This window comes from Odocoileus virginianus, unplaced genomic scaffold (genome assembly GCF_023699985.2).
Source record: "Odocoileus virginianus isolate 20LAN1187 ecotype Illinois unplaced genomic scaffold, Ovbor_1.2 Unplaced_Scaffold_8, whole genome shotgun sequence".
NCBI lineage: Eukaryota > Metazoa > Chordata > Mammalia > Artiodactyla > Cervidae > Odocoileus > Odocoileus virginianus.
This window is the reverse complement of record NW_027224270.1, coordinates 2,192,741-2,706,959: the sequence shown is the minus strand read 5'-3', so window position 1 is coordinate 2,706,959 and position 514,219 is coordinate 2,192,741. Positions and strand designations below refer to the sequence as shown.

General features: G+C 41.7%; 3 protein-coding genes, 4 long non-coding RNA genes, 1 other non-coding gene and 2 pseudogenes across 12 annotated transcripts; 6 read left to right on the top strand and 4 right to left on the bottom strand.

The window, feature by feature from the left end:
• Window positions 1-26,976: 26,976 nt before the first annotated feature.
• Window positions 26,977-27,978, top strand: LOC110134831 (histone-lysine N-methyltransferase SETMAR-like; annotated as a pseudogene).
• Window positions 27,979-31,544: 3,566 nt separating this feature from the next.
• Window positions 31,545-47,378, bottom strand: LOC139033475 (uncharacterized). Its single transcript, XR_011486033.1, has 4 exons — window positions 47,098-47,378; window positions 33,102-33,326; window positions 32,745-32,842; window positions 31,545-31,939 (listed from the first exon to the last, which is right to left on the bottom strand). It is a non-coding gene; the product is annotated as an uncharacterized lncRNA (long non-coding RNA).
• STARD4 (StAR related lipid transfer domain containing 4) lies at window positions 46,503-67,972 on the top strand. Of its 2 annotated transcripts, none has more exons than XM_020889515.2 (7): window positions 46,503-46,586; window positions 52,839-52,964; window positions 55,263-55,376; window positions 56,331-56,380; window positions 61,524-61,650; window positions 62,415-62,529; window positions 63,419-67,972. In XM_020889515.2, exons 3-7 carry the CDS (start codon window positions 55,272-55,274, stop codon window positions 63,646-63,648), a joined length of 627 nt encoding a protein of 208 aa, XP_020745174.2. In that variant the 5' UTR covers window positions 46,503-46,586; window positions 52,839-52,964; window positions 55,263-55,271; the 3' UTR covers window positions 63,649-67,972. The 2 variants fall into 2 exon arrangements, with proteins under 2 accessions (XP_020745174.2, XP_020745175.2); XM_020889516.2 differs by having other exon boundaries at window positions 46,504-46,581.
• Window positions 67,973-72,422: 4,450 nt separating this feature from the next.
• On the top strand, window positions 72,423-78,601 carry LOC110134829 (uncharacterized). Its single transcript, XR_002313178.2, has 2 exons — window positions 72,423-74,204; window positions 77,481-78,601. It is a non-coding gene; the product is annotated as an uncharacterized lncRNA (long non-coding RNA).
• A 2,637-nt stretch (window positions 78,602-81,238) lies between these two features.
• CAMK4 (calcium/calmodulin dependent protein kinase IV) lies at window positions 81,239-315,635 on the bottom strand. Of its 4 annotated transcripts, none has more exons than XM_020889513.2 (11): window positions 315,159-315,635; window positions 194,970-195,048; window positions 170,084-170,146; window positions 167,665-167,747; window positions 145,013-145,085; window positions 115,058-115,148; window positions 112,942-113,016; window positions 94,711-94,786; window positions 89,311-89,437; window positions 83,154-83,306; window positions 81,239-81,793 (listed from the first exon to the last, which is right to left on the bottom strand). In XM_020889513.2, exons 1-11 carry the CDS (start codon window positions 315,317-315,319, stop codon window positions 81,383-81,385), a joined length of 1,392 nt encoding a protein of 463 aa, XP_020745172.2. In that variant the 5' UTR covers window positions 315,320-315,635; the 3' UTR covers window positions 81,239-81,382. The 4 variants fall into 4 exon arrangements, with proteins under 4 accessions (XP_020745172.2, XP_070318794.1, XP_070318795.1 ...); XM_070462693.1 differs by lacking the exon at window positions 315,159-315,635 and adding an exon at window positions 249,016-249,036; XM_070462694.1 differs by lacking the exons at window positions 145,013-145,085; window positions 167,665-167,747; window positions 170,084-170,146 and having other exon boundaries at window positions 315,159-315,419.
• LOC110134828 (uncharacterized) lies at window positions 214,357-238,541 on the top strand. The gene is made up of 3 exons (XR_002313177.2): window positions 214,357-214,461; window positions 216,243-216,374; window positions 238,251-238,541. It is a non-coding gene; the product is annotated as an uncharacterized lncRNA (long non-coding RNA).
• Window positions 315,636-372,657: 57,022 nt separating the features above from the next.
• Window positions 372,658-372,730, top strand: TRNAG-GCC (transfer RNA glycine (anticodon GCC)). The gene has a single exon. It is a non-coding gene; the product is annotated as a tRNA-Gly (tRNA).
• A 40,005-nt stretch (window positions 372,731-412,735) lies between these two features.
• On the bottom strand, window positions 412,736-417,045 carry LOC110134832 (islet cell autoantigen 1 pseudogene; annotated as a pseudogene).
• Window positions 417,046-417,518: 473 nt separating this feature from the next.
• Window positions 417,519-459,714, bottom strand: WDR36 (WD repeat domain 36). The gene is made up of 23 exons (XM_020889511.2): window positions 459,438-459,714; window positions 457,018-457,045; window positions 454,371-454,471; window positions 452,787-452,904; window positions 450,881-451,013; window positions 449,327-449,381; window positions 447,658-447,790; window positions 447,210-447,385; window positions 446,674-446,794; window positions 446,118-446,183; window positions 443,869-443,955; window positions 442,636-442,781; window positions 436,410-436,524; window positions 435,755-435,920; window positions 435,199-435,307; window positions 433,221-433,300; window positions 428,007-428,114; window positions 423,743-423,840; window positions 423,215-423,360; window positions 420,475-420,594; window positions 420,207-420,288; window positions 418,827-419,014; window positions 417,519-417,857 (listed from the first exon to the last, which is right to left on the bottom strand). Exons 1-23 carry the CDS (start codon window positions 459,597-459,599, stop codon window positions 417,708-417,710), a joined length of 2,688 nt encoding a protein of 895 aa, XP_020745170.1. The 5' UTR covers window positions 459,600-459,714; the 3' UTR covers window positions 417,519-417,707.
• Window positions 459,715-462,938: 3,224 nt separating this feature from the next.
• Window positions 462,939-479,103, top strand: LOC139033474 (uncharacterized). Its single transcript, XR_011486032.1, has 3 exons — window positions 462,939-464,151; window positions 471,666-471,766; window positions 472,804-479,103. It is a non-coding gene; the product is annotated as an uncharacterized lncRNA (long non-coding RNA).
• The last annotated feature ends 35,116 nt before the right edge of the window (window positions 479,104-514,219 follow it).

Sequence of the window (514,219 nt, the reverse complement as noted above, 5' to 3'; positions counted from 1 at the left end):
AAGTATATAAGAATTGCTGATTCTATACTCCCATGACTAACAGCATGGCTTTTTCAAACTTTTATCCATTGGTGTTAGGAACCAAATAATTGGTGCAACTCCAAATAAAAGTAATAAATTAAATTTCCTCTTTCACTCTAGCCTCACTATGTATATCATCTATCATAATAACAAGCACTAACATTTATAAAACCACCACATACCCTCTATATGTAAGATTATCTCATATGCCTTCACCATTAACTTAGTTCCAACAATAATATTCATGTATACAGGCCAAGAGATAATTATCTCAAACTGGCACTGAATCACACTACAAACCCTTAAGCTATCATTCAGTTTTAAAATAGATTATTTCTCAATAATGTGTGCTGGTGGCCCTATTTGTCATGAGATCAATTATGGACTTCTCAATATGATCCATTCACTCAGACCCCAACATCAACTGATTCTTCAAGCACTCCTTTTCCTTGTTACAATACTAATTCTTGTTACCACGAATGATCTCTTCCAATTGCTTACTGGCTGAGAAGGAGCAGGGATTATGTCCTTCCTGCTCACTGGATGACGGTGTGGACGGCAGATGCAAGCACAGCAGCACTATGGGCAATTTTGTATAACACCTCAGTCGCTCAGCTGTGTCTGACTCTGCGACCCCATGGACTGTAGCCCGCCAGGCCCCTCTGTCCATGGGATTTTCCAGGCAAGAATACTGGAGTGGGTTGCCATTTCCTTCCCCAGGGCCAAAACACCTCAGCGAAGCCCAACGACTGACTGGAAAGAGGAGGCAGACTGCTGGCTTGCGCTGCGTGGATGTGGGGATGCAGGGCACGGGGGCGTGGAGGTGAGAGAGCGGGGCCAGGGGGGCATGGATGCGAGAAAGTGGGGCCGGGGGGGCGTGGGTATGAGAAAGCGGGGCCGGGGGGGCATGGATGCGAGAAAGTGGGGCCGGGGGGGCGTGGAGGCGAGAAAGCGGGCCCGGGGGGGCATGGATGCGAGAAAGCCGGGGCCAGGGGAGCGTGGATGTGAGAAAGCGGGGCCGGGGCGGGGGGGGGGGCGTGGATGTGAGAAAGCGGGGCCGGGGGGGCGCGGATGTGAGAAAGCGGGGCCAGGGGGGTGTGGAGGTGAGAAAGCGGGGCCGGGGGGCGTGGATGTGAGAAAGTGGGGCCGGGGGGGGCGTGGAGGTGAGAAAGCGGGGCCGGGGGGGGCGTGGAGGTGAGAAAGCGGGGCCAGGGGGCGTGGATGTGAGAAAGCGGGGCCGGGGGGGCATGGATGCGGGAAAGCCGGGGCCAGGGGAGCGTGGATGTGAGAAAGCGGGGCCGGGGGGGGGGGCGTGGATGTGAGAAAGCGGGGCCGGGGGGGGCGCGGATGTGAGAAAGCGGGGCCAGGGGGGCGTGGAGGTGAGAGCGCGGGGCCGGGGGGGCGTGGATGTGAGAAAGTAGGGCCGGGGGGGGGCGTGGAGGTGAGAAAGCGGGGCCGGGGGGGGCGTGGAGGGGAGAAAGCGGGGCCAGGGGGCGTGGATGTGAGAAAGCGGGGCCGGGGGGGCATGGAGGTGAGAAAGCCGGGGCCGGGGGGGCGTGGAGGTGAGAAAGCGGGGCCGGGGGGGGGGGGGGCGTGGATGTGAGAAAGCGGGGCCGGGGGGGCGTGGAGGTGAGAAAGCGGGGCCGGGGGGGCGTGGAGGTGAGAAAGCGGGGCCGGGGGGGCAGTGGAGGTGAGAAAGCGGGGCCAGGGGGGGGCGTGGAGGTGAGAAAGCCGGGCCAGGGGGGGCGTGGAGGTGAGAAAGCGGGGCCGGGGGGGCGTGGAGGTGAGAAAGCGGGGCCAGGGGGGGGCGTGGAGGTGAGAAAGCGGGGCCAGGGGGGGGCGTGGGTGGTGAGTAAGCGGGGCCGGTGGGGCGTGGAGGTGAGAAAGCGGGGCCGGGGGGGCATGGAGGTGAGAAAGCCGGGGCCAGGGGGGCGTGGATGTGAGAAAGCGGGGCCGGGGGGGGGCGTGGATGTGAGAAAGCGGGGCCAGGGGGGCCGTGGATGTGAGTAAGCGGGGCCGGGGGGGCGTGGAGGTGAGAAAGCGGGGCCGGGGGGGCATGGAGGTGAGAAAGCGGGGCCGGGGGGGGCGTGGAGGTGAGAAAGCGGGGCCGGGGGGGGCGTGGATGTGGGAAAGCGGGGCCGGGGGGGCATGGAGGTGAGAAAGCGGGGCCGGGGGGGCCTGGGTGTGAGTAAGCGGGGCCGGTGGGGCGTGAAGGTGAGAAAGCGGGGCCGGGGGGGCATGGAGGTGAGAAAGCGGGGCCGGGGGGGCATGGAGGTGAGAAAGCGGGGCCGGGGGGGGCATGGAGGTGAGAAAGCGGGGCCGGGGGGGGCGTGGAGGTGAGAAAGCGGGGCCGGGGGGGCCTGGGTGTGAGTAAGCGGGGCCGGTGGGGCGTGAAGGTGAGAAAGCGGGGCCGGGGGGGCATGGAGGTGAGAAAGCGGGGCCGGGGGGGCGTGGAGGTGAGAAAGCGGGGCCGGGGGGGCCTGGGTGTGAGTAAGCGGGGCCAGAGGGCGTGGATGTGAGAAAGCAGGGCCGGGGGGGCGTGGATGTGGGAAAGCGGGGCCGGGGGGGCATGGAGGTGAGAAAGCGGGGCCAGGGGGGCCTGGGTGTGAGTAAGCGGGGCCGGTGGGGCGTGAAGGTGAGAAAGCGGGGCCGGGGGGGGCATGGAGGTGAGAAAGCGGGGCCGGGGGGGGCGTGGAGGTGAGAAAGCGGGGCCGGGGGGGGCTGGGAGGGGATAAACCGGGGCCGGGGGGGGCGTGGAGGTGAGAAAGCGGGGCCGGGGGGGCCTGGGTGTGAGTAAGCGGGGCCGGGGGGGCGTGCAGGTGAGAACGCGGGGCTGGGGGGGCGTGGAGGTGAGAAAGCGGGGCCGGGGGGGCATGGAGGTGAGAAAGCGGGGCCGGGGGGGGCATGGAGGTGAGAAAGCGGGGCCGGGGGGGGCGTGGAGGTGAGAAAGCGGGGCCGGGGGGGCCTGGGTGTGAGTAAGCGGGGCCGGTGGGGCGTGAAGGTGAGAAAGCGGGGCCGGGGGGGCGTGGAGGTTAGAAAGCGGGGCCGGGGGGGCGTGGGTGTGAGTAAGCGGGGCCGGGGGGGGCCTGGGTGTGAGTAAGCGGGGCCAGGGGGCGTGGATGTGAGAAAGCAGGGCCGGGGGGGCGTGGATGTGGGAAAGCGGGGCCGGGGGGGCATGGAGGTGAGAAAGCGGGGCCGGGGGGGCCTGGGTGTGAGTAAGCGGGGCCGGTGGGGCGTGAAGGTGAGAAAGCGGGGCCGGAGGGGCCTGGGTGTGAGTAAGCGGGGCCAGAGGGCGTGGATGTGAGAAAGCGGGGCCGGGGGGGCATGGAGGTGAGAAAGCGGGGCCAGGGGGCGTGGATGTGAGAAAGCAGGGCCGGGGGGGCGTGGAGGTGAGAAAGCGGGGCCGGGGGGGGCGTGGAGGTGAGAAAGTGGGGCCGGGGGGGCCTGGGTGTGAGTAAGCGGGGCCGGTGGGGCGTGAAGGTGAGAAAGCGGGGCCGGTGGGGCGTGGGTGTGAGAAAGCGGGGCCGGGGGCCGTGGACCTGTTTTGTATAAGCCTGTGCTGCTGCTGCTGCTGCTGCTAAGTCGCTTCAGTCGTGTCCGACTCTGTGCGACCCCATAGACGGCAGCCCACCAGGCTCCTCCGTCCCTGGGATTCTCCAGGCAAGAACACTGGAGTGGGTTGCCGTTTCCTTCTCCAATGCATGAAAGTGAACAGTGAAAGTGAAGTCACTCTGTCCTGTCTGATTCTTTTCGACCACATGGACCACAGCCTACCAGGCTCCTCCATCCATGGGATTTTCCAGGCAAGAGTACCAGAGTGGGGTGCCATTGCCTTCTCCAAACCCTATGCTGATACAGGTTTTATCAAAACAACAGCATGATTCTTACTTAATTTCAATACATGACACTTACAACAAATTTTTTTCCTCAGTTCAGTTCAGTTGCTCAGTCGTGTCCAACTTTTTGTGACCCCATGAACCTCAGCACGCCAGGCCTCCTCCTCCATCACCAACTCCCGGAGTTTACCCAAACCCATGTCCATTGAGTTGGTGATGCCATCCAGCTGTCTCATCCTTTGCCGTCCCCTTCTCCTCCTGCCCCCAATACCTCCCAGCATCAGGGTCTTTTCCAATGAGTCAACTCATTGCATCAGGTGGCCAAAGTACTGGAGTTTCAGCATCAACATCAGTCCTTCCAATGAACATCCAGGACTGATCTCCTTTAAGATGGACTGGTTGGATCTCCTTGCAGTCCAAGGGACTCTTCAAGAGTCTTCTCTAACACCACAGTTCCCGGGATGGGGAATACATGTAAATCCATGGCTAATTCATTTCAATGTATGACAAAAACCACTGCAATGTTGTAAAGTAATTAGCCTCCAACTAATAAAAATAAATGGGAAAAAAAAAGAAAAAAAAAAAGCATCAATTCTTCGGCGCTCAGTTTTCTTTATAGTCCAACTCTCACATCCATACATGACTACTGGAAAAACCATAGCCTTGACTAGATGGACCTTTGTTGGCAATAAGTAATGTCTCTGCTTTTTAATATGCTGTCTTGGTTGGTCATAACTTTCCTTCCAAGGAGCAAGCATCTTTTAATTTCATGGCTGCACTCACCATCTGCAGTGATTTTGGAGCCCTTTTCCACTGTTTCCCCTATTATTTGCCATGAAGTGATAGGACCAGATGCTATGATCTTAGTCTCCTGAATGTTGAGTTTTAAGCCAACTTTTTCACTCTCCTCTTTCACATTCATCAAGAGGCTCTTTAGTTCTTCTTCACTTTCTGCCATAAGGGTGGTGTCATCTGCATATCTGAGGTTATTGATATTTCTCCCAGTAATCTTGATTCCAGTTTTTACTTCCTCCAGCCCAGCATTTCTCATGATCTACTCTGCATATAAGTTAAATAAGCAGGGTGACAACATACAGCCTTGACATACTTCTTTTCCCATTTGGAACCAGTCTGTTGTTCCATGTCCAGTTCTAACAGTTGCTTCCTGACCTGCATACAGGTTTCTCAAGAGGCAGGTCAGGTGGTCTGGTATTCCCATCTCTTTCAGAATTTTTCACAGTTTATTGTGATCCACACAGTCAAAGGCTTTGGTATAGTCAATAAAGCAAGAAATAGATGTTTTTCTGGAACTCTCTTGCTCAACTTAATTCAAATTTACCTATATTAGGTTTAGTATTAGCTGCAATGGGAAAATTTGCCAATTTGGGCTACACCAATAATTACCCTCAGCAATTGAGGGCCCACATCAGTCTCAGCCCTACTCCACTCAAGCACAATAGTAGTAGCAGATATGTTCCTACTCATCCACTTCTAGCCTCTGACAGAAAGCTATAAATTTACCCCATCAGTTACATTATGCCTAGGGGCTATCACAACATTTATAGAAATATGTGCCATTACCCAGAACGATATAAAAAAAAAAAAAAATCATTGCTTTCTCCACCTCCAGTCAATTAGGCCTCATGATAGTAACAATTGGCATCAACCAACTCTACCCAGCATTCCTCTTTCTCCAGAAAAATGCTCTTGCCTTTTTCAAAGCCATCTTATTTATGTAATCCAGATTATTCACAACCTAAATGATGAACAAGATATTCAAACAGTAGGAGGTCTGTTTAAAGCTACACCTTTTACTACAACCACCCTTATCATTGGCAGCTTAGCATTAACAGGAATGCCTTTCCTCACTGGATTCTACTCTAAAGACCTAAATATTGAAACTGGGAATATGCCTTATACCAATGCCTGATCCCCTGCACAAACTGCCACCTCACTCACAGCCGTCTCCAGCATCCTCACTGTCTTCTTCATGCTACTAGGAAGGCCTCAATTTTCTACTCTGATTATCATTAGCAAGAACAACCCCCTCCTAATCAATTAAATGCCTACTAGTTGGAAGTATCTTTGCTGGCTTTATTATCTCCAACAATATTCCCCAACAGCAGTTCCACAAATAACCATACCTTACTATCTCAGAATAACTGCCCTGGCCCTGAATATTCTAGGCTTCATCTTGGCACTCACAACTAGCAATAACACAAAACCTGAAGTTCAACTATTCAAATGTATTCAAGGATACTTTTCCACTATCATACACTGCCTGACCCCTTATCTAAACTTAACCAGCCAAAAGTCAGCATCCCCCTTCTAGACTGAATCTGATGAGAGGATATTTTGCCAAAAACCACCTCCGTCAATCAAATAAAAATGTCTATCTTAGTATCAGCTCAAAAGGGGCTAACACACTGTATTTCTTCTTTCCTTATCACCTTATTCATCAGCATAATTTAAATTTGCTCAAGTAATTTCTGTAATAATTAATTATGACCAACTAGTAACATGGTTGTTTCCCCTTCTCTACAAGCTCATATATTGCAGCACTTACTATAGTCCACTTACTATCTCTCCATGAAACAGGATCAAATAACTCAGTGGGAATTTCATCTGATATAGACAAGATCCCATTTTATCTATATTATACATTTAAAGACATCTTGGGTGCCTTGCTACTAGTTCTGGGGTTAAAAATACTAGTCCTATTTTCACCTGACCTACTAGGAGACCCAGATAGCTACACCCCAGCAAACCTCTCAACACACCTTCAGATATCAAGCCAGAATGATACTTCTTATTCACATATGCAGTCCTACAATCAAGCCCTAACAAACTAGGCAGAATTTTAGCCCAAATCTTTTCTATCCTAATCTCAATATTAATGCCATTACTTCATACATGCAAACAACAAAGTATGACATTCTGACCATTCAGCCAGTGCCTATTCTGAATTCTAGTAGTGAACCTCATAACACTCACATGAATTGGAGGACAACCAGTAGAACATCCCTTTATCATCACTGGACAACTAGCATCTATTATATGTTTTTCCTTATCCTACTATTAATGCCAGTAACTAGCATTATCTAAAATAATCTAAAATGAAGAGAAGTCTTCATAGTATATCCATGCTTCTGGTCTTGTAAACCTGAAAAGGAAAACAATAAAACTCCCTAAGACTCCTTGCACAAGTTTGTGTCAGAAACTAGTATTACTCTTTGATGGTGAACAGTAAATAAAAATAATCTAATATTAGATTATTAATTGCACTGTTAACCCAACAGAGGCATTCACTCAAGCAAAGATTAAAAGAAGAAAAAGAACTCGGCAAACATAAACCCTGCCTGTTTACCAAAAACATCATCTTTAGCATCACTAGTATTAGAGGCACTGCATGCCCAGTGACAATCGTTAAAAAGCTGTGGTATCCTGACTGTGCAAATGTAGGCAAATCATTGGTTCTCTAAGTAAGGACTTGTATAAATGGCCACACAAGGGTTTTACTCTTACTTCTCATCAGTGAAACTGACCTTCCCAAGAAGTCAGGGGAAAAAACCAATGAGACAAGAAGACCCTATGGAATTTTAATTAATTAGCCCCCCAAATAAAATTAAACCATTAAGGGATAACAGAACTTTTAATGAGCTAATGATTTTGATTGGGGTGACCTTGGAGAACAAAAGATCCTCCAAGTGACTTTTAACGCCAAGACCTCCCAGTCAAATCAAATTATCACTTACTGATCCAAGAAATTGATCAATGAAACAAGTAACCCTAGGGATAATAGCACAGTCCCATTTTAGAGTTCATATTAACAACAGTGTTTACAACCTTGATGTTGGATCAGGACATCTCAATTTTGGGACCAGTATCAGAGGTTTGTTTTGCTCAACAATTAAAGTTCTACATGATCTGAGTTCAGACCAGAGTCATTCAGGTCTGTTTCCATCTATTATACAATTTTCCCAGTAGGAAAGGACAAGACGAATAAGGCCAGCTTTAAATAAGTGCCTTAAGATAATGAATAATTTTATCTTAATGGATAAGTAAAAATTTCCACCCCAAAACAGGATTTATTTAAGGTGGCAGAACCTGATAACTGCATAAAACTTGAACCTGTATGATCGGAGATTTAAATCCTATCCTTAACAAACTGTTCATAATATTCTAATAGTTATTATGCCCATCCTCCTAGCTATAGCATTCTTAACACTAGTAGAATGAAAAGTTCTAGGCTATACACAATTCTGAAAAGGCCCAAATGTTGTAGGGCCATACAGCCTACTCCAAACTATTGGTGATGCAGTCAAACTATTTATTAAAGAAGCCCTATGACCAGCCACATCCTCAGTTTCTGTACTTATCCTTGAACCTATCTTTGCCTTGAGCCTAGCTTTAACCGTATGAACTCCTCTACCCAAACCATCAGTTAAGTCGTTCAGTAATATCTGACTCTTTGTGACCCCGTGGACTGTAGCATGCCAGGCCTCCCTGTCCACCACCAACTCCTGGAGTTTGCTCAATCTTATGTCCATGGAGTCCTTGATGCCATCTAAACTTCTCATCCTCTGTTGTCCCTTTCTCCTCCCGCCTTCAATCATTCCCAGCATCAGGGTCTTTTCCAATGAGTCACTTCCTCACATCAGGTGGCCCAAGTATTGGAGTTTCACCTTTAGCATCAGTCCTTCCAATGGATAGTCAGGACTGATTTCCTTTAGGATGGAGTGGTTGGATCTCAATGCTGTCCAAGGGACTCTCAAGAGTCTTCTCCAACACCACAGTTCAAAAGCATCAATTTTTCAGCTCTCAGCTTTCTTTTTAGTCCAATTCTTACATCCACACATGACTACTCTATAGTCGAACTTGCACACCCATACATACATGAAAAACCATAGTTTTGACTAGACGGACCTTTGTAAGCAAAGTAATGTCTCTGCTTTTTAATATGCTGTCTAGGTATTCTTCTCTTCTTTTCTTTTCTTTCTTTTCTTTCAAGGAGCAAGCGTCTTTGAATTTCATGGCTGCACTCACCATCTACAGTGATTTTGGAGCCCAAAAATATAAAGTCAGCCACTGTTTCCACTGTTTCCCCATCTACTTGCCATGAAGTGATGGGACCAGATGCCATGATCTTAGTTTTCCGAAGGTTGACTTTTAAGCCAACTTTTTCACTCTCCTCTTTCACTTTCATCAAGAGGTTCTTTAGTTCTTCTTCACTTTCTCCCATAAGGGTGGTGTCATCTGCATATCTGAGGTTATTGAAATTTCTCCCAGCAATCTTGATTCCAGCTTGTGCTTCATCCAGTCCAGGATTTCTCATGATGTTCTCTGCATATAAGTTAAATAAGCAGGGTGACAATATACAGCCTTGACAAACTCCTTTTCCTATTTGGAACCAGTCTGTTATTCCATGTCCAGTTATAACTGTTGCTTCTAACCTGCACACAGATTTCTCAGGAGGCAGGTCAGGTGGTCTGGTATTCCCATTTGTGAAGAATCTTTCACACTTTGTTGTAATACACATAGTCTAAAGTTTTGGCATAATCAATAAAGCAGAAGTAAATGTTTTTCTGAAATTCTCTTGCTTTTTCGATGATCCAATGGTTGTTGGCAATTTCATCTCTGGTTCCTCTGCCTTTTCTAAATCCAGCTTGAACATCCGGAAGTTCATGGTTCATGCTCTGTTGAAGCCTGGCTTGGAGAATTTTGAGCATTACTTTGCCAGCATGTGAGATGAGTGCAGTTGTACCATATTTTGAGCATTCTTTGGCATTGTCTTTCTTTGGGATTGGAATGAAAACTGGCCTTTTCCAGTCTTGTGGTCACTCCTAAGTTTTATAAATTGGCTGATACATTGAGTGCAGCACTTTCACAGCATCATCTTTTAAGATTTGAAATAGCTCAACTGGAATTTCATCACCTTCACTAGCTTTGTTCATAGTGATGCTTCCTAAGGCCCACTTGATTTCACATTCCAGGATGTCTGGCTCTAGGTGAGTGATCACACTATAGTGATTATCTGGGTCATGAAGATCTTTTTTGTACAGTTCTGTGTATTCTTGCTGTCTCTTCTTAATATCTTCCTTCTCCTTCTGTTGGGTCCCTACCATTCCTGTCCTTTATTGTGCCATCTCTTCATGAAATATTCCCTTGGTATCTCTAATTTTCTTGAAGAGATCTCTAATCTTTCCCATTCTATCGTTTTCCTCTATTTCTTTGCACTGATCACTGAGAAAGGCTTTCTTATCTCTCCTGCTCTTCTTTGGAACTCTGCATTCAAATGGGTATATCTTTCTTTTTCTCCTTTGCCTTTCACTTCTCTTCTTTTCAGAGCTATTTGTAAGGCCTCCTCAGACATTCATTTTGCCTTTTTGCATTTCTTTTTCTTGGGGATGGTCTTGATCACTGCCTCCTGTACAATGTCACAAATCTCCATCCATAGTTATTCAGGCACTCTGTCTAGCAGATATAATCCCTTGAATCTGTTTGTCACTTCCACTATATAGTCATGAGGGTTTTGATTTAGGTCATACCTGAATGGTCTAGTGGTTTTTCCTATTTTCTTCTATTTAAGTCTGAATTTGGCAATAAGGAGTTCATGGTCTGAGCCACAGTCAGCTCCCAGTCTTCTTTTTGCTGACTGTATAGAGCTTCTCCATCTTTGGCTGCAATAGAATATAATCAACCTGATTTCAGTATTGACCATCTGTTGATGTCCATGTGTAGAGTCTTCTCTTGTGTTGTTGGAAGAGGGTGTTTGCTATTATGAATGCATTCTTTTGGCAAAACTCTATTAGGGTTTGTCTTGCTTCATTCTGTACTCCACGGCCAAAACTGTCCGTTACTCCAGGTATTTCTTGATTTCCTACTTTTGCATTCCAGTCCTCTTTAATGAAAAGGACACCTTTTTGGGGTGTTAGTTCTAGAAGGTCTTGTAGGTCTTCATAGAACCATTCAATTTCAGCTTCTTCAGCCTTATTGGTCAGGGCATAGACTTGGATTACTGTGAATATTGAATGGTTCCCCTTGGAAATGAACAGAGATCATTCTGTCGTTTTTGAGATTGCATCCAAGTACTGCATCGGACTATTTTGTTGACTATCAGGGCTACTCCTTTTCTTCTAAGGAATTCTTGCCCAAAAGACATAATGGTCATCTGAATTATATTCACCCATTCTAGTCCATTTTATTTCACTGATTCCTGAAATATCAATGTTCACTCTTGCCATCTCCTGTTTGACCACTTCCAATTTGCCTTGATTCATGGACCTAACATTCCAGGTTCCTATGCAATATTGCTCTTTACAGCATCGGACTTTACTTCCATCACCAGTCACATCCACAACTGGGTATTGTTTTGCTTTGGCTCTGTCTCTTCATTCTTTCTGAAGTTAGTTTGCCACTGATCTCTAGAAGCATATTGGGCACCTACGACCTGGGGAGTTTATCTTTCAGTGCCCTATCTTTTTGCCTTTTCATATTGCTCATGGGGTTCTCAAAGCAAGAATACTGAAGTGGTTTGCCATTCCCTTCTCCAGTGGACCATGTTTTGTCAGAAATCTCCACCATGACCCGTTCGTCTTGGCTGGCTCTACACAGCATGGTTCATAGTTTCATTGAGTTAGACAAGGCTGTGGTCCATGTGATCAGATCGGTTAGTTTTCTGTGATTGTGGTTTTCAGTCTGTCTGCCCTCTGATGGAAATCCAATTTTCTGTTGAAGGGCGAGGTTGTGTTCCCTCTCTGTTTTTTGACCTGAGGCCAAACTATGGTGGAGGTAATGAAGATAATGGCGACCTCCTTCAAAAGATGCCATGCAGGCCCTGCTACACTCAGTGCCCCAACCCTGCAGCAGGCCACCACCAACCCACGCCTCCAGCCAGAGACTCCTGGACACCCACGGGCAAGTCTGGGTCAGTCTCCTGTGGGTCACTGCTCCTTTCTCCTGGGCCCTGGTGTGCACTAGGTTCTGTTGTGCCCTCCAAGAGTCAGTTTCTGCAGTCTTGTGGAAGTTCTGGCGGCTCTCTGGTGGGTTAATGGTGAACTTCTCCAAGAGGGTTTATGCTATACCCAGGTCTACTGCACCCAGAGTCCCTGTTCCTTTGACAGTACACTGCTGACCCGTATCTCCTCAGGACACACCCACACACAGTTCTGTCTCAGTCTCTGTGTGGCTCTAGGTCCTGGTGTGCACAAGGTACGTTTGAGCCCTCTGAGTGTCTCTGGCAGGTGTGGGGTTGATTCTAAATGTGATTTTGCCCCTTGTACCATCTTTCTGGGGCTTCTCCTTTGCCCCTGGACATGGGGTATCTCCTCAGAGTCACTCGAGTGTGACGCAATTGCTGTTCCAGCATATGATAGAAACATCAGTCAGTCAGTTCAGTCGCTCAGTAGTGTCTGACTCTTTGCAACTCCATGGACTGCAGCACACCAGGCCTCCCTATCCATCACCAACTCCCGGAGTTTACTCAAATTCATGTCCACTGAGTCGGTGATGCCATCCAACCATCTCATCTTCTGTCATCCCTTCTCCTCCTGCCTTCAATCTTTCCCAGCATCAGAGTCTTTTACAGTGAGTCAGTTCTTCACATCAGGTGGCCAAAGTATTGGAGTTTCAGCTTCAACATCAGTCCATCCAATGAACATTCAGGACTGATTATGTTTAGGATGGACTGGTTGGATCTCCTTGCAGTCCAAGGGACTCTCAAGAGTCTTCTCCATCACCACAGTTCAAAAGCATCAATTCTTCGGTACTCAGCTTTCTTTATAGTCCAACTCTCACATTCATGCAGGATTACTGGAAAAACAATACCCTTGACTAGACAGATCTTTGTTGGCAAAGTAATGTCTCTGCTTTTTAACATGCTGTCTAGGTTGGTCATAACTTTTCTTAAAAGCAGTAAGCATCATTTTATTTCATGGCTGCAATCACCATCTGCAGTGATTTTGGAGCACAAGAAAATAAAGTTAGCCACTGTTTCCACTGTGTCTCCATCTATTTGCCATGAAGTGATGGGACCAGATGCCATGATCTTAGTTTTCTGAATGTTGCTGCTGCTGCTGCTAAGTTGCTTCAGTCGTGTCTGACTCTGTGCAACCCCATAGACAGAAGCCCACCAGGCTCCCCCATCCCTGGGATTCTCCAGGCAAGAACACTGGAGTGGGTTTCACTTCCTTCTCCAATGAATGAAAGTGAAAAGTGAAACTGAAGTCGCTCAGCCATGTCCGACTCTTCCGGACCCCATGGACTGCAGCCTACCAGGCTCCTCCAACCATGTGATTTTCCAGGCAAGAGTACTGGAGTGGGGTGCCATTACCTTCTCCTATAAATGTTGAGCTTTAAGCAAACTTTTTCACTCTCCTCTTTCAGTTTCATCAAGAGGCTCTTTAGTTCTTCTTCACTTTCTGCCATAAGGGTGGTGTCATCCACACATCTGAGGTTATTGATATTGCTCCCAGCAATCTCGATTCCAGCTTCTGCTTCCTCCAGGCCAGCATTTCTCATGATGTACTCTGCATATAAAATAAGCCTTAAATAAGCAGACTGACAATATACAGCCTTGATATACTCCTTTCGAATTTGGAACCAGTCTGTTGTTCCATGTGCAGTTCTAACAGTTGCTTCCTGACCTGCATACAAGTTTCTCAAGAGGCAAGTCAGGTGGTCTGGCATTCCCAACTCTTTCAGAAATTTCCACAATTTATTGTGATCCACAGTCAAAGGCTTTGGCATAGTCAATACAGCAGAAATAGATATTTTTCTGGAACTCTCTTGCTTTTTCAATGATCCAGTGGATGTTGGAAATCTGATCTCTGGTTCCTCTGCCTTTTCTAAAACCAGCTTGAACATCTCGATGTTCACAGTTCACGTATTATTGAAACCAATATATCTACTACTGTGGGCAAGAATCCCTCAGAAGAAATGGAGCAGCCATCATAGTCCACAAGAGAGTCTGAAATGCAGTACTTGGATGCAGTCTCAAAACGACAGAAGGATTTCTGTTCATGTCCAAGGCAAACCATTCAATATCACAGTTATCCAAGGCTATGCCCTGACCAGTATTGCTGAAGAAGCTGAAGTTGAACAGTTCTATGAAGACCTGCAAGACTGAAATGCAAAAGAAGGAAGTCAAGAAACACCTGGAGTAACTGCAAATTGGGCCTTGGAGTACAAAATGAAGTAAGGCAAAGGCTAATAGGGTTCTGCCAAGTGAATGCACTGGTAAAAGCAAACACCCTCTTTGGAAAAAAGTGTACTTAAAACTCAACAATCAGAAAACTAAGGTCGTGGCATCTAGTCCCATCACTTCATGGCGAATAGATGGGAAAACAATGGAAACAGTGACAGAATTTATTTAGAGGGGGTGGGGCCTGACGGCTCCGCCAGGCTTCGGCAATACATGAACTGTGAACTTCCAGATGTTCAAGCTGGTTTTAGAAAAGGCAGACGGACCAGAGATCAAATTGTTCAACATCCACTGGATCATCGAAAAAGCAAGAGAGTTCCAGAAAAACATCTATTTCTGTTTCGTTGACTATGCCAAAGCCTTTGACTGTGTGGATCACAATAATCTATGGAAAATTCTGAAAGAGATGGGAATACCAGGCCACCTGACGTGCCTCCTGAGAAACCTGTATGCAGGTCAGGAAGCAACAGTTAGAACTGGACATAGAATAACAGACTGGTTCCAAACATGAAATGGAGTCTGTAAAGGCTGTATATTATCACCCTGCTTATTTAACTTATATGAAGAGTACCTGATGAGAAACCCTGGACTGGAGGAAGCACAAGCTGGAATCGAGATTGCCAGGAGCAATATCAATAACCTCAGATACGCAGATGACACCACCCTTATGGCAGAAAGTGAAGAAGAATTAAAGAGCCTCTTGATGAAAGTGAAAGAGGAGAGTGAAAAAGTTGGCTTAAAACTCAACATTCAGAAAATTAAGATCATGGCATCTGGTCCCATCACTTCATGGCAAATAGATGGGGAAACAATGGAAACAGTGACAGACTATTTTGGGGGGCTCCAAAATCACTGCAGATGGTGACTGCAGCCATGAAATTAAAAGATGCTTACTATTTGGAAAAAAAAAAAAAACTATGACACACCTAGACAGCGTATTAAAAAGCAGTGACATTCCTTTGTCAACAAAGGTCTGTCTAGTAAAAGCTATGGTTTTTCCAGTAGTCATGTATGGATGTGAGAGTTGGACTATAAGGAAAGCTGAGTGCCAAAGAATGGATGCTTTTGAAGTGTGGTGTTGGAGAAGACTCTTGAGAGTCCCTTGGACTGCAATGAGATCCAACCAGTCCATCCTAAATGAGATCAGCCCTGATTGTTCCTTGGAAGGACTGATGATGAAGCTGAAACTCCAATACTTTGGCCACCTGATGTGAAGAGCTGACTCATTTGAAAAGACCCTGATGTGGGGAAAAACTGAGGGCAGGAAGAGAAGGGGATGACAGATAATGAGATGGTTGGATGGCATCACCGACTCGATGGACATGGGTTTGGGTAAACTCTGGGAGTTGGTGATAGACAGGGAGGCCTGGTGTGCTGCGGTTCATGGGGTCACAAAGAGTCAGACACGACTAAGCAACTGAACTGAACTGAAATGAAAACCACTGCAGATGGGGACTCCAGTCATGAAATTAAAATAGGCTTGCTCCTTGGAAGAAAAGTTATGACTAACCTAGACAGCATATTAAAAAGCACAGACATTACTTTGTCAACAAAGATCTGTCTAGTGAAAGCTATGATTTTTCCAGTAGTCATGTATAGATGTGAAAGTTGGACTATAAAGAATGCTGAGTGCTGAAGAATTGATGCTTTTGAACTGTGGTGTTGGAGACGTCTTGAGAATCTCTCGGACTCCAAGGAGATCCAACCAGTCCATGCTAAAGGAAATCAGTCCTGAATATACATTGGAAGGACTGATGCTAAAGCTGAAACTCCAATACTTTGGCCACCTGATATGAAGAGCTGACTTATTTGAAAAGACCCTGATGCTGGGACAGATTGAAGGCGGGAGGAAAAGGGGACCACAGAGGATGAGATGGTGAGATGGCATCACCAACTCAATGGACATGAGTTTGGGTAGACTCCAGGAGTTGGTAATGGGCAGGGAGGCCTGGAAAGCTGTAGTCCACAGGGTCACAGAGAGTCAGACAGGACTGAGCAACTGAACTGAACCAAATCACTATTATTAACAGTCTCCTTCCTATCAATTGGAGCATTAGACCCCTGATTCCAATATGACCAATGAATACATTTACTCTCAAGTATTTTCTATCCCTAACACGAAGCCCTATGCATATGACACATATCCTCATCCATCCTATTATCAAGTACTCTTCCACAAGCATAAGAAATGTGTCTGACTAGAGTTACTTTGAGAGAGTAAATAATAGAGATTTCAATCCTCTTATATCTAGAATTATAGGAATTGAACATACTGCTAAGAATTCAAAGTTCTTTGTGCTACCAAATTATACCACATTCTATAAGTAATGGCAGCTAATTATACTATTAGGCCTGTACCCCCAAAATGTTCATTTATACCCTTTCTGTACTAATAAGTCCCATCATCTTTATCATTATCCTATCAACTATTTTCTCAGGATTTATTGTCATTATAATTATCTCCATTGATTACTTATCTGATTTGGCTTTGAAATAAATATATTAGGCATGATCCCCATCATAATAAATAATTCAACCCAGGAGCAACAGAAGCATCAACTAAATACTTGACACAATCCACCGCATCAATATTACTCATGGTAACTGTCATTATTTATTATTCTCAGGCCAATGGACTGTCACAAAACAATTCAATCCAACAGCATCCATATTAATAACAATAGCCTTATGAATAAAACTGGGAATATCTGCATTTCACATTGGAGTACCAGAAGGTATACAAGGCATTTTACTAACATCTGGCTTAACCCAATGAACATGACAAAAACTTGCACCCATGTCTGTGCTATACCAAACTTCACCATCAATTAATTAAATAGTGTACTGTGTGCTGTGCTTAGTCGCTCAGTCGTGTCTGACTCTTTTTGACCCCAGGGACTGTATCCCACCAGGCTCTTCTGCTATGGGCATTCTCCAGGCAAGAATACTGGAGTTGGTTGCCATGCTCTCCTCCAGGGGATCTTCCCAAGCCAGGGATCAAACCCAGGTCTTCCACATTGCAGGCAGATTCTCTATCATCTGAGCCACCAGGGAAGCCCAAGTTGATACAAGCTATATCCACATTATCCACTATAATTGGAGGCTGAGAATGGTGAAATCAGACGCAGTATGAAAAATCACAGCCTAGTTATCAACGGCCCACATAGGATGTATAACTGCCATCCTGTTATGTAAACCCACTGTGACAGTACTAAACCTGGTTGCTGCTGCTGCTGCTAAGTTGCTTCAGTCGTGTCTGACTCTACAATCCCATAGACGGCAGCCCACCAGGCTCTGCCATCTCTGGGATTCTCCAGGCAAGAACACTGGAGTGGCTTGCCATTTCCTTCTCCAATGCACGCAAGTGAAAAGTGAAAGTGAAGTCACTCCGTCGTGTCTGATTCTTCGAGACCTCATGGACCACAGCCTACCAGGCTCCTCCATTCACGGGAGTTTCCAGGCAAGAGTACTGGAGTGGGTTGCCATTGCCTTCTCCACTAAACCTGGTTATATTATCTTAACTTCCACCATTTTCAGAATGTTCATAACCAACTCCACCACCACCACATTATCACTATCACATACATGCAACAAAATACCAATCATAACAACCCTTATCCTCATCATTCTATTATCAATAGGAGGCCTTCCACCACAATTAGGATTCAGACCCAAATGAATAATTATTGAAAAAATAACAACAACCAAAAAGAGCATCATTTTACCAACAGTAATAGCAATCATGGCACTACTGTACTTCAACATATGACTCACACACTCCACAGCACTCACCTTATTCCTCTCCGCAAATAACAGAGAAAACATGACGATGCTACACTATGAAACAAATGACACTCCTATCCGCAATAACTGCAATAGCCACAACATTTCTACCCATAACACCTATGTCTCAGTGCTGGCATAGGAATTTAGGTTAAATAGACCAAGAGCCTTCAATGCCCTGTATGCTGTGTGCTTAGTCGCTCAGTCATGTCCGACTCTTTGCGATCCCACAGACAGTAGCCCACCAGGCTCCTCTGTCCATGGGATTCTCCAGGCAAGAATCCTGGAGTAGATTGCCATTCCCTTCTCCAGAGGGTCTTCCCGACGCACGGATGAACCCAGGTCTCCTGCACTGGAAGCAGATTCTTTATTGTATGAACTACCATAAAATTCCTGTACTACAGGGGTGTTCGTTATACTTCAAAGCCCTGAGCAAGTATAATTTACTGAATTCCTGTTCATAAGGTTTGCAAGATTAGATCTTACATCAATTGAATGAAAACCAGCCACTTCAAGCTAAACCCTCTCTAGATTGGTGGGGTATAACCCCATGAACTTTTAGTTAATGGCTAAATACTCTGGTCAACTGACTTCAACCTACTTCTATTGCTAAAGGAAAATAGAAAAAAAAAAAAAAAGCGGTATAAGTTCCAGCAAATTAAACCAGGTTCTTTGAATTTGCAATTCAATGTGAAATATCATCACAGGACTTAGTAAAAAGAAAAAGTGGATTAAACCTCTGTCTTTAGATTTACAGTCTAATGCTTTACTCAGCCATCTTACCTATGTTCATTAACCGCTGATTATTTTCAACTAACCATAAAGATATTGGCACCCTATATTTACTATTTGGTGCTTGAGCAGGGAAGGCACTGTTGTAGTGAAAGGGAGAAAGGAGGAATGAGTTTTTCTCTTTTCTTTTCTGAGAACAAAGAAGATAAAGAGAAGAGTGAGCAGGCCTGAACATTCCTAACTTTTCTTTTTACTGTAACTGCTCCTAACGCCGAATGTCTGTGACTAGGTTTGTTTCCTGTCCCTTAACTCTGCAGAAGCTACACTTGGCACCTATTTTCCTTTGACTCTGTGCTAAATATATCCCCTATCTGCAGTTTACCCTTAAAACACTCTTCCCCTTGTAGTTACATATCAGAAAGAAGGCCACAGAGTCACCGAATGCCAGACTCAATTACTGGGTTATTGACGTCAGTCTCCTACTGTCTTTGAAACAATGCAAAAGGAAGAAATCAAGATCCTATTCCCTTTGCTCCTCATCACTGATTCCTGACTGTGAGCTCTTGCCTTCTATAAGCCCCTAGATTTCTCATGGGGGGCAGGGTACAGCTCTCGAGGCAGAAGCTTACTGCGTTTCTCCTCTCTGCCAGCTAAGAATAAAAGCCACCTTTCTATTTCCTCCAAACCTGTCTCCATATTTTTCATTCAGCTTCAGTGGGCAAAGAAGGCCAAGATTTTGGCTGGCAACCATAGGCACAGCCCCAACGTTGTTAATCTGTCCTGGGTTGGGCCAACCTGGAACTCGACTTGGAGATGACCAAATTTATAATGTAATTGTAACAGCTCATGCATTTGTAATAATTTTCATTCTAGTACTCCCTATTATGATTGGAGGCTTTGGTAACTGATTAGTTTCCCTAATAACTGGAGCTAATGACATAGTTTTCCCTGAATAAATAAGCTTCTGACTTCTCCCTCCCTCTTTCCTCTTACTGCTTGCATCACCAATAGTTGAAGCAGGCACTGGCACAGGCTGAGCTGTCTACACCTTTAGCCAGAAATCTAGCTCATGCTGGAGCTTCAGTAGAGTTTACTATTTTTTCTCTACACCTAACAGGTGTTTCTTCTATCTTAGGTGTTATCAATTTTACTACTACAACTATTAATATAAACCCCTGCCATATCCCAATATCAAACACTGTTATTCATGTGACTAGTCCTAATCACAGCCATATTACTATCACTACCTGCATTGGCAGCTGGTATTTTTACTATGCTATTAACAGACTGAAATCTAAATACAGCTTTCTTTGATCCTGAAGGAGGAGAGGACCCAATACTGTATCAACATTGATCTGATTTTTCGAACACTCTGAATTATATATTTTGATTTTGCCAGGATTTAGGATGATTTCACATATTGTAACCTATTACTTAGGGGAAAAGAAACTTTCAGGTGCATGGGAATGGTCTGAGCTATAGTGTCAACTGGATTCTTAGGATTTATTGTATGAGAACATCGTATATTCACAGTAAGGATGTATGTTGACACACAAGCCTATTTCACATTAGCCACTATAATTATTACCAGACCAACAAGAGTAAAAATGTTCAGTTGATTAGCAATGCCTCATGACAGTAACATTAAATGATCCCCAGCTATAATGTGAGTCCTAGGTTTTATATTTCTTTTCACAGTCAGAGGGTTAACAGGAATTTTCCTGGCTAATTCATCTTCAGATATTTTCTTCATGATATATACTATGTAGTTACATAGTTGCATTATGTACTTTCAGTGGGAGATTTGCTATTATAGGGGGCTTTCTGCACTGAATCTCATTATTCTCAGGCTATACTCAACTTTACATGAGCAAAAATTCACTTCATAAATGTATTTGTAGATGTTAACATAACCTTTTTCAAAAACACTTTCTAGGCCTGTTTGGAATACCACAACAATATTCTGACTACCCAGATGCATACACAGTATGAAATACTATTTCATCTATAGGCCCATTCATTTCTTTAACCACAGTAATACCAATAATTCTTATTACCTGAGAAGCATTTGCATCAAGACAAGGTCTTAACAGTAGACCAACCATATCACACACTCAAAGAACCTATGCACATCATTTTAAAATAAATAAGGAAGGAATCGAACCCCCAACTACTGATTTCAAGCCAAAATCATAACCATGATTTCTTTCTCTATTTATTAGATATTAGTAAAATATTATATCACTTTGTTGAAGTTAAGTTATAGGTGAAAAATCTGTATATATCAATGGCATATCCTCTACAACTAGACTTTCAAGATGCAACACCAGCCATCATAGAAGAATTCTTACACTTCATGATAACACATTAGTAATTGTTTTCTTAATCAGCTCACTAGTAGTTTATATTATCTCACTTATTCTGACAACAAAACTCACACACACTAGCACTATAGACACACAAGAAGTAGACTATCCGAACAATCTTACCAGCTATTATTTTCATCTTAATTGCCCTTCTATCCCTATAAATTTTATACATAATAGACAAAATTAACACTCCATTCCTTATGGTATAAACTATCAGTCACCAAAGATATTGAAGCTATGAATATACAGATTATGAAGACTTGAATTTTGACTCCTATATAATTCCAACATCAGAGTTAAAGCCAGGGTATTTGGAAGTAGATGATTGGATTGTTTTACCTATAGCGATAGTTAAACAAATGTTGATTTCCACAGAAGATGTGCTACACTCATGAGCTGTGCCTTCTCTAGGACTAAAATCAGATGCGATCCCAGGGCACCTATATCAAACAATTTTTCTAACACTACCTCAGTTCAGTTCAGTTGCTCAGTCATGTCTGACTCTTTGCGACCCCGTGAACCACAGCACACCACGCCTCCCTGTCCATCACCAACTCCCTGAGTCCACCCAAACCCATGTCCATCAAGTTGGTGATGCCATCCAACCATCTCATCCTCTGTCATCCCCTTATGCTCCTGCCCTCAATCCCTCCCAGCATCAGGGTCTTTTCAAATAAGTCAGCTTTTTAATATGCTGTCTAGATTGCTCATAACTTTCCTTCCAAGGAGCAAGTGTCTTTTAATTTCATGGCTGCAATCACCATCTGCAGTGATTTTGGAGCCCAGAAAAATAAAGTCAACCACTGTTTCCCCATCTATTTGCCATGAAGTGATGGGACCAGATGCCATGATCTTAGTTTTCTGAGTGTTGAGTTTTAAGCCAGCCTTTTCACTCTCCTCTTTTGCCGGAGCCTGCCGGCAAACGAACTGGTCGAGAATGCAATTACCAGAGTACCTAGGAAATAAGACTCAGAAAGATGGGGTTGAGAGGGACGGAGTCAGCTTGCGTCTGATTCCGACAACTTTATTGAAGAATACCACACCTATATATATGCTAACAGGAGTTACTAAAAATAGATCAAAGGTTTGCATATGTGCAGAGCTACAGGCACAGATGTTTTAAATTCCTCCACTTAAGATCAGTAAAGCATTACCCTAGTGCCCAACATGATTAAGATCAATAGAACATTAACTAGATAGAAAACAGGCTTCAAGCATGACGAGTTTATCAGCACCAGGAAAACAGGTGAAAGGTCACCGGGGTGTTTTTTCCCTGAAGGGGACAAATGCCAGTCTATACTTTAACAAGGGGTGGCAGGATAAAGAGAGACCCTTTGCTCTCTCTTAGGGCCGTAAGGGGCCTGTGCGTTCAGGCCGGCTCCCTGCACTCTTTCATTTTCATCAGGAGGCTGTTTAGTTCTTCACTTTCTGCCATAAGAGTGGTGTCATCTGTGTATCTGAGGTTATTGATATTTCTCCCATCAATCTTGATTCCAGCTTGTGCTTCATCCAGCCAGGCATTTCACATGATGTACTCTGCATATAAGTTAAATAAGCAGGGTGACAATATACAGCCTTGACGTACTCCTTTCCCGATTTGGAACCAGTCTGTTGGTCCATGTCCAGTTCTAACTGTTGCTTCTTGACCTGCATACAAATTTCTCAGGAAGCAGGTCAGGTGGTCTGGTATTCCCATCTCTAAGAATTTTCCACAGTTTGTTGTGATCCACACAGTCAAAGGCTTTAGCATAGTCAGTGAAGCAGAAGTAGATGTTTTTCTGGAATTTTCTTGCTTTTCTATGATCCAGCGAATGTTGACAATTTGATCTCTGGTTCCTCTGCCTTTTCTAATCCAGCTTGTACATCTGGAAATTCTCAGTTCACATACTGTTGAATCCTAGTTTGAAGGATTTTAAGCATTACCTTGCTAGTATGTGAAATGAGTGCAGCTGTGCAGTAGTTTGAACATTCGTTGGCAGTATTCTTACCCATGGAACAGTTAGCCAGAGGGAGCTTGCAGGTAAACAATCTTCCCCTATTTTTAGGCAGCAATCGATGGAAATATAAAGATTCCTCATGTCTAGAGTACACAGCTAAGCACAGGCAAACACTGCTTCAGACAGAACCTGACCTTTGCCAGGCTTCTTGCAGCCAAGCTGGAAAAGTCCCCAAAATACTAACTCCTCTGACCAAGGCCACTGTTCTCAGAGAGGAGGAACTTGACTCCTGATTCCCTTTCTTTCCATATTTCCTATTTGAGGAGAGAGAAATTAGAAAATATGCAAGCAAATGTGGATTAGAGATCATTTCTTTAAATTATGAACGTTTTTTGTCCGTGCATGCTCAGTTCAGTCGCTTCAGTCCTATCCGACTCCTTGCAATTGCATGGACTGCAGCCCACCAGGCATCTCTGTCCACGGGATTCTCCAGGCAAGAATAATGAAGTGGAACCAGAATCTTCCCAACCCAGGGGTCGAACCCAGGTCTCCTGCAGATACTACACTGCAGATGGGTTCTTCACCGCTGAACCACTGAGGAAGCCCAGAGCCCTTAATTATGTTTACCCAAATAGATGATGAAGGTTCTCCAAAGTCTCTTCTGTTGTTGACTTTAAAACTCATAACTAGTGTTTTATCGCCACCTCGTGGCATAAGTTGGGCCTTGCAATGGACATTTAATTTTCAGGGCTTCCCTGGTGGCTCCGAAGGTGGAGTATCTGCCTGCAAAGCCGGAAAGCTGGGTTTGATCCCTGGGTTGGGACGGTCCCCTGAAGAAGGGAATGGCTACCCACTCCAGTATTCTTCCTGGAGAATTCCATTTTAAAAATCATAACTAGTGTTTTATTGCCACCTCGTGGCAAAAGTTGGGCTTTGCAATGGGTGTTTAATTTTCTAAATTAAAAGCTAAAAGCTTTTAATCTAAAAGCTCTAAATTCTAGCTTTATTTGCTGCTTAAATACTGCTTAGAGACAGACAGCGTATGAGAAATCTTAGACAAACTAAGAAGACTAAATAATAGAAATTCAAATTTAGGGGATATTTCAGAACGCGTCCTAAGCCCTTAAATTTTTCAGGTTTACCCAAAGGACACATATAACTGAGACTTGGTTTTGAGGTTGTGATGATAATAAAAACAATCATTGTAATTATATAGCTAACATCCATTGAGTGCTTACTATGTTCCAAAAATATTCTAATACTTTTCAGTACTACTCATTTACCCCACAACTCTCTGAGGTAAGTTCTCTTGTCTGTGTGTTAGTCACTCAGTCACATCCAACTCTTTGCAACCCCATGGACTGTAGCCCACCAGGCTCCTCTGTCCATGGAATTCTCCAGGCAAGAATACTGGAGTAGGTTGCCATTTCCTTCTCCAGGGGATCTTCCCAACCCAGTGATCAAACCTGGTCTCCTGCATTGCAGGCAGACTCTTTAATGTCTGACCCACCAGGGAAGCCCAAGTTCTTACATCTACAATTTTTAAGAGAGAAAACTGAGATAAAGTGAGGTTAATAATTTGCCCAAGGGACTTTCCTGGTAGCTCAGTGGCTAAGACTCTTGTAATCCTGATGCAGAGAGACCAGGTGTGATCCATAGTTGGGAACTAGATCCCACATGCTGCCAGGAAGAGTTGGTTTTGTTTATTATTACAGTATGTATCTATTATAAGTAAATAAAATAGAAGCATAAACACTGAAAGCTAAACTAAAATTATAAGCAATTTCAAGCTCCTTCTATTAACAATCACTTTTATTGTGCGTGAATGCATGCATTTATTTGTGTGTATCCTTTTGAAAAAATATAGATCCTATTCAACAATAGAATCTAAATTTGCCAAACTGTTTTAGACCTTGCAGTTTTTGCTTAATACATTATGAATATCTTACTATGCTGACATACGTATTTTTACAGCAAAACTTAATGGTTGCCTCCTATACAAAATAATTTACTGTTACCTTGTACTTTCAAATTGCCTTTGCATCTTTGTTGAAATCAATTCAGAATATGTGTGTGGATCTACTGCTAGATTCTCTATTCTGTTCTACTGATCTATTTGTCTTTCTTGATTCTAATATCACACCTTGATCAGTGTAACTTTATACTAAAATCTGAAGTCAGATGGTGTGTTAGCCCACTTTGTTCTTTTTCAAAGTTGTATTGGATGTTCTACATCCCTTGCATTTCAACATGAATCTTAGATTTAGCAGTCAACATCTACAAAGGGGCCTGCTGAGATTTTAACTGGGATTGCATTAAATCTACATACAAGTTGGAGAGAAGTGATATTTTATCCGTGTTTATCCATAAACATGGCCTCTATCTCCATTTAGGAGTTCCTTCTCTCATTATATTTTGTAGTTAGTAGTGCACAGGTATTCCACATTTTTTCCATATATTTATCTCTTAAGTAGTTCATGTTTTATGTGATTATAAATGGATTGTCATTTTAATTTCAATTTCAGCTGTTTGTTGCTAGTAAATTTATCTTATGTTTTCCAACCTTGCTAAACTACTTATTAGTTCTAGTAAATACACAGATAAATAGATTTCACATGATTTTCTATAGATGATCATGTTATCTATGATTAAAGACAATTTTACTTCTCCAACTCCAGTCAAGATATCCTTCATTTCTCTTTCTTGCCTGGCGGGCTGGTGAAAACCTTCAGTACAATGTTAAATAGAAGTGATGAGAGTAGACAGCTTTGCCTGTTTCCTCATCTTGGTGGGAAGAATTTCATCTTTGAACATTATGGTGTTAGCAGCACAGTTTTCATAGACACCTTTTACCAAGTTGAGGTTATTTCTTCTATTCCTAGTTTGTGGAGTGTTTTTATTAGGATCAATGGCTAAGTATTTTTCAAACTCCTTTTCTTCATCTCTTGAAATGATGATATTGTTTTCCTTTTTTAGTCTTTTAATAGGGTAGTTGTCATTAATTGGTTTTCAAATGCTAAACTAACTTTGCACCCCTTAGATAAACCCTTCTTGGTCATGATGTGTTTTATCATTTTAATATGGTGTTAGATTTGATTCAATGACTCAATGCTTTCAATAGATAACTAGTTCCTGACTAATTTTCCTAAATCACTGCTTTTATGAGGTCAATATTTTTCCACAAACCAATGATCCACAATGTGATTTACTAAAGCATTATGGAAATTTGTCTCATATCAGAAAGAGCCAAGATGTCCAAAAATAGAGAATTATTAAGTACAATTTGATGTATCAATAAAGTATTATACAGTCATAAAAATACAGTGTAGAAAAAATTGATCTGAAGAAAATATTTGCACATTATTAAATATAAAGAGAAGCATGAAACAAGACACCTGACAGTAAGTACAAATTCTATAAAAAGAAATAAATATTCTTAACTCAGAATTTTTGCTTCTTGGAATTCATCTAAGAAAACACTAAAGAATGAGTGCAAAGATTCCAAGTTCATTTCACATAAGAATTTTTTTAATTTTAATTTTTATATTTTCCAGTATATTCCTATATAGAAAAACACACATTAAAAATGAAGAAAGATCTGTAGTTAATAACATCAATGTCTACCTTAAGAAATAAGAAAAACATCAAATTCCTTAAAGGATATATACTACATACCAGGCTTATTGAAGAAGTAGATAACCCAAGGAAGTTAATATCTACTGAAGACATGACTTTGGAGTTTTAAAACTTCTTGTAAAGAAAAATCCATTCTCATATTTGGCTGCAAAGGACTGGAAGTAGGGCAATGTATTCCATACCATTAAGATTTTAGCATGAGACTCCATACGTGAGATTGTGGTGGTGACAGAGGAGTGAGGACATCAGGACGGGTGGAAGAAATATTAAAAGATACCGGTAGGCTGGTGCAAAAGCAATTGTTTTGCATTGTCGCACTTTGCCATTACATACTAGAATACATTCTTAAATAAATGCGGCTATGTTATACATCATTTTAATGCACATTTCTCAATTTATATTTTTTTTTGCTAAAGATTTATGACTTGCTGTTTACTGTAGATTTATTTTAGACTATAGAAATGATGTTAGACCAAAAGCAAATTCAAGAGATTTTTTAATTCATGTTCAAAATGGGTCATAAAACAGTGGAGACAACTCAAAACATCAACAACACATTTGGCCCTGGAACTGCTAACGAAAGTACAGTGCAGTGGTGGTTCAAAGTTTTGCAAGGAGACAAGAGCCTTGAAGATGAGGAGTGCAGTGGCTGGCCATTGGAAGTTGACAACGACCACTGGAGAGCCATCATCAAAGATGATCCTCTTACAACTACACGAGAAGCTGCTGAAGAACTCAACGTTGACCATCCTATGGTCATTCAGCACTTGAAGCAAATTGGAAATGTAAAAAAGCTAGATAAGTGGATGCCTCATGAGCTGACCAAAAATGAAAAAAAAAAAAAACCTCATTTTGAAGTGTTGTCTTCTCTTATTCTATGCAACAACAATGAACCATTTCTTGATTGGATTGTGATGTGTGATGAAAAGTGGATTTTATATGACAAACGGCAGTGACCAGCTCAGTGGCTGGATGGAGAAGAAGCTCCAAAGCACTTCCCAAAGTCAAACTTGCACCCAAAAAAGGTCTTGGTCACTGTTTGGTGTTCTGCTGCTCATTTGATCCACTATAGCTTCCTGAATCCAGGTGAAACCACTGCATGTGAGAAGTTATGCTCAGCAAACTGAAGGGCTGCACAGAAAACTGAAGCCAACATTGGCCCACAGAATGGCCCGATTCTCCTCAGCAATGCTCGACCACATGGCTCACAGCCAGCGCTTCCAAAGCTGAACAAACTGGGCCGTGAACTTCTGCCTCATCCGCCATATTCACCTGACCTCTCGCCAACCAACTGCCACTTCTTCAAGCATCTAGACAACTTTTTGCAGGGAAAACACTTCCACAACCAGCAGGAGGCAGAAAATGCTTTCCAAGAGTTCACTGAATCCTGAAGCACAGATTTTTATGCTACAGGAATAAACAAACTTATTTCTCATTGGCAAAAATGTATTGATTGTAATGGTTCCTATCTGACTAATAAAGATGTGTTTGAGCCTAGTTATAATGATTTAAAATTCATGGTCCAAAACTGCAATTACTTTTGCACCAACCTAATACTATAAACAAGAGGAAGTGACAAATTTCTCAGTGAAGACATCAGGATGAGTGGAAGAAATATTAAAACAAAAGATACTATCACACCTAGTGACTGATGTTGTAGGAATTAAAATTAGTCTCTATCTTTAAAGCAATGGCATTTTAGGTAAAATTTGTCTTCACATTTCTCTTTAACATATCTGTTTTCTTAGCATTGTTCTCACTTGTCAAGCAGTGATATTTTTTGACTACTTAATAAAGGTTTCTTCATAGAAGGAAACCAGGTCAAATGTTTCTACTGGATTCACATAACACCCCATTACTTTGAAAGAAATTCTCTTGATCTCAAAATAGTTTGCCCTTTTGAATTATATTCTCTCCATATAAAGAAATAGCACATTTGAGAACTCTCTTTAATCTCACTATACTTTTATTTATTATCCTGCGATGTGTAGAAGCCAAGTCTGTCTGGTCACTTGACCAGAGAAAGGAACTCCTCGCATCTCCCTGACTGCAGATCCAGAGAGGCCCCCACCGCCCAGCCCTACAGCGCCGGGAGCCCCAGGAACCCACGGGGGAGGCGCTTGTTTGGTGCGAGGAGAAAGAAGGCCGGTCTGAGCCTCCGCTCCTATCTTTCTTTACCCACCTCCTCTCCTTTGTACTTCTCTTTCCCCCCACTTTCACCTGATAATATTTTTAATTTATTTTTGTTGAAGTATATAGTTGAATTACAATGTTGTCTTAATTACTGCTGTATAGCAAAGTGAGAAATTTTGTTTTGTATTTATATATACATATAGAGGAGAGTGAAAAAGTTGGCTTAAAGCTCAACATTCAGAAAACTAAGATCATGGCATCTGGTCCCATCACTTCATGGCAAATAGATGGGGAAACAGTGGAAACAGTGTCAGACTTTATTTTTGGGGGCTCCAAAATCACTGCAGATGGTGATTGCAGTCATGAAATTAAAAGACGCTTACTCCTTGGAAGGAAAGTTATGACCAACCTAGACAGCATATTAAAAAGCAGAGACATTACTTTATCAACAAAGGTCCGTCTAGTCAAGGCTATGGTTTTTCCAGTGGTCATGTATGGATGTGAGAGTTGGACTATAAAGAAAGCTGAGCGCCGAAGAATTGATACTTTTGAACTGTGGTGTTGGAGAAGACTCTTGAGAGTCCCTTGGACTGCAAGGAGATCCAACCAGTCCATCCTAAAGGAGATCAGTCCTGGGTGTTCATTGGAAGAACTGATGTTGAAGCTGAAACTTCAATACTTTGGCCACCTCATGTGAAGAGTTGACTCATTGGAAAAGACCGTGATGCTGGGAGGGATTGGGGGCAAGAGGAGAAGGGGGCAACAGAGGATGAGATGGCTGGATGGCATCACCGACTCGATGGACATGAGTTTGAGTAAACTCTGGGAGTTGGTGATGGACAGGGAGGCCTGGTGTGCTGCGATTCATGGGGTCGCAAAGAGTCAGACACAACTGAGCAACTGAACTGAACTGAACTGAACCAATACACATCAGTTACACACACACACACACACACACACACACACACACACACACACATCCTTTTTTCATATTCTCTTCTACTACAGTTTATCACAGAATATTTAATATAGTTCCTTGTGCCATACAGTAGGGTCTTATAATTTTTGAATGCTAAGATCTAAGAAATGTTGCATAATTTACCTCTTATTTTAGCAGATTATTTAGCTCTTTGCTCAAAAATTTAAAAAGAAGGTCTGTCATCTCATTGTAAGGTTTATTCTGAGCACTTACCTAAATAGCCTTTGCCTCAGCTGGGCTGTCACAGTCACAACAAAAGGAAAAAATAGATGCCTAGGGTCATTGCTATCATCAGGCTCAATCAGTGACCAGGTCCAGTTCATTAAACAAAGCAACAAACTTCTTCATAATCCCCAACTCCAGAAAAACAGGAAGTACATGATAGCTTTCACTACTGCTCATTTAACATCAAAAAGTAATACTACGAAAATATACACATGCTTGAAGAAAACCCAGTTTCCATTCACTTTGTGGTCTTCAGGAATTCTCCAGTAGGTCTGTGGCATAACTACCCCAACCACAAACTCAGTTTCATAGCAGTCAAGAAGTAGCAACTTTAAATTTTTCAATTTATGAATTATTTCCCTCACTCCTTAAGTCCCACTTGCAACTTTGATGGTCTTAAGCTGTTTAAATCCCCTTTATGTCACATGCATGTAATACTATCAGTAAAGACTACTCACTCCAATCCTGCCTAAGCTACTGTCTCAACGTTCATTAAGGAAATCTCTGAACACACTGGAAGCATTTATACTATGTGATGTATGTTTCTGTTAGTGTTACACTGACAGCCCAGAACTCTCCTGATAAAGTGCAATGGTTTTTAAGACAGAATAAATATCACTCTATATTCAATCTTTTTATTAAATACTTACTGACTTGGTATGTTGGGGAAGTTACACAAATTCTGTAAGCATGGTGTGTTAGAACAGAAGCCAGCTTGCAAGAGCCAACTGTTTAACTTTTAGGAATTTTGCCTAAAGGTTTTTAAACCGTTGGAGACTTGAATCAGTTATGGCAGAAGTAGTTACCACAGATGGTGTCAAATGCTACCAATGTGGGCACTTGTTCCCCATCAGGTCAGTTCAGTTGCTCAGTCGTATCCAACATTTTGTGACCCCATGAACCGCAGTATGCCAGGCCTCCCTGTCCATCACCAACTCCCAGAGTTTACCCAAACCCATGTCCATTGTGTCGGTGATGCCATCCAACCATCTCATCTTCTGTCATCCCCTTCTCCTCCTGCCCCCAATCTTTCCCAGCATCAGGGTCTTTTCCAATGAGTCAGCTTTTTGCATCAGGTGGCCAAAGTATTGGAGTTTCAGCTTCAACATCAGTCCTTCCAATGAACACCCAGACTGATCTCCTTTAGGATGGACTGGTTGGATCTCCTTGCAGTCCAAGGGACTCTCAAGAGCCTTCTCCAACACCACAGTTCAAAAGCATCAATTCTTTGGTGCTCAACTTTCTTTATAGTCCAACTCTCACATCCATACATGACCACTGGAAAAACCATAGCCTTGACTAGATGGACCTTTGTGGACAAAGTAATGTCTCTGCTTTTTAATATGCTGTCTAGGTTGGTCATAACTTTCCTTCCAAGGAGTAAGTGTCTTTTAATTTCATGACTGCAATCACCATCTGCAGTGATTTTGGAGCCCCCAAAAATAAAGTCTGACACTGTTTCCACTTTTCCCCATCTATTTGCCATGAAGTGATAGGACCAGATGCCATGATCTTAGTTTTCTGAATGTTCAGCTTTAAGCCAACTTTTTCACTCTCCTCTTTCACTTTCATCAAGAGGCTCTTTAGTTCTTCTTCACTTTCTGCCATAAGGGTGGTGTCATCTGCATATCTGAGGTTATTGATATTTCTCCCAGAATCTTGATTCCAGCTTGTGCTTCCTCCAGCCCAAGCATTTCTCATGGTGTACTCTGCATATAAGTTAAATAAGCAGGGTGACAATATTCATGTACTCCTTTATGTACTTTATGTACTCCTTTTCCTATTTGGAACCAGTCTGTTGTTCCATGTCCAGTTCTAACTGTTGCTTCCTGACCTGCATACAGGTTTCTCAAGAGGCAGGTCAGGTGATCTGGTATTCCCATCTCTTTCAGAATTTTCCACAGTTTATTGTGATCCACACAGTCAAAGGCTTTGGCATAGTCAGTAAAGCAGAAATAGATGTTTTCTGGAACTCTCTTGCTTTTTCAATGATCCAGCGGATGTTGGAAATTTCATCTCTGGTTCCTCTGCTTTTTCGGAAACTGGCTTGAACATCTGGAAGTTCATGGTTCACATATTGCTGAAGCCTGGCTTGGAGAATTTTAAGCATTACTTTACTAGTGTGTGAGATGAGTGCAATTGTGCAGTAGTTTGTTCCCCATAGAGAGCTGGTTTACCAGCTCACTACTGTCTCTAAGCCTTAGTTTCTTTATCTCTAAAATGAACAAATAATTCCAACTGTATTGGACATATTCAATTGCAGTGAATAGACACTCTGCTAGCCCCCACCCCCCATGTTTTTCTTTCTTCAATTTAGCTGTGCCAGGTGACTTGTTGGATCTTAGTTACCTGATGAGAGATTGAACCCTGCATCTTTGGCAGTGAAAATGCAGAGTCACTGGGACACCAAGGGACCTGTTGCGTCTTCTGTGTTTGGGAAGCCACCTGTCCATTTGGGAAGCTGCTCCTATGGTTGCCAATTTTAAAATGACATTGTCTCTACAATGCCCAGGAAAGCCTCTCGGGTCAAGAAGCCACTGCAGGCAAACCAGAGTCCTCCTCATCACCTCTCCTGGCTCTTGCCTTCTGAATGTTTCCAGAGAGCAGCTGATTGACAGAAACGAATTTATAACCACAGTTGTAGCTGTATGGAAAGCTCAAAAATATAGCAGTCTTTATTTGGAGTGATCTTGTGTCCATATAAAATATTGGGGGTTCTATTGCCATAGATTAAAAGAAAGGGGAAGAATAGCTATTGGAGGACATCTAGCAGTCTGCCATAGACCACAATTTCCATCCTTGAGATTTGTGAGCACCCTTTTCCCCAGAGAGAAAACTCATACCTTACCTAAGAGAGATGACTTAAAAGTTCCATTCAGAGACTAAACCCACCTCTGGTTTAGGTCAGGATATCTGAGTGATGCAAAGTTCTCTTTGTGTCTCCATTAGGAGAACACACAGTTCTCTCCATTAGGTCCAGCTGCAGCTACCTATGGACAGGTGATCCAGGAAGTGACTGGTAAGTTATTCCTGCATGCCTAACACACACACACACACACACACACACAATTCTATGGTGGAATAGGGACAAGATAGCTGTAATAAAAAGTTCTCTTCAGAAAAAAATTATTGTAATGGGCAGGAATTTCAGAGGTGTCTGCCCTGGAATAGACTATTATAATTTCCTAGGTTAGCCCATCCCAAACCTCTGCTTCCTCTGTCATCTCCAAGACCACTGGTTTTGTTTACCTGGTGGTCCCTCTTGGTCCATTAGCCTCCTCCGGCACGCTTCATTGGGCATTGGAGTGTCTTCTGTTCTTGGGGCTGCAAAACTTTCATATCCTGCTTTTTGCTAGTGTAGGTTTGGTACTTAAGTTTGCATTGAGACTGACTCAAGACAGTTAGGCTTTGGCAGGCCAGGTTTATGGTTTTTCTGGTAAAGAATTTCCTCTTAATAGGCAAGCAGTCTTTCTTCTGTATAAAAGAAGAAACTTTTATATAAAACTTTATATATAAACTCATATAAAACTTTAAAAAGTTTTCTTTTTAAAAGAAAACTTATGTATAAAAGTTTCTGTATAAAAATTGAACCCAAAGAAATAATCTAGAAATTATACGTGCCTGTATGCGCGCCCCCCCAGCACACGCACATACATATATGTATGTTTACGTTTATCAACAGAGGTCCACAGCCTAGGTTTTCATTCCTACCTGCTACAGTCTGCACAGCCTTTTTTCAATCTAATGATTATGTCTGTGGGTTGAATTGTGCCCTCCATCTTAAAAAGATATGCTTGATCTTAACTCCCAGTACCACAGTATGTGACCTTATTTGAAGACAAGATCTTCACAGTGGCAATCAAGTTGAAATGAGATCATTGGAGTGAGCCCCAAGCCAATATGACCTGTGTCCTTACAAAGAGAGGGGAAATCTGGACACAGCCATACACAGAGTGTCAACGCCACATGAAGACAAAGGCAGAGATCAGGGTGATGCAGCCACAAGACAAGAAACGCCGGAGGTTGTCAGTGAACCGCCAGCAGCCAGGGGAAAGCCACGGGACAGGTTTTCCTGGTGGTTCTCAGAAGAAACTTCCCTGCCAACACCTTGACCTCAAACTCTAGCCTCTAGAACTGTAAGATAATAACTGTTTGTGGTTCAAGCCACCCAGTTTGTGGTACTTTTTTACGGGAGCCCTTGAAACTAACATGGGGGCTTCCATGATGTCCTAAAATAAGGATTTCAAAAGGTAGGGCTACACCCTTAACCTTATCTGTACTGCTGGACTGATTCTTCTTGCCGAGTACAGAAGGCTTTGGACATGTTCTTGTCCAGGAATTAGGGCCATTGTGCCACTTCAGAGCAAATTCTTACCATTGCTTCAGTGTGGAGGTACTGATGTAGTGGGTTTTTAACACTGTGAAGCACCAAATTATGTTCACAAGTATTTTAGATTCTCTGACACAGGTGGAGATTCTCTGCTACAGCTTGAGATTCTCTGACCTTTCCTGAGCAGAGATCCAGGTGTCCCTCAGCACTCTCTGGTTCTGCGATTGAATCGGTGGATGCAGAACCCATGGAGAAGGAGGGCCAGCTGCTGCTGTCCTTGCTAACTGCTTCTTGGACGGTCAGGTCAAGAAAGTGGCCATCAATGTCCTTAAGGGCATCACCTTACTTTTAAATTCCAAACTTTGGACTGGTCAGCATTCACTTGGAAAGAACAGAAGCCATTTCAACTAGTCTAATCAGAAAAAGATTTAGTACAGGCTTTGTTATGGCTTAGGGAATCAGTTGGAAGGTCAAAGACATCCTTTCAGAACAGGATGACGTGGGGGGAGGGGGGTGGGCACCAATGCAGATGTTCCTATAGCTACTGGGAAACCATCAGGATCACAACCTTCAACTGGGGCAGGGAAATGGGAGACAGAAACTTGCCCAAATGGCGGAAGCAGTGAAAGCATGACTTTGGCATCTCTTCAGATCTCTCACAAGTACATCTGATTAGCAGGACCCAAGTCCATTCAGAGCTCTAACCAACAGAGCACCTGGGAAATGTCTGTTATTCTGGACACTGCTGTGCCCAGCAAGAAATTAGGGGCTCTAATTTGACAACAGAAAAGGGGGAAGGAGATAAAGCAGTAGTCAGATTGTGAATGTAAATATTTTAGAATTATCTCTGACACAGAGCAGACCCTTACCAACTGACGCATTTATGGAAACACAACACAAGTTCTTAAGAGAGAAAATGTGAAACCAGAAAAAAGAGATGAGGTTTGTAAAAGGCAAACTATGTCACAATCACTTTGCACTTTAGCTTATCCAAGTGCAAGGCAGTGTTCTCTGAGCTGGAGTATTTAACATGTACCCTTTTAAGTGAACAAAGTTCATTCTCTGCAAGAGAAACTGACCTCATAAGTCAAAGGTCCTGGTCCAATTGAATTCTCTTAGACTTTGTTCCTTCTTAAGTGGCTTCACCTCCCCATGGGTTTGATACCCGTAATCCAAGGAAATATCACAAGCCTGAGTTTATCTCTTTATTTTGTTTTTGTTTTCATTTGTTTTTATTAGTTGGAGGCTAATTACTTTAATTGCTGTTGTTGCTGTTGAGTTGCTAAGTCATGTCCAACTCTTTGTGACCCCATGGACTGCAGCATGCCAGGCTTCCCTGTCCTTCACTATATCCTGGAGTTTGCTCAAACTCACGTCCACTGAGTTGGTGATGCTATCTAATCGCCTCATCTTCTGCCACCCCCTTCTACTTTTGCCTTCTTTCCCAGCATCAGAGTCTTTTCTAACGAGTCAGTTCTTCACATCAGGTGGCCAAAGTATTGAAGCTTCAGCTTCAGCATCAGTCCTTCCAATGACTCTTCAGGGTGTTGATTTCTTTAAGGATGGACTGTTTTGATCTCCTTGCAGTCCAAGGGATTCTCAAGTCTTCTCTAGCACCACAGTTTAAGAGCATCAATTCTTCAGCTCTCAGCCTGTTTTATGGTCCAACTCTCACATCCATACATGACCATAGCTTTGACTATACAGATCTTCATCAGCAAACTGATGTTTATGCTTTTATAATATGCTGCCTAAGTTTGCCATAGCTTTCTTTCCAAGGAGCAAGTGTCTCAATTTCTGGCTGCCGTCACTGTCTACAATGATTTTGGAGGCCAAGAAAAGAAAATCTGTCATTGTTTCTACTTTAGCCCCTTGTATTTGCCATGAAGTGATGGGACTGGATATCACAATCTTAGTTGTTGTTTTTAATGTTGAATTTTAATCCAGCTTTTTCACTCTCCTCTTTCACCCGTTTGTGAAATGTTTTAGAACAAAGATAGCATAGTTTTACTATAAAGATTCAGAGAGTAATGTTTTCAGATTCCCACATAGTGTCTTTTGCCATTTCTCAATCATGACATTGCAGTGTGGGGGTATCATGGTACACTGGTTAATGAGTATGCTTATGTTCCAACAAAATTTATTTATGAAAAGTATGGGGTACCTAATTTGGCACATAGTTGTCATTTACTGATCATTGTTTTACATACTTGCCTGAAATTAAAAAACAGTTCCATCAGTTACATTGCTCATCATGTGAACTGCAGGCTGTAGTTGGTCCTTTCTTTTTCAGTGTGTGTGTGAGGAGTTCTTTCTTCCACACGAACACTCAACCTAACTTCTGGTGACTGAGACTGGCACTTCCTTCTGCTTGCTTTCACCTTACGGTCAGATATCAGTAGTCTTCTGACCATTTGTGAACCTAAACACAACAGGAAATTTCTTTACCTTCAAAAGCTGTCTTCACAGTGGAGATAGCAAGTAGCTACCAACTGTGCTCAGCCACACATGAAGCACCCAATGTGGTTTCTGTTGGCATCAACTGTGGGCTGGCTTTGCCGACTGTCTCCTGATCTTCAGATACCAAGGGTAGACAAGAGCCAGCATGGCCGCCCACACCCAGATGTAAATTCTGTCGTTGCCCTTGATGGGGCATCCTGTTTTGTAGTGACATCTGACCTCTGTCACTCATTAGCTGTGTGATTTTAGGTTAATTATCTAAATTTCCTAGACATCAGTTTCCTAATAAGCAAGATGGAGATCATAATACCTACCTAGAGTTGTGCCTAGACTACACTAAACATCCCATGAATGTTCTTTACGATGGGAGATTGGCTTCCTAGTGGCTCAGACAGTAAAGAATCTGCCTGCAATACACCAGACCTGGGTTCAATTCCTGGGTGGGCAAGACCCCTGGAGAAGGGAATGGCAACCCACTCCAGTATTCTGGCCTGGAGAATCCTATGCACAGAGAATCCTGGTGGACTACAGTCCATGGGATTGCAGAGTGGGACATGATTGAGTGACTAATATTTCATTTTTTTCAGTTATATAATTTATGGTGATTATATTGTTAGTTGGTCTTCATTTTCACCTGAATATTTTGATATATGAACAACAAATATAATTTGAGCTTTATTTGCTTTTTTGATTAATTTTAATTATGGTCTCAGTTCAGTTCAGCCGCTCAGTTGTGTCTGACTCTTTGTCACCCCATTAACTGCAGCACACCAGGCCTCCTTGTCCATCACCAACTCCTAGAGTCCACCCAAACCCATGTCCATTGAATCGATGATGCCATCCAACCATCTCATCCTCTGTCATCCCCTTCTCCTCCTGCTCTCAATCCTACACAGCATCTAGGGTCTTTTCAAATGAGTCAATTCTTTGCATCAGGTGGCCAAAGTATTGGGGTTTCAGCTTCAGCATCAGTCCTTCCAATGAACACCCAGGACTGATCTCCTTTAGGATGGACTGGTTGGATCTAACATGAATATGTTCTATACATTGGTAGAACACGTTTTACTATTCAGTTGCCCTAAATTTTCTTAAAATCATACTTAGTTTTTTAAAAAAAAATAGCATAAACTTTAACCAATATAGCAGGCAGCACAAGAAGTAAGTAATGGAAATAAATACCTTGGACAATTCAGTATTTTACACACTGAATCTTAACACTTGGCTATGCCTCTGGCCCAGACTCTTCTTACACAAGCCTTGCTTCCTCTTCTATTCTGGTAGTGCTTAAGCACTTGTTAGACTGGTTTTAGATTAGCTACAGGACATCATATAGAAACCACATTTCTTCCTACCTCCAAAGATCCTGATTTAGGAGTTTCAAGATAGGGCTTGAAGTCTGTATTCTAAACTGCTTCCCTTCCACAAGGCAGATGGGTGGAGATTTGGGGACCTCTGCTCTACACTCTCACTTGTATTCTGCCTCAAGCGCTCTTCCCCAGCCCCCACTACCAGTTCCGTGTGCCCACTAGTGCCAACACCTGCCAGCTCTGGTCTCTGCAGCCCTGGTCTCAAACACTCCGCACAGAAGATGTTCTTATTCAGAAACAACTTGTTTTAAATTGACATATAGTGTTGTATTAGTTTCAAATGTACAGCAAAGTGATTCAGTAATATGAGATATATATGTGTGTGTGTGTATGCACATTCTTTTTCAGATTCCTTTCCTTATAGGTTATTAGAGGATATTGAGTATAATTCCCTGTGCTGCACAGTAGGGACCTTACTGTCTACCTGTTTTCTCTCTAGTAGTGTAGATACTACTGGTACAAACTCCTAATTTATCTCTTCTCCCTTCCTACCCTTCCTCCCAGCTGATATCCCCTTTGGTAACCATAAACTTGTTTTCTATGTCTATGAGTCTATTTCTGTTTTGTAAATAAGTTCATTTGTATTATTTTTTAAGATTCCACATATAAGTGATATCATATGATACTTGTCTTTCCCTAACTTATTCCACTTAAAATGGTAATCTCTAGGTCCACCCATGTTACTGCAAATGGCAATATTTTATTCTCTTTAATGGCTGAGTAATAGTCCACTGAATATATATATATATATATAATTCTACTGAATATGTATAATATTCCACTGAATATATTCACATCTTTATCTGTTGATGGACAGATCTGTATATTCATCTGTTGGTGGACATTTAGGTTGTTTACATGTCTTTGCTATTGTGAATAGGACCAGTATGAACATTGGAGTACATGTACCTTTTTGAATTAGTTTTCTCTGGATGTATGCCTAGAGGTGGAACTGCATGATCTTACAGCAACTCTGTTTCTACTTTTTCAAAGAAACTCCATACTGTTCTTCATAGTGGCTGCACCAATTCACATTCTCACTAATGATGTAGTAGGGTTCCTTTCTCTCCACACCTTATCTAGCATTTACTATTTTTAATTTTTTAATAATGTCCATTTTGACTGGTGTGAGGTGATACCTCACTGTAGTTTTGATTTGCATTTCTCTAATAATTAGCAATGTTGAGCATCTTTTCACATGCCTGTTGGCCATCTGTATGTCTTCTTTGAAGAAATGTTTGTCTCCTGCCTGTTTTTTGATTGAGCTGGTTTGTTTTTTTAATATTCAGTCTCATGAGCTGACATTTTCAAAATCAATTTTGAAAATTAATCACTTGTCAGTAGCATCATTTACAAATGTTTTCTCCCAGTCTGAAGGTTGTCTTTTCATTTTGTTTATGGTTTCCTCTGCTGTGCAAAAACTTTTAGATTGATAAGGTCCCATGTATTTGTTTTTACTTCCATTACTCTAGGAGGCAGATCCAAAAAAACATTGCTGCTGTAAGAGTGTTCCACCTATGTTTTCCTCTGAGCTTTACAGTATCTGGTCTTACACTTAAGAGCTTTAATTCATGTTGAGTTTATTTTTGTGTGTGATGTTGTGGAATGTTCTAATTCCATTCTTTATCATGTAGCTGTCCAGCTTGCCTCTTGTCATAGATTAGCTGACCATATATCCATGAGTTCATTTCTGGACTTTCTATCCTATTGCATTGATTTATATGTCTGCTTTCACACCAATACTATACTGATTTGATTACCATAACTTAATCTCAAATCACAGGTGAGGAAACTAAGGCTCAGTTATCTTTAATGCTTTGTGCAAAGTCCTCTGACTCCTTCCTTGACAAGAGGTATAGTTAATATCATCATTGATATTAGTTCCATTTGTTTAAGCACGGGAAAAAATTTCCTCAAGGGGATGAGGATGTACTTCTGTGAGAGCCAGGGATTGATTACAAGAAACAGAAACCCATTCAAAGGATGTGAAGAAGGCTTATTGAAAGGATACTGGAGAATTTCATGGAAGTTGAAAGTAGAAAACACAGCTTGACCTTAAGGATATTAATTTAAGCACAGTCCTGGGTGTTCATTGGAAGGACTGATGCTGAAGCTGAAACTCCAGTATTTTGGCCACCTCATGCGAAGAGCTGACTCATTGGAAAAGACCCTGATGCTGGGAGGGATTGGGGACAGGAGGAGAAGGGGATGACAGAGGATGAGATGGCTGGATGGCATCACTGACTTGATGGGCATGAGTTTGAGTAAACTCCAGGAGTTGGTGATGGACAGGGAGGCCTGGCGTGCTGTGATTCATGGGGTCGGACACGACTGAACAACTGAACTGAACTCAACTGGGTGTTTAAGATACTTGTGACAACAAAAGAAACAGTTGATTCTTATACATGTCTTCTCCCCACGTGTATATAAATGGACTACACCAAAAAGTTGCTTCAACCAGTTGCAGGACCTGCCCAGGAATGCTGAAACTATCCTTGTCTCCCATAGCCATAGATTAAAATGTTCAGGTCCTTTAGTTCTGCAGCTAAGATGTCCATCCCAACACTCACTTCTTTCCTGTTTTCACCTGATTTCAGACCATGGCTGGATAGAACAAAAGAATAAAGTGTCACAAGAGAAAGGGGTCCTTTATTCCATGAAAGCTCTTTCATTCTAAATGAAAGAAAGCTAACTCAAACTGACCTAAAATAATACTTGGATTATATAAATAAAAGGTTCAGGATCAAATCCAGTTCTGAAATTGGCTGGGGGTGGGGGGGGTGGGGTGGGGGGAGGTCACTTTATAAACTGCCCCAGTTTCAACATGTTGTCCCACAGCAGGGATTTAATAATTATTTGCTGACTTGAATTGAGGTTATGAATTTTCCTGAGTCAAGTTTTCTAAGTATATAATTTGTCATATTCCCTAGTTTTGATAGGTAGGGGTCAACTTTTTAAATTTATTAATGTTAATATTTATTAATATTAATGTTTGAAATTATTGTTGTTGTTTAGTCACTAAGTCATGTCTGACTCTTTGTGATCCCATGAACTGCAGCACGCCAGGCTTCCCTGTCCTTCACTATCTCCTGGAGTTTGCTCAAACTCATGTCCATTGAGTCAGTCTTCTTCAGTATGTAATATTTAATTCTCTTTGATACAAGAGAGTTTGGGGGACTGATTTTTTTTAAAAGTTTTCAAGTAGTTGAGGATATTTTTGCATGTTTTTGATTTTTATTTATAAAATTATTGCCTCTTGGCAGAAATACTGGATACATTATATCTTTATTTTGGATTTTTTTGTTTTCTTGAAAATTCCACTTTTAGATACGTTAATATATTCAGCCTGGTTACAGTAAGGGCTTGGTAGGGAAGCTAGTTTTCCTCTTCAGGGTGACTTTTTATATCTGGTCAAATAAATTCTGTTGTCTAGTTGCTAAGTCGTGTCTGACTCTTTCACAACCCCATGAACTGCAGCCCTCCAGGCTCCTCTGTCCATGGGCTTTCTCAGGTAAGAATACTGGAGTGGTTGCCAATTTCTTTCTCCAGGGGATCTTCCCAACCCAGGGATCAAATCCAAGTCTCCTGCATTGGCAGGCGAATTCTTTATCATTGAGGCACCTGGAAAGCCCTCGAATACACCATATGTCTCTTCTATACTTGAACTTTAGATGGAAAGCTAATTTCCATCTATGCCACCTATTCCAAACTATTTGGATAGGGGACCTGTCTGTTGCTTTATACACTACATGTAGTTTTCTTATAAGCACAGTAATAATAGTGCATATCTTATGAGGTTGTCATCAGGATTAAATGAGTCAATGCACATAAAATGCTTAGCCCTGTGCCTGGCCTATAGCCCTCAATAATAGCTTCAGGTAATATTATGTTATTTTTTTTTCTGAACCGGCAGTTTTGCTTTTATTAGCATTCTACTTTGATAGAAATAGAGTTGTTTTGAATTAGCCCAACTTATTTCTAACAAAGATAAATATGGCAACAGATGAAGAGCAAGGGGCAAAGAAACAACAACCACCCTGGAGGCACAAGTGTCTGGGTGCAGCAGACCGGGGTCACACAGCATGTGGCATAAAGCCCTCTTGAAGGGCTAACCCCAACATAGAGCCACTGAGCCCACAACCCACAAACTGTAGAACAATTACACCAAGTAAATTCTCACACTGTTTAGAAAGTTCTAGGACTGACAGCAGATTTCTGAACCTCTGGATCAGGCAAAGGGACTGAGAACACCCAGAGAATTTGACTTCAGAGGCCAGTAGGATTTGACCTCAGAACTTACACAGGACTGGGGAAACAGACTCTCGGAGGGCACAAACAACCTCGTGCCCACCAGGACCCAGGAGAAAGGAGCAGTGGCCCCACAAGAGACTGGGCCAGACTTGCCTGTGAGTGTGCGGGAGTCTCTGGCGGAGCTGTGGGTCGACAGTGACCTGCTGCAGTGTCAGGGCACTGGACACAAGAGTGTGTGCATGAGTCCTGGAAGGGAGCGGCCATTGTCCTCACTGCCCCCACGTAGGTTGGTCTAGGGTCAAACAACAGGGAGGGGACATAGCCGCGCCCGTCAACAGAGAACTGGATCAAAGATTCACTGAGCCCATCAGAGGAAGACCTAGTTTCCTCCATAGTCAGTCTCTCCCATCAGGAAGCCTACATGAGCCTCTTATCCTGATCCATCATAAGGCAGACCAAACAAAAACCACAATCACAGAAAACTAACCAATCTGATCACATGGACCACAGCCTTGTCTAATTCAATGAAACTATGAGCCATGCCATGTAGGGCCACCCAAGACAGACAGGTCATGGTGGAGAGTTCTGACAAAATGTGGTCCACTGGAGAAGGGAATGGCAAACCACTTCAGGATTCCTACCTTGAGAACCCCTGAACAGTATGAAAAGGCAAAAAGATAGGATAATGAAGGATGAACTCCCCAGGTAGGTAGGTGACCCCTATACTACTGGAGAAGAGTAGAGAAATAAATCCAGAAAGAATGAAGAGATGGAACCAGAGCAAAAACAATGCCCAGTGTGGATGTGACTGGTGATGGAAGTAAAGTCCAATGCCATAAAGAGCAGTATTATAGGAACCAGAATGTTAGGTCCATGAATCATGGTAAATTAGATGTGGTCAAACAGGAGATGGCAAGAGTGAATGCCAATATTTTAGGAATCAGCGAACTAAAATGGACTGGAATGGGTGAATTTAACTCAGATGACCATCACATCTACTACAGAGGGCAAGAATCCCTTAGAAGAAATGGAGTAGCCCTCATAGTCAACAAAAGAGTGCAAAATGCAGTACTTGGGTGCAATCTCAAAAACAACAGAATGACCTCTGTTCATTTCCAAGGCAAACATATCAGTATCACAGTAATCCAAGTCTATGCCCCAGCCAGTAATGCCGAAGAAGCTGAAGTTGAACGGTTCTATGAAGACCTACAAGTGCTAACATCAAAAAAAAAAAAAAAAAAAAAAGATATCCTTTTCATCATAGGATACTGGAATGCAAAATTAGGAAGTCAAGAGATACCTGGAGTAACAGGTAAATTTTGCCTTGGAGTACAAAATGAAGCAGGGCAAAGGCTAACAGAGTTTTGCCAAAAGAATGCACTGGTCATAGCAAACACCCTCTTCCAACAACACAAGAGATGACTCTACACATGGACATCACCAGATGGTCAATACCAAATCAGATTGATTATATTCTTTGCAGCCAAAGATGGAGAAGCTCTACACAGTCAGAAAAAAAAAAAAAAGACCAGGAGCTGACTGTGGCTCAGATCATGACCTCCTTATTGCAAAATTCAGACTTAAATTGAAAAAAGTAGGGAAAACCACTAGACCATTCAGGTATGACCTAAATCAAATCCCTTATGATTATACAGTGGAAGTGACAAATAGATTCAAGGGATTAGATCTGATAGAGTGCCTGAAGAACTATGGACAGAGGTTTGTGACACTGTACAGGAGGCAGTGATCAAGACCATTCCCAAGAAAAAGAAATGCAAAAAGGTTTATCTGAGGAGGCTTTACAAATAACTGAGAAAAGAAGAGAAGTGAAAGGCAAAGAAAAAAAGGAAAGATATACCCATCTGAATGCAGAGTTCCAAACAATAGCAAAGAGAGATAAGAAAGCCCTCCTCAGTGATCAATGCAAAGAAATAGAAGAAAACAATAGAATAGGAAAGACTAGAGATCTCTTCAAGAAAATCAGAGATACCAAGGGAACATTTCATGCAAAAATGGGCACAATAAAGGACAGAAATGGTATGGACCTAACAGAAGCAGAAGATATTAAGAAGAGGTGGCAAGAATACACAGAGAACTATACAAAAAAGATCTTCATGACTCAGATAACCATGATGGTGTGATCACTCACTAGACCAGACATCCTGGAATGCAAAGTCAAGTGGGCCTTAGTCAAGCATCACTGCAAGCAAAGCTAGTGGGGGTGATGGAATTCCAGCTGAGCTATTTCAAATCCTAAAAGATAATGCTGTGAAAGTGCTTCACTCAATATACCAGCAAATTTGGAAAACTCAGCAGTGCTCACAGGACCAGGAAAGGTCAGTTTTCATTCCAGTCCCAAAAAAAGGCAATGCTTCTCCATCTTTGGCTGCAAAGAATATAATCAATCTAATTTCAGTATTGATGATCTGCTGATGTCCATGTGTAGAGTCTTCTCTTGTGTTGTTGGAAGAGGGTGTTTGCTATGACCAGTGCATTCAAGAAGACTCGAGAGTCCCTTGGACTGCAAGAAAATCAATTCAGTCAGTCCTAAAGGAAATCAGTCCTGAACTGGAAGGACTGATGCTGAAGCTGAAACTCCAATACTTTGGCCACCTGATGGAAAGAACTGACTCATTGGAAAAGACCCTGATGTTGGGAAAGACTGAAGGTAGGAGAAGGGGGATGACAGAGGATGAGACCGTTGGATGGCATCACTGACTCCATGGACATGAGTTTGAGTAATCTCTGGGAGTTGGTGATGGACAGGGAAGTCTGGTATGCTGCAGTCCATTGGGTCACAGAGTTGGACATGACTAAGTGACTGAACTGAAGTGAGGCATAAGCGATATATGACTTTATGCAGCAACTGCTTGGAAAAAAAAAAAAGCCACGTTGATTTTGTAAGCAAATTCTACTGATTCTCTGAGAGAACAGGCAAAGTACTGAGCAATGTACCCACAGCTCAATTCTAATAGAGATAGTAATTTTCTACTTTTTGGAAATGGTTAATGTGGAGTTGTTCCTCCCCACACACCGTTTAACTATGTAAACTTTCAGGTCATGTATTGGGTCTTTGATTTCTGGACCCCCATTCTATGCACAGGTAGATGCCCCATAGCCTGTGAAACACATTTTGCATCTCCCACAAGTTAAGTGCCCCAGTTTTAGAGTTCAGCATGCCTGGACCAAATTCCAGTTTAGCTACTCTGAAATTAAGTAACCTGCCTTAAGGAGCTAGGCCTGGAGTTCACTCACTTGCTAATTATTATTGGTCAATTACTGTGGTTTTTGTATGTATATAGGATAATGCCTTGAGACAATCGCGTCAAAGATCTTTGGTTACAGTTTTACATACTTTATGTATCATTGAATCCACACAGCCCCCCAAGGTAGGTGTTATTTTACAGATTAATACATGTAAGATGCTAATGGACAAGTAATCACCAAGCCATTATTCCTTTTATATATGAACAATCAGGTAAAGTTTTTTAAAAATTGCCCATAGTAACTGTCAGGTGGTGTTAGGTGAACTTTTTCAGGACGCTAAATAAAAATTTTATGAAATATTATTTTCTCGTTTGAATCTAAAATGACTAATAGTGTAGCACTGCATTCCTTCCTTCTCTCGGTTCTCAAACCACATATCGCAGAGTAAATGTAATCTGCAAACGCCCCGTCAGATGGGTGACCCATCTTCTAACACAGGAAAACCGGCGAGCTTTGGGAGGCCGCCGCAGCCGCCCGCTAGCCCGCAGCCCCTACCTCCGGGCCGCCCCCGAAGTCCGCACTGAGAAGGACCCGCTCGTACGGCGGCGGTGACGAGTTCCGGGGGCCGAGAGCCCCCACGCTTCCCACCCGCGCATATTCCGTCTATCTCTGACTCGGCCCGAGCGGCCGCGCGGCCCTCAGAGCCCTCTCAGGCCTCTGCACTCTCCGGCCCCGCGGACTCGCGGCCACGCGCAACCCGCCCTCAGGCACTCAGAAGCAGGCCACCCGGTCTGGGGCCCTGCCCGCGGGGGCCGGGCTAGCGCTGGCTCACACCGCGCGCGGAGTCGGCCCACTCGCCGCCACCAATCCGCAGGCCGCGCGCTGCCGTCCGCCAATCCCAGCAGACGCGCGTCTGCAGGCCGGCTTCTGTCCCGGAAGCGGCAGGGGCGGGGCTCGGCCCACCACCCCGGAAGACTTACGGCCTTCCAATAGGTGGCTGCCGTCCGCGCCGGGCGCCCATTGGCCGCGGGGGCTTCGGCGGGCGGGGCCGCAGGGAGCTGTGCGCGTCGGTCCCGGGCGCCCGGTAGTGTCTTGGTCCGCGGAGCGCCCGGAGGTGCGGTGAGTGGCGGAGGCGAGGCGGGGGCTGAGGGGCGGCGGGGCGTCCTCCCGTTGCTGTCCCGGCCAGAGTCTCGGGAAGGCGGGCTGCGTCCGGGGGGACGCCCTGGAGGGACGGGGGTCCTGCACCCGCTCTGCCCGCTTCCTGGCGCTCGGACGCCGGCAGGCACCTCCTGTGTTAGAAGCGGGGCGGCGGCGAGCGCCCCAGGGCCGGGGGAGGCTCTCTGAGGGCGCCCCTGCGGCGGACCGCGCCCCCGCGCCCTCGGCGGTGCACGGACGACGAAAGGTGCGCGCACGACGAAAGGTGCGCGCCCTCACGCCAGGTGTCGGCGGAGACACTAAGAGGCAGTGTTTTCCGAGTGCTCACTGTGTTCCAAATTCGGTACTAAAAATATTAACTCGGAATTCTCAATAAATTAATGCTGCTGCTGTCCCCAAACTGCAATTAGGAAAGATTACCTGACATTGTTTTTTTACTAATAAAAAAATTGTATTTACTTAAAAACTTACTTACCTGACATTTGTTAGGTTCGAGAGCCTAGACAAAATACAGCAAATTCAACATGATGTCACATTTTTAATGTAGAGACTCTTCCAACCTGTGATCAGCTTCCAGTGTTGTACAAAATAGCCCTTCAATCTCTGAAGGCAGAGGTCGTGGGTTGGAATTCTGGCTGCATCACTTATTGGCTGTGTCATCTTGGACAAGAGACAATCTCCGTATTGATACTTTCACTTTCTGTGAAATATAGATAATAGTAGGATAGGCTCTTAAGGTTATTTATGAGGACTAAATGAAAGAATACAATTTAAAGTGGCCAGAAAGACTGATCATGTAGTAAATGATCAATAAATATTAGTCTTTTTTTTTTTTTTAATAAACGAAGCCCATGAGTGTCTGCGCCGGCCCAGTGACCACTGACCACTGGGACTTCGCACGTCACTGGCGGAGGACTCGGGGTAGCTCCGTATCCACTACACGCTGAAGTGCCCGCTGGCTCCGGGGACACGGGTGGTGGAACCAACAGCCCTGCCAAGAACTGGCACACAGGCCGCCCCGAGATGCTGCTCTGAGCCCCGGCCCTGCGAGTGCCGGGGCCATCACACTTCACACGAAGGGCCTCCTCCTGAGGGATCAGGGAAGGGCCTAAGCTGCTAACAGATCTGGAGCCCGGTCTTTGGTCTTTGAATAATGAGCCCGCCCCACCTCCACAGCCCCCACACCCCTGCCAGCCCTCCCTCACCCAGACTTTGACCCCGGGGCTGGAGCAGCTGTCAGGCCTGTAACCCTCACTCCCCTGCTCCCTCCTGCCTCCTGCAAGTTCCTGTGTGGCTGGAAGGACGGCAGCTCAGGCCCTCATCCAGAGCTCGGACGCAAGCTTTCCAAGAAAACGGTTCACGCATCACTTTTCAGCTTTGGTCCCTCCAGACCAGGGTGGGGTCAGTCCAGGCGGGACCTCTGCTGGGGACTCGCAGACCTGAACCTGAATCTGGGGGTGGGGGAACTGGAGAGGGGTGTTCTGGCACCCCACTAGTTGGTCCCCACCAGGTGCCTTCATCACAGAGGAACCTGGTTCCCCCTGAGCCTCTCCCCAGCCTGGCTTGTCTTAGCTCGGAATCGGCGAGTGCAAGCAAGAAGCAGCACCAGGCTGGAGCTCGGCCCCCACCCGCCCGCCCACGGTCACATGCTAGGGTGACCGTCTCAGTGGTCCCCAGGACTCAGTAGTCCAGGGGCATCTTTCCTGGCTGGATTTTACAAATGATACTGTAATGATCTTTCAAAATGAAAAGTAGAAATTAAAGTGATTTTATTGGTTCCTGTTAAAAAAAAAAAAAAAAAAGATTAGAGTATTAGGAGCTTGAATATTACTTGGACTCAAAGCTGTGACATTGTTAGAATTTAATATTAAGTTTTGTACAAGTCTCATTGATGTTGTAAACTGTGTCCTAAAATAAGCCAAGTGAAAGTCGCTCAGTCCTGTACGGGTCTTTGCGACCGCATAGACTATACAGTCCACGGAATTCTCCAGGGCAGAATACTGGAGTGAGAAGCCTTTCCTTTCTCCAGGGGATCTTCCCAACCCAGGATCAAACCAGGTCTCCTGCATTGCAGGCGGATTCTTTACCAGCTGAGCCACAAGGGAAACCCAAAAATATTGGAGTGGGTAGGCTGTCCCTTCTCCAGTGGATCTTCCTGACTTAGGAATCAAACCCGGGCCTCCTGCACTGCAGGTGGATTCTTTACCAAATGAGCTATGAAAGTGAAAAGTGAAAGTCCCTCAGTCATGTCCAGCTTTTTGCAACCATAGAATTATCCAGGCCAGAATACCGGAGTGGGTAGCCTTTCCTTTCTACAGGGGATCTTCCCAACCCAGGGATCGAACCCAGGTCTTCCACACTGCAGGCGGATTCTTTACCAGCTGAGCCACAAGGGAAGCCCCTAAAATAAGCCAAAAGGAACACTGAATCAGAGGTGTATCCATCACATTGCAGGAGGCTTCCTTCCCTGTTGCAGTTTTGCTATAACCAGTCTCAAAAACAAGAATCTGCTGTATTGACTAATTGGAAAAGCTAAATTACTAACTCAGAATTGATCAGAAATTAAGCATATGCTGAAATTTTTATGTTAGGTAGAAAAATATAATTTACAAGGCCTTGGTTTGTACAACTTGGGGGGAATCTATGGAATGTTAAATTTAAGCTGTTCACGTAAATGAAACCCACATCAATCAGGTAATGGAAGGTAAAGCAATTCTGATATGAACTTCTTTAATAAGTCAGTTCTGACTTAATCATACTACATAAGTACAAACAGATTTTTATGGCATTTACTTTTTATTAAAGGTTAAAATGTTTATTATATTCCATATATAATTGAAACCTATGGCCATTTCACTGACGTTTGACAAAAATTGAAATTGTATTGGTCAAAGACTGATGTTGATAGATGACCTCAAGAAAATGTTTAACTTGTGAAGGTTGCCCACTCTACGATGGGAGCACTGTCTACACTAGTGACCACTTTAAAAACGTAAATATGGAAAACGTGAACAAAAAGATTGGTAGCTCAAATGGTAAAGACTGACTGAAATGCAGGAGACCTGGGTTGGATCCCTGGGTCGGGAAGACCCCCTGGAGTAGGAAATGGCAACTCACTCCAGTATTCCTGCCTGGAGAATTCCATTGACAGAGGAGCCTGGTGGGCTACAGTCCATGGGGTCACAGGAGTCAGATACAACAGCAGCTAACAGAAGGAAAAAATAGAGACAGACACTACTTAGCACTTGGCTGAAGCTGAAACTCCAATACTTTGGCCACCTGATGTGAAGAACTGACTCATTTGAAAAGACCCTGATGCTGGGAAAGATTGAAGGCAGGAGGAGAAGGGGACGACAGAGGATGAGATGGTTGGATGGTATCACCGACTTGATGGACATGAGTTTGAGCAAGCTCTGGGAGTTTGGTGATGGACAGGGAGGCCTGGTGTGCTGCAGTCCATGAAGTAACAAAGAGTCAGACACGACTGAGCAACTGAGCTGAACTGGTTATAAAACTGTCAGGAGTATATAACCTTTTATATGGAGCTGTTAGATTCTGGTACAGTTGTGGTTTCTGTTTTCTCTGATGTATAACAGGTGGAGTTTGAGTTTATTATAAGGTCAAGTAAGGTTAGTAAGAGGGAATTCAGAATGGTATTCAAAACATTTCCTGACATTCTCCACAGGCAGAGATTGGAATAGGGCATATTGTGGGTTTTCTTTTCAATTAATGTGAATGTCCTCTTATGTTAGGAAAGCCTCAAGACCTTGATAAGCCCAGTGTTGTTACCCCACCCCCACCCCACCTTGGTCCATGAGAGATGCTCTGTTTTGCCTGTCCACACACAAATATCAGTTTAGAAAGTAGCTGTTACTCCCTTTTGGACTTAATCTTGATGAAGGAAATCCATGCAAGAGTTAACTGCCTGGGTAAATACTTCATGAGACTAAAAGAGAGATTTCCAAATTTATACTAAAACTTTCTTTTCTTCCTTTTCCACCTCCTACTCGGCCACACCTAAAGAGGCCCGTTAACAGGAGTTTTTCACATCAAGGGGGAGCTGATGTAGTCTTAAGGGGGTATCCAGGAGAGAAGAGTAAGAAATTAGACAGTGGGCTTGGAAACTGACCCATAAGCCACATTAAGAAATGTGAACTTTATATTATCCAGTAGGAGTGAACAGTAACTAACGTAAACACCGTAAAAGTTCAGATTCTCATCTTTATAGGTAGTTTTTTTATTGCTTACTTTTTGTGTACTAGATTTGCATAAATACAGTATGGCTTATGCTAACAGTAGCTTTCCACTTCACCTTTGATTTCTATCAAAGAGTTTTGAAAATACATTTATCTGCCAGACACAGAAATCTGGTAGGTGACCCTTGGATTTAAAGAATATTGTTTAATCAGCATGATCCCAGTAATAGATAAGTTAAATTTCCTTTGTAAGTCCTCTCAAGAACTTGTATTTGTTTATAACATATGCTTTAATAAGGTCATCGTACTGGCTGTCAAGTTGGCAGTCTCTTGAGTGGAAGGAGGATCTAATCCTGACTCACAGACTTTTTGAATGAGCTCATCCACTTTTAGTCTTTGGTTAGGATCTATAATTATTAAATATTTTGCACATTTTCATAGATCCTAAGTTTTATATTATTGGATTTTCTGTATATACTTTTCCATGTTTCTGAAGGGATGTGCTGTGCTTAGTCGCTCAGTCGTGTCCGACTCTGAGACCCCGTGAACTGTAGCCCGCCAGGCTCCTCTGTCCATGGGGCTTCTCCAGGCAAGAATACTGGAGTGGGTAGCCTTTCCCTTCTCCAGGGGATCTTCCCAACCCAGGGATCGAACCCAGGTCTCCCACATTGCAGGTGGATTCTTTACCCACTGAGCCACCAGGAAGCCCTCTGAAGGTATATGCCACCCCAAAATAGGCCACTTCAAAAAAAAGGTTACTTTGAGCTGAAGGCAATTAAGAAGCAGCAAAAGCAGAAAAAACTATTTTTCCTTTCACTATCTGCCTAAAAGTAGGACATAAATTTCCTTTTGTGAAGGTCTGACTTCTCTTCTGTACCAGGAGAATAACTGCTATCATTGGAGACAGAAATTTGGGACTGAGATGGTCTACACAGTCAAACTTTACTAAAATAGCCTTTATCTTTTATTATTCTTCCTCATATATTTATTTTTGCCATAATTTACCACCCCTAGAAGCTCAAACCTCCTTTCCCTTGTCTTGTCATTTTTCCACAGTTTATCACCCTTTTTTAAAATGGTGTATAAACTCCACATGTAATTGCTTCTCTTTGCACATAGAAATTAAATATTGACATCAAGTACATTTTGTTTGCATGTTTTTCTGTTTATCTTTTGTAAGTTTAATTTGCAGATCTCAGAATAGATCATCAGAGAATAGAGAAGCTTTTTTTCCTTTCCTGAACTTCTGCATCATTTTCATGTTTTATCATGTTTAATGGCTTTTGTGGTGTGTGCTGTTTAAATATTGCCTATAGCACTGATTTACTTTTGTCACTTTAGTTTTCAGATTAATGGTTGTCACTCCTGACTGCATAACAGAATAATCAGTGAAGCTTTTTAAAGGACTTAGTTTTCTGGGGCCTGTTCCAGAACAGACCCACTGAATCAGACTGTCTGGCTGTGGTCCATGAAATCTAATATCCAAAATCAGTGTCACAGAAAACCAGAGGCAGGCACACATTAAAGTGGTAAAGGCAAATCTTATTCAGTGACTATTGCAATAGTGGAAAAGAAACCTTGGGATGGAACTAGGCTTCATTCTGAATACAACAAGGGCAAATGGGGGTGGATAGCCAGGGAGCAAGGTGGGTGTCAGTGAATGAAAAATCACTAAGGGCTGTTGCCCTAAAGTAACTTGACAGGGTTCTTGCTAAAGGCAGGCTGGGGTGATAAGATTGAAGGTGGGATAAGGAGGTTTGAGGGTAGGGGATTTCATTAAACTGACTCAGCAGGACTCTTGCGGAAACTGGACTATGGGGTCCAAGGACAAGCCCAGGAGCTGGCTGTGTGCTGCCCAGTCATGTCTGACTCTTTGCAGCCCTGCGGACGGTAGTCGCCAGGCTTCTCAGTCCATGGGATTCTCCAGGCAAGAATACTGGAGGGGTTGCCATGCCCTCCTCCAGGGGCTCTTCCTGACCCAGGGATCAAACCTGCATCTCTTCCATCTCCTGCATTGCAGGTGGATTCTTTACTGCTGAGCCACCAGCTTCCCAAGGGCTAGGCCTCGTCACAAAGAGGACTCAGAGGAGCCTGACCAAGGAGAGAGTCTTTGTCAACATCAACAACTACTGCAAATTATAGCAAGGTAATTCTGATGTGTGCACCTATGGTGAGAACTGCATCCTTATTCCCACAGAGGTGTGAGCCTTGGTATTTCATTTAGGTCTTTTCTTGATCTCCTTTCTAGCAGTAACTTTGTGGTTTGTAAATGGACAGCTTTCTCCAAAGCCTTTTCTTCCTTAGCCTTTTACTGGAGAGTACCATGGCACCAAAAGGAGAGAAGTTAAGAACAAATAATTCATGTTCTGAAACAAATACACTTCAATAAATATTAAGGGCCTACTGTGTTTCAGACAGTGTTCTAGTTGGTGGGGATATAGTAGTTAAAAAGCAGACATGGGACCACCCCTCTTATTAGTAAGGGGCATGGTAGTCAAAGAGTAGAGTATAGTGTGTGGGTGTTCAGTCGTGTCTGATTCTTTGTGACCCCATGGTCACATGCCAGGCTCCTCTGTCCATGGGATTTCCCAGGCAAGAATACTGGAGTGGGTTGCCATTTCCTTCTCCAGGGGATCTTCCCGACACAGGGATCAAACTCAGGTCTCTTGTGTCTCCTGCATTGGCAGGTAGATTCTTTACCACTGAGCCACCTGGGAAACCCAGAATATAGTATATCAATAAATAAACAAGTTAGTTTCACATAGTGATACACTATGCAGAAAATAAAAGAAGGGTATTATAGTGATTTGGGGAATGTTGTGTCAAGGACAGGAGGTTTAAACTGAAATTGTTACTACAGGCTGTTACTAGTCATGCTCAGGTTTTGGATCTAGTAATCCAGGCAGAGAAGTAATGGAGAGTACAAAGGCCCAGAGTCAGCATCGAGCTGGACTTACCTAAGGGACAGGAAGAGGGGAGCATTGTAGGCAGTGGTGTGTGGTGAACCTCCTGATATCTATGGGGGTGATTCTAAGGCTTTTAATCTTGAGCAGCTGGCTCAATTGTCATTTTAATAGTAAAATTGTTAAGACAAGTAAGACTGAGGCAAGTTGAAGGAAGCCTAGAGAATCAAGAGATGCTGATTAGGCATGAAGCTGTAAATAGGCTTTTGGAGCTGGGACTTTGCATCTGTGTGTGTGTCTGTGTGTGTGTGTCTGTCTGTCTGTCTGTTTTTTCCCCTCCCTTCCTCTTCTTTCCACTTGGTCCTTTCCACACAGCAGCCTCAGGGTAACCGCATTCCTTGTGTGCTGTTTGTTGATCAGAGGCTCCTGGAGTGATCATCCTCAGAGACATCCAGATACTGCATGGCCTTCTCTAACCTAGCTGCAGAAGTTATGCAGTGTCACAGACTCATCAGAGAATCTGCAGCAATGTTCTAAAATGATTACATTATAGAATCCCCCATATTATTTTCTTTCAAGTTTAGTTATCATTTCCCTTTCAAAGTATTGCTGAACGATAGCTTATCTTTGCAACTATTAATCATAAAATACATTCCTCTTTATATAGTTAAATTATTGCCTTATAACTATAAACCACTTATTTATGCTGTACTGGTAGCTCAAAGATCTTCATATCACCTCTTTTGTTACACAGATAGCTCACTGAATTGTGACACTTCATCAAATAAAATATTGAAGTCAGTAAAATTCTTGAAACTTTTGAAATTCTTTAGAGGTCTCTAGGCCTATCTCCCCCCCGTCCCCCACCACCAGCCCTATACTTAAAGGATGTAAGAGATTTCCAATTGTGGTTGTCATTTATTTGCTAGAATGAGTGCTATGATAGTAAAATGAAAATTTTCAATTGCTAAAACTCTAAGGACTTTTAAAAGAATTTATGCCTTGTGTGTTATTTTTGTATTTTGGAAAGAACAGTTTTGTTTTTTTAAATTTTTAATTTATTCCTTTTAGTTCAATTCTGTTACCAAGGGAAATAGGATTGTATCTTCTTCTTTATATGAGGATTTTAATAACACAAGATCTGTGATTCTTGTCCCTTTGTGTTCCACATCCTGGAAGCTTTGAGGAAAGAGCCGTGTGCAAGGATTCTGATTACTGACTTGGGGTGGGGTCCAGGTGTAGGTATCTCTACAGCTCCCGGAGGGTTTGTTTTTGTTTTTTTTTTTAATTTATTTTTATTAGTTGGAGGCTAATTACTTTACAGTATTGTAGTGGTTTTTGTCATACATTGACATGAATCAGCCACAGATTTACATGTATTCCCCATCCCGATCCCCCCTCCCACCTCGCTCTCCACCCAATTCCTCTGGGTCTTCCCAGTGCACCAGGCCTGAGCATGACATCAGATTTGAGACCTCTCCCCCTCATCTGCTGGATCTAACTCTGGTATTTGCTGATGATAATCTTAGTCTCTGTAATAGGAAAAACAAATGGAAGCCCTGCCTGATGTAGCTGTTTTGGCGACTCGACTTAAAAATACTCTTATCCAGTACCACAACCTTGAAGATGAAAAGTGGCGAGTTGCTAAGAAGACGGTAAATTCATTATTTGTGTTTGGGATGTATCTTCTGATGAACTGCTGGGTGACTTTCAAAATGGTATGGAAAAGTATGGACCACACTTTAGATGAATGTGCAGGATAGATAAGTGTGTCAGCACAGCTGGTGGTTTAATAGCTCACAGAGGTGGAACAGCAGTCCCGAACTACTGTCATTAGTTCTTCAGATAATGGACACAAGAATAGACTCACGGCAACAAGACTGTAAAGAGCAGCCTCTCAGGTCAATAAATAAAACATGTCATCGTTAATTGAGGAAAGTATAGTAATTGATAGTTTGAAATCATTTCAGATATTTTAACAAGCCTGCGAGGATGGTCCATTACTGTTCTTTTCTTCACCAGTATGACTTACCCAAACCATCACATTGTTGGGTGTTGACAGAGCCAACCCTAGAAACCAGGACTCTTCCAGTTAAGTGCTTTAGTTATTCCGATATTCAGAATTTCTTAAGAGATGATCTGGAAAAAAATGTCGGGACTGATTCAGGGTAGTACTGTCATAATAGATGTGAACTGCTTGATTTTAAAAAGATACATGAGCAAATTCAGAATTAAGTATTTAAGATTCCTATTATCTTAGACTAAATTCTTCAGTAATGGTAAATAGATGAGATTGTAATTATGCAAATAATGGCCAATGAGAGTGCCATCACCAGATCTTAATGTTTGGGTGTCTTGTCTTTAAGCTACTGAAAAACCTTTTTCTAAAGGTCTGTAATTTAAGTAAGATGTGTAGTACTTTAGGATACAGAAAAAATACAGATATGGATTATTTGATGGTATGAGTGACTTGTATGTATTTCTTTGAATGTTTACTTTTGTTTTATTTTCAGGCAAAAGCTAATGCTGTAGACTTTATGAAATTGTCAGTTTCATATCCAGGTTGCCACCTATGTAATTATCACTATACACTGTTTTTATTTTTATAGAAAGAGGTAACAATTTGGAGGAAACCTTCAGAAGAATTTAATGGATATCTGTAAGTAATTCTTGTAGTTTTACATAGCTCTTAAGATACTGTTAAACTTCAAATGTATATACACATATACTCATGATTACTAAATGATCATTGCCAGTAAAGCTTGGTTTTTTCTTTTAAGATTTTAAACTTTCTGAAAAGAAAATCATGTTATGCATTCAAAGCTTTTAAAATGTCTGTGTCCCTGGTGAATAGAGTTGGTGGTTTTTGGAATCATTAATGATGGTATAGCTGATAAAATCTTAATTTCTTACTGTGGTATATAAGATACTTCTAATACTCCTTCTGCATTTATTCAGTACTGTAGCATATTTTGCTCTAAGAATTTTCTTGAAGAAATCATTGGAAATTAATAATTATTTAAGTACTTGTCTCTTCTGTCACATTACTTAAAAAATTAAAAATTATAAACAACCTGAATAATCAATAGTTGAGGAATGATTTAATTATAAAATGTGCTATTTTACAATCTTTAGAAACCATATTTTCAGATATTATTTAAAAACATAAAAAATGCTAAATGAAAAGTGAATAAAGCAGAGTACTAAACTGTACTCTGTACTCAGTACACAGTCATAGGTTGACTTTAACTATATTTTTATATTAAAATGTTTTTATTTAACACAAAAATATGTACCTATAGATGGCAGTTTTATGTGTGATTTTTGTTTATGTATTTTTTGCATATAGTAGAGTATGAATTATGTCTTTAACCAGTAAAAAAAAATGCTGTTTTTTAAAGCCAGTGCAAATAGGTGCCTTGTGTAATTGGAGTGGGATATTCATATTCTGGGGGCTTGGCACTTTTTAAAATGAAACTATTGACCACACTTTCTATATATAGAATGTTTTGAAGTATATTACCAAAGATAGCATTTCAAGGAAGGTAAGTTGTACAGTATTTCTGAGAAGGACAGGGACACTAGAGTTGGATTAAACATTGTTAAGCAAGTGTGGACATTAATTCTTTAGATCAGTAATTTGCAACGGGGGCTGAAAAAGTTTAAAAGTGCCTGGGGGCACTGTGCTCAGTGATTAAAAAACCTCACAGAAGAGCTAATACCTGTACTGAGTTAGAAAGAACAGACAGGTGTTCTATTATGGAATAAGGACAGATTCTTATTCCAGGCAGAGAGAACTGCACTTACCACATTAACACAGATGGCTTCCAGTAGATGGGAAACACTATGAGAGTGTGTTTACAGAATTTAGGCTCCCTTGGTGTCTCAGACAGTAAAGAGTCTGCCTGCAATGCAGGAGACTTGGGTTTGATCCCTGGGTCAGGAAGATTCCCTGGAGAAGAGAATGGCAACCCACTCCAGTATTCTTGCCTGGAGAACTCCATGGACAGAGGAGCCTGGTGGGCTACAGTCCACGGGTCACAAAGAGTCAGACACGACTGGGCGACTGACTTTTTTTTACAGAAGTTCAAGTTGTGTTTATATAGTTGGAACATAAAGAATGGGAGTGAGGAGAGCACGTCTGAACGACTTTTGGATTCAAAACCAAAGAGTTCAGTTTTGTATTTATCCTCTGCTCAGCCAAACCCTCCCAGGTTCTCAGAAGATTTTGCATTTATTATGGTAACAGTTGTGAGAGACAGAAATAAGCATGGGAAGTTTAGAGAAGAATTTGTATCCTGGGAGACCATGGCTGGCTTCTTAAACTGTCCCTATGATTGTATACAAAGTTTTGTGACAATGTGTGCATTCCTGGGAAGAGATCTGTGCCTTTTTTCAGATTCTTAAGAGTTATATGATCAGAAGAGCTAGAAACTGACGCAGTATTGAGTTGGACACAGAGTTCCCAAATGAAGGACACAGCAAAAGGAGCTGAAAAGGACAAATGAACTTGAAAGAGATTTGATGGTGATGGTGGTGTAATGATGACAGTGGTGATGATAACTAATAGCTGTTGAAACCCACATATTGTTCTGTGCACTTGATGTTTAGAAAGTCATCTTCATAAAACATGGTGACTTTCTAGTTCTGACTGTTGGAATGGGGTTAAGAGAAAAAGAAGTGTTGAAGTTGAATCTCAGATTTCTAATTTGGGTGCCTGAATTAAATTGTATTACCCACCCCTGCCCTCTACCCTCATCCCAAGTTAGAGACCCTTGGCAGAAGAGCAGATTTAGGATGGGGGATAATATAGGCTTGAGCTTGAGATATTTGCAAACTGATTTCATGCAAAGATGGGCTCCACATAGGACAGAAATGGTAGGGATCTCACAGAAGCAGAAGATATTAAGAAGAGGTGGCAAGAATACACAGAAGAACTGTACAAAAAAGATCTTCATGACCCAGATAATCACAATGGTGTGATCACTCACATAGAGCCAGACATCCTGGAATGTGAAGTCAAGTGGGCCTTAGGAAGCATCACTACGAACAAAGCTAGTGGAGGTGATGGAATTCCAGTTAAGCTATTTCAAATCCTGAAAGATGATGCTGTGAAAGTACTGCATTCAATATGCCAGCAAATTTGGAAAACTCAGCAGTGGTCACAGGACTGGAAAAGGTCAGTTTTCATTTCAGTCCCAAAGAAATGCAATCCCGAAGAATGCTCAAACTACTACACAATTGCACTCATCTCACACACTAGTAATGTAATGCTTAAAATTCTCCAAGCCAGGCTTCAGCAATATGTGAACCATGAACTTCTAGATGTTCAAGCTGGTTTTAGAAAAGGCAGAGGAACCAGAGATTAAATTGCCAACATCTGCTGAATCATCAAAAAAGCAAGAGAGTTCCAGAGAAACATCTATTTCTGCTTTATTGACTATGCCAGAGCCTTTGACATATTGTGTGGATCACATTAAGCTGTGGAAAATTCTGAAAGAGACGGGAATACCAGACCACCTGACTTGCCTCTTGAGAAATCTATATGCAGGTCAGGAAGCAACAGTTAGACCTGGACATGGAACAACAGACTGGTTCCAAATAGGAAAAGGAGTACGTCAAGGCTGTATATTGTCACCCTGCTTATTTAACTTATATGCAGAGTACATCATGAGAAATGCTGGGCTGGAAGAAGCACAAGCTGGAATCAAGATTGCTGGGAGAAATATCAATAACCTCAGATATGCAGATGACACCACCCTTATGGCAGAAAGTGAAGAAGAACTAAAGAGCCTCTTGATGAAAGTGAAAGAGGAGAGTGAAAAACAGTTGCTTAAAGCTCAACATTCAGAAAACTAAGATCATGGCATCTGGTCCCATCACTTCATGGCAAATAGATGGGGAAACAGTGAAAACAGTGGCTGACTTTATTTTGGGGGGCTCCAAAATCACTGCAGATGGTGATTGCAGCCATGAAATTAAAAGACGCTTACTCCTTGGAAGGAAAGTTATGACCAACCTAGACAGCATATTAAAAAGCAGAGACATTACTTTGTCCACAAAGGTCCATCTAGTCAAGGCTATGGTTTTTCCAGTGGTCATGTATGGATGTGAGAGTTGGACTATAAAGAAAGGTGAGTACCGAAGAATTGATGCTTTTGAACTGTGGCGTTGGGGAAGACGCTTGAGAGTCCCTTGGACTGTGAGGAGATCCAACCAGTCCATCCTAAAGGAGATCAGTCCTGGGTGTTCATTGGAAGGACTGATATTGAAGCTGAAACTCCAATACTTTGGCCACCTGATGCAAAGAGCTGACTCATTGGAAAAAAAGACCCTGATGCTGGGAAAGATTGAGGGCAGGAGGAGAAGGGGATGACAGAGGATGAGATGGTTGGATGGCATCACTGACTCGATGGACATGAGTTTGAGTAAACTCTGGGAGTTGGTGATGGACAGGGAGGCCTGGCGTGCTGCAGTCCATGGGGTCGCAAAGAGTCGGACATGACCAAGCGACTGAACTGAACTGAACCATATATCTTCTATAATAAGGATGTGCTGTGCTGTGCTAAGTCACTTCAGTCATGTCCAACTCTTTGCAACCTTATGGACTATAGCCCACCAGTATCCTCAGTCCATGGGATTCTCCTGGCAAGAACACTGGAATGGGTTGCTGTGCCCTGCTCTAGGGGATCTTCCTGACCCAGGGATCAAACCTTGCTCTCTAAAGTCTCCTGCATTGGGTGACAGGCTCTTCACCACTAGTACCACCTGTTCTGGGCTTCCCTGGTGGCTCAGATGGTAAAGAATCTGTCTGCAGTGCAGGAGACCCCCAGGTTCAATCCCTGGGTCGGGAAGGTCCCCTGGAGAAGGAAATGGCAATCCACTCCAGTATTCTTGTCTGGAGAATCCTGTGGACAGAGGAGCCTGGCAGGCTACAGTCCTTAGGGTCACAAAGAGTTGGACACAGCTGAGCAACTAAGAAGCAGCATCTAAATATATATGTGTTACATTTATATTCTTCCAGTCTGTGACTGGTTTTTAAAGAAATTACTTATTTTGTCATTTGTGGTATGCAAGTTTTAGTCATCTTGTTATTTCTGTTTTATGTATTCAAATAATCTTCCTGTATCCTGAGGTTACAAGGATCGTAACTTACATAATTTTCTCAAAGTTTAAAAATTTTACCTTTTATATAGTGGTATTTAGTCTATCTGGAATTGTCTTGACTGAAGTGAAGCAAGAATTCAGACTTATTTTCTCTGTTAGGATAACTATTGAACCCATACACCATTTATGAAATAGTACATCTCTTTCCTACTGATATGGAATGCCACCTTTGAAATATGTTAAGTTCTGCTATTATTCATGAGTCAATCCTGGGTGTTCTATTCCTGGATGACCTATTTTTCTATTCCTAATAAAAAGTTTTTGAAAGTCAGGCTAAAACATGCATATGCTAGTACCATGTTAGAACATATCTGAGAAAAGAACCACCTTGAAAGTAATGGAGCATTAAGGCGTTCTGCAGACTGTTCTTGGCTACTCCATAACATGCAGGTACTTACTGTGATCATGATCATGCAGAAGATAGCTGTCAGATCTCCTCTTAGATCTGAGGACCTTTTAGAATACATTCTGATGAAATAATTGATAGAACCTAATTTATCAGACAAGTTGTAAGGATTTACTCTTTTCAAAAAATCTTCACTAAATTTTGCTTTTTTTGATGTGAACTCTGAACTATGAGAGCATACTGAAATTTTTCATTCCAATAGCATTTGACTGTAATATTTTTTCTCCAGTTTCAAAGCCCAAGGTGTGATAGATGATGTTGCCAACAGTGTAATAGACCACATACGCCCAGGCCCCTGCCGCTTGGATTGGGACAGCTTAATGGCCTCTTTGGATATTTTGGAGCACTTCGAGGAGGTATTTGTTTTGAAACCTTACTTCGGATTGTGTGTGTGTGTGTCGTGTGTGAGACTGTGCGCGCGAGTGCTCAAGTGCATGTGAATGTCTGTACACACTTGTGTTCACTATTACATTCATTGCTTTGAAACTAAGTAGTCATGGCAAAGATCTCTAACTAGCGTTAGTCAGAACTGAGTTTGTTTTTTGAAATAGCTTTATCCTTTCTGCTTAAGAAAATTATGTCTTTAATTGTAGAGCTTTGAGGTTCTGAAATCTAAAATTCTGAAAATACCACCATCACATTCAGTTTTCTAGGTAATAGTATGCAGGTTTTCCATTAATATTCAGCCAGAATCAAAGATAAAAATGCCACCTTTGGTATTAAAGAATTATGTAACCAGAGTGGCTTTTTCTGTTTTATTAATTCATTTCTTGCCATGTTTATTTTAATCAAAGTATTTGTGGATTTTATCTTACACATCTACAGTCTACACTGCCTGCTTCCACTTATCATATAGGATATGAGGTGACTGTTTTGAAAGAGAGATTTGGATTCTGGGTAACTTACCTCTGTACTTTGGTTGTATATCCTGCACATGTTCATATAGAACAGTGAGATATAGAATAGATTTCTAAATCTGTCAGAATCACTGTAAGAAATGTTGTTAGTAATCATTATAACACATTTTAAGTGAGTGTTAATGTTTTACTGCAGGTGAACTTATGTGAGTCTGTGTCTGTGTTTCCTGTAATACTAACAGCTGTTTCCTGTTCTCTTTCAGAATTGCTGTGTGATGCGTTATACAACTGCGGGTCAGCTTTGGAATATAATCTCCCCAAGAGAGTTTGTTGACTTCTCCTATACTGTGGACTATAAAGAAGGGCTTTTATCCTGTGGTAAATGTCTCAAAACCTCTTACTTTCTCTCAGTTTGTTTTAAATTTTGAGTTTTCTAGGCTGGATATTTCTTTCCACACAAGATATATTTTCAACCGTCATGGTTGTTTTATAATCAGTAAGCTTGGTTTGCAAATGCTAAACCTTAGGGATGAAAGCAATGATACCAAGAAGGGTCTGCAGTCTTTCTGATGAGTTTTTGTTCCCCATTACATAGTATCCTTCATGTCACAGCTAACGAATATGGGTCACATGACTACCTCTAAGAAATGGGTCTCGTCAGTGGATTTCCTTCTAAGTCGCTCTCAAGAAATAGCTTCTTGGTCATATACTCTAAAAAAATATGCTCGGCATGTGCTAGAATATTTTTCCTTCCTTGATCTGTGTAGTAGTTTTCTTTTCAAAATTAAACATACTGTTAGAAGGCTCATGCTTTTGAAAATATATCTGTAAGTAAATTAATGTTTTTGTATGTACAGTGTATATTTGAGTTGGCAGTTTTAGGTACACATCTACCTGTTTGCTCTTAGTCATCAGAGCCAGGTTGCTCCCAGCTTGTGGAGCAAGGGCGGCACCACAGGTTTGTTTCTTGGTACCTGGGCCCCACCATGGCAGGAAGGTTCATGCTTTCCAGGGAGTTACCAAGATGACATGCCATTTATTCTGAAGGGGTTAGAACTTTCCCTATTACACATCTGCCAGGCTCTGTCAGAATTCTACTTGGTAATTATCTTTTTCATTCTTCCACAGTCACTCTTGGGGCTTAATTTTTATCTACATGGATAAGAATGTTTAAATAAGCAATCTGATAATACTTTTAATGAGAGTTTTAGATTAATGTCAGTCATTGCTATTAATAATGTTATTATTTTGTTTAATTGCCTTGTAGGGATAAGTCTTGACTGGAGTGAAAAGAGATCTGAATTTGTTCGTGGATATAACCATCCCTGTGGTTGGTTTTGTGTTCCTCTTAAAGAGAGTCCAGGCCGGAGTCTTTTGACAGGCTATATTCAGACGGAGCTGCGTGGAATGATTCCCCAGTCTGCAGTAGATACAGCTATGGCAAGCACTTTAATCAACTTCTATGGTGATTTACAAAGAGCCCTAAAAAAGGCGTAATATGTTTTAACTTACAGTAGTAGTATATTCCCTGAATGAACTCCATCTCTTAGTTGCATGGCTCTTAAAAAATCATCCTTCCCTCTCTTCTGCATAGCCTGCAGAAAATTTTGAGATGTTTTTGGTTTCTTTTATTCAGCAAGTAAATAGCTAGCTAGAGTGAGCATCTCAGTTTTCCTAAACAGTTATTTGCACATTGCTTGGAATGGTAGTGTGTCTAGGAATGGAGAGGATGACAGAAATTCACCAAGAAGTAGATATAGGTCTTTGACATAAACTCTCAAGAAATTGAATAGTGCCTCAGTAGGAATATTTTGGCTGCTTAGAAATTAGAGAAAGCCAAGCTTCTTGCTGGTAGGCTAAAATCACCTGTTTTAGAGCTTTATAAACATTCTATAAAAGTTTTAACTTTGGGGGAAGTTAAATATCAATGTTTACTCTATGTATGCTCTATGAGTTTAACAATATCTTGGACTAAAGAAAAATTACTTTTCTCTATACTTCCTAAAGATGAACTTCACTATTGAACTACTTTAAATATTGAAAATATCAGAAATAAGAATAGGTATCCTAATACAATGCAATTCAGTTTTGATACCTAGATAACAGTATTTTGTAGATATCTTTAAAAATATATTTGTATATTTAGGTGCTTTTATTTTGGGAGTCTTAAAAGCCTTTATGCAAGAATAAGACAGTGTAAAAAACTGCCAGATATGTGCTGGGATAGCACAGTGATTGTGCAGTATTCTGCGTTGTGTGAAATGGGTGGTGATATCCAGTACTAAACAATAGAGAATCATCTTTTTAGAAAGTTAGATTTGACGAATGTTTTGTACCTGTTTGAGTTTTAAATGTGTCACTCAACTCATAAATTACTCACTGTGTCATACACATTCACAATTGTGATGTAATTTCAGTCTGGAACTATAACAAATGCATTCATGGATTTATACGAATGCCTGGATAGTCATTTTATAGCTGGAATGGACTGTAATATGTCCCTTGATTCTGTGGCTACGTTAAATGAACATTCCTGAATGATTTTAATATTCCACATGCTCTTTGGCATTTGCACTGTCTACCTGGTTTACATATAAGTTGAGAACTTGAGGGAACTCATTGTATCTGTGCAAATTTTTATATTTATATTTCTGTATACGCACACATCTTGAAATCCATTTCAGTAGTCAGTGTGAGTTATTTTATGTGTTGTTATCATTGTTCCCACTGTTTCATTTTCTCTCCTTTCTTTTTGGGTTAATGTGGGATAAAGTGAGCTCTGAAAATAATATTCACTGGATAGACCTCAGAGTGGGCCTCCCTGGTGGCGCAGACTGTAAAGCGTCTGCCTGCAATGCAGGAGACCTGGGTTCAATCCCTGGGTCAGGAAGGTCCCCTGGAGAAGGAAATGGCAACCCACTCCAGTACTCTTGCCTGGAGAATCCCGTGGACAGAGAAGTCTGGTGGGCTATAGTCCATGGGGTTGCAAAGAGTGATATGACTGAACAACGCTTTCGCTTTAGACCATGAGAAGCACGAAAACATATTATGGTTCAACTGCATGAAGGCGTGATCTGTATTTTACTTTCCTGTGTTTTCCTGACTGTTAAATAAAGCATAACTCATAGTTCTTCAGACCCATTTGAAAATAGAAAAAGTAGAGCTGATTTATTTTTATTTTTTTTGCTATTGGAGATAATGTTCAAAACAAAAGGTGGCAGTACCATTATATCCATAGTGAATAATCTCACAGATTTTAGATTAAAAATAATTTGTTTCAAGTTCTGATAGAAGCAATGCAAAAAATGATCTTATATTCTTAACTTGAAATTTATTAATCACCAATGTTTTTCCAGATTGACTACCCAAATTTTTGAGTTGTTGAATTCCTCTGCTACTCCTTTTTCTTGCAATAAGGAAAGAGAACTGAGCAGTTTAACTTTCAGCTTCCCTTAGATATTGTTAGATGTTAATTTTGACTTAATCTATTGTCTTTTATTTGGTTTTAATAGTATAGAGTAGGGGGTTCCTTATACTCCAGTGTTCTGTCTAGCATGGCAGAATACCAGCAGGTGTCCAGTTATAGGGGGCCCAGATTGGGTAAGGTTGCAGCAAGATGTACATTGCTATGAGGGCTGTCATTGCATAAGCTGGGCACTGCTGAAGGCAAATAAGCTGTCCACTCGCAGCTACTCTGTGTTCTCTTGGTTTTTGTAACTTATACCTCCAACTAGTGATTCCATAATCCACTCTTGAATGAGGATCCTTGCAGGTAACGGAACCCTCATGGAAGAATTTATTCACAATGTTGAACCATCTGATGGACTGAAGGAGCGTATTTGAATTACCTGCAATTTACATACAGCTTCTGGATGGCACTTCTAGACGTGTAGCTATTACCACAGTCCAGTTTTAGAATATTTCTATCATTCAAAAGATCTCTTTTACCTGTTTGTTGAATCATATATAAACAGAGTTTAGCACAGTTGTTAGTATACAGACGATGATGAAAAAGAGCAGGTTTTGTACTCAAGAGTAGAGGTGTATTTGATTCCAAGCTCAAGAGCCTTGTGATAATAAGTTACATATGTCAAATACCATAATGATATGAAATTTAACAGTGTGGGTTGGGATTAATATTAACACGTGTAATAGAATCTTCTGTTTCTGTAGCAGTGCCATAGAATAGAAAAATAATGTGAGCCATAATTGTAGATATAATTTACATTTTTCTAGCAGCTACATGAAAAAATTAAAAGAATCAGTGGAAGTTAATTTTAATAGTATAGTTCATTTCACTCAGCATATCCAAAATATTGTAATTTCAACATGTAATCATTATAAAAATCTTTTAAGATAGCTTACATTCTTTTGTACTAATTTTTTGATTTATTTTACTAATTTGGGCTAGCCACGTGTCAAGTTAATTTTAATAACTTAATACACAGTTCTGTATTAATCTACATATTAATTTGTCTTTCTATAAGACATAATAGAGAATTTCCTAGAATCACTCTCTTAAGTACAAAATCTTTTCTGGTCTCTGAAGCGTTCAGTGCTTGCTAAAAGTGAACTTCTTAACATTAGAAGTAAATCAGTTAGAAATAAATATCAATTGTCAATAAAATGAAAATGATAGCCCAAAATATTTCCCTTTAAAGATAACAAACTTTTCATAGGGCTGTTGATGAAATGAAAGAATATAATCTGCCTTGTAGTAATGTGGTTGACTATTTTCTCTAGCTTATACCTAGTTTGTATTAGAAACACATGTATGTAGGAGATATTTGGCATAGTACTGTTTTCAGTACATGATACCTATTTTTTTAAGGAAGTTAGTTTCATACAAGAAGATAATTTATCATAAGTGATACTTTTGCATGAAATGTTAATTTGTATTGTTAATCTTTGGTTAATCATTGAAGTTTAACAGAATACTCAGCAATAATAATTATGAGAATTTAGTGTTCTGCAGTTATGTGTAATATAAACTGCTAGCTGCTAAAGACAGATTGTTCATGTTAAAATTCTCTTCATTTTGTTGTTCACTGAGGTTGGATGTATTTGAAACTGTAAATTTCTATATGTAAAAATATATCCCAATAAAAAAAGGCCTTTCTTTTCTCTCCTCTTTTCTTTTTCCTTCCTAACTGAAGGACATTTTATCAACACTCAGGTTGAATTAAATTAATATCTCAAGCTAAAAACTCTGTAATTGAGGTTGCCTCTGGAGAAGATAGGAAACATTGCACAATGCAAACTCCTAATGCCTGTTGAGCTTTTATGTATGAGTAATCCCCTTCGATGTAGGTAAAAGCTTTACCTGTTTACTTTTAAGAACACGCTGCATCATTTGAATCAGTTGTTAAAATCCATTTTCTTTTAATTAAGTGGATACTGTGGACATCACAACCCTATGCATAAATTAACAGAATCCAGGGAGGCTGGGAGACTTGACCTGGACCCTGTGTTATATAATTACTTATCCAGTCTGTCTCCCATACCTTTCTTCAACTTTCAGAAGGAGCGGATGGTAGGATCGGAGCTTAGAAGAGACATTAGATTAATCCCAGAGCACAGGAAATTGAAATAATATATTTATTGTTTTGTTGTTTCCAAAGATTTTACATGTATGGTTAAATAAAAATTCATTCCTTGGAATTCAATAAAAGCTGTATACCACATATAGATTTTATTTTTAAGAAGTTTGTATTTCTTTTATGAGCCAATATGTAAAACTGGAACCTTTGTTAAACTAATAAGAGCATATAATTTGTTAAATTTCTATGAAATATATCAATAAAATTTATACACACTCTTATATTGATTGTTGATACTTAGTTGCTTTAACCTTATTTGAATCTAAAGTATGTAATTTAGCTTCTTGAATTCTTACAAAAGAAAACTACCAGCTGGAAAATTAAGATTAATAATGCACATGCTAACCCTGCCAATGTCATATAATATTAGTCACAATGCTGCTGAATTTTGATTTGCTGTTATATAGCAAAGGTGATGATATATTCTGCTGTTACTACAGTAACATATAGGTAAGGCTTATTGTACACATTTTTAAATAATTGTATTAACTTGATTAGCAGTTGCAATGATTTCACTTGGAGTTGAAAAAAGCTGGAAGTGACTACAAAGGAACTATTGATCTATATTGTAAGAAAGTAGTTAGAAATGCTGTGAAAAATATGCAGTAGAAAATATGACTATTAAGTGGTTTAAACAAAGAGTCAGGAATTCCCTGGCAGTCTAGCAGTGGTTAGACTGTACTGTCCTTTCTGAGGGTGCAGGTTTAATCCCTGGTTGAGGAACTGAAAGCCACTCAGTTGTGTCGACTCTGCGACCCCCATGGACTGTACAGTCCATGGAATTCTCCAGGCCAGAATACTGGAGTGCATAGCCTTTCCCTTCTCCAGGGGATCTTCCCAACCCAGGAATGAACCCAGGTCTCCCACATTGCAGGCGGATTCTTCACCAGCTGAGCCACAAGGGAAGCCCAAGAATACTGGAGTGGGCAGCCTGTCCCTTCTCCAGGGCATCTTCCCGGCCCAGGAATCGAATTGTCTTCTGCGTTGCCGGCAGATTCTTTACCAGCTGAGCCATCAGGGAAGCCCAGGATCCAGTAAGACGCAAGGCATGGCCAAAAAAAAAAAAAAAAAAATACCGAACAGGGAGTTTTTTTCCTCATTTAATGAGGTCTGGATGTGGGTAATTATTAGTGTTTATCATCAGCTCAAGGGTGTCAGGGCCAGTGTTTCTGCAGTTTGCATCTTTCCCTCAGATATGATAAAGTGACCAACTAGCCCTGGACATTACATGTGGATCAGGTAAGGAAGGAACGGGGAAGGCACGGCACTAGTCATGTGGCTCTTATCAGGAAAGCAAATGCTTTTCCAGAGCCTCCAGTAGCTTTTCTATGTAGTGGTCTGGGTCACGTGACTACCCCTAGCTGGGAAGGCGAGGATTTCCAGTCTCTTGGAGGGAGTGTTGGTAATGACTCTGGCCAGTCATAGCATCTCCATGGGCCACCTCTGGAAATTGTATCAAGTTCCTTTGAACGTCAATGGGAAAGTGATAGACACAAAGTAGAAATGAAAATTCCCAAGTAGGCATTCACTCTGTCATGAAACATTCACTGGACACCTTCCATATGGCAGATGCTACACAGCATCCTTAACTCAGGTAATGAGGTGATGGGGCTTCTTCAGTAGGTTGCTGTTAATGGTTTATGTCACGTGGAATCCAATGTGAATGATCTTTGTTTCTATTACATCGTTTCCACTTCTTGGAGCAAAGGGTCCCTCATGGATGACGACTTCCATACCAGGAGACAGAAAATTGCTGGAAAACATGAACTGAAAACCTGTCCTTGGAGATGGAGGGTGGTCCATGTCACTAGTCTTAGCTGGACAGGTGATTAGTGGGGTGTAGTATTCTGCTGAAAGAAAATATGGAAGAAGCGTAGTGTACAAACACCACATGGGCTTTTTACTCATTGTTTAGATGGTATTTTCTTTACCAGGAGCTTTACCTTCCTACTTAGGTTTTGCTTTAGTCACATACCTTAAGTACAAGCAGCTGATTTTTATTAAAGGAAGTAGTCCAGAGATTGTGCAAAACAGGTTGAAATAAAAAAGATGTTTCTTATTGTCAAAAATGGGCTTGCAGACAGTTTTTTTCTCTAGCATTTCCCTAAATTAAGAAGTCATTGTTTAGGTGAGGATTTTGGACCTAGTAGTAGTAGGTAGCAAGCTGCAATTCTAAGAGGGAACCTCACTGAAATATTACGCCTTCCCCTCAAATATTTTACACAAATGTTTGCTAACTGATTGGATAGCCAAGCTCAAGAAAAACTTTCAGATCTTTTTACAACTCTTGTTGCTAACAATCAGTGTCTTAAGAGTGAAAATAAAGTCTTTTCCCTTTCATTCTCAGGTCCTGTAGGTTTGAAAGAATCATCATGAAGGGACCACTGTGTCTCATTTGGCCTGACAATTCGACATTAGGATTATTTCCTTAGGATAGATTTCCCCAAACTCAGAAAAACTTTCTGTAATGTTACTGAGAAAAAAATAATTGAGACTGGATTATTACACAACTGTCACAAATGTCTGTGAAGATTATGCAAAAAATGCTTTCTATAGTAGTGGTTGTTTTATCACTAAGTTGTGTCCAACCCTTTTGTGATCCCATAGCCTGCCAGGTTCCTCTGTCCATGGGATTTCCCAGCAAGAATATTGGAGTGGGTAGCCTTTCCCTTCCCCAGGGGATCTTCCCAAGCCAGGGATGGAACCCAGGTCTCCTGCTTGGCAGGTGGATTGTTTACCACTAAGCCACCTGGGAAGCCTGTGCTATAGTGATATAGGTTGATACAAAACAGTTGCAATATGATAAAGGCTGTAAGAACTAATGCTAGATAAAAAAGACAATGCTTGTCTTTGAAAGAATTCTTGTGGTAATTTTGTACTTTTCTGTATTTTCTGTTTTTTATAATTAAAATCAATTTTTACATGAATTTCTGCCTTGACTTTGGTGAACTGACTTTTCAGTTGTGAGAATGCTGGACTAGGAGGTGGGCGGCCCAGATCTCTGCCACTAACTGTGATCATCGACAAGTCATTTCTCTCTGGCTGTTACTTCTCTTTAATAAATTGAGCCGGTTGGGTTAAATGAGTACGAAGATCCTCTTTTAACTTTATGGTTTTATGACATCATTATATACTATTAAAAATGCTGTGAAACCCAGGGTATAATTTTATCTGAGAATGGAAAAACACTCAAGGAACTTCAGATACAAGGAAATGTCCACTGCGCCACTCTTGAATTGTGCTAACATTTCAAACCACAGAATACAAAGTATTGGTGGGCTCTTTGATGATTTATTATCATACTGTACATGCAAACTGCTTGACACGTTTCCCAGCAGTAGGTACACACTGCTTTTGGCATGCTCTGACACACCTGAGAGAGCTTACACAAAATAACGCAGGCCCCGCTAAGGTCATGCCGACAGTTAGTCTCCCGACATCCATTTGCTCGTGTCGCACGCTCCGTTACCCTCCCGGAAGCACCAGGCAACGAGCATTTGAACCGCTGCACTGCGTGCGTCGTCCAGCCTGAGTCCGCGAGGCGGCCGGCCGCGCCCCCCGCGTCCCCGGGCTGGGCGCCGAGTCTGGGCTCTCGGGTCTGCGGAGCCGGGCGCCCCGCCGTCTCGGCCGCTGAGAACGACACACACAGCTCGGTCAAAAGCAAACGTGTGGGACTCCGATGAATTCTCTACAGACATTCTCTATATTTACACTTATGGCCAGGGCACGCTTACAGGTTTACCTAAAAAACACCGTAATGGATCTTTGTATTAAGGATTGATAGCACCGTTTTGACAGGTTTTAAAAATGAAATGTTGTCAGCTCTCCTTCCGGCACTTTCAATCAGAAATTGGGAAGGCAGATAGTCTCGGCTGTGAAAACTGAAATCTTGACACTTGTTCTTTGTCCTTCAAAGGACCTGTTTTGGCTCATGGCTTGCGGTCTAAACTCCTACAGATGTAGGATTCCTGTCTACAGTGGTATCCCATCCTTCCACCTGACCCTCCACACTGCTGTGAGCTGCTTAGGTCTTTAGTCCAGAATACTTTAAACAGTAACGTGATACAGACTGCCCCCCCCCCCCAAAAAAAGAAAACAAACAACAGAGAAGGCATATAGACAATGCCCCCTAAGTCTGGAAACCCTCCTAGGATGTATTCCTTTCTCAAATGCCTGTGCACTGGGGTTGTGTCCCCACAGCGTCTGTCTTAGCTTCCCTTCCATCACTCTGATGACCGTCAGCCTTTGTCCCTTCCTTCATTTGCCCTGAGAAACATAAGGCATTTACTAACCACAGATGTCATCTGAAACAAGCAAAGTGGCAAGATGCCTAAATGTATATATACTGTTACCTATTTCCTTTTCAAGTTTCCTGAAGATGGACGTAAAACACTGCCTGCAATGAGTAAAAAGGAAATTACAGAAGGGTGTATTAAGGGGCAAAACAGAGGGAGGGAGAAGACAGGCCTTCACAGGACCAGCTTGGAGTTTGGGGAAAGCAGCTCTGAGGGGTTTAAATTCCGTTGTCTGAGGGTTAGCACAGGTTATCTTTTGAAGTCTAAACTCCCAGTTATAATTCTATCTCAGATCTCGCAGGACTTGCCCTTTCAGGTCAGATTTTTTTTTTTTTTAGATGAGATAATTTAAAAGGTTAAAATAACTACAAAAGCAGTAACTTTGACATAGGCCTCTGTTGACAAAGCTTTAGCAAGTGGTTAGGTTACGTTGTAGAGTCACAGGGAGTTATTCAGGTACTGGAGTTTTGCCAAATTTACTCAAGTAACCACTGTCATCCTTTATTCCGCTTTGTCAGCGGAGACCTCGCCAATGCAGTTTGTGCTTTAAGTGACTGAGGCTTTGTTTCAACTGGTGACTTGCAAAAATGTCTCTATGTGTTGGGTGATTTTTGTTCTGCTTGGGGTGCACCGAGTCAGCCAGGTATGTAGATCACAGAAGGCTAGATGCTGAGGGAACGCTGCACAGGTATCTACCCAGAGTAAGAAAGTGGAGAGGAAGCCTGTCTGATTCAGCTTTGCGCATGATTTAGGCTTACACACACTGAGCAGCGCTTCCCTGCAGATTCGGCCTTTCATACCTAGCACTGTTCACCACATTTCTCAACTCGGTACATTTCTCAGCCAAATATTCTTCCTCTTCCCTGCCTACAAAGCTTCCCCTCATTCCTCATGTTTAGATGATGTTCCCAGGAAGCTTTCTTTGATCATTCTAAGCAAAGGGAGCTTTCACTGCCTGCCTGGGTGGAGCACAGGTTATAGATACAGTTGCTTTTTCAACTACAAAGCTCACTCCTAGAGGGGAGTGTGGGTTTAATTCAACTCTGACTCTTTCATGGTACTTAATTGCTTTTCATGGAAAGTTTATTGAGGAAATGGGTTCCAGGCATGGTCTGCTCCTAGAAAGCTTCAGAACCACTAAATCATTTCATTAAAGTGTATTTGTGATGGAGGCCTGATTCTCCCTAAACACAGTGTTTAACATTATTCTGGGAGGAAAATTACCTATTGACTTTGATTTGTTCATTTCTAAGGGAAGCTGGTGACCCAGATATTGAGAGAGAGGTAAAAATGATAAGCTTAATTGACTAACTGCCTTCAAACCCTGGGCAGTGGAGGAGAACGGGTGGTGGGAGTGTGGAGCCGGTCTCAGGTTACCTCCCCTCTCCACTCCAGGAAAGGCTCCGTCCTGCTCACATCAGTTGCGAGGAGCCAGCAGACAGCTCGTCTCTTTTTCCCGAGTTCTACAGTGTATCCCAGTGGCTGCAGCATATTGATTGCTGCAAGTTTAAACAAAACAGTATGTTATTTACGGTCATGATATAATTTTAGGTATTCCTAATAAGAAGTTGATAATAGGTCTTCTACTCAACATCTCCTCTGTAACCTTTCGGCTAGAGATATTCAGAATCAAACACAAAGGTCACAGGTACCTACATCCTCAGTGTCTGGGCCCCTGCTTCCCTTAAGGCAGGTGAAATGAACAGTTTTTCTGTGACATAAATAGATTAAGGAAAGGGGCCCTCTTGGATTTCTAAATAAGTAAGAAAAAGAAGGGAAAGCATTTGCTCAAAGCCTTCTCTTTTTGAAGAAATGAAATATATGACGACATTCAGAAAAACAGGGATTGTAAAGTAAAAAGTTAGCTGTTTGCCGCTTCCTGAGCTACAGATAAGCAGGTCAATACTGAATCATAACCAAGTCAATTCATACTGTAAACTTTTTCAGGAATGATGCCTTTTTGAATTTTAGTTCTGTAGGGAAAGTTTACTAAGCCGTACTTCCAGCAAAATTACTGCTGTGAATAATTATTCACAGAATTATTGTTCTCCACAGAAAGAGACCTGTCCTAACTTCCTAAAAAGCAAATGGGATGAAGAACCGTATGCTAAGAAGAAGTCTGGAGTACGGGAAACTGTTCCTAGCTGCTACCAAAAAGGTAGGGTGCTGTGAAAAACCAGGGTCATCAGTGTTTTCTGCAAAGGGCCAGATGAGGCTTTCCACACAGTCTCTGTGGGAACCACTCCAGTGTGTCCTAGCAGTGTGAAAGCAGCTACAGCCAAACTATAACTAAGTGAGCATGGTTGTGTTCTAATAAAAGTTTATTTATAAATAAATAGGCCTCTGGTATATTTGGTCCATGACCCATAGTTTGCCTGACTCTTGGAAAGCTGATCTTTGGAGATTTTTATTTCCTTGTGTAATTATGTGGAAATTATTTTTTTTTAATGCACATCTAAGTTTTATGTGTGTATCACAAAGACCACAGATAACAAAATGATGGCATTCAAATTTTAAAAAAAAAAAGAAAAGAGTACTGGCCTCTAACTTTTCTCCTAAGAATCCTCTTTGCATGAGACCCACATTTCACTGAACATAAGGAGTTAACCCCCCGTCACCTGTCTGCTGACCCCACTCAGCAAACTCAGGTCAGGTGGTGTTCGTCCCTCAGCCGGATCCAACTCTGAGATTCTCTGGACTGCAGCCGCCAGGCTCCTCTGTCCGTGGGATTCTCCAGGCAGGAACACTGGAGTGGGCTGCCATGCCCTCCTCCAGGGGACCTTCCTGACCCAGGGACTGAACCCGGGTCTCCTGCATCGCAGGCGGATTCTTACTGTCTGAGCCCCAGGGGAGCCCCCAGGAAACATTCAGGACATGTTTACATGTTCGGATGGCGGAGTGACGTCAGTCAGACATGGAATGCAAGCCTACTACGTTGTTCGGACCTGACTAGTTAATAAAGGGGCGTGTTGGCGATTCTTGCTGGGTGGCCTTGAAAATATTACTGAAATTAGGGGTTGATGCTGTTCAGTTGCTCAGTCGTGTCCAACTCTTTGCCACCCTGTGGACTGGAGCATGCCAGGCTTCCCTGTCCTTCACCATCTCCTGGAGTTTGCTCAAAAGGGTGCATGAGTATAAACATTTTGGGAACTTTGAAAGTAATAACAATCTTGACAGAAAATGGAAACAAAATCTTAACTCATGAATATGCTATTTGCATTCTACTATGTATTAGCTGCATGATAGGCTATAAAATAAGTTAAAAAGAGGCAGTTATGAGGTGACAGTTGTCACATTAAAGTCCTTCTTACTTGTATCCATTACAAACCAGCTTAACTACCATGCCTGTATCAAGCGAAGTTCGAGGAAAGGACAAACCTAGGAAATTTTCATCATCCGCAACTGATGGTCAGAGTGCTTAGGGAAAACGACAGCTCTCAAAAATTCAAAGATGAACCCTACTGTATTTGCATAACCCAAAATAATTTTTAAATGGAAAATAAATATTATTATATAATCTGATGAAGATTTGCATGCCATTTTTAACAAAGTGAATCACAGTAAAGATAACACAGATATAAATATTCCATGTCCATGGGCATTCCAGGTCATTTTTCAAAATGTGCTGAAAACAATTATTTAAGAAGACAAACATGATTTTGCAGTCTTAGAATTGCTATTTGGAGTTTCAAACTAAATTCTGGCCACCAAGGGCTCCACATTCCTTCAGCCAGTCTGGGATACTTTCTAGGATTTTAGAAGATTTAGTTTTGAAAGGCAGCTTGATGGCCATAGGGATGGAACAAAACATTGATCTGGGACAAGTGGTAGCAAACCAAGTCTTGAGAAGAGCAGATGATTGGTGAGATTCCATTGTCCATTACAGACTATGGCACTGTACCAACATTCAAGCCATATCACTGGAAGAGGCTTTCTCCCATTTGGCTCATTTGAGCTCAATCAAGTCAGATGCCCGGAGTCTTTGCTAGAGCAATGCTTGTTCCTGCCAAGGACTCAGATGGTCTGTTCTCATGGCAACACTTCTGTCTTGTCCTAGGTGGACCTCTGGGTCAGGTGACAAGGAAAACACTGGATCTTGAAGTTAAAATCATGCAATCAAACCTTTTAGAGCACACCACAGAGTGTGTGAAAATTAGAATTTTCAACAAGCAAACAAAAATTAGTCAAGTTTGTTATTGCTCTCCAAGATAAGTATATAAATGGATGGGCTTTATGAGCTGAGACTATATTATCTGATCTCAGATGGTATTTGAAAGTAATAATGACAAAAACTGGCCTTTAAAAGATCTGGATACAGAAAGAAGAAATGCTGAACTAGGTTAACATGGGTGGATAGCTGATATCACTCCAGTGATATTTTAGGTTCGTTTTCTATTTGTCAAGAAGCCAGAAACTCACCCTGAGTTGTGCCAGGGGAAGAAGAGAAGAACTTTGAACAAAAAAAGTTGTAGAAAATTATTGGCTACATTTCTGCTTATCATGTGGTTATGAGTATTACAACACCAATATTGAGATTATATGTGCACAAATGTTTTAAAAAATGCTGAAGTTCTAACCAGTAAGCAATTTTTAACCAATAAACACTCAAAATGTTAGCAATGATCCTGATCAGAAACATGTCAGTGATCAACACTGAGGAAATTTGAATGTGACCAAACAGGAAGCAATTACAAGGATATTACAAATCCTATTATACAAGTAAACGTCTGGAAATTCTGCACCAGCTAAAGTAGACCTTGGTAACCAGACTGAATACTCTGCAACGACAAGTAAATTACATAACGGCATTGTAATCATGCAATTGACTCTGCTTAGTATACTTATGTCAATTCATGTGGAGTCAGCCTCATCAGGGAAAACCTAATGCTTATTCACTTTTTTGACTTTTTGTATTTGCTTTGCAAAGACAATCCTAAAACAGAATGCTTTACTGATTTTATCTTTTGTCTTTTTGACATTTACTTCTTTTATTTTGCAATTTGAAATGCAACCAGATGCTTCTGTGAAATAACTGAATTATGAAACAAAAACAAAATTACTTTTTTTAAATCTTTAGCCTATGGGCAATCCAAAAGCAGTTACCCTGTATGTGAAACCAGAAAAATAGGGATTGCTAAACATTCTAAATTACAAAATATGGTTAAAATACTATGTAATTGAGGTCACAGTAAAAGGCAAACTGTTCCTTTTAACATCTGCCACTAAAAGTGGCTATAGAACCTTGAGGATTATTGTAACATAGCAATATTTAAGAAAATTCCAAAAGTCTTTTGAATCCATGTGTAATGGCAGTGTTGATTAAATCCTTCTAAAGAAATCTAAAAAATGTCAGCCGATGGTCATAGTCTCATTTTAGGGATAGCGGGGATGATGTCATCTTCATCAGTCTTTATCATGTAAATCTGTGTTTCAGAAGCCTGCAAAATCCCACTGAGGTTCTATGTGCAGCCCTTCTTGAATGAGGAAACCTGTTCGCCCACCGTAGATTTTGGTTTGTGAGAACATGACTGGATTCGTGGCTGTCCGAGACTCTGGCCTGCGGTCCAGATTCCGGGGCCCAAAGAGGGATGAGAGGAGCTGTGGCCAGCGGACGCGCAGGAAAGCACTGCTCTCTGAAGTCACGCTGGGAGACACGCCTCCTCTGAAGCACCTGATGGAACAGACGTGGCCAACAGAGACTGTGCTCACTTAAGTCTGTGACATTTCTGAGACATTTTCTTTTCGGCCTCCTGCCAACTGCCCAGTGTGGGAAACGGAGGCAGCTCAGACCCACGCGCGGACACTCGCGAGTCCCTGCGCTCTCACAGTGCCCTGGCCCGGCGCTCTTCCCGACCAGCAGCCGCTGCTCGCAGGTGGCTGCTGGGCACGTGGTGCACCGAAACGCTAACACATCCCACTTTTCAAAACTCAATACAAAAATAAAACATGTAAAACATTGTGTTAGTTCTTCATACTGATTATATATTAGAATAATAGTTTGGATATATTAAAATATACAGTTAATTTTATCAGCTTTTTTTTTTTTTTTACTTTTAAAAATGTGTCTAAGAGAAAAGTTAAAATTACATATGTGGCTTGTATCATTCATATCAGGCGGGACTTTTTCTAGACAATAACGTCTCTAACAGTGTCTAATTTCTACCTTATGTATTTGTGGGACAAATGTGCTCTTCTGGTTTGAGAAAAAAAAAACCACTGGGATTCCAATTAGACTTTGTTAATGGGGAAAATAATTCAAGAACGTCCTTCTCTGTGGCAAAATAGTCTGGTTTATGCTATGTATCTGAACTTATTTGAGAACAAAAATCAATAATGCAATATAAAAACTGTCAGTTCTAAAATGCAAAATGTAGTTTATTGTTTGCTGAAATTCCCTTGATTATTTTGCTTTGTGACTATATCATCAAATAAAGGAAACATTACAAAATAATTCATCAAATTAAGGTTCTATCTGCATTAGCCTACTATTATTTAGCTAAGTACTCTTTGAGAGAGATAATATATCCCATTTTAACAGGGAATATAAATGTGTATTGTTCTTTCAAAAACGTTAACTATGGTAATTTAAATAGCATCTCTATGAAATCTCAGGTTGAATCATTTGGATGAAATGATAGATTTTTGTGAAAGCTTGTTTTCCACTGAAATGACTCTCAGTCATTTAGGCATTATCAGGTCTTAATTTTTAACATTCAGATCAAAATCTAAAACTCCCTCTGATTTTGAGAGAGTGCAATCTGCAGGTTAAAAAGAGGAAATTACACACACCCTCACTCATCAGGGAGCGGGTGTGTGCGCTGGTGTAACTGGGTAAATTCTTGAATGCACGCTGGCCTCCTGGATCTGCAGCGCTCTTCACACAACACGGTCCCCAGGTCCGACCCACGCAGGCAGCCCCGAGGGCTGGGGTGATACAGGGGCTGGGGGGACCCTGTGTCTTCATCTGACTGTAGGCTCTATTCCACTGAGATTCCTTTCCCTCTCTTCTTCCCTTTTCCAAATATGTGGGGCGCGTGCCATCTATCAGCTAACCATGTAGAGAGACTTCACGGGAAGTCTCCCCGGGAAAGGACACAAAGGCTAAGAAGGCCGTGGCACACACACAGTGGAATATTACTCAGCCATTAAAACGGAAATCTTCATGCTTAGGGAACAAGGCATTCTTAAAAGGTTAAAACTAGTCAGCCTCTTATAATACCTAAGACGGAAACTGAGAGAATAAAGAAGGAAAGAGACAGTAAAGAAGATAAATAGTCTCTACTAGTCAATAAACATAAAACAAACAAAAGCACTCTTTCTCAGATGCTCATATGTGTGTGCCTTGCGGGCCTTCTCCTCCATGTCAGTGACCCGTCAGGCCCTTATATTAGGGAAGACAAGAAGTCCTACTTTATTTTCCTCATGAGAACAGTAGTGAAGTTAAGACCTGCACTTGGAAAGTAGAACGTCTACAAGGTCTGACAGTCCCCAGAATCCAGAGGTTTAATTTAATTTTCCAACTTAATAGTTCTGAGGAAGCACCAAAAGAATTTAAGATCTCTCTTTTTGATGAGGATTTTTATCTGATAGTCATTTTTATTGTCCAAAATTTTGGCCTGAAAATAATTTTTTAAATTAAGGAAACCTACTAAAATATGCTATATAACTAAGTTGATTAAAATGTCCATTTAAGCTCAAACTAGAGATAAATCTGAGATGTTTGGAATTTAACTGTGAGTTTTTATAAGTAAAAAGTGTTTATATGAAAACCAAAGAAAAATATTTTGAAAAAAATCATGGTGAAGTATTAGGTCTAATGTTACAGCTTCTCAAGAGTCTGATTTTAAATCAAAGTTTATTTTTTCCCTTTGTTTTTGTTTATTAAACTAAATGAAAAGTTGCATTGCCCTAAATTTTTCAACATGGAAACTTTGAAAACTACATTGTGAATTATGAGTGCTTCCATTCCAAGCATGAGAAAAAAGTATACTAGCTTTTTAGAAATATCTTTAGCCCATAAGCAATATATCTAAAGAACCATCAATTGAAGGAAAAAAGAACTTTTATAAACAAAAATGTTTCCTTACTATGTGTGTGCATGCTCAATTGTATCCGATCCCTCTCGACCCCATGGACTGTAGCCCACCAGGCTCCTCTGTCCATGGGATTTTCCAGGCAAGAATACTGGAGTGGGTTGCCATTTCCTCCTCCAGGGAATCTTCCTGATCCAGGGATCGAACCCGCATCTCCTGCATCGAAGGCTGATTCTTTACCGCTGGGCCACTGGGGAAGCCCCTTCCTTACTATAGTGAATTAAATAATGAATGATCTTACAATGGGATATTACTCTCATTCTATTCAGACATTTTTGCACCAGCCATTCGTATAGATTTTTTATAAATTTAGAACCTTGGTTAGTATAGAATTTATCCATAAAAATGTTCCTATTTTTAAAACTGTACAAGCTCATGAATAAATTCAATTTTATTTGAAGTGGCAAAGTCAGTCTTCACAGTCTAATTCCAGTTTTTCTTTTTTCACTAAGTTTCTTTTTCCAACTTCTAAGTGCTGTCCATCATAAGGACTTCTTATTAGAGAGCAGGTGAAGGTGAGAATAAATTCCTCAGCATGAGTTTGTAAAAGACTTTTTTCCAGGACTATAAAATGGCAGAATTTTGTGATAGAACATTTTGGGTTATTAGTAATATGGTGTATATAAATAAAGACAAGATAAAAAAGCATTCTCCACACAAGGTTTACGGGCATATGGTTTCATAGCCCTTAAAATATGCTTCAGTTTCTTACCATTATAAGTGGTATATATGCAATTTTTTTGCACGCACGATACAACTATAACCTAACCATCTTCTTGTAAACAGTTTGAACACATTACTGAAGATACTGTAAATGTCATGGGAATACATCTTATAGCTCTACCTAGTATTAGCTGAGCAACAGTCCAAAGGAATTACCTTCTGAAGAAATCCAAAGGGTGGAGGATAGCCAGGTTTTCAAAGCAAAAACAATTTGTTAGTATTTACCTCAAATGTGCACTACTGGTCCCTGAAAATGTATGTTTTGATATGTTGTGTTTACTTGCAATTTCAAATTTAATTAATTCATCAGTATCTGATATCCATTACGTACCATAGGAGACACTATATTTTCATAAAGCAGTCACATGCATTGAAGTTAGGATTACCAACTGATACATATGTATTTTTTTCACCTCAGAAACAGAATCACACTATAGTGCACATCATGCTTCCACCTTCCTTGCTGAAGGACAAAACGCACAAAGTGCCCGGATTTGGCTCCCACATAGGAAGAAAGCCACTAGTCCTCTGGCAGGACCGCGTCACCCTGCTGAGCTCCGACCTCCAGGGCAGGGTCCTCCTCTGGTCCTCCAGGGGCTGCCGCAGCTCCAGCGGTCACCCGCGTCTCCCCGGCCGGGCGCCCCTCCGTCTCCAGGCCGGCCCCCTCCATCTCCTCCTCCCACGCCGCGGGCTCCATCCTGGGGGCCGCCGGGTCTCCATCATCACCGCTGACCTCCTCCCCCGCCTGCACCTCCGGTAGCTCCGCCCCGGCCCCCTCAGCTGCCGCCGGGGGCCCCTCGCCCCCCGGGACGCCCTCGTCGCCGGCCTGAGGTGGAGACGGCTCCCGGCTAGCCCGGCCCTCCTGGACACTGCTGTGGCTGCTGCTGGCGCTGCCGAGCCTGGAGGAGGCCACCACGGCCTTGACCGCCGCCTGGGGAGACAGAGAGGTCAGTGCTACTTCCACTGAAAATCCCAAATCAGAGCTTGATCTCAAGTTTGCGTTTAGGGAGTGTTATTCTGTTACTATTTAGTCTTGGAAAGTGTATGATTCCAAGATTGTCTAATGAAAACTTCTTTGAAGAATGAACAGCAAAATCTGTTTAATCTCAGATTAGTGTATTTAGTCATCTGGATGAAAGCCTAAATAAATGCACTTTCCCACGGATTGCCAATACTCAAAAATTTTAGTTGTGTTTCCCAAAGTGTGCGACATGAGTTCCATGGATGTTGATAGGTACTATTAAGATATGAGAGTTCCACAGTCAAATTTGTTTCAGAAATTCTGGGTTAAGTCAAGGGTATTTAATCTAGGGCATTTCAAATTAATTTGATCATGAACCCTTCAGGTTTATTTAGTTTGTATCAACCTGTAAGCGACTACTGAATAGAACACTATTTTTCATCCCCAGCTGTCCTCTGAGATTTCCTATATGTATCAATCTCAGTGAAAGTCACTCAGTCCTGTCTGAGTCTTTGGGACCCCATGGACTACACAGTCCAGGGAATTCTTCAGGCCAGAATACTGGAGTGGGTAGCCTTTCCCTTCTCCAGGGGATCTTCCCAACCCAGGGATCAAACCCAGGTCTCCCACATTGCAGGTGGATTCTTTACCAACTGAGCTATCAGGGAAGCCCTCCTATATGTATAGCTAGTCCTAAATACTACTATGTAGGAGAAAAACACTTCATCTCTATTCCATATATGTTCTATAAAAAGAGCTACAATTTGATGGATAATTTTCCTATCAATTGAATTATTTTAATTTTTATCAAGTATAATTTGCCTATATTATAAAATATAGTTGGAAAAAATTGTTTCCCAATTTTTGCATATCAGAAAGAAGACAACTCTCTTAATAAATATTAGTTTCCTGAACAACATTTTCAAGCAGTTCAGCCTTAATTAAATGGGAAGCAATGACAATGTATTATTTGGTGAGTGAATCTCAACATCCCACACATTTCCCTTTATTGACAATAAATCCTGGGAACTCCCTGATGGTCAGTGGTAGGACTCAGTGCTTCACTAAGAGTCTCAAAAGCTGCCTAGTGCCATTTCCTCCCCCAAAATTCCCCAAACAGAAAAATAAAACCCACACTGAATTCTTACAAGAGGATAACAGAACTGTGGTTGGCTTTATATCATCACTGTTGGGATTTCAAAGCAGCATTTTCCCAGGTACCACAGCAGACAAATAACAGTATTAGACAGACAATAGCAGAATTATCTTTGATTAGCAAGATATGAGAGAATATTTTTTAAAAAATAAAACAAAATAAATGCCATCTAACCTTGAGCTTGCGCCGGGCATTGAATTCTTGGAGCTTCTTTTGAGCCGTATCCATGTGTACAAAATTGGCTGCTTTACCTGTGACCCATGGGTGCTGGAGAGCTTGAAAGGTAGTCAGCCTTTTCTTAGGATCCAGTACAATTAATTTTCTGACCTGAAATGATAAAGAACCATTGACTTCTTAGGGAGATTTTCATGGTTACCTGGGCTTGCCCCTCAGCTGTGAACTTCTAGGTCTTATTTAATTTTCTTGGCAATACACTAAATATATGTTATTATCCTATCTCCTTGGCAGTGCACTAAATATACATTAAACAACCTTTTTAAGCCCCCAGGGGTCACTGTGGGGATGGCGTCAGGCAGCAGTAGCTGAGGAGTCTGAAAAGAGAGTGGTGTGTGTGAACCGAGAGCCCAGACTGGCAGACAGTTGCCCACAGATCAGAGAAACAAGGCTTGCCTTGCCTGTGAACTGCACGTACGTTGAGTGGGAACCAGCATCTGGATAATTCTAGGTTGCAACTTCATATTACTTAGAATTCAGAACTTAAACTACATCTCAGGGGAGATGGATCATTCATGTAGCCGTCATTCCTTCTGTGGGGATAGAAGGGCAAACAAGAGGGGGCAGGGTCACAGCCTTTATGATCACACCGCAATCCTATCATGGAGTTCATAGTATTCTCTAAGCCCTTGAGGATCAGTTCAGTTCAGTCGTTCAGTCTTGTCTGACTCTGCGACCCCGTGGACTGCAGCAGGCCAGGCCTCCCTGTCCATCACCAAGTTTACTCAAACTCATGTCCACTGAGTGGGTGATGCCATCCAACCATCTCATCTTCTGTCGTCCCCTTCTCCTCCCGCCTTCAATCTTTCCCAGCATCAGGGTCTTTTCCAATGAGTTGGCTCTTCGCATCAAGTGGCCAAAGTATTGGAGTTTCAGCTTCAGCATCAGTCCTTCCAATGAATATTCAGGACTGATCTTTAGGATGGACTGGATGGATCTCCTCACAGTCCAAGGGACTCTCAAGAGTCTTCTCCAACACCACAGTTCAAAAGCATCAATTCTTCAGTGCTCAGCTTTCTTTATAGTCCAACTCTCACATCCATACATGACCACTGGAAAAACCATAACCTTGACTAGACGGACATTTGTTGGCAAAGTAATGTCTCTGCTTTTTAATATGCTGTCTAGGTTGGTCATAACTTTTCTTCCAAGGAGTAAGCGTCTTTTAATTTCATGGTTGCAGTCACCATCTGCAGTGATTTTGGAGCCCCAAAAAATAAAGTCAGCCACTGTTTCCCCATCTATTTGCCATGAAGTGATGGGACCAGATGCCATGATCATTCTGGGAGGTTTACCCCTGATGGTGAGCATGAGCAGACAATGAATTGCCAGGGAGTTCAACAACCAAAATAATCCTCTGAGCCCTGGGCTCAGAGGGGTGACCTGGGATGAGGCAGAGACTACCTGAAGTCAGGAGGCATGCTTAAGTGCTAACTTGTTGTTCAGCTTTAAACAAATTTTTTCACTCTCCTCTTTCACTTTCATCAAGAGGCTCTTTAGTTCTTCACTTTCTGCCATAAGGGTGGTATCATCTATCATCTATCAAATATCTGAGGTTATTGATATTTCTCCCAGCAATCTTGATTCCAGCTTGTGCTTCATCCAGCCCAGTGTTTCTCATGATGTACTCTGCATATAAGTTAAATAAGCAGGGTGACAATATACAGCCTTGATGTACTCCTTTTCCTATTTGGAACCAGTCTGTTGTTCCACGTCCAGTTCTAACTGTTGCTTCCTGACCTGTATACAGATTTCTCAAGAGGCAGGTCAAGTGGTCTGGTATTCCCATCTCTTTCAGAATTTTCCACAGTTTATGTGATCCACACAGTCAAAGGCTTTGGTATAGTCAATAAAGCAGAAATAGATGTTTTTTTTGGAACTCTCTTGTTTTTTGATGATCCAGCAGATGTTGGCAATTTGATCTTCCCATCAGGAAGCTTTCATAAGCCTCTTATATATGTTGAGGATACTTGAAGGACTATGCCAAGAGCTGGGGTAAAAGCCTACTTAGAATCAAAGAAAAGGTGTCAGTGGTTTGGGGATATGGTTTGTTTAAAAAGGACTGAATTCAAATGAATTGTAGCCCATTCTAGGAGGTTTACCCCTGATGGTGAGCATGAGCAGACAATGAATTGCCAGGGAGTTCAACAACCAAAATAATCCTCTGAGCCCTGGGCTCAGAGGGGTGACCTGGGATGAGGCAGAGACTACCTGAAGTCAGGAGGCATGCTTAAGTGCTAACTTGTTCAAAGCCTCTACTTCTGTGACCTCAAAGACCCACATGTGTCTGACCTCAGACACCCTCCCACCCCTACTTAGTGACTATGGACCCTCCTGGGCCCTCTTCTTACACGACCTAATTTCCACCCTAATTTCCTTGTAAATACATTCTTACAGGCATGCAACATTTTTTAAAAAAAAAATGAAATCCTATCCATATCCTTATCAATTAGTAACTTTAGCTCCAATTCATGAGTGAGGGATGGAAGGAAGCTCAAAGATTTAGTGATTCGTGGAACGTAAAACCTCATGTAACTGGTGGGGGCTATACTCATACTAGGGTTTGTCTTGTCTTAGAATTTGTCCTGTGGCCATGACACCACAGTGCCTTCAAGATAGACAAGCTTTCTGAGTTTCAGTCTGCTGGTGAGTAAAATGAGGGACTTTGGATGACTTAAGGCATAAGATCTTTTCTAACTCAAAAATCCAAAAACTGAACACAGGCTAACAAAATTAGGAAGCTAGTCAAATGAAGAATGAATATCTGGTCTCCTTTCACTTTCTGTTTTGCAGCATTTGCAAAGAAATGTATGTGGGATAGATACACTGCATCTGAAAAGGGAACAATCTTGAGACTGTTTGGCTTAAAGTCAGCGAGGAGGTGGAGGGAGCTGAAGAATAATTAGGAAGAAGAATGCACAGCAGTAACAGATTTGATGGTGGTCAGAGCTGTCATCGTTGGATACATACACTAATAATTTCATATGAGTGTTACCTAATCCTTAAAACATCCTTGACAATTAGATACTTCACGCTCATTTTGTAATCATCTGTTTCCTCTTCCCTATCATCACCATTCTCTTCTATTTGAAAATACAAAGAATTTATGGAAAGCCAATCTACACCAAAAATTTATATGTCATCATTCATCTTTACATTTGGAGACACTGATGCACTGAGTTTTTAAGAAACTTGTTGAAGATCAGAGAGACTCAGTGACCTCATCAGGATTCAGACCCAAAGATGCGCCATTGTCCTACAGCTCTGCTTGCAGACCAGCTCCCTATGCACCACGACAGAACAGATGCAGGTTTTGCTAATAAGTATTTTATTTAGGGGCTCAAAGACTCCTTTAGTTCTGAAGTCATGTAAATGCTTTAACCAACAGGAGGTATAGCTGAATGAACACCACAGCTAACCCTCTTATCTATTTAACTTTTTATCAGAGATAAAAAGAAACAGAAGGGGGCTAACTAATGGGATTATCATTGAGTGAGTAACCATCACTCATGGCTACTTAGTATGTATCACATCCCTTAATTCTTCCAAAGACCTAAGGACAGGTACCAGTACCATCCAGAGAAGAAAACCAAAGCACAGAAGGGTTAGGTCAGCACCAAGTCAGAGCTGCAACTCTTAGGAGGGGTGGGGGGATTGAACCCAGGCATGTCGGACTTCTAAGAATCCTTGGTCCATTTCCTGACTGATGGTTTCATTCAAGGAACATTTACTGAGCCTGCACTTCATGTCCACATGGCACTAAGATCTGGGCCCACCTGCTTCATCCTCTGCCAGAGCCTGAACCTCGTTAAGGAACACCTCTGAGCACATCACATAGAAATGATGCCCATCGTGAGAAAGGAAGCCTGGGCCGGAGGATCAAGCGGCAGGAGGCATGAACCTACTGTGAGGAGAACGGCGCGCCCCCGAAGCCCAGGTCTCCTCAGAGGCCAAGCGGCAGCCAGGGCTCCAAGACCCAGGGGCGGGGGGCTCACGACGGAGGGACGCGCGCCCAGCGGATCCGTGGGCCGCACGGCAGAAAGCACCAGCACTGGGAAGCGTTATCCTTCAACTGAAACACACTAAGATGCGCTACCCGTGTAAAGAGGGCTCTGTGTGTGTGTGTGTGTGTGTGTCTGTGTGTGTGTCTGTGTGTGTGTGTGTGTGTGTCTGTATGTCTGTGGGTGTCTGTGGTGGAGAGGGAAGAGGAGGACGACGACGGAGGGGCATCACAGAGGATGGAGGAGCAGCGGCCCAGACCCGGAGTCATGCCGAGGACAGCGGTCTGTGTGTGTGTGTGTGTGTGTGTGTGCGTGCTGGAGAGGAAGTAGCAGGGGGACAAGGGATATCACGGGGCGGACGGAGGAGCAGCGGCCACGCGCAGAGTCAGCGCCGGGATGGGGGCGCCGCACGTGGAGGACAGCGGCTGGTGTGTGTGTCTGTGTGTGTCTGTGTGTGTGTCTCTGTGTGTGTGTGACTGTGTGTCTGTATGTCTGTGGGTGTCTGTGGTGGAGAGGGAAGAGGAGGACGACGACGGAGGGGCATCACAGAGGATGGAGGAGCAGTGGCCCAGACCCGGAGTCATGCCGAGGACAGCGGTCTCTGTGTGTGTGTGTGTGTGTGTGTGTGTGTGTGTGTGTGTGTGTGCGTGCGTGCTGGAGAGGAATGAGCAGGGAGGATGAAGGCACAGCACAGAGCACCCAGAGTCACGCCGCCAGGACGGGGGTCCGCGCGCCGAGGAACGCGGGCCGGGGCGCCATGAGCCGCGGAGCGGAGGGGACCCCAGTCCCAAGTGAGGCCGCCCCCTGGGCCCCGCGAGGAGCGCGCACTGCAGACGCGCAGCAAGAGGCAGGGAGGGCAGGTGAGAGGCCGCGGCCAGGATCTGGAAGTGGGGGGGGGGGGGGGGGGGCGCTTGGCCGGGGGCCTCTCGGTGGAGCGGACAGACAGGCGGACACGGAGACGCTCAGGAGAGGGGGCGCGAGGGGGGGAGCTGGCGACATCTCCGCATCACACAGGCTGCCTCTCTTCAGACCCTGCTGGAAATGTCATGACCTCTTCACAGCACACAGATGGTAAGGAGGGAAAAGAGCCCTGGAGAAGGGGTCCAGAAATCTGGATCCTTCCTTTGGAGCAGAGCAAGGCCTTTCTGCTGGGAAACTGTGCATCACTTCTCTGCGCTTGAGCAAACTCATCCTTAAAATTCAGGAAAGATTAAATGAGTCCTGAGATCCTTGGAGATCTAATCTTCTATGATTCAGAAGTCAGTTTTTCATCATTTCTGTGTGGTTTCTCTCTAGAACAGGGGTCTGTAATCTCCGCCCTGGGGACTGGTACTTCCTGTCTTATCAGCGGCAGTATTAGATTAGAAATAAAGTGCAAAGTAAATGTGATCTGCTTGAATCATTTTGAAACTAGCCTCTCTACCCCCGGTCCATGGAAAAATTGTCTTCCATAAAGTTGGTCCCTGGTGCCAAAAAGATTGAGGAGAACAGCTCTAAAGAATTGATGGTAAAAGCTTCAACGGCACCCCAGTATCTTCTTTATTTTAGAACCGGTGGGCCAGCGCCCCAGAGGATAGGCCAGTGCCCCACCCATCCTGAATAAAGATAAACTCCAATACTACCAGAAGTGAGAAGTCAGTGAAACAAACGAAAAACCGAACAAAACGCACAATGTGACTCATTTATGATAGTCATGCGAGATAGGACTTGTGTTACCATCAGGATATTTTAATAAGTTTGAACATTTCAAGAAATAATGTTGCTTTATTCAAAGTATAACTAATCTAGGTGACAGCAAGCCATTTTAAAAAATAATTCATCTGGGTATATTATATTTGGAGTCACCCAGCACAGCTGTCTGCATAGCTTCATAGCTTCCAGGTTCTATATTACACTGACTAGATGATAAAAACTCATTAATTAATAAGCAGTAATTTGTGATAATTCAGCTAGAGATGAATCAAGCTTTTTTCATTATAAGGAAAATAAGAAATAAGCTACTAAGAGAGATTAACTTTTAAAATGGCACTGCCCATAAATTAATTTTAAAAATCAATGTAAGGGATTTTATTTCATTTTGTTTCAGTCACACTTACCAAATCCTTGGCATTCAGAGATACTTCATCCCACCAGGGAGAGATGAAGTAATATTCACAATTCAGAATTCTCCTGAACATGAATTGATCACCTCTCTCATCATAGAATGGTTCAAATCCACAAAGTCTAGAAGGAAAAAGATACAAGATAAAATGCCTTTAAAAGCCTAAGTGTATGTCACCAATTTTTGGCAGAAATTCAATACTGTCCTTTTTCACAGCTTCCTGTGATGAATGTACCTCTGCTAAGCTTAAGTGTGCAACTGCCTTGTTACAATTCATTTATGATTATATAAATATACAATCAAATCTTCAGAGAAGTAAAAGTGAAAAAGTGAAAGTGAAAATGAAGTCAATCAGTCGTGTCCAACTCTTTGTGACCCCATGGACCGTAGCCTACAACACTCCTCTGTCCATGGGATTTTCCAGGCAAGAAAAATAGATACAAAATCAATTTAAGATTTCTACAAAAAGTTATAATCATATCAATAATTATGATACAAAACAACAACAATATTATAATGGCCAACACTATTACCAGCATTATGCTATAGTGCTCTTTCCACGTGTTTTTTTCCACCAGGAATTGAGAGGACACACTGGAGTTCCAATTTATCATAAGATGTTAAAGTTAAGATTTTGAGAATAAAAAGGTCAAAAGGTGCAAAGAAAAGTTGTTAGTCGTTTTTGTTCAGTCCTTTTCACTGAATTCTTCCATAGAGATGAAAAACGTGCTGGCTTTCCATCCCACTCCAGTTTGGGTCTCAGCATGAACACAGACAGGAGCCTCCCCGGCGGCGGGGAACGGCCTTCTGAACTGACTGCAGCAGGCGATGCAGCCCAGAGGATCGCGGCCAGGCACGCGAGCCTCGCTTCTGCACATCGCAGACATCTCACCACGACCACCGTCACCTTCCAGCACGGTCACGTAAAAATGTGGGAGAAAAGAAACAGAACCACCCTTGGCATAAAAAAGAGAGACAGGAAAAGTGAGCTGCTGGTGGGACCACTAAGCCTCTAGTGCTTACAGGTGAGGGGAGGTTCTAAATCACTGAAGACCAAAAGGGAACTGTAAAAAAAAGAAGAAGTCCTTGCCAGGGCGTATATTTCACGTGACAAAGAATGAAGGAAAAAGAATGAACACAGAAACATTTCCCCAAATCCTTGCATCAAACTGGCCGGGGGGCGGCAGAGCGTCAAACAGTCCAGCGGATCCGGCAGGTGTTGAAGAGGAAGCAGTTTCTCCTGCTCTTTGGCTCAGGGATCCCGCTCGATACTCCTGGTATCTTTCAAATACTGCAGAGCCAGCCGGGTAAAGGCGAGGCTCGGGAGTACCGAGGCCGGGCTGGGCGCCCCCAGCACTGCGGGGCCCCCAGAAAAGACGCGGCTCCAGCAGCCCGGCCTCCATCAGACGCGGCCGCTGCGGGGGCCCCCAGAAAAGACGCGGCCGCTGCGGGGGCCCCCGGGGAGACGCGGCTCCAGCAGAGGAGCGGGGCGCGCGGCGCCTGCAGCCCGGCCTCCATCAGACGCGGCCGCTGCCCGCGACTCGCGGGAAAGCCGCCAGCCGCCCAGGCTTAGTTGAGGAAAGTCGCAGGCTCCCTCTTCCGGCGTCTAGAGGGAAAAATGGCAGCTCTGCAGGTGCGGCACTCAGACGCCTTCCTGTCGTCCTGGACACGTCAGCAAACCTGTGCACCGCGACAGAGCGAACAGTTTAGGTCATTAGCCTGAAGGGTGGAGCCGGGAGGAGCAGACTCGGAGCAGCAGCCGAGCGCTCGGGCACAGTGAGGACCGGACGCGGCGGGCGCACAGGAGCTGAGGCCCGAGGCCGGTGCGTGAGCAGGGGCTCCGAGCCGCCCGGCAGGCACAGTGCTGAAAGCTGGAGGGGAGAGTGTGCATCTCTGATGTTATTGATTCTGACCTGAAAACCACAGCAGTTGCTTTGGTCTGTAGGGATAAAGGGCTTCGGTTTAGTAGGTAGAAGGAGCAGAATTCTTCTGAGAAACAGAATGGCCAAGCTACTGTCATCCTTAGAAATAGCACGGTCATAGCACAAAATAGCTGGGTAGAACTTTTAATAATAATAAAGGAGGTACATAAACCCAATGGCACAATCCACTGGAGAAAATGTTCCAAAGAGCCTTGCCTAGTGGACTTCATCAATCATTAATGGACTACAGATGAAATAAAAAGTCCCTAGGCTTAGGGGCTGAGAGAAGTCAGACACAGAACTAAAGGACATTAGCTGTGAGTGGCACTGTTAGCTGCTACCACTTACTCAGCCAGCAACTTTCAACTAATGGGCTTAAGTGAACGATGGGAAAGAAACCTGATAGATTTTTAAAATTATTTTCAGGGTTATAAGATGCTTCTCCAACGGTCACATTTTTTTTTTTTTTCTCTTCACTTTCCCGTGTTAGTAACATGGGAGTTTCACTCATTCCATATTTCAGGTTTCCAGGGCACATGTTATTAAACTTCCTACCTTGATCTCTCTGAGTTATTACATATGGTTAATTCTTCAACCCCTTTCATCACATTTCAGTAAGAAACTCTACTTGGGTGGGTACGTTTACATTTTAGCGGCAAATATGAAGCAATATTTGTAGTTCAGTTTTTCACTGAACATCACTAAGCATAATATGTCACCCACACAATTCAGGAGACAACCTTCTTCCATAGCACAGTAGTGATCTTAAATGGAAGCTGAAGGAATTCTATGACGTGACTTTATGAATTCATTACTAATGAATTAGGCACTAAATGTGGCAAACAAATTACCTAAAAGTTTGCACTTTCATAAGAAAAAACATGGTTCCCTAGCTCTCTAAGTTCTTTTCAAGCTTAAATATATCCTGGAAACACAGGGAAGTGATCACTGAAAATATCTTTTGACATTACATAACAGCAGATGACTATTTTAGGGTGTGCTTGTTAAACCTTTTTGTGGTTGCTACTGACCAATATATAAACCCCGGTGAAATCAGGAGTCTGCTAACTTGCTTGGAAGTCTACCCTAGTTACCCTCTTCCTAGCCCATATTACCTAGACACTGCACTTTCTAGGATCACAATTAAATTAACCAAATCGAACGCCTTCCTACTATGGACTGAGCTGTGCTCTCCCCAGTCAGGACGCTGAGGCCCTAAGCCCCGGCGTGACAGCGTCTGGGGATGAGGCCAGGGCGGTGGGACCCTGTGCTGTGGTCGGCGCTCTCACAGAGGAGGGCCCACAGGACGTGCTCCTGCCTCGGGAGGGCACGGGAGAAGGCAGCTGTCCGCAGCCAGGGAGACCACTCTCACCAGGGCCTGAGCTACTAGCACCTTTGACCTCCAGACTCCATTTTGGCAGTTCTGCAGCACCCAGTCTCTGTGTTTGTTATAAAGCCTGAGCTGCCTAATTCACTTTCTTTCACACCCTTCAAAATCTCTTTACAGATTTGAAGAATACAGGTTCCAACAATTAACTTGGGCTTCCCAGGTGGTGCAGTAGTAAAGAATCCACCTGTATTGTAAAGTAATTAGCCTCCAACTAGTAAAAATAAATGGAAAATAAATAAATGAATAAATAAAACCAGGGGGAAAAAAAAAAGAATCCACCTGTCAATGCAGGAGACGCAAGAGATGTGGGTTCGATCCCTGGGTTGGGAAGATCCCCCGGAGAAGGAAATGGCAACCCACTCCAGTGTTCTTGCCTGGAGAATCCCACAGACAGAGGAGCCTGGTGGGGCTGCAGGCCATGGGGTCACAGAGCCGGACACAACAGAGTGCGCACGGCAGACGCGCAGCAGTGAGCCCTGCAGTGGCTCCGACGCCAGATCCGCCTGCTGCGGCTCCAGCTCTGGAGCTCACTGAGGTGCTGCTCTCGCAGGGGTTCTGCAGGCAAGCTTCCTCACCGGACATCTCCCGTCACGCTAGGCTATTTCCTTCGTGTTTGTCTGCAATTCCGTCATCTCTTTGGCAGACTGAAGCCCCTGCTTTATTAGTAGATAGGAGCTTAGAGACGGAGCTGGAGATACCAGAGAGTGAAAGATTTAGCCCATTTTTTTTTTCTACCACAGAGAAGTTTTCCCTGAGTTCAGGGTATTATACTGAAGGTCCTTGAGAACTTAACACATATAGGAAATAAAACTGATAGTCAAAATGCCTTTAAAACATTCCTGATAAGACATACATCAGTTTGGGATTGCTTCAGAGGTTACAGAACCATTTGTCCCTTAAAAAGGAATAATACTCTTATTGTTTGGATGATGTACACGTAAGTAAAACAAGAGCAAGCTTAATAGACGGATTGGTTTCATGCTCATTCAGTTCAGTCAGTTCAGTCTCTCAGTCATGTCCGACTCTTTGCGACCCCAAGAAACCGCAGCACGCCAGGCCTGCCTTTCCATCACCAACTCCCAGAGTCTACCCAAACCCATGTCCATTGAGTTGGTGATGCCATCCAACCATCTCATCCCCTGTCATCCCCTTCTCCTCCTGCCCTCAATCTTTCTCAGCATCAGGGTCTTTTCCAATGAGTCAGCTCTCTGCATCAGGTGGCCAAATTATTGGAGTTTCAGCTTCAACATCAGTCCATCCAATGAACATTCAGATCTGATTTCCTTTAGGATGGACTGGTTGGATCTCCTTGCAGTCCAAGGGACTCTCAAGAGTCTTCTCCAACACCACAGTTCAAAAGCATCAATTCTTCGGCACTCAGCTTTCTTCACAGTCCAACTCTCACATCCATACATGACCACTGGAGAAACCATAACCTTGACCAGATGGACCTTTGTTGGCAAAGTAATGTCTCTGCTTTTTAATATGCTATCTAGGTTGGTCATAACTTTTCTTCCAAGGAGTAAGCGTCCTTTAATTTCATGGCTGCAATCACCATCTGCAGTGATGCTCATTACTACCATCAAATAGTGAATTGTTCCCCAAGTCTGCAATATACTGCATAGTACAATGAGACATAGTGAAGCAAGCCCTAGACAGAAGTTCTTGCCCCAAGAAAACTACAAAATAAAACATGATGCTCATTTTCTGAAAATTCTTTCATTAATTACTTTTAGTACATCATAGAGAACCACAAAAAGTTAAAAGGAATCTTGCTTTTTCTATGAGGACTGTAAGTAATTGGGCTTCCCAGGTGATGCTAGTGGTAAAGAACCTGCCTGCCAATGCAGGAGACATAAGAGATGTGGGTTCGATCCCTGGGTTGGGAAGATCCCCTGGAGGAGGGCATGGGCAACCCACTCCAGTATTCTTGCCTAGAGAATCCCATGGACAGAGGAGCCTGGCAGGCTACAGTCCGTGGGATCGCAAAGAGTTGGACACAACTGAAGCAACTTAGCATACATGCACACATAAGTAACTAGAAGATACGATAGCAAAAGGAAATAGTATGCTATTCACTTACAAGATGTAGGTGATTATTCCCACAGACCACATGTCCACCTCGGGTCCATAGGCACAGCCTCTAAGGATTTCAGGTGCTGCAGAAAGAGTGAGAACTGTATTAGAGTTTAAATTCAATACTCACATTTTAGTAACAAGCAGTGGAGAAGAAATGAGTTCATCAACAGAAACTTCAGAACAGGTTTAGAACCAATTGTCTCTCCTCAAACCGAAGTATGAGGCTACAAATTCTTATGACTATTTTAGTGGAAAAGATTATAGTCTCTCTGTGTTTGGGGTACATAAAAATAAACTTAGTAACTTTAATATTTACAACAGAACATCATGATACTTTTCAAATCAGATAGCTATAACTGTACTACAAAGGGAGCTTTGTACACAGAAAAGAAAGAAATGAAATTTCAGCATAGGAAGAGGTAAGAGGCACAGTCAGGCCGCCTGAGGTCTCCGTGAGCTTGTGCTTCTGACCGCATGCAGGGCAGGGGCAGGGGGCCGGCGTGAGGGCTGGACAGTCCAGCGCTGGAGGGCGGACAAGAGCCGGCCCAGGTCTCGGCGCTAAATCCCCGCGCCGCAGAGCGCGGCTGTCCGCGGTCCCTCGGGATTGCGGGCTGAGAGGGCTTCCCTGCGCGCAGCCAGGCCGCTGCTCTCGGCCTGAAATGCAGGTCTTCTCCGCGCCGCATCGGCCCCCAGCGTAGACCCAGCTGCGAAAGAGGGTGACTGGGGCCCAGGGCCGGTCCCTGAGGACCGGAGGTGGTGTTTGCTGGCCCCACTAATAAAGGAAGGAGCGGAGAAGGGAATGCTCTGCGCTCTGTGCAGCCGCAGGCCGCAGGTTTCCGGCCCAGAGCAGCCCTTTTCTATTCTGAACAGAGTGCTGCAGGGGGTCCGCGGGGCCCCCGGGGAGGAAGCGGAGTGCTGTGTGCTCCCCGAGGGCAGCCCTGGGGCAGGGCTCCACACGCCGCCTTCCCTGGGGGCAGCGGAGCAGGTGAGCCGGAGCCCCGTCCACGCCGCCTGGGGATGTCAGGACTGGTGGAGACGCCAGGGGAGCCCCCGAAAGGAAGCTGTCCTCAGGGGGCCCCGAGTTACAGAGAGGACACCGCGGCCTTCCCTCTGACTCTTCCCGCTCGGTTTTCTTCTCTCAGGATACCCTCCCTCCTGTAGAAACCCTCACATAAGACACAGGAGGTGGAATGGGCCTGCGTCCTAGCAGTTCAGCGAGACGCACCTTTTGAGGAGCGGGATCTGGGCACCTCCGGGGACTATTCCTAGAACAGTTTCCTTTTAAGACTTGATTAACATAATTAAGAAAAATGCACACTCAAAGCCAGTACCATCCTCTCTGTCAGGTTCGCTTTCGCTCTCATTCCCAGAGCCATCCGGACCCCACAGACGGTCTCTCTGGGCCCCAGGAGCCTGTGCACTGACCTCCCACCCGCAAACGCCTTTCTCAGCGTCGTTGGGGCGCAGGGAACTGAGGTGAGGCTGCGGCTTTCAGAAGGGCCGCCTCCGTCGGGGGCTGAAGGCACGCACATCTGGCACAGTCAGAGCCACATACCCTCCCCAGGCCAAGTCCCACACCAGGAAAGCATCAATCCCATCCTGACATTTAAACATACACGAGAGATGCTGAGAGTCTCATATTTTCTGGGTCTTGGTTTTTACCTCTAGTAAATGAATTGCACTAGCTAATTTCCAGGTTTAATCTGGGTTTCAGACGCTGTGAAGGGAGAGTTGTTGAGAGTCCAGGCAAGTAAAGAGGACAGTCGCCCACCCTGTGTACCTGCTGCAGGACCCCCCCGGAGAACCACTGCACCTGCCAGCCACAGGTACCCATCCCCGGCTCCGGGGGATCCACGCCCAGCCTGTGCCATAGGGAGGCCAGCAGGCTGTCTCAACGGCTTTCCCTGACTTTGATCCTTGTAGCTTCCAAGCCAAAGGACCCAAAAGAAGTGAACACTATGAAAGAAAGTCCTTTTTGAAACCATGTTACAGGGTTCTTGTTTGTTTGTTTCACCTGATGTGGCAATATCTGACCTCCCTTCCCAGCGCTGAGGGCACCCTTACTTTCCAGAGGCAATTTCCCTCCTTGTGAGGCATGATGCTGCAAGATGAGCAAACTGGTGGGATGAAAAGCAGACTTCGCACAGTGAGGTTGACTGAGACAAAAGGAATATAGAATGTGTTTGTCCTCCATAACAAATTTCTCTTAGAAACTTTAAAATGGATTTATTATATCCACTATCATAATATAAAATTTGGATGCAATCAACCTAAATACCTAGATACAATTAGATATTAATACACAGTAACCTTTAAATATTTTTGATCACTAGTTAATAGAACTGTGACTTCAGAGCCAGCAGAATACATTCTTGTAATCGATGTGAACCCTTTCCAAGTGCCAAAAGCTTTTCTAGAATAAGTTTCAGTCTCTGGCACACCAGTGTTTCAAGTCTCCTATGTATCAAATGTCCTTGAGGGTAATGCTAAATATTTATGATTTTCTTAAGAGTCAGAAATAGTTGACTACTTCCAATTCAGTTCAAGAAAAGGTATCAACCAGTCCACCTTTTAATGCTATTCATACAGACACTCCTGGATGTCCTTCCTATATTTTCTTATCTCATTGCCGAAACAAACAAACAAACAAGCAAAATGCAGGGACAGGGGAATAAAAACATCCAAGGTGTACTACAGGTTTTTACATGTATTTTAAATGATTTAGAATCTTTTCATAAATAGTTAATAATCATTTATTGATTTTCCTGGCTGTCTTCTAAGTAGATTCAAGTTTTCTGCTACTTCCTAAAGTTACTATCATTCATGATATTGCTTATTAAACACTAAATGCTACAGAACTCCCAGGACACCTGACAGTCCCATATCTAGAGATTGAAGGTACATATAAAGATTGGAATGAATTCATTTTAGTAAATAAAATCACTGTAACTAGAAATGGTTCTAAAGTAAGCAGGATTAGATATAGCCTGTAACATATTGACTGATGCTAAGTTTTTCTTCTCCTAAAGCCCTAAGAGAAAAATAGAGGGATAATTTGGGTGACTGACTGTACCTTTTTTCTTTGGGGCTCCAAAATCACTGCAGATGGTGACTGCAGCCATGAAATTAAAAGACACTTGCTCCTTGGAAGAAAATCTATGACAAACCTAGACAGTGTATTAAAAAGCAGAGGCATCACTTTGCCAACAAAGGTCTGTCTAGTCAAAGCTATGGTTTTTCCAGTGGTCATGTATGGATGTGAGAGTTAGACTATAAAGAAAGCTGAGCACCGAAGAATTGATGCTTTTGAACTGTGGTGTTGGAGAAGACTCTTGAGAGTCCCTTGGACAGCAAGGAGATCCAACCAGTCCATCCTAAAGGAGATCAGTCCTGGGTGTTCATTGTAAGGACTGATGCTAAAGCTGAAACTCCAATCCTTTGGCCACCTGATGAGAAGAGCTCATTTGAATCCTCATTTGAAAAGACCCTGATGCTGGGAATGATTGAAGGCGGGAGGAGAAGGGGACGACAGAGGATGAGATGGTTGGATGGCATCACTGACTCAATGGACATGAGTTTGAGTAAACTCCAGGAGTTGGTGATGGACAGGGAGGCCTAGCATGCTGCAGTCCATGGGGTCCCAAAGAGTCAGACATGACTGAGTGACTGAACTGAACTGCCTGACCTTCATTTTGTTGGTGCCCTAGATGAACATGATCCCTTCCTACCTATGGAGTTAAAACAACAGAGCAGCATTCTTTATCAGGAGGCTTTTTCAAACTGTTAACTGTTTTGAGAAAGCCAAATCGAAGGGAGACCAGGCGAATGAAATCAACAGGTTTATTCACTCACTCATTCAACAGATGATGAGCTGTATTTGTTAAGCACACAGCCCTGTGACAAGTGCTGTGGGTGGTGCTGGGGAACGAAGGAGAGTTACGGAGAACAAGTCTCCACCACCACAGCGCTTACCGTGTGCTGATCGAGAAAACCACATGAAGAAACATAGAGTGGTAACCGGAAGTGTTTGGAGAGAGAGTGTCTATAATAGAGGGTTGACCTGGTCAGAAAGATCAAGCAAGGTATACAAAGAAAGCGAAGTTTAAACAGATATGAAAGATCTAGAGAAGCTAACCAGGCAAAGGGGGAGAGGTAGTGGCTGAGGAAACAGAGAAGAGGGCTCCCTGAAGAAAGCAAAAGCGATGAGACCGAGCGGCAGGGAGGAGCCGGGACAAGGACGGAGGGGTCTGCGTGGGTGCGAGTCCCGGCGCACCGCGGGCCCCCGGCACGTGCAGGCAGGTCAAGGACGCCACTTCATCAGAACTTTATTGTTGTTCATTTGTTTTTAAATTCTCTCCTACATTTTCATTTTAACCATTCAAAACATATAGGAAACACAGCCAATATTTTCTAATAATTATAAATGGAGTATAACGTATAAAAATTTTGAATCACCATGTTGTACACCTGAAACTAATACAATATAGTCCACCAATTATACTTCAGTTAAAAAATAGAAAAGATTTATTTTCACCTTAAAGCCCGAATCTGACTTTATAGCAGTACTGCCGCTCCCACAGCGGACGGACAGACAGAGTGGGGCTCACTGCAGAGGCTGATCTTGAATTCAGAGACTCCTGGGGCCACAGAAATCCACGGCACCCTCAGCATCTAGAAACTCCTCTAAGCCCTGCCTCTGGGGACTGAGCAGGAGGAGGGAGAGGGTTTATCTGCTGGAAGCGGAAGAGCCTGTTCGGACCTTCTCTGCTCCTTCCCGCTTCCCAGCTTGGCCAGGAGGACCCCGAGGAGTTGCCTCCAGGGCGCCTCCTACAGGCCCGCAGAGCTTACGGGCTCCTACGGCGCCCAGGGCGGCGGGCCTTTCTGAGCGTCGGTACCGTGCGTGGTCCTCTGTTACGGGGTCACATACATTTGGCAAGAATCAGGAACAACTTTTTCAACTTTGTCAAGGGCAGTTTTTGCTTTGACGATAGAGAAGACAGGTAATGTCTGAGCTCAGTATGCTGAATGCTATAACAAAGATATGGACCATATCAGACTGTGATACAGCTGAAATGCTTCTGGGACTGGGGGGCGGGTTGCCTCTGGCTAGGAGCAGTCGTGTCAGCTTACTGCAGCGAACCTCACAACACTGTCACTTCAATACATGCCTTGCTTCCGAAGGCTGAGAACGAGCCAGGAGGCGTTTGAAGCCTCAGACACTTCAGTTATTTACCACTTGCTAGTGTAAAGCAAGAAAAAACGTCTGAAGGATGTTTTGAGACATACACGTTAAGCTCTTTATGTTCTAATGCATCCTTTCTATTTTCCTTGGCTCTTTTACACTTCAAACATCAGTCAATCCAACTCTCACTGTTCTTCATTTCAGCTGTTAAAGAAGTCTTCCTTGCCACATGAATTGTATGACATTTCTTTTTGTATAAATCTTATAAATGGGTGAAGAAACAGCCTGTTTATTTTCCTCACTTCACTTTGTTTTTTTAAATGATACCCTGAAGAGAAAATCAAATACCCTAGAACACCTAGTGCTTTCAGAAGCAGACAAAAGAAACATGGCTTATTTTTACCACCCTGTGAAAGTTTCATTTCTATGGAAGTCACTTTTCTATGATTCCCTTGAGTTCTCCCATCTTGGAGTAGTCACTATTTATTCCAAATCTTAACCATACAGAATCCCCTGGTCACTTTAAAGCTGTGACGGCTGCTGGCTGAGGGATAGCAAAGGAGTGTCAACTGTTGAAAAGCTATCTTTCCACTTTTGTGGGAAAAGGCAGAGTATAAACAAATGCACCATATAATTATCTCATCCTGATAGTAACATTATATACGAATATCTTTTTTATATGACGATGCAGATACAAAGTAATGGATTTAGCATTCAAACTGTCTCATGTGTTAAGTTGGCAAAAACTGTGTTTTTCTCTAAAGGAACTATACACCTCACTGATAATTATCAGCAATAATTCTTTCTGAAACTTTTACTGTTTATTTTACGCTTATCCTTTCTGTAGCAAACACTCTAAAATGGAACATCCTGTGCGTGTTGAGGGCCCAAACAGTGCATTTTCAGCGCGTCTCCTACCCACACGCCATCAATCCGCTCTCTGACCCTTCTCCTCCCTAGCTCCACCCTAACATAGGCAATAATAGAGCCGAATCCTCACAGCAGGCGATTCGAGGGCACGGTTGGTTCTGTTCTTGAAGTGGTCTCTTAAAATTATAAGGAAGAGGGCACAGAGAATGATCTGTAATACTGAGACCAAGAAGGTAAGGATTTCCAGTACATTAAATGACTGTCTCTAAGGCAGACAGAGACCAGACCCACGGGCGCAGAGAGGGAAGGGAGAAGTGGGATGAAAGGAGACAGGAGCACGGAAACATGCACAGCGCCGGTACCTAAAGGAGACAGCCGGAGGGGCCCTGCTGCGGCGCGGGGAGCGCTCGGCCAGAACCCGGGGGTGGGCGGGGACCCTGCACACCCACGGCCGATGCACGCTGATGCACAGCAGAAACCAACGCAATGCGGTAACGCAATTATCCTCCAGCTCCACATAAATGCGTTAAAAAGACTGCCTCTAAACTAAAGGGAGCAGGAGAAGCGAGGGTGCCGTTGGGGACTACCTCTTTCGACTCCATTTTATCAGCCATCTCAGGTCAAAATATACTTGGTTAAGAGCTTGCTTCGAAGCTTAGCTGACACATACAGAATGCACACAGGGATCTGTGGGAATACCATTTAATACCGTACGGGTGATGAGGAAGTGTGCCGGGCTCTCCCCTCTGTCCCTGACCCTGCGGGACGCGCAGGCAGGTCTGGGACCATCTCCCACGCGAGGGAGGCAGCTGCTAATGTGAGCCCCTGATGCCGCTGACAGCTCTAGGTGTTAGAACACAGTTTTGCGCAGAGCCCCAGACCGCTGTCTTACACGGCCATTCATTCCTAGCTCTGCCCTGTGGAGGGTCCGCTGTTGGGCCGTTGGAATGGTAATGCGGTCTCCTCTCTTCTCCCTGCCTCCTGAAGGTGATGCTGCCTGGGACGTCAGTGGGATCACTTCCTTTTCTGCTCCGGGGATGCTGGACAGTCTCATGCCTCTAAGTAGCACCCACACAGACACCAGCAGCCACGGCCTGGCTTCTGAACCTCAGACACGCCCGCCGGGGCGTCTCACGGCACCTCACGGCCACCAGCCCTGCGCCTGCTGCTCGGGAGGCGTCCCGCCCGTGAGGGCGGCTCTGTCCTCCCGCGCGCCTCGGCCTCGGGCCCCTGGCCCCCTGCAGTCCGCGCCCGCCAGCCGTGTCCTCGCGGGCTCGCCGCGGGCCGGTGCGCCCAGTCCCTGCCCCCGGAGTGTTCCTCCCGGCTGTCTGTACAGCGTGCTCTCTCCCCGACCTCCTCCACAGCCGTGATCTCCTCCTGTGAAGCCTTCGCCGCTCACCCTGTTTAAATAGTAACCCAGCTCCCAGCACTTCCTGTCCTCTTCCCCAACTCTACGTTCTTCCACAGAAATGCTCTTTGTTTACACTTTTATTCTGTTTATCGTCTTCTCCCACTAAAATTTACCTTCCTTAAAAGAATTTTTTCACTGCTGTATCTCGAGCACCTAGAAAAGTGCCCAGTGCATAATAAGAACTTAGTAAAAATTAAATGAAAAAAGACTGAAGTTCCACAGAACACCCTTCCTTTAGGTCTGTATCTGACCGATACAAAGGCTCCGGGAGACTCCTTTTCCTCCAAGTTTAAAACTTCCCAGACAGCCCTGGGTCCCTGTGCTCTGCAAGGCCAGCGCCAAGGCGAGCGAGCCGCAGCCCCGCTCACCGCTCCCGGCTCGTGGCCGGCCTCGCTCTCCCCTTCCCGGGCACCTCTTCGTCTGGGCCGGGCGCTGCGAGCCTGCCTGGTCCAGTCCGCGCTGGCCTGGGGGCACAGCCCATCTCAGGGAGAGGAGACGGGCTGTGCAGAAGGGGCGCAGGGCTCGGGGCCAGCCTGCCTGGCGTTCTGGCCTTCTCCCTCAGGCTTTCGGGTCCGCTTCTCACCGTCCACGAGCCCGGGGACCCCGGGCACACAGCAGCCAGTCGAGGAGACTTCCAGGCAGTGGAGGCGACATTGTACTACATACTTATTTCTTAAAATTCATTGAAAAAGAAAGTCATCATTGTGGGTATTTAATTAGTTCTCAGGCGAGATAACTCCCTACATGATTAGAGGACCAAGGTAATTGGATACTCTAATTATTTCACCTTAGCTATTTAGTCTTCTAGAAAGGAACAAAGACATGAAACTATTGTGAAAGCTTGTCGTTTAGACTATTAGATTTACATCTTTTATGTCATTTAAATTTTCCAATATTTTTCATGGTAATGTGTCTGCATGTAGACAGAAATCTCTTCTGACTGTAAACTGCTGAAAAAATTCTAATTCTGGTATAGTGAATGGAATAGGTTACTTCTTTAGAATATATCAATGTGGTAACAAAGTAGGATTATCCCTATAATAATGAGACCGGGCAAATGCCAAGAGGAAATACCTTCTTAATAGCTTCTGGGCCTTGAATATATTAGCATATGTGAAATAGATGACCAGTCCAAGTTTGATGCATGAGCAGGGCACTCAAAGCTGGTGCACTAGGACAACCCAGAGGGATGGGGTGGGGAGGGGGTGGGGGCTCAGGATGGGGGATACATGCACACCAGAGGCTGATTCATGTCAGTGTACGGCAAAAACCACTACAATACCGTAAAGTAATTAGCCTCCAATTAAAATAAATGATTTTTAAAAAGATTATGAAAAAATAAATGTTTAAAACTAAAACAAATGCTAATTATGCCTTCAAAAAGTAAAATAAAAATTAGCATAAAATTATTAAATCATGTTTATTTTGACTGTGCAGCAGAGAAGAAAATATAGCAACATTTACTGTTCTCTAAAGCACTCAGTTTTATTCCTGTTTGATTTTTGCTATTTTCTGAAAAACAAAACAAAACAAAAACATCAACAAAAAAGTTCAACTTAAAAAACCCTCAAATAAAATTCTTTATATAATCTCGAAAAAAAAAATGTGGATACATACACAAGTAGGAATATAAAATATGAAGATACATAATTTAGGTAACTAAGCCTATGAATAAATTAGATAATTGATATTAGAAACATTCTTTTATCTAACCACTTCCATACTGGTTTCTTTTCTACTCTAACAGCTTGTATTTCTTCTCTATGATGGGCATGGGTACATTTCAGTTCAGTTCAGTCGCTCAGTCATGTCCGACTCTTTGAGACCCCACGGACTGCAGCACGCCAGGCCTCCCTGTCCATCACCAACTTCCCGGAGTTTACTCAAACTCATGTCCATTGAGTCGGTGATGCCATCCAACCATCTCATCCTCTGTCGTCCCCTTCTCCTCCCGCCTTCAATCTTTCTCAGCATCAGGGTCTTTTCCAATGAGTCAGTTCTTCACATCAGGTGGCCAAATTATTGGAGTTTCAGCTTCAGCATCAGTCCTTCCAATGAACATTCAGGACTGATTTCCTTTAGGATGGACTGGTTGGATCTCCTTGCAGTCCAAGAGACTCTCAAGAGTCTTCTTCAACACCACAGTTCAAAAGCATCAATTCTTCAGCGCTCAGCTTTCTTTATAGTCCAACTCTCACATCCATACATGACTACTGGAAAAACCATAGCTTTGACTAGACAGACCTTTGTCAGCAAAGTAACGTCTCTGCTTTTTAATATGCTGTCTAGGTTAGTCATAGCTTTTCTTCCAAGAAGCAAGCATCTTTTAATTTCATGGCTGCAGTCACCATCTGCAGAACACCCACAAACTTCAAGCTTTAAATATCTGAACCAGTTAAGATATTCTGGAAGTAGTATTGCATAGTTACATTGCAGCACGTTTATCAGGAGCCATGCCCAGTGGATATTTTTTTTTTGAGACCTATTTCTATTTCCAACAAGATTTTGAGAATTTCTTCAATGTTGAATACTTCTTGGAGTATTTAAGGGTATTAGTCCTTGGTTCCATTTATCTGGATAACAAATTTTAGTTTCCTGGCCTGGCATTCTGTTTCAACAGGGCACATTTCCCAGGAAATAATGAGTAGTTGTTTAAACACACAGTATCTGTGATCTTTTTTCCTTTGAGATTCTTTTATAGGAGAACCCTCTGTTATTAATAGCCTGGGGCAAAGGTTCTGTGAGTGAGACTGATTGGATAGCTTTCCTTTTTTAATTTCCTAACAAATGACACATGGTGTAGCATAAATACCCACTCTCTCCAAAGATGTAATTGAAAAATCCTTCAAGAAATCAGATAGAGTATACATAAGAATAATTCACGTAGGACGCAACTGTCCTTACATCAAGCATGAAGCAAGCTCAGCCCTCCCTTCTCTGTCACCGTCCAAGTTAAATACAAAGTCTCTGTGTAAAGTCATGCTTTTCATAGCATGACCATGATTTCCTCCAGTCTTGTACTTAGATCTCATTTTCAGCTCTTTCTATAAATGGACAGTTCCCTCCTCACCCAAATATTCTCAGAAGGCCTACATGGAAAACTGATACTCAGAATGATGACTTTCTTTTTGCAATGAACTTAAAAAAAAAAGCCACCAGTACTTACATGTGGTGTGGGGAGAAAGGGCTAGAATTGAGGGTGATCCTGGGAGAGGGCTTCAAAGGTCTCATTTTTTTGTGAGACAGATGAATACAAATATTATTGCGTTAAGTTGAAACAATTCAAATCCCTGCACGTTTTCTCTGCTCTAGGCCGCCTGCTGCCTGTGCCCGGTGTCACTAGGTCCTTAGAATCCTGCCCCCTCCCCTGCCCCCTCTCGGGGTAAATATTATACTGTATTTCTTTTGCATCAAGAGACTGTATGAATATACATGTCTGTTTATATATATTATGAACCCTGCTTTTTAAGTTAAGCACATCAAACTCCTGTTTTTCATTTCTAAGCCTGCCTCGGCCTCTATAATCCCAGTGTAAACTAGCACTTCAGAGCCCAAGAGCACGTCTATTTTCTCTCTGACCCCGTCCTGCTGCAGCGTCCCTGCTGCGTGCTTCTCCTGCTGCGTGGTTCAGCGAATCGCACCTTCCTAGCGAGCCTCTACCTCTAGCACAGTGGATGGATTGCCTCGATCTCGTTCAACCACTCAGTTCCCTTTGACCCCATTACACAGCCTCAAGGGTGATATGGAAACCTGCAGGGAAAAAAACAAATGGAAAACAAGCCTCTCTTATGAGACAGCATCGCCTTAAGAGCATTGTCTTATAAGATGGCAAAGCAAGAGTTTGAAATAGTATTTTTATAATAATTTTATGTTAAAAAATAAATGACTGGATTGACAGGAAAGAGCACCTACAACAGCTTTCTAATTTGTCTTCTTTGATCGCTCTTCTCTCTCAGATCCATCTGTCATGATGTCACTATCAATATATGGATAAAATAGACTTGATTTTAAAATATAATTGCTCTGATGAGGAACCTTTCTTGGGTCAATATTATCCACCAAAGCGAGTCTCAATCCTTTAGCCTAGTGCACAGATTCTTTTAAAATTTGGTGCATCCTACTTTTCCAAGTCCATCTGCCTTCTGGGTACCAGAGACTCCATGCTGTAGTCACGCAAAGTGACCAAGAAGCAAACAGTCCCTGAAGCTGCCAGACGCTGCCAGGCCTAACCCTGCCATGCCCTGTGCTTGCTGACAAAGGCCTGTGGCCGCCTCTTCACTCGCCAAACTCCTACTAATTCTCCAGTGTCCCCCCTCCACAAAGGCCCACCTAAGAAGGATTAACTATTCCCTCCCCTCTGCATCCTTGAGCCTTAGGCTCAGATAAGTATGTAATTTATCACAACAAATTCTGATTTATCCTGTACAGGTCTTTCTTCTTTTATAGCCTGTGAGATCCTTAAAGGGCAAGATCATACTGTGTTCACTCATAATCTTGGTGACAACATGGGGAGTCTATTAACACATTCAGTGTTCATTTTATCAGTGAATGAATCACTCATTCATAGTGAATCAATATGAGTCAATCATTCATTCACAGAATAACCAGACTGAAAACCACAATCACAGAAAACTAACCAATCTAATCATATGAACCACAGCCTTGTCTAACTCAATGAAACTAGGAGCCACGCCATGGAGGGCCACCCAAGACAGGAGGGTCATGATGGAGAGTTCTGACAAGACGTCCACTGGAGAAGGGAATGGCAAACCACTTCAGTATTCTTGCCTTGAGAACCCCTTGATCAGTATGAAAAGGTAAAAAGATAGGACAATGAATGATGAACTCTCCAGGCAGGAAGGTGCCCAATATGATGAGATGGTTGGATGGCATCACCAACTCAACGGACATGAGTTTGAGTAAACGCTGGGAGCTGGAGATGGACAGGGAGGCCTGGCGTGCTGCAGTCCATGGAGTCGAAAGAGTTGGATACAACTGAGTGACTGAACTGACTGACTGAGAATGACCACTTTGTACTGTCACAAGAAAGACTTGCTCTTATCACTATTATTAATAAGCTGTTGAAAGGACTCTGCTATCTCAGTCATGGAAGGGACCCTGAGAGACCACTAGGGTAATTTCTCCCTGATCCTTCCATTTCAGGCTGCTCAATTCTCAGAGGATTTCTCCAACCTACCTATCTCCCTGTTATACTTAGTATTCAGTATTAGACAACGATTACTAAGTTGCCCACCAGCTTTACTATTGTGGGAAACCCTTAATTTGTTGTCTCATTCTTTCCTCAATCCTCTTTCAATGCTTCTGTCAACTGGTCAGCAATTAAGGGTCAAAAATGGGCCACCCCACTTGGTATGTAATACTGAATTCAGGGTTCTTCTTTTCCCCATGTTGTTGGAGGTCTGGCAGCAGGAAAGAAATTCAGGATGAGGTCAAATAAGGACATATGAATTAGAGAAAGGAAAAGTTCAATGGCACGATTAGAAGGGAAGGGTGATGGACAGGTTGTCAGGTAACAGTTCTAAGGAAAATAAAAATATAAAAACAGAAGAGGATGGCTAAAAGGAACATACTGTAATGGTTTCCACATTTTTTTCTGAGAATGAAAATCTCACTCATAAGCCTGTGGTGGAGATAGGTGTCTGGTGCAGCACTCACTCTGCTAACAGACCCTGAGTTCATGCGGGACCGCAGTACATCCAGTAAGGGACATAGTGGCAGCTTCTCTGGTCTTCAGCGCCTGGAGTGAAGTACTGGAGAATAACATACAAGTGGAAGTGACACGTGGGGCTTCCGGAAGTCCGTTTAACATAAAAATGTGCTTTCTTAGTGTTTATTTCTTCTGGTTGTGTAGAATGCAGATGTAATGACTGATTTCAAGCAGTCATTTTGGGCTGTGAGGAAACATACTCAGGAATGGTAGAGTAAGACAGAAAGAGTCTGAATCCCTGACACTGAGATGCACCACACCTGCAGAGCCATAGCTGTGGAACCCACCTGGATTGCCGACCTCCAGATCTCCAGTCTATCAGAGAAGTCAACATCTGTCTTATTTGGAGAAAGTGGACATAGTGACAGATTTTATTTTCCTGGGCTCCAAAATCACTGTGGATGGTGACTGCAGCCATGAAATTAAAAGATGCTTGCTCCTTGGAAGAAAAGCTATGACAAACCTAGATAGCATATTAAAAAGCAGAGACATCACTTTGCCACAAAGGTCCATATAGTCAAAGCTATGGTTTTTCCAGTAGTTACGCGTGGATATGAGTGTTGGACCATAAAGAAGGTTGAGCACTGAAGAATTGATGCTTTTGAACTGTGGTGTTGGAAAAGACTCTTCAGAGTCCCTTGGACTGCAAGGAGACCAAACCAGTCCATCCTAAAGGAAATCAACCCAGAATATTCACTGGAAGAACTGATGCTGAAGCTGAAACTCCAATACTTTGGCCACCTGATGTGAGGAACCGACTTATTGGAAAGACCCTGATGTGGGGAAAGATTGAGAGCAGGGGGAGAAGGGAGGGACAGAGGATGACATGATTGGATGGCATCACCGACTCGAGATGTATGAGTCTGAGCGAGCTCTGGGAGACGGTGCAGGACATTTCCTGTCTTTCTGTGCTGCCATCCATAGGGTGACAGACAGTCAGACATGACTGGGCGACCAAGTAACAATGCTTGGATTTTCACTTCTTACAATGACCAACACTTCTGAGGTTTCAAAAATTAAAACAGAGAACATTTTAAACATTTTAAACTGAAAGCTGTCAACGATATATACTGCTATGAAGGGAAACTATAGTGGTTTGTCTACACTGCTTTTTTGATTCATGTGAAGCATGTGTGTTCAGCTGTGTCTGACTTTTGGCGACCCCATGGACCACAGACTCCTCTGTCCATGGGATTACCCCAGCAAGAGCACTGGAGTGGGTTAGTTCCTCCTTCTGTAATTCTGTTTTTAGGACCTTGAATACCGGGATTCTTATCCCTGATCCTCTAGTAACTAAACTTGGAATCTTGAGGAAGTCATACTCTTGACCTTAGTAAAATGAGAATGTGATGAACACTAAAGTTCCTTCTAGCACTAAAATTCTGTGAATTTAATCATATGTTTCCTTCAGTGGCTTTCTTAGTGCACTGCTTGTCTCATCTCTGTGAATTCAAAAGTTGTTAAAATGAGTTAGTAATGTAGTTCTTATGTGTCTACTTATGAGATGAAGTGACTAAGAAACATAACTCCCATAGAAGAAGAAGACAGATAACTATAAAACCACCATTCTCCTATGTTTCCATAACGGCCTTTCCACGAGCACAACATGGCATTCCTCGAGGTGTATGTGTTTGGTTTCACATCCGTTCCCCTACAGATTCTGAGCCCTTGAGGGTGGGGGAGGGGTCAAGAAAATGCATCTTCCTGGTGCCAAGCACTGACTTGAATATAGCAGGTGATTTTGCTGAAGATATGAGTAAGTGAAGGAAGATTTGTATAAAAAGATGATGGTCCTAAAAGAAAATGATACCTAGTTTTACGACTGGTAACCTGAAATCTTGTCTCTCTTCTTTGTAACACAGATTTTATTTAATTTGTGATGTATTCATGAGTCAGAAAAACTTGAGAAATTCTTCATAATTCTTACAAGCTTTATTGGCTTTTAGGTTGCTGCCAGATTAAGAGAGTCATCAAGAAAAAAAGGGGGAGGGGTGGAGAGCATCATGCTGTCTTGGATCAAACGCTACTGTTCTGCCTCCGACTGTGGCCTGTAGCCCAGGGTGCCCTCAGACTGTTCTGGGAGGCTGGGAAGATGGGCAAGGATGCGAGGACTGTGTCATGTCTGGGGACTCTGGCTGGGAAACCCCACTTACAGCCTTCTCCTAGTGAGGCTAGACCAGGTCCATCAATGAGAACCAGGGGCCACCCGCGCTAACTGCAGTCCTGCACACCATTGGAATCAATGACACGTCTCCTCACACACCTGCCTAACAAAAAGCAAGTGAGTAAAGTGACAAAGAGTTCCTGGCTTTAATCCGAATCACAAAGCAATTTCCCTGTCCTTTTCCCTGGAGACTCTGTTTCTACTCCTGAGTGGGGATAAGAGCAGCTGCTTCCTAAAAGGCAGGCACAGAGCTCCTCTTCCTTCCGCCTGGCTCCCCCAGACACAGAGCTCTTGTCCCTCCTCCTGGTCCCCGGAGCAGAGCTCCTGTCCCTTCCTCGTCCCCAGGCGCACAGCTCCTGTCCCTCCTCCTGGTCCCCAGGCTCAGAGCTCCTGTCTCTTCCTGCTGGTCCCCAGGCGCACAGCTCCTGTCCCTTCCTGCTGGTCCCCAGGCACAGAGCTCCTGTCCCTTCCTGCTGGTCCCCAGGCGCACAGCTCCTGCCCCTTCCTCGTCCCCAGGCGCAGAGCTCCTGTCCCTTCCTGCTGGTCCCCAGGCACAGAGCTCCTGTCCCTTCCTGCTGGTCCCCAGGCACAGAGCTCCTGTCCCTCCTCCTGGTCCCCGGCGCAGAGCTCCTGTCCCTTCCTGCTGGTCCCCAGGCGCAGAGCTCCTGTCCCTTCCGCCTGGTCCCCAGGCACAGAGCTCCTGTCCCTCCTCCTGCTCCCCAGGCACAGAGCTCCTGTCCCTTCCTGCTGGTCCCGAGGCGCAGAGCTCCTGTCTCTTCCTGCTGGTCCCCAGGCACAGAGCTCCTGTCCCTTCCTGCTGGTCCCCAGGCGCACAGCTCCTGCCCCTTCCTCGTCCCCAGGCTCAGAGCTCCTGTCCCTTCCTGCTGGTCCCCAGGCGCAGAGCTCCTGTCCCTCCTCCTGGTCCCCAGGCGCAGAGCTCCTGTCTCTTCCTGCTGGTCCCCAGGCGCAGAGCTCCTGTCCCTTCCTGCTGGTCCCCAGGCACAGAGCTCCTGTCCCTTCCTGCTGGTCCCCAGGCGCACAGCTCCTGCCCCTTCCTCGTCCCCAGGCGCAGAGCTCCTGTCCCTTCCTGCTGGTCCCCAGGCACAGAGCTCCTGTCCCTCCTCCTGGTCCCCAGGCGCAGAGCTCCTGTCCCTTCCTGCTGGTCCCCAGGCACAGAGCTCCTGTCCCTTCCTGCTGGTCCCCGGGGCAGAGCTCCTGTCCATTCCTGCTGGTCCTCAGGCGCAGAGCTCCTGTCCCTTCCTCCTGGTCCCCAGGCGCAGGGCTCCTGTCCCTCCTCCTGGTCCCCAGACACAGAGCTCCTGTCCCTTCCTGCTGGTCCCCAGGCACAGAGATCCTGTCCCTTCCTGCGGGTCCCCAGGCGCAGAGCTCCTGTCCCTTCCTGCTCGTCCCCAGGCGCAGAGCTCCTGTCCCTTCCTGCTGGTCCCCAGGCGCAGAGCTCCTGTCCCTTCCTGCTGGTCCCTAGGCGCACAGCTCCTGTCCCTTCCTCCTGGTCCCCAGGCGCACAGCTCCTGTCCCTTCCTCCTGGTCCCCAGGAGTAGAGGTCCTGTCCCTCCTCCTCGTTCCCAGGCTCAGAGCTCCTGTCTCTTCCTGCTGGTCCCCAGGCGCAGAGCTCCTGTCCCTTCCTGCTGGTCCCCAGGCGCAGAGCTCCTGTCCCTTCCTGCTGGTCCCCGGGGCAGAGCTCCTGTCCCTTCCTGCTGGTCCCCAGGCGGAGAGCTCCTGTCCCTTCCTGCTGGTCCCCAGGCACAGAGCTCCTGTCCCTTCCTGCCGGTCCCCAGGCGCAGAGCTCCTGTCCCTTCCTGCTGCTCCCCAGACGCAAAGCTCCTGTCCCTTCCTGCTGGTCCCCAGGCACAGAGCTCCTGTCCCTCCTCCTGGTCCCCAGACACAGAGCTCCTGTCCCTTCCTGCTGCTCCCCAGGCGCAAAGCTCCTGTCCCTTCCTGCTGGTCCCCAGGCACAGAGCTCCTGTCCATCCTCCTGGTCCCCAGGCACAGAGCTCCTGTCCCTTCCTCGTCCCCAGGCACAGAGCTCCTGTCCCTTCCTGCTGGTCCCCAGGCACAGAGCTCCTGTCCCTTCCTGCTGGTCCCCGGGGTAGAGCTCCTGTCCCTTCCTCCTGGTCCCCAGGCGCAGAGCTCCTGTCCCTTCCTGCCGGTCCCCAGGCGCAGAGCTCCTGTCCCTTCCTGCTGGTCCCCAGGCGCAGAGCTCCTGTCTCTTCCTGCTGGTCCCCAGGCGCAGAGCTCCTGTCCCTTCCTGCTGGTCCCCAGACACAGAGCTCCTGTCCCTCCTCCTGGTCCCCAGGCGCAGAGCTCCTGTCCCTTCCGCCTGGTCCCCAGGCACAGAGCTCCTGTCCCTTCCTGCTGGTCCCCAGGCGCAGAGCTCCTGTCCCTTCCTCCTGGTCCCCAGGCGCAGAGCTCCTGTCCCTTCCTGCTGGTCCCCAGGCGCAGAGCTCCTGTCCCTTCCTGCTGGTCCCAGGCGCAGAGCTCCTGTCCCTTCCTGCTGGTCCCCAGGCGCAGAGCTCCTGTCCCTTCCTGCTGGTCCCCAGGCGCATAGCTCCTGTCCCTCCTCCTGGTCCCCAGGCGCAGAGCTCCTGTCCCTTCCTGCTGGTCCCCAGGCGCAGAGCTCCTGTCCCTTCCTGCTGGTCCCCAGGCACAGAGCTCCTGTCCCTTCTCCTGGGTCTCCCCTCCGTGCTGTCCTGCAGTGGTGCCCTAAAATCAACATAATTGAACCCCTCATGCAGAACAAGAGGTAGTCTGAGTGTCATTTATAAATGCCTTCCTCATGGAGACATATCAAATTATGCTTCACATAGAGATATTAGTACTTTTAATATAACACGAGTAAAATATCAGTATTAAAGAACATACCACAGTATCCCGGGGTTCCACATACTGTCTTCATGAGTACTTGATGTTCCACGATTTTGGAGAGTCCAAAATCAGCTAAGAAGACAAAAATAAGTTAGTGAAATGAGCATTTTCTCAGCTTTTATAAGATAACAGATGACTATTTTATTATTCAAAGCAAAACTTGTTTGTTTTGGTATTTGATATTGGGGTGGATATAGAGGACAGTCACTGGGGAGAGTAAACTAAACGAACTAAATAATAGTTAAAGTCTGTCCTTGAGTTGGAAAAAAATTTACCCCATGACTCCAATATTTATTTTATGTTTTCTCTGTAATTACTAGCTTTTAGTAAATAAGCTATTTCTTCTAGAAATAATAGATGCAATGGATATATTTTGTATAATGTTAATTCTAAGATTTGAAACTAACTCTAAAGGACAGCTAGAATTACTAGTAAAATCAGAACTTTCAATCCATTGGAAGAAATTAGAATAAAAAAATTAGACTTTCTTAAATGTCAAGAAAATGAGCAGAAATATCAAAGGTTTATTCTGCTTCAAAATAAGGAGTTTCATTCTTTAGTGTATTTGATGGACAAGAATTTACTCTCATTTGAGGAACATGTAACTCTGTGCAAAAATCCTTTTTATTTATTTCTCAGAATATTACCTAGATAAAACATGATCAAAAGTTGCTATCATTATACTCTATTTGCTGGGCTACATCTCTCTCACCAAGGAAACATGAGGAAACAGTTCAAGGGCATTCTTCAAGGGAGGCAGGTGCAGAACTGATGCCATTTTAGACTTCAAAGTTAAACCCGCATTTCCATGGAGTGCTGATCCTTATCAGAAAGAGCAGCAGGAAGTCCTTCAGAAAGGAAGGCTCTCCCAGCTAAATTAGTATCTATCCATCCATTTAAAGAAATCTCTTTAAGGATAAAATCTTTGAAAATGCTGTTAAAGGAAGCAACAAACGGAAGCCTCCTGCTGCTTGCTGCCTTTCAGGAGTGACCAAGAAAACAGGCTGGTGGCCAGCAGGACCTCAGCATTTTTCCTTTAGGTTCTGGTATTCATAAAGTATATTATGTTGTCTGAGCTTTCCCGTAATATGTACAAATTAATTTTCAAATATCTTAACATAAATGCAGTGAACTCATTAGATTAGCATTATAAAGGACAGCACCAAGAGAGCATTGCCCTTCAGAGGATTTAGAACAGATTCTCCAAAGGAGATTTCATCTAAACTAAACTTTATAATTATTTTTGTAAACAAAGATTTGCTTTGTATGGGACAAAGAAAGTAAATTTAATATATATTTTTTTCCTAAAATGCTGATTTACTGATCTCTCTGGGTAGATCAGAACTTTCCAAATCATCTCTGTAGTTCTTTAAGTTCTTTTTTGGGGAAAAAAAATACAAATCAAAGTTTCCAGAGTTAAATAAGGCTTGGGAAGAGCCTTACAGACACTAATTTAGATGTTAAGTCCACACATTAGCACTTATAACTTTCTGAAAGCCCTGCAGAAATAAAGCCTTGCCTAGCTGACTCAGCGTTCCCTGACTTCCTTGACCAAGCCCAGCACCTCCATACTCGTCCCCGCAAGGGCTTCACCCCCCCTTGTTCACTGAGGACTGGCGTTCTGTGGTGTGCGCGTTGAGAAGTACAGATCTCAGCTTACCTCTGTTCATATGAACAAATGACTGAGAGCCAGAGTACACGGATATGTCCTAAGCGTTTTGTGTCAGAGTTCTTCATTATCTAAATGAAGCTCCAACTAACTTGTGATAAAAGTCGATAACCAAAAAGAAATGTTACGTGATCTGTGATTTTCTTCTATAATAAACTTATCTTCAAAATACAAGTTCAGCTCCTGAAGTCCCTATCTTTTCCAAGGGCTGTGATTCCTTTGTGTGTTCAGCTATAAAGTACCAACTTGCACACATTAATTCAAGCTAATATTCTAGGAAAGAGTACAGACTTCCAAAGCAATGTATTATTCCTTTACAGACTTCCTTATTTGAGGAAACTGAATGGAGACAAAACCGGACAGAGCAATATTTATAAATTCCACGGAATAGATCTCTTCTGCTTTGGGAACAGGGATTAAAAAGACATCAAGAAATACCCTTACCAATTTTGAGTGGCGCATCTGGTGCTGGAGTTGCATAGAGAAGATTCTCTGGTTTGAGATCACGATGGACAATCCCATTTTCATGTAGGTACTAAATATGGACAATAATGAAGTAACAGTCATGTAATTATATTTATGGTGCCAACATTTATAGGTAATCTTTCCAGAATTATAATAATCTTTACTAAGTTATATAATTCAAACACACACATATTAAAATTTAAAAATAAACACCATAAAGGTGAATGCATTTTACATTAAATGTCATTTGAGAATAGCTTATACGTAGCTTCCGAAAAATGAAATGCAACTTAAATTGTATAGAAGCTATTGCCACAAATAAAATATTTACTTCTCAGAGAACATTGGTTACAGTTCTCATATGCATATTATCATATCAGCTCAAATAGGCTAATTATTATTATAAATAATAAAGTCAACATGCCCTGTGTTGAAATTTGTCTGATTTATTATCTGAAAGACATAATTCTATGTGTCATCTTAGAAGTTCACAACCATAGCAAAGACTTCATAATTATTGTTTGAACAGACATTTAGATGTGAGTAATTATTATAGAAAACTACTTTTAATATGATAAATATTGTTTAATGACAATAAATGCTTTCATAGGCTCTTTGAGGATTAGTATATCCAGCTATCATTGATATTATCTTAAAGATTACCTCTAACATTCATTTTATTATATTTTAAAATTCTTTTGTAAGTCATGTGTAATCACACATGAAGCACATTCTTGTTGCGAATGTTAAAGTTCTACCTGACCCTGCTTCTCCTCCAGGGGAAGTCTACGTCTTCTCCAAAAGTAATCATTCATCACTTTGAAATGGTCTGAACTTTTCTCTATGCATTTACAAATATGAGTACATGCATACAAAGAAATATACCTGATTTTTCCATTTTCTTACATAAACATAACACTAATAAAATTTTTTCACACTGCTTTTATTTTTTTAACAACATGTTTTAAACTTTTTCCCATATGTCACCATAACTTATTTTATTTAACCCATGTATTCATTTTTTGTTGGATATATCACTTTTTATTTTGCTATTTCCACTTTGATGGACATCCAAATTTTTAATGCAGTAATAAACCTTCAATACTTACAAATGTGAGCATCTTTGCTGATATTCTCTAGGATAGATACCTGAAAGCAGGTCTGGTGTGGTCAAAAGGTATACAGATTTTTAATTTTAATATGTACTGCAAAATCACTTTCCTAAAAGACTCCAACAACATTTACTCACATAAACAGTGTAAGCGTATGTGTTTTCCTAATATCTAAATACCAAGTTTATATTTTTAACTTCTGCTGAGATGGAAGATAAAAATTATATGTTAAGTTTGGTTTAATTTGTCTTTCTCTGCTTACTCATATAGTCCACGCACCATTATAAACACCATTTAGATCTCTTGGCTTACCTAAACTTCACAGCAGCTTTATGATGGAAGTCACATAATTCCTGTTCTGCAGATGAGAAAGCTGAAGGATAAAGAGGCTGAGAGATCCTTACAAGGTCACAACTGGATGTCGAGTTGGTGGGCTCAGATCTGGGCATCTGCCCATGCAGGATTCCCAAGCAGGAGCTCAAGAACCACTTACTGCTTGACTGTGTAGTGTGGGGATGAGATGAAAATACAAATAAAGGAGAAGAAGGGAGAACGATGGAGAAGAGACAAGGTATTTAGTAAGAGGGGGAGGAGAAATGAGAGTGGCAGAGGACCACACTCAGCCTCTAATCATACCCTGGAAGAAAACAGCATCCCTGAGGAGGAACATACTATATCTTGTATATCTGCAGTGTGAAAGGCAAAGATGTGAGTGTCTCATACAATAGCTTTGGAACGTATCTAAGAATTGCATAAATCAATAGAAAATATTGATTTTCTAACCCAGTTTAAGAAGCTCCATAGCTTGGGGAAGAAAATGATGCTGAAAATAGTGACACAGTAACAACAAATGAGATGAGGGGACAAGTGTTGGTTTAGCAAAGTACTAATTACATAAAGATTTTCATTAAATGTTGTTCTGGCTTTCTTGAACAAAAGAGGTGGTTATGTGTCTTAAGTGCAAATTTTAAAAAAGCAAGACAAAACAAACAAAACATCATTTGGCACTCCAAAAGGAGAGCTAAGAGAAGAAGAGTTTTATAGAAAATAATAGATCTAGGAGTCACGCAGTACCAGAGGAACAAACTGAAAAGCAAATAATGGAATGAATGCCAACAGTCCTGATCCCGACTTCTAAAAACAGAGGCAACGATCATTTGCTGTAAGTGACTTGGTGTAGAAAGATTATTAATACTCATGATATAATCATCCAGACATGTGGGAGACTTTATTGACAAAATGGCAATCTTATATTTGCTTAGACTCACTGATTGCCTTCGATCAATAGTTACTACTTTTAACCTTTACATTATTTCCAGCTGGGAAGCCAGGAAGAAGGCAAACATGGAGTATGGTCTTCTGCCTCCCCCAAAGGAGACACAGTCATCGGAAGTAGCTGTGCTTCTGGAGCGCCGGTTCTCAGACTTTCTGGCCTCAGAACTTCTTTACAGTTAAAATTTTTAAGAACCTCAAAGAGCTTTTGTTTATGTGAGCTCTACCTAACATTTAGTTACTGTGCAAATGGTTAAAACTGAGAAATCAAAAAATTACTTTTAATTTAAAAATAAAACAATAAACTCATGACAATATACATGTTTTAAAATATAAATAACTATTTTCTAAGATATGAAACTAGTGAGTACTATACCACTATTTTAAAGTTTTACAAATTTCTTTCATTTCTGGTTTAACAGAAAACTGCTGGACTCTCACATGCACTTCTTCTTTCTCTACCGTAAAATCACATACCATGTTGTTGTTGTTCAGTCCCCAAGTTGTGTCCAGCTTTTTGTGACCTCATGGACTGCAGCATGCCAGGCCTCCCTGTCCTTCACTATCTCCCAGAGCCTGCTCAAACTCATGTCCATTGAGTCAGTGATGCCATCCAACCATCTCATCCTCTGTTGTCCCCTTCTCCTCCTGCCCTCAATCTTTCCCAGCATCAGGGTCTTTTCCAATGAGTTGGCTCTTGGCCAAAGTATTGGAGCTTCAGTTTCAGCATCAGTCCTTCCAGTGAATATTCAGAGTTGATTTCCTTTAGGATGACTGGTTTGATCTCCTTGCAGTCCAAGGGACTCTCAAGAGTCTTCTCCAGCATCACAGTTTGAAAGCATCAATTCTTTGGTGCTCAGCTTTCTTTATGGTTCAACTCTCACATTCATACATGACTAACTGGAAAGTAAGGAAAAATGCTTTCATATTATGATGAAATGATTTTGACTTCACAGACCCTCTGAAAGGGGTTTCAATGACCCTCAAAAAAAATCCCTAGAATATCTTTGAAAAATTCTGTCTTATACTATCAGAAGTCATAAAAGCCAACCCTAAATATTTGTTGGAAGGACTGATGCTGAAATAGCTCCAATACTTTGGCCACCTGATGGGAAGAGCTGACTCATTGGAAAAGCCCCTGATGCTGGGAAAGATTGAAGGCAGGAGGAGAAGGGGATGATAGAGGATGAGATGGTTGGATGGCATCACCAACTCAACAGACATGAGTTTGAGCAAATTCCAGGAGACAGTGAAGGACAGGGAAGCCTGGCGTGCTGCAGTTCATGGGGTCACAGAGTCAGACACGACTGAGCGACTGAACAACCACGAGCTGAATAATAGGAACACTGCCCCTTATTTTCAAACTAGGTTTTAAATAAAATATACACTTCTAATCTCAACAAATCCTAATCTTATTTTGATACATTGAGATCACTGCACATGGAGAAGTGGGGAAGAAAAGGATATTAAGGGTGAAAAATGCTTCTCAAAATTGTGTACTCATAGGAAAATGCATCAAGACATTTTACCATATCATATGAATGACATAGAACTGATTAAGAAATACCTAATCACAAAGAAATAGACCTTATCAAGGTATTCTCAATCTTAGCTGCAGATTATTTAAATCATGGAGAGTCAACATAAATAGACAAGAGGATTAAAAAAACTAAAAAATAAGATTATCGGATATTCTAGAATAAGCCATCAGGGAAGCCCATTGTAGAATAAACCAAGTGTTAGAGGTAATAACAATTAAAGTAAATCATGGACAAGCAAGGAAACATATTGAAAATCTGAACAACAGTTTGGGAGAAGACCTACAATGTCTTCTATATAAATCCAACAATTTAATGGGAAGAAATAATGAATCTGACAAAAATTGTAGCACCTAATTATTGAAGTTTATCTTGAGTAATAGTAACTTTTAATAAAGAGACTGGAAGAGCAAATAACCAGATGTGTATGAATTTAATTAAAACTGGAATAAAAAGAAGGAGGAGGAGAAACAGACAGCCTCAGAGGCAGAGAAGCACACAACTAATTTACTGGCTCAATTTTTGGAAAGTGCATGCTCTTTTTAGAAAGAAAGCATTAAATGACAAGTATAATTTTATCTGTAGACTAATCAAAATAGGAAACAAATACTTTTTAAGGATCTTATAATAATAAATTTAATGTCTTGGTACCAAAGGCATATCTTAGCTGAGTTCTGTTTCAGTATCACACTGTTGGTTTTGATCAAGGGTAATACAAGAAATAAGGCGTATAAAGCTTTGAGATATTGCTTTTGAAATGGTTATCAAGGAGTAACATCATGAGAGGTGCTCTGGGGCCATTTACACCAAGTAGACTATTTATTATCTGTGTGACCTTAAGCAATTTGCCAACCCTCTAAATCTCAGCTTTCTCATCTGCAGTGTCCACTCTGCAGGCTGCAGTGAGAAACCCTTAGCATGGAGGAGATATTCTACTTCATAAACAGTAGTTATTGAGAATCTACCATTGTTCTTTTATGTCTCTTATAAAATGCATTTAGAAATCCTTTGAGATTTGGAATACTTGCTTTTTTCCGAAGTATCAAAGGATACTTTGATCAGAAAACACTTGCCTTTTGTTTCATTCCATCTCCTTCAGCTTTGGCTGCCAAGCAGCCCGGTGACAGAGACGCTCCACCCGCACTAACCAGCCTGATTCACACTGTTTACTTCTCCTTCTCGCTTTTTAAAAAATTCTTCACTTTAATAGCTTTATTTTTCATTTAATTTACCACAACTTCTCTTTCCAAGAAGATGAAATATAAATTACAGAGAGACTGAATATGTTATATATTAGCCTTCTTCACTGTTGAAACAAGTCTAAGTCAAACAAGGGCTGAAATTTCTATAGTGTGTAAGAATGTTTAGACATCAGAAAAGGCACAGTTTGCAGCAGTTAGGATCTGGAACCTTCTCACTGTGTTTCTCCCAGTCATCATCACACAACAAGCAGCTGTGATGACGCACACTGCCGTGGACACAGCCACGCCTCAAAGCCTGCTGTTTGCTCGTGCCCCCTCTCCGGGGCCCTGGGGGTCTTCCGGGGCCGACCCTGGGGCTGCTGCAGGCCCTCCCGCCCCCTGCCCGCAAGCGCCCCAGCATCCCCCTCTCCCGCTGGTCCCGCTTTCAGCACAGATGCTCTCCGCACTAGGCCAGCTCTCCTCATCCTCACCCTCAACTATAAGTCAGGTCCTCGAGGACGCTGTCCCAGATTAACATGCTCTCTTACGCACACACGCTCTTATATGCTCTCACAATGCTTTCTATTTTTCTTTACATCATGTCTGTTTCTCTGCAAGCTTTATGTTAAGGAACATCTCCCTCGCTAGACTGAAAACTCCATAAAGACGAGGACATTTTTACCTGGATCCCCAGATACCTGGTTTTTACTGTACAGTGCCTATGCTAAATGTGCAATCAATACTTTTGAACGAACATTAAATAAATCAAGTTTCCTATAGACAAGCATGTTATTTTACTCTTTAGTCAAGGACTTACAGTTACATATTCAAGAATGATGGTAATCTGCACCTTTTATTCATCTGCCATTATCAATGGCATAAGTTTAAATTCTTCTGCTTATATTATAGTGATGTATTTCCATAGCAACATCAGTTTGATACATTTAGCTGAAGTAAGACGTCTATGTGTTTATGAAACATACTATACTTACTGGATAATAGTTTTTAGTCACCTCAGTGGTTCTCAGTGAGTATCAATTAGATAAATGAGATTTACAGCATCACTTTGAGAAAAGCCAAAATCCAGAAAGAATATTTTAACTATAAGATCGGACAAAAGGGTTTCATCTTCAAAATGACATTTTGAATAATTACATATTTTTTTCTTCTGTAGCAGTATTAAGTTGATTGTTATGGCTGAATTAATTTCTTTGTATCCTTTGAAGTTTACCTGAGTATGCAATACAACATAAGCCTCAGGGGAGTTTAGGGAAAGACACTTGAAAACTCGTCTGTTAGTTTCCCTCACTCATAAAACACTCGTAAACTGTACTGACCACTGTAATCAAATGGAACTGAGCTGCCCAGAGACAATGACACAGCAGTGAGGAGTGAGCACACCCACTGACCTCTGTCTGCAAACGGAAGAGGCCCCGACCCCGGGGGCCTGAGGACCGGACCTGCCGCTGGCCCTGGAGGAGGTTCCGGCGTGAACACTGTTAGTAGATTACAGATGCGGCTTCAAGTGTTTGGATACAGCAAAGCTCTGCAGGAAAATGCCTGCTGGAGTGGCAATGCCATGGGGAAAGAAAGTAGAATACTTACCCTTTTCTAGAGAGGATAATTATGAATGGCATTGGGTAGACAAACCTGGGGTGTCGTGTTAGAGTAGGTGATAGGAGAAGTGGTCGTGAAGAACAGTCAGACTCCAAGCCTCATTTCTGACTTTGATATGAGCCTCCTGGTGTACACAATCAAACTGGGAAACATCGGTGCTTTTAACAGGTTGAAATTAATTTCCTGTCTATTTGTATATGTGTAAGTTATAGAAGTCCTATTAAGTACATATTTGAGGAACAGTCTACTTAGGCTATTTAGCCTAACAGTCTATTTAATCTATTTATGGTGGAAATATCATTTTACCTGTACTATTTTCCCTAGATTCAACCCCAAGTCTAAAATATTCACTGAAGACTTCAAAAAATCATTGCTATCAATAGCAATAATTAAGTCATTCACTTAATAATAAATTATGGAGCAAAAAATGATGGAAAAAGTCATGTGTTCTGATTTAGACAGAATCAGAATACAAAATACAGAACACAGAATTCTGTATTGTTAAATTCTGCTAACAGAATACAAAAATATAAAGAAAACTAAAATAATGTACATGTCATCTACAAATAAGTCAGTGTCTAAAATGTATTTGTATGCAAAGTCAGAGCAAGTGCATCTTGTGAGGCAACTTTTGAGGTTGTTTAGGAAGGATAAGCCTGTGATAATTCCATTCTCTTATTTCCGATGCATATGATCAGATTTCAGGAAAGATGAAGTTTTTAGGAATGGAGGCAATGGAAATGGTTTAACCAATTGAAAGAGGTGATACTCAGGAGACAGTGAATAGCTTGGGAAAAGGTCCAGAAATGATCTGCAGTTACGGGGAAGGAAGCTGCACACGTGCTTTTGTAATGAGAGAGAAGAGGTCAGGTTGGAGCCCAAAGGGAACAAAGCGCGCGCCCGGATCTGCAGGCTGGCCGAGCTCAGGTGCGCACGCAGACAGCTCCGCGTCCTGCGCAGAGACCGGACTGGGAGGGCGCGGGTACGTGTCAAGGGCACGCGTCCTCCGGCAAAGAGCAGAGCTTCTTCACGGGCGTGGAGAAGCGGGAAATATTCTGATGAGGTGTCTATGCTTCAGACCACAGTACATGATTTGTGCATTAATAAGGTAAGAGAGGAGATCTGGGACGTATTTGAAACTGAAAGCTTTCGGATACAATGAAACGTATATCAAATATGACCAAGGGAAATTCTGTGCGCTTTTCTTGGGAAACATTTACATCCACAGATGTAAAAATGGTTCTTAAATCAAATATGCATTGAAGTAGAATGTGGAACTAAAAGAAAAACTCCCAAACTTATCTTACCATTAGGTCTTTCAAAAAATGAAATCACCAAAAGCTCAAATTCTCTTTTAAATAGACAAAGATAACACTGCTGCCATGAATTCAGGGGGTGTCTAGACATGTAATTAAACTCTCTCTATGGTCCTAATAAAAACTGTGTCCCTGAGTAATGAAAGCTGCCGCACAGTAATTTAGTTTAATTACAGCTATGCTGTGTTCGATGGGCTGTGTGTGGTTAATTGATAATGTCTCAGGAGTTGGTAAGAGGAAGCGTGAATCTCTTTAAAAATCTAACAGGACAAAGAAAAACCTGACATTAAAAAAAGAAAATGGTATTCTGATTACAGTTCTCCTACTGGGAATGAAAAACTGCATGTATTTGCTCAGAAAGCTTAGTACCAATATACATAAATATAAGTAAGAACGTCAAAATAAACAATCTACTTATGTGTCACATTTGCTTTGGAGCTCTGACACTACCACTGCTTTTATCCTCAACCTCGACTCTGTGACGCCTGCAGAACTGTCAGCAGAATACACGAGAAATGAGGACTGTACCCACTACTACAGGTAACAGGCATGGCCAAGACTGGCGGTGAGATCCACGGCCCTGACGGAGAGCGGCCCGGGACCTCCGTCTGTAGAGCGCCTCGGGGCCGAGGGACGCTGCCGGACAAGGCGGCAGGTCCTGGGCGCTCTCGTTTACTTCATCGCTGATGTCTTCCTTTCTCTTCCTGGCCATGACCAATCAGTCATAATTCTATCTCCAGAATATATCGCATATCTCTTTATTTTCACTTTTATTCTCACCACTTAGTATAATCCTTCCTGTTCTCAACTGACACTACTAACATTTGCTGGGTGACGTGGAGAAGCCAAGCGCGGCTGTTCAAGTTGACGGCTGAGTCCAGTCGACAGATGCCAGGTGTCAGACAGGAGGGTGAAGACCCCCGGGAACAACCCTTGCCTCGAGCTCTCAAGCTCCCAAACTTTTGAGTCTTGAGATATTACGGAATGCAGATGACTATCATTCCTATTGTGCCCTATCTGAAGTCTTGACCCAGAGAATATATGAGCAGAATCAAATGGTTGTTTGAAACCACCAGGAATGGGGGTAATTTGTTACCAGAGCAACACCACCAGGAACACTTCATTCCAGATTACATACTGCCTCCTCTATGAAATTTCCCTCTCATCCCACAACTGAAACAAATATTTCCTTTGTCCCCCCACAGCACTATCTTCATATCCCTATAACCCTCTCATACTGTTATCACAGTTAATTATGTACTTGCTTATCAAAGTAAGAGAGAAATTCCTTTAGAGCGGGGACTGTTGCCAGGCAGACTTTTAACCACTGGACTCCCAGGGAAGCCCCTCATCTGTGTCACTTCCAAGTCTGTTTCTATTGACTGAATTTCCTCCTGCCTTCATGCAGTCTCACTCTAGGTGCGCCTTCTGCATGTATTTCTCATAATTTTTCCCTAGACATATTGTGATTTTGTCCTTCTGGCTGCTTGACAAATACAGATGCATTTGCGATCTTCTTTAGCTTTGTTCTGGGTGCAGCTAAGTCGCGCTACTTGAGAATAGTTTGATCCTTTTGCAGTCTGCATTTAAACTGTTAATTTTGTTTTCTCTTCCCATTCCTGTGTGAGCTACAAGTAGCGTTCCCTCTAACCCCGGGCTCTTGTCCTGGCCGTGGGCTGCTCCTTCTCACGCACAGTCTGCTCAGTTGAAGATCCGGGCAGGGACTACCTGCAGCTCCCCGGAGACCACCCTTCCCCCGGCGCCCGCTTGGTGGACTCTGGCCTCTGCCTCCCAGACTCCATTCTGTCCCCTCGCCTCGGGGAGACTGCCTGGCCCCCCTGGGTTTCTCCCTCCCTGCAGGGTTGCCCAAGAACCCTCCTCAGGGGTCACCCAGGCGGCCTGACATCCAGTCTGAAACCTTGTTACCAACACACAGACACAGACACTCATAGAGACACACACACATACATGTGCACACACACACAGAGACGCAGACACACAGAGACACACACATGCACACAGAGACACACACACATGGGCACAGACACACACGGAGACACAGACACACACACAGACACACATAGAGACACACACATATACATGTGCACACACACACACACAGACGCAGACACACAGAGACACAGACACAGAGACACACAGAGACACACACAGAGACACACACAGACACACAGACACACACAGAGACACACACACAGACACACACAGAGACACACACACACACACAGACACACACAGACACACACACAGAGACACACACAGACACACACACAGACACACACACAGACACACACACAGACACACACACAGACACACAGTCACAGACACACACACACACACACACACAACACAGACACAGAGACACACACATGTGCACACACAGACACACATAGAGACACACACAGAGACACAGAGACACAGACACACACACAGATACACACACATGTGCACACACACAGACACAGACACACACATGTACACACACAGATACACACACATGTGCACACACACAGACACAGACACAGAGACACACATGTACACACACATACACACACATGTGCACACACAGATACACACAGAGACACACACACAAACACAGACACACAGACACACACACATGGGCACAGACACACACATAGACACACACGTGGACACAGACACACACAGAGACACACATACATGTGTGCGCACACAGACACACACACATGGGCAAACACACATGCACACACACACAGAGACACACACACACAGAGACACAAATACATGTGCACACACACACACAGACACACACACAGAAACACACAGACACACACACACATGCACACACACACAGATACACACAGACACACACACAGACACACACACAGACACACACACACATACACACATAGAGACACACATGTGCACAGAGAGACACACAGACACACACACACAACACACACACACACACACACACACACAGACACACACACAGACACACACACAGACACACACACAGATACACACACACACACACACACACACAATTGGAGAAAACCTGCATCTAGTTCAACACTGATCAGATCCTACATTAAAAATTTCTACTGGGGAGTCCCCTGCTGGCCCAGGGTTAAGCGTCTACCTGCCAACGCAGGGGACACGGGTTCTGTCCCTGGTGTGGGAACTAAGGTCGCCGCCCACACCACATGGTGCCTGGTGCCTTTTCTTTTGGAGAGTTACTATTTGTTTCTCCATTTTCTTTAATAGAAATGGGCCTATTCAGATTGTCTACTTCTTCCTGCTTGAGTTTTGGCAAACTGTTTCTTTCAAGGAATTGGTCTATTTCATGTAGGTTATCAACTTTGCTGGCACAGAGTTGTTCATAGTACTTTTTCTTATTATTTTCACGTTGACAGGTTCTGTGACGATGTCCCCCTTTCATTTCTGGGATTAGTCATTTGTGTCCCCTGTCACTTATTATTATTTTTTTAGTTATCCTGGCTAGAGGCTATTGATTTTATTACTCTTTCAAATAAGTAGTTTTTGGTTTCATTGATTTTTTTCCTACTGATTTCCTGTTGTCAATTTCATTGATTTCTGTTCTAATTCTTATTTCTTTTCATCTCTTTACTCTAGATTGGAGTCCTTAAAAATAATTTGTTATGTATTTTCAATTCTTCACATATGAGTGTAAGACTTTTCTGGTAAGTTCAGTAATTCAGGTATTAAAAATACAAAAAGTTTTATCATTCCATTAAACACTATATTCTTTAAAATGCTGGTATTGTTGATTTATGTTCAGTTTAATTGCTTAGTTATCTCCAACTCTTTGTTATCCCATGGACTGCAGCATGTCAGGCCTCCTTATCCATCACCAACTCTAAAGTTTACCCAAACGCATGGTCACTGAGTCTCTGATGCCATCCTACCATCTCATCCTCTGTCATCCCCTTCTCCTCCCACCTTCAATCTTTAAATGACATCAAATACACTGCTTTTAATTGTTAAATGACATTTCTTTAGAAGTCACATAATGAGGTTCATGGTTAAAAGTCCTGAAGTGATATTAAAGCAGAAATCTAACATCAAACCCCGAATAAAATCAATGCAACACAATACAAACACAATACATTGCCCATTCCATGAAAATTCCATGTGATAATAAACGCAGTTTCTGCTATTTACAGAGAATATGATTTTAATCATATGCAAATCTAATAGATTATTTAATAAACTCTACAATGCAAAAAGAATGATATTTGTACTCCCTTGGTTATATTGTCATAACAGACCATGCTAGATCCTTTCCGCCTGCCCATCATTCCTGGTGTTTAAGAAGAGCTGGATGAACTGAAGGAGAAAGCTCTGAATTCTGCCAACATGAGCTCTCTCAGTCGAGCTATTGTCTGACCTAACTTTCAGGGAAAAAAGGATGCATTCCACAAAATGTCAAAGGAGGAGCAGTAGATGCTTCCATTTTGAAAGCGAGTTCAGTTCAGTTCAGTCGCTCAGTCGTGTCCAACCCTTTGTGACCCCATGAACTGCAGCACGCCAGGCCTCCCTGTCCATCACCAACTCCTGGAGTTTACTCAAACTCATGTCCATCGAGTTGGTGATGCCATCCAGCCATCTCACCCTCTGTCGTCCCCTTCTCCTCCTGCCCCCAATCTCTCCCAGCATCAGGGTCTTTTCCAATGAGTCAACTCTTCGCATGGGGGTGCCGATGTATTGGAGTTTCAGCTTCAGCATCAGTCCTTCCAATGAACACCCAGGACTGATCTCCTTTAGGATGGACTGGCTGGATCTCCTTGCAGTCCAAGGGACTCTCAAGAGTCTTCTCCAACACCACAGTTCAAAAGCATCAATTCTTCGGCACTCAGCTTTCTTCACAGTCCAACTCTCACATCCATACATGACCACTGGAAAAACCATAGCCTTGACTAGATGGACCTTTGTTGGCAAAGTAATGTCTCTGTTTTTTAATATGCTGTCTAGGTTGGTCATAACTTTCCTTCCAAGGAGTAAGCTTCTTTTAATTTCATGGCTTGCAATCACCATCTGCAGTGATTTTGGAGCCCCAAAAATAAAGTCTGACACTGTTTCCACTGTTTCCTCATCTATTTGCCATGAAGTGATGGGACCAGATGCCATGATCTTAGTTTTCTGAATGTTGAGTTTTAAGCCAACTTTTTCACTCTCCTCTTTCACTTTCATCAAGAGGCTTTTTAGTTTCTCTTCACTTTCTGCCATAAGGGTGGTGTCATCTGCATATCTGAGGTTATTGATATCTCTCCTGGCAATCTTGATTCCAGCTTGTGCTTCATCCAGCCCAGCGTTTCTCATGATGTACTCTGCATATAAGTTAAACAAGCAGGGTGACAATATACAGCCTTGACGTACTCCTTTTCCTATTTGGAACTAGTCTGTTGGTCCATGTCCAATTCTAACTGTTGCTTCCTGACCTGCATACAGGTTTCTCAAGAGGCAGGTCAGGTGGTCTGGTATTCCCATCTCTTTCAGAATTTTCCATAGTTTATTGTGATCCACACAGTCAAAGGCTTTGGCATAGTCAATAAAACAGAAATATATGTTTTTCTGGAACTCTCTTGCTTTCTGGATGATCCAGTGGATGTTGGTAATTTGATCTCTGGTTCCTCACATTCCAGGATGTCTGGCTCTAGGTGAGTGATCACACCATCGTGATTATCTGGGTCGTGAAGATCTTTTTTGTACAGTTCTTCTGTGTATTCTTGCCATCTCTTCTTAATATCTTCTGCTTCTGTTAGGTCCATACAATTTCTGTCCTTTATTGAACCCATCTTTGCATGGAATATTCCCTTGGTATCTCTAATTTTCTTGAAGAGATCTCTAGTCTTTCTCATTCTATTGTTTTCTTCTATTTCTTTGCTATGATCACTGAGGAAGGCTTTCTTATCTCTCCTTGCTATTCTTTGGAACTCGCATTCAAATGGGAATATCTTTCCTTTTCTCCTTTGCTTTTTATTCTCTTCTTTTCATAGCTATTTGTAAGACCTCCTCAGACAACCATTTTGCCTTTTTGCATTTCTTTTCCATGGGGATGGTCTTGATCCCTGTCTCCTGTAAAATGTCATGAACCTCCACCCATAGTTCATCAGGCTCTCTGCCTATCAGATCTAGTCCCTTAAATGTATTTCCTACTTCCACTGTATAGTCATCAGGGATTTGATTTAGGTCATACCTAAATGGTCTAGTGGTTTTCCCTACTTTCTTCAATTTAAGTCTGAATTTGGCAGTAAGGAGTTCATGATCTGAGCCACAGTCAGCTCCCAGTCTTGTTTTTGCTGACTGTATAGAGCTTCTCCATCTTTGGCTGCAAAGAATATAATCAATCTGATTTCGGTGTTGACCATCTGGTGATGTCCATGTGTAGAGTCATCTCTTGTGTTGTTGGAAGAGGGTGTTTGCTATGACCAGTGTGTTCTCTTGGCAAAACTCTGTTAGCCTTTGCCCTGCTTCATTCTGTACTCCAAGGCCAAATTTGCCTGTTACTCCAGGTATTTCTTGACTTTCCTACTTTTGCATTCCAGTCCCCTATAATGAAAAGGACATGTTTTTTTTTGGTATTAGTTCTAGAAGGTCTTGTAGGTCTTCATAGAACCGTTCAACTTCAGCTTCTTCAGCATTACTGGTTGGGGCATAGACTTGGATTACTGTGATACTGAATGGTTTGCCTTGGAAATGAACAGAGATCATTTTGTCATTTTTGAGATTGCATCCAAGTACTGCATTTTGGACTCTTTTGTTGACCATGATGGCTACTTCATTTCTTCTAAGGGATTCTTAGAAAGTGAAGGGAGTTGCTATTTGAGAGCCAGTCCCACCATCAGCATGCCTGGTCAGACCAGTCTGAACGATCAGCCCGTGAGTGTTGCACAATACTACGACCCCCAAAAAACTGATATAAAAGGGCAACTACTTGTGAGGAAATAAAATAATTACATGGACACTGGGTTTGGCTACAGAGAATTCAAGTCTGCTACCCAATTTCTTACTACTGCCTCACATAACAGGGTGTTCACATTTGATACCACCACCCTTCTGGATATAGACAAAGTGACAGAGCTGACTGCATGTGGGAGAGTTTCACCTTTGGGGCTATCATACTCCCACCTGCTCCTGTCCAAAAAAGAATGGAACATGCATATGCACATATTCTTAATTGATTTGAGTCAGACTTAATTTTTAAATTATAGCATGTGAAGTGATTCTCTCTCATTATGTCAAATAAGCAGTTTTCAAGAAGTGAATTCAAGAATAAGAAAGCAAAGGCAAACATAAACAGGTACATTGACCTGCTGCAATGCCCCTGTGTCTTTCAAAAAGGTGTGACTTTTTCCCTGTTGTGGGATATTTAAAACAGATGTATCTCTCTCGTTACATTGCAGTGTTAGCTCTTGAACTCATTCTGTGCTCAGGCTTCTTTGTCTGCTCATCTGTGTCTCTGGCCTTGGGGCCTAACTTCGTCTATAGCCGGAGAAGGTAGAAGAATGCAGATGGCAAAAGGATTAAGAGCATAAATGCTGAAGTCAATTTTTATTTTGTGTTCTAATCTTGATTCTGCTACAATCCAGCTGTGTGATCTGTGTGAACGACAGAATGGTTCCAAACAGGAAAAGGAGTACATCAAGGCTGTATGGGAGAAGGCGATGGCAACCCAACTCCAGTACTCTTGCCTGGAAAATCCAAAAGACGAAAGAGCCTGGTAGGCTGTGGTCCATGGGGTCACAGAGAGTCGGAAATGACTGAGCAATTTCACTTTCACTTTTCACTTTCATGCACTGGAGAAGGAAATGGCAACTCACTCCAGTGTTCTTGCCTGGAGATCCCAGGGACGGAGGAGCCTGGTAGGTTGCCGTCTATGGGGTCGCACAGAGTCAGACACGACTGAAGCATCTTAGCAGCAGCACGGCTGTATATTGTCACCCTGCTTGTCTAACTTCTATGCAGAGCACATCATGAGAAACGCTGGGCTGGAGGAAGCACAAGCTGGAATCAAGATTGTCGGGGGAGAAATATCAATAACCTCAGATATGCAGATGACACCACCCTTATGGCAGAAAGTGAAGAAGAACTAAAGAGCCTCTTGATGAAAGTGAAAGAGGAGAGTGAAAAAACTGGCTTAAAACTCAGCATTCAGAAAACTAAGATCATGGCACCTGGTACCATCACTTCATGGCAAATAGATGGGGAAACAGTGGAAATAGTGACAGACTTTATTTTGGGGGGCTCTAAAATCACTGCAGATGGTGATTACAGCCATGAAATTAAAAGACGCGTATTCCTTGGAAGGGAAGTTATGACCAACCTAGAGAGCTTATTAAAAAGCAGAGACATTACTTTGCCAACAAAGGTCCATCTAGTCAAGGCTATGACTTTTTCCAGTGGTCATGTATGGATGTGAGAGTTGGACTGTGAAGAAAGCTGAGCACCGAAGAATTATTACAAGGGCATGAAGGACTGGGGCAGAACCTTAGACCAGGGCTCAGCACTTGTCTAAGAACTGGGCCAGGGAAGCACAGAATCCAAAGGAGCCCAAATGTTCCACCTGCTTTGACTTAAAGATAAGTGCAGAAAATTATCAAAAACCCAAGAGACAGCCTAACTTAGTGGACTTCTGTACAGAATGAAATTTAAAAGACCAGAATCCCAAAGGCCAGCAAGGGAGACTTGTGCAGACACCTGGCATGCAGTTGAGCCTAGACTGGGAGCTTTAACAGCTTTGGTTCCACTGTTCGCACAACTCTCCAAGCTTGTACACGATTTTAAAAGGGGGAAAATGCTATTGCTGCTTTCCCCACAGAGAAAGAGCTGTGAAAACTGACATGCACCTGCTTAAGTAACTGAAATTCAAGGATAAAGAAGGGATTTGTAGACCTCTAAGCAGAAAAAAAGTAAGTCATCTGTAAGAAGGGAAATATCAAGCTGATGTCAGGTTTCTGCAAGGCAGCGTTCAGTGCCAGGAGATTACAATAGAATGGGTACAGACTGCGGAGGTTAGGACCAAGTGTCCCACTCCCACAAAAGTTATAAAGCGTCCTGAAAATATAAAGTGGCTGAAAGAGTCATGAAAAAAACTTGGGGAATGTATTGTGGCTATGCTCTCCTGGAAACAGAATAAACAAACCCAAAGCAAAACAAACAAAAAACCCAAACCACTTAGTGAGTAAATGTAGTCAATTAAGAAATAAGAGGAAAAAACTGTGATGAAGGGCTAGTGATGAGTGTCAAGTCCATCTAAAGGCAGAATTCAAACAAATGAGTAAGATGCAGAATATAAACAGTGAAAACCTCACTGGTATAAAACAAAGATATGACAAGGGAGAGAATTTTGTTTGAAGTTATAAAAGGAGTCACCAGAGAACTAAATATAGAAATGCACACACAAGTTCACTAACAGAACAACAAACTATATTTTCATGTAGAGCTGTCAAACAAACAAATATGGATTAAGTAAACAAAGATGGATCAGACTAATATGTGTGTATTAAAAAGCTATTAAACTAAGAAAAGGATAAGAACAAAACAAAATGACCCAAAAGGATCCAAGAACAAATACACGAGATTGTAAGTATATATAGAGAAAAAGAGAGAGAGGGAGAGACAGAATCTGATACGACTTCCTAAGAAAGATATACAAAATTAAAAATCTTAGAGAACCAGTTTTAAAAACCCTTACAAATTTGATGAGAAAATTATGCAAGACAATACACACAAAGCAAAACTAGGAGAAAACATTTAATCTATCTGTGTATATGATACAGATTACATATAAAGACATGTATGTATATACAAAAGATTATACATATATATTAAAGGCTAAGATTTGAATATATAGAGAGATCCTATATACCAACAAGAGAAAAACACATAAAAATACACAAAAAATTACTGAAAAACAGAGCAAAGAATAGAAAAGAGAATACAATGATCAGGATTGGTCAGATGTGCATGCTGATAAAGAGGCAGATTCAAAGTATCAGCAATACTAGACTGGTAAAGCCTTGCAATTTAGCAGCATCCATAAAAGAACGTAAAATGGATATGTTATTTCTCTCATGGAAGCCACTTCTTGGAATATATACTAAATATCTTCACTTGTACATAATATGCCTCAAGGATATTTATTACAATATTATGTATAATTTTAAAAATTAGAAAAAACATTTAAGTGGAACTGGGTAAATAAATTATAGAACTCACAGAATGAAAAACCACATAGCAACTAAAAAAATGAAAAGATCCAGATGTATTAAAATATGATAGACAGAATCATGGTCCCAAAGAATGCTCTATGCTCCAGTCTTAGGACGGTGAACATGCCATGCAGCACGGCAAGCAGGCTTTGCAGGTGCAGGTAGGATTATGAATCACTGCTGCCTTAAGATACAGAGGTCACCTTGGATTATGCAGAGGGTCCCAGTGTAACCGTATGGGCCTTTAGAAGCAGAAGAGGCAGGGAAACGGCTCTAAGCGTGAGGAGAGCCTGACGTGCCTTTGCTGGTGCGAAGATGGGGAAGGCCAAGTACTGAGACAGTCACAAGCAGAAGTGAGCCTGGAATTTCTTTCCCCAAGCCTCCAGGGAGAAGCAGCCCTGATGATGCCCTGGTCTGGGAACTGTGCGAGTCTATTCACGCTGTGCCTCGCTTCTGACCTCAGAACTGTAAGATAACGTATGGTGTTTTAAGTGTCTAAGTTGGTGGTAATCCGTGATGCAGCAACAGAAAACTAATACACAAACGGAAAAACTTTCCAAGATGTATTGTTAAGCAAAGAAATAAACAAGACTGCAACATAAAAAGAAACAAACTCATGTAAGTATGTTGCGTTGTTTATATTTTTGATGCTAGCTGCATAGCCTCAGCCACAGTCATCATTCCTTTCTGATTGCTGATCTGTGTTTCAGCTTGTTTTCTAAGACATGAAAAATAGTTCTGAAAACCTTTGAAAATACTTGCTGTGGTTAATGCTCTGAAGTAGCAGAACTGACTTCGTAACATTAAAAAGAAAACAATAACAACTCGGGAGAGCACAGTAGAAATGCATGAGAACACAAATTAAGTACTATACATGAAGAAACAAACCGAAACACTTGTTAGTGAATGAGTCTTTGAAAGGCCTAAAAACAAATGACATTCAAGTTTATCCTTGAATGTGGAATTTTGGATTCCTAATTTACTTTCCCATATAATCCATGTTTTGAGTTAATTAGACTGAATACATTATGTTAGGAAATAATTGCATCACACTTTGATTAGTAAGAGTAGGTTGGTCGGGTGTAACAGGCAGAATTTTATGAATGACCTTCATGTATAATTAGCTCTTATAATAAATGCCCATCCATTTGAGTGTTGGTGGACTCTACAAATGTGATGAGGCAGCATTCCTAGGATTATATTACTTTACATGACAACAAGAAGATGATTCATATAGGCTTAATCAAATCACAGGTACCCTTGAAAAGCAGAGAGTTTTCTCTGGTTGGCAGCAGAAAAGGAAATCAGAGATTTGAAACACTTTCTTCCTCAGAGTTTCCAAATAACCACCTCGACAACTAACACCCTGGTTCCCAGTTTGGTGAGACTAAGCACAGAACCCAACAGAACCCCCTGGACTTTTGACCTACAGAACTGAGAGATAAACAGTTGTTTCAAGCTGCTAAATTTGTGGTAATTCATTAGAAATAGAAAAGCAAATATACTGGGTATTTTGCAGTTAGTAAATGGTAAACTGTTCATGGGAGAATCCCATGAACAGTTTACCATTGGATATTAGAAAAAGCAAGGAAATTTCAGAAAAACCCCTATTTCTGCTTCATTGACTACACTGAAGCCTTTGACTTTGTGGATCAGAGCAAACTGCGGAGCATTGTTAAAGAGATGGGAATATTAGACCACCTTACCCGTCTCCTGAGAAACCTGTATGCAGGTCAAGAAGCAATAGTTAGAACCTTACATGGAACAAAGGACTGGTTCAAAATTAGGAAAGCGGTACATCAAAGCTGTATATTGTCACTCTGCTTATTTAACTTACATGCAGAATACATCATGTGAAATGCTAGGCTGGATGAATCACAAGCTGGAATCAAGATTGCCAGGAGAAATATCAGTAACCTCAGATATGCAGATGATACCACCCTAATGGCAGAAAGTGAAGAGGAAATAAAGAGCCTCTTGATGAAGGTGAAAGAGGAGAGTGAAAAAGCTGGCTTAAAACTCAACATTCAAAAAATGAAGATCATGGCATCCAGCCCCACCCCTTTATGGAAAATAGAAGGAGAAACAGTGGAAACAGTGACAGACCTTTTCTGGGCCTCCAAAATCACTGCAGATGGTGACTGCAGCCATGGAATTAACAGACGCTTGCTCCTTGGAACTGAATATTTGTGTCCCCCCAGAATTCATATGTTGAAGCCAGAATCCCCAATGGGCTGTTATCTGGAGCTGAAGCTTTTAGAGGTAAGTTTGGAGGTAAGTTTAGATGAGGTTTGGAGGGTGGAATTCCCGTGATGGGATCAGGGCTCTCAGAAGATGATGGGAAGACCAGACTTGCTCTCCCCCAGTGAGGACAGAGCAGGAAGGCTGCAGTCGGTAAACCAGGACAAGCCCGCACAGAGAATTGGACCAAGCTGGCATCCTATTTGGGACATCCGGAACTGTGGCAGGGGCAACAGCACCCCACTCTGGTACTCTTGCCTGGAAAATCCCATGGACGGAGGAGCCTGGTGGGCTGCAGTCCATGGGGTCGCTAAGAGTCGGACACGACTGAGCAACTTCACTTTCACTTTTCACTTTCATGCACTGGAGAAGGAAATGGCAACCCACTCCAGTGTTCTTGCCTGGAGAATCCCAGGGACAGGGGAGCCTGGCGGGCTGCCATCTGTGGGGTTGCACAGAGTCGGACACGACTGAAGTGACTTAGCAACAGCAGCAGAACTGAGAGAATAAATGTTTTTTCTTTAAGCCTTCCAATCTGTGGTATTCTGTTACAGTACCCTGAACAAGTTAACAAAGCCACTGATGTGAAACACCTACAAAGAATTGCCCTACCCAAATGAAACTAGTGTTCCTGTTTCTTCTGTTGAGAAACTCTCAGTCTTAGCCAGAGTGAGTAAGCTGGATTTTTGTGAGCTCCTTGCTCAGAAGCTACACACTCGAGATTGGACCAAAGACAAGACATCAAGTAAAGTTCTGTTTCCATGACTGGTGCAATCTATAGGCTATGAACTAGGCCCTTGCCTATTGGTTAATTTGACATCTTCCATTGAATTATACACTTCTCATTTATGAGGCAGGCAAAATACTTTGTAAAACATTTTCAGAATTTGTTTTTCAATTATTTAATAATACTAAAATCAAAATCCCATGTTCAAGGAATGCAGTTAACAAGACTATTATTATAATATTGCCTGAAAGTGCATCTTCTGAACGAGAATTTTTTAAAAAAGTATTCTACCTTACTCTTCCAGAGAATTATTCATTTTTTCCCACAATATTTCTAGATTAACTGCTCCCAAAATAATTTTTTTTTTAACTGCAGCTATGAAATTAAAAGATGCTTGCTCCTTGGAAGAAAAGCTATGACAAACCTAGAGAGGGTATTGAAAAGGAGAGGTGCTACTTTGCCGACAAAGGTCTGTCTAGTGAAAGCTGAGGTCTTTCCAGTAGTCATGTATGGATGTGAGAGTTAGACTAGAAAGAAAGCTGAGCACCAAAGAATTGATGCTTTTGAACTGTGGTGTTGGAGAAAACTCTTAAGAGTCCCTTGGACTGCAAGGAGATCAATCCAGTCAATCTTAAAAAGAATTGGTCCTGAATATTCATTGGAAGGACTGATGCTGAAGCTGAAACTCCAATACTTTGGCCATCTGATGTGAAGAGCCGACTCATTTGAAAAGACCCTGATGCTGGGAAAGACTGAGGGCAGGAGGAGAAGGGGACGACAGAGGATGAGATGGCTGGATGGCATCATCGACTCGATGGACATGAGTTTGAGTAACTCCGGGAGTTGGTGATGGACAGGGAGGCCTGGCGTGCTGCGGTCCGTGGGGTCACAGAGAGTCGGACACGACTGAGCCACTGAACAACAACAGCCAAAGGGTCAAAGGCATCAAGTGTAGAAGATTCACACTGATCCATTTAATGCAGGGGACTTCATTTTCTCAAGACAGAGAATACTTCAGCTTTGGGGCAGACGACCACTACCGGAGAGCACGGAATAAACCTCACGGTGCCGTCCCCACGCTTCAGTAGGTCATCAATGAAAGACAACACGGACAGTGTCGGCTCGAGTCTAACCTGGTGACTCTGCAGTCCTTGCAAAGAAGCACACTTGCAAAGCAGGATCACTGTTCACCTCCAAACCACAATACTTTGATGCTTCCCACTCAGCCATTCTTCCTTAAAAGGGGATCGCTGTCAAAGGAACCTTTCCAGCTGGGAGCCATTCCCTCGCAGCCCATACAAGAGGCTGTCACACATAAACTGTATCAACAGAAAGAAGAGACCGTCCTCCCGGAGACCCCATTGTGGGTGTAGAATTCTTTGCTCAGCTTTTTCTGAATTCCAGCTTTGCAGAGCATTGAGGGTCAGAAGAACAGAATACACAGACGTGCAATATGGTATGACAGGGACAGAAAATAGGCCAAATTGCCAGTTAAAGTAAGGCTTGTTTAAAACAGAAAAGGAATCATGATAATATGATAATATCCTTCTTCTCCTAGCCGATGCACACCTGCTTGGAATAAGCATTTTTAAATAGAATTAAAATGTATTACCTCACTTAAAACCAAATGATATTCCCTTATAGGTGAAATCCCCATCTTTTTTTAATTTCTCTTTATTTAAATTAATCTTTGTAGATCATCTATATAAACAGAAACAACGCGTGCCTTTGTGCTGTTCCCACCGCATAAGGACGTTCTGGGTAGTCCTCTTATGACTACATTTTCCTTTTGTATGCTTTAAAAAAATACTGCAGCTGTTAACTAGAAAAATCTTTCCTGTTCTTTCTTGAGGTTACTCGGTTCTGCTGCTCCACAGTCAGGGGTTCTGTGGCTCTCATCCCTTTAGCAACTGAAATCTGACAACAGTTGTGAATGACCTTCTAAAGATTGCAATGCAAGGACGTTAAGTAAGAATCAGGTCATGTCTACTCAGTAATCTCATGTCCGTAATCAACAGGCTTCTGCAGTGGTGAAGACATTCATCTCAATTCTGAGGTGTTTCCTTCGCAGGAAGGTAACTTGGATGTTATTTTTATCCTCTTTTCCTGTTAAATCTTCTCAAGCACAGGGACTGTGTCTCATGTTTGCTTTCTGAGCTCTCCTCAGGGCCAGCAGCGCATGCCGTGTGTGGGGAACGTGGTCATCCTGAGCCAGAGGCTTTGGTTGGTCTCTTAAAATGCTTTGTATTTTTTGCTGTTGTCTTATTCATCATGTTTTCAGCTAGAGGAGAGGAAAAAGAAGAGTACAGAAGGAAAAATATGTAGGAGAAGGAAACAGAAATTGAAGGGAAAAAGTCATTAGAGAAACTATGCAACTGGACCAGAGCAGGCGGCGGAGGGGAGGGGAGAGCCCGCGGCGCTGCGGGGGCGCGGCCGGCCCGGGGCTCTCAGCCTGCACGCCCTGGGCTCTGAGGGGAGAGCCCGCGGCGCTGCGGGGGCGCGGCCGGCCGGAGCTCTCAGCCCTCGGCTCTGAGGGGAGAGCCCGCGGCGCTGCGGGGGCGCGGCCGGCCCGGGGCTCTCAGCCTGCACGCCCTGGGCTCTGAGGGGAGAGCCCGCGGCGCTGCGGGGGCGCGGCCGGCCCGGAGCTCTCAGCCTGCACGCCCTCGGCTCTGAGGGGAGAGCCCGCGGCGCTGCGGGGGCGCGGCAGGCCGGAGCTCTCAGCCCTCGGCTCTGAGGGGAGAGCCCGCGGCGCTGCGGGGGGCGCGGCCGGCCCGGAGCTCTCAGCCTGCACGCCCTCGGCTCTGAGGGGAGAGCCCGCGGCGCTGCGGGGGGCGCGGCCGGCCCGGAGCTCTCAGCCTGCACGCCCTCGGCTCTGAGGGGAGAGCCCGCGGCGCTGCGGGGGGCGCGGCCGGCCCGGGGCTCTCAGCCTGCACGCCCTGGGCTCTGCAGCTCCCCACTCTGCTTGCGGCTGGTCCTCTCCAGGTCCGCACATGCGAACAAGCCTTCACTAACGAACGCTGACAGCGGCAGTCCAAGGGGAGCTCTGCATGGGCTTGGTTGTTAGCATGTTTCATTCACAACATCACAAACCATGTCGCTTCAGCTGATTCTCGTTTCTTGCTGGACAGCTCCACAACTTCTCCACTGGCCTCCCTGCTCCTGGACGCCACGCTACCACGAGGAGGGTTGTCCTGCAGTCAAAGTCCCTCGGGCTCTGCTCACCCACAGAAGCACGGACCCTCTTCACAAATGATGCAAGCCTCCCGGGACAGGCTCCCTGCCTCTCACTCAAGCCCTGGTTCTCAAGTGTGCTTTACTTTTAGCAATATCCAAAGACCAGCAGTTCATACCTCTATACCTTCGGTCTATTATGATCTAGAACAATTTATTGGAGGAAAGGAATATTCCTGAAATTCCCTTTTTTATCATACTGGTTGCCTACCAAACAAGAATCTTTTTCTTTTAAAACCCAACACAGACATAACTTCCTCTGGCAAGATTTTCCTGATTCAGTTTCTCTCTAGATGTTTTGAATAGCTTTGCCTTCCGTAATGTCTTTGAATTTGCAAAATGCATCAACTGGTACACATATATATTCTTACAGCTATGTGCCAATGTGTCTATATGCTCTATAAACTAGTGAACTTCGTAATCTTTATATCCAAGATTTTGGCACATACCAGAGAATTAGCTAATGGTTGAACTGAATTAACGACATCATTCAACATTTGCAGAAGCACTAAGTCATTTAGAATGTAACAACTGACATGATGTTTTATATATAGAGAAACTGGAAAATTCCTAGACATGTACTTCAGAATTTATTGTGATTCACGTGGTAATCAAAAGAGAGAAGGCCACTCAGAATTTGATAAACTTTTGATATTATTATCTTTGCCAATAATGATGTACAGAAACATTCCATACACTAGAGAAAAATACCTCCTTCCCAGGCATTATTTTTAGATCTCCAAGTTCTTAATACTGAGCTATAATTTTCAGAATGTAGATTTTTTTTTTTTTTGCTCCAACTTTTCTCTGATAAAATGTCTATGCTATGCCTGAGCCACTGATCTATTTTATTCTATGTTTATAAATAAAATATATTAGAACATTAACAGAACTGTATGTTATTTCTTCTCTGATGAATGTAATCTCTCAATTCTTAGAAACTACATTTACTTTTTACCAGTAAAATTCTCATTATAATATTGTAATGCCTTGAGCCTTGCACAAAAATCGATCCTCCAGAGATCAATGCTCAAATGGAAGTAATAAGAAACAAAATCTCCCCAGAAAAAAATAAAACATCACAGGACCTGACAAACTCAAACAACAAAACCACCGACATTTGCTGTTCTAGTCTCTCAATGCTTATGAACTCCTCAGAAGAATCTTTTTATTGACAATAAGTGGATGGAAGCAGGAACAACATTCACAAGAACAAGTGCCAGAAACGAGTTTATTGTTAGTAATCTTAAACCTCACTGTCCCTTTGAATCATACTTAATCCTGATTTATCAGTATGTGGGGGGCTTGCTGTGGTGCAGTGGTAAAAAGTCTGCCTGCCAATGTAGGAGATGCAAGAAATGCAGGTTCGATCCCTGGGTTGGGAAGATCCCCTGGAGAAGGAAATGGCAACCCGCTCCAGTATTCTTGCCTGGGAAATCCCATGGACAGAGGAGCCTGGTGGGCTGCAGTCCACGGGGTCCCACAGAGTCAGACATGACTGGGCGACTGAGCACACACAGACACAGCATGTGGCTGTCTGTTTGACATTCAGTGGAATTCAGTTTAGGAAAGTGTGGCACCAGAATCTTTTTGTCTAGGAGTATGCCCTTCATGTCACATTTAGATGGATGAAAAATTATGCACTTTGCTCTGACACATTACCATTATTAGTATATACTCAAAAGTTTATTTAAGAGTAAGTTCAGTATCTTTTACCTCAAGTAACAAGACATACAACTTAAAGTTGCAGAAATACTGAGCAGTATCAAACAGGAGAATTCCAAATGAATTCTGTGCCTTCTTCATCATAGCTATGTTTCTCTTCATAATTACAAGACAGCAAAAGCAGTTCCCAGCATCATAGATAGACTCCAAGATGACAGTAAAGAGGAGAAAAGACCTTTTTGCCCTTGGTTCTCCTTTTATTAAAGGCAAACTTTTCCAATAGCTCATGAATAGATGGCCCCTCAGAACCCACTGGTGAGGATTGGGTCATATGCCCTTGGCAGCAAGGGAGGATGAGGAAAGAGGTTCTAGCCCTTTCCATCTTTATAAAAGTAGACTGGTTCTGTCAACAAGGAATTAGAGGTTGGATAGAAGAAGGCTTAAACGTGTCAAACGATGTAAAGTTAAATAACATATATATTGCCCTTTATAAACACAGTAAGTTTTTAATGCTGCTGCATTTGTTTTTATTTCATTGACCTCTAGAACCATTTCACACACATTAGTAAAGACTATGAAAACTTTAAAGAATCTATGAATAGAGTCTATGAATAGAGACGGAGAAGGCAATGGCACCCCACTCCAGTACTCTTGCCTGGAAAATCCCATGGACGGAGGAGCCTGGTGGGCTGCAGTCCATGGGGTCGCTAAGAGTCGGACATGACTGAGTGACTTCACTTTCACTTTTCACTTTCACGCATTGGAGAAGGAAATGGCAACCCACTCCAGTGTTCTTGCCTGGAGAATCCCAGGGACGGGGGAGCCTGGTGGGCTGACGTCTATGGGGTCACAGAGTAGGACACGACTGAAGCGACTTAGCAGCAGCAGCATGAATAGAGACAGAAATTTTGAGAATTAATTTTTGTTTTTAAACAGCTTGCAGTACCATTGATTAAGGAATCGTCTCTCAGCTTCGCCGTTCACAGTCCTTGGCGCAGCTGGACTGAGTTACAGCCACATTCCTCCTCGCTGGTCTCCCACGTGACTCTGAGTGAGGGGCGCCAGGGAGACGGCGGAGGCGGGACGAGGACGAAGGCACTTGCTCCCTTTCTGAGGCTGCCCCGTGCACTTTTGAAACACTTCATCCCTTGCAGGGGCAGATCCTTTGGACAGCAGCCGTTGTTTCCAGTTTGTCCAGCACTCACAGAACCAATCTGGGGCCCCTCTGCAGTGTCACCCGCACTGGTTGGCGAGAACACTCTTCTCAAAGGTCTGGGGGCAGCTTCATGGGCAGCTCCTCTGAGCTCAGAAACAAGACCCCAGCCCAGCCAGGCAGTAAGCGTGCACACAGGACTATAGCGCCCCTCCTTTAAACTTCTAAATTTTAATCATCCAACCTCTTTACTGGGTTTCTCCAGTCCAAAAAGAGGCTGAGTCTTGAAGCTGCTACCTCTCCAAGGTATCAGCTTAGTGTCCCCTTTTGTCTCTCCAGTTCTTCAGGATCTAGCATTAATTCTTTATCTTAATTCTAACAGGCTAAATTTATTTCTTTTTTAGGGGAGATTACAGATTTTAAAAATTTAACAAAAGGAACTTCCACTATTTCATCCTTTTTTGCATCCTTATAATCATGTTCATTTCCTCTCTTTCTTCGATGTTCAGATACCATATTTGTCCCATAATCTTAAAGGGTTAGATGACTTTGTTTGCAACACTTCATGCCTACCACTATAATATTTAAAACAATACAAACAAAATAATCTATTTTTTTAGATAGCAGACATATTTAATATTTCTTCAACCATTTCCTTTTATTTTGTTAAATTCACTGTTCACTCTATATTGCAAGTTTTCTCTAGGCTCCAAGTTCATGGCTTTTAAATTAGTACATGCCTAAGAGAACTATGGTTAGCAAAAGAGAGAAGGCAGCATCAGGGGTGGATAAAAGAGAATGATGGTGATTTTTCTGAAAACAGAGGAACAGTAGGATATCAATGGTAACAAGGAAAGGACTAGAGGTGGCAGAAACAGTCAGCTACCAGTGGAGATTAAATATTCCCTGGTTATCTCTAGAAGTAAATAGAAAAGAGGGCTCTAAGCTTTGGCCTTGTGCTTTATGACAGGTGTCATGATGACCCTTCCCAAATGTCCAGACTGACTAGACTGTTTAACTTGGGACAACCTGGAATTTATTTCAAGAGGCTGAGTACTCATGAAGGCTTAAAGGCTGCATTTAAAGACTGACTGAACGAATTCAAACCCAAAGGGGAAACATCTTTCATATTCACTGTAAAAGCTCTTAAAAATTCTATTTAAAGCTAAAAAGCAGAAGAAGCAAGATTACAGTTACACGAATAGTGTGAAATATCTGGGGCAAGAATTGAGATGAAGTAGGGGCGAAGAGAAGGGTTTTAAGGTTTGTTGCCTAAGGGGTATAATTATACTTGCAATATATTTCCCAAGAATCTTTACATTTTCAACTGCTGTGGGTTCAAAAACCAGCATAGATACAGTCTTAAAAGTGTGTGATTCAGAAGAAATATGAGATATATCAATGATTACTTAGAGTTCCCAACTGTCTTATTTTTTATAGCTCTCTATAGCCATGTAGCTGATAGTAAACTATTTCATAAATGTCAGCTACTTCCCACAAGTTTTAAATTGCTTCTTTCTACCTGTGAAACATTAAGGAAAATCACTTTAACTTTTTTCTCCAAGTTAACCCTTATTTTCAGCAATCAGAGAAAATTTGATTTTTATAAAACTTCTCTCAAAGAATGTTTGACTTGAGTGTAGTAACCTGCTTCCTAAATTGAAGCTCTGTAGAGCTTTGTAGGTAAAATAATACAGCTTTTGTTTTAAATTTGTTCTGGCTTTAGAGTCAATAAAAGGATCACCAAAGTGTCCAAGGATGTACTGCTGCTGCTAAGTCGCTTCAGTCATGTGCGACTCTGCGACCCCAGAGACGGCAGCCCACTAGGCTCCACCGTCCCTGAGATTCTCCAGGCAAGAACACTGGAGTGGGCTGCCACTTCCTTCTCCAATGCATGAAAGTGAAAAGTGAGAGTGAAGTCACTCAGTTGTGTCTGACTCTTCGCAACCCCATGGACTGCAGCCCACCAGGCTCCTCCATCCATGGGATTTTCCAGGCAAGAGTACTCAAGGATGTACTAGACACCACTAAATATATGGGGAGATTTTCACCAATTGAGTCTGTTTTATCTAGACAAATATTCCCCTACTAATTCAATACAATTGAACTCAAAATTACATTTTGTGTGTGTGTAAATATGGGTGCATGTTTCCATCAACTTATAAAGCTTTATTCCAGTTTCAAGTGTTAACATACTTCTTCTCCCTTTCAAAAATTTGTCAGAATTTATTCTCCTAATTTACTCATTTCTTTTCTTGAAAGAAAAATCAACAATCTCTATTCTCTAAGGTCTATATTTATCTCTTTGAACCTTTTCCCACTTCCTTATGAAACAACAAAAACAATAAAGAGAAAAATTCAAGAAATGCAGAGAGAAAGAACAACCATAGGCACCAAAGTCTGATCTTACTCATAAAAACAGACTGGAAATGAGTCTTACAAACTTACAGCACTACATATGAGGACTGCATCTTTCAGAGCGTGAGTTATCGACAGAAAATAGAAATTTGTTCAACATTTTCTAGTAAATATTTCATACAGGTTTTCTGTGAATTTTATGGTTTGTCACTGAAATATACTTCTTAAAGATGACTCTGTAAAAGGAAGACATTACCAAGAGTTACACTATTGTTGTCACTTCATACTTACAGCAACTGCCTCCAAGATCTGTTTGACAGCATCTGCAGCATCTCGTTCACTATAATATCCCTTTTCCACAATCCTAAAAAAAACCATGAAATGCTTCTCAGACACATGCATTCAATTGAGCAGATGTTAAAAGAAGTTAAATTAACGTTAAGATTTATCTAAACAATTGCAGCAGGCTACCATAACATGAGGGGAAAGATTTCCATATGGTGCCAATCTAGAAGTCTTTAGGTTTATTTAGGAAAATGGAACACATTTATTTTGCCTAGGCTTGAAGTATCCATCCTGTTGGGGACAAAAAATTCTTTTCAAATTCTGTGTTGCAAGTAATTTTAAACCTATAACAAGTAGACAATATATCATGAACCATCTCATTTAATTGTCATACTGCTTCAGCAATTATTAATTCATGGCCAATGTTGCTTGATCTATCCAATTAATTTCCCTCCTCCTCTATTATTTTAAAGCAAATATCAGACATCATATAATTTCATTCATAAATATTTAAGGAGGTATCTCTAAAAATAAAGGATTTTTAAAAATCATAACTACAATGCCATTATCATATCTATAAATGACAATTCCTTAATATTGTTGGATATGCAGTTTCAACTTTCTAATTGTTTTCAAAATCAGTTTGTTTGAATCAGTATCAACATAAAGTCCATGAACTGATTGGCTGATAAGTCTCTTATTCTCTTTTTATCTGCAGCTCCTCTTTTACACAGCCTCACACTCTCTCATCTGCTTTTCTTTTCCAAATAAATGACTCGCTCCTTTTGCATAGATTTTGGACAGACATTTTCCTTTGAAATTAAAGTCTTTTTTTTTTTTAAAGAATTTTCCTGAATTAGAATGTTTCATTTTCTTCCATTGCTTTGGATTTCTTCTTTGGGGTATGCAATTACACACATATAATAGTTTTCTCCAGAAAGAATGAAGAGATGGAGCCAAAGCAAAAACAACACCCAGTTGTGGATGTGACTGGTGATGGAAGCAAGGTCCAATGCTGTAAAGAGCAATATTGCATAGGAACCTGGAATGTTAGGTCCATGAATCAAGGCAAATTGGAAGTGGTCAAACAGGAGATGGCAAGAGTGAATGTCAACATTCTAGGAATCAGAGAACTAAAATGGACTGGAATGGGTGAATTTAACTCAGATGACCATTATATCTACTACTGTGGGCAGGAATCCCTTAGAAGAAATGGAGTAGCCATCATGGTCAACAAGAGAGTCCAAAATGCAGTACTTGGATGCAATCTCAAAAACGACAGAATGATCTCTGTTTGTTTCCAAGGAAAACCATTCAATATCACAGTAATCCAAGCCTATGCCCCAACCAGTAATGCTGAAGAAGCTGAAGTTGAACGGTTCTATGAAGACCTACAAGACCTTTTAGAACTAACACCCAAAAATGATGTCCTTTTCATTATAGGGGACTGGAATGCAAAAGTAGGAAGTCAAGAAATACCTGGAGTAACAGGCAAATTTGGCCTTGGAGTACAGAATGAAGCAGAGCAAAGGCTAATAGAGTTTTGCCAAGAGAACACACTGGTCATAGCAAACACCCTCTTCCAACAACACAAGAGAAGACTCTACACATGGACATCACCAGATGGTCAACACCGAAATCAGATTGATTATATTTCTTTGCAGCCAAAGATGGAGAAGCTCTATACAGTCAGCAAAAACAAGACCGGGAGCTGACTGTGGCTCAGATCATGAACTCCTTACTGCCAAATTCAGACTTAAACTGAAGAAAGTAGGGAAAACCACTACACCATTCAGGTATGACCTAAATCAAATCCCTTATGACTATACAGTGGAAGTAGGAAATAGATTTAAGGGACTAGATCTGACAGACAGAGAGCCTGATGAACTATGGACAGAGGTTCGTGACATTGTACAGGAGACAGGGATCAAGACCATCCCCAAGGAAAAGAAATGCAAAAAGGCAAAATGGTTGTCTGAGGAGGCCTTACAAATAGCTGTGAAAAGAAGAGAAGTGAAAAGCAAAGGAGAAAAGGAAAGATATTCCCATTTGAATGCAGAGTTCCAAAGAATAGCAAGGAGAGATAAGAAAGCCTTCCTCAGCAATCAATGCAAAGAAATAGAGGAAAACAACAGAATGGGAAAGACTAGAGATCTCTTCAAGAAAATCAGAGATATCAAGGGAACATTTCAGGCAAAGATGGGTTCGATAAAGGACCGAAATGGTATGGACCTAACAGAAGCAGAAGATATTAAGAAGAGGTGGCAAGAATACACAGAAGAACTGTACAAAAAAGATCTTCATGACCCAGATAATCACAATGGTGTGATCACTGACCTAGAGCCAGACATCCTAGAATGTGAAGTCAAGTGGGCCTTAGAAAGCACCACTACAAACAAAGCTAGTGGATGTGATGGAATTCCAGTTGGGCTATTTCAAATCCTGAAAAATGATGCTGTGAAAGTACTGCACTCAATATGCTAGCAAATTTGGAAAACTCAGCAGTGGCCACAGGACTGGAAAAGGTCAATTTTCATTCCAATCCCTAAGAAAGGCAATGCCAAAGAATGCTCAAACTACTGCACAATTGCACTCATCTCACACGCTAGTAAAGTAATGCTCAAAATTCTCCAAGCCAGGCTTCAGCAATATGTGAACTCGTGAACTTCCAGATGTTCAAACTGGTTTTAGAAAAGGCCAAGGAACCAGAGATCAAATTGCCAACATCTGCTGGATCATCGAAAAAGCAAGAGAGTTCCAGAAAAACATCTATTTCTGCTTTATTGACTATGCCAAAGCCTTCAACTGTGTGGATCACAATAAACTGTGGAAAATTCTGAAAGAGATGGGAATACCAGACCACCTGACCTGCCTCTTGAGAAATCTGTGTGCAGGTCAATAAGCAACAGTTAGAACTGACATGGAACAAGAGACTGGTTCCAAATTGGAAAAGGAGTACGTCAAGGCTGTATATTGTCACCCTGCTTATTTAACTTATATGCAGAGTACATCATGAGAAATGCTGGGCTGGACAAAGCACAAGCTGGAATCAAGATTGCTGGGAGAAATATCAATAACCTCAGATATGCAGATGACACCACCCTTATGGCAGAAAGTGAAAAGGAACTAAAAACCTCTTGATGAAAGTGAAAGAGGAGAGTGACAAAGTTGGCTTAAAGCTTAACATTCAGAAAACTAAGATCATGGCATCTGGTCCCATCACCTCATGGGAAATAGATGGGGAGACAGTGGAAACAGTGTCAGACTTCATTTTGGGGGGCTCCAAAATCACTGTGGATGGTGACTGCAGCCATGAAATTAAAAGATGCTTACTCCTTGGAAGGAAAGTTATGACCAACCTAGATAGCATATTAAAAAGCAGAGACATTACTTTGCCAACAAAGGTCTGTCTGGTCAAGGCTATGGTTTTTCCAGTAGTCATGTATGGATGTGAGAGTTGGACTGTGAAGAAAGCTGAGTGCCGAAAAATTGATGCTTTTGAACTGTGGTGTTGGAGAAGACTCTTGAGAGTCCCTTGGACTGCAAGGAGATCCAACCAGTCCATCCTAAAGGAGATTAGTCCTGGGTGTTCATTGGAAGGAGTGATGCTGAAGCTGAAACTCCAGTACTTTGGCCACCTCATGGGAAAAGTTGACTCATTGGAAAAGACCCTGATGCTGAGAAGTATTGGGGGCAGGAGGAGAAGGGGGCGACAGAGGATGAGATGGCTGGATGGCATCATCGACTCAATGGGGATGAGTTTGAGTAAACTCCGGGAGTTGGTGATGGACAGCGAGGCCTGGCGTGCTGTGATTCATAGGGTCGCAAAGAGTCAGACACGACTGTGCGACTGAACTGAACTGAAGAGTTTTTCTATTTTATGGGCTCAAATAAACAAAATAAGGAATGAAAGAGGAGAAATAACAGCAAATACCACAGAGATACAAAAAAAAAAAGAATACCATGAACAGTTATATGCCTACAACTTGGACAACCTAGAAGAAATGGAAAATTTTCTAGAAACAAACTGTCAAAACTAAATCAGAAACAAACCCATCAAGACTAAATCAGAATGAAACAGGCAATCTTAACAGATGACTCAGTAGTATTAAAATTGAATTTGTAATTTAAAAAAAACTCCCAGCAAACTTAAGTCCATGGGGGAGATGGCTTCATAGGGTAATTTTAGCAAACACATAAAAGAGAATTAATATCTATCCATCTCAAACTATTCCAAAAAATGTAAGAGGAGGGAAAACTCCAAAATATATTCTAAGAAGCTACCATAACCCTGATACCAAAACCAGACAAAGATAACACAAAAAAAGAAAATTATAGGCCAATATCTGATTAATGTAGATGGAAAAATTGTCAACAAAATATTAGTACACCTAACTCAACAATATATTAAAAGAATCATACACAATGATCAAGCAGGATTTATTCCAAGATGCAAGGATGCTTAAATATTTGCAAATCAATCAATGTGATGCACCACATTAACAAAAGGAAGGATAAAAATCACATGATCATCTCAATAGATGCAGAAAAGCATTTGACAAAATTCAACAATCATTCATAATAAAAAATCTCATCAAACTGTGTAGAAAGGGAACACATCTCAAAATAACAAAGGCCATTTAAGACAAATCCACAGCTGTATTACAAAATCCAACATTACATTCAACAGTGAAAAGCGAAATGCCTTTCCTCTAAAATTAGGAACAAGACAAGGATGTCCATTCTCTCCATTTTTACTTAACACAGTATTAGAAATCCTAGCCACAGAAATCTGACCAAAAAGTAAATAAATAAATAAAAAGCATCCAAATTGGGAGGGAAGAGGTAAAATGGAACTTCTTGCAGATGACATGACACTCTATATAGGAAATCCTAAAGCCTTCACAAAAAACTATATGAATAAGTGAATTCAAGTAAGTTGCAAGATATAAGATTAATATACAGAAATCTATTTGTTTTTTAATACACTAATAATGATCAGAAAGAGAAAGCAAGAAAATAATCCTGTTTAAAACTATGTCTAAAAAATAAAATACCTAGGAAGAAACTTAACCAAGGAAGTGAAAGAACTATACTTTGAAAACTAAAAAACACTGATGAAAGAAACTGAAGATACTACAAAGGAAGGAAACTGAAGATACTACAAAGAAATGAAGAGATAGCCCATGTTCTGGGATTAGAAGAATAAATATTGTTAAATTCACAAACTACCTAAAGCAATTTACAGATTTAATACAATCCCTATCAAACTACTCATGACATTTTCTACAGAATTAGAACAAATTATCCTAAAATTTCCATGGACTCATAAAAAACCCCAAATATACAAAACAATCTTGGGAAAAAAGAAAAAAGCTGGAGGTATCATGCATCTTGACTTCAGACTATACTACAAAGCTACAGTAGTCAAAACAGCATGGAGGTGGCACAAAAGCAGATACATAATCAATGAACAGAATAGAGACTGCAGAAATAAAGCTACACACTTACGGTCAATTAATACATGACAAAAGAGTCAAGAATAGAGTTGAGAAAGGAGAGTCTCTTTAGTAAATGCTGCTGGGAAAACTGGACAGCTACTTGTAAAAGAATGAGATTTGAACATTTCTTCACACCATAAAGAATTAAAAACCTGAAAATGGATTAAAGATCTAAATATAAGACCTGAAACCATAAAACTTCTAGGAGAAAATCTAGACAGGAAACTCTTTGACATAAATAATAGCAATATTTTTTTCAGATCTGTCTCCTAAGCAAAAGAAGTCAAAGCAAAAATAAACAAGTGGGACCTAATTAAACTTAAAAGCTTTTGCATAGCAAAGAAAACCACTGACAAAATGAAATGCAAGCTACTGAATGGGAGAAACTATTTATAAATGATATGACCAATGAGGAATTAATATCCAACATAAACGGGCCTCCCAGATGGTGCTAGTGGTAAAGAATCTGCCTGCCAATGTAGGAGATGCAAGAGACTGGGTTTGATCCCTGGGTTGGGAAGATCCCCTGGAGAAGGGAATGGCAACCCACTCCAGTGCTCTTGCCTGGGAAATCCCATAGACAAAGGAGCCTGGTGGGCTACAGTCCACGGGGTCACAAAGAGTCGGACACGACTGACAGACTGAGCACACACGCACCCAGTGACACGTATGACAGCTCATGCAAGTCAGTATCAGAAAAATAGGCAACCTGGTTAAAAAATGGGCAGACGATCAGAACAGACTTTTTTCCAAAAACATACAAATGGCCACTAGGTCTATAAAAAGGTGGTTAACATCACTGATCGTCAGAGAAAAGCAACTCAAAACCAAAGTGAGATATCTCCTCATGCCTTTTAGAAAGGCTATCATCAAAAAGACCACAAATAACAAATGTTGGCAAGGATGTGGAGAAAAGGGAACCCTTGTACACTGTTAGTGGGAATGTAAATTGGTAGAACCATATTGGACAACAGTATAGAGGTTCCTCAAAAAATTGAAAATAGAACTACCATATAATCCAGCAATTTCACTCCTGGGTATATATCCAAAGAAAATGGAAACACTATTGAAAAAGCTACATGCACCCAAATGTTCACAGAAGCACTACTTACAATGGCCAAGACATGGAAGCAACCTAAGTGTTCATCAACAAATGAATGGATAAAGATATGGTATATAGGCATAATGGAATATTAATCAGCTGTAAAAATGAATAAAATCCTGCCATTTGCAACAATGTGAATGGACCCAGAGAGCATTATGCTTTGTGACATAAATCAGAGAAAGACAAAATACTCTATGTTATCACTTATATGTGGAATATAAAAATAAAACAAACTAGTAATGTACATAATAAAACAGAAACACATTCACAGATAGGGAGAACAAACCGGCAGTATACGTGGGGAGAGGGGAGCAGGGAGGTCATGACAGGGGTGGGAGACTGAGACACGGACGACCGTGTACAAAGCAGACGTGCAGCAAGGGCGCCGGCACAGCGTAGGCAGATTTTATGACAACGCTTAATAAATGGACATAATGGACATAATCTATAGAAATGTTTAATCACTATGTTGTGAAACTAATACTGCAAATCAAGTACACTTTAAAGAAAAGTTTTTCTACTTTGGATTTATATTGTTCTTTTTTCTACAATTTTCTTAATTTTAGTTTATTTTGCATTAAGTTATAATTTCATTCCTTTTCTGGGCGTATCCTCCCACCATGTTTTCACTGCCTGAAGGGACCCTATTCTACTTCTTGTTTTCTATCTTCTTATAATCATTTTGTTTTAGAATTAACTAAGCCATTGCTCTGTTGCTTATTTTTAAGGGAAATTTGTTTCTCAACCTTTTTACAGAGTGATAAGTCAGGATATCTATTCCAGTGTCACAGCTCTTGACTGTCGAGTTAATTTCATAAAGCCTTCAAAGTCTGGACCTCATCCTTTCTAAGATCTCTTCTCTGTCTGGAATATTCCCTCGCCTATCCTCTCTATTCTGATTACTGAAGTCTCTTTCCCGAAGTTTCTCCTAAATACGTTTTCTCCCCCCGCCACCCTCCAAAGAGCTTTAGATATTAATTTCAAGAGTTCATAGGGCCTTGACTGTAGCAGTCTCTTCAGACTTTACTGTGGGTGTACCCTTGCACGTCTCAGAAATCTGGATGCCAAAAAGCCCTTAGCTTTTTTCTTATACAGGCCCATCCTGCTCCCAGTGATTTGGAGATTTGAGTGTTCCGTTCTTAGTTCTATCACATGCACTCTTGCTTCCTCTGCCCCTTCTTACATAAATGCTAATACCATACAGCTCTTCCAAATTGTCATTATTTTGTTCTCACTCATTCATATTGTAGGATCACAGAGATACTCTGTCACCTGGTTTTGCTATAGATATTGTCTGTGAGGTTTTGGTTTTTCTGTGCTAGTTTTTCTGTCTAATCTTAAAGGGATATTTGGGAAGACTGAAAAACAACTTTGTAGTGGTTTCTATCTTCCCAGAATTTTAAGAGAAAACATTTTTTTCTTTTGATAGACTGTAGATTAACAACTTGCACAAGATGTTTTCAGCTGAAAAAAAGTTTGTGGAAAAGACATCTGAAAAGGTCAATTCAAAACATAAAAGACACAACAGCAAAAAACAATTTTAAAAACTGTTGAATTTTTGTAATTTAACATTGTAATTTTTCTTAGATGTTTAGTATCTCAAATAGTATAGTTATTCTTCAGAAATACTTTCTTTTTTAGTATTGTGGCAAGAAGTTTAAGTTCTCAAAGTATCTGATGCTATGACAAAATAAAAATATTTATTAAAAGAAGATACCTCAATGACCATAATTATTAGGATTCATAAAAACTATATTGATGGGAAGAAATAATTACTTTATTTTCTTCATGCAGTTATTCTGAACATTGCCAAAAAAACTCATATATTTTCAAAGAATGAAAGATGGAATATTCTTCCTAACTTTTTTATTTATTAGATAACTGTTATGCACCAGGGTCAAATAAAATGTAAAGACAGATTACAATACTCAGGGGGTTATTATTAACAGGTTCTTAAAAATAAATTTTCACATGATATTTCCTTACAAGAATAAGAGTTTTTCCAGTTCATGATTAAGTTATATAATCTACTTATTAAAATTTTAATTGAAACTATAGTTGAACTATACTCTCTGACTGACTTCCTGAAGAACTGACTCATTAGAAAAGACCCTGATGCTGGGAAAGATTGAAGGCAGGAGGAGAAGGGGACGACAGAGGATGAGATGGTTGGATGGCATCACCGACTCGATGGACATGAGTCTGAGCAAGCTCTGGGAGTTGGTGATGGACAGGGAGGCCTGGCGTGCTGCAGTCCATGGGGTCGCAAAGAGTCAGACACGACTGAGTGACTGAACTGATTGACTGACTGATACTGTCTGAATATTTTTAAGTGGAGTATCCCCTTAAAAGGGGAAAAGAAAAACTACTGTGTCAGAGGCAGTAGAGAGCTCTGACCACCATCACCTCACCCTCTGCATTCCTCTCTAAATGTGGATTCTGTGGCGCATCCATCAACCAACACAGACGTAATTAGTGTGTCCTCTGGGGGCTGCATCTGCTTGGGTGGCTCCAGTCCTGTTTAAGGAAGGATGCTGTTACCCAGATGATGGAAAAGAATGGCTGATAATTAACTTTTTTTCCATCTCCCATTCTGCCCAGAAGAGGAGAGAATCAATTATCTCTGGCCCTGCAAAAATCAGCGTGGACTTTCCCATAGTCACTCAAGACTAGAGCTTTACCACAACTTTGGGATACCCTTCCAGGGGGCACAACTCATGGCTTCGTTTACACAAGAACTCTTTCCGGGTTAGTACAGAACCAACTTGCACAACCATGAGTGGCCTTCCTGAAAAGAAACCCTCCTTGTCTGTTAAATATACGTGAATTCGTATGAGCATCTCCACCCCTTAGAAAAGAAGTGCTTCACTCACTCACTAGAATTTCTTCTCTATAATTCACTTTATTGTGAATTCTCAAGCTTTGACCTAAATATGATGTTTATGAGTTTTCATTTTGATATAATTAAGGGTTAAGGGCCTGTGTTCAGAACATGTCCTTGTGTGAATGTCTAGTGATTGGCTGGCTGGAGGAGGGAATTTACTTGGGAGCTGTTTTCAGGTAATATAAAGGCAAGAGTAGTGGTTGTAGAAAGAATAATGAAACTTTCACTACTTTTCTATACTATATATTAAAAAAGCAATATACTTCATCCAATTAATGAAGATGATGCATTCTAACAAAGGTATCCATTTATTTATTTATTCAATAAAGATTATGGAATGACCACTGTGTGCTAGGCACTCAGTAGTAAACCAAACAAGACTTCTGCACTCAAATGTCTTCTCTTGGCATAAAAACACAGACAACAATCTACACAGTGTGCTAAATGTTGTGACAGATACTAGAGGATGACCTGGGAGCTCCTAGAAAGGGCAGACAATTTATTCTGCAGGCCATGCAGGGTGAAAAAAGTATTCCAGAGGTGGCTCAGACCTGAAGGACATACAGGAGGTTTCTAGCTGTCAGGAGGATGGGAGCTAGGGGTGGGATGCGTGCAGGGGAGAAGCATGGGACTGGAGAACAGGGAAACCATTCTAAGAAAAAGGACCAAGACTACAGTGAGAATTAGATCGTGAAGACAGGATAATGATATTTAATCAGTATTTCTGTCAAATGTGAGCCCGTACGTGCTAGACTTGGCAAAGAATAAGATTTGGGGGCTTCCCTAAGTGGCTCCGTGGTAAAGAATCTGTCTGCCAATGCTGGGGACACAGGTTTGAGCCCTGACCTGGGACGACCCCACATGTCTCGGAGCGACTAAGCTCCTGTGCCAGAGCTAATGAAGCGCACACACCCTGGAGCCCGCGCTCCGCAACGAGAGCAGCCGGTGCAGTGAGTCCGCACGCCGCGCCAGGGCTGCCCTCGCCCTCCGCAGCTACTGAGAAAGCCTGCGCACCAACGGACACCCAGCACACCAAAAATAAGCAATTAAGAACGAGCAAGAATTGGGCCCTGCCCCTGAGAGACCGTACACAACGGAGAAATTGCTAGTAAATGCATCACCATAAACATGTTCTACTAAGGTCTGTACAGCCAAGAAATGTATTAACCCTTGGCGTCAGAAACCTCTGGAGAGCAGGCACAGGGCAGGAGCACAAACGCAGGGGCCTCCCCCCAACCCCCCGAGAACTCTGTGTACCACAACTAGGCTCTACTATGAAAACCCAGCTGCTTCTCTTCTAGGCGCCTTCTGCTAAAAGAAATTTTGTTCTCACTTGAGTTGTTCATCAGAATGTCACAGGGACAAGTTTCTGAAACTCACTCAATTTTAAATATTTAATAAGTTGCGCTATGACCGAGGCCACTCATGACTGACCGGGAAGAGCAACAGCGAGGAACTTCTCAAGCTGCAAATGCAGGTTTGTGACTGAGATAAGGCTGCAGGTGAAGACACTGGTGACCAAGCAAAGGGAGGCGACACCCTGCAATCTTTTTCTCTATAGCATGACTATAGTAGATGTGTTTGGTCAATGTCTTCTGTTGGGTATTGTGGCAAAATTCTTAGCCTTCTCACTAGACTGTTGCTTTGATCACCCATGGAGCCTTCCTGCAAAGCTGTTCATAGTAGGCAGTCAATAAATATTTGTAGAATCAGTGTTAATTGCTAAGTAAATGGATGCCAGAAAAATTTCATACTGTGAACATTTGCCTATGTTCCTTATCATGCAAAAAAAAAAAAAAAACCACTGGACCAGGAAGGGATACTCAGCCACTGCAAGCAACTGTCTGCGGATCCAGAGGGAGACCAGCCATACACATGCTTCCCAAAGGAAAACGCGATGGACAGAAACGTTACTGCCCCTCTTAGGAACAAGCTCAGTCATGCAGTTTCTAGATATTATAGTAACAAGGATCTTTCTAGACGTGTATTTTGAACAAATCAAAATGTAATGGAGCAGGGCCCTAAGCTGCCTTCCGAGGACAGGCCCTCCCCACACCCTCTGTGGAGTCCTCTCTGAGGAAGGCAGCAGCATCTGAGGCATGCTCCCTGAGTTGCTTTACTGATGTGAAGCCTCTCGCTACCAAATGGAAGATGTTAACTACCTGATGACCGTGAGCACATAAGCCCGGGCAAGTGTTAACCCCTGTGACGCTGCCCTGTGACCTCATTTATCTGCCAACTGGAGAACTGCGCAGAGCTGATCACAAAGCCTGTGATCCCTCACCTGGCTTCTAAAAATGCCTTGCCAAATCCCTTCAGGGAACTCAAGCTTGGGGCTTCCTTAGAACATGAGCCACCTGTCTCCTACATGGCCCTGCAATAAACCTTTCTCTGCTCCAAACTCTGACATTTTGGTTTGTCTGGCCTCACCGAGCAATGGGCAATTGAACTTGCACTAACAAAAGTGACTCTATTCAGCAAAATAGAGCACTTGTTTCATGAAGCAACAGTAACAATTCTTACCAAAAACTCAGTTGAGATTTCAAAAGAAAATGCCCAAGAAACCAAACAATGTAAATACAGTTAAAAATTTACCGTGCTCAGTTGCTCAGTTGTGTCTGACTCTTTGTGACCCCACAGCCTGTAGCCCACCAGGCTCCACTGTCCATAGGATTCTCCAGGCAAGAATACTGGAGCGGGTTGCCATTTCCTCCAGGGCATCTTCCCAATCCAGGATCGAATGCAAATCCCTTGCATTGCAGGCGGATTCTTTACCACTGAGTCACTAGGGAAGCCCAGTTGCTAGACAGAAATATCTAAATTTTGCTTCACTTAGCAATCTGGGAAACTGAGCTATTCAGTGCTTCCCTGTTGGCTCAGATGATGAATCTGCTTGCAATGCAGGAGGCCTGGGTTCAATCCCTGAGTAGGGAAGATCCCCTGGAGAAGGGAATGGCAGCCCACCCCAGTATTCTTGCCCGGAGAATTCCATGGACAGAGGAGTCTGGCGGGCCACACTCCATGGGGTTGCAAAGAGTTGGACACAAATGAGCGATTCAAAATAGAATGGCGTATTTATATTTTTTTGATGCACGGATATGAGAATACATTTACAGATGTGAGAGTTGGACCATAAAGAAGGCTGAACACCCAAGAATTGATGTTTTTGAACTGTGGTATTGGAGAAGACTCTTGGGAGTCTCTTGGACTGCAAGGAGATCCAACCAGTCCATCCTAAAGGAAGTCAGTCCTGAATATTCATTGGAAGGACTAATGCTGAAGCTGAAGCTCCAATACTTCGGCCACCTGATGTGAAGAACTGACTCATTCAAAAAGACCCTAATAGAACTGCCATATGACCCAGCAATCCCACTTCTGGGCATACACACCAAGGAAACCAGATCTGAAAGAGCCACATGCACCCCAATGTTCATCGCAGCACTGTTTATAATAGCCAGGACATGGAAGCAACCCAGATGCCCATCAGCAGACGAATGGATGAGGAAGCTGTGGTACATATACACCATGGAATACTACTCAGCCATTAAAAAGAATTCATTTGAATCAGTTCTAATGAGATGGATGAAACTGGAGCCCATTATACAGAGCGAAGTAAGCCAGAAAGATAAAGACCATTACAGTATACTAACACATATATATGGACTTTAGAAAGATGGTAACGATAACCCTATATGCAAAACAGAAAAAGAGACTCAGATGTATGGAACAGACTTGTGGACTCTGGGAGAAGGAGAGGGTGGGATGTTTCAGGAGAACAGCATTGAAACATGTATATTATCTAGGGTGAAACGGATTACCAGCTCAGGTTGGGTACATGAGACAAGTGCTCGGGCCTGGTGCACTGGGAAGACCCAGAGGGATCGGGTGGAGAGGGAGGTGGGAGGGGGGACTGGGATGGGGAATACATGTAAATCCATGGCTAATTCATATCAATGTATAACAAAAACTACTGTAATGATGTAAAGTAATTAGCCTCCAACTAATAAAAATTAAAAAAAAAAAATAAAAAAAAAAAAAAAACAGTGAGGGACAGGGAAGCCTGGTGTGCTGCAGTCCATGGGGTCGCAAAGAGTCGGACATGACTTAGTGACTGAACAACAACAAAGATCATATGAGTAATTAGCGACATATTGTTTTCACAAAATATTAATTTACTTATGTAACAAATGATAACTGAGAAAAATAATAACCAAAATGAAGATATATCATAAAAATAAGAGACCACAAATTCATTAAAAATGAATTTTATGAGTCCTCGTATATGAGGTCTATTTTTCATCCAGTTTCTTTAGTGCCTCTTATAAAACAGCACTACAAAATACTGTTGATGAAGAAACAATCCTTAGAAGCTACACAAGAGAGCCTAACTCTAGTTTTAATCAGAACTTTGATACCTCATTATAACCATGTGCTATTAGACAAGAGGTCCAGATAACTAGATGCTCAAAAAACAACTGAATGCCATCATAAAAATAACTCTGAAATAGTGTGCAAAAGCATAAGATAGCTTTCTGGCACTAACCTCAAAATAAGGGCTTCACTTGTAGCTCAGTCAGTAAAGAATCTGCCTGCAACACAGGAGATGCAGGTTTGATTCCTGGGTCAGGAAGATCCCCTGGAGAAGGAAATGGCAACCCACTCCAGTACTCTTACCTGGAGGATCCCATGGACAGAAGAGCCTGGTAGGTTCCCAGTCCATGGGGTGGCAAGAGTCGGATACGACTTAGCGACTAAACCACCACCAACCTCAAAACATGGTTTCAGACTCACTAATTAAGCACTGGCCAGCTTGGCCTGTGTAAATGAACTGCCTGGCACAAACCACAAAACAGAGATTGGTGTGCCACAGCCTCCTCCAGCAGTCTGGGAGAGCCTACTGGACTGTTAAGAATGTTTTAAAAAATATACTTAAAATACACGAGGTTACAAAGGAAACTAACTATAATGAATTATGCTTGTCAAATACATTTTGGATATGTGGTAGAATAATAAGACTTACTGAATTAGATAACAAGGTCCAGTGACATATCTTAATAACTCACAGCTTCAAAAAACTGATGAGCATAAACGCTGTTTTGAGATCTCTGGAACAACTAATGTGATACAACAATATCTGTGATTTCAATGAATGACAAAGTCACAGGCAATGCAAATACCACCATGATTTGTCACCTACACAATGGTAGGAAGAGTTTATAGCTTTATACAAAATATACTAGACTTCAGATCATTTTCAAAGGTCCAGGACCAAGTAATTTATACCTATGCTGCACAATTTCCTGTTGTCCCATCGGAAACTGCTAAACATAAAATCTCTCCTAGGATTTTAATCACAACACTAACCCAAAAGGCTGCCTGGGGTCCCAGTATCTACGGGGCTCCCAGCCACCAACGGGCCTGGGCACAGGGACCCCTGGAAAGGGGGCACCGTGTCACCCCCAGCTCCCAGGATGCACCCCACGGCCCCCGCGGGCCCCTCACTCTGAGGCCGCCCCACCCCACGCCCCCGCGGGCCCCTCACTCTGAGGCCGCCCCACCCCACGCCCCCGCGGGCCCCTCACTCTGAGGCCGCCCCACCCCACGCCCCCGCGGGCCCCTCACTCTGAGGCCGCCCCACCCCACGCCCCCGCGGGCCTCCTTCCTTAGTGCCTCCAAGCCCACTGTTTGCTCCTGGCCCACGTGCTCTTCTTCCCCAGGACCGGGGCTGTTGATCTTCTCATCATTTTAAACGCAGAATGAGAAAACACAGGCGATGCCTCTTTCTCCCTATGGATCTGCTTTAAAATATGACTTCTGTACATTTGCTCCTGTCACCTTAATTGCTGCAAATTGAATTGAGCTTATCTCCAGCCCAGCAGTTAGCACAGGCAACGCAGCTGAAAAGCTCTAATCTGATCAGATCCTGAGGCCCTCAGACTTCCTGGCACAAAGACTAGGAGCCCAACTGCTCTTCCCATCAACGGCAGCTTTTCTTAAATGGAGATACTATTAGATGACTGTAGGTTTATGTGGGAAACACACTGGCCTGGTAGGATGTGCACTGAAGGATCAAACCTACAGGGTAAAAAGCCCCGAGTAATACGCTTCCGAAATCAAGTCCCAGGGGCTGCCAGGATAAATTATGCCGCTACACACAAAATTATATTTAAATGAATTCTGCTGTACCTTGTGTAAATCTACCACTCCTAAGCTTCATTCATGCTTTTTCTTATTTCATTTATGGTATCTTTGTCTATATTGTTGCTTTTTCTACGAACTCTCCCAAAGAGTATTAAATTCATATGCTTAAATAAACAGTGTCACAGGGCATTACCAGCACCTGTTAAATCTGTAAGCCAGGGAGAGAGGGAGGGAACCATGGATCACTGTGGGCACTGGCCAAGGTGAAAAATTTGAAAAGCCTGACCCAAAGGTATATAAATTGGCCAACAGCACAGAGTTTATTTAGTCATCCATCTGATGGGTACAGTGACTACTTTGCTTTCTATCAGAATAGCTTCCAAGATGGACCCCCACCCAGCATGTTCTGCATTGGACATCCCTCTCCCATCTCTTTGCCCTTCACCTGCTGATTTCCTATTTCCTACTTAAGATTCAGCTCAAAAGGCTTCATTAGCTCCATGAAGTCATTTCTGGCATAGAAGATCCCTTTAATTTGTAACCAATGGACTGCGTTTATGCCCCAGTTATAGCATTTATGAATCCTTACAGCCAAATTTGTGACCAGTCCATAGTAAATGCAAAGTACTTTGTGATAGGTTTTCTCTGTACTACTGATTCTTTTTGTATTTTTATCTCTTGCTCTCCTTTGTTTTTTTTAAAACCTGTGACAGTATGGTTGTCTCTATAAGCTCCAGTACACATTTTTGGAGGTGATGGTAGTATTACAAATAATATTTTGATACCTATTAGTTTTATTTTCTCTATTCTAGACTGTGAGCTCCTTGAGAAGGACAAAAAATTCCTCTGGTTAACAAGGTGGGGGGTGTGTGTGTGTGTGTGTGTGTGTGTGTGTGTTTAGAGTCACTTAGTTGTGTCTGACTCTTTGTGACCCAATGGACTGAGAAGAGAATAAAGTGGGTAGTGAATCTGATATAGCAGGATGAGGCCAGACTATAACGGGGTTTTTTGGTCATGTTTAAAAGCACTTACTTGAACTAAAAGTAGTCAGTAGCCTTCCTGGCTAAGCTGTGATCAAATCTGTGCTTTAAACATTGATGGATGGACGAAAGTGAAACTGACACCAGTAGGAGTCTACTGCAATGGCAGAGAATGTGAAGGCTCAAAAGGCCAGAAGCAATGGGAAGAGAGACATACACAGTATACATGAAAGAAACACTGCTTTTCGTGGGTGAACAGTATTCCTCGTTGCACTTTCCTTCTTCATTTTCTGCTTATGGACACTCGTGTCACATCCTCTCCGGAACGCACTCTCCTCCGCCTGCAGGCACCCATCTGAGCCTGCTGCGCTGCCCAGGGGCCTCCGATCAGGCTCTTCCCAGCGCTCACCAGCCTAAGGTGTCAGCGTGTAAGTAGGCTAGAATTACAAGCCCAACCCAACAGTAAGTCCTCTAACTTTGTTCCTCTTCCTTTCTGTTGTGACTATTCTAGGTCCTTTGACCCTTCTGCAGCTTGACTCTTTATGCTTCTGAGGAAGAGAGAAACTTTGTCTCAAACAACCTTTTTATGTGACTCTAGATCTTATTCCCTCAGGGTCTTCTCTGGGATGTTGTTCCAAATAAAAGTCCCTCCCAGATCTCTCCTGCTTCCCTATCCAGTAGGCGCCTTCCCATCCGCAAGTTAACGTGTTACCAGCATGCCAGTTTAAAACAGTGACTAAGCCTCCGTTTGGCCTATGTCTCTTTCTACGGCCTCACTTATTTTTCCCTTTATAGTCAAGCTTCTGAAAAAGTAGACTTTAAATCTACTGCAAATCAAAGAACGTTTTGTTTATATGTAGCCAGATAAAACTGCATAAAGAGAAGATGTATTTATATATACACATATATACACACATTAATGCTTAAGTTAAGCCACACTTAAGCAGAATAAAATGTTATGTCACTAATTTGAAGTTTCATTTTTAAATATTAAGAATATTGGCATTTGCTTACATAGCAGCAGTATGGTATGTTAGAAGAGTCATATACATTGGAATCTGACATACTAGAGTTTAGTTCCATTTAATTATTGCTGTTGTTATTAGATCCACTGTAAACTGAGTGACCTAATGGTGGTTAATAGACCTCTCTGATCCTCAGTTATCTGGTCTACAAAATATATATATCAAGGCCTATGCTGTATATGTGTTGCTGTTGAGAATTAAATGAGATCATGGTTAGTAAAATGCTTTGCCACTGCCAGGACCCCAAAAGGCACTCAAAAATGGCTCTCATTATAGTGACTGATTATTCTTTCAGACAGTAAGATTTTACATATCTTCATTTCAACATTAGTCTTCACAAATTCAGATGTGTTCTGAGTTTGGTTAACCATAAAACCAACCATGACGAAACTCCATGAAGACTGGAGGAAAGTCCTAATGTCCATTTCTAGGATATTTTCCTAATGACAGTGTCCTGACAATTCCATTTATTTCCACCAAGAGCAGAGACCCAGGAATGCTGAAGCAGAAATGACTATCAGGACTGAAATACTAGGGACTCTGTCAGGTAATTAATGAGCTAAATGCATAATCCCCAAATATAACCACTACTTCTCCTGCATATTGAAAAATGATTATTTTCTTGCAAGAGAATATTTTCAGTTTGGGGAAATGAAAAACAAGTTTGTAGTCAGACAGATGTGAGTTTCAGGCCTGACTGTATGACCTATCAATTTCTACAGTTTGTGGTCTTAAAAAAAATGAGAATAATAATGACTTAGACAAAGCTGAAAGATGACTGAGTAACTTAAAGACTTTTTTGCACAGGACCGAGCAATACAAGGCCATGTGGCGTCCCTGGTGGCTCAGATGGAAAAGCGTCTGCCTGCAGTGCGGGAGACCTGGTTTGGGAAGATCCCCTGGAGAAGGAAATGGCAACCCACTCCAGTGTTCTTGCCTGGGAAATCCCATGGATGGAGGAGCCTGGTGGGCTACAGTCCACAGGGTTGCAAAGAGTCGGACACGACTGAACGACTTCACTTTCACTTTTCAAGCAATACATCAGGGATTCTCCATAAACAAAACAAACAGCAGTTTATTCTCTTGTAAATAATTTGAAAGGGGCTAACTGGGTTTAAAAAGAAAGACAAAGAGGCCACATGGGGACGAAGGGCTGGACCAGAAGACAGACCGACTGCCTATCCGGGGAAGATCATCTGCCATCCTCAGGTTCCACATCTATGGAGTGGGACAGTGCTTTCATCCTGCTTGTCCCAAAGGGTGGGCTTGAAAGAGGAAGACACACTGCTGGCTGTGAAAGGACTTTTCAAACTATATGTACTGAATTTTTGCTCTCAGTAGTGGTGCGGTGGACAAGCCTACAGCTAAGAACAATGAAAACAAGCTAAACAAAATATAAAGTGTACTTGAAGACACCAGAGCTACCAAGGAAGTGAAGGCTTTAGGAGCCAAGCTCTAGAAGAGAAGAAAAACACAGAAAAGTAACCTGATATCTGATGCTTATGCTTTTTCTTTAAAGGAATTAAAAATCAGCAGCTGACAGGCCACCTTACACAGTAGAGGGAACAGAAGCTGGCATTTAGGATCTGCCAAGGAAGGGGATCCTTGGCAAAAATCCCCTGGCTTCAACTGGGACCCTTAAAGGGCAAAACCTATGAGTAAGAGTTGACAAGAAATAGATTTGCTTTCAGGAAACCCAGCTTTGAATCAGTCCAATGCCTGATTAGATTAAAGTGATCTGTTCTTTACCTTAACTGCCTACTGAAGCAAAATAAAATTTGCTTTTTTGAGGCAACAGCATTTAAAGCCTCAAATTCTAAAACCTTTTATACATAATGTTTGGCATGTGAACAAGCATAGCCTGGCAAGCAAAAACACAAGGAGAAAGCAGAAAAAAGACAAATTTAAAAATTCACAAGATATTCTGATACTAGAGTTAAACAAAAATCAGGAAAAGAAAACAAAAAAAAATTAAAAATTTTAATTAGAAGACCAGAAGGATACTGCTGAATTAGTTGCCTTATAATACAATCATTTTCTGGGGAAAAAAATGGAAATTTACTCTTAAGTAATCTCATACCTTATCCACTTGAAAAGTTCAATAAATTTATAAGAATTGTAACTAGACTGAGAAAGATGGAAAAGAAAATGTTCTGGAGATTTCTTTATTTCATGATATTGTAATTTTGTGCAGATTTTTGGGGGGAATTTCCTTAAGCACAAAATATCACTGATTTTATTCCAAAACCTGTAATCCATTGTCCCATGCAATTTACTATGCATATGCTACAAGAAACAGCAGATTTCACTTGTACTTATTGGTTTAGGTTTTTAACAGCAACATAGATCTTTTGCTAATAAAATACAATCATATACCATTTGACTACAATGGGCTAATATAATTATCTCTTCATCAGTTGCTCCATTAGTTCATTCATTAGATATTATTAGAGTCATCCTTAGACCAGGAATGAATTTATGTTATTACAATTAAATAAATTTGGATTTTGACCTAAGTACAGGAAAAAGAGACCATAGTATGATTTTGATCTCTCAAGAAAGAAAGCAATAAGTGGATAATAATGCAGGATATATTTTCAGTTTGACCCAAATTTAAAGATAACTGTAGGATTAAGTAATTCAATGGAGAAACCACATTCATCTCAGATACAGCAACAGACATGTGGACAACTTTCGGTGGGGGGTGGGGAAAGTCTATCATCTGAGACCACTAAGAGTTTATAGAGTAGTTGGTTGAGTGCTTTACTGGCTGTCTGCCATTCTTTAGATGTCCTCTGCTAAATCTGAATATTTCATTCATTTATCATTATAAACGAAATTTATTGACATTTAGTTTTTCATTCTTATCTATAGCTGAATTAATTCTATTCCATCAAAATCAACTAGACTACAAGATAAGAGACCCAGAAAGGCTGGGGATAAGGGGAAGAGAGATCCCTATTTCCAAAATGACTGAAACAAACAGAGGTAAGAAGGTACATAGCAAATACTATTTACTTAACTGTGAAAATTCCTGTCCTGGAATTATTTACAAAGAACAGGAGGTTTCTCTCTGGTAGACCACAATTAGCAAGGAAATATGTCAGTCTTCCTTAGGGAGCCCTCACGGCTCCAGAGCCAGCAGGATCTAACTGTAATTTGACTCTATTAATGTACCTGAAGAAGGAATATGTCCATGAAAGAGTGAGCTAACGAAGCACTGAAAAAGGACAACTATGGACAAATTTAGGCAACATTCAAATGAACTAGTCCAGAAGAGTCTTGACTAAGCACAAGGGAACACGATGGTTTTAAGACAAAGCTGTCTTAGCATCCAGCTTCCTTAGCATCACACAAAAGCTTCAGATTTGTTCTGAGGTTCAGAGAAGTTAAGCAAACCACTCTGAGTCAGGATTTACAACATGAATGAGTCCAAATGATTATAAACCAAATCCCACAAGAAGTGTATGTGGAGGCTACCTATGCTTACGTATCTCAGGTGATTCATTTATCTGTAAAGAATGAACACAGTCTAAATGCTATAATTTAAAAAATCTGGTTATTCACATAACCTGTTCTAAGGAAACTTTAATATGCATCTGAACAAAACTATGTATCTGTTGAAGATACATATGTGGCTCCAATCAAGGCCATTTTGCTCCTTCCAATCTGAAGGTCAAAATCTGCACTGTGTAACATTAAAAGTAAACAGACCTTTGAAAATGGAGCTTCCCAGGTGGTTCAGTGGTAAAGAACCTGCCTGCCAATGCAGGAGACATGGGTTCGATCCCTGCATCAGGAAGATCCCTGGAGAAGGAAATGGAAAACCACTCCAGTATTCTTGCCTGGAGAATCCCAAGGACAGAGGAGCCTAGTGGGCTACAGTCCATGGGGTCACAAAGAGTTGGACAGGACTTAGTGACTAAACAACAACAGTGCAAAGTTTGAAGACTTCTGCAAGCTCTTGAAGAGGCAGCAAATTTAACCGGGTGGAGCTGGGGAGGGGGGAATGGGGGCCATGCCTTTCTCCAGCACATTCTAAACCTGCTTCCCTCAGACATATTCTCAGAGGCTACTCACTGCAGCAGCTGTTCACTACTCATCCATGCAGCGGCTATTTACTGAGAATTTACTGCGCTCCAGGCGTTCAGGCTACATCAGTGGTCCTTACCCTCTCTTCTGCCTTCGTCCACTTATCTCTTCACCCATTCTTCAACCAATAAGATGTTTACATCACAGAAACTGCAGTTTCTTAACATTTCTAATATAAGCCTACTCAGTTTCTTTGTCTTCTTCCAGATTCATTTTTGTTTAATTACCCTGATCAGCACAGCAAAGAGGTTCCAAGATCACATCAGGGCAAACAGGGAATTCTGAGATGAGGAGGGTGGGAGAGCTATGGAAACTTAAAGCATGCACAAACTTAAAACTTGCACAAATAACGTGTCTGTATTACGCTCTACCAGATTTCTAGACATACTCCCTGCCACCCTCAAACCTCTGCCTTGAGTGATGAATGTATGAACAGACAACCAAAATTGGCTATAATTGGATATAATAGAACATATTTTTCTCTGCAACTTGGAACTCTTTAAAGAGCCTATAAAAGAAAGTGGGCCTAGAAACAGTCATTTGGAGAGAATCGATTTTCACGAGCTTTGAATCATAACAAAGAATACTATTAATACACGCCTAAACTATCTATAATTTTCATCAAATACTTTCTCACAAAATATTCTCTTAAATCTTACTGTTGAGCTTAGATTTAGTAAGACTTTTTAAACTGTTTTGTATCTAGAAAGTAGATCTTTGCAAAAGTAAATAGAATGTTTTTTTCATTCACTAAGCATCCCAAATTTTCATTTACACACATCTTATCAAATATTGAAGAATTATCCTAGTAGAAGTTATCAACTGGTATAACATGTCATAATGAAGAATTTCAGGAGAAATTTCCCTCCAGTTATTTTTGGTGATTGGATGCAAAACTGTACTGTAGTTACATTTCTAGGACCCACTCACCTGTCAAACAGCTCTCCTCCTGTGACGAGTTCTAAGACCAGACTGATTTCTGTAGGGGTTTCAAATATCTCTTTAAGTTTTATCTGGGAAAAGATATTAAAAAAATCACAAATTCTTTATTGTCATCTTTAGGAAATCATTAAAACTATGGTTACAACGCACTGTCTGTGATAGCGACACGTTGGATTATGGTTGATAAAGGTTCCTTATTCCAGTAGCAGGCAGGCACTTGTCACTCTCCAGTTGTTTCTTTATCAGTCACCTCATTTGTTCAAAGAGCCTTTTGAACTTTTATATTTTTCCTTTTGACAGCTAAAGATATCTGCCCTAGAAGCACTTCCTAAATTTTGCCAAATCATCCAAATGTTTGAATTTCAACTGAATTTTAAAAAACCAAAGCAGAAGCAAACAAAACCTCCTAAACCATGTGAAACCATCATGATTGGTAGAGATGCAAATGTTTCTTTCTCTCAGAACAGGACTTCAATTAGGGGTCTGAGACAGAACAGACCAGGTTAAATTCTATCAGCATAGAAAGGGAATCCCTTAACAGATAAAGAGTTGCTAGTAGATAAAAGAATACTCAGAAAAGTAACAGATATAGTGATTTGACTGATCATAACAGGGTTTTCATGATATTCAGATAATCCATCCAATTTTGGATATTTTCTTCTGAGAATCAAGTGACCGGGACTGATATATATATTTAAGGGAAATTTCATATAGACTTCATTTTGAAAGAAATAAGGTAATGTAAAAATGATGACTGTATACGGCAAATTTTGCTAATTGCTTACCCAAAGCCCTGCTCTCCCTACTCTACTGCAAACAGAACTCTTGTTTAGGGAAGCAAGGTGCCTAGTCTCAAATTATGGATTATGGTTAGTCAGCCGTTTATGATAACCCAGGTCCTTAATTTTCCAGTCTTCATGCGGTTTAGGGTAATTGTGTGACCAGCTGTGCAGTAAAATCTGAAGAGAATTCTGCAACTGGAAATTCTGGAAAAGCGTTTACTCTTTTTATCAGACTCTGCTGGTTAAACCTTTCCGCTCCCTTCTGTCTGGACACAGACGTGGAGACTTGCTTAGACTGTAGACCAGCCGTCCCAGGGCCAGGAGGGAGAAGCGCGCGCCCTGAAGACGGGAGAGCGGGAGCCCCCTAGTGGCACAGTGACTGAGGGGCCTCCCTGGCGGCTCAGCGGGTAAAGAACCCATCTGCAAGGCAGGAGACCCCGGTTTGATTCCTGGGTCGGGAAGATGCTCTGGAGAAGACAGGCTACCCACTCCAGTATTCTTGGGGTTCCCTGGTGGTTCAGTTGGTAAGAATCCACCTGCAGTGAGGAAGACCTGGGTTCGATCCCTGGGTTGGAAAGATACCCCTGGAGGAGGGCATGACAACCCACTCCAGTACTCTTGCCTGGAGAATCCCCATGGACAGAGGAGCCTGGTGGGCTACAGTCCATGGGGTCACAAAGAGTCAGACACGACTGAGTGACTAAGCACACAGCACAGTGGCTGAGACTCCATGCTTCCAATGCAGGGGGCTCGAAAAGGACAAAAGATGGGAGAACCAATGGATGAGTCTTGGATGACATCACTGAGGAGCTGAACTATTGCTAACAACTGCCTACCTTCTGATTTCTTATAAGAAAAATATTTGTCTAGACCACCATATTCAAGTTTTCTGATATTTACAACTGAATTGCTAACTAATAAACAACTTGTAAGCACTTGGCCTTGAGCCGAAGCATGCTGGTCATCCTCTGAGACACCACAAATTTCTCAGTGAAATGAGTAAAATATTTTAAGTAACTGTCTCACTTTATAAAAATAAGTTGTGGCCTGGAAAATGGTTTTGTTCTTTTCACTTCATTGGCTCAAGTAAGCTTCCCCCAGCCCTCTCCCTCAGTGCCTTTATCTGGACATAGCCAAGAGCAGAGCTTCCGAGCACATTTTATTTTCTCCAGTCAAGCACATTATTTATTTGAATCTTTGCATTGTTTCTGAAGCAAATACTCTCTCACAGGAGACTCAAATGACTTTGGAAAGCAATGCATTTTCTTCACAGGCATTTTCAGCAATGGCATATTAATAAGATAGGCACACAAAAGGAAAAAGCCTGTGTTTTATTAGAGTGAAAAATAGCTCTCCAATTTTAGTTATCTTCATGCATGAAAATAACAATGGTATATATTGCGGGTGTGCCCATTTTGAAACTCTTTCAAGGGGTATTATTCTTAAGATTTATTCAGTTAAAGAACTGAAAAACAAGATCAGATAAGGACAAGAATTAGGCCAAGGTGGCTACTTACTGGCAGTGAAAGAATCTCCTTCTTATCATCAGAATGGACAGTAAAGAACAAAAGTCTCATTCTGCAACTTTGCAGATTATTTGAAATAGTAGGCTAAAAACCACTTACAATGTTTGGATGTGAGAGGCGAAGAAGAACTCCTATCTCAGTTCTTACGATTTTTTTGTCCACCTAAAAGGCAAAATGAGAGAAACTGAAGGATACTCCCACCTTAGAAATGTCTTCATTGTAGCAGAGAGTCAGAAACAGCAATAACCACTGGATGGATCAGGTCAATGGCACAGGTGGATTTCTAAGCCTTTTTCTTACGTTACCGCCCTCCCTTCCTGCCCAGCTGCATGTCCTTCCCCTCGGCTTCAGCCACGAAGGGGACTAGTTGCAAACACGGGTCACAGCCCGTCAGACCCTTTACGTGGCTCCTCCGCTGTCAAGGCATCCCTGTCACACTCAGGCACAAGTTCGTCTCAACCTACTCCTCCTCCTTCTCTGCCTTTCTTTTATTTAAACGCACTGGAGCTGTCAGCCACTTTACTTGCTTGTTTCCCACAGAAGTGAGCGGATCACCCGCCTGACCAGTCAGAGGACTTGCGCTCCAGCCGAAGTGACTGAGTCAGAGAATCAACAGATCCAAGTCATCAGAAGCAGGCCTCCCCCAACATTTTACTCAAATAATCAACAAAGCATCCTCTTTTCCTCTGAAACTGGGAGAGAAAAAGAGGATGGAGTCGGCCACCACCAGGGACTGTCACTGATGCCGTTTGGAGACCACGTCCCTGAAAGCGGAGCCGATGCTGCCAGAGAGGAATGAGCACCGCTGGCTGTGACCCACTGGGTTCAGCCCCTCACAGCGAGGCTGCCCCCTGAGCTTTCCTACTGCGTGAGCTACCAAATCCCCTCTTCCACTGACACTGTCTGGAGCTGCCTGATGCCACCAGTGATGTAAGCTGAAGCCAAGTAAAGGGGTCTAAGGAAATAGTGATTCTAGTTGACATGGAAGCCTGCAGTACAGATCTGGATAAAGCAGTTCCTCAGACCTATGTTTTCTGGGATGGAAGAGGGCATACAGCTTTCATCACATTCTCCAAATATCTCAGCAGAGGAAAGCTTACAAATCTGAGCCATTTGACAAAAAGAAAACATGTTCCTTGGAACCAGGGGAGCCAAGGATCTCTCGTGAATGTATATGTAATAAATGCATACCACATAGTAAGGGTTTAATACAGTTTTGTATGTGCTCAGGCTCATATTAAACAATGCCAGGCATATGAAAAAACAAATAAAACTGATTTTTTCAGAGGAAGATTATAATCTAATTTTGGGCATAAAACTCCTCTATAAAATGCCATAAGAAGAAGAACATAAGCTGTAAACAAGTTTTGTTTTAAAAATTTCATTGCTCAGTGGAGGATCATTCTTCTATGAGTCAAAACATTGCTATCACTCAAACAGTGGGCTAACTCTAAAAGGCTCTGAAGTTATTAGCCATTAAAAGTCACACTATTGTTAAAATAAAGTGAAGAAAGACTTGCTCGAGTGTGCACGGGCGATGCTAGTGTGATGTGTGGGCTGCTGGTGGCCACTCAGTGACATCCGGGAGCCTGACCCATGGCGTGTAGACAGCACGGTTTGGGGGCGATGTGGTGTTAGAGGAAAACACTATACGAGTTCACAAACCAAGTGAAAAAAATCACGCATTTCATGAAAATTTGCTATTGAACAAAAGACATTCTACTTGCATCAGATGGGAGCTCTCTGACAGAGAGAGGCATTGCTAAAGCAGGCAGACACTGACAGATTTCTTCCGAAGAGCTCTTGGCTCACACTCCATTTCAGCTCTGCAGATGCTATTGAGGAAAATCTCCATATACATAATAATTTTTTAATTATTTTAAAAATGTAACACTTTTTCTATCTTTGCTAAGGCATAAATGATATATAAAAACCCACACATAATCAATGTATACAATGTGGTGAGTCTGGACACAAGTTCCCATCACCATAATCAAGGTAATAAATATATCCATCACCTCCAAAAGTTTCCCGTGTCCCTTTGTTGTGTGTGTGGGGGGGGTGGGGGGTTAAGAACACTTAATGTGAAATCTACCCTCTTAACAAATTTTTAAGCAAACAATATCTTACTGTTAACTATAGGCAATGTGTTGTCCAGTAGCTCTCTGGACCTTACTGACCTTGTATAACTTGATAGCCACTGAACAACAGCTCTCCATCCCCTCCTCACCCATCCTTCAGGAAGCACAAGCCTGCTCTCTACTTCTATGGGTCTGACTATCTTAGATGTCTCATGTAAGAAGGATTCATCCAGTGAATATGGATTTTTTTTAATCACAATCTTCTCCATAGGACAACTTGAATTTCCTCACTAATACAAATATATATATATATTTTTTTTCATTATTGTGTGATGTTTAAAAAAATTTCAGAATGAGTGTATCTAAGATTTGTTAACAGTCAAACCTATGTTTCTTATTACACATTTAATGTTCATGTAATACAAGGTTTTCTTCCTTGTTTTCATAATTTTGATCCATTTAAAATAAGTATCAGAGATATCCTTTAACTTTTTTCACATTATAGTAAAATCTTTTATTACCAATATGAATTTTAAGCAAATCTATTTATTTTAATTAATTTATTTTAAATGGAGACTAATTACTTTACAATACTGTGGTGGTTTTATCATGTTATATCAATACATTAAATATAGGGATGCCTTCAAAAATTAGTTCTTTGAAAATTATCTAAACTCTGGAAATGTTCATAACAGATTAGATTATTTGGAATAACACTTCTAATGTAGTTGTTTGTTTTTAATTTAGAGTTAATTTTCTTTAAAGTTAATTTTGCAAAGGGTAATTATTTTCCCACTATACTTAAGATTAGTAGCTCTCAAAGTGTGACTGGAGGGCCCTTCTGGGTCCCTAAGACTCTTTTCAGGGTATATAAAAGACTTACCCTTTTCCAACTACGCATCTGGGTGAGGCTAGATTTTTTTTTTTTTCTATACTTGAAACAAAACAAATTGAATGCAGAAGCAGTTGAGAATTAAACTGTCTTCTATTGAGCCAGATAATAAAGAGATTTACAAAATAATGACACTCTTCTAAGTATTTTTATCTTTTGGAAAATAAACTTATTTTTCACTGTAAATATTATTTATGTTCAAATATACTAGAACTGGATTTATTACTACTATAGCTTTAGTTAATTAATACTCAAAATTCTTGAATCTCTCACTGCAGAGACTCTTCAGTCTCTAATACAGTAAACGTGTCTGTGTGCGCTGTGCTGTCGTGTCTGACTCTTCTGTGGCCCCCTGGACTGTAGCCCAGCAGGCTCCTCCGTCCATGGGATTTTCCAGGCAAGAGTACTGGAGTGGGTTGTCATTTCCTCCTCCAGGGGGTCTTCCTGACCCAGGGATCGAACCCGCATCTCCTGAGTCTCCTGCACTGCAGGTGGATTCTTTACCGTTGAGTCAGTAAATGTGTAGCTATTTGGGATTCTCAGTGAGTTAGAGAGTAGACAGGGCTCCTATAGCCCACAAGTATGAGAACCGCTACTCCAGAAACCTTAACATTACACATCTGAAAGCAGAAACTAGAAAAAAAAACAGAATTGCAATAATAATTGAAATGAAAGAAAAATGTGAATGCCGTCTCCTCCCTGTTCGCCTGAATGCTGAAGCCCAGACTGAACGCAGGTCATGACTCAAGTGGAGGCCAGGAAGAATCTTAGAAAGAAGAAACTAGAGAACACTGGGGTTTTTAAAGTCATCAATCCACAGAGAGTAAACTGCGTGGCGAAACCTGGACTAGCAGCCAAGGCAGTCAGGGGCAGCCGCACCCAGCTGGCACACAGTCCCTCCCCGGAGGACCCACGCGATCGCCACGCCTTCCAGTTCAGGGGACGGCGGGGAGAGAGGGGATTTACCTGCCCAGGAACTTCCTCCTCTTTCCCACTGGCCAGTTTTGGCCCCAAGGTGTTGAATTTGTATACCCCTGGGTTCCATATGTAGTCTCGGACAGTCACTTGCGATGCCATATTGCTTTTCATCAGGTGTCATATCTCATTCAAATTTAGAAGTGGCTGGAGGAGTCAGAAGCTTGAAATGTGTGTCCGGGCTGGCCTGCGTATGTCAGCAGCCAGCACGCCGTACAGCCCTGCCTGGTCTGAAGACAGTTAGGTGCAAGGGATCTGGGAGGCCCACGGGCGTTTGGCCCAGTCACAGTGACTCCTGAGTTTTAATCCGTCACAGGAAAATCAGACTGACTGCAATGGGACCAGAGCCGCTTGCCTAATTTTAAATTTGCCTAATTTTACTGCCCATCAGAAAGAGCTTTTCTTCCATTTACATTCTTTGTGCTGCTGAAAAGCTGCCAATGTGTGCTGATAATCTTAGATGGCTTGGGCACATGTAAAGCCATGTTTTAGCCTCCCCATGTGATGACCGCAAAGAGCCAGACATGACTGAATGACTGAACTGAACTACCTTAAACAGTCAAAGAAATATATCTTTCCATCATCATAAAATCATTTGTACAATTTTAAAACTCCATGGAAATCAAGATTCCTCAATACTGAAGGAAATCCCAACTTTGCTGTCTGCCTCCATGGAGGGAGGGAGAGAAATGGTAAGAGGCACAGCTCCAGAGTAACATCAGAGAAGAAGGCCCCACCATCGGACAGTCGACCAGCCGTGGGCCCTTCACAGAGACACACAGCAAATACGCTCCTACACTGGGATGTGGAAGGCTAAGGGAGAAAAGAAGGAAGAACTGAACATACATGAAGAAGAAAGCATTGAGGAATTAAGTAGGAAGAAAAAGGAAAACCAGTCTCTGCCTGTGAGAATAATGAATAGAGACACAGGCGGTGAAGTAACTGGAGAGGAGAGTAACTGCACCCCCAGATCTCTCGTGGCCTCAGTCCTCTGGCCGTCTCAGACGGGGTCGAGATCCAGACTCGAACTCCCAGTACTCCGGGCAAGCTGGCTCCTGCTCTGCTTCTTCCAGGGGTCAGTCAAGTAAAGCAGCATCTGCACAGAAATGCTCACTTTCATCTCATTTTCCTTGCAGGGATGGAGGTCGTAAGTCTTATTTTGTCTGTTATTTCTCTGACTTTTTAGGCTCATTATTGGTTTTAACAATGGCCAGAGAACATGATGTGAACTACAGAACTGTGCTCCTTAGATTCTTTGTGAAAAGAGGCTTATTAATGGTAAATAAGCAGAAAAGTATCTTTAACTTTTCACAACTCTTTTCTGCACAGTTTCTGCTTAATTTAGCATCCTGTTTTCAGACATATCAACAAGGATGTGTTGGCAATAACATGCTTGGTGAAATGACTTGACAACAGGAGCTTTGTTAAATTCAAGAATGACAGTTTTAACCTACAAGAATTTGAAAGCCAAGAACTGCTACTTGAACACGCATAAACCAAATGTGAGACACATAAAAATATTGAGGGTTTCCTACATGAAGCTATTCTCTCCAATACCTACAGAACTTTAGCTGAATCTGATTACTCCTTTATCTTCTTCATCTAACAGAAACCTGGGCATCTCATGACTACCTTAGTGTAAAGGGTGACTGCTTGCTTTTCTGCCTGAGCAATGGGAAGAATGATATTGCCATTTACTGAGACGGTGAAGACTGGAGAGAATCGGGTTTAGAAAGATGCAAACAACAGTATGGTCCTGCCCAGAGCTGGACTCACACACCATTCACCGCCCTGGACTATCGCTGGCACGCGTGTGCGCTCAGTTGCCCAGTCGTGTCGACTCTTTGCGACCCCGTGGACTGTAGCCCACCAGGCTCCTCTGTCCATGGAGTTCTCCAGGCAAGAATACAGGAGTGGGTTGCCATTTCCCACTCCAGAGGATCTCCCTAACCTGGGGATGGAACCCCCGTCTCCAGCATCTCCTGCCTTGCAGGCGGGTTCTTCACCACTGAGCCGTCTACTGTAGCTTGCTGAGCATCAGATCTCCACTTCTGAGCCTTTTCACTTTGTCCCTGATAGTCTTTTGTCTTGAATATTCTTCTCCAAGATATTTCAGCACCACTTTGGACTCAGAGGAGAAGGGAAGGGGCAGTGACGCAGAGGAGGTGGCGCCTCAGTAGTGGGGGCCGAGAGGAGCCACAGGCATGGCGGGGTGGGGCAGAAAGAAGACGTGAGTGGCAGAGGAGCCAATCTCCCATTTCACACTTAATGAGACTAGTCTAATGCCAATCTGACTCTAATCAGAATGAGAAGACAAACTAACAAAGCTCACATAAGCTTTGTTTTGAGAACTGTGAAACAATGTATTTTGGTAGCTCTGTGATGATTGCCTCCTACTCTGCATTCTCTGAAACATTTGGGAGAACCGAAATGGAGGAAAGGGGAGCTTTCCAACGAGGAGGAGCCTGAGGATCAGAACAGGATTTAGGCTAGAAAAAAATGCCTCTTAGAAGCTCAGCCCAGAAAAAATGACACCTGTCTTTCAGAACCTGAAACCTCTGTACATCAGGTAGGTTCAGAAGAGAACAGCTCTCTCAAGGGAGGCTACCTCTTCTCCTTCATTCTTAAAGTCTAAAATACGAGCCTTCCTGCTCGCAGATGCTAGAAACCCTTTCACAGGGAACAGGCTTTTACTTTACAGTGAATGAAGCAGGCTTAAAATATTCCTGGGAGAGATAACAAACTGAACAAAGCTTATACAGAAGATTTGACTGATGCCAGACTTTCTTTAGAAACAGATTTGACAGAGGGAGAGAAAAATAGGAAAAGAACATGATACATAAAGTGGAAAGGACTTTACATACCTCTTTCTGGAGAAGGGAAAGGGTACCCACTCCAGTATTCTGGCCTAGAGAATTCCATGGACTGTACAGTCCATGGGGTTGCAAAGAGTCAGACACAACTGAGCAACTTTCACTTTTACTTTTCTCCTATTTCATCTCTGTATCTCTTCCTGGCATTAAGAATACATGACTGGAGTCACCCTCATTTAATATGTCTTATCTTTAAAAACATCTCATTCCCCCATCCCTCACCCCTCTTCCTGCTTTCAAAGTGTAACTCTGCTCCCCTTAGCAGAAAACCTCTCCAGAGTGGTCTCTGTATTCTTTCTCCACTTCCTCCTCCCTTTCCTCATAGATTTGTTAGTGAAATTCAATCTGGCTTCATCTGCCTTAATAGGAGAGACCAGAGGTCTCCTTGAAGGAGACTAACTACTTTTCTGATCTTATCTTACTCTGTCAGCAGCATTTGATAGAATATTTGATCACTCCCTTCTTCACAAGAAATTGATTATACCATGTCACCATTCTGGTCTGACTTTTCTTCTACTTTAAAGGCTACAATTACAAGTATTGTAATACTCCCTACCTAGTAGCCCTGCTCTGATTTTTAGCCTCCGATCACTCCCTCTGCATGCAGCAGCCAGTGACATCTTTAAAATGTAAATCAGGTCATGTCCCTCACCAGTTCAAATGCTGGCACCCCACTGTGCTCAGACTAAAGCTACCTCCTCCCCTCCCAAGGCCTCACAGCTCCGGATGGGGACTCACCTTGTGGGTGGATGTCATTTTCCTGCTACACCGGCCACTCGACCTCCAGACCAGGCTCCAGGCCTCCTCCCCATGACCCTCCCCCTTCACTCAGAAAGCAACGGAGAGGCTTTCCCAGGTCACTGCACCAAAAAAAGGCACATGCACGTATACACGGGGCTTCCCAGTAGCTCAGGGAAAAAGAATCTGCCTGCAGTGGAGGAGCTGCAGGAGACTCAGGTTCAATCCCTGGGTCGGAAGGTCCCTAGAAGAAGGCAGGGTTACCCACTCCAGGACTCTTGCCTGGAGAGTTCCATGGACAGAGGAGCCTGGCAGAGTCCACGCCACAGAGTCAGACACGGCTGAAGTGACTTGGCACACAGGCAGGCTCACATACACACACAACCACGATCATCATTCTAGTCCCTTCATAAATTTACACAAATCTGTGTTACCATTAGTTATAAATTACCTGCTTCTTCCACCAGAACATAAGCTCTATAATAGCAATGGCCTGTCTATTTTTACCCACCAGTAACTCCAGCATTACTTACCAACACCTGCTGTATATTAATTTATTGAATAAATAAATGAGGGATGGTGCTAGTGTTTGAAAATCAGTGGCTCTGGTTTAACAGCTTTGTTTGGATGAGAGTGGGTTTGGTTAGTCATTTCTCCTCCTGCCAGCCAAATCATGTCATCAACACCAGTGGAGTGGAGAGTGCCTGTCTTACAGGCAGAGCTGAGTACCCAGATCGTCTAGTCTATACAGGTAAGAGCTGTGATTTCTCAACTGTGAGCTACAAAGAGTCACTATACTACTTATTCTAGATTGCACTCTCCTGGGATAAATAGGGACTGTTCCAAGAAACAGAAGTAATAAAAGCTCTGGTGGAGTCCCTGCCTTTCTAAGCCCACTGCAGCATCCCACAGCTGCTTCTCTCCCCCGGGGAGGTTACAGAGAGCGTCACAGCTTCTTCTTCAACCAGGACACCCTGACTGTCATTTGTGTGACCCACACTGTGTATCAAACACAACCACAGAAGAGGTTAAATGAGAGTGAAATGATGAAAATCAGAAAAGAGAACAGTGAGAACTAGAATATATATGCATTCCCTAAGAAGGAGAAGTGAGATCTTGGTAAGCAGAGAAATCTAGGGACACAACTGTGAATATTCTGCTCTGTCTCTGTGCCTGTCAAGGGACAGTTCAAAAGAAAAACTTTGCTGGATTCCAACTCCCATATTCCCCAGTGAGGTGACTTCAATACCCTCATCATCTGATCGAATCCATGCAAAAATGAAATTGATATCTGGTGATAAAAAATAAATATAGCGTTAGCCTCCCAAATGTTCCTTTATGTTCATGTTCTCAGGGCTGGAAGAAAATAAGTGAATATTATATATTTTTATAAAGGTATCATAGTCACTTTTTTTTAAAGTAAAATATAAAAAGCAAAAGAGAGTAGTAACGTATCTACCATTTTAACATTGCCATTTTATTTACTTTTACTTTTAAAAATTGTGCATATTTCCTTATATATTTAAAACGGAAATACGATTTTGTTTCTTATAATGTTCACTGAAAATATCATAAAGTTTTATGACTACTAATGTTCGTAAGGGGCTTCCCTCGTAATTCCATTGGTAAAGAATCTGTCTGCAATGCAGCAGACATGGGTTCGATCCCTGAGTCGGGAAGATCCCCTGGAGAAGGAAATGGCAGCCCACTCCAGTGTTCTTACCTGGAGAATCCCATGGACAGAGGAGCCTGGTGGGCTACAGTCCATGGGGTTGCAAGAGCTGGACACGACTTGGTGACTAGACCACCGCCAGTGTTCATGAGCAGATTGTAAAGGAGCTTCCTAATGGCCCAGTGTCATTAATGGTTAGATAGCCCTTCCCTGGGGTCTCAGATGGTAAAGAATTTGCCTGCAATGCAGGAGATCTGCGTTTGATCCCTGGGTTGGGAAGATCCCCTGGAGAAAGAAATGGCTACCCACTCCAGTAATCTTGCCTGGAGAATCCCATGGACAGAGGAGCCTGGCGGCTACAGTCCCTGGAGGGGCAAAGAGACACGACTGAGTGGCTAACACTAATTTATGGTTAGACACTTAAAAAATTTCTTACATTTTGTTACTGATGTAAGTCATTCTGTAATGAACATCCTTGGCTGTACTTTTTAAAAAATTTAACGGATGTTCATTACAGAATGACTTACATTTGAATTCTGGACCTACCATTTAGAGCCCTTTATAAAGTCTCTTATCCCATGTGAAGATTATTTCAATTTCTTCATGGATAAGATGGGGATAATAATTGCTACCCTACATATTTTATTGTTATAAGGATTAAATGAGAATATACACAAAATCTCTTGGCCCATGGTAGATGTTCAGTGTCATTCCTGAAAGAATTTGTAAAAGCAAGGTAAACATTTCCCAGTTTTCTATTTCCAATTTTCTAAGTCTTTCCATAAAAATTAATCCAACGAAAACAAACTCAACATAGAAATAAAGGTACCTACGACAGCATTCCAGTGCTAGAAGGAAAAATGTCTAACAAGCAGGAAAATATAGTTTCTATTTATCCTTTTTCCCTAAAAGTTGAAAACAGTTTTATTAAAATCCTAAACTACGTCCAATATAATCTTGCTGAATGGTAGTCAAAGAGGGGGATTGATGCCTCTTTGCATTCAGACTTAAACACATTCCTTTTCTAAACACATTCACCTTTGTTTTCCATTTATTTTTATTAGTTGGAGGCTAATTAGTTTACAATATTGTAGTGGGTTTTCCCATACATTGACATGAATCAGCCATGGATTTACATGGGTTCCCCATCCCGATCCCCCCTCCCACCTCCCTCCCCATCCCATCCCTCTGGGTCTTCCCCGTGCACCAGCCCTGAGCACTTGTCTCATGTATCCAACCTAGGCTGGTGATCTGTTTCACCCTTGATAGTATACTTATTTCAATGCTGTTCTCTCAGATCAGCCCACCCTCGCCTTCTCCCACAGAGTCTAAAAGTCTGTTCTGTACATCTGTGTCTCTTTTTCTGTTTTGCATATAAGGTTATCGTTACCATCTCTTTAAATTCCATATATATGTGTTAGTATACTGTATTGGTGTTTATCTTTCTGGCTTACTTCACTCTGTATAATGGGCTCCAGTCTCATCCATCTCATTAGAACTGATTCAAATGAATTCTTTTTAATGGCTGAGTAATATTCTATGGTGTATATGTACCACAGCTTCCTCATCCATTCGTCTGCTGATGGGCATCTAGGTTGCTTCCATGTCCTGGCTACTATAAATAGTGCTGCGATGAACATTGGGGTGCACGTGTCTCTTTCAGATCTGGTTTCCTCGGTGTGTATGCCCAGAAGTGGGATTGCTGGGTCATATGGCAGTTCTATTTCCAGCTTTTTAAGAAATCTCCACACTGTTTTCCATAGTGGCTGTACTAATTTGCATTCCCACCAACAGTGTAAGAGGGTTCCCTTTTCTCCACACCCTCTCCAGCATTTATTGCTTGTAGACTTTTGAATAGCAGCCATCCTGACTGGCATGTAATGGTACCTCATTGAGGTTTTGATTTGCATTTCTCTGATAATGAGTGATGTTGAGCATCTTTTCATGTGTTTGTTAGCTATCTGTATGTCTTCTTTGGAGAAATGTCTGTTTAGATCTTTGGCCCATTTTTTGATTGGGTCATTTATTTTTCTGGAATTGAGCTGCAGGAGTTGCTTGTATATTTTCGAGATTAATCCTTTGTCTGTTTCTTCATTTGCTATTATTTTCTCCCATTCTGAAGGCTGTCTTTTCACCTTGCTTATAGTTGTGCAAAAGTTTTTAAGTTTCATTAGGTCCCATTTGTTTATTTTTGCTTTTATTTCCAATATTCTGGGAGGTGGGTCATAGAGGATCTTGCTGTGATTTACATCAGAGAGTGTTTTGCCTATGTTCTCCTCTAGGAGTTTTATAGTTTCTGGTCTTACATTTAGATCTTTAATCCATTTTGAGTTTATTTTCGTCCTTCACCTTTATTTGAAGACTGGGATGAGAGCTGTACTACTTTACTTAAGCTCCATAGAAGCTTCAAGATCATTTCTCATGTTTATTAATTACTGCTGACCATCAGGGTAACACCTGGGTTACTACAGACCTGGGGATCAGCCAGATCCTACAGACATTCAAGTTCTAACAGAACTGGAACAAATTCGTTATTTCCCTTTTGTTCTTTTTGGTCATTTTCACAGCATCAAGGCAGTACTTTTCAAAGCACTTTACAAATTACTAAGGAAGCATGAAAACAGCAAAATTCAGTTCTCATTTTATATTGCTTTCAGTTGGACAGCAATGACTTGGTGGTACAATCCCCAAACCATTTGAAGTAAAGGGCAGAACACTGTGTGTTTTCAGAGGCCTGAATTCTCCCTTTGATCCTAAAACTAGGTGATCATCTACGAGACACAAAACTGAGAATTTAGATATTCAAGACGCTTATGACTTTGTAATCTGTCAAAGAACAAAAAACAAATAACTAAGACAAAAAGTGCTCCTGGAAATACTAGCATTTCAGTACCATCTTGGGGTTGAATACCTTTCTGAGGATAGCTTTGAGTAGGGGAACACCTGGATGCTCTTTAGCTCCTTGACAATCTCTCTAAGATAATTAAGACTTTCAGACACCCCAGTTAAAATTGTTCAAAAATGCTAAAAACTTCCTCTAAAAAGGAAAAGAACATGCTATAGACAAAAAAGACTTTTAAATGATCCTAAAAGTAACTTCATAAAGCTCCAGGGCTACAGTAAGAATGAGATCCTATAAATCTTAATGATTTAAGGTCTGTAGAAAAACTCCCGGTTGATTTTGCTCCACGGCGGTATTCTCTCTCATTGATAAAGCTGGATTTGCCTTCTTTGGAGAGGAATCATCTTAACATCTTAACCCAGAGCTTCATTTTTCTGAAGAGACCAGATGCTTCCAGAAATCAACAATGGAAGCATACCGGCTCAGTCCTTCTCAGAGTCTGTTTCTATGCAGTGATGTGTACGTCTTCTGTGCATCATCAGCGTGCTCTCCAGTCTCTTCTGGACTGAACGGCTCAGCTACAAAGCTCCACGCTGACTGACTGGGCAGATGTGCGTACATTCCACACTGCGGATCCAGCACCGCTCCCTCTCTTGCTAATAGTCCCCAGGATTGTCAGGTGCGCGGAATGCAGTAGAAAGGGCCTGTGATCCAACCACTGGGTGGTCCTGTCCTCCTCTGAGTGTCTGATTGTATTCCTGCCCACGGTGTGTGGATGTGCTCCACGGCCGTCTGCAGCCGCCACACCCTCGCCTCCCCCGTCCCGGGGTCAGCGCCGGCAGTGGCCGTGTGTGCCACTGCCCTTGCTCACGGAAGGGGCCACGCTCCACGGTGACAGCCGCCCTTGAGCCCAGAAGCCACTGTAGGAAGAGCAGGTGACAGAGAAGCAGCTCCAAGACAGAGCTGGATTTACACTGAATGGTTACCCTAGAGAAATTCTTTTAAGCTAAAAGAGACTCAAGCTGGAAAAAAAACTAAGATATTTTTGTCTAAAACTTTTAACTACTTTCCCCCCAGATACCCAGTTGGTACCAGATTCAGGAAGAATTTTAACTGTCGTAGAAAATAAAGGATGTTTAATTTCTTCTTTTATGCAGATATAAATATGGTAGGTAAATCATGACACTCATCCATATTCCCCTTCATAAAATGTCAAAATTTAAAAGATGAGGATAGCAAACTTGGATTCACTTTGATTTATCAATTAAAAAAGTCATTCACAGCCTATACTACTTCATTATTTTTGTCACACCTAGAAACTGATCATGACACCTAAATATGTCCTGATGCTATAATGGAAAAATAGTTCTAAACTGTCCTGATATCAAAATTTCAAAGAAAAATCCTCCCAGCGACAGCCTGGTATCCTGTGGGGCAAAAAGCATTGTAGATATACCTATCCATTTGATACATTTTTCAGATCTCTGGGATAGAGATAAGGTATGAGTAGCTTTAACTAAACGTACCCTGTGATACTGACACGTGGAACGGAGGGCAAACTGGAATTCCATACACACGGCCTCCGGCGGGACCACTGGCATCCTGTCTGCCATAAGAGAAGAGACCAACGGCGCCACACCCGCAGCCGGCAGCGGGACCGTCGTGTGGCCTGTGTACCACGAGACAAAGACAAAGGCAGCCACAGCCGCACGGTGCCCATTGCACACTCCATTACTTACCTCTCGTTTGTTAGTGGCGCTGCATACCGACACTCACTAACCTGAGGTTTCACAGCATTTAGAAAAGAAACATGCTGCTTGCTTTCTGTGTACACAGGAAGTCCTGTTTCGCAGAGTGACTTGATCTGCACTCAGCTTCTGTGTCTGTGTGTCAGTCAACAAAGGCTTTTTCATCCTTAATCAGATTAGCAAGGAGCAGTATCTAGTTTCAGTACCAGATCGGGGCCACGATCATTCCTTCCTTTTTTTTCTAGCCTTTTTTCTCTTTCAGGACATAGCTGGGATCAAAAAGAAAGGGCTCAGATTTAGGACTCCATGCTATTGAGTCTTTTGGTTTCCAGGGAAAATTCCCATGAAGCATTTTTTGCATTAACATATGAAAGGGGTTACTACAGACTGCTGAATAATTAAGTGTGGCTCCCATTTTTATTCTTTCCTGTCAAAATTGCTGAACTGGCATATGGTAATCTGAGAACACTTTCTTTAAAAACAAACTGTTGTAAGATAATTCAATACTGAAAATTATTTGTATTTCTTCTAACCAATATCTTATGCGCACAGTCATTCATTTCTTCTCTCTCAGCAGACTGACAGTCTGGAGTTCCAGAACTTGATCTCCTCTTAGCCGTTTTTCTCTCCTCTCTTCTTACATTGTCTGGATAGATGCAGCTTTGACCATTATTCAACCTTTACCACAAATAAATATAAAAGTCAAAACTTATTAGAATGTTTTTCATGGTTAGCACCAAGCTTACAGCCCTTCTCCTCCTCACTAAGTCAGGGATCCTGAGTGTGCCTGCAGGCTCATCTGCTTCTCCGGGCTCTTCCAGCTTTCCCGGCCTTCCTGGCCGTGGCCCATCCACTCCCCAGCTCTCCTTCCTGGAGCTCACACGCAGGGACCCCTGAGCTCCCAGCTCTCCTTCCCGGAGCTCACACGGCAGGGACCCTGAGTGTGCCTACAGGCTCATCTGCTTCTCCGGGCTCTTCCAGCTTTCCCGGCCTTCCTGGCCGTGGCCCATCCACTCCCCAGCTCTCCTTCCCGGAGCTCACACGGCAGGGACCCTGAGTGTGCCTGCAGGCTCATCTGCTTCTCCGGGCTCTTCCAGCTTTCCCGGCCTTCCTGGCCGTGGCCCATCCACTCCCCAGCTCTCCTTCCCGGAGCTCACACGGCAGGGGCCCTGAGTGTGCCTGCAGGCTCATCCTGCCTCTCCTTTCCCGCTGTGGCTCGTCCGCTCTGCTCCCCAGCTCTCCGTCCTGGAGTTCCTCTCAGCCTCTCTGCACCTCTCCTCTGCTTACCAGACCTTCCGCACTCTGATGAAGGTCTCTGATGAAGCCCTGTCTCTATCTTCTGCTAGGGAATGGTGACATAAGCTCCCTCTCTAAGATTTCCTCTAGTTCGGGCTAGTCACTCCTGCTGCTGCTCCACAGACTTCATATAAAGGGTGAAGACCACTTTAGATCCAACCACTCACCACTTATAAAAGTACTAGAGGGTTTAATGTGATAACCTGAGTAGATGGTATAAGTGCACAATATGTTTCTTTGGGATAACAGCACACAGACCAGGACTGGTATATTCAGTATCTCCCCTTCTCCGCCTCTTTCTTTCTCCTTACTCCCCTGGGGCTTCCCTGGTGGCTAAGAGAGTAAAGAATCTGCCTTCAATGCAGGAGACCTGGGTTCAGCCTCTGGGTCGGGAAGATTCCCAGAAGAAGGGAATGGCTACCCACTGCAGTATTCTTGTTTCGAGAAGTCAATGGACAGAGAAGCCTAGTGGGCTACAGTCCATGGGGTTGCAGAGAGTCGGGCACGCCTGAGTGGCGAACACTTGCGCTCTATGCCCCCAGCTCTTCGCGGTCAATTACGGCAGCTGTTCCGCGAGCTGCGGCATTAGTACACACACTCCCCTTGCACCAGCTTGCCTCTAAATTATGGTGCTATTTTTTAAAAAGCAACAAAATGCCTGTGAAAGATCAATATAATGAGAAGATAGATAAGTGAGCTGAATTGTGATGGATTCCAGCAGTGTTTCTATCAAAAAAAAAAAAAAAAAATCAAACTAGAATGACTAAGTTTCTCTAAGAACATCCAGACTTCCAAGCGGATCTCTGAATGGTAGAGCATACAAATCAGGCCAAGATTAACATTCTACCCAGTTATCTCTCTTCTCTTGTAGACATATACTTGTCACAAACTCAATAGAAATATCCCTGTTCTTATTCCAGGCTACCTAGCTTAATAGCAATAGCCCCTATGAAAATCAATAGGTTCCAACAGACAGAACGCTTGATGTTTCACTTCACTTGACACAGCTTGTTATCTGTAAGCTACTTTCCTTAATGTGTTCTGAGACCTCAATTGGGCCCAAAAAGTCTATTTGAGCTAGTGATTTATCACTGTCCTCTCCATCACAGACCAAGGGCGACCTTAACTGCACTTCTAGAGCCTACCTATGAGTGGTTCAAAGTAGCTACGTTTAAAGTATTAGCAAAGTTTAATAGATGCATATCTTTAACCCAGATTAACCTAGCCATCATTCTTACCTATGTCACAGAAATTGAGAGCAAATGGCCTATGGTCAGTTTTCCATGTTCCCAAAGGTTAGACAAAAAGAGATAAGAGCAGGTAACCTCCAGTTTACTGAGTGGAATCAATAGCATTACTTCCATTTCAGAACTGAAGAAGCTGAAGACTCCTCTAATGGAGATGTCCTAGAGATCCAACTACTGAGAGTTTGAGGCAGGCCTGCGTGCTTTCTGCAATTCAGTCTAGAGCAACCTTTTAAAGTCTGCTGCGGCAGCACAGTTACAGGCTCCAAGATCTAACTCGTAAGGATATCAGGGAAAAGGAATACGAGTTAAAGACTAACTCACAGAATGATCAGCAAAGCACAATGTGTAGCTCTTCAATCAACTGAGAAGAGATTAAAAGCCTCTTTTAGCCTTTGGGCATTTAATGAAAATTTTGTAAAAGTTAGAAACATTACCAAATGAATGTTAAATTATTTAAGAAAAGCTTTTCCAGTAATCTATAGGTAACTTTATATTATAATAACTAAAATATGACAACATTTAGACCCAGAAAATGTTCCTCACTACAGATCAAGAGACCAACATCAAGAATCAGAATAAAACAGGAGGGTTGAATCTAGGAATCATGGGCATCCAAGATTTAAGTATGGGGTCATATGACCGGAAATCTTTAGTTTCACAATAAATTTTATCGATAATAGTAAAATAGGGGGTGGATGAATCGAGAGGTCAAGACTGATATATTTACATTATTGATACTATGTATAAAAGAGAGAAATAATGAGAACCTACTGCATAGCTCAGGAAACCCTGCTCAGTACTCTGGTGACCTAAAGGTGAAGGAAATCGGAAAACACGGGGTATATGTATATGTATAGTGGACTCACTTTACTGTGCAGCAGAAGCTAACACAACATTGTAAAGCAACTATACGCCAATAAAAATTAATTTTAAAAAGATACATATCCATTTTCAGCAGATTATTTTAAAAGGACTCCCAAAATGATATAATCTATTCATACAGCAGTATACAACATATATGGTGGCTCACTGCTTAGTTTTCAATAAAGCTAATGAAAACATTAGAATTACACAGAATAAGATAGCACTCAGTTCAGTTCAGTTCAGTTCAGTCACTCAGTCGTGTCTGACTCTGCAACCCCATGAATCGCAGCATGCCAGGCCTCCCTGTCCATCACCAACTCCACGGAGTCCACTCAAACTCATGTCCATCGAGTCGGTGATGCCATCCAGCCATCTCATCCTCTGCTGTCCCCTTCTCCTCCTGCCCTCAATCTTTCCCAGCATCAGGGTCTTTTCCAATGAGTCAGCTCTTCCCATCAGATGGCCAAAGTACTGGAGTTTCAGCTTCAGCATCAGTCCTTCCAATGAACACCCAGGACTGATCTCCTTTAGGATGGACTGGTTGGATCTCCTTGCAGTCCAAGGGACTCTCAAGAGTCTTCTCCAACACCACAGTTCAAAAGCATTAATTCTTCGGTGCTCAGCTTTCTTCACAGTCCAACTCTCACATCCATACGTGACCACTGGAAAAACCACAGCCTTGACTGGACAGATTTTGTTGGCAAATAATGTCTCTGCTTTTTAATATGCTATCTAGGTTGGTCATAACTTTCCTTCCAAGGAGTAAGCATCTTTTAATTTCATGGCTGCAATCACCACCTGCAGTGATTTTGGAGCCCAAAAAGTAAATAAAGTCAGCCACTGTTTCCACTGTTTCCCCATCTATTTCCCATGAAGTGATGGGACCAGATGCCATATTGTAATATAAAATATCTGTGTGGTTATTGTTGTTGTTCAGTTTCTAAGTTGTGTCTGACTCTTTGTGACCCCACCTATTACAATTAATAATAAGAAAAATGTTCACCATTTATTATATGCTCCCTAGGTACTGAGAAATATTTTACATAAATTATCTCTTTGTACAAGTTGTTAGTAAAATGCCATGAACTAAATGTTCTTAAACCCATTTCACAGATGAAGAAACTAACATTAAGAGATGTACACATCTGCTGTAAAGTCATCCAGATAGTGATGGTGGAAGTAATCCTGAACTTAGGCTGCTTGGCTCCACAGTCCATGATCTTACCCCACAACTAAGCCGTTCCTATGGAGAGTCAGGAGACTGAGATGGGCTCTCAGACTCATAATGTCTGAATCTACACACTGAGACTAACCTTAGATTCCATACTGGGTATTTACAGAACAATTTTACAGTAAACGGAATGCAGTCTTTTTTAAGGGTTGAGCCACATAGCTATAAATGTCATCAGGATTTCAGAGTTCAAATATTTATCTCCAAAACTCCAGAGACATTATAAATGGTTGATGATCATAATTTTCTTAAATCTCAACCAGTTCCTGAACATGAGTCATATTGATACAGCTGAAGTGTGATTATTTACACACACCCCAAGGTTTGTACTCTTAGGAAAACAGATGTTTATGACTTGTTCCTCTATTATCCCAAAATTCTTCAAAGGTTGTGATTCCATTTAACTCAGCAAAAGTCAGTCCAGACTGAAGGTTCCATCTGCTTAATCTGTTCAAATTTTGACACTTTCTTGAATCTATTTTTTCCTTCTACACAGTTTTAAGTTCAGCATTTTCAAAAGTCTTGTAATACCAACAGAATGTCCTGTCAGAATCCTTTAATATCCCAAAGTTGTTCACCTGAGGACATAGCTTATGAAAATCTTTCTCCTCTATTTCAATTTCCTCTAAATATCAGGTGAAATGGAGATGACAAAAGGCTCATGAGTGAAAGCAAATGGCAAGACTTGTTTCCTTTACCCTGGACTTGCTTTACAAAGTCTGCAGTTCCCCTGATATTAGTCCTTACATGCAAGGTAGCGAGTTACTAATGGGCAGCAGAGATGGCACTGGCCGTGAACCTGTGTTTCAAAATAAAAAGTTACAAAATGAGATACTCTTCCCAGGAGGAGAGCAGGCATGCCACTTCAAGTGACTTGATGACTTCTTTGGTCCAAGGATCTCTAATACTATTTTGAAAAAAATTTCTAAATAAAACACCTATAGGAGTGGGTTGCTACTTCCTTCTCCAGTGGCTCTTCCCGACCCAGGGGCTGAGCCTGGTCTCCTGTGTTGCAGGCAGTTTGTTTTTTTTTTTTTACCGTTTGAGCCACCGGGGGAAGTCCAAACAACCCAAAGAGCCCTCAGCTCATTCTCCTCCTTGTTCACGCTCACTGCTGTCGAAGCTTTATCCTCATCAACAGTGCAGTGAGATAAATGGGTCTCGCTTCTGGAGGAGCTCAGGAGTTTCAGTACAGTAAAACTTTGGCTCAACTATTAATACCATTTTCTGTTTTCTGGCACTTCAATACCTCTGTAATAGAGTCACTGTTGCTTATCACAACATTTAGAAACTGTAAGATCTTGAAACACTTTCTGAATGGCCAAAGAAAAGTTAAAGTGAACAAGATTTCAATGGTAAAGTATGTTTTAAAACAAATTTTTTGTTAGGAGAATTTTTTCATACACTAAAATTTTGAAATACCAGCATGAACATTAGTATATTGTCCTAATTAGTAACTACTGATTTCTGTCATATTTTCTTTCTCTCTCCCCTTATGTGCACACACATACACACATTTTTTGGTTGAGAATTATTTGAAACTAAGTTGCAGACATTAATAATGTTGGTCATTATTCTAAATCTAGAAATGAAAGTTATCTATAAAGAACATGGTATTATATCCATATATTCATTGACAACAATAAGCCTTTGACTGTGTGGATCACAACAAACTGTGGAAAGTTCTTAAAGAGATGGGAATACCAGACCACCTTACTTGCCTCCTGAGAAACCTGTATGCAACAGTTAGGTCAGGAAGCAACAGTTAGAAGCAGACACGGAACAGTGAACTGGTTCCAAATCGGGAAAGGAGCACGTCAAGGCTGTATGTTGTCACCCTGCTCATTTAACTTCTATGCAGACTGCCTGGTGGCAGGATCGCCCTGGTGGCTCAGATGGCAAAAGCATTTGTCTACAAGGCCGGAGACCTGGGTTTGATCCCTGGGTCCAGACGATCCCCCTGGAGAAGATAACGGCAACCCACCCCAGTACTCTTGCCTGAAAAATCCCACGGATGGATGGAGGAGCCTGGTAGGCTACAGTCCATGGAGTCGCAAAGAGTCAGACACGACTGACTTCACTTTCACTTTTCACTTTTTATGCAGACTACATCATGTGAAATGCCAGGTTAGATGAAGTACAAGCTGGAATCAAGATTTCTCCTGGCTGGAATGAATGCCAGGAGAAATATCAGTAACCTCAGATATGCAGATGAGACCATCCTAATGGCAGAAAGCAAAGAGAAATTAAAGAGCTTCTTGATGAGGGTGAAACAGGAGAGTGAAAAAGCTGGTTTAGAACTCAATATTCAAAAAACGAAGATCATGGCATCTGGTCCCATCACTTCATGACAAATAGATAGGGAATAAATGAAAACACTGACAGATTTTATTTTCTTGGGGCCAAAATCACTGCAGACTGTGACTGCAGCTATGAAGCAAGCCATAACGCTTGCTCCTTGGAAGAAAAGCTATGACAAATCTCAGACAGCATATTAAAAAGCAGAGATGTCACTTTGCCAACAAAGGTCCATATAGTCAAAGCTATGGTTTTTCCATTAGTCATGTACAGATGTCAGAGTTGGACCATAAAGACAAGCTGAGTACTGAAGAACTGATGCTTTTGAATTATAGTGCTGGAGAAGACTCTTGAGAGTCTTAAGACAGCAAGGAGATTGAACTGGCCCATTCTAAAGGAAATCAACCCCGAATATTCACTGAAACGACTAATGCTGAAGCTCCAATACTTTGGCAACCTGATGTGAAGAGCTGACTCATAGGAAAAGACCCTGATGCTGGGAAAGATTGAGGGCAGAAAAAGGGGGTGGGAGAGAATGAGATGGCTGGATAGCATCATCGATTCAATGGACACGAGGTCTGTGCAAACTCCGAGAGATAGTGAAGGACAAGGAAGCCTGGCGTGCTACAGTTCATGGGATTGCAAAGAGTCAGACATTATTGAGTGGCTGAATAACATAAAATATATGGTAATTTAAAATATTTTTGTTATAATTACTGTTTATTTCCTGCAATAATGTTTTATTAGCCAAAATACCCAACTATCTGAATGTTACAATTTACTTTATGTTTATTATAATATCAACTCTGTCCTGTGCCTATCCACTGATGGAATATGGATTTATTCGTGAGACCAGATGCTTTAGTCTGACTTCTGATGGATTAATTAGAGTCTTTGTCTTTTACCCAGACATATGAGTTCTTAATGGGTTGGCAATGATAATCAGGGTGTTTTATAGGGGGAATAAGTCCCTTACTGCCAATATAAACTAAATCCTTCCTAATTAAGCTATGAGAAAGTAACATAATATTGCCACAAAATGAAATTTGGGTAAACTGTCCTGAAAATCTCTTTAACAGATCCCAGGAAAGAGTATTATTATTATCAAATAATTAACTTGTTGAATAAATAGGAAAGTTTTCTTGGACTTAAAAACATTTATATATGAATCTGATCACCTATAAAATGGATGGGTTTTATGTTCATTAGCTTCTTCATTGTGACAAAAATTTTATTCAACTTCAGATAGATTATTGAATGGAATATTTTGAAATTCACCTTAGAGGTCCTATTTTATAGATAGTATTCTGGGTGAAATTGTATCCCTCTCCAAAATACGTTGAACTCCTAACCCCTAGTCCTTAAAAATGAGGCTTTAGGAATGAGTTTCTGTAAATATGAGTAGTTAGTTTAAGATGAGCTCATATTGGAGTAGGGTAGGCCCCTAATCCAACAGAACTGATGTCTTTATAAGAAGGAAATTTGAACACAGACATGCAGAGAGGGACGATGGTAGGAAAACATGCAAGAAGACCGCCACGTGATGAAAACAGAGATGAGACAGGTGCAACGGCCCACCAAGGAGCATCCAGCACCGCTGACTGTCCCCAGAAGCCAGGAGAGAGGCTCCCTCAGTGCCCGCAGAAGGAACCAACCCTGCTATCCCACTGATTTCAGAATTCTAGAACTCAAAGCTGGAAAAAAATTTTAATTGTTTTAAGCCATCCAGTTTATGGTAGTTTATTGTATCAAACCTAAGAATTCTCATAGATAGTTGAGAAGTGATTGATAGATAGATAGATAGATAGATAGATGTAGATAATCTTTCAAATCTCTTAAATTCAGGGCTGGTCATAAATGAGGACCCAAGGAATTATCCGGTGAAGTAATATAGTAGCCCCAAAGTTGTCAGTTGAACCACATAACTGTCATTTTTACAGGTCAAGATGAAATTTTATGTGGCTCAATCTAATAAATAGATTTCATAAATGGTTCAAGTTTTCTGAACCCCACTTTCCCCCTCAAGAGCAGATCACAAACTGAACTTGCTAGAATACGTCACTTCCCCTGCATTGCTTCCCCTCTATAAACAGATTCTTAGGCTTTGCTCATCTCTTTTGGGGAAGGAAGTTCTGTCTTCGTGACCGTATAGAATTAAACACTGGAGGAAACTGCTCTTTGGGGTTTTGCCTCCTATTCCTCTCGCTGACACATCTCTGGGCAAGGCTGATTCCGGGAGACAATGCTGGGAGTCCAGCTAGCTCATGTTCAAGGCGCAGACTTCTCCGGGGATTTCTATCATTCCATCCGGCACATCAATAACTGTCTGACAACCTCTGCCTCACAGCGACGCTCTGCAGCGCCCTCTGACACTCGCTTCTCATCCATATCTTCTTCCTGCCTGTCTTCTGAGGAAGATGCTTCCACGACAGAGGTGGAGAAGAGTAGACAGGCAGGGCAAATCTGAGCTTTACTTTCCCAGTGAATGAGAGTCATGAACCTACCAAATGTCTTCACTTATCACTTATTCCAATTCATCCAAAGATCTTTGACATAAGCAAATACTGTCTAAATCAACCCTCTGTCCTTGAAAATTCTGAGCATTCACAAGTCATTTCTGAATACTTATTTTCCTAGACGTTTATATAGCTAGTGCCTTTTAAAGTTTCCTAAACTATGAAAATAAAATAACCACACACACATTTTACTGACAATTTTTTAACCATTAAGAAAAGATACAACCAAGTCCGAAAACATCTCTTGTGTGACCACTGCTAAAGCATGCTAAATAATTTTCATAAAAGTAGATGTTTAACATGAGTTTGAGCAAGCTCCAGGAGTTGGTGATGAGCAGGGAGGCCTGGCATGCTGCAGTCCATGGGCCACAAACAGTCAGACATGACTGAGTGACAGAACTGAACTGAACTGAGATGTTTAATAGAAAATTCTCTTTCATAAAATTTTAATACTCCTAGTTCAAATACATTTTATGACTATAAGAAATTGATTTAAGAGAAAATTTCAAATCTTACTGAGGAAAAGATCCCTCTGCATTCTGGAATCATTGCCTACAGCAATGGGAAATTCAGAAGAAAGAGCTTATTAGGAGCAACTGCCATTTAAACTACTACCTTCCTCAGTTACACTGCTCTTGTTAGTTGAATGGCCTTAAATTCTAACAGATTGTTTCAAAATGTCATTCTGCTTCCATTTGACTGAATACCTTGTGCCATTATTATCTTACTCATTACATGAGAGTCTAAAATTTCCCTGTGCCAGACAATACATCAACAGCTGCTGATATTAAGTTGCCTTTATGAAAAAAAACCTTGGCCTCAAAGAGGTATTATTTGATTTCAAAAGTTATGATATGTCTCTTCTCAGCATATGTTACAGCTGGGTTTTCAGAAGTATAATATTTCACATATTTGCTCACATAAAGTTTGACAAAGGAAGGACTCACTATAAAAGAATGGACTGTCTTTTGCGGTTTTATAGGGGACTTTACCCAAGGACAGAAAGTATAAGTGGGCATTGCAATGACAAACCCTCCCTGAGGCACCAGGAGCAGACACGCCAGCATCACAGACTGGTATTTGAATTTTGACCTCTCACCTTAGCATTTCCTACTTACTGGAGATGAACCTAAGTAACCTTTGCCCCCTCAGCTCTACAAGTAAGGGGAAAAAAACCAAAAACCAATACGATAACAAAATCCTTCCTTCTTATTCGAATATAAACTTTTTAGATGAGCAGATTAAGTCCCAGATACATTAGCATTTGTCTGATTGCAGTTTACTGAAGCAAAAGCACCATCTGAAAATCAAGTTAGAAGCTGATGACTTCTTTAACAAATGCTTCTGTTTAGGTGTTTTTAAATAGCAAGCTTTTCTAGTACATTAAGTGATACATTAAGTGATTGGAGATTAAATATATATCTCTGAAAACATGACAGGTATACAAAGCAAAGTTTACCTGGAAACTCTAAATCTTTTTCCATTTCCTACTTCTCTCCCCCACAGCCATATCTAACTTGGGATCCAGCTGCTTTCAAAGAATCATAGTTTCCATCAGAAAACAACTCATCTGGCTGTCCTTTCACAAACATGATCCAAGCGGGGGAGCTGCACACCTCAGTTCTCTGGCCCTTTGTCCTCTGGATCAGGGCTCCTGGCTTCTCAGGCCACGCATCCCTTAGAGACACTATTATATAATGAAATAAACTTACTGTTTTCTTTAACACTTTGAGAGCATAAGGCTTCTGGGTCCCCTTCTGTTTGCATCTGTACACAATGGATGTAGCACCCCTTGAGGGGGAAAAAAAGACAAAAAGAAAATGTTATGCTCTCGGTAAGAAATCAAGGGGAAAGCTTGAAAATAAGTATCTCTTGCAGTTACCCTCATAACTGACAAATGCTTTACATTCTACTACAGGACTCGACAAACTTGAGAGGACTTTTTCTGTATAATTAAGGATACTGTGCTCAATCTTCCTGTTTGCTTTTCTACGTCTAGTCCATCTCTGTACAAGTGATCTGCTGCACTTAGTCATGTCTGGAGCAAACCGGCTCCTCAGGTAGACACAGATTTTGCAGGATCTCTACCCAATCTCACAGCCGGTGACCCTTCCTGAAGGCAGGCACCTGGATGGAGTACAACGAGGTCAGGACTTCAGGGGGAGGCCTAAGCCCAGCACTAGGCCGTAAAGGTCAGGGAAGCCTCCGCTACTTGGCAAGGGTGCTTGGGGACCTTTGAGAATTTAGACTACTTCACTGGTGTCAGGAAGCATTAAACAGGAGGCTTCCTGTGTGCTTTGGATCTGTCAGGAATCCTCTGGTCCTTATTAATTCCTGAATATTCAGGAATTAAGAGGAGAGGCACGCCTTTCCCAGGGCTGAGGAATCCAGGCATGTCCTTCGTTAGTTTTTCAATACGGTGATAAGTACCCTCTTCCTTTTTATGAACCATATGGTAAAAGTGATTGTTTACGACTCTCTCTCTTTGATAAGGATCAACTTATGTTTTGTAAGTCTGGAATTTTAATCTTTATCTTTGCTGAGAATAACTACCTTGTAAGACAGTATATATGCCCACACCATGTTGATTAAAACACCTTTGCTCCATCAGAGCTTGGGTCCCCGTGTCTTTCTTTCTTTCTTTCTCTTCCTCTCTTTCTCTTTATCTCTCTATTTCTGGCTGATTCCCTGGAACGCGAAAGCCGGCTGCGTAACCCAGGGAATATTAGCCTCTTTCCTTCTTTCACTTTCTCATCGTCAACTCTGGACTTCCAATCCATTAAAGGACCAACAACTGGTGCCCTGCTATTCTCCCAAAACCAGTATTAGCCCTATAGAGATACTGGTTCCTTTGTTTTGGTGAATACTGTTACCACTTACACATGCACTAGCAAAATTGGTTATGTGAAATGTCCAGGAGAAAATACTATTGAAATGGTTAAAGATATACAGAGAAAAAGCAGATTAATCCCTCTGTAGAAAATTTGAAGACGTACAGAAAATTTTTACCTGTAAAGGAGAATGGTAAGAAGAGACTCAATAACTATCTTTATCTATGTGATACGCGTGCGAAGTCACTAAAAAAGAACATTAAAAAGCAGGGCACTGTGGTCCTGCTGCACCCTGTCCAGTCACGAGAGCAGAACAAGACAGAGACAAAAGGACACCACACAGGTTCAAGGACAACCTTAGAGAGAGAACTTCAGCTAAATCTCAAAATAAGATCAGTTGAAGCAAACTCGTCAGACTTTGAAGATTAGGCCAAAGGACTAAGGAAGGTAGTCCTAAAGAATGTATCTTATGATACATTTACTCTAATGGTTCTGAAATTCTAAGAACAAAAGAAATTTACAAATCAAACATATTCCTAGCTACCTTTGCACATTAAATTTTTAACAGAGCCTCGAAGCGTCAGGAATTGGTGATGTAAATGTTAATTAGGTAAGAACAATTCCAACGCACTTAAAAACTTGGGGGGAAGACATAACACACACACAAAGAAATAGAGTTGCAATGGAATAAATGAAGGTAAATATAAAATTCTACTTTATTTTTAATTGCTCTAAATGATATCTATGTAAAGCAGAAACACTAACAACTCACTGTGTTTACAGTATATGTAGAAGAAAGAGGTATGACAACATAGCACAAAGAGTAGGGGAAGAACGTGAGAAAATACTGCTGAATCCTTATATACCACAAGTTAAGTAGTGTGCCTTTTCTTATAGTAGACTCTGATTAATTAAAGATGTATATTATACAACCCAGGGCAATGAATGAAATAAAAATTAAAATTTTTATAAAACAAAATAAAATTTTTAAAATTAAAAAGAAGTCAGTAAGGAAGCTAAAATGGAATCAGTAATGAAGTACTTGGGGGACAAAACAAAAGAAGAGATTAAAAACAAAACAACTTACAATATGGTATATTTTAGTCCAATCATATAAATATTACATCAAATGTGAACTTTATAAGCATATCAATTAAAAAACAAAGATCATCAGTCACATGCTAAAACAGACTGCACTTAATCTTCAGCCTCAATTTGTAGCCATGATCCGAACAGATAATTCCATGTTGTTTTAGGGAAATTTTGTTTATGCTGAAAATCTACCTCTCTAGGGTACCTTCCACAATTTTGGACATGTATAAACTCCTTCAGTCAGTGATTTGCTTCTAATGAACAACTTATTACTTCAGGTTCAAAAAACAAGACCATCATATTACATGAAAAAACCAAGACCAAACTCTACATTGTTTATAATGAACCCATTTGAAATATAAAGTGTAAAAAGGTTAAAAGTAAAATGATAGAAAAGAGATACTATGCAAACACTAAACAAAGCAGGGGTAACTCCATTAATATCATGCCAACCAGACTTCAGAATAAAGACAGAGATGAACATGGCTTAATTATAATGTTAAGAGGGCAATTCCCCCAAAGGACATTACAAAGGTAAGAGCTTATGCACCTAACAACAGTACTTCAAAATACAGGGAGCAAAAACTGATAAAACTGAAAGGAGAAATAGACAACTCCCCAAATACAGTTGGAGACATCATTACACTTTCTCAGCAGTTAATAGGGAAAGCAGGAAAATCACCACCAAAGACATGGAGGATACGAACATTATCAACCAAACTAAGCCAAATGACTTTTAGAGAACACTATGCAAAACAACAGAATATACCTTCTTTCTGAAGTTAAAACAGTCACAGCCTCTATTTCCTGACTTAGTATAAAGAGAGTGGTATTGAAGGAAGAATAGACTTGTAGATAAGTGGAATGGAAAAAAGAATCCAGAAAGTTTTACATATACATGTCTAATTGGTTTCTGACAAAGGTAAACAGGCAATTTAGTGGAGAAAGGTAAATAGGCAATTCAGTAGAGAAAGTTACAGTCCCTCCAACAATAAATAGTGCTGGAATAACTGGATACATATATGCAAAAAACAAAGGCAAAACAAAAAGCCTTTATCCAAGCACCACTCTACCAAAAAATTACTCAATGGATCATAAGTACAAGTGCAAAACCACTTGTACTTAATTGTACATAATTCTGAAAAAAAAAAAGAAGAAGAAATATTTCTGACCTTTAGTTAGGAAATGATTTCTTACACACACAACCAAAAGTGTGTGCTAAGTCACTTCAGTTATGTCCGACTCTTTGCGACCTCATGGACTGTAGCCCAGCAGGCTCCTCAACTGTCCATGGGATTCTCCAGGCAAGAATACTGGAGTGGGTTGCCATTCCCTTCTCCAGGGGATCTTCCCAACCCAGAGATTGAACCCAAGTCTCTTGTCTCCTGCATAGGCAGGCAGGTTCTTTACCACTAGCACCACCTGGGAAACTCACAACCAAAAGCACAGTAATTGAAAGAACAAATAAACTGGACTTCATTTATCTTAAGAAAGCTTGCCTTTTGAAAGCCACTGACAGTGAGAAATTTTTTATAATCATATATCTGATAAAGGACTTGTCTCTAGAATTAGAAACTAAGTCCAATAATAAGAAAATAATGCATTTTTAAGATGGGCCAGAGACTGGAATATATACCTCATCAAAGAAAATATATGAATGGCAAAAAGCACAAAGAAAGATGCTCAACACCATTAGACATCAGGGAAATGTAAATTAAAACCACAAAGAGATACAACTACACTCTTCCTGGAACACCTAAGAAAAGAGAGAGTATCATGGCTGGCAAGGATGCAGAGCAACTGGACTCATACACTGCTGAAGAAATGAGAAATGATACAGCCACTTTGGAAAACAGCTTGGCAGTTTCTTATAAAATTAAGAATACCATATGACTGAAAGCTATGTTCGTTCACAAACTTGAACATGAATCTTTATAGCAGCTTATTATTAATCAGGAAACACTGCAAATAACTCCCATATCCCTCAGCTGAGAAATGAGTAGAATATTATCCATAAATAAAAAGAGAAATGAGTAGAATATTATCCATAAATAAAAAGAAATGAACAAGAATCAGACAACAACATGGATGATTATCTAATATAGCATCCTAAGTGAAAGAAGCCAGGGTCAAAAGGATATAAACTGCATGACTCCACTTAACATAAAGGGAAGTGATTTGCAAACACTGAAGAAAATGAAAACCTAATTTTAATTTTATATAACTGCAAAATTAATATTCTCTTGAGAAACCTGTATGCAGGTCAGAAAAGTTAGAACTGGACATGGAAAAACAGACTGGTTCCAAATAGGAAAAGGAGTACATCAAGGCTATATTTTGTCACCCTGCTTATTTAACTTATATGCAGAGTACATCATGAGAAACGTTGGGCTAGATGAAGCACAAGCTGGAATCAAGATTGCCGGGAGAAATAGCAGTAACCTCAGATATGCAGATGACAACATCCTTATAGAAGAAAGTGAAGAAGAATTAAAGAGCCTCTTGATGAAAATGAAAGAGGAGAGTGAAAAAGTTGGCTTAAAGCTCAACATTCAGAAAACTAAGATCATGGCATCCGGTCCCATCACTTCATGGGAAATAGATGGGGAAACAGTGGAAACAGTGTCAGACTTTGTTTTTTGGGCTCCAAAATCACTGCACATGGTGATTGCAGCCATGAAACTAAAAGATGCTTACTCCTTGAAAGGAAAGTTATGACCAACCTAGACAGCATATTGAAAAGCAGAGACATTTCTTTGCCAACAAATGTCCATGTCCATCTAGTCAAGGCTATGATTTTTCCAGTAGTCATGTATGGATGTGAGAGTTGGGCTATAAAGAAAGCTGAGCGCCGAAGAATTGATGCTTTTGAACTGTGGTGTTGGAGAAGACTCTTGAGAGTCCCTTGGACTGCAAGGAGATCCAACCAGTCCATCCTAAAGGATATCAGTCCTGGGTGTTCATTGAAAGGACTGATGTTGAAGCTGAAACTCCAATACTTTGGCCACCTGATGGGAAGAGCTGACTCACTGGAAAAGACCCTGATGCTGGGAAAGATTGAGGGCAGGAGGAAAAGGGGATGACAGAGGATGAGATGGTTGGATGGCATCACCGACTCAATGGACATGGGTTTGAGTAAACTCCGGGAGTTGGTGATGGACAGGGAGGCCTGGTGTGCTGTGGTTCATGGGGTCGCAAAGAGTTGGACATGACTGAGCGACTGAACTGAACTGAACTGAATGAATTTGTCTAATCAATCTCAAGATACAAGTATGCTAGAAGTAACTTAAAAATTAAATAAAATTTGTATATTAGAATCCTATAAGAATGTCCAATTTATTTTGCTAAGTAAGTTGTTAACATTAACAAGACTAATTTTTTCCCAGCGGTACTGAGATAAAATTGATATAACATTATGCAAATCTAAGGTGTATATATATACATGTATATACATATACATATATATACATACTATATATATACACACATATGTATATATATACACACACACTATATATGTATATAATGATTTGGTATATATATTGCAAAATTTTTGCCACAACTAATATATCCATCACCTCAAATAGTTAGTTTTAGAAATAACTTTTTAAAGGACGGATAGATTAAAACAATAGAACAACCTAAATAAATGTAAATGAAAATAATACTTCAGTAATTTACTCTGTTTTCTTCGCTGAAATTAAAACAAGTAATTTAAATCATTTAATGTCTATAAATGTAATTTCAGAAAGAAACCACACTTTCAGTATGTTCATATAAAAATAAAAATATTATGTATATTAACAGTAAATTTTTAATACATAATGAATCTTTTGTTAAAGTGTTGTATCCAAATTTCAAGATAAATTACATAAAGAGAGAATTACCATAACATTTCTTGAGATACAAAGGAAGCAAAGAGATTACACAGAGGATTTTATATTCATGGATTTATTCAGCTGGAAAAAACTCACTACTCATTTCTATTCCTGTGTAACACATTCTTTAACAAACAGGCCGAAGACTATAGAAATTATTTCAATTAGAACATTTTTATGCTAAGATTTTGGTGAAAAAAAGTCCATAGTTTTTTGGAGTCTGGGCCTGACTTCAATTTTCAAATTAGTTTTCTTTCAAAAAAATTTAGGAACAAAACCACATTTTAGGTCCAGCCTTGTCTGATATGGTGGATAATTTTTAAAAGGTTAAAAATGTCGACTACCATGTTTCACTGCAGAGAAAGTACTCAAACCTGTCATGCATGTGTAAAACCACACACAACATGTGTATACAATGACCGTGACACTAGGTATATGCTATTACATATACATACAATATATAGTAGGGCTTTCCAGGGAAAGAATCCACCTGCAGTGCAGGAGATGCGGGAGACGCAGGTTCGATCCCTGGGTGGGGAAGGTCCCCTGGAGAAGGGCATGGCAACCCACTCCAGTATTCTTGCCTGGAGAATCCCATGGACAGAGGAGCTGAAGGGCGACAGCCCACAGGGTCACAAAGACTTCAGACATGACTGAGGCGACTGAGAACGCATGCACGCCCATGTGTACGGTGTAGAGAACACTGGAGTGGTAGCCTGTCCCTTCTCCAGGGGATCTTGCCGACCCAGAGATCGAACCGGGTCTCCCGCATTGCAGTTGAGCCACCAATCCACCTGCAATGTGGGAGACCTGGGTTCAGTCCCTGAGTTGGTAAGACCCCCTGGAGAAGGGAAGGTCTACCCACTCCAGTGTTCTGGCCTGGAGAATTCCATGGTCTGTATAGACCATGGGGTCGCACAGAGAGTCAGACACGACTGGGCAAGCATGCCATATACATACACATAGAAAATGCATACCCACACACCATTGCCCTGTAAAGCTGCTGAAGCGCTTGATGTTGGCGCCTGGCACTGTGTGCCAGAACTTATGGACGTGAGGGGAAAAGCACCAGATATAATATTTATTTTCCTGAAGACATTTTAAGCAGAGTCCCTTTTCTATCTTTTCTTCTTTTAAAGAAACAAGATTGGCTAAAGATTGGTCTTATTTTCCCTTCAAAAGAAATCCAAGTCACTGACATAACTGCCCACCCACGAGCAGAGAGACAGATATCCCAGTGCTCTCGGAAGGCCAGGCAGACGGCAAATCTGCTTCAGATCAGAAGCAGGAACTCTGATGTCTGGATTCACATCAGTGTTTTAGGGAATTGGGAAGACTACAATGTTAAGACAATTTGTAATCACTGGCATTCTCCCATTAAGGGAGGCTATAAATTAGAGACTGGCTTTCTGGGGAAGGAGCTAGTGGACATTTGCGACTGGGCTGAAGCAATAGAGCTTGGCTTCCCTTAGCATCGAATCTTAAATCTGCTGGAAATGCAAGAAAACTTCAGCTATGGAATCTCTTAAAATGTGGAAGTCTGGAAGGGCTGTTTGCTACTTCGTTGTTTGGGCCCATCTGTGTCTCTGTAATGACATGCTTTATGGCCATGTAAAACTGTCTCTGCTAAGGACATTAGCTTCGTAAGTCATTCAAAACTTTCACCTATTTTTTCAATGGAAGGAGTCTTAAAATGGAACGAAAGATTCTTGTTATCTTTTTCTGATGTTGAAAGTGTTTGGATAAAGAATATAGTTCTGTCAAAATATTAAGCATTTCTAAACATTTCAATGCATTTCTTATTCTTCTGCTTGTTTTTGAATTTGACTTTTAAATTTCTTATTTCCAAGGTATATATGTGCTTGCAAAATAGATCCTCCAAATGTTCATTATGAAAAGGTTTAAGAGGGAAGATGTGAATTATAAGAACTATCAATCAGATGCTGAAAACATCTGTGCAACTCTCTATAGCGTCATATTTCTTCCACATGATTGACTTGCTGTCATTTAACAAGCCTATTCTTTTCATTGATTTTTTATCAGATGAATTCAAGACTGGTTAGAATCTCAAAATCTGATGCTTCTTCGGGGTGAAAGTAGAGTCACGTTCAGGAGCAGGAGCCTGAAAAGTCAAAGTCTCTGCGAGCTCAATGCCAGGGGCCCACTGTTTCCTTCTCTACCTCTGTCAGCTGCGATTCCGCGATGTTCTTCACTAATTAAATGCTTCAAGACGCTCCTTGGTCACCAAAGATTTAAAAAAAAAAAGAAAGCATCTAAACCTTAAACCAGCAAAACACAGAAGAAAAAAATGCTGAAATGATTTAATTACTGTTTTGGCATTTTTCGACCTACAACTTGAAGAATGGCTAATCTTTAGAATTTAGAAAGTTGTTATTAGACCTGGAGCTTTTCCAAGTCAACGAAAGCTTACAGTCTTAAATCTCAAAGATATCATATTGAGAAATGATAATGAACATCAGACCTTAAGAAAGAGTTCAAGGCCCAAGTAAGCCTGGTTCGGGGTCTGTCCACAGCTGCCCCCGCTTCTCCGGTTCCTGCTCACTCCTCCGGGGGCAGGGCAAGCCCCCCATCCCAGTACCGGGGTCACAGCAAGCCCTGCTATTCAGGGGCTCACAGTGACCCTTGTAGTTTTCTCCCTGACACATTCTCAGCCGTCATTTCACCTGGAGGTTAAGCTTAGTCTACATCCAGGGTATTCTATATCTATTTCCTGATTTATACTCATTTCCTCAAGACCTGCACACATTGCCAAGCGCTTAACTTCTCAACTCTGATCATCTTCACATCCTCGCTCAGTGCGCCGCCAGTTTTCCTACAACCCTGCTCCTCTGTCGGTTTTTTCAACATTTGCCTCATAGAACCTCTGTGACTTGGTTCTTAGTGCCTGGCTGAAACATGACCCCTTTTGTTTCAAAAATCTAACAAAACTCCTGTCCTAAGATAAACTAAGAGCTCAAGAAGCTTTGAATTCAAATGCTGAATTTTGGCCATCACAAAGTACATAAAAGACAGTTCCAAATTATCAGGTTGCCTCAAGTATTCATTCTCAATCACAAAGTGACAAAAGAGTAAAAATTGTACATATAAAAGGTTTTAATATTCCTGTTAAGTCCTTTCCTTTGTGTACTTCAAAATATTTAATGACTCTGCAGTTGGCCTTTAGTATCAATGATTCAAACTTTCTATGAAGACTGTATTTTTCTTTCCTCTCTTTGTGTGCATGTGGCACACAGAAAATTGAATTTCCAGGCAACCACGTAACACCACAACACGTAACGAGGACAGCTATGGTTCTTCCTTCTCCACATCTATCCCTCACTGCCAGTCCCATTTCCATCTATTCCATATCTCCTACTATGATATATTTAATACATATCCATCTAATCCAACCTCCACACCTTCACTTAAGCCTCAGTTCATTTCAGCCACTCAGTTGTGTCCAACTCTTTTCGACCCCATGAACCACAGCACGCCAGGCCTCCCTGTCCATCACCAACTCCTGGAGTTCACCCAAACTCATGTCCATGGAGTTGGTGATGCCATCCAGCCATCTCATCCTCTGTCGTCCCCTTCTCCTCCTGCCCTCAATCTTTCCCAGCATCAGGGTCTTTTCCAATGAGTCAGCTCTTTGCATGAGGTGGCCAAAGTACTGGAGTTTCAGCTTCAACATCAGTCCTTCCAATGAATATTCAGGACTGATTTCCTTTAGGATGGACTGGTTGGATCTCCTTGCAGTCCAAGGGACTCTCAAGAGTCTTCTCCAATACCACAGTTCAAAAGCATCAATTCTTTGGTGCTCAGCTTTATTCACAGTCCAACTCTCACATCCATACATGACCACTGGAAAAACCATAGCCTTGACTAGACAGACATTTGTCAGCAAAGAACTGTCTCTGTTTTTCAATATGCTGTCTAGGTTGGTCATAACTTTTCTTCCAAGGAGTAAGCATCTTTTAATTTCATGGCTGCAATCACCATCTGCAGTGATTTTGGAGCCCCCAAAAATAAAGTCAGTCACTGTTTCCACTGTTTCCCCATCTATTTGCCATGAAGTGATGGGACCAGATGCCATGATCTTAGTTTTCTGAATGTTCAGCTTTAAGCCAACTTTTTCACTCTCCTCTTTCACTTTCATCAAGAGGCTCTTTAGTTCTTCACTTTCTGCTGCTAAGGGTGTTGTCATCTGCATATCTGAGGTTACTGCTATTTCTCCCGGCAATCTTGATTCCAGCTGTGCTTCTTCCATCCCAACGTTTCTCATGATGTACTCTACATATAAGTTATATAAGCAGGGTGACAGTATACAGGCTTGACGTACTCCTTTTCCTATTTGGAACCAGTATGTTGTTCCATGTCCAGCTCTAACTATTGCTTCCTGACCGGCATACAAGTCTCTCAGGAGGCAGGTCAGGTGGTCTGGTAGGCCCATCTCTTTCAGAATTTCCCACAGTTTATTGTGATCCACACAGTCAAAAGCTTTGGCATAGTCAATAAAGTACAGATAGATGTTTTTCTGGAACTCTCTTGCTTTTTTGATGATCCGTCAGATGTTGGCAATTTGATCTCTGGTTCCTCTGTCTTTTCTAAATCCAGCTTGAACATTTGGAAGTTCATGGTTCATGTATTGCTGAAGACCAGTTTGGAGAATTTTAGGCATTACTTTATTAGAATGTGAGATGAGTGCAATTGTGCAGTAGTTTGAGCATTCTTTGGCATTGCCTTTCTTTGGGGTTGGAATGAAAACTGACCTTTTCCAGTCCTGTGGCCACTGCTGAGTTTTCCAAATTTGCTGGCATATTGAGTGCAGCACTTTCACAGCATCATCTTTCAGGATTTGAAATAGCTCAAAACTGGAATTCCATCACCTCCACTAGCTTTGTTTGTAGTGATGCTTCCTAAGGCCCACTTGACTTCACATTCCAGGATGTCTGGCTCTAGGTGAGTGATCACACCATTGTGATTATCTGGGTCATGAAGATCTTTTTTGTACAGTTCTTCTGTGTATTCTTGCCACCTCTTCTTAATATCTTCTGCTTCTGTTAGGTCCATACCATTTCTGTCCTTTATTGAGCCCATCTTTGCATGAAATGTTTCCTTGGTATCTCTAATTTTCTTTCTTCTAGTCTTTCCCATTCTACTGTTTTCCTCTATTTCTTTGCATTGGTCACTGAGGAAGGCTTTCTTATCTCTCCTTGCTATTCTTTGGAACTCTGCATTCAAATGGGTATATCTTTCCTTTTCTCCTTTGCTTTTCACTTCCCTTCTTTTCACAGCTATTTGTAAGGCCTTCTCAGACAGCCATTTTGCTTTCTTGTATTTCTTTTTCTTGGGGATGGTCTTGATTCCTGTCTCCTCTACAATGTCATGAACCTTATCCATAGTTCATCAGGCACTCTGTCTTTCAGATCTAGTCCCTTAAATCTATTTCTCACTTCCACTGTATAGTCATTAGGGAATTGATTTAGGTCATACCTGAATGATCTAGTGGTTTTCTTGACTTTCTTCAATTTCGGTCTGAATTTGGCAATAAGGAGTTCATGATCTGAACCACAGTCAGCTCCCAGTCTTGTTTTTGCTGACTGTATAGAGCTTCTCCATCTTTGGCTGCAAAGAATATAATCAATCTGATTTCGGTGTCGACCATCTGGTGATGTCCATGTGTAGAGTCTTCTCTTGTGTTGTTGGAAGAGGGTGTTTGCTATGACCAGTGCGTTCTCTTGGCAAAACTCTATTAGCCTTTGCCCTGCTTTATTCTGTACTCCAAGGCCAAATTTACCTGTTACTCCAGGTATTTCTTGACTTCCTACTTTTGCATTCCAGTCCCTATAATGAAAAGGACATCATTTTTGGGTGTTAGTTCTAGAAGGTCTTGTAGGTCTTCATAGAACTGTTCAACTTCAGCTTCTTCAGCATTACTGGTCAGGGCATAGACTTGGATTACTGTGATACTGAATCACTTAAGCCTACTAACATCAAATGCAACATCTATTATTGCTTTTATATATTATTTATCATAATTTTTCTGGCTTTACTGAGCTATAACTGACATTACATTGTATAAGTTTAAGATCGTACATGTTGATCTGATACAAGTATTTACATATAGTGAAATGATTATCAGTTATGTTAGTTAACACTGCCATCATACCTCACGTAATTACTTCTGTGGTGAGAACATTAGAAATCCACTCTCTCCGCAGCTTTCAAGTATACAATCCAGTATTTCCCATTAACTATAATCACCATGCTGTGCATTAGATCCCCAGGACTTATTTATGGAAGTTTGTACCCTTTGACCAACATCTCCCCATTAACCAGACCTCCCAGCCTCTGACAACCACAAATCTACTCTACTTCTGTGAGTCTGACTTTTTCATATTTCACATGTAAGTTGTATCACACAGTATTTGTCTTTCTCTGACATTTCACTTAGCATAATGCCCCCAAGGTCCATTCATGTTGTCACAAACGGCAAGATGTCCTTTCTCACTGTTGAATTATACACACACACATCACACATCTGCTGATGGCCACTTAGGCTGTTTCCATAACTTGGCTATCATGAATAATGCTGCAATGAACCTAGGAGTACAGATCTCTCTTTGCGATTCTGGTTTAGTTTCCTTTGGTTATATACCCAGAAGTGGTATGGCTGGATTATATAGTTATATTTTTAATTTTTTGAGGATCTTCCATATTGTTTTCTATCAGCACAAAATTTCCCTTTTCTCCATATTCTCACCAACAGTTATCTCCTGTCTTCACAGTAACAGCCATTCTAACAGGTGTGAGATGATATTTCATTGTGGCTCTGATTTGCATTTGCCCAGATGATTAGCAGTGTTGAGCATCATTTCATGTAGCTATTGGCCATCTGTATGTATCCTTTGCAAAATGTCTATTCAGTTCTTCTGCCTATTTTTTAAATCATATTATTTTTTGCCTTTTAATTGCAGTATTTAGTTCAATTACATTTAATATTGTTAGTGATATGGTTGGGTTTAAGTCATTCATACTGCTATTTGCTTTTTGTTTCATTTATTCTTTGTTCCTTTTTCTACACTTTATTGCTATTCTCTGGACTGAATATTTTAGTATTTTCAGTATCTTATTTCATCACATCTCTTGGCCTTTAAGATATATACCTCATTATTATTATTTTGTTAAAGGTTGTTCTCAGGGCTATAGTATGTATCTTTAACTTACCATAGTCTGCTCATAGCTCTAAAACACAAGAACCTCAAAACACCAATTCCATGAACCATCTTCCCTTCCTTCCCTAATCTTTGACTATTCTTTTTGTGTATTTTACTTATGTAATGATTCTGATTCAAATGAGTAGTTTTTAAAACGATATTAAGGGAAGAGTAAAAACTTACTTTGTATTCCCTGTACTCTTCCATTTCCAATCTGAATTTCTGTCTGGCATTATTTCCCTTTGACCCAAAGCACTTGCTTTAGCATTGCTTGTGGTCCATGCACACTGACAGTGGATATGCCCAGTGTTCATTTATTTTCAAATGTCCTTATTTTACTCTCATTTTTGACATATATTTACACTAGATACAGAATTCTGGAGTGACAGCTTTTCTTTCTTCAGAACTTAAAAGGTGTTGTTCCACTATCTTCTGACTATCTTATGTTCCTCATCATTTTCTGATGAGGTTATCAGCCATAATTTGCATCACTGTTCCCTATATATATCATATTTATCTTTGGTTGCTTCAAAACTGTTCCCCTTTTAACTTTGGTTTCCAGCTTTAGATTGTATGTTTACGTCCATACAGTGACGTATGGATTTTTTAATGGATTTTTCTGTCCACTTATTATGCTTGCTGCTCAATGAGTTTCTCAAATCTACAATGTTCTTCACCACATTTGAAAAATTTTTGCCTATTATTTCTTTAGACATTTTTCTCCTTCTCAATTCTTTGTCTCCTCTTCCTCCGGGACATACATTATATGTATGTATGTATGTATATAATAGTCTCTGTATATTTTCCTACAAGTTACTGGGAAGCTGTTCCTTTTTTATCAATTTTTTTTCCTCTGTCCTTCAAATTAGATTTCTACTGATTGTCTTCAAGTTCACCAACTCTTTCTTCTGCAGCCTTCAACTCACTCCTAAATCTATTAATTTTTAATATCATGTGATGTGCTTTTCAATTCTAAAATTTCCATTAGACTCTTTTTATAGTCTGCATTTCTGTTCTAAGATACTCTGTATGTTTACACATTATGCCCATATTTTGTTCCATGTTCCTGACTGTATGCACCATCATTGTTTTACACTCCTTCTCTGCCTATTTCAACATCTGAGTCATCTCCAGGTCTGTTTTTGTTTTTTTTTGTTAATTTTTTAATGCTCTTCCCCCTTGATTTGGGTCCAATTTCCTACATTACATCTAGTAATTTTTGCTTGTGTAATAGACATTTAAAAATGATACACATTAGGTAGTATTCACATAAGCTAGTGGAGGTGATGGAATTATAGTTGAGCTATTTCAAATCCTAAAAGATGATGCTGTGAAAGTACTGCACTCAATATGTCAGCAAATTTGGAAAACTCATCAGTGGCCACAGGACTGGAAAAGGTCAGTTTTCATTCCAATCCCAAAGAAAGACAATGCCAAAGAATGCTCAAACTACCGCACAATTGCACTCATCTCACACGCTAGTAATGTTCAAAATTCTCCAAGACAGGCTTCAACAGTACCTGAACTGTGAACTTCCAGATGTTCAAGCTGGTTTTAGAAAAGGCAGAGGAACCAGAGATCAAATTGCCAACATCCGATGGATCATCAAAAAAGCAAGAGAGTTCCAGAAAAACATCTATTTATGCATAGTTTATTGACTATGCCAAAGCCTTTGACTGTGCAGATCACAGTAAACTGTGGAAAATTCTGAAAGAGATGGGCATACCAGACCACCTGATCTGCCTCTTGAGAAATCTGTATGCAGGTCAGGAAGCAATAGTTAGAACTGGACATGGAACAACAGACTGGTTCCAAATAGGAAAAGGAATACGTCAAGGCTGTATATTGTCACCCTGCTTATTTAACTTATATGCAGAGTACATCATGAGAAATGCTGGGCTGGAGGAAGCACAAGCTGGAATCAAGATTGCCGGGAGAAATATCAATAACCTCAGATATGCAGATGACACCACCCTTATGGCAGAAAGTGAAGAAGAACTAAAGAGCCTCTTGATGAAAGTGAAAGAGGAGAGTGAAAACATTGGCTTAAAGCTCAACATTCAGAAAACTAAGATCATGGCATCTGGTCCCATCACTTCATGGCAAATAGATGGGGAAACAGTGGAAACAGTGACAGACTTTATTTTTTGGGGGGGGGCTCCAAAATCACTGCAGATGGTGATTGCAGCCATGAAATTAAAAGACGCTTACTCCTTGGAAGGAAAGTATGTCCAACCTAGACAGCGTATTAAAAAGCAGAAGCATTACTTTGCCAACAAAGGTCCATCTAGTCAAGGCTATGGTTTTTCCAGTAGTCATGTATGGATGTGAGAGTTGGACTATAAAGAAAGCTGAGCGCCGAAGAATTGATGCTTTTGAACTGTGATGTTGGAGAAGACTCTTGAGAGTCCCTTGGACTGCAAGGAGATCCAACCAGTCCATCCTAAAGGAGATCAGTCTTGGGTGTTCATTGGAAGGACTGATGTTGAAGCTGAAACTCCAATATTTTGGCCACCTGATGGGAAGAGCTGACTCATTGGAAAAGACCCTGATGCTGGGAAAGACTGAGGGCAGGAGGAGAAGGGGACGACAGAGGGTGAGATGGTTGGATGGCATCACTGACTCAATGGACATGGGTTTGGGTGAACTCCAGGAGTTGGTGGTGGACAGGGAGGCCTGGCGTGCTGCGGTTCACGGGGTCGCAAAAAGAGTCGGACACGACTGAGCGACTGAACTGAACTGACTGAGGTGGTATGGATAATAGTATCTTCTTTGAAAGAGAGTTGGCTTCTTTTTAGCGCAGGTAACACTGTTGACAAATCTTTCTGACTCTGTCAAGTTTGGCTTTATTTGTTATTATTACAGAAGAGATCGATTTGAATTTGTTTCTTGGTCCATAGTCATTGTCGGTGCTCAAGGGTACGGTCTCTGCTCACAAAGGTACAAACTTTTCGAAATCTCAACCAAGTATCTGACATGCTCAGTGAAGTCTCTCTACCCTGGACTGACCAGAGAGCCCATCCATGTCTGCTAAGGAAACATGCCTCTCTTCCTTTTGATAGCCCCGTTAGTTCTCAATCCATCCACAGAGCACACTGCTCCTGCTTACCACACAAAGACTCAGCACACTGTCCCCAGTTAGGCCGCCAAGAGGAATACGGCACTCATCTTGCGATTTCCTTCTCAGGGATCAAGTACCTGTGTTGCCCATTATTTAATGCCTGAAAACAACTGTTTCATGCATCATGTCCAGATAGTTTTTGGAAGCGTAAGTGTAGTGTCTGGTATTGTCATCATTTCCAGAGCAGAATTCTTCCTTATAGTCTTAATTTTTATCACCTTATTAATATATTATTAGTGCAAAGGAGAAAAATGATATATTTATTCTTTATGCATTTAATAATACTACATTACAAATGTTAACAAAGTTTTGATTGAAAGAGATTAGCAAATGATAAATCTATAAGGGTAGAATTAAGAAATTTCCCTTAGGCATTTCCAGCAGTTTTCTAAATATCAACAGCTTCTGCTATTGCTTCTGGAGAAAAAAGAATTTTGAGACTTGAGATATAATTTTATTATGTCAAAACACTGTGCCCAAGAATTTCTGCTGTTGAATAGATGATAAAACAGGAACATTTTATGACAAAATAACTAACCCATTTTAGATTGCAGGCCTTGAGACTATCACAATTGCTGTTTCTAAAAGATTTATGTGACTGAGAGCTGTACCAGATGGCTGATACAAACAAGGAAGAGATTTCATCTCTCTCAGCTGTGACATTTGTCATTGGCATTTAGCTATCTTTAGCATTTAATATTATGAAATTATAAGGATTAAAAATTAGTAATGATCACCCATTTAACAAGAGGCTTAGCAGAGGCAAGGATGGTAACTTATTTAGTACACAGATATGTTTGTTTGGCTTGCACAAGGTTTTTTAAAAATGTTGAATACCTTGCCAACATTCAAATATTGAGAGATTTCATGTAAAAAAATTCAGATTTCCAGTTTTTCTTGAATCTGGCAATATTAATTTTTAATTTGGGTCCAAGAGTAGTTTATAGCTAGAAAAGAAACTGTCATTTAGAGATGGCCTGTGTTCCCCTTACCTTTATGCATTTACACCATCTCCCAGCTCCTAAGCATATACATTTGCTTCTTCCAATCTAATGAACGATCAGGAAGTAGGAACAGTTGGCAATCAAAGCAGATAAATGTCTAAAGGTTCCTTTCCAGGGATGTAGGTGGGATTATCAAGTCCTAGAACTTATTCCACCTCTCTGCTTTAACCTTCACTTTAGTGGTTAGAAGTTCATGATTATTTTATATTTCACTGTATCAAAGACATCATTGATTTTAAGAGGCATCATTAAGCTTTGATATCTAAAATACAAAAAGCTCCTACATTTAACTCTGCTATCCAAGGGACTGAAAGCTGCATCTTGATTGCAGAGATGTTTAAATGTGTAAGATTATGCATTTAATATCAATTAAAATGGTAACATCATAAATGGATATGATTCATAACATGCTTTCTAACTTACAGATCAATTTCTGATCAATTGCAATTTCACCATAGTTTCCATTCCCAAGACCATAAACTCTTAAATATGCTCCAAACGTCTAGTCTCACTCCCATCCATGCCTTCTTCCATTCAATCAGTAGAACGATCTTTCCAGAACAGGAATGAGACCACGTATGTCCTTTACTCACATCCCCAGGACAGTGAGGATCCAGTCTGCTTAGCATGCCATGTGAGACCACACCCCATCTTGCCTTTCTCTCCTCAGCTCTCAACTTCTCTTGCTCCTCCTTTTGTTTCTAGCAATACCAAACTCACAGAGTCTTTGAAAATGCTTTCTTTTTTGTTTGAATCACCTCTTTTGAATTTTTTGGTTACTCAGATTTTTGTCATTCTTTAATTCAACACAGTCACAGCCTCTTATAGGATACCTTCTTTGGCATATATGCCGCATCCTTTTCATTTTATTCTGGAATCATTTGAAGTTATCTTGGTCCACTTCTGCACCTACCTACTATCTGCCTTGTAATTTATTCACGTGAATGCATGCCTGTCTAGATCAAAGCTTGCAAATGGCCAGTTCATAAGTGGATTCTACCCTGCACAGGCACATTCTGCCTATAAAATATTTAGACAATTTTTACAATTAGATATCTACATGAAAACTAGGGATATCTCACATTTTAAGAAAGTTCAGTCCCTAGGGACATTTCCAGACTAGCATTTCTGGATAATCATGACCAGATGGTGTTGACAGAGACAGCCCCATCAAGATTAGACATACTTTCTACTGAGTGTCATGAAGTCCATTATCCCTCTGGTTTTTTAAATGTCTTTTTACTTGTTTACAATACAGCTCTGGCCTCTATAAACAACCAAGTTTGCAACTTTGGGTATGAATGGTGACCTCCTTGAATTAACAGAGAATCTTACTGATCTTGGGCTTCCCTAGTAGCTTAGATGGTAAAGAATCTGCCTGCAGTGCAGCAGATCTGGGTTGATCCCTGGGTTGGGAAGGTCCCCCAGAGAAGCGAACAGCAACCACTCCAGGATTCTTGCCAGGGGAATCCCACGGACAGAAGAACCTGGTGGGCTACGGTCCATGGGGTCACAAAGAGTTGGACATGACTGAGCGACTCACACTTTCACTTACTCATCTGTCTTCCTTGGTGCCTAGCACAGAGCCTGGCATATATAGCTGGAGTTCAAGAAGCATTTTATATATTGATTGAATAATCTAATACAATAATTACAGAAGTCTAGCAAGAGGTGAGGTAGGTATTAAGATTCACAGCTGATAAAGAAACTGCAGTTTGGAAAGTCGACTCTTGCTCAAAAGGGCACAATTCATAAGAGGCAGTGCTGGGGCCAAACCAAAATCTTTACTCCACGCCTCAGGGTTTCCTACAAAAACACAGGCTCGCTGGCTTTCTACCTGCTGAGGTCATGAAACCTCAATATTTTTTCAACTGATAAATTAATCTCCATGTCTTCTGTATCTCCACCATTACAAAACTTATCACTCATCGCTTGTGTAATAGTTCATTATGTGTATGACCACACCCCCTGTGACTTGAGGATGAAGGCCTGTGACCAGCTACCACCTTCCAGGGAGCAGACCTGCAGTATTGGTTTGGAGAACTTAAAGGGACTGAATGAGTAAGTCTCCATTCTCTATTATTCTGTCATAACAGTGCCTAAAATTCTATATGAAAGGAGGGAAGGAAAGAAAGAAAGGAAAGAAGGAAGACTGTTGCTGCAAAAGAAGAATAAACAGGCGAACAAGAGTTCACTTATACCCTGTAAATTGTTTCCCATCTTTGTTAATAGCATTTGTCATGATAAAATCGGTAAATTCATATTGTTTCCCATTTGTTTAGGATTTAAAAGTGTTAATTCACATCACTGTCATATTTACATTTTCAGATGTTTGTATTTTTTTCCACCAGGTCACATGTATCATGTATCATGTATTTCTTTCATTAATGTCAGGTACATTGTTCCATTAGTGACATTTCATGACACTTCATGACATTTCATGACAATTTAAAAGTAAATCGCACAAAGTGACACTTCTGAACAGTGTTGTCTGAGTTGAAGTGACTCTGACTGATAGCAGAGCTTGATATTTCCTGTTTGTTTGGGTTCCCCCCTCTAAAAAAAGAAAAAGAAAAAAAAAACAATAATGATGTCGTCTTCCCTCTTCCATCTAGGTGATAAAGTTCAGCTGGGAGTAAACTAAGTGTCATTCATGGCTATGCTAAGGCAGTCAACCCTAAAGAATCTTAAGCTCTATGAACAGTATAAACAAGCCTCTCTCACTCATCCCAGAAAACAGGAACATGCTGAGGGCTGGACTATCTGACAACTTCTGGGCTCAGCACAGGGATCGTGTGATCCCTAGATCTCAGGGGTCACAGCACTGCCCAGGATCCTATGATCGTCTGTGGATCACAGGAATAGTGAACTCAGCTAGCCATATATTTTGCCAACTTTAAACCCAAATACAGAAAGCTTGATCATTTTTCATAGTGCTATTATTTAGGAAGCCATTTAGTAACAAGTAAATATTGTACTTCCTCCTAATGCATTCACTGAATGCATTTACTAAATTAAGTCACATACCTACATAAACCGATCATTACTATTATATAATTATCTTCTCATCATAAATGGAAAGTTATGGTTTGAAAATAGCTTATACAGCTTATATAAACTGAAACAAATAGCTTATATGAACTGAATCAAGTACTTCAGTTCTCTGCATATAGTACAAATCTGCTGTTCTTTCTTAGCACCTTATTTTTATACACTCTTCTAAAACGTATCCTTTCAATACATTTTATGTTTTTTAAAATATTATTTCATTAGTTTTAAGATTCTGGATTCTAGATTTATTTAAAAGAAAAATATAATTTTGCATTCAGACAACACATTGCACCTTGTTGAAAAATTAATAAGGATTGCGAAATGGTGACAGCAAAGCATTAAACCAAGTGGTAAGGCCCTGAAGAGCCAAAACAATCTTAAGAAAGAACCAAGCTGAATATATCACACTCCCTGATTTCAAACTATACTACAAAGCCATGGTAATCAAAGCAAAGTATGGTACTGACAAGAAAACACACAGATCAATGGAACAAAATAGAGAGCCTAAAAATAAACCCATGTATTCATGGTCAATCTATGACAAAGGAGACAAGAATATACAATGAAGAAAAGACAGTCTCTTAAAAAATCTGGGCTGGGAAAACTGAACAGATGCAGATACAAGAGAACAAACCTGGATCACATCTTACACTATACATAAAAATACATTCAAAATGGATTAAAGACTTAAATGCAATGTGTGAAACCAAAACACCCCTAATAAGAAAACACGGGCAGTGAACTCTTTGACACAGATGTCAAAGTTTGTTTTTTTGGATCTGTTTCCTCAGGCCAGAGCAGCAAAAGAAAAACATCAAATGCAACTGCCTCACACCAAACAGCTTCTGCACAGCAAAGGAAACCAACTACAGAACAGAGACAATCCACGGAATGGGAGAAGACACTTTAACATCAAATATCTGGTAAGGGGTTTAATATCCATACATATAATAACTTTAAAAATGCAATGTTCAGAAAGAAAAACCCTAATTAAAAAATTAGCAGAAGATCTGAATAGACATTTTTCTAAAGAAGACATACAGATGGCCAATAGGCACATGAAAAGATGCTCAACATCACTAATCATCAGGGAAATGCAAATTAAAACCACAATGAGATATCACCTCACACCTGTCAGAATGGCTATCATCAAAAACAGGACAAATAACAAAGACTGTGAGGATGTAATAGTATGGAGGTTCCTCAGAAAACTTAGAATAGAACCACCATATGATCCAGCCACTTGACTTCTGGGTATATATCCAAATAAAAAAAACCTGGTGGTTGTCAGAGGGGAGGGTGGTTGGGCACTGGGTGAATTAAGTGAAGAGGATTAAGAGGTACAAACTTCCAGTTAAAAAATAAACAATTCATGAGGAGGTGATGTACAGCATAGGGGAGACAGTCAACGGTATTGTGAAAATTTTGTATGGTTACAAATGGAAACCAGAGTTATTATGGTGAACAATTAAAAATGTATATAAATACTGAATCACTATGATCTACATCTGAAACTAATATGATACTGTTTCTCAATTATACTTCAATAAATAAAAGGATAAAAACAAAGGTAGAGCTTTTATGAACTGGGGAACCTACGTGACTGACTGTTCAGCGCAAATGCCTGTGACATTGGACCTGACTAGATACAAATCATTCAGTCTCCGTGGTCCTCACTCAGATGGTTCATTTCCAAATGTGGCCTAGTCATAGCTGCCTTATCCCTCTCATGGACCTGGTAAGGGTCACATAAGTTCAAACGCTTTGTAGAATCACTTTGTAGACACATTAAAATACATGTTTTACAAAGTTATTGGTTGATGCATTTTTTTCCCCACCTATTTAACAAATCTTACAGAACACTTCCAACATAAAAGCTCTACCCTTATTTTTGTCCTTTTATTTACTGAAGTATAATTGAGAAACAATATCACATTAGCTTCAGGTGTACATCATAGTGATTCAGTATTTATATACATCTTAAATTGATGACCATAATAATTCTGAATGGTATGGACCTAACAGAAGCAGAAGATATTAAGAAAAGGTGGTTAAGAATACACAGAAGAGCTACACAAAAATGATCTTAAAGACCCAGATAACAAAGATGGTGTGATCGTGCCTTCGGGCCTTAGGAAGCATCACTACAAACAAAGCTAGTGGAGGTGACAGAATTCCAGCTGAGCTATTTCAAATTCTAAAAGATGATGCTGTTAAAGTGCTGCACTCAATATGTCAGCAAATTTGGAAAACCCAGCAGTGGCCACAGGACTGGAAAAGGTCAGTTTTCATTCCAATTCCAAAGAAAGGCAATGCCAAAGAATGCTCAAACTACCACACAATTGCACTCATCTCACACGCTAGCAAAGTAATGCTCAAAATTCTCCAAGCCAGGCTTCAACAGTACGTGAACTGAGAACTTCCAGATGTTCAAGCTGGATTTAGAAAAGACAGAGGAGCCAGAGATCAAATTGCCAACATCCTTGGATCATAGAAAAAGTAAGAGAATTCCAGAAAAACATCTACTTCTGCTTCATTGACTATGCTAAAGCCTTTGACTGTGTGAATCACAACAAACTGTGGAAAATTCTTAAAGAGATGGGAATACCAGACCACCTTATCTGTCTCCTGAGAAATCTGTATGCAGGTCAAGAAGCAACAGTTAGAACCAGGACATGGAACAACAGACTGGTTCAAAATTGGGAAAGGAGTACGTCAAGGCTGTATATTGTCACCCTGCTTATTTATCGTGCAAAATGCTGACTGGATGAAGCACAAGCTGGAATCAAGATTGCAGGGAGAAATATCAATAACCTCAGATATGCAGATGACACCACCTTTTATGGAAGAAAGCAAAGAGGAACTACAGAGGCTCTTGATGAAAGGGAAAGAGGAGAGTGAAAAAGCTGGCTTAAAATCAACATTCAAAAAACTAAGATCATGGCATCTGGTCCATCACTTCATGACAAATAGATGGGATGAAACAATGGAAAGTGACAGACTTTATTTTCTTGGGCTCCAAAATCACTGCGGATGGTGACTGCAGCCATGAAATTAAGACGCTTACTCCTTGGGAAAAAAGCTATGACCAACCTAGACAGCATACTAAAAAGCAAAGACAATACTTTACCAACAAAGGTCCATATAGTCAGAGCCAAGGTTTTTCCAGTAGTCATGTATGGATGTGAGAGTTGGACTGTAAAGAAAGCTGAGCACCAAAGAATTGATGCTTTTGAACTGTGGTGTTGGAGAAGACTCTTGGAGTCCCTTGGACTCCAAGGAGATCAAACCAGTCAATCCTAAACAACCCTAAGGAAATTGAGAGAGTCAATTCCTAGGCAGGTTGATAAGGAGTCTAGGGGTTTCCATGAAGAGAGGGTCTGGAATTCTCAAGGAGGAAGAAAGGACAAACTTTTTTTTTCCCCTCTACATTCCTTAGGATTATATAACAATAATGTATCCTGCTTGAGGACAGTCTCTGGAAAAAACCTTCTGGCTAATTCTGTTATCTCAAAATGTAAATTATGGGAGTAGGTCTGGTGAGGTCTTTACAACCTCCAGACATTCTTTTGATTCACTGTAATAACTAATTTGAGAGTATATAACTCCATTGCTAATGCTAGCAAGGGGGTACTCTTTCTGCCCCCTTCTGATGTCTATGTCAGAAGCTTTCTCTATCCCTTTTATACTTTAATAAACTCTATTGCACAAAAGCTCTGAGCAATCAAGCCTCGTCTCTGGCCCCGGATTGAATTCTTCTCCTCCGGAGGCCAAGAATCCCGGAGTCTTTGGCCACCTGATGCGAAGAACTGACTCACTGGAAAGACCCTGATAGTGGGAAGCATCGAAGGCAGGAGGAGAAGGGGACGACAGAGGATGAGATGGTTGGATGGCATCACTGACTCAATGGACATGAGTTTGAGTAAACTCTGGGAGTTGGTGATGGACAGGGAGGCCTGGCATGCTGCAGTCCTGGGGTCTCAGAGAGTGAGACATGACTGAGTGACTAAACTGACAGAATACTTCTAACAGGGCTAAGTTTGAAATAAATGAGAACTGCTTATTTCTGAGGACCCAAATTCTTTTTAAGTTTTACAAAGATTTTATATCGATTATATATTTTGAGAATAATAACATACCCCTTGAAATGGGAGTCTACTGAATAGATCTCAAGTCAGTTCAGTTACTCAGTCATGTCCGACTCTGTGACCCCCATGGACCACAGCACGCCAGGCCTCCCTGTCCATCACCAGCTCCCAGAGTCCACCCAAACTCATGTCCATTGAGTCGGTGATGCCATCCTCTATCTGAATAGATCTACCGAAGCAAAAATTGATTCCTTGAAACTAACCTTAACTGTTTCCAATCACTACACCACAAGACTGAAATTTTACATTCATTTTCTGGTACACCCAGTCTCTGCATCAGGCTGCCTCAGTTTTACAACTCGCCCATCCCCCCCCCCCCCCCCCCAACCTGCCTCGTTTGCAGGCAGAAATTCTCCTAGCATGTTATCTTATCAAAGATGCATTAATATAGCGGTTCCCAACCAGGGACCTCTGTGGCACGAGGGGCCGGTTCAGTGGTTGACCATTTTTCCGCAGCCTGGGGGTGGGGGTGGTTTCTGGACGGGTCTCAGGAGCACTCAGCCGCCCCTTGTGTGGAGCTCGCAGCGGGGTCAGGGATCCTGCCAGTCTGAGGCCCCGCCGCTGTCCTCACAGGAGGCCGCGCCCCGAGTCTGAGGCCCCGCCGCCGTCCTCACAGGAGGCCGCGCCCCGAGTCTGAGACCCCGCCGTCCTCACAGGAGGCCGTGCCCCGAGTCTGAGGCCCCGCCGTCCTCACAGGAGGCCCTGGCGTCCTCACAGGAGGCCGCACCCTGAGTCCTGAGTCATGGCCGTCCTCACAGGAGGCCGCGCCCCGAGTCTGAGGCCCCGCCGTCCTCACAGGAGGCCGCGCCCCGAGTCTGAGGCCCCGCCGTCCTCACAGGAGGCCGCGCCCCGAGTCTGAGGCATGGCCGTCCCCACAGGAGGCCGCGCCCCGAGTCTGAGGCCCCGCCGTCCTCACAGGAGGCCGCGCCCTGAGTCCTGAGGCCCCGCCGTCCCCACAGGAGGCCGCGCCCCGAGTCTGAGGCCCCGCCGTCCCCACAGGAGGCCGCGCCCCGAGTCTGAGGCCCCGCCGTCCTCACAGGAGGCCACGCCCTGAGTCCTGAGGCATGGCCGACCCCACAGTAGGCCGCGCCCTGAGTCCTGAGGCCCCGCCGTCCGCACAGGAGGCCGCGCCCCGAGTCTGAGGCCCCGCCGTCCTCACAGGAGGCCGCGCCCTGAGTCCTGAGGCATGGCCGTCCTCACAGGAGGCCGCGCCCCGAGTCTGAGGCCCCGCCGTCCTCACAGGAGGCCGCGCCCTGAGTCCTGAGGCCCCGCCGTCCGCACAGGAGGCCGCACCCCGAGTCTGAGGCCCCGCCGTCCTCATGGGAGGCCGCACCCCGAGTGAGGCCCCGCCGTCTTCACAGGAGGCCGCGCCCTGAGTCTGAGGCCCCGCTGTCCTCATGGGAGGCCGCGCTCGGCAGTGAAGCATGGAGGCTCCCTCACTGCCCGCACTCACCCCTGCGTGCGGCCCCGGTTCGAACCGGCCACGACCGAGTACCAGTCCATGGCCCGAGAGCTGGGACCCCTGCATTAACAGGCTCTAGTTATTCTTTCTGCTGAGCTAAGAATTTATGCAGAGGGAAGCATGAGGTCTCTCCCCTCAGTTTGAGCCCTTGTGCCTTTCTGGCAGAATTTCATAGCCTGTGGGTGGAGGCTTTTTTTATTAAGTAATTTTTTTCAGTAATTTTTCTGCATTTTGCGTTCTGCTCAAAAGCAAAGGAGACAAACTTAAACCAATTAGAAATTTCAAAATGAATTCCTGTATTTTCTTGATCCTCAAATCATAGTACACACCAGGATCTAATTACAAAATGGACGCAGTTTTCAGTGTGAAGGTAAAATCTCTTCACTTTTTGTTCTGGTCTTTGTTCTCACTCAGTCTTTCAGGGAAAATTTAAATAGCTATGAAACAGATTAGAATATTGCTATTCCTATCCCTGAAAATGTAATATTAATTGAAATTATAGATTTCTTGTTCCCAGTGATTTATCAATGTCACTAAAACACTGAAACACTACAGACTCTGTGCCCTTTTCTTCTATAGTAAAACAACCAAAATGTAACCTAAGAAAACTACTTTTAAAACAAGTAATCTACACAAACAATGCAGTTCTCTGTTGAACAGGATCCTGTCTATGACAGAGCCTTCTCTGGGCATCTTCACCCACTTACCACAGCTTCCATTTAGAGCTAAGGGTCCAGCTCTCAGAGCTGGAGGAAGATCACTCAACCTACAGGCTCAGGGTTAATTGGAAAAAAAAAAAAAAAAAAAGAGCCACCTTGTTGTCTTAATCTTCAAAGAAAAAACAAGGAAAAGGAGGTTACACCTCAAAGTGTATATGTCAGATTGGGCCTCCTGGGCAATTATCTGTGGACTGAGACTAAATGGCTGAGAGCAGCTTAGTGTGATGGTGGTGATCACAAAGTGCCCCAGACCGAGACCACAAAGGCCAGCCACAGAAAGGACTGGGCAGATGCTTTATTTCCCCCAGGAGACTGGAGACATTCCTGCCCCATTCCATAGAGTGGGAATGGCCAAAGGAGGCTGGGGAAAAGAGATTAGAGTATTAGGCTGCATGCCAGGGCATTGATGTGATTAGGAATGATTGGAAATCCCTTGGGAGAATGTCAATTTCCTCTTTATTATTGGTAATGTTTGCTTAGAGTCATGAAATAATTTGAATTGGCCTAAAACGCAATCTGTAATGGCTAAAATGTAGTGGTCTATTCTGTTTCCTGCATTAATTAGAAATGGCATCTGATTATTGCTTAATGAGCCAAACAAAATGATAAGCTCCTTTGCTCCCTTCCTAACTTTAATTCTAGACTGCATGAGCTGCTTCCTGAAGAAGGATGTATAGCTTATACAGACACACAAAAAATATTCTGGCTAGGGCATCAGAGACCCTTGCAATTATCCAGGTGATAATCAAAATTATCTAGTAGCAGAAGCTGCCACTGGCCCTTTCAACAAAATATGGTCAAATTTGTCTAAATATTGCCAAACAGAAAATTGTTTTTCCCAAGCTAACTTGTAATTAGCTCCTCCTATGCACCTTGGGGAAAAAGAATTAGTGAATTTAATAATTAGAGGAAAAGAGAAAAGCATGAGTTAAGAGTAAGTTTCTTTATCTTGGAACAATGGAAACTGTAATCCTAACAACTAAGATCATTTTAATGATTAAATTAGATATTTTTTGTGAAAGATCCTAGCACAGTGTCAGGCACATAAATAGAGCTAAATGAATTTTAATTCCCTTCTTTCTCCCTTGCTGTATCTGATTTTAGGATCTCAAGTGAAGACTAACCAAGCCAAATAGATGCAGACTCATTAATAAATGACTTTCCTTGTTCTGTTCGCCACCTACAATGTTAATATTTCAAATTAATCTGGACAAATCAATACTCATTAAACTACACAAGGCAAATAGTCCTTAAAGTAGCTTCTATCCCTAATCAATTATAAAACTAATGCAAACAAAAGTTTCTAATTATTTGGACAAATGGTGACCTTTCCCTTTGACCATTAATTTTGCATACGGAAGGAACACAACCTTTCAAGTGGCGGTTTTCTTCTTAAAGAGCTCTGGCCAAAAGGTCACCCAAATGCACATTCATTTCAAATAAAGGTAGGAAAGAATTTCCCAGTGGACCCAGCAATAAACAGGATAATAAAATGTTCATCAGGAAACGAAGTATCTTGGACAGGAAGAGTTGTGTGGAGTCATGTATGCTATCCATCTGTCTTATCACTCTGTTACTGCATTCTCTTATCTTTGATAAAATTTTTTATATCAAATCCATCTATTTCAAAAATGACATTTCATCATCTAAACTGACATTATTGCTTTACCAAAATGTCAAGATTTTAAAAGTTCTCAGTCATTTGTAGTTATGTCTGGCTTAGTTTATACACAATACAATCTCCTATATTGGTAAATATCAACTTTTCTCATCTGTATATTGTACATTATGAAGATGGAAATAGCAATTTCCACATATTAATAAGACACTTATTTGAAGATCTCATGGTTTTCAATCATATTCAAGAACAGAAATACAACACAAAATTATGCTGGAGTGTATCATTACATAGATAAGAACAAATTAATTCATTAGCTTTTGTAGATTTTTAACTATTATCATTTAAAAGTTGCTCAAATATGAAAATATTCTGAAGAGAAGATACACTACGTCTGTTTCATTTGAAAATTATAGGTACTATTTATTAGTCAATTATAAAGCAAATTTTTATAATATTAAATGTATATTATGGGCTAAATGAGAAATACTTTACATTCATCTAAAGCAATCTACATTCTTATAATTACATTCTTATAAAAACACTGAAAAAGAACAATACTTTATATTCATTAACAGACTTTGCTGTTACAAATTCCAATTATGATACACTACTAATAAATGGATTTCCAGATTCAAGACTGTAAGAGTGTTAGAACAATATTAGAATATGACTTTCCCTTATGACCCAGTTTCCCCCTCAGTCAGTCTCTGCCATCAGGAAGCTTCCATAAGCCTCTTGTCCTCCATCAGAGGGCAGAGAGACTGACCACAATCACAGAAAACTAACCAATCTAATCACATGGACCACAGCCTTGTCTAACTCAGTGAAACTATGAGCCATGCCATGTAGGGCCACCCAAGATGGATGGGTCATGGTGGAGAGTTCTGACAAAACGTGGTCCACTGGAGAAGGGAATGGCAAACCACTTCAGTATTCTTGCCTTGAGAACCCTATGAACAGTATGAAAAGGCAAAAAGATAGGACACTGAAAGATGAAATTCCCAGGTTAGTAGGTACCCAATATGCTACTGAAGAAGAGTGGAGAAATAACTCCAGAAAGAAGAGATGGAGCCAAAGCAAAAACAACACCCAGTTGTGGATGAAACTGGTGATGGAAGCAAGGTCCGATGCTGTAAAGAGCAATATTGCATAGGAACCTAGAATGTTAGGTCCATGAATCAAGGCAAATTGGAAGAGGTCAAACAGGAGATGGCAAGAGTGAATGTCAATATTTTCGGAATCAACAAACTAAAATGGACTGGAAAGGGTGAATTTAATTCAGATTACCATTATCTACTACTGTGGGCAAGAATCCCTTAAAAGAAATGGAGTAGCCATCATAGTCAACAAAAGAGTCCAAAATGCAGTACTTGGGTGCAATCTCAAAAATGACAGAATGATCTCTGTTCGTTTCCAAGGCAAACCATTCAGTATCATAGTAATCCAAGTCTATGCCCCAACCACTAATGCTGAAGAAGCTGAAGTTGAACAGTTCTATGAAGACTTACAAGACCTTCTAGAACTAACACCAAAAAAGATGTCCTTTTCATTATAGGGGACTGGAATGCAAAAGTAGGAAGTCAAGAAACACCTGGAGTAACAGGTAAATTTGGCCTTGGAGTACAGAATGAAGCAGGGCAAAGGCTAATAGAGTTTTGCCAAGAGAACGCACTGGTCATAGCAAACACCCTCTTCCAACAACACAAGAGATGACTCTACACATGGACATCACCAGATGGTCAATACTGAAATCAGATTGATATATTCTTTGCAGTCGAAGATGGAGAAGCTCTATACAGTCAGCAAAAACAAGACTGGGAGCTGACTGTGGCTCAGATCATGAACTCCTTATTGCCAAATTCAGACTGAAGTGGAAGAAAGTAGAGAAACCCAATACACCATTCAGGTATGACCTAAATCAAATTCCTTACAATTATACAGTGGAAGTGAGAAATACATTCAAGGGGCTAGATCTGACAGAATGCCTGAAGAACTATGGACAGAGGCTAGTGATGTTGTGCGGGAGACAGGGAGCAAGACCATCCCCCCAAAAAAGAAATGCAGAAAAGCAAAAGGGCTGTCTGAGGAAGCCTTACAAATAGCTGAGAAGAGAAGCAAAAGGCAAAGAGAAAATAAAAGATATACCCATTTGAATGCAGAGTTCCAAAGAATAGCAAGGAGAGATAAGAAAGCCTTCCTCAGTGATCAGTGCAAAGAAATAGAAAAAAACAATAGAATGGGCAAGACTAGAGATCTCTTCAAGAAAATAAGAGATACCAAGGGAACATTTCATGCAAAGATGGGCTCAATAAAGGACGGGAATGGTATGGACCTAACAGAAGCAGAAGATATTAAGAAGAAGTGGCAAGAATACACAGAATTATACAAAAAAGAGCCTCACAACCCAGATAACCATGATGGTGTGACTACTTACCTAGAGCCAGACATCCTGGAATACAAAGTCAAGTGGCCTTGGGAAGTATCACTATGAACAAAGCTAGTGAAGGTGATGGAATTCAAGTTGAGCTATTTCAAATCCTAAAAGATGCTGCACTCAATATGCCAGCAAATTTGGAAAACTCAGCAGTGGCCACAGGACTGGAAATGTCAGTTTTCATTCCAATCCCAAAGAAAGACAATGCCAAAGAATGCTCAAACTACTGCACAATTGCACTCATCTCACACGCTAGCAAAGTAATGCTCAAAATTCTCCAAGCCAGGCTTCAACCGTGAACTTCCAGATGTTCAAGCTGGATTTAGAAAAGACAGAGGAACCAGAGATCAAATTGCCAACATCTGATAGATCATCGAAAAAGCAAGAGAGTTCCAGAAAAACATCAATTTCTATTTTATTGACTATGCCAAACCTTTGACTGTGTGGATCATCGCAAACTGTGGAAAATTCTGAAAGAGATGGGCATACCAGACCACCTGACCTGCCTCTTGAGAAATCTGTTTTCAGGTTAGGAAGCAACAGTTAGAACTGGAAATGGAACAACAGACTGGTTCCAAATAGGGAAAGGAGTTCATCAAGGCTGTATATTGTCACCCTGCTTATTTAATTTATATGCAGAGTACATCATGAGAAACGCTGGGCTGGATGAGGCACAAGCTGGAATCAAAATTGCCAGGAGAAATATCAATAATTTCAGATATGCAGATGACACCACCTTATGGCAGAAAGCAAAGAAGAACTAAAGAGTCTCTTGATGAAAGTGAAAGAGGAGAGTGAAAACATTGGCTTAAAGCTCAACATTCAGAAAACTAAGATCATGGCATCCGGTCCCATCACTTCATGGCAAATAGATAGGGAAACAGTGGAAACAGTGACAGACTTTATTTTGGGGGGCTCCAAAATCACTGCAGATGGTGACTGCAGTCATGAAATTAAAAGATGCTTTGCTCCTTGGAAGAAAAGTTATGACTGACCTAGACAGCATATTGAAAAACAAGAGACATTACTGTGCCAACAAAGGTCCGTCTAGTCAAGGCTATGGTTTTTCCAGTAGTCATGTATGGATGTGAGAACTGGACTATAAAGAAAGTTGAGAGCCGAAGAATTGATGCTTTTGAACTGTGGTGTTGGAGAAGACTCTTGAGAGTCCCTTGGACTGCAAGGAGATCCAACCAGTCCATCCTAAAGGAATCAGTCCTGAATATTCATTGGAAGGACTGATGCTGAAGCTGAAGTTCCAATACTTTGGCCACCTGATGCGAAGAGCTGATTCATTTGAAAAGACCCTGATGCTGGGAAAGATTGAAGGCAGGAGGAGAAGGGGACGACAGAGGATGAGATGGTTGGATGGCATCACCGACTCAATGGACATGAGTTTGAGTAGACTCCGGGAGTTGGTGATGGACAGGGAAGCCTGGCGTGCTGAAGTCCATGGGGTTGCAAAGAGTTGGACACTACTGAGTGACTGAACTGAACTGAACTTCCCTTATGTGGATTTTGTGTACTGTTGGTCAAATCTTATTGGGATTTGGCAAAGACAGTGAAGGTGAGTCTTCATGAGTACTTTTAAGAGCACCAAAAAGTGTCACTACCTTCCCCTCAAAATTACACAGCCTATAACTAACCAAAACAAATCCTACTTTAAAAGAAATTCTACTCCAAGTACTAACCATGTTTTATATATTAAATAGGTACATTCCTCAAAATAAATTAATTAAGGTTAGACTGATTTTTCCATTAATTTTTATTACATTTTAGAGTGAAGACTTCTATAGGAAAACATTATCCTAATGGGGAAAAAGATACACTTAAGAATTCTAATGGCCACTACAAGGAAGAGTCTACTCCTATCAATCTGCATGCCCACACAATTGCTGCAAGAAATTATTTTAAACAACAACGAATTTATATCACTTTAGACATCATTTCAAAGAGCATTCATTAAAGTTAGGTCCCATTTCACTGGCTTTCCTCCTAAATCCACAACAGTAAAATATCTAAGCAGCACATGGCTTTCTCTGTATTACAGGCATTTTGTAGAAATCCTTACAGAAGAAATTCACTTAAAGAGAGTGTTCTGGATAATTCCAGTGGTAAAGTATAATTAGTCAGTAGGCACTGAACCCCACATTGCAGGCATTGCATGGACTCCTTTATATACATGATTTCATAACAGTCACTAGGTGAAGAGGTGAGACAACCAAGGTTCAGAGCAGCAGAGTAATACGACCAAAGTCACAAAGCTAACATGTAGTGTGAGGGAGGATCTGACAACTTGCATAACTGATATTTTTAAGAAAAGCTCTATGGTTATTCATATTAAGTATTACAGATTAGTTGATAACAAGTAGTTTCTAACAGATCTTTCAGTAGAAGGGAAAAATATTTCAAGTTTTAATTCCATTAATGAAGGGATCCCATCTCTGTTCAGTCACCTACTTATACAAAAAGTCCTTATTCCACTATTAGCTATATAACCCAAGGAAACCATAATTGAAAAAGACACATAACCCCAGTGTTTACTGCAACAGTCTTTACAGTAGCCAGGACACAGAAGCAACTTAGATGTCCACTGACAGATGAATGGATAAAGAAGATATGGCACATATATACAATGGAATATTACTCAGCTATAAAAAGGAACACATCTGAGTCAGTCCTAATGAGGTGGATGAACCTAGAGCCTGTTACACAGAGTGAAGTAAGTCAGAAAAACAGGTATCATATACTGACGTGTCCCCATGGAATCTAGGAAGGTGGTACTGATGAACCTCTCTGCAGGGCCGCAGTGGACACAGACACTGGGAACAAATTTGTGGACACAGTGGGGTAAGAGGGTGGGACGATCTGAGAAGGGAACATGGTGAAACAGGTGGCCAGTGGGAATTTGCTGTCTGATGCAGGGAAGTCACCCGCGCTCTGTGACAACCCAGAGGGGTGAGGTGGGGTGGGAGGGGGAGGGAGGTACAAAAGGGAGGAAAGCGTGCACAGCGACGGCTGACTCCTGTTGACTATGGCGACAACCAACACAATACTGTAAAGTAATTATCCTCCAATTAAAAATAAAAAGAAAATTTTAAAAACCCTTCTTGAGTCTAATTATGCACACTGCTAGAAGACCAAGTGATACGAGGAAGAAGCTCAGGAAAGGGCAATGGTGGCTTAAAGAAAAGTGATGGAATCAGGGAAAGCTTCATAAAGGACACATCATTGGGCTCTCTCCTTCAAGGCTAAGAAGAATTTAGCAGACAGAGATGAAAGCCATGACCATTCCATGAAAAGGAAGTGAGCAATGGCTCAAGAGCCAGGCTTCAACACACACACAAGCCCAGTGAGAACCCCTGGGCAGGCTATTCCCCGGGTGGGTGAGGGGGCGGTCTATGTGGAACAGATGAGTGAGTACGGGAGGTTTCACATACCAACACTGTGTACAGAAGAGAAGTTCCTGCGGTTTCTGAGTATGGGAGCATTAGGACCAGTGCTTTAAGAAGATAAGGGGGGGCAGGATATATACGGGAGAGAAGAACTCAGGAGACTGTTGGAGAAGCCGACACAGAAGTGCAGGCATGGATGAGGGCAGCGGCTGTGGGAAGGGAGAGAAGGGAAGGTTGTCAGAGAGATTTCAAAACGGCGCTCTGATGAATGACACAGCTGGGGTGGAGACAAAGACAGATGACCAGAGCAGACAGAGATCTGAGTCAGAGCTACTGGAAGTGTGGTGAGTAGAGGGGAAAGATCATCGAGAAAGGGAGATTCTGAACAGCACTTTGATATTCAATCCAGACGAGCCTGGTGGACTAAAGCCCATGGGGTCACAGAGGCAGACATGACTGAGTGACACATATTAAAATTATTTGGTCCCATCACTTCATGGCAAATAGATGGGGAAAAAGTGGAAACAGTGGCAGATTTTATTTTCTTGGGCTCCAAAATCACTGCGGATGGTGACTGCAGCCATGAAATTAAAAGACACTTGCTTCTTGGTGCTCAGCTGGTAAAGAATCTGCCTGCAATGCAGGAGACTTGGGTTCAATCCCTGAGCTGGGAAGATCCCCTGGAGAGAAGGGAATGGCTACCCACTTCAGTATTCTTGCCTGGAGAATTCCATGGACAGAGGAGTGTGGTGGGCTACAGTCCATGGGGTCACAAAGAGTCCAACACAACTGAGTGACTAACACTTTCACTTTCTACTTGCTCCTTAGAAGTAAAGTAATGATAAACCTAGACAGCATATTTAGAAGCCGAGACATCACTTTGTTGACAAAGGTCTGTGGAGTCAAAGCTATGGTTTTTCCAGTAGTCATGTACAGACGTGAGAATTGGACCATAAAGAAGACTGAGTGCTGAAGAATTGATGCTTTCAAACTGTGGCGTTGGAGATGATGCTTGACAGTACCTTGGACTGCAAGGAAATCAAACCACTCAATCCTAGAAGGACTGATGCCAAAGCCGAAACTCCAATACTTTGGCCACCTGATTCAAAGAGCCAACTCACTGGAAAAGACCCTGATGCTGGGAAAGATTGTGGGGAGACAGAGGATGAGACGGTTGGAAGGCATCCTTGACTCAACGGACATGAGTTTCAGCAAACTCTGTGAGACAGTGGATAGGGAAGCCTGGTTTGCTGAAGTCCATGGGGTGACAAAGAGTCAGACCCGACTTTGCAACTGAACAACAAGAAGTAATTGTACTTAAGACAGCGGCTCTCAACTGGAGGTGATTTTGCCCACCTCCCTAGGTGACATTTATCAATCTCTGAAGACAATTTTGTTGTCCAAGTGGGAGGGGTTTTCTAATATCTTCTAAGCAGAGGACAGAGACAGTGTTAAATATCCTACAAAGCACAAGAAGACATCACTCAAAAAATGCAAAGAATTACTGGCTCAAAATATCAACAGTGCCAAGGTTGAGAAACTCTGGCTTAAGGTGAGACGCATCCAATTTAGAATTGTAAATTGTTTGGAAAACAGATGCCCAGAATATCCATTTGATGTACTAAAAATTACTTCACGCACAGCTTGTGTTAGAGTTGTTCTAAGTTTGCAAAGAAGTTAGTTTCAATCATATTTCCCAATGATGGGATACGGGGTCCCATTGCTAACTGAAGTCTCAGGAAATACACCACAGCCAGTGTTGCAAAAGCCCCCCACTGAAGGTATCCACATGAACCGCAAAGGCCCTCCACCCGCAGATCACCTGAACCGGTGGGTTACTGGCCCTCAGCTCATTCCTACACTGTGTTTTAAACTCAAAGACATCGCTGTGAGTTTCTTGGCTGCTTTATTAATACAGTATTTACAAGGCATAGCCTGAAGAATTCTATAATCTGTGGTTGAAGTAGCATCCATCTGGGTCCTGACTACCGCGAGAAACTCCAGAATATCTGGAAGGAAACCACAGAGACCTCTAGATATTCTGACTGAGCCTGATGCGGTCATGGAAGTAGGAACAGACGCAGGTGTCTCAGAAACACAGCACTTAGTGCCTGGCTGGGGAGACCCTGCTGTCAACACCGGGGGCCCGCCTGGTGCTGCGCTGGCCGGAGGATGGACTGGGCAGGGTGGGGCGGCCGGGGCGTGATCAGGGCTGATTCCCGCTGTCGTGTGGCAGAAACCAACACCACGCTGTAAAACAATGTTCTAATTAAATTTTAAACATTTAATAAGCAGTTAATCTAGGTCAGGCGTTGTGCCATCATCTGCACATGCACTGTCTCCTCTATTTCTCAGGACACGCGGGCATGGCTTTATTTTACGCCCATTTCACAGATGAAGAGACTGAAGGGCAGAGAGGTTCCTTTCTTGCTCAAGTTCATTCGATCAGCGAGAGGCAAATCTGGAACTTGATCCGAGTTCTCTGTAGTATTAGAGTCACTGTGATTCTTGATTTACTTGGCAAACCCTCAAATTCACATTCTCTGGGGGTCTACCAGGGGTCCTCCACTTTGGTCTTAGGGTCCAGGCACTCAGCTGCATGAGAAACTTTTGTATAATGTTGTAGGGTGCATCAGCTTGCAATGAAATGGAAGTATTTCCTGGAATTAGTAAGTTCTTTGTACCAAAACTTATAATTAGAAAACCGAACAATTTGCTTTGGTTTAAAATGAAAAGAACTAACACTTCGAGAACAGAAATCCATTCCACATTTTTAGTTTTCTGAGTTTTCTAAACAACAGTATAACTTTTTAATCTGACTTTCTAAATATACCAAGAGAACTGGCAGTGAAAAAATACCAAAGAAATAAAAAAGAACCCCAAAAGAACAGCAGCAGCACCACAAGCCACCTCACTGCTGCTGAAGATTGGGAAGGCTGGCCAGTCACCCACACTGACTCTCTGCTGGAGTGAGGCCAGACAGCAGCGAGCACAGCTGTTTCTACGCAACACTCACAACTGCCAGGCTTGAGAGGCTTCTCTGGGAAAGCAGGGGACCCTTAGACTTCTGAGCGACAGCGCTGCCATGTGACACAGGCGTGGTGCTGGCTCTACTAGACCTGAATATTTCCCTACGCGTTCGGCGGGAGTCACAGACTGTCCAACGGTCTCCCATCCATTATGTAGCCTTCACACTATCCCCTGCACCCTTTTTCCTTTCGAAGGAAAAAATGGGTTAACGTATCACCTGTTTGTGGAGTTTTTCCATTCAAAGCTCAATTAACCTCCAAACAGAAGTCACAGAGGTAAACAGCAAGCTATGCAGCATGCTAACGCCAGCACTCTCTCTCTGAAAGTCTCCAGGGCAGCAAGTACGCAGGTGGTGGCTGCCGCCCGGCAGCAAACAACCCCTGACAGCAGCCGATTTTAGAAACTATGAGGAAGAGGAACTGGAATAATTCTTTTTTCTTTTTGCCTTGGACCTCATTACAACTTAATACCGGCCAAACTGATGCCACCCCTCCTCACAATGCAGAGGGGCTTGGGGGAAGCTCAAGAGGGGAGGCTTGAAGTTTTCACATCCAGTTAGACAGCACTCTGATTATAGAAAGACTGATGACCGTCAGATTCTTGAATAACAGTTTCTCTGCACATAAATTTCACTCTTTAAATTCAACTGCATTTCAATGGCATTCTTAGGCTAGGTGCATGTGAGACCTGTCATGTGCCTGAGAGAACCATGCTCACCACTGCTGTGAGATAACACAGACCTGGGTTCAATTCCAGGGTGGGGAAGATGCCCTGGAGGAGGCAGTGGCTACCCACTCCAGTCTTCTTGCCTGGAGAACTCCATGGACAGAGGAGCTACGGTCCATGGGCTGCAAGAACCAGACACAAGTCAGTGACTCACACAACATTTGCTATACAAAGAAGTCAGTCAGTCAATGAAGTTAAACAAATAAAACCTCAACACAGATAACCCTAATGTGCCAAGTGGAAGGTTAACTGCATTTCAATTATTCTATTTTTTATCTACAATTAAACAAATATTACTTTCAAATGACTGGATGCTTAATTTTATTTTTCCTTTCAAATGATTAACTGGGTTTCATTTTGAGGTTATATAAGGCATTTTTAATGAGTTCAATATCTAGGGCTAAAGCCCAGATAATTAGTTCTTTTTTCCCACTGCATAAATGTTTTCAAGAATATTGTACATAATTGACTTTTTCTAAAACCCAAGTCAACCAAATTGAACATGTCTAGGTCACACCATGTTTTTCCACTGCACTAAATTTCAATGCCAGAGATGCTTTGCTGTCATTTGGAATTGATTTTCAAAAACAGTGATTCCAAAAATTATTTTAAATTTTACCTGCAAACTTTGTGACCTCTAGATAAATAGCCATAAATAAATATATAATAATAATCACAGGAAAATATTTTTTAAAGTGAACATTGGCTATTTCATAAAATAAAATATCATTCTGCAATCCTTATTTTTACCTCCTTTCTTATAATTCTATATATTTGGAGTTTTAAACCCTAGGCTTTTAAGGTAACATATTCTTTTAATAAATAGGTTACACTTAAAAACAATAATTGGCTTGGGTACATTCATAAGGTAACTTTGAGATCTTGAAGACTGTAAGTGGTTTCCAAAAAAGTTTAATTCACAACCAAGTACTAGCTTGGAAACTGAGAGAATATAGCCTATAATTGCAAAATACCTTAACATTTCTTTTCAGTCCAAAGCCAAAGGTAGTTTGAAAGTATAAAGACTCTAAGGCTTTCTATTTTAAGAGTATTCACTCTTCAGTAAGCATATGTGCTTAATTAAAATGCCAGTTGATTAATTATATCAAAAGGTCTTCAAATAGCTCTTAAATGAACAGATTTCTCTCATTCTCATATGAAAACCAAGAAAATTTCATCTTTTTCTAGCGAACTGCAGAAAGAAAGAAAAATAAGTGAATGAGTGAATATGCAAAAAAACCTACAACGGCTTGTACTTCAGTACTGATTTTAACAGTGAATTTAAATCTGTAAATGGAACCAAGTTTACGTAAAGACAAATTTTTCAGAGCCTAGTTAAAATAGGGTCCTCAAAATATACTGGTAGGAGGGCATGAGGAAGCTGGACAGAATGGAATTAAGTCTCTGCTTCGGGAGAATCCAATTAACTTACCTATTTTATGGTCCCCTATTCAGCTATCCCTTTGAAAATTACATTTACCAAGGTATCGAGGTCCTTCTCCACACCCCGTTCAAAGAAAAATGACTACTCTTTGAGGTCATTCTAATCCCAGATATAAGTGGAATAAAATCAGGGCACATAGTTCCTTCAGCCACTCTAGTAAGAGTTTCATTAACACCCAAATGGAAATAGATCAGCAGTTACTACCAGAGTCAGTCTGTTAATTCTTACTCATTGTGACTATTTTACTGTGTAAGCATGTATATAAATCATTCTATAGAATGAGATGAATTACTCTCAGAAAAAGTCTTTATTGTCATGCCCCAGTAAATAATCTTTTCAATTACTACTAGGAAGGGATTTTGCCTGAGATATGTAGAAGCAAACAGACAACCTAGCTGGGTGTAGGAGGCAAGCCATACCCCTCTCAAATGATATTTGAAGGGGGTTGGTTAAAAAAATAATTAGCTACATCAAATCCTTTTTCATTATGTGGATTTTGATTAGGAGTCAGTTCAAATCACAAGTTTGCAAATTGCAAATTTTCCCAATGGTAAATAAAAATTTAAGATTATGGTCACTGAGTTCCTGAATACAAGGACAGAGATGTTTTTAATCCATTCTGGCTCCCAAGGGGCTTTCCTCTCCTGAAAGTTAACTGGTAATTTTGATGCAAACACATTCGACTAAATGTAATGTAAAATGCAGTTCAAATTTTTGACAGGAGAGTTCTTATGACATGTTAAAAGGTCATGTTAAAGTAACCTAATTTCCCCTTGATTCCAAAATTTACAGTCCTGTATTTTTTCATGACATCTCTTTCAAGGTTATTTAAAAGAGGTGGTAAAAGTTTAAACAAGTCAGTTCCTTAAAGTGATGCATGCAAGTTTGGCAGTTCCCATAAAATACTGGGAAAAAAAAAAATCCAACTCACTGATTCAGTCAAAAAAAGTCAATTACTTTTTCTTCAGCAATTTATCTATGATACTACCACTATAGTATCAATGGCTAAGAAGCAGAGAGTAAATTAAATATTTCAAAAAAAGGAGAAGATAAGACATTTTATGTAATTCTTTCCTTTGTGAAGAATGCCTGGACAAAAAGACTATTACTGCACTGCAAGGATTATCTACACTTTTCATCAGTGACTTCATTTTTACTAAAACAATACGTATCACTAGATGCCTTCTTCAAAAAGGAAATTATAGAATCTCAAAATAATTCAAACTAGGCAAAGTGAAGAGTCATGCTCCCAGAAAAGGCAAAGTTTCAGATTTTCGAGAAGGAAAAATGTAAGCATCTTCTTCTGCAACCAACCCACATGAGCTCTCGATCTCGTATTTTTCAGCTGTATTAATGGCAGCAACTCTACATTGTTTCACAAATTTTACAAGCAAGGCGATCCCATGATGGAGACATCTGCAGACAATTTAGCAGACACTAGCACAGATGTTTCTGTGATTTCAGTTACCTTCATCGTCTCAAGCTTGGCCTCATTGCTCAGTCTCTTTCCTCATTGTCTTTAACCTTTAGGTGAAGACAGAGATGAAAATGAGAAGGTGAAAAAGGGCCTAAGTATGAGCCCAACTCTAGCTGTGTCCTGGGTGGAGCTGGGGGTGGTTTGTAGGTTTGCTCAATGGTGGAACCCTCAAGACGTTCAGTATAGATCCAACTTCATGATACTGTACAAATCAACTAGGCAACCAAAAAGAAAATCCTGTTTGCTATCACACATAAGGCATGTGAGTAGGAGTCAAAGAAGGCTTTTAAAAATATTAATACATGTACATGGGGAGTAATCATATCACAGAAGTCATTTATTTCCACATTCTCCTGTTTTATAGAAGTTAGAACAGCACTGACCAAAAGAAGCAAACTGCTAGCTCTGAATGCTGACTACATATGTAATTTAAAATGCCCAGCAGCCACATTAATTAAAAAGGAACCGGTAAAATTAATTTTAATAATATTTTCAATTTTGTCAATGTATCCAAGTTTGTACCCAATATAAATTGAATTTATCCAAAATTCATTTCAACATGTAACCAATATAAAATTACTGAGATACCTTACATTCTTGTTTGTTCTTATGCTAGGTCTTAAAAACTGAGCATGTATTTTACGCTTAAAGCACATCTCAAGTCAAACACTTCAAGTGCTGCGGTGCTGCACACACGCCGCCAGGGGGAAGAGACGGCCGGCCTGAGCAGGAGGGGGGCCGGACTCGCCGCTGCCGCTCGGCATGTTGCCCTTACAACCAACTCCTTTTATTCTTTTTCAGGGAGCTGCACAATCAGACACTCACGCTTGGAAGACAGGTCCATTATCCAGTGCATGTCTGAAATTATGCTGTTGCCCAGAACACCTTCTCATTTCCTTTCACCTTTTTAAGTTTCACCCACCCTCAAAGTCAACCCTCAAATTTCCACCTCCTCCTACAGCCATGAACATGCAAACTCCAGTGTTTCTCCCAAAGCATTTCCTTCCTCTCCATTCTCCCAGTTCCCAGTACAAACCTCTTACCACCTAATATGGCTGCTTGCATTCATTAGGCACTCAATGATTTCATGTTAAATAAATGAAAAAGTCACTTGCACATTCATTTCAGTGCTTAATTTGTACAGTAAACAAAAATAGTAAAAAATCTCCTATTTTTTAATTAAATGTTATTTTCCATAAAGCAAAGTGTTAGTCGCTTAGTTGTGTCTGAGTCTTTTTGACCCCATGGGCTGTAGCCTACCAGACTCCTCCGTCCATGGGGTTTTGCAGACAAGAACACTGGAGTGAGCTGCCATTTCCTTCTCTATGGCAGGACAGAGCCATATTTCAAACTTCTCTTTAAGATAGCAAATGAGCAAGTGAGTGAAAGTCACTCAGTCATGTCCAACTCTTTGCAACCCCATGTACTGTAGCCCGCCAGACTCCTCTGTCCATGAGATTTTCCAGGCAAGAATACTGGAATGGGGTGCCATTCCCTTCTCCAGGGGACCTTCCTGACCCAGGGGTAGAACTCGAGACTCCTGCATTTCAGGCAGATTGTTTTCTGCTTGAGCCACCAGTGGTACAATACTTTTCTTCAACTCAAACCTAGAGCCTCCTTTGTCCTGCGCTAAAACATTGCTGGTAGACAGAAATACAGGAGCTGCACAAAATGAACGATAGCAGCGAAACGTGGAACCGTTTCTACCATGGGCCTGAACTGTTAGTTGGGGTAAGGAAAAAAAATCAGGCCACAAATCTCTACACAATCAACAGTATAATTTTTCTCTCCTCTTTCCAAACTACGGTACAATCACACACACAGTTGGTCACTTAGGAGGAGGAGAGGGCCAATACCACTGAATGCCGGGACTAAAATGTGTTCCTTGGACCAGCCACTCAGAAAGCCAGCGCTGATGTTAGTGACAGTGATTTCCTGGGAGTACTATAGAGAGAAAAAACATCTGTAGAGGGATGAGAATTAAATGGAGGTTTAAAAAGCAGAGGAAGTGCCAAGTATTTTTAAGTTGTTCGTCCCTTCAGCCACCACACTTGCAAGGCGTAAGGAAACAGCACAGAGTCGGGGCGGGGGGGGCTCTAGCACAACCTTGCCTTTCACTGAGTTTTGAACTTCACTCTGCAGTCCTGTCTGCTCACTGATTCCACTTGGCTCCAGAACTTTCCACCTACCCATTTTGAGCTCTATTATTGTCTAATTCTCATCACGGCCTTGTTTTAGAGTTCTCTCTTGGAAGCATTTTCTTAACTGAAGCCTGTTTGTTTGTTTGTCTGTCTAACCTTGACAATAACGTGCACTTTTCTTAACCTGTCCATGCTAACCCAGGCACCTTAGGTCAACTCTGCTTCCACTCCTGTGGCCTGGGACTCCGTCTGCTGTCCCTCACTCGCCTCTGCTCTCATGGACAGTGACCCGCCTGCAAAACTCAGACCTCAGTGTGAGAAGACAGATGGAAGAAGAAAGACAATGTAATTCCCTCACTGGACAGAGCATGACCATAGCTGAGTTCCCTAGCAACACTTAGAACTCTGCGAAAGATATCAAAGCAATCTCAATTAAGTGTACTGTACATTAATTACATTTCAATAAAAAGTACACTGATCTTACTGCAAACTATTTCCTTATACTATCCTTGATTTTACATAGGATTCAGTTTGATAATGTATGTTTATTATTTTTATTTAGAATGTACCCATACAATTTTTAAATGGTCAATAAAGAATTTTTAAAATAAAAGATGTTGAAATAGACATTATTTCATGACTGTAAAATGTTCTCATTACCGAGCAGCTTTGAATAACATTAAGCAACATTCCTTCCTTAGGTGCTATGGAGAGCACTGTACTTCATTAATATAGAGACACTACCAGGAGAGAGTTTAGAAAACATGAATGAGTTATTAAATTGCCTTCACGATCCTTTGAAAATTAATTGCATAGTATTCATAAAGGTTTTGACTATGAAAAAAGAAGAGGATGTTTTACCGTTGAAAGTTAAATTCTACAGTTTTTCTAGAAAGAACTCATGTTTACAATAGGATTTTAATTTAGGAAATCTTTAAGAAACTGAAATTCCGCTGTGCAATTTAGTCAAAAGTGTTTTAGTCTTTTGTACCTTAAAGAAATTTGAGAGAAAAATTGAAACTCCACCACCCAAAGCTACTGAATGTGGTATTTTTGCCAGTTCTAAGTAATTATGAACAGGAAGAGTATTCCTTTTAGAATGTAAAAAAGGCTCTAATCAATACCAGTTCTGCCTCAAATAACCAATTTCTTGATTTATGCCACACATGTGTCTATAATCACTGTTTCAGGACTGATGACCGATGACCTTCTCAGTACCATTGACAGGGTCGGAACTGCTGGGACCGAGTCAGAAATGCTTGGCCCTGCAGAGACTAGGTCCGTCACACAACAGCATCTACCAAAGGTTGTAAAAGTATCAGAACAAAGCCAAAATTTTGAGTATTGTTCTGTTTTGTTCAAAATTCTACTTACTTGACTACTGATATATTTTCACCCCAGACCAATTTCTTTCAAGCCATAGGTTACTTGTCTATACATGCTAATTTATTGTTGCTTTTCAGTCACTCAGTTGTGTCCGACTCTTTGTGACCACATGGACTGCAGCACACCAGGCTTCCCTGTCCTTCACTATCTCCTGGAGCTTGCTCAAACTCATGTCCATTGAGTCAGTGATGCCATCCAACCATCTCATCCTCTGTTGCCCCCTTCTCCTCCTGCCCTCAATCTTTCCCAGCATTAGGGTCTTCTCCAGTGAGTTGGCTCTTCCATTAGGTGGCCAAAGTATTCCAGCTTCAGCTTTAGCATCAGTCCTTCAAATGAATATTTAGGGTTGATATCCTTTAGGATTGATTTGTTTGATCTCCTTGCAGGCCAAGGGACCCTCAAGAGTTTTCTCCAGCACCACAATTTGAAAACATCAATTATTGGGTGCTCATGTATCTTTATGGTCCAACTCTCACATCTGTACATGACTACTGAAAAAACCATAGCTTTGACTATATGGACCTTTGTCAGCAAAGTGATGTCTCTGCTTTTTAATATGCTGTCTAGATTTGTCATAGCTTTCCTTCCAAGAAGCAAGTGTCTTTTTTAATTTCATGGCTGCAGTCATTGTCTGCAGTGATTCTGGAGCCCAAGAAAATAAAATTCATCACTGCTTCCACTTCTTCCCTCATTTATTTGTCCTGAAGTGATGGGACGAGATGCCATGATCTTAGTTTTTTGAATGCTGTTTTAAGCCAGCTTTTTCACTCTCTTCTTTCACTCTCATCAAGAGGCTCTTTAGTTCCCTTTTGCTTTCCACCATTAGAATGGTATCATCTGCATACCTGAGGTTGTTGATATTTCTCCCAGCAATCTTGATTCCAGCTTGTGCTTCATCCAGTCTACCATTTGCATGATGTACTCTGCATACAAGTAAAATAAGCAGGGTGACAATATCCAGTTTTGTCCTACTCATTTCCCAGTTTTTAACTAGTCTGCTGTTCCACGTCCAGTTCTAACTGTTGCTTCTTGTCCTGCATACAAGTTTCTCAGGAGACAGGTAAGGTGGTTTGGTACTCCCATATTTTTAAGAATTTTTCATAGTTTGTTGTGATTTAAACAGTCAAAGGCTTTAGCACAGTCAATGAAGCAGAAGTAAATGATTTTCAAGGACTGCCTTGCTTTTTCCATGATGCAACAAATGTTGGCAGTTTGATCTCCTGTTCCTCTGCCTTTTCTAAACCCAGCTTGTATGTCTGGAAGCTCTTGGTTCACGTACTGCTGCAACCTAGCTTGAACGATGTAGAGCATAACACTGCTAGCATGTGAAATGAGTGCAACTGTACAGTAGTCTGAACATTCTCTGGCATCGTCCTCCTTTGGGACTGGAATGAAAACTGACCTCTTCCAGTCCTGTGGCCACTGCTGAGTTTTCCAAATTTGCTGACATTGAGTGCAGCATTTTAACAGCATCATCTTTTAGGGTTTTAAATAGCTCAATTGGAATTTCATTACCTCCACTAGCTTGTCTGGCTCTAGGTGAGTGACGACACCATCATGGTTATCCGGGTCATTAAGACCTTTTTTGTACAGTTCTTTTGTGTATTCTTGCCACCTCTTCTTAATCTCTTCTGCTTCTATTAAGTCCTTACCATTTCTGTCCTTTATTGTGCCTATCTTTGCATGAAGTATTCCCTTGATATCTCCCAACTTTCTTGAGATCTCTAGTCTTTCCTATAGTCTTTCTATTTTTTCCTATATTTTTTCCCATTGTTCATTTAAGAAGGCCTTCTTGTCTCTTCTTGCTTTTCTCTGGAACTCTGCTTTCAGTTGGGCATATCATTTTCCCTCTCTTCCTTGCCTTTTCCTTCTCTTCTTTCCTCAGCTATTTGTAAAGCCTCCTCAGACAACCACTTTGCCTTCCTGCATTTCTTTTTCTTTGGGATGGTTTTGGTCACTGCCTCCTGTACAATGTTATGAATCCTCTGTCCATAGTTCTTCAGGCATTCTGTCTACCAGATCTAATCCCTTGAATCTATTCATCACCTCCACTGTATAATCATAAGGGATTTGATTTAGGTCATATCTGAATGGTCTAGTGCTTTTCCCTACTTTCTTCCATTGAAATCTGAATTTTGCAATAAGGAGTTCATGATCTGAGCCACAGTCAGCTCCCGGTTTTGTTTTTGCTGACTGTATAGAGCTTTTCCATCTTTGGCTGCAAAGAATATAATCAATCTGATTTCAGTATTGACCATCTGGTGATATCCATGTGTAGAATCATCTCTTGGGTTGTTGGAAAAGGGTGTTTGCTATGACCAGCATGTTCTCTTGACAAAACTCTGTTAGCCTTTGCCTTGCTTCATTTTGTACTCCAAGGTCAAACTTGCCTGGGTATCTCTTGACTACCTGTCTTTGAATTCCAGTCCTCTACGATGAACAGGACATCTTTTTTGTGTGTTAGTTCTAGAAGGTCATATACGTCCTCATAGAAGTAGTCAACTTCAGCTTCTTTGGCATTAGTGGTTGTGGCATAGACTTGGATTACTGTGATGCTGAATGGTTTACCTTAGAAACAAATCAAAGTTATTCTGTTGTTTTTGGGATTGCACCCAAGTGCTGCATTTCGGACTCTTTTGTTGACTATGATAGCTACTCCAATTCTTCTTAGGACTTCGTGCCCACAGTAGTAGACATAATGGTCACCTGAGTTACATTCACCCATTCCCATCCACCTTAGTTCACTGAATCCTAAGATGTTGTTCAATCTAGTTGTCTCTGCTTCACTATATCCAATTTACCTTGATTAATGAACCTAACATTCCAGGTTTTTATGCAATTTTGTTCTTTATAGCATCAGACTTTACTTTCACCAACAAACACATCCACAACTCAGCATCTTTTCTGCTTTGGCCCAGTCACTCCATTCTTTTTGGTGCTGTTTCCCCATTCTTCCCCAGGAGCATACTGTACATCTTCTGACCCAGGAGGCTCATCTTCCAGGGTCATATCTTTCTGCCTTTTCATGTTGCTCAAGGGGTCTCCAGTCAAGTATACTGGAGTGGGTTGCCATTTCCTCCTCCAGTGGACCACGTTTTGTCAGAACTCTTCACTATGACCCGTCCATCTTGGGTGGCCCTGCACGGCATGGCTCATAGCTTCACTGAGTTACACAAGCCCCTTCACCATGACAAGGCTGTGATCCATGAAGGAGATGCTAATATATAGAGTAGTCTTATAAACAAGATGTAAGTTTATCTTGGAAGATACTCATTTGATAAAACAATCACAGAATGCAAATGCAAATTTAAATAAATGAAAAAAAACAACTGACAGCAAAGATTAGAGTTAATTATCTTTCCCTTTTAAAAGATTTGCTGAACCAGGAATTCCTGATTAGGACTTCTGTATATATAAAGGCCACCATGGAAACTTTCCTATTTTCCTGAGGGATAGAACGTGGGAGTGATATTAACAGAACTGTCTTCACTAGACTTAAATATCCCCTGACATTTCCTGAAGGCGAGGCTTGACTTCTTTCAGAGGAGGCTTATGTTGAGCTGCTAGATGCTCCTTTCTCTAGCACGGTCAATGAATATGTATTGATATCTGCCATATCCCCAGGGGTGGAAGTGGGAGTTTGAGAGGGTGCCAAAAAAGTTGCTAATTTTCTGGAGGAAGGCATGGGCGTTGTTACTTGCTTATGTTTTTAGCAAGTGAATTTCCTAAAAGAAAATATGTGTTATCTTGCCAAATAAAAACAGCTTTGAGGACATACCTTCATCTAGTATTGTATTATTAATCAGTGAAACAATTAAAAGTAAAAATAAGCCCGAAAGAGAAGACAAATACTGCATGGCATCACTTACATGTGGAATCAAAAAACTTAAAAAAAAAAATCAAACTCACAGAAACAGAGAGTGAAAAAGTGGTTGCCAGGGTCTGGGGTCTGGGGAAATAGAGAGAGGTTGCTAAATGGGTACAAACTTTCAGCTGTAAGAAGAATAAGGTCTGAGAAGTTAATGCAAAACATGGTGACTATAGTTAATGCGGGTGTGCTAAATCACTTCAGTAGTGACCTTTGACACTTTGATCGCTTCTTTGTGACACTTTGAACTATAAGTCACCAGGCTCCTCTGTCTATGAGTTTCTCCAAGCAAGAATACTAGAGTGGATTGCCATGTCCTCCTCCAGGGGATCTTCCTGACCCAGGGATCGAACCCATATCTCCTAAAGCTCCTGCTTTGGCAGTGGGTTCTTTACCACTAGCACCACATGGGAAGCCCACTATAGTTAATAACACTGTATTTAATTGAAATTTGCTAAGAGAGTAGAACTTAAATGTTCTCATACACACACTCACAAAGATAAATATATGAAGCACTGGATGTGTTAATTAACCAGATAGTAGGACTCTTTTCACAATGGACACAATAAAAATAATACAAGAAACAACTCTTATTTGAAGGAAGTTACTACAGTCAACTACACAGTAAATAACAATCAGTAACAGAAAAGAACTCACAGTTTATTTAAAAACCCTGATTTTAGTTGCATGCTTCAACCTCATTTTTTTTAAACAGTATGACCAACAGGAAAAGAAAGTTGCTGGTGTGAGTCGTCTTGGTTCCCTTCTCATTTCCTGCTCCTTCTGTTTCCCAGACAACAGTTGCCAGAAGGAGGAGAAGCCCAGCTGCTGAATATTTTAAAATATTGTAGATTTCTCCCACTAAGTAATTTCTAAGATATACTTTGGAATTACAGAGTAGAATATTCTTTCCTATATTTTTCATGAGCCATAATTCCACAATAGCTTTACTAAGTATTGCATTGGCCAGAAAGTTCGTTGAGGTTTTCCACAAGATGTTATGGAAAGGTCCCAACAAACCTCCGGGCTAACGCAGTACCTAAATGTCTGCCGTATGGTAGGTAGAACTTTCACAAATACGCACCCGCGGTGATTTCAGCTTGCACCCCACCGTGACGTGCCAAGCCGTAGGCTGAAGGGTAAACTGCTCTAACTCTCAGTTACATTTTCAGTCTCGAGTTCGTAAACTTCAGCCAGGATTCAGTATGCTTCACTTACAACTTTAGAGTAACAGAGGACAGAAAATTAATTTCAGATTGGGATGAGAGCATGGTGTTGCATCTAAATGATAAATGATAAATCTGTTGAATATGAGGGGACACGAGAAACTGTCATGCTTTTAATATATTTAAGTTAGACTTGAAAAGAACCCCCTCCCCTTGCCGCTGGGTTCTTTTAATACTTTAAAGTCTTAAATAAAAGGATAATAGGGGAAAGCCAATTTTGGAGAATTATTATAAAGAGTTAAGTTTAAAAGTCAGAACAACTGCAAATAAGCCCTACTAAAACAAGCCGCTGGCAATATATTTTTAATTCAAAATTTAGATCTGCACAGGCTTTTAAAGTCACAAATTTCTAAAATGAAATTTGCCTCCTAAAGTTTTATATGATGAGTTATTTCCCTGTAATAGACCTAAGAGGTGTATGACATTCAGCTTTTTATTACCTTGAATTTAAAGTGAAAAATATAACAGCTTCACACACTGAACAGAACTTAGCATCTGCAGCAATTTCATAATTAGCTATAATAATAATAGCGCAACTTTTTATAATTTTCTTATGAAAATGCAACCTGCTTTTTAAAAAAGGAGGTTGGGCACATGGAACTCAAGCACCAAGGGATTCTGCCACAGGGCTTCAGATGCGCTTCTAAGCCTCACTGGATTCTCTCCAACACACTGGGAATTGGCTCTATTTGCAACATAATACAGAACAGCGCGCGCCAATGCTGTGTTCCCCAGCTCAGACAGTGCCAGTATTCTCACGCTATCACATCGTGCTTTTGTTCCTGAACAATACATATCTCAGTCGTGACTCAGAAAACCGCAGGATGAAAATGAAAGAGAGAATGCGCAATCTTGAGTCTTTTACCTCGTTCCTTCTGATTAAATATATCACATAAATGTTAAATAAAAAAAGAATACAAAAAATATACATGCCCTATGGAAGCTATTTAAAATTATGCACACATGTATGTGTAAAATAACTAGAAGGTATTATGCAAAGGTAAATGTGATGGAATTAGTGGTGATTTTCCCCCCAAATTTATGGATTATGAGTACCATGCTTAAGGTTATGAGGTTTGTGGTTTTAAAAGCTCACAAATCATTTATATAGTCCTTAACTTTCCACTGTAAAAATGTTAAGAGACCACCATTTCCATTTCATTCATAACAACTGTGAGCTCTCTATGTGTATTTGTTTGAATACATTAATGAATGAACAGGTTATCGAACAAGTAGATAAATACAAACTAGTGAATAAACTTCCCACCATTTTTAAGAAAGCAAAAGATTTTTAAAAGTTACAAGAACACAAGGATACCAAATATAACCTAATCTTCCATAAGCATAGTTATTTTACATCAGATATTTAAATTTACATATAAACTTGAGCTAAAAAATCTAAAAACCTTGAAATGAATATTTTCCCAGGGAAGCCCACTCAGCAAGGAACTGAACATGTGTGTCACTTATCAAGGACGGGCAACTTGGTCCTCTGACTCTAGGAGTCCAGAACCATACTTCTTCTCCATACACGTTGAGGCAGGAAAGACCAAATGTCAGTGGCAATGGTGTCTCTTTTACTGCTTCCTAAACAAGCAGAAATCACTGGGTATATTCCTCTGAGCATCAGTTACACTGACTTCCACAGTAATCATGTCCTTGCTCTGCCAACTCATCCAACCTAAAACTGGTTACTAAAGTAAGCACTTGCTACATGTCCTTATTTTACACACCATATGTACCTATCTTATACAGGAGTGTTTTATTTCTATAATAATCTGGGCTGATATTGTATAGTTTGAAAACGTAAATCTTAGAGGAACTTAGATAAATTCAAATGTGATACAGCTATAGGAGTTTACTGGAAGTCAATCTATTTTACACACACCATAACCTTTGCGGGTGACATCATGGAGAGAATTATGAGAAGACATTGTCTCTGGTATTACTGTAAGACTGACTGCTTGTACCCACCCCATGTTAGCATGACATAGGTTATGCATTTATGGTGTGATGGAAATAAAATTCACTGCAAATGTGCATTTCCTTTGTTCCCCTGCCAACCACAGATTATGATGCAGGATATCAGAAACATAAACATATACCCATTGTGGCTTTTTATCTTCTCTTCTTAAGCAACTGAAAGTTATTGTAAATATATTTTGTGTAATGTTTATAAAATAGCATATTTTCAAGAGAAACCCAAGATCTCAAACAATAAGTATCATTTCAAAAGCAGATAATGAAAAGACCTTGAAAAAAAGTTATGTACAAGTTTAAAGATACAGATTGATTAAAATCTTAATCGAGCCTTCAGATACTACAAGGCGCCAAGGAGATAGCTGCTGCAAAGACATAATTGAGAAGGAATTTCTACCTGCTTTGGTTAACTTGAAAAAAAAAAAGTGATACCGTGTGTCTACAGATATCAAGAGAAAAGTTGATTTCTGCACAGGAAAACATCAGTCCTTTCTTAGCCCCTTTGCCATTATGTCATTTTAAAATATGCATTAAATTTTTTCTGATCACAAATATATTTCTTATTTAGTATACAAAGAATACACAAACATAAAGAAAATTACTTAAGCACTGGAGATAACCACTGTTAACAGTATTTTGCAAACTCTCATTTTTTGACCACTTAATGAACATTGCTCCTACGTTCAATCATTAAATCCAATGCATATTAACATTAGATGATTTGACATAAAGATAAGTGATTCTTTAGAAAAACTGAGCTTACTTCACTTATAACTTTCAATCTCACGTATATATAAACCACAGAAACATGGGTTCTGAGATTCTTTCCTTAGAACTGTTCATAAAAACATAAGGAGCTATGTGGCATTTTCCTAATTTAAACGACATTTGGACTATAAGCCCAAGTCTCATGACAGAATCCAAGTCTGTATGTGTGGTCCCTCAAGTTTCAGATGCTCCCTTTTAAACTCTCAGAGAGAAGTGTGATTTTAGGGCCTGAGATCAACAGCGGAGGACTTCTGGCATCTCACCTAATGTCTGCACAGGGTCTCTCCCGTCTCCTGCTGTGGGCTTCCCTCCTGACACCACGCTGCCCCACCTGGCACTCAGGCGTGTGTGACCCACAGGCACGGGCCAGCAACACTCCTTAAAGGTCGTGCCCGACTCAGGAGCCAGTGGGCACATCCTTCCTCTACTCGCCCCTCATGCCTGCCTCCGATGGCGAGTCCCGAGAAGCGTTTATAAGGCTTCTCGGGGATAACCACGTGGAATCGAGCAACCCGTCACAGTCAGTGCTTGCCAGCAAAATAAAACCTCTTCATGTCAGCTCTCCTTCATTTTCCAGTTGACTTCTCTTTTCCCTCACTCCTAAAGCCTGGGGTTTAATCCTCTAATTGACAGCTCAGCTCATAAGAATTTGACCTCAGGCTCTGACGTCTGTGTGGGGACCATTTTATGGCAAGAAGGTGCAAAAATGTTCATGCTGGTGGAAAACAGGGGCACGATGATGAAAATCACTGGTCTTAATTCAAAGATGAAAAGCAGGTGGCTTAATAACACAACAAAATGACCAATTATTAAATTAAGTACCAGCTCAGGGAAAATTCCATGAAGTTGAGGAGTGTCTATTCTCCAAAGTGAAAGTGAAAGTAAAATCGCTCACTCTTTGCGACCCCATGTCCATGGAATTCTCCAGGTCAGAATACTGGAGTGGGTAGCCTTTCCCTTCTCCAGGGGATCTTCCCAACCCAGGGATCGAACCCAGGTCTCCCGCATTGCAGGCGGATTCTTTACCAGCTGAGCCACAAGGGAAGCCCAACCAAGGTTTAGATATTGAACCAATGGCATATATATACCATTGTACTGGTCTGGAATGCACAAGTCCGGAATTTAAGGGGAGAGGTAGGACTGACTTTTCTCATCAATACTCCCAGTGGCCACTGTGGAATCTCTGCTTCCTCCTCCCACAAACTTAGACTCCGCCAGGCTTGGGCTCCCAGGAAGACACTACCTCCTCAGGAGACGCTGCACTGTTCCTCACACTTAGGGCTCAACAGACAAGTGAGTCACTACTTTACCAGGGGTGATCAGCCTTACTCGTCGAGAGGAGCTAGTCTCTGCTGCGCAGGAGGAGTGGCTTGCTGGCATCTCATGGTGCGTCTGTGACAGCGGTGAACGGGCCATTGAAACAGCTATACAGGCCATCAAAAACAAAGATTGAGATCTCTAAGGGATGTGAAACTATTCACCAGGCAAGCAGCCAAGACCGGCTGAACTGTTATCCAAAGAGCAGGAAAAAGTCTAGGACTGACGCTGAGAGAAATCTACAGGGCACACAAACTGCAGCAGCGGGGTTACCTGCAACAACGGAGATCACTGCTTGCCTCACTGTCCTCCTGCCTCAAACCTTCCAGAGCCTGTGACAGGTCATTGCCTTAAAGGGGCTACTGAGGAGGATGCCTTGCATTCTCAACAAATGAAGCCCCTGTGACAGCTGGATAGCTTACCTCATACCTGTGTTTCAGCTCTCCAACCACCATGAGCTTTCCCCTGCACTGGCAGACACCACCCAGCACCGCGTCTGTGCAACCCGGAAGGGTGGGTGAGTCAACACCCTTCGGGTGGGCCTGTGGCCAGCAGGAAACAACAGCTAGCAGGTAACTCTTTCCCCTTTGCTCTCCTGCACTGGAAGATCTTGAGACGCATTTCCCACTCTTGGGGACAAGCCCCCGAGACGGAGCAGGCCGCCGCACACGGGGCGGGCTGCTCAGTGACGCATTCTGTCTTTCCTGCCCTCTTCCGTGCCACGCATCCTGTTCCTCACGCCTTCTCTCTAGGCCTGCACTTCCTAATGAAGTCACAGCAGAGAAACCCTCTATCCTACACTCTGCTATAAGGAAAAGGGAGACTAAGAGCTTGAAACCAAAATACATAAAGTATTTTCATGAATCAGCACAGGAAAAGACAGCCAACATCACAGAAAGCCAGGCCAGAGGGCTGAATGGAAGCTCCATAAGGAGAAAATCTGAACAGGCAAAAATTATGAAACAGTGCTCAATGTGATCTGTAATCATAAAAATGCAAATTAAGATAACTGAGGCGCTAAATCAAAATACTGTAGTTTGTCAAACTCATGAAGCAACTTAGACTCTCATATACTATTAGTGGCGGTTTCAGTAGATATAATATCTTTGGGAAAAAAACTGAGCATTATCTAATAAAGTGAAAATATGCATCCCCTATGAGCATCAATTCCACTTCTGATCATCCACGCTAGAGAAACTCATGTGTACTGGGTTATAAAACAAGATGTTCAGAGCATCATTATTCATAATAGCCCAAACTTGGAAGCGACCCATCTTTCCAGGAACAGCAGAACAGAAAAGAAAACTGTGGTTTATGTTTACAATAGAGTACTATACAGCAATGAAAATAAATAGCTACAACAATAAGCAAAACATGAATACATCTTAACAATTTGAGCAAGAGAAACAGACCAAAATAGTATTACTGCATAATTTAATTTATATAAAATTCAAAACAGGCAAAACTAGACTATATTATTTAGAAATGCAAACAGTGGTAAAATTACAAAGGAAAGTAAGGAAGTTGATTAGCATAGAAAGGAAGGGAATATGATTAGGAAAAGAATGGCAGGAGGCTCCTGGAGTGTTGGTAATTATCCATTTCTCTATATTTGTGGGGTGTTTTTGGCAATAAAAAGGTTAAAATGCAATTTTTAATGTTTTTTAATATGAGGTGGCCACTTTTTGGACATTACATCTTCTGTAGCAGTCAGGTTAGTAAATGCTATAGTATTTGAAAGACAAACTATTACATAAGAATCTAATCCTAACTTCTATCACCTTTTAAAGTATTAAAATACAAAATAGAAAAAAAAATACAAAATAGAATGTAAATACATCTTGACAAAATAGTCAAAATAATATAACTGTCATAGTAAATACTATATATGCTTGAAAAATAACTTTTATTAATATCTAGTAATTCTTTCCATCACCATTAACAATATTAAAATTCAAAACAATATATGAAATCTAAATTATGCAAAATTTCATGTAAAATGTAATATGAAAGTTGTATTTTCTACTTATTAACCAAAACTTTCTGTTGATCTTTTCCAAACCTTACTGAAATCACTCAGATGCACACCAGCGTTCTCTGGGACTTCGCTCCTACCCCGACTTTCCTGGTGTGACTCATCTCTCCTATCAGGTGCCATCTGCCTGTTCTGAGCACTACTCAGGTTTCTTCGCTAGTGGCCTGTTTATACTTTGGGAAGAAAGAAAGCGCAGTGGTCTTCTGCCTGCAGGTACCTGTAGGAACCTTACATAAAGAAAAACTGAACAGTTACCGTTCAGTGAGACAGTTCTCATCAAAAGACACCAATATCCCCACCAATCAGCAATCTTGAAAACAAACAGGTCAAAGAGGTCATGGAATTTGATCACCTGTGACTTCCAAAAAAGTCTCAGGAACACACACAAAGGCTAACTGCTTTGCTGAGGGAAGAGAAAGCAAGAGAGAGAGAGAGAGAATGAATGCCAAGCATCAGGAAGGGATGAACCTGAAAACTTTCATTTCAAAGAGCTTCACCCGTTAAGGAATCAGGAAGTGAGATTTGTTAGCAATTCTGCTTTGTTAATATCTTCTTAAATGTGTTTTCTTCTGGCTGCGCAGGGCCGCTCCCCTCCGGCAGTCGCGGCTCCGGCTCCTCGCGGCAGTAGCTTCCCCTGCGGAGCAGAGGCTCCTGAGCGCGGACCCAGCGGCATCGGCCCTTCCTGGACCAGGGATCGAACCCGTGTCCCCTGCATTGGCAGGTGGATTCTTCACCACTGAGCCACCAGGGAAACCCCTGGTTTTTCTTTCTAATGTCAATTCACAAGTTCTTAACAGGATTAATCTTTAGTGTTCTATATTTGGATATTTGGCTATTAGAAATGCTACATTAAAAAAGCAACTTACAATATCAGTGATTAATGAAGTATTTCAACCAGCAAAATTTTCATAAAATAAACTTTTAGATTAATGTTAGGTAAAAAAAAAAAAAAAAAAACAGCATGCAATTTTTATCCTGAGGAACTGGGTTTAAGTCTTGGCTTTGAAACTTAACAGTCTTGTGATTTTGGGCAAACTCTTCCACATGTGGAACAGTCTGGGCTTCAAAGCCTTGTTAAATGGAATGCAATATATAAAATCTGCTACATAATTTATTAAAGTACTACCAGTGTTCATAATTACTATGCTAATTTAATTTCATAGTGTTCCTGTAATATGGACACAGAAGCAAAAATCAGTCTGCTAAAAGTTAACGAGTAAAAATTTTCTATATGGTATTGCCAGATGCCAAACTACACAGCTATGCGATCCCAGAGAGTAAAGTTATACCGTCTCTGGGGCACCATCTCTTCATCTTTACAAAGAGAAAATGCTAAGAGTTACCTCAAAAGAGCTACTATAGTGATTAAAGTGAGACGTCAAATGCTGCTTTGTACAGAACCCAGAACTGTCTAACTCTTGGAAGTCACTATCATTGTTCTAATTTGGATTTGTTGCATTTTTCATGCCACCATTTTTTCTTACAGGAGTGTTTCCCTAGCCTAATAACATATATTTTGTATTCTGGTCAGAATGGCACAGCCTGTGACAGATTATGACTAGCGTTCTATTCATTCCAACTAAGGTCAATGACAGCATCACGGCTACACACAGTAATCTGAGAGTGATATCAGATCCTCCTCAACAGAGTGCTGAAACTCTTATTAATGCATCAGAAAAAATGGATTACCACATGGAAACCACACGGATTATCACAGGCATACCTATACAATGTAGAGCAGAGATTTATCTGCAATAAAAAACATTAATTGTGTCATTCTGATCATAGAATCCCTGACAAGGAGCATGAACAGCCCACCTTCAAGGGGACTACCACGGAAACAGATGACTATGTCACTCCATTCTAAGAGCACAGCAGAGCTAGAATTACAGTCATGGAAAAAAAAAACCAGATATGAGAAACGATCCACATTAAAAGCATGAACGCTGAATGCATTAAGACCTTGCAGTCACAGGAGCCGCGTGCACAGCACAGTGGGTGTATCAGTACGCACGGGAACCTCAATTTTCACAGCACTTAAGTGTGTTTATAAATGTTGTGGAAAAGTTAAAATGTGTCATCTTGCTAATAGCTATTAGCAAGATGACGCATTATGTTATTGAACAGTTAAGTCCAATTATTAAGTCAGTAAAGTACCAAGGCATTCTGATTTTCATGATAATCACATTGGCAACCTATGAATCGTGTAAACACATCAGAGACTGAAAAGTACAAATTTAGTAGGATTCATTAAAATGCACAAAGAGATACACGGACAACTCAGGATGTGTTTGTGTATTTCATTTTCCAAATTATTCTTAGCTGTTCATTAGTATATTTGTTTCTGCATAGTTTGAAATACAGGACTTTTTTCATTCTGGTATCCATGATCACTTTAAGACAGTTTTCGTCCACTTCAGTCTCAGGCAGTAGGGCTTTATTTTTATGCTCCAGCCAAAAGAGCAGTATGTGATACAGATCTCATTTTAGTGACAGACATTCCATATGTATCATGCATGAAATGTTAAAGAAAATCTGAAAACATCCAGTATTTTCAGCCTGCGTAACAGGTTGTATATGACAAGATTATAGAGTCTACTGATGTATAGTTATGTTCCATATACGATTTTGTGATAAAGTGAATTTGCTGTTTTTTGAAGAGGAGCCTGGCAGGCTACAGTCCATGGGATTGCAAAGAGCCAGACAAAACTGAGCAACTTTCACTTTCAATACAATAAAGATCTTTTTCATAGATCAAAGATGAAACAAATCAGAAACAAAAGAAAATGTTAAAAATAGATGGGCAAAACAAATCTGACTACAATCTTACTTATTTCCATAGGGTTCAGCAATACTGTAAAGGCATCAGCATGTTTAACTTCCAGATAAGCAAAAAAAATTTCAAGAAGAGGTAATGTCTTTCTCTTCCTCGAGACCCTTCTGCCTATCAGGAGACTTTAAATCTCAGGAGTCCCCCCTGCGGGCTCCAGAGAAGCACGCGAAGCTCTGCACTAGGTGCCCTCTTAGAGTTGGGCGGGGGTCCTGCCCGTGCCTGGCTCAGGGCCTGGGAGTGTGCCCCCAAATCTGAGGTGACGCGTGAGAAACAGGACATTACTCTGAGCAAGGCCATAGTGAGAAGGCTGGGCAACTCTTCAGTTCATATTAGTTCATCTTTATATTTCTCATATTACCCAATATAGTGCCTTGCAATATCAAACTACCAATATAAGCCCTTTAAATGAATATACTGATTAGCATTTGACAAATCCCTATTTATATTTAAGTAAAAATGTCAAAGCCAAATATGAAATATTTGTTGCCCACAATCATCTGCTATCAATGAAAATTTTGAAAATCTGGTTTACAGTTGTAAGTGAGATATACAGTGCAGCATTTAAATAATTGATGGTGATAATAGCATGTTTAAAGAGAGGAGACTGCAATTTTCACCTAACAACTACACTGTCATTAATTTAGTTACTTATTTTAATCACATATTAAAGTTTAACATATTTGAATTGTTATACCTATTCTACAAAAACCTCACAAGTTACCAGTTTTAAACATTATGATGACACAATTTATGATAATACAAAGGTTTTTCAAATGAAAGAGAATAGCAAGAAAGAAAACAATGTCCAAGAGTAGACAAAGAGATGTTATAGATTTTAAAATGGAATAATATATGGTAGTTAAAAATGAGCTTGCATTTCACCATCTTCAAGTTGTATTTTTCCATACTTCATTACATGAAATAGAGTTGCTTCTAACAACTGATTTTATCATAAAACCTCTGTTCTCTAGAGAGCACATAGGCTTCTGTTGCCATCCATTGAATATGCCAAAAATGGGTTGTTATTCTTAATGGCATGCATGAACAACTACAATCTTGTAAAGGTGCATTAAACAAAGCATGTTAAGAACTACCTTAAGAATGAGTTGTCTGTAAACATTCCATTAACTTTCTGAATAAATCAAGAAAGTGTCAATGTCAAAACTGATACAGTGGGTATGAGCAACTTGGAAGAAAGTTCCAGAGACAATGGCAGAACGTACTTTAAAGAAGTGCTCCTTCATTAATACTTTCAATGGCATAGAGGATGATATTATTTAGAAAAAGGAGAGTATCATCCAAGTAGTGATTTAAGAAGAATTTACTCTAAATGTGAAGAGATTTTAGAAATAGCTAGTTAATTTTTCTTTTATTTTTCTTTCTACACATCAAGTAGTAAGGGATAAAATGTTCATCTAAATAAGTCTAAAAGAGTTCTTTCAATATGTCAGTTTCATTGGCAATTTTTTTTTCTATTTTAGTGATACAAAAATATTGATGAGCTAAATATGGTAGCACTATATGCAAATACAAGGATAGAGCTCAAATGTATATTGTTGAAGGAAAAAAAGTAGGTTGCAAAAATATTATACATAGAGTGTGATCTTACTGATATAGACAGAGCTAACTTAAAGTGATAACCTACGTACTTGCTGCCATATGTACATGCAGATAAGCATATTAAAAATGAACTGAAAGGAAATACACAGAGCTAATTATAGAAGTTATTTGGGACTAAGTGGAAGTGAAGGAATCAAAACTAGGGATAACAGGAAAATGTTATCTAATGTTGTTGTTTAGTCACTAAGTTGTGTCCAACTCTTTTGTGACCCCATGGACTGTAGCCCACCAGGCTCCTCTGTCCATGGGATTTTCCAGGCAAGAATACTGGAGTGGGTTGCCATTTCCTTCTCCAGGGGATCTTCCCAACTCAGGAAGTGAACCCACAGCTCTACTTGGCAGGCATATTCTTCACCACTGAGTCACCAGGGAAGCCCGTGATCTAACTGAATCATTTATAAATTGTATTTCTAAAATGGGAAATACACTCTTACATTACTGGTATTTTTTTTCAAGTACTGCATACCTAGAAAAATTGACTGAAAGCAAATACATGATCCAAAATGATCTGAGTTATTTAATATTAACCAGTGCTGAATTACCAGTGGTTAATAAGACTATCAGTCTTTATTTTTTAGTTGTACTTTTTTTTTCAATTTCCACATTAGCCTCCAAACTTTTGAAAGTAAATTAACATTAGGAAACTACACATACATTTTCAATGTCAGACAGAGTAATCAAGTATGAACTCGATTACTCACCTTTCTTTCAGAGCCATCAAGCGCTATGAGGCAGTCCTTTAAGTGCAAGTTGAGTCCCTTAACTCTCTTGGGAGAAAGAAATGCAGTAAACTGAAACTTCATTGCCCTAATTCCAGGAAATTTCTTTGTCAGTTTGAGATAACCACTCTTTGTGAGAAGCTACCATTCTTTCATCTCTCTTGATGCATTTAAGTTGCAAACATGACCTTAAACCTTTATGAACTTGATTTTTACCTTTCTCTCTCTTGATAATCTTCTCATGTTCCAAAATGATCTGAGTTTTTAATGATTAAGGTTAACCCGCTTCTCCTGAAATGTTATTCTTCTCTTCCTTCTAGAGACAGAGGCATGAGGTAATGATGTGTGTTTTGAAATTCAACATGGAATCAGGGCTCATACAAGACTTAACACAGAAGTGGGAGAGGGGTGAGAGGAAGCAACCGTGTTTTATCATAGGAGCTGCATCAGTTAGGTTAGGGCTTCAGGAAAGAAAATGGATTCGAACGCTTTTATGTTAAAAAGTTAGAATAAGAAACTAAGAGTTTGAGAAATCTCTGGCCAGGCCAGTAGGGCTGGGTCCCAGGATAAGACGGCAGAATTCTCCGCATATCACCCTCAGGGATTCTTGGACCCCAGATCGATGGGCCTGGACCCAGATCCACGAGCCTGGAGGTCACAGATGCCTCTGCTTCGTCTCTTGACACCTACCCAACCAGCACCCTGGCCGCAGAATGAGGTCATAGAAAAGGCAAACAGGACCTCTCCACAGCGTATCTGCCAATATCAACAACAGAGCAGAAACGCTGCCCCCACAGTACCCTCCACTTCCAGATCTCATCTGAACGAACATAGAACAGGCAGGGCGTTCACGTCCAGTAAGTAAGTCTAAGGTTGCAAAAAACCCCTAGCCCTCTCCCCTACTGGTATCATAGCACTAATGCAATCAACACTGATATTCAATTAATATTCTGAAGAAATATATCCAAGCACGCTGAATTCTGCTCTGTGTTTTAATTTAAAAAATTAAAATTCTCAGAAGTCCACAGTGAGATAATGTTTCTTCTCTAGCTTGCTTCCTTTCTGCTTTTGGTCTCTGCCAATGTGCATGTGGAGCTGACTGTGTCAGTTACCATCTGTTTAAATAACCCACATCTCAGGGATTTACACGGCTGCACGTGTCTCAGCAAACCTTTCAGTTTGGGATCTAGGTCATTCAGCCTAGATTTTTTACAGAACAGTTGGCTTTCTTATAGAAATAACTGCATTTAGAATTCTGGAGTGTTCATTTTCTTTGCCAAGTCCTTGATCATCTGCATAAATTTTAATTATAATAAAGCAGCATAATGTAGGAGATGCAGCACGGGTATTAAAGACAAGACTGTTGGCAGGTCTTCCTGGTTAATAACTAGGTTACATAACTGGCAGCCTTACTCTGAATCTCAGAAAACACTGAAAGAAATTGTTCTCTTCTGCCTTTTTTAAGATACAATAATACTTGTCCAGTGAATCCAGAAGGTGTCTTCATATCAAGCTTGTAATTTCCTGGAGCTGTAATTTGCTGATTTTTAAAACCAAGAGGTTATCACTATTACCTGACAAACTATTAGAAGAATCATTTAAAAGCCTGTCCTGTTTCAAAATGGGCCCCCTTCTGTGATGTCTGGGTAATGTCCTCACTCCATTAGTAAAGCACAATCAGACATATGAAAACACAAATTTAAAAAAATGGGAGGGAGGTTCAAAAAGGAAGGGGATACATGTATACCTGTGGCTGATTCATGTTGAGGTTTGATAGAAAACAACACAATTCTGTAAAGCAGTTATCCTTCAATAAAAAAATAAAAAGAAATAGTCAAAGCAAAAACAATGCTACTATTGAAGGACGGCGGTGTTAGTTTCTGGGGTGCAGTCACGTGACTCAGGCACACAGCGCGATGCTCATCTCAGTCTGCTCACCCCAGACTCCGGGCCTCCCCCCCTCCCCGTCCTCCGCGGTGACCACCGTCCGCGCTCTGTCTGTGAGTCTGTTTCTACTCCATAGACAAGTTCACTTGGGCACATTTTAGATTTCCACATATAAGTGATATCATATGGTACTTGTCTTTCTCTTTTTAATTTACTTCACTTAGTATGATAATCTCTCGGTCCACCCATAGCATTATTATTTCATATCATATCTTCTCCATTCATTTATTTGTTGATGGACTTTTACGTTGGTTCCATGTATCTTTCTGAATTATAGTTTTGTCCAGATGTATGCCCAGGAGTGGGACTGCTGAATCTTATGGTCATTCTATTTTAGTTTGTTTGAGGAGCTCCACGCTGTTTTCCTCTGTAGCTATACCGGTGCACATTCCCACCAGCAGTATGGGAGGGCCCCGCGTTCTCCACTCCCTCCAGCATTTGCTCTCTGCACATTCCCACCAGCAGTATGGGAGGGCCCCGCGTTCTCCACTCCCTCCAGCATTTGCTCTCTGCACATTCCCACCAGCAGTATGGGAGGGCCCCGCGTTCTCCACTCCCTCCAGCATTTGCTCTCTGCACATTCCCACCAGCAGTATGGGAGGGCCCCGCGTTCTCCACTCCCTCCAGCATTTGCTCTCTGCACCTTCCAACAATGGCCTTTCTGAGCGGTGTGCAGCGGTGCCTCACTGCAGTTCTGATTGCATTTCTAATAATTAGTCGTATTGAGCATCTTTTCAGGGCCCTACTGCCTGTCTGTATGTCTACTTTGGAGAAATGTCTATTGAGGTCTCTGTCCATTTTTTTATTGGTTTGTTTAGTTTTTTTTTGTCGTTGTTGTTATTCAGTTTCATGAGCTGTTTGTATATTTTGGAAATTAAGCTCTGTCAGTCATATTATTAGCAAATATTTTCTCCCATTCCGTAGGCTGTCGCTTCGGTTTATTTATGGTTTCCTTTGTTGTGCAAGTGGTTATAAGTTTGATTAGGTCCCATTTGTTTACTTTTGCTTTTATTTCTATTGCCTTGGGAGACTGACCTAAGAAAATATTGGTATGATTTATGTCAGAGAATGTTTTGCCTAACTTCTCTGCCAAGAATTTTATGGTGTCAAGTCATATTTTAAGCCATTCTGAGTTTATTTTGAGAATGTTTTCTAAATTCATTGATTTACACACAGCTGTCCAGTTTCCCAACACCACTTTCTGAAGAGACTGTATTTTCTCCATTAGTTATACTTGTCTCTTTTGTTGAAAATTAATTGACCACTGGTGTCTGGGTTTATGAAAATACCTATTTTGAAAGACATTCTTGTGCTGTTTATAAAAACCGCCTTCTAACATTTTTTATATGTACAAGCTGTAGATATAAAATGGACAGTTCTGTTTCTAAGCTATCTGACATCAATACTACTCTAAACACAGGCTCTGTAACATTCCTCTCCTCCAGTGGACACTTCCAATCCACTAGTGAATTAAATCCAGTCAAGAGTAGCTTTACAACTCATTAAGCTTAGCCATTCCCAATTATATTCAACAATTCAAATAGGGCTTACAGATGCCAAGCTAAATGCCAGACATGGAAATAGGTACAGAGGACAGAAGGATAAATAGCATGTAATTCTCATCCTTAGAGCACTCGAAATCTATTAACGAACACACACACAAATACACAGTAAACATACACTCATATGTATGTTTGCATGTACACTGCAAACAAAAATACAATCATAATGAGTGCCATGCATGAAGGATAAAGTTTTACAGGTGCTCTTAAAAAGAAGCAGCTCATTAGCAAAGGGGGTCAGAATTTGTGGAATTAACTGTATTTTGACACAAAGGTGGAATACTTGTATTATATAATCATTAATTACTTCTATCCTATGAAGGGTAAAATCACTTTCAGAGAAAATTTCCCTTCCTTCCTCCTCTGGCTCATCTGTGCTTGGTTTGTGCATCCTTCAGTGTGCAGCATCTGGCTTTATGGATTTGATGGCTCAGGGCAAAAGCTGATTGGCAGAGACAGCTTAAGATCTGCAGAAGTGGTCCCAGTGTTGCTATGGTGACAGAGCTCCTGCTTCCAACAGCTCGGTTAGGGGATGTCATATTCAGCTGCAGTTACTGGGCCAGGAATCAGGTCCTTCTGAACTTCGGCCTGACCTCACTCTTGCCCCCATTACTATCCATTATCCCACCCTGACTTCTCAGGTCAACATACATGATCAGCAGAAGAAGGGGACTGCAGAGGACGAGATGGTTGGATGGCATCTCGACTCAGTGGACATGAGTCTGAGCAAACTCCGGGAGATGGTGAAGGACAGGGAAGTCTGGTGTGCTGCAGTCCATGGGGTCACAAAGAGCTGGACACGACTGAGCGACTGAACACAACAAAACGTAATCAGTTCAGGCCTATGACTAAACCTCCTTCACACAAAGGGAGTTGTGTGCAAGTCGTATTCATTTCAGGCAGATGACAAAACTTCATCTCCGAGCAAGCCTCTTGTGTGGTAACACCATCCGGGGTGCCATTCACACGAAGCTGTGCTCGAGAGGCACCGTTCACTAGGGTATTCTGAGGGCTCTCCCCATGAGGTACTATCCTCCTGAGGCACCCTACTGCCTCTGAGTGTTTTAAGGCATTTTACAGTCCTTTCTAGAGCTCTCCAAGATCACTTTTTTCCTATGAAAGGAGATCTATCACGCATATATATTTTTAAAATTTTCTATAGTCACTTTGAAACCATCCTTTATTATTCTCCCTCTAATTTCTTCAGAAAGGAAAGAACTGAGTGATTTTTCTGCAGGAGGCAGACTTCTTTAAGATGTCTGATAAACCTTGCTGAGAAAATAAACAACTGTAAATTCATAGCATTTAATAAATACTTGTATGTTTAGTTCTATTAAGTATTTATTCACATAGACCTAACAGGGTCTCTGTTCATAATATTACAGTGCAATAATACAATATATAGATTGTACATTTATTTGTATGTTATAGAAGTACATTTCTCTTAAACTTTTCATTAAAATTTTTAGTAATTGAGAAAAGCCTTTCTCAAATTATTCTGAATTATTTAAGTGTCACTGCAAGAGAAAACAACCAAACAAATGTTCAATTCTCCAAACTGTTTATTGAAACTCATTATTGCATAAATTTGTGAAAGGCAGTGATTACGTGGGTTTATGTTGATATCCTGTTCCCACAGAAAGTAGGTATGACCGTGTACCCGTGGAATACAAGTGACTTCAAAGTTTCCAAGCATCTTCTCTATTGATCACAGTTTAAAGTACTGTAACTATCCATACAGAAGGCAAGCAAAAGCAGAACTCTTGCCTTTGTGAACACTATCATCTCAGTTGGGAGAAATAAAGCATACAGAGGAATGACCTAAAAACATTATTACAGCTACTGAAACATAAAGTAACAGAATAACTCTATTCTTTAAGGTCTAACACCACAGAGGTTCACCATGTATAAGCTTTCTCTCTTTCTCTGAGTAATACACATCCTAAAATTAAGTAATTATTACCCATAATGATTAAACATTGCCTCTCAGTTCAGTTCAGTTGCTCAGTTGTGTCCAACTCTGCGACCCCATGGACTGCAGCACGCCAGGCCTCCCTGTCCATCTCCAACTCTCGGAGTTCACTCAAACTTGTGTCCATGGAGTCAGTGACATCATCCAACCAGCTCGTCCTCTGTGCCTCTGGCAATACTGAATTAAATCTTTCCAGACTCACATTTTTATATGTATGTAGCTTTATGCATGCTTGCTAAGTCACTTCAGTCGTGCTGGGCTCTCTGCGACCCGATGGTTGCCCACCAGGCTCTCCTGTCCATGGGATTCTCTAAGCAAGAACACTGGCGTGGGTTGCCACACCCTCCTCCAGGGGATCTTCCTGACCCAGGGACAGAACACACATTGTTTTTTATCTCCTGCACTGGCAGGGGGGTTCTTTACCACTAGTGCTACCTGGTTCTCACCAATAAGAAGCAGTTTATGATCATTTGGTCCTCTAAGCATCAATAAAAGTAAAATGACACTTTAAAATGTATGAAATGGTACATGCAGTGTAGACGCTAAAGTTGAGAGATACAAAGACTTCTGTAATATAAAATCTAAAAAGAAAAATGTGACTGAGTTTAATGACAAGTATTGAAAAATTCACAATTTGTTGGGGGGGGTTAAATACCTAAAAACTGTATTGACTGCAAGTTAATACTTATTCTTTATCCTTTTGGAGCTGCTGAAATTTATCATTCCTTACCAAAATTGAAGTCACTGTAAATCTTATTAGAGGTAAATTTAAGGGAAATAAAAATAAAAGGTAAAAGGGAAGGTAAGGTAAAAAGGGAAATAAAAATAAAATGACTTCAAGTTAGTAGAAATTGTAACAGGCAACTGGCTGAGTGAAACATTACCTCTAATCCCAGAAAATCAGTTTACAGGGAGTCTCTATGATGTATTATGCTCCTAATGCTTTATGACATAGCATACCCACATGCCACTGTCTTAGTCAATGGATATTTTTCAGCAGTTGCTACAAGAACAAGCCAAGGACTTTTTCAGCTTCTACTATATTTCAGTTTAAGTGTTACAAGCCCGCAGCTGACATGTCCAGGATTCGAATACCACATCACTCATGGAACTTCATGTGTTGTATTCATAAATCCAGTTTCCTCAAAGCTTATCATCCACATGTTAAAATCTTAATGAAAATTAAATAGTTAGGAGATAACTTTCCGATCATATATTTTGGGGTATGTGAGCACATCTCCTGAAAATGGAAATTCAGTCAAGTGGAGATTTTCATTTAGAACTGATACTTTCAATCTAGCAAAATATTGTTTATAGGAAAAGAAATAGAAATATGCAAGCTTAATTTTAAGACCCAATACCTTACAGCAGGGGTCCCCAACCTCCAGGATCTAATGCCTGATGATCTGAGGTGGAGCTGATGTAATAATAATAGAATGTAATGTGCTTGAATCATCCCAAAACCACACCCCCCCCAGTCCCTGGAAAAATTGTCTTCCATGAAATCAGTCCCTGGTGCCAAAAAGGTTAACTGCTGCCTTACAGCCTTGGAAGGTTAAAGAGCCAAACTCTTATAACTGGGAAGGACCACAGGTGCCAGGCTTCCCTCATAGCTAGTTGGTAAAGAATCTGCCTGCAGTGCAGGAGATATAACTTAACGCAGGTTTGATTCCTGGGTCGGGGAGAGATCCCCTGGAGGAGGACTCCACTCCACTGTTCTTGTCTGGGGAATCCCAGAGACAAAAGAGCCTGGAGGCTACAGCCCATGAGTCGGCAAGAGTTGGACATGACTTAAGACTAAACCACCACCACAGGTAAACGTTAGCAGAAAGAGAGCCAAAAACCACAGTTTAAAAAAAGTTTGAATAAAGGGTCTTCTCTCTTAATATCTCTAGTGTTTAACCGTGTTTATGACAGAGAAGTTATCACTATTGTCCGACCCTTCATCAAGGGAGGGAGGGGATCAAGACGGCAGAACAGGACTGCCCGGCGCTGAGGGTCGTGTCTGCCTCTGTGCGCCCTCGGGACTGTGGCCCCCGGAATCCCCTGCCCCGGGGATTCTCCACGGGTCCTCCCTGCAGGCGCTGCTGTGCGGTCCTCCAGGGGGGCCTCCCGACACAGGGGTCCCTTCTGCAGGCGCTGCTCTGCGCTCTTCCGGGGGGCTCCCGACACAGGGGTCCCTTCTGCAGGGGCCGCTGTGCGCTCTTCCAGGGGGCGTCCCGACACAGGGGTCCCTCCCGACACAGGGGTCCCTTCCGCAGGCGCTGCTGTGCGCTCTTCCGGGGGGCGTCCCGACACAGGGGTCCCTTCTGCAGGCGCTGCTCTGCGCTCTTCCGGGGGGGCTCCGGACCCAGGGACTGAGCCCTCGCCCCCCGCGGCTGCTGTGCTGCGGGGGGCTCTACCTCGAGCCACCAGCGAGCTCACGGACGCCTCCTCTCCGGCTCCAGGTCCAGACAAAAGTCAAAAATAAATTTGAAAACAAAAAATACACAAAGCTGGTAGAAAACAGAAGTCGATCTCAGTGAAAAGGAAATACGCAAATGACAAAATCTAGATTGCTACAAAAAAGGTGAAGGGCAGCTGCAGGGAGTGAGGAGCCGGGCGGCGGCAGCCGGCGCGGGGCTCGGGGGCGCCAGCCCTGTGCCTCCGCGGCCAAAGCGCCCCTCACACCGCGAAGCCTCCTCACACCCGAGGGGACCGGGTGACCAGCCCCAGGGGCGCCCCCTCACACCCCGAGAGGACCGGGTGACCAGCCCCAGGGCTCCGGAAGCAGGCATGTCCAGGAGAGTCCCCAGAGCCGAGCGGGGCCCGGGGCCCAGAGCTGGCTGCTGCATCATCAAGCGCCTTCCACCGCAATTCACAAGAGGCTCTAAACCGTAAAGGTGAAAACACAACGCGGAACTACCATAAGAAAGAGAGACCCAAATAGGACGCACAAAAATAACCCAGTCCATAGAAGAGGAAAGAGAATAAAAAGAAATAATACATTCAGTGAACAAATCACCCTTCATGTATATCATACACAGAAAACCAAAAAGAGATCTTAGAAATGACCCTCCCCCCAAAAAAAAATTAAGTTGAAAATTGGATAGGCTAAGAAACAAAAGAGACATAAGAGGGAATAGGTTAAAGAGAAATAAGTGTATATGTCCATAAAATACTTGTACAAGAATCTTCATAGTGATTTTTCTCAATAGTGCAAAAGCTCATCAGCAAGTCTGGACAAACAAATTATAATATATTCATATAATGACACACTTCTCACAAAGGAACAAACTACTGAGACAGGCAGCGCCATGAGAAAAAGCCTCACAGAAAGAAACCAAATGCAAGAGTGTACGCTGATCCACGCATGTAAAGTTCAAATCAGGCAGGCTTAGAATGGCGGTCTCCAGTGGAGGGCAGAGACTGCCTGGAAAGGGGCCCAGGAGACCTTCTGGAATCAGGCCGCTGCTCTTTATCTTAATTAGTGCTCAGCACCTGGGATCTGTACACTTTATTTTTACAGTATTTTATTTACTTGGCTGCACTGGGTCTTCGTTGTGGAGCATGGGATCCCTGATCTTCCTCACAGCATGCAGACTCTTTGTGGGATGTGGGATCCAGCTCCCTGACCAAGGGCTGAGCCTGGGCTCCCTGCGCTGGGAGTGTGAAACCTGAGCCACTGGACCTTCAGGGAAGTCCTGATCTGTACATTTGAAAGTGTGTAAGCTCAATTTAAAAACAGTGAGGCTGTATGCTGGAAAACTGAGCAAAGAAAGGATGTACGTAAGAAAGCAGCAAAAAAGAAAAGAAAATCAGAGCTTGAAAGAAAAACATAGAGACCTCAAGGGTAGATATAAATCTTTAAACACTTACATAATCATAATTCCTGAAACAGAATAGATACAGCCAACTGTTTCAAAAAAATGTTTCAAAAAAAATTAACAACATTTCTCAAATATAAATAAAGACATTAACCCTCACAATCAAAGAGATGATAAGTACAGAGGATACAGATCACAGTCAGTCTGGGAACACTAAGAATAAAAAGAAAGAAAGAAAAACCCGCTGAGCTTCCATTATAAACACTGAAGAAAACAAAATCAATATTAGGTTTAAACAGAATTCTCAATAACAGTTGATACAAGAGGATAATGGAAACATATCTTTAAAGTTATGAGATACACTACTTTGAACTTAAAATTTGATGCTCCTAAGCTATATAGTTCGTATGTAAAAGCAAAATAGAGATATTGTCAAGCATGTGAAGCCCAAAGGTTACCGCTCTCAGGCACTATCTGAAAGAATTACTGCAGGAGGTGCTACAGTAGGATGAAAAACAAATATGAGAGGAAAGCGGAACATGGACCTAATGGTGAGCAAAGAACACAGTACGTTGTAAGTGCAAATAAATGCAAATTATGAATTTTTTAAATTGCAATAACAAATTTTAATTTAAATCCCAGGTGCAATCAACATGAGAAATGTCAAGGAAAGAAAGGAAAGAAAAAATGAAAGTTTCCTTAGATTCTGGTCTTATCTGGAGAGACTATAGCTTCTGAATAAGTCATCATTGAAAGTAAAATGAGAGTTTAAACGTTTGTTAAAAATGAAGATTTTCCTACTAGAAAGACAGAAGGAATATAGTTCTGAATCATTATCAGTTCAAATTTGGCCAGTGCCAATATTTTGTCAGGACGATTCAGTTATTTTTTTAAATCAAATTAGTTGCCAACACTTAAAAATAGAAGTATTTACATATAATACAGATGGTTTGGCAAATCAATTTCAAAAACAGGAGGCAGGGAGAAAAAACTAAGAATGAAACAGGGAACACTGAAATGGTTGTGGGGTTTACAGAAAACGATGCAGTGCTATAAGTGTCAGACGATACGTGTGAAAACTGAGCAAATAACTTTATTAGGAAAACATGATCAAAACTGGCATTAAATAAGTCAGAGACATTAAAAAGTTCAAAAACAATAGAAGAGATGGAACATATCTACCCTCAAAAAGTTAGCTGTTAAAACAGTTTGAGTGAATTTCCATACTCCTTTGAGCAGAAGATAATTTCCAGCTTATAGCAACTGTTCTGTGGTATGGAAAAAGTGAAAAGGCTATCATAATTATTTTATAATGCTAAAATAACTCCTATAACAAAGCCAGCAAGGGCAACATACAAACAAAAGTCAATCTTCTCTACAAACATATAGTAAAAATTCTAAAGGAAAAATAGTAGCAACTCGAATCAACTATACTTCAGTAAAATTTATAAGAATCCTATAAAAACAGCAGCAAATCAATTTCACCATAACCAAATATTTATTTCAAGAATGCAACAGTGTTTCAATACTAAAAATGTATTAGTGCGATTCACTATAATACATACAAAAGGAGAAAAAAACACATAGGAGGACCTCAGGCAACATTATACAGCTCCCATCTCTGATTAAAACAAAAACAAAACTCATAGCAAACTAAGAATACAAAGCAAACTAAGAAACATTCTTGACTCAATATGGAAGCCACAAGAAAACAAGAATAATCACATTTACTGGCAAAAACAAAGGCCAGGAATGAGACAAGGATGCCCCTGTCTCTTCTGTTATCCAACAGCAGGCTGAACTTTTTCAAGTTGGCTTGTAAGTCAAGAAAAAAGAAAAGAGGGATGTAATATTGAAAAGAAAATTTGAAATTTGAATATTGAAGAATATTGAAAAGAAACTAATGGTTTCCTATGCAATCATACTTTCTCTTTCTTTGTCAGTAACAAATTCCAGTTTGCCTAGCAGACAAACATGGAGAAGTTAAATACAGTATTGGCAAGGTGTATGAGATATAAGGAAACACTTCCACATGGGAGGGTGCATACTCGTATAGCCTTCTTAAAGGGCTATTTTCCCTGCCTATTAAAATTTTAAATATTCATACATGTTAACCCAGACATGCTCCTTAACCAGAATCCCCTTAACACACTCACTGTATACATAGAGACACACACTGTATACATAGAGACAAACAAGAAAAAACTCACTTGACATTGCTTGTCACTATGTAACCTTGGAAACATCCTAAATGTTTAGCAGAAAAGGAACAGTTAAATACACTTCCATATTAATCATTTATTCACAAATATTTTGAACACCAATCACGGGGCAGCTATTATAACAGGTCTTGGGAATGCATCAGTGAAGAAACTCTGACAGTAAGTTCTACACTACAGCAGAGGAAGCCAGACAATGAAGAAGCGAGTCTAGCACATGCCAGGTGTAGGTGTTAGGCATAGGTGTTAGGAAGAAAAATAGAGGAGGTTAAACGGGCACAGACTGAAGAGACAGGAAAAAAAAGGAGAGGAGAGAAGCTGACTGGAGGTAGCTGGAGAAGGAGGGGAACAGCAGGGAGCTTTGAAGAGGAACCTCCGGGTGGAGACCTGAATGAAGCAAGAAAATAGCCAGGGGTGGAGCGTTTCAAGCAGGAGCCGTGGAAGCAAGTATGCTCAGCATGTTCCAGAAACATTAAGGCACAGCCAGTGGGGCTGGAAAGGAGGGCGTAAGGAAGACAGAGAGAGGGGCCTGCATGCCCCATGATCCCAGCAGGGAAGGACCCAGGACTTCACTTTCAGCTGACGGGATGCCATGCAGCTGTGTGTCCTGGGGCAGAGTCTGCAGAACACACAGACTAACTAAAAAAGTACAGGATGGTACATGCCTGTAGCATCTTGTATATTAAAACCAAGACAAACACAAGACAAGCTGAAGTGCCCTATGTGTGTGTACGTGTGTGTATGTACATAAACACAGTTTTTAAAAGCTGGAAGGATACACTCCAAAGTGGATACACATTGTGGACAGCTCTGCAACGGGATAAGCAGTCAAGAGAGATTTCAGTAAACCTATTTACATATTTTTAATTTCTTTATAATGAGAAAGAATACAAGTATTACTTGTTACATTGAAAATTAGACAATGAAAAATAATGATCATCTTTAACCATTCAGCAAAACGTACCCTGAAAGAATGAGTGCTGTGGCTATACTCTTCTCCAGATGGGATCTTTGAAATATTGCAAGTAAATTTCTATATAAATGGTACATGAGTATGATAATTACCCATAAAAAGTGACCTTTTCTGGAAAATCCGACCTGACTTTCATTTGTGTGTGTGTGTCCTGTGAAAGGTGTTATACAGTCAGCAGGAGAGAGTAAGAAACATGTGATGAAGAAAGACATGATGATGAAAACCTGAGTGAGGATCTGTGCAGATGACAGTCATACAATTTACTTACACACTGATGTGTCCAACATGACAAAAATTTCTAGGCTTATAGAAAGGTGAGTCACAGTGAGGAAGCTTTTCCAAAGATTCCTGACTCAGAGAAGCACAGAAATAGACCTAGAACCTGTGTACCTCCATGGGAAAATAATCCTTTAGATGCATACTGATAGTTAAGAAACCACGGTCCCATAAATCATACCTGAATGCATCAGAGTGAGGAAAAGTGATATATACAATATAAGGATTGGGTGTGGAAGGCTCTAGAAAACTATAATTTTCTTACTGCCAAATATTTCATAAACACTGTGCAGAGAGACAAAGATACACAGATAAATGATAAAATGTTTTTAAAACAATGGCTTCTTCAAAAGTTTTCTGTAAACTCTTTGGAAATACCCATGAGTCTGTTTCTACCAAAGCCACGTTTCCCATTAAAGAATTTAATTCCTTCAATCTGGCACTCAGATGTTTTTCAACTTTGTTGAAACACTTGAATAATTTTATTTACAACATTTCCAAGTAATTATCTTAATTACAAAAACTGAAATCTGTAACATTATCTAATTTCTAATTTGCAATCATGGCAATCAATGCATGACATGAATATCTTAAGTGTTAAGTTTTATGTGAACTTAAGTAAGCTATAGTCTCTCATGATTATGGTCCCAAAACATATTTTTCAAATCTAGATTTAAATCTAGGTTCCTGACACTTTATAACTGTATGTCCTTTGGAAATTTATTTAGCTACTCTGTGCTTCAGTTTTCTCACCTACAAATTGAGGAAATAAAATCTACCTCCTGAGTTATTATTATCTACATGTTGGTTCCCTTCCCTACAGCATAACGTGGATGAAGATTAAAAGGAAAGAGACGAGGGAGCATGGAGGGAAGAAAGCAAGTGATTCTGAAATTCTTCTAAAAGACCCAGTGAAGGGCTTCCCTGGTGCCTCAGCGGTAAAGAATCCACCTGCGATGCAACGGAGACGCAGGTTAGACTCTTGCATTGGGAAGATCCCCTGGAGAAGGGAATGGCAACCCACTCCAGTGTTCTTGCCTGGGAAATCCCATGGACGGAGGAGCCTGGCGGGCTACAGTCCACGGGGTCGCAGAAGAGTCAGACACGACTGAGCGACTAAACAACAACGAAATTCCCTCTAAGAGTTTATGGGTTGAGAGACACTCAAAAAGACTCGCTAGGGCAGCTAAAAGATAAAACGTGGCTCGATGGGTTAGAGCTCCGGGACCCCTGTGTCCTCTACTAGGGCTCGCAGGGGGCCCAGGAGAAGATGAGGAGGTGCTCTTGGGCTGTAAGTGGGAAGTGGGAGTCGCTCAGTCGTGCCGACTCTGCGACCCCATGGTCGGCAGCCCACCGGGCTCCTCCATCCATGGATTCTCCAGGCAAGTGTACTGGAGCAGGTTGCCATTTCCGTCTCCAGGGGATCTTCCCGGCCCCGGGATGGAACCCGGTCTCCTGCACCGCAGGCGGATTCTGCAATGGGGCAGGAGTGGGACTAGATGAGCGGTGTGCAGGGACGTCGCGAGCAACGGCAGAGAATTCGGACTGGCACGGCAGCTGTCAGCGCTCACGTAAGTCAGGCAGACAGACTTCAGCAGCCACCAGTCCCGGAAGCAAACCACGCTAGCCCCGCACAGCACGGACCCAGCAAGTGCCAGAGGCCAGCACTGGTTACATGACTCCCGGCAGTCCCACCCCTCACGCAACCAGATGCCGCTTGGGAGAGTTAAAGAAGGAAAGGAAGAGATACCTAAGAGATTGAATATTTTACTTGGAAAAGACTGAGCTATCCAAAATAGCTTATTTAAATCAGAAGATAATATGATACAGAAAACTGTCAAGTTTAAGGCTTACCTTTTCCATTCTCCCCAGTCAAACCCAGCACAAACTCCACTACTCAAGGCAAATCAGCTCAAAAAGAAGACATTAAGTATCTCTGTTTTCTTGGCAAACATGCACACAGTCTGCAAATTTACAATTTCAATGCGTACAAATACTGAAGAGTATTTCTTTAAAGTTATCATTATTGATACACATGAAAATACTTTTAAACTAAATTTCCCATACCTTTATTTCATTTCTGCTAGTTGCATACCTCTTAAATCATCAAATAAATAATTCTTGCTTTTAGATTTTTCCTTTACTGCTTATCATTATTTGTATGTTAAATCCTTTCTTAAACTGATGTAATTGAAAATGTATATATTTAGCTTCTATAACTTTTTATTTTAAATGAATCCCTATGTTTCCTTAACTCGACTTTTTCCTGCTCTACCTGTAGTCTTTATTTTTAGTATCTTTCAAGTTTAAAAGCAGCTAGAAAGAAATGCCTAGTGAGTGATGTCTCGTTAAAATAGGAGCAAAAAGAAATTATCCTTGACATGCCACACACTACACATCAGCCTTCTCAGCTACTAAATCACAGCATAAATGCAAACAGTAGCATTTCCACCACCATTCCCATTTCCTTCATACTTAATATTTCCAGAGTTAAATTAGAGTTTAGCTGCCCCAAAACTTGTTGCACAAAAGTTCAAAAGAGCTTGCCTTTTTCCTCACTAATTGCCTGCAAATAATAAGATTTCTTTGTCCAAAATAACAGTTTACCCAGTAAAGCTGAGTGAAGCATATATGGTAAATCCCTGCACCTTCCTTTCAACCCTGCTTTCAGACGGTAGCCCGCCAGGCTCCTCTGTCCACAGGATTCTCCAGGCAAGAACACTGGAGCAGGTTGCCATGCCTGCCTCCAGGGGACCTTCCCGACCCAGGGGTCCACCCTGCCTCTCTGACGTCTCCTGCCCTGGCAGACCCGTTCTTACCACCAGCACCACCTGGAAGGCCCCTGAACCTAAGGCTGCTCTAAAAATATTAAGTGTTAAGACAAACAAGCAAACAAAAAGCCGAGTGGGGATCATTCATGGGCTGGAAACCCAAAACCCTGTTGGTGTGACAGTTCCAGCCTTGCTTTTCCTGTTGAAATCTGTTTCAGCTTCCCTTTTTCTCCTAAAGGATGAACACTTTATGTGTCATTCCGATCTGAATCCATCAAACCCCTTTTCTATACTAGCTCTATCACAAACACACCTCCATCTTTATTTGAACAACAATTAAGATCCTCTCAAAGTAGCTTTCAAGGAACTAGTCATTAAAATATACCTTAGCAAGAAACAAAAAATCAGTACTATGTTCACTGGAAGAAAAACATATAAGAGGAGAATTGCTGATCCCTAATGGACCTAATAATTTCATGAGTCTGGAAGTTCTCTTTACTACAAGAAGAGTCAACAGAATGAGCTGCAGAAGGCCTACCTCCAGCCTTACCAGGTGCCTCTCACAATGAAACATACTGGGCCTAATTACAGCACTCTACATGCTGAGTGTGGAATTCCCACTAGGTTTCTCTTGGAAACCACTGACAACCTCATGGGTAGAGAAGAGAATAAGGAGGAAAAATCACTTCTACTAATCAGTACTGTTCATTACACAAATAGTACAGTGGTCTGTAACTTTCTAAATCAGCTAGAATATGTGCACAACATAGTCATCAGTATTCTTGCCAACACTTTCTAAATCAAATACAACATATAAGTCATACTAGTGGTGATAGTGTTAGAACTTACTCTGAGGATACTGTGTTTGTAACGTGGGATATTCTAATTCTAATTCTAAATCTAAATTTAATTCTATCATCCCCTACCCCTACCCTTCAGAACCAAGATTCTCAATACACAAGAAGGAAAACACAGATGTAATATGCAAGAGATAAAATAAGAGCCACATAGTCCTAAATCTGAATTATGAGTATTAGTGCTAATTTATATATATTTATTATATATATATGGGCTTCCCTGGTAGCTCAGCAGGTAAAGAACCTGCCTGCAATGTGGGAGACCCCGGTTCCATTCCTGGCAGGGAAGATCCCCTGGAGAAGGGACAGTCTCCCGACTCCCGTGTCCTCGGGCTTCCCTGGTAGCTCAGCGGGTAAAGAATCCGCCTGCCATGCAGGAGACCTGGGTTCAATATATATTTATTATATATATAAAATGAAAAAGCCTAGAAACAATGGCAAATTCTGTCTCAACAAGCACTGCTGAGCACAAATTACGATCTTGAAGTAGCATTACCACTTTAAAGAGACAGAACTTTTTGGAGAAATGACTGATCCCAGGTCTGGGACAGGAAATGTATAAGGAGAGCCTAGAATATCTTAACAAAGTAGGTAACAAGGAAGTTATCAAAGACATTAGGGTTATTTCAAAAGGACTTTGGAGCCAACCAAAAGAGCATTCTACTGGCAGAAGATGTGGGAATGAAGATAAAGCTGGGACAGCAGACAGAACCAGAAGAGACAAGGACTAGGCTTCTGCTGCTGCTCTTCAGTCATTAAGTCAGGTTCCACTCTGCAGCCCCACGGACTGCAGCACGCCAGGCCTCCCTGTCCATCACCAACTCCCAGAGTTTACTCAAACTCATGTCCATTGAGTCGGTGATGCCATCCAACCGTCTCATCCTCTGTCGTCCCCTTCTCCTCCTGCCCTCAATCTTTCCCAGCATCAGGGTCTTTTCCAAGGAGTTGGCTCTTCACATCAAGTGGCCAAAGTATTGAACTTTCAGCTTTAGCATCAGTGCTTCCAATGAGTATTCAGGGTTGATTTTCTTTAGCATGGACTGGTTTGATCTCCTTGCTGTCTCAGGGACTCTTAAGAGCCTTCTCTAAAACCACTGTTCGAAAGCATCAATTCTTCAGTGCTCAGCCCTCTTTATGGTCCAACTCACATTCTTGCACGACTACTGGAAAAACCACAGCTTTGACTAGACGGACCTTTGTGGGCAAAGTGATGTCTCAGTTTTTTTTTCAATATACTGTCTAGGTTTGTCATAGCTTTTCTTCCAGGGAGTAAGCGTGTTTTAATTTCTGCCGCAGTCACTGTTTGCAGTGATTTGGGAGCCCAAGAAAATATTATCTGTCACTGATACCCCTTTTTCCCTGTCTATTTGCCATAAAGTGATGGGACTAGATGCCCTGATCTTAGTTTTTTTAATGCTGAATTTCAAGCCAACTTCTTCACTCTCCCTTTTTACTAGGTTTTTGGGAAGTATCAACATTTAATGGACAAGTAGATAATACTTTACTAGAGAAGAAAGAGACTAAGAGGCAAAGGTAAAAGAAAATAGAGAGGATGTTATATCATGGAAACTAATGGAAAAAAGTGTTTCAAGGACAGAATGGTCATCAGTTTCAAATATTCCAAGAATTCAAATAAGGTAAGAATAGAAACATATCCAATTGATTTAGCACTTTGACACTCTTACCTGGGGCTATGGTATTAATAAACTGGTACATGGCTCAACTAAAATATATGAACACAATATATAAACAGAACATCACAGGGCGAGACATATAATATATGGCAAAATATTTCTGAGACAAGTATGATTCAATCTGGTGTGTGTGTGTGTGTGTGTGTGTGTGTGTGTTAGAAGAGGAGGAAGGAGTAAGAGACCTACATAGAAAATTAGTCCAACTATGCCAATCTGTGAAGGCTTAGTGAACAGCTAGACAGTAATTCATATGAAATAAAGACCAAATTCAAGTCTGGACATTTCAACTCTGCCAAAAATGTGAAACATTTTGAAGATTCACAGAAATAGTGAACATGCCTTTAAACCCATAAGAATAGTAAAAATGGACCCCAAAATCTATTCCTGATGTAACCTACAGGAAGACACAGCTAATGAGTATAAAAAGTAAAAAAGTCTAGGTTTGAAGAATGGATCAACTCTAATTCAGGATAAATGTGTCCCTTGTGGGTACACAATGGTGTCTGCCTCCACATGTGTCCTGCAAATATTTCTTTGGGAAAACTACCACTCTACCAAACCATTATTCCATTACATCTGGACTTTCATATCACAAAAGACTGCTAACGACTGGTCTCCCTGCTCCAACCTGGCTTCACTCCAATCTGTCCTGCTAGAAGACTTCTAACTCACACTGCTGAGGCACTGTCACCGACTCAGAAGACCCCAGGGGCTCACCCACCAAAACCTTTCAGAGCCGTCCAGCTAGAGGTCTATTCCAGAACTTCCGTCTGAAAAACTCTTTTGACTTCCCTTGCCATTTCCTTTATATGTGCCATTTCCTCCATCTGTCAAAACTGACACAGTTATTAAAACCCAAGAGGAAACTCGCCTATTAAAGGAGCATTTCCTGTTCATCTCCTCGCTGGGTGACTGCTCCTTTTTCTGGGCTCTTCTGTCATTTGTTGTCTTTTTAGTGGAATTTATCTGATACAGGTTTTGTAATCTATTTACTGTTAATTGGAGGATAGCTGCTTCACAACGTTGTGTCGGTTTCTGCCGTCTATCAACACGAATGAGTCACAGGTGTACATATGCTCCCTCCCTCATGAGCCTCTCTCCCATTCCCACCCCATTCCACCCCTCTAGCTTGTTTAGGTTATCTTTTCATCTTTCTGCTTCTCTGCACTAGAATGTCAGTTTCAGAAGACCAAAGTGTTAGCTGCCCAGTCCTGCCCGACTCTTTGCGACCCCATGAACTGCAGCCCCCCAGGCTCTTCTGTCCATGAAATTTTCCAGGCAAGGATACTGGAGTGGGTTGCCGTTTCCTCCTCCAATGATACAGCTTTATTTCGTGATTATCAGACTAAGTTTATCTCTCCCTACTAAAGTTCACACTCCTTGAAGACAGGGCAAGCATCTTATGCTCATGTGCACACCCCATAATAAACAGTAAAAAGCCTGAGTGTGCACCTGCTGGATAAAGCCTTATTAAAATGAATAAATAATATGTGTATAATGAGAGGAGCTGTATTTTAAGAGAGTCCTTGGAAACAGACATAGAGTATACTTAGAGAGGGCTTCCCAGATGGCGCTAGTGGTAAAGAGCTTGCCTGCCAATGCAGAAGACGAAAGAAATAGGAGTTTGATCCTTGGGTTGGAAAGATCCCCTGGAGGAGGAATGGCAACTCACTGCAGTATTCTTGCCTGGAGAATCCCATGGGCAGAGGAGCCCAGACACCTACAGTCCATGGATCACAAAGAGTCGGACACAACTGAGTGACTTGGCATTCACACATACTTAGAGAACCAAAGTTATCTGACTACCCATGAATATCATCAATGCACTTTGATTCACCAAACAAAGTTAAATATAAACCTTAAAAGACAGCTTGATAAGCAAATGCCCAGATAAAGATACAAACCAGCCAGTAAGCTATCTATGTATCAGTTCAGTTCAGTTCAGTCGCTCAGTCATGTCTGACTCTCTGCAACCCCATGAATCACAGCATGCCAGGCCTCCCTGTCCATCACCAACTCCCAGACTTTACTAAAACTCATGTCCATCGAGTCGGGGATGCCATCCAGCCATCTCATCCTCTGTCGCCCCCTTCTCTTTCTGCCTCCAATTCCTCTCAGCATCAGGGTCTTTTCCAACGAGTCAACTCTTTGCATGAGGTGGCCAAAGTATTGGAGTTTCAACTTCAGCATCAGCCCTTCCAATGAACATTCAGGACTGATCTCCTTTAGGATGGACTGGTTGGATTATAGACCCATGAAAAACTCATTTCTGATTCCCAGTCAACGTTGCATTGGACCTGGCAGACAGCAGGACGTCAATAAGTTATATTTATTTAGAAAACTGAGTAGTTAACTCACTCAAGCTTCTACTGAGCAGATCAATGTTCCAGGAGTATTCTCAGCACTTTGGTTATGGCAGTATATAATTACAGGCAAGATCTTTGCCTTCATGGGGCTTATAGTCTCAAAGCAACTCACCAAGCAAAACAAGGAGACAAATGAGAATTTCCAGGTAACTGTAAGCATTAAAATTAAGATTAAACCAGAATGGGAGGAAGGGGACTCACAGCGACTGGGTGGTCAGAGAGTCCTCACTGATGAGAGGTGACTGGGGATGAAAAGCCTGCCGAACACAGATCCGGCTCACAGCCGTCCAGGGAGGGGCAGCAGCAGCAGGCTTGACAGGCTCAAGGGGCAGAAGGACAGTGTGCCTGGGCCTGTGGCCTGGGGGAGAGTGGTGGGAAGTGAGGGCCTGGGTGCCTGGGCAGGGTGCAGAGTGCACTGAGCTCTGAGGGTCACAGTTTGGAATTTACTTTGAGTATACTGGGAAGCAATAGGAGAGTTTTACAGACATTAAGAACAATGTGGTCTGGTTCACATTTTTAAACACTTACTCTGTATAAAAATAGTATATTAGAGAGGCAAAACAACTGCTGTAGTGCATCTGAGATATGAGATGCTTGCTTGGAATTGGGCTGAGACAGAGAGAGCGATGGTGCTAGGGTCTTGGAGGGCAACCTAGTGCAGAGCAATGTGGCGGAAAAGGAATGAAGCAGTGAGCAAGCCCTGAACACCAACAACAACTAAAGAAGTGAATCACAGTGTTTCCTAAAGAGTCCCAGTGACTGACTGTCCCCAGACAGGCTTTCCTGACCACTCAACTCAGTACCCTGAAGAGCTCATATACTTCCTTTGTCTTCCCCACTTCATGCAAACTTTATATAGAATGTCAGGCCACGATGAGAATTATGATATATGTAATATAAGTTAAAAATCAATACTGCCTTGAGATCACTAGCTATATTTATGAAATTGATTTCACATAACAGACATGGGAAACTATGTCAAACACCGTTTCCACCAAGTGAAAAAGAAAAATCCTCTGGTGTAGTCAAGAATTACCCTTGAAAGCGTACCTTTTAGAAAGGCAGTGACGCGGAGCTGTGATCTGTGTGTCCTCTTACTGCTCTGCCTGCTTTAACTCACCTGCCTTCCATATTCGTGTGATCCACTTATACTAGAAACAATCCAGCTAAAGTGCTAAGTTATTATTTTCCACACTACAAAAAAGACTTATCCTAATGAGTACTTCCACAATAAAGAGAAAGCCATAATACAATCAAATCACAAATATTTGCCTGTGTGCTAAACGCATACACCTTTAACAAACAGAGGGATAATTGCAAAGCATTTACTTTGAAGTGCTTTTTCATTTGTCCTCAAAATGACTTAACCTAAGAGGGGAATTATTCACAATTGTAGTATATTACTAGCTAAATATATATAAATTGTATTAATAATGGTACCTGCCCTATTGCACAACTGATTTCATGGTTATTGATGGAAAATGAAAAGCCACATGACATCAAGCTAAGTGGCTCATTATCTACCTTTTAGATTATGCCTACCGATCTAACCAATATGGACTTAAAATTGTTTGCCTACACTTCAGACAGATACCTTCCTGACTATAGTCTCCTGACCTCCCTTTCCTTAGAGAATTTACTTTCGAAAATCAGACACATATTCAAAACAAGAATACTGAGTTATAACCAAAAATATTGGCACATATAAGATCACCAAGCAAGAGCTGCAGATGAAGACGAGGAGGCGGAGCGGGGAGCCTGCAATCCAGGGAGAAACCAAGAAGGAAACAGCGGTGAAGGAGGGAGAGGAGGGCCAGGAGGCATGGAGGGGATTTTACCAGAGACAAGGTGTAAGTGGGACCAACAGAAAATGTTCTGTATGATCAAAGCCATTAAATGCCAGAAAGAAGTAAACAAATATAAACAATAGAAACAGTTCTGTTAAATTTCGCTAATAAAAGGAGACTTTAGTGTTTAAGTTTTAGTGACACAGAAGGGCAAGAAAAGACCCTGATGCTGAGAAAGACTGAAGGCGGGAGGAGAAGGGGACGACAAGGATGAGATGGTTGGATGGCATCACCGACTCAATGGACATGAGTTTGAATAAACTCCAGGAGTTGGTGATGGACAGGGAGGCCTGGTGTGTTGCAGTCCATGGGGTCGCAGAGAGTTTGGACATGACTGAGCAACTGAACTGAACTAACTGAACTGACCTAGTAGGGCAGAGTCAGTTTTCCCTGGTGGCTCAGAGTAAAGATTATGCATGCAGTGCAGGAGACCCAGGTTCAGTCCCTCGGTTGGGAAGATCCCTGGAGAAGGAAATGACTACCCAGTCCAGTATTCTCACCTGGAGAATTCCATGGACAGAGGAGCCTGGTGGGCTACAGGACAGGACAGAATCAAGACTGACCCAGGTAAAGAAAAACATGAGAGACCAAGATGAACACAAGTGGACTGATTTTCCCTTCAAGAATGATAGCCATAAAACAAAAAAGGAGATACTTATTTTGTCCCTTAGAATTTTTTTTAGCTATTATTTATGGTAATATTAAAAGAATTTATAGACAATGTACAAGTATATAATTGATAGCTTCTTGCAAAATGGCTTATAAATTGAGCTACTTTCTTCATAATTCTTCTAAAGGTTTCAAGAATACTTTATGTTGCTTTTGATTGATCTTCAATTGGCACTGCTCCCTAACACATCAGTGTTATATTCTTCTATTCCCAGAGCCTGTCAAGTTGTTAATGATCTATAAAAGCCCACTTTCATGCCCCAAAGAAGCTCACTCTTAAATGAATGTCATGGGAAATACTTTGATAACATGAGGCTCTTTTGAAATAACTTTAATTAGTTTTATGCAATGGAAATTTTGTGAATCACACTTTCTAAATGGGTACCAGAACAATTAGGAGATGACACATATGGCTATGCTATTTTAAAAAATTACATCTTCCAACTACCTGGAGCAATACATGTGGGTCACTGTCACGACGTGGTGGCGAGAATTCAGGGCAGTCTACCTTTACCCATGTCCCATCCTATGGAGAACACAGATCCCTGTCACCCCCAGTGGACTGCTGGAAACCTGCCCGTTTCGCCTTCAGGATTCTTCCCATGGGTATCATGAGCTCAGTAAGAATAACTTTGGGGATAGTTGGGTTAAAATCACTCTTTTTTTTTTCCTATACTTCAAATCAAATTACACTAAGAGGATCCATTGGTTGCTGCAATTTTCCCCTGGGCTGCACTCAGTTTTAAAAGAATAATTAGTCAATATAAAAATACATATGGCAATATACGGAGTGTGTATGTGTTTGTGTTCTAAGGATGAGAAAAGTTACCTTCAGAGGATCATTTTTAATCTTTACACTCTTAGCTTTAGAGTCACTTAGTCCCTGCAGACTCCAACCCATCACCCACACAGCCAAAAATACCCTGAGGAGGCTGGTGAAACAGTGCTGGTAACCAGGAAGTGAGCTTTTAATGAGAACACGGTCAGAGCCTCCAAGTGATCATAAGATGATGACGATACAATGAATCCATAAATGCAAAGCTTCCGGGGCTAAAAAGATAAATAAGTAATGGGAAGTTTACAAATACAGTTTGGGACTCTGGGGATACAAACGTAATTCAGCTCTTGTCTTCATTCCCAAGACAGGCTGAGCTAAGGGGCTATAGAAATTGTTACTCTAAAAGAGGGTAATAGAGAGCTTACGGAACTTTAGATAATAGCTTTTTTTTTTTCTTTTTTTTTTTAATTTTTATTAGTTGGAGGCTAATTACATCATTACAGTAGTTTTTGTTATACATTGAAATGAATTAGCCATGGATTTACATGTATTCCCCATCCCAATCCCCCTCCCACCTCCCTCTCCACCCGATCCCTCTGGGTCTTAAAGGCTTCACTGCATTTACTCAAACTATGACCTAGCTGAAGCTGTCAGCAAAGATAAACAGCTTGGTAAACTCTACCAAGAAATATACAGAAAATTAGAAAATCAGCCTCTCCACACAAAAATAAACTTGCTGGGCATGAGTCCAAGAAAACACACTCAGATTATAATGAAGACTGCTACAAACATTTTCTCTTCGTAAGGAGAAATATAACTGCTTGGTGGAAGCTCTCTACTCTCAGCTAACCAAGTGAGTAAATCTGATGGGGTACTGAGAGCGTGAGGTGAGCAGCTCACAGTTACCTATGAGCCAGAGAAAGTGCCCCGCTGACCCCCAAGAGCGATTCAGATACATTCCCACTGTGCTATCAGACCTTCAACAGAGTCAATCAGAAACGCACTTCATTTACATCAGGGAATTCCCTTAATCAGCCCCACGTTAGAAGACACAAAAAACACTCTAATTTTTTTTTTTTCAAAGTTCAAAGTAAAGGTTGGACAAGGTGCAGCTTCAGGAAGATTGAGACTCTGTTGGCTTCTTTCATGCTCACCATGCCCACTGCAGTGCTGTGCTGCCTGGGGCTTCAGGTCCCCCCAGCACCTGAGGTGGCCCCTCAAAGTCAACACAAGCAACCACACAGGCTACGGAAACGGCCCCTAAGAACTACCGCCTCAGAGGAAACAGGGAACTGAAGCCAGTGCCTTCAGTACTCAACAAACCACATACTTGGTTTCACTTTTACCACCATCTCCCAAAGAATGTAGAGGTCAATGTTGGTGCAACACTGAGCAGTTAGCAGTGACAATCCCTTGCCCTATAGATGCTGGCAATCCTAGATGATCAACCTATGGACTCGAGGAGATGGAATGAGCAGATGTATTTCTGAGAAGGGATTTCTGAATCCTGAGAGAAATCAACCTCTTGGTTCATCAGTTTCTCTCTGAAAATGCTAGTTTTTCATACTTTACATAAACATCATATATCTCTGGCACAGTTTAAAATGTGTACTTTGATGTTAACATGAGTTCATGTCATCACAATGTAAGATGGAGTTAAACACGTCTGCTCCTTGTGTTTCATCAACGGTGTCAACCCTGCTCACAATCCAGAAAAGGGATCCAGAACAGAGACCCAGGGTCATCCGACAGTCCACGCCTCGAGGGTCCCAGGGCTGCAGTGTGCACTGGCCTCCCGCAGGGTCTCCCCACAGTGACCTCCTCTTGGGTCTCACAGGCTCCCCCCTCCACTCTCATTCTCTGTCAGCCTCTCTTTTTGTGTCAATCTCATAAAATGAGTTAATCTGATGGACCAACATAGCTAGTTACATCCCAGGAGACAGAACTGAAGTCCTTGCCCTCAACTTCCAGAACGGACCTCGACTACATGAGAACAGAACTGGAGTCCCTCCCATCTCTATGTGCAGAAATAATCTAGAGGAAGAGCATTCACATTAGGCTTCTAGCTTTCATAAGGCAGATTAAATGTTCAGATCTTAACCTGAGCATTTTGCCAAGAGTTCTGTATCTGAGCAGCATAAGTCTTCTGAAATGCTTTCCAGGTGAAAAGAATAGCAATTTATTATTTAAGTAACTGAGATTTATTTGGAAATTATTAGAATAATGAATTTACCTGTCATTATGTGGCTTAATGGAGTTTGATAATGGCAAAAGTGGCAATGCTACATCAATAACTATCATTATGTTAGGGGCAAGTTCCTTATCCATTCCTTATTTTGAAAATCAGATGAAATATCAGTGTGCATATAGGAACACAAAAATTAGAAATTAAAGTGGAAATTTCTGGCACACATTTTTGAAAAGTGAAAAAAATGTACAAAATGTACTCAATAGATACATCTTTTTAATTATCTTTTTAGACTTCCATAAAATAAATGCTATCAAGATCATCATAGTGAAGCATTTTAGCAAGGGTGCTATGTTCATTTCTGTTTTTTCTTTTTTTAAAAAATATCATGTTTCGCTCTTTTCAACAATGGCGCTGCTATTTTGAAATGGCGCTGTGCTCCCCTTTCCTGCTTCTTTTTAGGGAAAAGTAAATAACAGCACAAAACTGTCGGAGTTCCCCAGCTGACAGGCCTGGGAAAAGCAAACGCTGCCCATCTACTGGGACAGAGCCGCCGGCCCGGCTGGGACTGGCAGCGCCCCTGCTCCCAGCGTCCGGGGCTATCGGCGGGCGTGGGGGCGTGGCTCCACGCCCAGACACAGGGCGTGGGGGCGTGGCTCCACGCTCAGATACAGGGTCTGGGGGCGTGGCTCCACGCCCAGACACAGGGCGTGGGGGCGTGGCTCCATGGCTGCCAGAACCCACCGTGCTTCTGGAGGACCGTCAGAGGCAGGAATGATGGTGCAGAAAAGGCACGCTGGAATACCGCCGATGCAGAGCAGAGCGCCCCCTTCGCATCAGAGACGCACACGTTACCACTGCGGATGTGTGTGCGTCTGTCTGCGTCTGTGTAGCTGTAAAGTAGTCATTTAATCAGCAAAGTCAGGAGGACATAAAAGAAGTCTCTGTAGACAAGGGAACAGGCTTAACAAAAATAAGGAAGATAATACAAATGCAAATACAATTTACAGACTGAGCTCTATCTCTTTATACGTTGTCTACGCAGAGCTCTCACCAATACAGGTAGCATCACTTGCTATTCCTAAGTAGTTGTCAGACTGGTGAAAACTTGTAGACTACTGGAATTATTTTTTAGTCCATGCAGTGCTACATCAGTAACTATCATTATGTTAGGGACAAGTTCCTTATCCAGTCCTTATTTTGAAAATCAGTAGAATCAAAGATAAAAGACTTTCTCCAGAAAACAAACAAACATGTGAGTCACAAAATATTTAGTCAAAGTTTTTCTGGAAAAATCTTTTTATAAGCATTACATCACAATTAACTTACTATAGAAATATTATTATTATTATTTTCAGTCATTAGCCTGTTGCTAAGAATGTCATTACAGATTTTTTAAATTATGAATACATTCTTGGGCTTCCCTGGTGGCTTAGTGGTAAAGAATCTGCCTGCCAATGTAGGAGACACGGGTTTGATCCCTGGGTCGGGAAGATCCATGGACAAGGAAATAGAAACCCACTCCAGTTATTCTTGCTTGGGAAATCCCATAGACAGAGGAGACTGGCAGGGTACAGTGCATGGGGTCACAAAAGAGTCAGACACAATTCAGGGACTGAACAACCAATGACAAATACATGCTTACTGAGACCTATAAGTAAGTCTCATAGAATTTTGTTCTACTAACTCCACTCCACCCTAATTCCACAGTTCTCCAAAAGTGTTTTTCAATTTAAAGTGGTTGAATGGAGAGATCCAGGGGAAAATATAGAAGAAGATGCTGGTCTTGAATATGTATCATGAAGGCCTAAATAGGAACTTTTCTTATTTGTGTTCTTCCACATTTACCTACACTAAACAAAAGCACGTAAGAAGGCACGTGCTCTTTGCGGCTTTGCGATGTGCCGCGCCATTTACAGCAGGAGCCCCGTATCGCTACCTACAGATGGTGTTTCAGCAGCCAACAGAGTCCCCACATGAACCAACCGAGAAGCCAAGGCAAGTGACGGTGACAAGGTTTAAAATACACCTCCAAATGGATCCATTCCTCGAAAGTATGTAACTACAGACGTGGGGAGTAACCCCCAGAGTCACCACGAATACGACGGTGCCTTGGCGTCCCACAACTCTCTGCCCTACCCCAGATGCTTTCTGCTACGCTCACATGAATTGAGAAGTAACACAAACAGAAAGAAAAAGAAAATGCAAATACATCCAGGAGTTTGGGCTCGCCACTATTCCCGGCTCTCTCCCATCAAATCTGAGTTCCTTAATGGCAAGGGCACATGAACACGGAAGACCTGGTGCGCCTCAAACCCAATGCCACAAAGTCACACACTTACCCCACACACAACGAACTGCAAAAGTGCTCACTTCCTCAGTATACTTCTGTACCAGGAATTCTCCCTGATAACACATACTGAAATGTCCCTTCAATCACAGTTACATATTACATTCTTCTGTATTTAGACTTGATATTTAGAAGCATTTAAAGGCAGAGACAGGCTAGACAGAAAGGGCAAAAATTAAAGGCAAATGGATAGAATTAAAAGCACAGACACCAAAAAAATCAGAGAAAGAAAAGCTCTCTCAAATTGAATCCTCATAGCGGCATTTTTTATTTTAAAAAGAAGCTAAATTAAGAGATGGGCTTCCCTGGTAGCATCAGTGACTCAATGGACATGAGTTTGAGCAAGCTTCAGGAGTTGGTGATGGACAGGGAGGCCTGGCATGCTGCAGTTCATGGGGTCGTAGAGTCGTACACAACGGAGTGACTGAACTGAACTGAACTGTAATGAAGAGATGGCTGAAACTAACCAGCCCTGCCTTTCTTCTAGACTTGTGAAGTAGTGGCCATGACAAACACATTGAAGGTGTCTTGTTAGGAGTCCTTTTCTGTCGTGATCTCAGTTAGTTCGTTTGTTTTCACTACCAGTGCACTTATCTATTTCCAACACCAACTGGACATCCAAGCAGACCAGACCTCTACTGGGTTAAATGACCGATAGAGAATGGAAAACAGACGCCTCTTCCTCTGGGATGCTGTGGCTTGCTCAGTGCACAATGGACTGGGTGTCACTTTTTTTTGGTCAAAAGCCTTTGTGTAGCAAACAAAAGATTACTAAAGAGTAAAATGTACTCGGATTATTTACAATGCAAGAGCCTTTCCACTGATAATAGAACTATCACCTCAGGAAAGTGAAGCTGAGAGAAGTGGAAAATAGAAAATGCAGTTACCCATATTTCTTAAAGACAGAGAAATGTCCACCACTCTTAAAGCTCAAGTTTTATCTAAGTTCAGTATGCAACAGCAAAGAATGTCCCAAGAATTTACTAAGTGAAAGCGGCTGACAGAAGTCACACTTCGCTGAGCGGAGGCGGGGGTGGGTGTGAGGGTAAGCAAAGAGGATGGCAAACAGAGCACGCGCGAGGCTGGGGCTCAGTACTGCCTGGCACAGGAGCCGAAGGCTAGCAGGGAAGGTAAAATGGTAGGCAGGACAAAGATAACGGTGACTGGGAAAGGAAAACTGAAAGAAAAGAGAAGACAGAGATGGTAAAATGGGAACCAGGTAAGATTAGAGAGGATGAAAAATAAACCAGATACAAGAGTAAAAAGTGAATGTTGCAGGGGTGGAGACAAGGTACAGATAAGCAACAGGATACTGGAAAATGGGTTTCCCCAGGGGCTCAGTGGTAAACAATCTGCCTGCAATGCAGGAGCTGCAGGAGACGTGGGTTCGATCCCTGGGTCAGGAAGATTCCTTAGAGGAGGGCATGACAACCCACTCTGGCAATTCTTGCCTACAGAATCCCCACGGATGAAGGATTCTGGCAGGCTACAGGGTCACAGAGTCAGACACTGCTGAAGCGACAGAGCATGCATGCACGCATACTGGGAAATGGTAACGAGCCTTCAGTTACGGGTCCATCTTTCTAGAATTAAAAAGCTGGCACATTCTTCTAGATCTCACATACATGTGTTAATATACAATATTTGTTTTTCTCTTTCTTACTTCTGTATGACAGACTTTGGGTCCATCCACATCTGCCCCAAATTACAAATGACCCAATTTCATTCCTTATGTGGCTGAGTAATATTCCATTGTGTATGTACCACATTTTGAGTGTTCACTTATTTGTTGACTGACAGTTAGGTTGGGAGGCTTCCCTGGTAGCTCAGACAGTAAAGTGTCTGCCTACAATGCGGGAGACCCGGGTTCGATCCCTGGGTCGGGAAGATCCCCTGGAGAAGGAAATGGCAACACATTCCAGTACTCTTGCCTGGAAAATTCCATGGACAGAGGAGCCTTGTAAGCTAGTCCAGGGGGTTGCAAAGAGTTGGACATGACTGAACGACTTCACTTCACTTCATGCTCCAGCTATTGTAAACAGTGCTACGGTGAACACTGGGGTTCATGGTTCTCTCTAGCTCAGATGAACCTAGTTCCAGGGCAGAAACAGAGATGAAGGTGTAAAGGACGTGTGGACCCAGTGAGGGAGAGAAGGGGGGATATAGCAGGATGTTAGGTTTGACACAGATGCATGACCATGTGAAAACAGCCAGCGAGCAGGGAACTCAGCACTGCGCTCCGGACGGCCAGGCCCCCTGGAGGGGGGACCCGTGCACACACAGCCGAGCCAGCGCGCTCTACAGTGGAAACCAACACACACTGTAGAGCACCCAGTGCTGCAGCTGCCCAGTCGCCCAGTCGTGTCCAACGCTGAGACCCCGTGGAATGCAGCACACCAGGCCTCTCTGACCCTCACCGTCTCCCGGAGTTCACATCCACTGCCTCCGTGATGCCATCCAGCCATCTCATCCTCTGATGCCCTCTTCTCCTTCTGCCCTCAATCTTTCCCAGCATCAGGGACTTTTCCAGTGAGTCAGCTGTTCACATCAGATGACCAAAATACTGGAGCTTCAGCTTCAGCATCAGTCCTTCCAACAAGTATTCAGGGTTGATTCCCCTTAAGACTGACTTGTTCGATCTCCTTGCAGTCCAAGGGAGCAACTACATGCTAATAAGAAGAAAGCTGGCACTGAGGGACTAATAATGGGTAACAAAATATAAGAAGAAAGTCACCAATTTGGGTTCTCTGATACTATTTTGAGGCCAATATCAGAAACAAACCTGATGTTTAAGAAAACCCTATAAAGAAAACCTTTCTTTAAAGAAGTGTACCACGCCGTCAGTCAGGTAGGCCCAGGCCAGGGGACCTGCCAGCTCCCGCAGCCCCCTGACGTATGGCCCCATCACACTGCTGCAGGGTGAGCACCGTGAGCGGCCTGGGCCAGGTCCTGGGTACCAAATCGGTGTGCTTGGCCAACTTGCTCATAATTTCATTATATCTTAGATATTGTGTCTGGGACCTAGTAAATTCAACATGGAACTTACTTTAGAAGAGGCTACATGGTAGTTTTAAGAGAATTAGCCTGGAATCAGACCGATTCTGCGCCATGGCACCTACTGCCTGTCTGACTGGCAGGGTGTCGCTCTCCCCAGGACTCCACTCCCTGGGTTAATAACGCCTACCTGGCAGGTTACTGTGAGTGCCAAGGACAATAAAGATAACCTTCTCAGCTCGTGGTACATACCTGTTAAAGGTCAGCTGCAATCACTGCATGTGATTTGTCTACTCTCAACACACGAGATGTTTTATGTTTTATAGAAACTATATGCATGTGTGTGCTCAGTCGTGTCTGACTCTAAGCGACCCCATGGACTATCGCCCCACCTGGCTGCTCTGCCCATGAAATTCTCCAGGCGAGAATACTGGAATGGGCTGCCATTCCCTTCTCCATATGAACTATATAAAAGCATATTAAAGTCAATCAACAAGAAATATATCTGTAAATTTATAAAACATTAACTATAACCCTGAAACAAATAATTGTTTGGGAAGATAAATAACTAGATGAAAACAATTATGCACATATACAAATACGAAAAGAACTGAGCATAATATAAATAGTGATTATTTCTGAGTAATGGGATTGACAGCAATTTTCATTGTCTGCCTTTTGTTAATCATTTTCAAAATTTCTACACTCAAAAAAATTGTTATAATTATTTAATGTTTAATACATTTAAACATACTATATTTATTTGTAATAAATATATATACACAAAAATATTATCTAAGTATAACATTTAGGTTAGTCACTTTATAATCTTAGGAAAAAGTTTTAAAGATAGCTCTTTCCAGTTTTCAGGCTATTGTTTCAAGCAAAACAGGCAGTTTTAGGATTGCCTCTGTCCTTAGGAAGAAGAAATCTTTGAAGTCTTCTAAGGTTGGGCTTTACCCCAACTTCTTGACCTATAGCAGCTTTAAAGCCTCTTTTCTTTAGACCGGTTAGGGAAGGAACAGGAAATTAATCTAGCCACTTTTTTTGCACAGAAACTGGCTTTTTTTCAGGCAAGGCTTTAGTGGGGCCCCTGCTGCAGGAGGTGGGAAGGAGAACAAACAACGGTTCCCTTGCTTGCTTGCCAGCATTCTGGTGGAATCCAAGCACACTTGCTATTTTAAAACAGTTTCTTTTGATTCGGCTAGTACCTTTCTAATAATATCAGACTTTAAATTTTGATTTGTTTTCCAAAAATACGTTTCCTTGCTCACAACATCCATATAGACAAGCTCGGGTGGCCCTCATAGAGGAAGCAGCTCAGAGGATTTGGCAGGAATCCAAGACATAGCTCGTATGCACAGGGACACGCAGGTGCCGATCACACCTGCTTCTCACGCTCCACTGGGTCCCAGACAAATGGATCTCCCCACAATATGATTTGATCACAGGTCACAGTCTTTCGCCAGGACTTGAAGCCACATCTAGACTTTAAACCACCTCTAGATCACGCGACAGTCCTTATGGAGTACAGGAGAGAGAATCTCAGCTCTGTCTGATCTAAGAATTCATCACGGTAAGAATGGATTTAAACAGAGTTAAGAGGGAATACTTTCCTCTTCCAGGAATCAGCCCCACTGAGAGTGCAGCAATGTGCTGAACACGGTGAGGGTGAAGAGACGGACTAAGCCAGACCAGAGGCACTTCCAGGGCCTAACCAGTCCTGTCCATTCTCCTACTTGTTCTCTATGGGTGCAAACAATCTCTTAAGTGGAACAAACTTATAACCTGTCCTATTAAAAAACTAAAAGGAATAAAATGAGACTTATTGTGTCCAGAACATAGAACCTGCTTCACATACTGAATGGTTCCCCACAGTGAGAAAATCTCCAAAGGGCAGAAAATATTTTAAAGTTATTACAATTTAATATCTGCCAAAGGAAAGTGATGGCTCTGAGCAAATATGAAGATCATTAACTCAATAACCATTCACTTATCTAAAAGTATTTCTCCATCAACATTATTGAAACTCCATTTGGTGAAAACACAAAGTGTGATCCCAAAGAGTCTTATAATTTAACAGAGAAAGAGGAGTCCACACTAACGCATTTAAGAACACAAACAGCAGAAACGTACAGACAAATGAAACTACCCACAACTACGGTAAAACCTGTTTCCTCAGTCACAGTTTAACCCAGTGTTTCCCACAATGTGTTCACTAGTCCAGTGATACAGTCTTCAGGGGAAGGAAAAAACGTTCCTAATCAAGGAAGTTCAAGAACTAGTTCAAAACACAGTGTACTGGAGCACAGTAAAGAGTGAAATATAAACTATATGTCAATATAACACACATTAATATATGTTTAACACAGTATTTCTCAAATTTATTTAGACCAGAACCCTTCTCTGGTATCACAATTAACACCCGTGATAGGTTCATACATTAACTGTAGTAGACTGCTGTGCAATTACACACCAGTCTTGATGTTTCTATGAAGGCATTTTGTAGATCTTATTAATGTCTATAATTAGTTGACATTAAAGTATACAAGGGGAAAAAAAGTATACGAAGTTATCCTCAAGAGTGTGGGTGGGCTTCATCTCAGCAGTTGAAAGTCCTTAAGAAGAAAACTGAGGTTTCCCTGAAACAGACTGAGAGACGCAGCTGCTCCTGCCCACCCTTCAACATGGGGCTGGACAGCCTCCACACCACACAAGCCAACTCCTCAAAATAAATAATATTTAAATATGCATTATATTTTGTAATATTTACAACCTAAATCCTTCAATGTGCATTTGTGTGTGTGTATTAATTATTGGTTCTGTTTCTCTGGTCGAACTCACTGATAAAACACCTCGAGAAACAACGTTTTACATAACTTTCTTTAGAGGATACACTACAGTCCCACCTTCTACAGCAGTAAACTCCTCCTTTCCACGGCATGACTGCAATCAGGCATCAGGAGTCTGATCCTGACTGTGTGCGCTCACTCGCTCAGGCGGCTGACTCTGCAAGCCCATCAACTGCAGTGCTCCAGGTTCCTCCATCCGTGGGACTTTCGCAGCAAGAATACTGGATTAGCACTAATCAAAAACTGCAGTCTCTTCCACTTTGTCACCATGACTTGCTCAAGTGAGCTGGTAATACAGACTTGAGACAGTAAATGCACGGATGACCTTGCTGCACTGCCTCTGCTGTATTAAGTGGCAGAAGGAAGTGAAAACCCTACTGTTCTGGATGATGGTTAGTTGCCAACCACCACCAGGATTCAAACTGCTACATCTTGCTACCATGAGGAATGCTGGCATGAAAACAAACCAACCAACTTAGGAGGGCAACATTGAAAGAAATGAAGAAAAATAAATGTGTTCCAAGTAAAACCACAGGTAAAACCTGACCAACCTCTGGACTTTACTTACTTCAGCCAATTAATCCATTCCATTGGTAAAGGCAACCTGAGTTGGCACAATTGCACCTGCATATAACAGTATCCTTTGGGACAAGGCTACCCACTCCAGTATTCTGGCCTGGAGAATTCCATGGACTATACAGTCCATGGGGTCGCAAAGAGTCAGACACGACTGAGCGACTTTCACTTTTCACTTTTTCTTTGGCGCTTCCCAGGTGGCAATAGTGGTAAAGAACCTGCCTACAGATGCAGGAGATATAAGAGACGTGGGGTTCAATCCCTGGGTTGGGAAGATCCCCTGGAGGAGGGCATGACAACCCACTCCAGTATTCTTGCCTGGAGAATCCCACAGACAGAAGAGCCTCGGGGCCACAGTTGATAGGATGACAAAGAGTCGGACGTGACGGAAGCAACTTAGCACGCACACATAACACTATCCTAACTAAAGGGAACACAGAAGAGATAAAAACAGTATGCAAGAATATAAAAAGCTCTGTTTAAGGATAAATATACTGGGAAGGGCAGCAGAAATGGGGAAAACGATGTCCACTAAATGATTAGATCGACACAAGCCTCGTGCTACCCAGCTTTTCAGAACAGATAAAAGAATGTATATGTCTGAATGAATCTCAAACATCAGGGCTCCTTAAACGTCTTTGAAAACTTGATGAAAGCTGTGGTCACTTCCATCAGAAAAAAGACTACACATAATATTTTGATTTCAGCTTCATGAGTCTCATGTCGTCCTACCACATAGGAGGTCTATGGATTAAAGTCAGGAACCCCTACTCTACACAGGGGTTGGAAAACCCATGAACACTGATGTTTGCGGACAGACATAGAAGAATAGAACTAGAAATGTGGTTTGGCTGAACACAGCTTATACAAATGACAGTTATTTGTGAGAACCATTTACTCCTGGGACTGATAACACTGTTCGCATGCCATGATACACACACCTACCTGAATCTTAAGGTCAGTTTTATTGACGTCAGTAAACTTTGTCCACGAATGCTCAGCATTTCATGGCACACAGAGCATGGTTGTTACAACTTTTAAAAAGGTAAGGGAAAACTGATCAGCAGATTGACAGGCAGTTAGGTTCATTAAGTGATATCAAAGAATCAATTTGGGAGGTGGAAGTCAAGTGGAACTCACCTGTCACTTTTTAATGGAATTATGAGGATAAAAACCAGTTACAGGGGCCAAAGTAGAAGTTGTTTAAGAGAAATTTAAAAATGGTTGTGCAACAGATGTATAGAACAGACTTTTGGACTCTGTGGGAGAAGGCGAGGGTGGGATGTTTCAAGAGAATAGCATCGAAACATGTATATTATCTAGGGTGAAACAGATCACCAGCCCAGTTGGATACATGAGACAAGTGCTCGGACCTGGTGCACTGGGAAGACCCAGAGGGATGGGGTGGAGAGGGAGGTGGGAGGGGGGACCGGGATGGGGAATACATGTAAATCCATGGCTAATTCATGTCAATGTATGACAAAAACCACTACAATATTGTAAAGTAATTAGCCTCCAACTAATAAAAATAAATGAAAAAATAAATAAATAAAAATAAAAATGGTTGTGCTGACTCATGTCAGAGAAAGCAGACTAAGAAAGGAAAATGAGATATAGCATCAAGTATTATTAGCATTGAATTCTTCAGCTTAAATATAGTCATGTGAATAAAAAAATAAGACATTGTTTCAATTTTCCCTGTTACAGATAATGAAAATCTCTGCCATTTCTATCAACAATAAATAAAAGTTGTTTTTCTTATCAGTTAAAGGAATTCAAACCTAACTTGACAATCTATCACTATAGTCAGCAAAGCTACTGGGGTTAGGAAAAAAAGACAAGCATATTTATTTAAAGAAAATCGGATGCTGGCAACATTAGCTGAAATTAAGAATAAATATCCAGTGTGTTTCTCTTATAAATAACTTTTAGAATCAATAGCATCCCCGGCTGTAAGAAAATAGCCTTGATCTCATGACATCTGCTGGCACCATAAAAATACTTCTATGTAATTTTTCCAGTCCAAGTACTGTTAAATACTGCAGTAATATATTAATCAATTCATCTGCTCAAACATTCAGCTTTCCTGGAGTCAGAAAGAACAAATAAAGCTACTTAATAACGCTACTGTTTAACACAGGTAGCTATTTTAAAGTGGATGGGACACACACATCGGCTACTTTCTTAATGAATTGTGAAAGAATGAGAATCTCAGCCCTGCAAAGATCAACAGGAACAGAGTGTGCTCTGACACGCATGCTAAGACTCCTAAATGTGATAACAGTACTTGCAGGGACAGAAGTTTTTTAATACTGTCCAAAATGTGAAAGAAGTGGAGTGTAAAATATTATCCAATGTTTAATAGTTTTATTGCATTTTACTTTTTAAGACTATATCCTCCTCAAAAAAGAAAAAAAAAGCACAACATACAAAGTAGAAAATAGTGTCAATTTAAAAATCACAATATGAACAGTTTCTTAGAGATTAAGAAATGTTGTATTCTGAAATAAATCAGGAAAGCTATTGGAGGAAGAGCTAGGAATGGCTTAATTTAAACCCTAGGCTCTTAAACGACACTCATGAGGAAAGGAAGTGTGTCACAGAGTCAGAGTACAGAGGCCAAGGCTCTGGTGCACTCTACCACTGGGAGAGACACATGCTCTTTCTGTGCTCAATGTCTAAGGTGCTGCCCAGCTTTACAGTCTTGAAAATGTAAGTGAGAATCTTAATAGTGTAGATGTACACACATCTTAATCGTACGTCCCAGGAGGTTCGAGTGGTAAGGGATCCACCTGCCAGTGCAGGAGATGCAGGCTGGATCCCCGGGTCGGGAAGGTCCCCTGGAGGAGGAAATGGCAGCCCACTCCAGCGCTCTTGCCTGGAGAATCCCGTGGACAGAGGAGCCTGGTGGGCTGCAGTCCTTGGGGTTGCCAAAGGCAGACACAACTGACAAACATGCATTTTAAGTGTTTTTACAATCTGAGACTTGACAACACCACCAATAGTAGCCCTGTCTGAAAACAGGAGAGACCCATTATAGATGCATCTCTTCCAAACATCTGCCTGAATCTTGCCTCATCCTCTGAAAAGATATGGTTGGCCTAGAGGAGAATAGCGACCACCATGGGGCTACTACAATTTCCAGTTAGGATAATTCAGTCACAATATAACCTATATGGCTTTTCCAGTGGTCATGTATGGATGTGAGAGTTGGACTATAAAGAAAGCTGAGCGCCAAAGAATTGATGCTTTTGAACTGTGGTGTTGGAGAAGACTCTTGAGAGTCCCTTGGACTGCAAGGAGATCCAACCAGTCCATCCTAAAGGAGATCAGTCCTGAGTGTTCATTGGAAGGACTGATGTTGAAGCTAAAACTCCAATACTTTGGCCACCTGATGAGAAGAGCTGACTCATTTGAAAGAAGATGCTGGGAAAGATTGAAGGCAGGAGGAAAAGGGGTTGACAGAGGATGAGATGGTTGGATGGCATCAATGGACATGAGTTTGAGCAAGCTCCTAGAGTTTGTGATGGACAGGGAAGCCTGGCGTGCTACAGTTCATGGGGTCACAAAGACTCAGACACGACTGAGTGACTGAACTGAACTGATAACCTATATCCTTAGCAGAGCAGTCAAGAATCTTCTCTCTGCCTGAGTCTGTGCAGCCACATGGGGTGAAACTATCTTAGAGGCGCCCCAGTCCAGAAGGAGAGGCACGGGAGTCTGCTGGCGGGGCCTCAGTGACAGAAGCAGAGTGTGTGAGTCAGGCAAGGCTGTCCCGTGCTCCCACGAGAGGACAAGGGTGTCTGTACAGTCGACACGCGTGTGCGGTGCAAAGGAGCTCTGCTCTACATTACTGGGCAGCCTGGACGGAAGGGGCTTGGGAGAGAGTGGACACATGGCCGAGTCCCTTCGCTGGTCACCTGAACCTACCACGACATTGGTACTCGGCTCTACCCCAAACAAAAGGAAACAAGAGGATGTGGACAAAGGCGTTCTGCTTGGCGAAGGGCCCGCGGAGTTGCCGCACCCTGCCTGCTGAACGGGGGCAGCGGGACAGAGCCTGTTAACGCACGAGGAACAGCAGCTGCTGCGCAGGGACCCAGGGTGAGAAGGCAGACTTAGTGCAGCCGAGACAGGAGGGCAACCAGAGCTGCTTCGAAAAGACCCACGGCTCATGGGGAAAGGCGGCACATCCTGGACGGCACGGAAGACCGGGAGGGAGTCTCAGCAGGGGAGTGGCATAGTCAACTAGTCTATGAGAGGTCACCTTCCAAGCAGAGAGGGAAATGGATGGGAGTAGAGACAATATTTAAGATATCAGGGTAACACTCTAGGAAAGAGTCTCTAATTTACAGAACTAAAAGGACCAGTGGCCAATTACAGTATCCCTGATTTAAAATATATTTAAGAAATGTCATATCCAATGACCTTCATCGAATGTGTACAATATATATCATGCCAAGAACTTTACCATGCATGATCTCACTGAATCCTCTTAATAAACTTATGAGCTTATTATACTTCTTCTGAGACTCAGAATGGATAAGTGATTTCCCAGAATCATATATCTGTTAGGTTAGAGATTATGTCTTATAAGCAGGGATGAAGGAAAAATCCAGAATATCTCCCATGATCCTCTGCAGGAAGCCAAGGTGGACGTGGTAACACTTACTGAGATGAAGTACACAAACAGAGGAGCAGTTTTGCTAGTGGCTGCTGGCTGGAAGTGAGCGGAAGAGAGTCAGTTTGAACAGCCTGCAGAGACACCTAAGTAGTCCTCCAGTGGAGAGTTCGGCAGGTCATCTGACGTGAGAGGCACTCCTACTATGAATTATGCACCTAGAAGACACATACCGATACCAACTGTTATCTCGAGCCTATCTGCTTCTATCAAAACAAAAGAGGATTTCTGACTTCACGCCTTCCCCTTGAACCCACATCCCCAATACTCGCCACTGTTTTAAGCCTAAGATTTCAGAAACAGCTTCCACCAGATTCAGTTTCTCACTGTCTAGTACATTCCTAATTGTGTGGTTTATGGTGGCAGCATATTTTTAAACAAGTTTTGGAAAGTGATTAGAGATTTTCAGTCATCCTATATACATATACAAATTTATTAGTAATAAATAATACCTAACAAATGTTCTTTACAGAAGAACTACAAATAATTTAATATGTAGATATTCCTCCCTCCAAGAGGTGGAGTTTAATCACCCTCCCTTCCAAGAGTTGGTGAGATTTAGCTTTAGCAACTCGGTTCCGAAGACGAGGCAAAGTAGGGGAAGAGATAAGTAGCAACCAAGCAGCAAAGAAATCCAGGACAGCACCCTCACCAAGCGCTGAAGGTTAAAATCACCAGACATCAGGCAGCTTTGGGTACCCCTGATAATGCGTGACGAGAAGGGCCCTTCATCTCTATGGTATTCCTTCCCAAAACTCACGACTCCACTTAATCATGTGGAAAAACGACAGGCAAACCCAAATGAAAAGGCACTCTACAGGACACCTGTCCGGTACTCCTCAAGACTGTTAAGATCACAAGAAACAAGGAAAGATTGAGAAACTGTCATGTATCCAAGAAAGCAAGGAAACATGACAATAAACGCAATGTAGCTGCCTGGACTAGCCAGAAGAGAGGGAGGACATTAACGGAAAAGTTGATGAAACCAAACACAGTCTGGGGTTAATAAAAAAAAAAATGATTATTCAAATAAAAAGTTTCATGCAGTGTGTGCACAGCTTTTTTTGCTTAATATGGCCACATAACTTAAGGCCTTTGCAATAATCCTTTGAGAAAGGCACTAGTATTTTCATCCTACAGATGAAGAAAGTGAAGCTTATCGCAGTTTTTAAAATAAATTAACAATAGACAGCTAATAAGTAACCAGAGTTGGGATGTATTAGTATGTTTACACCACCAGATTAATAGCAGTTATATTAATATTACTGGAGTCATGGGTTCACTTTATATGGCCTGCAGCCACGCTATTCCCCTCAGAGTCAGCCTATAACCAGCTTATTTACAGAATGCTGGAATCCAAAGACATTTCAAAAGACTGCGATATCCAATCAGTGCAGATCCAGTCACTTTCTCCTTTACAGAGAGCCATTCCAAAATTAATACTCCTTACCTGAATGACAGTAAGACATCTCCTAAGTCATCCGGTCTCTATTCCCCGCTCCCTTTCCTTGCCATATGTATCTTATTAACACCTCCCTCAAAGTTTATTAATTTGTTTTCTTATGGGTTTCAAAGAAATCCCTTCACCAGAAGAGACTAAGACAATTAACAGAAGCTACTAAAGAAATATAGGATGCAACCAAATGTCAAACTTCATTTTACTAGTTAGATACCAAGTTACAGAAATATGTTGTTACATATAGCCTATACTGACATCCCTGTTAATACAAGGTCTCTTCTATATGATACACTTTTATCAGTGTGCACAGATTATAGCCTGCTTTAAAGCAGTTCCTACTACATCTGTGTGTGTGTTTTTTTTTTAATATCCTTAAATGCTTTCTAGGACTCTCCTTTTCATTTCTGAATCACAGTCAAGTTGCAGTGATTCTGGGTCTGGTTATTTAACTTTCCAGAGAAGAATGCATTATTCTTAATGAAAAATTAAAGTGAAGAGGAACTAAAGAGCCTCTTGATGAAAGTGAAAGAGGAGAGTGAAAAAGTTGGCTTAAAACATTCAGAAAACTAAGATCACAGCATCCAGTCCCATCACTTCATGGGAAATAGATGGGGAAACAGTGGAAACAGTGGCTGACTTTACTTTTCTGGGCTCCAAAATCACTGCAGATGGTGACTGCAGCCATGAAATTAAAAGACACTTACTCCTTGGAAGGAAAGTTATGACCAACCTATATAGCATATTGAAAAGCAGAGACATTACTTTGTCAACAAAAGTTCCTGTCTAGTCAAGGCTATGGTTTTTCCAGTGGTCATGTATGGATGTGAGAGTTGGACTATAAAGAAAGCTGAGCGCCAAAGAATTGATGTTTTTGAACTGTGGTGTTGGAGAAGACTCTTGAGAGTCCCTTGGACTGCAAGGAGATCCAACCAGTCCATCCTAAAGATCAGTCCTGAGTGTTCACTGGAAGGACTGATGTTGAAGCTGAAACTCCAATATTTTGGCCACCTGATGTGAAGAGCTGACTCATTTGAAAAGACCCTGATGCTGGGAAAGATTGAGGGTAGGAGGAGAAGGGGACAACAGAGGATGAGATGGTTGGATGGCATCACCAACTCAATGGACATGAGTTTGGGTAAACTCCGGGAGTTGGTGATGGACAGGGAGGCCTGGAGTGCTGCTATTCATGGGGTCGCAAAGAGTCGGATGCGACTGAGCGACTGAACTGAACTAAATGAATATGTGACAAAGTTGGTGCAAATAATATCTCAAAGCTACAAAATGATTAATATTTTCTAATTTTAATGCTCCTCTTATAAGAAAAGCAAACTGTAAAAATTATACAGAAAGACCTATCTATAGCAGTTATTTTAAACTATCTCCCTCAACCATCTTTTTGTCTGCAGATACTGAAAACCTTAAGGTTATACCACACATTATTTTCAATATGTGAAATACAAAAGGACAGCAGTTATTTACAAACATTAAGGTCTTTCTTGGATCACCTCAAGCTCATACGAAGTCATGTAGTATCTACTCCATGACTCTACATTATATGTGAGCTTCTCACTAGTGAAAGTAATGTGAACTTGATTCTTAAAAATTAACAGTTTAAGATATAAAATTGACACCAACTATCAGAGAAGGGAATCCAGTGTTGAAGAAACACTGACCAAGTTTATAAATTCAGTAAGATCAGTCAATCTTAAAGGAAATCAACCCTGAATACTCATTGGAAGGACTGATGCTGAAGCTGAAGCTCTAATACTTTGGCCACCTGATGCGAAGAGCCCGACTCATTGGAAAAGACCCTGATGCTGGGAAAGATTGAGGGCAGGAGGAGAAGGAGGTGACAGAGGACCAGATGGTTGGATGGCATCACTGATTTGAGAACACGAATTTGGGCAAACTCCGGGAGATAGTGGAGGACAGGGAAGCACGGTGTGCTGCAATTCAGGGGGTCACAAACTGGCGACTGAAGAACAACAAAGAGTAAGTAAATGTTAATAAACTGGTGCTCAACAAATCAAAAGCATTAACAGGATTTTCCAGGATGGAAACTGCACTTGGAACCAGCAGGTGAAAGTGTGGTCAGAAGTCAGAGGAACACTGGGTTCTCAGTCCTGAGAGAGGTAAGTGACCACATGAGCTGTCCCAGGTCCAAGTCCTGATGGAAACATACGATATTCAAGAAGAGCCAAGTTTTATGTTTTAATAGCTGAGCCTCTAGTTCACAAAAAAAAACTCCCGTGCCAGCTGCTAAGGTAACAAAACACCGGGAGCTGGCGGGCATGGGCACCTGGAAAGCCCACAGGTATGAACACGGACCCAGCGCAGACACCACAGGGGTGGTGCCTGAGGCAGCACCTAGATGGAGCTGAAGCTCTGTCACCTCCCCGTGAAGTCCACCTCGGAACTGCTCAGTCCCCAAGTCAGCCTCAGTCCCCGACACCTGGGAGAGGAACAATGCTGGGCATCTGAAAAAGGAAAAGCGCATCACTCTCCTCCAGATACACATGCCCCACTAACCTAGATTAACTCAGGTTGGCTCCTGAGACACAGCACGCTGATTCTGAGGTTTGTGGCCAAAGTCGGAAGGGTGTCAAAGTGGAGAAAAGGGGCATATGGGGATTCTGGTAGGCTCAGCTGCCTTACCTGCCACAGCACAGCAGACTGGGTGACTTAAACCAGACAGTTATTCTTCATGGGTCAGGAGGCTGGAAGTTTAAGATCAGGGCCAGCATAGTTGGGTTCTGGTGAGAGTTCGCATCTTGGCTTGCCAACAGCTGACTTCTCGCTGTGTCTTCATGCAGCAGAAAGCGAAAGCACGCTTTCCAATCTCTCTTCTTGTGAGAGCACAGATCAGATCACAAGGGCCCTCCGCCAATCATCATCACAATGGGGACGAGGACTTCAACAGGAGATCCACAGTGGGGACACAAGCACCAGGCCATCACAAGGAAGATACAAGGAAAATGAGGGGGACCTGGGCTCTGGTGGGACAACAGGAACAAGGAGGTGCCTGTGGGCTGAGGTGCAGCCAGCTCAGGAAATGAGACGCTGTCCTCAGCAAGCAGTGACCTTCCTTCCTTCCCCCCCAGAGTCGTTCTTTCACGATACCACCCACCCCCCCCATCATCAAATACAAAATGAGGACAAACAAACGTTTCAGAATACTGCTTTTGACAGAGCATAAAAATCATGACTGTGAAGCTAATGACCCTACTTAGAAGTTAAGTCAAGGGGTGAGTTTTTTGATAAGAATTAGACATTCCAACAGATGATTTTTACATAAGAACCGCAAAAAAAGCCCGACACAGGACGGACCGCTCCCGCTCTCCTGCCTGATGTTTCCTTAACTCTCCCTCCCTCCTCGGGCAGGCAGGACGTGTATACAGGACTACGGCCCAGGACATCAGGACATCACTACTTGCTTACACAGCCACAAACGGGTCATGAGTCAAGCCTTTTCAAAGCAGCTACTTCTTCATTACTTGTAAATTTAAATAATTTTAAATGATCCCCTTTCACCATTTGTACTTTCACTAAAAGAAGTAACTAACAATGAGTATATGTCTCTAAAAAGAGATGAAGCATTTAAAAAGCACAAAATAAGAAAAAATTATTCAAGATCTTCCAACACATTTATAAAGCCTTTGGAGCTTAGAGCCCTACTTACTCCAAAAGCTGTTCCGTCTCCTGAAAACACAGTAAAGAACCAAGGCAATCATCTGGAGATTGATTGATAATAAACTAGAAGAAAACACATATGTACAGATGCTTGTGGCTACAAGTAACTTTGAGGTAGATGATCTAAACACAGAAGGTCACATTACCCCCAGTCATTCAGAGATGGTTGTTGGATAGTCACTCGGTCATCTCCTCCTCTTTCTCAACCCCATGGACTGTAGCCTGCCAGGCTCCTCTGTCCATGGAATTTCCCAGACAAGAATACTGGAGTGGGTTGCCATTTCTGTCTCTAGGGGATCTTCCCAACCCAGGAGTCGAACTCAGATCTCCTGCAATGCAGAAGGATACTTACCACTGAGCCACCAGAAGGTCCTTTAAGACAGAGCAGCCTGATAACAGACTGGAGCCCAGAATGTTCCAGAGGACTTTGAATTGCAGAGGCCCTGCTGGTATGACTAACTCAACAAATATTTAATGAGTGCTCACTATACCAGGCATTGCAATTGGTCTGAGGACACAGGAGTGAACAAGGAGACAGGACCGAGGTCTGGCCCACAGAGGCTCACACTCTAAAGAGAGGGGCAAAGACACTGAATCAGTAATTTCACAGTGTGCTGGTTTAGCAAAGGATCTGTGTAGGGAAACATCTTGAAGGAAGAGAGATTTAAGAGTGCATTTGTTTTCTTGCAGGTATCCATCTAATTCCTCAAGTATTTCTTCATTCACTTCCTTTGCACCAACACTTACTAAGCACGTATGGGAGGCCGCTAGTAAGCTGGCGAAGGGGCTTAGCAGTAGGCATGAAAGATGGATGAGATTCAGGGCTCCTCTGAGGAGCAGACGCTCTGGTGGTGAAGAAGGAAAGCATTTCCCTGGAAGACAATAAATGGATGACACGGTAGGAGAGGGGGAGTCTCCTGAAGGAATTAGAAGAAGGGCATTTCAGGCCAGGGGAGTTTCACGCACAACCCCCCGAGATCTGAGGCCCATGAAGGGTCCCCGGAAGATGGCAGGCAAGACAGGAGCACTGCGGTCATGACCTGGTCCTGAATCCAGCCTCTTCCCCCTCTGCGCTTCAGGCTCGCTTCTCATCTGAAAAACTGGCTCCGGTGATGAGATGATCACCTTGTAGTATTAGTGAAATAATTAACAATGCACATTAAAAAAAAATCGCAACACCAAGTGAAAACAGCCCGCGGTGGTAATTAGAAGTGCGGGGAGTAAGGCACCAAGCCGACAAGCTAGGGTCACACTGCTGGGGAGCCGAGCACCCTTCACAGCCGCCTCACTGGAACCCTCCTCGCGCCCTCCCACCTTCTGCTCCACCTGGGGGTGATACTGAGCTGAAGCGCCAACTGCGCAGTGAGGTGTCTGCACACGTGACCGCCTTCCATCCTCACGGCAACCTCGGGGCGGATGCACCGCCGATCTTCACTTCACACGGAGGCCCAGTGAGGGCCAGGCCCAGACGCGGGAGACGCGCCCCGCGCAGCGCCGCGCGCAGCGCCGCGCTTCCTGGGTCCCGCCTCACCGCCCCGGGAGCTGGCCTCCTCACGCTGCGACCGCGGCCTCGATGTCACCTGGCGCTCAGGGCCCGCCTCAGGCTCCAGCCTCCTCACCCGCGCTCAGCGCCGCCTCACCGGCCCCCGGCTCCGGGGCCTCCTCACCCGCGCTCAGCGCCCGCCTCAGTCTCCACGGCCGCCTCACCCGGCTCTCAGGGCCCGCCTGTCTCAGCGCTCAGCGGCCTCCTCACCCCGCGCTCGAGGCCCGCCTCACCGCCCCCGACTCCGGGGCCTCCTCACCCCGCGCTCAGCGCCCACCTCAGTCTCCGCGGCCTCCTCACCCCGCCTCACCGACCGCCGGGTTGGCCTCCTCACCCCGCGCTCAGCCCGCGCCTCGGGCTCCCGGCCTCCTCACGCGGCCGGGCTCTGCCGTCCGGGACGCCCTGCCTGCTGCCCCGGCCTTAGCCGGCCCCGAGTGCCTGTCTGGCCCGCAGTCCCCTGGCTGAGGCCTCCTGATAGTGTCGCCTCCATCCCCGGGGCCCAAGCGGGCATTGGCCCCCGCTGCCCCCCGCCTGCGCCTGAACCTCACCCGCCCTGGGCGCCCCGCTCGGCCTGGACATGCCACCTCCTCAGCACCTGGAGGCCAGACACAACCGCACAGCATGCTGTGAATTACCCGGAGGATGTGCTCAGATTCCTACTCTGCTAACGTGGCACCCATAACATGACCGTCTCTGTTTATTATCACATGTTTAAACTGCAGATGGTGATTGCAGCCATGAAATTAAAGACGCTTACTCCTTGGAAGGAAAGCTATGACCAACCTAGACAGCATATTAAAAAGCAGGGACATTACTTGTCAACAAAGGTCCGTCTAGTCAAAGCTATGGTAGTCACGTATGGATGTGAGAGTTGGACTAGAAAGAAAGTTGAGCGCCGAAGAATTGATGCTTTTGAACTGTGGTGTTGGAGAAGACTCTTGAGAGTCCCTTGGACTGCGAGGAGATCCAACCAGTTGAATATTCATTGGAAGGACTGATGTTGAAGCTGAAACTCCAATACTTTGGCCACCTGATGTGAAGAGCTGACTGTTGAAAAGACCCTGATGCTGGGAAACACTGAGAAGAGAGAGGATGAGATGGTTGGATGGCATCAACGACTCAGTGGAGATGAGTTTGAGTAAACTCCAAAAGTTGGTGATGGACAGGAAGGCCTGGCGTGCTGCAGTCCATGGGGTCGCAAAGAGTTGGACACAACTGAGTGACTGAACTGAACTGAACTAAACTGCTTCTAGAAACAGGTTACACTTGGAACTCACAAGTTAACTTCATTGAACATTTTTATTACCTTATGTGTTCACACAGAGGGGAAAGGGAGAGGAAGGACTCAGAGTCCTATAAAAACACAAAGTTTAGTCTCTCAGTCGTGTCCGACTCTTTACGACCCCATGGACTGTAGCCCACCAGGCTCCTCTGTCCACGGGATTTTCCAGGCAAGAGTACTGGAGTGGGAACCACTAAAAATGTTTCCAGTCACAAAGAAAACTTCAGAGGCCTGTAAGGACTGAACACTCCAGGCCAGGCTAATTTACTGAATTATAGAGCTTGAATTTGGATACATTTAATAGCATATATTATTTTCTCACTAGCTGTCCTAACAGGGAGCTTTGAAGCAATAAGATTCACTTGAATGAAGAGGTAGCAGTGCATTTATATCCTGTTAAAGATAACACTTGGACTGACTACCTGTTACAACTAAAGAACAAGTTTCTAAGTGAAAGTCCCACATGGAAAGTTGTCATTTACTAAGTTAGGGTCACTAACTAACTGTCCCTTCAGGACAGTACAAGAAGTAAAGCAGACCAAGCTAAAAAGTATAGGATAAGGTACAATGAGAGGGAAAATGCAAGCAAAGTCCCTAGTAAACAGTCCATGAAGACTGAAAGAGGGAAAATATCATTCAAATACTGCATTACAGTCACAACAAATGTCTGAACATAACAAAAGATTTGCAATCCCCTACTCTTCTCTGTTCTGGCTTATAATGTTAGTCAAATACTCTCCATGATATAAATCAAAGAAAGTACGGTTTTAACAAAAAATGCTACCACAAACCAGTAAAGAAAATGGTGAAGAACATGTTATATGCATTGCTTTTGTAGCAGCTCATTCTAATCAGAATGTTGTCTCAAGTCCAGCTATTTAAAACAAAAAAAAAATTTTTTTTTTGCACCTGGTGAATTTTTCAACCACATCACCCTGAAGCATGACTTAAAAAGTAATTAACTGATGACAATGCATTTGTTAACCAAGTTAAACTCAGCATCCCGGCATGAATGCCCACAATTCTTCAAGCCCTGACCATCAAACACTAGGAAAATGCAGTCAATAGCCTAAGCCAGCAATTTACAAAATTTACCATGAAGTTAGGTATTTTGAAACTGACTTGCTTATGAATTCTGGGTTCAGCCACACACACACACAAAAACAAACACCAAAACCAAAATTCATTTAACCCTCTGCTTGATGGGCAAACTGTATTCCTTTTCTTTCTTTTTTTTTTTTAATTTTGCTATATGACTTTTTTTTTTTGTTATAATGGCAGTTAAGCTCTTATCATAACCTTTCATCAGTTAGTCTTAAAATGCATAACAAGTGCACATATGAGTCCACTTCCCCTTTCTGCACAAAGTCACACCTTGTAATATGATTTCTTGTTTGCATTTTGATCTATATATTTGCTTTAAAATAATGTTCATAAAGTAAAATGTTAGTATTTAAATATAAGCAAAAAACTTACTCAACAGCCACTTAAAACTACTATTCTTTGATCCAGTAATTGTCCAACAAAATATTTTGAGCACATGCTCCCAAACTGTGTATACTTATGTACCTATAAATTTAACAAATGTGCCACCGAACCAATATGTGATATTCTTTTCAAAACATTTATAAAACACAAAAATTAGAAAAATAAATAAAAATAGATTCTCTTCTACATTCCTTTAGCATCCCAATATATTATTCACCCCCTGGATATGAACATCCCACTTTGGAGACCTCTGCTTTAGTTAAGATATGAGTGACTCCTTTACTTTAGTTCTAAAGTCTATTCAAACGAAAAAAAATAATTTTTTAAAAATGCTTAAAACAGTCTCAGAGGACCTTAGTTAGTCCACCTGTGATATGTGCATGGCATACAGAAGGTTCATTCAACATGCAGATAATATATTAGTAAACAGAAAAATGAACAAAAACTAATTAGAAGCAAATAGATTATTTAGCATATTACTTCTATAATGTCTATCATTTCAAATATAAGAGAATGATCAATTGAAACTGATTTAATTATTATACACAAAATAAATAACCCTCCAGTAATCTTTGAATGTGAATGCTGATCATGATGTGTAAACTTAACTTAAAGTACACCCTTCAAGTAAAGTTACTTCATTTTCAAAAGCAAGAATGATGAATGAAACTAACCAAAGTACTATACATATAAAAACTGCAACTGATTTAGTTTCAACAGATATAGAAAAAGGATGAGAAAAAAAAAAAAGAAAAAGGATGAGAATACATTTAAAGACTGTGCCCACTAAAAACACTATCAGGTTGACATGTCCCAAGTAAAAGGGAGATTAAAGGTAGTCTCTTGAATAAATGAAGCTTTGATGTCATTTTCATCTGAAATTTTCATGTATATGAGGAGGAGCAGAAGTTTACCTCGACTGATCTAGGTCTCGGGTCAGCAAACCACAAGCTAAGGGCCTAAGATTGCAGCCACTTATTTTTGAACAGTCTTCAACTGAAGAATAGTTTTTACATTTTAAAATGGTTTTTAAAAATCAAAAGAAGACTAATATTAAGTGACATGAAAATTATATGAAATTGAAATTTCACTGTTGTTAATAAAGTTTTATTGGAACATAGCCATGTGCATTGGTTTCTGTGTTGTCTGCGGCTGATTTCACTCAGTTATCAGGGGTGAGAGTTGCCAGAGAGACCTGTGACCCTCAAAACCTAAAGCAGTTCCATCTGTCCCTTTCCAGGCTCTTTACCCAGTACAGGCAACTGATCTTCACCCCTCAATCCCACATTCCCCTTTCTTACTCTATCCATGGAGCGAGGGACGGAACCAGCATGGTAGACTCTCTTTTGGAGCGAGGGACGGAACCAGCATGGTGGACTCTCTCTTGGAGCGAGGGACGGAACCAGCATGGTGGATTCTCTCTTGGAGCGAGGGACGGAACCAGCATGGTAGACTCTCTCTTGGAGCGAGGGACGGAACCAGCATGGTAGACTCTCTCTTGGAGCGAGGGACGGAACCAGCATGGTAGACTCTCTCTTGGAGCGAGGGACGGAACCAGCATGGTGGACTCTCTCTTGGAGCGAGGGACGGAACCAGCATGGTGGATTCTCTCTTGGAGTGAGGGACGGAACCAGCATGGTGGACTCTCTCTTGGAGCGAGGGACGGAACCAGCATGGTAGACTCTCTCTTGGAGCGAGGGACGGAACCAGCATGGTGGACTCTCTCTTGCCCACCCCCTCCCTTACCTGCATGGAGAGTCAGCGGCAGCGCTGGGCTCCGCATCGTCACCCCAGTGCAGCTGATGCTGCAGCCACCTTTCGCTCTCATAATGCTTGCTTTCTATTTTAAGTGTAATTTGGGTTTTCAGCTGACACAAACTCACTCATTTTTTTCACAGGCTTTCTTTGTTCTGATATCAACTTACCCTTCTAACCTTATTTCTCATTACAATAGTCATACTTTATAAAATTTGCAAGATAAATTGTATACCCCACATTTGTCTGCCAAGTTTTGCCTTTTTTTAGAATGTAATTTCCACCTGGGATACTCTTCACCAAAGATCTACCTCCTTAAAATCCTGCCAGATTTCAAGATCCGCCCTTCCTGAAGAAGACACCTCAATCTTCCCAGTCAGAATTATCACTTCATTGTGAAGACTGCTGTAATTCTCATTATCTCCATCTGGTGTGCATGCATGCATGCATGCATGCATGCTAAGTCGCTTCAGTCATGTCCAACTCTTCGTGACCCTATGGACTGTAGCCTGCCAGGCTCTTCTGTCCATGGGATTCTCCAAGTAAGAATACTGGAGTGGGTTACTGTGCCCTCCTTCACAGGATCTTCCTGACCCAGAGATCGAACCCGCAACCTTACGTCTCCTGCATTGGCACAGACAGATTCTTTACCACTAGCACCACCTGAAAAGCCCCTCCATCTTGCATTAGTCTTATTTGTTTATCTCAGATTAACTGTTGCTGCCTTATCAGTAAACTATACATGTGGATGCCAAGCAGGGTTTTATTTATCACATTCATTCAAACTCTAACCTCTTCCCTGTCCACACCCTGTCCCCATCCCTCCACACACCATAAAGTGTCCAGTTCATAATATTCAAAAGATCAGACTTGTAACAGACAGGACTTCAAGTGCCACGAAAAAATGGTATTCAATAATAATAAATCAAAAAATGACATCATTCTCTTTTCACTTATTCTCAATCTTTCTGATTCCAGCAAGAAGAAAACCTCAATTTGTGCTACTATGGTTTAAACTCTCTAATCTTTGATAATCTCCCTTTTTAACAAAGAGAAAAATGATTCTAGGCTTGGAGCCTTCTGGAGACAAGCATTTCTGCTACAATTTAGTAAAAGTGCTTTGTTCTTATTGCTTCTATTTATGGCATGAATACTGGTTTTCAATTTAATGAAAATTAGTAATCTCAGTCAGTAAATTGCAGTTCAGTTCAGTCGCTTAGTCGTATCCGACTCTTTTCGACCCCATGAATAGCAGCATGCCAGGCCTCCCTGTCCATCAACAACTCCCGGAGTTTACTCAAACTCATGTCCATCGAGTTGGTGATGCCATTAAACCATCTCATCCTCTGTCATCCCCTTTTCCTCCTGCCCCCAATCCCTTCCAGCATCAGGGTCTTTTCCAATTAGTCAACTCTTCACATGAGGTGACCAAAGTACTGGAGTTTCAGCTTCAGCATCAGTCCTTCTAATGAACACTCAGGACTGATCTCCTTTAGGATGGACTGGTTGGATCTCCTTGCAGTCCAAGAGACACTCAAGAGTCTTCTCCAACACCACAGTTCAAAAGCATCAATTCTTCAGCGCTCAGCTTTCTTCATAGTCCAACTCTCACATTCATACATGACCACTGGAAAAACCATAGCCTTGACCAGACGGACCTTTGTTGGCAAAGTAATATCTCTGCTTTTTAACATGCTGTCTATGTTGGTCATAACTTTCCTTCCAAGGAGTAAGCATCTTTTAATTTCATGGCTGCAATCAACATCTGCAGTGATTTTGGAGCCCCAAAAATAAAGTCTGACACTGTTTCCACTGTCTCCCCATCTATTTCCCATGAGGTGATGGGACCAGATGCCATGATCTTAGTTTTCTGAATGTTGAGCTTTAAGCCAACTTTTTCACTCTCCTCTTTCACTTTCATCAAGAGGCTCTTTAGTTTCCTCTTCACTTTCTGCCATAAGGGTGGTGTCATCTGCATATCTGAGGTTATTGATATTTCTCCCATAAATCTTGATTCCAGCTTGTGCTTCTTCCAGCCCAGCATTTCTCATGATGTACTCTGCATATAAGTTAAATAAGCAGGGTGACAATATACAGCCTTGATGTACTCCTTTTCCTATTTGGAACCAGTCTGTTGTTCCATGTCCAGTTCTAACTGTTGCTTCCTGACCTGCATACAGGTTTCTCAAGAGGCAGGTCAAGTGGTCTGGTATTCCCATCTCTTTCAGAATTTTCCACAGTTTATTGTGATCCACATAGCCAAAGGCTTTAGCATAGTCAATAAAGCAGAAGTAGATGTTTTTCTGGAACTCTCTTGCTTTTTCTATGATAAATTTAGGTTAACAAAAATGAGGTGATTTAAACAAAAATATTAAGCAAATTATAGCACAAGGGTTAAGCATATACAACAGAAATCAGTGGTATTACATAAAATGGAAGAAACATTTGATTGTAGCAGATAATCAATAAAGCCAAATGACTTGAATGCATCAAACTCCTTGTTAACTATTTACATCACTAAAAGAAAATCATGAAAAGACGAGGGGTTCTCAAAAGAAGAGGAGGTGATATTTGATAATGTCTAGAGACATTTTTTTTGGAGTAGAAAATGGCAATCCACTCCACTATTCTTCCCTGTCTGGCGGGCTACAGTCTATGGGGTCACAAAGAGTCAGACACGACTGAGCACACACAGACACAAACACACACACAGACGTGTCTGGGAGTCACACTGGTGGGGAGGGTAGGGGAGCCGCCTGCAACTAGGGGGTCAAGGCCACAGACACTGCTGAACATCGCACAATGCACACAGCAGCCCCACGACAAAGAGTTATCTGGCCCCAGATCTCCCCAGTGCCAAGGCTGAGAAACTGCTCTGAAAAGGAGAGCAAGCTGAACACGTCCTACCCTCTGCCCACAGTTATGAATCGTCCTCTGTGCAGCACGCTGTCCTTGTTTGATCTTTGTCACCGATAAGATTGCTGAGGAAAATCTCCCACCCAACCTTTCATTACCGTACATCGCCCACACAGCCGCTGCCCTCCATCAGCAATTCGAATTTTAAAAACAGACTGCACTGGAGCATGTCCTTGATATGCTAATACTATGCCATCAATAGTTAGATCTAACTTCCTAATTAAACCATGGAAGTTATGAAATTTTCAGATGATCCTACATTATCAAATAGATTTTTTAAAAATAATTTAAGTAAAGATTAATACCATTTCAGTTAAACATTCATTCTAACTGCTATTGATTTCATGTAAAGTTCTTTGACTTGAATTATATGCTTCATTGACTCAAATACTATATTTTGCAGAATAAACCTGACCTTGACATTTTTTAATTCAATATTTTTTATTAGATACATTAGCTTTCCTGAAAGGGAGTCTAAAGAGAACTACTTTTTAACCTAGCAAAAATAAAACCATTAACATAAAACAATGTAACTGTTAGTAGCTGAAACAGCTCACAAGTGGCCACCACTCAGCACTTTATTCTCAGACTATTACTGCAAATACATAATCCACACAGATGTGTCTGAGGGTAAGTGTTTACAAGAAAGGTCTTTGAAGCTATTTTGTGGTTAGTGTTTTCGTTCTTTCTCTCTCTCTTTTTTTTTTTTTCCAAGTAGAGTTCACCAGAGCAACTTAGAAGCAGACAGCACCTGGGTCTTTTTATGTTTTGTTTTGCTTTGTTTTTCCAAATTAGAAGTTATTTTTACCGTTGCAACAGTATTTGAACATGGAAAAATATTGTATTCTTAAAGTAATGACGCTACCGTAATTTTCACTTGACTTAAAGGTTCTTGACGACAGTATTTCTAAATTTAGCATTTACTATGTATTAACTTTAGTAGCGGGCATAGCTTGGAGATATTTCGTGCTTTTGACTTCAAGCTGGTTTGACTCTAACTCTGACATGCCTGTGGTAAAATGATGGTAGCGGTGAGACTGAATCCTCCTCAGTTCAGTCACAAAGCACCCTGCCAACAGCAAAGCAGCGTGATTCTGAACAGGAAGAGTCACAGAGGTGGCAGTCACCAACACTCACACCACCAAGAAAGAAGGCCAAATGCTGAGTGAGATGAGGGTCACGGTCGCACATGTTTCAGGGAGAAGATAAGCAGGTCACCAGATTATCCTTTCCTTGGGGTCCCCAGAACTGAGATGATCATATCAGGACCCACGGTGCCAGCCCATTTGTTACCATTCATCCATTCTCTTCAAAATCGTTTATTGAGCACCTGCTGGGTACTGAGCACTATGGTAGGCGACGAATACACAGCGGTCAGCCAGCCAGATCTACAGACCCTGCCCTCCAGGAACCGGTGGTCAGCGTTCGTGCAAAGAGCGCGTGCAGCCCGTTTCTCCTCTCCCGCCGCAACCCCACCTCGCTCCTGAGTCAACTGCCTGAGAAGAGAACCGGGTGCACCAAGAACAAGAGAGCGGCTGGACAGGTGCACTTCAAACTCCTAGTGAGATTAAAAATTGAAAACCACAGCATCCCCATGAGCTCAGGAAACCCGGCGCAGCGAGTGTGGCCGGAGGCCCCGGGCACCGCGGGGCCTACAGGCGAGCGTCGGGAAGATGGAGAACTCCGCAGCCCCGGCGAGAGTGGCCGGAAGGGCGTGGACAGAGAGCGGAGGGGCAGGGAAAAGAGGGGCTGAGTCCTTCCCAGCCCGCAGCACAGGCTGGAGCCGTTCTCTTAGAAGACGCACCCTCCGCCCTGCCCTTACAGGAAGCGCTTGCTGACCACTGCCTGGGAACAAAGTTCTGTGTTGCTGAGTGGAACACAGCGCTGCTCAGGCCTCTGGAGTCCTCTGCTTCACAGTCAAGATGCTCCCGGTCCAGCCTCGGAAACGCTCAGTCAGTCCAGGAGATACTCCGCCCTCGTCTTATAGAGACATCAGCGTTTTCCCAAAGTGTTTGAAAAGGAAGACCCAATCATGCTGGAAATAAGCACAGGGGAATTTTTCTCTACAGAGCCATGCCATCAGACAGGACTCAGGGTCGCCAACTGGTCTGCAAGGCACCTCTCAAAAGGACTGTCTGTTTTAATCCAGCACACACAGAGTTAGGCCTAAAACAGTCCTTTTAAAACTGAGTCACAACCTACTGGTGGGATGTGAAATCACATGGGTTCAGTCAATATTTTTAAGAAGCTAGGATAAAATCAAACAGCATAGAATAGGAAATATCAAAGCACATTGTTGCTAATAAGAATAAACATTATGTTATCAAACTTCCCCCCATTTTACACACACATATGACTCACTATCTAAATCTCTTTGGTTCCTAAGCAAGGATACACACAGCAAGGGACTCTATATAATTATAGTTATATGGGGTTGCTATATAAGTTTTTTAAAAATCGTGAACCAAGTCAGACGAACGGGGGGGTGCAGCTACTGAAAGTTATTAGCCTGAAAAAACTATAGCGAACTGGCATGAAAATGTTTTAAAAGTTTTGATTCCAAATAAATCAATTTCTACTCAGAAAGCAGAAGTAGGTTTTTTAAACTTTCACCAAAATACTTTAATTATGTGATTTTCACACTCTTATTCTTCTGTCCTAATTATCTTTCATTTGCTTCTCTGAAATTACGTGTGTGTGCTGCGGGATGGTGGGGGGACACACATCTGATTCTGTGACAAATATCCTTTCAATCTCATACCAAAGACAGAAACAAAAGGTGAGAAATAACTGAAGCCCAAACCTCAGAGCAGCCCAGGCCGAGTTCTGCCCCTCTGTCTGCCAAACCACCAGACGGGATCTCGGCCACAGAGAAGCTCGCTTCTCCCTTGGAAAAACCTTTAAAACACCACTTTCTCTAATCACTGGGCAAAGGACCAAGCACTCTCTAGGATACGGAGCCCTGAATGGGACCAAGGCCAATTCATCTTCTTAAGTAGAACTGAATTTGTTGTGAACTTGGTTTTCGTGAACTTTTAAACAAATTTTATAAACACAGCAGTATTTTCAAGTGTGGTTTTTAGAAAAACAAATTCGCTTACCCGAAACTCTTAAATAATTCCTCTCAACACCTTTCAGTTCCTGACTTACTCACGATCTGAAAAAGGAAAGCTCTCATATCTCCCCTGGTCTGACTGCTTACATGCGGGTCGGTGCTGTGAGCACCACACAGGGAATCCAGGTGGTTACAGCCACGGGAATTTTGTTCCCTGAAATCCCCAAATACAGCCTCCAAGTATGATGCCCTGATGGTCATATGTCCAGTCGTCTTGAATTCAGGAGTCACTAGCTTACAACAGTAACTGCAAAGGCTTACTCTCTTACTAAACCCACACTAGCCTGGAGGGAGCTGTGTACACCCTGTAACTAACCACGGCTCCACACAGCACCAGGGACATTGTTGTCTTACTCTTAATGACAGCCATGTTACTAAGAACTAAATGTTTGGGCTTTAGCGTCACCACTGGCAGGCAGACTTGGCCCAAGGCCAAGAGGAAAGAGAGGAAAGGCTGGAAACCAACTGACTGAGCCTCAACTTTATTCTGGTGGGGTAAGGAGGCACACTTTCATCACTCAATCAATACCTACGATTATAATTCTGTTGAATTCTCTGGCTTTAGTGATTCTTAGCAATTATGTTTGTAACATAGTTTTTTGTTTGTTTGTTTTAGGTTTATTTTGTTGGGAAAAATGTGAGTTTTGGGAATTCCCTGGTGGCCCAGTGGTTAGGAGTCTGCTTTTCCACTGCTGGTTCAATCCCCAGTCAGGGAACCAAAAGCACTCATGCTGAGCCAAAAAAGACAAGCAAGCATGCAAAGAAACAAAACATTCTGATCATGAAGTGACGGTATTTCTCAGTCTCAACCAAATGGAGTACGTATGCACCTCACCAATACTGCCATCTACAGAGAACTTGCCTAATATACTTGAATACTGAGAAAGAGGATAGAAGGAACCATTTTTAACCTCTTCTCAAAATATTTTAATTCTCTGATTTTTATAGCAATCAAATGACTTGACAGCAGAGTGATAGTCTGAGCATATATAACTGATTTATATTCATGCTCCAAAATTACTGCAAAATAGAACAAGCTTTTTTAAAAAACATAACAAACTCCAAATTCCTTAGGTTTTCCCTATGAAGTCTACCATTCTGTATATGTGTGCAATTGGTATTTTCCCATTCATTACATAAAAGGAAGTTTCCTGAGTTAAGTTTGCGACCCTTAATCACACAGCTAATGTGTGCTGATGGGAAGTCAGAGCGAACGAGGGGCGTCTAGGTAAATGTCACTCAGAAGACAGGCAGCCTGGTGGTGGGAGAGTCTCTGCACCATCAGGCGCTTCCTCTACTGGGTGGCAGCTCCTGAAACTCACCAACTTTAAGTCGGTTATCACTTTCATCTGAAGTTTACAGGGTTCCACTGCAGCTCATCATACAATTATGTACGCTTCAAACCTTACAGGAGATGTTTTATTTTCAGCCTTACTAGGGAATGCATGCAACAGCAGATCTTTAGATGAACATTGAAAAGCTTGATCAAAACAGGATTTTACACATTGTCCAATGCTCAGACATTCTGAAACCTTTTCAGAGACTGGCAACTGCTAAATTTCAGTCAGAAGTTTGCCCTTCTTACACAGCTCTGCACTTGGTGAGCATTAACAGCAGAGGCAGTTCGGAGAGAAGCGGCCCTTACACAGTCCCACTCAGGACCAACATCCAGAAGCCCATCCTGCAGTCACCAGTGACACTAAAAGGAAAATGACTGCTAACTCTATTCCAGCAAAATAAAAAGAAAGAAAGAAAAAGGACATTTGCAGAGAAATATTAAGTATAGAAGCTTCAACTTGTTAACGGTTGAAATTACATCTTTAGATTCCATATAATAAAGGGTCTGATTCTAAAGTGAATATTGAAAAGAGGTCTCCCTACCTATGAATAACAGAAAGGAGGAAAAAGGAAGGGGAAAGTATTTTTCAGTGGATAAAAATATAAGAACATAGGGTATTATTCACATTGCAAGACCACTACCTGTTTGGATCTTCAAAGCAGGGATGAGGGACATTTCTGCAACCCCAGGGAGATGGTTTTCTGCATACATAATTAAACAAATCACTCCAGCACGTCAAAGAGCAGCAGAACTCTTCTCACTAATTACCACTGCCTTTCCTTTAAAGCCACGCTAGTTCATTATTCTGCCTTCAGCTCCCTTAAATGATTCATCCCCCTTCACTCCTGAGCAGACTCTGCAGGGAAGCTGGTGTTTAAGTTTAATCTCCAGTGCCACTTGCTTCGGTGAGCTTGATGAGGGGAAGGAGGAAGAATCGAATCTAATATTTCTGTCAAGATTTGGAGAGGCGTCCTCCGCCCCTCATCCCCAAAAAATAACTAGACAGACAGAACCCTCTGGCAAGCTATAATCGTGAGCAGAGACGCCGCTTGGGCAAGCAGGGCCCACGTGCGGTGAAGCTGTCACCCACGGAGGCGGCAGCCGGCGAGGCGGCGGTAGGGGAGGACCCGGGCTGCCGCCCGCAGCTGCACCGGCCTGGGCGCGCCCGGGGACGCCGGCTCGCTCGTGAACGGTCCCGAGATCTCTCCCGGAGCCGGCAGAACCCAAGGGCCGGGAGGCCGGCCCCGGTATTCCGGGGAGCTGGAGCCGCAAAAGGCAAGCGCCCGAAGCGCGCCGCGGGCAGAAGCCCCAGCCGGCGCCCAGGATGCCCGGCTCCTCCAGGTCCGAGCGCCCCAGCCCGCCGCCCCCAGCCCCTCGAGCCGCCCCGCCGTACCGTCCCAGCTCCGACTCCACCTCGAAGAAATCGCCCAGAGCATCCCTGTTGGAGCCGTCGACCCAGTAATCCGGCACCAGGCTCCCGGGCCCCGGGGCCACGGTGGCGGTTACCGAGGAGCAGGACGAGGCGGAGCACGAGGGCGTCGTGACTTTGAGCATCTTCGCGGCGGGACTCCGCTCGCGCCGCCGCCGTTTGCCGGAGCGAGGAGCCCCCGCGCGTCCCCGCCCGCGAGCGCCGGCGCGAGCGGCGCCCTGCAAGCGCGCGCCCCCGCCGGGCCCTCCGCGCGTCTGCGCGCCTCTCCGCGCGGGCTGCGCTCCCACCGCGTGGGCTGCGCTCCCCTCCGCGCTCGGAGGCGTGCGGGGGCGCGAGAGACCGGGAGAGAGTGCAGGAGAGCCGAGCCGCCCGCGGGAGGGGCGGAGGCTGTGGCCGGGAGCGGCGCCGCCCCGCGCTCCCTCCTCCAGCACCCAGCCTCCCCACCCCTCCTCTTTACCTCGTCTGCGCGGAGCCCGCGGGGCGGGTACGGATGCGGGAGACTGGGTGAGCCCCCCGGCCGGAGCATCCCCGCCCGCGCCCTCCCGCGGGAGCCGGGGCCGGGGCCGGGAGCCGGGGGCCGGGGGCCGGGGCGCGACCGCGCGCCCGGAGGGCAGCGTCACGGGGACCCGGTGGGGTGGTGCCACCCGAGCGCGCCCGGTGCGAGGCCCTCCACCAGCGCCAGCCCACCAGCCATCCCGCCTGCCCCCGTCAGAGGGCGTGTCGGTGGCTGGGGTGTCCGGCCCAAGGCCGCCGGGCCTCCGGAGCCGCCGCGCACAGAGCCGGGAAGGCGGAGGAAGGGACGCGCTGACCTGACTCCCTCTGGACGGTCTCCGGCGGGGACAGCTGCTGCTCGCGCAGCCTCCTCGGCACTGCTGGAGTTCCTGAAAAGCCATTTGGCTGCTGTGACTGGCTGACTCCAGCTTCTGAAGGCTCGCGACAGAAGTGACCAGAGAATTCCAGATTTGGAAGGGGCCTCTGGAAGCCAGCTAGTCCAGCCCTCTGCCTTAACGCGGGACTTGGCATCATTCATGACAGAGAACACTGCTATATTTAAAGCCCTTTCCTCTTCCCAAGAGAGCTGTCCCATCACAAGTCTTCTAATGCTTGTCCATCAGCCTTCAGGCTATCTTTCTAAGTATTGGTTAAATTTACATTGAATATTTCTACCCTTGAACATTTTTCTTTTTAGATTTCAGCAGAGATGAACAATAACTAGTCGTTATATTCTGTAATGAATCTTTGTATACCTAAAGACACTACATCACATCTTTCTGGCTAAATAACTTTGAGCCCTTTATTTAATCTTACTTCGCACGTATTAGTCTTTTTCTTTCCCGCAACAGGTACTAAACTCTTTTCAGTGTCTCCATTCCTGATGATACCAGTAAACTTGGTTCAATAGTTTCTTCTATTACTGATTAATTTATCACTCTTAAGAGCTTTTGTGCTATATTGGTGAACTACCAAAAATAAAACAAGCAAAAACCCCCAAATCTAACTAATTAATGACAGGAATGTGACTCATCATTTGATTGAAAATTAAAAGTAAATTCAGAAACTATTCTTCACAGATAATTTTATTAAGATCAGCATATGATCAGTTTACAAATGGCCTAAAGAACAGCAAGTACATGTAGATTCACACAAATTCAATTAATACCAAATTCAGTTCAGTTCAGTTCAGTCACTCAGTCATGTCCGACTCTTTGCGACCCCATGAAGTTGCAGCACGCCAGGCCTCCCTGTCCATCAACAACTCCCAGAGTTTACTCAAACTCTTGTTCATCAGGTAGGTCATGTCATCCAGCCATCTCATCCTCTCTTCCCCTTCTCCTCCTTCCCCCAATCCCTCCCAGCATCAGGGTCTTTTCAAATGAATCAACTCTTTGCATCAGGTGGCCAAAGTATTGGAGCTTCAGCTTCAATATCAGTCCTTCCAATGAACACCCAGGAATGATCTCCTTTAGGATGGACTGGTTGGATCTCCTTGCAGTCCAAGGGACTCTCAAGAGTCTTCTCCAACACCACAGTTCAAAAGCATCAATTCTTCAGCACTCAGCTTTCTTCACAGTCCAACTCTCACATCCATACATGACCACTGGAAAAACCATAGCCTTGACTAGACGGACCTTTGTTGGCAAAGTAATGTCTCTGCTTTTTAATATGCTATCTAGGTTGGTCATAACTTTCCTTCCAAAGAGTAAGCGTCTTTTAATTTCATGGCTGCAATCACCATCTGCAGTGATTTTGGAGCCCCAAAATATATGTTCAGTAAAATACAAAGTGCTTACATGACTTGTAACTTCAGAGAACGAATTCAGTAATTTTCATGTTAGAAAATGGAAGTTCACAAACAAAGCAATCTAATGGAGCTCTTGAAAGTAAATTCTGGTTCTTACTAAGTAAGTTTCCCTTGGTTTGCTCTGACCGGTGAAAGGATGGGCATGAAGTGGCCGCTAAGCCGCTTGTTTTATTTACACTTCTCAGAGGCAAGGCCTGAGTGGCAGCACTTCATGCACATACTTGTCTGTTGTGAGCAATTCTTTTACAACGTAAGTTGAAAACAAGCACATTACACTAAAAAAGATGGTAAGCCTTTCCGCCCTGCTATTTTAAGGAACAATAGCTAGGGAAACAGTATTTCATGGTACAAAGGTGACAGTAGAATTGACATTTACGTTCAACATTGGTTTAGTTATTTGACACCTAGGCTTTTCACAACTGACTTTTGTAAAAGTGTTAATCAGCTGAAGTTTAAAGAGAGGGTATTTGGTTTCATAAAGGCAGTTTATGTTTATTTAAAAATTAGAGATGACAGTTTGGTAGAATAGGAATAGAATCTATGCTGTTTATAATCACTTATTATTAAATACCATCTAAAATGACAGAAAAGGAATAAATCCATATATCCACAAAAAGAACAGGAGAAATAATATCAACTAAAACTTAAAATCTGGGAACAAATAGTCACTCACTCAGAAGACTGGATATACCTGAAACCCAGATTTACAATTAGGAGAAGCCAATATGAAGAAATATAATTCTTGCCACAGAGTTCCAGAAATGCTCAGGAATCAGAGTACTAGATCTTTCTAAAAGTAGAATGGAGAATAAAATATTGGTTCAGCGTCTTTTTAATAAGAAGCCCTTAGTCCCAACATTTCTTCTTCTGCTATTCACACCCAAAACTCACAGTTCCTACAGTTCCCTTTGAAAAGAGAGATTTAATCTTTAGAAATGTTGAACAAAAAATGAAGTATGTCTTAGATTACAAGATATAACTATGAATGTACTGAAAACAGAGGGATTTGTGAAACTCTACATAAAAAGCAGTGAGACTTCCAAGTCCAACAGGCTCCCAGGATGCTGAAAATTAGTCTTGTATCTATCACAGTGCCAGCTATACTGAAATTGGAGGATTCCTCAATGAGAAAACTAAACAACCCAAGCGGAGGGGATCTGTGAATATTAACAATTAGGATTACCACCCCACCCCCAACAAAAGAACTTGCTTTCTGTCCACACCTTACAGTGAAGCCCATCACTGAACAGGATCAGGAACCCAAAGCTACTAATGAGCTATCCTACGTCACTCAAACATAAATGCACATGGTGCCATTCTGGTATGGCAGAGTAGCTGGTGTGGCTAACCTTCCTGCACATGACAATTATTATCTGGGAACTAAGTATAAAAGCAGTTATTTAAAGTGCAGAATGAACCACCAAAATCAGAAAACTGCAAGTGATGAAACCCATGAAAGAAAGCTACTCTTCTGAGTAAGTTGAACATTTATTCAGCTTTTCCTCTGAGGGTGCTGAAGGCAGTACAACTTTTAGCAGCTTATGGTGTCAGAAAACATAATTCAGGGCTGGCTGGAAGTGAGACTAAAAATTGAGGAGGAAGTTCCAGAAAGAAGAGACTTACATGGAAGAATCCAAAGATCTACATGTAAACTATGCTCAAATACTAGGCTGATCTCTGAACTATGAGTATGTGTCGGAAATTCTAAAGAACCCAGCAAAAAGGACAAAGCAGTAACTAGAAGGCTGAACAAGGAGAAAAAAAACATTAGTTCTTCACCACGGGAGAGACATAGTTTGAAGTATGAGTTCTATCAAATGTAACTGTAGGTTAAAAGAAAAAAAAAGTCTCTTCAGGGAAAAGATAATGGAATCCAGAATCTCTTAAAGGAATCACTAGCAATCCGTTATACACACATAAACATATACATAGCCTAGATACATGAAGTGGTAGGAAAATGTAGACCATAGTCAAAAGAAAAATCGGTCAATAGAAACCAACCCCAAGATGGCTCACAGGTTGATATTCATAGATAAATTATTTAAAACAGCTATTATAAGTATACATCCCAGGTTCTTTAGCTAGCAGTAAAGAACCTGCCTGCCAGTGCAGGAGACGTAAGAGACATGGGTTCAATCCCTGGGTCGGGAAGATCCCCTGGAGGAGGAAATGGCAACCCACTCCAGTGTTCTTGCCTGGAGAATCCCACGGACAGAGGAGCCTGGCAGGCTATGGTCCATGGGGTCTCAGAGTCAGACATGACTGAAGTGACTCAGCACAGCACATTATAAGTATGTTCAAATAATTAAAGGAAAATATAGTCGTAAGTATTGTAGGAATGGGTATTCCTATCAGAGATATGAAAATGATTCAAAATAAACAATTAGAAATTTAACAACTGAACAAGCAAACTACCTGAAACTTGCTTGGGGCGGGGCGGGGTGGATCACTCAATCTGCTTCAAAAGTATGCAGACTGCATGAAAAAGGGCGTGTGAACTTGAAAATAGAATATGGTAACCAACCTCCAAGATCATCCCTGATTTTCTCTTCCTAGAATTCATGCCTTTCTGAGCTTACCTACCACACTAAATTAGGGTTGACATATAGAATATGTCTATTTCATAACAGAATGTGGTGGAAGTGAAGGTATGTGGTTTCTAAGGGCATAAAAACATTGCAGATGCTGCTTTGATCTCCCGGGGTGTTTATTTGATGGGCGTTGTGACATGAGGACACTCGAGAAGCGTGTCACACCCATGGAGACGTGATGGGGAGGAGCACTAGCTTGCCAGCCATGAGGCTCCAACCAAGCTTTCCAATGCCTGCATCTCCTGCCAACATCTGACGTCCTGAGAGACCTCGGCTGAAACCACAGCGTCAGAATTTCAGAGAATTCAGAATTCTGAATTCATAGAAACTGTGAGAGTTTAATCATCACTGCCGCTGTAAGTCAATAAATGTGGAATGATTGGTTATGTATCCACAGAGAACTAAACATAACATAGCTATAGAAGTTATCCAATCTAGAGAACAAAAAGGAAAGTTATTTAAAAAAAATAAGCCATTCTGAGTGAATTTTTGGACAAATCAATGTATCTTACGTGTAACTGAAGTTCCAGGAGAAAAGAAGAAAAAGTGATGTAGAAAATTTATTTGAAAAAATAATGGTTGAAATTTCCTCAAATTAGGTAAACAACATCAACTTACAGATTTAAGGATTTCAGAAACCCAAGCAGAGTAAGTAGAAATAAAACCACATGTAGAATCATCTAAGACAAATATTTTCAACAATAGATTTTTTTAAAAAAAAGTTTTAAAAGTATCTCCTTCTGAGAGAGAGAAAGAAGAGAGAGGGAGAATATATTATATATTTTTTAAAAAAGTAATACGACAGGTGGATGCCTCATCAAAAATACTGTAGGACAAAAAACAATGGAATTATATCTTGAAAGTTATTTAACTCTGATGATATTTAACAACTGAAAGAAAAAAATAGATCCAGAATTCTATGCCAAAAGAATATTTCTAGGCTGAAGGGAAATAAATGAGAGAAAATCAGATATACAAAAAATAAAAATGAAGAGCAAAAATGGGAGATATGTGTAAATAAAAAGGCTACATTTCATACTCTTCTCTTATTTGGAAGACAGTTCATGGTTTAAAGGAAAAATTATAACTGAATTTTATGGTTTGTAATATATGTGAAGGTAAAATGAATATAATTCCTTCTAAATAATATTCAGTAATACTAATGAGGAGGTAAAATGAAGTCACAGAATGCAGTGACTGAACTGCGCACTGACTGAACATGTGTTTGAGGGGATTTGAATGGTAACAGAAAGTTCTATATCTTGAGTTTGATAGTTATTACATGACTTCATGCATTTGTTGAAACTTTTCAATTATAAATACTTTTAAATTAATGAATTTTATTGTGTGAAACTATATATCAATAAAGCCAAATAAAAACTGTAATAGTAGCATTGGCAATTCTTTGACTTCAGTTCAGTCACTCAGTCGTAACCAACTCTTTGCAACCCCATGAATCGCAGCACGCCAGGCCTCTCTGTCCGTCACCAACTCCCACAGTTTACTCAAACTCATGTGCATTGAGTCGGTGATGCCATCCAGCCATCTCATCCTCTGCCGTCCCTTCTCCTCCTGCCCCCAATCTTTCCCAGCATCAGGGTCTTTTCAAATGAGTCAGTTCTTCACATCAGGTGGCCAAAGTATTGGAGTTTCAGCTTCAGCATCAGTCCTTCCAATGAACACCCAGGACTGATCTCCTTTAGGACGGACTGGTTGGATCTCCTTGCAGTCCAAGGGACTCTCAAGAGTCTTCTCCAACACCACAGTTCAAAAGCATCAATTCTTCAGCACTCAGCTTTCTTCACAGTCCAACTCTCACATCCCATACATGACCACTGGAAAAACCATAGCCTTGACTAGACGGACCTTTGTTGGCAAAGTAATGTCTCTGCTTTTTAATATGCTGTCTAGGTTGACTTGACTTAGGTAAAATTAAAAGTCCATAAATACTGAAAAGGAAGACATTAAACTGTTGCCATTTATAAATGACTTGATTTTTCCATAGTAAATCCTAGGATTAGACTCCAAAAATTAATAAATGAATTTGGCAAGGTCACAGGGTACAAGATCAAAATAATCAACTGTATTTCTACATATTAGCAGGAAACTGGAAATGCAATAAAATAATTCACTTACAATACAATAAAAAACAGTAAAATATTAGGTATGAATTTAACAGGAGATATTCAAATTTTTTACAGTGAAAACTACCAAATATAGCTAAGAGAAATTAAATAAGGCCCAAATACATGAAATATATACCATGGTCATTTATTGGAAGTTCCAACATTTCAATTTCCCCCTAATTGAGATGTAGACTAATGCTAGTAGCCTGTATTTGTAGAAACCAAAAAGTTTATTCTAAAATATGTTGTTGTTCATTCGGTTCCAAGCCATGTCCGACTCTTTGCAACCCCATGGACTACAGCACACCAGGCTTCCCTGTCCCTCACCATCTCCCAGAGTTTGCCCAAGTTCTTGTACATCAGTAATGCTATCCAACCATCTCATTCTCTTCTCTTTCCGCCTTCAATCTTTCCCAGGATAGGAGTCTTTTCTGGTCAGTCAGTTCTTCGCATCAGGTGGCCAAAATATTGGAGCTTCAGCTTCAGCATCAGTCCTTCCAGTGAATATTCAGGGTTGATTTCCTTTAGGATTGACTGGTTTGATCTCCTTGCAGTCCAAGGGACTCTCAAGAGTCTTCTCCAGCACCACAGTTTGAAAGCATCAATTCTTCAGCACTCAGCCTTCTTTATGGTCCAGCTCTCACATCTGTACATGGCTGCTGGAAAGAACAAAGCCTTGACTCTATAGACCTTTGTCGGAAGAGTGATGGTTTTGCTTTTTAACACACTGTCTAGGTTTGTCATAGCTTTCCTGCCAAGAAGCAATTGTCTTCTAATTTCATGGCTGCAGTCACCATCCACAGTGATTTTAGAGCCCAAGAAGAGGAAATCTGTCACTGCTTCCACTTTTTCCCCTTCTATTTGCCATGAAGTGATGGGACCAGATGCCATGATCTTAGTTTTTTTATATTGAGTTTTAAGCTGGCTTTTTCACTCTCCTCCTTCACCCTCATCAAGAGGCTCTTTAGTTCCTCTTCACTTTCTGCCATTAGAGTGGTATCATCACATATCTGAGGTTGTTGATATTTCTCCTGGCAATCTTGATTCCAGCTTGTAACTCATCCAGCCCAGCATTTCTCATGATGTGCTCTGCGTGTAAGTTAAACAAACAGGGTGACAATAAACAGCCTTACCCTACTCCTTTCTCAATCCTGAACTGGTCAGTTGTTCCATACAGGGTTCTAACTGTTGCTTCTTGACCCACATACAGGTTTCTCAGGAGACAGGTAAGATGGTCTGGTATTCCCATCTCTTTAAGAGTTTTCCACAGTTTGTTATGATCCACACAGTCAAAGGCTTTAGCATAGTCAATGAAACAGAGGTAGATGTTTTTCTGGAATTCCCTTGCTTTCTCTATGATCCAGCAAATGTTGGCAATTTGATCTCTGGTTCCTCTGCCTTTTCTAAACCCAGCTTGGAACATCTTTAGTTTAAGCCTGAATTTTGCTATGAGGAGCTGATGATCTGAGCCACAGTCAGCTCCAGGTCTTGTTTTTGCTGACTGTATACAGCTTCTCCATCTTTGGCTACAAAGAATGTAATCAGTCTGATTTCGGTATTGACCATTTGGTGATGCCCATGTATAAAGTCTCCTGTGTTGTTGGAGAATGGTGTTTGCTATGCCCGGTGTGTTATTTTGGCAGAATTCTATTAGCCTTTGCACTGCTTCAATCTGTACTCCTAGGCCAAACTTGCCTGTTACTCCAAGTATCTCTTGACTTCCTACTTTTGCAGTCCAATCCCCAATGGTGAATAGGACATCTTCTTTTTGGTGTTAATTCTGGGAGGTTTTCTAGGTCTTCATAGGCCTGGTCAACTTCAGCTTCTTCAGCACTGGTGCTTGGGGCACAGACTTGGATTACTGTGATGTTGAATAGCTTGCCTTAGAAACAAACTGAGATCATTCTCTCGTTTTTAAGGTTGCACCCAAGTACTGCACTTCGGACTCTTTCATTGATTAAGAGGGCTACTCCATTTCTTCTATGGGATTCTTGCCCACAGCGGTAGATATAATGGTCATCTGAATTAAATTAACCCATTCCCATCCATTTTAGTTCAGTTCAGTTCAGTTCAGTCGCTCAGTCGTGTCCGACTGTTTGCAACCCCATGAACTGCAGCACACCAGGCCTCCTGTCCATCACAAACTCTCGGAATTTACTCCAACTCCTGCCCATCGAGTCGGTTATGCCATCCAGCCATCTTAGTTCACTGACTCCTAAAATGTCGATGTTTACTCTTGCCATCTCCTGCTTGACCGTGTCCAATTTACCTTGATTCGTGAACCTAACTTGCCTGGTTCCTAAGCAATACTGTTTTTCACAGCATCGGATTTTGCTTTCATCACCAGACACACCCACGACTGAACGTCACTTCCGTTTTGGCCCAGCCACTTCCTTCTTTCTGGAGCTATTAGTAGCTGTCCTCCACTCTTCCCCAGGAGCACATTAAACACCTTCTGACCTGGGGGGTACATCTTTCAGTGTCATCATATATTTTTGCCTTTTTATACAGTTCATGGGGTTCTCACAGCAAGTATACTGGAGTGGTTTGCCATTCCCTCCTCCAGTGGATCACATTTTGTCAGAACTCTCCACTATGACCTGTCCATCTTGGGTGGCCCTACATGGCATGGCTCTTACCTTCATTGAGTTACACAAGCCCGTTCACCATGACAAGGCAGTGATCCGTGAAGAGGCTACAATGTGTAAAGAAATACAAACTATCTGGAATATAAAACCAATCTAAGAGCAAAACTGAAGGTCTCATTCTATCTGATTTCAAAATGTACAATAAAGCTACAGAAATAAGGACAATTTGGAATTGGAAAGAAAGAAATAGGAAAGAAAGAAAAAAAGAAAAAAGTTTAGAAGTAATATCATATGCATGTGGTCAATTAATCTTTGAAAAAATGTCAAGGCAATTTAATGGGCAAAGAAAAGTATTTTCAATAAATAGTACTAGAACAACTGGATAAATATATAGGGAAAATGACCTCAATATTTTCCTTGTACCACAAACAAAAATTAATTTAAGATGGATCATAAACCTTAAAGCTAAAATTACAGGAGCACTTTTAAGAAAACACTGAATATCTTCAGTAACTTACAAGATAAAAATATCTTGGGACAAAGTGAGCTCTAAACATAAGAAAATATTAAAAATTGGAATTCATAAAACTTGAGCACTTAACTACGGCAAGAAACACTGTTAAGAAAGTAAAAACACAAGCCACAAACTGGGAGTAAATATTTTCAATAGAAACATCTGACAAAGAATGTCTAACTAGTGACTCGGGGACCTCAAACTGGGGCCCTGTAATGACCTAGAGGGGTGGGAATGGGCGGGAGGTGAGGACGAGAGTCAAGAGGAAGGGGACATATATAAACCTACAGTTAATTCACGTTGGTGTGTGACAGAAACCAAACCAATATTGTAAACCAATCATCAATCAATTAAAAATAAATATATTAAAAAAGAATGTGTAACTAGGATATATGAAGAATTCTTAAAAATCATTTAAAAAAAAAACTAAAAATTAAAAGACTTCTGGTTTTTGCTCAGGATATAGAGCACTACAAAAAACATTGCTAGAACACTTACAATACAGCCAAAATGCAAGGTCAAGATTTTTTTGAACCCTTCAGAGGACAGAAAACTAAGTAGGCTAAAATCTAAGGCAAGACAAGCATCTACAAGGAAAGATGGCAGTTGCTTGCCTGCAGCAATTACAGCCACATACCAGTAAGAATTAGATGTGAAGACTAGCAAGTTGGGGGATAGTGAGTGTGGGCTCACTCACTGAATGGCAAACCACTTCAGTATTCTTGCCTTGAGAACCCCATGAATAGTATGAGAAGGCAAAATGATAGGATACTGAAAGAGGAACTCCCCAGGTCAGTAGGTGCCCGATATGCTACTGGAGATCAGTGGAGAAATAACTCCAGAAAGAATGAAGGGATGGAGCCAAAGCAAAAACAATACCCAGTTGTGGATGTGACTGGTGATAGAAGCAAGGTCCGATGCTCTAAAGAGCAATATTGCATAGGAACCTGGAATGTTAGGTCCATGAATCAAGGCAAATGGAAGTGGTCAAACAGGAGATGGCAAGAGTGAATGTCAACATTCTAAGAATCAGCAAACTAAAATGGACTGGAATGGGTGAATTTAACTCAGATGACCATTATATCTACTACTGTGGGCAAGAATCCCTTAGAAGAAATGGAGTAGCCATCATAGTCAACAAAAAAGTCCAAAATGCAGTACTTGGATGCAATCTCAAAAATGACAGAATGATCTCTGTTCATTTCCAAGGCAAACCATTCAATATCACGGTAATCCAAGCCTATGCCCCAACCAGTAACACTGAAGAAGCTGAAGTTGAACAGTTCTATGAAGACCTACAAGACCTTTTAGAACTAACACCCAAAAAAGATGTCCTTTTCATTACAGAGGACTGGAATGCAAAAATAGGAAGTCAAGAAACACCTGGAGTAACAGGCAAATTTGGCCTTGGAGTACAGAATGAAGCAGGGCAAATGCTAATAGAGTTTTGTCAAGAGAACGCACTGGTCATAGCAAATACCCTCTTCCAACAACACAAGAGAAGACTCTACACGTGGACATCACCAAATGGTCAACACCGAAATCAGATTGATTATATTCTTTGTAGCCAAAGATGGAGAAGCTCTATACAGTCAGCAAAAACAAGACCAGGAGCTGACTGTGGCTCAGATCATGAACTCTTTATTGCCAAATTCAGACTTAAAACTGAAGAAAGTAGGGATAACCACTAGACCATTCAGGTATGACCTAAATCAAATCCCTTATGACTATACAGTGGAAGGAGAAATAGATTTAAGTGACTAGATCTGATAGACAGAGAGCCTGATGAACTATGGACAGAGGTTCGTGACATTGTACAGGAGACAGGGATCAAGACCATCCCCATGGAAAAGAAATGCAAAAAGGCAAAATGGCTGTCTAAGGAGGCCTTACAAATAGCTGTGAAAAGAAGAGAAGTGAAAAGCAAAGGAGAAAAGGAAAGATATTCCCATTTGAATGCAGAGTTCCAAAGAATAGCAAGGAGAGATAAGAAAGCCTTCCTCAGCAATCAATGCAAAGAAATAGAGGAAAACAACAGAATGGGAAAGACTAGAGATCTCTTCAAGAAAATTAGAGATACCAAGGGGGAACATTTCATGCAAAGATGGGCACAATAAAGGACAGAAATGGTATGGACCTAACAGAAGCAGAAGATATTAAGAAGAGGTGGCAAGAATACACAGAAGAACTATACAAAAAAGATCTTCACAACCCAGATAATCACAATGGTGTGATCACTCACCTAGAGCCAGACATCCTGGAATGTGAAGTCAAGTGGGCCTTAGAAAGCATCACTATGAACAAAGCTAGTGGAGGTGATGGAATTCCAGTTGAGCTATTTCAAATCCTGAAAGATGATGCTGTGAAAGTGCTGCACTCAATATGCCAGCAAATTTGGAAAACTCAGCAGTGGCCACAGGACTGGAAAAGGTCAGTTTTCATTCCAATCCCTAAGAAAGGCAATGCCAAAGAATGCTCAAACTACCACACAATTGCACTCATCTCACACACTAGTAATGTTCAAAATTCTCCAAGCCAGGCTTCAGCAATATGTGAACCGAGAACTTCCAGATGTTCAAGCTGGTTTTAGAAAAGGCAGAGGAACCAGAGATCAAATTGCCAACATCTGCTGGATCATTGAAAAAGCAAAAGAGTTCCAGAAAAACATCTATTTCTGCTTTACTGACTATGCCAAAGCCTTTGACTGTGTGGATCACAATAAACTGTGGAAAATTCTGAAAAAGATGGGAATACCAGACCACTTGACCTGCCTCTTGAGAAACCTGTATGCAGGTCAGGAAGCAACAGTTAGAACTGGACATGGAACAACAGACTGGTTCCAAATAGGAAAAGGAGCATGTCAAGGCTGTATATTGTCACCCTGCTTATTTAACTTATATGCAGAATACATCATGAGAAATGCTGGGCTGGAAGAAGCACAAGCTGGAATCAAGATTTCTGGGAGAAATATCAATAACCTCAGATATGCAGATGACACCACCCTTATGGCAGAAAGTGAAGAGGAACTAAAAAGCCTCTTGATGAAAGAGGAGAGTGAAAAAGTTGGCTTAAAGCTCAACATTCAGAAAACTAAGATCATGGCATCTGGTCCCATCACCTCATGGGAAATAGATGGGGAGACAGTGGAAACAGTGTCAGACTTTATTTTTTTGGGCTCCAAAATCACTGTAGATGGTGACTGCAGCCATGAAATTAAAAGACACTTACTCCTTGGAAGGAAAGTTATGACCAACCTAGATAGCATATTAAAAAGCAGAGACATTACTTTGCCAACAAAGGTCTGTCTGGTCAAGGCTATGGTTTTTCCAGTGGTCATGTATGGATATGAGAGTTGGACTGTGAAGAAAGCTGAGCGCCGAAAAATTGATGCTTTTGAACTGTGGTGTTGGAGAAGACTCTTGAGAGTCTCTTGGACTGCAAGGAGATCCAACCAGTCCATCCTAAAGGACATCAGTCCTGGGTGTTCATTGGAAGGACTGATGCTGAGGCTGAAACTCCAATACTTTGGCCACCTCATGTGAAGAGTTGACTCATTGGAAAAGACCCTGATGCTGGGAGGGATTGAGGGCAGGAGGAGAAAGGGGACGACAGAGGATGAGATGGCTGGATGGCATCACCAACTCGATGGACATGAGTTTGAGTAAACTCCGGGAGTTGGTGATGGACAGGGAGGCCTGGCATGCTGTGATTCATGGGGTCGCAAAGAGTTGGACACGACTGAGCGACTGAACTGAACTGAAGTGACTTTCACTTCACAATGGGCATATACCCTGAGAAAACCAAAATTCAAGATGCCACATGTACCCCAATGTTCACTGCAGCACTATTCACAATAGCCAGGACATAGAAGCAACCTAGATGTCCATCAACAGATGAATGGATAAAGAAGTTGTGGTACATACATATAATAAAATATTGCCCAGCCATAAAAGGGAATGAATTTGAGTCAGTTGAACAGAGTTGGATGAACCTAGAGCCTCTTACAGAGTGAAGTCAGAAAAAGCAAAACAAATACTGTTTATTAATGCAAAACAAATACTGTTTATTAATGCATATATATAGAATCTAGAAAAATGGTATTGATGAGCCTATTTACCGGGCTCCATACTGTTCTCCATTGTGGCTGTATCAATTTACATTCCCACCAACAGTGTAGAAGGATTCCCTTTTCTCCACACCCTCTCCAGCATTTACTGTTTGTAGATTTTTGATGATGGCCATTCTGACTGGTGTGAGGTGATACCTCACTGTAGTTTTGATTTGCATTTCTCTAATAATTATTGACACTGAACATCTTTTCATGTGCTTTTTGGCCATTTTACATGTCTTCTTTGGAGAAATGTCTATTTAGATACACCACTCATTTTTTAATTAGGTTGTTTGTTTATTCATTATTGAGTTGCATGAACTGTTTGTATATTTTGCAGATTTTTCTTCTATTTGCTAATATGGGTGAAAAGGATGGTTTATTTTAGAATAAACCCAAATGGACCTTGATATAGTATGATCTTTATGTATTGTTTAATTAAAAAAAATTATCTCATAAGCAACATTGACCTTAAATTATTTTCCCTATAATGTCTTTGTTATAAACCAGCTTATCTTGGCCTCAAAAGAGAATGATACAGAAAAATCATATGGTCATCTCAATAGATGCAGAGAAAATACAGAAGTTCATTAATGATAAAAAGCAGAATGGTATTTTAAAAACTAAGATAGAATCTGCAGCAAAAATCATACTTAATGGTGGTCTGCTGAGAAATTTTATTCTGAGATTAGAAATAATGAAAGCAAGCACCACAACCTTTACTCAGTATTGTACAGGATGTCTGAACCCACATATGTAATAAGGCAAGATTTAAAAAATACTAAAAGAGTATTAAAAAGAATCTGTCATTACTTACAGATGAATTGCTTGTGCTGAAAATCCAAAAGCACCTATAAAGGAATCCTTAGAATTAATGAGTTTACAGTCACTAAATTCAATGTGCCCAATTCAATTCAAAAATTGTATTCTTAAAAAAAAATTGTATTCTTATATAGTGGCAACAACAATTAGAAAAGAAAAAACAAATTAAATTTTAGTACTCAATAAAAGGAATAAAACTAATGTACACAGAAACATGAATGAGCCTCAAAAAAAATTAAGCCACATAAAAGAAGTCAGACTCAAAAAGGGTACGTATCATTATGATTTCATTTATTTGGAATCCTGGAAGAAGAAAGTAAAGGCAAATGGCCCACATCAAGATATATCTTGTTGTTATTTAAGAACAGTGAGGTTTTGAACCAGGTTACCTACAAAGAAACAACAGTCAGAATTTCATCACACTTCTCAGCAGCACTGGATGCTGGAAGACAATGAAGCAATTACTTCAAAGTTCAAAGGAAAAAACTGATTTTGAACCTATATGTTATGCCCAAGCAACTACATTTCAAATGAATCAAAATAACAGACATTTTCAAATATTAAGGGACTAAGAAAATGTATCAACCTTTCGATTCTCTCAGAAATAATCACTATAGGATTAACTGCAATAAAACCTTTAATATGTGCAAGAAAGTGAGTGATATAGAATACAATAGTGCTGAGGAAAAAACTATAGTTTTTTTCTAGTTTAAAAATTATTAGTACAAAATATAATAATATGGATTAGTGTAACGTATTATTCTACAGAGGCAGCAGGGGAGGAAGGCAAGGATCAGAAAACACACCGAAGTGGATTACAAATCCCATCCCTTCCGGGAAAAGTAGAGATATTCTGATTAAATATAGATACTGATAGAAAAGTTATAAGACTAAACACATGTTCAAAAATGTAAGGATAAGGATAAGAAGAATAAGAAATGTCTATAGCTTTCAAACAACACAATGAACAGAGGGAATAGAACAAAGAAAGTTTCATAGACAAAAGGCAGAGGGATTAAAAACACTCTTACAAAATATTTTAAGTGACACTACAGTGGATGTTTGCTGTATACACTCCAAGGATGCCTCACTCAGGTTAGCCTCTCCCTGGGGACGGCTTGCACCCAGTTACTCATCTTAGACTTCCTGCCGAAATCCAGGGGAACACTGAAGGCCCATCCTACCTTCAGAGTCCCTGTGGGACAAAGGCATCACAGTTCATCCTCTCCTGCACAGTCGTTCCCTTCTTACTCCCTTGCAGGCATTATCTTGATTACGCTCCAATGAGCTGTGCATGCACCTCACTTGGCATTTCTGTCTCAGCAAATGTTTCTAAGGGGACCTGATTTCAGACAGTTGGAGACAAGTGGTCTAATGAAGCAAACTTTAAGCATGGAATTTTGGAGCCAAACCACTCACCAGCTGGCTACTGATGAAGGTCTCACTGTTGGCAGTGAATGGAGTGCAGCAGCTCCTGGCACACCGTGACACCGTATCACGACTATAAGCTGTTTCATAGCAAGTAACCCAAAAGCTTAGTGGCTTGAAGTAACTATTTCATTATTTCTCATGACTGTGTGCTCAACTGGGCAGTTCTTCAGCTTCGAGGAGGTCAACTGAAGATGCAATCAACCAGGAAGTCAACCAGGCTCATTCTCATGGGCTAATGCTGGCTTCAACTGCGAGGTCACCTGGGACTGAAACCAGAATGCCTACAAGGAGAATTTTCACAGGATGGCAAGCGGGATCATTTCAAGACCAAGTGTTCCAAAATGCAAAGTGTTCCAAAGTGTTCCAGAATGGCAAGGGGGAACATTCCAAGACCAAGTGTTTCAAAAAATCGGATGTGAAAAACTTTCAGTTAACTAAAATCCAGGTCAAGAGTATACCATATACCTATTGATCAAAGAAATCTCAGCTCTGGCCAGATCCAAGGGGAGAGAAAATAAGATATATGATATTTACATACTATAAAATCGGGACCATCTTAGGAAACTAGCTATCACAGACTACAGTTGTTAAAAATTCACTAGTGATGAACTGAGGTGGGGTCACAATAGAAGGAAAAGCCTTGATGGGTGCAATGTCTCAAATCTTTGAAAGGTTTGAGAGAACTCATACTTATAACAACAATGACAGAAGATGGATTTTGTTGAGTGCAGCTAGCCACTGGAAAAGAAAAGTCCAATGATGATTAGTCTCCAGTGTAAAGCAAAGTGAAACAACGAGTGGGCCTCCTTGATAGCTGTTGAAGAGACTCATGCCTCTGCAGCAAGATAGCAGAAATAGCTGTCAATCAGGACTTGATTATAAAGATATCTAGTTGCATAAAAAAGTGAATTCTCAATCCGGGAAAGCCTGGTATACCAAGCTAGAGCCTTTGGCAGAAGGAATGGGACTGCAGATCTTGCGATGGAACCATCTCGGTTGATGCACTGGAGAAACCTGAAACTGCAGATTGCCCTGACCATGCGGAGTGGCCCACCCCTCCTATTAAAGGCTGTTACACCTCCATTGATGGAGATGATAGTGAGGCTTCAGCTTTGCAAGACAATATGCATCTCATTCAGCGTCTATCTCCCCATCATTCCTCTTGACCCAATAAGTAGGGTCAAGTCACAACATAATGAAACACAACAGAGAAGTGCTGGGCATGCTATGCAAGGAAAGGAACTAAACTCTGAAGGGGCTACTAGGACCTAACCAACATGTACTGGCACGAATTTGCATCCTAAGGTACTGGATCAAGAAAATCTGAACAAAAAATTGAGTAAGGAAGATTTTATGGGTGTGGAAACTGCTTCCCTAATGCTGCATTGAAGACCTTAAATAAAAATTTTTGTGTTGAGTCACAAAGATCTCCAGTATTCATAAAAGAAATCACAGAGGACAAATTTTCTTATCAAATTGCAGTAAGATCAGAGATTAACAAAAAATAGCAAAAGAAGTCATGCATGTGGAAATTTTTTAAACACCCCCTCAGATAAAACTAAAATTCAAATTATAAATTATAATTTATATCTTTTATAAAGAATGAAAATGAAAGCACTAATTACAATAATCTGTCGAATATGGCCAACATAATACTCAGAGAAATATTCTTTATTTTAAATGTAAGTATTAGTACACAAAGTTTGAAAATAAATAAGTTAAAAGACTACCTAACTGGTATGCTGAACTAGCAAAAATTGACATGGTGCAAGCATGAAGACTTCCCTGGTGGCTCAGGGAGACCCGGGTTCGATCCCTGGGTCGGGAAGGTCCTCTGGAGAAGGAAATGGCAGCCCACTCCAGTACTCTTGCCTGGAGAATCCCATGGACAGAGGAGCCTGGTGGGCTACAGTCCATGGGGTCGCAAAGAGTCGGACACGACTGAGCGACTTCACTTCACTAAACATAAAGAAAATTCATTTTCAAATTCATTTCACTATCTTTCAAAATCCATTCTACAGTCTCATTCTTCCCTTCTCCTTGGATAAAATACTGAGAAACAGTCACAGCTTTTCTGACCACTGTTAGATGGGAATTTAAAGAATCCTCCAGTCACTTCTAGTAATGGTTATGAGCTTATTAACTAAGAGGCCCATTTTAGTGGAACCGTCTACACTGGCGTTTGATGCGATGCTTCACTTCCCTTTCCCAACTCAGTCCACCTCAGTCGGGACTCTGCAGGCGGCAGCGCGGCGCCGTGTGCGGCTCCGTCCGCTCCGCGGGCCCCTGGTCACTCAGGCCCGCACGCCCAGCTGCCACCTCAGGGCCCCGCAGGGTGGGGCTGGGCGGTAACAGACGGATAAGGAGAGTTTGCGATTCATGGGGACGCAGAGTCGGACACGACTGAGCCACTGAACTGAACTACACGGAGGGGGAGGCGGTTGTGATGTAGTGACATGCTCTCTGGGTTTGCCGACTCTTCACGGCGGACTTCGTGAGAGTGTTCAGTAGGCTTTCTAGAAATTTCTTTCCTAGAAACATCAAGCTGTCGCTCTCTGGACGTGAGCAGAGAGCTCTGTCTCTGGCCTGGCCACTAAGACTCTGCGCATGGAGTCAGTCGCTAGGGCTCCTCTCTCGGTCTGTTCAGGCCTGGGAGTCTCCATGACGTCTGGGCCGCAGCACAGGCCTCGGCGGCGCCCTGTCGGGGAGGCGCGTCCCCCGCGGCGCCCTGTCGGGGAGGCGTCCCCCTCGGCGCTCAGTCGGGGAGGCGCGCCCCCCGCGGCGCCCTGTCGGAGAGGCGCGTCCCCCGCGGCGCTCCGTCGGGGAGGCGTCCTCCGCGCCTCAGGCGGGCAGCTCTGGCCGCGCGCCCCCTGCCTCCCCTTCCTCACTCTGCCTCTGGGCCCCTCAGACTCCAGGGGCAGAGGAGGAGGGCGGAGATATGTACTGTAAGGGAGCGGTCCTCCAAGTCCGTCCAGCGAGTCTTGGGTCGGGAAACCTCCCCGCACTGCGGAGGGCAGGCACGGAGGAACGACGCCGCCAGCAGCACCAGCGCCTCAGGGCACCTGCGCCCCCGTCCCCCACTTCGACGCTTCCACGTCCTCCCGCTGGGTAGGACCGAGGGGCGCAAGACGGCTTCTCAGCGCTCCCCTCGTCCCTGACAAGGACGAGACCGCTGCTCTCAAGTGTGCGGGTCCTCGTTGCCTGTTATGTTGGCCTTTGGGTTTCAGACAAGACCGAGACAGCGAATATCTGATTATTCATCCTGCCACACACATAAACTGAAGGGGCCAGAAAATATCGACAAAATAGTACAGAACCAACTTAAAAGAATTAATAAATACAAAAGCAGAAACTGATTAAATAAAATAAACTTTAAGCACAATAAGTAAAATCAAAAGTTTGTTCTTAGAAAATCCCATTAAACTGAACTTCTGGCAATTATAAGAAAAGAAAGTTGGAGAGACACAGGTAAACAAAATTATAGATGGGAAAGGAATATAAGATTACGTTAAACAAGGTAAGAATTATAAGAAAATATTATAGTTATTCTTGTATTTAGAAAACTATATGAAGTGTATCACTTCATAGAAAAGTATATATTACCATTAATAATTAAAGAAATAAACATAGGAATAGAAGTTTTATTAGCAAAGAAGTGGTCACGGCAATTAAAACTTCTCTTTAAAAGACATTAGGCCCAGGTAATTTCACAGACAGACTCTATAGAACTTCAAATAGCAGATGTTTTCCACATTATATATCAACTGTCCCAGAACATAGATTTTAAAAAGAAGTTTGGTATGTAATTATTTGATAACAGTAAAACTCTACTGTTAAAAAAGAACTAAAAGTGTACAAAGAGAGAAATATAATGCATTTTCTTCTCATGAGCATGACCATTATAACCTTAAAGTAAATACAGCTGACCCTTGGACAATGTGGGGGTTTAGGGGTGCCATCTCTTTGCACAGTAGAAAATCCACGTGTAGCTTAGAGTTGGCCTCCCATGTATATTCACGGGCAGTTCCTCTGAATCCAAGGTTTCGCACCCTTGGATTCAACCAACCTCAGGTCATGTAGTACCATAATATTTACTATTTTAAAAGTCCACATCTAAGTGGAGCCATGCAGTTCAAACCTATGCTGTTCAAGGATCAACTGTATTAACATTCTAAACCCAGCAGATGGGAGCGAGGAGGGAAGCTCAAGAGGGAGGGAATATACATAAAATTATGGCTGATTCATGTTGTTGTACGGCAGTAAACAACACAGCATTGTAAAGCAATTATCCTCCAATTAAAAAACAGCAGAATTTAAAGAATACCATAATCAAGTAGAAGTTACCTCTGTGTTGACATTTAGAAAAATTAGAAACTTTGCTTCTCTGGGTATACACACACAATAAAGAGTACATTAAGAAATTTAGGAAATGGAGTGTTACTCTATTGACCACTGAGCCTATAGCCAATATAATATTAGACAATATTCAGATATTGTTACATTGGTTTCAGCCTTCTGTTGATGAGAAACTTTTTTCTTTCATGTATCTGAACTAATACTTAACCCTTTCTTCCCCACTCTATGTGAAGCAGTCTGATCTCAGGGTTTCTTTGCTTAAATATTATTTCTGGGTAAGTATCAGAAAATAAGTATATACATCACTATTAGCAGACTAAGGAAAATATATATTTGGTCATATTTAATCCTCTTTAGTGACTCAAAAAATCAGCAAGCATAAACTAAAGAGAAATATCCTCAATCTAAGGGATGCTTATATGAAGTTTACAGAAAATACCACAGTCACATGGCAAAATATGAGGAGCACTGACTAGAGACACAAGAAAAAGGCATCTTCTACAGCAACACACAGTGTAATGAGCACATGAAGAGAAAGAAATCGGAGGGATCAGTATGAGAAGCCCGGCAATAAAGCTCGCATTTCTTTTTATGAGCACTATCCAGTAAGAAAAATAGGTCTTATTAAAAATATAAAATACTTAGAAAATATCCTTCATTCTGAAATGTAGGAGTCCTTGTCATGTATTATTTTGCTTTTGGCCCTTGGATTTCAGACAAAACCAAGATAGCAAATATCTAATTCACTTAATAAGAGTACATTTGATTTAATCAAAAAGACCATCTATCTTTCTCTGAAGATGACCCAGAAGAGCCAAATATATCTGAAAAAGAATGTCAGTGAGACAGGACTTCTAAAATATGTGTGACTACATACTAAAGGGCCTATGCTAGTTGAGCCTAGAGAGTTTAGGAACAGGTAAACAAGGTTGAACAGGGTACCTAAGCAGACTCAAGTATATGTAAGACTTCAACTTACTATTTACTTAGCCTTTTAGTCAGTAGGAAACATCATGTGTTTATTAAATTGTAGGAAAGTAGCTCTCATATGGAAAAAGTGAAGCAAGATATTATCTATGCCTCATATTATTTACTAAAATTCCATATGGCTTAAAGTACCAAACATTAAGCAAAAATATAAATGTGTTAGAGGAAAATACAGAAAACTTTCAAAGCCCTGGGGTAGCAAAGGTCTTCTCAAGTGAGACCTCCAACCCAGAAACTATCAAGTATATGTCACAGATTTCTCCTAAAACACTCAAAAGATTTTGTATAATTGGGGAAAGAAACATAAACCAGTGGAAGAGATAAATTACTGCAACATATTTAGCAGACAAGGTATTGATAACCAGAATGTATAAAGACTGCTATAAATAATTTAGGAAAAGGCAAACAACTCAACACTAAAATGAGTAAAGGAGGCCAGATAGCAATTCTTACAAAGAGAAATAAAATGGCCAGTAAACACAGAGGACTGCATTCTCACTGGCAACTGTGTGTGTGCGTCTTCATGTATCAGATAGCACAAACGGCAAATGTGGGAAAGGTGTATAGAAAACCTGGTAGATTTCTATACAGTAGATAGAAGTTTTGGGGGAAGGCAATTAGGAAGTATGTATTTGAAATCTTATATTCCTTTGGGCTAACAATTCTGCTTCTAGCAATACCATTTTAAGAAATATTTTCTCAAGTGTGCAATGATATATTCAAGACTATTCATAACTTTATGTATTAGTGTAAAACTGGAAGTACAGAAATGTCTACAAATAGGGAAGTTGTGAGTGTTATTTGATTTATGATGTGTAAAAAGAATGAGTTATACATATATATACATATGCATTTACATATAGCACAAAAATTTTCCAACCATATTTTTTCAAGTTCAAGTACTAAGATATGACTACTCTGTTAAACATTAAGAAGCATATATGTAAATGCATGGGAAGGGTAGAAAATGCGTATTAGACACGTGACAGTGGTACCAACTCAGAAGTCAGAGCTTTGAAGCATACTGCAGAGGTCATTTCAGGGCTTGCTCTTAATAGCTCTGTATTTATAAAATCTTTCATAATGAGAATATATTCATGCATTAGTGCAATAATTAAAAAGACAAAACAACTAGAGAAATGAAGAGCAAAGAATTTCCTTTTTGATCCCTGGCCACTTCTGTTTGTAATGGACAAATTCACTCCCAAATTTGGCCATTCCATTCATTCTGGCCATTTAGCACTCATGCTTTGAGATAGGGCTAAATTTTCAATGGGTGCCCAGCAAAAGAAGTAGCAAATTATTCACCAAAACAATCATCTCAAAGGACTTCCCTTTAGATACACATTTCCTTACCTTCCACACTTTTTACAACTGGAATTTAGAATTTTCCTCTTGAAATTTCTAGTTGCTGAGCAGCATTTCCTCCTTCCTCTCTGACAAGCTTGGTTTCCATAATAACTTTTCATCAGCTTGATCTTCCTCTTCCTTTCCTCCTGATCACCACCACCACCACCACCACCATATACACACACACACACACACACACACACAATTTTCCAGAGCTATTCTGTACACTAGGTATTTATTCATTTGCTTTGTAAGAAAGTAAAGTCTTGTCTTTTTATTGTTGCAAACTCCTAACCAAAAGGATGTTTGTTTCTTCTTCTAGGAAGACAGCCACCCCAGAGATGGGTTTTCAAAAAATTAAGAAGAGAACTGGTTTGAGGGTTAGTTTTGAAGACAGACGCTTAGGTTTACAGGTTACTTTAGGGTGATGGCTTTCAGATGGCTAAGTCCTATTACAATTTCATTCAATAAATATTTATTACCATGATCCCTATAATTTATTGGATATTGAGAATGCAATGGTCAATGAAAACAGTCACCACTCTAAAACAAGTTACATTCAGAGGATGGTGCTATATGAACACAATGTCCCCGCCTTCAGCCCACTCAAACTCTGTTCCAGCTTCCAAATACTCCTTCCTCTGAGCTTAAAAATGGTTGTCAGGTACAAAGCCTTCGACCTACCTGGGTTCTAAAGTGGGTACACGATGGGTCCTCCTTTGGCCAACAGAGTCTACAGACTGGCAGTGGAAAGGCCTCAGGCAAGAATCTGAGCCCTGGAATTACTGGTGAGACTTTGGCCTTTGGAGAGCCTTGTCCTCCTGTAGGAACGCCTGGTCTGCTTGGTCCTGGAATAGCCATTATGGATACACACAGAGGGATGTGCCTGTGGGCAGAATAGCGTGTCCTCTTGCTGTGGGCAAAGACCACCTGGATTTAAGCCCTGGCTCCGTTGCTTCATAATTGTAAAAGCTTGGGAAAGTTTCTTAACACTTCTTTTATACAATGGAGATAACTGTATAAATCAAAGAGCTATTATAATAGGAATCTTTGATTTTTACAAATTGCTTAGACCAGTACCTGAAAAAATATGGTCAAAAATGCTGACTTTCTATCTCTTCAGCCTGACTCAAATTCTGTAGATGAGAATGGAAAGGAAAGAGGCTTTCTTAGAAAGAAGCCAGGCTGATGTAGCCTCAGCTCACAAAAGTGTATGAGATCGTGTCTCCCACCATAGTACCCCCGTCAGCCTGTGCCCTGAAGGCAAGAAAAGACAAGGCCCAGAGAGACCCGTCACCAGAGGGAGCATGGTCTGTGCTCCCCAACAAAAAGGTCATTCCCAGGGATAAGAGCTTCTCATGGGGACAGGCCACACATTTATCACCATTAACAACATAGCAAGGCTTCGCCGGTGGTCTAGAGTTTAACAGTCCGCCTGCCAATGCAGGGGACAGGGGTTCAATTTCTGATCTGGAAAGATCCCACAGGCCGTGGAGCAACTGAGCCTGTGCACCACAAGTACTGAGCCAATGCTCTGGGGACTGCGAGCCACAGCTACTGAGCACACACACCTCAGCTACTGAGCGTACACACCACAACTACTGAGCGCACACACCACAGCTACTGAGCATACACACTGCAGCTACTGAGCATACACGCTGCAGCTACTGAGCGCACACACCACACAACTGAACACACACACACAACTACTGAGCACACACACCACACAACTTAACACACACACCACAACTACTGAGCACACACACTGCAACTACTGAGCACACACACCACAGCTACTGAGCACACACACCACAACTACTGAGCACACACACTGCAGCTACTGAGCACACACACCACAGCTACTGAGCATACACACTGCAGCTACTGAGTGCACACACCACACAACTGAACACACACACCACACAACTGAACACACACACACAACAACTACTGAGCACACACACTGCAACTACTGAGCACACACACCACAGCTACTGAGCACACACACCACAACTACTGAGCACACACACCACACAACTTAACACACACACCACAACTACTGAGCACACACACCATAGCTACTGAGCACACACACCACGGCTACTGAGCACACACACCACAACTACTGAGCACACACACCACACAACTTAACACACACACCACAACTACTGAGCGCACACACCACAGCTACTGAGCATACACACTGCAGCTACTGAGCGCACACACCACACAACTGAACACACACACACCACAACTACTGAGCACACACACTGCAGCTACTGAGCACACACACCACACAACTGAACACACACACACAACTACTGAGCACACACACCACAGCTACTGAGCACACACACCACAGCTACTGAGCACACACACACACACAACTACTGAGCACACACACCACAGCTACTGAGCACACACACCACAGCTACTGAGCACACACATCACACAACTGAACACACACACAACTACTGAGCACACACACCACAGCTACTGAGCACACACACCACACAACTGAACACACACACACAACTACTGAGCACACACACCACACAACTGAACACACACACACAACTACTGAGCACACACACCACACAACTGAACACACACACACAACTACTGAGCACACACACCACACAACTGAACACACACACACAACTACTGAGCACACACACCGCAGCTACTGAGCACACACACCACAGCTACTGAGCACACACACACACACAACTACTGAGCACACACACCACAGCTACTGAGCACACACACTGCAGCTACTGAGCACACACATCACACAACTGAACACACACACAACTACTGAGCACACACACCACAGCTACTGAGCACACACACCACACAACTGAACACACACACACAACTACTGAGCACACACACCACACAACTGAACACACACACACAACTACTGAGCACACACACCACACAACTGAACACACACACACAACTACTGAGCACACACACCACACAACTGAACACACACACACAACTACTGAGCACACACACCGCAGCTACTGAGCACACACACCACACAACTGAACACACACACACAACTACTGAGCACACACACCACAGCTACTGAGCACACACACCACAGCTACTGAGCACACACACACCACAGCTACTGAGCACACACACACACACAACTACTGAGCGCACACACTGCAACTACTGAGCACACACACCACACGACTGAAGTGTGCTCACCTACAGTCCGTGCTCTTAGCACGAGAAGCCACCACAATGAGAAGCCCACACACCACAAAACAGAGTAGTCCCTGCTCGCTGCAACCAGAGAAAGCCCATACACAGCAATGGACACACAGCACAGCCAAAAACAAATAAATCATTAAAACAACAAAAAAATGATAAGAGCACTTAAGGATATTAAAATATGCTTTATGGAAATAAGAGGTATGACTTTTAATCTTTTGAAAAATGCAATGCATTAGATGAAACAAAGAACACAGTGATCATTGCTGAGAACTGAATCGTTGTCATGGAAAATCAAAGTATAGAAATTCTTCAAAAATGGAGCAAAAATCAAAACAGATGTAAATCCTGAGGGAGGAAAAAATGATCTGGAGAACACATGAAGGTTTCAATAAGCAAATGATTGATGACCCAGGACAGAGAAACAAAGAAGGAGGAGCAATAATTAAGTACAAGAGAGAAATTCCCTGGCTTTAAGAGAGATTTGATTCTGCAGGTTAGAAGAGCTCACTGAATTTGAACAAGATTGACTTATAAAGACAACATGTCTGTATATAAATCCCAAAGATAAAACAAAACAAAAGAAAATAAAACATTATAACCTTCTAGACAGAAAGAATTGATTACAAAGAAAAAAAGAACAGACTGACATCAGATTTCCTGTCTGTGATTGTGGAGTTTAGGTGGCAAGTAACATTCACAGCTAGTAAGAGAAAAGAACTGTGAACCAATAAACAAGAATTCACAGAAGTTATCAGCACACGCCTCCTCTGAGGAGAATGTGTAATAAAGAGCTTTAGTCAAATGAGTGAAATCAGAACATAAATCTTAACATTAGCAAAGGTGAAGGAGAACAAAAGTGGTTATTGAAGGAGTCTTTGGGCCTAGAAAAGAAAACAACAGTCTCAAAGGCCCTTGCTGAATCATCTAACTTCGGAGAAAACAAAACAGAACTTTAGGTCCCGCCCTGATGCTCCAGGCCGGTTGCATCTATCTGGGACTTATCACCCCCTGTCCAGAAACCTTCCACCCCCTACACCTGCCCAGAAGACTTATCACCCCCTGCCCAACTACAAATGCCATCTCAACTAAAGAATACCCAAAACATCCCACCTGATTAACATTTCCCTTATCGCTTCCACAAACCTCCCTATAAATATGGAGCCTCCCTGATCCCTCTCGCTCAGCCTGGTCGTTAGGCCAGACTGTCGTCCCTCCTTGCCTGAATAAAGGTAACCTACTTTGGTTGAGGTCGTCTTTCCTTTTTCTGCCTCAGCCCAAACTATACCTTAGAGTTATGATTTTTGCAATATACAGGAAAGTGATTCAAAATAATTTAGGGCTCTGAAATAAAATAATGCTCTCTAAAATAACACAAAATAAGTTCAGAATTAAAACAAAAAATAATTTCACCAAAACTTGTGTTGCGAATGAGAAGAAAGGGAGAGAACTAGCAGAAATCCTGGCCTAACCTGGGGAGAGCAGGGCCCTGGAGCACTCACCCACCTGAAACTGGAGGAGCAGGGAGGAATCGGACGCGCCCTGGTCGGGGGACCGCCTCCTTTCAGACTGCACTCAGCTGCGCCAAGGGAGTCAGACTCAACGGGCCTTGAGTTTCTCCTGTGACAGAAGCTGGGAGCAGGCAGTCCAGGCACAGCTCCGAGGGCCACAGCGGCCCGGCTCCTGCACTCACTCGGCCCCCATTCTTGTGGCCGCTGTCACTACGACCCAAGCTGACTGCTCCACCTTCAGGCATGACGTCTGCATTCTAGGCACAGAGGAAAGGGTGGGCAAAGGACAAAAGTAGAAGCCAGCTGAGTATATACACTAGCGTTCTCCCTAAAGCCCCATCCAGTAGATTTCCACATGCATATAAAGAGCCAGGAAACGGTCCCTGGCCACTGCCAATCTAAATTAGATAAATCAAGTGCGGCACTCCTTTTCCCCCAGAGAAATTTGCATTCTGATTAGTTCAGAAGAGAGAGCGTTACAGGTGGGTAGGTAACTACCACTGTCCACAAAAGGGACAGTCCTGGGTGCTCATTGGAAGGACTGATGCTGAAGCTGAAACTCCAGTACTTTGGCCACCTCATGCGAAGAGTTGACTCATTGGAAAAGACCCTAATGCTGGGAGGGATTGGGGGCAGGAGGAGAAGGGGATGACAGAGGATGAGATGGCTGGATGGCATCACCGACTTGATGGACATGGGTTTGAGTAAGCTCCAGGAATTGGTGATGGACAGGGAGGTCTGGCGTGCTGCAATTGACTGGGGTTGCAAAGAGTTGGACATGACTGAATGACTGAACTGAACTGAACATTTTGCTTTTATATCACAAGTGAGAATTTGTATTTCAAATGGGATGGTAACCCTTGGTGCAATGGAAACAGAAAGCTGAACTTCCAAATTAACAAGAGAAAAAAAAAGAGAATAAAGTGTAGTTTATCATACCATAAGAAATTAGGGAAAGTAAAGACAGAAATTATGAAATAAATGGTAAATTAATACTGCAAGAAGTACATAAGTTCTTCTTTTACATGTAAGAGAGCCAAAATGCTCTCATTTTGTTTAAAAAACAAACCCCAACCTTGAGGGCATTATGGTAAGTGAAATAAGTCAGACAGCAAAAGACAGACACCAGAGGATCTCATTTACATATGTAATCTAAACAACACCAACCAATCAACCAAACCCCAGAATGGAACTCATAGACACAGAGAGCAGACTGGTGGTTGGTAGGGGCAGGGCGTGAAAGGGTAAATAGGGTTTAAAGGTACAAACTCCAGTGATTGCATAAATTCTGGGGCTGCCACATACAGCATGTGACTACAGTTAACAATCCTGCATTGTACGTTTGAAAGTTGCTAAAAGAATAGACATCCCAGTTCACATCACACAAAAAAGAATCTGTCACTGTGTGGAGTAATGGGTGTTCATTAGACTCACCGCGAAGGAGGAAACAGAACAGGCTTCATCCTGAAAGCAGGACTCCACCTGGGGCTGGACTGTGCTGCTTGCCCAGTGTCTACGGAAATGACAACCGACTGGAGAACCAGGCCCCCGGCAGGAAGAGCCCCGGGGCTCCCCATCGCCTGAAAGAGCACCCTGATTATCTGTGTGACCGAATAGAATCATACATTCTGCTATGCTTACTGGAGCATGACCCCAGGCTTATTGATGATTGTCCACTGTTAACTACCTAGGCTTAGGGCATATGATCCTTGGTTAACTTTGTATCTTTCTTTTTCCTCAGTTCAGACTAGTATCAGGGAACCTTCTACACTTAGGGTATATAAGGTTTTCACAAAAACCGGTCGGGGTCCTTGGCTAAGAGAAGACTCTGCCTTGGGCCCACCTGGGAAATAAACTGCACTCCACTGTCTGCATTGTCCTTCTGAGTGAGTTTGTTTCCTGGAACACGTGGCTACAACAAGTGCAGTGATCATTCTGCAGTGTATGAAAATATCAAATCATTATGTTGTACACCTGAAACTAATATACTGTTAGATGTTAATCATAACTCAATAAAAAAGAAAAAACATACAACTAAATGTTATTTGTAAGATATATACCTAAAATGACACATTTTAAAATGATAATAAAATGACAGAGAAATAATTACTGGCAAATATAAATAAGAAGAATAAAAATATAAATAAAATTATAAATAAAAAGAATACACATATAGGAATACATGTATGCATATACCTACATATATAAAATAAGGTACAATTTAAAAATACAATCACTAGTTAGCCACAAGGGTCACTATATAAATGAGAAAAGGCAAAATTTTTTTAACACAATGTAAGAGGCTACTTATGGGTCAAACAACACAGTGAATAAAAACACATGGTGACCACTGTTACAACTATAAAATCAAACATTATAGAGGGAGATTTTAATATGTCACTTAAAAATTAGGCCAATCTAATAGAAAAGCTTATTTTCCAGCAGAGTTATTGGGAACAAGGGAATGGAACAGACAAGCAGATAGGCAGTTATAACACAGGGAAATAAGTGCTGTGATAGACATGAATACAGGCTGTGACTAACCCAATTTCTTCTCTAATAGATGCTACACATACAAAGTAGGTTAAACAAGAATGGTGCTGCCTTCTAGGAGTTCATGATTAGGTAAGTCTATTCTGGAACACACTTCAAGGTCAACTTTTTTTTCCTGTTTATAAAGTTTTCCCTGGTTTAAAACTGATGATTTAACAAGTACATCATCAAAATAGCTTATGATATAACTATATATGACTTTACTGAATAAAACATTTTAAAAAGAAAGTATGATTTCTTTTTCAGACCACTGATACCATCGATTAAATACTTTTAATGAACTAAATGCCTGGAAACACTCTTCATCTCTCACTTATATATGAGTGCATGAGAAAACAGGCGTCCACAAGCCCTTTAAGAAGTCACTGTTCAGGATGACAGCTGGTATGTGGCCTTTGCTGTTAGGCACCTCTGTTTGACTGAGAGGAGTCTTGAGGGGCTCCCAAGACTGTGACCTCATTGTAGAGATCACCGGCTGCTCCCTTCCTACCACGCACTTCTAATCATCCCTTCCTCCTCCAAATTTAACCACTTTCAGTTTTTTCCTGAACTTACTCAGATGCATTTACTATTATAGTTCTGAACAGTACTCATTCCTGATTTGAATACCTAATAGTTACTGGAGCATATTGAGACCTTGACTATTACAGAAAAGAGAACTGTGAACAATATAATCCAGTTTCTTTGGTAAAATGCCAATTTAGAAAGATGTTTATGAAATACATACACAAAATTACTTACAAATCCTATGTGTACAACAATTAGATGCAAAACTTTAAAAATATGTGTCATGAAAAAAAAAATGTGTCATGTCACACAAGACTGTAATTTCATCTCTGTCTCAGATTCTGCATTAATTCCCTCCTGACTGCCTCACTACGATGGCTCAGTGAACGCTGATCATTTAGCTATCTTTCAGATTATTGCTTAAAGTTTTTATTCTCTGAGTCTGACTCAGGCAAGCTGATAATTAACATCTCTGGCAGTGACTTTCAGGGAAGGCTGTACCCTGTCCTCGGGAGAATTCTCTAGATCTGAGGGGCTGCTTTGGGTCACTGCAGTGACTGAGGAGACCTAACTGAGTTTAGTGGACAGGACAAGAGGTTAGGCATTCTGCAACATGTAACGCTGAGAGATGCCTCATAAGAGCACAACTGTCCAACATCCCACCAGATCCTTAAGCAATTGAAAGACCAATTTAAAACCAACTGCGCTTAAAATATTTGACATATAAACACATATAAAAATTTTAATATAATCACAAAGTATTTTCTCATGGTCTTAATATTTTTCAAGAGCGCAACCAGAATGTTGACCATCATTTTAGGAAATTATTTTATGGAGCAATGCTGTTTGTGGTTTTAAGCTGACAATACACCACCACTGAACTACATACTTATCCTTAGTTTATAGGCAAATATATATCAGAAGAGACTGATTCCCATTCTAACAGATTTACAACTAAATATTTGACATGTAGGAATCTTATGAATTTATTAATAAAAGTTTTTACATTTTTCATATTGATAAGCTCCTATGTAATTTCAAATTACAGCACAGGATAAATCTAGGTAAGCTGCATATTAAAATTACTTCTTTGGGAGTTGTTCCTCTCTTTCCGTGCCCCCAGTGACCGCCACACCACGTCTCTGTGGCCCCTGGGGTTTCCTACTGGTTCAGCCCAAGAATCCAAGCCAGAAGATAATTGCCTACAACTGTCTGAAACACTATTCCCATATCAATTTAGTTTAGTTCCTTTCATTGTATATGAATGAGTTTTGGCCACTATTACCTATCCCAATGCTGGGCTTTAGTCCATGTCCACTGTGCCTCTCCTCTATGCTTTTCCTGAGTTCCCATACTGAAAGTGTCAGATAACTTCTCATAAACCCAAACTGATTAATTATGAATAAAAGGAAGCAAATATTTGGCTTCATCATGTCTTCTGCTATAGTAATCTTATTCAGTATTTACGTATGGAAACAGATATATATTTAAAATTTTGGGGGTATACCACGCAGCATGCCGGGTCCTAGGTTTCTCATCAGGGATGGAACCCACATCTCCTGCAACGGAAGCACACAGTCTTAACTCCTGGACTGCCAGGGAAGTCCCTCTGCTATATAATTTTATGAACTATTTTCCATTTTAAATAGATTTGGGACATTATGGTGGTCTTTCAAAAGTATATTTGTTAGATTTCAGTGTCTTTAAAGATAATTAAAGGACAATGAATGGGGAATCCCATTTGACAGAACTGGGAGCCACAGACCTATGTAATTCCCAAAGATTCAGAGGATATGGGTAGGACATGATTATGGTTATGGATTTACAAAAGGCAGAGGAAGCAGAGATCAAATTGCCAACATCCATTGAATCATCAAGAAAGAAAGCGAGTTCCAGAAAAACATCTAATTCTGCTTTATTGACTATATCAAAGCCTTTGACTGTGCGGATCACAATAAACTGTGGAAAATTCTTAAAGAAATGGGAATACCAGACCACCTGATCTGCCCCTGAGAAATCTGTATGCAGGTCAAGAAGCAACAGTTAGAACTGGACATGGACAACAGATCGGTTCCAAATAGGGAAAGGAGTACATCAAGGCTGTATTTTGTCACCCTGCTTATTTAATGTACACACAGAGTACATCATGAAAAATGCCAGGCTGGATGACGCACAAGTGAATCAAGATTGCTGGGAAAAACATCAATAACCTCAGATATGCAGATGACACCACCCTTATGGCTAGAAAGTGAAGAAGAACTAAAGAGCCTCTTGATGAAAGTGAAAGAGGAGAGTGAAAAAGTTGGCTTAAAGCTCAACATTCAGAAAACTAAGATCACGGCATCTGGTCCCATCACTTCATGACAAATAGATGGGGAAACAGTGGCTGACTTTATTTTTTGGGCTCCAAAATCACTGCAGATGGTGACTGCAGCCATGAAATTAAAAGACACTTGCTCCTTGGAAGAAAAGCTATGACCAACCTAGACAGCATATTAAAAAGCAGAAACATTACTTTGTCAACAAAGGTTCATCTAGTCAAGGCTATGGTTTTTCCAGTAGTCATGTATGGATGTGAGAGTTGGACTATAAAGAAAGCTGAGTGCAGAAGAATTGATGCTTTTGAACTGTGGTGTTGGAGAAGACTCTTGAGAGTCCCTTGGACTGAGGAGATCCAACCAGTCCATCTTAAAGGAAATCAGTCCTGAGTGTTAATTGGAAGGACTGATGCTGAAGCTGAAACTCCAATGCTTTGGCCACCTGATGCAAAGAGTTGACTCATTGGAAAAGACCCTGATGCTGGGCAAGATTGAGGGCAGGAGGAGAAGGGAACAACAGAGGATGAGATGGTTGGATGGCATCACTGACTCAATGGACATAGGTTTGGGTGGACTCCGAGAGTTGGTGATGGACAGGGAGGCCTGACATGCTGCGATTCATGGGGTCGCAAAGCGTCAGACTGATGGTTATGGTTGTGGTTAACAGCTACTGTAAAGGTTATGATTACCTTAGTGTTATATTCCAACATTAAACCAGAATAACAGCTAAGTACTAATCTACAACCCTTGAACAAATTATTTTGTGAATTTATTCTTCATTTCACATTCTCTATCCTCTTTATTTAACTATATCAGATTACATGTTTCTCCCTTCTCTTTTGTGAAATATTTATACTTTCCAATCTTATACCATGCCTTTAGTCAAGTGCTATTCACTTTACCTGGAATATGCTTCCCTCAGACTCACTTTTCCAAGATAAGGTAAAAAAATCATACTAATTGAAATCTTTCTCCCATCACCTTTATTGGATGTAATTTTCTTTTGAGTCGGAATTTCCACAGCAATATTCTGAAGCAAATATCTATATATATATCTATATATATATGTATGTATGTGTGTGTATACACATATATATATATATGTATGCATCTTTGTCATAATCTTTCTACTCTGTATTTTGGCTACATAATTTATCATGGGAGTTCAAAAGTTCCTTGAGGGTAGGATATTTGCTTCTACTATGTGGTTAGCTTGACCAAATAAATAAATAATCTGTAGTCTGCCAGAAACCTAAATTTCTCAGAATTATAAACATAAAATAATTATCATTTTAAATATTACAATCAACTAACTAGTCTTAAATTTAATTTGGCTTAAACTTGATGTACATAATATATGTATACTAAATAAAATTCCAATACAAAAAGATTGAAATTTAGAGGAAAAATATTATTGTTTCATGTACAAATATTTATTTAGACCCTTTGATAACATTTCTGCTGAAACTTAAGTATGGTTCAAATTTCTGAAGGATGTTTCCAATAACAAAATGAGGAACAGTTCTATTAATATCACAGTGGAAAGATCATATGGTGCAATAGAGAGAGTGGATATCTCACAAAGGAAAATGCTATTTGGATCAACAGGTAGGTGGGAGCATCTAGTCTGGTTCCTCCGTTAGCCAAATGCTGTCTGCTGTGACACACTGTACTTGAATGCGGAACATTATTAAGAGTAAATTCTCTGCAGAATATCAGTGACTTTGTGTACTTCTAATTCCTTGCTGTGTTGAACTTCTGAGCCTCATAAAATAAAAATTACTTAATAGGATAAAAGCAATTAAAATCAGACTTACAGGCTATATTTCCCGTAAGTTTATGGTGGACCAGCCTCGGGAGAGTGTAACCAGAGCGACATTGAAGTGGGAACCATTGCCGCTGCGTGTGCGAGCCTCAGGCCTTGCAAAACCCACTCTGAAACGTTAACGCCGTACACAGATTCTGTAAGGTAAGGCATAACCAGTACTGACCACCAAGAGGACTGTCCCCAAACTTTTTACAGAGAAAATGTATAGCCTGCCAAAAAGGATGAAAATCAAAGGATGAAAATCAAACAGAAAGTTTTAGTTATCGGCCTTACGTCTTAATGAAAACTCATACTAAAAAAAGTCATCTCACGTTTTAAATTTTTTATTATATTGTATAATATAATTTATAAAGTTTTTATTATATTGTACATTATTTAAAATTTAACATTTCTCTCCCACTCCCCCCAAAACAAGATTGCAGTTTAAATTTTTTTCTATTTTGGATATTTTACTGCTATCTACATTAATAAACTTTTAAAATTTGTATAGCTTTTCCTTGATTTAATAAATAATAAATGTGTCAGTCAGAATTCACTTATGGAGACAGTCATTTTAACAGAGTAAATTTAATGTAAGGAATTGGTTAAAGAGTTATTAGACAACTGAAAGTGAAAGGAACTAAAGTAACATACAGAAACTCAAGAAAGCCGCTCCTACTATTAAACTTGGAGGAATAGAGAGAAAGGATAAGATTTCTAGAGCTGATCAGCTGGTGTTGGTATCCGAGGAGCTTTAGAAGAGAGACCAGCACAGCTGGGACTCAGAAGCCTAAGAGAAGGCGGCCGCAGGGCAGCTGCCCGCTGGTGCCAGCACCTCTGAGCAGGCAGTAAGCTGTTCTGGGGGCCCGGGAGAGAAACTGCTGCGGCCAGGATGAAACGCCACCGCTGTCAGGACGCTGGCAGGACCAGGAAGCGGGATCAGAAGCAGCAAGCCCCCTTTCCTACCTCCAGCTCTGCCTTCCGCCTCCTGGGCACCAATTTGACAGGGAACCAGACGGCAAACAAAAATGTGGCTTGCCAAGTTCTAGCACGCGTGCACACACACACCACACACACACACCCCATAGTTTAAATAAATGGTCGAGGTGCTCTAATCTTTTCTGAAGCCCACCACTTTCGATAAAAGGAAAGCTCTCCTTCACATAAGGAAAACCTGACAGTATTTCTGAGAAATGATAATCAGCATCATGTAACCGATCAACCTTTTAAACCAATGACAGACTCAAAATGACTTAAGAGATTCAAGACTCAAGCTTTATCCCTAAGACTGTGAAGCCGAAACTGTGGGGAGTGGGGGAAGTTCCCTCCACCCTTTTGGAGTTCTTTTGGTGGGTCTAATAATTGAATTGACACAAGAAAGATTAACAGGAAAAAAACTGAATTTGTATATAGAGGGGCCTAATAGAAATAGGGCCTAAAGAAATGACCAAAGCAGGCAGCTTTAATAGTTTTTAGGTGAACAAACAATAAATTAGTGAAGAACTGACAGAAAAAAAAAAAAAAGAAAGAAAAGAAAAGTTGGGTTTGGGCACTAATTAGCAAAGAATAGAAGCAGTTTGTTTAGTCTGGTTACATTGCCTCCTCTGCCCTGAATTCCCTACCTCTGGGTGTTTCTCCACCTCCTGCTTCCAAGGAGACAAAGTAGGGTCCAAGTGTTCTTGCACTGGCTATTTCCTAGGTCACTTTAGTTCAAAATAATCAATATGCCTATTTGACATCTTTTGGGCCAGTCTGCCCTGAGCCTCAACAGAGCTCAATAACTCTGTTCATGCATGCTTACAGTGTTTCCAGATTTTTTTGATCCATCTATAAATCTTAAATATCTTAAATTTCACCAGCAGGCTTACATACCTAATCTTCATCAAGTTAGTGAACATGCAACAATTTTCAATAGAAAAGCTTAAAGGAAAAGAAAACCAACTTCTGACGTTCAATATGCTAATTAGAAAAGCATGACTTGGTGGTGATGGTTCTAACAGAAGAGCTTGTAGTTGCTTCTCGGGAGTATAGGCTTTTCCGATACAACACTGGCTAACCTGCATTTTAGCTCAACCTAAGTAACACACAGAAATGCGCTATGCTCAGCTGTTAAGTCATCTCCGACTCATTTTGTGACCTCACAGGACTGGAGTCCAACAGGCTCAGACTCCGTCCATGTGATTTCCTAGGCAAGAATACTGGAGTGGGTTGCCATTTCCTTCTCCAAACATAAACACCACCATATAAATACTAAAGAATTTTCAAAGTAAACTGTAGATGAAGGAGGAAACAGAACAGGCTCTATCTTGAAAGCAGGACTCCATCTTGGGCCAGGACTGTGGACTTTGAGCTCTATGCCCAGTATCTATGGAAACGACATACCAACTGGAAAACCAGGCCCCCGGAAGGAAGAGCCCCAGGGCTCTCCATTGCCTAAAAGAATACCCTAATTAATACCCTAATTATCTGTGTAACTGAATAGAATCATACATTCTATTATGCTTATTGGGGTATGACCACAGGCCTATTGATAATTGTCCACTGTTAACTACCTAGGCTTAAGGCATATGATCATGGGTTAACTTTGATTGTATCTTTCTTTTTCCTTTGTTCAGACTAGTTTCAGGGAACCTTATACACTTAGGGTATATAAGGTTTTCACAAAACTGGTCAGGGTCCTTGGCTAAGAGGAGACTCTGCCTTGGGCCCGCTGGTGTAATAAACTGCACTCCACTATCTGCACTGTCCTTTTTAATGAGTTTGTTTCTCAGAACACGTGGCTACAACATAGACACTGTAACACTTGGATTCATATATCACTATTTATACCAAACTATATGCCATATAGAGAGTTTTTAAATGCAAGATAAGGCAAATGAGGGTACAAAGAGAAAATCTGAGACATTTGGAATTCTCCCTCTCTTTCTCTTTCAGCAATCAAACAAAACCCAGAAGCAATTAAGATAGATTTTCAAATCCCTAAAAATAAAACATACTGCGTAAACAAGTTCCAGTGACAAAAAAAATAAGAAAAGACTATATGCAAAAAATATTACAAGAATTAACACTTTATATATAATAAACTTGTGTAAGTCAACCACGTAATAGAAAAATGAAAAGAAAAATCACAGTAAAATTTGAACAACACATGAAAAGATGTTGAACCTTATTTATAATAAAGAAACATAAACTAGTACTAAGTGATATTTCAGTTTTCCATTAGGTTAAAAATTCGAATGTGGGTTACAAGAAAATCAAAGTATCCACACACTGCCAGTGGGATTACAGCTGGCAAATTGGAAATGTCTATCAATGTTAGATATACACACCTTATTGTTTCAGGCAGTACACATTTGAGATTTTTTTCTACAAATATTTACTACTTATATACAAATAATTATGTACTAGTATATATATTACTACATTGTAATAACAAAATGAAAACCACTTCAACATTTTTATGCACAACATAGGGATTTCTATACATTACAAATGATCACTATGGTATCTAGCTACCATGTGACACCATACAAAGATATTACAATATAACTGACCTCATTTCCCATGCTATGTATCTCGCCCTGTGACTCGTTTTTAAAGCGGAAGTCTGTACCTCATAATCTCCCTCATCTATTCATTCATCCTTCAATCCCCCTTCCCCTCTGGTGACCACCTGGTCCTGTATCTACGAGTCTGTTATGTTTGTTCATTTGTTTTGCTTCTTAGACTCCACATATAAGTGAAAACATACAGCATGTGTTTTTCTCTGTCTGATTTATTTCAGTTAACATAATGCCCTCTGAGACATCCATGTTGTCACAAATGACAAGAAACTCTAATGACAAAGTGACAAAAAAAAAACCTCTCTCTTTTTAAACTAATATTCCATTGTTTGTGTGTGTGTGGTGTCTATCTACATACACACCACACACATACACACACACATATATATACACACACCACATATATATATACATATACCATATATGTTTATATACCACATCTTTCTTATCCATTCATCTGTTGAGGGACACAGATTGCTTCTGTATCTCGGCTACTATAAATAATGCTGCAGTGAACACAGGGGTGGGTGCATGTATCTTTTCAAATAATATTTTTTTTTTTGTTTTCTTTGGAAAAAATACCCAGAAATGGAATTGCTGGATCATACGGTAGACCTACTTTTAACCTTTTAAGGAACCTCCATACTGCTTTCCTTAGCCGCTGCACCAGTTTACATTCCCACCAGCAGTTCCCTCTTCTCCACACCCTCCCAGCCCACATTATTTGCTGTGTGTTGATCACAGCCATTCTGACAAGCGTGGGTCACACCTCACTGCGCTTTGCTTTGTGCTTCCCTTAGGATTACTGATGCTGAGCGTGTTTTCACGTGTCTTTTGGCCCATCTGTGTGTCTTTAGAAAAAATACCTATTAAAGTCCTCTACTATACTGTTTGAACATAAAAGTGGAAAACACTGAAACTTTCATCAATAGGGCATATGCTAAAACTGCTACACCAGTTCCAGCTGTAAAATAATTATTTCTAAATATTCACTCTTCTCTGTACATTATTAAGTAAAATGGAAGACTCAAAAATATGTACAATATTCAAACATTTGAGAAAAACTTAAAACTTAATTGCTGCATACATATACTGACAAAGGACGCAACATATTTGGAATGATTCACAACATATTGGCTTTGCCCCAGGGCTTGCCTTTGAAGAGAGGAGCAAGAGGTGAGAGATGGGCACAGACTTACTTTTATTGTGTACTTCTGTCCTTAGAATTTTTTTTACTTATTAAGAAATACCCTTTCAAAGGAGGGGAGGGGCGGGGAAAAAAATAAGGGAAGGAAAGACGAATGGAAGGGTGCTGGTTTTAGATTTTTATCAGGAGTCAACACTAAGATTCTTTTAAAATTTTGTGACAGCTGGAATAGTCACTCTTCCAGCACTGCTCACAGCATAATTTTTGTATTGAGTAGTAAAAAATGAGAATATGGTCAGCTCTTTTATTCTTAAAGTCAAATGGGACTCTTCTCTGTGAGTCAATAAATTCAATCACAAACGTGTACAATCATAAGTATGAATGGTCCATTTATGACCATCTGGTTCTCTTGCTTTCTGTGTTGAATGGAGACCAATGTACAGTCCATTGCAATGAACAGACATAGGACTTCTATATGCAAAGTGTGAGGCTGTCACGGCTAACGCCATGACAGGCAGCCTAGATTAGGAGTAGGCCTGGTTTCCCGGGGTAACATAATTATCAGGCCTCCTGGAGCTAGCCAATCAACATATGCCTAGCAAGAAAAAGGGAACCTATCAGGGGAAAGCTGAAAGCCCCACGTTGGGCCAACAAAAATTGCCTTGCAACTGTGTAACCAATCCGCTTGCGCCAACTACCTGCTGCTTTTTTTGACCTAATAAATACCCGAGAGAACTGGGGCTCGGGGCCTTTTCGTCCTCACACCCTTGGTGAGGGCGGGAGGCCCTGGCTCGAGTCAGTAATAAATTCCCCTATTGCAAGTTGCATTGTTTCGAGGAGTCTTCTTTCCCGACCGGGGACTCGGACTACGGGCAGAACACAAAGTGCAACAATCCATTGATTTAGAGTAAAGGAAAAGCTAATCATTTCATGAACAACATCTTATGGGTAGAAAGTAGTTCCTGGAATGGAATGTTTACACTAATTTTCAGGAAACACAGGTAGTGAAGAGTGTTGGGAACTTAGGACCGTGTGCCACATACCATCATGAAATGACATTTACTTTCCTTGATATAAAACAACAGCAATTTTCTCTGTTGCCATGTTCTGGCTTTTTTCTGAGTAAGATTTAATCTTATTTCAAATCTAAGCAAGATGCTTAAAATGAAAATAACTGGATTAAATTAGATAATGAGGACTGAATAGAAAAACTTGCACCTCCCATCAGATTCAAACAGTTCTGTTAGCACAGAACATAGTCAGGTGGAAGATTCTCCATCAACGGAGTTCTTTTTAAAAAAGTTCCTTCCCTCTTTGTGCCTATATTTTGAAATGTATAAATTAATTAAAATAATAACAATCTAAAAAAATAATAATACTTATAACAATCTAATGACAACTTGTGATGGTTTGCCGTGGGCTGGAGCTCTGATTATATAAAAGTGCGCAAGTCATAGGTATTCTCTCAGGGGATGTTCAAAGTAGTCATGCAGTAGATGAGTAAAATGATAATGCTATGGGAAGTTTCTAGCTGAAAAAGTTTCAAAATATATGCATTTATCTTCACTCCCAATTGAAGCCCTAATAAAATGACAGTAAAGGATAAAGGAAAATTTAATTAAAAAAATTGAAAGGTATAAACCTACATGGAAAGTATAAAAGAAGAAGAAATTATGGCAATAAAAGTTATAAAGATGAAACACAGAGAGATGAGTAATGAATAATTCTGCAAACCTAAAGTATCATAAATTAAAGATTATTCCAAAAATTGCCATGTTGTTGAACAGTTTCAGAACTCCCTGTTCAATCTGTCAAGGCTGCAATGTTGAAAGCTGACAAGACACAGGCCACTCAGTACCCCCCTATTAGAGATACTTCTTTTAACGTTTAACTTAATTTTTTCAATTGAGAAGTATTTTTCACTAAAATATTTTAATGTCTGAATACACTTTTCTGGTTGAGTAGGTGCATATTTAGGAGTGAAGACCAGCATAATAATTGACAGCAAGAGATGTTTAGAGTCTTCATTCTTAGGTTTGTAATATCTTTGCCTCCTACCAGAATCAGGGCATGTATTTCATAAACTGTATTTTATATGCATCTTGAAAAATTCCAAAGATTCAACAATATCTCATCTCCCCACATCTCTCAGAACTAATGGTGGAAATAAGTCAAAATAGGATTGTGAAAAGTGAACTCATTACAACTGTATAGAAACCAGACATAATGCACGTGGCTCATATGAGCATGAAATTATCTCTTAGAAAAAAGTGTTCATGAACAGGCCCATGAAACTCTGTTTATATAAAATGATGAGCCTGGTTGGAATTAGCCCATGCCATGAACAGATGGACAGGAAATGGTACAGAGAAGAAAAAATCCCTACATTTTAAGTTTGACTGTTCCTTGTCTGTAGTCTGCATCTGTAAATAATTTATCACAAATCTGGTTTAAACAAGCTGCAGCCGATCAATCAATCACACATCTGGTTTGGTACTCCCACTCTGAAAATCAGCCAATCACTAAACCCCACACTAAACATCATCCAATTCTTAAAAAAAAATCACTTCTGAAAATAAGCCAACCCCTACCCTTCATGTTGTCCCAAATTCTTTAAAGTTCCCTTTTTGTTTTGTTCAGAAAGACAATGGCCTAAAAACATATCTCTATCTTCTTCAGCAAGTAATAAATTTAACCTAGTTTCAGATATATTAGTGATCTTTGCTGTTGAAAGAACAGAGTAGAAAGTTCAAAAATAGAGCAAAATTCACACTTAGACTTAATATGTCATAAAAGTTGTATATCAAAAGCCCCAAATTGGACTTTTTAATATGTGATGTTTGAATAATTAGAACCCTATAGGAAAAAATAAAACTAGATCTATCCCATCAACTAAGCATGAGTAAATTCTAAATGACTCAAATATATAAGTATAAAACATGAAAAGCACAAGAAAGAATTCCTTTATAACCCTGGACTTGGAAAGGCCTTTCTAAGGCAACATTTAGAAGCCATAAAAGAACAACTAAGTTAAGAAGAAACAATCTCCTCACTGACAAATATATACCACAAGTAAAACTTAAGCAAATGACACACGAGAATAATAAATATTTGCACCTCATAGCACAAGATCCAATCTCTCTGATTATAAACATTTATCAAATATAAATTTAAAAATTAAATAAATTTATAGAAAAATAGGTAAAAGGCAACAACAGAGTTCACAAAAATAAACAATTATAATACAAGAGAAATTGTTAAACTGACTCATAAATGAAAAACTATACATGAAACTGCACTAAACTATCACTTTATTATACTGTCAAAAATCCAAATTTTCAAACACATTGTTTGAAACACATTTGAAACACATTGTTTGTAAAATTGTGCTGTAAAAAACACTTGTGGCAAAGCTAGAGGCAAAAGCATTCTATTTCTTAGGAGGAAGAAATTGTACAATCTATCATGAAAGAAATCTGATGGTATCTGTCAAAATTACAAATGCATTTACCCTTTGACCTATTAGTTACACTTCTGGGAACTTATACTGCAACTAAACCAATATGTATACCAAGTAAAGTATCTATAAGGTTCTTCATTGGAACACCATTATAATAACAAAAGATGTGAAATAACCCAAGTATTCATCAAGAGGTGACTGGTTAAATAAACTATGATGTATTCATATAAATAAATGCTACTTAATACTACATCAATGTTCAGGTGAAAAAATCTCAAGGCTATATTATTAGGGTTTGTTTGTTTTTTTAAAAAGCAAAACTAAGGGCATTCTACACATTGTGCTAACATTTAGTCAATATGAAAATGTTCTTTCAAATGAGCCTTGTGTCTAGGGTTTTTAATGTCTGAGAGGTTCAAAAATCATTAAAAGTGTTTCACATTTAAAAAAAAGGAGGGAGTAAAAATCACATTTACAGATTTGCTTTTGTTTACCTTATAAAAAGCACTTGAAAGATTACACAGGAAACTAGAAGACGGGAAGCGTGAACACGAGTGTTGGCTGAGAAGAGATCAATCATTGCAATCATTTTTTTTTTCATTTTCAACATATACTTTTTGTATCATTTTGATCTTGAACTACGATAATATTCAAAAATTATTCAGTGTTTAAAAAATTCAGAAAACTATGGGCCTGTGCCTAGTTTTATTACTATGCCTCTTTTTCTTGGTTCTTTACACTACAACAAAACTAAACAAATATCAAAAAAAATGTGTAAAATGCTTACATTTCAAAAGTTAAATGACATACATCTTAGAACACTGACTGAAAAGCCCCTATGATGTTAAGGCTTCACAGTTGAGAAAATACTTGGAAGAGTTGGAGGCTCTTGCTGTAGAAACCTCATATGATTGATTTTTTTTTCCTTTTCACATCAGTAAGACAGTACAGAGATGTCTGTCTTCTTTTAGCAGCTGACATAGTTGGATTAATGCTCTATGTCAACAGTGGCACTCTGTTCCTAAGGTAAGCACAAATTCCTTCACCCATGCTAAAACTGTGAAATTTGTAGGTCCTAAAGCCACTTTGATTCTGAGAAAACTTATAGTTTTAGGAAAAGAAAATATGACACTCACAGGAACCCTTTTTATTTGCAGAACCATGCACACCCATGACTGCCTTGAGATAGACTGGGCTTCTGCTACTTGAATTATCTGCCCAACTGTGTCATATTCCCTAAATGAAAGCACTGCTGCATTTGGAATTGAAGCACATTAACATGGAGGATATAATCCCTACACGTGTGGTTGAAAGCCCTTCGAGACAAATAAAGAATCTCAAGAACATGACTGCTTTCCCAAACCTGCCCATAGCTGTGGTTGCGGTCATCAGCTTGCTAAAAAGTTGCACTAGAATTTCCAGGAAGTTTACACTCTTAACAGCAAAGATTTCTGTGCCTACACACCTGGAAAGTCAGACTGTATCCCTGATTTACTGAATTAGACACAAAAGAAAATAAAAATATTGGACCTATTGACATGGACTGATAGCCTTTCAAGGAATTAAAGAATGAAAATTATATATTTACTAATTTGGAGAAGAGTGATTTATTTAGTTAGGATGAAAATACATATAAAAGTATAAAGTTGGAAACTTAAATAAGCATACCACGAGCCTTTTCACGGAGGCATGTAGTATACTTTGTATGGTATTTAGGAGAAGTCTAAGAAATGAAGGCTGAAGGGTAAGAAGTAAGGAACCCTATGCTGGAAAGCATTCCCAATGTGCTATGCAGAGAGGGAAATCCAGTGACTTCAGCAGTCTTGTTGAGTTGAGGGGATGGGGTTGGAAATTCAAAGGCCGAGGCAGCTAGAATTTGGGTTGGGGGAGGGACAGAAAGGAGCTTCATAGAGAGAGACCTCAAGATCTCCCAAGGGGTTCCCTTGGGTCTTTGGATGAGTATTGATCAATGCATGCAGGTGAAGAAGCTACCTAAGTCTGAAGAAAAGGGCTGCAATTTCTACCAATCAGGATGAAAAGATTTCCTAATACATGGGTCAGTTGGATAGAGTCATCAGAAGTTTATCACTTTAGTAGCGAGGCTAAATTAGCCCTAGACTAATCTTGCTCTGGACTCAGCTTAACCAAGCTTTAAAGCAAGCCTCAAAACAAGCCAACTCTTTCCAAATAACCTAACTGGCCCAGGTTAAAGTTCAAACATATTTAAAGATATAATTTTTTAAAACTTCATCAACCAACAATGTAAAATTAAAATGTTTGGTATCCAATCCAAAATTGTCAGGCATGAAAAGAGGGATGAAAATAATGTCCCAGAAAAAGGAGTGAGCTTAGTAGTAAAAACAGGCACATAAACTAAAAAGATGATAAAATTAGGAGAAAAGTACATTAAAATAGCTACTATATATAATACATGCTTGAAAGATATAAGAAAATATAAACATTATACAGAGAGAAGTGAAAGATATTTAAAAAAAATAAAAATAAATAATATAAAAATGAAATAAAAAATAAAAATTTTTATTGAAAAACAAAATACCTGAAATAAAAATTTCACTGGATAGGATTAATAACAGAGTAGACACAGAAGAATGAAAATACTGCTAAAATGCATCAATTTACCAAGAGGCCATAATCCTGAATATGTGTACCTAATACAAGAGGCAAAAAACAGATGAAGGAGGACAAAGAAATAGACAGACCCACAATAGTTAGACTTTAATACCCTCTTTTCAATAATTTATGAACAAGAAGAAAACATCAGTACACATATATTTGAAAAACATTATCAAGCAACATCAGCTAACTGAAACAATGAAACACCTAAAATCAAGAGGGGAACAGGGTTTTCCTGGTGAGTCAGTGGTAAAGAGCTCACCTTCCAACATGGGAGGGGCTTCCCTGATAGCTCAGTGGGGGAGGCACGGGTTCGATTCTTGCTCCAGGAAGATCCCACATGCTGTGGAGCAACAGAGCCTGAGTGTCAAGAGAAGCCACTGCCAGGAGAAACGTGTGAACCGCAACTAGAGAGGAGCCTCCACTCGCCACAGCTAAAGAAAAGCCTGCACAGCAGCAAAGACCCAGCAGAGCCCCCCAGAAAATAAATACACAAAAGTTTAAAAATCAGTTATTTAAAAAATATTTTAAGAGTGGAACAAAACAAATTTAAAAGCCTTCGGACACTGAAGGAAGTCATCAACAAAATAAAAAGGTAACCTGGACGGGAGAAAATATTTGAAATGTCCAATAAGGGGCTAAATCCAAAATATATAAAGAATTCGGCAAATCAACATCAAAAAAACTCCACTAAAAATGGGCAGAGGACATGAATAGGCATTTTTCCAGAGAAGACAAACAGATGGCCAGCAGGCTCATGCAAGGATGCTCTAATCAGTAATTATCAGGGAAATGCCAATCAAAACAGCAATGTTATTACCTCATAGCTGCAAGAATGGAGAAAAGGAAACCTTAGCTCATTGTTGGTAGAAATGTAGATTACTACAAGGAAAACAGTATGGAGATTCCTCAAAAAATTTAAAAAAAAAACTACCATTCAGTTCAGTTCAGTCAGTAGCTCGGTTCTGTCCGACGCTTTGTGATCCCATAGACAGCAGCTCACCAGCCCCCCCTGTCCATCACCAACTCCCGGAGTTTACTAAAACTCATGTCCATTGAGTCAGTGATGCCATCCAACCATCTCATCCTCTGTCGTCCCCTTTTCCTCCTGCCTTCAGTCTTTCCCAGCATCAGGGTCTTTTCAAATGAGTCAGCTCTTCCCATCAGGTGGCCAAAGTATTGGAGTTTCAGCTTCAACATCAGTCCTTCCAGTGAATATTCAGGACTGATTTCCTTTAGGATGGACTGGTTGGATCTCCTTGCAGTCCAAGGGACTCTCAAGAGTCTTCTCCAACACCACAGTTCAAAAGCATCAATTTCTTCTGCGCTCAGCTTTCTTTATAGTCCAACTCTCACATCCATACATGACTACTGGAAAAACCATAGCTTTGACTAGATGGACCTTTGTCAGCAAAGCAATGTCTCTGCTTTTTAATATGCTGTCTAGGTTGGTCATAACTTTTCTTCCAAGGAGCAAGCATCTTATAATTTCATGGCTGCAGTCACCATCTGCAGTGATTTTGGAGCCCAAGAAATAAAGTCAGCCACTGTTTCCACTGTTTCCTCATCTATTTGCCATGAAGTGATGGGACTAGATGCCATGATCTTAGCTTTCTGAATGCTGAGCTTTAAGCTAGCTTTTTCACTGTCCTCTTTCACTTTCATCAAGAGGCTCTTTAGTTCCTCTTTCCTTTCTGCCATAAGGGTGGTTTCATCTGCTGATCTGAGGCTATTGATATTTCTCCTGGCAATCTTGATTCCAGCTTGTGCTTCCTCCAGCCCAGCGTTTCTCATGATGTACTCTGCATATAAGTTAAATAAGCAGGGTGACAATATACAGCCTTGATGTACTTCTTTTCCTATTTGGAACCAGTCTGTTGTTCCATGTCCAGTTCAGCGGGAGGACCCCGGGCGGTCAGCCGGAGCTCCGCGGCGCGCGGCGGGAGGGGCTGGAGGCACGCACCCGCCGGGTCAGACGAGGCTCAGAAGCGGACTGACAGGGCAGGTTTGCATCCCTGAGGCAGGAAGGATCTTTCGGAGGGGCTTGTGCTGGAAACTGAAAGCACTGTGGACACACCGGTCCTTTCTGAGGCTGGTGCGCGGGCTCAGTGCAGAGGGCGGAGCGGAGGGGCGGTCTGCGGGGCTGGAGGAAACCCGCAGAAATCCGAGGAGTATGTTCAAGACGCAGGAAGCAGCAGACTGTGAGAAACGCCACAAAAATAAGACGAGGGCAAAAAATCTGTTTCTTGGATTTCACAGTAATAAAATAAAGGCCGACTTCGGCGAGGACAGCCACTACCGCTCGGCAACGACAGTGGAACCTCCGTTTCAGTGAACCGGAGGGAGGAAGTGGATGCGGGAAGGGCGCTCTTCTGACTGGACACAGTCCACGCAGACCCAGGTGATGCTGACCCTTCTGACAGCCCAGTGTACACTGGCATTAGTTACATAATATATATGTTCTTAATACTCAAAGATGAATAGAAAGATTAAACTATGGACAGAGGTTCCTGACATTGTACAGGAGGCGGTGATAAAGACCATCTCAAAGAAGTGAATTCACTCAGTCGTGTCTGACTCTTTGCGACCCCATGGACTATAGCCTACCAGGCTCCTCAGTCCATGGAATTTTCAGGCAAGAGTACTGGAGTGGGTTGTCATTTCCTTCTCTGGGGATCTTCCTGACCCAGGGATCGAACCCAGGTCTCCTGCATTGCAGGCAGACACTTTACCTTCTGAGCCACCAGGGAAATCATCTCAAAGAAAAGGAAATGCAAAAGGCAAAATGGCTGCCTGAGGAGGCCTTCCAAATACTGAGAGAAGAAGAGAGGCGAGACGCAAAGGAGAAAGGAAAGATACTCCCATCTGAATGCAGAGTTCCAAAGAATAGCAAGGAGAGATAAGAAAGCCTTCCTCAGCGATCAATGCAAAGAAATAGAGGAAAACAACAGAATGGGAAAGACTAGAGATCTCTTCAAGAAAATTAGAGATACCAAGGGAATATTTCATGCAAAGATGGGCTCAATAAAGGACAGAAATGGTATGGACCTAACAGAAGCAGAAGATATTAAGAAGAGGTGGCAAGAATACACAGAAGAACTGTACAAAAAAGATCTTCATGACCCAGATAATCACAATGGTGTGATCACTCACCTAGAGCCAGACATCCTGGAATGTGAAGTCAAGTGGGCCTTAGAAAGCATCACTACAAACAAAGCTAGTGGATGTGATGGAATTCCAGTTGAGCTATTTCAAATCCTGAAAGATGATGCTGTGAAAGTGCTGCACTTAATATGCCAGCAAATTTGGAAAACTCAGCTAGTGGCCACAGGACTGGAAAAGGTCAATTTTCATTCCAATCTCAAAGAAAGGCAATGCCAAAGAATGCTCAAACTACCACATAACTGCACTCATCTCACACTCTAGTAAAGTAATGCTCAAAATTCTCCAACCCAGGCTTCAGCAATACATGAACTGTGAACTTCCAGATGTTCAACCTGGTTTTAGAAAGGCAGAGGAAACAGAGATCAAATTGCCAACATCTGCTGGATCATCAAAAAAGCAAGAGAGTTCCAGGAAAACATCTATTTCTGCTTTATTGACTATGCCAAAGCCTTTGACTATGTGGATCACAACAAACTATGGAAAATTCTTCAAGAGATGGGAATACCAGACCACATGACCTGCCTCCTGAGAAGTCTGTATGCAGGTCAGGAAGCAACAGTTAGAACTGGACATGGAACAATAGACTGGTTCCAAATAGGAAAAGGAGTACGTCAAGGCTGTATATTGTCACCCTGCTTATTTAGCTTATATGCAGAGTACATCATGAGAAACGCTGGGCTGGAGGAAGCACAAGCTGGAATCAAGATTGCCGGGAGAAATATCAATAACCTCAGATAGCAGATGACACCACCCTTATGGCAGAAAGCAAAGAGGAGCTAAAGAGCCTCTTGATGAAAGTGAAAGAGGAGAGTGAAAAAGTTGGCTTAAAGCTCAGCATTCAGAAAACTAAGATCATGGCATCTAGTCCCATCACTTCATGGCAAATAGATGGGGAAACAGTGGAAACAGTGGCTAACTTTATTTTGGGGGGCTCCAAAATCATTGCAGATGGTGACTGCAGCCATGAAATTAAAAGATGCTTGCTCCTTGGAAGAAAAGTTATGACCAACCTAGACAGCATATTAAAAAGCAGAGACATTACTTTGCCAACAAAGGTCCATCTAGTCAAGGCTATGGTTTTTCCAGTAGTCATGTATAGATGTGAGAGTTGGACCATAAAGAAAGCTGAGCACTGAAGAGTTGATGCTTTTGAAACTGTGGTGTTGGAGAAGACTCTTGAGAGTCCCTTGGACTGCAAGGAGATCCAACCAGTCCATCCTAAAGGAGATCAGTCCTGGGTGTTCATTGGAGGGACTGATGTTGAAGCTGAAACTCCAATACTTTGGCCACCTGATGTGAAGAGCTGACTCATTGGAAAAGACCCTGATGCTGGGAAAGTTTGAAGGTGGGAGGAGAAGGGGACGACAGAGGACGAGATGGTTGGATGGTATTACCGACTCAATGGACATGAGTTTGAGTAAACTCCGAAGTTGGTGATGGACAGGGAGGCCTGACTTGCTGCGGTTCATGGGGTCGCAAAGAGTCGGACACAACTGAGCGACTGAACTTAAGATTAGAATAAGGATTGAGGTTGCTGTGTCAAATGACAGAGCTGCAATTACTTAAATTAGACTTTCTAGACTCTGTGCTCAATACCACCAATTTTTTAGGACAACGCATAGTTCCTGTGTTCATTTTCACATGACCTACGCTTCCTGAAACAAGACATGAGGGAATCTCAAGGAAAGTCTTAAATCATTCAATTGTGTAATGTTCAAGCTGAGGGGAACTGACTCAGTTAGCATACACTCTCAGTTGAATCAAGAAGGTTAGGTGAGTTGCCCAAAGCCACAGAACTACTAAACTTGAGGCCTGTGTGTGCAAGTCCTACTCCCTGCCTCTCAGTCAGTTCAACATACTTCTTAAGTAGCGATATTCAAAACAGTCCAATGCATAGAACACACAGCTTTTCTTGTCTGAAAGAGCCAGAGCATTCCAACTAATCAGATGTATTATCCAACTCTGTTTTAATACAACATACTCCCAAAGTTCAAAAATAAAATTACTTTGATATGAAATAACTTCTTGGACCCTACACATCTCCAAATCAGATTCTCCTAGGAAGAATGACAAAGATCCTAATATACTATGCCAACTTTCCTTGTTTAAAGCTGGAAAGGCTAGCCAAGGATAGAGCTGGGGATTATATTATAAAATAGTCCAATTCTTTCCATTCTGGAAATTACATAAGGCAGCCTAGGCTAATGAGCAGACAAACCTGCTTGGGGAAATGGGTGAGAATACAGTTCTCACCTCTGGACATTCTCCCTTCTCCCCCCGTTTCCCCTCCTGCTCCTGCCTCTCTGTCTCCTCCTCTCTCTCCCCTCCTGCTCCTCCTCTCTCCCCTCCTCTGAGCTCTCCTCCTGCTCCTCCCTCTCTCTCTCCTCCTCTGAGTCTCCTTCTATTTTCAGTCTTTTCTTCTTCTCACCCTCCCTCCCTTTAATTTGTCTTTTCTTTCCTTCTATTTCTCATTATCTTCTTAATTCTGATCAAATATAACATGGTGTTTTAACAACACTGAATTATGATCCTGAATGTCATCAGCAATGACACAATCTAAAAAAAACAAAAACAAAATACCCAGCCCATCAGTCCTATCTGGAGATTCCAGCTCTGAGATAGGAAGCTTAAAGTCCCTGTTGGTATTGTCAGGCGAGTGTATGCTCCTCGGTTCTGTCTCATCACAACAAAGATTTGGAGTGACGGACATTAAAGCCCTCAGCGTGTCACAGCTCTCGGGTCTTGGACAGACCGTGTTATAGCTCTCAGGTCTCGAACGGACTGTGTTATAGCTCTTAGACAAATCAGTGTTACAGCTCTGTGTTACAGCTCTATTTTATTTAGAAATAGCAGGAAAATCCATCCTCGAGGCATGAGGGCTTGTTGACACAAAGACTCGAAGAGAAGAGCGCCCCAAGGCGTGGGAGAGATGGAGAGATCCCCAGCCCACTGGCTCCTCTTTTTATGTGTTTTTCCTCCCCCTGGGCCTGCCCTATGTAAATTGGGCTAGCCAGGAGTGCTGTTTGTTCTACCTGAGGTCCTCACTCTGGTCCTCAGACCTTCCTTTGTTCTATTTTCATGGGCTTTTCCCTTCCTTGTCTTTTAGCCACTGCCATTCTGGACTCCTGTTTCCTATTCTAACTACCTAACAGTATCAACTTATTTCCCTAGGCAGTCCACCTGTATACTGGCTTTTAAATAAGTTCACATTATTGTAAGATTTTTTTTTTTTTTTTGGCCTACTGTGTTGATGAGCTTTACAGAGTCTATGCTTTGATTCTGCCAGCACAGTTCACCAGATAAATGTAATAAGTTGTTTAACAGGATGGAGACAAACCACCAGGTGCCTGTCTCTATTTTCAAAAGCTCTTTTCTGTTGTCTTTAGATAATGAAAATAAACACTAGAAAGAACGGTATAGACCATAAAGTTTTAGGGATAGCGAAGGATAAAACACATTTTTTCTTCCCAGTAAAACTTCAAGACACAGAAATGTTTAACCAAAAAAAAAAAAAAAAAAAGAACTAAAGTGTGAACTAAAGACTCGAAACAGCAATATAGTTCTAAGTCCCATTCACGGAGGCTGCCGCATGTTCTAGCTCCACTCCAGGGCTCAGAGAACAGAACCAATGTGTGGGGTGGACAGGTGGGGGAGCGCTAAAAGCTGTGTGACTCAAAAATAAAATCAAAATGCACAAAAGACCTAAATGTAAGGCCAGAAGCTGTAAAACTCTTAGTGGGGGACACAGGCAGACACTCTGACATAAATGGCAGCAAAATTCTCTTTGACGCACCTCCTAGAGTAAGGGAAATAAAAACAAAAATAAACAAGTGGGCCCAATTAAACTTAAAAGTTTTTGCACAGCAAAGGAAACTATAAATAAGGTGAAAAGACAACCCTCAGAATGGGAGAAAATAATTGCAAATGAAGCAAATGACAAAGGATTAATCTCCAAAATATACAAGCACCACATGAAACTCAACATCAGAAAAACAAGCAGCCCAATCAAAAAATGGGCGCAAGACCTAAACAGACAATTCTCCAAAGAAGGCATAGTGGTAGTTTAGTCGCTAAGTTGTGTTTGACTTTGCAACGCCATGGACCGCAGCCTGCAGGGTTCCTCTGTCCATGGGATTCTCCAGGCAAGAATACTGGAGTGGGTTGCCAATTCTTTCTCCAGGAGATCTTCCTGACCCAAGGATCAAACCCGGGTCTCCTGCAATGCAGGCAGATTCTGTACCGACTGAACTACAAGGGAAGCCCAGAAAGAAGACATACAGATGGCCGATAAACACCAGAAAAATTCTCAACATCACTTATTCTTAGACAAATGCAACTCAAAACCACAATGAGATAACACCTCACACTAGTCAGAATGGCCATCATTAAAAAATCTACAAACAATGAATGCATGCTGAAGAGGATGTGGAGAAAGGGGAATGTAAACTGAAATAGCCATTATGGAGAACAGTATAGAGGTTCCTCAAAAAACTAGGAATAAAACTACCATATGACTCAGCAATCCCACTACTGGGCATATACCCTGAGAAACCATAATTCAGAAAGATACCTGTACCCCAGTGTTCACTGCAGCACTATTTACAATAGCCAGGACATAGAAGCAACCTAGATGTCCATTAACAGATGAATGGATAAAGAAGTGGTGGTACACACACACACACACACACACACACACACACACACACACACACATCTATAACATGGAATACTGCTGTTGTTGAGTTGCTAAGTTGTGTCTTACTGTTTGCAACCCCTGGCAGGCTCCTCTGTCCATGGGATTCTCCAGGTAATGTTTTGCCCGATGTCCGAATCCCCGGGCGGGAAGAGAGAAGGCTTCCAAGACAATGCAATTCGCAAAAAAAGGGAAGTTTATTACTGACTCGAGCCAGGGCTTTCTGCCGCAACCATCGCAGTGGTGCAGGGTCAGAAAGCCCTGAGCAGAGGCGGTTACCCAAATTTATAAGGTATGCATAAGAGGTTAGTAGCCGGCTTAAGCAGATTGGTTACATGTTTGCAAAGCAATTTTATTGGTACAAACTTTTGCAGGCTTTTTTCAAACTGGGCGTTCGTGGGCTTTTCAGCTCTCCCTTTGTTTCTTACTGGGCGCATATTGATTGGCTGGCTCCAGGTGGCCTGATGGGGGTAGGGAATCTTACCATTTCGGGGGAAGCTAAAACTTAGGTCCAGGCCGCCTGTCATGGTATTAACCCTGGCAGCCTCACAGTAAGAACACTGGAGTGGGCTGCCAATACTGGAGTGGTTGCCGGGGCACCTCGGGACCGAAACCCTGCCCCTTGTGGCTCTTGCACTGCAAGTGAGTTCTTTACCAGAAGTGCCACCTGGGAGTCTCCCAGAGTTTGTGCAAACCCATGTCCATTGAGTCGGTGATGCCATCTAACCATCCCATCCTCTGCTGCCCTCGTCCTGCTCTGCCCTCAGTCTTTCCCAGGATCAGGGTCTTCTCCAATGAGTCAGCTCTTCGCATCAGGTGGCCAAAGTATTGGAGTTTCAGCTTCAGCATCCTTCCAATGAACACCCAGGACTGATTTCCTTAAGGTCCATTAGATTTGTGCTCCTTGCAGTCCAAGGGACTCTCAAGAGTCTTCTTCAACACCACAGTTCAAAAGCATCCATTCTTCGGCACTTAGCCTTCTTTATGGCCCAACTCTCATATCCACACATGACGACTACTGGTAAAACCATAGCTTTGCCTAAATGGACCTTTGTCAGAAAAGCAATGTCTTTGCTTTTTAATATGCTATCTACATTTGTCATAGGTTTTCTTTCAGGGAGCAAGCGTCTTCTACTTTTGTGACTGCAGTCACCGTCCACAGTGATTTTGGAGCCCAAGAAAATAAAATCTGTCACTGTTTCTACTTTTTCCCCTTCTATTTGCCATGAAGTGATGGGACAAGATGCCATGATCTTAGTTTTCTGAATGCTGAGTTTTAAGCCAACTTTTCCACTCTCCTCTCTCACACTCATCAAAAGGCTTTTTAGTTCCTTTCACTTCTGCCACTGGAGTGGTATCATCTGCATATGTGACGCTGTTGGTACTTCTTCTGGCAATCTTGATTTTAGCTTGAGATTCATCCAGCCCAGCATTTCACATCATGTACTCTGCATAGAAGTTAAATAATCAGGGTGACAACATACAACCTTGTTGTACTCCTTTTCCAATTTTGAAACATTCAGTTGCTCCATGTAAAATTGTAACTGTTGCTTGTTGACTTGCATACAATTTTCTCAGGAGACAGGTAAGATGGTCTAGTATTCCCATCTATTTAAGAATTTTCCACGGTTTGTTGCGATCCATACAATCAAAGGGTTTCACATAGTCAATGAAGCAGAAGTAGATGCCTTTCTGGAATTCCCTTGCTTTCTCTATGATACAATGAATGTTGGTAATTTGATCTCTGATTCTTCTGCCTTTTCTAAACCCAGCTTGCCAGCTTGTGCATCTGGAAGTTCTTGGTTCACGTACTGCTGAAGCCTACCTTGAAGACTTTTGAGCACAACCTTACTAGTGCAAAGAAAGTACGACTGGCTGGTAGCTTGAACACTCTCTGGCATTGCCTTTCTTGGGGACTGGATTGAAAACTTGTCCTTTCCAGTCCTGTGGCCGCTGCAGAGGTTTCCAAGTTAGCTGACGTACTGAGTGCGGCACTTTATGGACTACACCAGCCATGAATGGGACAAATGCGATTCAGTTCTAGCGAGACGGAGGGACCTAGAGCCTGTTACACAGAGTGAAGCGAGTCAAAAAGAGAAAAATGAACTGTGTAAGTTAATGCAAATACATGGAATCTAGAAAAATGGTACTGATGAGCCTATTTGCAGGACAGGAATAGAGACTCGGACATAGAGAACAGGCTTGTGGACACACCTGGGGAAGGAGTGAAAGTGAAGTTGCTCAGTCGTGTCCGACTCTTTGCGACCCCATGGACTGTAGCCTACCAGGCTCCTCTGTCCATGGGATTTTCCAGGCAAGAGTACTGGAGTGGGGTGCCATTGCCTTCTCCAGGGGATCTTCCTGACCCAGGGATTGAACCCAGGTCTCCCGCCTTGCAGGCAGACGCTTTACCGTCTGAGCCAGCAGGGATGTCGGGCGGCACAAACCGAGAGAGTAGCATCGAAACATGCACGTGACTGCGAGTAAGACAGGCAGCCGGCGGAGAGCAGCGTGCTCAGCCCGCGGAACCGCTCAGAGGGGAGGAGGCGAGCGGGGCTGAGGGCTGGGGGCTCACGAGGCAAAGGCATGTGCATCCACGGCTGGTTCTTGCTGCCGTGTGGCAGAAACCAACGCGATGTCGTAAAGCAATTATCCTCCAATGAAAAACAAATTAAAAAAGAAAGGCTGTGTGACGGGTGTGCAGCAGGAACCCTTTGACTAAGCATTACATCCCAAAAATAATATCTCATTTCCACATAAGAGAAGCAATAATTAGGTAAATTCAGCCCAGAAATTCATAGACACAGGGTAGCAATGGCTGAAACAAAAGATTAAAAAAAAGAAAAATTCTGTCTAGTTGCAGTGTTAGCCACTCGTTCCAGAGAACAAACTCACTCAGAAGGGCAATGCAGATAGTGGAGTGCGGTTTATTGTTACACCAGCCGGCCCGAGGCAGAGTCTCCTCTTAGCCAAGGACCCCGACAAATTTTTGTGAAAACCTTATACATCCTAAGTGTACGAGCACAAACCCACCTCTCCAAATTCCCTGACAATCAAAGTTAACCCGTGATTCACATGCCTTAAGCCTGGGTAGTTAACAGTGGACAATTATCAATAGGCCTGTGGTCATAGCCCAATAAGCCTAATAGAACTTATGATTCTACTTGGTTACACAGGTAATTAGGGTATTCTGTCAGCAACAGAGAGCCCTGGGGCCCTTCCATCCGGGGACCTGGTTTTTCCGTTGGTATGTCATTTCCATAGACACTGGGCATAGAGCTCAAAGTCCACAGTCCAGCCCAAGATGGAGTCCTGCTTTCAAGATGGAGCCTGTTCTGTTTCTTCCTTCAGCAGGATCGTATACTTGGACCTCATCCATGTCTTAGGGTTGTCTAGTTCACCTAGCCAATCAGTCATCAAAACCAAAGCTTATTAAAAACCTGCTAGACTCACAACAAAGACTGCCTTGTAGAGTAAATAAACATACATAACCCCCGCCCCCCCTCCCCCCCCCACGCACGATTCTGGTTTATTAAGTGAAAATGGAAGAGGATGGCTGGATAAGTTAGAAAGGACCAGTAATGGGAATGAGAAATAGAGAAGTCAGTGTCCGCTTAAGAAGTTCTCAGTAAAAGGAGAAAGAAAAGAGACTTGAAACAAAGAAAGGAATGGGACAACATAAAGAATAGACTTTTAGGGGCTTCCCTGGTGGCTCAGTGGTAAAGCATCTGCCTGCCAGTGCAGGAGACACAGGTTCGATCCCTGGCCCAGGAAGATCCCATGGGCCGCAGGGCCCAGGAGCCACAACTGCCGGGCCTGTGCTCTGGAGCCTGGAGCCACAGCTGCGAGCCTCTCGCCGCCGCTCCTAATCCTGTGTGCCCTGGAGCCCACACTCACAACGAGAAGAGCCCACGCAGTGAGAAGCCGAGGACCACAACTGGAGAGAAGCCCCTGCAGCAGCAAAGTCCAGCAGACCAACAGACTAAGAAGCACTGCTAAAAATCATAAAAAAGGATAGATTTTAAAAAATAATCGTGATGCCTCAGTAGTGCAGTAAGACTCCTGGTTTTGATGGAGTAATCAGCAACCTTCCATCTCCATTTAAATCTGTGTCTGTCTAATCAGAAAAAATAGTTTATCTTAACAGATAACCCAGAGGTGGATTAAAAAAATACAGAATCTGAAGCTATAAAATATATGACTTATTCCCATAAGGCATAATTAACTTATAGAACCTTCAACTGACAGGGAAAATAAATTTTAAATCATGTTTGAAGTTTGCTTCATGAGGTAACCTGCAACAGGAGCAGCCTAGCCTCCCTTCTGCATGTCCCGTCACTCACTCCTGGAAGTTCATGCCCCGCTTCTCTTGTGATCTGAATCAATGTTCATGCAGTTTCATAAAATTACCAGTCTTATATTACTCAAAAAAAAATCCTTTTGTGAAGTAATTAGGCCCCAACTAATAAAAATAAATGAAAAAAAAATCCTAGAACATTTTCTAAGTCATAGTGATTCCTGAGTTTGTCTGCCCAAACATGACAAGACTTTCTGTAACCAACCACAGTCTACATCTCATGACCTACATTATGCAGATGCATGCTTTTCTAGAGAAATTTAGATCCTAAATTTTTTTGAAAAATGCTTTCCTTTTTAGACAGTTTTCTTAAACATATTCACTGTACTCACTTTTAAGAACAAATCACAAATATACATTAAAAAACTGTATGGCCATAGCTCTTAATTATGAACAAGAGATTCTCTTTTAAGGAAAGAAAAAGGAACTTACTATAATGAGATTTCACTGATCTAAGAATCTCAGAATTAGATGGAGAAGGTGGATTATAGGCCATGTAGATAGGACCAATACTTAGAATAACTCAGCAGAAGCACTGCTCAAGCTATTAACGCCGTTAGTGCTCTGGCAGACACCGAGCCTGCAGCTTCCACCGCCAGGATCACGGGCACTGGGGGCCCCGACGCCCTCTCACCACACCACCACTGCTGCCAGTCCTGCCAGCCAGAGCGGGCAGACAGGTCGGGTGCATCTGACTGGCAGAGCTGGGCCACATGTTCACATTCTTGCTACAGGGAGGCTGGGAGGGAAATACATGGTACCTTCAACCTCTGTATTTGAAGGTCGGTTCTCCTCATACCAAAATTCATCAGGTAAGAAGTTCTTCAATCATAGAAAGAGGGCTGAGATACTTGGTAGGCTGAAAAATGATAAATGCCTATCCCAGTAGTTACGAACGTACTCCTATATTTATGCCCAATTATTCCCAACCTCCTTCACAGGCCCCTGTTCCAAACGCTGGCATTTCCTTCTCCGCATGTTTTCATCTGCACACATTCTCCTGAGATTTCATCTGTGTCATAGTTTTATGGCTCCTAAATGTACCTCTTTAGCCTCATTCACATCATCACTCTGATGAAGTCTGCTTAAGGTTTGCCAAAATCCATTACCCTTCTCTTCTGGAGATAGAGAATTTTAGCTTGGCATGAAGCTTCCCGAACATACAAAATTTCCTAGTCTTTCTTGAAGCTCGTTCTGACTACACTGCTAATTCCTCTTTAAAGGAATGTGAACAAATGCGATGAGTACCACTTCCAGCTCTGAGACTTCGGATGTTCACATCTGTTTACTCCATGTTTCACCTCCCTTCCCTTTTGCAAACTCTGCGGTCTGTGGAAAGCCCGCCTCAGCCTTGCAAATGACGACAAAAGGCAGCCGAGGAGCCTGGGTCACCGAGGAGCAGGGCTGCCCACCAGTTTGAAGTGCTGAGCTTGGACTGATACGTGAGACAGAAATAAAGGGCTATATTTTGTAAGCCACAAAAATTTGGGGGGGTGCGTAGCTTTTTTAATAGCTTCTGAGCCTTTTGCTAACTTACACACACACACACACACACCCAAGTTTCCCAACTTGCATAAGAAATCTTGGGGCTGGCTTAGATTTCTCCTTCTCCCTTACTCCCCCAGTTGAGGAGATCACGAAATTATTTATAGTTCATTTAGTTGTCTCTTTGTCTAAACCCAAAGTGACCCCCTCAGTCTGGGTTCTCGGTTTCTTTCTTGATGTGAGTTCATTGCTCTATGAGCTCAGGCTGCCAAAACAAAACACCATAGACTGCGTGGCTTAAACAACAGAATTCACTTTCTTACAGTTTTGGGGGCTATAAGTCCCACTTTCTCCTCCTCATCTTTTCTTGGCCTAACCCTCTGCAGCTAATGCCCCCATAAGTTTCAGCAGAAACCATGACATTTAAAACAGAACAACTAAGTTTCCTCAAGGAGAGTTTCCTAAGTACTGAAGCTAGTCCCCTGGGGAAAATGCTAATGGAAAAGATCCTGGTTACAGCAAAGACATCTGTGGACTTCACACAAGACAATCACTCCTAGAAATGGCCCTAAAGTTGGGATAAAAAGTAAGACGAAAACAAAGCTTAGATCAATTTTCTTGAGTTTTCCATGTCTGCCCTCAATTAAAATTTGTCAGATAGCCAGGTAATGGAAGACTTTAGTATGTGGCTTCCTTGCTTTTGGTATACAAGTTTAAAGCCCTGGCCCAGCACATAGAAACAATAGAAAATTCCCATACAATGCTTCTGATTGGAAGGAATCAGCCTTGTAAATACTAAGTAATGCAGCTCCTAGGGGAATGACTGATTTTTGTGATCTTTCCAGGTTATCACCATTGACCATGGCTAAACTTTTTCATGGAAGTCATGGTGGTTATCAAATTATAGAAAATAACAGACAATAATGTCTCCTGTGGCCACACTGACCCAACTCTCTTATTTTACTTAAATTTTAACTTCTGGTCTTTTTTAAATGTGTGTAGACTTCAACCTAATATAAAAAAGAAAACTAAAGTCTATCAAAAATTGAGCAATTTCTCCATAATCACCCTATTTAGTTGGACAGTGGCAGGATTTACTAGAACCGAGATTTCCTTATCAATCGCTATGACTCCCTTTCAATTCTGTTTCCTCTTACCATTGACCAACATTTTACAGTAGTTAGCTGAAAAGGAGCAGAAAGTTTGAAGTTCAGGGTAAGTTTAGAACATGGTATTTCAAGTCATTTAAGCTCAGTTTTTTATCTGTAGAATGGAATAATAAATCTGAATTCATAAGGATGTTGTGTGTAAGCATCTAGATTACTGCTGCTGCTACTGCTGCTAAGTCGCTTCAGTCGTGTCCGACTCTGTGCGACCCCATAGACGGCAGCCCACCAGGCTCCTCCATCCCTGGGATTCTCCAGGCAAGAACACTGGAGTGAGTTGCCATTTCCTTCTCCAATGCATGAAAATGAAAAGTGAAAGTGAAGTCGCTCAGTCGTGTCTGACTCTTAGTGACCCCATGGACTGCAGCCCACCAGGCTCCTCTGTCCATGGGATTTTCCAGGCAAGAGGACTGGAGTGGGTTGCCATTGCCTTTTTCTATCTAGATTACAGCAGGTACTAAATAAATATAAATCATCTTTACACCAATCAAACAGCTATGGTTTCTATTTAGCCAACAATTTACTGGCCAATTGTTAATAAAATATTTTGGAGTAACAGACAAGAAAATTTAAAAAAATCTGATTTCCTTTCTATTCTTTCCCTCCTAATCTGCACACACACACACAGACACACACACATGAGTACTTGCAAACACACACACATCCCTTCCTCTGAACAATATCTGTGAAGCAACTCCACAGTCATTCTTCCAACACGAATATGACTCCTCATGCAGAGGCTACGTCTAGGTAGGGTGGTGGCTACAAACATAGAGTACTCTTGGGCATCCCAGGAGGAAATCTCCCCAATACACCATTAAGTGCTCTCCACCCCACATCCGTTACTTCCCTAGCCTGCTTGCTTACTTCTGGGATATAAAACATTGTATATTATGGTTTCTTGCTTGTTAAAGCAGCCTTACTTGGGAGGGGTTTTGCATTTGCCCATTTTGGTTGGTACAAAAGTAACTGCAGTTTCAGACCATGAATTTTAAATCATTATAACTAGGCTCAAACACATCTTTATTAATCAAAATAGGAACCATTACAATCAACACATTTTTGCCAATGAGAAATAAGTTTGCTTATTTCCATAGAGTAAAAATCCGTGCTTCAGGATTCGAAGAACTCTTGGAAAGCATTTTCTGCTTCCTGCTGGTTGTGAAAGTGTTTTGCCTACAAAAAGTTGTAGAGATGCTTTAACAAGTGGTAGTTGGTTCACTAGAGGTCAGGTGAATGTGGCAAATGAGGCACAACTTGTCCAACTTCTGAAGTGCTGGCTGGGTGACGTCAGCTGGGGGTCTTCTAGTGGAAGGCCTGGGCCTCCTCTGTGGTCCAGCACTGGCCACAGGCACTGCAGTTTTCCGTGACCCTCATCACTCTGCTGAGCACACTTCTCAGATGCAACGTTTCCGCTGGGATCCAGAAAGCTATAGTGCATCAGACCAGGAGCAGACCACCAACAGTGATTATGACCTTTTTTTGGTGCAAGTTTGGCTCTGGGAAGTGCTTTGGAGCTTCTTCTCCATTCAACCACTGAGCTGGTCATCGCCGGCTGTCGTATAAAATCCACTTTCTGTCGCACATCACACTCTGATGGAGAAACGGCTGGTTACTGTAGCAAGCAGTGAGAGAAGACAACACTTCAAAATGATGATTTTTTTTTTTTTTTGGTCCGCTCAGGAGGCACTCATTTATTGAGCTTTTTCATCTTCCAATTTGCGTCAAATGCCGAATGGACTGTAAAACGTCGACTGTAAAATGGTTGACACTTCAGTTCTTCAGCAGCTTCTCACATCGCCGTAAGTGGATCAGCTGTTACGACTGCTCTCCATCCGTCACTGTCACCTTCTGATGGCTGGTCACTGTGTTCCTCATCCTCAAGGCTCTCGTCTCCTTAGCAAAGCCTCTTGAACCACCACTGCACAGTGCCTCCGTTAGCAGTCCCTAGGCCAAACGCATTGCTGATGTCTCCAGTTGTCCCCACTGCTTCATGATCCATCTGACGCAAATAAAAAATCACTCACATGTGCTTTTTGTCTAACATCATTTCTATAGTTTAAAATATAAAATAAACAGCAAGAATGGTATCAGCAAAAAAAAAAAAAAAGAGAGAAATGTGTATTAAAATGATGTATAACATAACCACATTTACTTAAAAATGTATTCCAAAGGCTATGACAAAGGTCAACAATGCAAAATCACAATTACTTTTGGACCAACCTAATAGTTCAATCTATTGGCTCACTCAGCAATCAACTCGGTCAGAAAGTTGGTCCAGGGGTACTAGAGTCTTAAAGGAAAAATGGGAGAGCTAATAATGACTATTGGTTAGTACAGTTATCAACTTAGTACCGTATGTCATAGAGTTCAAATAATAAAGAAATTAAGTAAGTGACCAAAGTCTTAAAAGATACCAACTCACACGAATATACAAATGGTGAAATGCAGTAAGACTTCAGAGATTTATGAGAATGTGTTTATCAGTTACAGTTTGCAAATAACAGAGAACAACTGTGCTTCCTTAAGCAGGAAGAGTGTATTGAAGGAGTAACAAGTGGTGAGGGAAGAGACAAGACGCTGGAGAACCACGTCTGGGTGTGAGAGAGGGACGAGGCGGGGCCGAGCGCTCCGGCCTGCAGACGCAGCTGTCCTTTCTGTCTGCGTGCCTCCCTGTGTAAGTCCAGGGAGAAATTACCCCACTGGCCTACTTTGGAGCAAGTGCACAGAGAATAAAATGCCTCAGTTACAGCGCACCAAAGCTACAGAGGCTAACGGGCTCTTCCGCAGGAAGTGAGGGGGTTCCCAGGGGGATGAGCGCTCAACGGTGCCTGTCTGCTAGGGCAGAGCGCCCGGCCAGCTGGCTTGGTGGGAAGCGACAGAGACGAATTTAGGGCAGACTTTCTTTGTATCAGGTACCGTGCGGTTTCACACACTGTGTCATTTAATTCTTATACCAATCTTGTAAATCAAATACCATTTTCGCCACTTTCTGTCTGAGAAAACTACAGCCAGGTTAAGGAAACGGCTCCAGGTCAAAACCAACAAGCATGTGGGCCGGGGCCTGAATTCAGGTCTGCGAGCTCTACAGCTGCCCTGTTCTGAGCTGGAAGATCAGACAAGACGGGGGCGCTGCTAGCCTCCGGGAAGAGCGGGCCGTTCAGATGACACGGCAGGGCCCGGCAGGACGGTGGGTCCTCCAGTGAGAGCAGGAGAGCACATAGGCGCCACGACGGAACAGGCTCCCGCAGGGAAGCCCCTCCTGGGGGGTCTCAGAGGAAGGGCAGCAGCTACAGAAACCTCCTGCTATGCGGGGCGGCGATTAGCCTTTGATTTGTTTTTAAAAAGAAATACTAAACACACAAAAATATACCTGACCTCCAGTTTGGCAGGATAAAAGGAGGGCAAACGGCAGATATAAAGGTGGAAAGGGGTCCCAGAGCCTGAGCACAGCTGAGGTCTGACTTCGCCCACTGTCTGCGGTCTCGATACTTCTTGTGGATAGGCAGACACTTTGTCTTCTAATAACTTACCACTGAAAAATGCTTACAGACTATATGCTCTACAAACTACAGTGATAAAGACTGCTGTAAATTGAGGTTTGAGAAACAGGCAGGAAATCAAATGGGCCTGGTATAACATGGCAAGGAGATGGAGACTACTGAAGGGCTTCAAACAGGGGAGTGACATGATCCCATTTTATCAAAATTACCCTGGTTGCTGGGTGGCGAATAGACTAAATGGGGAAAAGATGACAGCAGAATATCTAGTTATTCTCACTTAGTCACTTCCTGAGTGGGAGAGAAAGTCTTCCTTAATGGAACTCTGTCCTCCTGCTGTGTTCAGGTCAAAACTGTGCAGTGGGCTTTCTGGCCCTGGTACCCTGCTCTCTGTTAATGTCCTTCTTCCCTCTTCAGTCCCCATTTATATCTACAAATCAGGGGCTGCCACTTTCTTTATTTCTGCTCACCACTTAACCACCGGACTAGGAAGGCACTGCTATACCAAAGACTGTCGACGTTTCAAGGTGATGCTTCACTTCTGGGACTGATGTTCACATTTTAATCAGTGCTGTCCATTGAACCAACAAGAGCATTAATGCTGAAGCTTCAGTAAACGAATGGGCCTATTAAAATATCTGGATTGGGAATTTCTCTTAGCACTCAAATCCATCACCAAGTATGAAAGTTCTATGATGGTATCTGGCCTCCAGTGAAAGGTTATTTTTGATGTTGAAAAGCACCTTTTCATGAAGAGAAGGGAAAGGCAAAGCAGAAAAGGAAAGATATACCCATTTGAATGCAGGCTTCCAAAGAATATCAAGGAGATATAAGAAAGCCTTCCTCAGTGATCAATGCAAAGAAATAGAGGAAAATAGAATAGGAAAGACTAGCGTCTCTTCAAGAAAATTAGAGATACCAAGGAAACATTTCATGTAAAGATGGGCTCAATAAAGAACAGAAATGGTATGGACCTAACAGAAGCAGAAGATACTAAGAAGAGGTGGCGAGAATACACAGAGAACTATACAAAAAAGATCTTCACAACCCAGATAATCATGAAGGTGTGATCACTCACACTCACCTAGAGCCAGACATCCTGGAATGTGAAGTCAAGTGGGCCTTAGGAAGCATCACTATGAACAAAGCTAGTGAAGGTGGTGGAATTCCAGCTGAGCTCTTTCAAATCCTCAAAGATGATGCTGTGAAAGTGCTGCACTCAATATGCCAGCAAATTTGGAAAACTCAACAGTGGCCACAGGACTGGAAAAGGTCAGATTTCATTCCAATCCCAAAGAAAGGCAATGCCAAAGAATGCTCAAACTACCACACAACTGCACTCATCTCACACGCTAGCAAAGTAATGCTCAAAATTCTCCAAGTCAGGTTTCAACAGTAGGTGAACCGTGAACTTCCAGATGTTCAAGCTGGATTTAGAAAAGGCAGAGAAAACCAGAGATCAAATTGCCAACATCTGTTGGATCATAGAAAAAGCAAGGAAATTCCAGAAAAACATCTACTTCTGCTTCATTGACTACACTAAAGCCTTTGACTGTGTGGATCACAACAAACTGTGGAAAATTCTTCAACAGATGGGAATACCATACCACCTTAGTTGCCTCCTAAGAAATCTGTATGTAGGTCAAGAAGCAATGATTAGAATCAGACATGGAACAATGGACTGGTTCCAAATTGGGAAAGGAATACATTGAGGCCGTATATCGTCACCCTGCTTATTTAACTTAGATGACGAGTACATCATGAGAAATGCCGGACAGGATGAAGCACAACCTGGAATCATGATTGCCGGGAGAAATATCAATAACCTCAGATATGCAGATGACAGCACTCTTATGGCAGAAAGCAAAGAGGAACTAAAGAGCCTCTTGATGAAAGTGAAAGAGTTGGCTTAAAACTCAACATTCAGAAAACTAAGATCATGGCATCTGGTCCCATCACTTCATGGCAAATAGATGGGGAAACAATGGAAACAATGACAGACTTTATTTTCTTGGGCTCCAAAATCACTGCAAATTGTGACTGCAGCCATGAAATTAAAAGATGCTTGGTCCTTGGAAGAAAAGCTATGACCAGCCTAGACAGTTTGTTAAAAAGCAGAGACATTACTTTACCAACAAAGGTCCATCTAGTCAAAACTATGGTTTTTCCAGTAGTCATGTATGGATGTGAGAGTTGGACCATAAAGAAAGCTGAGTACTGAAGAACTGATGCTTTTGAACTGTGGTGCTGGAGAAGACTCTTGAGAGTCCCTTGGACTGCAAGGAGATCAAACCAGTCAATCCTAAAGGAAATCAGTCCTGAATATTCATTGGAAGGACTGATACTGAAGCTGAAGCTCCAATATTTTGGCCACCTGATGAAGAGTTGACTCACTGGAAAAGACCCTGATGCTGGGAAAGACTGAAGGCAGGAGGAGAAAGGGATGACATTGAGGATGAGATGGTTGGATGGCATCACCAACTCAATGGACATGAGTTTGAGCAAGTTTCAGGAGTTGGTGATGGACACGGAGGCCTGGTGTGCTGCAGTCCACAGGGTCACAGAGTTGGACACAACTGAGCAACTGGACTGGACTGAACTGAATTCATGAGCTTTATGATCTGGTGCATAAACGACACACCATCTAAGCTGTATGTTTTGAAGCATGAAGGGGCTCCCCAGGCTGCAGCATTCCTTTTTGCCATTGATCACACGTGGATGGAGAGAGATCAGTGCAAGTGAAATAGTGAGATCCAGTATTCATGTTACACAGTGTCAATACACACGTGTTGGAGGGATCTAGGTGTGAGAATGGGCGTTTATGTCAGGCCGCGTCCTTTATGAACCTCACGACGTGCCCTCTCAGTCTTCCTTAGATGCAAGTCTTCGGGTTCTGGAGTCAGACTGTCTGAGTCCAGACCTTGGTTCTTCCTTTATGGGATGTGAGACCTTGAGCAAGCTATGTCGCTTTTCTGGGACTTAGTTTCCTCATCTACACATGGATATATTACTAACACCTACCTCATATCTACCTCCTAAGGAATTTTTAAGGATTAATTCAAAGTCAAAAAGCACTGAGCACAAAAGCAAGCACAGAGTACTCAATAGAATGAGGGACTGTGAGTTAATATTACGCATATCAGAGAAGTTACCATTTTACACCACTCTTCTGCAGCCATGACGCAGGTCTTTGGGCTCCTTCAAAGTGTGATTCATGGCTCATTTAACTTTACACCCTCAGTGGAATAGCTGGCACTTGGTAATTGGTGAGCAAATAACTGCTCAGGGAATAACTGCTCAGGGAATGAATGGATTTTTTTTTGGACTTTGTGCTCGTACATGTCTCTGTTTAAAAGTCATATTATCAAAGTGGTTTAAAATTTTTGGAGGCTTCGTGGGACTAAAGAGGCAGACTAAGTGTCAGAATGATCATTAGAGTGTATCCGACAGCGGGGTCTGGATTGTGCAGGCTTCCCCGCTGCGCTGTCAGGCTTCTGAGAGCTGTCTCCTACAGTGTATCTTGTAATCCTCAGTACAGCCCTAAGAGACAACATTTCCAGGTAATATACAAGAATACAGACGTGGAGCCAGCTAATTTGCTGAAGGCATTGCACTCCTAAGGGGAATAGACATAAATGAGAAGGGAAGTGCAGTAGTCAGAACTGCACATAGTCTGGTCCCACGTCTTAGCAGCCGGGTAACCTTGGGACAGTCACTGAAGCACACACTGCCTCGCCTGTAGAAATGACAATGAGAGCCTTCTCTCACAGGCTGTTGTGAAAGCTAACTGAGGAAAAGGCCGTTCAGCCTCCCTGTCTGAACACAGCCTAACTCACCCTCACACCGCAGGCCCCTGGGCCCCCGGCAGCGCCACATGGGCCTCCCGACCCCGAACTCACGGCCATGGCGCCCAAGGCCTCAGCCCTTGGTCATTCCGTCCCTGATATGCGCGAAGTCCAAAACTATCTTGTGTGCCTCTTACACAAAGAATACTTACTGGAAAATGATAACATAACAAACAGCAAAGTTGAATCAAGCATCAAGTCTGATTTTTGTGAGTTTATTTTTTAAAGTATTTCTCTCTGCAGTGAAATGTGCCCATCCCGGAGGACAGGCACACCAGAAGCTCTTCTACACCACAGAGCAGCAGCCTGCCTGGTTCCAGACGCCGCCCAGCGGGTGACCGCCTGCTCGGTATCGGGGGAGACAGGCCCTTTCAGCAACTGACCGCATCACGGACTAGTGACGGCCACAGGCCAGCGGGGCGCCCTCATGCTGGCTGCACGACAGCATCGCCTGTGAAACTGAAATTAGCTGATGCTTAGGTTACGCCTCAGGCTAGTTAAATCAGAGGCTCCTGGGTAAGGCTAAGGCATCAGTAATTTTTTTAACTGCCTAAATGATTACTACGTACAGCCAAGATTGAAAATTTGGCTGAAAGTTTTGTGGCCACATCAGCTAAACTCACCTAATCAGTTTTCCACTGGTTCCTCTACAAGATACCTTGTTTATCTGGAAAGTTTTTCTCATTTATTATTTTCATGTATATTCTTAACTCATATATATAAATCATTTGCATTGTCGAATAATATTTTCTTGCAACATTAATTACCACTAATGAAAAACTGAGTATATGCAACTAAACACTGATGCTTGTATTACTATTCAAACATGTATATCTCACTCTAAGTAAAATCGACTAGTAAAGGGTCCAAATAACAATTGATGACAGAAAATACCGATTCCTATACAATTCGCAATCTTCAGGGATTTCTGGTCAGGAATCCCCACCGGCTAGACAGGTGTCGCCATCTACTGGCAGTGTGTGATATCGCGCCTGATTCCCCATCCAGAGGAGACTCCCTCCGTCTGTAACAGGCAGTGTCACCTCCACAAGGAACGAATGCAGAGGAAGGAACCTTATCAGCCTGGAAGGACACTGTAAGAAACACTGAGCCCTGCCTTCACCATTTCTATTCGCTCTTTCTCACTATCAGAACTCCAGCTTTGTTCCAAGCTACAAAACTCAACGTCTAGCACTTCCCCTCAGCTAGGGGTCTGCACACGACACGATTCCCACCAACAGGGTGTAAGGAACACTGTCTAGTTTTCTCCTCAATAACCTCACTCCTTACTGCCAGAACCCAGTTCCGTTCACACCAGCAATATGCCCAAGAGCCGGGAATACCGATCAGGTTCCCCATTCACATTAACTGCGAGGAGACTGAGCCCGCTGTGTGGCTCTTCCCGAATGAGGAGGGCTCTGCAGGGCGCAGTATTTCTGCTGTGACTTTCTACCTCCCCCCAAGATTTCCATTTATCTTCTCCACCTACTTTCACAAATACTGTCTTGTTGCCCTTCTCGCATGAAACCACCCTAAAGTCTTTCTAAAGTAAAGCATGTAGAAGCCGCAGCAAGGACAGTCAAGAGAAGCAGTAAAAGAAGAGAGGGAAAGAAAGAGAAGGGACAGGCCAGGAAACAGGAAAGAAGGGAGGGGAGGGGGAAGATGAAAAGGGCGGAAGGAAGGAGAAAGGGCAGATCATGCAGACAGCGAGAAGGCGGAGGGAAAGCCAGGGAAGAGACGGAACGGCGGGGCGGAGCGGAGCGAGCAGGACAAACGCGGCTGGGTGAAGGGGAGCCGGGGCGGAGCGGAGCGAGCAGGACAAACGCGGCTGGGTGAAGGGCAGCCGAGCGGGCCCAGCCGGGCGGAGGGACAGTGGCCGCCACTACCGTGGGTGACTCCCTGTGAGTCAGGCAGACTGATCAAAGGGGGCATGATAAAGGGATACCAACAGAAAACCGGCTGCCTGTGGGGTGCGAGTCTGCTCCCGAGCTTCTGAAACGTTTTTCTCTCCATTGCGGTTGTCAGGTGAGCAGTCGCCTTGATACAAAGGTTCCCGCGCGCTCACTACCCAGAGGCAAGCGCCTCGGCCGCGGTGTAGCGCGACAGTCGGCTTGGAGAGCGGCTGGGCTCTTATCTGGCACTAATGAGGAGCTGACCTCGGCGCTCACAAACACTGAGTTCCCCACGCACAGCTGCGCCGTGTGCACGCCGTCGCTCAGTCGTGTCCGACTCTGCAATCCCACGGACTGCAGCCCACCAGGCTCCCCTGTCCATGGGGATTCTCCAGGCAGGAATGCTGGAGTGGGTTGCCATGCCCTCCTCCAGGGGATTTTCCTGACCCAGGAGTCGAACCCAGGTCTCCCGCATTGCAGGCGGATTCTTTACCAGCTGAGCCACCAGGAAGCCCAAGAATACTGCAGTGGGCAGCCTGTCCCTTCTCCAGGGGATCTTTCCAACCCAGGAATCGAACTGGGGTCTCCTGCATTGCAGGCAGATTCTTTACCAGCTAAGCTACCAGGGAAGGCCGTGTATAGCTAGCATAAGATAAATATTTAGAGACTACTTGTTCCTTCCCTTTCTGTGTTCACATACAAACTTTCTACTTCCTGTATTTGTCTAACATCTCTTGGGTCACCAACCTACTTATTTCTTAACAAAGACAAGCTGCTTCCATCAGTTTTTTAATCTCATTCTCTATGGCAAAATTTAATATCCTCAAATAAAGGGTAAAACTCGTATTATATCTGGCATTTAAAAAAAATCTTAACAATGCTCCTTTCTACATTCTGACATCAAAAGAGGGAAATGTCTAACTTTGAATTTAGCTTAATGCAGCTCACTAAAATAAGTACATAAAACAATTTTAACAGAAGCCTAGCACACATAATACACATCAATGTCCCTCTAAACCTTTATTTGGGGCTTTCCTGGTGGCTCAGTGATAAAGAATCTGCCTGCAGGAGATGTGTGTTCCATCAGTGGGTCGGGAAGATCCTCGGGAGAAAGAAATCGCAACTCACTCTAGCGTTCTCGGCCTGGGAAATCCCATGGACAGAGGAGCCTGGCGGGCTACAGTCTATGGGGTTGCAAAGAGTTGGACATGACTTCAGCAACTAAACAATAACAACAATACTTTATTTGGCTTCTCGACATATTTCGCTATGCAATAATTGTCTTTTTTCAAAGAGGAAGCACTGAATTTCTCTAGGTAGCTCCTTGTAAATCTATACCAATTTTATACACAAATGGCTATAGTTCAACTTTCTCAACTGAGTATTCTATGAAAGGTAAAAGATGATCTTGGATGAAAAAAACTGAACTTTTACAATTCAGTAAATTCTTAAGAATTATTTAAGTCTTTCTTCACTGTTTTAAATCATAATACAGTTTCTGATCATATCCCTGCTATCAATTTCTGATCCTATAAAAAGAAACAATGAGATAGCCAACCTATTTCATCTATAAATAGATATCAGATTATTTCTGCTCCCTCAGAATTTCTGTTTTCCAACAGATAATTGTAATTCTCAGTTACTAGGGCTAGGCAGGTGACAGAGCACATTCTGCTACAAAATAGCATGGAATGGTTTTATGTCCTAGTTCCATTTTTCTGTAGTCAAAATGATAATACATTTTTTAGAAGAACTAGCTTCTTAGCTTCTGGCCATGGCTAAGTAGACAAATGCTGTGTTCTATGTTTATGTCATAGAAACCAAGTGTGGTTTCAAGAAGAAACAAATTTTCCAGTCAATTGTTGTTGGAAGAGATAATTATTAATAACCCACAATAAAACCATGGCTGATATCAGACACTTAGAATTCACATGGGCAATAAAAGTAAAGGTTAACAGTATGTAAACTGCATGCTGTGGTCCAGGCAGTAAATTCAGTTCAGTTCAGTTCAGTTGCTCAGTCATGTCCGACTCTTTGTGACCCCATGAATTGCAGCACACCAGGCCTCCCTGTCCATCACCAACTCCTGGAGTCTACCCAAACCCATGTCCATTGAGTCGGTGATGCCATCCAACCATCTCATCCTCTGTCGTCCCCTTCTCCTCCTGCCCCCAGTCCTTCCCAGCATCAGGGTCTTTTCCAATGAGTCAACTCTTCACATCAGGTGGCCAAAGTATTGGAGTTTCAGCTTCAGCATCAGTCCTTCCAATGAACACCCAGGACTGATCTCCTTTAGGATGGACTGGTTGGATCTCCTTGCAGTCCAAGGGACTCTCAAGAGTCTTCTCCAGCACCACAGTTCAAAAGCATCAATTCTTCGGTGCTCAGCTTTCTTCACAGTCCAACTCTCACATCCATACATGACCACTGGAAAAACCATAGCCTTGACTAGATGAACCTTTGTCGGCAAAGTTATGTCTCTGCTTTTTAATATGCTATCTAGGTTGGTCATAACTTTCCTTCCAAGGGGTAAGCATCTTTTAATTTCATGGCTGCAGTCACCATCTGCAGTGATTTTGGAGCCCCCCAAAATAAAGTCAGCCACTGTTTCCACTGTTTCCCCATCTATTTCCCATGAAGTGATGGGACCAGATGCCATGATCTTAGTTTTCTGAATGTTGAGCTTTAAGCCAACTTTTTCACTCTCCTCTTTCACTGTTTCATCAAGAGGCTTTTTAGTTCCTCTTCACTTTCTGCCATAAGGGTGGTGGTGCAGTGATCAGTGCAAAGAAATAAAGGAAAACAATAGAATGGGAAAGACTAGAGATCTCCTCAAGAAAATCAGAGATACCAAGGGAACATTTCATGCAAAGATGGGTTCGATAAAGGGTATGGACCTAACAGAAGCAGAAGATATTAAGAAGAGGTGGCAAGAATACACAGAAGAACTGTACAAAAAAGATCTTCACGACCCAGATAATCACGATGGTGTGATCACTCACCTAGAGCCAGACATCCTGGAATGTGAAGTCAAGTGGGCCTTAGGAAGCATCACTACAAACAAAGCTAGTGGAGATGATGGAATTCCAGCTGAGTTATTTCAAATCCTAAAAGATGCTGTGAAAGTGCTGCACTCAATATGCCAGCAAATTTGGAAAACTCAGCAGTGATCACACGACTGGAAAAGGTCAGTTTTCATTCCAATCCCAAAGAATGCTCAAACTACTGCACAACTGCACTCATCTCACACACTAGTAAAGTAATGCTCAAAATTCTCCAAGCCAGGCTTCAGCAATATATGAACCGTGAACTTCCAGATGTTCAAGCTGGTTTTAGAAAAAGCAGAGGAACCAGAGATCAAATTGCCAACATCCACTGGATCATTGAAAAAACAAGAGAGTTTCAGAAAAACATCTATTTTTGCTTTATTGACTATGCCAAAGCCTTTGACTGGGTGGATCACAATAAACTGTGGGAAATTCTGAAAGAGAAGGGAACACCAGATCACCTGACCTGCCTCTTGAGAAATCTATATGGAGGTCAGGAAGCAACATTTAGAACTGGACATGGAAGAACAGACTGGTTCCAAATAGGAAAAGGAGTATGTCAAGGCTGTATGTTGTCACCCTGATTATTTAACTTATATGCAGAGTACATCATGAGAAACATTGGGCTGGATGAAGCACAAGCTGGAATCAAGACTGCCGGGAGAAATATCAATAACCTCAGATATGCAGATGACACCACCCTTATGGCAGAAAGTGAAGAAGAACTAAAAAGCCTCTTGATGAAAGTGAAAAAGGAGAGTGAAAACACTGGCTTAAAGCTCAACATTCAGAATTAAGATCATGGCATCTGGTCCCATCACTTCATGGGAAATAGATGGGGAGACAGTGTCAGGCTTTATTTTTTGGGGCTCCAAAATCACTGCAGATGGTGATTGCAGCCATGAAATTAAAAGATGCTTACTCCTTGGAAGGAAAGTTATGACCAACCTAGAGAGCATATAAAAAACCAGAGACATTAGTTTGCCAACAAAAGTCTGTTTAGTCAAGGCTATGGTTTTTCCAGTGGTCATGTATGGATGTGAGAGTTGGACTATAAAGAAAGCTGAGCACCAAAGAATTGATGCTGTGGTGTTGGAGAAGACTCTTGAGAGTCCCTTGGACTGCAAGGAGATCCAACCAGTCCATCCTAAAGGAGATCAGTCCTGGGTGTTCATTGGAAGGACTGATGCTGAGGCTGAAACTCCAATACTTTGGCCACCTGATGTGAAGAGAGACTCACTCATTGAAAAGACCCTGATGCTGGAAAGATTGAAGGCGGGAGGAGAAGGGGACGACAGAGGATGAGACGGTTGGATGGCATCACTGACTCGATGGACATGAGTTTGAGTAAACTCTGGGAGTTGGTGATGGACAGGGAAGCCTGGCGTGCTGTGGTCCATTGGGTTGCAAAGAGTTGGACACAACTGAGCGACTGAACTGAACTGAATCATTTAAGGCTCCATCCCTTGACACCGTCACACTGGCGGAGGTGTTGGGGGGTGGTTTAGGAGCTCATCACATGAATTTCGGGGAAACACAGCTCTTCAGTCCGTAACAGATGCTCTGGGGGTGGACTGACTTCAGGAATGTCATCCGTGGTGCCATGTGCAGGTGCCCAGTCAGTGACAGCTGATCTCAGCTGGCCATATTCCAGGCCTGAGCGTTTTCTTTTCTATTGCATGAATGTTTGTTTTTTTAGGATTTTTGGTGTCCTGATAAACAATAACTGTTAAGAAGAGTACCCACACTTGCAAATAAAGCAAAAAAAAAAAAATCACTTCATGCCTTGTGAAAGCTTTCTGCCTAAGAAGCTACGATATCTAAAAAGGGTAATCTGATACCTGCAGAGATGACTTGGACATGTTATCCACTTTTGATTAAGGCCCTGATTCTGTAAAGCTATTTATTTACTTAGAAAAGATAAGTTACAATTTTTTTTTGTTCTGTAGAGATGCAAGTAATTTCTTTTCAGAAGAAATGATATCCCAAAGTTTGAAATTTATTGCTCTATAAAACATTGGCTAGTTTTGTATCTAGCTGAGGAACTGGTCTTAGCTATCTTTCACTTTCTTTCAGTCTCTTACATCCTCTTTGAACCAGCTTTACTTTCCTGGTATTTCCATCATTAATTAGTGAACTGTATCTTTCCTGTGTACTCATCACATATTTGTATAAATTACATGTATTTTAAAATTATGTTTTACCATATCTCTCTTCCCCACCGTACTGCAAATTAGGAAACATAAAAGTTTAGTAAAACTGCTATGCTTAAAGATAATACACTCAAAATATCTACTTTCTTTACTGGAAAATTTGACTGTATAACATAGCTTTAGAGCGGAAGCCAAACAGTCTCGTCAGTATTTCACTCGTGAATTTAGCTCACTTATTCATGCACTTCCTGGCAGCACTGGACAGCTTCAGCCCCCTGTCTCACCTCTCCAAAGGCAGGTCACTTTTACGATGTGGCAGACTGTAGATAATAACACCCTCTAACGGCTGAGGAACAGAGAGAAAAGCTGAGCTGAATGTGCACAACCTCTCCTCCCATATCTATCAACCAAGTAAGTCGTTCATCCTCCCCTGGGGAGGGGTTAAAGAGCAGAGTTCCATGCATGAGACAGGGTGCTGCACTGGGAAGACCCAGAGGGCTGGGATGGGGAGGGAGGTGGGAGGGGGGCTCAGGATGGGGAGCACATGCACACCCATGGCGGATTCAGGTCATGTATGGCAAAGCCAATACAACATTGTAAAGTAAAATAAATAAATAGATAAATAAGAAAGAGCGGGGGAGAAGAGGCCAGAAATGAGGACAGAAAGTTAAATCACTGCTGCCACAATTCAGTACCTCTGATTACCCCATTCCTCTGGGGAAACAGAGTGACCCTCCAGTTTGGAAAAAGCACAACCTGGGTCTTTGCCGTAATGAATCGAGTGACTGCTACCTGCGTGTTTAGCATCTTAACTCTAAACCAAGCAATAACAGAGAATACTTTCTATTGGGCCCTTGTAAGAGACATCAACCAATTCATATAATATCAAAAGAAGTAAGTTTTATTCAACTTTAACTTCAAGCAAAGTTGGTACATAAGAATGTGTTAAATGAACAAATAATTGAATAATGAGGCATAGGGTGCTATTTCAACATATCAAGGGAAGCTGAAGTTTTTCTTAAAAGTAAAGTAGAGAGTCTAGTCAAAGAGCAGAGCACATGTCCGCACCATGGCAGCTAATGAAGTAGTTTTTTGAAAGAATGGTGGCGAAATCAGCTTGGGGCTAAAAATAACGTCTGAAATATACTGATTTGATCCTTCCCTGCGCCTCTGAATTTCATCCAAATTATCCCAAATCAATCAGAATGAGTATCAATAAGGTCCTTCAGTAAAGGAGATGCCGCATGATCTCTTGGAAGACAATTCTGTGTTTCCCAGATCTTACAGCTGAGAATATTTAGAAGTCCATGTGAAATCTTCTCTGCTCCAAAACAAATGCAATTTTATTTTCTCTTCAGAAAAGGAAAGAAGCTTTGTTAGAGAAATCTCCTCTTTATAAAACATATTCTTCTCTTTTACAATTTTGCATGAAATCTACCCCAGATAATCTGAATCGTTTTAAAAAAGAAAATCTAAACAAGCCCAAACTAGAAACAACCATAAAGTCTATAAATGGAAAAATAGTAGATTCATATGAAGGAATATCAGGTAGCAATACAAAGAAAAAACTACTGATACACACAAAAACACAGATAAATCTCAACACATTAGTTTAGTGAAAGACAGACATAAAGCAGCACACAATGCCTAATTTTATGTCCATGAAATCTAAGAGCAAGTAACAGTGAACTGTAGTTACAGAAATCAAGACAGTAATTGTTTCTGAGATGAGTGTGTATTGGAGAAGGGAACTGACTGCAAAGGGACAAAAGATACCGTTTCTGGGGTGATGGAAGTGTTCTGTATTTCATTTTATTTAGTAGTTTTGTGAATTTGTATAATTGTCAAAATTTACTGAACTGAGTACTTAATATCTGTGCATTTGAATTTATGTAAATTAAAACCCACAAAAGAAAATATAGGCTGTCACAGATACTGCCAACAGTCTTGCCAGCACTTTCCATAAACCCAAGGACCCTGAAGTTTCAACTGCCTTCTTGAAAGTGGAGATTATAGCTGAACAAAAACCATTTTCTGGCTGGCTGTACTTTTTCTCCTCTGTAAATAGTGAGCTTCACCCATATAGGTAAAGTCAGGAAGTTCCTTTCCAGATAATTTCATATTCCAGGGTGTGCTAGGCTCTGAAGGGGACCAAAGCCAGTAATTAATGAGGTCTGCTCTTTATTAGCCAGGGTGCCTTTCTGATCTACGTCCCAAACAAACAGATCTAGAGGGCTGTTGGGTATGAAGTTTTCACATCTGTTCAGGTACCAGATAAGCAAAATGGTTCTGTGTTGATAATAAAATAAATAGATCATTTTTTAAAATATCTGCACAAGCACAGTTATTTCCCCAAGGTGAAGAGGAGGAGGTTGCCGGTGCTAATTAATCCCAGCCAGGACACCCCAGCATTTATGGGATGTGCAAAAAGACTATTCAATCTAAATGACACTGCACCAGTTTCCTTAAGTGGAATAGGCTGTAGAGACTGGGACTGGCTTTCTAACTATAGAGTGATCTTGGCCAAACAACTCCAAGTGAGCAGGTACCAGGAGGGCGAAACAGGGTGATTTATTTGGATGATCAAATGAGGTCAACAATTATAAACTGAGATGAGAGTCCTTCTCAGCCTCCTCTCAGAAATCTGCATGACACATACGTAACTTGATTTCCTTTTGAGAAAAACACTTCCTCAGAAACAGTCTTTAATAAGCTAGTCCATCGTTTTATTAGGCCACTTGCTTCTGGGGTACTATAACTGCTATAGAAAATATCAAAATATTTGTAAGCGTTAGGGAAGAATAAGGAAGTCAATCATGTGGATGATTCTTAATTACTACTGAGGTTCCTCTCCACCCTTTATAGAAGTTTATGACTCTTGACTGATGGCAGTAATGACATATAGCCCTTCTGAAGTATTGAGGAGGGTAAGGGGAGGTGGGTGGAGAGGGGTTGCCTACCCAAGGGGTCCTTGGGCTATAAGGGTAGAGACACAGATCATGACATTAGGCGACTGGTGGACAAGAAAGTGGGGCATGTTAGCAAGTCTGAGATGCCTCTAGGATGATAGTTTCCCAGATTGCATTATCTATCAGCTCCTGTCAAGGATTTTACACATGTGAAAGCTGAGGTCTCTGATAGAATATGATGATCCGAGCTTCCTCCATGCTGGTATCAGTGGATAAAACCCATAAAAAATTATGATGCATCACTCTGGAAGAATAAAATAGCTAAAGTAATGCTCACGGGCTACTGCATCTACTCCCAAACAAGAACTCCCCTGGGTTTAATCCATTTGGCTAATTAGCGTGTTGGGCTCTTCTATCCAGACAACATATGTGAATTTTAGCCACCTGCACAACTTGAGAGCAGTGACTCTCAGAGTGGGTAAAACCAAAGGTGTTCTGTGTCCTACATGAATATCACCAAAGGGCATCTACTACAGAGGGAGCTTTCAATAATCCAGCAGACAAGAAGGCACATTCTGTGGATACCAGTGTGCCTCCTTCCCCAGCTGCCCTAGAGCATGTTTAAAGCGCCCGTGGGCAACGGCCATGGTGGCAGGGATGAAGGCAGTGCCCGGATTCCAAGCGCGCACAGGCTCAGGCAACTGCTGCTGCTGCATGCTGGGGCCGTGCCCAGCAGAGATGTGTGTGAGCTCCAGTACATGTGCTTCCTGAGATCCAGCCAGTCACCCAGTGGCGCGTTAATTATACTGGACTTCTTCCATCATGGAGGAGACAGCAATTTGTCCTCATGCATTTGTGTTCCTTGCTTTTAATACCTCTGCCAGCACCACCATGCATGAACTTAAGGAGTGCCTTACTCACCACCATGGCATTCCCACAACACTATTTCAGATCAAGAGACTCCTGCCCTGCCAAAGGAGTACACCAAAGCGCTCGTACTTATGAAATTCACTGGTCTCTCCACGACCCTGAAACTGCAGAAGGCCGTGACCTGAGAGATGACTAAGGCAGCTTACTGAAGGCTGCATTATGATGACACTTGAGAGATAATGCCTTCAAAGGACAGGCGTATCGGGCAAAAGGCAGTGCATGTTTTGATTCAACAACCAATACATGGTACTGATTCTCTTATAATCAGAATGCCTGAATCTGAATTACGTGGTGAAAGTGGCAGTAACCTATTACACTGAATAACCCTCTCTCAGACTGCTTGGTTCCCTTCCCCTCAACTCTGGGCATTTCTGGTTTGGAAATCCTGGTTCTTAAGGGAAGAATGCTTCCACCAGGGAAAAAAGCAAATTGAACTGGAAAGTGAGGAACAAACAGGCAAAAGGAGAGAAAGGAGATGCTCTACAGTCTGGGTGACTTCTCCTGATTATCACAGGGAAATTGCTGCTGCTGCTGAGTCGCTTCAGTCGTGTCCAACTCTGTGCGACCCCATAGACGGCAGCCCACCAGGCTCCTCTGTCCATGGGATTCTCCAGGCAAGAGTACTGGAGTGGGGTGCCATTGCCTTCTCCGCACAGGGAAATGACATTGCTGCTAATTTCTAGGGAGCAGGAAGAACTGAGATCCTCTGCCGATCCTGTCAGGGTCCACTAGTAGCAGGCCGCTGCAGGAAGACTGCAGGACAACGAGCTGCAGTGCAAGAGGAGACACGCTCTTGCTGCCTCCTGCTCTAGTCAGCAGTCCGCCAGCAACCCCGCTCTGATCCAGCAATTTACTCCAGAAGTGAGGGTGATTCCAGCTGGCAGTTTCTCCAGACCACTAGGCCCTCACCGCCTCGTAGTACTCAGAGGTGCCAGCAACAGTTGGCCAACGCAGCTTCCTTAGAGATCTGTTTCATCTCCGTTTAGCGATCCTCCCAGGTCCTGAGGCATAAGTGCCAGTGAGGCTGCGCCGCTGTCCTGAGCCCTGAATTCCGGGTCCAGGGCGCCAGCAGTGTTTGGACAGGAAGCACGCCTCCGAGCTCTACGAATCTCTGCTCCTTGAGGCCTCTGCTTCAGGCTTCTCAGTTTTAATAATTTCAGTCTTTCCTCCCTGTTTCTCTGCTCCTATAAGTGGAGAGACTCACGCTGAATTGCTTGTCCGTAGTTGCTTTTTCAGTATAAACACACCTAAGGAAGCCTCTAATAATGAACAGTATTTTCTAAAATCTGTTTCCATCAAAACCTTTCAGATATTAAGGGCTGACCTTTGCATCAGATCCCGATGCTATATGCTATTTCAGACTTTTCACACAAAATTTTCATTGCTGGGGGAAAAAATTAATTAAATTAGCTGAAAATACTTGTTCATGTGTTCAAATTAAGCAGTAGTTTTAGAAATAAGTAGACAACCTGAGGATAAAGTCCTGCACAAAACAAATAAACAATGAAAAAAAGTCAAGGACTGACAAAAAACAGGCAGATAAACTGGTGTTGATGACTGTTGTCTGTATCTAGGGCATAATGCAAGGAAAATCTCTGGTTCTTTGTATGTGACAAAAAAGTAATGTGGTTGGTCTATAATGAATAGAGTATCGAGAATAAGTAAAGGTAACTCCAAGGAAAGACAGTGCAGATGCAACAAAGACTAAGATACCAGACTCCCCTATACATTATAAAGACAGATGCACACAGAGGCAGGCGCACAGAGTGTGCACGAACAGGGCATAGGCACACAGCTCACTGGGGCCTCTGGTGGAAAGACCGCCTCGAGGGAGGCATTAGGTAGGCACCTGGGTGAAATAAGAACCGAAGGAAGAGGGGGTTTGCAATTGTGAGAAACTCTGTAAATCCAGTCTTGTATGTTCGAAAACTTTTGGGGCACTGCAAAAGTGTTTCTCTCTCTCTGGAGAAAGGGGAAGGCTCACTCAGCAATGCCAGTGTGGCTCAGTCAGCAATTGAGATCACCTATTTCTCAGATTGCTCCCCAATCCAGGAGGATTAGGCCTCTCAGAGCCCAGAACTGCATATGGAATAAACTCTCAAATAACTTTACGAGGCAGAATTATTTTTATCCTCACTCTACAGATGAGGAAATTGAGACTCAAAGAAACTAAGATTTCCTAGCTGGCAAGTGGCAGAGCTAGAAGCCAGGTGCTTCTGTCTCCAAAGTCTTCTAAAGCTATGCTTTGTGCCCAGTTGTAAGTTCAGAGTGGAGAGAGTTTAGTCACTGAAGCATGGCCCAGTTATGCTATTTGGGCATCGGGATTATTTTGAGCTAAAGACTTGACAGCAGATATAAGAAAGCTTTTCACCTTGAAAGCAGGAAATAAAACTCCCACGTGAACTATGTCCTTCTTATTCTGGAGGAAAGAAACGCTGTCGCCACCCGGGAGTCAAGGCTGAGAGAAAAAAGCAAGCCTCGTTACAATGCTTCTCCTCTCCCTTCAGCCTCCCCACACATTTAGGTAGTCTCCCACAGCTGTCTCTCTTTGTTCAACCTCATATAAAGGCATTTCGGTTTTGCCACTTCTTTGGGTTTTCATTTTCTTATGAGGATTCCCATGACACATTAAAAAGTTCCATGGAATAAATCTGAATGCTTTCCTTCTGGTTTTAGGTCAGCTTAATTCTCAGGCCAGCCAGAAACCCTACGAGTGGAGTACTAACTACAATTGACAATCCAGTTTTCCACAGACAACTATTTTCTGGCCACTGAAAAATGCCAAATGATGTGAATTTTTAAGCAGGTAGTTTTCTGGTTTTTGAAGGAAGGAGAAGGAAGAGATAAATTTGTAAGTTGCTATGATAAGTTTAGTGAAACATGAAATACTCTATGTTATTTACATTTGTTTTCTTTAGAATTGACTTAAAAATGTAGCATCAGTTGTTCCTGGAAAGTAACATGGTATGTTTTATCCCCTTAAAACATGTCATTTCCCTTTTTGTCACTTCTTCTTAATGGAAAGTAAAATTCATAGTAATAGAAATGTCTTTATTTTTAAAAGTAAACATTCTTTTTTCTGAATACAGCATATTGTCACACAGTTGCTATTGAGATGGTTTTGAATTCAATATAAACCCCTGGAAAATGTTCTAAAATCTTCCCTAGTATCTTCTTTCTGATATTGTTACCTAACATTTTTAGATGAAATAGAACCAGCTCTATCTCCCATACCTTGACTGAAATGTCCTCTCAATCATTAATTTTCACAAGGTGTTGCTTCTTACAGATGAGGCGCTGAGAAGACTGACTCATCAGTGTTTTGCCTGCACACAATGGACTAGACCTGCCTCAGTTAGTGCTGACTGAGCAAGAGACTCCAGGCATCAGCAGAGGGCACTCTCATCCAGCCAAGGTGTGGTGATGCCATCACGGCTCTCTGAGAGTGCACCAAACTCATCAAAATATATACATTATATACAATTTTTATATCAATTATTGTTGCTGTTGCTGAGTAACTAAGTCGTGTCTGACTCTTTTGTGACTCCATGGACTGTAGCTCTCCAGGCTCCTCTGTCCATGGGATTTCTCAGGCAAGAATACTGGAGTGGGTTGCCATTTCCTTCTCCAGGGGATCTTCCTGACCCAGGGATTGAACCCACATCTCCTGCATTGCAGGTGGATTCTTTACCACTGAGCCACCTGGGAAGCCCATATATTCAGTAAAAAATAATCATGTGAGCAGCTACTCTACTCATAATTACCTAGCGGAGTGAGGACATGAGGGGGATGGGGAAACTGAGAACGATGACATCACCTGACACCAGACCATAATGTGAAGGAGTCTGGAATTGAGGCTTGCTTAAACGCAAATTTATACAGAACATGGTCAGGGATTGGCACAAGTGTCACCTTTGGCTTTAAATCTCCCTTTCTAAACTGTTTCCTAAGAGCCATTCTGCTGCCAATTCTAGAAATGCTGTGTTCATCACTCATAGCTACTCAGAAATGGTGAGTCAAGCTCACAAGGGAGAATAAGTGGGACTTATTTGGACCATTTTCATCTCTTAACATTCATTCACTTTCATTTCATACTGAAATATTTGACCACTGTTAAATTATACATCAAACATCTTTCATTGAAGTCATATTTAACCCATTGTTGTTGTTCAGTCACTCAGTCACGTCCAACTCTTTGTGACCCCATGGACTGCAGCACCACCAGGCTTCCCTGCCCTTCACTATTTCCCAGAGTCTCATGTCCACTGAGACAATGATGCCATCCAACCATCTCATCCTCTGTCATCCTCTTTTCCTCCTGCTTTCAATCTTTCCCAGCATCAGGGTCTTTTCCAACAAGTCAGCTCTTCATATCCAGTGGCAAAATTATTGGAGCTTCAGCTTCCACATTCGTCCTTCCAATGAATATTCAGGATTGATCTCCTTTAGGATGGACTGGTTGGATCTCCTTGCAGTCCAAGGGACTCTCAGAGTCTTCTCCAACACCACAGTTCAAAACCATCAATTCTTTGGCATTCAGCTTTCTTTATAGTACAGCTCTCACATCCATACATGACTACTGGAAAAACCATAACTTTGACTAGACAGACCTTTGTCAGCAAAGTAACGTCTCTGCTTTTTAATATGCTGTCTAGGTTTGTCATAGCTTTTCTTCCAAGGAGCAAGTGTCTTTTAATTTCATGGCTTTAGTCACTGTTCCACAGTGATTCTGGAGCCCAAGAAAATAAAGACTGTCACTGTTTCCGCTGCTTCCCCATCCATTTGCTATGAAGTGATTGGACTGAAGCCATGATCTTTATTTTCTGAATGCTGAGTTTTAAGCCAATCTTTTCATCCTCCTTTCACCTTCATCAAGAGGCTCTTTAGTTCCTATTCACTTTCTGCCATAAGGGTGGTGTCATCTGTGTATCTGAATATCCTACAAATCAATAAAAACAATCTCCAGTAGAAAAGGATGTAGCTTTTGTTTGTTTTTGGTATTTTGAACCAAAGACGGTATCTATTGCCAATATAACAGCAATGCCTGCCATTTCTTCCCTTCTAATAGCATCCCAATTTCGTGTTTATATAGTGCTCACTGCTCTCTTTCCCAGCCCTTGGGGATGAATTATGTTTGCATGCATGCTAAGTCACTTCAGTCATGTCCAACCCTTTGAGACCTTATGAACTATAGCCTCCAAGGTTCCTCTGTCCATGAGATTCTTCAGGCAAGAATACTGGAGTGGGTTGTCAGGCCCTCCTCCAGAGTATCTTCCTGATTCAGGGATCTAACCCATGACTCCTGCATTACAGGCAGACTTTTTACCACTGAGCAACTGGGGAAGCCCAAATCATGTTCAGTCTAAGTTAACAATTTCTCTTTATCAGTGATGGGCCAAGTGGTAGTTATGTAAGCCAGTTCTAGCCAGTGATACTTAGGGAGAATCTGTTTGAGTGGTGTGATTGGGGTCTTTCCTATTAAAAGAACAAAACCTCAAAAGGATAAATAATTTTGCTTATCTTCCTTCTTTCATGCTTGGTAAGGTCTGATGTCTACAGTTGTTGGCAGCCACCTTGAAACCACAAAATGAAAACATGAGGAACTTTAAAATGAAACAGGGAAAGCAGCGGGGGAGAATCCCTATGCCCTTGGGGTTTTTAAAGTATGTTAAATATTAATTTCTCATTTAAATACTTTCTTCTCTGCAATCACCCTCTGTGTTTTGTTCTGTTTTTCCTGTCTTCTAACTTTATTGAGGCTTTCAATGGCTAAGTCAAAGATCTCTCTTGGTAAATGTCACACTGCACTTGAAAATATGTCTTTTGATATTGATTTTTAACATAATTCCACAGTGATAAGAAAATAGACACCATATGATTTCAATACTTCTGGATCATGAATTTTTGCAACTTGTTTGATGTCCCTGGCTATAGTCCAGTGTCTCCTGGTTTATAGTCTATGGGAACTTAGAATAGAATTTGTTTCCTACTGTTCTGTGAAAATTGTATGAATCTTAATTATGTTGAATTGGCCCAAGGTGCCTTTCACTTCTACTGTGTGCTGTGCTTAGTCGCTCAGTTGTGTCTGACTGTGCAACCTCAGGGACTGTAGCCCACCAGGCTCCTCTGTCTATGAGGATTCTCCAGGCAGGAATACTGGAGTGGGCTGCCATGCCCTCCTCCAGGGTATCTTCCCAACCCAGGGATTGAACCCTGGTCTCCAGCATTGCAGGCGAATTCTTTACTGCCTGCACCACCAGGGAAGCCCTCAATTCTGTATATTCATTCTATTAAATTTTGAGAGCTTGATATTGGGGGAAAAAACACATTATATCCTTTACAGCATCACTGAATAATTGAACCAATGTGGAAAAACTGCCTATCTGTAGACATCTTGATGTATGAGAAAATTAAGTCCCCGTTTGTTCCTAATTATGGTTAATTGGGATTTTCTGTTGCTTAATCCTAAAGTCATTTTTAACTGATAATTATTTCTCTACTTAGGGGAAAGGATGAGTGAGTGTGTTTTTATCCGCATGAAAGACAGTATTTTGTTATTGTTGCTAGGAGTAAGGGTGTGTGTTGGACAGCCAAGGGGAGAACTATGGGAATATCGTTCCTATTTTTACTCCAATTATTGCCTGAAAACTCTATGTTGGGAAGATTTCCCACTTAAAATTCTCTGCATTCTCAACACAGACTCTAAAACCTCACTCTCTTGGCCTCTCTTGTGACTTGGGTACAGGCATGAGCCTTATACTGCTCCAACTGGATGTGCCCACACAGTATGTGCCTACAATATGAATGGGAGGAGGTACTGTACAGAAGCCATTCCAGTAAGAGTGGTGGCCAAGATCCACAGGCTTTAGCGGTGCCAGAGACACCCAACACCCAGGGCCGGCCATGCAAGTGACTTGGGGTGATCTGGACATCTTCTTAACCACACAGGCCACAGAAGATTTGCAAAAAAATTTTTTTTTTCTATTGAAAATAGCTGAAACTGATTCTAAACACCTGGACTGATACATTTCATTATCTTAACAGTTTAAGCATTCTTGATTTATCACTTCATCATCTTAGCCTAAAGTCTACCATCTAGTCCTCACTGAATTCAACAGACCACTAATTCCAACTAAATCTGCCACTGAACGGGCCCTCAAAATGTGAGTGCCACCCTGTCCCCACTGGCCCTCTCAGAGAATCTAAGAGTAGTATTGACTTATATTCCGTATCTTGGAAAAGCAGATTTTTAAGGCATTTTCAGATATGAGCATAGTTTATTGCATAGTATATGCTAGCATCTCTTGGTGAGATTATGTATTTCTTTAGTCAATTAATTAGGGCAGTAATTTTCAGCATTTTTGGTCTCGGGACTTCTTCACTCTGAAAAATTATTAGCCCCACCCCAAGGTTTGGTTATATAGATCATATCTATTAATATTTCCTGTATTTGAAATGCTGAGATCAAAAAGAGTCAATTAACTTCTGAGTCTTATTATGAAAATAGTTTTTCATAATATTTTGCTGATCCTTCTGAAAGGATTTCAGGAACCCCCAGGCAACTGTATCACTCTATGAAAAGCATGGAGTTAGGTGTTTACTGTACACCTGCTGTGTGCACAACACTAAAAGAGACTCTATACCCAATCTGGAATTTCAGCTGAAGGCAGCAGCATGGAGGCAGAGCCAGAGAATAGGACTGGCATTCGAGCAGAAGAGGAGGAAACCAACCAGGGGAACACTCCGAAGATAAGGGAAAACAATGAGAGACATTTCCCCATAAGATCTAAATTTACCCTAAGTGTCTCCGGGTAATGTTATTTGTTCAGTGGTCTTAATACATAAGAACTGTTAAAAAAAAAAAAACAACCTTTTGTTTCAAAAAAGAATAATCTTTTAAGGCTCAGTATCTTTTAAAGATAAAATTAGTTTCAAATTAGTTATTGAAACTAATTAGTTTCAATTAGTTTAAAATTAGTTTGTTGTTCAGTCTCTAAGTCATGGCCAACTCTTTGCAACCCCATGAACTGCAGCACACCAGGTTTCCCTGTCCTTCACTATCTCCCTGAGTTTGCTCAAACGAAAGTCCATTCAGTCAGCGATGCCATCCAACCATTTCATCCTCTGTCGCCCCCTTCTCCCCGTGCCATCAATTTTTCCCAGCAACAGGGTCTTTTCCAATGACTAGGTATGGTATATTTGTTGAGAGATTGTTATTTCCCAGCAGGAAAGGTAATGGTAATTTCCTTGTGGGCTCTGGTAAAGGGCAAAGAGATAAGCTAATATGATACTGTCTTTTTTGCTATTTAGTTCATGAGGAATCAAGTGAGTTGTTTCTGCTTATCACTGAAAGAGAGTGAAACTCTCCATGCCAATACTCCTCAAGCTTCCTGGGAAATTTGAGGCACACACTATACCACTTATTTAGGTGAGGACCTTTGTGTTAGTTGCCCTTCCCACCACTTCCTGAAAAAGCTCCAGGCTCAGCCCAGCGCCAGGTGAGTCACGGCCATTTCCATGGGTCTGCTACATCTCAGCTCTTCTTAGCCAAGTGTAACAGAAGACGAGAACTGGAGAGCATCACTTCCTCTTAAAGAGCCAATACTAGAGACTTGCATTTCTCAAGCGAGTGTCATCAGTCAAGTTTGGAGGTTCGGGGGAAGGTCCAGTGCTTAGGCAGAAAGCACAGTTGTAGCTACAGGGGTCGTTTCCAGAATGAAATGCAATTCTGGCCAGTCATATAGGATATATGCACATAATAGGATGTTTGGACGGATGGATGACAAGCTATCTATCTACATGTATGTGTGTATATATGTGTGTGTATATATATAAATTATATTTGAAAAACTAAATGAAAAATAAAAAAGAGTAAAAAAAAAAACCCTAAATATAAAGAATACTGAAATGCAAACCAACACACAGAATCAAGTTAATTTTTTACCCAGTTTTGTCTAGTTTTAAGTTAAATACATAAAACATCACAAAAACCTTTGCTTCCTTTACACCCAGATCAAGGACCAGTGGCCTCCACACTGCCCGAGGTAACAGAGAGTATGCATTCAGTCACCCCTGACTTTCCCCTGCCTTTTTCTCTGCCCCGGGCTCCTGAATTCTCGCCCCTCTCTGCCCACCACCCTTCTGGCCACCCACCTGTCTGCTGAGCTCTCCTGACAGCTGTCCTCTCCACGCGGCCTCTCCTGGCTCCACAGAGGCAGAGGCGCTCCTCCTGGTGGCTCATCTCGCCGGAGGTTTGGGGTCGGGCACCTTGTCTCATTTGCGTCGGTGTCCCCAACACTCTGTCGAACCCCACACAGGATTCTCTAAGAACCACTGAGGAGAGGGAACAGGGCGGACTGAGGGAAGCACACGTGCCCACGTCCGTCTGTCTTCTCACTGGTTACAGCCCCGGCTGTCGCCGCAACCTTCGCCTCACTTCAGTCCCCGCAGCAGCTGGCATCCTGTCCCCGCCTCTACCTTCCCGTCGGGCCAGAACCTGTCCACTGTGCCAGGAGCCGGCACGGGCACCCCGTCCCCCGGAGCCCGACCCTCCGATCCGGGAGCCCCGTCGGGCGTCTGACACCTCGCTTCTGCTCCCCCATAGGTGGTCATCTAGCACCAGCCTGTTGCCTCCCTTCAGAGAACCTACAGGTGGGGCTTTCTGAGGAAAAAAGTGTTGTTTTTTTAAATTTTTCTTTCACGTGTCTTACTTTTCTAAGTTATAACCAAATTCCCTCAGAAAAGAATGGCAGGCGAACAACAAGCACGCGATTCCTCACACCGCACTTGCTCTCACGCCGGCACGGCGCGCGTTTAGAAGGTGCTAGAGACCGACCTCCTGTCGGCGGGCACGTGCGCAGTGTGCGCAGGCGCGCACCCAGCACGGATGCAGCGTGCACGACGCACATGCGCATTCAAACGAATGCGTTGCTACTGGGTTTGCGAAGTCTGTGGGTGTGGAAACGGTCTCGTGTGTGTTTGCGCTAAAGAAGAGCAAAGAAAAATGGCCACTAACAGAGTATGAAAGGATGAGTTTTAAAACAGCTCCACAAGAGTCCATGTATGTTTTGTTTTCTGTAGTTTTCAAGAGCATAAAACAGCACCTCAGAGCATAGGCGCTAAGTAAGTAGCATTGGATGAAGAAGAATGAGTAAGTCAATGACTGGAGAAAGGACTGAAACACTGCTGTGTGGGAGACTGTCACCTTTTCGTGTATTATACTGCTTAGAGACTCAGTTCAGACAGTGAACTCAATTCAGGCTGGAAAATGCTCTCAGCTGCCACTCACTCGGCCGCTGTGCGTGCATATTTGCTCTACAGAGCAGGGTGTGGTCACAAATGAGGAAACAAGGCCAGAGTTACGGCGTAGAGGCCAGACTTGGAAAAAGAGCCAAAATAAATGAGTCTTACAGACTGGTTAGTCAGAGACAGTGGAAAAAACTAAAACGGCAACAAAACCTTTTGATTTGAAATATACATTCCTGGCTGCAATTGCAAATCGATGCTATTGCTAACAATTATTTGTCTAGGATTTACACCGTTATTTTTTCCCTTGAACACTAAATCAGCTATCTGCATGTCTTTGGTGTAGATGAAAACTAAATACTGAATATTCTGTGTACTTCTTTAGAGATGTTTAGTAGAATTCAGCTGGAATTGGAAATTAGCATAATTGGAGTTGGAAATTCAGCCTACAGTACACACACACAAAAAATCCCTGCAGAATTTTTTATATAATGGACTGCTTCTGCTCCTGCTGCTTCTGCTGCTGCTGCTAAGTCATTTCAGTCGTGTCCAACTCTACGTGACTCCACAGACGGCAGCCCGCCAGGCTCCGCCGTCCCTGGGATTCTCCAGGCAAGAACAATGGAGTGGGTTGCCATTTCCTTCTCCAATGCATGAAAGTGAAAAGTGAAAGTGAAGTCACTCAGTTGTGTCCAACTCTTCACAACCCCATGGACTGCAGCCCACCAGGCTCCTCCATCCATGGGATTTTCCAGGCAAGAGGACTGGAGTGGGGTGCCATTGCCTTCTCTGATATAACGGACTAATTCATCCTAAACCCTCATATCACTGATTTGGGGGATGGGGGAAGCAAATTTATCAAATAAAAAGTATCTCTGTCTCTTTTGCTGTCGGTTCAGTTCAGTTGCTCAGTCGTGTCCGACTCTTTGCGACCCCATGAATCACAGCACGCCAGGCCTCCCTTGTCCATCACCAACTCCCGGAGTTTACTCAAACTCATGTCCATCGAGTCGGTGATGCCATCCAACCATCTCATCCTCTGTCATCCCCTTCTCCTCCTGCCCCCAATCCCTCCCAGCATCAGGGTCTTTTCCAATGAGTCAGCTCTTCGCATGAGGTGGCCAAAGTATTGGAGTTTCAGCTTCAGCATCAGTCCTTCCAATGAACACCCAGGACTGATCTCCTTTAGGATGGACTGGTTGGATCTCCTTGCAGTCCAAGGGACTCTCAAGAGTCTTCTCCAACACCACAGTTCAAAAGCACCAATTCTTCAGTGCTCAGCTTTCTTCACAGTCCAACTCACATTCATACATGACCACTAGAAAAACCATAGCCTTGACTAGATAGACCTTTGTTGGCAAAGTAATGTCTCTGCTTTTTAATATGCTATCTAGATTGGTCATAACTTTCCTTCCAAGGAGTAAGCATCTTTTAATTTCATGGCTGCAATCACCATCTGCAGTGATTTTGGAGCCCCAAAAAAAAAGTCTGACACTGTTTCCCCATGTAGTTCCCATGAAGTGGTGGGACCAGATGCCATGATCTTAGTTTTCTGAATGTTGAGCTTTAAGTCAACTTTTTCACTCTCCTCTTTCACTTTCATCAAGAGGCTTTTTAGTTCTTCTTCACTTTCTGTCATAAGGGTGGTTTCATCTGCATATCTGAGGTTATTGATATTTCTCCTGGCAATCTTGATTCCAGCTTGTGCTTCTTCCAGCCCAGCGTTTCTCATGATGTACTCTGCATATAAGTTAAATAAGCAGGGTGACAGTATACAGCCTTGACGTACTCCTTTTCCTATTTGGAACCAATCTGTTGTTCCATGTCCAGTTTGAACTGTTGCTTCCTGACCTGCATATAGGTTTCTCAAGATAGATGTTCAGTGGAATTATATGTTCAAATTTTCTACCAAGTCTATTTCTTTCTTAGTGGTTCAGTCCACTCCCTTCTTTCCAAGATTGCATGTGGATAAGAGAAAGCCTTCTGTGTTGCCAGTTCCTTCTCTCCTCCTCCCTCCACCCACCACCACAATTCCATTTGGCACCTGCCTCAGTTAGCCTTCCAACTGAGCTGTGGGCTAGGATGGTGCAGCCACACACTGCTATGGGGTCATGGCTCACTTTGTCACAGGGGCTTGGAAGCCAGCCCTTGAATAGTATATGCTCAGCTCTCCCTAGTTGCTCTAATGAAGCCGGTGGAAAATTCAGCTCTCCAAATGTCACCCACAGCCATGGAAAACTGAGCTGTCACAGGCCTCTCCCTCTGCCCAAATATATCACCAAACTGTGACCCTCACTATTGTTCAGTTTATGTGGAAAATACACAAATTCAGAGATGCTGACACCTGTATTGTTTCAAGTTTTGATCACTTAGACTCCCAAAACAAATAAGATGCTGGCACATAGTAAGTTGTCAATAAATATCTGACAACTCAGAGAATGAGGAGAGATCGTGACTGAACAGTTAACTAAAAATGAGAACAACAGAAAGGAGATGGAAAAAAGGACTAATTCTTGTGGAATCCATGGATCCAGCAGTAGGTAAAGCCAATTTTTATTCTTGGACATTGTAGATGCTCATGTATTTGGGTTAGGTTTTGGTCACTTATAACCTAGCAATTTAAAAAAGGCATAATCCTAATATAATATAATATTTCAAAATCTAGATCGACAAAGTCATAATTTGTAAGGGAAACATAGTAATCCAGCATTGGACTGAGAAGGACAGAAATTCCAATTACTTCAGTAACAATAGAAAAAATTAAGTAGTTAAAAATCACCATGTAATAAAGACTTTATGTAAGCCTTTTCTCCCCTTGAATAGACAAGTTCAAAAAATGTATCAACAATAAAATGAATTTCATGAAGCAAATGTATGTCAATTTCACCTCACAAAAAGTTCTACTACAGAAGTGAAACTGACTCAGTGTTAGAAATCTTTGACTAAAATTCACCAATTACACAAAGGTATTGATTTTTGAATATATGCTGAAAACAATCACTAGACAAAATTCTTTTTTTTTTGAAAAACAACTTTTATTGAAATATGCACTAGAAACCCATGTAACCAACACCCATAATTTTTTCCAAAAAACAAGGGAAAGACCGTTCCAGCATCCAGAAACCCCTTATTTGCTCCACTCCAGTCCCTACTCCCCAAGGAGTATCCCGACTTCTAAAAGCACAGATTAATTTTACTTGGTTTTGCACTTCGACAAAATTCTATCAGTTTGGTTCAGTCTCTCAGTCATGTCCAACTCTTTTCAACCCCATGGACTGCAGCACACTGGGCTTCCCTATCCATCAACAACTCCCAAAGCTTGCTCAAACTCATGTCCATTGAGCCAGTGGAAGCCATCCAACAATCTCATCCTCTGTTGTCCCCTTCTCCTCCTGCCTTCAATCCTTCCCAGCATCAGGGTCTTTTCCAATGAGTTAGTTCTTCAGATCAGGTGGCCAAAATATTGGAGCTTCAGCTTCAGCCTCAGTCCTCCCAATGAAAATTCAGGACTGATTTCCATTACAATTGACTGGTTTGATGTCCCTGCAGTCCAAAGGACTGTCAAGGATCTTCTCCAACACCACAGTTCAAAAGCACCAATTCTTCAGCGCTCAGCTTTCTTTGTGGTCCTACTCTCACATCCACACATGACTACTGAATAAACCATAGCTTTGACTAGACACACCTTTGTCAGCAAAGTAACATATCTGCTTTTTAATATGCTGTCTAGGTTGGTCATAACTTTTCTTCCAAGGAGCAAGCATCTTTTAATTTCATGGCTGCAGTCACCATCTGCAGTGATTTTGGAGCCCAAAAAATAAAGTCTGTCACTGTTTCCACTGTTTCTCCATCTATTTGTCATGAAGTGATGGGACCAGATGCCATGATCTTAGTTTTTTGAATGTTGAGTTTTAAGCCAGCTTTTTCACTCTCTCAAGCAGCTCTTTAGTTCCTCTTCGACTTTCTGCCATAAGGATGGTGTCATCTGCATATCTGAGGTTATTGATATTTCTCCTGGCAGTCTTAATTCCAGCTTGTGCTTCATCCAGCCCAGCATTTCACATGATATACTCTGCATATAAGTTAAATAAGCAGGATGACAATATACAGTCTTGATGTACTCCTTTCCCAATTTGGAACCAGTCTGCTGTTCCATGTCCAAATCTAACAGTTGCTTCTTGACCTGAATACAGATTTCTCATGAAGCAGGTAAGATGGTCTGGTATTTCCACCTCTTGAAAAATTTTCCACACTTTGTTGTGGTCCACACAAAGTCTTTGGAATGCAAGTCAATAAAGCAGAAGTAGATGTTTTTCTGAACTCTCTTCCTTTTTCTATGATCCAACTGATGTTGGCTTTTCAACCTCTGGTTTCTCTGCCTTTCCTATATCCATCTTGAACATCTGAAAGTTCTTAGTTCATGTACTGTTGAAGCTTGGCTTGGACAATTTTGAGTGTTACTTTGCTAGCATGTGAGATGAGTGCAATGGTGCAGTAGTTTGAACATTTTTTGGCATTTCACTGCTTTGGGATTGTAATCCAAACTGACCTTTTCAGTGGTCCTGGGCCACTGCCGAGTTTTCCAAATTTGCCAGTATCTTGAGTGCAGCACTTTAACAGCATCATCTTTTACAATTTGAATCACTCAATTGGAATTCCATCACCTCCATTAGCTTTGTTCATAGTGATGCCTCCTAAGGACCACTTGACTTCACACTCCAGTCTGTCTGGTTCTAGGTGAGTGATCACAACATTGTGGTTATCTGGGTCGTAAAAATCTTTTTTGTATCAGTTCAGTTCAGTCGCTCAGTTGTGTCCGAATCTCTGCGACCCCATGGACTGCAGCACACCAAGCCTCCCTGTCCATCACCAACTCCCTGAGTTTACCCAAACTCATGTCCACTGAGTCAGTGATGCCATTCAACCATCTCATCTTCTGTCATCCCCTTCTGCCTTCAATCTTCCCCAGCATCAGGGACTTTTCAAATGAGCCAGCTCTTTGCATCAGGTGGCCAAAGTATTGGAATTTTAGCTTCAGCATCAGTCCTTCCGGTAAACATCCAGGACTGATCGGATCTCCTTGCAGTCCAAGGGACTCTCAAGAGTCTTCTCCAACACCACAGTTCAAAAGCATCAATTCTTCGGTGCTCAGCTTTCTTCACAGTCCAACTCTCAATTCTTCGGTGCTCAGCTTTCTTCACAGTCGAACTCTCACATTCATACATGACCACTGGAAAAACCATAGCCTTGACTAGACAGACCTTTGTTGACAAAGTAATGGCTATGCTTTTTAACAAGCTGTCTAGGTTGGTCATAACTTTCCTTCCAAGGAGCAAGCATCTTAATTTCATGGCTGCTGTCATCATCTGCAGTCATTTTGGAGCCCCCCCAAATAAAGTCATTCACTGTTTCCCCATCTATTTGCCATGAAGTGATGGGAGTGATGCCAATCTTAGTTATCTGAATGTTGAGCTTTAAGCCAACATTTTCACTCTCCTCTTTCACTTTCATCAAGAGGCTCTTTAGTTCATCTTCACTCTCTGCCATAAGGGTGGCATCAACTGCATATCTGAGGTTATTGATATTTCTCCCAGCAATCTTGATTCCAGCTTATGCTTCTTCCAGCCCAGCATTTCTCATAATGTACTCTGCATATAAGTTAAATAAGCAAGGTGACAATATACAGCCTTGATGTACTCCTTTTCCTATTTGGAACCAGTCTGTTGCTCCATGTCCAGTTCTAACTGTTGCTTCTTGACATGCATACAGATTTCTCTGGAGGCAGGTCAGGTGGTCTGGTTATTCCCATAGCTTTCAGAATTTTCCACAGTTTATTGTGATCCACACAGTCAAAGGCTTTGGCATAGTCAATAAAGCAGAAGTAGATGTTTTTCTAGAACTCTCTTGCTTTTTCGATGATCCAGCAGATGTTGGCAATTTGATTTCTGGTTCCTCTGCCGTTTTCTAAAACCAGCTTGAACATCTGGAAGTTCATGGTTCACATATTGTTGAAGCCTGTCTTGGAGAATTTTGAGCATTACTTTGCTAGCATGTGAGATGAGTGCAATTGTGCAGTAGTTTGAGCATTCTTTGACATTGCCTTTCTTTGGGATTAATGAAAACCAACCTTTTCCAGTCCTGTGGCCACTGCTGAGTTTTCCCAATTTGCTGGCACATTGAGCGCATCACTTTCACAGCATCATCTTTTAGGATTTGAAATAGCTCAAGTGAAATTCCATCACCTCCACTAGCTTTGTTTGTAGTGATGCTTTCTAAGACCCACTTGACTTCACATTCCAGGATGTCTGGCTCTGGGTGAGTGATCACACCATTGTGATTATCTGGGTCATGAAGATCTTTTTTGTACAGTTCTTCTGTGTATTCTTGTCACCTCTTCTTAATATCTTCTGTTTCTGTTAGGTCCATACCATTTCTGTCCTTTATTGTGCCTGTCTTTGCATGAAATGTTCCCTTGGTATCTCCAATTTTCTTGAAGAGATCTCTAGTCTTTCCCATTCTATTAGTTTCCTCTATTTCTTTGCATTGACCACTGAAGAAGGCTTTCTATCTCTCCTTGCTATTCTTTGGAACTCTGCATTCAAATGAGTATATCTTTCCTTTTCTCCTTTGCCTTTAGCTTCTTAGCTTCTCTTCTTTTCTCAGCTATTTGTAAGGCCTCCTCAGACAACAGTCTTGCCTTTTTGCACTTCTTTTGCTTGGAGATGGTCTTGATCACTGCCTCAGGTACAATGTCATGAACCTCCGTCCATCATTCTTTAGGCACTCTGTCTATCATATCTAAACCCTTGAATCTATCTGTCACTTCTACTGTATAATCATATAATATTTACCTCTAGTCTAAATATTTTTAGGTAGCAGAACTTAACCAAGGCTATCTACCAGAAATTCAGAGCATACATTATCCTTAATGGTGGAACATAAAAGCATTTCCACTTGTCAACAACCACACAAACACAAACATCTCTAAGCACTGCTAGTATCCAACATTCTGTGCTGGATTGCTAAAGCAATTCTAACTAAACACAACCACGTGAAATAGGAATGTTTGTGTGTGCTCAGTCATGTCGAACTCTTCCACAGACTGCAGCCCACCAGGCTCCTCTGCCTGTGGAGTTTTCCAGGCAAGGATACTGGAGTAGGTTACCATTTCTAACACCAGGGGATCTTCCTGACCCAGGGATGGAACCCATGTCTCTTGCACCTCCTGCATTGGCAAGCAAATTCTTCACTACTGTACTATCTGGCAAGTCCTGAAATATGAATACTGGATTAAAAAACAAAGGCTCATTAATTTCAGAAGATGGGATTCTCTTGGATTTCCTAAATCTATACTGACAAACTTTTAAGAGTTCTGCAGTGTCATAAAAGATAACCTTGTAAAAAGCAAATTGCTTTTACCAGGACAGCAATAATCAATCATAAGATACATTAGAAAAAAGACATATTTCACTGTAGCAATGAAAATAAAATCCCCAGAATTAAATCTTTCAAAAAATGCATAATTATATAAAGAAATATTATTAAATTAAGAGAATACCATGCCTGGTTTAATGAAAATACAGATTGTTTTCAAGTGAAAAGTGAAAGTTGCTCAGTCATGTCCGACTCTTTGTGACCCCATGGACTATACAATCCATGGAATTCTCCAGGCCAGAATACTGGAGTGGGTAGCCTTTCCCTTCTCCAGGGGATCTTCCCAACCCAGAGATCGAACCCAGATCTCCTGCATTGCAGGCGGATTCTTTACCAGTTGAGCCACAGTGGAAGCACACGAATAAGTGGACCACACAGTTCAAACCTGTGTTTTTTAAGGGCCAACTCTGCAACAGTAGAGAAATAGTAGAGAAATACTATTGCAGGGTTGACCCTTAAACAACACAACAGAGGTTTGAACTGTGTGGTCCACTTATACATTTTTTTCCCCCAAGTATGTACAATCTGTAGTTAGTTGAGTTCAGATCATATAGTACAGATGCAGAACCACAGATATGGAGGAACTGCAAGTATGGAGAGCCAACCATAAATTATACTCAGATTTGACTGCATGAAAGGTGGCACCCCTAACTTCCTGCTTAGGGTCAACTGTAATTCTCTTCAAATCAGTACTATAAATGTACTGTGACTAAAATCAAAACCTCAAAAATATGCTCACCAACAGCCAAGAGACTTCTGAAAAACATTAGGAATGTATCACTCCCACCATTTCTGAAAACATACCAGAAAACTATAATTTAAACAATGCATTATTTATTAGGAAAATTAAATGCCTTAATTAGAGAATTTAACACATAATAAAACAGCACCCCAAACCAGGAAGAATGGATTTCAACAAATAGTTTTTGGACTTTTGAATAAAAGTAGCTCTGTACCTTGCACTCTTCACAGAAATTAATTCCAAATGGAGATCTGGATGCATACATAATTAACTTAGAAGAAAATACAGACATGCTCTATCTATATTTTGAAATAAAAGTCATAAAAATATTTATCAATTTAACTATATATAAATATAAAACATCTGTTTAAAAAAGATACCAAAAGTAAAACTAAAAGACAAGTGACCAGCTGGAAGAAAACAATGAAACAGATGTAAAAGAGTAATATCTATATGCAAACTACATGAAAAACTCCTAACTAATCCATGAGATAAAAAGACAAATCATTCACAGAAAAATGAGCAGTGTTGGCAAAAGGCAATTCACATGTCAAAAGCAAATATATGAAAAGATGTCCATCAATATTTGAAAAGATGTCCATCTTTACCTTTACCTACTAGTAAAGGTTTTTCCTAAATAATAAAGATGACAATTTTTCACCTATAAATTAAAAAAAAAATTAATAAAAAATCAAATGTCCTTAATTATATGGAGATCAGGTACTCATTCACTGTTGAGGAGAAACTTTAAACAGCTAACAGCCATTCTGGAAGCCAAATGAAGTATCTCTTTAAAACTGCCTAACTCTGGCTCAGCAAGTCAAAGCTTAAGCATACAATAGAGAAACCCTTATATGCCCACAGTCATACAGGACAGTACTCTTTTAGCATTGTTTGAAAATAGAAAAAAAAAAGCAGTAAACTACCCTAGTGTCCATTATAGGCTAAGTAGGTTGTGGAACACTATACAAAAATCAACAGGTAAGATTAGGTGTGATTATACTCAAAGAGACCACATAGAAAAGTTGCAGAATGATATACATATATCTATGTAAAAACTGAAGCTATACATTTCTTGTAGCAATTACATATATGTACAGTCACAGAAAACATGGAAGTGACTAAATGGAAACTTAACAATTGTTACTTCTAGGGAAGGTATTGGGATTGAATGTTAATCAAAAATAGATTGATGTTTTTACAAGTAAAATTCAGTCATACACTACATTTGCAATTTAAACAGTAAAGAAAAAGCAGCATGCACAAACTGACACATTTTAAGAAAAAATATACACAAAAAATTTTCCTTTGATGGCAAACATACAGGAAGAATTCTGGAAGATTACCTACCAAAATGATGCTCTAATATTATCTAAAGCTATCTCCAATAAAAACAATATACTGGACTCCTGTATTTTCATTTGAAAAAGAAAGTTCAAGATTTGTCATAGTAATACAATTTCAGTTTAGAACTCTTATTATTGTTTTAGATATTTACAATCTTCACATTGTACATAGCTGTGTACTGAAATTTTTTTCATATCTTTAGAATATAGTATTTGGGGCAAGGGGAAACACAGTTTTTAAAGTTAGAACTTAAGTGATAATTAGGGCTTCCCTGGTAGCTCAGCTGGTAATGAATCTGCCTGCAGTGCAGGAGACCCCAGTTCAATTCCTGGGATCAGGAAGATCCCCTGGAGAAGGGATAGGCTATCCATTCCAGTATTCTTGGGCTTCCCTGGTAGCTCAGACAATAAAGAATCCACCTGCAATGCAGAAGACCTGTACAATCTTCACATTGTACATAACTGTACACTGAAATTTTGCCGTATCTTTAGAATATAGTATTTGGGGCAAGGGGAAATACTGTTTTTAAAGTTAGAACTTAAGTCATTATTAACATTTAAGTCAATGGCTTTATTAAGTTTATATCCATTTCTAAAAGAACAAAGTACAAAACAATACTGGCTTATTTCTTTAGCAGTTTACTATTAATAATTCTACCTTTAAAACACTTCACCATTAAACAAAAAAACTTTGATAATTAAAGTTACCATTGATCAGCTTCTTGTGAGGACTATTCCTTCAGAGATTATTCTGTGAATGGTACTGACATTCAGATACAATCAGCTGAATTTTATGAATGACACTACTTTTTTTTTCTTTTTTTGAATGACACTACTTTTGACTATAAAAAGTTTGAACTTTTTAGATTCTTATTTTATTTTCATAAACAGGGCCTCTGACCCTTTCATTTTATTAAAATGGCACGTAAATATTAGAACAGCATACTGATCCCTTCCTACATCCGTGCGCCCCCAGCGTGTTGATCTGGAGCCACTCGTGGGCCACCTCCCAGACGGAGGCAGCAGACTCATGCACTGAGCGATTCATATTCTTTATCGGTTTTCCCAACAGCATCGGGATTTGATAGTGGGTCGAGATCAGCAAAAAGGCTGAACCAGGCAGTCAGGTCGGAGGCGGCCTTGGCAGGCTCTTCCAGCGAGGCCTGTAAGTCTTTTATGTTTTGCTCTAAAGCTGTGAAGGAAGGAATCCTGAGCCTGCCTGGGGCCTGGGGTCCGGCTCTCCTGGGGCCGCAGTGGGCGCCGGCTCCTTCAGCCGACCGTCTCCAAACACAGCGGCCCACTCTTGGCTGAACTCGCTCTCTTCCAGGGAGAAAGCGTTGAAGATTTCACTCAACAGCAGCAGGTCGTCCTTGTCAGCACCTTCAGGTTCTGGGGTCCCTGCCCTCGGGCCCCGGAAGCACTTTCGTCGGGTTTCATGTCCAGAAGCTCATCTGAGCACGCGTTGTGTGCAGAGCTTTGGTCTAAGGCAGATACAACCCTGTTTCTATCTTCGGTTTTAAAACCAGAGGATTCCTTGTGCTGGTTTTCATCCTCCAGTGAAAGTAACTGACTTGGCTGCCGCGGCCTCTGCGCTTTCCTGCTGGGCGATCCTCTTTTGTTCTTTCTCCACCGGTTTTCTCATAGGGTCTTGTAAGCTCTTTAACGTGGTAAATTCATATGGCTGATAACCCCTGAAGCTCTCATGGATGGCTGCCATAGTGTGAGAAGTTTCCTCCCCAAAATGAAGCAGAGTGGTCTGGTATGTTGCTAGCACATGAGACAAAAGATTGCATCTGCTTGCTCCAAGAAGATCCACTTTTTGACACACATCCATCTTCAATTTGTCAAAGCTTTTTTTTGGCAAGGCGAACTTGTGTTTGCATCTTCCTGAACGTCTCCATGCGGTTCACCGTCAGACAAGTGTCAGAGATGGCCCTATGCCGGAAAGTCTCCACTTCTTGGTGAAAGCGGCACAGAGGGTTTCTCAGAGCCAACCTTTGCTGGGAAGAAAAGCAGAGGGCCTTTCCTGTCGCTGGCATCATTTTTCCCACTCTGGTTTTATCTTGGATGCCTTGGGACCGGAGAAATTTTCCCAGTTCGTTTTCTTCTTGAGACAAGAAAATACTCTCTTTTGATAGAGTACAATTGCTTTAGACAAGTCCAGACAGGCTCTCTGAATTGAGTGAAACAGCTCTAGCTTGGCATCCAGGTCTGCGTCCGAGGCAACGACGTGCTCATCTCCTTTCTTCCCCGTGGCTTTCATAAAGGCCTGCTTGGTTTCCCAATACTTCTGCTGCATCTTATTTACAACCGACTTGTCTTGGGGATATCGATGGTGTAAGTCCCAGGGATAACTGACATGGTTCCTCCTCCTTCTCTTTTCTACTCGGAGCCCCGGCCCGGAGCCTCCCCGGCCAGCCGCGTCAGCTCCCGCATCCGACGTCAGCGTCAGTAGAAGGCGAGGGAAGGGGGCGGAGGGAGCACAGGAACCGCTCCTTCCCGCCGCGGTCGCCGCCAGCCGGCAGAGCGGGCGGGCGCCCCGCCTCCCCGTGAGCTCCTGGGGCTGCGACCCCGCCGTCGCCTCCCCTCCCTGTTTCTCCCCCTCCCGGGACGCCCAGCGGGCGACCGCTCTCAGCAGGACCCCGGGACCCAGAGGAGGGAGGGGTCGATGGCCTCACCTCATGTGGGGCGGGTCCGGGATGGGGGCAGTGAGTCTCCTCCTCTCTACTCCCTCGGGTCCTTCCTCGACCCCCATCTCCTGGGGTGACCCCCGCTCGGATCTGCCGCCCCTTATTTTATTCTTTATTTTATTCTTAAAATAAGCTTTTAAGAATTGCTTATTATTAATTGACATACTGCTGAAGCCTTGAACCACAGAAATAACGATGGAAAAAGGGAAGCGTGCCAGAGCTGGCTGGTTCCACAATGGTTATGACAGAAAAATGTCGTCAGCATTCTTTCCAAATGAAAAGGTCATCAGTGGGGAAGAAAGGCCTTTCAAGGCTATCTTCAATGGAATTTGGAATTTCCCTCACCCATTCCAGGTATCTGTTCAACTGCCTCCTACAGCAAGCTTGTGAAAGCACCTCTCATGGCAAAAAAAAAAAAAATAAGTTCCTGTAGAAAGGGTACAATGGAGAGAGGACTAGGCCAGTGCTAGAAAAATCTGGATCTGTCACTGAGACCCTGGGTGGAACTCAGCAGTCTCCTCTTCTGCAATGCAAGAAGGTGGCACTGACACGCCTTCCAGCTCTAACTGTGTTTTCATCCAAGGCCACCCATGGAAGACACATGCCTTTTTACCTCATAACATGAAGGTACTCTTTAAACTGTGTATCACTTTTAACTTCAGTTTAACTTGGCAATACTTTACATGAGAGACCCAGCATACCTCAGCATGTAACAAACATTCAAAAAACACAAGCTTGGTGATGACAATTCAAAAGAAGTCACATCCAAGTAACTGATGAAGAAACTAACAAAATGTATCCCTTGAGAAGACTCTTCACATCTTTAAAACAAAAGATAGGTTTAATTTTATTTCAAGAAAATATTCAGCATTTAAAGTGGAGTCACAGTGACTGACTAGTCAGTAGTGCTGGCATTTATCTTCCTTTCACATTGAAACTTGGAAAACAAGGGTATGAGTTAAATTGAACCTCTTTAATATAAAAGCCTTTGATTTAGTTACATAACTATTTTTATAACAAAGCACTTTTAATATAATTTAAAACACACATGCTTTGATTAAAGAGTGACTGTAAATGGATCCAGCTTTCTTCCAACTGTGATGACAACTTTGTCATTTCTTCCAAAAGTACTGGCTCTGAAGGAAGCATTTTCAGGTGCAACTGAAAAGAAAAATGATAGCTGAACATTTAAGAAATCTAAAATTTTTGTTTATTCTGGATTTAACTGTTTTACAAGGAACCTTAGAAGACACTATTCTTGATTTTTTTCCTTAAAGGCTGGTTTATTGCAATCTCACATCTCCCTCTTCTCTATTATGAGTCTTCATGGTTCTGTCACTCTCTCAGTAAAATTGAAGTAATGACTCTCCTCTATGTAAGGAGAGTCCTGATACACATCAAGAAGCAAAGTCCTAGTTCTAAATTTACAACTGTGGTAAATTTGGGAAAAAATACAGGAACAATTTGCAGCATTTCTAATTTTTTATCCTACATACTACCATCTATAAATCTACTTTTTAAATAATTTCAAATAATTAATTCAAATGAAAACTTTTTTAGATATTTATGAGATAAATAATCTATCTGCTATTACTGAAAATCTACCTCCTTCAATATATTATAGCAGTGAGATAAACATGAGTTCTCCATTATATTTGTCATAAAAGCAACTCTGTTATTGTCAAATCGTTTGAAACTCCTTCAACCAGGACAAAAGTAAACCTTAATTTTTTCATGACCATTAAAAAAAACCCCTGCCAAAATGTAACAAAATAAAAATGTTAATAGGTTAATATACTGATCAAATGGATGACACAGAAGTCAGGGGGTTGAGTCAAAATTGTGCTGAGCTAAAAAAACAGAAGTCAACAAAGAACATTTAGAAGCTGCTGCCCCGTCCAGCTATCTAGTACGGTAGTCGCTAGGCACAGAAAGCTGCTGAAATTAATTAATTTCTATAAAATGAAAAACTCAGGTTCTCAGTCACATCAGCCATGATTCAAGTGTTCAGTAGCCACACACAGTGAAGTGTGGATATAGAATGTTTCCATCTCTGCAGACATTTCTATCAGACAACACTACTCTGGAGGAGGGCAAGCTGTGAAGTGCTATCTCACATCTTAGACTTACTTTCAGAAACAGGGCGAGGTATGCCTGGGCCAACTCAAAATCACGCTTTCTGTCCAACATCATCCCAATCATCTTCAAGAAGCTCTTCATAATGTCTACTGAACCACCACAATCAGGAGACAAGCTTCGAAGCTCTGTTTCAATTCCTGATGGGCCTAATTCTTTCAGAAGGGTAACAGCAGCTTCATCTACATTGTTTTAATAAGAATCCAGTTATTACCGACAATCATTTCATTTAAGAAACTAGTTTTCATTTCAAACCCAACATATTTAAATTTGCATTTTTAGCAATTTCTTTCTATTAAGGCTGTTAAAATCTAATTAACACTTAGCACCAGACATTTTAACATGCTTATACATCAGTCAGAACAAATCCAATATAAGAAGGCTACCAAGTTACTGATATACACCAAGTTATTAATAATATTTGCTAGTGAGAATAAGATGAGGTGAGGGAATTTATTTTTGTATTGTTTATAAAAATTATAAAAGTATCACTTGTTAATTAACAAACATTAATACTACAGAAATATACCTGGGGAAAGACTCCATCTTATTCACCACAAATCTACTTTTCCCTAGAAGTAAGCACTCTTGTTTCATATACATCCCATGAAAACATATTCTATACTTATATAAGGCATTTGATATTACAATGGCAATGCCTATGCTTTTAGCTTTTTGCCAAAGAACAATACCATTGACAAGAGTCTAATACATTTTGTTTTTCAGTGGATATTAAATAATAGTGCCTCTCTTCTTTGTTCCCTCATAAATATAACAAGTTACTCCTTTAATAATCCTGCTACTCTTTAGCTATCAGTACAAGTACCATTCTTTGACTTTTGCCAATGTGCACTCGAGTGATACTGGCATGAAAACACAAAGCAACTGGGTCAGAAGACAAGAGGGTACTCAAACAGGAGAATGACTGTAATTCTGTTAATTGCTTACAGCTCTCATTATCATTATTAGCTATCATTATTCCAGCTTTCAAATTTAAAACACTCAATTTTTTAAAAAAGCCTTTTTGTGTGATAATTTGGTAATATCTGAAATTACTGAAAACAAAAGTCTATTGCAAAGTACACTGCAAATTGCACTTGTAAATAAAAAGAAGAGCAAAAAAGAAAAAAATTCCAATTTTCCATACAGAAAGAGAGGTTCTCAAAAGATTATTATCATCTTAACATCTGAGTGTAGTGTCACTCATCTACTGTAAACAGAGTAAAAATTACTTCAGATTAAAACCAAGATTTCAATCCTTTGGCTTTTACTTTCAACTACTGAGAAATCTGCTAATATTTCACTCAAGTCTCTTCATATAAAGTAACATAATAAGCTGAAATACTTGGTAAAATATTTTATAATTTAACTTACATTTATTATTTACCAGTCCTTCCTCAAGCTTCAAGCAGAAATCCGATTTTTGAGCCAAAATCCCAAGATTTACCACTTTAGACTTAAAGGAAAACAAATACACATTATTCAAAAACCACAAATATAACAAAAAATGTAAAGTTTATAATTAAAAGCTAGCATTAATTACTCTGTATCCGTAAAACTGGGTCTTGGTTAAAACTACAAACGCACAACATACAACACACGCCCCGTGTCCCTAGAACACCCCCTCTAGCCTGGCTCTCACCTGCTGAGGGTCACTGTTTTGCTCAGGAGCAGCGTATCTGGTCACAAGGCCAGGAACAGTTGGAATGAAAAACGGTGCTGATCTGGGCACTGTGGGTGGCTCCTTCGGTTTGTTCTTTTTCTAAGAAAAATGAGAAAAGCAAAAAAAGACTAGTAATTATCTTGCCAACAGTTTCTAACATTTAATTCCCACTTAATCTTTAAAAAGCCCCAAAGGTAAAAAAATAAAATAAAAAGAAAGAAATTTAGATTAGGATACTGAAATGAAATCCCAAACAACCAATATACCACAGATATCCTTAAACTGGGCTTCCCAATGCAAACCTCTAGTACTCTTGCTGTTAAGGCAAAAGGAAAACGACAGGGTTCAGAAGAAGCTCTGAGGCAAAAACAGCTCATTTTCCTGAAACATGAATATTTAGGTGAAGAAGTACAAGCAATTTTGAACTTCTTTTATACTGAAATACAAGATGGGCTAGAAAGCAAAATTTACATAAATGCTCAACAGTTTTCCAAATGTCTCTTCTCCAAAAGAAATCTAGAGCCAGAGGGAGTCTCTGCCATTAAAAGTAATTTAGTAAATTTTGTGTGTAGGTGTGAAGCATGGCCCTAATTCTTCTATTTTATTGGAATTTTTATTTTTCCTTAGTACTCTGTGTTTTTAAAAAGCAAGAGAATACTGTCGTTCCTTCATAAACTATTTCAAGTGTCAGCAAAATTCTATCGCAAAAATTCCATTGGAATTCCCACTGACAGAATTCAATTTTGGTGACTACACTGTTACATATCACTATCTCAAGAGAATTTGATGGACTCTTAAGAAGTCTCACAATTTTACCTTATACTACTAGTCTTCCATTCTTTAGGAACCATGGGGAGATTTGCTTTTTGAAAGAAAGTCAGGGATATCTGTGGCCTCTTGGAGCCACAGCATAAAACAAAGTCGAACCAAGTACAGCCCGTAGCAAAGTAAGCACAACCTTCTCTGTGACGGGGAAACTGTAGTTAGAGTCAGTTACCCTTCCTAACTCACTGTTCTTGAATTAGAAGGCAATCACTGAGTTGTAAATAAAAACAAAGGGCTTTGGAGAAGTTCCACAGGGCTCTGGAAATTACCTAATTTCATAAAGGAAGCCATAAATATAAAAGTTAACCACAGGACAAAAATAAAAATTCTAATTTCTTTCATTCAGAAGGAAATTAAAATATTGGAGGTGTTATAAAGAGCATTCATTCACATTTCTCTATATTTTTATGCAGGACAAACTGTATCTTAGCAAGAAGAGTGCCCACCAAATTTAAGTCAATTAATTGGGCATTATTCTAATTGCTCCCCTCACACTCACCTAGTTGTACTTTTTAATGTATTGGTTTTAAAGTCATTCCATAAACTACTTCCTTTACAGCTGACAGACTAGACAATATAACTATGTACCTAAACAACATACCTTTATGCTGAAGCCCAATCTTTCAAAAGGTGAGCAACTAAAAAGGAGCACTTTCAAATTTTGAGTCAAACGAACATGTGAAAACTTCTCTTTTCTTACCCAAGACATGCATGTCTTTTCTGGTGCTAATTTACTAGCTACAAAAACAGTTAGGACAGCGTGTCATAGTTATCTGTGTCAGTGTTCCTTACGTGTTTTTTGCCAGCCCACAATGTGACTTAGCACACACACAGCCTCTAGTGACTGTATGCATGCTCAGTGCTGTGCTTAGTCACTCAGTGGTGTCCAACTGACTGCAGCCCGCCAGGCTCCTATGTCTATGAGCTTCTCCAGGAGAGAATACTCAAGTGGGTTGCCATGCCCTCCCCCAGGGGATCTTCCCAGCTGAGCGACTGAACCCAGGTCTCCGGCACTGCAGGCGGTTCTTTACCATCTGAACCATCAGAGAAGACCATGATTACCCACGTGGGTAGCCTATCTCTCATCCAGGGGATCTTCCCAAGCCAAGAACTGAACCAGACTGCAGGGAGCTTCTTTACCAGCTGAGCTACCAGGAATGCCTGACTGTATGTATACATCTAACCAAGTTGAGTTGCATAAAACAAAACTCACCCTAATTCTCAGAAGATAATCTCTGAAATTTTCTAGTCTGTACCTTTCAGTTGCTTTTGATACTCACAAATAGGGGTCATGAAGCATGCTTTGAAGCACATTAATTCATACCATAACTGCCCATTTCTCATGTACCTTAAGGACAAGGGGCTAAGTTATTTTCCACTGCTATTATCTCAAGACGCGATCTACTACCTAGTTCATATTAATTTATGCGCCTGAACCCAAATGCAAACCTTCCTGCAGCAGACAGAGCAGGGTGTGGTATGATAAAGTGTGACTGAAGTTTAATTTTAAAAAGACCAGTGAAAATATTCTAGTCAAATGTCTAGAAACAGAAACATCACACATTATGACAACTTTTTTCCCACCTCATTTCAGAAGTTAAGTGAGATTAGGCTAGGTTTAAAACACCCAATTTCCAATAGCTCAGTAGTTGCAGTCTATACTATTGCTATATTTGAAGGTCCCTGAGTGCTCTCAAAGTAGATATATATACATGGAGAAGGTCTTGTAATAATACTAGACTAAATAGTATTCAGCTAAGTGGTATTTGCTTTACTATCTTAGGCATTAACTACTCCACCTAAAGACCTCCAAGAAAGGGAAGCTATCTTTATTAAAGAAAATACTTTTGGAATATGTCTTCAGGGGCCAATATTAAGTGTACTATAGTATTACCTTAATAACATCAAGATTAAGAAGGTTTTTCCACCGGGATTCAGGAAGCAGTGACAGAGTTACCAACTGCTCATTCAGCTGTTCTGGGGAGTCATACTCTATCATTTCATCACTTGGTTCTACGGTTTCTTCTGATAATTCTACATCTTAAAACAAAAAATTTTCAGGTAAAACAAATTAATGCTGAATAAAATTTTTATCATATAAAAGCAACTTAATTAACTTCAAGTCCATTAGTATTTCATAACATGTTCACTCAATATAACCTTGTAAACTCTATTCATTTTCTTATTTTCTCACATTAAGTACAATTTCCATCGCCAGACTCAAAACATTTTTCTACTGTTTCAAATGAATACTCCATCAATTATGTCTTTGTTTATACAAAGATTCATGAAGTCATTCAAAATACTTAAGATAAAAAAATATTGTGACTGAATGCATTAAACTTTGCCTTCAGTGGCAATATTCTGCAGGTTAGGTCTATTATATTACGCTTCAAAAATTACTTTACTAGTTTTTGATTACCTTGGGTTTGACAAGTACCAGGAAGCATCACTACTGAAGGAACATAATCTGTGGGAAGTGGCCGTAATGAAACAACTGAATACAGGGAAATATTGGACCTGAGACATAAAAAACAAAAGCAATATTGTACAATTTATAAAAAATATTTTCAGAGACGCTTCGATTACTGGTAACAATCTCCATGATCTTGAATTTGGCTACAAATTACAATCACTTGTTAAAAAAAAACAAACTCAAAAACAGATAGTATTAATTTCAAAATGCTTTGACTCATGTCACAGATGTCTTCACAAGAAAGCTGTCCATAAGTATTATGAACAGAGACTTTATTTTTAATGTAGCACAAAAAAGTACTTGAGAGATCAGTAGTGGATACTATTCTTATAAGGTAACATAACATCTATTTATTTATACTGCTTTGACAAATGGCAACCTTCATCTAAGGAAACTACAACTGAAGGAAAGACGGACTCAGAGCATTAAGTCAGATGGTGATTATGTGGATCGGATTTCTGGGGGTGCTGAACAGTCATGGGTTCCCCTGTCTCTAGAAAGGTCCTTTCAGTGCTACTTGACCCTGCGTCATGACTTTGGATCTGACTGACTAATCTGATCCACATCTGACTAATCAAGATGTGGACATCTGTCCCAAAGTGGGCTAATCATATTGTTTCCTGTATATAATGAACCTGGAATGGAACATAAAAACTGGAAACACCAGGTCCTGAGTTCCATGAACAGCTGCACTGTATGCTCTGTTGCCGAGGTACCACACCACTGCTCTCCCATCCTGACTGTTCAAGACTCAAAGATTCCAGGAGACACTGCATTCTGCTTATTAAGGTGACCAGAGCCTATTTCTATTACATGTTAAATTTATTTTCACATCCTAAAAAACTCAATTAGAAACTCTTCTAACTAGAAAAGGAATTCATTTTTTTCTCTTCCTCAATAATAAGAGTTAAATTTTAAACTCACTTATCCTTTCTGCAAATAGAAGTCAAGTAGGGTAACAAATAAAAATCAGACATGGCCAACTCTTTGCAACCCCATGAACTATACATATACAGTCCATGGAATTCTCCAGGCCAGAATACTGGAGTGGGTAGCCTTTCCCTTCTCCAAGGGATCTTCCCAACACAGGGATCAAACCCAGGTCTCCCATTGCAGGCAGATTCTTTATCAGCTGAGCCACCAAGGGAAGCCCAAGAATACTGGGGTAGGTCAGTTCAGTTCAGTTCAGTTGCTCAGTCATGTCCAATTCTTTGCGACCCCATGAATCGCAGCACGCCAGGCCTCCCTGTCCATCACAAACTCCCAGAGTTTACTCAAACTCATGCCCATCGAGTCGGTGATGTCATCCAGCCATCTCATCCTCTGTCGCTCCCTTCTCTTCCTGCATCAGGGTCTTTTCCAATGAGTCAACTCTTCGCATGAGGTGGCCAAAGTATTGGAGTTTCAGCTTCAGCATCAGTTCTTCCAATGAACACCCAGGACTGATCTCCTTCAGGATGGACTGGTTGGATCTCCTTGCAGTCCAAGGGACTCTCAAGTCTTCTCCAACTCCACACTTCAAAATCAAACTTTTTGGCACTCAGCTTTCTTCACAGTCCAACTTTCACATACACACATGACCACTGGAAAAACCATAGTCTTGACCAGACGGACCTTTGTTGGCAAAGTAATATCTCTACTTTTTAATATGCTATCTAGGTTGTTCATAACTTTCCTTCCAAGGAGTAAGAGTCTTTTAATTTCATGGCTGCAGTCACCATCTGCAGTGATTTTGGAGCCCCCCCAAAAAAAGTCTGATGCTGTTTCCACTGTCTCCCCATCTATTTCCCATGAGGTGATGGGACCAGATGCCATGATCTTAGTTTTCTGAATGTTAAGCTTTAAGCCAACTTTTTCACTCTCCTCTTTCACTTTCATCAAGAGGCTTTTTAGTTCCTCTTCACTTTCTGCCATAAAGGTTGTGTCATCTGCATATCTGAGGTTATTGATATTTCTCCCGGCAATCTTAATTCCAGCTTGTGCTTCTTTCAGCCAAGCGTTTCTCATGATATACTCTGCATATAAGTTAGAATAAGCAGAATGACAATATATAGCCTTGATGTACTCCTTTTCCTATTTGGAACCAGTCTGTTGTTCCATGTCCAGTTCTAATTGTTGCTTCCTGACCTGCATACAGGTTTTCTCAAGAGACAGGTCAGGTGGTCTGGTATTCCCATCTCCTTCAGAATTTTCCACAGTTTATTGTGATCCACACAGTCAAAGGCTTTGGCGTAGTCAATAAAGCAGAAATAGATGTTTTTCTGGAACTCTCTTGCTTTTTCGATGATCCAGGCAGATGTTGGCAATTTGATCTCTGGTTCCTCTGCCTTTTCTAAAACCAGTTTGAACATCTGGAAGTTCTCGGTTCACGTATTGCTGAAGCCTGGCTTGGACAATTTTGAGCATTATGTTACTAGCGTGTGAGATAAGTGCAATTGTGCAGTACTTTGAGAATTCTTTGGGATTGCCTTTCTTAGGGATTGGAACGAAAACTGACCTTTTCCAGTCCTGTGGCCACTGCTGAGTTTTCCAAATTTGCTGGCATATTGAGTGTAGCACTTTCACAGCATCATCTTTCAGGATTTGAAATAGCTCAACTGGAATTCCATCACATCCACTAGCTTTGTTCATAGTGATGCTTTTCTAAGGCCCACTTGACTTCACATTCCAGGATGTCTGGCTCTAGGTGAGTGATCACACCATTGTGATTATCTGGGTCATGAAGATCTTTTTTGTACAGTTCTTCTGTGTATTCTTGTCACCTCTTCTTAATATCTTCTGCTTCTGTTAGGTCCACACCATTTCTGTCCTTTATTGAGCCCATCTTTGCATGAAATGTTTCCTTGGTATCTCTAATTTTCTTGAAGAGATCTCTAGTCTTTCCCATTCTGTTGTTTTCCTCTATTTCTTTGCACTGATCACTGAGGAAGGCTTTCTTATCTCTCTTTGCTATTCTTTGGAACTCTGCATTCAAATGGGAATATCTTTCCTTTCTCCTTTGCTTTTCGCTTCTCTTCTTTTCACAGCTATTTGTAAGGCCTCCTCAGACAACCATTTTGCCTTTTTGCATTTCTTTTCCATGGGGATGGTCTTGATCCCTGTCTCCTATACAATGTCACAAACCTTCGTCCATAGTTCATCAGGCACTCTGTCTATCAGATCTAGTCACTTAAATCTATTTCTCACTTCCACTGTATAGTCATAAGGGATTTGATTTAGGTCATACCTGAGTGGTTATCCCTACTCTCTTCAGTTTAAGTCTGAATTTGGCAATAAGGAGTTCATGATCTGAGCCACAGTCAGCTCCTGGTCTTGTTTTTGCTGACTGTATAGAGCTTCTCCATCTTTGTTTGCAAAGAATCTGATTTCGGTGTTGAGTATCTGGTGATGTTCATGTGTAGAGTCTTCTCTTGTGTTGTTGGAAGAGGGTGTTTGCTATGACCAGTGTGTTCTCTTGGCAAAACTCTATTAGCCTTTGCCCTGCTTCATTCTGTACTCCAAGGCCAAATCTGCCTGTTACTCCAGGTGTTTCTTGACTTCCTACTTTTGCATTCCAGTCCCCTATAATGAAAAGGACATCTTTTTTGGGTGTTAGTTCTAAAAGGTCTTGTAGGTCTTCATAGAACCATTCAACTTCAGCTTCTTCAGTGTTACTGGTTGGGGCATAGGCTTGGATTACCGTGATATTGAATGGTTTGCCTTGGAAACGAACAGAGATCATTCTGTCGTTTTTGAGATTGCATCCAAGTACTGCATTTCAGACTCTTTTGTTGACTATGATGGCTACTCCATTTCTTCTAAGGGATTCCTGCCCACAGTAGTAGATATAATGGTCAGCCTATCCCTTCTCCAGGGGATCTTCCTAACCCAGGAATCAAACCAGGGTCTCCTGCACTGCAGGCAGATTCTTTACCAGCTGAGCTACAGAAAAGCCCTATTACTATCCTTTCTGCAAATAAAAGTCAGATAAAAATCTGTGGCTAACAGATAAAAATCAAACATGTAGCTTAGAATATACACTTTAGCAAAGGTATCTAACTTATCAAGCAGAAGTTGACTCAACTGTAGACTTAAGGTGAACTATGTGACACTTCCATTTTATGTTTAAAAACCCCCAAAACCTGATGGGCAATAAAGCAACTACAATTGTCTGACAATATCATCTTCCTTTTTCTTCTTACCCCAGAGAGAACTGTATGAGAGAACTTACCACAGATAAATTCCAAGGTGGTCGACATGGGAAGTGGCCAGAAAGTCTCCAGTCGGGGACATAGTAACATTAAGAGGAGCCGAGTCCAACAAAAAGCTGTCTATAAGACTATAAACAGAATCAAGATGTTAAAGTACTTCAACTCTATTAAAAAGGACAATTCACAAAATATCATTTTGCTAAAAGAACAAAGGGTAAGAGATGCAGAAAATTTTTGCTTTTCACTTTTAAATCACCAACACCAAAAAGTCATCACTAACAAAGAGCATTGTCAACTAAGTTACAATGGGAAAATAATCTCCTCAATGAGAAACAGCCAGAACACTAAAGTGATCAATTAATTGGAGAGAGAGTTTCAATAACAGGGAGAATACAGGAGGCAATGCTGTTTTTCTGGAATGCCATTTTGGTAGGTTCGGAAACAATTCTAAAGATGTCACACATTTAAAATAAATTATCAGCACTCTCCTGTATTTGTTATGCCAGTGAAAATAACAAAAGGGGTAGGCAACAGAAGAAAGTAATAAAATGGCCATGGGAGAATGGTAGTGGCGAAAAATAGTGTGAGCAATTCTGTTTTTCAAAGAGGTAACTGTATGAAGTTCAGTCTCCACAGCATCACCATAAAGCGCTAGTCCACACGGATACTTCAGAAAGCTGGGAGCAGGGGCTGTGAAAAGTTGGGGAGGAAAAGGAGCGACGGCACCCCAGAAGACGCACAGCGGGCTCCTCAGAAAGCAGTGTGTTCGACGAACATGAACCTCACAGATGGGCAGGGATTCAACGATGCTGATGGCCAAGAAAGCACCTTTCGGGAGAAGGAATGTGGAAGGCAGGGCAGGGGGAGCTGTGCCCAGTGAGGAGTGCAGTTTGGTCGTGAATACCAAACATCTGAGTTTGTTTTCTCTCTTAACCAATGGAAAGCCACTACAGGCTTTTGAGCAGATGGCAGTATAATCTCTACTTTCATAAGAAAATCTGGCAGCAGAACATAGAATATATTTGAACAGGAAGAACAGTGAGATTATAGTCATTCAACAAGCAGGGAAGATCTGAACTAGGATGGTGGCAGCAGGAAGCGAAATGAGGTGAATTTAAGGAGCGAACAGAAAGCCCTAAGACGCAGGCACATTGCAGACGAGGCTTCCTAGGCTGGCTGAGGGTGCAAGTACTCTGTGCACTTAAGAGGAGTATGCTGGTTTTAGTAAGAGCTGCTTTAAAAACTACTTTGTTCACTGACACCATTACGTTATCCAAGAGAAGGCATGGCAAAATGACTGAAGTTCAGAATCTTCAGTAATTACATTATTTCAGTCAAGAAAATAACAGGAGTTAACACTTTTTTCAGTGTTCCATGCTCGGATGTATTCTGAGCACTTCTGACTACTAATTGAATCCTCACAACCCCGAGGCAGATCCATCCTTACTACACCCATTAGAAAAAATGAGGCCCAGTCATACTTGCTCAAGGTAGAAAGTAACAGAGACATACCTGTCACCAAGCAGTCTGCACACTTAATCACCAAAAGCTCAGTAACACCACTATTGAAACTACAGGCAGAGCAGTCTGACAGAGCACACACACCCAGAAGATGACTACCGTGGTGACTCACGGAAAGCACCCCGAGCAGCTCAGATGTAACATGGAGGCAATGACTAAAGGACCTGTCCTTAATGGAATCTCTCTCAATTTGTTCACTGAGTGATTAACAATTACAAACTTTAACTAATGAATACAAAATAGTAGGACAAGACTAAGATAAGCAGCACTACAAACAAACTAAAGTGGGCTCAGGACAATGACTGATGTTTAAATTCTCACTTATGGGAAAAAAATCTGATTAATAATGTCTGATTTCTGTTCAACCATTCTTTGGAAACACACAAGAATAGCTGCTTGGGGGATCAAACGAATTGGGGAAAAGGACGTTTGCTAAACACTTATTATATACCAGAGACTATCAAATTATTTAATTCATTTAATGCAAACAACCCAGAGAAGAACCACTATCTCAATGTACACTGATGACTAAGCCTAAACTCAGGAATTTTAGATCTCACCATCTATTCTTTGTCTTAATACTTGCTCACTGAAGTGTGTGTGAGGGATCAAACTCCCTGACACGTTCAGAATCTATCTGTTAAAGAGGAATCTACTGCTTGAGCAAATTTATTTTATTTGATACTATAATTATTTTGGCAAATTCACTGTGCAACGTGGTTTCCACAGCTGTTGTGTGTGGGTAGACTGGCCTTCCATTATGCAAAAGCATCAAATTGAGGAAGTGGTTTCTACATACACAGCATGTTTTACATGGCCACATTAGCTCATAAAGCCTAAGTGTACAGGTTTAATCCCAGACCTAACTACCATACTGTCACCTGCCAATCCTACAAAATGAAAAGTTCCAGGTAAATTATAAGGTTTTTGAGAGAATCTTAAAAAAAAATCCTCATTGTAAGGGGTCAGATTTTTAAGCACCGAGTCCTATGCACACAGGTAACATTAACTCACTTCTGATTATATTCTAAACCAATGTAGACAATGTCTAGATGTTCAATCTCCAAAGTGATGGAATCCTCAATGAATAAAACAAATGGATAGTTCTGCCTCAGTAGGAAATGCAAAGCAAAATTCTATTCCAATTATTCTCATGCAATGCCCCTCAGAAAGCAGGGGTTGGGTGGATGAGACAGAACAAAATGCAAAATTCTATTAAAACTATTTAATTTTATATTTTTCTCACCCTGAAAAGCATTCAATCTAAACTTTTAGGAGATTAAAAGTAGCCATAAATAAAAGGTGGTAGCAGATGACAGATAATTTCAAGGTCAAAAATTTCAACCCTACTTCTGAGAACCCTACAGACAGAAGAAAATTTTCTGCACTTAAAAAAACTACTTTACAGGAAACAGTTCAGTACCTATGCAATTTGTTTTAGACAGGCACAATTAATTCCAGATGGCTGCATTTGCATGTTACCACACCAAAGGTCTACTTATACACGGCTTCACATTTTAGCCTTTGAAATGAGAGTATTCATTCTTTACATATTTAACATGTTATGTAAATGATAAAACTGCTTACTGAAGAAAAAACTAGGAATCCCCAAAGCTTGTCATACTAGTTATGTTTAAGAAAAGAAGTGAAATAAAAAAGCCCATCATTACCTACAGCTGTATGGTCCTTACTGTATCTTCTACATCAAGAAAACCAAATCACCCTTAGAACATACCCAAGCAAGGCTGGCACCACAACTGCTGGGAAATTTCCTTTCTCTTATGCTCACTACAGCGAAATCTCACTGACAAACTATGCTGCCTTGGGCAAATCACTTAACTTCTGAGCCTCCATTTCCTCATTTGTGCAACAGGACTAAATCCAGTACCTCCATAACAGAATATGAGACAAGATGAAAACTTAAAAAGCACTCGAAGTGCTCAGAAGTCCACGGAAAAAGTCAACTGCAACTAGGCAGCAGCAGTTGCCTAGGAGAAGGGAGACTTCTCATTTGCCCCACTTCAAATCTTAACCAAAGAGGTAGTTATTTGTGTCTTTATTAAAAACATACTTTAGTCCAATCAGAGTACATATTATCTTTTCTATGTGACTCTTCTCTTGCTCTTGTGTTCCCCCAGCTTAGTTTCTTTGTATTCACTTAAAACTGTCTGTGTTCACTGAAAAATAAGATACTAGACGTGAAAACATGTCAGATTTAAATGTGTTCATCGTTTTACTAAAATAAGAAATTCAGCAAAAAGCCTTATGCTGAGTAAAAGATTGGTGGCTCTGAATGCTACTTTCGGATCCTAATTTTTCCATTCCCCAAAAAACTTGCCACTTTTAGAAAACATTCTGACTATTTAGTACTACTGAACATTAACCTCCCTCTCTCATCTGATGTGAACTAAAACTACTACAAAGGAAAATGAAAAGGGCAAAGTGTCAACTCTATTTCCTACACAACTTTCCTACTACAAAGCAATTCAAATTATACGGTTTACTTTTATAAAATAGAAGTCCAAGAAACAAAAGACTAATCAAAATTTCTAATGATACCTTAAAAAAAAGTTTTTTTTTTGTTTTGTTTTAATTAAGGAAGTACCGACTTGAGTGAACTTTTTTAAGCTGGAGGACAGTCAACTAATTATTTATTTTGCTTGACTTGACTTTAAGTAAAAAAGAGACACACCTGTGGACAAAACTGCCTAGTTATTAGAGATGGACCATCAGTGGCACTTTTGCTGTGCATATTCCAAATCCTGTACATAAGCTGTATAGACAGCTGTATCTCATTCCTGAATCAAACTTGAAGGGAAGTAAGGACAGAAGGGTTTTTCCTTTCTAAAGGTCAAACTGCTTTCAGGTATGAGCTTATCTAATTCCGAGAAACAAGAGGAGCAGAACTGGGCAGATCTTAACTTAGCAATATTCCTGAAGACTGAACTACTTTCCCGCTCATCTTTCTCACCTCTCTCTTTCCTCACAGGTACATTCCGTTCCCATCACTCCTTTCACACTCCACCTAAGCAATTCTTTGGTGAGTGATATGACTGCAAATTGTGTCTACTCCTACATAATTTTTAGGAACAAATTACTCTCTGTAGGTTTCTACTGTTTAAATTATTTAAAGGAATTAATGTTTTCTCTTCAAGTGCTGATTTAGTAGCAAGTTTTAACCTATGACAGGTTTCTTAACACTGTTGGGTTTTATCCAAATCTTAAGACACACATTTCCATTATGTTAAGGTACCTAAATGTCTTCTTTCAAGAATTATGTTAGAGACAGAAAAAATATATTATACACAAAGTTAAGGGTTCTGACCTCTTAATTCAGTATCAACAGCAACAACAAAATACAAAAAAATGCTCAGAATAAAAGTTTGCAGTTCTAAAGTATGATCTCTACTCTAGAGTATCAAAAAGGCCAAATGAGCTTTCCTAAGTGAGTTTATGCAACTCACTTCTACTTCTCAATTTTGCAGGAATAGCAAACCTAAGAGACTGCAGTTTCCTCACTGTTATCTCTTTCAGTACTAATCTCTGTGTTTGAGATCAAACACACTTCAAGGATAAAATTTAAGTCAGGTTAGAAAAATCCCCAGATACAGTCACAGTCAAAAAGTACATACTCTATTAACAACAGGTAAAAGTCACATGTGAACACAATGACTGAGAAAACTTCTGATAAGGTTAGGGATTTAAAAACTCACCATCCAGATGGAAGGTCCCAAGTTCTAATAGAGCAATCCATTGAAGCAGTTATTAACCAACGACCATCAGGACTGAAAGTCTTTAAATTAAAAGAAAAATATAAATAATACAGGTGTGTATACATGTATGTATGTATGTATATCTGTATATTTAACAGTCAAAGAATGTAAGAAATGAAAAGATAATGCACATTTCATTAAAAAATGTTTGATGCATAAAATGTAGACCACCTCTTCTTATATAAAAGAAAATACCATTTCTTATATACCCCTGAGGATACTGCTAAGGATTAGGCTTTTACATGAATTATAAAACTTTTAAAAATGAATAGCAGTACATAATTTTTAATTTTTACTCCATAATCTATTTATAGACAATTAACAAAGGTTTGACTACTGTTTTTAACATAAACCTGTGCTGACATCATTCAATTAGAAATATTTTATTAGCCTAATTTCATTTATAAAGTATCTATGAAGCTTTGAACAAAGCTACATTTCCAAGAGTCTATTCCAAAATGATTTTAAAGAATGCAAATTCTCTTAATGTAGATAAGTTACTGAAAAAGTCCTTTTATTTGTAGATTGTTAAAAATATTTTCTTCCTTAATGATGTTTTAAATATAATTTAAAACCACAATAATCCTATTTTCAAAATAAATTTAAACAGTAAACTACTTATGTCACCATAAAGAAGTTGTATCTTCTCTATAGATAAAAATGGAAAAGTAACATGAGGTTTAAACCAGGTCAGATGTGAAGGAAGACCTAAAAGGAAAAACTTTGAAGTTTATATTGAAGTAGATTGTTCATCCAAGAGACTAAACACACCACAGGGATTATGACCGCTGGTTTATGGATTATGACCATTCATATTAGCAAATGATAACTGGAATAAGTGAACTCTAACTTGGTCATCGGGCTGCAATGATGCTATGGAAACTTAAACCTTAAAGTATAGAGAACTCAATTTACAGAAGGACAGTGTAGACAATGAGGAATGGGAAAATGACTCTGATAGCTAAAGTCATGTTATAAAGGCTCATAGATTTAATTGAACAGGAGTAATTTATTCTTGACTAGGAGAAACTCCACACACAACTCAAAAGGAAAGAAACAGGAAGAACAAGTTGGCCCTGACAGATGTTTTCAAAAATGAAACTTCATCAAAATTACTTCACTTCTACCCTCATTGCTATAGATGCTGTCACAACAAATTCTGTTGATGAGTAGTTATGCCAATTTCTTATCTGCAGAACAACATAATTTCCTGGCCATTTCACCCCTACTTTTAAGGAAGTGGGTACACATTGCAAATTCAGATTTTTGGTGTGAGAAATGATAAGTAAATGCAGCTTGTGGGGGTGCCACTAAATAGCTAGGAATTTTATTTCTGTTTCAAGTAAATCAAGATATCTGCAACTGATGTCAAGTCTTCAACATACACTGTTTAAACTGAGTACTTCTTACCATATTTCCCACCATAAGAACATAACAGTAAGATAAAATACATATTCACTAATTAAACTCTTTTGAAATTAAGATAAACATTAGAAATAACACTAAACTAGAATAAACCAAGTATCAGATATGCCAGGTCTCCTACTATTAATTCATTATGCATGCAGAAAACAGAAGTGAGTTCTCTCAGCTTAGTTTAATACTATGTCAAAAATGATTTACTTATGTTTCAATGAATCATTCTGGCCTTGTTTAGAGTTACAGAGGAAAAAAATGAACTCTTGGATGAATGCTTTAATCTAATGGCATTATCCTGAGAAATAGTAAAACTTCTTTTCTAAATTTTCCTTAAAAAAACCTGCTTTGAAAATTAGTCTCCAAATTATTTACTCTGAACATCTCATATGATGAGTTTCATGCTATTAAAAGACAGCAGTTTCAATTCTTAGGACATTTTTAACCTAAACAGAAATAGAAATGAATCAAGTTTTATTTAGACATCTAAAGTCTGTTTTACCATGTCATTTATTTGGCCTTGGTGTCCAGAAAACTCTCTGACAATCTTCCTAGTTTCTATGTCCAAAACACTGATGGAGAAGTCGTCCAAGGCGAGTCCCAGAATGCCACTAGCAAGACAAATGCATTAGTTTTAATAAACGAACAAAAACAACCTCCTGAAATTAAAATCTCAGTTACTTAAGTTTTGTTAATCAAGTGTACCTTTGGGGGAAGTTAAGCAAAATGTTCTTTCATATGAAAAGTTTGGTTTTTGCTAAATTACATACGGCTGACCACTTTACAAGAGGGTTACGGCACTAACCCTCTACAGTCAAAAGTCTGCATATAATTTTATAGTTGGCCCTCCACGTCCATGGTTCTGCATCTGTGGACTCAACCAACAATGGATTATGCAGTGCTATCGTGAAGTATTAAGTGAAAGAAAGTTGTGTCTAAGTGGACCCGCACAGTCCAAACTTGTGACGTTCAAGGGACTACTGTACTTTACTTAAATTAAAAACTTTCTCTATAAACATCAAGAAGAAAGTCCATCACCATTAAACGAAAAACTTTACCTGTCTCTATGTAGCAGCATTGAATTTGGAGATGAATCGAGGCTCATAGAATGAATCAAAACTTTGTTTTTAAAGTTCCAGAACTTGAGTACTCCTTCACTACCAGCTGTAATTGTCAACTGGTTTAATCCATCCACTGCAACACCTCTAACAGATCCTTTATGGGCTTTAAAGCATATGTTAAAAGAAGAAAGAAATAAGAATTGCAATGGCCTTTCCGAACACTAGACAAAGAGTGATTACTTTATTTAAATATCTAAGTTCCCACTATTCGACTTCCCTAAAATCTTTAACATGGATTTTAGGGAACAGAGGGAAAATTATTCTATTACGTGAGTAATAACAAAATCCACCATCAGGTTGATGCCATGGAAGGTTTCAAAAAATAGTTAATATATTCTGTTTAAAGCAAGGAGAAGGAACCAAAAACTTTAATTTCTATAATATCCACTTTCCCTTAATAAAACTATGACTTTATTCTCTTTGAGTATTTCAATATGGTGTTCTGCCACAAAGGGCTGACAATAACCCATATGCAACTTTAGCGAAATGCCTGGAACTCTAGAATTTAATAAATGCCAGTGACAGTCATTAGCCTTTTATCTATCTGTAATACTTTTTAAAAAAAAAAAAGAAAGAAAAAAAAGGCCAATACCTTGATCCCTGCCGAAACTTCCTCGGTGTATACCTGACTGCATGTTATACACATCAACAGCTCCCGATGAGAGACCAATTACAGCAAAGTTTCCACAGGAAGTTATATCTACTGCCTTAGGAAAAAAATAACACAAAAGACAAAGAAAGTAACTAATACTTTTATTGTACTTTATGGTTTCCAAATATTTATCAATTGTATTACTTTTTTAAAAAGATAATAAATGCATCACTTGATTAATTTTCTTAAACATGATTATTTTGGGGTATATTAAAAATATCTGCTTGATTCTGCCTCCACACTCTAAGTATGGAGAAATCCATACTTCCAAGATGGCAAAACATAACCAAAATTAACTCGACTGAAATTTATAAAGTCAGAAAAATGGTATATCAACTGGTATTTGATTTTTAATTTACTCACAACGGTGCTGAAGTCAAAGCATCCCACTGCCTAATTTCTTATCACCTTCCTTTACTTTTGTAATTGTTTCTACAGCAGATACAAAACTGAAATCATATTAGCTTCAGTTCAAGGGGAAAGTCCCAAGTATTTTAATTACAACTTTTTTTTTTTAGGAAGGAAATATACAGTAACTGGAGAAGGAAATGGCAACCCACTCCAGTATTCTTGCCTGGAACATTCCATGGATGGGGAGCCTCGTGGGCTTCAGTCCATGGGGTCGCAAAGAGTCGGACACGACTAAGCACACAGTACATACAAGATAATGCATGGAAAACATTTAGTTTATAAAGTTTCTGTAAAATAAACTCCTATTTTAACACTTAGAGCAGCAATATTATATTAAAAAGATGACTTTTTTTTCTGTTAAAAACATGAGATTGGCCACATGGTGGGTCATGGCCAGAGAAATCCTTGCCTGCCACTGTGTGTTAGTCAGACGTCACCCACCCGGAAGTTCATTCAAGACTGCTGAGTTTATGCCTAAAGAAAGAGATGACTTCTAAGACCTAAAAGAAAATACTTACTATAGGATATCTGCTCAAAACAGTAAGACTGATACACCACTGAGTCAAGACATATTTACATAGCATCCACATTTGACTGTGCTCAACTTATATATATTTTTCTGGATAATTATACCTTATTTCTTACAAAATGTTTTTAGGTGGGAAATCAAACATTAATCTTAAAAAAGTATTCTGTCTTCCTAAATAGAACACTAACATAATTTTTCCTATTTTGAATAATTCAAAAATTTATGCTACGTTGTCTAGTTATGGTCTTAGGAACTAATGAAGATACTAGGCTATATTGTTGTAATTGTTTAGTCACTAAGTCGTGTCTGACTCTGCAACCCCATAGACAGTAGTCCACCTGGCTTCTCAAGGCCAGAACACTGGGATGGGTTGGCATTTCCTTCTCCAAGGGGATCTTCTTGACCCAGGGATCAAATTCACGTCTCTTGCATTAGGCAGGCAGCTTCATTACCATTCAGTCACAGCCTGTAAGTTATGATGGTCCTGAAGGCACTACTATACATTAGTCCCCCATATCCACAGAGAATACGTTACAAGACCCTCAGTGGATGCCTTTAATAGTGGATAGCACCAAGTCCTAAATATACATGCTTTTTCCTATACTAATGGGCAGGCAGTGTATAGAGCATGGACATGTTAGATAAAAAGATGATATTAGAGTGGGACAGTGCTGCTCAGATGGCATACAATTTAAAATTTATAAATTGTGTAATTCTGGAATTTTCTATTCAGTATTTTCAGACTAATGTTGAATAACTGAAACCATGGATGGGGGCACTGCTATACTTTTTGGAACTTGAGTTTATTTTAATAGGCTTTATTGCTGTTAACAGGATGGCTTCTAAGCTATTTTTTTAAGGCAGCGCAACAGGAAAAATGAATAAGGTGAGAGGGTTACCTGTGAGTGACAAATTGTACTCTGGCGCACTGGCTATCTAGTAAACACTGGTTTATTGTATACTGGTTACTGCCTTTGCTCCAGATAGCTAACTCTGCCAGACAAATGACGCAGCACCAGCTAAGTATCACTGTGTTTGTGTCTGTGTATATATATACTGTGTGTACACACACACACACACACACACACACACACACACACACAAAATGTTCTAGGGGTGATCACTATAGGCTAAGAGTTAAAAATATAGGTTCTAGAAGGAGTGGTCTGAGGTTCAAATCCAAGCTTTCCACTAAGTACTAGTTTTACTAATCTTGGGCATATTACTTATTATATTAAGCCTCAACCTCAATTTTACTGTCTATAAAAAGAGGCTAACAATATTCCATATCATAAGACTGTTGTGAGAATAATATAAAATAGCATGTGCCAGGCAGAGAGCCTGGAACAAAGTAAGCACACAAAAAATGTTAGCTGTAATTGTTAATTATACTACTATTATTATAATAGCTACTCAACTGTTCAGGTAAACTTGAGAAGTTTAAGACAGAATCTCTATGGCTTAGAAATAAAAGTTTAAGAGTGGAGTTTTGTACTATGGAAAACAGAGTATACACACTGACAAAAAAAACATACAAAATAGGATCAAATCAATTATATTTCCATATACTAGCAAAAAACAATCCAAAATGAAATTAAGAAATCTATTTACAATAGTACTGAAAAGAATAAAATACTGGGAAAAATTTAACCGAAAAAGTATGAGACTTGAATACTGACAACTATAAAAAATTGGTAACAGAAATTCAAAATCTAATTAAATGGAAAGCCATCTCATGTTTATGGATCAGAAGTAATATTAAGATGGTATTACTCCTCAAATTGAGGTGTGTAACCAATAAGATCTCCATCAAAATCCCAGCTGCCTTCTTTCCAAAAACTGACAAGCTGATCATACTGAAATGCAATAGACCAGAAGAGCCAAAACAATCTTGAAGAAGAACAAACTTGGAAGAGTCAATCATCCTGATTTTAAAAAACATTACTGCAGAGTGACCATACTCAAGACAGTGTCATACTGGCATTAAAAAAGACACAGACTCACTCAAAAGAACAATCAAAGAGAACTGTGAATCAGAAAAAAGCCCTCATTCATGTCAAACAAATTTTGGCAAAGGTACCAAGACCATTCAATGGGGAAAGAATAGTGTTTTGGGCAAATAACACTGACGTAACTAGACATCCAAATGCAAAAGAATGAACTTGGACCCCTATATGATATTGTACACAAAAATTAACCTTAGAAGGGTTACAGATCTAAATTTAAGAGCTAAAATTATGAAACTCTCAGAAGAAATTACAGGAGTAAATCTTCATGACCTTGGGCTAGGCAATGTTTTTCGGAAAACCACAAAAATGGCTGGACTTCAAAATTAAAACCCCTTTATGCTGAAATGACACCAACAAGAAAAGGAAATGAGAGCCCATAGAACATGTATGCTTAGTCGCTCAGTCGTGTCCGACTCTTTTTGCGACCCTTTGGACTGTAGCCTGCCAGGCTCCTCTGTCCATGGGATTTTCCAGGCAAGAATACTGGAGTGTGTTGCCATTTCCTTCTCTAGGGGATCTTTCCGACCCAGGGATCAAACCTGCATCTCCTCCATCCCCTGCACTGCAGGTGGATTCTCTACCCACTGAGCATCAGCCCACAGAACAGGAAAAACTATTTGTAAATCATATATCCGATAAGGGACCTGTATCCAAAATACATAAGGAGCTATTACAATTCAAGAGTAAACAAAAAAGGAACTCCATTAGACAATGGGCAAGTCCTATGAACAGACATTGCTCCAAAGACACAGAAGTGGCCACTGAGCCACTGTGAGAGAGAAGACCCTGATGCCAGGAATGACTGAGGTGGGAGGGGAAGGGCGGCAGAGGAGGATACGGCCGGATGGCACCACCGACTCGACGCGTGTGCAAAGATGCCCAACACTGTCAGATTGCCGGGAAAACATGGAACAGAAGACACAGGGATAAACTACTCTATACCTACCAGGACAACTCCAAAATCACGGCAGATGGTGACTGCAGCCATGAAATTAAAAGACACTTGCTCCTTGGAAAAGAAGCTATGACCAACCTAGACAGCATACTACAAAGCAGAGACATCACTTTGCCAACAAAGGTCTGTATAGTCAAAACTATAGTTTTCCAGCAGTCACGTATGGATGTGAGAGTTGGACCATAAAAAGGCTGAGCACGGAAGAATTGATGCTTTTGAACTGTGGTGTTGGAGAAGACTCTTGAGAGGTCCTTGGACTGCAAGGAGATCCAACCAGTCCATCCTAAAGGAAATCGCTCTTGAATATTCATTCAAAGGTCTGATGCCAAAATTGAAGCTCCAGTAACTTTTGCCACCAGTGTGAAGAGCCAACTCACTGGAAAAGACCCTGATGCTGGGAAAGACTGAAGGCAGGAGGAGAAGGGGACAGCAGAGGATGAGATGGTTGGATGGCATCACTGACTTCAGGGACATGCATTTGAGTAAGCTCTGGGAGATGGTGATAAACAGGGGAAGCCTGGCATGCTGCAGTCCATGGGGGTGCAAAGAGTTGGACATGACTGAAGTGACTGAACAACAAGGACAGCAACGATCAAAAGGAACAGACAAACACAGTGTTGCCAAGGACACACAGAAACTGGAACTCTTACACACTACTGGTGGGGATATAAGATTGTGCAGCCACTTTGGAAAACAGGTTGTCAGTTCCTCAAAAACACTAAACAGTTACATTATGTTAGGTGATCTAACAAGGTATAAACACAGAGACTACAAAAACACATGTCCACACAAAGCTTGTGCAGGAGTGTTATTTATAACACCCCAAACTAGAAACAACACAAATGTATATCAACTATCAATGGCTAAACAAAGTGTGGTTTTATCTACGAAATAAAATATTATTCATAAAAGGAATAAAGTACAGATACATCCTACAACATGGATGAATCTTAAAACATGCTAACTGAAAGAAGCCAGTCACAGAGGCTGTGTATTATATGATTTTGTCCGTGTGAAATGCCCAGAGCAGGCATTGAGGTTGCCTGGGTTGGGGAGATGGAGGGAAAAGTGAGAGAATGACCATTATTGTTAGTGGGTATAGGGTTTCTTTTTTAGTGATGAGAATGTTCTAAAATTAGACTGATTAGATTTTGTGATAACAGCAAAATTCTATGAATACACTAAAACACACTAAAGTATACATTTTAAATGAGTGAATTTCATGATAAATAAATTTTATATCAGTAAAACTTATTTTGAAAAAGCAGAGGCAACAATTCTGCAAACCAAATTTGACATAATTTCTGTATACCTTAAAACCTGAACTCAATAGAAGTGAAGTCGCTCAGTCGTGTCCGACTCTTTGTGACCCCATGGACTGTAGCCTACCAGGCTTCTCTGTCCATGGGATTTTCCAGGCAAGAGTACTGGAGTGGGTTGCCATTTCCTTCTCCAGGAGAACTCAATAGAAGACTTATGTTATTATCAAAAGAAAACAAAATATTAATAGAGTAAGAAGTTACAAGTTAACAGTGGCATTAGAAAACTATGTTTAAAAAAGGCTTAGGCAGTAGTCAATCAGACAAATATAAGAAATAAAGAATTTATTTATTTTTTTAGAAATAAAGAATTTAAATAACTCCTATATCTTTAACTCACTAAAGATTTAGCTGAATCTTACTCCTACATTAAAAGAGAAAAGGAAGGCAGAAACCTTAAGATTCATGTTCACTGAATATAATACTATATACGCAACACAGTTCAGGTAACAAAGTATATTGATAAATGCTGAAATCCCCCCTCAAAGGGTATTCTGAGTAATCCTATATTAAACAGAAAATTTAAGTAACCAATATACTATATTTAGTTTAGCAAAGCTTAACTTAAACCTTTAATAAGTTAAAATCTTAAAGACTTTAAGATTTTAAAATTTTACAATAAGTTTTAAATAAATTGCATTTATTTTAAAATAAATAAGTTAAAATCTTAAAGATTTTAATAAAATTATAATAGAATTTTATTGAGATTCTAATAATTTTAAATCTTAAAATCTATAATAAAATTATATATAAATCTATATATATAGAATTTCCAGCTTCTTTCCAAGCTGGAAAACTGTAACACTAGTAGGGAATAATTTCAAAATGTTAAACTATGTTCTTTGTTCTTTCAACGAATACTGCCAGTAATAAAACTGAGTATAACCAGACAATCACAGGACAGTTTCACAGGAGGAAACGCCGTCGCAAACACATCGCTTACTGTTGCGGTTGTACTGTCTGTCTTCAGCCCTCCTGGTCTGAGAAAGTACGCGCCTATGGTAGATCTCTGGTAGTTCCAGGTGGAGCACGAGAGCTTACCCTGATGGCAGGCAATGATACCGTCCCAGTCACTTTCACGAGCTTCCTCTAAAACATAATTAAAGTCACTCATTCATTCACCTGTTTTATTTAATAAGCATTTAATACGATATGTTATAATTCAGCACTAAGATACAGTATGGTAAACAGGTAATTCCTGCTAACAATGAGTTTCCAATTGAACAAGAGATTCTGATTAGAAGAAATTACAGTAAGATTAAGTGTCTTCTAAGAGCATTCAGGAGTTTACTAAGAGATCTGGGGAGAGCAATAAATGGCTCCTTGAAAGAAGTAAAACAGGTAGAAATTAATGGAGTGGGGGGTGTGGAGAGGAGAGGGACTGAGACACATACACGAGGGCCCAAGCGTAACTTGAACAAAATTAAGCACAACAAGTAAATGCAGTTTTTTCCTGAGAGGGGTGGGAGGAGGGCAAAGCCACTGGGCCACATTACCAACAGTCTTAAAAGCCATGTTAAGGAGAGAAGATTCCACCCAAAAAGGTAATTAAGGGGTCACTGAAAGATTTTTGAGCATATGACAGGGTACTTAAAGTAAAAAAAAAAAACAAAATATATATTATTACTCAGGTTGTTATAAATGGAAATGGTGCATAAACAATTATTTCTATGATAGTTTTCACTCAACAATCTTATCATCTATCTACATTTTTCTTAAAATTATTTCTTGGAATGATGCACTGCTCAAATGACACAGTTCACTAAGACCTCAGTGTGTTTAGATCTTAATTAAATTAGCCAAAGCTCTATGTTATCAGTTCTCACCTTTTTACTTTAGTGACGTTCTTATACCAGGCTTATAATAGAATAAATTAAAATAATTACAAAATAAAATAGCAAATATTGTTTATTACAGTTTAGAGAGAACAAAGCCTAGAACAGTCATTTTCAGTCTTCACACAAGACGTGCATGCATGCATTTGGGATGCATCCTGGATTCAATTGTTTGCTAAAACATTTATTAAAATGGAATAAATAAAGAGATTAATATTAGAGTGACCCTCCAGATGCTTATTAGTATTTGTAAAAACATTTACTAAAATGGAGAAAATAAAGAAACACAGAAGGAAATAACTGACAGGGCAGAATTCGAAACACAGCACAAAGCTTCTTACCAGCTGCAAACTCAGTGACTGGTGGAAGTCTCACTGACATGGTATTCTGAAGTCCTTTACGTTTGACTCTCTTTTTATTTATTAATCCTGGGGTTAGGTGAGAGAGAGGGGAATATAGCTATGAATTCTTCTCAATGAAAAATGTATATAAAAGAAAAGCTAATTTGTTGAACTTTATATGTCAAGTTCAAGATATTCCCATTTAATTGAGGTACAAAATATATATGATGTTATTACCACTATCTTAGTGGTATTAAAAACTGCATTAGAATATAAATGAAGAGACTGCATTTACAATATTAGCAAAAAAATTAGCAAATTATATTAAAATATATAAAATACCACTGAGTAATCATAAATATGCAGGACCAATAAGAGAAAAACTAAAAGCCTTCACTGAGGAACATTAAAGACAACTTGAATGTTGGGGATATATCATATTCCTAGATGAGACAATTCTTAAAGATATCAAAACTCTCCAATTTGATTCTAAGAATTATAATTGTGGATATTGATTTAAAATTGATTCTGTATTGGTCTTTACCTTTCTGGCTTACTTCACTCTGTACAATACAGCATACTAACGCATATATATGGAATTTAGAAAGATGGTAACAATAACCCTATATGCAAAACAGAAAAAGAGACACAGATGTACAGAACAGAATTTTGGAATCTGTGGGAGAAGGCGAGGCTGGGATGTTTCGAGGAAACAGCATCGAAATATGTATATTATCTAGGGTGAAACAGATCACCAACCCAGGCTGGATGCATGAGACAAGTGCTCGGGTCTGGTGCACTGGGAAGACCCAGGGGAATCGGGTGGAGAGGGAGGTGGGAGGGGGGATCAGGATGGGGAACACATGTAAATCCATGGCTGATTCATGTCAATTTACGACAAAAACCACTACAATACTGTAAGGTAATTAGCCTCCAACTAATAAAAATAAATGAAAAAAAAAATTAAAATTGATTCTGAAATTCATCTGGAAGTATATACATGTATGAATAGCCAGGATATTAACTTACAAAGAAGTTTAATTATAAATAAGCCTGAATATTTTTGTTTAACAAACAAAATCTTTCAAATGATAAAAACCGTGGGCATGAATAGAGAATTAAAAAATCCCTTCTGGCAGAAAGATGGGACTCTTCTTACTTTGATGCTTTCTGTAAGCTCCTTTCCATCTTTAGATTCTGCATTCCACAGATAACACCACCCTTATGGCAGAAAGTGAACAAGAACTAAATAGCCTCTTGATGAAAGTGAAAGAGGACAGTGAAAAAGTTGGCTTAAAGCTCAACGTTCAGAAAACTAAGATCATGGCATGTGGTCCATGCCATGCCAAAACGAAGTTCATGGCAAATAGATGGGGAAACAGTGGAAACAGTGGCTGACTATTTTTTGGGGGGCTCCAAAATCACTGCAGATGGTAACTGCAGCCATGAAATTAAAAGACACTTACTCCTTGGAAGGAAAGTTATGACCAACCTAGACAGCATATTAAAAAGCAGAGACATTACTTTGCCAACAAAGGTCTGTCTAGTCAAGGCTATGGTTTTTCCAGTGGTCACGTATGGATGTGAGAGTTGGACCAACAATTGATGCTTTTGAACCGTGGTTGGAGAAGACTCTTGAGAGTCCCCTGGACTGCGAGGAGATCCAACCAGTCCATCCTAAAGGAGGTCAGTCCTGAGTGTTCATTGGAAAGACTGATGTTGAAGCTGAAACTCCAATACTTTGGCCACCTGATGCGAAGAACTGACTCATTGGAAAAGACCCTGATGCTGGGAAAGATTGAAGGCGGGAGAAGGGGACGACAGAGGATGAGATGGTTGGATGGCATCACCAACTCGATGGACATGAGTTTGGGTAAACTCTGGGAGCTGGTGATGGACAGGGAGGCCTGGCGTGCTGCCGTCCATGGGGTCACAAAGAGTGGGTATAACTGAGCAGCAGAACTGAACTGAGCAGATGGCTCCAGGTGCATTAACAATGTCTTCTGGGTGGCAGCATTATGTTTTTACCACCTAAGATAACCTAACTCTTCAATCTTACAGTAGTACCTCAACCACTTCTACAGCAATACTGACTTACAAATCTTATTACTGCTCTTTCATATAAGGGAATTTTATTTTATCCTAAGAAAGAGGAAATTTAATAATGAAACCTCCTCTGGTTATCTCCCAGACTCTGAGATGATTTTTTTTAGACCAGTAGCTTTTTTTACATTTTATAAAAGACCTACCATGTCCCAAGCTCTTGTTAAATTTTTCATGTACCGTGGAAAATGACTGAAGTGTTCCATCCTGACCTGTTGATATACACAGAATATGTCTAATCAAGCTTCATCAAAACAATGGACCACTTGAATCATGACGTTTATAAAACTAGATTCTATAAAAAGCCTGAAGTTAGTTAGCAGCACTTTACAAGGAAGCTGACTGTAGCTACCTCATTTATAATATTCAACTGCCCATGGAAAGGCATTGAGTAAAAACAAAGGATAAAATAAGGTGCTAATAAATGCCAGCAGATTATCTGAAGAGGCAAGGGCCACATTTCTGGAATCTGTCCATTCTGACTCCAACAATTACTAAATAGAATGACATTCCAAATAAAAGTAATATCAGCTAGTGTTTCCTGAAGTATTCAAAACCAATCACCTCATTTTACTCAGATTTTCAAGTCACTCAAAAGGACATCTGAATCTAAAAATGTATAAATACCAAAGCTAATAAATATCAAACACTTTGTTCTCATTACTTGCTGAATTAAACTAATAGCATAAAGCAGAAACTTACTTGCACTAAGAATTTGTTGTCCATTTTGTCCATAATATCTTATTTTGGTAAGAGGAGCACTATGCCCCATTCTGAATCTCAAAAGCCGGCCTTCACCTGCGGGACCATCAAATATCCATATCTGCCAAGAAATTTTAAAAAGTAAGGGTTTTCCCCACAATGTGTCAAGTGATCTGCAAGCAGTCAAACCATCTTCTACATAAATCTACTGGCATTGGGTAATGCCTGCAGACCACTGATCCTGCAGTGCAGGTTAGGGAAAAGATAAGCTGTCCAACTCTCTCCAACTCCAATAATCTTGCCTGGAAAATCCCATGGACAGAGCCTGGTGAGTGACAGTTCATGGGGTCACAAAGAGTCGGACACGACTGAGCATAGCACAACTCTCACTTCGTGAAAATCAGGCAATCTGCTATGCCTTCTATTTCATCTGTATCAATGTCTTATCCCATATTCCTTTCACCCTCTAGGTTTCAGGCTGGTACATCAGAGCAGGCTTGTAATAACCCAAAGTAAGGTGGTAATAACCACAGTACCCTGAGAGCATTGTCAGCACCATTTGTGACCAGAAGTGGCTCTCTGTGGAGAAATGTCAGTCCGGCAATCGCTGTAGAATGTGCATTTCTCATTTGATTGATTAACTTTTTATCTTCTAGATCCCAGAGTCCAATATGGCCACATGGGCTTCCAGCTGCCATCACTGGGTGACCATCTGTTGTTAAAATAGAATAAGAAAAACATGCACCATCAAACAATTAAACTTAATAATTCTTCTCTCCACTCTTTTAATCCATAAATATAAATTTAAAATAAAAGACTATATACCAATAATCTACCAATATTCCTTTGGCTGTTTATATTCCAGTATTTCATTCATTTCTATTAGATTAAATTATAAGCAAATATTAAGAAAATTTCTATGAACTTAAAAGTAATACATCTGAAGTGTTCTTAATTTTCATCCATAAACAAGTTGAGAGTTACCTGTGCGAAATGAAATCGAAGTAATAGGTCCCCAGTCTTGACGAAATTTCATTAAAGTTTCATCAAATTTAATGTTGTGAATGATAATCTGACCTGACATGAGACCAACAGCCACAACATCCACAGCCGGGGCCTGAAAATTAAATGACTCAACTTTTCATTTTTTTAATCAAACAGCTTTAATAATACTGATGATCGCATCATTATTTGTTACCAAAATAAGTATTGATAATGGAATATCTTTCTGGAGATGGCAAAAACAATGAATATTGGCATTCTGGCATACTTTAATTGATATCTGGCATGGAAGCATTTAGGAATGATTTTTCCAAATTACTTCCCAGCTTCAGTCTGGTAGTCATCATCACTTCCCCACCCACAAACATAGTTAACTTGCTAAGAAAACAGCCGTAATACATAGAAGCTGATATGTGAAATCAATACAGATCATTATTGCCTGAATGGAAACAAAGAAGAGACAACTCTTAGACAACATATAAAGGTTCACCATATGCATGGCAACATAAAAGGCCAACTACAAAGGAAGCGAAGAATGGTCTATCCAAAGAATACAAGGAAAACCTATAACCCATGTTAAAAGGCAAACAGGTTATACTATTAGTCTGTTAGTCTATGATTTTAATCTTCATTTTATACAACAGTATTACATACAGACTCTATACTATGTTTTTGTATTTAAGAACAGAAAATCAATGTCCAGTACCAATACAAAATGGAATCAGGCTAAACGTAATTAATTTGCCATCAAGTCACTACTATTCATGAGACCCTGTGTAGAAGCTGGTGATACTAAAACAAATATGATGGCTGGCCCTCAAAGAACCTAATCATCACCTTTGGGATTTTCTGGGTAGGTAAAAGCAGAGCAAGGTGATAGAAGTGAGAAAATGAGGAATGTGTATAAACCGAGCAGGTACAGGCAATGGATATTTGGAAAAATAAGGTACATGGCCTGTATGCATGTCCAACATGTAAGGTTCTTTGCAGCAATACAGCCATTCAGACATACAGTTCTACAAACTCATAAAGACAAAAAACAGTTATTTCTGGAAGAGTCCAGCATCTAATAAACAATTAACACTGGGCACTGATTGAAGGTAGGAGGAGAAGGGGATGACAGAGGATGAGATGGTTGGATGGCATCACTGACTCAATGGACATGAGTCTGAATAAACTCCAAGAGTTGGTGATGGACAGGGAGGCCTGGCATACTGTGGTCCATGAGGTCACAAAGAGTCGGACACGACTGAGTGACTGAACTGAACCAAACAGACCGACTAGCTCAAGTTACAAATCTCAACACACTGACAAAGTTCTCTGTATGACCTACAAACTCCCTTGCTTCACTGAAAAACCTTATCTCCATTCTGACCAAGGCACTGGACTCTATATGCTTACAAAATGATTGGTAAACATGGATTCATGCCAACCACAGAATTAAGAGACTAATTCCAGGCAAAAAGGTTTCCACAAATATTTATAGACAAAGGCATTGTTTTCAATTCTATTTCTAAAACATTGTTTTTCAGGGTAATATTTATAAAAAAAACTAGACTCTACATGATTTTGTCTTTAGGTCCACAAATGCGGTTGGTTGGCCCCTACTACTGCCTTCATATCTTATCTAACTTAACAGAAAAATACTAACCTGCTGAAGCGCTGTCACTCCAACTTTCCATCCCGCAAATGTATATAGAAGTTTACTACAAAAGGAAAAATAGTTGAAAGCCATTTTTTTGGGGGGGAGAAAAACAAAATTAACTACATATTAAAAAATGATACAGTAGCTATTAATTAAGTTCTTACTCTGCCCCACATTGTTCCAAGTAGGTATATTAATCTATTTAATACTCAAAATAATGCTATGAGGTAAACGGCACCATTTTTCAGATTAAGAAACTAAGAAACTTAATTACATAAAAAAATTTAGCTAAGATTACAAGGCTAATATTGACAGAGCCCAGACTCAGATCCTAAACGGCTAAGAACTATGATACTATGCAGTCTCTTGGAGAAATTAAAAAGAGAAAGATAAAAATACATAAGTAAAAACTATTTTATATGACAGATACAATTTAAAATAAAATCTTAGAATACAGGCAGATCTCACTTTTTACTACAGTGTGATACCAGAAACTTAATACAAAAAAGGAGTACTACTTGGTGATGGACAGGGAGGCCTGGCGTGCTGCAGTTCATGGGGTCACAAAGAGTCAGACATGACTGAGTGACTGAACTGAACTGAACTGACAAGACTACTTGTATGTTACATGACAACAGTGATGCTGCTCTGAATTTCAGAATCAAGCCATGAATGATAGTTTATAGAGCAGAGATACCTGAGATTGTTATAATGACAATAAAATATTAATTCATATTTTAAATTCTTTAGGCACAGATTAGGTCACTCTCACACAAAACCTAAAGAGATAACCCTGGGTCAGAGAATATTCCCGTCATTATTTCCCAGCCTATTACAGAATAGGCAGTCAATGAAATTTGCTAAGTTGAACAGAAACACTGATTTAAAACTAATAACTAATAGGATAAACATTAAACCTCTGAAAATCTTATTTTCCCTTTCGAATTTGTAAGGGCTTTGGAAAGGAAAATCTGGATGGTCAAACATTTCTGATTGCTCCTTTAATGATTATACAAAGAAAAGTGAGCTGCCACTCTTTTCTCTGGATAAGTGTGTAAATAACAGGCAGAGGTGCGCACCGTCATTTATCTAGCCCCCTAACTATACTAACAGTATTACAGACATTCATCATGTTTATGCTTGGAGATGAATATGCTTTTACCCTGAAAACCATACCTAAATGCTAGCACTAAATAAACACTGATTTGTGTCGCCATCTAATGTTTTAGTTTATTGAGAACTAGAAGCTGTTTAGTGACGAACTCAATGATCTTGTGTACTAAAGCCTTCATTACAGTTTTATGAATTCTTTACAGTGACTAAGGTTATTAGTATATAGTTTTTAATGAGCATTTATGAAGCTGCCTACCATGTTCCAGGACCATTCCCAGCTTTCACATATGTGATTCCACGAGTAACAACCCCAGGAACAGGTATATTTACTGAAAACCCTCCAAAAAAGATATAAAGGAAAGGAGAATTGAGAGACTTAAGAATGCTTTAGGGAGTAATAGATGAGGATAAGGTAGGAATCACTTATGTTATAAATACAGAGCTTACTTGGATTTTACATTCCATAACTGGAGGCTTCCTTGTTCACTGCCAAGAAGTATTTTATTCAAGTAGGTACTTGGGTGCAAAATTGCAGAAATTTTAAATACTGACTTATCGAAAGACAACTGCAGGTATTCTTCTACAAAAGTAAAGGTTATAAATAATACATAAAATAAAAGTTTATTTTAAAATATTTTTCATACACCCATATATTTAGCACTTAAAATCTACCATATCAAAGATTTATGTACTAATATAAATCAAAGACATATACTAACTAATAAACATTCCCTGAGAAATTAAACAAATGTGATGAGGGGCGACTTGCAAATTTACTTAGATTGTCAAGAATTTTCTAAAAGTTCTAATATCAATCCTACTTAAAATTTTACTCACTGCCAAACTGGTTTACAGGATGAAAATAAAAGAGTTAAAAAAAAATGACACTAGGGATCAGACTTAGCATTTTATAATTTAATCAAGAGGCAGCTAATGTTCCGAATGAAGTGCATGGGAGGGAAGCAGCAAATATCTGAAGAGCTTGATCAGCTCCTCAAACATGTAAAAAGTCAGAGGCAAACTTAAATGAAACTAAAAATAGGCCTTCTCACATTTACACAGGAGACCCTCAAACAGAGGAGAGGAAAAGAACTTGCAGCCCTGTTGAGTGGAAAATGGCACAACCTGCTGTCTTTTGCTGCAAGATCAAAACATTTTTTGAAACATCACATGCTTAAAATTCCTACGTGTGAATTTTGTTTTCTACTTCACAGTTCATCTATGATGAAAACACTTTCTCACTTAATTTCCCAATGAACTTGAGTATCAGAGAACAAACACTTCTCTTAAACTTTAGTTTCATTCTATCTGGCTGCTGCACACTCCAGGAGTACGTGTACCCCAGTTTAAAGAGCATAGATAACGACGAGAAGTGTAGAATCTTTTTCTTAAATACTATTTTAAAAGACTCCTGCCTCTGTTTGTAGCTAGCAGTCTCACTTGAGATCACTACAGACCGCTCCCTGAAGACACTGTGCTGCCGCAAGAGTAACAGAAGCTGGGTATCGGTGGCAACGGAGAGCTGGCTGAGCTCCTGCTGTTAGGGCCTGACTTGGTAGAGTCGGATGCTCTAACTTCATAAAAGGTCTCTGAATATCCATCTGCATGGGGACTATGTTTGAAATTCTGTTCCCTCCACTTGAGCAGAGAAAAAACAAGAGTGGCTAATCTAACAAGAACATGGAATGACTGCCAGGAGGGCAATCCCTAAGACTTTTACTAAAAATAAACATACTACCTTAAAAAAATGAGTTAATCAAGAGGTAACAAATGCTAAAAATGCACACAGATCAAAAAACTTAAACACTTTAATTCACGACAGACCCCACAGTCTTTTACCTGACGAAAGCTGGGGTTATTCTGGTGATAAATTTCTAACCTTTGGTGATAACACGGCCTTATAAACATAGCTCAGTAACACTGTTTAAAAAAATCACAATTAAAGGACACTGACTCACATTCTTAGAAAAAAGGATGTTTATTTTCCTTCAGATGACTGGATCTTCAAGTTTACTATTGCAATCTTTACAATCTCACTTACAAAAGTTGAAAATACAAAGCAAGTATTACTCAAGTGTAAATATACACCAAAATTCACCACACAGAGAAAATATCACATGTCATTAAACTTGGAGAACTATAATGCAAAGCATTATAAACAGCTCAACTAGCTAACTAAAACTGCTTAGCAATTTTTTTTACTTAGAACCCTTTTCCTTACACACATTAAAGATTCTTAAAAATTTTTTATTGCTTACATGTGAAATCTCTGGTATAGAAGTCATCCTTATAGAGATATTTTAGCTACACACATACTGTTCCAAGATAAAGCAATAAATTGGTTAAATCTTACCTTCCGAATATATGTGCCAAATAATAAGAACGCTGTCAGTATCAACAGAGATAACATGATCCCCAAAGGGTTGCAAAAGACAGATTTCTGCCTTATGACCTTTAAAGGTATGTACTACCTGCAATGTCAAAATTCAAAAGAATTTCAAATTATTCATTCATCATGTAATATTATTCATATTAACAACAAAAAAAAAAAAAACCCACGCAAATCCTGAAGATGCTCACATTAAGAAATGTCCAACTTTCGATTACCCAAGGTTAGATCACCAAATAGCAAGGAATCACACATTTTCACCTGTTCCCCCAGCAAGTCCAATTAGGAAACATGGGCAAGGAACACAGAAATGAGATCTTTGAGGCTCAGCTTTCCAACCAAGCTTAGGGAGAAGGCATGCAAAGAGCTGGGTCCCTCAGCCAACCCAACCGGCACAACTCCATGCATTCCAGAGACGCGGAACGTTCTAGAAGGCTGACCTCTATGGCGAGCACCAGCTGGCTTCCACAGAAGACAAGGGAGGGTGATATAGGATACTTCCTCCCTACAGCTTTCTGTCTGGACACAGACATTTTTACCCTGACAGCAGGAGCTGCACCCTCACTAATTACAGCCTCTTCCCCCATGGTTTCAGTTCTCACCAGGCCCCAAGAACGCTATTTCTTCTCCTCCTCCCTCTGGCCCTAGGGATGGTAACAGTTTCCTACAGTTCATAGTCTCTGATACCTTTTGACTCCTAATTTGTACATTTATCTCCCAGGAAAACCTACAAACTGCAATATTTTGAACAAAAAAAGGACCCAGACTCTCTAAAAAGAAAAAAACTTTTACTGACTGTCAAAACAAAAACTCCCATTAAAGGACTTTAAGTTGCCTTCCTCTGCCATGGGAAGAGATGATGGAAAACACTAGGAACAAACATCATTAACCTGAGTCAGACTTTGAGAAGTACAGTAATTCCATCACCTGGCTATCTAGCCATCCCCATGGCCACATTCCCTTTCACTCTGGACCACGAGCGCCAGGTCATCTCTCAAATTAGTCATCCCAGGACAAACTTAGAAATCAATGAGTAGATTAAGACAAAACAAGCTCCTCCCTTAGTAGAGACAGCAGAGGACCTAGCCTCTTCTACGGAGGCAACAAGCACCCCGGTCTTAGAAGATGAGTCATGGGCTACGGTGTTCATAACGAAGAAATCAACCCACACAAAGCAGTGGCACAGATGTGACTCTCCTAGGAAAATATTTTCAAAATACTCTTGACTGAATCCTACCCCAACCAAATAAGCAAAGTAGACAACTCCAGAGATGGGACCTGGCTGGAAACAAAAAAGCTGTCCCAAATGATTCTAAGGTTGATCCCAGGCAAAGAAAACTGAACTAAAGCATCACTTTTAACTGATTATGAAAATTTGATGAAATTAACTTTCTCTTCCTCCAGCAGACTGAATATACAATAAAAAACAAACAAACAAAAACACGTCGAGAGTGTCTCAGATGAAGAAGAGCAACATTAAAGTTCCCTCCCACTACCATGACAATCGATCACTGACTGCAAAAGACAAAATAGTTCAAAGATACAAACCTCTTTATTACGGGCAAATGCAGAGAAAACATTCCCATAAGCAGCAAAGACTAACCTCCCATCAGCTGCCATACAGCAGATGTCCTGTGGGACAGAGTTACCTGGAAAAAAAGAAATATAAAATGAAAAAAATTAAACATATTTTTTAAGAAATAAAGGTATTTAAGATTGTGGAACAAATACAAACTTTAATTATGCATGTAACATCTTTCATTTCTTATAATTTAAAAATATGTATGTGTGACAATCAGAGCATAAAATTTAAACTTCAGTGTTATTTTAGACATCTAATAATAACAATCACATTGAAAATATGACATCACCTTGACTTTCCCTAAGAGAATTAATGTCCAGTATCTGCAGACACAAGGACATAATCCTAAAGAATTGAGAAGCTTTTTGAGGTTATTTGGGGGAAAAAATCCTCGCTAAATACACAAAACTCTGGCAGATGGTCATCTAATCTCCATGTGAATGCCTTCAGCAACATCAAGCTCCTAACAACTTCAGAACATTTTAAAACTAGGTCAAAACTGAGAACTCTTTAACTCCATCGTTTGGAGTAACTTAAAAAAATTCCATATGATATTCTACATGCTGACCCTTTCAAGTGAATAATACGGTTTTCACTTAAGTCTTCTCCAAGGTAAACATGCCTATCACCTCCAGCCATTTTTCATAACAGGATTTCTTGATTCCTCTCTCACTACCATGGTCACATGGGTTTTTACTTTTTATTTCCCATTTTGGGGGCAGGACCGTTAAAATACAGAGAATTGTTTTAAGTATCTTTCCTGCTGTTATTCTATTTTTATAGGTTTATCATTCACTTTAATATTGCCCTTCTACAGCCTTCTATAATCTTTTTAAAAAATTAAGTTTATCTGACATACACTCTAAATCCATATAGCTCTGTTTTTCTTACAAAGATCACATTTGATGGTGAAACTAGAATCTCTCAGTCCTGGCAAGCTCTTCATTCTATAAGAGTTAAAAAAAAAAATTCTTCCATTGCAAAAAAATATCAACATGTGGGAAAAAGGAAAACTCTTTCTTACAATGGAATGATAGAATCAGAAAATCGCTATTTGATAATCATCCTAATAACTCAGGTGAGAATCACCACTAAATGATAGTCAGCAGTACATGAAACTTTGAACAGTAAAGACTATTTAAAGTGAAAGTGAAGTTGTTCAGTCATGTCTGACTCTTTGCGACCCCATGGACTGTAGCCTACCATGCTCCTCTGTCCATGGGATTTCCCAAGCAAGAGTACTGGAGTGGGTTGCCATTTCCTTCTCCAGGGGATCTTCACGACCCAGGGATCGAATCCGGGTCTTCCTCATTGTTCAGTTCATTTCAGTCGTGTCCGACTCTTTGCGACCCCATGAACTGCAGCATGCCAGGCCTCCCTGTCCATCACCAACTCCCCCCGAGTTCACCCAAACCCATGTCCGTTGAGTTGGTGATGCCATCCAACCATCTCATCCTCTGTCGTCCCTTTCTCCTCCTGCCCTCAATCTTTCCCACCATTGGGGTCTTTTCTAATGAGTCAGCTCTTCACATCAGATGGCCAAAGTATTGGAGCTTCAGCTTTAACATCAGTCCTTCTAATGAACACCCAGGACTGATTTTTTTAGGATGGACTGGTTGGATCTCCTTGCAGTCCAAGGGACTCTCAAGAGTCTTCTCCAACACCACAGTTCAAAAGCATCAATTCTTTGGTGCTCAACTTTCTTTATAGTCCAACTCTCACATCCATACATGACCACTGGAAAAACCATAGCCTTGACTAGACGGACCTTTGTTGGCAAAGTAATGTCTCTGCTTTTTAATATGCTGTCTAGGTTGGTCATAACTTTCCTTCCAAGAAGTAAGCATTGTAGGCAGATGCTTTACCATCCGAGACATCTGAGACTGAGACGACTGAGACGGTAAAGCGTCTACCTACAATGAGGAAGACCCGGGTTCGATCCCTGGGTCACGAAGATCCCCTGGAGAAGGAAACGGCAATCCACTCCAGTGTCCTTCTTTGGGAAATGCCATGGACGGAGGAGCATGGTAGGCTACAGTCCATGGGTCGCAAAGAGTCGGACACAACTGAGTGATTTCACTTTCACGTTCAATGTATCTTACCAAATGCACTTACTACATTTATTAGGTACAAAGGGCAAGTCTTTAAAAGGAGCTGCTTGATAAATGTCACCTTAACCAAATGATCAAAGTTTTCACTTCCAGGAGAAAGACTAACCAATAGCATGTGCCTCCTGATATGGTTCACTGAGAATTCAGCATCATTTCTTTGTTACTCTTGCAACACTGCAGAAACTGAATCTAATCATGAGGAAGTATCAGAAAAAGCCAAATTGAAGAATATTCTTTTAAAAGACGAGCCTACACTACTCTAAAAATATCAATGTTGTAAACCACAAAGAAAGAAATGAATTAGTTTAAAGAAGACCTAAGAGAAATGACAACTGTAAGTGACAAACAATCCTGTCCTGGACATTTTTGTTAGCTATGTACGTTTACCATAAATACATATCTAAGTCTTTATGTTTCACAATTTTTAAATTTAAGTCAAAATTTTAAAAGAATGTTAAAATATACTAAACACGCACAAATTCAGGATAAAGACTATACTTACTTACTGCAACCAGACTAAGTTTCTGAACCTGTTTTAAAGAAAGAGAACAAATGATTAAATTGTTACTAACAAAAAAATTATTATAATAAGCTAGCACGTAAAGATTAAGCTCTAACCTCATACATAAATGTGCTATGTAGTCCTTCCTTAAAAAGACACTTACTGATGATACTAATTTTCATTATTAGCCGATTAGTCGCTCAGTTCAGTCGCTCAATTGTGTCCAACTGTTTGAGGCCCCATAGACTGTAGCCTGCCAGGCTCCTCTGTCCATGGAATTCTCCAGGTAAGAATACTGGAGTGGGTAGCCATGCCCTTCTCCAAGGGATCTTCCTGATCCAGGGATCGAACTTGGGTCTCCTGCATTGCAGGCAGATTCTTTTACAGTCTGAGCCACCAGGGAAACCCATTCTCATTATTAGGAAAGCTTATATTTTCTACTATTTCATCAGTGTATATGGGTCATGTAATACATATTTTAGGAGAAGGCAATGGCAACCCACTCTAGTACTCTTGCCTGGAAAATCCCATGGACAGAGGAGCCTGGGAGGCTGCAGTCCATGGGGTCGGAAGAGTTGGACATGACTGAGCGACTTCACTTTCACTTTTCACTTTCATGCATTGGAGAAGGAAATGGCAACCCACTCCAGTGTTCTTGCCTAGAGAATCCCAGGGACAGTGGAGCCTGGTGGGCTGCCGTCTATGGGGTCGCACAGAGTTGGACATGACTGAAGCAACTTAGCAGCAGCAGCAGCAATGCATGTTTTAAGGCTTTGCAATCTGTGTGGTCTTTGTTGCAATCACTCAACTGATAATATATCACAGAAGCAGCCACATATGGTAAAAAAAAAAATGTTCATGACTGTATTCCAATAAATTTATGGATATATAATTATAATCTTTAAAACTGTCACATGCTGTGAAATATTCTTCTTCCTTTGATTATTCCCCGGCCATTTAAAAACATCAAAACCATCTAGCTCAGAAGCATAGAGCACAGAAGGGTATAAGGAGGAATTCAAGAAAGTGACAGCATAAGACTAAAAGTGCTCTTGAAGATGAATTAAATAATCTACACATCTTAATTGAGAGTAGATGGATGTCTCCATCCCACTCAAAAATCTGACTGTACTACATCCCACTACTATCAAATTTCACTTGGAGACTATGCTCATATTAAAATAAACACAGACACAGAAACAAAACACAGAACACAGAAAAAAACAAATAAATATGTCATTGGTCGTACAAAAACAAAATGTTGGCAGAATTGGCTTGCAGGCTGTAATTTGTGGGCCTCAACCTATGGTTACTGATCCAGCCATGAGAAAGTTACTCAACCGCTAGTGCTTCAAATTCCTCACCTATAAATTAAGGATTAAAACAGGTCCCTAATTTTATGGGATTATTTTAAGGATTCAATGAGTAAAATATGTGTGAAGAGTTAGAATGGAGTCAGTCATACAGTAAATGGTCAATAAGTGTTAGGTGCTATCACCAACACCGTCTGCATCTTGGAGATGGCCTTCGCTTTCATTCCTCACTTGCTCTTCCACTAATTCTATCTGCTACCAACAACCAGTTCTTCTTGCTAACAATCCATCTGATTTTCACAGTCCTTCAAGGAAAGCTTATATTTTCTACAAGTACAACTTTACATCAGTTCAGTTCAGTCGCTCAGTTGTATCCGACTCTTTGTGACCCCATGAATCGCAGCACGCCAGGCCTCCCTGTCCATCACCAACTCCCGGCGTCTACCCAAACCCACGTTCCAGGAAAAGTGCTTAATTAACACCAACTAGTCTTAACCTCCTCCTCAAGTAAGGCCCCACCTTTCACAGAGCATACCTTCATCTGGAGAAGACAAAAGAAACAAGGAAACAGCAACAAAAGGCATTTCAAAGATTGATAACGTATTTTAGAGGAAAACCCATCAGTGACACGCAGGAAGGCCTTGGGCAAGTAACAGTTTTTTCTGAGATTTAGTCTCCTAGTCCATGTAAGGGTGGTACAAACTAACGAACATTCTTCTTGGAAAGAAATGCTGCAAGGTTTAGAGGATGTGGCACCTCTGAACTTTGTCATGGTGGCAGAAAATAGGTGCTGGGGAAGTTTAGGGAAATTAGTCTGCTATCAAATGTGGACAGTCGCCTAAACCGTAACTAATCTCACCCTCCCCAGTTATCCCAGTGTATTTTAGCCCGCATCTTTAACGCGATTCTCGTCAGGAACTGCACAGAGATGGCTTACAACTCTTTCTAATTAAAAGGGGGCGGGGGAGCAGTTTCCTTCACCGCATTTGTTTCCAACACTGCGCTGAACTGCGATGCTCTCCGGGACCTCCCCCAGCCGGACCGCCGCCGGGGCTCGTCGCAGTCGGACGGCCAGCGCGGAGGGCGGCGAGACCCCGGGTCACTCACGTCGTAGGTGTGGAAGCTCTTGCCCACGCACGTGGTCACGTAGAACCGGCGCTTCAGGGCACTGAATCGCACCGCGTGGGGAATGTCGCTGCTGAAGAGCCCCAAGGCCCGGAACCCCGCGAAAAGGGCGCTGGCGGTACGTTCGCCCGGTCCCCGCTCCATCGCGACCGCCGACGGCTGCCTCACGCCTCCAGTCTCTGGGAGACCGCGCGCCCGGGCCCGTCAGCGCGTCTCGCGCGGTACAACCATCGGCCGGCGCTTCCGGCGCCCTAACGCTTCCGGTGTTCGCTGCCAATCGAGCGAACGGAGGCTGTCTTCGGTGCAGCTGAAAAGTAGCTCCCCGCGGGACGCGAAGGGGAGTCACCACTTGGGTTCCGCGGCCCCAGCGCAATGTGAGGGCGTTCTCCGCTGTCCCGGACTATCAGACACTGCTGCAGATTTCCCGCGGGCCTGGGCGGGGCTGAGTGGGAAAGCCCGGCGGGCGGGAGAGTGAGGGGACGTGGAAGTCTTATTCCAGGCTTTCCGGACGGACACGTCTAATCCGACTGCGGCTGGGGCACGTTTCTAAATGCCCGGGGCCTCCCGGTGGCTCGGCGTGAAGAGTCCGCCGGCAGTGCGGGAGACCCGGGCTCGATCCTTAGGTCTGGAAGATCCGCGGGCGGAGGGACCGGCTGCCCCCTCCAGTGTTCTGGAGGATAACAGGGACTGTGTCGTTCATGGGGTCGCAAAGAGGCGGACACGACTGAGCGACGCTCATTTTCTTAAACGCCTTTATCTTGTGGAGATAAGTGTTTATGGATAAAATTATACATTTGGGAATTTGCTTTCAAAATAATTGGAGATGCAGTGCAGGATTTATATGACCTGCATGTTTTTTTATACGTTTGTATTAAAGACTGATAATTGTTGAATCTGGGGAATGGCTGTGTGAGAGATCGTAATGCTGCTCTTATGCTTCCGTATGAAATTGAAATTTGCCATAGTAAAAAATGTTTTTGTTTGTATTCTACAGAGTTGTTTAAGGTAAAATCTAAATTGGAATATTAATGGATTAATTTTTTACCTGTGAGCCATAGAAATATGTACAAATGGTTTTAATTATCAGGTAAACGTTAAGAATGTTATAAATTGTGTACAATGCAGATGCTGTGTTTATCATTGTAAAAAAAAGTCTTCTGTTCATATTGGCAGTTTGTGGGGAAAATGGAAAAAGTTTCCTGGTCAGAACTTTACAGTTCACAAAGCCTTTGATAATACCCATGGCTGATGATTTGAATGCGGAACTGATGCTTGTGAACTGTGGTGTGGGAGAAGACTCTAGAGAATCCCTTGGACTGCGAGGAGATCCAACCAGTCCATCCTAAAAGAAATCAGTCCTGAATATTCATTGGAAGGACTGATGCTGAAGCTCCAATACTCCTGATGCGAAGAGCCGACTCATTGGAAAAGACCCTGATAATGGGAAAGAGAGAAGGCAGGAGAAGAAGGGGACAACAGAGATGAGATGGTTGGATGGCATCACAGACTGGATGGACATGAGTTTGAGCGAGCTCTGGGTAATGGTGATGGGCGGGGAGGCCTGGCGCGCTGCAGCCCATGACGTCACAAAGAGTCAGACGGGACTGAGCCACTGTGCAATGAGTATCTTACTGTGACCCTCAGATAGAGGCAGTGAGAAATTTAGGGCAAACATTATCGTTTCACACCTGAGGACATCAACTCATTGGGGATAAACGATTTGTCCAGTTCCCACTGTGTTTAGTGCCAAATCCAGGCTAGAACAAGGTTTAGAAAAGGTTAAGGAAATATCTTTGGCATTGCCTTTCTTTGGGATTGGAATGAAAACTGACCTTTTCCAGTCCTGTGGCCACTGCTGAGTTTTCCAAATTTGCTGGCATATTTAGTGCAACACTTTCACAGCATCATGTTTGAGGATTTGAACTAGCTCAACTAGAGTTCCATCACCTCCACTAGCTTTGTTCGTAGTGATGGTTCCTAATTGACTTCACATTCCAGGATGTCTGGCTCTGGGTGAGTGATCACACCATCGTGATTATCTGGGTTGTGAAGATCTTTTTTTGTACAGTTCTTCTGTGTATTCTTGCCACCTCTTCTTAATATCTTCTGTTTCTGTTGGGTCCATACCATTTTTGTCCTTTGTTGAGCCCATCCTTGCATGAAATGTTCCCTTCTGATCTCTATTTTTCTTAAACAGATCTCTAGTCTTTCCCATTCTATTGTTTTCCTCTATTTCTTTGCATTAATCACTGAGGAAGGCTTTCTTATCTCTCCTTGCTATTCTTGGGAACTCTCCATTCCAATGGGTATATCATTCCTTTTCTCCTTTGCTTTTTGCGTCTCTTCTTTTCACAGCTATTTGTAAGGCCTCGTCAGACAGCCATTTTGCTTTTTTGCATTTCTTTTTCTTGGGGATGGTCTTGCTCCTTGTGTCCTGTACAATGTCATGAACTTCCATCCAAAGTGCATCAAGCACTCTATCAGATCTAGTCCATTAATCTGTTTCTCACTTTCACTATATAGTCATAAGGGATTTGATTTAGGTCATACCTGAATGGCTAGTGGTTTTCCCTACTTTCTTCAATTTAAGTCTGAATTTGGCAATAAGAAGTTCATGATCTGAGCCACAGTCAGGTCCCAGTCTTGTTTTTGCTGACTGTATAGAGCTTCTCCATCTTTGGCTGCAAAGAATATAATCAATCTGATTTCGGTTGGCCATCTGGTGATATCCTTGTGTAGAGTCTTTTCTTGTGTTGTTGGAAGAGGGTGTTTGCTATGACCAGTGTGTTCTTTTGGCAAAACTCTGTTAGCCTTTGCCCTGCTTCATTCTGTACTCCAAGGCCAAATTTGCCTGTTACTCCAGGTGTTTCTTGACTTCCTACTTTTGCATTCCAGTCCCCTGTAATGAAAAGGACATCTTTTTTGGGTGTTAGTTCTAAAAGGTCTTGTAGGTCTTCACAGAACTGTTCAACTTCAGCTTCTTCAGCATTACTGGTCAGGGCATAGACTTGGATTACTGTGATATTGAATGGTTTGCCTTGGAAACGAACAGAGATCATTCTGTCGTTTTTGAGATTGCATCCAAGTACTGCATTTTAGTCTCTTATTGACTATGATGGCCACTCCATTTCTTCTAAGGGATTCCTGCCCACAGTAGTAGATATAATGGTCAATTCAGTTCAGTTCAGTTGCTCAGTCATGTCCGACTCTTTACAACCCCATGAACCACAGCACAGCAGGCCTTCCTGTCCATCACCAACTCCCTGAGTATACCCAAACTCATGTGCACTGAGTCAGTGATGCCATCCAACCAGCTCATCCTCTGTCATCCCCTTCTCTTCCTGCCCTCAATCTTTCCCAGCATCAGGGTCTTTTCTAATGAGTCAGCTCTTCACATCAGGTGGCCAAAGTATTGGAGTTTCAGCTTCAACATCAGTCCTTCCAATGAACACCCAGGACTGATTTCCTTTAGGATGAGGACTGGTTGGATCTCCTTGCAGTCCAAGGGACTCTCAAGAGTCTTCTCCAACACCACAGTTCAAAAGCATAAATTCTTTGGTGCTCAGCTTTCTTTATAGTCCAACTCTCACATCCATGCATGACCACTGGAAAACCCATAGCCTTGACTAGATGGACTTTTGTTGGCAAAGTAATGTCTCTGCTTTTTAATATGCTGTCTAGGTTGGTCACAACTTTCCTTCCAAGGAGTAAGCGTCTTTTAATTTCATGGCTGCAATCACCATCTGCAGTGATTTTTTAGCCCCCCAAAATAGATTCAACCACTGGATCCACTGTTTCCCCATCTATTTGCCATGAAGTGATGGGACCAGATGCCATGATCTTAGTTTTCTGAATGTTGAGCTTTAAGCCAACTTTTTCACTCTCCTCTTTCACTTTTATCAAGAGGCTGTTTAGTTCTTCACTTTCTGCCACAAGGATGGTGTCATCTGCATATCTGAGATTATTGATATTTCTCCCAGCAATCTTCATTCCAGCTTGTGCTTCATCCAGCCCAGTGTTTCTTGTGATGTACTCTGCATATAAGTTAAATAAGCAGCGTGGCAATATACAGCCTTGATCAAGTACTCCTTTTCCTATTTGGAACCAGTCTTGTTCCATGTCCCATTCTAACTGTTGCTTCATGACCTGCATACAGGTTTCTCAAGAGGCAAGTCAGGTGGTCTGGTATTCCATCTCTCAGAATTGTCCACAGTTTATTGTGATCCACAAAGTCAAAGGCTTTGGCATAGTCAGTAAAGCAAAAATAGATGTTTTTCTGGAACTCTCTTGCTTTTTCAATGATCCAGCTGATGTTGGCAATTTGATCTCTGGTTCTTCTGCCTTTTCTAAAACCAGCTTGAACATTTGGAAGTTCATGGTTCACGTATTGCTGAAGGCTGGCTTGGAGAATTTTGAGCATTACTTTACTAGCGTGTGAGATGAGTGCAACTGTGCAGTAGTTTGAACATTCTTTGGCATTGCCTTTCTCTGGGATTGGAGTGAAAACTGACCTTTTCAGTCGCATGGCCACTGCTGAATTTTCCCAATTTGTTGGCATATTGAGTACAGCACTTTCACAGCATCATCTCTGAGGATTTGAAATAGCTCAACTGGAGTTCCATCATCTCCACTAACTGTTCATAGTGGTGCTTCCTAAGGCCCACTTGACTTCACATTCCATGATGTCTGGCTCTAGGTGAGTGATCACACCATCATGATTATCTGGGTTGTGAAGATCTTTTTTTACCTAACTTTTCCAGGGACGATTAATGGTAGTGTAACAATTTGAATTTAGGTGTATCTGACAATTAGATTTATGTTTTAACCTACATCTGGGCAATGAGACAAAAATTTAAAACTTAGAACTGTCATGGAAGATTTGGTATTATGGTATCAATTAGACATGCATTTTAGCTGTTTTACTGTGATCTTGTAAAGGCACTATGTTATGGGCTGATTGTGAGTTGCCTAGTTTTAACATGGTCAGTATACATTTCTCCGTATCAGCTGCCTCCCTTAGTTTCTTGCTATTCAGCTGCCAGCAAGGTGTTCAAATATGTGTTGGAGAAAAAGGAGCTGGTTATTGCTTTTTTTACTTTGAGATACCCCTAAGGATGCTAGTGCCAAGTTCGGATAAAGGAGAAGATGGGCAATTCCCTGACAGTCCAGTGTTTAGAACTGTGGGCTTCCACTTCAGGGAACCTGAGTTTGATCCCTGGTAGAGGAACTAAGATCCTGCAAACCATGAGGTGTGGCCACAGTGGAGCGAAAAGGTGGATGTAGTTGATCATTGACAAATGACAATTTTCAATTTGATTCAATACATTGGTGCTTCAGAAAATTCAGGTAAATTAAAAATAAATGTAGCTATGTCAAATTGTCATTTCTAACTTTAAAAAAAAGGGTTAAATATGACTTTTTCTGAGTAGTTTATATAATAAAGACCATTTCTTTTTTGTTACCAGCTTCATGTGTTGTGATTACCAGCCTCCAGGATGCCCTCAATGGTGTTCGTGCCCTGGTGTAGTCACCCCTCACACTGAGTAGGGTTGACCTGTAACAAGGCTAAACAGTAAAAAAAAGCTGAGGATTTTGACTTTCTCCTCTTGTGTCATGTGCCCTGCAGAAAGTCGCTGGCCACATTGGGAAGGTACTCAGGCAGTCCTATGGGGTGTTTCACGTGACAAGGAAAGTGAAAGTGAAAGTTGCTTAGTTGTGTCTGACTTTGCGACTCCATGGACTGTACATTCCATGGAATTCTCCAGGCCAGAATACTGGAGTGGGTTGCCATGCCCTCCTCCAGGGGATCTTCCTAACCCAGGTCGAACCCAGGTCTCCCGTGGGTTCTTTACCAGCTAAGCCACAAGGGAAGCCCAAGAATACTGGAGTGGGTAGCCTATCCCTTCTCCAGCAGATCTCCCCAACCCAGGAATCGAACTGGGGTCTCCTGCATTGTAGGTGGCTTCTTTACCAACTGAGCTATCAGGAAGCCCAGACATGTGAGTAAAGCATCTTGAAAGCACATTCTCCAGCCCTAGCAAAGCTGTCAGATGACTGTGGCCATGCAGACATCTTGACTACAACTTCATCCAAGACCTTCAGCCAGAATCACTCTCCAGCCACCCCTGGATTCCTAAGTCTCAGCTGTTTAACATAATAAATGTTAACTGCTGTTTTAGGCCACTTAGTTTGGGCGTAATTTGTTACACATTAATACATAACCAGTATACTTATACTTACCTTACTAATCACATTTAGAAATGGGTATGGTTCATTTCACTGTATTGGCAGAACCATGTCAGAAACCCAAGGAAGTTTCAAGATGGTGCTTGTCCACTCCTTTACTTCACGGATGAATGAGCTACGAAGCACTACAACTGTGGAATTAGGTGGTAAAAAGGACAAGTACTGTATATCAATATTCTTTATTCTCACGCTAAGACTCTCTACCTTGGGGAGCTGTTCATTCTGGCTGCCCCCATTTTTCCTCTGCTGGTGGAAAACGTACAAGAACATGTCTGTTGCTGATTGAATAGAACCACTAAAATCCATGTTGCACTGAGATATTGTTAGCCACATAGAAATAAGAGATTGGTGAATATGTCAGGTGTATCTTTTCCACAGGTTAGCGTGTACCTTTCTCTCAAATCTTGTGATGGCAATCCTGATCTAAAGTTTGGAGATGATAGGAAATGTTTGTTTAGTCAGCCTCCTTGAGAAATGTCACTTAAATGTTGCAGCATAGAGAAACTATGTCTACTCTTTTCATGTATATCTTTTTTTTTGTATCAAGTACTACTCTGCTTTCAAGGTAATAAAGAAATTTAGGCTGCATCATAGTTTTGCCTGTGGCCAGATCTGGCTGCTTTTCTCATCATCTTCTTTGAGAATGCTGCACTAGCCACAGAACTGCAGTGCAAGAGACCGGAGTTCAGTCCCTGGGTCAGAAGTTCCCCTGCAGAAGGAAATGGCACCCCACTCCAGTATTCTTGCCTGGAAAATCCCATGGACAGGGGAGCCTGGGGGGCTACAGTCCATGGGATTGCAAAGTCAGACATGACTGAGCAAATAACATTTTCACTTTTCAGCCACAGAACCAGTCCTGAGGATCCTCAATGTTGCCACATTTATGAAAGCATACCATGGAAATGGATAGTGGCTCCCTTTCCCAAACTTGGAACAAGCTTTTGCCTAATTAGACAACAACAAATGAAACAGTTCTTTGTTGTACCTGTGCTAGCACTGAGCCTGCAAGAAGAGTCAGCTCTCTGGAAGGAGTATGTTTAGGATTTGGCATCATTATATACACTCACATAACATTCTCCTCTTCCATAGTTAGGCTGGAGCAGTTCTCTTTATTTTAAATATTCTTTTATTTCATTTTTCAGTCATAGCGGGAACTTGAAGCTGAAGTTCTCCACAGTGATAAGTTAGGATAATAGGATACATGGGCTGTCAGAGTCAGGTGACAGTTTTGTAGAAACACCTTCAATGTTCTGCTATTCTCTCGAGGTTGTTTCTATCCTGAGTGCCAGGATTTCAGGCTCCGCAGTGACTACCCAAATGACATTGCCTTTCACATAACAGCTTTTCCTAAGTATTCCATGCAGTCTTTTCCCTGAATAGAATATCTGGTATGAGGCTAGACCCATGCAGGCCCACTCACAGTAAGGTTACTGTCTTTCTTTTAGCTTCATTTTTAAAAAATCCTTTGCTATACTGATAGTAATAGACACTTTTCTTCTCCATTCTTTACCAGACCTTCCTGACCCTGAGGTACTAAGAGAACCAGGAAAAAAATAAATAAATAAATGAAAGAATGAATAGGAGGAATTAACCATCAGTTAGCATAGAGGTTCTTAGCTTGCATTAGTTCTTCATACTATAATTATTTTATCCAGAGGGCACTGTGAGCATGTTTTGCTATCTAGTAAATTTGAGCAAATTTTAGGTACATAATAAACACATATCAATAACCTCAGATATGCAGATGACACCACCCTTATGGCAGAAAGTGAAGAACTAATGAGCCTCTTGATGAGAGTGAAGTAGGAGAGTGAAAAAGTTGGCTTAAAGCTCAACATTCAGAAAACTAAGATCATGGCATCCAGTCCCATCATTTCATGGCAAATAGATGGAGAAACAGTAGCAGACTTTATTTTTTGGGGCTCCAAAATTGCTGCAGATGGTGACTGCAGCCATGAAATTGAAAGATGCTTACTCCTTGGGAGAAAATTTATGACCAAACTAAAAAATTATGACCAATTATAAAGCAGAGACATTACTTTGCCAACAAAGGTCCTTCTGGTCAAGTCTATGGTTTTCCCAGTAGTCATGTATGGATTTGAGAGTTGGACTATAAAGAAAGCCGAGTGCCAAAGAATTGATGCTTTTGAACTGTGGTGTTGGAGAAGACTCTTGAGAGTCCCTTGGACTGCAAGGAGATCCAACCAGTCCATCCTGAAGGAGATTAGTCCTGGGTGTTCATTGGAAGGACTGATGTTGAAGCTGAAACTTCAATACTTTGGCCACCTGATGTGAAGAGCTGACTCATTAGAAAAGACCCTGATGCTGGGAAAGATTGAGGGCAGGAGGAGAAGGGGACGACAGAGGATGAGATGGTTGGATGGCATCACTGACTCAGTGGACATGAGTTTGAGTAAACTCTGGGAGTTGGCAATGGACAGGGAGGCCTGGTGTGCTGCAGTCCATGGGATCACAAAGAATCGGACATGACTGAGCAACTGAACTGAACTGAATAAGCACAAAATGAGGTGTCCACCAACCTAGAGAATTGTTCATGAGAATTGTGAGGGCATAATTTCCCATGCTTATCTTATTGTTACAGAATCAGCATCCATGGGTACAAAAGTGGTTTCTCTAGAAGCAATACTGTGCCAATCAAAGACCTCTCCAAAGCTAGAAATTTTGGATTCCTGTGGCCCTCTTCCTTACCTTTTAAATTTTATCCTGCCATAAATCTCAGTAGGCCCATATAGAACTGTATTTATGCGTCAGTTTAGAATTCTAAATAACAGTACGTGGCTGAATGTCTGGCTAAATCATTGTCACTGGTGGTGGGCAGTATATTAAAATATCACTGAGGCCCTACCAGTCGATATTCAGATAAGAAGGAGAGGGGTAGACTACAGGAATCTGTATTTAATAAGCTTCCCAGGTGATTCTGATAGCAGTCCACAAGTCCCTTGGAAATCTATTGATCATTGAGGAAATGATTGGAGAGAAAGTGCTAAGAAAAAAGTGACGCTGTTGGATGTTGGAGATGGATGAGATCATGGAGTGTGTGCTTCTGATTCTTGTTATCAAGGCTTCAGACTCTCTGGCACCAGTTAAGAAAGGGCTTTACTGAAACTACGTGATCTTGCATGATGGAAAACCTTAGTCATATATGATCCTGAAACTGGTTACATTCACCCTGAAGTCTTCCAGGAAGTTCCAGGGAGAGGAATAACTGAATCTCAGTTAAAAATTATCTGCAGCCCTTCAAGAATGATGAGGCTGTTATTCTACTCTTCTAGAGACGAGCTTTGATTTTCTAGAGAAATAAAGCCTTAGTAATCCTGATTTGGACAGCAGTCACAGAAGCACACTGCAGCTGAGACTGGCAGGTAAAGTTGAACATCACGGGCTGACCAGGGGGCCTCCCAGTGCCTTCCATACCCAGCTCCCAGAAAGTCAACTTTCAGACACATACACGTCTCCACACAGAAGACTGCAGGAAAACCCAGGGAAACTGAACAGTTCCAAAGAAAAGACTTAACAGATGCTTCTGTTTGGTAATCTCATGCCAAAAATGCCTGCCACTTAAATAAGCTACATTTTATTCAAGAAGTATTTATTTAACAGGTAATAAATGCCGGGCACTTCTAGATGCTTCTGATATCACCATAATCAAAGAGATATACAAAACTTGGTTTCAGACATACATGTAGTCAAAACATACAGAAGCTTGTTCTCATGAAGTCTGTCTTCTGTAAAAGAGAGACAGACAACAAGAAAAGAAATAAATAATAACTTTGAAGTATTTTGATAAATGTCCTGTGGTGGGGGGGAAGTATAGAGAGCAATAAATAGTGTCAGGGTTATAATTTTCAATAGAGTTTGCTAGGTAAATTCTCATAGAAAAGGTAATCTCTGAACAACATGTCAGAATCACAAAATATATTTTCTGTGTCCTACATACATTATGAATATATAGGACACAAAATTTTTAAACTTGTAACTAAATATGACAATATTTAATACTTCATATAACATATATAGATTTCAAATAATGTTAATAAACAAATGTCCATGTAACCACCATTCACATAAAGAAATTAAACACTGGACTTCCCTGGTGGTCTAGTGGTTAAGAATCCACTCTGCAATGCCAGGGGCGTGTGCTTGATCCCCAGTGGGGGAACTGAGATCCCACATTCCGTGGAGCAAGTAGGCCGAAGCCCTGCAGCTGCTAAGCCTGGGTACCACGACTGGAGAGCCTTTGTGCTGCAGTGAAAGGTCCTGCACGACAGAGACGGTCTCGCGTGCCACAGCTAAGACCTCATGCAGCCAAATTAATTAATCAAAAAAGAAATCAGTGATACTTAGAAGTTTCCCAAGTAACTTTCCAATATTACATACCCAATGCTTTCTACTCGTAAATAATTGTTCCTAATTTTTGTGATAAGCATCTTTGTTTTCTCATTTATTCATATACCATAGTTTCTTTAACCAGGTCTTATACAGCTGGCTTTCCAGGCGGCTCAGTAGTAAGGAATCCACCTGCCAAGTAGGAGATGCGAGTTTGATCTTTGGGTCAGGAAGATCCCCTGGAGAAGGAAATGGCAACCCACTCCAGTACTCCCGCCTGGGAAATTCCATGGACAGAGTTGCCAAGTGGGCTACAGGCCATGAAGTCGCAAAAGATTCAGATGCGACTTAGTGACTAAACAACAATTATACAACAACTAATATTTTACTGTTATGAATTGGATCCCTGGATTGTAATTCTAGTTAAGCTACTGTTTCTCTGGGTGACTGTTACTCTCCAATTTTCCTATGAATCAGATACTTGCCCATTACATACCAAGAAATTACCAAGAGAGTAATAAATGAATGAATGTATGACTGTGAGTAAATATATTAGTGTGTGTTAATCATTCAAGTGTGTCCAACTCTTTGCGACCCCATGGACTGCAGCCCGCCAGGCTCCTCTGTCCATGGAATTCTCCAGGCAAGAATACTGGAGTGGGTAACCATTCCCTTCTCCAGGGGATCTTCCTGACCCAGGGATCGAACCCGGGTCTCCTGCATTGCAGGTGGATTCTTCACCGTCTAAGCTACCAGAGAAGCCCAGTAAGCAGGTTATATTCTCAAGTAAGTCATCTTTTTAACCTCAGGAAAATGTTGGTTGTGAAGTTACATGATATCTTGTCCTTAAGAAACACAGCAAGAGTTATCCTGTGGTGAGCCCTCAAACTACCTGAAAAATCTGATTCAGATGAGAGGAAAACGTGATAACCATTCCACTCTGTATGCTCCAAGGGACTGAAAATCAGAGATTCTTAAAAACTGCCTTTTTAAAAGGGAAATTATAATGATAATAATAGAGAGGTCAGCTCTATTCCAAAAAGCTTGGATGGGGAAGCTAAGGTTAAAAAAACAAAACAAAACAAAACAGAATACTATAGGAGAGATTATCTTTCAAGATAAAGCTTTTATCAGAGTATTTAAAAAATAAGAAACTGACTTTCTTAGAAAAAAAACAAACCCTCTTGTTTTGCCCTACCCCCCCTCCTTCATCCCCCTAATACACTTTATTTCTGTTTTTATTAAGACATCTGTGTTGGATGCACAGAGAAACAAACTGGAAAACAAAATGATCTGCCTAGTTTTTTGGGGGGAAAGAATGGGAGCTTCTAGAACTAAAGGAAAAGTTAGAGAATCATGCTTCAAATAGGACAATAGCTAGACCAGTTCCTATCTTTAATTTTTATTTGTCTATTTTTTCTCCCCTTGCCCCTGCCCTTGCGTCTGCTCCTTTGGGGTCAGAGAAGGAAGCGGATGTGAAGAAAATGTCCTATTCAGATGGTACTCTTGGTCTACTTCTTAAACTTTCCAGTGTCCTCTGTCTCATGTGGGTTGGCCGACTCCCAGTCCCTCCCAAAATCATGGTAATTACAGGTTATTCTATTCTCCCTACCTCAGGCTTCTCCCGGGGAAAGGTGGGCATTACTTTCAATACACTCGGCCTCATCTGCAAAGACTCGTGAGAGGATCTTCCAAGGACTGGCTTGTATTTCATTCAGGTGAGCATGGAGCTGAGTCTCCAACATTGTGCAGTTCAGCAGACTGATAGTAACTGGTCAGCCATGCGTGTACTTACCCCTAGTCTCCATAATTGGGGTGTTTTGGGGGGGAACCACAAACTTAGGTTGAGAATTGAAAGTGTTAGGGAACTCCCCGTCTTCTTGGTGAGATTGGTGGGAAAATCATAGCTCTCTCTACATCCAAAAATTCTCTTTAAAGAACTTCTAATTACTATCTGGCTTTCTCTTACTTTGGTTGTGATCCAGTTATAGTCACTCAGTCTGGCTGGCAATATCTTAAGCAAGTCCTTAAAGAATGTCTTGCAAGTTGTCTTAAAAAGGTTCATGAGGAGAGGAGAGTTGTTTATCATTTACTGTGCTCAGCTTTGACTTTAGACAAAGTTTCATTCTGTAGTAGACTGTTTTCAAAAAATAGTCATGACAATATTGCCCACCCCACATGTTCTTGGCATCAGGTGACCTTGACCTTGCTCCTGTTGAGTCTTGAGATCACTCTCTCCTCCTCTTGAAACTGGCAGGACCTTTGGCTGCTTCAGAAAGGAAAGTATGGTGAGCATGGTGCTGTGCAATTCTCAAGACAGGATCATAAAAATTACTGGCATTGCCACCTTGCTTTCTGGGAAAGCTAACTGTTGGAGTCAGCCTCCATTCAGAGAGAAAGTCTGGAATAGTTCATGTGGGGAGACCATGTGGAGTGTTTCAGTCTGTCACTCAGTCGTGTTCTCAGTTGATAGCCAGTATGAACCACCAGGCATGAGAGTAAAAATGCCTCTAGAATATTTCAGCCCACAGCTATTGAGTCACTCCCAGATTTCAGTTCTGACAGCTAACACTATCCTAGCTGGGCCCTTCCTGAATCCTAGACCAAGAGAACCCATAGAACAGTACAGTGTTTATTTTAGGTGACTTTAGTTTTCAGTGATTTATTGCACAGCAACAGTAACTTCAACAATTAAATATCTTCCGATAATAGTTATGCCATTACTGAAACTCTGTCCTCTGCACTGTGTCCTCAGAGCTTCCTTCTGGCTAACAAGCATTCTTCCTTTCACCCGGGCCCGGTCCACGTTCTCCTGATGCTGCTCTTCAGTTGCCAAGTCACGTGCGACTCTGCGGCTCCGTGGATCGCCCCCTCCAGGCTCCTCTGTCCATGAATCCTCCAGGCAAGAACACTGGAGTGGGTTGCCGTTTCCTCCTCCAGGGGATCTTCCTGAGCCAGGGATCGAACCCCCGTCTCCTGCATTGGTGAGCAGATTCTCTACCATCGAGCCACCAGGGAAGCCAATTCAAGTTCTATCTCCTCTACAAACCCTTCTCTGCCTTTTCCAGTCCACAAGGAACTGTCTCTTCTCCAAATTCCTGAGTATTACTTCACTTACTGGATGTTTCCTGTGGTGCGTACACACTCTCTTTTCATTCTTAATTAACAGAATTCCCATTATGTCCACACAGAAGAGGATCTTATGGTTCAGGAGGGATTAATCCTCTCCTGTAGGTGAATATCAATTTGTCTAATATAATTACGATAATTAATATTTTTCTCACCAGAGATTAGGTTAGGCAACGGTTTGAGTCCTAATTCTAGCCAATGAAATTTGAGGAGAAGCCTTTTGGGAGGTTTTTAGGGAAAGGTGTGTCTGTTTAAAAAAGAGTGGGGAGGAGACATAATTGAAAATGGCTTTCTTCTGCCTAAAGTTATTGCAACTGCGTATAAAACCTAAAACTTCTACCATCACCTTAAAACCATGGAGAGAAAATCCTGAGGAAAAGACAACATGATGAAAAAGCAGAGCAGAAGACAAAAAGAATCTGAATCTTTGATGATATGTTTAAACTACTAAGTCACCAAACCCTGAAACCATCTTTTCTCTCATACTATTATATGAGGTAGTACATTTTTTCTTGTTATTTAAGCCAGCTGAACAGAAACTCTCTTACCAAGGTGGATTCTGTTTTCTCCTGAACATGTTAAAGCACTCAGTTAAATGTGGCTTAAACAATAAAGCTATTTATAATCTCATGTTTCAAGAAATTTACAGGTCCTGTGACTCCAAAGCTGGGTCACTAACTCAACGATCTCATCACTGACCAAGACACTTTTCAACTTCCTACACTGCCATTGTCAGTAAGTCAGTGATATTTTCCTCTCATGGTTACAAGGTGGATACAGTCGTTGTAAACACAGTAAGTGTTAGTTGCTAAGTTGTGTCTGACTCTGCAACCCCGTGGTCTGTAGCCCACCAGGCTCCTCTGTCCATGGAATTCTCCAGGCCAGAATACTGGAGTGGGTAGCCTTTCCCTTCTCTGGGGGATCTTCCCGACCCAGGGGTCGAACCCAGGTCTCCCTCATTGTAGGCAGATTCTTCACCATCTGAGCCACCAGGGAAGCCCTAAGAATAAAGAACAAAGAAGGAAAAGTTTTCCAGATGCCCCACAGCAGACTTGCCTTGGGTGCTATTGACTAAAACTACATTTTACACTCAAGTTTTAGTGTCAGGGGAGGCTGAGAAAACAACTATTTGGCATTTTTCAACATCTGTCGAAGAAGGCAGTCTCTGCCACCAGCTACAGCAGCAGCCTTGAAGCATAAATAAGATTGTTTTCTTGTATTCTGGCAAATTTGAGTCCAAAGAACCTGAAAATTTCCAACTTAGAGCTGCCATTCATAATAGGTAAACATGAAAGTCGAGCTGTGTATCTTTTACAGGACAAAATCTTAGAGGAAGAATTTTTTTGTTCTGTTTTTTCCTACATTCTCCTCTCAGGAAATTAAAACTAAAATGCCAGATTACAATACTTTAACAATAATTAATTTAAAATCCCCATAAATTTTTCCATGTCTTGTTCTATCCAAACCTTAATGAACGTTAATTGATTTTCCTTCCTGGTATCTGCCACTCCTCTTTCATCAGAATGGCACCAATCAGAATTACAGGTTACTTGAAGAAATTATAATCATAGAATTGGCAACAGCATCTAAAACCTTACAAGAACCCTCAGACCAAAAAACTTTTCCAAAATCAGAATTTATAGGAGGAGACAAAAAAAGGAATTGATAAAATCTGTGATTATTTAAGTTCAAAGATTTCCTAGGAAAACCAGGTTATATTTGTGAAAATTTGCAATGTGATGTTCTATCAAATCACATTCTTTGGAATAGCTTATGACCAAGAGTGATCTCTCTTCCCCTGTGGGTGCAGGAGTGAAAGAGCTCCTTGATATTTTTCCAAAACTTCTTTTGATAATATAAAAATTGTTTTAAGGCTGCTGCTGCTGTTGCTGCTAAGTCACTTCAGTCGTGTCTGACTCTGCGACCCCACAGATGGCAGCCCACCAGGCTCCCCGTCCCTGGGATTCTCCAGGCAGGAACACTGCAGTGGGTTGCCATTTCCTTCTCCAATGCACGCATGCATGCTGAGTCACTTCAGTTGTGTCCGACTTTTTGCAACCCATGGACAGCAGCCTACCAGGCTCCTCTGTCCACTGGATTCTCCAGGCAGGAACACTGGAGTGGGTTGCCATTTCCTTCTCCAGCATTTTAAGGCTAGACTGTGAGATTTCATGGGTTTCCCAGGTGGCTCATTGGTAAAGAATCTGCCTGCCATGAAGGAAACACAAAAGATGCCGGTTTGATCCTTGGGTTGGAATCCCCCTGGAGATGGGAATGGCAACCCACTCCAGTATTCTTGCCTGGGAAATCCCCTGGACAGAGGGGCATGGTGAGCTGCAGTGGGTGGGTGAGTTGAAGTCCATGGATTGGTAAAGAGTCAGACATGATTTAGTTACTAAACAGCTGACAACTGAAATCTCATTGGTCAGCATTAGCAGCACAAAGATATTTTATGCAACTTAATTTCACTTGCAGAAATGGAGAGTTTGATATGATTTATTTTTCCCCTTTCCTCTTTCTAGTAAAAGAAAAAATGTTATATTAATTCTACCTGTGGAAAAGTTAAAAATACTTTCTAGTTGGCCTTCTTTTTCGCACCAAAAATTCAATAAAGAATAAAACATTATTTTATTTTGCAGATTTGGTGTTCAGTTTTGACTCACAGTACCAAGAAAGCATCATTACCTATTAAAGAAAAATTATTTGTCACCCCAAATTTCATTGACGATGTTAGTCTTCATTCACTAGCACTAATAATCAGTTTAAACTGCAGGCTTGAGATAACTATAAGAAAAATGATAAGCATGGTCAGCTCTGTATCTTAATTTAAATAAAAATGTATCTTTATAGGAACAAGAATTTTGCATTTTTAAAAACTCATCATACCAAGGCCACTTAAACAACTTTCTGGGTTTTTTCCTTTCTGCCAGTTTAGAAAAAAAATTGAATAACAACATAATAGAAAAATTGAGGATAGGCTTTAGTCTTAATAATTACAATAATCACTTAAAGTAACTACATTTAAATTTGTAGTACCATAATTTCTCAATTTTAAATTGCTAAGTTTTCTGCATTTTAATTTTTTGGAGCTTGCAATATATTTTACAATTCATTAGGTTAGTGCAGATTTACATTGCTATGTTTATGATGACAGTATTTTCTTCTCTTTTCTTTCTTAATTTACTTGAAAAACTGTAAATGCGTGTTGTGCCTTGCAAGGAACTGAGCAAAGACAGGTGTCAAATGATAACTATCCAATAAAGTTTGGCACTTATTATTTTGAATATTCAAAATGACACCCCTATCCTATCCTTTGACTTTATAAAAAGTTTATATAAAATGCCTTGGTTCTCAGTCCAAAGATACTTTAGGAGAATTTCTCAGTCAAAGATTAAGATAATGAGATATAGTATTTCTTCTCATTTTCTTTTTCTTTCGAATATAGGAATAGAAAAGGATGAAGCATGAATATATATCATATAGGAAGATATTAGCAGACCAGACATACTTTTATGACAGTTGTCATGAATGTGCTTGACTGTGTAGTTAAAAGGCAGTAATGATGAACGTAATTTGGGTAAAAGGCCAAACCCTAACTTTTTATAATTAACTGTTACAAGTATTACAATTTATTTGGGTAAAAGGCCAAACCCTAACTTTTTATAATTAACTGTTACAAGTATTACAATTTAAGGTAGAAACTAACAAACCAAATAAAAAGAGGAATTTAATATTCACTAAAGCTACAGTTTAGAGTGAAGATTTAATCTCCATAAGCTTTTCTGTGTTCAGTATAAAACATAAAAATAGATAAAAATGGCATTAAAATAGATAAAAAGGGGATACATGTTAATGAGGAAACTGATGAGCACAATTATCATGAAAAATTTTAGCATTGATTTTGAATTCTAAAGAAGAGAAGCAAAAGTTTGGAGAATTTTAATGAAAATATTGAGTTTAAGATAGTTATATTGTACACAGAATACATATTTGCTAAATGCCTTTGAACATTTACAAAAAATAACTAAACAGAAGTAATAAGAAAAATCATAATACATTTCCAAAGGTTTCAGGAAATTGGAGCAAAAACAAAAACAAACAAATAAAAGAACTCACATAGATTTCATAATTGAGAGCAAACTCTTTGGAGGAAGGATTATTTTAATTTCCATTTTCCAACATTATCCTATAATGAGCATTGAGGTATATTCATGGCTATTATTTTTCTTCTTTCCACATCTAATTAGACATTTGCCTGGATCTCTTGAACATTGAAAAGAACTTGATCATTCCACCATCTGTGTTGCTAATCTTGCAAATAGATCACTTAACCGCATAGGCAGGAATCTTGGGTGGCTTCCTACAGTACTCCTTGACTGGGAGAGGGCAGTGGGGTTGGTAAGGAAATTTCGCTGGTGATTTTTACCAAAACAAGGAGGGGGTGGGAAGAACTGAATCCTAAACTTAGAGAGATGGCTTTGGTTCTTATGACTTATTTATCTAAGCTGGCTTATATTATCTAAATTGGCTATCATTTACAAGACATAAACTTGAGTATGGAGTTAAAGCTATATGTTTGATCCTGTGTGGAAATCAATTTCCTGGTCCTGAATAGGGTTTCTCAGGAAAAGTAGAAGAGAATAACACCAAAAACAATGTCTAAACAACATACCTCTGTGTTATGGAATGCTTGGCTAGTTCAAAACACTTGTCTAGAAGAAAGGTCAACAATATATTTCTCAGACATTTCTTAGGAATATGTGAAATATATTTAAACATTCAGTATCAACTCCATTCTATCAATTTCTCTTTTTAAAATAATTTTTTCATTTTTTTAAAATAATTTTTTCTATCAATTTCTGTTCCTTACCTTTCCCTTTCCAGAAATGTTTCTATGTAAAAGCTAATTGCTTTTGTTTTATGAAATGTATACATTAAAGATGCAAAATTATCATATCTTCCCTTTTTTACTTTACTACATAGACATTCTTGCTTTTTGTTAAAATCTACTTCTGCATTATGAAAATAGATGGTGCGGTATCATGGTAATTTAAGTATCTTTCACCTTTGGTCTACATTGTATAACTGATGACTGTAGTTCTCTAAGATGAATTAGTGTGTGGACATTGGAAACAGAAGCAAACTTGGAGTCCCAGATGCTTCAGTCCTAGTCACTAGGAAAGAGGGTATGTGAGAGGTGCAAATAATCTGTTTGCGTGGGGGATGCTCCCACTAACAGCAATGCAGGCCAATACATCATGTAATTCTCACAAACCATCTGATGAATGTAGGGCATACACAGGGAATATCCTGTGTTGAGTCAAGATCCTCATATTGGAACCTAGACTTCTTGAGGGCAGAGAACCAGGGAGAGGCACAATCTTCCCTGCAGACACCCTGGCAGCCACAGGCTGAAGGGAAACATTTGATGGCGGGTGGCACAGCAGACCACACCGTGTGCTGCCACACCGGCACCAGCGCGGCCTGCCTGTGCCAGCCGTATTCTGCGGTGGTCATTCCTCACGGGCAGCCACGGGGAGCCCGGCTTTGCCTTATCCCGGCCTGCATGGGAGAGCCTCAGATACCCAGATGTGGGCACACACCGTTGGACGGGATGGATCAACACTAAGGTCCTCCTGTGTAGCTACAGGGAACTGTATTCAATAAGCTGTGATAAGCCATAATGGAAAAGAAAAAAAGAAGACGGACCTCTGAATCCCAGGAGAAGGGCAGCACAGTGCACCACTACAAAGGAGACTGAACTAAGCGTGGCCCTCTATCTGCCATTTGACCCACATCGCTTAAATTCTCTACGCCTGGGTTTCGTCTTTAATTGGTGCTCGTGGCTTTGCTTTCTATTGAAGGAGACAGTGAATATCCTTCAAACAGGTTTTCATCATTACAATAAAAAATAATCTTGAATGGACTGCTGCTACTACTGCTGCTAAGTCGCGTCAGTCGTGTCCAACTCTATGCGACCCCATAGACGGCAACCCACCAGGCTCCCCCATCCCTGGGATTCTCCAGGCAAGAACCCTGGGGTGGGTTGCCATTTCCTTCTCCAGTGCATGAAAGTGGAAAGTGAGCGTAAAGTCACTCAGTCGTGTCCGACTCTCAGCGACCCCATGGACTGCAGCCCACCAGGCTCCTCCACCCATGGGATTTTCCAGGCAACAGTACTGGAGTGGGTTGAATGGACTAGTTGAGCAATGTAGTGGGGAGGCCACCCTGATTGCCCTGGAGGGAAACTGCAAAGGGGTATTTCAGACTCCACAAAGGGGAGCCCTCACAGATTCCTGGTGAGTAGAACTGATGACCTGGGGGAGGAAACTTGTTATTACACTTGGGTATCATCAATGGGTGCAAATGCTTCCTTGGGGAAAAAAAAGAAGAATCCAAGTTAAATGCTATTAGGCCCCCTAGATTGAAATGGTACTTTCCGAAAGTGAAAGTGAGAGTCACTCAGTCCTGTCCGACTCTTTGAGACCCCATGGACTCTATAGTCCATAGAATTCTCCAGGACAGAATCCTGGAGTGGGTAGCCTTTCCCTTCTCCAGGGGATCTTTCCAACCCAGGGATCAAACCCAGGTCTCCTGCAATGTGAGTGGATTCTTTACCATCTGAGCCTCCAGGGAAGCCCAAGAATACTGGAGTGGGTAGCCTATCCCTTCCCCAGAGGATCTTCCTGACCCAGGAATCGAACCAGGGTCTCCTGCATCACAGGCGAATTCTTTACCAGCTGAGCTATGAGGGAAGCCCTGACGTACTCTCTGAGGTCAGTGTCAAAAGCAGACACTAAGAGCTCTAAAGAGGATCTCATCACGATGGGAAGGGGAGTCGGGCAAACGATGAGAGCTGAGAAGAGCCTGGGAAGGCGGGGGGCGGCGGTTCCGGCATGCAGAATCATAGAGGCTCCTCCTGGCAGAAGTCAGCTGCCCTAACAAGACACAGGTTTGGGGAAGAAGCGCTGAGCATGTGAAGATGAAGCAAAACAGGGTCCCAAGATCAGAGTTCAACACACACGAGAACCTCTTGTTCTTATGATTTTATTTCCATATGCATTTCGTTTATGAAAAAAGGTGTTTACACCATAATAAGATTTGGATCAAGAGACTAATATAACAAGTAAGAATGCTCATTGACCGTATTTGTGCTTAACAGTGGTGAAGAGGTCTTACCAATTACGTCCAATGAACCTGGCTCTGAGTAGGTAAGCTCTTAGGTTTCTTCCAGTTCTAGAATATTACTATTTTATCATGAAAATGAGAATAATTTGTCAGCTAATTTGAACATCTGACTCAAACATCCTTGAACAAGAAAGTCTTGATTTATAGTACTTGGCACAAAACACTTGGGATATTTGGGTAATTAAACAGCAGATGCTAACAGATTGATAGCTGTTATTTGGTTCTAGAACATGTTGTACTTAATCTAACTTTCATTTTCAGCCAGGATTTCTCAACAGCAGTGCCCATTTCTACTCATATTTGAGGTTTGCCTTGACCATGACCAAGATGCTAATTATCTTTAAATATTTATTAAAATTCAAAAAGAGAACAGCTTCTCATTATACTATCAGCTTATTTGCTAGGTTTTTTCATTTTATTTTAAATTTTACTGTGAGAGCTATATGAATTCTGGAGAAATGTGCGAATGTTAGCATATATAGTTAAAGTTTTTAAAAGAATATTACACTTTTCTTTGTGGAAGTGTTAAAGCTGCACTGCAGAAGGTGAACAACACAAGGTTCACAAATGATAAATATCCCCTGGCATGATTTTAAGATTTTCAAATTATTCATGTTTTCAACTGTGTACCCAGAGATAACATAGAATAAATGCTCAATGGATGTTTGATGCTTGAATAGATGCAAGTTTAATTTTTATTTTGCATTTGAGGGTCAGAGTGGATAGAGGAGTGTTGTTAAGAGAGAAGCCTGTGGTGACTAATAGCAGACTGCAACAACACTGACTAATTTGGGGAGTTATAATTGTTTTCTTTCTACATACCTACAAATGGAATGCGGGAGAGAAAGCAGGTGGCAGATATCAGACAGCTTATCTGATAGTTGCTGCTGCCAATTTCTGACTCATGATGGTCTTAAAAGAACAGCTTAATCTTGTGAAACATGGATTTAACTTTTAATACATGGATTTAACTTTTAATTTCATTTTAATTCATTTACTCAGAACACTTACTGAGAATGCACTATGTGTAAAACATGAGCTGTATTTGTAAGATTGCACCAGGTCTTCCTCAAACTCCACATCCTTGTGATCTATTTACCTCAAGCTATTCTGCCAATTTTCATATCAAAGACATCTGCTCCAAAATCAGTCTTAACTCACCCTGGATGCAAATACACTTTGCAGTTCCTCCCACCCCACCGGGTCCAGCACAGAAGCATATTAGAGGGAGTGAGAGAGGAAGGGGAGGGAGCAAGGTCATCAAAACTGTGCATCCCTGAGCACATCTCAGCTGCAATTGTCAAGGCACTAAGATGCTGACAGGAAAGTTGTTTAGAGGAAGCAGTGTGAACTCTGCCTAAGAGTGGCATCCCTGTTACACGCCCAGTTCCTCTATACTCCCACCATCCCACGTGATAATTAAAACCTGGATCACTTTACTACCTCCTACCTCCCAATCACACTTCAAATTATTCCTTAAACCTTATCTCCTGTTGGCATTTAGATAAATTGCACCTTTCAACAATAAGTAACAACTACTCACACAGAAAAAAATAGAAACAAGCAGAACAAAACTTTTACTCAACTAGCTCACAAGAAGTGAACTGAAGAGATGGGTGGACTTTGAGGGTGGTCGGTCTACCCACTCAGTTACATCTTTTATTTATTTATTTTTTCATTTATTAATATTAGCTGGAGGCTTATTACTTTACAATATTGTAGTGGTTTTTGCCATACATTGACATAAATCAGCCATGGATCTACATGTGTTCCCTATCCTGAACCCTCCTCCCACCTCCCTCCCCATCCCATCCCTGAGGGTCATCCCAGTGCACCAGCCCTGAGCACTTGTCTCATGCATCAAACCTGGACTGGTGATCTGTTTCACACTTGATAATATACGTATTTCAATGATCTCTTCTCACAGATCATCCCACCCTCACCTTCTCCCACAGAGTCCAAAAGTCTGTTCTACACATCTGTGTCTCTTTTTCTGTCTTGCATATAGGGTTATCATTACCATCTTTCTAAATCCCATATATATGCGTTAGTATACTGTGTTGGTATTTTTCTTTCTGGATTACTTCACTCTGCATAATGGGCTCCAGTTTCATCCACCTCATTAGAACTGATTCAAATGTATTATTTTTTAATGGCCAAGTAACATTCCATTGTGTATATGTACCACAGCTTTCTTATCCATTCGTCTGCTGATGGGCATCTAGGCTGCTTCCATGTCCTGGCTATTATAAACAGTGCTGTGATGAACATTGGGATACACGTGTCTCTTTCAGATCTGGTTTCCTCGGTGTGTATGCCCAGGAGTGGGATTGCTGGGTCATATGGCAGTTCTATTTCCAGTTTTTTAAGGAATCTCCACACTGTTCTCCATAGCGGCTGTACTAGTTTGCATTCCCACTAACAGTGTAAGAGGGTTCCCTTTTCTCCACACCCTCTCCAGCATTTATTGCTTGTAGACTTTTGGATAGCAGCCATCCTGACTGGCGTGTAATGGTACCTCATTGTGGTTTTGATTTGCATTTCTCTGATAATGAGTGATGTTGTAGCATCTTTTCATGTGTTTGTTAGCCATCTGTATGTCTTCTTTGGAGAAATGTCTGTTTAGATCTTTGGCCCATTTTTTGATTGGGTCATTTATTTTTCTGGAATTGAGCTGCAGGAGTTCCTTGTATATTTTTGAGATTAATCCTTTGTTTCTTCATTTCCTATTATTTTCTCTCATTCTGAAGGCTGTCTTTTCACCTTGCTTATAGTTTCCTTTGTTGTGCAAAAGCTTTTAAGTTTAATTAGGTCCCATTTGTTTATTTTGCTTTTATTTCCAATATTCTTGGAGGTGGGTCATAGAGGATCTTGCTGTGATTTATGTCGGAGAGTGTTTTGCCTATGTTCTCCTCTAGGGGTTTTATAGTTTCTTGTCTTACATTTAGATCTTTAATCCATTTTGAGCTTACCTTTGTGTATGGTGTTAGAAAGTGTTCTAGTTTCATTCTTTTACAAGTGGTTGACCAGTTTTCCCAGCACCACCTGTTAAAGAGGTTGTCTTCTCTCCATTGTATATTCTTGCCTCCTTTGTCAAAGATAAGGTGTCCATAGGTACGTGGATTTATCTCTGGGCTTTCTATTCTGTTCCATTGATCTATATTTCTGTCTTTGTGCCAGTACCATACTGTCTTGATGACTGTGGCTTTGTAGTAGAGCCTGAAGTCAGGCAGGTTGATTCCTCCAGTTCCATTCTTCTTTCTCAAGACTGCTTTGGCTATTCAAGGTTTTTTGTATTTCCATACAAATTGTGAAATTATTTGTTCTAGTTCTGTGAAAAATACCGTTGGTAGTTTGATAGGGATTGCATTGAATCTATAGATTGCTTTGGGTAGTATACTCATTTTCACAATATTGATTCTTCCAATCCATGAACACAGTATATTTCTCCATCTATTTGTGTCCTCTTTGATTTCTTTCATCAGTGTTTTATAATTTTCTATATATAGGTCTTTTGTTTCTTTAGGTAGATATATTCCTAAGTATTTTATTCTTTTCGTTGCAATGGTGAATGGTATTGTTTCCTTAATTTCTCTTTCTGTTTTCTCATTGTTAGTGTATAAGAATGCAAGGGATTTCTGTGTGTTAATTTTATATCCTGCAACTTTACTATATTCATTGATTAGCTCTAGTAATTTTCTGGTAGAGTCTTTAGGGTTTTCTATGTAGAGGATCATGTCATCTGCAAACAGTGAGAGTTTTACTTCTTCTTTTCCTATCTGGATTCCTTTTATTTCTTTTTCTGCTCTGATTGCTGTGGCCAAAACTTCCAAAACTATGTTGAATAGTAGTGGTGAGAGTGGGCACCCTTGTCTTGTTCCTGACTTTAGGGGAAATGCTTTCAATTTTTCACCATTGAGGATAATGCTTGCTGTGGGTTTGTCATATATAGCTTTTATTATGTTAAGGTATGTTCCTTCTATTCCTGCTTTCTGGAGAGTTTTTATCATAAATGGATGTTGAATTTTGTCAAAGGCTTTTTCTGCATCTATTGAGATAATGATATGGTTTTTATCTTTCAATTTGTTAATATGGTGTATTACATTGATTGATTTGTGGATATTAAAGAATCCTTGCATTCCTGGGATAAAGCTCACTTGGTCATGATGTATGATCTTTTTAATATGTTGTTGAATTCTGTTTGCTAGAATTTTGTTAAGGATTTTTGCATCTATGTTCATCAGTGATATTGGCCTGTAGTTTTCTTTTTTTGTGGCGTCTTTGTCTGTTTTCAGTATTAGGGTGATGGTGTCCTCATAGAATGAGTTTGGAAGTTTCCTTTCTTCTGAAACTTTCTGGAAGAGTTTGAGTAGGATAGGTGTTAGCTCGTCTCTAAATTTTTGGTAGAATTCAGCTGTGAAGCCATCTTGTCCTGGGCTTTTGTTTGCTGGAAGATTTCTGATTACAGTTTCGATTTCCATGCTAGTGATGGATCTGTTAAGATCTATTTCTTCCTGGTTCAGTTTTGGAAAGTTATACTTTTCTAAGAATTTGTCCATTTCTTCCAAGTTGTCCATTTTATTGGCATATAGCTGCTGGTAGTAGTCTCTTATGATCCTTTGAATTTCTGTGTTGTCTGTTGAGATCTCTCCATTTTCATTTCTAATTTTGTTGATTTGATTCTTCTCCCTTTGTTTCTTGATGAGTCTGGCTAATGGTTTGTCAATTTTATTTATCCTTTCAAAAAACCAGCTTTTAGCTTTGTTGATTTTTGCTATGGTCTCTTTTGTTTCTTTTGCATTTATTTCTGCCCTAATTTTTAAGATTTCTTTCCTTCTGCTAACCCTGGGGTTCTTCATTTCTTCCTTCTCTAGTTGCTTTAGGTGTAGAGTTAGGTTATTTATTTGGCTTTTTTTTTGTTTCTGGAGGTAAGCCTGTATTGCCATGAACCTTCCCCTTAGCACTGCTTTTACAGTGTCCCAAAGGTTTTGGGTAGTTGTGTTTTCATTTTCATTCATTTCTATGCATATTTTGATTTCTTTTTTGATTTCTTCTATGATTTGTTGGTTATTCAGAAGCGTGTTATTTAGCCTCCATATGTTGGAATTTTTAATAGTTTTTTCCCTGTAATTGAGATCTAATCTTACTGCATTGTGGTCAGAAAAGATGACTAGAATGATTTCAATTTTTTTGAATTTACCACGTCTAGATTTATGGCCCAGGATGTGATCTATTCTGGAGAAGGTTCCATATGCACTTGAGAAAAAGGTGAAATTCATTGTTTTGGGGTGAAATGTCCTATAGATATCAATTAGGTCTAGCTGGTCCATTGTGTCCTTTAAAGTTTGTGTTTTGTTGTTAATTTTCTGTTTAGTTGATCTATCCATAGGTGTGAGTGGGGTATTAAAGTCTCCCACTATTATTGTGTTATTGTTAATTTCCCCTTTCATACTTGTTAGCATTTGCCTTACATATTGTGGTGCTCCTATGTTGGGTGCATATATATTTATAATTGTTATATCTTCTTCTTGGATTGATCCTTTGATCATTATGTAGTGTCCTTCTATTGTCTCTTTTCACAGCCTTTATTTTAAAGTCTATTTTATCTGATATGAATATTGAGACTCCTGCTTTCTTTTGGTCTCCATTTGCATGAAATATTTTTTTCCAGCCCTTCACTTTTAGTCTGTATGTGTCCCTTGTTTTGAGGTGGGTCTCTTGTAGACAGCATATATATGGGTCTTGTTTTTGTATCCATTCAGCCAGTCGTTGTCTTTTGGTTGGGGCATTCATCCCATTTACATTTAAGGTAATTATTGATAAGAATGGTCCTATTGCGATTTGCTTTGTTGTTTTGGGTTCATGTTCATACAGCCTTTCTGTGTTTCCTGTCTAGAGAAGATCCTTTAGCATTTGTTGAAGAGCTGGTTTGGTGGTGCTGAATTCTCTGAGCTATTGCTTGTCTGTAAAGCTTTTGAATTTTCCTTCATATCTGAATGAGATCCTTGCTGGGTACAGTAGTCTGGGTTGTAGGTTATTCTCTTTCATTATTTAAAGTATGTCCTGTCATTGCCTTCTGGCCTGAAGAGTTTCTATTGAAAGATCAGCTGTTATCCTTATGGGAATCCCCTTGTGTGTTATTTGTTGTTTCTCCCTTGCTGCTTTTAATATTTGTTCTTTGTGTTTGATCTTTTTAATTTGATTAATATGTGTCTTGGGGTGTTTTGCCTTGGGTTTATCCTGTTTGGGACTCTCTGGGTTTCTTGGACTTGGGTGGCTATTTCCTTCCCCATTTTAGGGAAGTTTTCAGCTATTATCTCCTCGAGTAACTTCTCATGGCCTTTCTTTTTGTCTTCTTCTTCTGGGACTCCTATGATTCGAATGTTGGGGCGTTTCACATTGTCCCAGAGGTCCCTGAGGTTGTCCTCATTTCTTTTGATTCTTTTTTCTTTTTTCCTCTCTGCTTCATTTATTTCCACCATTCTATCTTCTACCTCACTTATCCTATCTTCTGTCTCCATTATTCTACTGTTGATTCCCTCCAGAGTGTTTTTGATCTCATTTATTGCATTATTCATTATTAATTGACTCTTTTTTTATTTCTTCTGGGTCCTTGTTAAACATTTCTTGCATCTTCTCCGTCCTTGTTTCTAAGCTATTTATCTGTGACTCCATTTTGTTTTCAAGATTTTGGATCATTTTTATTATCATTATTCTAAATTCTTTTTCAGGTAGATTCCCTATCTCCTCCTCTTTTGTTTGGTTTGGTGGGCATTTTTCATGTTCCTTTACCTGCTGAGTATTTCTCTGCCTTTTCATCTTATTTAGATTGCTGTGTTTGGGGTGGCCTTTCTGTATTCTGGTAGTTTGTGGTTCCTCTTTATTGTGGAGGTTCCTCCCAGTGGGTGGGGTTGGACGATTGGCTTGTCAAGGTTTCCTGGTTAGGGAAGCTTGCATTGGTGTTCTGGTGGGTGGAGCTGGATTTCTTCTCTCTGGAGTGCAATGGAGTGTCCAGTAGTGAGTTTTGAGATGTCTATGGGTTTGGTGTGACTTTGGGCAGCCTGTATATTGATGCTCAGGGCTATGTTCCTGCGTTGCTGGAGAATTAGCATGGTATGTCTTGCTCTGGAACTTATTGGCTCTTGGGTGGTGGTTGGTTTCAGTGTAGGTATGGAGGCTTTTGGATGATCTCTTATTAATTAATGTTCCCTGGAGTCAGGAGTTCTCTGGTGTTCTCAGGTTTTGGGCTTAAGCCTCCTGCCTCTGGTTTTCAGTCTTATTCTTCCAGTAGCCTCAAGACTTCTCCATCCATACAGCACTGATAATAAAACTTCTAGGTTAATGGTGAAAAGATTCTCCACAGTGAGGGACACCCAGAGAGGTTCACAGAGTTACATGAAGAAGAGGAGAGGAAGGAAGGAGATAGAGGTGAGCAGGAGGAGAAAACGGGGGCATTCAAGAGAAGAGAGACAGATCTAGGCAGTACTCTGTTCCCTAAGTGTTCTCCGTAGCCCAGACACCCACAGAGATTCACAGAATTGGGTTGAGAAGAGAAGGGGGAGGGAGGAAATAGAGGTGACCTGGGGGAGAAAAAGGAGAGTCAAAAGGGGGAGAGAGTAATCAAGCCAGTAATCACACTCCTGAGTAAAAATGGGTACTGAAGATTGGATTCTTAAATGTACAAAATTGATATCAAATACTAAAAAACAAAGATTAAAAATCTAGAGTAGAGGTTAGACTCTTAAAAATACAATATTAAAAAAAACACAAAAAGTATAAGAAATATATATGAAGTTCACTAAAAATAGGCCCCTTTCTTTCTTTTTTTTTTTTTTTTTTGCAAGGTAATAGTGGGTTATAAAAATGAAAATTAAAGGAGTAATAGAGGACTTAAAAAAAAGAAGAAAAAAATTTTAATTAAAAAAATAATAATAGTAAAAATATATCTAGGAATTTCTCTGGAGCTGTTGTGGGCAGTGTGGGTTCAGTTCAGTTTCAGATAGCTCCTTGTTGGAGCTTACACTTCTCAATATCTATAGGCCCCTTCCAGTGTAGTCAGTGTTAACTACAGGGATTTTAATCTGTTGCACCTGTCACTTCTAAAGCGGTTCCCTTTGTTTATTTGGCTTCTGTTTGCAGGTCTCTTCAGTGTCTAATTTCCACCCTGACACAAGCGGGTGGAGGTGGTCTTTTGTTCAGGTTCACTAGTGGGGAGGGAGGGGCGCTGCAAACAAACATCCCTGGCCTGTGTGGGGAGGACCCGCAGTGTTCTGGGTTTGCCCCCACTCACAGCGCGTGTGCTTTCCCCGTCTACACTGCTCAGGCTCCAGGCTGCTCTACAGGGAGCAGGCCCTGAGTTGCGTGCACTTCCCAGGCCTAAGCCGCTCAGGTTCAGGTTCTTGGGTACTCCACAAAGGCGCAGACTCGGTTGGGCCTGCGTTTTGTGCCTTCCCCGGCCGAGCAGCTCAGGCAACCAGGAGCTTGAGGAGCGCACTCTCCCCGGGTGCAGGGCGCCTTCTCCCCTCCGCGGTCCCAGCCTCAGTTTCTGGGCGCACCAATCGGTGCGCCTTGTGTCTCTTCTGGGGAGCTGATCTCTGGCTGCGACCCTCCCAGCAGGATGTCAACCATCCAGAATCTCAGGAAGCCTTTGGTTAGAAACTGGAAGCCTGTTTGCAGTTTGGTAGGGGATGCCCTCTCTGGGGCCAAGTTTGCCCCTTTCGGGCTCTGGCTGGCGCCCGCCTCCCCCCTGCCTCCAGCGGGGGATGGGCCGGTCCACAGCCGGCTAGCTCTTCTCTGGTATTGCTCAGTCCTTTGTTCTGTGAACGGGCTGGCAGTGCCTTAGGTTAGGGCTTTTTGCAGGTTAATTCTCTCTCTCTCTCTCTCTCTCTCTCTCTCTCTCTCTCTCTCTATCCCACAGTTTAGGTTGCTATCTCACGTTAGCTCCCTCAGATTGCCCTCAGGGCATTCAGGCCCAGTCCTTACCCTAAGCAATGCCGCCTGCTCCTCTCCGTTCAGCCCCCACTTGCTGGTGGCAGATGCGAGTGTCTGGGGTACTTTTCTGCTGGGAGTTGCTTTTAGGCATGTAATCCGTGGGTTTTATTTATTTCTCCTCCCAGTTAGGTTGCCCTCCGAGATTCGAAAACTCCTGAACCCGCTGATGAGAGGATTTCCTGGTGTTTGGAAACTTCCTCTATTAAGACTCCCTTCCTGGGGCGAATCTCCATCCCTAACTCTCTTGTCTCTCTTTTTATCTTTTATATTTTGTCCTGCCTCCTTTCGAAGACAATGGGCTGCTTTTCTGGGTGCCTGATGTCCTCTGCCAGCGTTCAGAAGTTGTTTTGTGGAGTTTGCTCAGCTTTCAAATGTTCTTTAGATGAATCTGTGGGGGAGAAAGTGGTCTCCCCATCCTATTCCTCCACCATCTTAGCACCCACCTCAGTTACATCTTTTAAACCTCAGGCTCTTCCTGTCTCAAAGCAAGTCTTGATAATTGCTAATTATATTTACTGTGGCATATATATTTGTTCATATTCTGTAAGAAAGGGAAGTCTATCATTCTATAGTCCTTAACATGAATAAACATTTCTCAGAGGTCTTATAAAAACTTACACTTATTGTTCATCATGAAAAGTGGGATATGCTTATCCCACATCAAAACTGATGGGAGATTTCCATGTGCTTCTTGAGTTTACCTTGGTTACCTCTGTCGACTCAAAGCAAGAATATTCAGTTCAGTTCAGTCACTCAGTCGTGTCCAACTATTTGCCACCCCCCTGGACTGCAGCATGCCAGGCCTCCCTGTCCATCACCAACTCCCGCAGCTCACTCAAAATCACATCCATTGAGTCAGTGATGCCATCCATCCATCTCATCCTCTGTCACCCCCTTCTCCTCCCACCTTCAATCTTTCCCAGCATCAGGGGCTTTTCCAATGAGTCAGTTCTTTGCATCAGATGGCCAAAGTATTGGAGTTTCAGCTTCAACATCAGTCCTTCCAATGAATATTCAGGACTGATTTCCTTTAGGAAGGACTGGTTGGATCTCCTTGCAGTCCAAGGGACTCTCAAGTAGTCTTCTCCAACACCACAGTTCAAAAGCATCAATTCTTTGGCGCTCAGCTTTCTTTATAGTCCAACTCTCACATCCATACATGAATACTGGAAAAATCATAGCTTTGACTAGATAGACCTTTGTTGCCAAAGTAATTTCTCTGCTTTTTAACATGCTGTCTAGCATATTTTCACATAAGGAGCAAGCATCTTTTAATTTCTTGGCTGCAGTCACCATCTGCAGTGATTTTGGAGCCCAAGAAAATAAAGTTTGTCACTGTTTCCATTGTTTCCTCATCTATTTGCCATAAAGTGATGGGACTGTATGTCATTAAGAAGAAGTGGCAAGAATAAACAGAAGAACTGTACAAAAAAGATATTCATGACCCAGATAACCACGATGGTGTGAGCACTCACCCAGAGCCAGAACGCTGAGTCAACGGGGCCTTACAAAGCATCACTACAAACAAAGCTCGTGGAGGTGAAGGAATTCCAGCTGAGCTATTTCAAATTCTAAAAGATGATGCTGTGAAAATGCTGCACTCAATATACCAACAAATTTGGAAAACTCAGCAGTGACCACAGGACTGGAAAAGGTCAGTTTTCATTCCAATCCCAAAGAAAGGCAATGCCAAAGAATGCTCAAACTACTGCACAATTGCACTCATCTCACATGCTAGCAAAGTAATGCTCAAAATTCTCCAAGCCAGGCTTCAACAGTACATGAACCATGAAATTCCAGATGTTCAAGCTGGATTTAGAAAAGGCAGAGGAACCAGAGATCAAATTGCCAACATCTGCTGGATCATTGAAAAAGCAAGAGAGTTCCAGAAAAACATCTATTTCTGCTTTATTGACTATGCCAAAGCCTTTGTGTGGATCACAACAAACTGTGGACTGTTCTTCAACAGATGGGAATACCAGATCACCTGTCCTGCCTCCTGAGAAATCTGTTTGCAGGTCAAGAAGCAACAGCTAGAACTGGACATGGAACAACAGACTGGTTCCAAATCAGGAAAGGGGTACGTCAAGGCTGTATATCGTCACTGTGCTTATTTAACTTATATGCAGAGTATATCATGCAAAATGCTTGGCTGGATGAAGCACAAGCTGGAATCAAGATTGCCGGGAGAAATATCAATGACCTCAGATATGCAGATGACACCACCCTTATGGCAGAAAGTGAAGAAGAATTAAAGAGCCTCTTGATGAAAGTTAAAGAGGAGAGTGAAAAAGTTGGCTTAAAACTCAACAAGGATTTTGGGGGCCACCTACTGGCTTGGATTAATTGAGATTCACCCCACAAGCTGGGATCAATCACCAAACATCCTGTTGGATGGGGAAAATGGATCCTAACTGAGAAGTGGTATTATACATGTTGAGAAGACAATTACAACATCTACTAGGTAAGGGGCACAATTTCCATTTGGTAGAAGATATTTCATATTTAGGAATCTCAAGCTGCAGTCTCAAGTAATGGAAAATACACATTTTGGAACCTGCTAGAAACTGCACTTACTAGTTTTGCTACATTGGGTGTTTTACTTACTAACCCTTTTCTTGCATCTGTAAAATGGGAATAGCGGCTAGCTAACAGGATTTAGCAAAGATTTAATAAAATCACAAGAGGAAAGTAAGTAATAAAGCTATTCAATAACATTTGACTTCATTTATGGTAATCCTTGTCTTTACTACTGGCAGAAAATGCACATCGAGATTCTTCCAACTCTTAAACTGTTTAAACAGAAGTTAACAGGTAGAAATCAACAATTAAGGCTCTCCAATGCAGTCCAAGGGAATCTCAAGAGTCTTCTCCAACACTACAGTTCAAAAGCATCAATTTTTTGGTGCTCAGCTTTCTTTACAGTCCAACTCTCACATCCATACATGACCACTGGAAAACCATAGCCTTGACTAGATAGACATTTGTTGGCAAAGTAATGTCTCTGCTTTTTAATATGCTATCTAGGTTGGTCATAACTTTCCTTCTGAGGAGTAAGCATCTTTTAATTTCATGGCTGCAATCACCATCTGCAGTGATTTTGGAGCCCCCCAAAATAAAGTCTGACACTGTTTCCCCTGTTTCCCCATCTATTTCCCATGAAGTGATGGGATCAGATGCCATGATCTTAGCTTTCTGAATGTTGAGCTTTAAGCCAATTTTTTCACTTTCCTCTTTCACTTTCATCAAGAGGCTTTTTAGTTCCTCTTCTCTTTCTGCCATAAGGGTGGTGTGGTCTGCTTATCTGAGGTTATTGATATTTCTCCTGGCATTCTTGATTCCAGCTTGTGCTTCTTCCAGCCCAGCGTTTCTCATGATGTACTCTGCATATAAGTTAAATAAGCAGGGTGACAGCAAGGAGATCCAACCAATCCATCCTAAAGGAGATCAGTCCTGGGTGTTCATTGGAAGGACTGACACTGTTACTCCAATACTTTGGCCACCTCTTGCAAAGAGCTGACTCATTGGAAAAGACCCTGATGCTGGGAGGGATTGGGGGCAGGAGGAGAAGGGGACGACAGAGGATGAGATGGCTGAATGGCATCACTGACTCGATGGACATGAGTTTGAGTAAGCTCTGGGAGTTGGTGATGGACAGGGAGGCCTGGAGTGCTGCAGTTCATGGGGTCGCAAAGAGTTGGACATGACTGAGCAACGGAACTGAACTGAACTGAATGTTAAATTTATTTCTGCTTAATAGACAGTATCATGATTTTAAAATGAAAGAATGTATAAATAGTACAGGGGAAGTAGTTGAAGAGAGAAAACTGAAGTGCTAAGAAAGAAAGAGGAAGTTCAAAAAAGACATTCTTAAGGTCTTCACAACTCCTTTGGCTTTTTTTTTTTTTTTTTTTTAATGTTCTGGCTTTAAGCAAGTTGATTATGGTGAGTTTTAAAGTAGTTTTCTTTCTTTCTTTCTTTCTTTTTATTTTGGTACTTTATTGAACTTTTTGAAACTGTGGGTTTATGCTTTTTTGTTAAATTTGGGAATTTCCATTATTTCTTTCTGTATATTTTTTTGCACCTGTACACTTCACTTCTTAAGAGAATCTGAGTGTACACATGTTGCCCTAATGGTCTGGGAGCGAGTGACGAGAACGAAGACAGAACAGGAAATCTGGGGCAATGGGTCTGATCTCCTTGTGTTTGCCCAGGCCGTCCCCTCTGGGCTGGTCTGGGGAGCAATCAGCGGGCTCACAGGCTGTGCTCACACCTGGCACCAACCCGGTGCTCCAAGATCCACGCTTCCCTGACCCCAGTCATACTCCCTTCTGGGTCTGGCCTTGGGGTCTGTAACAAGGCTATTATTCTTAAGAAAAACATGAAAGATAATCATTAACATAGTTTCTTAATATATGCTGTTTTTCCAGGTGCTATTTCTGTGGAATTTCTCAAGGCTGTGAAAGTACATTATTAGGAATTCCCACTACATCTCCCCCTTTTGTTTTTGCAGTAGATATGCTGTCTGAGCAACTTATTCATCAATTCTCAGATGGTTTCTCTCATGTATCTGAGGACTAGACACAGTTAAAAATATACATCTTGATATTATAGTACCAAGCAATCCTCCTCCTAAAGTTTTAATCCACATCATGGGGTTAAGTGTATGTAAGCTTTCCTCAATTTCTTCAAACAAATCAGTTTCTGGGAGTTATTGTAAGTGGGCCTTCTGCATATTAGAAACAGTAGCCTGTAATTGGGAAATATCTAAGGATAGATTATTATGAATGTGTCCTCTCAAATGTTTAGATAATTGATCCCAAGTATATGCACTTTGATTATACTTATGAGGTGTGACACAAAATGAAGAGATATTCCAATCACACTTAAGATGAATTTGTAATTTTAAATTTTGTACTTTGTCCCCTAGTAGGAGAACTGCATTTTCTAAATCAATCAATCTTTCATTAATTTCTTGGTCTATGTGGGTCTGACTTCCCAGGCAGAACTTGCATTTTGGCACCCCTTCTGTTCAAATGTGGTTGTTCTTATGGTTAGATGCAGTGCCGCCCCGGCTGCTGCTGCGGTCAGGGCTGTAGCAACAATTCCCACAACAGCGGCTACGAGGAGTCCAATAAACCTTTGGAACATTGTAGTACTTTCTTTATAACCTTTAAAAGAGCATGTGTTTCAGGGGAGCCTTCCCAAGGTCTGGTTTGATTTACTGGAAGCCATATTCCCAATCTCCTTCTTATATAACAAATGAGTGATTAGAATTATAAAGTAAGAATTTAAGCAAGTATATAATTTGCAATCCTGGTAAGAAAGTTCTTGTACACTTTCATTGATAGAAATTGTTCCTTTCAAGAACACATAAGGATCTCTCACACAAGCCTGAATATAAAATGTCCAGTTTGTACTGGTATTAAATGTCAATGAATAATTAGTTTTATCAGAATAATGTCCATCCCAAATTTGGAATTTTTAAGACTTAAAGCCAATTTCCAAATCTCTCCTTGCCCTCTTCCTTGATCCAGTTGTGGGAAGTGGGTAGCATGCCACTGCCATGCCACATAATTGGATCATCTGAATGAGTGATAATGTCAGTATGGTCAAAGACTATGCACCTGCCAGTGCAGCCTTTTGTGAGGATTGCAGGGCTGATTTTGAAGAGAGCAATTAGAGACTGCATGCCCCTTAGGGGGTCAGTCCCCTACGTTCCATAGGAACCATTAATCAAAATTACTGCCTTGGTCCCGTGGCAATTATCCCACTGAATACAATCTTGTTTTTCAGTCCACAGCTTGTGATGCTCACATAAAGGTCTGTCTGATTTGGTGTCATTATTGGGTTCTGAGTCGTTATAAGCAAAACTCAGACCAGAGAGAAGATGTAACTGAACCTTAGTATAGTTACTATTTAAAGAATTAGTGGACAGCCAGGCTTGCATAGATAATTTAAGACATCCTGTAGCTGGTCCTACACAAATTGGCCAGGATTCATACCCATAAGTAACACTGAAGGGAGTCCCTTCCTCTTGTTTAAAAAGAGGAAGGCGTGTATCTTCAGGTCCTGGTATCCAGGAAGAATCATTAACATAAACGGGGATCATAGAATCCCCCCAATCAATGGGTTTTAGTAATGGGGGGTTAGGTACATATGCCCAATAAGTATAATTTTTAGATTCAGCTGTTGCTAAGGGTATACTCACTGTGGTGGTGATAAGAGCAAACATGGCAACAGCCAGACTGTTAGGAGTGACAGCTTTCCCTTCATTTTCTAAGATCTCCTCTGATTTCTGTGTTAATCTTTTAATTTGTCCCCAAATGGGGATCTTGTTCCAATGTGTTGACGGGAGAGGAATCATCATCTTTGTTTCAGACTCAGGCCTTTGAAACTCATTCCTGGGGGCTCTGCGTCCCATGCCAAGTGTCTCTTCTGTGGGAGTTCGTTCATGACGTGGTTTCAGATGACATGAGGGAATCCAAACGGGTGTTTCTGAATCACCTGGCGAAACACAAGCGAAACCCCTTCCGCAGGTTATCAGATCCCCCCAGGCCAAGAGTGTGTTACTGGATCATACCACCAAACCGGTGATTTGGGGTGAATTTCTTTTCATTCCTGTATAAAATGTCATTCTGCTGCAGTAAAATCATGTTCATGCAAAAAATTTAAAGTAAATAATGCTTTATATAATTTTTGCTGTGGGGGAACTGACATTCCATCTCCCCCTTTTTGTTTTTGTAACATTCTTTTAGAGATGTTAGCTCATTCTACAATAGCTTGTTCTTGTCCTTGGGGATTATAAGGGATTCCTGTATGATATTTTATAGACCAAGCTTTTAAAAAAAATCCCTAAAAGCAGAACTAGTATAAGCCAGGCCATGGTCTGTTTCTTTTTTTTGTGGGAGGCCCATAGTAGCAAAGCAGCTAGGCAAATGTGAAATAACATGTCTTGTAGATTCTCCAGAGCAAGCAGTTGCCCAGATAAATTTAGACTTAGTGTCAACCTTGACTTGTACATGAGCAAACTTTCCAAAGGATGGAATGTGAGTTATGTACATCTGCCAGATATGATGTGGCTCCACGCCACGGGGATTAAGTTCTCCTGGTTTCTGTTGGAGACGTGGTTATCACAACCATCTGACATGTAGGACAAGTCCTCACAATCTGTTTAGCTTGAGCCCAAGTGATGTGAAACTCAGTTTTTAAACATTTTGAGTTACAGTGCGTCAGGTCATGAAAGGTTGGTGCCTCTGTAAAGGCTCGAAATAAAAGGGCATCGGCTCGAGCATTTCCTTCTGTTAAAGGCCCAAATATGAGGAATGTAGAATGGAAACTGTCGGTGTCTAATCACCTGTTGTAAATTTGTAAAAAGTGTATACAATGTGGATGGGATAGTATCCTTAATAGTTGCTGTTTCTATATGTTTAGTGACATGTACAGAATATTGAGAATCAGATAAGATATTAATGCTTGGGGAATATTTTGTAATGCATGTGTAATAGCTTAGAATTTCTGCTTGTTGTGCAGAATATCCAGGTGTTTCAATAGCTAGTGTAAATGCTCCTGTATATCCTGCTTTTCCTCGGCCAGTGCCACCTGTAAAAATGAGAGGAGCTGAGGAATGGAATTGACACTAGTAATTCTAGGCAAAATCCATCTTGTTTGTTTTAAAAACTGTAAGATAGGCAAATCAGGATAGTGGTTGTCAATTTGTCCAACATAGTCAGCTAAAGCTAGTTGCCAAGATAATGAATTTTGAAGAGAATGTTTTAATTCTTTGGAGGTTATTGTAGTGCAAATAAGGCAGGGATCCTGTCCAGTAAGCTGTTGAACATACTGTCTTCCTTTTAGAATTATAGCAGCTATCATATCTAAATAAGGGCTAATAGATTTTGTTTGTGAGTTAGCTAAGAATATCCATTCAACTGTTATAGCCACGCTTTCTGGGAAACAAACTCACTCAGAAGGACAATGCAGATAGTGGAGTGCAGTTTATTACACCAGCGGGCCCAAGGCAGAGTCTCCTCTTAGCCAAGGACCCCGACCAGCATTTGTGAAAATCTTTTATACCCCGTGTGTATGTGTCCAAACCCACCACCCCAAATCCCTTGAGGCTTACAAAGGAAGGGTAAATACAATCACAATAACGTGATTGTATTCACGTGTTATGTGTTCAAACAGTTAATAATCAATAAGCCCGTGGTTACATTCCAACCAGTTAATAACCAATAAGCCTGTGGTTACATTCCGATAGATACTGTCCGGAGGCAGGGGTGATTAGTGTCTGTTTTCTCTTAGGTGATGAGTAACCTGGATACGATCTTCAAGGTTCCCCTGTCCGGAGGGGGTCTTATCCTTCCATTGTCGTTCCCACAGGCACTAAGCAGAGAGTTCAGAGTCCACTGGAGAGGTGGCCGAGCACGATCAGCACGGACAGGCCTCAGATGGAGTCCAGGCCCTATGAATTCCTTCTTCACAACTATTAAAGATGAGTTTGCATAATCAACCCAGTAGGGGAGTGAGGGGTAGGGAAGACAAACAACTGAAGAGGCTCTAGAGGGTTTATTCTGTCTGTTTGGCAGTTTTGTACAGCTTGTTCTAAAATCGCTAGTGCTTTCTCAGCCTCAGGAGTTAGTTGTTGGGAGCTATTAAGCTCTGGATTGCCTCTTAATAGAATAATGGGATAAAGAATAAGTTGGAATCCCTAACTTAGGCCAAATCCAGTTACTATCTCCTAGTAATTTTTGTAAGTCGTTTAAAGTTTTAATTGAGTCTCTGCATATTTGTACCTTTTGTGGTTTGATTGTAGTATGGGTGACTATATTTCCTAAGTACTGAAAAGGTTCAGTGTATTGTAATTTATCAGGAGCTATATACAAGCCAGCACATTCCAAGCATTCCTTCAGCTTTAAAAACAATTCCTGTAGGCTATCAATTTCGGGTAAGGCACGTAGTGTATCATCCATATAATGAATGATAAATGCATGGGAGAATTGCTGTCACACTGGGTGTAAAGCCTTGGCTACAAAATTTTGACAAATAGTGGGACTGTTAAGCATACCTTGAGGTAATACAGTCCATTGAAATCTTTTATGTGGCTCCTTTAAATTAATGGAAGGAACTGAAAAGGCAAATCTAGGTTGATCATCAGGATGTAAAGGAATAGTGAAAAAACAATCTTTGAGATCAATAACAAACAAATGCCAATTTCTTGGAATCATACTAGGATTAGGTAGGCCAGGTTGTAAAGCACCCATTGGAACAATAACAGCATTAACAGCTCTCAAATCAGTAAGCATTCTCCATAAACCAGATTTCTTTTGTATAAAGAACACTGGAGGATTCCAAGGGCTGAAGGACTCAACAATATGTCACTTGTTAAGTTGCTCATTAACTAATTCATGTAAAGCCTCCAGCTTTTCCTGTTTTAGGGGCCACTGCTCTATCCATAGAGGTTGATCAGTTTTCCAGTTAACAGGTATGGGTGTGGGTGGAGGAAGGTTTATATGAGCAGTGGCCACTAGTGCAAAGGGGGCGGTTTGAAATCTTGAGTAGTCAACGGATAAATTTTTCCTTGTTGATTTTTCCCAGTCCCAATCCTGGTATATAACCTTGATTGAACAATAATTTGGTGACTGGGTTCACTCTATTGATTTGGAGGAATATGTGTCTCAGCATGCCATTGTTCCAAGAGATCACAACATCATCGATTGACAGGTATGTCAGCAGTATTGAAGAAGGAAAAAGAACGGGCTTCATCCTGAAAGCAGGACTCCATCTTGGGCTGGACTGTGGACTTTGAGCTCTGTGCCCAGTATCTATGGAAACTACATACCAACGGAAAAACCAGGTCCCCGGAAGGAAGGGCCCCAGGGCTCGTTCTTAGACTCTCCATCACCTAAAAGAATACCCTAATTATCTGTGTAACCGAATAGAATCATACATTCTATTATGCTTATTGTGTATGACCACAGGCCTATTGATAATTGTCCACTGTTAACTACCTAGGCTTAAGGCATATGAATCACAGGTTAACTTTGATTGTATCTTTCTTTTCCTTTGTTCAGACTAGTTTTCAGGGAATTTGGGGAGGTGGGTTTGGGCATGTACACTTAGGGTATATAAGGTTTTCACAAAAACTGGTCAGGGTCCTTGGCTAAGAGGAGACTCTGCCTTGGGCCTGCCATGTAATAAACTGCACTCCACTATCTGCATTGTCCTTCTGAGTGAGTTTGTTTCCTGGAACGCGTGGCTACAACATTTGGTGCATTGGCCAGGAAACTCCTCACTTTGAGGAGACAAGTCCCATTTGGGACTACTCCGAGGCCTTGCAGCTTGAATCTTCTAGAGGGGGGAAGGCACCTCGCCCTTCTGGAAGGATTCTGCTTCTCAACGCCCGGACCTTTCACGTTAGCAGGTAGTGGACGGCAGCAGGGGAACTGAGCACTCAGGTGAGGAGGAACCCAGCAGGGTGGAAGAGGGGGCCTGATCACCCCCCTGGGAGGGACTGGAAGGGGCTCGGACCCACAGGAGCCTGGAATAGGCAGGTGGCAGCGATTGCTTGGTACACAGGTCGACGAGCGTGTTAGGGCTTAGGAAGGAAACCTGTGAAGATCATTAGGAGGCGTGTCCATGCCCTCTTGGGGAAAATTATTCCCAAGTGATTGCCGGGGGATTTAGGAGAGACTGGGCCCTTGTGTGCTTGCACTCTGCCCCCCCGGGAGGGGTCCCGTCTGCTGAGAAATGCTTGACCCCCTCGGGATTATCAGGCTAGAAGGAGGGGGATACATAAGTGAGTACAAATTGGCTTTTCCAGAGACTGCCTGGGACGTGGGATATTTAACCCATCTGTGTCTTCATCCGTGCCTGATCAAGCCCACCAAGGCAGAACGGACTTTAAAAGTTAAGGGAGAAACAGTCTTGGACCACGTGGTGTTCTGGTTCAGCCATGCTGACCGGCAGGTGAAGACACGCCTATCCCCCTCTGCCTCTGGGATCTGGCAGGTAAGGCTCTTCTCACCCCAATTAGGAAGGAGGTGGAATGGCAATTTAAGTGTTTCATTGAGTGGAAATATCAGAAGTACATAGGGTACCAAGAACTTCGTAGACAGAACAAAAAGGAAAAGTAGAAGAAGGTCTGAGAAGGTAAGCAAGATGGGGGGAAGTGAATCTAAGGCAACTGTATTGGAGTGCATGATTAAAATTTAAAGAAGGGATTTGGAGGAGACTGTGGAGTGAAGATGAAACTTAAGCACCTCCACATACTCTGTGAGGTCGGATGGTCCCCTATGGGAGCAGGATGGCCACCAGAGAACACCATGAACTTAAAAATAGTGGAAGCAGTCTATACAGTAGTCACAGGAGAGCCAGGACACCCAGATCAGTATCCATATATTGACTCAAGGCTAGGGTTAGCTCAAGACCCTCCTACTTGGACAAGGTTCTGTATCCAGAAGGGATAATGGCACAAAAACTGACTGATGATAAAAAAGGAAATTCTACAGGATTTGGACGGGGATGGCCTGACCCCTCCCCCATACTGGATGATGACGCGCCCACCGCCCAGTGCTCCACCAGGACCAGAGGCCCCCTAACGCCCGATCCAGGGCCGGGTGAAGTTCCTGCAGCAGCCGCTGCTCCTCCGCCAGTTCTCCTGGAGATTGAAGAGCTGCCGTTCAGGCAGACGCTGATCCCAGCGATGGAGACCTCTGGTCAACGCCCCCAGAATTCTACCTCAGCTGGACCTCCTAGATTGTATCCACCTCTCCTGGTGAGTACTGATGGGAAGGGGGAAGAAAACACAGCAATTAGACAGAGGCTGCGCACCGCCAAGGAACAGGGGAAAGAACCCCACTACAGATGCCCCTCAGAGAGCTACAGCAGCCTCCAGGTCAGGACGCATGTGGGCACTACCATCAGCCCCCCGCAGCCTATTATTACCAGCCATTTTCCTCTACGGATATATTAAACTGGCAGAGACACACTCCACCGTACTCGGGGGAGCCACAGCCATGATTAGGCCAATGGAGACTATTGTTCGAACCCACCGCCCTACATGGGGTGACATAATCCAACTCCTAGTCTCCCTTCTCAGCCCTGAGGACAGACACAGGATCCTAAATGAGGCCAGAAAATGGTTCAGAGAAACGGCACCTGAGGGCACTGCAAACCCACAGCAGTGGGAGAACCAGCCGCCCCCGGTGAGAGGCCCAACTGGGGCTGTGACACAGAGGAAGGGAGGGTCCTGCAAACCCACAGCAGTGGGAGAACCAGCCGCCCCCGATGAGAGGCCTAACTGGGGAGACACAGAAGAAGGGAGAGCCCTGCAAACCCACAGCAGTGGGAGAACCAGCCACCCCCAGTGAGAGGCCCAACTGGGGCTGTGACACAGAGGAAGGGAGGGTCCTGCAAACCCACAGCGGTGGGAGAACCAGCCACCCCCAGTGAGAGGCCCAACTGGGGCTGTGACGCAGAGGAAGGGAGGGGCCACCTGGAGAGACATCGGGCGGCTATTTTACAAGGCCTCAAGGGGGGCCCAAAACCTATGAGTATGGCAAAACCCTCCGAAGTGATTCAAAGGGAAAGCGAATCACCCTCTGAGTTCTACGAAAGACTGTGCGAGGCCTGTAGACTTTATACGCCAATAGATCCAGAGGCTGCTGGGTCTCAGATGGTGATAAATGCAGCCTTTGTGTCTCAAGCCTACCCTGAAAATGTCAGATGGGGGGACACCAAGTGACTCATGAATTTTTATACATCCCTGAATGCCCAGTACCTTTGTTGGGAAGAGACTTGCTGTCTAAATTGGGGGCACAAGTGACCTTTCCCCCCACGAAAGACCCACTCTTCGAGTGGGCTCAACCACCTATTTACTCTTCCTCTCAGTAACCCCTCAAGATGAATGGAGGTTGCACAATCTCCCAGAAGGGAAACTGGATGGGCTAAACAATTGAGAGAGAGAGAGAGAGAGAGAGAGAGAGAGAGAGAGAGAGAGAGAGAGAGTTAACTCAACAATTCCCTGAGGTCTGGGCAGAAGACAACCCCCCAGGCTTGCAAAACAAGTCCCACTGGTAATAGAACTCAAACCCGGTACAATTACATCAGCACCCGCCTTGGGCCTGCCAGACCTTACTCTTTACATGACTGAAAAGGACAAGGTGGCTATGGGAGTGTTGTCCCAGACTATGGGGACATGGGACAGACCCGTGGCTTCTCTCGAAATGGCTGGACAGTGTTGCCACTGGGTGGCCGGGATGCTTACGGGCAGTTGCTGTGGTTGCCTTACTGGTCCAGGAGGCAACCAAGCTGACTTTGGGCCAAGATTTGATCGTAAAAGTCCCGCATGAGGTCAACACTCTCCTGCGAGGGGACCCCCATAAATGGCTGTCGACATCCCGGATTACTCAATACCAGGGACTGTTATGTGAGAACCCCCATGTTACTATTGAGCCTTGTCAGGCCCTGAATCTGGCCACTCTCCTTCCTGTGGGAGAAGGTGGGCCCTCACATGATTGCAAGGAAATCCTAGAAGAAGTTTATGCCAGCAGACCTGACTTGAGAGACCAGCCAATCCCGGACCCAGATTGGGTCCTGTACACCAATGGCACCAGCCTGGTGAAACAAGGACAACGACTGGGATGTGCAGTAGTCATGGAAGAAACCATCGTTGAGGCTAGCTCTCTGCCATCACACTGGTCTGCTCAACAGGCCGAACTATATGCTCTAATCCAGGCCCTCCAGCTGTCAAAAGGTAAGAAGACAAACATTTACACAGACTCCAGGTATGCTTTTGCTACTTTACATGTACATGGGGCTTTATATAAAGAGAGAGGTCTTCTGACAGCCAACAGAAAGGACATTAAAAACAAAGAAGAAATCTTGACTCTATTAGATGCTGTATGGGAACCTGAAAAGGTAGCAGTGATGCATTGTTGGGGTCACCAAAAGGAAGACACCCCACAAGCACGGGGAAACTGACTAGCAGATAAAGCTGCAAAACATGCGGCTGAGAAATTTGGGGCTGCTGGTGGGGGATCTATCAGAACCTTTGTACTCTCAAAAATGCCTGAGTTAACTTTGACTCTCCCACAGTATACCCCGGCCCAAGACCAGCTGGCTGAAGCAGAAAGGGCCACCAAAAATGAAAAAGGTCAATGCTGCCCCTGGACATAAACAAAAACCTCCAGGAATACAGTTAAAAGGCACTCTAAGTGGACTTTAAACCCTGCCAACACTCATGGTATGTACCTTCTCAGGATGGGTGGAGGCCTTCCCCACCCGAACTGAAAAAGCAAATGAAGTGGCTCACTGTCTGCTTCGAGAAATAATCCCCAGATTCGGGTTCCCAACCAGTATAGGATCAGACAACAGCCCTGCCTTTGTAGCCGACTTAATTCAACAGGTATGTAAAGCTCTAAATATCAAGTGGAAATTACATATGGCATATAGGCCCCAGAGTTCTGGAATGGTGGAACGAACCAACTGAACACTTAAAGAGACATTCTCCAAGTAGGTCATAGAGACTGACTGCTCCTGGGTGGACTTACTTCCAATGGCTCTGCTCAGACTCAGGATGACCCCACGGTCCCATGGCTATTCTCCATATGAAATTGTGTATGGGAGGCCCCCTCCCATAATAAAACAGGTGTCAACAAATTTGCCTCAGGTAAGGGGAGATGAGATTTCACAGCAGATGGAACAACTGGGTAAGGTAATAAATCAGGTAACTAAGTTTGTACAAGAAAGGGTGCCATTCCCCCTTGGGGAACAGATTCACGAATTTGTGCCCAGGGATCAGGTGTGGGTCAAGGACTGGAAACACGACTCCTTGGCCCCACATTGGAAGGGTCCATATACTGTTGTTCTAACCAGCCCTACGGCAGTTAAAGTTGCAGGTGTCACTCCCTGGATCCACCACATGAGGGTGAAGAGAGCATACCACGCAGACCTGGAGGACGCCGAGGGGACTACACAAAAGGACCCCACTGATCCCCGTGAAACCAAGATCATCTTAAAGAAGAAAAAGAGATGAAGCTCTACAATCAACTGCTGCTACAAGGACTTGCTGGTATCATCTTGAGACTAACCATAGTTTCAGCACAAAGAGGGACCTGTGCTATAATTAAAGTTGAATGTTGTGTATATATTCCTGATTTATCTGGCAATATATCAGCCACCCTAGTAACAGGAAAAGTCAGGTAAAATCTATTTCTGATGATGATCTTTCTTTTTGGGCTTTGGTCCTATCTTGGGTGAAGGATGATTGGTGGAAAACTATATTTACCATCATTATTGTTGCCTTGATAGTTCTGCTGTGGATCCTGCATTTTACAGTGTATTATGAACTTTGTAACCCAAAGGTTGGTGTCGTTCTCCCAAATTGGCAGTCAGAGAGCCAGGGTGCAATATATCCCTATGAGTGATGCTCATACTATGAGTTAAGAGCATCAAGAGTGGGGAATGAAGGAGGAAACAGACAGAACAGGCTCCATCTTGAAAGCAGGACTCCATCTTGGGCTGGACTGTGGACTTTGAGCTATATGCCCAGTATCTATGGAAACGACATACCAACTGGAAAACCAGGCCCCCTGGATTGGAAGAGCCCCAGGGCTCATACCTAGACTCTCCATTGCCTAAAAGAATACCCTAATTATCTGTGTAACCAAATAGAATCATAAATTCTATTATGCTTATTGGGGTATGACCACAGGCCTATTGATAATTGTCCACTGTTAACTACCTAGGCTTAAGGCATATGAATCACAGGTTAACTTTGATTGTATCTTTCTTTTCCTTTGTTCAGACTAGTTTCAGGGAATTTGGGGAGGTGGGTTTGGGCACGTACACTTAGGGTATATAAGGTTTTCACAAAAACTGGTCAGGGTCCTTGGCTAAGAGGAGACTCTGCCTTGGGCCCGCTGGTGTAATCAGTTACACTCCACTATCTGCATTGTCCTTCAGAGTGAGTTTGTTTCCTGAAACGTGTGGATACAACAATATAAGGTTGTGTTAGGTAGTTAGAATAGGAAAAAGGAATCCAGAATGGTGGTGGCTAAAAGACAAGGAAGGGAAAAGCCCGAGAAAATAGAACAAAGGAAGGTCCAAGGACTGGAGTGAGGACCTCAGGTAGAACAAGCAGCACTCCTGGCTAGCCCAGTTTACACAGGGCAGGCCCAGGGGAGGAGAAAAACATAAAAAGAGGAGCCAAAGGCCTGGGACTCTCTCTCCCGCCCACACGTGCGCTCTGTCTCTCTCCCTCTCTCTCTCTTCTCTTCGTGTCTTTTGGTCAGCATGCCCTCACACCTTGAGGATGTATTTTCCTTTATTTTCTAAATAAAACTGAGCTGTAACACGGAGCTGTAACACTGATCTGCCCCGAAAGCTGTGACACACCGAGGGCTTTAATGTCCATCGCTTCAAATCTTTGTTGTGACGAGACAGAACCGAGGAGCATATACTTGCCTGACATCTAAGGTGCCCTGACTCGGATGTAACCTGGCTGAAACAGCCCCGGCGCAGCCCCGCGAGGAGGAGGCCAAGCACAGCCGGAGCCCAGCTCGCCAATCTCCACAGTGGAAGCGGACCGCGAAGAAAACCCAGCGCAGGGGAAGTGACAAGAAGCCCATCCAGCTGGAAACTGGGACAGTGGAAAACGAGCTCAGCAGAAAGCTCACGCGGCTCAGTCTCAGATTCGAGAAGACCTCCTGTTAAGGTAGGAGGTCCTCTCTCCTGTGGCTGGAGGGACATGCCTAACAACATCTTAATTTTGTTTTCCCACATTTTTCCCACTGCTTTTTCCTCCTGTCCTTCAGCTCTATCCCGGGACTCGAGCCCGGCCAAAAAGTAAGAGGTGGATTTGTTAGGATTCAGAGAGAAGCACATGCTTCAGGGTGTGGGCCATTGCTGAGGGCAAGGGCTCAGGCCATGGAATGCGGCCTGGTTAGGTTTTGGGGGGAGGGGGTGTTAATTTATATGCTAATGAGTAGGAGGATCATCCCAGCCATGGGGGTGCCACCCACTCCTCCCTCTTTTGACAGTGCCTTAGAGCTGTTCTGCCACCTCTGGGTGTGTCTTTTGGCTTATAGATTGGGGATTAAGGTTTACTTGAATTTGACTTGTCATGTTGGACCCAATTGATTTTAATTGGTTTATGTTATGCCCTTGTGCTATGTCATTCTTTCAAAGGTTGTGCTCTGCCCCCATCCCTCCTGTTTCATGCTCTTTTCCTCAGCCCCATCCGGGCCCACAGTGTTGCCTCTACAATCTTCTAGAGGGACAACCAGAAAATAGCTGGCCTTGGGAGGGAAGTACTGTATAATATCCAACCCCTTAGTCCTACCTAGCACTGGTCACACTGGAGACCTTGGGGATGCCCAAACTCCAGTCCGGGGGTCCCAGGAGGTCATCACGCCTTGACCTGCCTAGGGATCTGGTCCTTGAAAGGTTGTCATGCCTCAACCTGCTCGGGGATCCGCTAGTCCCAGGGGTCCCAGGAGGTCGTCACGCCTCGACCTGCCCAGGGACCCAATTCTCAGGAGGCCGTCACGCCTCGACCTGCCTGGGGATTCGATCTCTAGGAGGCTGTCACACCTCAGCCTGCCTGGGGATCTGCACCCTGACCCGGGGACGCCTGGCTCTCAGGTTGCAACAGTACTGGGTAGGATAAGCTTCAGAAAGACTCACCCCTAAGGAAGTCCACCCATGGAAACAGAAGGAAGCCTATTACTTGTGGGACTGTGCCCAGTCTCAGCAATAACTCAGGAGCCCAATGAGAACCCCATTGCCTTTCTGGAAAGGCTAAAAGAGGCCCTCCAAAAGTTTACCAATCTGGACTTAGACTCTTACGAGGGACAGGTGATTTTAAAGGACAAATTCCTGTCCCAATGTGCATCAGATATCAGAATAAAGTTACAACAGCTACAGCAGCAGGACCCTGCTGCCTCTTTAGATGAGATGGTCCAGACAGCCACCAATACCTTTTATAACAGAGAACAGGAGAAGGAGGCCAAGGCCCAGGAGAGGGAGAGAAGGAAAGAGACAAGGCATGCCCAGATGCTGGCCACCCTCCAGGGAAGCCCTATGGCAAACCCCGAGTGCCTTGAAGGACAAGGCACGAGGCAAATGCCTAATCTGTAGACAGGCGGGGCATTGGGCCAAAGAGTGTCCAAACCGTGACAAGTCTCCTAAAACGGCTTGCCACAAATGCCATCAACTGGGACATTGGGCGGCACTCTGCCCTGGGGACCCAAGAGCCTCAAGGTCAAGTGCCAAGCCTTCCCTCACGATGGTTCAAGAGGACTGAAGCGGCCCGCTCCAGCCAGCCCGCCTGTCACAGATAACCATCACGGGGCTGGAGCCAAGGGTGCAACTGGATGTGGCAGGTAGGTCCGAGAATTTCTTGGTTGACACAGGGGCTACCTACTCTGTCCTGATCCCCTACTCCAGAGCCTTCTCCTCCCAAACCTGTACCATTTTGGGTGCTACAGGAAAAGCAATTACTAAAAGATTCACCCAAGCACTTCTTTGTTGCTGGGATGGACAGATATTCTCCCACCAGTTCCTGGTGGTCCCTGAGTGTCCTGCTCCCTTATTGGGAAGAGATACACTCACTAAACTGGGGACCACCCTTGTGATGGGAAGCTTTTCAGCCCCTAGAGCTCTACAGCTCCTGGTTACTATTGAAGAACACATTACACCTTCCCCAATAGAGAGGGACCAAAAACTATGGGAAGAGAAAATTAACCCCTGGGTGTGGGACCAGGGGACTCCTGGACGAGCCCACCAAGCTGAACTGGTCATCACTGTCCTCCAAGATCCCACTTGGTTTCCTAACCGGAAAAAATATCCCCTCAAAAGAGAGGCTTGGGAGGGACTACAGCCTTTAATAAATAAATTCCTTGCTTGTGGGCTATTGGTCCCCACCAGTTCACCATGTAACACCCCAATCCTCTCAGTAAAGAAAAAGGATGGAACCTGGTGAATGGTTCAAGATCTCCGGATCATAAATGAAGCTGTAGTCCCCCTATATCCCACAGCACCCAATCCCTATGTAATCTTGGGGGAAATCCACCGAGTGCCAAGTGGTTTACAGTCTTGGATCTCAAAGATGCATTTTTTTTTTTTTTTTTGCATACCACTGGCTAAAGAATCCCAATATCTTTTTGCCTTTGAGTGGGAGGCCCCAGGAGAAAAACACCAACAGATGACTTGGACAGTATTACCTCAGGGGTTCAGAGATAGCCCCCACTTGTTTGGACAGGCCCTTAGCTGGGATCTCCTAGATCTGGACCTGGGACCTAATGGGAAAATATTACAATACATAGATGACCTACTAATCTGCTCTCCAGATGAGGAAAATGCCCAACAACATGCAATTCAGGTTCTAAACTTTTTGGCAGAAAGGGGATATAAAGTCTCCCGTGCTAAGGCACAGATGGTCGAGACAAAGGTCACTTACCTGGGAGTTCAGATTACACATGGGTCCAGGAGGCTGTCCTCTGATCGGGTACAAGGAATCCTCCAGTTGCCCTCCCCCACGACTCGAAAACAATTGTGAGCTTTCCTGGGGCTAACTGGGTATTGTAGAATCTGGATACCCAACTATGGTCTAATTGCCCAGCCCTTATATGAAAGCTTAAAGGGATGGGATTGTTCAATCCCACTGATGTGGGGAACTCCTCAAAAGAAGGCAGAGGCTACACTAAAACAGGCCTTAACTCAGGCACCTGCCTTGAGGTTGCCAGACCCAGAAAAAGCATTCCAACTTTATGTCCATGAAAGAGAGGGAATAGCCTTGGGAGTGTTAACTCAAAGGTTGGGATCTGAGCCCCAGCCTGTAGCTTACTTATCCAAGAGACTCAATCCAACTGCCCAAGGCTGCCCCCACCCCCTGCTTTTGAAATCTTGCAGCTATTGCAATCATGATAGAAGATGCTTTAAAACTCTCCTTTGGGGGCAAACTAACTATTTTTACCAGCCACCAAGTAAAACAACTCCTAAATGGGAGAGGCCATTTATGGATGTCTGATCAAAGAATCCTCAGATATCAAGTAATGCTGATGGAAAATCCAGGCCTCACTATATCCCCTTGTGAGGTTCTTAACCCAGCCACCCTGCTGCCTATTCCGGAGGCCTCGCTCCCCTTTCACTCTTGTCTAGAAACCTTGGACCACTGGACAAACCCCGAGAGGGATTATCAGAAGATCCTCTGACCAATCCTGAAGAAATCTGGTACACTGATGGAAGCAACTTTGTCTTAGATGGAAAAAGAAGAACCGGGTATGCAGTAGTCTCCAATTTTGAGACCATAGAGGCTAAGCCTCTGTCACCAGGTACTTCAGCCCAATTAGCTGAGCTCATAGCCCTGACTCGAGCTTTAGAGCTGGGAAAAGGAAAAAGAATAGCCATTTACACTGACTCCAAGTATGCCTTTCTGGTGCTACATGCACATGCAGCTATTTGGAAAGAAAGGGGCCACTTGACCACCCGAGGGTCCCCAATCAAATATGGTGATCAAATCCTTAGACTCTTGGAGGCAGTCCATCTGCCCACTGAGGTTTCAGTCTCCCACTGTAAAGGACACCAAAAAGGGAGCTCACGGAAGTGGCATGAGGGAACCAAGCAGCTGATCAGGCAGCTAAGAGAGCAGCATTACAGAACCATGACCTAATAGGGATTGCCACCCTAGTTCCACAGACTAATTTGCCAGAAACTCCTTTATATACTGAAGGTGAGACTCAAAGCTAAGAGTGAGGGTTTTCAAGATCACATGGGGTGGTTGCCAAAAGAGGGACTCCTTTTTCTGCCTGGGAACCTCCAGTGGAAGTTGGATAACTCCTTACATGCCAGCACTCATTTAGGGGAAAAGGCGCTCCAAAGATTACTAGACAGGTCCTTCAGAGGAACAGGCCTCCAAACGACTATAAGACAAGTGGTCTCCTCTTGTCCCACTTGCCAGTTAAACAACCCCCAAGGAGCTCAAAGACCCCAGCTGGCCCAGCCCGTCCAACGACGTGGGGCCTATCCAGGAGAGGACTGGCAGATGGACTTCACCCAGATGTCAGTTTCTCAAGGGTATAAATACCTATCAGTCATGATAGATACATTCACAGGATGGATTGAAGGCTTTCCCACCCAGACTGAGAAGGCTGAGGAGGTGGTAAAAAAAAAAAAACTGCTCCATGAAATCATTCTGAGATTTGGTCTGCCCAGGTCATTACAAAGTGACAATGGGACATCATTTACTTCTAAGATCACCCAAGGAGTCTCTAAAGCATTGGGCATTACTTATTATCTCCATTGTGCCTGGAGGCCTCAGTCTTCAGGAAAAGTAGAAAGAGCCAACCAATTCTTAAAATCAGCGATAAAAAAGATAATCCAGGAGACCTCCCTGGGATGGAAGGAGGCTTTACCAATAGCTCTCCTCTGCACCTGTATTGCCCCTAAAGAACAGGTTGGTCTTAGTCCTTATGAGATGCTATATGGGAGACCTTTTGTTTATGTCAATGACCTCTTCCTAGATCCAGAGGTTCAGACCCTCCAGTCTTATACCATGGCCATTGGGCAATTCCAACAGGATATACGCTTGTGGGGTATGAACCAGGACCCAAAAGACTCTGAGGAGTCACCACTATAGGCTCCAGGGACTCAGGTCCTAGTTAAAGTCCGGAAAGATGGGTCCCCAAAGGCTCAACTCCAGCCCACATGGAAGGGCCCCTACCCTGTAATACTTTCTGCCCCCACAGCAGTCAAGGTACCAGGACATGACTCCTGGATTCACTACTCATGAGTCAAGCCATGGAAGAAAACAGAAGAGGACACTCAATACACCTGTGAGCCCCTGGGAGATCTCAGATACCTATTCAGAACTACAAATGAGTGCCCTTCTAATAAACAACCCCAAAATCTGGTCTCTGGGGATAAGATTTCTCAAGACAGCTCTAAAGAGCCAACACAGCTTGGCAGAGATTGTACTCCAAAACAGACAGGAGATAGATCTTCTGATCCCTGAACAAGGAGGGACTTGAGCCATCCTGGCGATGTGAATTTAGAATTGGCTAATGCCCCTACTAGTCCTTGTTACACCATACTGATGCTGCTTATGATTGTTCCATGCATTATCAATTGTCTAACCTGTTTTGTCTCTGCTCAGGTCAACAAGCTACAACATGCAGTGCCAGTTCAACAAAGATACAAAACTACAGCTGACCATGGAAAATATCACTCACCCTTAGATGGACACTGCTATGAGGACTCTGAGGCTTGAGATTAGCAAGAGGGGGAGGCCCAATGCCCCTCGCTGTCCCAGTTCAGCAGGAAGTAGCCAGAAAGACCTCGACACCCCTGTTCCCAAAGAATTGGGCCTCCCATCTCTTGAGGGGGGAATGTTAGGTAGTTAGAATAGGGAAAAGGAGTCCAAAATGGCGGTGGCTAAAAGACAAGGAAGGGAAAAGCCCACGAAAATAGAACAGAGGAAGGTCAAAGGAAGGTCTGAGGACTGGAGTGAGGACTTCAGGTAGAACAGCACTCCTGGCCAAGCCCAATTTGCATAGGGCAGGCCCAGGGGGAAGAAAAAAACATAAAAAGAGGAGCCAAAGGGCTCTCTCTTTCCCACGCGTGCGTACGCTCGCTCTCTCTCTCTCTCTCTCTCTCTCTCTCTCTCTCTCTCTCAACCCCCTCTCCTCCCCGCGCTGGCGCGCTCCTCCACTCTCTTCTCTTCTTCGAGGATGGATTCTCTGCTATCTTCTAAATAAAACAGAGCTGTAGCACTGATTTGTCTAAGAGCTGTGACATAGTCTGTCCAAGACCCAGCAGCTGTGACGTGCTGAGGGCTTTAATGTCTGTCGCTCCAACTCTGTTGTGATGAGACAGAGAACCGAGGAGCACAAACTCGCCTGACGTAGGTAAGAGGTGGCTTTGTTAGGATTCAGAGAGAAGCACACTCTGCAGGGCGTGGGCCATGGCAGCGGGCGAGGGTTAACCATGGAATGAGGTCTGGCTACATTTTCCAGCTAAATGAATTCATATGCTAATGAGTGGGAGGGCCATCCCAGCCACTGGGGAGCCATGCACACCTCCGCTTTTGACAGTTCCTTGGAGCTGTCCGGCCACCTCTGGGGGGTCAATTAGCTTACAGCTCAGTTCAGTTCAGTTGCTCAGTCATGTCAGACTCTTTCCGACACCATGAACCACACACAGCACTCCAGGCCTCCCTGTCCATCACCAACTCCCAGAGTTTACCCAAACTCATGTCCATTGAGTGGTTAATGCCATCCAACCATCTCATCCTCTGTCATCCCCTTCTCCTCCTGCCCTCAATCGTTCCCAGCATCAGGGTCTTTTCAAATGAGTCAGCACTTCACATCAGGTGGCCAAAGTATTGGAGTTTCTGCTTCAGCATCAGTCCTTCCAATGAACATCTAAGGACTGATCTCCTTTAGGATGGCCTGGATGGATCTTCTTGCAGTCCAAGGGACTCAAGAGTCTTCTCCAACACAACAGTTCAAAGCATCAATTCTTCAGCGCTCAGCTTTCTTTATAGTTCAACACTCACATTCATACATGACCACTGGAAAAATCATAGCCTTGACTGATGGACATCTGTTGCCAAAGTAATGCCTCTGCTTTTCAATATGCTGTCTAGGTTGGTCATAACTTTCCTTCCAAGGGGTATCTGTCTTTTAATTTCATGGCTGCAGTCACCATCTGCAGTGATATTGGGACCCCAAAAATAAACTCAGCCACTGTTTCCACTGTTTCCCCATCTATCTACCATGAAGTGATGGAACCAGATGCCATGAGCTCAGTTTTCTGAATGTTGAGCTTTAAGCCAACGTTTTCAGTCTCCTCTTTCACTTTCAAGGGGCTCTTTAGTTCCTCTTCACTTTCTGCCATAAAGGTGGTGGCATCTGCATATCTGAGGTTATTGATATTTCTCTGGGCAATCTTGATTCCAGCTTGTGCTTCTTCTAGCCCAGCGTTTCTCATGATATAATCTGCATATAAGTTAAATGAACAGGGTGATAATATACAGCCTTGACATACTCCTTTCCTGATTTGGAATCAGTCTGCTGTTCTCTGTCCAGCTCTAACTGTTGCTTCCTAACAGGTTTCTCAAGAGGCAGGTCAGGTGGTCTGGTATTCCCATCCCTTTAATAATTGCCCACAGTTTATTGTGATCCACACAGTCAAAGGTTTTGGCATAGTCAATAAAGCAAAAAAATATGTTTTTCTGGAACTCTCTTGCTTTTTCTATGATCCAGTGGATGTTGGCAATTTGATCTCTGGTTCCTCTGCCTTTTCTAAAACCAGCTTGAACATCTGGAAGTTCATGGTTCATGTATTGCTGAAGCCTGGCTTGGAGAATTTTGAGCATTACTTTACTAGCATGTGAGATGAGTGCAACTGTGTGGTAGTTTGAGCATTCTTTGACATTGCCTTTCTTTGGGATTGGAATGAAAACTGACCTTTTCCAGTCCTGTGACCACTGCTGAGTTTTCCCAATTTGTTGGCATACTGAGTGAAGCACTTTCACAGTATCATCTCCGAGGGTTTGAAATAGCTCAAGTGAAATTCCATCACCTCCACTACCTTTGTTCATAGTGATGCTTTCTAAGACCCACTTGACTTCATTACATAATGTCTGGCTCTAAGTGAGTGATCACACCATCGTGATTATATGGGTCATGAAGATCTTTTTTGTACAGTTCTGTGTATTCTTGCCACCTCTTCTTAATATCTTCTACTTCTATTAGTTCCATACCACTTCTCTCCTTTATTGAGTCCATTCTTACATGAAATGTTCCCTTGGTATCTCCAATTTTCTTGAGATCTTTAGTCTTTTCCACTTTATTGTTTTC

Excerpts from the sequence above, each read along its gene's own strand:
- STARD4 (XM_020889515.2), top strand. The coding sequence starts at position 55,272 with ATGGAAGCCCTGCCTGATGTAGCTGTTTTGGCGACTCGACTTAAAAAT. Across the intron at positions 61,651-62,414 it reads TTTTGGAGCACTTCGAGGAG|AATTGCTGTGTGATGCGTTA; the intron begins GTATTTGTTTTG and ends GTTCTCTTTCAG. Across the intron at positions 62,530-63,418 it reads AGAAGGGCTTTTATCCTGTG|GGATAAGTCTTGACTGGAGT; the intron begins GTAAATGTCTCA and ends ATTGCCTTGTAG.
- CAMK4 (XM_020889513.2), bottom strand. The coding sequence starts at position 315,319 with ATGCTCAAAGTCACGACGCCCTCGTGCTCCGCCTCGTCCTGCTCCTCG. Across the intron at positions 94,787-112,941 it reads TGGAACCCCGGGATACTGTG|CACCTGAAATCCTTAGAGGC; the intron begins GTATGTTCTTTA and ends CTCTTTCTGCAG. Across the intron at positions 83,307-89,310 it reads CTCTGAATGCCAAGGATTTG|GTCAGAAAATTAATTGTACT; the intron begins GTAAGTGTGACT and ends TTATCATTTCAG.
- WDR36 (XM_020889511.2), bottom strand. The coding sequence starts at position 459,599 with ATGGAGCGGGGACCGGGCGAACGTACCGCCAGCGCCCTTTTCGCGGGG. Across the intron at positions 442,782-443,868 it reads AGTCACTGAGTTTGCAGCTG|AGGAAGCTCGTGAAAGTGAC; the intron begins GTAAGAAGCTTT and ends ATTATGTTTTAG. Across the intron at positions 435,921-436,409 it reads AAGTTTCGGCAGGGATCAAG|CCCATAAAGGATCTGTTAGA; the intron begins GTATTGGCCTTT and ends TATGCTTTAAAG.